The sequence below is a fragment of the Macrotis lagotis genome, chromosome 7, assembly GCF_037893015.1.
Source record: "Macrotis lagotis isolate mMagLag1 chromosome 7, bilby.v1.9.chrom.fasta, whole genome shotgun sequence".
In the NCBI taxonomy this organism is placed as follows: Eukaryota; Metazoa; Chordata; class Mammalia; order Peramelemorphia; family Peramelidae; genus Macrotis; species Macrotis lagotis.
Window position 1 is genome coordinate 3848872 of NC_133664.1, and position 487587 is coordinate 4336458.

At 43.7% G+C, this 487587-nt stretch overlaps 2 protein-coding genes, 1 long non-coding RNA gene and 1 pseudogene across 8 annotated transcripts; 1 reads left to right on the forward strand and 3 right to left on the reverse strand.

Moving 5' to 3' along the window:
• Positions 1-218417: 218417 nt before the first annotated feature.
• NDUFA4 (NDUFA4 mitochondrial complex associated) lies at positions 218418-223947 on the reverse strand. The gene is made up of 4 exons (XM_074195386.1): positions 223781-223947; positions 223433-223521; positions 222082-222142; positions 218418-218625 (listed from the first exon to the last, which is right to left on the reverse strand). Exons 1-4 carry the CDS (start codon positions 223820-223822, stop codon positions 218569-218571), a joined length of 249 nt encoding a protein of 82 aa, XP_074051487.1. The 5' UTR covers positions 223823-223947; the 3' UTR covers positions 218418-218568.
• Positions 223948-228149: 4202 nt separating this feature from the next.
• PHF14 (PHD finger protein 14) lies at positions 228150-486805 on the forward strand. 6 transcript variants are annotated; one of them, XM_074195391.1, is made up of 18 exons: positions 228150-228165; positions 228239-228349; positions 234991-235640; positions 243055-243199; positions 260601-260760; positions 270691-270802; positions 273694-273831; positions 284580-284726; positions 285852-286122; positions 286415-286521; positions 287703-287798; positions 289163-289266; positions 290718-290849; positions 301534-301702; positions 312902-312952; positions 313069-313190; positions 363250-363367; positions 486717-486805. In XM_074195391.1, coding segments are annotated over exons 1-18 (2661 nt in total). In that variant the 5' UTR covers positions 228150-228164; the 3' UTR covers positions 486744-486805. The 6 variants fall into 6 exon arrangements, with proteins under 6 accessions (XP_074051492.1, XP_074051491.1, XP_074051489.1 ...); XM_074195390.1 differs by lacking the exon at positions 486717-486805 and adding an exon at positions 437171-437416; XM_074195388.1 differs by lacking the exon at positions 486717-486805 and adding an exon at positions 405499-405673.
• LOC141494318 (uncharacterized) lies at positions 250147-289352 on the reverse strand. The gene is made up of 3 exons (XR_012470400.1): positions 287618-289352; positions 276599-276745; positions 250147-250274 (listed from the first exon to the last, which is right to left on the reverse strand). It is a non-coding gene; the product is annotated as an uncharacterized LOC141494318 (long non-coding RNA).
• On the reverse strand, positions 437653-438948 carry LOC141492795 (large ribosomal subunit protein uL3-like; annotated as a pseudogene).
• Positions 486806-487587: the final 782 nt, after the last annotated feature.

Below are 487587 nucleotides of genomic sequence, written 5' to 3' on the forward strand. Positions count from 1 at the left end.
AAGTGACCAAACTTCTTAAGGAAGTCCTTGTCTTTAGAAGCAGGCAAGGAAGCTCCCTCTCTGGTGAAGTCTCTTAGCAACTTCTCAGGCCCCAGAGGGAGTCCCTGCCAAAGGTCATGACTGATTGATTTATCACCTGCCCAGCTCCCCTAGCTGGGAGCCCCAAAGAATTGCTTTGATCAAATAACTATCTAATTTTCCTGTTACCAATGAGGCCCCCCCCTCCAGTCTCCTGTTTTCATAGAGATGAGGTAGGGGTGGACTTTGTTACCAGGGTGATGTTTTCTACAAGAAAAAATTAGCTGAAAGCACATATCGCAGACAGAATTCTTTACATCTTTCTGAGAATCTGGTCGAAGAAGAAACCTCAGGGATTCACACTCTCCTGTTTCACACTCTCCTGTTCTTAGCATTGCCCTTCGGGGGCATTCTGCAAACCTGCCCTTGGGACTCACAGGGCTTCTGGGAATTGACCTGGCTTTATCTTAGTTACAGACTGATTAAAACATCTCTAAACAGTATTCTAGTCCAGAGATCCTCCTCAAGAAATTACTACCTAAAGAACTAAAGACTACTTCAATTCTGCATTGATTTGTTTTTTAAGAAAAATGACTAGCCTTAGAATCTAGGGGAGGGAAAATAGGCTGAGCATGAAAACTCTCCTTAAGAGGAAGGGGCTGTCTTAGGAGGAAGGGTCTTCCATTCATCAGAGGTCTTTGAGAGAAGACTAGAGGATGGACAACAAGAGAGGTGCAGTGCAGTGGGGATATGGCTTTGATTAGAAGACCTCTCAGGTTCCCTAATTATGTCTCAGAACTTTCTGTAGAGCCTCACATCCTTTTTCTATGTTTGCAAAGATCTAACCCTCTTTTGCCACCATAGCTATTCTATTTGTGTGTACAGCCTCCATAGGTAACAACACCATCACATGTCTGTGGATGACCTCAGTCCATATGGGAAACACAATGAATGGTTCTCTTATTTTATGGACTCTTTCTCCAATGATAACAAAAGCTTGTATGTATCATTAAATATAGCATTCTTAATGTATACCACAAAGGTGAAAGATTAAGGACTTTGACAATAAATCTGGAGATTACGATGAAAATAATTTCTGCAAATACCATGGTTTTCTCCAACAAGACCCACTGATGACATCAATATCAAAGAGAAGACTCCAGCTGAATATCCAGAGACTTACAAGACCCCAGAATTAAAGCCGAATGGAAACAACACATGTAAAGTAATTAATAATGAAGAATTGCCAGCTTTAACATGCAGTTTTAGAACTATAAAATGTTCCAAGGAAGGTTTGGAAAGCTTCTTAAAAATTCATACAGAAGTAAGAAGACTTAGGACCCATTCAAGGAAGAGTTAGAGAAGGATGAGCATTTCTTCACCAAAAAGGAGGCTATCCTTAGAGCACCTTAAAATCCCTCAACAACCCATAAGAATTCTTTTAGTAAAAGCAGAAATCATTGCAAAGTCTCTGACCCCAGAGATAGTGACACATATCTGCATGAAATTAATGAAGCAGATAAGACCCAAGAATGGCAATAAACACACACTTTCTGGGCATCATCCACATTAGCTATGCCCGCCATATGTCAACAAAGAAGTATAAAAAAAAAGAATAGCTGTGACATATGGTTTTGTTTGAAGAAAAGGAGAGATCTGTGATGACCAGTCAAGATCCAGTCATCAGCATCAGAAATGACAAAAGGGTTATAAAACTTGTATAGAACAAACTTAATGATGAAGATAAAGTGTGTAAGAACACCATACCAACTATATGGTAATCCCTGTAGGATACAAAAAGGCTATACTGGGGCAGAGCCAAGATGGTGACAAGAAGGGATCCAGTCTTAGGAGCTCTCTGATAAAATTCATCAGCTAAGGACTCTAACTAAACTTTCAAGAGACAGAACCCACAAAGGGACCCAGTGAGGCAGTTCTCCTACTCAAGGTAAATTGGAAAAGAGCAGAAAGGCTCTGCTCCCCAGGGTCGGAGGGGCGGCCTGCCAGAGGGGTGGCCCGCCAGAGCCAAAGAACTTCAGCCTCCCAGAGGCAGCCCCAGGGCGCTGGGAGTCTCAGCTCACAGCAGCGGGGGGAGTCTCCTGAGCTGCACCCCGGGGAGCACCAGGCAAAAAGTGGGGGAACAGCAGGGGACCTCTACCAGAGCGAGCACTGGAGCCCAGTCCTCAGGGCACACAGGGAGCAGCTTGGTCTTTCTGCAGCCCAGAGCCAGAAACAGAAGCAGGCAGCCAGTAAGCAGGAGCCCCCAGTGCATGAGCCCATTGAGCTGAGGGAGGGGAGTGAAGAGAGACTGCAGAGCACTATCCTCTGCCCCTGGAACAGGACTCTGGGGCTCTGACCACATTCAGATCCTGATCGCAGTCTAGGCCCCCCATAGAACAGCAGGGCCCCCCCCACCTCATCCCCGTGGCAGAGGGGGGCGCTTATGGTCATTCACAGACCAGGAGGGAAGACAGAGCCTCACACACTGAGACCCTTGTGGGAGTGTCCCAAAAGCTCAGGAAGCACCCCAAAACCAGGCTCAGGCTGGGAAAATGAGCAAGCAGAGAAACAAAAGGAAGACTATTGAGAAATATTTTGCAAATGAGCCCAAGAAGGATCAAAATACTCAGTCTGAAGATGAGGAAGCACAAGCTCCTGCATCTAAAGCCTCCAAGAAAAACAGAAATTGGGCTCAGGTTATGATAGAGCTCAAAAAAGACTTTGAAAATCAAATGAGGGAGTTGGAAGAAAAACTGGGAAAAGAAAGGAGGGAGATGCAGGAAAAACATGAAAATGAAGTCAGCAGCTTAGTCAAGGAAATCAAAAAAAATGCTGAAGAAAATAGCATGCTAAAAACCAGCTTAGGTAAAATGGATAAAACAGGTCAAAAAGTTATGGAGGAGAAGAATGCTTTAAAAAGCAAAATTGGCCAGATGGAAAAAGAGATAAGAAAACTCACTGAGGAGAACAAATCCTTCAGACAAAGAATAGAATTCAGGGAGATTGATGAATTTACCAGAAATCAGGAATCAATACTTCAAAACCAAAAAAATGAAAAAGTAGAAGAAAATGTGAAATATCTCATTGAAAAAACAACTGATATGGAAAACAGACTTAGGAAAGATAATTTAAAAATTATTGGAATACCTGAAAGTCATGATCAGGAGAAGAGCCTTGACATCATTTTCAAAGAATTACTACAGGAAAATCGCCCTGATATTCTAGAAGCAGAGGGCAAAATAGAAATGGAGAGAATCCACCAATCCCCCAGAGAAAGAGATCCCAAAAAAACCAACCCCTAGGAATATTATAGCCAAGTTCCAGAACTCGCAAGTCAAAGAGAAAATATTACAAGCAGCCAGAAGGACACAGTTCAAATATCGTGGAGCTGCAGTCAGGATCACACAGGACTTAGCAGCAACTACATTGGAAGCTCATAGGGCTTGGAATACAATATACCGGAAGGCAAAAGAGCTTAGAATGCAGCCAAGAATGAACTACCCAGCAAGGCTGAATGTCTTCTTCCAGGAAAAAAGATGGACTTTCAATGAACCAGGGGAATTTCAAATGTTCCTTTTTGGAATGGCCAGAGCTGAACAGAAGGTTTGATCTTCAGATACAGGACTCAGGTGAAGCACAGAGATTGGAGGAAAGGGGGGAAATATGAGGGACTTAATGAGGATGAACTGCATGTATTCCTGCATAGAAAAATGACACTGATAATATTCATATGAACCTTCTCAGTTAATAGAGCAGGTAGAGGGAGCTTTTATAGTTGAAGCACAGGAGAAAGCTGAATTCGAAGATAAAATATGGTGTAAAAATGGAGTCAATAGAAAAAAAAGGGAAATGGAATGGGAGAAAGAAAAAGGAGAGGGGGAATAGTCCAAGATATTTCACATAAGATTTTTTTTTATTACAATGAGCTATTGCAATGATATGGAAGTGGGGAGGCAAGGGGGGATGAGGGAACCTTTGCTCTCATCAGAGATGGCTAGGAGAGGAAACAGCATATATACTCAATGGGGTATAGACATCTGGAGTAAGAAGGATCCGGGAGCAGGGGGAAGGGGTGGGGATGTGAATAAAGGAGGAGAGGATGGACCATGGGGGGAGAGTAGCCAGATATTAACACATTTTCTTTCTTACTTCTTGCAAGGGGCTGGGATTGGAAGGCCTGCCCAGGACCATGGGGCCAGGTGGATGCTGGGCCTAAGGGGTGGTATGGGGGCTCAGGGCTTCTTGGCCCCAGGACCAGGGATCTGTATGCTGAGCCAGTCAGCGACCCTACAGCAGAGTCAGAGTAAAAGGAGAGAGAAAATAGAGTACATGTTAGTGGAGAAATAAGAAAGGAGGGAGTTGCAATCAATCAGCAATGGCAATGGTGGAAAAATATGGAAGTAACTTTTGTGATGGACTTATCATAAAGAATGCGATCCACCCATGACAGAGTTGTTGGTGTTGGAACAAAGACTCAAGCACATTTTTTGTTATGATTATTTGGGGGAGGGTGCAGGGCAAGTGGGGCTGGGTGGCCTGCCTGGGGTCACATAGCAGGGTGATCTTTGGGTGTCTGGGGCCGGATTTGGACCCAGGTGCTCCTGGCTCAAGGGCCAATGCTCTGTCTGCCACCCAGACACTCCTACTATTATTACTATTTTATTTTATTTTGGGTCTTTTTTTTCCTTCTTTTTGGTTTTTGCAGGGCAGTGGGGATCAGGTGGCTTGTATGTCACACGGCTGGGTGATTATTGGGTTTACGAGGCTGGATATGGACTCGGGTGCTCGTGGCTCCAGGGCTGGTGCTTGGTCCATTGCGCCACCTGGCCATACCTACAATTATTACTATTATTTTTTCATTTTATTTTTTTTCTCTCCCCTTTACTTTTTCCACCCAAGCAAGTCTATCTATATTCATGGGGGAGGAGGGGTATTTTGTTTACTTGTAAACAAGAATATTTTATTAATGTAAAAAACATTTGTACAAAATGAGAAGAAAAAATAAATTAAAAAAATAAAAATAAAAAAATAAAAAAGGCTATACTTTCCAAATCCTTAACATGATACTCACTAGTGTCTGGGGCAGCTCAGTGGCAGGCTGGAAAGAACTCTGGTTCTGGAGTCAGGAGGACCTGAGTTCAAATTTGGCCTCAGACACTTGATACTAGTTATATAATCTTGAACAAGTCACTTAACCCCATTGCCTCATAACCCCTCCCCCCAAAAAACCCAACAGCAACAAAAAAAATATCTATTCCCTAATATCTATAAGTTCACTTTTCTTCGAAAATTGACAAATGGGAAAAATCCCCATCCTCAAGCCAAAAACTATAGAGAAACCAGATGATGAACCCAGAGCTCCTGCCTCCCACCTCTCAGACACTACAGGGACTCATCAAATCAGAAGCATGGTTTTAAAAGATGTTGTCATACCAATATTCACAATCATCTCTATGATGCCAGAAAAAAAATCTACCAAATGCAGGGACTGGCCCAGGAGAGAAATCAGTGTGAGAAGAGGGTAACGTGCATCCTTTGCCTCTTGTACTGTTTGCCCCTGGTAACTACACAACGGATATGTCCAGGGCTACTGAGAGATACTTTTGTTCAACTATACAAACCTATTATTTATCATGTCCGTGGAACATTAGATATAATAATTATGGCATAATAATTCATAATAACAATTGTATTCATATAGCACCTACTGTGTGGAAGTGCTGGGAGTACAAAAAGAGGCATAAGACAGGCCCTGCCCTCAAGCAGCTCATCTTCTAATGGGACAGACAATAGGGACACATATAAAGATAAACTGCATGGAGGTTCAATTGTGAATAATCATCAAGAGGATGAACACTAGAATTGAGAGCCCTGGGAAAGTGGCTGCAGCCCCTTCATTGCCCTTCTCTATAGATACCGCCCCTTGATCACTGCAAAAGGGGCCATGGATATTCACACTTGATATGATCAATATTCCCCTGCCCCTGGCCTCAGACCGTTCATTATCTGTGGCTTCTTTGCTCTGGCTAAAGTACTGAATAACACTGAACTATAATGTCCCTTTTTCCAATTATCTCTAAAACATTTAAAGCCAGAGAGAAAATGAGAATCATCTTGACATATAATAAATTATCAAGACTGAAATTTCTCAAAACACAATGGAGAAATCCTAGATTTATCCAATGTCAGATTTTAGGATAGCTGACTTGGCTACATTTTAATTTACTCTCCCTTCTCTTCCAGATCTCTTGGAGAGCAGTGTAGCAAACACACAGCAGACCTTTGGACTTAATTACAACCTGCCCTTCAAACACAGCTGTAAAGTAGGAGGTAAAAGAAAAAAGAAGAGAGAAGTTGTTGGAATCAAAATGAGATCAGCCATTGCTTGTGCAGGACAAGAAAGTAAAATTACCAAACAAGACTTTTTGCAAAAGATGGAACTTTAACTGTACTTGAAGGAGACTGGGGGAGCCAGGAGGTAGAGATTAGGAGGGGGAATATTCGAGGGGTGGGGGACAGCCGATGAAAATGTCTGGAGTTGAGAGCTGAGCATTCTGTGGGAAGAACTACCAGGTGGTCAGTGTCAGCAGAAACCAGACCTCAGGGACATGATTGACAAAAATAGAAGTGATTCTCCATCACTTGTATGACACCTCCAAAAAGAGGGACCACAGCTGCTTCAGTCAATGAAAAGGACACATTTGGGATTTATCTAGAATCAGCTGGCCACCCATCTGGGAAATTCAGTCCATAGGAAAATTCATCACCACTATATTTATTGCTACAAAAATCTGACATTTCACATTTCATTGACTATTTGCTCAATGGAACCCATCCTTGAGAGATCAAAGTTGTGGACTGGTGCTGCTGACTTCATAAGAATTAACAGAGAATCACCTTCACAAACAAACCAAAGCTGCCCCTTCTGAACTCCTTCTATTCAATGGACACAGTAGCATAAATGGAAAGAACACTAAAGTGAAATGAAATGCCATTTAACTAGGATTACCAAGTATGACTCCAGGGAAGAAGTGAGATAATGTAACTGTGTCCCTCCTTAAAAACACGGAAAACTACAGTCATGAAGTATTGTTCAACATGGTGACTCTTTCGTAGTATCTATTAGAAGAGATAGCTAACTAGTGAGGAAAGATGGGAAATAATCTAAAAATAACAATCATTAAAAGGATCAAATAGTAAATTAGTGGCAGAATTGGAACATAATTTATAAAATTATAAAAATAAAGAAAAAGGAAAGAAAGGAAGGAAACAAGGAAACAAGGGAAGGAAGGAGGGAGAAAGATAAAGAGAGAAAAAGAGAAGGAAAGAAAAGAAAGGAAAAGAAAAGAAAGGAAAAGAAAGGAAAAGAAAAGAAAAGAAAAGAAAAGAAAAGAAAAGAAAAGAAAAGAAAAGAAAAGAAAAAGGGAAATGTAAACCTTATATCCTAAAAGCATCTTGTAGAGTGCCACTTGGGTGCCAGACTTAGTGAGTATTCAACAATGAGTTCGTTGGCTAAAGTTGAAATGCTTCCTGTTTTTCTATCTGGACAAAATACAAGACTGCAAACTACAAAGATGAAATTCTCTGACAAATTTCCACAATAAATCAAAGGACATTCACATTTTTCCTATCTATCTATCTATCTATCTATCTATCCATCTCTTACTTTGACTCAATTATATTTCCTTAACATATAAATTTATATATAATTTGCCTAAGTCCTTTTGTTTCTAATCTCCAACAATCAAGCTTATATTTAAATGTGACTGTCATTGCATTGTAGAAGCGATGCTAATTACCTCATTTTATTTCAATATAATTGTCTTTATCTCCTTGTGGCTTCATAGGGTGACCTTATTATCTGACCAGGTTCTGTTAGCTGAGAATCCATACTCAGGTCTATCTAACCAAGCCAGAAAGACTTCCAGAATGGGGAGAGGGAGCAGAGAATAGCTTGTGAGTTTGTAGTTCATGGGCCAGACTGGTTCAAGTTTTAAAAACTGCCTTCCAGAAGGCTTACCAAGGCAGTTGGGGGTGAGAAGATATCCAACCTTTCATTTATCTGCTAATGCAAAGGGAGTTGAAATCTAGTCAGTGGTAAGAGACTGACTGTGCCTCCCATACTGTTACTGCTATAAAGAACTGAATCTGCAGTCCCTGAAACACTTCTCTTAATAGGTGGCCCATATTGCTGACCAAAAATCATCTAATGATGGCTGTCATTTGCATAGCACTTTAAGCTTTACAAAATAATTTTCATGTATTACCTCCTTTGGGACATACACCTCTATTGGAATACAACAGAAGGCATTTTTTTCTCTATTTGACGTAAGAAAATAATTTCCAAGAGGTCAACAGCCTCAAAGATGGTTACCCAAGATAACCCAACAAGCAAATGGAAAAAGTCGGCAACAGTCAGATCTTCCTGGCTCCCAATTTTCTTCATTATTTCCTATAACAGCCTCCTCAGAGTCTCAGGAAACATATCTAAGGCATCATGTGACTACATTGAGATGTAGTCTTTTCATCTTTGACATTCAGATCACAGAGGACATGTTTTCACTAACACCCCTCATATAGTTCACAATGTACATTTTATGGTAGCAGACAACCAGACCCAAAAGGAAGATATGGTGCTCAAAGGAACTTTGGGTCCTTTCTACAGCTATGAGAATCTGATATTTATGAGGGTGGATCATGGAGGCATCACAAGAAGCCTCAATTTTGGCACAGGGTCTATCCTTTTTTTTGGTTTTGTTTTTACAAGGCAATATGAAGGTTAAGAGACTTGCCCTAGGTCATGCAACTAGGCCATAGATTTGAACTCAGGTCCTCCTGACTCCAGGACCGGTGCTCTATCCACCGAGCCACCTAGCTACCTAGCTACCCCTTACAAGGTCTATCCCTAAGGGAAGTTTTATGACTATCAAGTTGACTTTGTAAGAATTTTTAAGAATTCTTCTTTTCCTAAGTGAATCCAGCCCATTTGGAAGAAATTAACACATTCTTCTTGGAAGAAGTTTTTCATTTATTCTCCCTAAGTGGGTGTGAGATGCGAAGGAAATTGGAGAAAGAGACATCATATGTTTTTCTTAGAACTATTGAACGCCCCCACCGCTAGCTCAGTGACAAAGAAAATATATTCCCTGCTTTGCAATACGCATGCATGTTAATATAAATGTTGTTCATTATATGAGTGTGAAAGGGTGATTCATTAAGAAGATTGCATCCAGCTCCAAGGGTGCGTCCTGCTCCTGCAGGGGGTGTTTTATTGACTCTATCTGCACCATTCTGGAGCTTTCTGAGCCCTCCAAAGAGGATTCAATCTAAGGAAAGGGACAACAAGAAGAGGCCTTCTCACATGAAATTTCATTATTCTTTGATCTTGAAAGGTTTGGCAAAATGTAGTTCAACTTTCTTTACAAAACTTTGGGAGGAAGCGAGGTTTCTTTGAAGTCTTTATTCTGTTTCCCTCAGTTTGCTGAGGTTTTTAATTTTTTGAAATATTTATACTTTAAGAATGATGGGGGGTGGCTAGGTGGCGTAGTGGATAAAGCACCGGCCCTGGAGTCAGGAGTACCTGAGTTCAAATCCAGTCTCAGACACTTAATAATTACCTAGCTGTGTGGCCTTGGGCAAGCCACTTAACTCCATTTGCCTTGCAAAAAAAAAAAAGAATGATGGAATTGTCTCATTCTGTAAATGGATGAACTTTTTCCTCTTTCTTCCCTAAATAAGGGACGTTTGTGTGGGGACAACAGGGGAAACAATGCCCCTCAGTTTATTCATTTGCAAGACAGGACTGACAGCTGCATTGGTTAGATGACAAGTATATTTGGAAGATAAGTGGGATCATTGATGGGAAATACTGGGGAAAAAATGTGAAAGCCCCATGTATACGCTCAGACCATAAAGTCACTTTATTAGCCAGAATGGCTGAATAATAATAGTGGTTTTTTTAATGCTACCATAGAAGGGTAAAGGTTTTTCTGAGACTATTAAACAACAAAGGACACAAAACAAACAGGTAGAACAAATACAGAAGATAATCATCTGGAAATAGAAAGGGTTATCATGAACTTCATTCACCACATTGTGAAGAACTGGAATGACCAAGATAATAGAGATTTCTTGTTGGCAGAGGGACAGATTTAATCAATTTTAATGACATTGCTATGATTTCTCCCTGACCTGCTATGGTTTTTAACTTCTTTCTCTCCTATTTTTCCATCTGAAAAAAAAAATGGGACTTGTTTTTATCACCCAGTTTTCTAAAAAGTTTTTTGAGAATAAATGACTTGAAAATATTGCTGCATAAGTAATAGGTCATTGTTGGTAGGTAGGTGGTGCCGTGGTACATAGGACACCACACCTGGAGTTAGGAAGAACCATCTTCTTGAGCTCAAATCTGGCCTCAGCCACTGACTAGCTGAGCAAGTCACTTCATACTGTTTGCCTCAGTTTCTTCATCTGTAAAATAAGCTGGAAAAGAAAAACTAATCCATTATCTCTTTCAGAAACAAAACTCAAAAGCTTTCAGGGAGAGTCTGACTGAAATAACAACTAACCACTGACCATTATATTTAAAACCCATTTAGTCCATACACAGAATTTTTATCTCTTAAAAAATTAACTCTTCTAGTAGTCGTAGTTAACATTTCCCCTTCACCCAATGTTCTGGAATCTGTAATTTCATTTTTGTGGGATCTTCTTCCTCTGAAGAAGAGCATGGTCCTTCTATCCCTTAAAGAAATGATGTTTTTGAGTTGCTGAGGTTAGAAAAATCACCTCACAGAGGACAACGTGGTGAAGAGACTCTGGGCTTTAGACGGGGACATAGTAGATATGGCACAATTTGAAATTCCACGGTTTTAGAAGATCTGGAAAGAACTTACTCTGTCCCAATTCTAAGTCTACTCCTTTGTATATCAGCCTCATTGTATATCAGTTTCTTTATAGGCCAACCTCCTTGTGTGAGCACCCTCTCTTATCCCTGGTCTCCTTGTTGGACACTCCACTGGTCAATTCTCTATCATTGCACTCTCATTGTCTCCCCCATACCTGGGATGCTCTCATGCCTCTTCTCCATCTCTTGAAACACATGCTTTCCTTCACAACACAAATTCTACCTTCTGTAGAGGATTTTTCCTAGTTGCCAATGTTTCACTAGGGTGACCTCCCTTCGACACTAAAATGTCTTATATGGGCTAATTTATGTATTGGTTTCCTTCTCCATTAAAATGGGACACTGGACACAGTATTTGACAAATAGATAAAAGGTAATAAGTTGAACAGTTAGTAGACCTATTAAAAGACCACAGAGTGGGGCAGCAAGATGGTGCAGTGGATAGGGCCCCAGTCCTGGAGTCAGGAGGACCTCAGTGGACCTAAGTTCAAATCTGGTCTCAGATACTTAATAATTGCCTAGCTGTTTGACCTTGGGCAAGTCACTTAAATTAAAAAAAAGGAAAAAATGAAAAAAAAAAAAAGAAAAATCATTACTTAAAAAAAAGAAAAGACAACAGAGAACCTGGGTCTAAAACCTAACTCTGAACCCATTTATTTCCTGGATGACTAGGAACAAGTTCCTTTCCTTCTCTGTGTATCTTTGTCCTCATCTGCAAAATGCAGGGGTGGGACTAGAGAGCCAAGAAGGAAGGCTGTCTCTTATCCAGTCCATGCTTGAACAAGAATCTCAACCAGAACATCCCTGGCCAGTGGATATTGAACTATGCCTTGAGGTCTGCCAATGAAGGGGAATCTCTCAAGACCACCCATCTCACTTGTGGTCAGTTCCCACCAGTAGGATGGGGTTCATCAAGGGAAACGGGTTTCTATAGAAGTCAGAGAAAATAAGTTTATTTGGGACTTCATGTGGCATCTCCATGGGAAGGGGATGGGCTAGTCCACTGGACCCCTTTGAGTAAGCAGAGGGAGTGACTATTCACTCACTGTGGATGTATAGGGTCCCATCAATCGGCAAAGCCTACACTGCCAGTGAGAGGGGTTCTTTGCTAAACATTTGGAATCTCCCCAGTACACAAGCATAGAAGCATCTGCATGGTGGTAGCTCACCACTTTTCATCCCCACTGCATTGATGTTCAATTTTTCCCCCTTGAATCTCTTTCCAGTTGCTTCAGTGTTGCTTCATTTCCTATTAAGAGTGCAGTCTCTCTGAGGGCAGAAATCCAGTCTCTTTATCTCCACTCAGCAACTCATAAGGAGATGTGCCAGATGGATACTCCAGGGTTTGGGGGAGGAACAAGCAAGTTTTGCTTGTAGACTTTTTGCTCCAGAAATGTTGTGCAGTTGTCCAAATGAAATGAGGCTGAAATTCTGCTCCTTTTTATGATTTTAATTAAAGTGGATTCAAACTGTGCCATCTTTTTTTTTTTTTTTGCATGGCAATCTTTATCAGGACAAAGAGAAAACAAAAATCATCTAGCTGCTCCTGATGGGACAGTATTCCTCTTGAGTCCAGGAACATGGGAGCAGAGGGGGGGCTTTTCAAACTAAGATATCTGGAACAGGAGCTGTGTATCAGTCCTCTGCCCCTTAGACTTCAATCTTCAGATACCATCATTTGGAATGCAGATCAAAACTGTCTACACTGCATCAGGATTACAATTCTATAATGAATCAGTTGACCCAGAATCCCAATCATTTTTGTGGGGTTTTTTCCATTTTATTTAAAATAATGCAGGTCAGTGACTTGCCCAATGTCACACAATTAAGTTTCTGAGGTCAGAGTTGAACTGAGGTCCTGTGACTCCAGGACCAGTGCTCTATCCAGAGCACCACCTAGCTGCCCCTCCCCCCCACTCATGTTTTTAGATTTGGGATGTCTCTTGCCTGTCTTCCCCTTCAGAGTGATGGTCCTTGGGCTTGCCTCAGAGACCTGGGGAATACATGGGGAGGTAGAGAAGGCATTGGACAAGACTGTGTCTTTTGGTTAAAAACAAACTGCAAAGATTTCTTTCCCAGGGGGCAGTGTTGGAGCCTGTTTGAATTTTCTATCTCCAGCCTCCAAAATGCTTTGAATCTCTGCTAAATGAAAGTGCTAGCAACTTCTAAATGAATGAGTGAATGAATGAAGCTATATTAACTTTTTATGTGTAAGTTGAACATAAACCCAGAGATACTGAGCCAGTATCTCCATGCCTGAACTCAGACAATCACATTTCTCCCCTCTGCCTCTACGAATCCTAGGTTCACAAGTCAATCGGCCATTTCTCTTCCATTATGGGCCCTGCTAAGAGACAGAGCTGGCTGTCCCATAAATCAGTTGGGCTAAAATCCTCTGTTTCCCTGCATTGAATAGACTCAAACAAAAGCCTCAAAGATTTCTTTTTTTTTTTTTTTAAGAATTAAGCTTATTTGACTCACTTTGCAGTTCTCTCAAAGGGCTCCTATTGAGCAAGACTTTTGCAATTAGCTGAACAGCCTCTGTGAGGAGGGGGATTCAAATTTTCTAAAGGTGAACTTTCTGAAATTCTGGAAAACAATGTCTACTCCATAATCCCATTCTTACTTGAAAAGCCATGCAATCAATCTCTTTTCCTTTACTTTCCTATAAGGAAAACAGTCACATTTTTAAATATTCTTCATTGAATGTGAGTATTCATAGCACTAGACAACAAAGGCCATGGAACAAATTCTAGGGACCCATTTCTCAAAGAATGTTGGAAATAGGAACAATCTAAGCCATTTTGTCAAATGCTGTGAGTCATAGATTGGTGCAGTATTTCTAGGGGACTCTTCTGGAGACGATGACACCGCTGTGGTGGTAAAACATTACCCTTGACAAAGTCCCTTAATTCCATCAGAAATCTAATCTGGTCCCAGACTTAAGGAAATAGATTGGGGTCTTCCATTAAAAACCACACCAAAAAACAAGGGATCTCTGGGGCTCCATTTTTCTTCTCTCTGGATAAGAGGTTATCAGACCAGATAACTCCAATTAGAGCTCTTTGGATGACGTCGTGTCCTCCTTTCCATGTTAAAGAAAATATTTTTTGTCTCACCATGTTAGAGAATTGCTCCCTAGGGATGGCTAAGCTCTTTTTTTCTAGATGCCTGTTTTTGGTGACGAGTTTAAAACTTTATTAGCTCTCTCTGTGTGAGATATCAATCGAGAGATAAGAGCTGGCCCTGGCCCAGCATGTAGGACAGACAGCAGAGATTAGATGCAAATTGATTAGAGAACAAAGCAAAGCTTCAAGCCAGACCTTTATTATTCCCCCTGCACAGTTCACCTTCCTGGTAAGCACTTCCAAGTACCCTTCAATAACTTGATGAACTTGGTCTGGGTAAATAAGGGGTGCCTTCACGGAGCTCAGCATCAACCAGTTGACCTCCTCCATGGCTCCCTACTAAGGGCCACTCTCTAGTGACCGGGCTCATCATTCAGAGGCGTAGGCTCCATCTGATCCTGTCCTTTGGCAATCTATGTAAAAGGTCAGGGATCCTAGTCCTCTCTCCAGCCCGACATTGGCTCAAAAGGTCAGGATCACACAACATCAGGATGTATAGCCTGGGGAGAACATGGCCACCCAAAGGTTCAAGGGAACATTGCCCCTTTGTGGCCCTTAGCTTCAGTTTGGTTATTAGAGCTTTGACTAGGTAGGTCAAATCAATCAACCTGTATTAAAAACCTACACGGAGGGAGTGCTGGGATTCAAGGGAGACTCGGAGCTGGTGGTCACAGTCAATAGGGACACATGCTCCATTGTCACTCTCACCCAAAATCAAGTTTGATAAAAGAAATGGGAATGTGCTTGTGCGGTGTCCAGTGACACTCAGGTAAGTAAAAGTCCCTTCCAAAGGGGTGAGGGAGAGTGTCAGGAAAGGCTGTGAGCAAAGGAAGGAACATGTAGGATTGATTTTAAATGATAGGCAAGGAATGGTAAAAAGGGATGGCATTCCATGCAGACAGACAGGGCAAAGGGATGGCAGTGAGAGAGACCCAAGAACAATCAGGCAAAGCTATGGAGCAGGAATTTGTCATGGTGAATAGTTTCATTTCCCTGGTGTGTAGAGAACTTTGGAGGAAAGTAGCAGAAAATCCACAGGCAGTCATTGCCTAGTACTCTATTATGGAGGACCTCCGATGGGAGACAAAGGAGGCAGAATCTTACTCTGTGATACAGTTGGGGCTGGGGTCGATAGAGGGACTTGGGAGAAAGAACAGCAGATTCAATGAAGGTAAGCTTGGCTAGGGCTGGGAAACCTGGAGAAGGGAAAGCCTGGAAACCTATTGGGAAGGTTTTACAATCACCCAATGACAGGCAATAAGGTAAGAAATACTGTAGTCATGGCAATAGGAAGAGAAAGGAGACAGATGTTGTGGCAAGAGAATGTGCAGGGCTGGTAACTCATCAATCGGTACAGGACAGGAAGAGAAAAGCCAAAGAGAAACCAGAGTGGGGATCATGGGAGACAAGGAACAGTGATTTTGCTGTGAGAGGTAGGAGAACCTGATGTGAACATCCAGGAGAGATGTTGAACTGGAAATCAAGAAAGAGGTCAAAGCTCTGGCATCTTTTGGTGGATCTGCCCTGAGTTGATATTAACAAAATAGGAGGGAACGAGATGTCAAAGGAGAAAAGGAAAAGAGGAAGGAGGTGGAAGAAGGAAAATGAGGGGAACAGGGCAGAAGGGAGAAGCAGGGAGAAGGCAACAAGGAGTCAGCTTTTGAATAGTTTCAAAGGCATTTTATTTGATGATTCTAAAAACTCTTGAAGGCAGTCTTCAAATAACACTGTAATATTCTGATTCTTTCTGTCAAATGGTTCATGTCCATTCAGAGGAAAATGCTGCCTGGAGTTTTATATATCAGCTTTCATTTTGTAAGAGTTTCCTGTCATCATCAAAGATGAAACTGTGCTCAGCATTGAGGTTCTGTGGTGTGAATCCCCAAGGTGGCCTTACTCAGACTGTCAGCATGAGGCTGTGAATCCTTCAACATCCTGATGGATGGAGGGCAGTGTCACTTAATCAATAGCTGGGGATCTCAATTAGTGTCAAAGGAATCAGTCATGAGAAAATGCCTTGCAGGACCCTTGTCCTGGCAAACACATCAGAGAAGTGCTTCTACCTGGGGAACCAGTGCCCCGGTCCCAACTCCTACCTTGGGGGCTGCCATGTTAAGGACTTGAGGACCCAACAAGAAGTCCATGGGACTTTAGTCCCTTTGTGTGGTATACATCCCCTACGAGGTGCAAGTCCAGAGTCAAGAAGACCTGGCTTCAGACATTTACAGTCTTTGTGCAACTGCCAAGTCACTTCACCTTTCTTTACCCCAGTTTCCTCCACCTTAAAATTCCATCCACTTCCCAAGGTTAATGTGAGGAACTTATGAAATAATAATAATTGTAAATCATGTATCTCGGTGGTTGACACATAGTGGGCGGGGGGAGGTTAATCCATGTTGTAAAGTAAAGATTTCTAGGCCTCTCAAAAGGCTGAGAAGAAGAAGCCAGTGCAGCCAGAGCTGTTTAATGGAAAGATCTGGTTCTGCAGGTGTGTCCAGGAGGCACATCCATAGGAACCAGCTCTAGAGGAGCACACCTCATCTACATTGGACTCAGACCAATTCACCCAGGGTCCCCAGGCATAAAAGTTAAGAGGTAGGATGGGCATTTGGGGGAGGGGCATAGCCACTAGGACTTCTCATAGTCTTGATACCTTTCAGACCAGCCACCTGACTTGTGAGTTGTAGCCCATCTCATGTCACAAGAATCAGACATGTCCATCCAAATGTGATCTATGCTCCCTTCTCTTGATGGATCAGTCTAGAGTCACCTTCACCACTATAGGTCAGCTTGACCCAAAACCAAATGATTGTTTTTAGCAGAAGTGAAGGGAAACATTTCAAAGACTCTGGGGATGACTATCAAATTATTCCTGTGTTACAACACAATTCTTTGCAAATCTGCTCATTATTTATAAAGGACACGTCTGAAGTCATCAGTACTTCCCCAGAGCCAAGAGTCCAATACTTCCCCCTTCAGGGAGGCTTAGTTGAGCTTTCCCCAAATGCCAGTGAATAAAACCCAGCATTTACTTGATGGAAGATCAATATTTAAGGCTTTCACTATTCACCTAGGGCTCAGAAAAAGAGAGTCCAAGTGAATCTGTTTCTTTCCCAAGATTTGTGGACTTCAGCTTTCTTTTAGCTTACAAGCCCTGAGAATAAGCACAAAGGAAAAGGGTGGACTGCTCCAGCTGGGCAGAGGGCTCCTAGAGGGGCCCTTCAGAGGGAGGCTGGAGGCCCCCTCTGCCCTTTGCTGAGAGAAGGAGATAAGAGTGACTCAGGAATCTGGCATCTTTACAGCCCTGTTATCAGGGCCAGGAAAATCTTGGCTGAACTGAAGCAGAAAAAGCAATTTGCTACTTCACCAGTTGAAGCAGGATGTTCCAGCTCAGCTACGGCCAACTTACTGCACGTCCGACTCCCTCCTCCAAGAGATTTTGAGACCTTTCATGGTCAGGTAATGACTCGTCCGGGGAGAGGGAGACAAGCTCAACGTCAGGCAAGCAGATGCTTGTACGATTCAGTCCGAAGGAGCCAGACCAGGAGGCCAGAGGCATGGATGAGAGCAGAGGGGAAAAGAAATGGTGACAGTCTTGGGGAAGCCGTGCTAGACTGGAAACGATACTGGGCTTGCATGAAAAAAGATTCAATTCCAAGATCCACCAGGACTTGTCAGCTTTAAGTTGCATCTTCTCTCCATCCAATTTTCACCTGATGGGGAGGGATAGCATAACTGGCCCTTGAACAGATGCTCAACAAAATTCTCCGATATGCGAAAGGATCTGTTATCACATCAATGTGGACCTCCTCTCCAATGGTGCTGATCACAATACCTCCATGTCTGCCTCTTCTGTGTGATTCTGAAACATGTCTACCCACAACTTCTTGAGTTCCTCTGACCTCACAAGGAACCCAGAGGACAGGGTTTGCTTTCCAACAACTATTCCTCCCCCTTGCTATATTAACAGTCCATCGTTTTGACAGAACCACAGAATTTAAAGCACAGAACAGGGCTCAGGCATATCTAGTTCAATCCATACATGGAAGGAAGTCCCCATTCTTGCACCTTCAAGAACTGATTTTTTTCTTCATGCATTTGATGGCATACTTCAAGCTGTTTCCCACTGTGTACCACTGTTCTTGTACTTTTCTGATTTTTCAAGTCTTGAAATGTAGACGATTTCATGAAATTTATAGTGCTTTTTTTTTTGTCAGTGAAGGACAATATACCTAATCTCAATTGGTCCAAATAATTGAAATTGCAGGAGATAAAACAGTGGAACACAAGGGAAGTAGAAACAAATCTCTCCAACTTGTATTAAGGATGTCTTCAATTGACATTCATCAATGGAAAGACATTCAAGTATGGAAATTAATCCAGTTGTCAGGACAGCCTCACCCTTGTCCTTTTGAAAAGGTTAATAGGAATTTATTATTAATGGACTTAAATCTATGGTTGGCAAATGGAAGGTGAGTGATCATTGTGATTAGGAGCCACCCAATGGGTCAGTGGTGTCCTAAGGTCAGGTCCAGAATATCTACTGATGCAATTGGCCTAGGGAAAATAAAAACATCATGTGTTCCTATTTTTATTGACAAAGTTTCTTTAGCTATTCTAGTTGGCAAGATGCAAAGATGAGTAGAAAATTATGACACAGAAGTAAGTATTCAGACAAGACTGAACAATACATCTACAGAGAGTTAGTTTTAAACCGATAGCCGTCAAAGTAACTAGTGGTCCATATTCCAACTTTTCCTTCTCTATAAAATCTTTATAAAACACTATACATACATCAAAACATGATGAAGTTTTGCTAGGGGATCAGGTAGATTTTCATCTTAGATATTCTATAGTAAACATCTTGATGACAATCTAATTGAAAGGTGCATCACATACAAGATTATCTTGCATTTGCTGCTTATTTTAGAAAGCTTTTAATTCAATAAAGCAAGACCACAAGATTTTTCTCTGAAGAGGTATCCCCATTCATATAAAAATTATCAAAGAGTCCTTAAAATACATGATAGTAGAGATGTTTGACAATGCTGTACTTAAGAATACCATGAAAGGTATAAAATAAAAAGATATATGCTTATTCCATAGGTTTACCATTTATCGTGGAGATATCTGTCATGGATTCCTCTCTGGAGAGTGAGAACTTAACAGGTAGGATGGAACACTAGTGGTGGTAGAAATGGACTTATGAGAAGATATGAATGAATTACACAGGATGTACAAACATGGATGAGATCTGCATCTTAGGAGGGAATACCCATATTGATGAGATCACAGATTCATTTGTATCTTAGGGTGTTCACCTGGAAGGGGTTTTCTAATTCAGAACCTCAGACATGAACCCTTGCCTTTGTTCACATGGCATGCCCTTCAATGGCCACGTTAATCAAATTCAAGGGTAGGTCAGAGTGACAATTTAGTACTCTAGATAATTTAATATGGTTTCTAAAAGCTAGAAAGCCCAGAATGATGGATCAAATCTAAGAGAGAATGTTAGCATCCATTTCACTTTGCATTTCCGTGAGAAGCTGGTTTGCAATTCACAAGAGGCAGTTTGGTATAGTAGAAAGAATGTTAGCCTTGGAGACTTGGGTTTGAATCTGAGCTCTGATACTTGACTGACTAATCAGACCTTGGTTTTTTTGACTATGCACAGCCTCAGTTTCATCATCCATGAAATAGGATTAACGCCATATTACTTATATAACCAAATTGTTCTGTGAAAATCACTTTGTGAACCATAAAGTATTGTTGCTATTATTGAGAATAAACACAATTAATTCCTAAACTACAGTTTTGAAAAAATCAAAAACTCCATTGCAGGATAAGGGAAGCATGACCATACAGTCACTGGTTTGAATAAGATAGGGTAGTTTTCAATGACTACAAATTCAGGGTGAGACGCCTGAATGCAAGCATGTTTTTATCTCTTCTTCCTTCCCCTGCCTTTTCTTTAGTAGAGCTGTTCATAGTCACTATAATGTCAAAAGACAGAAGGCTTTGGCTGGGGAAGCAAAGTGCTTCCTAATCCCCGAACTGGATAAGCTGCTCCTCTGCAATCCTGACCAGTCCCTTGTGAAGAATCACTGCTTACCAGCATTAAGGGAGGTACTTTCCCCCAGAGTATCCAGATGACTGAGATGAAGTCATCCTTACCAAGTGGCTTTGCTTCAGTGACATAGCAAACCCTTCTTTAGGACAGAAGCCATGAATGAGTATTCTATTTGAACTGGCTTTTCTGGGAAAGCAGCAGAGGATGAGAACATTAATGCAAAGCAAGTCTGCTGGAGGGAGCGCCATAGATTCCTTATCTTAGAAATACATAGCGGGATCTAAATATAGATCTAGGAATAAAAAATATCCATTTCTCTCTTCAGCAGCACACAATAAATGGGATCTCAGGATAAAGGTTTCATTTCACAACAGTCAGCTGCTCCAGCCACAGCTGAGCTGGGCCTGAAACAAAGCAGCTCATCCAACTAGGGAAGGACTCAGACAAGCAAATGATTTGGAGGTATGTCAAGTTGAAGGAGACAACAATGGATTGCAAGCTCACTGAAATGTTCACTTGTAAGAAGTTCTGGTGGGATCTTTGAGACACAAGCTCAAGAATCACATCAAATCTGAAGATTCCAGCATGGGGAGGGAATTCAGGCACTATATGCAATGGTCCAAACCAGAGGTGAATGGGAATGTTCAGGATCCCACTCTCAGAGAGTGGTTATCCAGGCTCGCCTTGACATATCACTGGGATGGAAAGAGCCCAAGACTTGACCTAAGGATCTGGTGTCAATCCCCACCTCTACCACTTAGCACCTGTCTGATCTGGTCAAGTCACAATCCTCTTGAGACACCCCCTCCCCCACCAGCTCAACATCTATAACCCTAAAACCTTTAGGCACAGGGGATCTGCCAATTTCTAGGATAGTCCTTTCCAATCAAAGAGATGTCATGGATAAGAAGTTCTCCTTATATCAATTTTAATTTTGACTTCATAATTTCTTCAAATCACCTCTTCCTTCTCATTCTGCCTTCTGGAGCCAAATAGAATGAATCTGATTCTTTTGTAATCCTTCAAAGGTTAGTCATAGCTTTCTTCTTTTTCATCTTTTATCTCTTCTCCAGACCAAACACCCACTTTCTTCAGATGGTCCTGGTATGGAAATGTCTCCAAGGGTTTTGTCATTCTTCTCCCTTTCTTTTGTCACCCCCAACCTCCACTCCCTCCCTCACCCTGACCCTCTCTCCCTCCCTTATGATGACCCCCTCTTCCTCCTTCACCCTGTCCCCCTTTCCCTCTCTCTCCCCTTCTCCTCCTTCACCTTATCCCTTCCCCATCTCCCTTCCCCACTCCTGCTCTCCCTGTCTCCCTATCTGTCTCTCATGCTATTGAGTTCCTTTCTCAAAGTATTTTGCTAATAAGACCACCCTTCCAACAGATCTCTCAAGAGGAACAGATCCAAACATCAAATATCAAACAGAGGATCTGTTTTCTAAGACCAACTCCCATTACTTTCCCAGTCTACGCTTACTAGTTCACCAACTGACAAAAACAATGGATGTTTCTTCTTCCTTAGATGCACAACCTTCTGGGACTCAAAGGTGCAGGTCCCTCGAGAGGGACTCCTGGGGAGGACGTCGTTAGTCAGCAGGATGCTAGAGATGAAGATCTACGGTGTAAACCCCAAAACGAACAACAACATTCAAAATAAGTATGACCAGTCAAGGAGAGTCCAACATACAGAAAGGGGGAGAGCTAACCTATGGATAAGCCATGTTCTCCATTTGGTCACCATGAAATAAGCTAGACTCACTATGCTGCTTAACCACTCAATGGAGGCTCTGTGGAAAGCCAAGGGCAAGGGTGGCCCCAGCGGAGAAGGAGTAGATGGAGTGTGATGTACAATCCTGCACTATTGATGCTGACTCCTTCAAGTATTTAGCAGATGTGAGTTTGCAAGCCTAGCCATATTCAAAAGCCATTTCCCCCCATAAATATTTTGCCATTCATCCCATTAGTCAGTGCCAAGATTAATCATTCAATCACCAACCATTTATCAAGCACCTGCTAAGTTCCAGGCACCAGTTAGGAAGGCAAGTCCAGAAGGGACTACTCTGCGCAAGGCAAGACGCTATATGTCTTCTGAGGCCAGAAGTTAAATGCCTGGATTAGGAAATCAGGCTTTAAGGTCGAGACTTACTATAATTGTGAGAAATGAAAATGAAATCCTCTCAGATTGCTTTAATACCCAATCTTGAAAAACACAATCTGTAATTTTTATGAAAATAATCATTCAAACAGATTAAGAGCTCCATATTGGAAGATGTTCATTTTGTCATAAGACAAAGATAATTGAGACCTAAACACAATTGGATATGCTTTCTCTCAATCTTTTAGTTATCAAACACATCTTCATCAAATCCAAATTTTGTCCTTCAGTTTACATATTGCTATTGGGAGCTTTTTGGTTGTTTTGCTTTTGTGACTTAAAATGAAAAGTTTATGGTTCACCTTTCAGCCTCTTAAAGATAAACGCATGCCAGGGTCTGTGTGCAACTCTAGTTCCTCAGGGGGAAAGTCACTTTGGTATCCAGAGTGGCTTCTCTTTGCTGCCAGAGCATCCTTCTTCAGGGGAGGAATCGCCGCCTGTGCTCCCAATGTCTTTGGTTCTTGATCAAAATTGTGTAATCATTGGCAGCTCTTTCCAGGTTCCTTCTGGCAGGGTCACCTGTACCCATGGGGATCATTAGCCATAGGTAGCAGGCATCCATTTCTGACAAGTCTTGGAAAGTTCTCAAACATGACTTGAACATATGCCCTAGAGAGATCTTTCACTTCTTGTCAGTGGGACCAATTCCTGACTCAATTACCCTCAGCAAGAAGTCACCACTCTTTACTCTGAGCCCTACTGAATACTTTCTCACCTGAGGATCACTATCTTCCTTCCTTAGAGTACCGGTAACCATCAGGGCCCCTTTGGAGCTTCCATCTCCCTTTTCTTCAGATTTCTCTCTCAGTTTCCAAGTTTGAAGGTCTCTCTTTCTGCTTTTCTTCCTTCACAGTACAACACCCTTGTATCTTCCTCCTACCTCCCCCGTCTCTGATCCAGATCAGTGTCTTCCACTCAATACAGTCTACTCACAGGGCTATCGTGGAAAAAATATCTTAAATATGATGCATTACTATCTAAATGGGAGTCACTATTATTAATATTACCCTTCCTCAAAGAAGGTTGGCTATTGAGATGACTTCCATTGAACTTCTAGGAGAATATGGGTGAGAACTACACAGGGCTGGGAGGTATGGATGGCTTTAGATCTGGACCACAGGAAGGAACATGCAGACCAATGAGATCACAATTTCTTTTGAGTAAAGTACCTCCATGGCCCACATAAAGGATACCCTGGCCAGTTCCGCTGGTTCCTACTTTTTTTGTCCTCCTCCCTAATCTTACTGCCTCTATTCTGAGCATAACAAGAATTAATTGTACATTATATGTCAGTGAAAACACAATGACCTGTGTGAAATATTGCAGTAGCTTTTATCCCTATTAGGAGAACATTTCTTAGCCAGTTGTCTGTCTGACTGTATTTTCTCTTTCAATCTGTTTAAAGAGATACCATCACTCCTACGTTTGTCTGCTGGGCATTGCCCAACATCTAGAGACAGTAGAACTCTTAGAAACCTCTATGATAGTCACATACTCAGTTATTCATTTCTGCTCACAGAGGTTCACCATCTTAAAAAATTATGAATTATGTCAGACACTCGGGATTCTAAGCAGCTTACCCATGGTCTTGCCCTTCTTCCTTTTTTCCTTTCTCCATCATTCCATTACTATCCTCTGAAAGTATGCAAAACATTGTAGAGCCTTGAATGGTTTTCTTTTTGTAAACAACCTGAGATATATCTCCATTCTCTCTTCCACTATCTCTCTATCTGTCTCCCTCTTTTTCTCTTACACACACACACACACACACACACACACACCACCACCATTCTCTGCTAATAATATTTTCCTGTGAACAGTTTGAAAATATGGGAATTGGTAAATCATGGGAGACAAATTGGTCCTCATAATTGCTTTTATATGTTCTCTGTTTTCAGAATAGCATAGTTTGGGGAAGTCATATAAATATTCTCAAACTCCCAGGTTCAGCCTGCACACCAAACTACATGGTTCAAGGATAGCACCCCAGAGGGCTGCCAATCTCTTCAACCAACTATGAATTATAATGTTTTCTAAAACCTAATTCTAGAACATGACAGTGTAACTCATTGCATTGGAGGCCAGCAGGTGGAAGGTACACCTTCAGAATCCTGGGCCCCTCACGCGCCCTCAGGGAGTGATCTGGGTGCTGGTACAGTTAGCTGTAACAACAGCAGGCATTCATCCCTGGATCTCTGGACCTGGTTTGAGGTCCTGGACTCTTTCTCTCATAGTCACCTTTTTTTTTAATTGGTCTTCCTCTTAGTCATTGTCTGAGGATACTGAGCTGCTGGTGCCATTGAGGCATAGGTTAGGTCCAGTTCCAAAAGGGGTTCTTTGCACACAGAGAGTGAATCCTATTTCTAGACATTCCTGGTTCTCCAAGGACCTTTCCTCACCACCAAAAGCATGGAGGTTACAAAAACATCAAGGTTGAAATGATGAAGATGTGATGATATTGCACTGGAAGGATAACAGGAAAGAAGCAAACCAAACATCAAGGAAAAGGCCAGATGAAAGCAAGTGCTGACAAGGCCACAATATTATATGTGGGACCAAAAATGAATGAAATATGAAAGAAATACACAAATGGGTTAGGGCTGAACTGGAAGCACAGCTTCAGAGCATTCAGGCAGAACCAAAGTGAGCTTCTCTAGTGATGTCCAAGGGGATTCCAAACCCAACCTGAATGAGAAGGAAGGTACGCTTTCCTCTAGGAAGGGGCAGGGAAGGCAGAAGTGCTCTGGATACTTGAATTGGATCCTGACTCTGCTCATAACTAGCTGAATAGCCTTGGACCAGTCATTTACCTCTCTCAATCTTAGTTTCTCCAACTTAAAGGGGAGTGATGATGTCTAAGACCTCACTCCAACAACTGAGTCTGGGGGAAAAGGGGACAAAAGAATGACACTTGTGTCAAGTTTCTATACATCATTCAATTTCTTTCAGCTTTCAGTCATATTTCCTACCGACATTACTCACACATTTCAAATATTATACATTACTATTTTCACACTTTTCAGATAGGATAAAGCCAATTGTGATCTCCATCGTCTTGGAACAGAATGTTAACTCAGAAAGAAGCAGTAAATATTCCATTTCACTCATTACATTCACCAGCCGTGAATCCAATCACAAAGTAATTAAGCTATGGCATGGGAAAAGGATCACTATGTCTTCATCTCCTAAGCATCCATTAGAGGTTTGCTTCTCTGAAGACACTGACTTATAGGTCCAAAATCTTGAGAAGGAACAGTTACAGCCTTCAAAGAGATATCTGATGAGAACAGTGGGGCTAACTGTACTCTCAGTCAGGGACTTCAGACACCAAGATGGTACCAACCAGGACAGCTTCTCTCTCATTGGGGTCAGCTCATTTGGCTACATAAAAATGCTGTTTTGTTTTCACGAGGTAGGACAGACATAGAATTTCTTTAAGGTTCTGGTATGTTTGGGCTCTGGCTATTTTTCCCCTTGTGCAGGAATAAGAGATGTTACAAACACAGAGGCTGACCCCTTAAATGCAAGGACTTCAGTCCTCCTTTGTCAGGGATCTCCAAGCAGGGGCTCCTTGGTGAACTACCCATGGGACTAGTAGGCCAACTTGGGACCATCCAAATGCCTTAGAACAGCCAACATTAGATGTTTGTCTCAAGAGAAAAATTTATCCTACCACCATTGTCACTGAACAGAAGAATTTGGAGTCAGGGGGCCTAGGCTCTTGTCCTGTCTCAGACACAATCTCAGGCTCTTATTGTCCAGTCATTTCAGTCATGTCCAACTCTTTTTGACACTACTTGGAATTTTTTATATTGGAATGGCTCACCATTTCCTTCCCTGGCTCATTTTACAAATGAAGAAACTGTGGCAAATAGGGTAATATGACTTGCCCAGGGTCACAACAGCTAGTAAGTGTCTGAGGTCAAATGTGAACTCAGGTCTTCCTCACTCCAGGTCTAATGCTATAACCACTGTGCCATCTAGCATCCCTTGAACACAGGTTCAGGAGCCATGGACAAATATATCTCACAAGATTGTTGCCTAAGCCCCTCATGACCCCCTATCCTTTTCTATAGTTGTATTGTCACACCCCTGCTCCCCATGTTGGACTATCTGCCATTTCTGCTTTGCCAGTCTCCATAAACTCATGCATTGTATCCCCCTCAGACCCCAACATCAGGCCCTCATCAGGCACCACCATCTCCATCAGGCCTCTTTCAATTGGAAAGGATCTCTCTTCACATACGCCACTCCATCTCCTGCCAAGTGTTCCCAAAACACCTTATCTTAATCAGGATGATTTCAGAAAAGCCTAGAGACTTACATGAACTGATGCACAGCAAGTGAACAAAACCAAGAGAACATTGTACACAGTGACAGAAAAACTGTATGATGCTGAACAGTGATCCAAGATGATCCCAAAGGACTCATGATAAAGCCTATTATCTGCTTTCAGAGAACTGATATTGACTGAATACAGGCTGAAACATGCTATTTTACATTTTCATTTTTTCTCTCATTTGAGTCTTCTTGTACAAAATGACTAAAACAAATGTTCTGCATAATTGCACAGTTATAATTGCTTACTGTCTCAGTATGGGGAGGGGGAAGGTCAGAGGGATAGGGTTTGGAGCTTAAAAAATTTTTTTAAATATTCAAAAATTTTGAGAAAAAAATACACTTTGTCTCATTCTCTTGTTTGGTCCCCTAAGAGACTCAAATTGGCACACAGATCTTACTGAGAAGCATCATGGTTCTGCTTAATGGTGACCAGCAATATATTATCTATCCTTCATTTCATCTCCAGAATAAGAGGGTTAGACATTTTTGGCCATTACTAAGATCCCTTGGGGCTCTAATTTCAATGAGCAAAGTTTGCATCATTATTTCCTTGTGTCCTTATGTGATCCATTTCAAAACCCCTACCCGCCATTCTGTCAGATGGAAAGTTGGAGAAAGCAGACACTGTGGCTTTTCATCTTTGTGACTCTCCAGAACTAAACACAAGACCCTGGATATAGAAGATATCTGACAAATGTTGAATTGTTCATGATTGGGGGGGGAAGACTTGGATGGAGTCAGGCCTGCATGTTTGATATCCTGACATTTTTATTAATTTGGAGAACTAAATATGTGTTTGGGAAAGAGAAACTTAACTGTGGTTATTTGGGACCCATCATCATAAGCTCTTGGGAGTGTGGCATTGGCAGTGGGGCCCAGCTGTCAGAGTTGTGTCTTAGATCGTCCAAAGGAGGCCAGACAAGATGGGGAAGGACTTTGAATCCATGACATATGAGGACAAATAGAAGGAAATGAACCTGTATGGTATAGAGAAGGATCAGAGAGCTATAGTCTAGTATTATTGGGGTACAGTAGAGATTAGCCTTACTCTGTTTGTTCCCAGAGGCAGAACCAGGAGCCTTGGGGGAAGAGGGACAGGGAAGTTACCAAGAAGGGTCAAATTAAGGGCTGAAGTAAAGAAAAGTTTCCTTCATAAAGAGAGATTCATAATGGAATACTTTGAGGTGAGTTCCCATTCAGTGGAAACCTTATAGCAAAGACCAGATGGCTACTTGTGTGCTATGTATCATTCCTGATTGATCCATGGATGATTCCTGATCAAGTCACTTGATGGTCACAAGGGTCCTTTCTGAGATTCTGTGATCTGGGAAGCCTTATTAGCTTGCAAGTATCCAGAAGAGATTCTGACTGATCTCCCAAGTAAGCAGCAAAGACTGGGAGGCTATGAAGCATGTTTCCTTAGCCCAGTTGTGAGAGGTGCCTTGATTGACTCTGCTCTGCTGGGGAAAACTCCCTTCTAGGTTCTAGATGATTATTCAACTCAAGGACTGATGCCAAGGGTAGAGGTCCCAGATTGAGAGGAGGGGGGTGGAAGGGTGGAGGAAAGGACTTCAGGAATCCTTGCCCCTAGAAATGGGTCCTAGGAATCCATCTGAGCCTACATGGTCACTCTGCCAAATGCTTTATAATGGGCAGGGGCATTATTCCATGACAAACTTGCTGAAAAATCAGTGCCAGAATGCCTACCATGTCAACAAAGGCTTATTAAATTGGGTTTTTGTTCCACTGTCCAAAGCTGGAAGATGACAGTTAATCTAGATCTCTGTTCTGCCTTGAACTGATGGGGAAATTGAGGCAACAAGTGTTGAGTGACAAAGATCCAAGCAAACCTGTGACCACAGGGAGTTCCCATTCTCAGGGATGGGTAAAAATGGGCAGGAGAATGTGGATTCTCATAGCTGAGCATGGAAGACTCATGAGGTCTGGGATTACTTCCATTCTGATAGTGCCTCTGGTCCATCACCCAGCAGAAGGGGCTCCCTTATGACAAGGCATGCCAGTCACCAAGAGGAGGTGAGGAGGCACTGGGACTCTGGATGAGATGATGGGACACAAAGTTTCATCGGGTCACTCATGGTGATCCAGTCCAGGTCCAGACCAAGAACATGCCTATATTAGTCCCTCAGAAGGAATGAAAGGCAGAACTCAATGGTGCTTCCCCTGCTTCTCCCACAATTCCCCCACCAATGGTCTATTGTCAGCACAGACCCAGTACCTGCAGAATAGCACTCTATTCACCATGGTCTCCCAATAATAAAGTAAGTAATGTCAGCGCTGGCAGATGGGTGGTTCCTGACAACCACAACCACTCTCCTCCTCACATGGTCTATGACTGTGTAGATACCCAGGTTTCTGAGGTGGCTGCATTTCTTTGCTCTGATGTCACTGAACTCTCTGCAAGACTTAAATTAACATTAAACTAAAGTGATCTGGCTCTTCACTCCACACGGATGGGAAGGGAGAAGGGAGAAGGGAGAAGGGAGAAGGGAGAAGGGAGAAGGGAGAAGGGAGAAGGGAGAAGGGAGAAGGGAGAAGGGAGAAGAGCGAAGGGCGAAGGGCGAAGGGCGAAGAGCGAAGAGCGAAGAGCGAAGAGCGAAGGGAGAAGAGCGAAAACTGGGAACTTTTGTATTCTTCAGTCATCTTCTAGAGACCAGAGGGAAATAAATGCAAGCTTTGCTCAAGGCTTTCCCCAAGTTATTTACAAGATGCCAACTCAACTTAGTCATAATTAAGAAGATAAGAATAAGAGAGAAACAATAACAGTTGTAGAAAACTGGCCTCAGAAATAGGAGGGCCGGGGGTTAGGGGCTGTCTTTTACCTATGCTGGCTCTCGAGGCTCTTGACAGCTGTTCTGGGCTCTCCATTGAAGAACCTGCAGAGACTCACATGGTTAGACGTGCCTTGTTCACTAAGAGTTCTCTGCATCAATGAAGTTAGGTATGGGGAGAACAAAAACTAGAGCTAGAGGGTACCCAGAGAGCCAGTTATCTTCATGAGTTCAAATCCAGCCTCAGACACTTATTAGCTATAAGAACCTGGGCAAGCCTCAGTTTCCTCATCTGTAAAATGAGCTAGAGAAGTGACAAAACACCTTAGTGATTGGTTGTTGTCCATTGTTATGCAAGGCCCTAAATGGCATCACTGTTAGAGACAAGTGACAGTATGGCTGACTCAGGCTGATCAGATCAATGTAAGCTCGTTATGCTCTACCCCAGGTCTGGCACAAATGGTCCATGTGAATACCCTGGGTGGTTACTCTCAACTTTCGCATCTCACATGTCCTTTGAGCTGTTTCCATTTTGGCTTACTCATAGAGTGCAGCACCCTCTCTGATGAGGGTAGGCCTGGGTTAGGGTCTCCCATGTCAAATAATCAATTTCAAAGTTCTTAAGAGAAATCATGAGAGTGTCCTCGTATCACTTTTTCTTTAAAAAAAAATAATTTAGTTATCTGTTTGTATTTTGTTTTGTGAGGCAATTGAGGTTAAGTGACCTGCCCAGGGACTCAGGGTTAATGGGCACATCAAGGTCCCCCTGACTCCAGTCATTGCTCTATCCACTGCACCATCTGTATTGCTTATTCTAATCACAATACAAACACTTCCCCTGTGTGAGTTCTCCATCTTTTTGGCAAGCCTGCATTTGGCATTTGAACAACACGCTCAGTCCATCGTAATAACCCTCTCTGTGGTAACACTGAAAAGTTTGGGAGTTCAACTTAGGAAAGGACCTCAGTGTCTGGGATCTTCTGCCATTTTATCTTCAGAATCTTCCTAAGACAATTTAAATGGAAGCAACTGTTTCCTAGCATGGTGCTGGTGGACTGTCCAGGTTTCACAGATCAACACACTGGTTCTAAAGACCTTTAAGGAATCAGTCTAATGCCTCTTCTCTCCCACATTTTTTTCCTGACCCTCCCAAACACTGAGTGCTCTTAGAAAGGACACTGCCATGGTAAATGAACTTATCCACAGTCTTCAAAATGTCTTTATTTGCTGTAACCAGTGGTTCTACATCTGGGTGGTGTGGTGTGCTGGCTGATGAAGGCCCTGGGTTTTCTTGGTGTTCATAGTAAGGTCAAAATGAGCTCAAGCAGCAGAGAATCGATCCCTACTTTGCTGTATCTCCACTCTAGAGACTGCATTGAGTGGACTATCATCTGCAAACAGAAAATAAAACACCAACATTCCCTCCTCTTGGGATTACTCCAGTGTCTTTGCCAAGCAAACACCGCATAGGGTCACAAAGCATCAGACAAGGCTAAAGTGACTGGACAACAACTTCCCTGACTCTAGTTCCAACAGCAAGATGTTTCGATTACACTTGAAAGAGAAAATAGCCACTTGAAGGGACTAATGGTTGAGTTAAATCCATTTAAAATATAAGATGACAGCTGTACAAATCTCTGAAATGCCATCCTTCAAGGTCCCTTCTCAAGCTTCTTTCTGTAGCAGCTCAGAAATAACAGGTCACCTCCATTTTGAAGAAAAAATCTGCCTAAAGGAGGGTCATTGATGGGGCCCAGATCCATCCAAATTCCCAGGTCTTCAGGTTAACTTGGTTTTCAGTCATCCCAATAATTAAGGAACAGAAAACAACCTAATGCAGTCTGGCAATTGACTGATTTAGGGAAAGTGGGAAGGGGAGAGGGACTGGATCAGGTAAAAACCTGGCTGTATTGGTTTGAAACAACCAAAGGAAAAACAACTTCAAAAGAATCAGCTGAATTTCACTACTTTTTTAAATGGGAAGAAGTATGTTATAATGAACATAATCCTTGTCTATGCGTCAGGAGACCTGAGTTTGAATCTTGCCACCATGGCAGAACCTGCTGAGTTCCAAAGAGTCTAAGACAGTGACCACCCAGTACAGTTGGGGGGGAAAGAAGCAATGGAGGCTGTGGAAGGGCTGTTTAACCCTAAAGCAATATGCAAAAATTAGTTATTATTGTCATCTGCATTGGATGGAGACAAACCAGGTTCTTTGTGAACAATGATGAAGTCATACTGAATTCTGTTCTTGTCCACACTTCCATATCTACACACATGTATACCTAGACATAGATTCATATACTTGTGCATACATGTGGACACACAAGCTGCATTTATAGAGCCAAGGACAGATACATCCATGAACACACATGTTTGTGTCTACAGATAAATATGGACAGTGACACATATATATGTGCATACACAGACATATACAGGACAAAAATGATAGCAAGCCTAAAAAGGCAACTTCAAACAAATACAGGAGATACTTTTTTGAGGCCCTATGCATCCTCTGTAAGCTAGGACCTCTTTGGGTCTCAGTTTCTTCACCTTTAGAACAGAGGGATTGGGCTGGGCAGCCCTAAGTTCCCTCTTCTGGCAACATCAAATGAAAATTGTTGAGCTATTTCTCATCCTTTGAAGCCTGGCACAGAAGGCGCCTCCTCCAGGAAGGCTTCTCACATTGCCACAGCTTCCCTTCTCTTTCATCTTATGTTCACTGTTTATTTCCTCATCTCTGACTTGCCTCTAGCAGAGAGAGAATTAATTTGTCAGGGACTCCATGTTTTTATTCATATTTTCCACTGATTGTTCCTGGGTGTTGGTTCTCACCATCACTTCATCTAGTTCCATTTTGACTGATTGGAAATCTCTCTTTCTTAGACACCTAGTTTTTCTTAACCAGCACTATTTTTTATTTATTACTTCTATTATCCAATTTGATGATTCTTTGCTTATTCTAGCTTTGTTTTGGGGGTTATTGAAGATATTTCATAAATTCGAGCTATTACTGTTTTATTTTTCCTTCTGCTGAGATCTCTTTGAAACATTTTACAGTTAAATTTGTTTATTGTGTTTCTTTTCCCCTTGTTTGTTTTTGGCCTCACCTTATTTGAATTAATATTTTATTTTGAAGTTCTTTGATTTTTACCTTTCCTATCTATGAAAGAGGGGGTTAATTTTAATTATTATGGGGTTTCCTGGAGAACTGGGACCCCCAGGCAGCCCAACTCTCAAGGCAGTCCTGTCTTCAAAGAGCTGACATACCTGTGGGAGAAAAGAACACTCAAAAGTGAACTGAATAGTGGAGTTTGGGGTGGGAAGGGAGTGAAGATACCTGTGTGGGCTATGGTATTGAAGTTCAGGGTGGGTGGGTAGGAAGGTTGACTGCCCTGGGTCCTTCCCCAAACTGGAAGCATTGGAGCCAGAATGGTAGAAGAATATTTCAGGGTGAGAAGGTCCCAGGCACTGGGATAAGATCTAGGCATGGTATATAAATAGACATATGCCACATTAAAAGCTATATAGTTTCTAGATCAATGTATACCATGGAAACAATGTAAAGACTAACAGACTGCCTTGTGTGGGGGTTGAGGGGAGGGAAGCAAGGTTAGGGGAAAAATTATAAAATTCAAAATAAATAAAATCTTTCTAATAAAAAAAGCTATGTAGTTCCCCACAAAAGGATCCATCCCACTTGCTTCTTGTGACTTAGTTGAGGGGCTCACTGTCCCCTGGTAGTATCTGTCCCAGATACCTGACTGACAGACAGGCTCTGTGGTTTGCTCTTCCACCAATCTGGATAATAGACATTTTTCATCCATCTGGTTTTTCTTTGTGGATGGTTAAGTTAAACTTCTCTAAAGGACTTAGGATCTCTTAGGGAAGGCTCTGCAGTATTCCAGGCAATGAAGCGACAGATATAACATTCTCTATAGACAGAAGCATTCCAAGAGTCTTACCTCCTATGAGGAAACCTTCTGCTAACTAGAATCAGAGCTGGATAGGACAGTGGCAGCCACTCTTGGTGAGGTTCCATAACCCTGTTTATGCCACAAATGACAGCCATAATCAGAACCAATGAACAAAGTTCTCTCTTTGGTTCTTTCAAGGGATCTTATATGATTTTAAAAGGATCATGTGAGAGTTACCTCTTTGGAGCAGAGTTTTGAAAGTCGGCACTTGTCTCTCCCGAGTCAATTTGCTCTGTATATCTCTATTTTCCCTGAACAGTGAGGTCTTATATTCTCAGAGTTCCACAAGGCAATAATGTTTGTAATTTCCCAACATCCTTCTCCATAAGATTTTACAGATGAGTTAATATTCTACACCGGCATTGCCTTTGACTCCCATATGGCTCTACTTGGCAAGAAGCTCAAGCGTTGTTGGCTGAGGTGGTTTTTAGGTTCTTTGGGTCTATTCATTATGGAAATTGGCTTTCGTTGGCTGAATAGCCATGAGAAATTGGTATCATCTATATTGGCCAGAATTAAGCTTAGGGGAAATAACGTGTTAGGAAAATATGGAGTAGATTCGAGGAAAGAGAGATTGAGTTACAAAGGCAGATTATAAGACTATAGCTGTCCGAGTACTGCTTGGAGTAGCAGACTAATTGTAATCATGGAAAGGTATGTAGGTAGGAGAAGATAAATACAAACAACATTCTAAAATCAAAATTTATAGGATATGGCAGCCAATCATGAGGAATGACAGTGGAAGGAATAAACAATGATTCTAAACTATGCATGGGTGACTGAGAGAAATGAGGGAAATGTGATAAAAAAAAAAAAGGTAAGGGGTCAAAGATGCTAAGTTTCCTTGGGGTCAGGTACCTAATGTGACACCAGGATGGTGAAGAGTGGAAAATATGGATCTGAGACTCTGGAGGGTGATGATGCCTACAGTGTCTATGTGGAAGTCATCTCCATAGATGTAGAAGTCATATGAGGCTAAAAGGCTAAAAGATGGGGGGAGGGGTTATGTAGAAAGAGAAGAGAGAGGTCAGGGACAGAAGCTAAAGGGAGGTGGGAGAAGGGGAAAGGGCCTGAGAAGACCAAGAAGTAGACAGTAGCAGGAGGAGGAACATAAAGTGGACAAGATCACTAAAGTCAAAGAAGAGGTGTCAATGACATCTCATGCCAAAGAAAGGTCAGAAAGCACAAGAACTGGATTTGATGATAAGGTCACTAAGCTACATTTGAGACGTGTTCTTCCCTGTGCATGTGGTCATTATTTTGATGTTAGCCCTGCTCCTCCAGGTTATACCCATCAAGAGTACACAAAGAATGGATTCTCTGGATGCCATTTGGACTTTCTGAAATGTAGTCTGAAGAGGAATGACATAAAATTCATTTGTGCTGCCTCTCCACAAAAGGGTAGCTATTAATAGACCCAAATATCAATGGTAAGTGCCAGTGTTGCCTCTTACAGACACAAACTCAAAGGCCCTTCCAGTCTTGTGGTTCAATGAAACTATTTCTTCATATGTGACTAATAGAATTTTATTCAAATAGAATTTGATCAATTTAATTAAATTTAATAAATATCCTAATAAAATAATAAAAAATTAAGAATTTCTGGGATTAAAGAGAAAATAATGATGATGATAGAAATAATAATAGTTAGCCTTTATACTGAACTAAAAGAATTGTAGTGTTCTACAAATTTAATCTTGTTTGATCCTCACAACAACCCTGAAAGATAAGAACCATTATTTTGTTCATTTTTACAAGTGAAAAAATTGAGACAAATAGAGGTACTGACTTATCCAGGTTCACACAGCTAGAAAGTGTCTATGACCAGACTGAACTCACATGTTCTTGACTCTGATCTCAGGATGCTATCCACTGAGCCATCTTGTTACCTATGTAAATATTTTGAGAGGGGACAGATTTGGCAATTGGTAGCTCCCTAAGAACCAACAAAACACTCCAACCATCACCTGGAAGCAGATACAAACTCTACCAGGGCTGTGCTGACCAAAAATAGAGGAAGCATCCCTGGGCTTCAGGGATTATGAAAACTCAGGACAGAGTCTAGACAGACTCTAGAAAGGCCAATTAGGGAGCTATGCCTAAGGAAAACTCCATGAGCATGACCCAAAAGGAGAAAAGGACTATTAGGACCATTGGTCAGGGTGACTTCCTGTGCCACATAGGCTCCCTACACATATGCCTGGCTACATTTTGCTGTACATGTTGTACATTTTGCTCTCCCAAGGAAGAGAATATGGGCAAAGGGAGTTTTCACCCTTGGCTTGGGGAAAATGTTCTAGAACAACTACTACCAACTTTTTAAAAGCAGAAAAATTATGGAAAATGAGGAGGGAGAGGGAGAGGGAGAGGGAGAGGGAGAGGGAGAGGGAGAGGGAGAGGGAGAGGGAGAGGGAGAGGGAGAGGGAGAGGGAGAGGGAGAGGGAGAGGGAGAGGGAGAGGGAGAGGGAGAGGGAGAGGGAGAGGGAGAGGGAGAGGGAGAGGGAGAGGGAGAGGGAGAGGGAGAGGGAGAGGGAGAGGGAGAGGGAGAGGGAGAGGGAGAGGGAGAGGGAGAGGGAGAGGGAGAGGGAGAGGGAGAGGGAGAGGGAGAGGGAGAGGGAGAGGGAGAGGGAGAGGGAGAGGCATAAGACAGATAGGATAGGAGAGACAGATCCTATAAAATGATCTGCTGTATGTGTGTGTGTGTGTGTATACATATATATATTTACAGGGGTAAGAAGCTAATGTTAGTTATGGACATTAAGATTTGGTGACAACAGAAAAGAAGAGGTTTGAGGGACAAGGTAATTAGGGACTGTGTTCAGGAGATCTCTGACCTTGGAGGACCAGGTTTAGCTCAGAGCCCTGGAAGGTAGTAGAGGATAGAGTTCAATGATTGAGAGAGGCCAAGAATCATGAAAACTGAAAGAAAGCTCTAGGATTAGAGACAAGAGTCCTCTGACCTGGTTTCTAGTGGAGCAACCAAATATCTGAGAAATAGATGAGATTCAGTTAGGCCTAAAGCTTTCAGCTTTATCCTTTACAAGGGCTGAGGAGAGACAAGCTCCCTAATTTGTTCCATCATTAAAAATCACCCTAACTATCCTGGTCCACCATCACCTCCTACCTCTTAATCACTTAAGTGGCAGGCTGCCCACTTTCATACTATAAGCACTTGAGATTGAGTGCCATTGGTCCGGCCCTATGAATGCCTTCCAACAAAATGGGAGTCAAGACAGCGATGATCAAAAGGTGGAAGAATCAAGACTGAGGAAGAGAAAATACACAGCGAGTTTCCCCACACTCACTCTGCCAGGTAACTCAGCTGAGGACTTCGGATTGATGTCATATAATAGATTGTTTGCCACTAATCAAGGAGACTTCCTGGAAGAGAGAGATTTTGAGCTAAATCCCAGGAGACTAGAGGGGTCCGAATGCCGACGATTGGTAAATGTCTGGGCAGCCAAGATAACACCTTTTGGAAATGGCCATTTCCTGAGCACAAAGTTTATCTCAAGGAGTAATGAAGCAGGCAACTCTAGCTCGAAGTTCTCAGTAACTGACCCACTTTAACTTGCTAACACTGAAGCATCGTCCTTATTCCACTTACCTCCAAACAACAAAATAATCACAGAGCTGGACTTTGGGAAAGCTGTCTACAATGTGGAAAAAGAGACTGAGCAAATCTCAGAGTACAAACCAGCCTCTGATTCCCAAAGCTCAGTCCCTGGCAAGCCTGAAAGCAGTCAGTCACTAAAAAGAGATACAGGATCACAAATCAAGGCTTTCCCTCTTCAGAATGAGAGGAGTGGATTTGCACAAGGATTCAGAGATGAACCAGCATAAGAGGACCAGACCTGATGCCTCTGAAAACAGGCCACACAGTGGTCCATCTTTATTCACCCTCCATCCTGAAGAACTGGCTGGATACAGAACAGAGCTGGAGGCAGAGGGATCCACTCAGACTTGAATTTTCATCACTTTGCCTTCTCCTCCACAAATATGCTAGGGTGTCAGTGTTTCATGAAAATGGCATGTGTCCTCTGACATCATTGTTTCATTGGTATGGTCATTTTCCACCTTCAAATTCTCCATAGCATTTAAACTACTGTTTTGCTTTTTACTTAATTTGATTGAATATATAATTAAATCTATCTTATATTAATATGGATGAGAGAGGGATGAGGGAAAGAGAAATGAGAGATGAGAGGCAGAAGAGACAGAAAGAGAGAGAAAGTGGTCCATAGATTAATTTGGGAGCTCACCAATATGAACATTTTTTTCAGCAAAATACACCACAAGCCATCCATGTCATCCTATTGCTTGTAACTACTCTCCATGATCTCCAATAAATTTTCCATTGAATTGGAGAGGGGGGTGGCATCATGCATGTAAGAGTCTTCAGTCATTCATTAGATATCATTTGGAGGAGCTGATCCAGGTAGTCCATTCCCTAACCCTCTTTCCATAAAACTGGCTCAGCTTTTTTTTTCTGGTTAGATATATAAATAGAAATACAGATCATAGATACATAGATATACAGATTACAGATGCTGAAAGTCAGTGAAGTTTGAAGCAAAATTCTGCTGGTTTAAACTCTAGAATTAAAGTTTCTCTTTCCACCAAGATCCAGTCTGGTGATCAGAAGAGTCAGACTAACTGTTCCATTTAGGAAAACGTCCCAAGGCCAGCCCTTTGATTTCCTAGATGCATGTTTAATTAATCAAAGTCAGACCCAACATTAGAGTATGAAAGCTGTGGCAGCATAACAAAAGGGCAGCTTGTAAAAAGGACTGAGGGAGGCTAGTGACCTATTTTGGAGAAGGCTGGCAGCAAAAGACTTTGCCAATGACTTTGGAAAAGCCCACCAATTCTCCATCATTCTTTGTCTGCATTGTTATAAGTTCAGAAACTATGAGTGGTTGATTCTAATTAAAGAGCAAAAGAAAATTAAACTGGTCTCTCTGAAACTCATCTGTTCATGATCAGCCCATCCCTGAATTAACCTGGAATACCTTGAACCCTTTTCTGTAGACCTGAAGGTCTTTGGTCTCTGGCTCAATTTGATCCAGGTTTCACCAATCCCTTTCAGCTCAGAAGATTCACCAGAGAATTTTGTCCCTATTTGATTCTAGATTTTTGATGAGTAATCACTTTTACTTTTGTCGGTGAAAACATAAGAAAATGATTTTCCACAACCCCAGCATGTCTGTGGAACACTGTGTATATAAAAAGTTGGACACAAAGCTGATATTCTTCACTGTGGAATACAGGTAGAAACTTGGAACAGAGAGCAGGGATACTGGAGCCAAGTACCATCATGAGAACTCTAGGAAACCCAATCAGTTTGGAAGAGGAGGACTGAAGTACTTGGAGCCTGCAAGTGGCTGGAGTTTGAGTCAGAGGCCTCAGCCATTTCAATACTTCAATTCTCTACCTCTCAACCTTCCCTCCTCTCCATCCCACATATTTCCAGTGCTCAGGAATGCTGCCTGGACCACTCAAATATCAAAAACTTAAATGTTGATTTACTATTAGTAAAAAAAGGAGTTTAGGGGCGGCTAGGTGGTGTAGTGGATAAAGCACCGGCCCTGGAGTCAGGAGTACCTGGGTTCAAATCCGGTCTCAGACACTTAATAATTACCTAGCTGTGTGGCCTTGGACAAGCCACTTAACCCCGTTTGCCTTTCAAAAACCTTTAAAAAAAGGAGTTTGTATGATATATATACATATATATATATATATATATATATATATATATATATATATATATATATACAAGATAGTAGTTTAATGTATGATAAGTTATTGGCACTTAAGAAACATTTATTGATTGGGTGACTAATAAAAATAGCCACTCCCTCCCAGGACTACAGAGCATCCAATACAGTAATATATTCAAATGAGATCAACAGACATGGTATGGTTTTGTAAGTCTTAAATTAGGGCTACAGAATGTTATGATGATGATGATGATGAGCTCATTATTGCTTCTCTCTCTTTCCTCTAAGTATGGTGCTTTTATTTATCTGTGAGCCTCGTGTTCCCTTCTAAGGGCCCCTGAAGGGCAGAAACTGTCTCATTTTCATTTTTGTGTCCCCCTTCCCTACTGAGGTCGTTGGTTGTCTTTAGTGCTGACTAATGATAAAAGGTGTAAAAAAAGTATGGACTCAAGCTAACTCAAGGCTGAACTGACTCCCCAGCAGACAAATAATCAAGGGATAGGAACAAATATTCGTCAAAAGAAGAATTACAAATTCCACACAACCACAGGTAATAATGCTCCGAAACATTATTAAGAAGGAAAACGCAAATAAAAACCTTTAGATTTCACCTCATACTATGCAGATTGACCAAGGGGACAAACAGTGGCAACAATCCACAATGGAAAGGTTGGGGAAAGATGGCTACATTAGTATACTATTGGTGGGGCTGTGAAATAGTTTTGTCATTTTGGCAAATAAGTCTGGCATTATTTAAGTAAAATGGCTAAACTGTCCATACTCCTTTGAATTGAAGATTTTATTGCTAGTTCACATTCCAAGGAAATCATTGATAAGAAAAAAATACTCCAAAATATTTATAGTGACTTTTTTGGGATAGCAAAGTAGATTCTCATCAAATCATGGTACATGCATGTATTAGAATTGCATTCTGGGGGCAGCTAGGTGGCGCAGTAGTTAGAACATTGGCCTTGGAGTCAAGAGGATCTGAGTTCAAATCCAGCCTCAGACACCTAATAATTACCTAGCTGTGTGACCTTGGGCAAGTCACTTAACCCCATTACCTTCAATAAATAAAAGAAAAATTTAAAGAATTGCATTCTGTGCCAGGAAAACATACATACATACATACATATATAATATATATATAATAAACATATATTATATATATATGTAATAAATATACAGAAGCCTGGAAAGATTGATATGAACTGATTCAGAGTGAAGGAAACAGAACCAAGAAAATAACATACACTGTAACTATCATGAAAATAGAAGTAACAACCACACAATGACACATTCAAGCTGTAACAAAATCATAAAAATGGAGGATTCCATGGAAGAGAAGAGAAAATACACTCAACTCCACCCTTTACAGAGGTGTGGTACCCACAAGCATCACACAGGATACATGTTTTCAAACTTTTCCAATGTTTCAATTAAGTTGTGATGATTTTTCCTCCATTATTTATTATTATTATAATTATTATTATTTTTATTATCACTATTTCATATAGATGGGATAGCTCTTGGGAAAGGGGAGGAGCAAGGATACTTGGTATAACTAGAATGATGTAAGAGAGAGGAACTTCAATTAAAAATTGATTTAAAAAAAGAAATTTACTTTTCTCCCTTCTTTTTCCTTCCCCACAAAAGGAAAACAATAGAAGAGAGAAGAGAGGGAAAGGGGAGGAGAAGAGAGAGAGCTGAAGATCAGATGGTACTTATACCTAAAGAACTCAGGAAGGAATGATGCATGATGGCAGTTGCTATTTGTAAAGACGCAGCTCTGGAAACTAGACAAAGACCCTGAGGTTTATGTGGCTCAATCCTATGCAGATCATCACCCTTCTTGCTCTCTCAGAAATCTCCACTTCTTAAAATCTCTGCTCAGAAACTGTCTTGTGTTTATTTCCAAAAGTCAAGTATGGGAGAAGTTAGTGTGTAGGTGTGTGTGTATGTGTGTACATGCACATGTCTACTCAGTATGTTATATGGTTTTCATGGATGTCCTCATGTTTCTGTTCATGGATGTGCTTGTATGTGTTCATATGGGCTTTACAAAAAAAAATAAGAGATGAGCTGGCCATTGGGGCCAGAAAGGAGAAGAACTGAGGAACGGCTGCCGCCACCAAGCAGAAAATCTGCTGCCATTGTGTGTGCCAGTTAATTAGGAGCCTTCAGAGGCGCTGCCGAAGGATAAGGCAAGCTGCATAAATTTAGCTGTAATCCAGGCAGGCAAAACTCATTTGCAGGGGCTGCCCTTATCTGGCGGCTGCAGCTTTCTCAGAAAATTAACCTTGGATATTTGGGCCCAATTCAGAAAGTGTTTGATTTTTTTTTTTTGCCTTCCCTGCTCAGCATAAGAGAATTTTCAATCCACTACAATACCTGCCTTTTAAGCGGTGCAGTGAATGCTGTAGGCAGTTCAGAGTTATTACTGCCAAGCCCAAATGTATATTTTCTATATCTACATAGAGATGATTGTCCTTCATGCCCATTATCCTGCCTTCTTACACGTGCATCGCCAGCTTTATCGGGGAATGTATAGGGGGTTTCTTTGGATTAAGAGGAAGATGCAACTCATTTTAATGTACTTAGAAAAATTCATCAAAGTTCATTGCAGAATAAGTCATGCAGAGTGACTTGTTCATTCCCATGGAAATGAAGAAATCCCCATAAAAATAGAAGTTTAATGAAGTGTTGGAGCCAAGGCCCGCCTGTCATTGCAATTACTCCTGATTGAGCATCTTTCTGGGGCTCTCACTCTTAATTGCTCTTAGTCAGCACAATTAAAAGTTTACCTTGGCTTGCACTTATTCCCACCAGCCCCCAGAAGAAAGATTTCATTCCCTGGAATTGCCACAGCAGCCCCCGGTGCCCCTAGTTCCTATCTGATGAGCACAAAGGTGCCTTCTCCTACATCGGCCCTCTTCTGATCTGGCCAGTTACTAGAGCACTCTCCCTTTGGGTTGATTTAAACCAGTGGAGGAAGTGTTTAATCAAGGTTGGCAACATACATCACTCTGCAGAAAGGTAAGAAAGGTAAAAGTACAAAAAGACCTCTATTCTCAAGGGGCTCACATTCCATAGTTAATGAATGAATATTATAATCAATCAGTATTTGCCTTTTATCCCCAATAGCATGTGAGCTACTCAAGGGCAGGCAGGGACTGCCATCTTTGCCTTGATACCACACAGTCCCATGCATAAAGTTAAATCCTCAAAAAATGTATATGGATAAAATTGTTGGACAGCCCTAGAGCCAGACCTTCCTACCTCCTAAGGACTTCACAGGTATCTCTTCCTCCTTCAGAATCCAGGCTAGAGAGATCAGGCTGACCTTTCAGCAGAAAACTGTTCCAGTTGCCTCTTGTCCACCAATCATAGCTTCTCAATTGAATCTTGACAGGAGTTACTTATTATGAACTTGGTGACTATTAGCTGTCCTAGAGCATAGTGAGATACAAATCACTGCAATGACCCAATAGCCCTTCTCAAAAGAGAAGACTCCCCCAACCTCAGAAAGGCTTAGTGATGATTCTGATTTGGACCAGCGGAATTTTCCTCTCATGTGCTCAAAAGCAGAACTAAATGCTATGGATATTTATAGTTATACCCCTGAGAACAAAATTAGATAGCACTAAGAATCATACATAATACATAAAGTCTTAAGCCATATTTTATGTGAACTGAAAAATTTAAGAAACATTGGGTGAACTATGGAAATCTTTAACTAGAGAAAGTTTCATAATATATGATAATCTCATTTTCAAACACACAGTAGGTGAGGGAAGATCTAACAGACAAGCAAACATTAAAACCATCAACTCTAAAGGATTGGACTGCAGTTCTCATTTAGAGAAAATTGAGACTAACTCATTTCCAAAAGCACTGAAGGTCATTGAAAAATCAGCTATTACGACAGATTCAAATAGAGCAAGACTTTCTAATATGAGAAGCCCAAAGGAAGGAAAGAGGGATGGATGTGGATAGACAGATAGACAGGAGGGAATATAAAACCCTTGTCTAGACATGGCCAGTTCTACAGCTCATTGTGTTTTCCCCCAGCAATTTCCTAGATTCAGCAGCTTCCAAAGTAATTACTCAGAATAAACACACAGACATCCAAGATCAGTCAAAAAACCAACAAAAGGGTCTCGTGCTTTTTCTTTAGGCCATTCCCACACACGAGAATCTCCGCTCCAGTCCTCCACTTTATCTATGATCTGGTTGTTGTGTGCAGTACCCCTGACCACATGGGGTCTCCAGCCTATCATTCCTACCCATCCTGTATCATTCCAGACCAGGACTTGTACTAAGTCTGGGGTCAAAAAGATTGAATTCAAATCTGACTTCAGACACTTAACTACATGACCCTGGGCAAGTCACTTACTCTTTGCTTCAGTTTCCCCATTTTACAAACACCACCACTCATGTAGGGTTGTTGTTAGGATCAAATGAGATAATATTTATAAAGTGGTCTCCACTTAATAACTGATGCAAAGCAAGAAATCCATGTTCTTTGGTCACCGTCAGCCTAAAAGTATGAGCCCATTTTATCATCTTCCAAATGTTATGCCAGATACATTTTCATTATTTCAGTTAATCTGTGACAGCATCTACTCTTTTGCACTCTGAAAAACATTTCCATAGTTAAATCAAAGTTTCATTCCTCTTCTCTTGAAATGAGGATCTTCCAATTTATGATCAACATTTTGATTTATTTCTAGACTGCAATGGGCTTTTTGGAACCTGTTTGAGGGAGAAGCTCAAAAAACCCCACTTCTTTCTGGCAGTTCAAAACTACATATAATTCCCCTGACATCAGTGGCGTACAGGTGATTGGAACAACAGAGAAAAAAATTTTAAGTATGCAAATAGATTTCTAAAACTACAAAGTCTGTTAAAAATATTCCTATTCCATAATACCTGCTAATATGGATGCTTAATAAAATGTCTATGAATATGCCTATTTTGCTCTCCAACTTCATAGCAACATGGCCAAAAATATTCCCCAAAAGGTAGTCAAGGGATATGAACAGCTTTCAAAGAAAGAAAAGAAGAGAAGAGGAAAAAAAGAAAAGAAAAAAGAGTAAAGATTTACAATCATAGGAAAGAATACTCCAGATCATCAACAATGAGAGGAATTTAAATCCCAACAACCTGAGTTGATCTCACATTTGGCAAAATCATACATATGATTTTAAAAAATAAGAATTTTCCAAGTTGGATGGATTGAGGGAACATTCAACCAGAGCATTGTTGGTGTGGGTATGCTGGTGAAATGCTAAGTGGCAAACATTTTGCAAAAAGAAAAAGGCAATTTCCCAAATAAAGTGACTAAAATGCACCTATCTTTTGACCCAGAGTTTCCACTACCAGGATTGTACCACAAGGAGGTTATTAAGAAGAAAAAAATCCTGATATATAGCAAAATATTACAGCAGCACTTTGTGTGGTAGTCCATTGATTGTGAAATGGTTAAAAATTTGGAGCACATGATAGTGGATTTTGGTTATTCCATATGAAACAAGACATATGAGCAACACAAATATGGAAAGATAGCCATGAATTTCATAAAGCAGAACCAGGAAAACAACATACATGGTAACTCCAAAAAGACCAAAAGAAAATTCACCAAGGATCTGACAGTGAACATTGCAGAATTTTAAAGGACAAGCAGGATCTAAAAGAAGAGATGGAAAACCCTCTCTCAACTTCTTTGCTGAGGAGTAACATCACAGCACTGGTACAAACCACAGATTTCTAATTTTCTTGATGTATCAATATTTTGTTCATTTTTTCTCTTATTTTTTCTTTAAAATATACTCTTTTAGCATATAATTTGAAAAATAAAAGAATTTCAATTGAAACTATATGGTTTGCTACATGGGATTGGATCTCTAGAAGGGGAGGGGAAAGAAAAACGAGAGAAATTTAGGAGTTTTTAACAACAAAATTTATCAACTACATTTTTAAGATTAATGGGAATAAATAAAACTTTATAACCATGTTTTTTAAATAACCTAAAACAATAAGTCACAGAAAACTCTCCCTCTGTCATTATCGTTCATTAGAAGATGCTGTCCACTGTCCTTGCTCTGCCATTCCAAAGCCTAGTGCTGGAGGTAGCTCCTAAGGTGCGTTTGCCAGATGCTTGCTTTGAGAGAGTTGGTACTTCCAGAAGGCAGAGAGAGAACAGAGGGAGAGAGAACAGAGGAGGCCACCCAGGTGGGGCCTCCTGGAGAATCTGGACCTGGGTTGGGTCCTCAGTTTCACAAAGTCAGGGAACGTATTGCACCAACTCTCCCAGAGGTGACCGAGTTAACATTAAATAAATGTATAACAGATGGACAGGGAACCAATGAATCTGTTTGTTCATTTATCCTGAAATACAACTGCCAAACACACTGGAATACTCCTGTGCTGTCTACTCAGAGAAGCCTCTTCTCAGTTGGACAGCGTCTGCTTGGCAAGTCAGATTCATATCAGAAGGTCATTTGGTGAATACAAAGTCAGGGAAGAGGGGGTGGGATGATACTTGTGGGACCATCATGAACGATGATAAAGCGATGACTTCATCTGCCTTCATTTTGGTGATGAGACCCTACACCTTCTCAATTGCTTTTGGCAACACCATGATTGGTGACTGGAACTCAGTAACCATCTAGCTGTTTGGAATGGGGAGAGGACACTAATACTTTCTCTTGTTGAGCAGCACAAGACTCCAAAGTACCCAAAGGGTCACGTTCACAAAACTGGTGTCGATGATTTATTTTCTTCATAACCCTGTTTGGGGTCATGCTTGGTTTTTTTTTTTTTTTCTGGCAAAGATAAAAAAAAACCAAACTGCAGTTGTTTGCCATTCCCTTCTCCACTCATTTTACAGATGAGGAAACTAAGGTAAACTGTTAAGTGACTTGCCCAGGGTCAGAAAGCTAGTAAGTGTCTGGGGACAGATTTGAACTCATGAACTTAAGTCTTTCTGACTCCAGGTCCAACATTCTATCTACCGTGGCACCATCTTCTTGTCCTGACAGGGTTGAGGGGGCAGTTTTCTAACAGGAGATGATCCTCTCATTTCAAACCTTCTTCCTTGGGAAAGAGAAGGAGGGCATGGACCTTCAAACCTTCCAGAGCTTGGAATGGGGAAGGGCTCCAGGATAGTCTTCAGGGATGGCCTGGGTAGAAACAGAAACCCAGGTTAGGACTTCAAAATTATAAACATGGAGCGAATCTTTGTTTGGTCTTTTTTCCTTCTAGTTGAGTTTCCTTCCCTTTTCCTTTCTTTCTTTCTTTGTCTTTTTTGTCTGTGTGTGGGTCTCTCCCCCTCTCTTCCCCCACTTTCTCCCTTTTTTCCCTTCTCCTTACTTAGAGGATCAGAGTTAGAGCCAAGAGAAGACCTCAAGTCCAACTGAGTCCCCTCCTCTTATTTTAAGCCTGAGAAGACAAAGGTTCAGAGAAAGAATTTTCCCAAGAACAAGCAGGTGGGAAACCTCAGCAGCAAGACTTAAACTCAAGTCCTGATTCCCAAGGTTTTCAAGGGGTCCATGGATTTTTTTAATATAGCACTAAATGTTAATTTCTAATACCATATCCATCAATAGATAGAGCCCAAACAAACAAAAGCCCCTTGAGGCCCTCTATAACTACTAAGTGTGTAGGAGGAATTTGAGAACCATCAGACAGAATCCATGGACCAAACTGGAGAAGAATCCAATGGCCCTTCTCTGATATACTCCTTCCAGTGAGATAAGAGAGTCAGCACTTCAAGGGGACAGGCCTGAGGTCCTCCCCTTCCAAGGCCCACATGGATATGAGCCCTGATTCCTTGCTTCAACATTTGTTCTTTCATTTTAACTGCAAAAAAAAAAAAATCAAAGCTCTTAACAAAGTGAGTTTTGATGCATCCTTAGAGCAAGTCACCTACTGGTTCAGGAGAATGGGCCATCATGGGGGTTTTGGTCCAACTTTATGGCCCCTGGAATGAGGAATAAATATTAGGCTCAACCTATAAGTGACTAAACACTCATCCAGTAGTGATGTCCCATAAGGCTTTGTACTTAGGTCCAACACTATACAAAAACTTCATTGAGTCAGTGCCCACCATCCCTACAGACCAAATGAGTAAGAGAAGAGCATGACCCAAATTGGGAGTGATAAGGGAGCACTTTTACAGGAGAAGCTAGATGGTACAGTGAGTTGAGTACTGGTCCTGAAGTCAAGAGGACATGAGTTCAAATATGGCTTCATAATTACTAACTGTGTGAACTTATACAAGTCACTTGACCCTAACTGCCTCACATCCAAGGCTATCTCCAGTCACCTTGATCCATATCTGGTCCTTGGACCTACAGGTTCCTAAGGACAAAGTGAAGTTGGTGACTTAATACAACACTCAAATCTAATTCAATTGAATATCATGGTTTCACTTTCTTGATTTCATGCTTTTCTTCAAGAACAAAGGACAAACATCATCATCATTATCATCACCACTATATACTCAAAGTCAATATGTCTTTTCTAAAATTTAGTTAATGACAATTTGTTCAATAGAACTGGGGTGTTGATTACTGGCAGCTAAAAGTGGAGGAAACTACTCTGACACTGGGGTTCCGCCCAACTCCCTGTCCTTAACAGGAGTTGTTTAATTGAATTGAATTGATTGAAAGGTTTTTTAATTTTAATTTAATCAATGTATTTGATAGTACTGTGAAAGTCCCTTTCTCCTTTCTGTCTCTCATCAAATCTACATTATCACTACTACTACTCCCTTGCACTCCATTTCCCACCTCCAAGCCTTTGCATAGATTGTTCCCTATGCCTAGAATTCTCTACCCTCCTGGTCTCCTTCAACTCTTCCCCTAAAAGTCAAACATAAATGCTGAACAGCGATGAGCTGGTAGACACAGGTGTTGAGTAGGATCCTATGTCAGGTCCTACCATTAAGCAAACAAGATGAGGAAACCCTAGAGCCACTTGCCAAAGTTATGACCCACCAGCCCCCTGAAGATCTCCATTTCTGGGGCCTTGCTATCAATACCAGCAACAGCATTTTCTAGAAACAAGTTCCTCAGCTGCGTCTTTTCAGAGGCTGCATTTACAAAGATCTCCTCTCTCCAGTATGCCACCACACTGCTGGGGCATGGAAGAAGTTAGACTAATGAGTTGTCAAAACACCAAGTGGAGACTTTCTAATTTCGCCCAAGGTAGAATTCAGCAGTGTAGAGCCACTGATCCATTGCTAAATCCAATTTCCCAACTGTTTAATTAATTTATGTATACAATTTAATGATATTTAATTTGGTATGCACATGTGAGATATAGTACGCTTAGCCTTTTCCAAAGAGTATCTGAGACAGAGTACCAAAAATACCTGAGACTTTATTTGTTCCTGCAGACACAATTGACAGAAGCTTTCTAAATGAATCTTGATTTCACCCATTAGGCAATGGGTGTTTCCTTGGAAATCCAAAATAAATAATTAAGTCTTTGATACACAAGAGTAACCAACCTTCCCTCCAAATACCTAGTTCAGTGGCATACTGTTAAAACAGCTCATAGAGTCACTGGAATGAGAGCGAATCCAGACTTACCACCCAAACAATATACCTGACAAGGGAAAGCCCAGTCCTAGACCTTGGCCTCTTGTCCCTGTCTCACCCTGTCCGCTCACTCCTTCCCCATCCTCTCTGCTTCCTCATCCCGCAGTCCTCTGCATCCTCCCTATTTCCCATCATACATCTGAAATTTTCCAAAATGACCAATCATTTCTTAATTGCCTGCTCAGATTAGCTTTTCACAGACCTAAACTCAGCTCAATCTGTTTGCCTCATTTGACAGTCATCCTGGATAATCTCTCCTGAGTTATTAAAATATTGAGCTCTCCTGAGGCTTCTCCTACCCACCTGAGCACTCTTTCTCAGTCTCCTTGACTGGCTAATCATCCATATCTGTCCCCCTAACTGTGGAGACTCTTCCATAGGCCCCTTCTCTTCAACAGGTCGTTTTGGAATCCCAGAGAGGCTATTACTGAGAGCACCATTGCAAACTGCCACCAGTCTCAAAATTCACACTCCTTAACATGCTGCCAGTATCCTCATTTGTAAGAATATGGGGTCCCAGACCTATAATTTAAAAAAAAAACCTTAGGGGTCATCTGACCAACTTCTTCACTGTATCCATGAAAAAATGGAGTTGCAAAGAAAAAGAAAGTGGCTTGATCCAATGGCACACAGAGAGCAAGATCAAATAAACCATTTCAGTTCAGTTGTCTGCAAGCCTGCAAATTGGAATTACTGTAGTTCTTACTATAAAGAAGCAGAGCCAGGAGCTGAACCCAGGTCTTCAATGTCAGCACCCACAGGCCAGAACACCAGTCCACAAACAGCTGGCTACAACTGTTGCCCCATCCCACCAATCCCATCAGGTTGTCTTTTGGGTATGACAGAGATCCCACCTGTTTTCCTTTAAGTGAGCCCTTTGGGTCAAGATCTACATTGAATGTCCACAGGGACATCTGACCAAAAGGCCCTCTCTCCACACCTTCCATTGGCCCCCATTGCCATACATACTTGGAGCATCTCATATGCCTCCCTTACCCTGGATGCTTTTGAGAGAAGAAGGAAATTACAGCTACCATTGTGAGAGGGCAAGGAGAGGTAAAGAAACTTGGAAACATAATAGGAAAGGTAGACAAAGTCTACCTTTTACCAATTCCACAAGTGATGCACACATGCAGCACCTGAAATGACCAAAAGAATTAGCATTTACATTTGCTGAGAGAGGCAGTTGGGTGATACAGTGGGTAGTGCCTTGGACCTCAAGTCTGGAAGACCAAAGTTCAAATCCTGCCTCAGACATTTACTAGCTATAGGACTCCAGGAGAGCCCTTTAAGTTCTTTGAACCTCAGTTTTCTCTTCTGTAAAATGGGAGGGCAAAGGCTTTATTTGTCAAGGTTTGCCATGCAGTGATCGTGTGCTGTGGGAAGTCATATTCTACAGGGGCTGATTGATGGCATGCCAGCAGTGGGTATGCCTATGGACTGGTTACCTCCAGTCGATCTGCTCAGGCTTATTCCACTCCTTAGTGCCTGCTTCACACAGGACATTCCATCTCCTACCACCATGCCTGTCCCTTGTCCTCCTCACCTGGGTCCACCAGGATGAATGTGGATTGATTGATTAACTGACCTCTGTCTCTTTCATCTGAAGCTTCTTTCAAATCTTTGTTTCTATAAGAAAGTTCCAGAGCCTCACCCTTCAAAACACCTTTTATCTATAAGGATCTATTGATTTGTGTGCATAGTGTCTGTCTACAGGATGGAATGTTAAATCTTGGGATCAACCAGTCCCTGGGTTTTGTTCTGGAAAATGGAACCTGGTATAGGGAGTTAAAGGTATGTAAATAAATTATATGTGTATGTATTTATATTTACATATATAAATGTATTCATATCCCACATATATGCATGAGAAAGATGGAGAGAGAAAAAGAAAGAGAGGAGGAGCAGTAAGAGGAAAGGAAGAAGGGAGAAAAGAGAAGGGAAAGTGGGGTAGACAAGGAGAGACAAAAGGGAGGGGGTGAGGGGAGAATGAGAATGAGAGGAATGAAGACCTGAGACTTCATGAAAAGTCACTTCATTGCCTTCACCAGTGCAGATCAAAAGGTGCTCAGAGGTTGGTGACTGCCCCCCTGCCCCTATGGTCCTACCCAGAAATAGGAACTGAATCCAGGTTGCCCAGACTCCAAGTTCAGCCCTTTAAACACAATTGCACAATGGTCTACAGTAGGTACTCAATAAAGGCTTATTGGTTGATTGAATTGATTGTGTTGGATAAGATGCTTCTAGAAAATACATTCATTAGGGAAATCCAGTTCTTATATGGTAGTGTACATAGTCCAGGTTCTGCCCAGCCCAAACACTGGCAGCCAGGGCCTCAGAGGCTGGTTAGTTACAAAGAAGAGAAGCCCTCTCCCATCTCCATCCCCCAAATGATGCAAGCATGTTTTTCTGCAGAGCAAGTTATAATTAACCTGGCTCTCCACTGTAGGTGGAAGCACATGATCCATGTTGATGCAAACAGCTCCCCCAAACACAGAAAGCATCTCTGCAAAGGTTGGTCTTGTCAGTCAGCCAGGAGCTGCCTACACACCATGCTGAGCATCATCAGCCACAGGGACTCAGTTGGGTTGTCTACCCTCCTATTAGGAGACTGTCTCCCTCAGCTGTGTTTTGATTCCCTTCAGAAGTCCCTGAAGATGATGAAAACACTCTCCAGCCCTGACACCATGAATTGTTATCAACTGAGATGTTTGGAAAAAACAGAGACAACTTTGAGTAAAAGCAGAAACAACTTTGAGTAAGAGGTAACACCAGCTCTGCTGCTAGTCCACATTGTCTTCTCATCCACCCCTGGAGGAAGCCGACCTTTCACCCCAAAGAGATCTTCCTCTTTATCTCAGCCCATTGGAACCCAGTGAGCATGATGGTGCAAGGCAGAGTGGGAGGTGGAGTAGGGGAAGCAGGACACTAGCTGATTACGAGCCAAACATTTGTTCTGAAAAGGTGCCATCAAAGAAGAGCATGGTGGAACTACCACCATGGGCATCAACACTTAGGGCAAGTGTTTTGAGTTTCAATATCACTTTTCCTCAAAACTTTTCATCATTTTTGTCGCCAAGGTCCCTTCCCCCGTATTGATTATTACCTGCCCATTTATACATTACTTCTTTTAGAAGACCATAAATACCCTTGATCTTTGCCTTTGTCTGCCCTATGTCTAGGGATAGCTAGGTGATGCCATTGCTCATAGAATGCTGGACCATTAGTCATAAAGACTCATCATCCTGAGTTCAAATCCAGCCTCAAACACTTATTAGCCATGTGATTCTGGACAAATCAGGTTATCCTGTTTGCCTCTGTTTCCTCCTCTGTAAAATAAGCTGGAGAAGGAAAAGGCAAGTTATGCTGGTTTCTTTGCCAACAAAAATCCAAATAGGATGGAGAATTGGAAACATCTGAAAACTACTGAACAACGACCTCCATGTCTAACCTAGCGCCTGCCATGAAGAAGCTGTTTATAGGTATTTAGTCATGTTTAACTTCTCCCACATTTCATTTCAAAGGACAGAAAGTCCAGCCTTGGTTCTCTCTTACTGTGGACAGACTCGTGCACACGCACAAGCCCCACCAGCCGATGTGTTGCTTGCCATCACAAACAGATATCACACAGAGCTTAGTAAGACTGTTCTAATCATTAGTTATCAAATTCTTTTGTTCCAGAAAGCTACTCTCCTGCTGCAAGGTCTTCTTTGTTCACTTGAAGCATCAGTCATTGATCAATACAAAGCAAGTTAAGGCATCTAGGGCCTAGGTCCATGGTCACGTGGATGGAGAATTCAGAGGATGCTTAATCTAGACCCTTCTGCTCCTTGGTTGGTATCAAACATGGAAGAACACGGTAAGAACTGGTACAGCTTTGGACCCCAGAGAAGAGTGTTCTGCCTGAGCAGCCTGGGAATGCAAATGCCATTTCCCTTGCAGAAAGTAAAACAACTCATGTCCTAAAAGGATTCATTCATTGTCTTTCTACACAACTTCAACATTTTTGAAGAAATCCCCAACACCACAATGGCGTCTACCTGGATTCTTTCCAGTGAGCTTGAATTGAAATCTTCCACTTTTGCAATATTAAAGCAACATCTACACAATTCCCAATAACTGGGAGAAAGAAGAGAACTTGGAGCCCAACCTGCAGAGCCAGGCGGAGCACAGGTAGAGCACTGGAGCTCTCAGGAAAACACCAGTTCAAATCTTGGTTCAAATGAGCCTCCACTGTGGGATTGTATCTCAGTCACTTCACCTCTGCCAGTTGCAATTTCCTCATCTGGGAAGGATGAATAAGAAGAGCACATCTCTCCCAGGGAGGTTCCTTAAATGAATTAAGGATACAAAGAATTTTTAAGGAGCCCATTTTTGTGCCTCGGCAGGGATGAAATATTTAATAATAATAAAAACAATAATAATAGTGATAGTAACAATAGCTTACCTTCATAGCTCCTGAAAAGTTGCAAAATGCTAGGCCACTATAACCCCATTTTGATGCGTGCAGAAAAGCTGGAGGAGTCACTATTATCCTCATTTCATTGATGAAGAAACTGAGGCTGAAGAAAGTTAAAGGGGCCTCATGTGCAGTCACATGGCTTTCAAGTGTCTGAGGATCTCATGTTCCGACCGGTCAGGAATCCTTGATCTGGGGGCGTGGGATCGCCTGCTGTTCAGTCATGTCCACCTCTTCATGACCCCATGGCAGTCCATAGCATGCCAATATCCTCCATTAGGTTTGCTTGACAGAAACTGGAGTGGTTTGCCATTTCCTTCTCCAGTGGATTACAGAGGGGATGGGACTTGCTAGTTTGTATCTAAGACTGAATTGAACTAGAGTCTTCCTGACTCCAGAGCTGATGCTTTGTTTGTTGAACCTTCTAGCCACCTCTATGGGACCACTCCACACGGACACCCCCCCACTCACCCATGCCTTAGTAGACTGCACAAGTTGCTGTAGCCAAAGTGTTCATCCTCTATGGCCAACCTGGGACTGAGCCCTCCCCCCAGCCTCAGAGATCCACATGTAGCGGAAATCCTAACCCTCTCCAGCCCAAGTCTTGCCAGCTCAGTATCCTGAACCTGATCCCAAGAGGGACAGAAGAAGCAGAGACCTCTTAGGTCCCAAGCCCTGGCCTAGATCCTCTGAGGGAGGATTGTGTGTTGGGGAAGGGGGGAGCCTATGCCCATCTGTCTGTACAAGCAGGACTGGTTCTGGGACAACACAAAGAAACATACTCCCTTGGTGACAAGGGAGCAGAGGCTCCGGGGCAGGTCCCCTTGGCTATCACCCACATTGCTCCTCTCTCCCCATCGCAGTCACTTTGCCAGTTCAAACCCTGCCAGCCTCCCTGCCTGTTTATTCCAGTCTTCTCACTGCTCCCTGTTCCGGTCCATTCTTGGCCTCATTACCAGGCTGACCTGGTACCTGAAAAGCTCAGGACTCCAGTGTGGATCCCACAAATGAGCCCTTCTCTGTGACTCTGGCCAACTCCCACAGCCTGTCTGGGGCTCACTGGCTCCCCTGGTCAATGAGGTTCTCTGACAAGATGGGCTTTAAGATGCCAAGAAGAACATCTTCACCTGCCAACCCTCCTTCTGCTGGGGTCTCCTCCTCCTCAATCAGCTTTCAGGTCTGCTCCCCAAAGTGATCCCAGCTGAATGTGCTTCTTGGCTCCTCCCAGAAGACCCTCTGAGGCTGCCTTTCCTTTGCCTTGGTCTGGCCAGACTCAGCAGATCTTCAAGTCTCACTGCAAATGTCACCTTCCATGGGAAGCCTTCCAGATCTCGGCTGGCAGAAGGGACCCCTCCCTTCTCCGAATCTACAGCCGCGATGGCACTGGTCACATCTCCTGTTATGAAGATGATTGAGTGGGACCTCTCTCCCAGGCCTGGAGGAAAATCTAATCTCCTCTTTAGGGGAGGCAAAGTGTTGGTAAAGAACTTTAGGGTTTGTAAATGGAGGCAGCTGTGCTTAGCAGCTGTGAGGCCCTGGCAGATGCTGCCATTCTTACCTACCTGAGCCTCCTCAACTGGAAAATTGGGACATGGACAACAGTCCCGGCCTCCTAGGGAGGCTGCCAGGAGAACATGGGCTCCGATCCTTAAAGAACTTCAGAAACTTAATAAACCAGAGAAATGCTGCTTCCTGTGGGTGCATATAGTATATGTATGTATATTTGGGTCATATTATATGTACATATATTTATATTGCATATATAGAGGCAGAGACAGACAGAGACACAGGGAGAGAAATACAGAGAGACAGAGAGACAGCGAGAGAGACATAGCTGTTCATTTTCATCAAGTCTCACTCTTTGTGACCCTATAAGGGGTTTTCTTGGCAGAGATTCCAGAGTGGTTTTTGTTACTTCTTTCTCTGGCTCATTTTACAGATGAGGAAATTGAGGCAAATAGCATTAAGTGACTTGGTCAGGGTCACCTATTGAGGAAGTATCTGAGGCCAGATTTGAATTCAAGTCTTTCTAACTCCATGTCCTATGCTTTATCCACTCCAGCCCCCTCTGCCCATACATAAATATAATAAATATATTAAATTAGATTCTATATAAATAAATATATCTTGTCAATCTCTTTTCACCTCCTTACAACTCAGCTTCTAATGCTACCATTCCACCAGAATTGCACTCTCCAAAGGGACTAATGATCTCCTGGTGACCTGAGCCTTTTCTCTGGCCTCCTTCTCTTGGTGGCTCTGCAGCCTTTGACACTGTTGGTCTCTCTCTTCTCCTTGATCATCTCTTAGAACTCAGCACAGAATCTGACACAGCTTACTCATTGTTTGTTGACTGACTGACCAACCAACCGACTGGCTGGCAGCACCACTGGAGGAAATCCTCACATCACTGAGCTCATGGATCCCGAGCATTGGATTTTCCCCGGGTGGACTGAATCCCTCAGCTCTTCAGGATGCAGTGGGACCACCGAGTGTCTCTCTCAGGGACCTGTGTCTCCTCCAGCAGCCCCAAGGCAAGAGGCCAGCTGCTTCATTTCTTCTGCCAGTTCCAAAATTCCCAGAACTTTCAACCTGCTCATCTCATGATCTTTTAATACAGCAACCACTTTACCCCCACAGGGAGAAAGCCAAAGTCTCTGCTGCTTAGTGAAAACTTTTGTTTGGAAAACCCTTGGCAAAGAGGGCATTTCTGACCTGGAGTATCTGCCCAGGAAATGGACCTTACAGGATTGTAGATGTGAAGCACTCAAAATTATCACTGTAAAAGTGAGGAAACTGAGGCTCAGAACAAGGAATTCTCACAGCTAGTAAGGGCAGAGCCACAACATCCACTTGCCACCCCCACCCAGCCTCTACGGCCAATTTCTACTCTGCCTCACTGTTTGAGGGAGGTTGGACTTTTTGTGACTTCCAAGTTATGATTTCTATAAACACTAGCTATTATTAAAAGGGGGGATGGGGCAGCTAGGTGGCACAGAACACCGGCCCTGCAGTCAGGAGTACCTGAGTTCAAATCCAGCCTCAGACACTTAATAATGACCTAGCTGTGTGGCCTTGGGCAAGCCACTTAACCCTATTATTGCCTTGCAACAACTAAAAAAAAGGGGGGGAGGGGATGACCTGAAGTCCAGACTCTTCAGCCTAGATTTCAAAGCTCCCTTCAATATGGTCCCAAGGAAAAGGAACCTTCCCCAGGAAGCTGCTGCTGCTGCTGCTGCTACTCCTACTACTACTACCTACTCCTACTGGTGTTGCTACTACTGCCGCTATTCCTATTCCTCCTTCTACTTCTTTTCTTTTCCTACTGTTCCTGCTGCCGCCACTACTCTGCTGCTTCTACTATGGCCAATAAAGTAGTGAGCAATAGTCAAATAGTCTGATGGCTCTCTTTAGGATAGATCTCTCAGGCTCAAGGTTCATTGATTGACAGAGGTCTCTTTTTTCCTTTAAAGAAAGGTCACTTTCCCCTTCTCTTCGGGTCCATCTGTTTCCCCTCCCTGTGGGATAATCAGGGATCCAAGGGTGGCCTGAAGGAGGCACCTTGGGTTTGGTTCTCAGGTCATTCTAACAACTGGGTTAAAATGGATCAGGTCCCCTGACTCCCCTCTCCTCTCCCTGCAGTCAGTGTAATAAGTAAGGGAAGGGACAAGAGCAAGAAATAAGGGGAACCTGGAAGTCCTACCCATATCATCTCAAAATTCAAATTGCATGATATGTTTACTAAAACAAATCACATTGTAGTGATATGTGTGCAATGTGGCAGATATCTAAAATTTTGACTACTGCCCAGAATTTTGATCCTTTGACATGTAAATCTCAAACAAGCTCCAGATGCCCAGAGAACACCAAAAGTGGTGGATCATTTTGAGATGATTTGTACATGTTATTTAAAAGTTTTACCAACAACTTTGAGATGATTTGGATATGTTCATGAGCTAGTATGAGCTAGATGGGGATGGGTCTGCTCCCCCCAAACCCTGTAAAAACCAAATACCAAACTCCTGCCCATCTCCATCAATCCAATCTCTAAGCCATAATCACTGAATGCTCTTTGCTGTCTCTCCCCCTCCCCAGTTCTTCCTCATGGTGCTGCCTCCCTTTACCATCCCAACACCCTCTAAACCTTATTAAAGTTGGATTGCTGCCCTGTTCCCACTGCCTGCAATAAGTACCCAAAGAATTGAGCTGCCTGCTCCCATTTCATAATTTCATAAATTAATGATCAATTCACCAACCAATCAATCCACAAGCATTTATGAAGTGATTAGTACAGGCAAGGTACTGGGTTAAGTGTTGGGAGATTTGAAGAGAACATTCCTTGGTCTCCAGGGAGAAACATATCCATGGACATGCACAAAAGAGATGCAAGTTAATTGGGGAGAAGAAGACAACAGAAACTAGGGGGATGGGACCCAAAACATCAACTAAATTTCACTCTTCTCTTTTCCCCATCATTCTGGGTGCTTATGCTCATGCTGCTTCCCCTCTCTCCCTACCCTACCCCAGTGGATCCAGAATCCTTGTTTATCAGTTCATCCCTCATTCTTTGAGATTAATCCTTGAGGAAACTGGAGGCTGGTGGAGAGAGCACCAACTCAAGAGCCAAATTTCCCAGGATGGTCTCCTACCTAGGAGCTTGTAATCTAGATGATGGGGTCAGTGACTGTACTCTAAAGGCATCACTTAGCCTTCTCTCAAAAATGAAAGCCTCTAGTTGTAGGGGCTGGCCAATTCACAGTCCAGGCTCCATCCTCTGAAGATCCACTTCTTAGGTTCTGCTCCCTGGGCAGACTGGTTGTCTATAGAGAGAGAAGACAGAGAAATGAATAGAAGAGCTGGATGGAAGGGTCACCTCAAGAATTCTTCAAGAGTTACTATTTTCTAATTTTTTCATAATAATTCCCCAAACTTTTCATTATCAGGTAGCTCTTAAGCATAGCTCCCTAAAAGGGAAACTTTCTTAGGTTAATATAAAATAATATATATGTACATATATATATATATATATATATATGTTTGTCTAAAGCAAATAGTGCTGCTCTCACACTTTATTATATGATCTTATTTTTCATTAAAACGGGCATGTCACAAAGATCAGACCTAGGCAATGAGCTCATAACAACCATGAAAACTTTAAATGTCAACCCTTCCATGATGGTAATTGCCTAATGAGGACTACTTCACTAAGCAGAGGGGGATGGGATAGTGATGGTATGAATATAATACAAGTCAAGAGCACACAAAATCCATAATCTCACAAATGACCTCAACCTTAATGAGTGTACATCACAGAAATTTTTAAAAAAGATGAAAAGAATAAAAGAAATACAACCCATGGTCCAGCATCCCCAGTTCTGGGCTGACTCATATTGAAATCCATCTTGGAAATATCCCCCCCAAATTCTTCCATTCTTTGTCTTATGTTACTCCAAGCCCAAAGTTCCCCTGGGAAATCTCAGAACATCTAGGCCTGTCTAAGTGTACGTAAAAGGATCCCCAAAGTCTAGATAAGTTCTATTTGCTAATGGTCTGGGACAGCCTTTATCTACCTCACAGAAAAGGCCCCACACCAAAGGATACCCAGTGATCCATAGACACCGGGTGAAATTCTCAATGTGGTTTTCCACCTTTCCCTAAACCTAACCCCAGAGTACTCTGGAATAGTATTCGGAGGCAAATTCCCTTGTAGGAATGATGGGATGAAGGAGGTAGAGAACAGCCAGTATTTTTGTAACCTTTCAAGCTTGGTCAAATTATACCAAGGTTAAGACACTGATCCTCACTACAGCCCTGTGAGCCCATGTTTCAGATGAAGAAACTGAAGCTGAGTAAGGTTGGTGATTTGACCAGGTTCCTCCTGGCTCCAATCCTTATGTTCTTTCCCATTTAGAGGCAGACACAGGGAATCCTGGACATTTGGGTCCTCTGTATTTACCTGCAGAAAGCCACCTAGTCATCATAACCCAGTGGCACTAACCTGAGCTTTCTTCTGGGTGGGCAACAGACCACAAGTTTCACTTTGTCAGCAGTTCAAGTGTTTGCCTTGTGTGGGGTGTTGTGTTTTCTGGCTACTCTCCTCATCCTACCTTCTCAAATTTACATCAAAAATGAAGGAGGAAGAGGAGGAGGAGGAGAAGGACAGACAGACTCTGGAGACAAACCTCTCTTGGAAAACTCAGCACAAAGTGTTGGCTTTTCCCCCAATAGGCTGGTCTAACTAGTACATGTCCATCAATTTTTAGGGAATCCAGAATGGATCACATGGTCCTTTTCAGACCCACAGCCATAGAATTACTGATTTATAAAGGACCCAGCAGTCAGATCAATCCATCCTTGAAAGAATTATTCCCCAACATAAGCCCTACAAGTGGTCACTGGCCATTAGAATGACATGTTGGATGAAAAACTCAAAAGTTTCCAAGGAGGAGGCTTCTAGCCCTTCCAAGACATCCCAATCTCCTGGTGAACAGTTCTGATTGTCAGAAATTTTTTTCTGGCATTCGTTTGAACTGCAGCATTCATCCTCCTGATGCCCTATTCTGGATACTCTTCAGCTTAGCATGGTCTTTTGGAACCTTGAGAAATAACCACAATGCTCCTTAATGAGCTGAAGAGCAGAGGCATCATCGCCCCCATCTTCTCAGAAGCTCTGGCTCTTTTAATGAAGACCAAGAGTCCATGAGCTTGGGGTATCACCTGCCGACTCATACTGACCAACTTGGCAAGTTGATTTCTTGGACCCTAATGTAAGATTTGACATTTATTCCTTCTGGATTTCATCACAGTTGCATCTAATCTGTCAATCAGCTTTGTGTTTTGCTTCTCAGGGACAGTAGTCCAAATCTTAGCCCAAGGCACCTTCCTGTCAGCTCATGAAGATAATCAGGGGAACTCCTGGATCAACCCCACATCATACATGTGTATGCATGTATGTATGTGCATATTTATATATAAATAGATTATATTACAATTTGCAAAGTGTAGGTCGGTGTCTAATGAATGCTGGTTGAATTGAGCTGAACCATAAAAATTCTAACACTCAAAGCATCCACTCTCCTTAGTAAAGATATTCTCAGCAAATAGCTCTAATGCTATTCATCTTCTCCCAACTTCATTCATCCACTAGTTGTCATTTATAGCCTGGCTTAATAAATGGCAAAAGTAACTTACCAAGTAAATAAATAAATAACCCAGTTTCCCAAGATTTTCCAATTATTTCTGCCTTAGAGTACACATCTTTCTTCCTAGGTTCTTTGTAACCCTCATTTGGTTCTCATTTGGCAAGCATCAAATGCTGGGTCTGGACTCTGACTTTATTGATTTAAGCTAACTACTTATATGAAAACAAAGTGTGCTCTCAGTTTGAGCCCAGTATCTGTAAGTGAATTGTCTTAGCAAAACTTCAGAGGGCTGTAAGTGAAAAATACCCTTCTTCACCAGGAAAGCTCTCCCCAAATAGAGAACCTAGCCCAGACTCTGGGGCAATTACCTCCTGGTCCCCCAGGACTATTTGTCTCCTTTCTCAAGTTCCCCACCAAAGTCTTCCTTTCTCTGTCAACTCCTACTTATACCAAGGGATGTCAGTTCCTCCATTTCCTCATCTCCTTTGACTTACTCCTTGCCTGCAACCTGGCCACACCTGGAAAGCACACACACACACACACACACACACACACACACACACACACACACACACACCAAGATCTATTCCATGATCAACTCTTTGGTATCACTCTCTAGCCATGACTTCCATCCATTCCCATCTGTTCTCTCTCTGGCTCTTCTGACTTTTCCTTTAGCCATCCTTCATCCTCCCCATAACTTCCAGTCCCTGCTATCCTTCAGGGGTCCTCCAGACCACTCCCCTGCTATCATCTCACTTCCCTGTATGGGGAGAGACAGGCTTTCCAGAATGGAGTTCTGACATCAGGGTTAGCACTTGGTCAAATCCTCTGGATTGCCCAGCACTGCTTATTTCAGGGTAGGGGACTGGAACATGGACCCAGCCTCAATAGGAAGCTATCCAAAGGAACTGTTCAGGCTTGGTTGGGTTTTCTTTTCTTAATCCCCACCACCACCAGGGGATCCCTATCTCGTTTTCATTCTGATCATCCTGGAGTTTTGCTTATTCCCTTTCTGGGCACCTTGTCAACCATGGCTACTCTCCACCTCACACCCAGAGCTCACCCTTATATCATCAGCCCCCTCCCATTCCCAGAGATTCGAATGTATAAAGCCCTTTATACCCATTGTTTGAATTTCCTGCATCCTAATGAAGCAGGGCACCAGATAGGATGATCCAATTCAGAAGATATAGGACTTGGGCAAAGTCACACAGCCAAAAAGGGACAGAAATCAAACTCAGTTCCATTCAATGCACATTGATTGAGCACCTGCTGGATGAGGAGACCATGAGTCACATGAGTCACATGCCACCTACTAATGCTGTGTGCCATGTTCCCCATTCACACCATACCCTCTCAGCTAGAGTCACGCTTAGAAAAAGATCACTGAAATTTGTAATCAGTATGGCTGCCAACAAAGGCTTAACCAGGCAGGGTTCTCCTCTGGCCCCACCTCATCCTCCATTCTTGGTGCTCCAGAATCGCCAGAGTTCACAACAGGGAGTACAGCCACCCTCTCTGCTGGAGAGATGGATTCTCGGCATTCCTTCAAGGTCCAAGCCAGGGTGCTCCTTTTCATGGGAGGAAACACAAGCATGAGGAAAGAACATGACCACAGTTAAGTTCCAGCATTGTGCCTCCACAACAATACTGCAATGGCCTAAGAGAGAAAGCAGGCGTTCTGCAGAATTCCCTTGAATCAGCAGTCGGACTTCCCCAAGGCAGGACAGAGTCAGAGACAGAAAGACCCACTGCCTTTATTCTTAGCTACCACCCCATGCCATGCCATGCCATGCCATGCCTGCAGGAGGCACTAGAGGAGCTCTCATGTTCAGAAAATAAAGGCAATGGCATTGTTCAAGCCAGCTATGGAGAAACACTGGTCTAGACTCTGTCTGAGGGACAAAGAAGTGGCAATCACCACCAAGAACCACCTCTGGGTCCCCCACTTCTCCGGTGGTACAGAAGACACTACTCATATCCATGCCTGCCCTCACTTGAATGAATCTAGGGAGTCTCTATGTGATAACCATCTCTGTGTGAATGTGTGGCTATTCATACAGAATCCTAAAAAAGAGAAATAATAGATGGTCTTGGGATACAGATGTAGACAGGTCCTGTAAATACATAGTAAGGTACCTAAATGATCACAATGACCAGATGGTCAAATTTGGCACATGAATTGGTTTTCCACGACAGAGCATGGGTCATGCCACTATATACCACCTCCCACAACTGGCAGGGGAAGCTGGTACCTTGAACCAAATGTAGCTAGTCCAGAACACTGGGTTTAATCTAATAAAATGAAAATTGATGAGTCTTACACCTGGATTAAAAAAAGCAAGTTCACAAGAACAGGGTTAGAGAGGTGTGGTATGACAGAAATTTGTCCACATGGAGGTAAGAGCCTCAGAAAGTTGACATCCCAGGGATCATCAGTTGGTGACTTATTTTTATACTTGGATTTCTGGGACTGTGTTTTCTGCAGGGCTTTTGGGAGGCAGAAACTTGGAGAAGTATCAAGCAGCCATTCTTTCTTATGTCCACCATGCTGAGAGGCACATCACAAGGTTGCACAGGTGCCCCATCCCCTTGATGCCAGATCATCCCTGCCCTCCCCCCACAACTCCTAGCTACCATGGCAGTCTTTGGATGCTAAGATTCCAAGAAATCCCTTGTCCTACCAGAGGACAGATGAGCTTACCTTAGTGAGGCCACAGAGAATCCTCACTTGTGCAGTCCTCACATCTCTCTTCAGCTGGTAGACAACTCCCTTTCCCATTGTTGTGGAAGGGTAAACCTGGTGGGGGGATAAAACTGATCCTGACTGTGCTGTCAACAGCATAAGCTGTTGGTTGACTTCTTTGGGTACTAATCATCCTCCTTTCTTTTCTCCTTGGCCTTTCCTTGCTAGTTCCACTTCCTTCTGTGTATGTACATGCAATACATCTGAGCACATATGTGTCCTAGCATATAGTCATACATGTATCACACACTCTCTGAATGCCACTAATCCTTGTTTCCTGACTCATTTTAGCATGAGTAGAGAGTTTTAGACAAAGTTTGAGTCTGGAGAGTGGAAAAAATATCCCCACTTTGTTTTGAAGCCTGATGAGAGGAGAAAAATGAGATAATGACTCCATTCAAAAGTTAAAAGAACAATAGAGGCTGATAGAGATGCTCCCTCTAAACCGGCCTGCATTTCCTAAACAGGAGAATCAATAAGCAAAACAAGATTAATCACATAAATGCAAATTATAAATATGGCCTAGTAGAGACAAGCCCTTGAGGTAAAGATGAGCTAAGACCTGGGCAGGGGAATCTCTCTCCATTGCTATGGGGCCCCTTGTAGGGGATGGGATGATGTCCATTAAGCCTAGCCTTTATTTACTAGATCGGGGGACTCCAGCAAACTTTACATCTAAAAACTTAGATTAAGAAAAAATCAGGATTTTAGTGAACTGCTAGGTCCCTGTAACAAGAAGCTGACTCAAAGTGAAGACAATCATGTGACTTTAAAAGAACCAGGGAGAGCAGGACTGAAGAACTGATCATCCCACTGTGAAAGGTAGGCTCAGCATAGCAGATAGAAAATTGGCCTCAATGAATATAGATGCAAAAATCTTAAATAAAATCTTAGCAAAATGACTATAACAAGTTATCACTAGGATACTACATTATGACCAAGTAGGATTCATCCGAGGAATGCAGAGTTGGTTCAATATTAGGAAAAATGTTAGTATAATTAATTATATCAACAACAAACCTATCAGAAATTATATGATCATATCAATAGACGCTGAAAAAGTTTTTGACAAAATACAGCACCCATTCCTACTAAAAACACTAGAGAATGCAGGAGTAAATGGATGGTTCCTTAGAATAATAAGCAGTATCTATCTGAAACCATCAACAAGAATTATATTCAGTGCTAGAGGCATTCCCAGTAAGATCAGGGTGAAACAAGGATGCCCATTATCACCACTACTATTCAATATCATATTAGAAATGTTAGCTTCAGCAATTAGAGAAGAAAAAGAAATGGAAGGAATTAGAACTGGGAAGGAAGAGACAAAACTCTCACTCTTTGCAGAGGACATGACGGTTTACCTAGAGAATCCCAAGAAATCATCCAAAAAACTACTGGAAACAATGAGCAATCTTAGCAAAGTTGCAGGATATAAAATAAACCCTCATAAATTCTCAACTTTTCTATATATGTCCAGCAAGATACAGCAGGAAGAGCTAGAAAGAGAAATACCATTCAAAGTAATCTCAGACAATATAAAATACCTAGGAGTCTATTTGCCAAGGCAGACTCAGAAACTTTTTGAAAACAATTATAAAACACTTCTCACACAAATGAAATCAAATTTAAATAACTGGGTAAACATCAACTGCTCATGGATAGGTAGAGCTAATATAATAAAAATGACAATTCTACCAAAACTAAACTACCTGTTTAGTGCCCTACCAATCAAAATTCCAAAAAAACTTACTTTAATGAGTTAGAAAAAGTTGTAAGTAAATTCATATGGAGAAATAAAAAGTCAAGAATTGCCAGGGATTTTATGAAAAAAAGTGCAAAAGAAGGTGGCTCAGCCCTACCTGATCTAAAATTATGCTATAAAGCATCAGTCCTCAAAACTGTCTGGTATTGGCTAAGAAACAGAGTGGTGGACCATTGGAATAGACTAGGTGCAATAGCAGGAAGCGATTATACTAAGTTGCTGTTTGATAAACCCAAAGAGTCCAGCTATTGGGATTAAAAACTGTCTCTTTGATAAAAACTGCTGGGAAAATTGGAAGTTAAAAGTTAAGAAGTTAAGAAACTTGGATTAGACCAACAACTCACATCCTATACCAAGATAAGATCAAAATGGATACAGGATTTAGACAAAAAACAATGCTATAAGAAAATTAGAAGATCAGGGACTAGTTTACCTGTCAGATCTATGGAAAGGGAAGCAGTTTATGACTAAGGAAGAGCTGGAGAACATCACTAAAAACAAACTAGATGATTTCGATTACATTAAATTAAAAAGCCTTTGCACAGATAAAACCACTGTAACCAAAATCAAAAGAAATGTAGTAAATTGAGAAACAATCTTTACAACTAATGATTCTGACAAAGGACTCATTTCTAAAATATACAGAGAACTGAGTCATATTTAAAAAAAAAAACATTCCCCAATTGACAAATGTCAAAGGATATGCAAAGGCAATTTACAGATGAGGAGATCGAAGCAATCCATAGTGATATGAAAAAATGCTCTGAATAGTTAATTATTAGAGAAATACAAATTAAAGCTTCTCTGAGGTACCACCTCACACCTCTCAGACTGGCCAATATGACCAGTGTTGTAAAGGCTGTGGGAATTCTGGGCCACTATTACATTGTTGGTGGAGCTGTGAACTCATCCAACCTTTCTGGAAAAAAAATGTGGAATTGGGGCGGCTAGGTGGCATAGTGGATAAAGCACCGGCCTTGGAGTCAGGAATACCTGGGTTCAAATCCAGTCTCAGACACTTAATAATTACCTAGCTGTGTGGCCTTGGGCAAGCCACTTAACCCCATTTGCCTTGCAAAAAAAAACTAAAAAAAAATGTGGAACTATTTGGGCAACAAAAATGTGCAACCCCTTTGATCTAGCAATACCACTACTGGGTTTATACCCTGAAGAGATGATGAAAAAGGGTAAAACCATCACTTGTACAAAAATATTCATAGCAGCTCTGATTGCGGTGGCAAAGAATTGGAAATCAAGTAAATGTCCTTCATTTGGGGAATGGCTTAGCAAACTGTGGTATATGTATATCATGGAACATTATTGTTCTATTAGAAACCAGGAGGGATGGGAATTCAGGGAAGCCTGGAGGGATTTGCATAAACCGATGCTGAGTGAGATAAGCAGAACCAGAAAAACACTGTACACTCTAACAGCGAAATGGGGGATGATCCACCTTGAAGGACTTATTCATTCCATTAGTGCAACAATCAGGGACAATTTGGGACTGTCTGCAATGGAGAATACCATCTGAATCCAGAGAAAGAACTGTGGAGTTTGAACAAAGACCAAAGGCTATTGCCTTTAATTTAGAAAAAAACTGATACCTTATTCTCTGATCTTGCTATCTATTATACTTTATGTTTCTTCCTTAAGGATACGATTTTTCTGTCATCACATTCAGTTTGGATCCATGTATACCATGGAAACAATGTAAAGACTGGCAAATTGCCTTCTGTGGGGGGTGGGGGAGGGAAGTAAGATGGGCGGGGATTGTAAACTCAAAATAAATAAAATCTTTTTAAAAAATTGGCCTCAAAGTCAGGGGAATCTGGGTCCAAGAGCCGGCTCCAATGGTCACTTGCTGGGTGACCTCATACAAGTCACCTTAACTCTTGGTGCTCCGGGAGGCTCTCTCAGATGATAAATTGCACTGACTGGCATCGGCATCAGTATTGGCATTGGTGGAGGCGTTTTTCCAATCTGGGATTCCTTCTATAGAGCAATCCCAGGTCCAGACACCAAGCCCTGCCCTTATTTCTCTTCTCACTAGACTCAGGCTTGGTCAGACCACATGTGGACTGCTGGTGTCCACCCTCAGAGGCTCCAATTTGGGAAGCAGATTGTGAAACCAGAGAACATCCACAAAGAATGGAGAGGATGAAGAGAACGGAGGGTATGGAGAGGGAAGAAGAATTGGGCTCAGTTTTCTGACTTCCTGAGGAGAAATGCAAAGGAGCAAAGGTGACTTGGTTTCAGAAAAAAAAGAAAGCAAAACAAAATAAAAACTCCCCAACTCTTCCTACTGGTCAGAGCCATCCCCTAGTGGAGCTGGATAGGAAGAGCTTCTCCTCTCTGGAGAGCTTCCAGAAGATCACTTGTCCTCACGAGGATTCTTGTTCGGGGTGGGAGACACTGGACCAGATGCCTTCTGAGGTCCCTTCCACCTCAGCTGGCTCCCCCTTCCTGTGGCCAGTCTCTTTGCTGTTGTATCAAATATTGTTCCTTAATTATTCTTAGTAATTAGCTTTTGGCAAATTAACTCAGGTTAAGTGATTGGCTCAGGGTCACACAGCTAGTAAGTGTCAAAGGGCTGAGACTAGAGTTGAACCCAGGTCTTCCTGACTCCAGGCCTGGTGCTCTATTGACCTCACCACCTAGCTGTCCCTTAATTATTCTTAAAGCACTGGTAAACTGTGTCTTAGGCTCAATCTTAGCAGATTTTTCCACAGATATTTAAAAGGTTCTATATTCACCAATGGCTACAGTGGGACTCAGCTGGGGCTTAGCATCTCAAATGGGATGGCCCCCAGCCCCAGCTCTGGTTCAGGAGGAGCAAAGGGCCTGACCCAAAGCTATCCAACTGGCCCCAGACTTTGAGTCTGTATTATATGTGTCCCCTTCCCCGTACTGCCCTGTTACTTTGATCCAGACTCTGACAAAGGTCAGTTACTGCCCAGCACTTCTTCTTTCTGCCTTGCCAACCAGTAAGCATTGGGTTCCCTTTGCAAGATTCTGGTGGCTCTCCGGCTGAAGGTGTAGACCCCAGGGGACAAGCTTTTGCTCTTGCCCTCCCCCGCAGTCAAGGAGGGTGCGCAGGTCCTCTGCTCTCCAGGGTCAGCCCAGCCAGACTGGGCAGGACAGGAGACTCTGCACCTTGGTTTTGCAGAGCTGTTAGTGAGATTCTCTTTACATGATACCATCCGGGCTTTGACCACGATGTGTCAGAAGTAATAGCCCCAGCTCCACTGGGGTGGTCCATGGGAGGATGCACCATCCTAGGGAGAGGCCGCGGGCCCTCCACCATTTGCAAAAACAATAGATGTCAGTTTCATGTGGCTGATAGCCATAATTCAGAATGTAATTGGCTTTGGTGAAAGACATGGAGAGAAAGTAAGCCATCAATTAGGGTGATTCCTCCATATCAATAAGGTGGTTAATGAATTCCTCCTTTGGAAGTTCAAGTCAGATTTATTTATTCTGCCTGGCTAACAAAGCTCGTTAGCCTTTGCCCAGTTAAAGAATCATCACTCACTCTTCTTTCCTATCGAACCTAGACTTAGAACTCTGGCTGACAGTCTTTTCAGTAGCAGAGGCCGGACAGGTCCCCCAGGACTGGTCTTCTGGCCCTTCCAAGAAGCCACCAAGAAGCCCTATGTTTCTGCAGGACAGCATATTGGAGCAGGGGGCATGAACTCCCCATTCCCTGGGTGATGCTGCTTCTCCTGCAGGCTGACCAGACGCCTGACCAGACCAGATGTTGGACATCCTTGAGGTCTGGTCCCCATCCCACATTTTATCTGCTGGCAGCTGCTGGTCACACCCACTCTGCTCCCTGCTTCTCTGGGGCCACCTGCTCCAAGTTCTCTTGATTCAGATGCACTGGCCTATGCTCATGGACCCTGCAGGGAAGAGCCACCTCTGCCCACGGATAGCAACTCCTCCATTTTCCTTACTGTCATTGGTTCCCTGCTGTCATTTTCTCTCTAGGACCTAGTGGTTTGGTCTGGGATCAGAGACCCTGTCTCCCCATCAGGACTGCTTCTTTGTACAGGGTGGCTGCTGTCCCTGTGGGCTAGGGTTCAGGATGTACAAGCCAGAACTTACCTGGGAGGTAAACAGTCTCCTGCCATCTTTGTCGATCATCACTGGGTTCTCTTCACAAGATTCTGGTGGATTTGCCAGGCCCAAAGGTAGGAAGGACTTCTGCCCCAAAGAACTTACATTGGACTGGTGGTGACCACACATTCATGTATACATGGGTCCAAAAAAATTTTATTGTTGCTTGTACTTTGATACCTTTTTATTTATTTTATTCTGAACTTAATAAATAAAACAAGAATTTCCCTTACATGACAGAATAGGAAAAAGTGATTGCATGTGAGATTGCAAAAAAGAGGGCCAATGTAGTTATAGGGTGACACCTTGACTTGTGCATGAAGGGAATGGAGTGAGGCAGAGCTGCCCAGCCAACAGCCCCACTCTCTCCTCCAGAGTCATCAAAGTCCAGTGGCAAAGAAAAGTGAGGATACGGTGACTGACTTGATGGCTTACATACCTGCCCAGGCTCTACACACTCCACAGTTCTTGCTTCAGTCACTCTCATGGCTACTGGAACAAATTGTTCTCATCTGCCCATTCCACTGGGAGAAGTCTTCATGAGCTTGAGGTAGACAACCCCTAATCCACCAATGGGTTTAAAGTCCATCAGTTACTCTCAACCTGGTTTGGCCCATTTACCCAGAGGGTGTTGTGTGGTTGCTGAGAATCCTCTAGCTTCTTGGACTCAGAGGTGAGAGCTGAGTCTCACTTAGACATCAAAACTGGGTGAGTAACTCTGAAAAGGGTTCACTCCTGTGATGCTAGTGCTTCTTGGACACTCTCCTTATACATCCCATGACAGAGGTACAGACAACATGGATGCAAGAGGTGAGGGTGGAGACAGGCACAAAGGTGCACTGAAAGTGTTCTATTTCCATGTAATGGGGAATTTCCTGTAATGTGGGATAAGGAGGGCAGTATACTAGGTTCGTCGGTCATCAGACAACTGAAGCAAATGACAGAAAGGCATATAAACTAGGTAATGAATCTACTGAATCCCTCTGTGTCTCAGTATCTCCTATCTGACAAAAAGAACTATAACCTTCTGATCCTCCTACAAAGCAATGCTGCACTGTTAGTGGAGTTGTGAACTCATCCAACCTTTCTGGAGAGCAATTTGGAATGATGATCAAAGGGCTATAAAACTGTGCACAGTCTTTTATCTAGCAATACCACTGCTAGGCCTGTATCCCTAAAAGATCATAGAAAAGGGAAACGAACCCATATGTACAAGCATATTCCTAGCAACTTTTTGTGGTAGCAAAGAATTAGAAATTTGGGGATGCCATCAATTTGGGAATAGCTAAACAAGTTGTGGTATATGAATGTGATGGAATGTTATTCCACTATAAGAAATGATGAGTGGGTAGATTTAAGGAAAATCTGAAAAAGACTCATATGAACTGATGTTAAATGAAGGGAGCAGAATCAGAACAATGCGTACATTACCAGCAACATTATGTGATCATCCAAGAAAATTCTGAAAGACTTGTGATGGAAAATGCCATCCATCTCCAGAGAAAGAACTCTGGAATCTGAGTGTAGATCAGAGAACACTGTTTGCATTTTTTTCTTTCTTGTGATTTTCCCCTTCTGTTTGATTCTGTTCTCTTACAACATGACTAAAATGGACATTTATTTGACATAACTGTACAGCTATAATGTTTATCAGATTGCTTGCTGTCTTAGGGAGGAGAGGGGGAGGAAGGAAAAATTTGGAACTAAAAGTTTTACAAAAATGCATGTTAAGGGCAGCAATATGATGCAGTGGATTGAGCACCTGCCCTGGAGTCAGGAGGACTTGAGTTCAAATCTGACCTCAGACACTTAATAATTGTCTAGCTGTGTTGACCTTGGGCAAGTCACTTAACCCCCATTGCCTTAAATAAATAAAAAAAATTTTAAAGAATGAATGTTGAAAATGATCTTTATATATAATTGTAAAAATAAAATATTGTTAAGAGAAAAAGAAAAAAAGAGATGCTGTGAAGTAAATGCGTGGATTGATCTTGGGTCAAGGCTGGCCCCAGAATAGCAGCATCCTCAAGGAAAGTTGGTGTTGGCTAGAACTCCAGCTCCAAGGCAGATTCCCAAGTCCCTGGGCCCATGGCCTTTTCTAGCTACTTCCCAGTCATTTCCATGCCTGCCATCCCCCATTGCTCCTCTCACTTTCTAGTTCTAGGTCTGAGAAAAGTTAATCAAGTCGGCACTCCCATCCTCAGCAAGGATACATTAGTCAGTTGTCCCAAATCTCCAAACACCAACTTTCTCCCACTTCCTTGTCCAAAACATTCCACTCTTCTCAATGTCTTGTCATCCCCTTTTGAGTTGTAAGCTCCTTGAGGATAGGGACCATCTGGGTGGTTTCTGTCTAAACTTGAAGCACTTAATAGGGATAATCACTACTAAGGGGGATTTTATAAATGCTTCTTCCTTTACTCCTGCCCACTCCAGAGCTGACCCTTTGGCTAAACTCCACAGCCTCTTGGCTGTGAGAACAGGCTGAAGTCACTTATTGATGGTGATTCAAACACAAATCATAGTGTAAAAGAGCTGTGTGACCAGACATGGGGGCCTAAGAAGGCCACAGGCAAGGATGTTGGACTAAGCAACTCTGTTCTGCTACCCTCTGCCTTGGAATGCCCCTCTCTGGGATGCTCCCAGGATCTGTAATCTTAGAGGCATGAATGTTCCCTCCAGTGATGCAGGTGACAACCCATTCATCAAACCTACATGACTCTTGTCTGCATCCTTCCATTGGTTTACCATGGACAGCCTGCCCAGTGCACACTGGGAGCGTTCTGCCCTTCTTCTGTATGTCCCCTCAGTAGAACCAACAGTCTGTCCAGCTGTTATCCTTTACATTCATCACCACATGACTAGCCCATCTTTCTCCATCTCTTTGTTTCTTTAATGAACAGTTTTGTTCCAGTTCTTCATCAGAGTTCTTTATTGTTAAGGGTCACATGTTACTCTACCCTTTAACAGGGAAACTAAGGCTCCAGAGGTGCTTAGGAAGTGGCCAGTAAGGAGCAGTAGCAGGAATAAACTCCAGGTGTTTCTGTCCTCCCAGTTCTCTCCATCATACCACACTGCCTCCTAATATACAATCATACCCATAATTCTCTAAGGGAAAAGGTATTTCTTCTCAGACAGACTTTGAAGTGGACACCAGTGTCCTTTTGTGCCCACATTAAGTCAAATAAGCTAACAAGTCAAAAGCAAAGTGGATGAAGTGAATGCGTGGGTAAGAAGTGGATCCAGAGTGAAAACTTCATCAGCCTGAATCCCCATGGCTCTCTATTGCCTGGTTATCTCCAAAACCTTGACAGTAATGCCCAAAGAATGGGGAGAAGCAGAAGGGAAAAAATTATGTGAGCCCCAGGATCACTGGAAGCGATCAGCAAAGCTGCAAATGTTAATTAGTGCCTATTGACAGGAAGCTTTTTAAAGTGGCACTAATAGTCCAGTAATGAACGGTTCTGATAATGGCCATGGCACCATTTGGCCACTCAATTACTCACCAGAAGGGCAGTTCACCCAGGGGAATCTTTTACTTTGTTTAAACTCTCCAACTGGAGTGAAGTATTCTTAAAACATGCTGGGAAAATCTAGTGAGTTCTGGCTAAGGAGAAGGTGGGCACCAAAGAGCACCACTCAGCAGGAAAGCCAACAGGTTTTATGCCAGTCGACTGAAGCCAGACCTTTTTCCGGGCTGGAGCCTCCTCCTAGTCTTCTGCCCCACTAGTCTCTAGAATTAATTATCTTAATCATATTTTTAGCATCTAAGGTTCGTCCTAATTCTTTAAATCATCTTAGCTAAATCAACTTCCTTCTTAAACACAATTAAGCACCAAGTGGGAGTGTGGTCTACTTCAAGTGTAATAAGGTAATAAAGGCATCAAGTAGAACAGACTGGGTTGGGAGGCCCTTGGGCCTGAGCTTGCCCATCCCAGTCTTAGGCAAGTCTGCCATGCACTCAGGGCCAACAGAACCCATCCAATACAGATGGACGTTCAGATGTCCTCCATGTTGGCACCTTCTCTGGGTGCGTTGTCGGCATCACTGGCTCTTGGGCCAACTGCTCACATAGTCCTTTCTTGCCAAGTTTCCATGTGATACATTTCCTACTCTAAGACTTGCTCTGTTGAGCAGAGAAAAAAAGGAAAAGGAAGTAACAAAGATTCCTCTTCCCAGGAACTGCTAAAGGAGCATCAAGAGAAAGGAGTCTGGGATCATTAGTTTGATAAGCCTGGATAAATCACTTCCACTCTCTGGGCCTCAGTTTCCCTTTTATAAAGTTAAGAGACAGGAATGTATGGCTGCTAAGATTCCTTCCAGTTCCAAATCCTAGGAACATATGGTCTCTGAAAATATATTCTGAAGGCATTCTGACCTATTTTCTTCTGGAGGCTGGTGATTCCAGGATATTGTCCTTCTTCATATCTAAGGCCAAAGTTTGGTTTCTAATGAAAAACATAGCCAGTGGAAAGGTAGAGAACAACAGCGAGATGTGTGATTTCCCACCTGAATCATCTACAGGATGGATGGAAGAAGAGAACAAACGAGGGGCAGCTCAGTGGCACAGTAGATGGAGCACTGGCCCTGGAGTCAGGAGGACCTGAGTTCAAATCCAACTTCAGACACTTCATAATTACCTAGCTGTGTGGTCTTGGGCAAATCACTTAATCCCATTGCCTTGCAAAAAAAAAAAATCCTGCATGGGTGTGAGTGTATTTGAGAATGTGTGTGTGTGTGTGTGTGTGTGTGTGTGTGTGTGTGTGTGTGTACCACACAGAGGCAGGAAAATAATCAGAATCTTCAGACCTGCCAATCAGTCCTTCAGAATGGGCAGCACCCCTTCACCATGGCTGACATGATAATATAACAATTCACTTTGTCACAGCAGTTTTCAAGTCTGCAAAGCACTTATACATGTTCTTTCCTTGGTTCCTCAGTCATTCTGATCCCTGCCTCATAGATAAGGAAATGTAGAGGTTAGGTGACTTACTCAGGCTAACACCACTAGTAAGTGTCGGAGCCAACACTGTTCACTGAACCATAGGGGCAAACAGGTCATCCAGTCTTTGCTTATAGTCTTTAAGGGGGTGAAGGAGGAATCTGCACTCCCTTAGAAGTCCCCTCCATCTTGGGCCAGTTCTGATTGTTAGCAAACTTTCTCTAGCATTGAGCCCAAATTGGCCCCACTCCCAGTTCTGCCTTCTGGGGCCAAACAGAACAGGTCCCTCCCCGAAGCTGAAGGCCAGCTCCCCAGTCTCCAGCCTCATACTCTCTACCAAATCCCATGATGTCCAAGTAACATTTAGATTGTTGCCTGCCTCCACTAATCTCCTGAGGTTCTCCTCCTCCTTGGCTTCTAGTCTTCTTTAACTCAAGTTTCAGACTAGCTTTCTGGCTATGCCGATACTTTTTCAGTGACTATGACTCTGTTTTCTTACCGTAAGATACCTTCCAAGTATATTCTTACCTCTCTCTGAGGACAGTGGAGGGAACCCTGGGGCTGCATCCTAAACATTGCTTTCAGTTTCCTTCCATGATTTTGTACTCCCATCAGGAAGGCAGCCAGTCCCAATGGGATGAGTTGCAGAAATAAATGGATTTGGATTCTTTATGGATATAGAGTCAGGATGAACCAGGGTTCAAATTCTATTTCTCAAACTAACTGGCTATCTGATCTTTAGCGTGTCTCCTAAATTCTCTGAGCCTCGTCATCTGTAATTTGAGGGTAAGAATATCCAGATTCATTCCTAAAGGGGTTTTGTGAGGATCAGAGAAGAAAATGGACATCTTGCAAACTTTCAAAGGCCAAGCAAATAAATGGGAGATGCTATTTTGGAGGGATCAAACTTGTGATTTCATTGCTGAAGAGGAAACTTCCTCTCCCAGTGAAGTCTGGTGCCTCTTCTTCAGCTTATAGACTTAGCAAATGGCCTAGAAATTGAGAAATGAAGTGACTTTCCCAGGGTGACAGAGATTCTCTACCTTTCCACTGGCTATGTTTTTCATTAGAGACAAACTTTGACTTTGATGTGAAGAAGGACAATATCCTGGAATTCTAAGCCTCCAGAAGAAAATTGGCCAATGGAGTCATCCAGTTATGCCCTCGAACACACTTCACATTAGAGAAGCAAAGAAGTGGAAACCATCTAGTCCACCCATTATCCTTGAGGAAATAATGAATGATGTTGGAAATAAGAATCCTAGGTGGGAAACTGAGACCAAAGTCTATGGCTAGTGTGAGTGGACATGAGACCTTCAGGACACAGCAGTTCAACCAACTCAGTGTGGCTTTTTTGCTTTTAACTTTTCACTTGCAGAGAGAAACCTCCCCCTCCCCCAAGAGCAAAAGGACTTGAGGAGTGCTTCTGGGGGGGGTGGCAATGGGGTAACATTAGAAGCATTTTCATTAAAGTGGGGGGAAGCAGTATTCACAATGAGAATAAGCCTCCTGAACATGGGTGGAGCCAGGGAATGTTCTTCATAGTTCTAACAATGGAACCAAAGAGTCTGTGGGAGATGGAAAATTTCCTGTTTGTTTAATGGAGCACAGAACCCTTTCTCACCTCAATGGTGCCCAGGAAACCCAAACAATGTCCTAGGTATGTGCTAACAAAATGGGGGGAAGCATAAAGGACACACTCATACAGACACATGCACAGACATGCACAAACACACAGTCACACCGAGACACATACACAATCACATGGACACACACAGCTGCCTAACTGTATTATACTAACTGGTAGAGACATTGTGTTCCCCAGAAATATTAACTTTGGCCCCAGGAAATTCCACCTCCAATTCTTGTGCATACATCAGAACCCACTAGGAGGGTTAATTTAACATTTGTAGCAAAAGTAATTTCAGTATTTTTAAATAAAATGCACCCTGAGACTTAATCCAGTGAATGGCTTTGAGTTCCCTGCTCTTCACAGGCACAGAGCCTTCCCTTCTGGAGAGCTGGCTTCGGTCAGAGTCAGAAGGGGTAACCACAGCTAGGCACACATAGGCCTTAATGAAAATCCCCAGCAAGGGGTCACCCAGCTCCTACTGGAAGAACTGGGGGAGGGGAGGGAGGGCTGTCTTCCTAACCTCATGCCCAAAAGCGCCAGTGGCTCCTGGCATCTGGCCCACTTGGACTCTTCTCCAGTTGCACAGTCCCAGGCTGTTCTCTCAGTCTTGGTCCCCTTAATCTCTCAGCAGCCTTGGATGCATGTGTTGATGACTCTTGTCACTAGGTTTCTCTCCTCTGTCTCCTTTGCAAGACCCTCCTTCCTCTGACTGCAGGTATACCCCACCGCTCTCTGTCTGGGTCCTCCACTCTTCTCCCTCCACCTTACTTCACTTGGGGATATTACAGCCCTCCTGGATAAGGGATCTCTCTGTGGATCCTGCTCTAACATCCCTGCCAACCTCCAGTCCCCAGCTCCAACTGATGTCAGTAGTCACCTTAAACTCAGCTTGTTCAAACTGGAACACTTCCTGATCTTTCCCCCTCCATCCTCCCTGCATCTCCTCTCTACCCCATTGTTATCTAGGGCAACAGCATCCTCTCCATCCCCTGGGCTAACGACTTGGGAGTCATCTTAACTCCTCCCTCCCTCCCCCTCCCGATCTGTAGCCAAGGCTTGGTGACTTCACCTCTGTGCCATCTCCCGAATCCGCCCTCTCCATTTCCTCTCTTCTCTGACACTGCCCCTTTCCTAGAGCAGACCCTCTTCTCCCCACGCCTGGACTCTAGGAGAAGCTCCCTGCCTGCCTCCCTCTCTCTGTAATCCATCTTCCATTCCATTTCCAGTTATTCTCCAGAAGTATGGGTCCAACCATCACAAACACACACACACACACACACACACACACACACACACACACACACTCATTCAATGAACTCTGGTGGCTTCTCCTTGCTTCCAAGATGAATTACAAAATCCTGTACTGGGGGGTTCAAAGTCCTAAAATGTTGCGACACATAGACCCCATCCCTCTCCACCTGCTCTTCCATCCAGCAGCACAGGTATCTGATATCCAAGAACAAGACCCTCCCCTCCCAGCTGGGACCATTTTCTTGGGTTGTTCTCCGGGTCTGGAATGTCTCCCTCCTCATCTCTGCCATCTGACTTCCCTGAACCTCCCAGTCCATCGCCCCCTTGCTGTCCAGGAGCCCTTGGTTCAGGAAGCCCAGGAGGGGGACAGAGTTGGCATCATGTCCCCAATTGGCCCCAGCTGCCCCAGAAGTTCTATTGGAGCTGTGCAGACAAGTTCTCTCCTTCATCTGGGCCTCATTTTAATAGAACGCTTTCAAGTCAGCTTGCCTGGAACCCCGTGGCTTCGGAAAAGGTGTTTTCTTCTCTTGCTGCCAATCTTTCTCCTCACCCCTCTATGTCCTGGCTAACTTCTCCACATCGGCTGGTGCTTCTTAAAAGTCTTCATTACCCAGAGCTGTTGATTATGTGCGATGTGACCCACTCCTTCCCGTTTAGCATTTTTAATCAATGATTCCACAGAGTCTCTTTGGGGAATGGGGGGCTGGGGGCAGAAGTTTTTTTTCATTTGGGGTCACAGTAGGACGACTTCTGTGAAATTCAATTAGAGCTGTAGAAGAGTTCTCTGCAGATTTCATTACTTCCACAACAAACGCTAAGATGTTGAAAGGCGCCCACCACGGCTGGAGAGAGTTTATTAACACTCTGTCAGAAAACCTCTTTTGTCTTGGGCCGATCAATCAAATCCGCTTCAATTGGTGAATCTCCTGGCTGGCTCTCTATGCCAAGGAAGATGGGCATGACTGGTCTACCACTACAAGCCCTTTGACCAACTTTTAAGGCCAGGAAAGGTGAGTCCCTGACAAAATGACAGAACCAACCCTCTCTGCACAGCCAGAGACTATCTCTGAAATGTCTGCAATTTTAGAGGGCAGGGGGACCCTGGTAAAGTCTGTCCTTCAACTTGATCTAGCAACCAAGAGGAGTCCAGGGAAAAAATTTCAGAACAGAAGCTAAGTGGATTTGAGAGGGAGGGACCTTGAGAGAAAGTTCTGGAACTCTGACAAAAGTCAACCAGTCTCACAAGTACAGGGGATTCCAGTGGCCATCATCCAACCAGGAAGCAGAAGAATTTCTTTGGAATCACAGATTAAGAATTAAAACAAATCCTAGAAGTCATCCAGACATTGTTTATTTTATAGATAAAGAAACTGAGGTTCAAAGAAGTGAAATCCCACAGCTTCTAAGTGGTGGACCTGGGACTCTCACGCAGGATTCCTGACTCAATGCATAGACTCCTTCCCTACAATTTTATACACACACACACACACAGCACATACCTTGAAAGGCTGCCCAATCATTGCCTGAAGACTTACAGGAATAGAGAACTTATTTCCTCCTGAGGCATCATTAGAGAGAGAACTGTAACATGTCAGAGCTGGAAGAGACCTCCAGACCACCCTAAACACAAATCTCCTCTATGATTCACCTGACAAGTGATCCCCCAGTTTTTGCTTAAAGACTTAGTGATAAGAACAAAATAAAAATCACATTTTCCAAGCCCTGAGGCCCTAAGCAAAGAGGACCATCCTCTGCAAGAGGAGAGTACCTGGAAGCATTTTGGGCAAAATCACCAACTTATCAGTTATATCATGAGATGGTGACCAGAGCCTGGGAGGCGCCCCCCAGGATTGGACTTTTCCTTCATCTTCCCCCTGCCCTATTACTGCAATATAAAGTCTTCTTCCCCTTGGGGACCTTTAAGAATAAAAGGATCTCCTCTAATGGTACCATTAGAATATGACTTCTGAAGGAAAGGGAGAGACAGGAGGCAGGATCCCTCTAGTTCAGCCCTCATCTTACTTATGCCAGGACATCCCTAACAAAGCTAGCTGGCACTGCTGGGCCAGGTATGGGCAGAGGTGGAAGGCAAGACTCCTCCAAGATGTCAGGCTGGCAGGGAAACATGGCAACAATGCACTCAGAAGGAACAAGCTTCATGCTCCAAAAGAACCAGAATCAAAAGTATTTAAATCAAAATGAATAGAAGGTACTTGAATTGCTAGATGATATTAAACCCCAAATCTGAAACTTTCTTGAAAGGAAAAGAAAACTGTTTCCAAAGCCCTATGTTTCTTTGTTCTCCCCTTGATCCTAGACATCCTCTGACCCTTCCATGCACCGAAACACCATGGATCTCTTTGCTGGGGCTCCTTCTCAACCCAGCTAGGTCCAAGATGGGGCCAAACACAGGAGGGAACAGATTACGCCTCCTCCCCTGGCCCTTCACAAACAGAAAAGAGAAAAGAACAAAAGAGAAAGCAGGGAGGAATCCAGTCTTGTCCCTCAGCTGTTAGCTCAGGCTTGGAACATTTCTGAGTGGTTCTGTTTTTCTTGGGGGTTTTTCTTGGTACCCCAGTTCATGCAACCATTGAGTTAGGGTTTGTTTGTTTGTTTTGCTTTCATTTTAAGAGATTTGCTTTCGTCAGTTCCTGCCAATAGTTTATCATTATGACCAAATTTCTCTTGAGGTACAGCATCATTACTCTGAAACCTGAAAGCTTCCCTACAGTCCAAAAATCCTAACCCCCAGTATTTTAGAGATGAGGCAAATGAGGCTGAGAGAGGGTAGGAATTTACCCAGGATCAGCCAGGAGGTAGAAGGCAGAACTAGGACTCCAACCCAGGCCCTCTGTGCCAAATTGTTGCTCCTTTTTCACAGACTAGTCTGCATTGCCTTGAGGATGCACTGAGGAGACAGGAAGATCTAAGGGCCTGCCTTCAAGGGATTACTCTGGAGTTCTAACAAGAGGATGACTACATTTCAAAGAAAACAATGCTGGCAGAGGGGCTGGAGAGTTGGTCTCAGTGTCAGTAAGGCCCAAGTCCCAGGACTGACTCAGATGTATACTGACTGGGTGGCCCTGGTTCAATCTCTTAATGCTTCTCAGTGGTCTCAGGCATTCTCCTAAACTGAAGCAACTTAGGGGAGATCTGCACCCATAGAGTTCCTTCTGCCAAAGCAATTACCAAGAGTGCAATGAATAGAGTAGAAATTAAGAATTCAGAAGGAGCCATCCCCAGTGTATGTTTGGGTCCAAGAAGGTTTGAGGGGCAGGTAGGGGCACTTTTATCTGGACCTTAAAGAATCTATAGGACTTAGACAAACATGCAGGGAGAAGAGGAAGCATTCTTAAATATGTTATTGATCTTTCCAGAGCAGAAGATGTGAATGTAAAATGAGAGGTAGGTCAGTAGATTAGGTCCTTGAATGCCAGGCTAAGGAGTCTGGCCTTCATCCTCTAAGTCATGGAAAAGAAGCCCCCCCACAGTGAAGGTCAAAGGAAAGATCTAATGTGTGCAGAATACTAGTGCAGAAAAATCTGGCAGCCAGCTATGTAGCCTGGATTGGATAGGGAGGCCAAGAGGCAGAGATGCTGAATCAGGTCAGTGGAAATGAAAGAACCAGCAAAGTAGGTGGTGTAGGTATTAATGGCCCCAATCTTTCAAGGAGGATACAAATACCGGGAAGGGTTAGGGCCTGCTTAAATTTGCCCAGCTCCCATCTTAGTTAAGACTCAAATCAGGCTTGTAATATCAGTTCCTGTAGTCACGATGCTGTATGACAGATACCACATTATCAAAACAGACTCCAGGGGAACTGGGAGATAATTGACTATTTGAGGTTGAAGGGAAAAGTTTTTTCTAATGATGGCTCCATGGTTGGGAGATGGTGACACTATGAAAAGGACGGAAAGGGGATGGTCTTGAGGAAAAACCAGAGGAGTTTGAGGGTCTGACTGGCACATACAGGCAGAGGCATCTAGGGATTACAGAAGGTTTGTTCAGCAAAAATGGTGGAAGCATGGGGCAGCTAGGTGGCGCAGTGGATAAAGCACCGGCCCTGGAGTCAGGAGGACCTGAGTTCAAAACCAACCTCTGACACTTGTGTGGCCTTGGGCAAGCCACTTAACCCCATTGCCTTGCAAAAAAAATCTAAAAAAAATGGTGGAAGCTTCAGAGGTGGATTAAGAAATCACCACCTAGAAGGGAGTGCTGGATTCACCAGAGTAGCTCCTCAAAGGAGAAGGAAAGAGAAGGAAGGTTGGGAGAAGGCAGTCACTTTTAGTCAGTCAAGAGGCATAGTGGGGAGACAAGGAGGAGCATATGACACATGGTCGGCCTCCTCAATAAAGAGGAAAATGAGGTCCTCATCCAAGTTCTAGGAGATTTGGGGAAGAATAGAAAAATGACCGCTGGGGATGTAAACTGGGAAGTTTAGGGAGGAGCCCATGGCTGACCAAGAGAATAAATGGGGAGCATCCTTGTTATTTATTAAGTTCTCTGTTTAGGTGTTAGAGAAACCATACTCCAGGACATGAAACTAGGGGGAAACGTCAGGGGGAAAGTGGGGTGCAAAGTCCCCTCTGTCACATTCTAGCTGAGTAGCCCTGGGCAAATCACTTCTAGCCTGTGCTTAAGGCAACTCCTTAAGGCTGCCAGTGTAGAACAGGTACCTCAGAACAAATGCTAGAAAATACAATGAAATTCCAGGTCTAGTATTATCAAAAAAATATATAGCAATAAATTAAACGGATTTTCTTTTCCCCCTTCCCTGCAGCTCTTTGTGTTGGAGTAAATTTACAGTTCATTTGGACCCTTGAAGATGAGTCCTCATCTGGGACTTATCTTTGGAACCAACTGTGAAAGGAGGAGTGGGGCGTCTTCTATGACAATAGGATCCTTCAGCAGCCCCATGATGAAGCCCCCCTGCTCCCAATTATAGCATACTGTGGCAGCACCATGGACAGTTACATGTCGCTCAGAGACATGTACATGACTGCTGTGAACAGGCTCCAACATCGAAACCTTTCATAGCATGGTCTTCGAGAAAACCCAGTGAGAATTAAATGAGCTGAGTGGTCCTAGTAAAAGCAGTGCTGGGCATACCTCTTGGCAGCTCAATTTATTTCCATCTCCAGATTTCAAAGGACAGCTGAACCCCTCGATGTAAGAGAAACAACTAACACCAAACCACTTTCTGGACTTTTCCCATTGAGAGAAGGAATGCTCTAAGCAGGAGAGGGGGAGGGTGGGGGAACTACAGTAGGAAGGTCAGCCTAGAATATCATGAAGGTTGATCTGGGATGCTGATGTCATCAGGGAGCACTCTCCTGAGCATGTTCTCTTCCCCCGAGGTGGCCTTATAACAGCTCTCCTCCTCCAAGGCCAAGCTCTGTCTGACACAAGCTCACATGGTGGATTCCACCAGTCCCCATAGGGACATGTTTCAAGAAGCAGTGATTTGTGGATTGATTTATCCTTATGATAACCTGGCCTCATAAGCATCTCTTAAGTTCTAACTCTGGTCCAGGCACTAAGCTAGGTGATTTCTGGAGGAAGGGCACCAGTCTGATGTGAAGGTTGGTTTGTTAATAACATAATAGGAGTCCCAGAGGACAGTTGGAGAGGTGGGGGGGGCGGTACTCAAAAGGGACAGGGCTGTCATGATTTGGTATGATAAATGAGAAATTGGTGCCCATGGCCATGTACAACTCACATCACAGCAATGGAGCAGTAGATGATCACATGCTTCATGGAAGTGGGAAAAAGCAAAAGATAATTAGCTATTAAGCACAGGTCCTGGGCCTTATGCAGCCGGAGGAGATGTCTACATAGACTAAACAAATTGCAACTCTTTTCAAGTACCAATAATTTAGGTTAATACTAGAATTCTTCTGCAAACAGCTGTAAGTGGCATCTGGCTAATGAATCTAACTCCTGGCAATGGGGAGACAGCTTGGCCTAGTGAGAGGAGTGCTGGTCAGAGAGTCCTTCTGAGGAGTGTTCTGGTTCTACCACTTTCCTAGTCCTGGTGTGATCTTGGAAAAGTCTTTCCTTGTTCTCTGATTCAATGTTCTCCTGGGTCAAATGAAATCTGGAATTTAACTGGGATGGCGAAAAGCCTCATTTATCCTGTCTGAGGACAGGTTCAAGACATTGATTAACTTAGAGAGAAAACACAAGGAAAACATCACCTGGATTCAGTTTCTCCCACTGATGTTGACTTCCCAGGTTTACTTGGGCAGGTCAATCCACTTCCCTAGCCCTGGTCTCCTCATCTGTACAAAGAGGGAGGAGGACGAGAAAACTCTGAGGGCTCCTCCAGCTCCAGATGGAGCATCTTAGAAGGTCCAGTCCCTTGAATTGGACATCATGGTAACCCTTACTCCAGGCCTAGGAAGAGATGCTTCCCTCTGTACAGTACCATGGAAATCATAGCAATAGAGAATTAAACTTCTAACCTGGGGTCTTTGTGTCTCTTGACCTGGACACCACCATATGCAATACACTTCACAGTCTCTGCTTCTCTGAACTCAGGGGATGAGAAAAGTCACAGTTCCACGTGCATGATTCCCCACAGCCCTCTCCCAAAGACAAAGGAATGTAAATAATACAACCTAGTAATGACTACTGTTTGAATCATGGTGGCCCTTCTGGCCATTCCTTGGGGGGAGACTTCAGAACTCTTGGCTTCTGCTCCAAATCATCAGGGTCTCATCATTACTGGTTCATCTTATATGGAACAGGAAAGTAAACATAATGGCAGCCCCTAGGGAAGAGACACCTGCCATTGCTATTGACCTTGGATCCTGCAGTTCAAGATTCTGGGAGCCAAGAGGCAGAACCCAGACTTCTCAGACCTCAAGCTCTCCTTGGTTTTCTAGGTGGGACCATTACAAAAAAATACGCTCATAGTAATAACATAAGGAAACATGTCCTGGTGATTCAAGCTTTCTGGGTGGGGGAGGGGAGGCAAAGAAGGAGCTCTACCCTGACTTAAGGACTAGTGACTTTCCTCCCAATAGAGTCTTGCTTTAGGCAAAGGCTAGCTGCCCACCAGTCAAGTAGGTCAGAGAAGGAAATTCTAGTTCATGCACAGGTGGAATGAGACAGCACCTGAAATCCCTCCCAATTCAGGAGATCCTATGACTGATTTGTCCAACATTTTCTCCCTTGAGCCGATGTTTGCCCTTTAAATCAAATCTGAGCATTTGCAGTATCTCTTGCTACCATCCTCTCCCCGTGCTTCTCAACTGTTTGCTAAAATGGCCTGACATTCAATCAGACATGCATCATGTTCCTGGTGTGAGCAAAAGAGAAACAAGAAGGGCCAGCACCAGGGGCTGATGCTCCTTGAGGCTTCCATTACAGACCCAGGTGGTGGTACCAGGCATCCCGAGCCCTGGCCGGGGACTTTGTCTTATGTCATTGTCCCATGTTATATTTGAACTGGCTTTGCACTGTGACCCAGCAGGTTACAGACTCAGGCCTGGAGATAAGATTGCCCTGCAATAATCGAGTAAAAGATTTATATCCCAAGAAAGAAAATGTGGGAAATTGGGATGACAAGCCATATTAGGGCTACATCTAGAGCCAAGCGAAGGTCTGGGATTAGTCTAAACAAGTGGATGCTTTTGCTTAACAAAGTCAGAGCTCTTTTATTGTCTCTGTCATCAAGCACAAGACTACCTTATTTCCTGACTTCTGGAAGAGGGAAGCAGGTGTCACGGGGCCACTTCCTATGGCAGTGGCTGGAGGCCAGAACCCCGAGATGTAGAAATCCAAATTCAATGTATAGAGGACAGGGTCTAGAGTCAGAAAGTCCTGAGTTCAAATCCAGATTCAGGATCTGGGCAAATCACTTCACCTCTGCCCATCTGTTTCACCAACTATAAAACGGGGGTCATAATTAGGTTGTGAAAATCAAACGAGATCATGCTTATAAAGTCACCGGTACAGGGCCTAGTACAACACGGGGGCTTCAAAACATTAGTTCTTGTTAGGAAATGCAGAATGGATGATTTTTGACTACATGAAACTGAAAAACTTTTGCACAAATAACACCAACACAGCCAAGATTAGAAAGGAAGTAGAAAGTTAGGAAACAATTTTTATAGCTAGTGTTTCTGATAAAGATGTCAGTTCTAAAATATAGAGAGAACTGAGTCAAATTAATAAGAATACAAGCAATTCCCCAATTAGTAAATGGTCAAAGGATATGAATAGATAATTTGTAGATGAAGAAACTAAAACTAATAATAGCCATATGAAAAAATGCTCTAAATCATTAATGAGGGGAGAAAGGCAAATGAAATCAATCTGATGTACTACCTCATACCTATCAGGTTGGCTAACATGATAGATAAAGGAAAATGATCACTGTTGGAGGGAATGTAGGAAACCTGGGAAACATGCACTGTTGGTGAAGTTGTGAACTGATCCAGTTGTTCTGGAGAGCAAGTTATAACTATGCCCAAAAGGTTCTAAAATTATGTATACCCTTTGATCCAGCAATATCACTTCCATGTCTATATATCCCAAAGAGATTACAAAAAAGGGGAAAGGACCCACCTAAACAAAAATATTTATAGCAGCTCTTTGTGTCATGGCAAAGAACTGGAAATTGAGGAGATGTCCATCCATTGGAGAATGGCTACACAAGTTGGGGTATATGAATGTGATGGAGTACTACTGTTCTGTAAGAAATGATGAGTAGGCAGATTTCAGAAAAGCCTGCAAAGACTCTCATGAACTGATGCTGAGGGAAGTAAGCAAAAGCAGAAGACATTACACACAGTAATAATGACATTGTATGATCATCAACTATAATAGACTTGACTCCTCTAGCGATACATTGATTAAAGGCAATTCCAAAAGATGTGTGATGGAAAACACCATCCATACTCAGAGGAATTATGAACTTTGAATAAAGACCAAAGAGTACTATTTTCACTTTTTCTTTCTTGTGGCTTTTCCCTTTTGCTCTGATTCTTCTTTCACAACATGACTAATATGGAAAAAACTTAACATGGTTGTGCATATAACAAAAGTTCTTGCTCTTTATTCACTACTTCCCCAAGGGCAGCAATGGCCAAGAGATATCAGGAAAACATGAACATGTGGCCTTCTGCGCCTTCTGCCCAATTCCTCTCCTCAAAACTGCCAGGCCAGAACATTCTGTAAAGGAAAGAAATGTCCAAACTTATACAAGTTTGCTAAGATAACAGTAGAGTATAGTGGATATTTCTTGTCAAGAAGAACTGGATTCAAATCCTGACTAACAGCTGGGTCACCATTGGTCAAATTTTAATTCCTCATACTCTTAGCTTTCTCCTCTATAAAAAGGATATAATAAGGCATTTATTTTGCTCACTTTGCCTGTATGACCTCAGCCAAGGCACTTTTTTCTTCTGAGCCTCCATTTCCTCAATTGTCTAATGGGCATCAGAGTCACCAATCCTTATGGTTGTTGTGAGATTCAAATGAGAGGCTTTCTGTAAAGCAATTTATAAACATTAAAGCCATGCAGCCTAAAGGTCAGAGAGCCAGCCTTAGCAACAGGAAGATATGACCCTGGGTCTCACCTTTGCTGCATAGACAGTATGTCTGTGACCCTGGCTCTGGGAGCCTTCCTGCAGGCGCTGAACACCCTTCAGAGAGGAGGTTCCTCTACCAGTCTCCCCTAAACCAATAAAATGACTGTCTTAGACAGGTAGCTGCTAGCTAGATATATTCATATACATTTATAGAGACCTGGCAGAGATCAGTCAGCTTGCCTAGAACCCAGAAGCCATACAAGATTACTTCAGGGTGATGTTTGTCCTTCATTCTCAAAGAAGACTATGTTATCAAGGAGGTGTTGCCATGACAAGCACATGAATTGGATTTGAGTGAGGCAGTGCTATCTGTGCTAAATTACCAGCCTCACCTTCCCCTCCAGAGCCATCTGGGTCCATTGGTCATATAGGAATCAAGAGGATTGGAGATGGCCCTGGTTGTGAGCAATCAGGGATAAGTGACTTGCCTGAAGCCACATAACTAGTAAGTGGCAAGTGTTTGAGGCTGGATTTGAACTCCCATCCTCCAGTGCCCTGTCCACTATAGCACCTGCACTTCAGGGTAAGCAGGGGACAGATGAGGAAGGAAGGAAGACTTGGGGCCCAAGGGGACCATGGGTGTTGAGCTCAAAGACTAGGTGACCAACAAGCTGCCAAAGAGGGGCCTACACAAGCATGAGATGAGAACCACGGTGTCCATTGGACAAACAGGGAGTCTGTGAATCTGGCTGGGGCAGCAAGGCTCAAGGAAAAGAACTTGAGGAAGATGGAAAGTGACCCCAGATTTGGAAGACCTTGAATGACATGTCATTGTCAGAGCTGACAATGACCTCTCTCTGATTGGTGGACAAGGTAGAAATGGTGGTTGATTCCATGACTGGGCTGTCTGACCTTACAGACACAGTCAAACAGAAAGCCTCCATTTCCAAAGCCCAAAAGGAGCAAGGGTGGCAGCAATGGAGCCTCTGCCCAGCGTGAGGCACCAGGGGCACCCCCTAGTTGTGCTTTGTGGCTCTTACTCCTACAATCTCAGCACAAGACTTCTCCTGCTCAAAGGAGAAACAAATCCAGGGCTGAGAAACCCCAGCGACAAAGGGAGCATCCAGCCAAGAGGCTGCTTCAGGAAAGCCGCAGGCTCCCCCTGGTGATGTGTTCCAGAGAGCCAGCCCTGCAGGGTCTAGCAATAGAAGGCACTTGGATGAGAGGTGGGAGGGGAGGGGAGATCCCTGGTCCAGCCTGGTATTGGGGGGAGAAGAGAAGGGAGGGGGTCGAGAAAGCAGGGAAGCACTCAACATGGGAGCCATTGGTTCTGCTCTGGGCTCCTCATGGAACTAACAGTATTCTGGCTCATATAGGTTCCATCTGACATGGAAAGGGAGCGACGGCCACCCACCATGAGGCCAGCCTATCAGCTTTTCTTTTTCTCTCCCAAAGTGCCTTTGCATCTTGTCTTCTTCTTGAGAAGCAAATGATAATTGGTTGGAGATACCAGCAAAAGAAAAGACCAGGGTGGCCTCTGAGTCTCTTACCATAACCCTGAGGGCCTCAGTGCTAAGCCGGTAGCTACTGGGGCTAGAACCCTGGGCGGCTGACCAGACCTCTAAGCCTAATGCATATATCTCCCTGCCCGGCCTCTCTTTGACCTTCAGTTTCTATCTGTAAGGACAGTAGTATCTGCAGATACTGCCAACACTGCTGCCATTACAAATTCATTTATTCCATTAACACCTCTACCATGGGCCAGGCCCTGTCCTTGGTTCTGGGGGGTACAGTCATTAATGAACCTGGAGCCTCATTCATTCCAACAGAATGTTCAGCAAACACACTTGGCTAGCTGAGGTAGTCAATGTCAAGAGATAATGGCAGGAGCAAAGAGACATTGCCAGAATGTAGGGAATGGCTGGGTGAGAAATACTCTCTTCCAATGGAAGATAGCACCTCCTCTGGGCCTAAGGATGGATCCCACCCACAGGCAGGCTTCTGATGTGTCCAGCCCAGGGAGACCCCTGGATGAGGCCCTGCCTTGTAGGTACCTCCAGTCTAGGAATCTTTAGCTCTCATATAACACTTCATTTTCCATTCCTATGTTTTTGCTTTGTTTCCTATGGAACAAATCCCAGTAACTGTGAAGCACAAATTCACACAGATGCCCTAGTTGGGTGCAAAATGAGCCTGAGGTTGTCTGGTAGTCCCTTATTACAAAAGGGGAGGGTCCCTCTTCCCCAATGTCAGACTCCCATCACTGCTGGGAAAAGCACCCAAGAGAAATGCATCATGGGATCCTTCATGGAGACCCTCGTGGGCATCCTTCATGGGGAAGTTCATTCTGCCTTTGGGTCTAGACTATAGTGTAACCTGACTGTAAAAACAGTTCTGAATGGAAGACAAGAGGTCCAATCGCTGCTGGTCATACCTCGCACAGTACAATATATTTATTTTTGCTGGCCTGTGATTCCACTGGTCTAGGACAATCCCACAAAGCAGAAGAGCCCACTGGGAATTTTAGCCTTAAGACATTGCGTGGAACTTGCCCAGAGTATGTGTCCCAGGAAAGACTTGAGTCCCAGGTCCTGACTCCAGAATCAGCTCTCGAACCACCAGGTCAGAGTGCCCACCTCTCCGCCTTGTGTATTCACGGCACTTCATTATGACTAGTGATTCTGCGGGGGATGAGAGAATGTGTGATACCCTGGAGAAAAAGAGGAAGACCCGATATCACCAGTGTAGCCTAGAAGGATCGACCAGGCTCCTCAGGATGCTTGGCCCCTTTCCAGTGAACAAATCTTTGGACATAATTAGACATGAATGGTAGAGATGCCGGAAAGTGACTCCATAGCACATAGTCAATAATCCTCAAATCTGACACTGAAAAAAATTAGGGAAGAAGTGTTGATTCTTACTGGATCAGACTTCCCAAAGTTTTGTGATAAGCACCTGTCCCAGCTCTGCCACTAATTAGGTGAGACACTGTGACCAAGGTACTCCCTCTCTGGACCCTAGCTTCCTCTTCAAAATGAAAACAATTCGACTAGAGGATCCCTAAGGTCCCTGCCAGCTCCAAAACTAAGTCCCTAGTTTCCAGTGTAAGGAAGAGGGGTGTGCAGTTTACACACACACACACACACACACACACACACACCCCTCAACTGAGGGCAACGCGGAACTCAAGTTGAGGAGTTATGGATGTGTTAACAAGGTATTAATCTTTACTTGGTTGTACATTGATGAGGTGAGAATCTTCTCTGATAAGGGAACAACACAGCCCCACATCCGGGCCCTTTAAGTAACTATGCCATTTCCAAATTTCAGGAGTAGGAGAGATTGTAAGCTGGGAACTGCGTGTGGAAGGGGTCCCAAAGAAGGAGAGGAGGGAATTTCTTCCCCCACTCTCTCCATCAGCCCTACAGCTTTAAAGAAGAGCTGCCTGACCAGTAGGACTCACTGCCTCTGTGGATGTAGAGAGGCCCATCCTCCAGAAAGACAACCCCAGAGAGACAACCTCTCAAGGGAGGGAGCAGCAACTGACAGTAGAGAAGAGAACTAGCTATGGAAAGGAGCAGAGCCCTGAGCCTAGATGAATACCCTGCCCAGAAGGAAAGTCAGACCTAAGACAGATGCGCTTCCAGGAGTGTTAACTAACTCTGCCACATGTGTATCCTGAAAGTGCGTCTACCATTGCAAGCTAATCAGAGCCCACCCCTCCCATGGGGTCTAGGAAAGACTTCATCCAAGGTTGCTGGGTTGGAGTGGGGAGAGAGGGATAGCTACAGTTTTACATTATCTTAAGGAAACACCTTTGCTAAGAGCCAATTGTGCCTATTAGATGAATGTTAAAGGGAAGCATACCAGTGGGGGCAAGGAAGTAATATTTTAGAAATAAACCATTTTCATATCATGGGATGACCTAGAACCCAGAGATTCAGCCAAGAGAGTAGTTCAAAGGTTTTTGCAATGGTGCTTTTCTGAGCTAGGGAGATCATATGATCATAGATTTAGAATTGAGGGGACCCACTGAATCCAATACTATCATTTATAAGATGAGGAAAAAGAGTCATAGTATAGAGAAGGGATTCTCCCAGCATCCCTCAGCTAGTCAAAGTCTGGGGCAGGATGCAAACCCAGATCTTCCTGACCCCAAGGCCAGAGCTCCATCCACTGTACCACCCAGTATCTCCTGGCTCAGTACCTATACTCAAGTGGTCCACAAAAGCATAACTGGCACCGCCACTTGGCTAATTTCTTTCCGATTTCAGCTCTTGTCTTATTTCTGTGAGCAGTGTAGTGTGGCAGATAAGCGGCTTGGACTTGTTTAAGAAGAGGGATAATGCAAGGTGGGGCTTTGCCTTCATAGAAATAATTTTTAGTTGAATGCGTAGGTGATCATTATTCTTCATTAGTATGATTATCCAGCATCCCTCGAAAGCTAACGATGCACTTGTATGACCTAAATTAACTGTCTATTGAGGTTTTACTTGGAAATTAGCATAAAACCATAAAAGTTGTTGCTACACTTGGGGAGCATGTCAAGTGATAGCTTCTCTCAGATCATTCCATGACCTCTTTCTCCATGAGCAATAATTACACTTGGAGTCTTTTTTAGGAAAAATGAAAATGGAATGAAATGATCCCAAAGTACATCGAAGCAGCTCTCGTGACCTGCATTGTTCTGGTTTTAAAGTAGTAATAATAATAGATCCCCACAGCCAGAGTACAAGACCTCAGGATGTTGACTGTTTGTTAGGTTAAGTTTTCTTTAAAACCTAGAAGGTGGGGGAAGAGGGAGAGAGGGAGGCACAGCTATATAGATTCCACCCCAGCCAAATGGTTCCTATCCATAGTGGGAAATGATATGAGATTCTTTGAGAGATGTGATAACGGAGGTAACTGTGTTCAACAACACGATGATGATTAATTGCAAAGGATAAAGAAATAATAACACTCATCATCATCATTTAGTATCTATCTGCCAGAACTCTGCAAACATGATCTCGTTTATCCTTACAGTAACATAAATAAGGTAAGTTAGTGTCTCTATTTTATAGATGAGAAAACTGAGGCAGAAAGGGAGATTTTCCCAGAGTCACACAGTTATGAAGGTTTGAGTCAGATGTGAATTTGGGTCTTCCTCATTCCAAGACTACTTCAGACCCCTTGTTGCCCTATCTATACCCACCATAGGTGTCAATCAGGGCCCTGAAGGCTATTCAGAGCAGAAGCCAAGCCCAGAAGAACTGAGTGGCTCTGGTGAGGATGTCAGGTTGATGGCCTCAGTCACATGAACACTGTTGAGCCTTCTCCAGGAGACTTGATCACTCCATATCCAGACTTCCTCTCCACACAGGAAAAAAACAAGGGCAAGAAGGATACCTGTGATCTCTACTTTGATTGGTAGCTAGATGATAGCCCATAGTTGTGTGTATGTATGTAAGCCACTTATAGGCATTAGGCAGAGACATGCCCATATGTATATTTTACAAGTCTATATACACAGATATATATTTATAAAATATGTGCATTTATATTCTAGATGTATGTATATGTCTATAAACATTTACATGTGTGTGTCATGTATGTTACCATATGCATACAAACATACATCCCAATGTGCAGATCCAGATACTCTAGATCAATGGGTAATGCAAATGGGTAATGGGTTAGGTCCTGAAATTAATAGCCAAAGGAGAAGTGTCAGGATTGCTTCAGAAAATTGTCAGATTCTCTCACAGGCACAGCTTTCTAAGAACAATAGGCTTCTAGGCAGGCTGTATTCTAGAAGCCTGAAATAAACACCACCATTTTCAAGGATTGATTTTGCCGCTAACCCAAAAGATAGTGGCGAGACCCCTAGAGGAGGCAAGGAGGCAACCACATGTGAGCAGCCCAAATTGCCCAAGAACAGGAGGATAAAGGACATTATCAGAAAGGGAAATGATACTCTGGAAAGGAACAAAATGATGGTCCCTTAGAAGAAGGATTAAGAACTGAAAAATCTACATGCCCCACTGCTATTGCTCACTCTACATACACATCCAACCTCAATCCGCCTAGCCAATCAGTTGCTAAGTCTTGTCATTTGTATCTCTACGTTTCTCTCAGCCACCCTTCTCTACAGGCGGAAAGACAGCACATTAGGGTAGATCCCAGTCACTGTCTCCTTCTAGTTTCAAGATCAGAGAGCTATAGAAAGATCCCAAGCATGTGCAGTAGGTCCCTAAGGAGGGGCAAGATGTGAATCATCCATGAGGGCTAGGCAAGTAAAGGTTGGGATATTGGTTAGCATCCATATTGATGAGATCTCAAACCCATCAGGAGAGCCTAGAACACAGAAGAGTTTTTGACCGTTCTCCCAGTATTTCCTATCCTCTTAATGGAATGGAATTCTCTTAAGAGAATCCTTTTAAGCTTCTTTGAGGATTGTAAATTGCTTAGTTCAGGGTCTGGCACTTACCTAGAAGGCATTTAATAAATGCTCGTTGGCCAACTGATTGACAAAAGTGAAATATGGAATTTACTGAGCTCTGAGTCTGCTCCTGAGAGCCAATATGGTGCTGCAGAGAAGAGTGGTGAACTGGGAGTCAGGAACACCTGGATTCAAATCCCAACACTAGCCCTCTGGTACTAACTAGCCACCTCTGATACTAACTAATCACCTCAGGTACTAACTAGCTGTTAGCATTTCACTTTTATGAACCTTGGCTTCCTCTACTATAAAATCAGCATTAAAAACAGCCCCCTCCAGGCATGAATGCCAGGATCCAATGAGATGCTGTAATGGGAGTGGGAGGGAGGAGGAGATTTGCACACCCTGATGGTAACATTATCTCTTTCTAGGAGAACCATCAGTCAAGTCCTCAAGTCAGCAAGGAAGAAAGATCACAGAGGATATAACAGCCCAAAGTTCAGTTTCTTTGGGGAAATTTTTATTCTGATTTTAAAATCCAGTTCCCTAGGAGACTCTCATGAAATATGAAATCTCTCTTATTTTTATCCATGAATCCCTCATCCCAGGAGGCCACCAGTCACCTCTTGCTCCAGTCAGCAACCACAGGGAAAGAGAGGGTGACATAACAGACAGCAAGGAACAATCATCCCCTCGATTCTATTTTCACTGCCAATAACAATGAAGCAAAAGGGATTTTTTACTCTGAAATGGGCTGCCAGCCAAGCAAAACCCAGGGTGGGAAGATCAGGGCTGTGCCCCAGGCACCAAGATGCTGGGATACTTGGAATCCTTCAGCAAGGAGAAAAAGTTGGGCTGAACCCCTGGCTAACAAGAATCATTTGTCAAAACAGAAAGTTACCAGATGTTGGGATTGCTTTACCCAACTCCTAGCAGCCCCACCCTAAGAGTGGAAAGAGGTCCTGGACTGGGGAGTCCAAGAGTCAGAGTTCAAATTTGCCTCCATCACTTACTGCCTTTGTTCCTTAAGTGAGTCATTCCCATCTGGGACCTCACCTTCTTCATCTATAAAATGGGGGGGACAGAGTTGGACGAACAAGACAGATGGGCTCTCAGGTCCCTTCCTGTGCAAAACCAAGACCTCACAATCTGATGACAAGGGACACCCCCCACCCTTCTGACTTGGCCTGGTGTCCCAGGTCTCTGTCTCTCCCTGCCTCCACTCTAGTCTCTGAAAGCCAATACCACAAGAATCCTTCTTAAATGGCATGGTGAGAGTGGCTCCAGTCTTCAGCCATTTGACTGTGGATCAGAACTGCCAGAAGAGACCATTGACACAGTGTCCAAAAAAGGTAAGGAGCCAGGGATACACCACCATGATAGGTGGAGAGAGTTCAGTTTCCTTCTGAAACCTGCAATTCTACTTCCATTCTCCTCCATTCCAGTGGAGCCCCAAAGTCATCCAAAAGCAAAATTAAAAAACTTTCCTTCCTTTGTCCTGTCATTGCACACATTGAGTTCCGAAGATGAAGGGGCATCGTCTCCTCCACTGGCCTTCACTTCCATATAAGGTCCCTAATGGCCCAAGAATTCTCCTGCAGATTATTTAATGGAGCCTTCTAAAGGTGACCTGAAAGATTTACCTGCAGAGGGGACCCTGAGCAGGCCCAGGGTCCCACAAGAGCCACTGGCAGGAGGCGATTAACACCCCAAGTAGCCCATTCCTTATGTATTCTCATAATCACTGCTAATGGGAGAGAAGTACCAGCAATAAATTAAGGCTCTTGGGGACCATGGGAGGCTTGATGCCTTCTGGGTAATTCTAGGATGTTCTATCCCTTCCTGACTGTGACCTTGACTGCCTTCTGCTACACTTTGCTCAGCCCCATCTCCCCCTTAAGGCAGACAGCACCCATGGAGGCAAGGGATGGAGAAGTAAGTGGAAGATGAGGAAACTGAGAACCTCAGAACTCGGTTGGAACTCTGAAGCTGCATACAACATACAAGGCTCTTCTAAGCCCCAAGGCTCTCCAACCTCTTCTTGAAGCCCTCAGTAAAAGAGAGTCCATGGCTCCTGGGGTACAGCATTTAGACCTCTCATTTTGTCAGAAAGTTTTTCTGTACATCTCCCCACCCCCACCTCACATTTTGGATTTAGATGACCCCTCCACATACTAGGGGACTTCTTGGGTATGGACACCATAGGCTATGAGCACCCCTGGTGCCTTTATCTAACAGTTAGCATTAGAATACAATTAGCTCAAAACAAATGGTATCCTAAGAACAATGCCTACAAAGCATGCTTTGGCAAATCTGGGGTGCCTTCTCACACGCACTCACCCTCACACTTACACATGTACACACACATACAAACACACACATTCACACTCACACACTCACACACACAGGATCCATGTGAAGAGAAGACACAAATATAAACTTTTATAAGAGTCATCCTCTTTGTGCACTGTTCTCATGCTGCTCCCCACAGTCAAAATATCTCTCTCCTGGGTAAATCACTCAGCTGAGCCGTCTAGATACTCTTCCTGCCGGGCCAGAGGAGGAGAGGCATCCTCCAAGGGGATCAGTGCTTTTTCCCCACAGCTGGATTCTTCATTGAAAACCAATCCTTCTAGAATCCCCTAAAGCTCCTGGAAGCCAGGATTGTCTCCCTAGATTTCCATCCCTGAGTCACCTCCCCCTACCTCTGATGCAAAGTAAAAATGCCTCTTCCTGGTTCTTCATGGTAGCAGCACAAACATGAGCTGCTCTTGTGTCCCCCCCCGCCGAATTTCCTCCAGGCCCCACCTCCCCAGTTCCTTTCATGACCAACCAGTCTTCTCTTTTCCACCAAATTCTTTTCAACCCTGCTCAAAAGACATGAACTAGAGGCCCAGGACCAGGTTGATGCTGCTCGACTTTCTTAGGAGAGCCTCCAAATGTGTAGTTTGCCCATGTCCTCTTCGGTATGGACCAAGGAGCTCCTACCACCATCCCCCTCAGCTTAATCATCTCCAGTGAGAATCTTAGAAAGTTCTCTTTCTGATTCCCCAAAGTGATGCCAATGACACCATTTCTGAATGGACTGGGGCTCTGAGGTGGCCTAGACTTACCCAGCACAGCATCCAGGAGGGAGGGATCATCTCTCAGACCTCCAACAATGGGGTCGTTAAAAGAACAATCACTCCCAGGTTACAAGGGAGCTTATGTGTTAAAGGTAGAGGAGACTGACTCATGTCCCAGTCTGGTCCATAGCAGGGGAAGGAAGAACTGGTGTCCTGGGCTCTATCTCATTCATGGGCCCACTCACTCCCTCATCCCAATCTCTGAATCAGTCTTGTATTTTTCAGTCCCAAAATGCTTGTTTAGTGTCCCCAAAGTGTCTTCCTTTTCCCACCCTCCAATTACTTTCATTGCACCCAGCTTGGGGAGTCTCTCTTCCTTCATGGAGCTTTCTGGGTGACCACTTCCACTCCCTTCACCCCCACTTCCTGTAATCATCAAAGCAATTTAGTACTGACTAAGAGATAGCTTAGTGGATTGGCAGAATAAACAAGACATAAAATGTAAAATATGAAATGACCATAGTGGTCTAATTTCTTATAAACACAAAGTTCCAAACATTGCATATAAAAACTCACCATCTGACAAAAATTGCTAGTAAAACTAGAAAGTAATTTGGCAGAAATTCAGGTTTAGACCAAAATTTTATACCATATACCATAAGATAACTTCATGATGTCATAAGAAAATTAGGGTAGCATGGAGACATGTAGCTGTCAGATCTATGGATAAAGGAGGAATTTGTAATCAAAAATGAAATAAAGAGAATCACAGGAAATAAAATGTCATAGGAAAAAATGCTCTAAATCACTATTGAGAGAAATGCAAATATGGCAGAATAGAAAGATGACAACTGCTGCAGGGGATATGGGAAAATCAGGAAAACAATTTGGAACTATGCCCAAACACTATAAAACTGTGCATACCCTTTGACCCAGCTATGCCACTGCTAGGTCTATATTCTAAAGAGAGCAAAGAAAGGGGGAAAGACCAAAATGCACAAAAATATATATAGAAGCTTTTTTTGTTTGTAGAAATTAAGGACAAGACCATCAGCCAGGAAATGGCTGAACAAGTTGTGACAAAATATTGTGATTGCATATTATTGTGCTATAAGAAATGGGGATTAGGTTGCTTTAAGAAAAATCTGGAAAGATCTAGAGAAATCAATGCAAAATGAAGTGAGCCAAACCAAGAGAACATTGTACATAATAACCATACTACTATACAATGGTGGCTTAGTCATTGATGGCTTAACTATTCTTATTCTCAGCCATACAACAATCCAAAGCAATTCCAAAGAGTTCATGACAAAAAATATCCACCTCCAGAGAGAGAACTGATGAACTCTGATTTCAGATTGAAGCATACATTTCTCTCTTTATTTTTCTTGTTTGGTGTGTTTTCTTTTGCAACATAACTAATAAAGAAATGTAATTTGCATGACTTCACACATATAATCAATATCAAATTACTTCCTCAAGGAGCAGAGAAGGATGAAAGGGGTGTTTGGAATTTAAAATTTTTAAAAGAGCAAGTTTAAAAAATTTAAAAGAGAAATAGGAGGAAAAGGAGAAGGAGGAGGAGGAGAGAAGGAAAAGGAGAAAAGAAAGACTAGGGGAAGGCTATCTCTGCTGGCAAGTCATTGGCTTATAGGCACCTACCATGTACTCCCTTTCAGGCAATTTATGAGTTTTCCCTCTTAGAGTGAACTGATTTTAACGCCTGGCCCAGGGTTAGCCAAGATAGGCATGAAGTCTGAGGCAACATCTCTCTTTGATTTTTTGTGGGAACCCCAATGGCGGAGGCCTCTAGAAATAAATTTCCTGTAAGTCCAGTCTGGGGCCCAGCACCAAAGACAGGGAGTGTCAATAGTAACATCTAGCCACATTTAGACAAAGTCAGTATGTACTGAGGAGAGGAGGTGGGAATGGCCAAAAGGTGTTCGTAGGCAGGCAATGAAGCATGATCAAAAGAACTTGGGATTTAAGGATCTGAATTCATATCCTAATACAGCTGGTTGCTCCTTGTGTGACCTGGGGCCATTCCTTCACTTCCCTGGGTCTCAGTTCCCTCCTCTGTTAAATGAAGATCTAGGATGAATGGCCTCTATAGCTCCTTCATTTTCTACACTTAGGATTCTAGGCTTCTCCATGTACCCATTTCAACCTGAGTTCTCCCTAGTCCTCATCATAGAATCTCATGCTATCTTAGTAGCAGGAATAAGGAAAGTCCTTCCCCTAACTTTGGAGCAGAAAAAAAGAAAATTAATAAAACTCAGACATATTTTGGCCTCACCAGGACGCCTGAACCCACTCCAGTTTCGAGTTCCTGATCAACCTACCACAAATCAGGAACCACCAGTCACCGAGAGAAGGATGAGGGATGAGACTGAACAAATATGACTTCAAACACCTACTAACTTTGTAATTTAGCCCCTTTGAGCCTCGGTTTCCTCATCTATAAAGTGGGTATCAGTAGTGATACCCTCTCAGGGTTGCTATGAAACTCAAGTGAGAGAATAGTTGTGGAGATGGAGATCAAATGTCCACAAAATTTCACTGACACAGCCAAGAGCAAGAACAGCCTGGATCATCTTCCAAGCAGAATGAAGTCTTTTTAGTTTTTACTAAGCTGGTTATGAGACTCAAAAAGGAAGCAGCCCCCAAGATGTCTGCCCAGGTGATGAAAGGCTGAGAATGGAGAGACACCCCACACCTGGAACATTAGGAACACCTGAAGCTGCTGTCATTATTTTTATTATTATTATTAATAATTATTATTATATAATTATATAATTATTTATATATAATTATATATAATTATTATATAATTATATAATAATTATTAATAATAATAATAATTTTAGGTTTTTGCAAGGTTAAGTGACTTGCCCAAGGCCACACAGCTAGGTAATTGTTAAGTGTCTGAGGCCAGATTTGAACTCAGGTCCTCTTGACTCCAGGGCCTGTGCTCTATCCATTGTGCCACCTAGCCACCCTGTCCTTGTGTTGTGAAGGAAATTCAAGAGACTAAGAGGTCTAAGCACTGGGCAAAACAGGGCAGGAAAGACACCTGGACTGGGTTTTGGTTGAAACTAACATTTTCAAGATCACAATATTGTTATTAATAATGATGATGAGATTTAATTGAATATTTAGTTGTGAGTCAGGTGGAGAAAGAAAATCTTGGTATATTTCCATTTGTGATTGTATGAAGATTGGCTGGTTCCCTAGCAATATTGTTGGAAAAGTCATCCATGTTGTGGTGGGGGAGAGGAGGAAGTCAAGGCTGTCCTAATCCCAGAACACTCTTTTTTCATGAAGACTTTGTAGCAAAAAGCTGAAGGAAGAAATTCCATTTTTAGCAATGATCTCCTCACCCCCTAAATAACAGGGCAGGAATCATCATTAGTAACAATGACCTATTATTGAGCATCCGACCTCAGAAAGCATGACAGGGACATGAGGGGATTCAGAGTCCAAAGTTTCCCAAAGCAATTTGCATTTGGACATTGTTGTGGATTTTCAAAATGCATCATAATAAACTATAGAAAGATCAAACTCCCTGCCGTTGGTATTTCCCATGGAGGTGCATTAATGCAAATGAGACAGAATGACTTCTCCCAGTTATAATTGGGCTGAAATGAGGTGGAAGGAACAGAAAGACAATTAACTTTAGCTTTTTTTTTTATCTCCAACAGCTCGGAGTTGGTTTTAGTGCCTGCCGGTTGTAGACCGTCAATGCTGCCAGGAGAAATGATTCCGAGACCTTCAAGGGGCTTTGTTTATCTCATTTTTCAATTAACCTCTCCGTTTTAACTCCCTCATAATGCTGGTGCCAATTCACACCAGAGAACAAATGAAAAATCCCTGTCTGCTGTCATTATTTCTTGGCTTCACAAAATCAAGGGTTTTTTTCCCCTTTTTTAATGCATAAAGGAAAGGCAAAAAGAATGTAAATTCCCGATTACAAGGAACTGCCACAAGTGGTAAGCCCACAGTTTAATATAAACTAAGGTTTTGTATTAACCTCTTCTTCCCTTTCTTTCTTTTGCCTTCCCTCTTCATGTGATGCTACACCAAAGCTTACCACTACAGAGAGAAGAGATAAGGGTGTGCTGGGAGGTGGGGATGGGCCTGGTCCCTTTTGGCAGGCATCTTCCCTTCAGGTGTTGAGGTCTTTCCAGGCAGTTTAGATAGCCAGAGATCACAATTCTCACCTCCTCACAGACATCTCTTGTGTTACTGATTCTGAAGTGCTACGAGATTCAAATCTACATTTGTACTAGAAATGCTCTCAAATCTGCCACTTTGGGATCCCGTTGATGTTTCCTCCAACTGAACCATGCAAAACCTTCCCACGGCAGCCAGGCAACACTTGTCTTTGGCCTCTCATCAAGTCACCATCTAGAGTCTACCCTGCATGTTGAAGGTCTCCTTGCTTTCTCCCAAAATGGAGATTCAGTAGAGTCTTCCCTTGGATGTGAATGGCCCAAATGGGAGCCCCTTAGAAAGGGTCAAGTACTCCAAAAGAGACATTCATGATGTTTCACTTCAGGGGATTAAAAATGTAATGGATTGGATAAGATGATAGCGGGAAGTCCCTTCTCCCTCCAAAATTCTGTGGTTCTGTGAAGTTCTGACTTCTGCCCATTTTTAAAAAAATGTTCATAAGTTAAGTCAACAAGTTCTTATGAAATGTATACTATGACCCAGGCATTCACCACATTCTATGAATCCAGAGAAAGGCAAAAAACAGTCCTTGCCCTCAAGAAGCTCCCAGTCTGGTGGGGAAATCCTGTGCAAAGAGTCATGTGGATAGGCTCCAGTGGAGGTGACTGCAGAGAGGAGGCACTAGCATCAAGGGTGACGGGGGAAGAATGGGAGATGGTGTTTGAGCTGAGACATGAGGGACACCAGAGACACGAGGACCTAATGGTGCAAAGAGAGAATTCCAGGCATGAGTGGGTAGCAGGGGTAATGCCTAGAGTCGGGGCAGGAGTAGATCATCTTTTGGCAGTAGATCACTGCATGGAACAGTGAGTAGGCCAGTGTCACTGGATAGCAGAGGACACCCCACTGTCTCCCGGGGGAGGGGAAAGGGTAGAAGAGCATCAGCTATAAAAATGGTAAGGACATGAAAGGTTTGAAAAGCCAAAGGATTTTAGTTTTACTCCAGGGGGTGATAGGGAGTCAACTCGTGGGATGACATGATCAGACTATGCTTAGGAAGATCATTGACAGCTGACTGAAGGATGGACTGGAGCAGGGAAAGACTTAAAGGCCCCCCTCTCAGCAGGCATGGAGTGATGAGGGCTTGAACTTAACCAAGATGCTTGGAAGGTAGAATTGACAAGACATGACCCAATTGGATGGGAAGGAACAGAAAATCATCCATCAAGAATGAAACCTCAGTTGTGAGCCTCCATGACCAGGATGATGGTGAGACCCTCCACAATAATGGGGAAGTTTAGAAGAAGAGAGGTGGGGGAGGGGAAAAGTTAATGTCAGTTGGCATATTAATTTTAAAATGTCTAGGCTATATCCATTTGAGATGTCTTAGAGGCTGTTGGAAATGTGAAAATGGTGCTCAGCAGAGAGGTCAAGGTTGGATGAATAGGTCTGAGAATACTCTGCATGGAGATAATAATTGAATCCTTGGGAGCAGACAACAACACAAAGGAAAATAAAAAAGAAAGGAGAAAAGAAGACAGAGCCTTAGGGACACTCCCAGTTGATAGGGGGAGAAAGAACAAAAGGGAGTGAACCAGGAAAGAATATGAAGGAAAAGATGATTTGCTGTATCAAAGGAGACTGAGCATTGAGAAGGAGCCATTGATTGCCCTTGGCAATGAAGAGATCCTTGGGGATCAGAGAGCTCCCTTTCAGAGGGGTAAGGAGGCCAGGAGCCAGGTCTAGAAGAAGCCTAGAAGGATTTCCATCTTCTATAGAAGATGGATTAGCCCCACCCACTGCACTTGACCTGAGGCACTCAGGGCAACACTGGAGCAGATTTGGACTTGACCATAAGGGAATGACTTATTTCAGCTGGTCTTCAAGAGAGGGTGGCTGACTCCTGCCTGGAGATGTTGGAGACGGCAAGTTTATTGGGTTGGATAATTTGATCATTGAAGTTCCTTCCAATTGTGAGACCCTTTGATTCCATCAAATTCAAGAGACAACTAAGTAGATAGGGTGCTGAAGTTGAGCCAGGAGGATCTGAGTTCAAATCCAGCCTCAAAAACTTATTAGCCTAGGGATGCTGTGCAAGTCATTGAGTCATCTCAGCTTCCTTTTCCATAAAATAGGGATAAAACTATTTTTCCCGTGAGGATCAAAATAAGTTATTACTTGTTAAGGGCTTCATAAACCTTAAAAACAATATAAAATGCTCACTATTATTATTAAACACTGGATTAAAGCATAGAGGAAACACTACTATAGAATACTGACCAGTTGGGATTGGTTCAGTTGCGCAGAGCCCTGCCCTTGGATTCAGGAATCCAGTTCAAATCCTACTCAGATACTTTGTACATTGACCCCAGGAAAGTTGCTTACTTCCTCTTAGCCTCAGTTTCTTTATCTGTAAAATGTGGAGATGAACAGCATCTATCTCTTGGGGTCCTTATGAGAATCAAATGAAAGCCCCTAGGTAGTATGTAAATTTTACACCATAACAAGGCTAGCAAATAGTATAATAATATTATTATCATCAAATGGTGATCAGAAGCCCAAGGAAGACAGAACCGAAGTCAACCAGTTGTTTTGTTTCTATGGAAACCAAAGAACACCAAATGGACATGGTGACGAGTTGGCCCCCACAGGCCACCTGGTCCAGTCCTTTCATTTTCCAGATCAGAAAGCTGAATGCACAAGTAACACAGGAAGAAAGATGGAAGAGATCTCTGAATTCATGATGATGGGGCAGCATCAGTATTGGGGAGTCCACTCCTTAGCACCTGCACATGGGGAGAAGCCAATAATCCTGAGTTTCTCCTGGGAAGAGGGTGGTGACCATGGACCAAGGGTTTCAGATGGTCCCAGCTTTTGCTGAGTGAAACATTTCCTCAAGCTAGTCTCTGAGGGACCAGCATCCTTTCCTGGAGGACCCAGGAATGCCATTATACCTAAAGAGACTGCAATGATACATCGTCAGGAAGTCTCCTCTTTATCCATTGAGTAAAGGCAACATGACCTTGACTTCCATTCAGTGGGTCCTTTTCTCAGCCACTTCTCTGTGAAAAGACTGTCAGGCAATTTTTCCGGACAAAACCATTCATTCAGTCCTTTGTGCCAACATTGGCAATGGGAGATTCCAACGTTCTCAATATTTTAAATATACACTAAGAAAGCAGGAGACTCCCCCTTCCTCCTCCCCACCCATTTCTTTTATTATAGATACTAAAACTGCCAGCAATCAGCCACAGCTTTGGATCATTACAGGCCTGGAGTGGATTTGAACAGAATTTGCAACCACCAGTAAAAGATGGTTACTCATCTCTCTGAGCCAGTCAGGCCTTTGTGTTTCTTTCTTTAAAGTCAAGAGAAAATCACTAAAAAAAAAATCACTGCAGAGAAAAATATTTAATTTAAGAAAAAGTACATAGAATTGGAAAAAAATAAGTCTGATCCGGGAATATTGTGAAACTTCAAATACTGGGTTGATTTTTTTTTTTAATCTCCAAACTTATGAACACAATTCTGCTTCAGGAAAGGGTACTACACTCGGAGATAGGCAGCATCCAGATTTGATACTTTAAAGGGATCTGGAACCACAAGAGCTGTAGCCCCAAGCAAATGAAAGTCACTCTCTTTCATCTCCCCAGTCTTTCCAAATTTTCCTGCCCTTACTCAGTTCAACCTTCCAACTGGGTCATGGTCAGGAAGCCCCTGCAGAGCCCAAGAACTTCCCAGAGTGGGCGTCCCTAGAAAAGGCTTTCAGTCACTATGCAGAGAGGAGGAAAAATACAAAGGAGCCCAATACCAGCCTGGACATTATACAGGGAACAAGTATGGAAGTGAACCTGCCAGTGTGAGCACCTGGGAACTTGAAATATCAAAGCTCTGAATGGTCCTGGTCTAGAGAAGGCTAGGCCCCATGGGGACCTGATAGGGATCCTCGAGCTCATGAAGGATGATCAGGGGAAAAAAGAACCAGATTTGTCCTATTAGGTCCAAGATGGTGGAATAGAGAAGTATTAGGTGGAAACAGGCAATAGGCACACTTAAGTTTGATGGCGAATTTTCTAACAAAGAGAGCTGCCCAACAGGAGTGGCTGCTTCAGGAGGGGAGGGCCAGCAGGTCCTTCTCATTGAAAGAAAGAGTGAGAGACCTCTTATTGAGAAGGCTTGTTGACGTATGAGTTCAGTTGATCCATCAATGAGATTCTGTGATTCTAGGACCCCATCTAAAAATAGGAATCATCTCTTAGATATTCAAGGAAATCAGAATTGAATCCCCTCCCCCACTTCTGGTCCAAAAACACAAGTCCTTCATAACGCTGGCCTCAGTGGCTCCTGCTGAGGGTGTGGTAGGATCATGTGGAAACCTTGGAGAATATTGGAGAATGAGTGTACACTGTCAGCTAACTCAGAGTGTTCAGGGCCAACTGCTGCAATCTGGGCCACTGTTGTCTTAGTTTTTCATCAATGATACCAGCAATCTCATATCACAGGGCAAGAGCCCTCTGAGTTAGAGAGGAAAGAGTGAATCCAACATGAGGCTGGTCAACTTATGATGCTGTGGGAGATGGCAGCTTTAGGAAAGGATCCACCCCATCATTCACAGACATGGAAAATGGGTGGGAGGGTCTTTGGTCTGAAAAATCAACTGAGACCAGTTTAGCCAAGGCCAAGAAGCTACCTGGTAGAGCAGAGTGTCTGTGTGTGTGTGTGTGTGTATGTGTGTGTGTGTTGGACCTGTGATATATCTAATATGGAAATCTCCCATACCTACACTTGGATCTTAGAGCTACTCTTTTGGCCGATGGCATGGCCATCCTCCCCATTTCCAGGTTCCCAGCCTTGACCTTTGCCTGAACTCCCCCTCTCTCCCTCCCCCCAAATCCTTAATGTGGCCACCCAGAACTGTGAAAAGACAACATAGTCCTTGCCCTTAAGGAGCTTACAATCTAATGAGGAAGATGATGAACAAAAGAAAGCTGAAAAGTGAGGAGGGGAACTGTCAGAGGCAAGATGCTGGTGGGGCTGAAAACAAAGGGAACTGTTGGTGGAAAGTAGAGTACCTGGGGAGGAGTTTGTTGCTTCACCCTCCAAAGAGAAAGGAAATGTAATAGAGGGAGCTGACAGTGTTGGGTACCAGGAAAGGGGGGAAAGGGCAGTTCCTTCCTGGAGTCTGAATTGAAGCCGCCTTGCCCCCAAAGTACCCTTAGCTCCTTCCCTTTCTTCCCCCCTCTCAGTTCCTCTTTGTCTATCCCCCCCATTAAACTGTAATTTTGGGAAAGGGGTGCTGTCTGGGTGGCTTGGGCTTGTATCTCGCACCCAACACAACCCCTGGAGACAGGAAGCAATCCCTTATTGCTCTAATTCTGGAATTCTGGGCTCCATCCTGATCAATCACAGGCCTTTGAACCATTGAAATCTGTCCTTGATAACCCCCAAATCCAATTTCCACAGACCCAGGATTCTACTCTGTCCCAGATCCTTGAAGCAAACTTTAATAATAAAAATCTTCTTCTCTTTAATATTCATCTAAAGTTCCCCCTGACCTTACAACAGAATTAAATGGAGCTTGACTGTCACAGAAAAATGACTCATTTCTTCATCTCCAGCCAGGAGTTTCTTCCCAAATGCCAAAGGCCACCCTGGGACCAAGGCCACTCCCAGAGCCCCTGGGTGCTAGACAGAGCCTTGCAGACCTGTGGGGAGTGATGCCCATGGCATCGGTGTCCTTGGGAGCCAGGCCCAGCTAGAAACTAGCCCTCCCACAGCCTGGGACCTCAGTCTGCTCTGGCAACTCCTCCACTCTGGAATGTCATTCAGGGACAGCTCAGGACTCTCTGAAAACCCACTCTGGGCCTTGTGACTCTGGAAGATGTCTTCCTCTAGGAACAGCTCAAAGATCATTGCTCACAATTAAAGCTCAAAGCTCACAACCCTAAGCTTTAAAATAAGGAGTGACTGCCAAGTGCCAGGCCCAGGAGGTCAGGACAGCCCCTATTTTCTGCACATTTCTCTAATGCAAACTGGCCACTGGACATCATGGTGCTGGACCTAAAGCCACAAAATAGCAGGGAAAAAATGCAAACAGTAAAAGTGGAGCATTTATCTAGCATTTGAAACACTTACAAATATTTCCATTATCCATTTCATCCACTTTACAGGTGTGGAAACTGAGGCTAACAGGGGTTCATTGATTTCCCCAGGGTCACAAAGCTGCATGAAGTGTCAGGTGTTATCTAGTCTAACCTCATTTACAGATGATCTGAGAAGTAAGCTACAGGGCCATGGTCACACCAAAGATGGGATTTGAATCCAGGTCCTCCCCCAACTCAGCCTCCTCCCAACCTCACCCCTACCTAGTATCTGCACATTATGACCTCCTCTGAACCCCTGTTCACTCCATGAGAGGCAGTAGATACTAACTCTTCCCATATACATGATGATATGGGGAGGAGAAAGGGGAGGGGAGAGAAGGGGACAACACAGAGTCAGCTACAAGGGAAGGAGGATCCTGAGTGAAAGGGGGCTAGACCACCAAGTGGCCAGATGGCATCAGTCATCTGTCCATGGTCTCCCCCAGCACCCCACACCTGACACTTCATCCAGTTTTGTGACCTTGTCAAGGAGACAGCTGAGGCACATCCTCCATATCCTATGCCTCTCTCTCTTTTTATCATTCTCTCTGACTCTGTCTCTCTGTGTCTCTATCATTCTCTGTGTCTGTCTCTGAGTCTGCCTCCCCCTCTCTCTGTCTCTCATTCAGCTGAACTTGTATCCCAGGAGATATAAGCTGCTTCTTCCCTCAAAAAAGAAGAGAGAGAACAGAATGTTTGATTGCAGACACTTTACATAAATACTAGGCAAAAAATTCCAATAATCAAGAAAAGACTAAGTAATGAAATCAAATCACTTTTTATAGACTTTTAACTTTTTCTTTTAAAAAAAGAAAAGAAAAGCCCCCAAGGGGCTAAGGATCTTTCCAGAGCCTAAAGAATAAGAATGGAAATAAGATGAGTTGAAATGCTATTCTATATATTCAATTAATTGGAGATGAGGCACAGGAAAGAGGAAGTGAGAAAAGGAGGGCACCTACAAAGGCAATCATAGAAATTAAGAGGTGGGAGGAGCCCAGACTGGATCAACAGAAGCTCTGCCTTTATCAAGAACACGGCAAGAACAGGGAAGGACGAAAGGAGGAGGTGAATAAACGAGAAAGGAAAAGAATAAGGAATACAACATAGAAGAAAACCTCTTAGAAAATGAAAACCACTGAGGGATGTTCCTGAACTAAGAAAAGGTTGCTCAAATGTGAGGGGAAATGGAGACTTTGAAGCTCTCCCTTATCTCAGAGTGGAAAGACCACAGTCAAAAGTGGAGGGAGGACAAAGGACTCATTTCTAAAATATACAGAGAAATGAGTCGAATCTTCAAAAAAAACAAGCCATTCCACAATTGACAAATGGTCAAAGGATATGCAAAGGTAATTTACAGCTAAGGAAATCAAAGCGATCTATGGTCATATGAAAAATTGCTCCAAATCATTACTTATTAGAGAAATGCAAATTAAAGCATCTCTGAGATACCACCTCACACCTCTCAGACTGGCCAATATGACCAGAAAGTACAATGATCAATGTTGAAAGGGATGTGAAAAATCTGGGACACTAATACATTGTTGGTGGAGCTGTGAACCCATCCAACCTTTCTGGAGAGAAATTTGGAATCATGCCCAAAGGGCAACAAAAATGTGCATTCCCTTTGATCCAGCAATACCACTACTGAGTCTATACCCTGAAGAGATGATGGAAAAAGGGTAAAAACATCACTCATACAAAAATATTCATTGCAACCCTATTTGTGGTGGCAAAGAATTGGAAATTAAGTAAACGTCCTTCCATTGGGGAATGGCTTAGCAAACTGTGGTATATGTATGTCATGGAACACTATTGTTCTATTAGAAACCAGGAGGGTTGGGAATACAGAGAAGCGTGAAAGAATTTGCCTGAACTGATGCTGAGTGAAATGAGCAGAACCAGAACAACATTGTACACTCAAACAGCAACATGGGGGTGATGATCAACCTTGATGGACTGGCTCATTCCATCAGTGCAACAACCAGGGACAGTTTGGGGCTTTCTGCAATAGAAAATATCATCTGTATCCAGAGAAAGAATTATGGGCTTTAAACAAAGACCAAAGACTATTACCGTCAAATTAGGGGAAAAAAGCATTATCTGATTATGTAATTTTACTATCTCATACTTTATTTTTCTTCCTTAAGGATAGGATTTCTCTGTCATCACATTCAACTGAGATCGATGTATACTATGGAACCAATGTAAACACTAACAGATTGCCTTCTGTGGGGGATGGGGAAGGGAAGCAAGAATGGGGGGAAAATTGTAAAATTCAATAAATAAACTCTTTAAAAAAGTGGAGGGAGGACAAAGGAGGAGAGAGAAGTAAAAGGAACCAAAAAATGAACCATTTAATTAAATTCAACACCTCCAGGTGTGGCAGGTGAGTGCAAGTTGTTTAGGAACAAACTTACATGAAAGTAGATTAGGAAAAATGAATTTCAAAGAAACTTCTGACTTAAACAATAAATAGATAAAACTGAATTCATAGACATAAAAGGAGCACAACCTTAAATAGAATTAGATCATGCAATCCAATAAACCGAAGAAAGGAGAGATAAGAAAACAAAAGCCAACTTGCTATATATGAAATAGATATCCAAAAATTAGCACAGACGAGAATGAAAGTAAGCAGATTTGCTATGCCTCAGATAATTCCAAGTAAGCAGAAATTGTATGCTGCAGGTTGCTTCCATGAGTAAAACCTCATGATATCAATAGAGAAAATATAGAAACTACATTATGCTTAAGGGAATCAGAGAAGAGGAATAATTAGCGATACTAAAAGAATATTCATCTATTGTCATAGCATATAAGTTCATAAAGGAAAACTTAACTGATTTATAAAAGACTTATGTAAATTAGTGGATCAGTGTGATTCTGCTTAATGCACTTCGCCTGAGATCAAGGGGCATCGAGAAGCCATGTTTCTCTGGGTTGACTCACTAGCCCAACCTGCTCTCAGACTGGCATGTTCACATCCAAAGATCAACCATCATCACATGATTATGTGCCAAATATTCCAAGGTCTATGGGGAACTCTTTCGAGGGGAAATGCACTTCCCCCTAAATTTCCATCTCGGCTCTGGCATCCAAAGCAGATCTAGTCTAGAAGCTCTTATCAACAAGAGCATTGCCTCTTCGACACCAGACCTGACTTAGACCAGTCAGAGTGTTTTCTACCTCTACAAGGAGCCATTCGCAGTTACACATCTAAACACCTATTTATATCGCCCCTGACAACACTCTGAGTACGTAAACATAGTCGTTTACCTTAATGATAAGCAAAATAAATAATCCTATAGATACTAATAGAGCAAAGGAAATGCATCAATAATAAATTGCATCAAAATACACACAAAAGCCCACATCAGACTTTCCTACCAATACATTCAATAACTGGGGTGAAGAATGGGCACCCACTCATGGAAACCTGAGACACACACACACACACACACTCAAGGGAGGAAAACAAATGGCCTTGGGATACCTCACCATTCTGAACTACAGACACCACCATTATTGCTGTTGTAGGTAACACCCACCCCACGTGAAATGCTCCTCAATTGACTGCTGAACATCTCATTCCCCAAGTAAGGGAATCTTCTCTTGAATGGAAAACAGCCTCTATTTTAGACACTCTTCTTTTTAACAAGAAGTCTGCCTCTTCAACACCAGGCCAGATTTAGGCTAATCAGCATCTCATTCCACAAAATCTCAAGGATACCCCAGAGGTCCAATTCACTTCCTTCTGTCTGAATTTCTAGTTCATTCGCATCATCTTCTTGAGATGAGCCCCTGTTTGGGTTCTAATTTGACAGTCCTCAGGAGTTAGTGAGAATTCAATAAACAGGTATCCTTTGTCAGCATCCTGCTGTAGTGACCATGCTCTTCATCGATCCTCGAAAAGACAAAATGGAGTTGGAAGATTCTCCATTAGATTGAAAGGAAACCAACAAGATGCTCCATTCTTGGTCATAGGCTTGGGTAGGTCAATCCTGGTGAGGCATCTTGGGTCACAACAGGGTCCATGAGAAACTGCCCAAAAGTCCTCTTGCTTTAGACTCTTCCCCTGAAGACTTTGTTCTCACCTGACTCAGGATCTGGCAAGAATTCAGACTCTTTTTTTCCTTATTTGGCCTCTTGGCATTGTCAGTCCCAACGTGCTTCATGGGACGGATATCTTAGTTCCTAGAAAGAATGAGTGGGCAGCTGAAGACTCTTGCAGGACTGTCACCTCTTAATGACTCCTCCCAAATTCCATCTCCAACCAAGTGAGAGGTCTTGGACTCACTGAGTCTTACCAACTGTTGTTTCTGACCAGTCTCATCATCTCTTCCCCTTCCACTCCCAGATTCCTGGGCCTGAACACCCAGCCTGGTGCAAATCTATCCATCAGTCCATGTGGCTGACTTCTGTGCCAGATGGTTCTCTTGTCTGGCTGACTGCGGAGGCCCAGCGTTTGGATGCATTTTTGTACATAAGGAAATAAATAAACCACCAGGCTCAGACTCAAGTCACCTTGGGCTTTAGAATTTCGGTTTTATCTCTATGAACAGGAGTTCGGGTAAGGTGTAACACTATTTTTATTTATGATTACTTCAAAAGAGAATTGTTGATGTTTTTTATCTGACTTGTTAACCTTGCGGAATCTGCAAAGTTGAAGTAACAAGCCAGGCCGTTTTCATGTGAATGCATCTAACATTCTCAATGTAGTTCTTTTGGCTTATCTACTGCCAGTGGACGTGAAGAAAGGAGACAGCAGGCAGATTTATTCCTCAGAGTTTTTTTAAAGCTGCAAGCCTAGGCAACCAATAGCATGGCAGAATGTAAGTAACAGGACTAGATGAAAAAGAAAAAACTAAGCATTTGAGAAGTGCTAATTCATTACTTAATACTTTTCTACCCAGCTGTGCTTATCTTAATTTTAGATCATTTCAAGTGATAAAGAAAGGATTGTTTTACAAAGGTGAGGCAGGTGGGAAGTCCAGGGCTCAGAGGTGCCCTTCTGTCTGCAAGCCCAGGCTGAAGCCTCCCCACAAGTGACCCAGGGCAAGCGGCTCCCAGCTCTTCCCTAATAGGAGGCCTTAATCAAAGCCTTCTGATCGAGGACAGACACCAAAGAAAGTTCCCCATGACAGATGCTCTTGGACAAACGACCCAAAAGGTCTCCCTGTTAGAGACAGCATGTGGTGACAAGCAGATAATGAAGGTCTGAGTGTTTGATGGTTTGTGATCAGCTTGTGGAAACCTGATGGATATTCAGAATATGTTTAGATCCTCTGTGATCTATCAACAACCTGTAGGATGTAAGCCAGGCTTGGAGGCAAGAGGACAGAGGTTCAGATGCTGCCTCCTGGAGATCCTGGCTATGGGACACTGGAGAACTCTGCCTCCTGGGGTCCCTATTTGCCACAGATGAGTCATTGACCAGCTTCTTAAGATTCCAAATAGCAACGATTCCCCAGGTCCTAAAGCTCCTAGAATGTACCATCTTGCCCAAGACAGGGTCAAGTGATTAGATAAAGCTCCAGGGGAAAGGAATATGAACCGCACTAGGACTCACCCTTGAAGGGAGCTTTCTGGATGCTCAGCCCACCCCCAATTCCCAGAGCCTTCCTGCTCTAAGGCTCATAGTGACTTTGTCTATGTCATGTATATACTTTTTTATTTTTTAGGTTTTTGCAAGGCAAATGGGGTTAAGTGGCTTGCCCAAGGCCACACAGCTAGGTCATTATTAAGTGTCTGAGACTGGATCTGAACCCAGGTACTCCTGACTCCAGGTCCAGTGCTTTATCCACTGCACCACCTAGCCACCCCTACATCATGTATATACTCAAGGATATCTTTCTCCTAGGAGAATGGAGGCTCCTTGAGGACAGGGGCTGCTTTTGCCTTTCTTTGCCTTCCCATATAGTAAAGATTTAACATATTCTGGCTCCTCAGCTTTCCTCCCCAAAGCTTAGGGAACAGACAGGATAAATATCATCAAGCTCTTATAGAGGAAGAAACTGAGACTTTGCACCACCCTGTGAGTTGCCTCTGGTCATCAAGGTAGTGGGCATCTCAGATAGGATTCAGATCCAGGTCCTGTTTCCAAATCAGTCACTCTGCATCATTTTGCACAGATTTTCTTGCCTGTAGTCAGGAGAATCTGAGTTCAAATCCATCCTCTTACAAGTTATGTAAGTCATTTTATCCATTTGTCTCAGTTTCCTCATCTGTAAAAATGGGAATAAAGAATAGCAGCTACATTTCAGGATGTTTGAGATCAAATGAAATAATATTTGTAAAGTACTCAGCTCTGTCCGTGACACATTGTGCTCTACAAAGGTTAGCTGATGAACATGATTTTGGCGATGCCAGGCTGTCTGGCCAAGGGCTTTGACATGTCAAAAAGATCAGTTGCCAAGAAAACTCAGAACCGGAGGAGTTCACACAAGATGGAAGCCCAAATTACAAAATGTAGCAGGTCATTGACTGTACATGATTCTTCCAAAATGCCGGCTTCATATGGTAATAGTTGATTTTCCCTACTCCTGGCTAGCACTGGTCTGCTAGGGGAAGACAGATTTTGGCAGGGGCCGCTGAGTTCCTTGATATTGCTGCTCCCATTGGATCATGGACGCAAGCGCTCAGCTTCATGCAGAACAACAATGCTCACGGCTTGGTACGATGGCCATCATTTGTTACGGTAGCAATGTGCGAGGCCAGGCCTCAGCACATGAGAGCTGCCACCCCCTCCTCTCCTAGAGCAAATGTCTTTTCCTGACCTAGGAAGGAAAGTGGAAAAGCAGCAGAAATTGATGGGCATCATACCTATCAGATTAGCTAATATGATAGAAAAGGAAAATGATCAATGTTGGAGAGGATGTGGGAAAACTGGGACTCTAATGCATTGTTGGTGGAATTGTGAGTTGATTCGGCCATTCTGGAGAGGAGGTTGGCTACACCCAAAAGGCAAGAAAACTGCACATAACCTTTGATTCAGGCACACCACTGTGACCAGACCTGTATCCCAGATGGGGTTGGGGAGGGGGGGCCTATTTGTACAAGGGTGTTTAATGACAGTTCTTTTGTGGTGGCGAAGAAGTAGAAGTTGAGGGGATGCCCATCAATTGAGGAATGGCTGAACAAGTTGTGGTATATGATTGTGATAGAATGCCATGATTAAAGAAATGATCAGCAGGGTGGTTTCCCAAAAGCCAGGAAGTACATGAACTGATGCAAAGTGAAGTAAGCAGAACCAAAAGAAGTTTGTACACAGTAACAGCAGCATTGTACAATGCAGAACTCTGAATGATTTCACTCTTCTCAGCAATAAAAGATCCAAGACCATGCCAAAGAATTCATAATGGAAAATGCTAGCAAAACTCCAAAGTCCTGATGGCATCTTCATGCAGATCAGAGTAGACTCTTTTCACTTTCTTTATTTTCTTCTTTGGGTTAGAGTTTTCTTCCACAAAATGATGAATATGGAAATATGGTTTGCATGATTGCACAAGCACAAAATAAATACGGCAGGAAGGGAGGAGGGGAGGAAAGGAGCCAGAGAATTTGGAGCTCCATTTTTTTAAAGAATGTTAAAAACTAGGGTGGCTAGGTGGTGCAGTGGATAGAGCACCGGCCCTGGAGTCAGGAGGACCTGAGTTCAAATCCAGCCTCAGACACTTAATAATTACCTAGCTGTGTGGCCTTGGGCAAGTCACTTAACCCCATTACCTTGCAAAAACCTTAAAAAAAAGAAAAATGTTAAAAATTCTTTCTATATGTAATAAGAGAAATGTTTACTCTTTACCTTAAAAAAGGGATGGGCAGGGTTAAATATGTATACCCTAAGGATTGTCCATGTCCCAAAGGGTAGACATAGAGTGAGAAAGTCCAGTCTTAGGAGCAAGGGGAAGAGGGATCCAAGGGTCAAGTGTTTCTTCATTTAAGAGAAAACTTTCATTCCTAATCAGTTCCCACAGAACTCTGGGCCTGACAGTGTTAATAGAAACTTCTTGAAAGGGTTTTCTGTCTTAAAAAAAAAAACCAACTTCTGATTAGAGCAGCTTAATCCTAATCCCCTTTCTCTGATCTTGGCAGAGGATTTTTTAGCTGGTAATTCTATTTAAATTACTACACAACATTAATCCTTTTGGCTGCTTCAGGCATGAAGGAAAAACTAGAGAAAAAACAAAGAAGAGAAAATAGGACTGTGGGATTCCATAGTTTCCTTTTTTCTAAGTGAAAAGAATGAGGGTAGTGTTCAGGCTTTGGGGTTCCCCCCCTTCTCTTCCCTGGGAGCCAGGCAGGACTGGATGTTTAAGGAAGGTTCCTGGTCTGGCCTTACTGGAGAGCTAAGGGATCTCTGGCACAGAGGCCTCAAAGGCGGAGAGACCTAAGTTCAAATCCTGCCTCAGACCTTTGCTGACTGTGTGACCCTTGGCCGAGTCACTTAATCTCTGTCTGAACCTTTGCTTCCTCATTTGTAAAATCAGGATGATAATTAATTATTGACTTCAGAAGTTTGTTGTGAGGTGCAAATAGATAATGTGGGAGAAAGCATCTTGAAAAATTACATGGCAACTACTCTTCTCAGATGAATTGGGAAGGAAGAGAAGAAGCAGGAAGTGTGCCAAGGGCACACTGGGTGGGTGAAAAGGCCTGGAGAACTCGGACTTCCCTGGCCAAAGTAGGACAGCCCTAGGCCGACGTGTGCCCATCCCATCATATCACCATGTCACCCTAGTGACAATAGACATCGCCAGAAAACCAATCTTTTAGACACCTGCCCTAGAGTTGTTTGGCCTGCCAAATCCCCCTGCACACTTGCAGCAGGTCTCCCCAGTTCCCTGCTCTCCCCCCATCTCAGGAACCAAAAGCTGCAGGGAAAGAAAAGCCCTGCCAACCCCCAAGACATTGGGTGATAAGTAACAAAGGCTCACTCGGGCTGTTTGTCTTCTTCCTGAGGAGAAGACAACTTAGTGAAATCACAACTGTTCTGAGCTCTGCCACTTGAGGCCATGCAGAACCTCCTTAAATATAAAGATAGCTGCTGTTGACCTAGTCCTGGTGGGGGCAACTGGAGAGCAGGGGTGTAGGGTGGGAGGGACACCCCACATTCCACTCATGAAACCACCCCAAGGAGTGAACCCTGAAAGGTCACAACACATATCTCTGATCACCCATTGCTCTGGGAATCCTTCAATTGCTTCAAGGTTCAGTCCAAGTCATCTTCCTATAGGGGATCTTCTTAATTTTCCTAACTGTTTTCAAATGACTTCCCAGCTATCCCATATTTCTATTTACTCCCCTGCCCATGTGTATGTTGTTTTCCCATGGTATAATGGCCCCTTCTAGAGGATAGGAAGGGATGTGCTTTGTCTCCCCAGCTCAGGGGCCTCAGTAAGCACTAATAAATGATGGGGGTGGTGAAATGAATGCTCTTGATCTCTGGACAAGATGCTGCATTCCCCAAACATGGAGGACTTGTTCAGAGTTTTCAAAGCAAAATTACAAAATGTATTATTAAAAAGGATATTGAATGAATATTTGGAAAGGTAAGCAGTGATCTCAGCTTCATAAAGAACAAGCTGTGGCAAACTCCACAAAGTTAGAAGACATAGGATGCTGTAGATGCCCATTCGAGAAATGTTCTCAGATTCTCCTCGTTCCCTTTCATGCCTCCCCTATCTCTAATCTCAACACTACATACTCATCCATGTGCCCCAGAAACCTTCAAGCCAGAAACCATGCCTCTTCCCCTGAAGCCTGCCCACCCTAGAAGCTTCATCTGCCCCTGGAGCCACTCCACTTTATCCCAGAGCCCCCATATTGAGAAAGTCACTCAGTCAACTATGGTCCCTCCTTCCATGCACCCCTGGTTCTGCTCCTGACTCGAGACTTTTCTGCCCCACCTTCATTTGCTCAGCATGGTCCCTAGCACATAGTGTGTATTCGGTAAGTACTGATTTGACAACACAGAGAATTATGAGCTAGAGGATCATCTGATTATGTGAATTCAGAACTGGCCAAATGGCCAAACCCAAAGAGCAGTCACGAGAGGTCTGGTGACATTTTGGAAGGGAGTCCCCAGGAGACTACCCAGGAATCGCTGATTTCACGTCTTCATCAAGTCTGATGGTATAATTAGGCTGGGAAAGATCATTAACAAGTGAGTTAATAGAATCAAGATTCAAAAAGATTTTGATCAACCACAGAACACTGAACCACGGCTAGTGAGACGAAATATCATAAAGACACACAAAATTATACCATGGGTTCAGAAAACCAGCTTTGCAAGGAGAAGATTGGGAGGCCATAACCAGATGAGTTTTTCTGAAAAAAAAGACATGGGTTTTTAGAAGTCATAGTAACAGTGACTATAGGGACATAGTCACTATGTAATGATATGATAGTCAAAAAACCTCAATATGTGCTGCATTTAAAGAAACCCTTTATTCCTAGTGTCCAGGAATGAAGAATTAATAAATCTGTGATATTCTTCCTTGGCCATGCAACAACTGGAGGGTTATGTTTAGCTGGGGTGTCTCATTCTGGGAAAGACGTTGAGAAGTTGGAGAACAATGAAGGCAACTGGACTGGAGAAACAACTTAGAAAATTGAAGCAATTAGGGATTCTCAGCCTGATGAAAGAAGACCTAGGAGGAACATCATACTTGTCTTCAGATATGTGAACGGCAGCCAGGTGGCATAGCAGATAGCACTCTGGGCCTGGAGTCAAGAAAACTTAAATTCAAATTCAGTCTCAGACATTAGTTTTGTGACCATGGGCAAGTCACTTATCTCGGTTTCACTCAGTTTTCTCATCTATAAAATGAAGAAGAAAATGGCAAACCATTCTGGTATCTTTGCTAAGAAAACCCCAAATGGGGTTGCAAAGAGGTGGATAATGCTGAAACAACTGAACTGCAGCAAAATATCAAATATGAACGACTTTTATGTGGAAAGCGTAATGAAATAGGTTTATTTGAATGTGGAGGGCCTGGCTGTGAATAATAGATGGAAGTTGCAGAAAGACAACTTTAGCTTTGATGTCAGGGGGAAAATTCCTAATCACTTGAGCCATTCCAAAGTGGAATATGCTTCCACAAGTAGTAATGGGTTCCATTCATTGGAGGAACTCATGCAAAGATCTACAAATATTTTTCTATGCAACATCTGGGGCATCACCCTCTCCCTTGGGAGCTCTACAAAAGCTGCCCCATATTCATTATGGTGCCACATCTATTCAGAATCACAGTTCCTGGGCCCCCACCGAATGTCTCTACTTTTATTAGTCAGCCAGAGAGCACAGCTCAAATCGAATGCAGGAGGTACACATTTATCTTTCATGTGACCATGGGTTCAGACAAGAAAGGAACCTTCTAGAAGCTAAGTCAGATGACTAACATTAAAAAATAAAATAGAGCAAGAAAACCAGAAAACTGAAAAAAATACTTTCAAAGCAGAAATCGATCATTTTAAAGGCCTCCAATATTCCCCACCAATGTGTTGCCATTAATCAGAGTCATTTCATTTGTCCAAAGTATCGAACCACTATACCTGGACCATCCCACAGCCATGAGTTTCTAACATTGTTTTCTACAGTAAGAACAAATAAGGATGCTAAACAGGGAAATGCTCTGGGATAAATTCAGACTTTGGTTGGATAACAAAGGACCGTGATAAACACAGTTGACAGGTTGCAATTTCTTTGTTTTAACTTTCAACATGAGCTGAAGGAAATAGAGCTCTCATCGAGTCCCCTCCTTTTCTCCCACAAGCAGCAATTGTGTGGGGACCTCTCCTTGGCTTGTCTCATTTATTTTGATTTCTGGGCAAAAAGTCACATCCCCATGGACTCATTGGCCACTTGGCTCTGTTCCTTAGAGAAAAGGAGAGTTACCATCCAAGGAAATAGTTTCCTTCTGAATTCCCCTCCCTGCCATGCAGTTGAGGCCCCATATCCTACTTCTGTCCATGAATGAGTTTCATTGGAAAACAGCATTCTTTTGTCCCTAGGATAGCTGAACAACAGATACTGATGGCAGATTTGTACCAGGAAGCTGACCTTACCATATGCTTGGCATCACAACCACCTGGCACCTCAGAAGAACTGTGTGTGTAGTTTATTCAGCCATGGAGATTTGAGCTGAAAAGTCTTGGAAATGCAGCCCTTTATGTTCAGGTGCTTTTCATGTGGCCATGGGCAGTTAACACCATTCTTTAAACTAGGGCGGCAATGAACTGATTACTTTGATCTAAACCCTGGTGACTGAGGGCATCAGCCACCTCATAAATGTTTGCCCCCAAAATACTGGGAAAGAACATGAATACATTGCTTTCAAGTTGATCATGAATTAGAAATTCAACTCAAAAGTTTTGCATTGAATTGGTAGGCCCATTCTTCAGCTCTTTGAATGATGTATCTTTCCACTGGCATTTGGAACCCTTCCGCTATACTACCTGCAGACCACATTAGACAGTATTCATGAGTTCTGGTTGCCAGAGACATCCATCACTTGGCAGTCAACTTTCAGACAAGTATTTGAATAATCAAAAGTGAGGAACACAGGACTGGGTTCATCCTCAAAGAATTTATAGCATGGAAAATCAGGAAAAATACATGGCCCACTAGCAGAACCTTTGAGAACCCTGAATACCTCTTTGCACAATGAGGCGTCAAATTAGAACATCATTCAAGCTATGGCGGATCAATAGATCTAAATATGGTAAAGGAAAATGAGCAGGTTGGAGGAAATGACAAAACTGATTTCAAAGAAACCTGAGAAGATTTCTATAAAGATACTCAGGGAAGTGAGCAAAACAAATCTAACAATTTCTGCAATAATGACATGATAAAGACAAACAAATTTGACAGACTTGAGAATTCTGATCAATGCAATGATCAATCACAAAGGCAGAGGGCAAGGATAAATCACCTTTCCCCAACCCTTCCTCTTATCCTTTAAACCCCCTCCCTGCCTCCACCATGTGGCAGTGAAGTCACGGAGTCTTTTCAACACAAAACCAATGTGGAAATTTGTTTTGTATGGTGATTAAGATGTGTTACAAGAATTTTGTTTTTCTGTTTTCCATTGGGAATGGAGAGAGGCTTGGGAGGGGGAAGATATGAGAGCAGGAAAAAGTAAGACAGATAAAGAAAAGGGTGTCATTGAGGAAACATTTTAATGAAGAGAAAAAGGAAGGGGGAAGAAAAAAGTAAATGATCATGAAAAAAAATTATTTTAAAAATAAAATAAATTAGAGGAACAAATGGGATTGCTTCTGCAGCTGTGGATGAGAAAATCTTAACTGGACAAAGTACAGATAGGAACAGAGAAAATAAAAGATAATTTCAATTATGTAAAATTGTTTTTTTAAACAGAGACAATGAACTTAAAACTAAAATTGAGGGGAAAAACAAACTCTTTGCATATCTAAAACATTTAAGATTGGGAGCCATTCCCTGATCAAGTCAAAATATGCAAAGAGCTAGTTCTCAGGACAAAAGAAACCACCTAGGAAATGAGTTAGAAAATGCCTTTACTAAAAACTTGGAGTGGGGGAAAGGGGGGGAGGAGAATTCACTTAACAATAAGACAAAGATGGGGCAGCTAGGTGGCAATAGAGCATGGGCCCTGGAGTCAGGAGGACCTGAGTTCAAATGCAGCCTCAGACACTTACTAATTACCTAGCTGTGTGACCTTGGGCAAGTCACTTAACCCACTGCCTTGCAAAAAAAAGACAAATGTAAACAACTCTGAGGTTCTCCTTCAGATCCATGGGGTGGCAAAGATGAAGAAAAGAATCAATGAAGACAGTTGGTGAAGAGAATGAGGGCAGGTGGGTAGATGTGGGCCCCACTCAGAGTGAATTTTGAGCTGAACCCACTATTTTGGAAAGTATTTCAGCACTCTACTCAAAAAATCACTGATTGGTCTTTGTCCTATGACATATCAATGTCATGATTAGGGGATTCATCCAGAGGTTGGCACATAGAAAGTGCTTAATAAATCTTAATTGTTTGATTGTTGATTGACAGGTACTCTCATCAATGTAAAGATCACTGACTAGAAGGCACATGCACCAAAAAAAGTAGAGAAATGAAAAGGAAAAATGGCAAGGTTGACCTTGAAAGTATTCTTGAGAACAACCCCCAACTTGTGTAAAACTCACAAGATGACTGTTGTTAGATACTTAAAAAGAAAGATTTTCAGTTTCATGCAAAAAAATCCTCTTTTTCTGTTTGGTTCTGCATATAGAAAGGATCATTTTATTTAGTTCTTGTTAAGTTCAGAAGAGAAATCATTTACATGTGCACACCTGCAAATCTAATATTTGTCCTTCCTTCTCAAAGAAGACCATGACATCAGGAAGGTGAAGACAAGACAAGCAAGTGAATTGGTTTTGAGTGTTGGAGGTGGGGGGGGTGAGGCTGTGCTAAGTCCCCAGCCTCACTTTCTCCTCCAGAGCCATCTGGGCCCAGGGGCCAGATAGGAATCAGGACAACTGGAGAGGGCCCTGGATGGGAAGCAATCGGGGCTAAGTGACTTGTGCAGAGTCACACAGCTAGAGTCAGTTGTCTGAAGCTGCAAACTCCTGTCCTCCTGACTCCAAGGCCAGTTCTGTCAAGGAAGTGCTGGCCCAAGAGCAGGCCTCTTGAGGTCATCCCTTGCAGGTCAATAGCTCATCCACAAGGATATTTACTGATACACACTTTAAAAATAATTGTATGGCTTTGAGGTCATTCCTCATATACTGTTGACATTAGCCAGCATCTTCCAAACCCTCTGCTGCTAAGGGGCGACTAGGTGGTGTAGTGGATGAAGCACCGGCCTTGGAGTCAGGAGTACCTGGGTTCAAATCTCGTCTCAGACACTTCGTAATGACCTAGCTGTGTGGCCTTGGGCAAGCCACTTCACCCCATTTGCCTTGCAAAAAAACCTAAAAAAAAAACCCATCAAGTGAATGGCCTGTTACCAACAAAATGTGCCAGGGGTCGCTGTCTTCTCTTCACTCTCCATCTTTTCCCCATATTCGTGGAGCATAGTAGGTACTGACCTTGAACTCTTGTCATTCTCGCATCATCTTTTGCAATGACGTGGATCACCCTCACGAAAAAGCGTTTCTTTTGAGAGGAAGGGAGAAACAATAAGTCCGCTCTTTGATATAATTTTTGACAACTTGTCCAACAATATCGGGAAACTGGAGAGAAGATGGGGGGTGCAAGAGCCAGGAAGACACGGGTTCAAATTCTGCCTTTAGTCTATGCTGTGTGTCTATAGGACAGACACAACCTTCCAGTGCCCCCAGGAAACGCTTGAGGATGCAAAGTTACAGGTAATGGTCCTTCTCGGAAGGAAAGCCCTGGCAGCTCCAGAATTCTCTCCCTCTCTCATCCCAACAAAATGAAATTCAGTAAATTAAATAGATAAATTAGATGAAACTTGAATAGTACATTAAAAACTAACAATAACAATGGATAATGTCAAAAGGATCATCGTGGAAGACTTTAATAAAGCCTGAAGGTCCAACAAAATGAGTGTCATTGAAATGTAAAAGGAATAGACTTCAGGAGCAAAGTAGACATTCCTCACCCTCGAAAATATGGGAGGCTCGGCTAGCTCAGTATCATATAAAGGGGGCAATAAGGTAATGAATTTGCTTCCATGACAAGACATCTTATCCAAGACCTCATCTCAGAATGAATGTTGAGTGAGACTCGCCAAGAGAATAAGAAAATCAAGACCCTTCAGCTCCAGTACCAGTGACTTGCATTGGTCATATTATAAGTCCCCATAACTTGGTACTTTGTGGACTTGCCCACTCTTCCCCCTGCCTGGATTTTGAGTGTATTTGTGGGAGAGTGGGCCTCTGTTGCTGGAAGAAATAGAGTGTAAATACTGTTCCTGCTAAGCCATTGGAGTAAATGCCTTTGTTGATGATGTTTAGCATGTGAATTGGATTTGAGTGAGGGGGTGCTATGCTAAGTCACCAACCCCACTTTCTCCTCCAGAGCCTTCTGGGTCCAGTGGCCAGATATGAAGCAGGATTATTGGAGATGGGTCCCTGGACTTGAGGCAATCAGGAATAAGTGACTTTCCCAAGATCACACAACTAGGAGGAGTCAAGTATCTGAGGTTGGATTCAAACTCCTGTCTTCTTGACTCCAAGGTCAGTGTTCTATCCACTGTGTCCAGTCTTCACTAAAGACTTAATTGGGGGCAGCTAGGTGGCACAGTGGATAGAGCCCCAGCCCTGGAGTCAGGAGGACCTGAGTTCAAATCTGGACTCAGACACTTCATAATTACCTAGCTGTGTGGCCTTGGGAAAATCACTTAACCCCATTGCCTTGTGAAAAGAAAAAAAAAAAAAAAAGAAAAGACTTAATTGAATATCCTTGGGGATTGTTAAAGGGAAACCCACTGGTAGGGGCTCATGACATAGCTTTCAATAAGATAACCTTTAAAATTCTGAAAGTGGTAGTAGTCACTCTTCTGGGAACCCAGAACCCTTAGACGAGGGGGCCCAAAGGAAAGTGTTACATGGATCACTCTCTAGCTCTTCAAGGAACACAAAGCACCCCAAGATATTTTTGCCTGGAATCCAACATCCTGTGAGGTCAATGAGTAAGAGTGCTGTACCACATTCTGTTCTGGGTATCACGTATTAGGAAAGATGACTACGGTGGGACTGGGAGACATGGAAGCTTTATTCCCATACTTGAAGGGGGAAGAAAGGAAAGGTTTCTCCTGATGGGGAGCAGTCGGTCAAGGTCAGGAGGACACTGATTGCGGACAATACAGAAGGCCATCCCTTCCACAAAGTATCTGAATGAACAGTCATTTAAGGACAGCAGCAAGATGACTGGGTCCCTCCTCACTTAGAAGGACCTGTTATAAGGCATGTAAACCCTACAATCAAATTGTATCCATCAACAGGCTGTTTTCAGATAAAGAAATCATAGGTATCAATAGCCATAAAAAGACTCTTAAAATGTTCTCAATTACCACTAATTAGAAAAATATAAATGAAAACAACTCTGAGGTACCACCTCCCATCTATCAGATTGGCTAATATTCCTTTTTCTGTTGAAAAGGAAAATGACAAATGCTAGATGGGATGTGAAAAAGATGGGATGCTAATGCATTATTGGTAGAGTTGAGAACTGATCCAACCATTCTGGAGAATAATTTGGAACTATACCCAAAGAACTATAAAACTGCTCATATTCTTTGATCCAACAATACCACTTACCACTACCAGGGCTGTATCCCAAAGAGAAAAAGGGAAAATGAAAAGGACCTATAGGTACAAAAATATTTATAGAAGTCCTTTTTGTAGAGACAAAAAGATGGAAATTTAGTAGATGCACATCAACTGGAGAATGGTTGAACAAGTTGCGGTATAAGATAGAGGTGGAATATTATTATGCAAGAAGAAATGATTAACAAGATGATTTCAGAAAAAAAATGGAGCTAGATATGGACTGATGCAAAATGCAGTGAGCCAAACCAGGAGAACATTAGCCATAGTAATACCCATAGTGTATGATGATCGACTGTGAATGACTTAGTTATCCAAGTCATCCAAGGTAATTCAGATGGACTGATGCAAAATGCCATCCATGCGTGATGGAGAAAGAATTGTAGAGTTTGAACAGAGACCAAAGACTCAATTCAGAAAAAAAAAACCACTGTCTTATTATGTAATTTCACCATATCTCATACTTTATTTTTCTTCCTTAAGGATAGAATTTCTCTCTCACCACCTGAGATCAATGTATTCCATGGAAACAAAGTAAATACTGGCAAATTGCCTTCGGTGGGGGGTGAGGGAGGGAAGCAAGATAAGGGGGAAAATTGTAAAACTCAAAATAAATAAAATCTTTGGAAGAAAAAAGAATAAAATAAAAAGAATCTTCAGAACTTATTACTCTTGAAAAAAAAATGCTACCCACCACCAGAGAAGGAACTGATAACATCTAAATACAGAAGGAAACAGCTATTTTTCACTTTTTTTTTACTTTCTTCCATTTTTTTATTGTTTGTAATTTCTTCCATAAAATGACTAGTATAGAAATGGTTTACATGATTGCACATATATGACCTATATCAGATAACTATCTTACTGTCTCTGGGAGAGGGAAGGGGAGGGATGGTGGTATGTAATTTGGAGAACAAAACTTTAAAATTTTCAAAAAAAGAACCTAAAAAAACTTTTAAAATGTTAAATATTGTTGTTACATCTAATTGGGGGGAAAATATAATATTCATTATAAAGAAACTTTCCTTAGAGCAAAGAATTACATCAATCGACTGAACTTTCTTAGAGTTTTTTTAAAGCTAAATACAAAAATAACTGTGCTAATGAACTTACAAATACAGGGTATTGGAGTAGAGGGGAATCTTAGAGATCATTGAGCCAACCCCTCATTTTACAGTTAAGGAAATCAAGGCCCAGAAAGACTGGGATAATTACCCAAGATCACAGATCCTACCTCTGTAGGGTAGCCTACCTCCATCACATGTGGATGGCATTTTTCATCAGAGGCGGGGTTTTAACACAGACCTCTGACTCTCCCAGAGTCATTGCTCTCTCTATCAGGGTTATAAAAACAGTAATGAGTTAATCCTTGTCCCAAGGTGCTTGGGCAAAAGGTTCCCCTCTGTGTATATGTATATAATCCTCTCTATGTACATTTGTATGTGGGTATGTGTGTTTATGTGTATGATAATGTGTGCATGTTGCATGGGTGCATTTTTACTTTTATGTGAAGAGACCCACACACCCCCCCTTCAGTATTGACCCATTATCATCTTGCAGAACTTGCTGAGTCATGAAAATGGGTGGGTCTAACCTCTTGGGCCTGGGTGGCTGCGCCACTTAGTCGATGCCTGTTCTGGCTGGGGTGGAATGCATCAGATGAGGACATGGGAGCAGTAGCCGGAGAATCCGGAGGGAAAGGGGACTCCACCATCTCCTGGGAACTCAGACTCTCAGTTCAAAGAAGACCAGGGAGAGAGAGTCCAGCAGGGTTGGCAGGAAGAGATTCTGATTCCCCTGCATCCATTTTACAGAATTGTAAGTGCTCAGTTTAAGGTGGAATCTTATGATTTGGAACAATCCACAACAGTGCAGGCTATAACCCCATTTTACAGATGGAAGAAAACAAACAACCAATTCTGTTCAAAATACTAACAAGGGGCGTCTAACTAAGGGACAGGCAAGACCTCTGGGAAGACCTGAGCTTTGAGGGAAGGAGGGAGTGACAGAGAAGTGAAGGGGGAGAGCAGCTAGGTAAGGTGCCAGACACTTGGAGACGGGGCGTCACTTAGGGGGCAATGGTGCAAGGTGCAAAGGAGCAGGGTGGTAGTGTGAGATTCCAGAGACTGAGCAGATGGCAGAAGATTGGGCCGGGCTGGCTTCAGCTGTGCTGAGAACTTCCTCTCTTGGCCATGGCCTTTGGCTCCTTGTGTTCTTATTCTTGCCCTTCCTTATGTCTGTGGCTCCTCCAGGCCAGTTCCTTCCTAGTCCCCTACCACTGAACTCACCATCTTCACACTCTCCCCCCCCCAGACTGCTGTTTCTAGAGGCCCACAAAGGACAGTCTTTGTTTATTTACACAAAGGAAAAGAAAGGCCATGTCGACCAAATAGATCCAGTCTTTTATATAGTCACAATCATTTTTCAGTGGAGTCTTTGTTGGATTCTTCTGAGGAAACATTTTGCTTTTATATTAGAATCAGAAAAAAAAAAAAGGCAGGTGCCCCCAAGCCCCTCCTAGGAGCCCCCATGGACTCCATGAGCACTTATTAATCTCCAACTGATGCATCCATAGATACATCATTCCTGACTACCTGGAAAATAGGTGGAGATCCAAAGAAGGTTTTGTGGTCACAATTTACCTCTCTCTGCGGCACACTCCTTTGCCAGTTTTGCTAAATAGGAAATATACTGGTTGGAGAGCAAACAATTCTCTCTCTCAACCATCTGCTCCTCCTAATTCAATCCCATGGGCAATTGTTTCCACTAAATTTGTCACATCGAACCATATTTTCAGGTCAATAAAGTGGCTGCAACAGAATTCCAATGTCCCTGTTCATCCTTCCCAATATGTAGATTAGCTGAGAAGTTTCCAAAAGGATCTTGGCCACTTCCAGAATTGTCCTGGACTCCTCTGGGACCACAGGTCCAGTCACCCTGGCCCAGCATCCTCTCTCCCTCCTAGTCAGGGGGATTCTCTCCAGCTGTCTGTCATAGGATTGGTGACTTCCTGTGACACTACTGACCAGCCTGAGGCATTGACTACAAAGGCCCTGCTCTCTCCTTCCTGGAGACTGAGGGGCGGCAGCCACCGAGGCCCAAGAGGTTAGATATGCACATTTTCATGACTCAGCAAGTTCTACAAGATGATAATGGGTCAATAATGAATAATGCAATTGTTGTCGCTGCCTTTGGGTAGTGGACTAGTGAAAATTCATTTGGAAACGCATCAGGTGCTGAAAGGGACTTTCAAGGTTGCTTGGTCTCTCTTTACACAGACAAGGAAACTGAGGCTCAGGGAAAGGGATGGTACCTCCAGAAGGTCTCGGGGAAGCAGCAGAGCTGGGCATCAGCCCTGGAGGCTCACCCACCCCATACCAGAGGCATCCTCTGCCTCTTGAGCTGGCCATCGGCTAACCCACCCACCTTTTGCAGTCACTCATTGCTAGATAATGTCTTTGATACCAGTTCACATTCAAAGAACACGCTTCCCATGCTCCAGGCTTTGTGAAGGGCCCAGAGGACCCATGCAAAAGTTTGGCAGCAGCTGCCCTCCAGGAGATTCCATTCTACTAATGGAATAAGAAGCAGGTAAAGAGGTCCATAAGCCTCCGTGTGTACTCCACAGCAACACTGCAAAGAGACACTAAGGGAAGAGTCCGTTGGCACCAGTCTGAGCTTGGGCTCTTTGACAACCAGGAAAAGAATCCCATGATCCTACCTTGACTTTGTTTGGAATGAGGCCATCCATTCCAACTCCCCTATCTTTCAGAAGAGGAAACTGAGACCCCATCTTGTTGGAAGACTCAACCGAGTCACCCAGGCAAGCAGCACCAGAGCTGACCTTGAAGTCCCGATCAACCTTGGCCTCTCTCAACCATTTCTGCATGGGGGTCTCTACCACAAGGTCCATGAGAACTCTCTTGGCCAGGTCAGAGGGCACAGGACTCTGGCTATCTTGGTCCTGGGATCCCAACCCCTGGGCCCCACCAGCTTGGGCCCAACCAGCTTCAGTGACCCTGAAAGAAGAAAGCAAAGGGCTTGTTGGTGAGTCAGGTGATGTCAACCACAAGGAGATCATTCTCCAACTGATTCATCCACATTTCACAAGGAAATATTAGCACTCTTGGACAAGCAATAAAACCAACAGACAGTGCCGGCCGGCCCCGCAGCAGCGGCAGGAGACGCTTCTCACCCATAATTTGTGGCGTCTGAGCCAGGGCTTTAGCCAAATAAAGACAGATGGTAACAGATTCATTTTACTGCTGTGGATTGCAGGCTGGACATGGCAGCCTGGGCAATATCCCCCCAACACACACACACACACACACACACACACACACACACACACACACCTTCCTGCTCAGAATCGAATCATTTATCAGGAACAAAAGGCTCAAAACCTGCTCTCATCTTTATAGGTCAGAAAATTAGAAGAGGAACAGGGTCCCTCCCTAGGTTCCCCAATAGTGGTCTTGGGTTAGCGCCTCTCTTCATGGTGACTTTGCCTCTGTGACCTCCAGCTCTGAGCTAGCCGTGGTTAATAACCAAGCTCTGAGGCTGTGACAGAGGGAGCAACATCACCCTGACTCTGAGCTTTGGGAGCTGCTGCTGCCCCCCAGCCCATCCCAAGGCCAGGGGTTGGGCCGGGGGTTGGGCTGGGGTCCAACAACAAAGGGGCCGGAACAAGGTCAAATTGGGCCTTAAAATGGAGACCAGGAACCTTTCACCTAGCTGGGCAGCCCCATGTGTGCACAGCCACATACCACACATACACACACACACACACACACACACACACACACACACAAACTCACCATACATACCACATACCAACTCACACTCACATACATACTTCACATGTCACACACCACATACTCACAGAACACACACACTCACACAAACACCCTGGTCTCCCTGTTCCAGGCCTTTCCTGCTCCAGTCCACCCCGCCAATGCTGCTCAAGTATTTCCCCAAAGCCCCAGAGTGGCCTTGCCCATCCTCAGCCTCCACTGTCCCATTGCCTCTTCCTGAGGATCCCTCCAGCACCCCTCCTTCCCCAGGCTGTTCTGAGGCTAAATGAGGCAGTGTGTGGCATACAGTGTGTGGCATGGCCCCTGGTCCATCGTAGATCCTTAATGTGTTTTTGTCTCCCTGGATTTCCCAGCTCTTTGCACCTGTCCTTCCAGGTCTGTAGCCTCCTAAATATCCCTAACACGGGTCTCTTCAACTACCATGTCTCGGCCTCAGTCTGAGCTCCCCCAGATTAGAAATAACCTTTTTCCTAACCTCCTCCTGTCCTTCAAAACACACCTCCAGTGCCAGTTGGGGCACAAAGCCTTGTCTGAGCCCTGCCCCCCCAACACAGGCTTGCACTTCTTTTCTGTCTATTTTATATGTGTTCATATATGGGCAGGGTATATGTCCTTGAGGCTAGAGCTCACTGCAAAGGGACGGATCCAGGTTGGCTCAGCAGCCCCTCCATTGGTATAGAGGGATGACGAAGCAAGGCGCAGGCTGGTCCCCCAGCCTCAGGTTGGCAGCCAGGATGTTGGGCTATTCCATGGAATAGGAGAGCACCCTCCTGGGCAGGCTTCATTCTCTCTAGCCATCTGTCAAGTGGCCAGGGAGTCTTTGAGCCTGGCCCTCAGACCTCATGGGGGAAGGGAAGAAGGGTCGGCTCTCCCCACCCCCATTCCTTCTGGGCAGCTCTAGCTGCACGTGACAATGACACATGTGTTGCCTCCTCTGCTCTGTATTTCCTTCCCTGAGCACAGATGACCCACCTTCAGTCTGACACGGGTGGTTTTGGCCCTCAGCAGTTACCTAGTGCATCTGAGGTGACCTAAGCTCCTGGGCCTGAGGTCTGCTATCCCAGTCACAGCTGGACCTCTGAGGAAACTTCTTAGAGGCTGGAATGGGGGGACCTTAGGGTAACCATCCATGCAGTTCCCACACACACATACAGGATTTCAGAGAACTGTAAGAACTGACCTTCCACACTCTTCTCTCCAGACTTCCCTTGGGAAGAATCTTAACCAAACCTCACTGCATAAAACTGGAGGGAGGAGAGGGGAGAGCAGATAACATTTGGTCCAACTGGCCAGGTTCCTCACCTCAATAAAGAAGCCCTCCATCTCCCACCCTCCCAGGCCACCTCGGGTCAGTAGCTTCCTCACCTTCCAGACTTGACTTCAATGTAGCTACTCTGACTAGGCCTTCATCTTCACCATTCATAGGCAGAATGAAGGAATGCCCCAAAGCTCAGGAGCCACAAGAGTCTGAGAATTTCCGGTAACCAGATAGACTCTTCAAGTTGTTCAGCTTTGTGTTGGTTTTCTTCCCCCACATGAGGCCAAATAACCAATGTGATTGAATTTCCCATTTTTCCATTGGCTGGTCTGGTTTTTGTGAAAAGGGCATTAGTATCTGGGCTCCAGCCAGAAAAGACATAATTCATCTTATTTAAATATCAAATGGTATAATGACAATATCTAAAGTAAGAGTTCAATATTTCCCCCTAAAGGGACTCCAATTTTACAACAGAAAATGTCAGTTGAGTCACTGTCAGGAATTCAAATGTCATCGTCCTTGAAGTAAAAAAAAGGCAAGATGGTAATGTCCATCATGAGACTTCCCATAGGTATCAATAACCCCATTATGACAGATGCAGCTACCATCGTCTAATAAAGAGTTTTCATTGGAAGGCTATGATAGTGGCTGTTAGATGTTTTAAAGAAACCAAAAAAAAAGATTCAAATATTTGAACTATAATCCTCAAGAGGGAAAAAAACCTCAACTTTTACCTTTCTCTCTCTGGTTTAGTTCAAGAACATTTGCTCTCTTTTGGGCAGACAATTCTGTAGTCAAAGCAAAGCTTTCAGTGACAATGGCATATTGCTCCACAATACTCTATTATAAGAGGCTCATCCACTTCAAATGTGCAGTTAGGGATTTAAGCTCAGGGAGACGACAGAAAACATGGTTGCTGCCCACGTGTCCTTACAAGGACTTCTGAAATGCGATTGGAAACGCAGCTCTCTTGCAAAGAATCACAGGAGATGAGGGAAACATCGGTGCACGCACAATTACAGGCCCCATGAATTATGCATGGAAGTGAGAGAGAGGGGAGAATCTGCCCAACTCCAGGGAACTGAGGCCCCACTGGAAGGGAACATCCATCAAGCTGGACTGGGGCCCATGGCTGTGTCTCTTTTGTGTTCATCCTGCAGTCAAGGCTGGGGACCCCAAATTCAATGGCCCCGATATCTAAGGCCACGCAAGAGTATCAGACTTGTCCTTTTTATTGTTGGCAAAATACCTAAAAGGATAATTAACAGATAAAGCTCCTCTTACAGATTTACCATTCTCCCATGGCTGTTTTACTCATGGTCAAATCAGGGTTCTCCAGAAAGAATTGTCAGTGATGTAAACTATTTATTATTTATAATCATGGCCAAGAATGTGGGCCTGGCCTTATCCACAGCACTAGTAATAACTTTGGAGAGCAGTTCAACCTCTCATTTTACAGACGAGGAAACTGAGACGCAGAGTAAGAAGTAATTTACCCAAGACCCCCCAGGTAGCCAGTGGCAAAGACAGAATTCGAACTTGGGCCCTCTGGTGTAAGGACAGGCTGCTTTCTGATCACTTTCTATAGGATCCATCTCCAGGTCTCATTATAAAGAGCTAGTCTTATAATTGTCCTCAAAACCTAAAATCCTAGAGTCGTGACAACCCACCTACCTAACCTCTGCCCTCTGTTTGGAGTTTGTCCTGTTTCTAGTGGCTGCTATCTCCTAGGCCCAAGAAAAGGTTCTCCAGACTTTGCTAAGGGACTCACTTACCTCACCGCAGAGCCAGAATGCCCTCAACCCACCCATCCCTTTGGGCATAGTGCTAATCCATCCTCATTCCCTTTCGTTGAAGCCAGGTTGCCTTTTGTCCTGTTTACCGTGCACAGTCCTGCTCTCTGGGACTCAGCAGAACCAGCCTACTGTCTCTTCCTGTGCACAGCCCCCGATAACCGAACATGGCCCCTCCCCAAATACTTTTTTCTTCAATCTACTCATCCCCAATTTTCTGTGTGTATATTTTATGAAAGAAAAAGTTTAGACAGTGAAGTAGTGACTTGCCCAAGGCTACACAGGATTCATGATTTGAACCCAGGTCCTCAGAAACCACAGTCAGTGCTCTTTCTATTGCACTCCTACAAGAGCCACAGAAGAAAAGTTTTCCAGCCTTGTTTACTGATGTTTTGAGGGAAACATAGGGCAATCAGAAAACTGGCTCCTATGATCTGGGTGCAAGGTCAGGAGAGTCTCCTCATTCTCATTCCATCCTGCCTCTAACTTCTCATCTACTTCCCAATGCCCCCTTTTCCTTCTGGCCAGGTAGGCTTTGGGGAACTCTCCTAAGAACATCACTTATATTTCTCCCTCCATTGGCCTCTCCCCAAATGGCATGTCTTCCCACTGGCAGGTCTTCTTAACATACTTAAGAAAAGGGGGTTTTCTTACCTGTTTCTCATGAGTAAAGGTTCCCATTCCTCCCCACCCTCCAATGGGACCCCTAATGCTTAGGCACTCCCAGGAGAGCGAGCTCATACCAGTGGCTATCTTCAGGGGCTCCCCATCTCATACTTTTCTTCAAGCTCTCCTGCCAACATTTTACTTGTCTCCACACCTTCCAGTTGTTGGGCAAGGTTAGGATACCCTTCAAAAGAGCTTCTCCTCCTAATCCCCATGAAACCAGAGATCAAGGTCCCATTTCCCTAGAAATCTTGAATATAAACCAGTCCCCCAGTGCATGGGGTGGGTCCCCCACTCACAGGCCAGCAATGACTGGGAATGGCTGGCCGACTTCAGGGCAAGGGCAGGGAGCCCAACCTTGGCTTTGGGACTGACTTTCAGACAGTGACATATTGAGACTCTAGACTTGAATTGCTTTCCTCTTCTTTTCCCAAACCTATTCCTATTTATAAACATACCACAAACACATTTTGAGTCTCCATCCTCCCCGATCCATTCATCTAATTACCATTTCTATCTAAATTAATTACATGTTAATCTGCCTTGTCTCTTCCATTCAATTATCAGTTGCTCAAGGGCAGGGACCATGTCTAATCTCTCATCTCTCTCCCCAGTAAGGGGTCTGCAAGCCAGGCTAGGTGGCAAAGGAGACTTGGAAAGTGATGATGGGCAGACACCGGGCAGACCGAAGGGCAGGGGGAGAAGCTGGGGGTCAGAGAAGGCTGGGGAGCACAGCAGTCCCCTTGAGCCAACACAGCAGCCAGAGGAGCCAGTGAGATCCTCCGATGAAGCACAGTATGCCATATGTCCAGGTCCCAGGAGGCAGCCACCCCACAGCCCTGTGCCCTGGTCAGAGGGGCTTGACACTATCACCTTAGGAAGGGCCTGGACAAGTAGGACTGGTCTGGGGGCAGGGGACCAGAAGGGCGGACCTCCGATTCCCGCCCTAAGATGACAGTAGAAGGAACTGGTGACGTGCGGGATTGAAGAGATGAGTCGGCAAAGATGTGAGGATTGAAAGGGAAAGATCATAAGCTCTAGTCAGGAGACTTCACTCTGTGTGACATCGGGCAGGTCACTGACCCTCCCTGGGCCTCAGTCTCCTCACCTGTAAAATGTGGGAGTTGGAGCAGAAGGTCCCAAGACCTTCCCTGCTTTAGGTCTGTAAGCCAAGGCAGACCAGACTTTTAGACTGCATGAAGCTGAATTATTCAGTTGTTTTTCAGTCATGTCTGACTCTTCGTGACCTTATTTAGGGTTTTCTTGGCAAAGATACTGGAGTGACTTGTCAATTCCTTCTCCATTTCATTTCACAGATGAGGAAACTGAGGCAAGGTCAAGTGACTTACCCAGGGTCATACAGTTAGTAAGTATCTGATACTGGATTTGAACTCAGGTCTTCCTAACTCCTGACAGCACTCTATATTGTGTGGGCCCCTTGCTGGCGGGGGGGGGGGGGGGGCTTCAAGGTCAGAGCTGGGAGAAAGGCAGCCCTAGAGTTAGGGAAGGCACTCCAAAGAAAACTAAAAAAGTGAGGCAGATGCAGTCTGATGACCCTGGCCATTTCCCCAGGCTTATCCCCATGCACCCCTGGGTTCATGCACAAGTCACTCAGCATGGGGGGATGCTGGCACCAGTGGGAGCCTCCTCCTTTTTGGGGGGAATGTAGAAAACCAATGAGGAAGCCATAGGCCAGGCCAAGTAGCCTAGAGCAATGAAAGCAATGCTAATTTTCATCCAAATTACCAGGACCCCCTTTTCCTTTGCTACTGAAAAGCTGGTGTTCAAAGTGCACTCACATCTAGAACTTGGAGGCCCAAGGCTGAGAACAGAGCCCAGTCTCAGTGAAGTGACTTCACCTCTCTGGAGTCCTTGGGAACCCCAGGGAATGGACCAGCAATAATGCCAATAATAACGGCGACAGGACTGCTCCAAAGAAGCGGTAGCCTCGTGAGGCCTGTAAGCTCCCCAGTATACAGATGAGAAAGCTGAGGCACGGGGGCTTCTGCCAGAGGTCCCAGTGTCTCATCCCCCTAGCCTGAGCCTTGAGTGCATGGTGCTGCCATCTTTTGGCTGGAGACATTAGCTGGAATTTGGCTGGAGAAAACCAAGGAACAATGCCCTGAATCCTGAGAATCCACCATTCTCCTTCCTCTGCCGGAAACCAGGTCCATCATTTGGCTAAGTTTTATCTGAGGCTCCCATGGAGCTGGGGCTATTATCCTTAAGCCCCATTCATTTAATGAAAGAGGGAGAAAAGCACAAGTGATCAAACTGGCCATTTCGCCCTCTGTTCCCAAGCCAAGCAGCCCAGATCCTAACAGATCCCTGGGCAGCAAAATGAGGGGAAACTCAGAACCTAGAGCTGAGGGGCTTTGGAGCCCATCTGGGGAAGGGAAAAAGTGGGGGGCAGGGGGAAGATGAGAGGAAGGGGGAGTGGAGGGGCTGATATTGCCAGACTCAGACACTGGAAGAGTGTTTTTATTTTCTCTGGGAGAAAACAAAGATCATACATAATGTTGTTTTGATTCTTTTCATGTGAAATTTGACCCAAATTTGCTTTGTTATTTGGATGAAGCTCCTTTGATGTTTCACTTGAAAGAAAAAAGATAATAGCCTTAAGAGCAGGATGCCCCCCAGTCCCCCAGCCCCACAAGGCAGCAGCACCTTCTGAGTGGGCTCTGGGTGGCACAGGCACTGATTACAAAGAGGGTTTATTGTCAGAGTGGAATAGCAGGAAAATTAACAGTGATTATTTCGTTTGCAAACAGCCTTGAACAAGAAAATGAGTGCTCAGAGGAAAAAGCTTTGAAGTAAAGTCTCCCAGAAAGAGCCGGCTGCCTGGGGGGAGGGGGGCTTCCCACCCAAGGAGACCCTGGACCCCTACCCCTGAGGCAGGGCCAGGACCAGGGAAGGAGGCAGCAGAAGGGAGCTGTCTGCTTAGGCCATAGAATGCTTCTCTTAAAAATCAGGTTTCTCCAGTGTAAAGACTACCAGACTGCCTTCCCTGGGGGTGCGGGGAGGGAAGCAAGATGGGGGGATTGTAAAATTCAAAGTAAATAAATAAATAACTTCTAAAACAGTAAAACAACAAAATGAGGTTTCTCTTCCCCAGCAATCCTGATGTCCTTCTTGGATCATCCAAGTGTGACAAACCCCTGGAGGGGAGGGACCAGTTCCCATCCCCTCATTCAGGAGGTACAATCTGGCACATAGTGGGCAAGGTCTGAGAGGACGCTGGCCCCCAGTTCCATAGACCACTGAGTCCAACAAGGGACCTCCTTGGCACCCTCCCTGCTTCCCCTTGAGACCCTCCAGGGATGAGGAGGGCATCCCACTTGGGCACCACTCACAAGTCTCAATTTCCCTTTTGGGGGGCACTCTGATTCACTGCCCCAGGTCTCCCCTGTGGGACAGATAGAACCAAGCTCCTTTTTCTTCCCCCAAAGCCCTGAAGATTATGAGCCCTCTCTTCTCCCAGGCCCCTCAGTTGGCCCTCCCATGGGTGGCATGCCCTCTGCTCAAAAGAAAATCTTTACTTGGGCCTCTGCCTTCAATAACAAAGCAACCTCAGGTAGAGAAAATTAAAAGGAATCTGCTACGCCTCTCAAGGTAATAAGGCAGTGAATGGGATCAGGTAACTATTTCAAACAACCCACTGTTTTCATGGACATTTGAGGGGATTTTGGCAAAGAGAATAGTGATTTGACATTTCTCCAGCTCATTTAACAGGTGAGGAAACTGGGACAAGCAGGGTCAAGTCCAGGGTCACACAGCTAGTAAGATTCTGAGGCCAGACTTGAACTCAAGGAGATGCGACTTCCTGTCTGTAGGCCCTGTAGTCCAGCCACTGTACCTCCTCTCGCAGCCCACCATGATACGCCCTCGTCCAAAAGGGGATGGGCCATTGGGTCTCAACTCTTCCCTGTTGGCACTGAAAGAGCAGCAGGGTCCTCAGAGGATAGGGGATGGGCTCCAATGACAGACCTGCCAACAGACTAGAGGAGAAGCTAGACTTGAAACCAGGGTCTCAACCGACGCAGCACTTGCCCCTCTGTGGGTCTCCCTGTCTGGCTAGAATCAACCAGCACTGTGAGCAGAGGACAGTCACTCTCCCCTGCCAGGACACTCTGAGGCTCAGTGCTGCCCACCATCGGTGTTCTGCTGGGTCACACGATCGATTCATCTTGAACTTGTGGTCCACTGGAATCCTCAGATCACGTTAACATTCGTCCTTTACCAGTCAGGAAGATGCTCAAACTCCGTGAGGGGAGGCTCTCCTCTGTGGAGTCAGCGAAGGTCTCCTTGGGTTGGGGGTGTGGGGATGGCTTCTTCCAGCTCTTCCCCAAGCCTTGTCTTCTCCATATTACCAGCACCCTGATCCTGTAGGGAATCCTCATTTGCTAGATTTGAGTCCTTTCTGTATCCTCATGACTCATTTCTATGTGCCCTTTCTAAACTACCACCTGGCAATGACCCCATGGGCCATGCACACACACATGGGCCCAAGCAGGACCCTCTCCTTCTCCTCCTGGACTACTATGATTCCTCAATGTGGACTAAGATCCCATTTATTTTTCTCATTGCCCAGTCACCTTGAACCCCTATTGAGCTTGGAGTTCACTCACAGCCCTGGCTCTCCATCAGACAAACCCGGACAGGCCCTACCTCCCTTCTGTGGGCTCCTAAAGATGGCCTTTGAAACCTGACTTGGAGACTTTGTCTTATTCAATTCCTTCATCTCAACTTGTCCCAACAATAAATCTCTTATAATCACAAGTCCTTAACTCCAGGAGGGGGCATGTCAGCAGGCGTCCCTGCCCCCAGTCCCAGCTGTGACTGCTACATATCTGGGGCAGTCAAGTCCTCAATCCCCAGGGCCTTCCTCCCCAAGCCCCCCAAGCCTCCCCACCCTCCTCTTCCTGCAGGCCCACAACCTCAGGGGCTTCCTCCACACCCACCTTGCACCTGCTTCACAGAACTCATTCTCCCTCCTTCAGCACACACCCCTCCTCTCCTCTGACACAGCCCCCAAGCCTGGATATTAGCAGCCTTCCGGAAGGGGCTCCCTGCCTACAGCCTCTGCCCACTCCGAGTCAAGCTCAGGCCTGACCTCATCCCACTCAGTGGCTCCAGGGGCTCCCATTGCCTCCAGGACCTACGACTGGGCTTTCAAAGTCCCTCAAGGGAGGCTGGCCCCAGCCTCACCTTCTGACCCTTTCCTTCCTTTCACAGACTCTGTGATCCAGGCACCCCGGTCTTCCTGCGGCTCCCAAGCCACAAAAGTCCAGCCACCTACCCTGTGGCCAGAATCACACACACGCACACACACACACACACACACACACACACACACACACACACACACATGTACAGCCTCCTCCTGACTTCCTCCCTGGTGCCCACCTCTGTAGCCCTATCTTCTATTGCTGTTTCTTTCCCCAGTCTGCACATATATGGCATATCTCCATTTGGGACATGCATCTTACCCCCTCCCCCAGGAAATGGAAGCTCCCTGAGGGTGGGGCCATGCCTTTTACCTTTTTTGTCTTCTCAGTGTCTAATACCCAAGAGTTATTTCATAAATCACTAAGTGAAATCAAAGCTGATTTCAAACCACTAAGAATCAACATCCAAAAGAGCCTTTCCCAGAGTAAGGCCCAGGATGATGCCATCATTGGGGCTTCCAAAGATCTCATGGTTCCATGCTTGGACCAGAAGGGAAGAGGTCTCTGTAAGAGACAGATGGGCTTCTCCATCACTCTATGGGCAGTGATCATGAATGGGGACCTTGGTCGTGCCCAAGCTGCTTCCATTCCGACTTTATTCCCTCTTCTGTAAAGCAAGGGAGTACCCAACTCAGCTGTCCCACTTGGAGAGATGGCGGCTTTCTCGGATGGCTGAGGTGAGGTTTTGTTCTCTGACAGGACAGATTTGTGTCGCTATTACGGTATTTGACAGACGCCCCAAGGCAGCCAGGCTTCCTGAGGAGAGAGCTACTTTCAGGTGCTCTGGGTGAGATTTCTCATTTCCCAACTCAGCTAATCGCATTATCACCTTGATACAAACAAACTTTCAGAACAAACGAAAAACTCATTAAAATAGCTATTCCTGCTGTCTCTACTTTATAACTCACCAGGAAAATCTACTGACATAATATAAAGCCTCAAATCTCCATCACCCAGAACTCCAAAAGGAAAGGCTCAGAGAGAAACCCCTGTCTGCCAGGCATGGGGTCAAGGGCATGGTCCCTGCCTTTCAGGCGGAAGATGTGACCCCCTTTGCAACTTTATAATGGAGACAGAAAGTCATTCATCTTTCTAGAATATCAGTAATAGAGTTACTGGCTTTCTAATGTGTTTGGGAATTAGATTTTCTCCTTCACGATCCTGGTCTGGGAATCCCGGTGGCAAAGAGATTATCCTATTATTTACCCAAACCAGCAGTGTTAAATCCTGCCCAAACAATAGTTAGAGGGAACTCATATTCATTTCTACAAGTCCCAGACTCAGCTGGCCTTATTCAGGTCTACAAAATAGTCAATCAATGACTGACTTTTAGAATGATGCTTTGTTTATTTGACCCTTTATATTGTTTCTTTATCTAGCAGGATATCTGTTATTTAATTCTATGGAAACAAGGGGCTTGCCAGGCATCCCATCATGCCTGCTCCTTACTTGCAGCCAGCTATGGGCAGAAGGGTTCAGTGCCCAACGTAGTTAAAAATATGGCCTCTTGGACCAAGGCAGAAGTTATTCACCATGGCAACAGTGGCAGATTTTATCTTCCCTACATCATATATACCAATGAACGAATTTCTCCTTAGGTATCCTCCCGGTTGGGCAATCAAGGCAGTGTTCTGTGGGGCAGGAAGGTAGCAGCTGCTGACAAAAGCCCTACCCAAGGCCACCAGGATCTGCCCTTCTCTCTCTCTCTCTCTCCTCTCTCCTCTCTCCTGTCTCCTCTCTCCTGTCTCCTCTCTCCTCTCTCCTGTCTCCTCTCTCCTCTCTCCTCTCTCCTCTCTCCTCTCTCCTCTCTCCTCTCTCCTCTCTCCTCTCTCCTCTCTCCTCTCTCCTCTCTCCCTCTCTCTCTCTCCTCTCTCTCCTCTCTCTCCTCTGGCTTCCATCTACAGAGGTTCCCCTACATTTGCCTTGACACTAAGAGGAATTTACATTTGTCTTGGGATGCAGAGTGGTAGAATCATAAGAGGTGGGCTTAGTGTCCAGGGGAACCTGAGTTTGAATTCTACCTCCAGTATTTATTCACAGTGTCACCATAGGCAAGTGTCTGGGTGAGCATCTCCTCATCCAAAAAGCAGCAGGAGTTCCTACCATCTGCAAGAGCTAACTCAGAGATCCTGTGAGAATCACAACTTAACAGCTGCACGTAAAAGCCGTGACTGGGACAGGGAAGCTCTCTGTGCTCTCCTTACCCTGAATCCTCACTGCCCGTCTTCCATGTCAGCTCTGCTACAATGACGTCCCACCACTGAACCATGTCCTTGGGAATGACCTTTAGCAGGAAAGCTCAGACCCATTAGGCCATATTTTCTCAGGTTCCACAACCAAAAGGACCAGGATCAGATCAAGATTCCATTGTTCTCAGGGAAGATGACCAGTTGGGGCTCCAACCATAAAGAGATGTGCAAGAAGTCCCCAAGATGGCGCCCAAGTGCTTGTGAGCCAGAGGAGCCATTCTGGTGAATAAAGAAAGTACTTACATAAGTACCAAGTTCTCTTATTATCATTGAGAGAAGTCATGCCTAACCTGTAAACCAGGCTCAGGGACCTGATCTCCTTCAAAGCAGTTTAAATACTATCCTGGCCAAAATCTAGCGGACCACCCTCCAAAAATACCCCTATGCAAACCATATGGACCTGGTTGCAGTGATTTCAATGGTTCACCAACCTTCCACTTCAGCAGAGAAGTCTGACTTATAAATCGTCTTCCTCCAAAATTGTGTTCCACACATATCTCTTCTTGCTTAGCTATGACCAAACTAATCTCCCAAGACTCCAGAATAAGTCAGAATTCATATCTGGCAGGTACTGGAAACATGGAATCTTAGATTTCCAGCTGGAAGGGCTCTTAGAGGTCATTGAGTCCAAGGCCCTCATTTTGCAGTTCATGAAACTAAGAGAATTGACCTAGATAAACATACCCTTGAGTGTAACCAGCAGGGATGGGTGCTTCGTGGCCCAAATTTGTCTCTTTGCTTCTGACAGGGATCTGTTCTTAGTGCATGAGCCAACCAAGAAGTGGTAGCTCTGACACCTGACTCTATGGAGAGTCCACAGAGATTACGGTCTCTGGCTAGTCCCATCTTCTTGGGGCATCCTCTCTTCCTAATCCCTGCCTCCCTGGCACTGACATGTATATGGCATGGGGCAATGTTTTGAAAATCCAAGCCAGGTAAAATGTCTTGAGCTACAGTCTCCAACTGACCCTGAATTACATAGGCTCTCCTCACTACCACCATTCAGAACCATTCTGGTTCTGAAGCCTCCTCCTACACAGCCATTCAACTGTTTTAATTAAGGGCACCAGTTTCCAACAAAGACCTACTCCCTGCCAAGCCATCCTGCGTGTTGTCCTTCTAATTGTCCATTATAAAGATGGTAAATGGGGTGAAGAAGGATTTTGAAAAATAAATATACTATAAGAACAAAACAAATCGATAAATGTTTTAAAATAAAAAAATTAAATATGCAATTCACCAATGCCACCTTCTCCCAGCTCCAAATGGTCTTCAGTTGACAGAATTGTTCTGTATTTGTCATTAGAGACCATCCTGCACTTTGAGTTATATGTCAGAAGCCACAGCTGTTGATAAGCTCCACAGCATGGCGGGGGGGGGCAGTTCCTCATCTACCAGAGTCCAGGACACACCCCAACTTTTCCACTGTGAAAGTTACCCCAATCGAATGTGTAGAAATTATCAACAGGTGATTCTTAAAGACTATTTCCCAATGTTCTAATAATACTGTCTGCTCTCCGGAGAATGAAGGAACAATTTGAGCAGAAGTCATTCTACCAGGAGTGATGGGGGAGTCATCTCTGTCTCTGGTAGGATCATTCCCTCTACACCAGTGTCACATATCAGGGTCCTATGGCCACTGACTGCCAGGTGGTGAGAAGTCCTGATAAAGGCACATTCAAAAAGAGCAAAAAGGCTTCCAAAGATGTTTCCAAAGGCAGAGTTATTGATGATCTAGGCCCAAAGTCATCCCTGCCAGGCCCTTAGGTGCCTTCCTCACTGCTGCCCCCCCACTTTCCTGGCTTTTTTTCTAATCCCAGGTAGACATGCACCTTCTTTAGGAAGTTCTCCCCATCCCTCTTAATTCCTGCTCCTTCCCTCTGACAATTTTCTCTAGTTTATCCTATCTAGATCCTTTCTGTTCATAGCTGTTGGCAGTTTGTCTCCATATCTGACTATAATCTCCTCGAGGGTAGGGACAGGCCCCTTAATGTTTAGCCCAGTGTCAACCCCATAGTATTATTAAATGTTTACTGATGACATTTGTTAAGATTATTAAAATGATAAAGATCTGCCTCAATTTCCAGTAAAGATCAGTAAAAAGGCCCCATATAGAGTTCTACCACAAGGGTTCGCCTCATTCTCCTGCTCCTCTTCCTTCTATATTCTCCAGTTTTGTGGTGACTAAGGGTAGGGTCTCCTCCCTCTTCTCTGTTACTCACAAACTAAGAATGGTAGAGAAGCTGGCTCCCTCCAGGGGAACACGGCCCCAACTCAGTGATAGCAGTCACAGTCAGGGAGGCGCTGGGGTGAGGAGGGTCCAAGACTCGTGGAGTATGGTCAGATGCTGTGCTGTTGAGGGTCACAGAAAGGAGACCGGCCCAATTTACTGGGTCTGCTTCAGTCACCTATCATGTGTGTGATCCGAGGCCACGCCCTCCCTTCTCTGGGGATTTCCTAGGGTTAGAGAGAGGAGAGACCTTCGATCAGTTGTTTTTTAATGTAAAATGGGGATTTATCTTCTTCGTGTCAGTGGAATGTTCTGTGACCAGTTTTTTATAAACCTCAAAATCCTTATAAAAGCAAGTGGCCTCATTGAATCGTACAGTCACATAGACCCCTGCTCTTGTTTGTGTGTCTTACATGATTAACATGATGCTGGCCCAAGTAAGCTTCATCAAGTTCTAGTGCATTGTAGGAACCACAGAAAGAGCTCCCATTAACTAAAGAAGCCAGGCTTAAAGCCTACTGTTCTCCCCATCTATGTGACCTTGGTCAAGTCCCGGTCTCAGTTTTCTTATGGATTCATGGCCAATGGGATCTTCTTAGCTCTAAAGTAATGATCTTTTGGTCCCAGGAGCAGCAGGAAAGCTTGAGAAGCTTCTGGGAATGAGTTCTGGTTCTGCCAGGTGACTCCAAATGTCAGCTCTTTTGGAACTATGGAAGTGTTTTCTTTTCCTTTCCAGGCCAAGACACCTGGTCAGGAGTTGCCTTGTCCTTCCACTGACCCTCTGGTCTGCTCCAGCACAATGGAAAGCCCAGGTCTCACCTTAGGGAAGCCTCTCCACCCCTTTGGGTATAAGAGGATTGGCATCAAGAGTCCTAAGGGACCAAAAAGGTGACTGTCCTCAAGACCATTCAAAAACGAACACGTCTCCCAAGCCCGGCCAAGTGTGCAAAAAACAATCTTGCCACCTGACTGCCCTAGCTGTTCTGCACACCAGCCTGCCCTGCCTTCATGCCTGCTCCTCCAGGAATTAGTCCCAGCCCATAATTATCTCTCTTTCCTCCTAGCTCTCCCTAAAGGGTCTGCTTTCGCTATTTAATCATCCCACGTTGTCATCTGAGTTTTTCTTGTTTTTATGCCTTCAACTTATCATCTGATGATAAATTCCTTAAATATGAAGATGGAGTCTTGACTTCTTTTTCTTCCCCAGCTCCACTGCTGGGCTGGCCATATTCAGGGAGTTGGGGCAAGGAGAAAGTTGCTGACTATCAACCTCTCCATTTCCTTGCCATCTTGTCCCTCCTTGCCATCTCTGCAGCCTTAGACACTCGCAGTCCCCCTTTTCTCCCACGTACTCATTCATCTCTAGGTTGTCCTCATTCTCCTCTTCCTTGTCCAACTGCACTTCAGCCTCTTGAGCTCCTTCTCTTTATGTATCACCCCTCCCAGTTGTGTGCTCCCCAGGTTCCATTGCCATCTCTAGGTAAATGATCCTCAGCTCTCTCCATCCAGCCTGAGCCTTCTCCTCATTCACTTCTGGTGGGCAACTCAACATGCTTCAAGCCAAACTCACTATCTCCCCCCACCACACACACTCCCCATCACATTTCTGAACTTCCCTGTTTTCTTTGTGGGTACCCCCTTCCTCCAGGGTACCCAGGCTCATCATCTCAATGACATCCTCAATTTTCCAAACACCCCACATATTGAGTCTGTTGCAAAATCTCCTGACCCCTACCTTCCCAACGTGTCTCATGGAGATCCTGTTTCTCATCTCATATCTCCACCACAAGCCTCCAATGCCTCCTCCTTGAGACCATTATAGTGGCCTCCTATTCTGGACTCCCCACTTCAATCTACCCTCCATCTAGCTGCCAAGATGATGCTCTTAAAGTGCCTCTCTCCATCACCCCTCCTACTTCATAAATTCAGTGGTTTATTATTTTACTCCAGGACCAAACCTAAGATTCTCTCTGTAGTAGGGAGCTCTTCACTACCCTGTGATCTCTCCAGTCTTCCCACACTTTACTTTCCACTGTACACTGAAGCATCACTGGCATTCTTGTGGTTTTTTGAGCATGATGCTTCATTTCCCACCTCCATACTTTTTCAGGGGCAGTCCCCCAAGCTTGGAATGCTCTCCCTCCTTCCAGATCCAACAGAAATTCCAACTCCTACCAGAGATTGGGGCTGGTCCCCCTCACCTCCCCACATTTACTTTGTACACATTTTGGTTTCTACTTCCCTATGGACCTGTTATTCCCCCACCAGTGTATCATATGTGGATTGTTTCAGGATACCCCCCTAGTCTTTCATCATTTTATTCCCAGAGCCCCATTTGGTAGAATGATTCCTTCTGTGAATGATGGACCTCACCTGGCAGAAGGAAGACTCTAAGTCAGATGGGAAACATCTGGCTCTTTGCCTTCTCCCCCGTGTGTGTGTGTGTGTGTGTGTGTGTGTGTGTGTGTGTGTGTGTGTGTGTTTATGTTCCTCTGGGTCCTAGGTGTCCCTTCTGATTTGGGGCAAGTTGCTAGAGGTCACCAAGGCTCAATGACAATGACTCCTTTGAGTGAACCTAGGTCAGAGCCCTGGAAACCTTGATTTTCAGAAGCCATGAAATACTACCACTTGCCACTCATCTTCAGTTTCTCCTTCTGGACTGGATTATCAACGCCCCCTACCTCCAAGTTGTTCATGCCATAATGCCTCATGTGTGAGTGGATACCCCATCCCTCATTTTCTTTCCTTTCGGGACCAGCAGAGAAGTCATTCAGGTCCCTGTGAATAGGATCAAAGTGCCGAGATTGCCCACCTCCAGAAACAAGCCCTGCACTTCCTAACAGGCTGCCCCTTTGGGCAGGATCCAGTCCTGATTCATAATATCCAGCTGACTTAGCAAGAGTCCCTGGCATTTCATTTTCAAAATGTATACGGATGTCATTAATTTTTAACACCAATATTCTCCTGGAGATGCTCTAGAGCTGCAAATCATAGAACATTGTGATCTCAAACAAATCAAAATTATAAGTAACCCAAGGGGAGATGAAAAAGTCAAGTGGGGTGGGCAGGTGTAGGCGGCCTCAGATAGCAAGGAGGACTTGGCCTTGAGAAGGGAGTTCAAGTTGGTAGCAGGTACAGGGGTATGTGACTCAAGAAGAAGGGGAGCCCTGAGTCAGGAACCAGCAGTGGGTCATTGTGAGGGTGACACTGGGATACCTGAAAGGGCCAAGACTCAGAGAAAGGACCCAGGGCACTGATAGAACCCTTTATCAATTCATAGACATATATGGACAAGGTTCTTGCAGACTGAAGGTGTTGCAGCTCTGGAGGGAGTGACCACCCCAACAGGATCAGAGATGGAATCCAAGTAGTCATCAATGTCACATTGTCTATTCCTAGAGAAGACATGTCTACACTGTGTAATAGCTAAAGTAAGATTCATGGAACTTAGACATGGCAGTCGTGTCAAGGAAGTCCAGTCCTCCCATCGATAAAATGGGGATAATAAGACTTGAATCATCTAGCAACATTGAGTGAGGTATGTAATGTATCCTTTGTATGCCACCATCCATGTGTTAGCTTCTTTGTTGTATGTTGGAGACTCCTCACTTCTTTTGCTACATCTCTATCCATTGTGTACACTTTGTATTCTCATATTACTTGAGACCCTGGGCTATCCTGTGCCCTGTGGTGATCAGTTATGGCATCAATGTTGTCACAAGCACTGTTTTATTCTTTCTGCATTCTGGGAATCCACACGCCAGGCTGTCAGAGATGATTTCTCACCTAAACCAGATTTTTCTTGAAGGTTTTTCAGAGTTAAGGAACTCAGTCCCTCCTGAAAAGGTCCATTCTATTTTGGGGCAGCTCTAATCATTTTCCTGGTAACTACCCTCAAGTAACTCCTTAACTAATCCTAGCTCTGTCCTTGGTGACCACACAGAACAAGCTCAATCCCTCCTGCCAATGACAGTCCTTCTAAAGACTTCTGTCGCTACCCCAAGTCTTCTTTCTTCTGAGCTCCTTCTGTAAGCCTTCGGATGACAGGATCTCCAGGACCCCAGGGAACCTCGCATGACTCCTCTGGGCTCTTCAGCTTGTCAGAGAACTGGGCTGGACCCAACCAATGTCTTTTCATGGTGAGCAAATTAGCAACATTCACTCGTTACAAGATAACTTCTTCCTCCACATGGTGTCTGTCCATAGCCATAGTTCATTTGTATAAACATCACCCTTGGGAGTGTTCTTTCAGCCAAACCAAACACACACTCACCCTTCCTCTGACAAAGCAAAAGACTTTATTGGTAGCCCATCTGTTTTTAAAAACAGCCTCCATTTTGTATGAAAGTCTGTCTCCTTTCCTTTTCCTTTTTTCTTTTTTTTTTCTCTTTTTCCTTCTTTTCCTGGGTCAATTGACTCTCCCGTCTTTGCTGTTGCTTATTTTTATTTCTCTAATCTGTCCTCAGATGCTAATTACCTCCCTTCCTCACTTTCTCTTTTCAGTTTTGTCTCTGATATCCAGTCAGTTTCTCTCTCTCTCTCTCTCTCTCTCTCTCTCTCTCTCTCAGATTTCCCACCATGTGGAGTATGTCCAAATAATGTTTCCTAGCATTGCCTTCCTCTCTTGGACAGTCTATGTGAGATTTGTTTACAGACTCTCAACTCAGCCCCCACACATCATCAATGTCTGTGATTGAGATCCAGCCACTTTGATTAGATTAGAAAAATATGAATCTTTGAAGACTCACCAAGTCACAAATAACATGATTCAGGACCATCTCTCAATCTGGCCTTACTACCTTGGCTTGGATTCCAATACTCCCTCTTCATTTTCCAAGCTGCGCATCTACCCCCATGAGCAAAAGGCAGACAAATCTCCTTCCTCCCCATTAACTCTATCACTCACCAACACTCCTAGGAAGTTTGGGGAGCCTGGTTCCCAAGAAGTCCTCCAACAGTAGCCCCCAGTGGCACTTTTGGCTTCGGACTCCTCTGGCTAGCAGGATGGAATGAAATTGTTCCTAGATCACAGATGCCTGAGAAGCCACTTTCTGATCTTCTCAGCCCTGGGAAGAGTTTATAATCACACATGCATGGATAGAGCTATATGAGCCCTGATCCCAGCTTTTATTCTCTCTTATTACCTCCTTCCCCCCTTGTTTAAACTCATACACTTTCCCAGTCTCCATGTTCCAAGAAGGCAACAGTAAAACTGCCCCAGAAGTTTCTCCCTTAGCATCAGTGGTTGGGGAAATCATTAAGAGAAACTGAGGCCATAGATCTTCAAAATGCTTATTTCCTTTTACTTATTTCCTTTATTTATTATTTCCTTTACTAATTAAAAACAAAATACAGTCCATAAAAGATACATTGGCTATACGAGGATATCTGTAAACATACATTTTAAACATGAATAAATTAGACTATGAGCTAGTAAACAGGGAATTATTTCATTTTCCATAATGTACCCAGTTTTTGCTAAACACATTAGAATTGCATACAGCAATCCTGGGCTTAATAATGATAATAATAAAATAATGTCAATGATAGATAAAGATCACATTTACATACTCATATCATTTCATTTGATTCTCACAATAATCCTGGGAGGTAAGTGCTATTATTTTACTCATTTTATAGATGTGAAAACTGAGAACAAAGGGTTAAGTGAATTGTCCAGAGTCCCCCATTAATGAGCATCTGAGGCAGGATTCAAATTCAGGTCTTTCTGACTCCAAGGATGGTACTCTACCCATCATGCCACCTGGTCCCTCAGAATGCAGAAAGTGTAAAGCAACAGTCATGTGACAATATTGATGCCATGACTGATCGTGGAGAGTCCAAGGTCTCATGGAATATGAGGAGACAAAATGCACATGATGGATGGAGATGAAGCAAAAGAATACAACCAAGAAGCTAACACATGGATGGTGACATACAAAGGAGACATTGCACACCTCACCCAATGTTGCTAAATGGTTCAGTTCTACACTTGATCTTAGCCAAAAGGCGAGAAGCGATTAAATGCTTCAATTCTAATTATCCCCATTTTATTGATGGGAGGACTGAGGCTCATGGTTATGTAGCAGGTGAACATCATAAATCAGACTTTAGATCATGGAGCTGGAGTTGGTAGACGTCTGAGAGACTCTGTCCTCTAATCTTCCAGGAAACTAATGTGATGTTACTTGTTCATGTAACATGGGTAAGTGTCCAAATGGGGATTTGAAATCAGGGCCTCTGCCTGTAGAGCCAGTGCTCTTTCCGCTGGACCAGAATGTCTTCCAGGACTCCTAGAAGCAAGTTTAGCATTCACAGTCTCAGTGCTCAGAACTGAATTTAGTAACTCATCCCCACCAGTTTGTCTTGTGTTGAAACCTTAGTTTGAACCTCACTGAATCATTGGATTCCTAAGGAAGGAGGAGCCTTCTGTTAGCAGGTGCCCAATACTATTGACTTCCTTTGGGGACTGCAGCAGGTTATGGAAGGGACCTACCCCACCACACACACACACACAACACACACACACACACACACACACACACACACACACACACACACACACTCGATCTTCCATTCCATTTTTGCAGTCTCCTCTGGGATATTCTCCATGTGGGATATTTCTGTCTCATTTCCACATCTTAACAATGACCAATTACACCTGACTTTCTTGCCTCAACAGTGCTCTTGAAGTTCTCGCACTATGTCCTTGCCTATATCAGATTCCTGGGGCACTCAGGAAGCCCATTCTCCAGTTGGTCTATTCCAAATGGAGGTGTATCAAGTAAAGACCATGAGAAGTACGCAGAGTGGAATGAAGTAGCAAAAGAAAAAATACATGCTCAAGACTAAGAGAAACCTACTTAATAATCACCCCACATCTCCCAGTCACAAGGTAGAGAAGCGATGTGCAAAAGCGTAAATCTTCACCAAGGGGGAAGCTGCAAGAATCTTTCCAACAGGCCCAGTCTGCAGTATCCAATTCCACTCATTCAAGCAAAGAAAGAAAGAGGCTCCACAGTTGTCTCCATGGTTATTCCCAGGTTTTACTCCCCTTGACTTTTTTGGCTTTTTTTCACTCAATCACTAACTGTACAATGACACTTTCCATATTGGGTCCCTCTCTCAATATTTATGCAAGTCTTTATCTTTTAGATTTGTCACTTGTTAGTGACAAGCTTGTCACTATCTTGTCCAGCTTTGGAACTTCATGGTAACCATCCTTCTAGAAGTGTCCTTGGGATCAACTTGAGGTTTGACCTAGGGTTGCTCTTTTTCTCACCTCCTTGTGTCTAGTTCCATCATCTTTCCTCAAAATGAAATCATCTTAAAAATAGAATGATCTATTCCAACAGATTTTCAGATCTCTACTTCCATTGGGATTCTTTGTCAGCTTCTATGGCAAAAACTGGCTTCCTTCACAGTACATACTCACCCTTGGTCTCTGCCATTACTCCAGCCCCCAAACAGGATGAACAAATGACAATGAAGGTGTTAGGAACTGAGGCCATTGGGAAAGTGGAGATCAGCAAAGGTGACTAAGGGAATGATGATGCATGGCTCCTGGGGTAGCCTCCCTATAGGGGCCTGAACATCATCATACTATACTGATAGGAAACAGGCATTTTGGGCTCTCTTTCTCTCTCTTGTCATCCCCACCAAAGTCATATGATTGGGAAAAGATGCCAATACAGATAAAAATCTAGACTACCAAAGAATGAGATGACCATTTTTTTCCAGCTGAGAGGTCATGGAGACTTTTGAATGTTGCTTAGATGGAACATGAAATTTGTTTCAACTAAACAGTCCATCCTGGTATTCCCAAAACATTCAAAGACCCAGGGGACCCCTCCAGGACACCAAGGACCTTTTCTCTGGAAAAAAATCTGAGCACAGACAAAAGTCCAAGAGGATAAGGAGGTGTGGTTGGATTGAAATCAGCACTGGTAGAAGGACAATGATTACATTCAGTGAATTGCTATAGTAAAACTACTTTCAGAACCTCAGCTTCCTTCAAGTCTCAACTCAGTTACCCCGCTAAAGTCGTCCCCAAATCCCCCCCTTACCCCCACCTCACCCCACCCTATTACATACTCTCCTCCTTTGTATTCTCTTATCTCTGTCCATGATCCAGCTCACCCATCTAAGTATAATCTGCTAGAAGGCAGAAAGTAGACTGGTTCTAAATTCCCAGGCTTAGTCCAGGACCCTGCTCAGAATAAATAATTAACAAATATTGAATTGATTTTCCCCAAGGGGCTGAAAGTGAGTCCATTCTATCAGATAGTGTACACAAAATGTCCTCTGGAATCCATGTTCTGATACGTATCATAGTATTGGAGACTTGAAATAGATGGGATCTCTATACTCAGGTAGCCTCATCCCTGCCTTGTACAGACAAGAACCTGAGTTCCTGAGAGCCTGCCTTTACCCACACTCTCTGCCACCCACTAAACCAACACTGCCTCTCAAGGACAACCCCTGGTGATTTGTCCTATGACCTGATGTTAAAGGAACTGGATTCAGACCCCAAATCTACTCTGGGGAGAATGAAGTCACCAGTTCTCTTCTCTGGACCTCAATTAATCCACCTATAAAATGGAGAGGCTGATTTAGAGAGATGATGTCTAAGGACCCCTCTGAATCTGAAGATCTATGGCCTATGATCCTGTCTCTCTCCACCAAACTAGATCATGGCTCCTCTATCCCTTTGGCAAATTTAATACCTTTCAAGCTGTTGCCATGACCAAAAAGTCTTCTACAGACAATCAGGTTCCAGTGTTATACTTGGTCGGGCTGGTGGTTAGATGGCAGATCCTTGGCCAAGTGGTCTTCATCTGAAGCCTCATCAGCATCACCTTGAAGAACCCAAGGTCATCCAGGGCAGCATCACTTTGGAAGGAGGACGGCAGGGGAAGACTACATTGCTCATCCTCTGAAGACCACCCAGCATGTAGAACAATATTTCCATGGGAAAATACACTCAAAATTACAACTTGAAATACTTCTCCCTCTCTTTCTTCTCCCACACTCCAGTCCTACACAGCCTCCACAGTTCAAGGGGAGATTCAGATTCTCCACCATTTGCATCACAGACAATAGAAAGGAACCTTCCTCACGTCCCCAAGTCACTGACAATGAACGTTTGAGTCTCAGGGGCAGGAGGGCCACCCTGGAGAGAGGAATTATGGGTACACAAAGACTGGGCTAGGAGATTTGAGTATAAAGGGGATGTCCATAGGGGAGGCAGTAGAGATTGAGGGGAACTGGGTGCATGAAATCAAAGCCTCAGAACTAGGAGACAGAAAACAGTTTTCCCTTGTTTCCTCCCTCCTACTCCCTTCCTTCCCCCAGAGGTCTGCCCCCTGGGAGGGTGGGCTCCTGTGTGGGCCCTGGCTAGGACAATACTAATTGTGTTGTTTACCAGAAGGATTATAAGATGCCATGACAAGAGGCTGACTAAAGTCAAGGGATCTGAGTTCAAACCCCAACTCTGCAGCCTTTCTCAAGTGAGTTACCATCCCTGAACCTCAGTTTAGCCATCTGTAAAATTGGAGGTTTGGACTAACAAATCCCTCGTGACTCTTCCAACAGCCCAGAGGGCAACCAATTCTGCCCCAGCTTGTCCTCACATATTTTCCCAGTTCCAATGGGCAAAAACTAGATGAGGGTCTTGATATCAGATGCTGGACCATCAAACCACTTTTCCACAAGGTCAGACAGAAGGCACAAGGGTGCTGGGTCTGATGCTTTCTAAGAGAGCCCCTAAGATGGGGTCCCCAAGATCCCTTCCAGGAAGGGTCCCTGGGTTTTCAGCCTTGCTCTCTACAGAAATCAGGGTTCTCTACTGAGTTATTTTTCCTGCTTTATTAAGAAGCTTCAGATGCAACATTTCAATTAGACCAGAACTAAAACCAGATCCTTGAGAATCTCCAGGTAGAATCCAGGCCTCTGACAGAAAAGTGCAGCCAGCAGCCTTGCCTTCTGGATGGGAGATGTGGGGACAGAAAGCCTGGGTTCAAATTCCCTTACTGTGTGTGTCCTCCTGAGTAGGTCACTTCAGCTCTAGTGCTCACTACCCTATTCTTACCAAGACCCGGTGGGAAAGGAACTGGATAAGTATGGAGTAGTGAGCTCTCTGAATTGTTATGAGAGCAAAGGGCAGGGCCTGGAGCCAGCCCACACCCAGACTGGAAGCCCCCATCTCTGAGCCTGCTTCTACATCATCACCCTGGGATAATCTTCCTTATGGAATCTCCCTCTCAATATGGCTGTGAGGACCCAATGATGTGGGCTTTATTGTATTCTGCTCTCTATCACCCATGGGTGTCCCCTTGGGATCCAAGCCTGAAGTACCCTCGGTGTCGCTGCTTGCTGGGACAGGCCTTGGCAGGAGCTCTAGCTCTCTGCAGACCTACAGGGGCCACCTTCTTTGCCCTTTATGAACCTTTAAGGAGCTGCCCAACTGCCATGGGAAGCCCTGTCATTGATTGGCAGCTCTGAGTTCTCTTATGGTTTCCCCATTTCCCAACTGTAAACTTTCCCCTCAGTTTCTGACCTCCATCCCTCATGGGCCTTCCCCCAGGCAGCACCATGCTGCCCCTAACTCCCCCCCATCTCTCCAAGTTCCAGTTTTGACCCTAGAGCCCCCTAAATGATCGTTTCTGGTCTACACCAAGTTCCTGTACTCCTCCCTGGAGGAGGCACACATCTCTCATGCCCATTTCTGGCCTTGCCAAAGATCCATAGTTTCTATGGCCTCCCTTAGAGGCTGGACGCTCATAAAAAGTCACTGCTCTGCCTCACAATTTCCCCTTGAGCCCTGAGAGAACTGGCAAATGGGTTGGGGATTCCTAGGGACACGGAGGGGGTCACCCCCTCCCAGATTCTCTTCAACATCTGTTCACGTGTGTGGTGATAAGGGTCGGGAACTTGACTGCATTTTTCCTCCAAAGGGACCGCCCAGTGCAGACGCTCTGTTGGTTTCCTCAATTTCACCTCTTCCTCCAGCTCCCATGGCTGAGGACATTTGGGGGGCTGACCAGCTCTTTCCTCTCCCCTTTTCCTGTGGAGTCTCCCCTACTCCTCCTGGGGAATCTTCTCCTGGTCAAAGCAGCAAGTAGCAGCATCAGCAGTCGAGTCAGACACCAGCTGACGGCGCCCCCCTTTTCATCTCGAGCCTTGTCTTTCAAGGCAGGACACGTTGCAGATTAATTAAAAGGAAACAAATAATCCTCCTGCTCATTTTCTGTTTCGATGAGGAATTCCCTAAGCCACTTGGTTCTGTAGGGGAATCATTTTCTTTTGAAACATTCCTATCAATCGCTGTGAATCTGATATATTAGAGGACTGCCAGCTTCAGTGGCAAATTCACACCACTCCTTCCTATTCCTGACACTCAGGATGCCACCCAGGTGGAAGCCCTTCCAGGAAGAGTCCCTCCAGTGCCCTGCCCAGAAGGCCCTGGGGGGGTCATTGAGGCCAGCCTCCCCATCCTTGTGCCCTCAAGGCCTACCCATTGGTACCAGCACATCCTTATTTAGGTCTTAGGGTATCCCAGGTGAGGAAACTCCTTCTACCAGAGCCCATCAACAACCAGTCTACATCTTTACAGTCTTGGAGTGTGACCAGGGCCCTGAGAGACTGGATGACTTGCCCAGGATCTTACAGCTAGTATGTGTCAAAGGCAAAACTTGAACTCGAGACTGCCTAACTGACTCTTTGGCTGGCTTTCTATCCTCAGCGTTTCACTGGTTGTTCTGGAGATGGGGTTTAAAAAATATTTAACATCCAGCTCCCCTAGGAGCAATGAGTTCACACAGATGATGAGCCATAGAGTGAAATTTCCAAGGAGAGCCCTGAGAGGGGTAGCCAACCTCCTGAGTCCCTTTGGGTCACTTTCCTTCATCCCTTGGGAGACACTTCCCAAGATGAAGTCTCTTGGTCAGACTTGGAGGGGTTTCCTTGGGGCCACTCTGTCCAATGTGCACCCAAGAGGGCCCAGAACAAAGGGTGTCTACTCTCTGACCCACTGAACAATCCAGAGGAGCTCATCTGGAGCTTTGGGGGACAAAAGGAAGACAATCCATGTGTGGACCCCACAGCCAAGACAATCATTCCTTCCCCTTCCCAGACACCCCTTGTTTGGGCATCCCAACACATTAGAACTGTGTGTGTCTTTGGATGGTTTTAAAATCTGCCAGCTGGAACATGTCCTGCTATGAGCACACACATGAAGATGTTGGAGCCCAAAGAGAGAAGGGTGAAGGCATGGCCACAAACCTCAGCTGGGAGCATCCAAGGAGGCCCCTAGTTAGGGGAAGGGGAGTTAGAGGCTGACAGCTCCCTATTAAGTCAGGATAGCCACCCCCCCATCCTCCCAAGCAGCTGACAGCGTCATGCATCTCACTCACAGTAATTCTTTCTTATTAACTGCTCAGGTACAATTTATTTTCCTCTCAGGCTATGAAGGGGAGTGCCAGTGTGGCAGGCTCTGGCTGGAGCTGATAAGCCGGCCCAAGGAGCCACCCGCCAGCCTGGATGAGATTTGTGAGGGAGACAATATTCCCCAGGCTCCCTGGAGCCAGACTGGGGAGCAGAGCTGTGCCCAACATCTCCAGGCAGGGCAGGCCAACACTTGGTGGCAGGCCCTGGGGGAGCCTCTGGAAATGGAGTTGTCTTCTCCCTTTCTGCACCCCTCCCCCCGTGACTGTCCTTTTTCTTTTTTTACATTTCTCTTTCTGGTGTGACTGTGCCAGCAATGCAGAAAGTGCCACTGCATTTGCAGGGGATGCCCACCTTGCCTTAAATGTGAATGCCTGTGAATATGGTAGTATGAGTGTGTAAGTATGAGTTTGTGTGTGTGTGTGTGTGTGTGAATATGTCTAAGTGTGGGTGAGTATGTGTGTGCATGAGACTCTGCCTAAGGCCAGACTTTAAAACACAAAAATGGTGAGGTGGTTGGGGGACCGTCCTGTCCTCCCAGTAAGAAGGCACTCATTGGCTAGAGGAAAGACAAGCCAGCTGGGGACTCCCTTTGGAAGGGTTGGGGTTGGCTGTCTGGCCTCCCAATAGGCCCCTCTTGTCAGAGACCACTCTCGTCCTCTGGATTCAGGTCTGATTTGGGAGAGCATTCATTAAGCACAAAGATGAACTCATTTGACTGTGAGGTGGCTACTCTTGTTGTCCCCATTAGTTGAGGGAACTAAGGCAGGCAGAGGTTAAGGGGTGTGCCAGACCCCCTAGCTCTGTTTGGGCTCGTATTTGAACTTGAGTCTTCCTGATTCCAGCCCAGAGCGCTGGGTCCTGGGAGGCCCTCTAGTGGCCTAGCCCTTGAGAAAAGCCCTGGATCTCACTGCTATCTGTGTGAAGAAAGGTTCTCTACAAATCATCGCCCTCTCGGCTAGCTAGAGAAAAGACCAGAGGGCTTGGCCCAGGATCTCCCAGCAGGCAGGGCCGAGAGCCCAGCTCCGTCTACTCTGGGAAGCTCCCTCTCCCTCCACACTAGAAGGTACTTCTCCCAATTCTTGAGGGAAGGGAAGGAATCGAACTCATGATCCTCAGTCAAAAGCCAGGAGCCCTTGTCTCAGAGCAAAGAGTTGTGCCCTGTGCTGGTGAGCATGGCGCCTTCTTCAGAATGGGCATCTACCAGCTGGTGCTAGGACAGTGTCTGGCCAGCGATAACAAAGCTTACAAGAAAACCAAGGTGTTCTGTGCAAGACAAAAGCAGACCCAATGGCTGCTTCGGAGCTCTCTTGGCTCTCTTGCATTCTCTGCACTGTTTAAGAGAAGGCTAGAGGCCACCAGCGAGGCCTGCGTTCTCCCTCCCCCAAATCTTCCGTCAACTCACCCTTGACTAAATTCAAGCCTAGGTCCCTCTTACCTGACAGATGAGGAATCCGCAGGAGAGGCCTAAAGGACATACGTCATCAGCGAAATGTGCAGCAGGCACATGGGGAGAGCCAGGAGTAACCCGGGAGGCCGGCACAGGCTCCAAGCTCCAACACGGAGGCTGGCTTCTTGGACGAGTGGCAGATTTGTGGAAGGCTGGAGGAGTCTGCGTCCTTGAGCCGAATACCAACACCTTCATCCTTGCGGCCTCCGCCACACCCTAGGAGGGATGTTGCTTCCTCACCATTTGAAGATGTAGCTGAGCCGGTTCAACCCCCAACTCTGAGGAGACGTCTCCCCGGCAGGCCCACGTGGGCACCTCCTTGTTCTTCCTTTTCAGCTTCTGTTTATGGGTCTGGTTATCCTCCCCCATTAGAATCTTCTGGATGCCACGGCCATCTTTCTTTTTACTTGTCTTTGTATTTCCAAGAGTATTTCTGTATTTCTACTTCCAGTTGTAGTTCCAGTATTTCTTGGGAAGTTCTCAATAAATTTTCCCTCAGCTAACTAATATGGCTAATTCAGTCTCAGATGCACTGCGATACCTAAAGGATCACTGTCTATATCCCAAACCATGAAAAGCCCAAATAACTTATCTATTGCTGAGGAAAAGCAAGCCAAGCCAATAAAGGGCTGAAGTTGAATCACTAAGATTTCTAGTTCAGATGCATCAGATAATTAGCACTTTGGATTTTCTTGTTGTTCAGCCCTCATGACCCCATCTGGGGGTTTTCTTTGCAAAGATACTGGGGTGGTTGGCCACTTCCTTCTCTAGCTCACTATACAAATGAGAAACCGAGACAGAGTTCAGGGTGACACAGCTTGCAAGGGCCTGAGGTCAAATTTGAACTCGGGCCTGACTCCAGGCCTGGCCCTCCATCCACTGCACCACCTACCCAGTCACAGTTTTGAATGAATAAGTACTAAAGTTTGGGGTTTTTTTCCTTTCTTTGTGTGTGCAACTCCGACTCACGGGCACTAGGGGCGCTGTTTGACTAGAAAACAACTTTCCCTCTTTGCTCTTTGGCTGGCTCTACAGATGACCAGCAAATTCTACGCAAAGTCAAGCTCATTATGAAATCAGAAGGACTAGAGACCACACTGTGCAATGGATGCAGCACGCGTGGCTGGAAAGCAGTAAGACCCGGGTTCAAATCCTGCCTCAGAAATGTTCTAGCTGAGTCCTGGGACAAATCACTTCACCTCTCTTGGCCTTAGAGCCTTCCTCTAGAACCCAAAGACTTCTAAAATTCCTTCCGGCTCTAAATCTGTGTTCTTTGGTCCTATATCTGCTAAGCAAGCTACAATTTTCAAACTTGGTCTATCTTTAAGATAAAATAGCACTTGAAGCATGATTTAGAGAGATAAGCTAATAAACAAAATTAGCATCCCCACATCCCTTTGCCTTTGGCTAATTGTCTGGTGTCTTCAACAGACTTCTTCAAATCCTCCCCTGGAGTGATGAGACAGGGCCCCCAGTTTTGCCGGGTAGAGAGGGTCCCTTGGGTGACGATTCACTCAACTGATTGGACTTGCTGGGAGAGGCTGGAGGAGATTGGGGGCCGACCCATGAGAGAGATCATGCTCTTATCTTACTCTGGGAAACTTGTGATGACTTTGCAACCACTTTCTCCCTGTTGCCTTAGCAAGATGAAGAAAACCTGTTTGTGGGTTTTTCTCTAAAAGATTGGAAGCCAGTTTGGTGGCATCATCCCAACGCCACGTGTGCATCTAGAACAAGTTCTGCCTGGTGCTTCAGCTGTTCTCAGTGGATCCCAGGACTTGCTTGTCTATCATCCCCTACCCCAATAGTAAAAGCTTGGATTCTCCTTTCCACTACACCTAGTTGGCCTAGCACCATTTTTGCTCAAAAAGAATAAGCTTATTTTCCCTTGGGAAATATTTTGTAACCGATTGTGACTTAGGAAAAAAAAAGTTCATTTGCTTTGAACATTCCTAATACGAGCCTCTTCAGCCCCATTTCAATTTCCCTCAGTAGATCTAATGAATAGGGTTTCTTTCTCCCAGGCATAACAAAGCCTGCTTTCAGAATCTTTATTTTTTCCAGTTTTTCAAGTTTCCAATCTTCTGCCTTCCTTCTGATTGGAAGAAGTGGAGGCTGGACCCTGGAGAGCTCCTTCCACTTTTTAGGCATGATCACCAGGAAATCCTCACTTTTCACCAGGATGCCTTTCTAGACTTCATCGTCTCCAAATGAGACTCAGTTTTAGAAGAATTTATAACTCACAGGGCAAGGTAGCTCTAATGGATAAATCTATCTGCTACTAGGTTAGGCAAATTACCTCCCCACCCCACTTCCTCCTCTTTCACCCAATTTTGATCAGCACTAGGAGGGGGAAAGTATGTTATCACCCTGAAATCTCTATATAGATCACCACCACAAGGGTATATTTCCGTCAGAGTTGCTATTCAGTCTGGTCACTTGAGGGACCTCTGATGCGACCTCAAGATCCTGAATGCATAAGATCCTCCTGGAGGTAAGGAAGGAGAAAGAAAAACTTCTCTCCTTCCACCACCAACCCCACTCTCCTGCCAGTTCCCTCTCTGAGGAGTGGCTGGAGAGCTTCTCCCATCAGCCTGGCCTTTCCCTTGACTCCAAATGGGCAGGAGGTATGGGTCCCTCCCCACATATGTCCTCTGTGGTTCCAGATATCTTTATTCAATGGTTGAAAGAACATCATTGCTGTTCTAAGATTGCCTGAGGATTGGTTTCCACCTAAGCTTACACATTCACCTGCCTGATTCTCTCAAGCCTTTCCCCAAACCTTCCCTTCCTCTGACATGTGTTTTATATCGACCTTTATTTGCTGTCTGTTTAAAAATAATCAAATTTTAGAGCCTAGATGTTATTTCCTTGTTATCTCTGTATCCCAAGGGCCTGGTACAGAATGTTGCACACAGTAAATTTTTAATAAATTCAAAGAATAAATAGACATTAATATTGGCCTACTAGAAACAAGTTGAAATCAGTTAATCCTCAAGGTCAATGATAAACAAAAGACCAGTATTCTAGTCTTGGTTCTCCCACTCCAAACAAGAGATATGACCTTGAACAGATGTTTTTTCCTGCTCTGGAATTCAGTTTCCTTACCTGAAAATGAAGGGGTTGAGTCAAATAATCTCTTAGGCCTTTTCTGGTGGAACTATGCTTCTACGAGCAGTGATTGCCTATAGTTGATGTTGAATTAAATTCCAAGCCATACAGCTTGTATTCAAGCTCCTCCCAGTTCACTGCCATCTCCTTGGGGCAGAGTCTGGTGGCCATCTTGTCTTTGCATGCCCAGTTCCTAGCACTGGTGCTCCACAAATGGCATTCTGGAGTGACCCTGAATTCCTTTTTTCCTTCCTGGAAGGGAGGGCCAGGATCCACAGACTGTTAGCTCAAGGTCTCTCCAACATATATTCTGTGCTTTGTGTCGATTCCATGGCATCCTCAGGTGGCTCCTGTAATGCCACCTGTCTTGCTGGCAGCTACAAGGACCCAGAATGCCTTGTTCTGATTTCTCCACCATCCAGGTGTGATTTCTTTGACACATTCATGAGATGCAGAATAAAAACAGGTGGCTAAAAGCAGCTGCTGCCTGTTTCGCTATGGAGGAGTGACTCCCAACAGAGAAGCCTGCCCACGGACCCCAGCTGACCTTGGGATAGTTGGACTTTCCCCTTTGTGACTGTGAAATGAAAACAGTGCCTCAGGAGCAGGCAAAGAGCCAGGGGACCAGATGGGCACAATGGAAGCAATCTAAGGTCTGTATGTGGGCTTCCAGCAGATTTTCATCAGCCGAGATACTTGGCCCAGAATGGTGAGGTGGCAGAATTGTCTTGAACGATTTTCCTTGGCTTTGGGGAGCTTAGCTTTCTTGCTCCAGTTCCCAGGCAGATTAATGTTCAACATGGAAGGACCTTGGCCTTATACCACACTCCACTGAGTGCAAATTAATGTTCTGTGATGAAAAGATCAGCTGGTCCAGCCTCATCTTCTTCTGACCCTCAGCAAAGAGGGGGAAATGGGTAGAGCTGTGGAGCAACAAGAAGGGGTGCAGCTACTCAAGGATTACTCTAGATGATGAGGCAGCCTTCATGATGAATAGTGTTCTGGGATTGTATGTCAAACTGACAGCACCACAGGGGAAATGTCTAGTTGAATTCAATTTGTCAACCAATATTTATTAAACATGAACATCATGTGTCTGACACTATACTCAGTGCTAGGAAAGCAAGGTCAGAGGTGAAACCATCTCTACCCTCAAGGGTTTCCAATCTACCAAGAAGATATGATGTCCATGCATGCAAGGATCACTAAAGCATGATAGTTAAGTCAGAGTTTCCATCATCTGCAAGTTCTTCCTACTCTGCCTCCACTTAAATGATTCAAAGTTTCATGATGTGACATTCTTCCATTTCATTATATGACATCACCATCTCCCCTTACAAGCAAACACATTTACAAGGCTTGGAACAAGAACAATTAACAAAGTTCAAATAAGAGTTCATGAAAAATAATGATATCTGCCAAAATCACTCCTCCTGTTCAATCTCAAAAACTCCAGAGTAGTGTCCTTGGTAGGGCTAGAGCAAAAGGACCTTGGGGCTGGTCCTCCATTTTGATGTTTCCCACCATAGCTCCTCTGCCTTTTCTTGAACCTCCAACTTCCTTCAAGAAATCTCACCAGAGACTGCAGAGCTCTGTCCTCTGTCCCTAGAACAGGACTCTGGGGCTCTGACCACATCCAGATCCTGATCGCAATCTAGCCCCCCCCATAGAACAGCAGGGCTCCCCCATCTCAGTCCCATGGCAGAGGGGAGTGCTTATGGTCATTCACAGACCAGGAGGGAGGACAGAGCCTCACACACTGAGATCCTTGTGGGAGTGTCCCAAAAGCTCAGGAAGCATCCCCCAAAACAGGCTTAGACTGGGAAAATGAGCAAGCAGAGGAAAAAAAGAGGAACACCATTGAGAAATATTTTGCAAATGAACCCAAGAAGAATAAAAATGCTCAGTCTGAAGATGAGGAAGCACAAGCTCCTGCATCTAAAGATTCCAAGAAAAACAGAAATTGAGCTCAGGCTATGACAGAGCTCAAAAAAGACTTTGAAAATCAAATGAGGGAGTTAGAAGAAATGAGAGAGATGCAGGAAAAACATGAAAATGAAAATGAAAATGAAGTCAGCAGCCTAGTCAAGGAAATCTAAAAAAATGCTGAAGAAAACAGCATGCTAAAAACGAGCTTGGGTCAAATGGATAAAACAGTTCAAAAAGTTATTGAGGAGAAGAATGCTTTAAAAAGCAAAATTGGCCAGATAGAGAAAGAGATAAGAAAGCTCTCTCTGAGGAGAACAAATCCTTCAGACAAAGAATAGAATTCAGGGAGATTGATGAATTTACCAAAAATCAGGAATCAATACTTCAAAACCAAAAAAATGTGAAAGAAGAAAATGTGAAATATCTCATTCAAAAAAACAACTGATATGGAAAACAGACTTAAGAAAGATAATTTAAAAATTATTGGAATACCTGAAAGTCATGATCAGGAAAACAGCCTTGACATCATTTTCAAAGAATTACTACAGGAAAATTGCCCTGATATTCTAGAAGGAGAGGGCAAAATAGAAATGGAGAGAATCCACCGATCCCCCAGAGAAAGAGATCCCAAAAAACCAACCCCTAGAAATATTATAGCCAAGTTCCAGAACTCCCAAGTCAAAGAGAAAATATTACAAGCAGCCAGAAGGACACAATTCAAATATCATGGAGCTGCAGTCAGGATTACACAGGACTTAGCAGCAGCTACATTGGAAGCTCGTAGGGCTTGGAATATAATATACCGGGAGGCAAAAGAGCTTAGAATGAAACTGAGAATCAACTACCCAGCAAAACTGAATGTCCTCTTCCAGGGAAAAAAGATGGACTTTCAATGAACAGAGGAATTTCAAATGTTCCTGTTGGAATGGCCAGAGCTGAACAGAAGGTTTGATCTTCAGATACAGGACTCAGGTGAAGCATAGAGAGTGGAGGAGAAGGGGAAAATATGAGGGACTTAATGATGAACTGCATGTATTCCTGCATAGAAAAATGACACTCATAATACTCATATTGAACCTTCTCAGTTAATAGAGCAGGTAGAGGGAGCTTTTATAGTTGAAGGACAGGAGAAAGCTGAATTTGAAGATAAAATATGGTGTAAAAATGGAGTCAATAGAAAAAAAGAGAAATGTAATGGGAGAAAGAAAAAGGAGAGGGGGGAATAGGCCAAGATATTTCATATAATAAGATTTTTCTTTATTACAATGAGCTATTGAAATGATATGGAAGGGGGGAAGGCAAGGGGGAAAGAGGGAATCTTTGCTCTCATCAGAGGTGGTTAGGAGCGGAAACAGCATATATACTCAATGGGGTATAGACATCTGGAGTAAGAAGGGGGGGGGGGACAGGGGGAAGGTGGGGTATGTGAGTGCTGGAGGAGAGGATGGACCATGGGGGGAGAGTGGTCAGATATAACACATTTTCTTTTTTCACTTCTTGCAAGGGGCTGGGATTGGATGGCCTGTCCAGGACCATAGGGCCAGGTGGATGCTGGGCCTAAGGGGTGGTAGAGGGGTTCAGGGCCTCTTGGCCCCAGGACCAGGGATCTGTCTGCTGCACCACTCAGCTACCCTACAGCAGAGTCAGAGTGAAAGGAGAGAGAAAATATAGTACATGGTAGTGGAGAAATACAAAAGGAGGGAGTTGAGATCAGCAATGGCAATGGTGGAAAAATATGGAAGTAACTTTTGCCATGGATTTATCATAAAGAATGTGATCCACCCACAACAGAGTTATTGGTGTTAGAACAAAAACTCGAGCACATTTTTTATTATTATTATTTGGGGGGGGGGGGGTACAGGGCAAATGGGGCTGGGTGGCCTGCCTGGGACCTCATAGCAGGGTGATCATTGGGTATCTGAGGCTGGATTTTGACCTGGGTGCTCCTGGCTGAAGGGCCAATGCTCTGTCCGCCACCCAGCCACCCCTACTATTATTACTATTTTATTTTATTTTGGGTCTTTTCTTTTTTTTTGGTTTTTGCAGGGCAGTGGGGTTCGGGTGGCTTGCATGTCACACAGCTCAGTAATTGTTGGGTGTTTGGGACTGGTTGTGGACTCAGGTGCTCGTGGCTCCATGGCTGGTGCTCCGTCCATTGCACTACCTGGCCATACCTACAATTATTACTATTATTTTTTTAATTTTAATTTTTTTCTCTCTCCCCTTTACTTTATTGCTCAAGCAAGTCTATATTTATGGGGGAGGGGTATTTCATTTACTCTTAAACAAGAATATTTTATTTATGTAAAAAACTTATTTGTACAAAATGAGAATCAATATTAAATTAATAAAAAAATTTAAAAAAAAGAAATCTCACCAGTTGTTGATTTCCAGTACTCTACTTCTCTGGAGCCTCTCTCTGTGCTTTTCTCCTCAGCTTCCACCAAGTAGCATCAAGCTTCCATTTGCTAGGGAAGTGCTATCTGTTGGGAAAGAAAAGTTTGTCTTTCCGCTATGCAAAATATGCAAAGGAGGGGACAAATTACTATTTAGGCATGCAAGTCAGAGGGAAGAGAGCTACAAGGAGAGAGTAGGTTCAGTGTGAATACTGAGAAAAGGTTTGGGAGAGAGTAGATACAGTCAAGTGATGGGATCAGAAGCAAGAGTTCAAGATGTTAATGATTGGATGATGAAGAAGTAAAAACAAGTGTATATAATGCTTTTAAGGAATGTGGCAGTAAAATGAAGGAGAGACATGGGGTCATTGCTTGAAGGAGCATCACAGACAAGGAAAGTTCTTTAAAAATAAGTAAGTTCCAATAATTTCTGTAGGAAGCAAGGAAAGCAGCAGTACTTCGGGTAAGACTGAAGATAAGAGAGAAAAAATGATCGATTGATGGGACTTACTAACTAAATCCTGGAAGAAATAAGGAGGGACAGAATCAAGGGTATTAATGATGAGGTCAACCTTTACAAGAAAGGACTTCAGAGATTGAATCATATTGAATAAAGACTTAGAGTTGTTTCAAGGTATGGAGTAAGTCAAGGTCTTCATTACAGATGATCTTGAGTGCAAATCATCTGCTTAGTTATTGAGGTTGGGGGACATCTTTAGGAAGTTGAGAGGCGATAATTTATAACAAGTCCTATGGGGAGTATGTTGGAGTGTCAATCAGTCAAGAATAAAAGCATTGTCATTTAGCACCGAGGGCACAGATAAAATTAAATGACAGGCTCCTAGTGTATCCTTTCATCATGGTCATATGAGTTTCTTCAGCAACTTATGAATGTTTTACTGAATGAAACTAATTAATGAAAGAAGTCAAGTGGTAAAGAATGACCCAGGATTAAGGATTAGTAGGCATAAAGGACAATATGGGGCATGAAATTCAAGAATGTAAGACAATGCTTCATTGGATTGAATATAGTTATATGTGGCAATAATATAGATATATGTATAAATAAATTATATTGCTACATTACATGTGTTTATATATAGTATGTTTTATGCCTGTATGTGTGTGTATCTTACTTATAAATATAGGATCATAGGGGCAGCTAGGGTAGGGTAGTTCAGTGGATAGATCACCAGCCCCGGAGTCAGGAGTACCTGAGTTCAAATCTGGCCTCAGACACTTAATTACCTAGCTGTGTGGCCTTGGGCAAGCCACTTAACCCCATTTGCCTTGCAAAAACCTAAAAAAAAATTATTTCTTGAGAAAGAAAGAAAAATCACTTAGTGGATAATATGGTAAAGGATTTAGGCAAGGTGTGATGGGAGTGACATCATTTAACTTCTCATTGTTCTTGGCAACTCCCTAAGATAGTGTGAGAGAAGGTGGCAGGCAGTGTTTCTTATCTGGGAGTGGCTTATAGCAATGAAATCTCAGTTCTAGTCCCTATCATTAGTCCTCTTTAACATTTAGGTGAAAGTACTGCCCCTGTCATATGTGAGCAGTTTATCTCTAAAAATGACAGAAAATGAGCAGCTGTTTAAAAAGAAAGGGCTAATTCAACTCATAAATACTCCAAAGTACTATATCTTTCATATATGAACAATTTGATGACTAAAAGGGGAAGAAAGGAAGAACTTTTGTTTGTGTACAACTTAAAATTCATGTGTGGGGAATTTTAAGCTTTTAAAGGGGAACTTAAATCTTTCCTCTCAGAAGTAGAGAAATCCAACCAAAGAGAGATAGATAGATAGTAGATAGATAGACAGATAGTAGATAGATAGATAGATAGATAGATAGATAGATAGATAGATAAGAAAGAAGTCAAGGAAGTGAATAGAATATTTTAGAAGTGAATAGAAGTGAATTTTAGAAGTCAAGGAAGTTAATAGAATTTTAGAAAAGCTAACTATGATAGATGTCTGAAGAGCAATGAAATAGAATAAAAAAGAATATACCTTTTCCTCAATAGTTCATGGTACCTTTACAAAAACAGATTATATACTAGGACATAAAAATTTTAAAGCTAAAAGCAGAAATATTAAAAATATATTTTCAGATAACAATGAAATAAAAAATACATTTAATAAAAGACCATGGAAACATAGTTTAAGAACTAATAATTGGAGATTGAACAATTTAATCTGACATAATTAGTGAGTTAAAGAACAAATCATAGAAAAAAATCAATAATTTCATTAAAGAGAATGACAGTAATGAGATAACACATCAAAACTTATGGGATACAGCTGAAGCAGTAATGAGAGTAAAATTTATCTTTCTAAATGCTTACATCAATAAACTAGATAAAAAGAAGACCTATAAATTGGGTATACAAATTTTAAAAAATAAAAAAACTAAAAATCCCCAATTAAAAACTAAATTAAAAACTTAGAAATTAAGGGTGAAATTAATATAATTGAGTGTTAAAAGAAGCCCATTGAATTGATAAATAAAATTAGGAGTGGATTCTGTGGGAAAACTAATAATTTGACTTTTTTTAAGTGAGAAGAAAACCAAATTACTAGTATTAAAAACGAAAAGGCTGAGTATACCACTAACAAAGATGAAATAAAAAAATTATATGTAGCTATTTTGTCCAATTATATGCCAATAAATTTAACAATTTAGATGAAATGGAAGAATATTTAACACAACACAAACTTCCTAGATAAGCAGAAGAGAAAATAAAATATCTAAATACACTTATTTTAGAAAAAGAAATTAAGCAGTCTACAAATAATCTTCCCAAGGAAATAGGACCAGGACTAGATAGATTTGCAAATGAATTCTATCAAACATTTAAAGATCAACTAATTCTAATATTAAATAAATTATTTTGAATAATAGACAAATAAGGGATTCTACTAAACTTCTTTTGTGAAACAAATATGATACTGATATCTAAACCAGGAAGAGTAAAAAACAGAGAAAGAAAATTTTATTCCAAATTCATTAATTAACATGGGTGCAAAAAATACTAAATAAAATACTAACTAAAAGATTACAACAATATATTACAAAGATTATACATTATAACCAAGTGACATTTATATAGGGAAGGTAGGGATGATTTAACATAAGGAAAATTATTAATATAATAGTATCTAGGTGGTACAGTGAATGGATAGAGCATCAGCCCTAGAGTAGGAGGACCTGAGTTCAAATCCAGCCTCAGACAGTTGACATTACGTATGTGTCATTTAACCCCATATCTAGCCACTGGACCCAGGTGACCCCAGAGAAGGAAGTAAGGTTGGTGACTTAGCACAGCACCCCCACACATACCATAACATCACCTCCCTGAAGAACAGACATCAACAGTAGCAACATCACACAAAATAACAGCCTGATGAGCTTTGCAGTTCTCTGACTTGAACTGCTTGTCGTTATAATAATGGGATGTGTCTTAGGATCCTTTTAAGGAGGATTGTGAGAGTGTGAGAGTTTGTCAGCTTTCATCCATTGGAGAGAAGAGGAGATTTACCCACAGGAAAGCAGCAAGGACAAGAGGACAAGCGGTTAGCAAAGAATCAATCAATCAATAAAAATGTATTCAGAACCTGAGATGTATCAGACTCTGTTAAGTTCTGAGGATACCAAAAGTGGCAAAAGATAGTCCTTACCTTCAAGGAATTTACACTCTAAACAAAAAAAGTCACTACATGTGATATGGATTGTTCCTATAAGGGATAAAGAAAGTAATATTTAGAATCAAAAATTGTAAGTTGCCTCTCTCTCCTCTCTCTCTCTCTCTCTCTCTCTCTCTCTCTCTCTCTCTCTCTCTCTCTCTCTCTCTCTCTCCTCTTCCTTATGCCTCCCTTCAAGATTTTTGTAAGTAGGTAGCCAATCCAATAGGGGAAAGAGGAAACCAAATCTCCCTGATTACTCTCCTTAGTAACAGAGGGGCCTCTTGCTTTTCTCTTGACAAACCTAACACTTAGCACATTGTGTTTAATCAATGCTTCTCCATTCCATACTAAACTACCACCTTTTCAATCCCCAAAACTCTCCCATTGATACTCTATTGCTATGAATCATGAAACTCCATCGTTTCAGAAAGATTCAAATTTTAAGTGAACAAGGTAGGACAATGGAGAAAAGCATGGCAGGTTTAAATAGGTTTATGATATATTATCAATGGCAAAATGTAATAAAAGAGCAGCATTACAAATTTCTCCAGGAAATGTATGATCAATGTAAAAAAGAGGGGAAGGACAGTCATGAAGTGAAATTTTGCAGAAGGACACTACAAAATTTAAAAAAGTCTATATAGACAAAGATCTCCCATATTTTAAGTAGATTATCTATGGAGAATTTTTATAAGGCTATGAACAAGATTCACAACAGATCTGATTACATAAATAGTTTGTAATTTGTATCCCTGAACATTGGTGCAAACCTTAATGAGGTCAGATGAAGCAGAGTATTTATTATGCTTTTGCTTATGAGAAAGCTTTTCCTCACTAAATATTTTGAAGTCTATGTGGTATTTCCACAAGGTCATTGAAACTGGCAATATCTCAGAACATCACAGAATGACTCCTTGCATACAACCACCACCGTGTTGCATTCTTCCTTCATTCCTGTTAATCCAAAGTTTATATGCACCTGGACCAAAAGCATGGCAAGTTTGTTCTATGATCTCCAGGCCAGTCATTCAGGAGTAATAACTTTAGTCCTAGTACAAAAGCAGGAAAATTAGGAAGTTTGAAAACAAAAAGTCAGGAAACAATAGTCAAATCTGAATCTCATTCACCTCCACAATCCTAGTGTCATCTGTTGCTGCTGTTTGTCCTCCATTCTTGAAGAGGACCATGACCTCATAAAGGTGATGTCATGGCAGGTAAATGAATTGGATTTGAGTGAGGGGGTTCTGTGCAAAGTCACCAGCCTCACTGTTTCCTCCAGAGCCTCTTGGGTCCAGTGAGCAACTGAGTAACTGGGGAAGGGAGCCCTGATCCAGTAGTCATAGGAATTGTGACCAGAGTCACATTTAGCCCAGCAGATTGCTATGTCTTTTCAATAAGTATTTGACTTGATTATTGCCCCCTGATCAAAGGAGAGAGAGGAGAGTAACCTCTAGGTTTATGAAAGTGGGTTGAGGGCCTGTCACCTGCACAGATATCTGCAAAGGGGCTGGGGAGGGGAAAACAAAAATACACTGGAAGGACATGAGAGTGGGTTAAACTTGGGTAAGAAGGTGTTGAATGGACTGTTAGATCAAACTTGCAGAGTGTGCTAGGCTGGGTGTAGTGGAGAGGCCTTTACGATACAGCAGACATACAGGACTGAATGAGGAGCGGACGGTCTGGGTTCTAGTCCATCCTCTATTCCAGGTTTGCCATGGGACCTCGGCCTGACGCCTTCTATGTCTCTGTTTGATCAATTTCCAAACTTTAATAGGGAGTGAAGCCTATCAATCCTCCCTGACACCCCGGGTTTAGAGGTGGAGGAGCCTTTGAGGAAGGTGAGGTCAAAAGCAACATCCTATCAGGAGTCTGGAAGAGAGATCAGTCTTTGCCAGCCCTCATCTACCTCATATGTAGACTCGGAAGTTCTAAGCCCTCATCATGGAGAAGGGGCTCTGTTTTTCAAAGAACAGAAATATATCTTTCTAAATGTCCTCCTCACATTTGATTCTCTTCAGTCCCTGAATTTCTCTAGTTGGAACTCCATCTGAAGATAAATGTGGCAAATTTCCTTCTGAAGAGATTAGACAAAAGAGGTGCTAACAGATACCAGTATCCCCTGGGAAGGAGGGAGGATGTGTCTGTAAATTCTCCTTATGAGTCATCCTATATTGTTGCCTGTCTTGGAAAACAGAACAGCTTGAAGAATCTGCTCTCCAAGAAGGAGGCCGTTGGAGGCTGTAGCAACAATGGATGCCAGCCCCAATTGACAGGAGGAGAACATGAAGCTCACTTCTGTTTGCCACCATTTCACAGCTGTGACTTTCACTCTGTTAAAGACATCAAACACTAAACTTGTCTCAAAGACATTCAAACACATTCTCTGTTTGTTTCTTGTTTTTCTCTGATTCTGTCTCTGTGTCTCTGTCTTTATCTCTCACCCTGTCCCTCTCCCTCTCTCTCTCTTTCATAAACTTTGAAAGACAGAGTGACACTGGGGGAAAAAAAGACTATACTTTAGGGGTTCTATCTCTGTGTCCTTGTCCAAATTCATTCCCAGTTCCCTCATCTATAAGTTGTACCAGATGTATCTAAGATTTCAGTGAAGAATATTTCAAAAGTTTGTTGTTGTTATTGGCTTATTTTTTATATCACCATGAATTCTAAAGTTTAATATAAATTCTGTGCTCCAGGACATGCATTTCCCTTTGGAGTCTCTGACTATGAAGTCATTTTCCCTAATATCAAGCCTTACTTTGATTCTTTAAACTTCCACTTCTACTCTGGAATCCAAGTATCCAAGCTCTTCTTTAGTCAGTAAATGTGAGGCACCTCCTCAGTGCTAGAATCCCCTAGGCACTGTGATCAGGCTCATGGTAAATAAACTGGGGATATCTGACAAAGGGAAGATGTCCTTCCATAAAACATAACCCTTTCATCGACCTGCTTATTCAACCCAGGGCTGGGTTCAGTTCATCCATGGCCTCTAGGACTGAGGGCAGGAGGTTAAGTACAGCCTGATTTCTGGTAGTCCAGAATTGCTTTATTGGGCGGGGGGGGGGCTGCCATATCACAATGTGAACTAACATTGAGCTTTCAAACCACTAACACCCATAAAGCACCAAGATTGTTCTTTTTTTCAATTACAGACCTCTATAGGTATTTGCAGCCTCACTAACTTTTTTTGTTCAACAGTCATTACTGGGGCAAGATTTTTCAATTTCCTCCCTCCCTTGAGAGAGTGCCTGCTAAGTCAGAAGACTGGGACAGGCCCTGAGATGGGCTGTGGGTGAAGGGGCACAGCCTTAACCAACTGAGTCTATGACATGTTCAAGAGAGTAGAGGCAGAAGCAGCTTGGCTGAACTAAGGGTGGTGTTAGCCCAAAGTCTTGCCCTCTGAGGAGAGGAGGGAAGACCAGTCTTGACCTATCAATCATGTTCCTTTAGTGAAGGAAATAGGTGCCTAGTAGGAAAGATGGATCAAGGATGTGGGAGGGTTTAGGAGAGTGGGGAGAATGGTTACCAAGGCCAAACTTCTTCCCAAGCTTCTCAGCATGGTCAGACCAGGAGTAGCCAATGACTCCCAATCCTTCATCCTCAGGATATGGCTTTGTGAAAGCTTTGGGGCCCAATCTATTTAAACATTCTGGGCTAGAAGGACTCCTTGTAGGGGTAAATCTGGGACCTAGGTACATCCCAAGGGACCACAGGGCCTCCTCCTTGCCTAGTTCTTTATCTTTAGTCAGAAGGTGGAAGAGCAAGACTCTGGGAAGAGTAGGACACCCAACTCTCCAGAAAGGATGTGGGCTGAGGGTCAGGCGAGGAGAGGCACTTGGGTTCTGGAGCTGGGTTCAATGGGCTGAGATCCCTTCTATAATATGTGAGGGCATACTTTGTAAAATCAATAGATGTTTCTTTTTTTTAATAATTCTTTTATTTATTTAAGGCAATGGATTAAGTGACTTGCCCCAGGCCACACAGTTAGGCAATTATGAAGTGTCTGAGGCTGGATTTGAACTTAGGTACTCCTGACTCCAGGGCCCGTTCTCTATCCACTCCAGAGTTCAATGACAAGACAGGAATCAGGACAACTAGAGAAGACCCTAAATGAGAGTTAAGTGGGTTAAGTGCTTTGCCCAAGGTCACACAACTAGTGTCAAGTATCTGAGACTAGCTTTGAACTCAGGTCCTCCTGACTCCAGGGCTGGTGCTCCAACCACTGCACCACCTAGCTGGCTATCCACATAAGAGGGAAGCATCAGATAAGGACAAAGAGGGCCTTAGTTTCCAGTTTAACAAAAGAAAATTATTACTGCAAATGTCAGGATAAAAACCGCATCAACTCCAAGGTATATTGGGGCCTGGGAAGAAAGAGATCTGGACCTCAGAAATTCAAAGGATGGAAGAGAGCACAGGGGGAAGTGAGACAATTATGTTTAAGCATTTAATTGCCTCCATTAAATGGAATCTCAGTTGAAGATATATTTATTTTGTCTGACCCATCCAGAAAATCATCTCCAATTCCTGACCAAAGGCAAACATTCATTTCTATTTTGGAGCTTGCCCAGTGCCTGAGCTCTTTGAAGGGACCCTGGTGAAATCTCCTTTCCAAGTTTCCAGTCAAACTACATCTAAGAGCAGCCCCAGGCAAGAACACAGCATGCAATGTGGCAGCTGCTTGCTAGATATGGCAGCATCACGTGGGGGGCTCAAAACCCACTTTGCCAATAGCTTTATGACATTAACCAAGCCCCTAGGAACTCAAAAACAGCAAACTTTTAGTCCTGGAAGACTCACCTGTGATAAGCCATGAAACCCAGCCCATATCACAGAAGTTGGGAGACTTCCTCTTGAAATGTGAGGGTTGAGGACTAGGAGAAATGAGGCCAATCTGTGAATAAGAACAAATGTTATCAGTGGAACAGTAGAGTCAACCTAAGGAGCTGAGAGCAGAGGGGAAGCCTCTCCCAGGCAAGGTTAGCCCAAATTCAAACACGAATCCTGACTCACAAGCCCCACCAGTGTCTTTATTTTACTAGCCAACCAGATGACCCACCTTGTTAAAAGCACATACATTTCATGAAATAGTAAAATAACTAGAAACCACTTCCCCTATAATGTGATGCATCTTCTCCCAGAAGAATTTAGATACATGTTAGGAACGTATGTGGAAAAGGGCATGTGTATCACAGGTATTGGCGACACATGTGTCTGGGCCTCATGGGATCAGTACTCCCACAGGGAACACTTGTGAAGGGAAAAAGCTGATATCATGGAGTCCCCAAGGGCTCCTGATGATGACAGCTTCTCCAGGCTCCTTCTGGCCTGCTCTGTGACTCCAGTGATAGGCCTTTGCCTCTCCCAGTAACACTTCCTCTACTATGTCACTCCCAGCTACTCTCATCGTGTAGCAGAGGGAATATTTGGCAGAGAATTCATCTGTTCACTCTGAATTGACCATATTAACACTGATCTCATTCCGTTGTTCAAAGCTATTGAAATCCACCCATACTCCCATCCCACGTCTATCTTACAGATACTGCTTGAAGAAGACACCAAGTTGATCCTGAGGACCACCCCCTACACTGCCCCAACTCCTCCCCAACTTCCCTAGGCCTGTTTGAAGAAAAATCCCTTCCTCTCTTTCCTTTCTTAGGGAACTCGGGTGATTTCCTGAAGAAATCTAGCCCAGTTGCACCACCTTGTAGCTGTCTTTCATTTTCTCTCTCTATGGTACTTTAGCTGTATTCTGCTTATCCCCTGTTGGTTGCTTCTGGTCAGTCTAGTCCTTACTTTGCTCTCTTTACTTTGCTAAATTTCAATTAGTTTAATCCTTTTACTTTGTGAACCTTAATAGAATAAACTTTTTTGTTCTTTAAATACCTTTGGCTCAAGAGTCAGCCTTTTAAGAATTCATTCACATCCTTGAGTCTTTGACTCTATTACCCAAAACATTTCTCCACCATCAGTTGGCAGCTCTGCAAGATTGGACCATGGCCCCAGGATCTCTGCTGATACATATATGAATATGGAGGGGCTCTCTACATCTAGCTTCACTTGAAGCTTGATTTCACTTGATTTCCTTAATGGAGAACTCTCTTAGTGACACAGCTCTTCATTTAAAGTGCAAGGCTTTTCCTTAAGTTTTATTCTCCATAAGAAAAGTCTTTCAAAGACTTGACTAGAAATAGCACCAAGCTCCTGAGAAGACATAGCAGTCCAGGTTGGGTGCCCCCAATCACAAATTTGCTTTTCTCAATTAATTTCCAGATCCCTGAGGATATCAGTGACTTTGATTAGCAGGAGTGTCTCACTATCTAACTTCTTAGTGATCTTTCTGAAATTTTTCTGTACTGTGGAGGACATTCTCCATGCTATGTTGACTCTTTGGGACCTCCACTTTTTGACCAAATCCTCTGCGGCAGAAGAAGATAGTCCTAATGAACCATTGTTCAGTGCAGTCTTAGCCACTCCTTGGGGACCACATCTGTGACATGCACATAGAATATCTAGACACTAAACCATTTATCAAGCACCACCCTTGTCCCACCCACTACAAAAATGCATTTAAACAAAAATGTGCGGGAGTAGAATTCTCTCTCTCCTGGTCTCCCTGCCGTCTGTTTCTCTCTTCTCTTGTCCTCTCTAAGCTAGATCCATGTGGTCTAGCCATGCAGCTGAAACAATAGGGTCCCAGTTCCATACAGTCAGGTCTGTGCTGATCTAAGTTTTTTTCTTTCTTCCTTTTCTTCCTACCCTCAATTTCTGCTAATCTGTCTGTTTTTTAAGAAACTCACAGTCTTGCTGCTTCTCCAGAGAATTTAACCTGTGACCTTATATTGTAATCTATGAACTTTCTGTAATAACCTGTCAACTTTTGCAGTAACCTGTGAATTAAAATTTAAACCTTTCTTCCATCCCTGAGTCAGAAATTGATGAGTTCTTCGCCCCCAAAGGAACCTGATCTTTAAACCCCCTTTCCTGAAGTCCATTTCCCCCTGTCTTCACTTGTGCTAGACTGTTCTGAGTCTTCATCTACTTAGATGATGGTTGTCCAGTAAATTGCTTAAGCATCTTTGGGTCTGGAATCCTTAGATTTTTGGTTCTTAGCCTCTTGTTTTTCCCTAAGCAGGTATGGGGAGTGTTTCTTGAAGGCAAACAAATCTAAGTCCTAGGGTAAACATTATATCCTCCTTTCTTCTGATCTACATTCCTAGCCTTTTTCATGGTATATTTGGGGCAGCTAGGTGTACAATGGATAAAGCATCTGGCCTGGAGTAAAAAAGCCCTGAGTTCAAATTCAGCCTTAGACTCTTACTAGCTGTGTGACCTGGGCACTTAAGCCTGCTTGCTTTATTTCTTCATCTGTAAAATGGGCTATAGAAGGAAATGGCAAATCACTCCAGAATCTTTGCCAAGAAAATTCCAAATGGGGTCACAAAGAGTCAGATATAACCAAAAAAATGACCAAACAACAAGGAAACAAGCCTTAATTGACTCATCCTCCTCCACAAATTCCCACGGTCTTGACAGTCTTTGTGGCCATGGCCAACTGGTGAAGAGCATGTCCATATGATCAGTTGGTGTTAAGAGAACAGATACCACCTTACCCAGTCTTGGTGATAACTCTGCTACAGCCATGAGACACATTCACACCGGGCCACTGAAGTATTGAAATGAAAGATGCATAGAATTAAGCCAACCAGTCACTGTCTGATGATGGGCATACCAGTTGGTGGTTGGCAGGACTTCTCTAGAAGTCAGGGTAATGAAGTAGAAAGCATACTAGGCTTGCCTGCCTGCATTACTACTTACTAAATGTTTGAAGTTGACTGCATCTGAAGCTCAGTTTCCCCATCTGTAAAATGACAGTACTGGACAAACTGGCTCCCTTCCTGGTTTGCATCCATACTCTGGTGAAATTTTTGGAAATCATCCATACACAAGATCTAAGAAGCTTGACATCTAAAGTTAGTTTATTAATGGACAAAAATTTTTTTTAAAAGTCTGAGAACAGCTCCCCTTCATCTCCTCCAGAGCCCTTCCTACCCTCAGAATGCCAAACTCCCAGATTTCAGTTCTTTTCCATCTCAAAAATTTGTGGACCCAAATTCTCTGTCTCAGGAACAGTGCCTGAGACTTCTCCCAATAAAGACAGAATAAACAGAGCTATTCAATTGCAATTCGGGCAGGGAGTTGAGCCTTCTATAACACAGATAGCCCGGGAGGACCAAAGGCTTTCCCTCCAGGAAAATCTAGTGACTGCAACTCAAAGGACCCAAAATAGCTTTATCTTATTGATCCCTTCATCTGGTCTTAAAATATTTCCCTGTAAAAGTTAAATGAAAATTATCACATATTTATGAGCCAGTCTAGAAGAGAAAGTCATCTGGCCATGATAGTAGCCAGACACCCCAATTCAAGAAGCTAGAATACAGCAGATGTCAGAGTGTGATGATGACGCGCCAGGGAGGTGATGCCATGACAAGCACATGAAGTGGATTTGAGTGAGGGGGAACTGTACTAAGTCACCAGCCTCACTTTCTCCTCCAGGGTCCAGTGACCAGATATGAACCAGGATGGCCCTAGATCACATAGCTGGGAAGTGTCTGAGGCTGGTTTCAAACTCCTAACTCTATCCAGGCTCTATCCATTGCACCACCTGGCTGCCCCTGATTGTCAGAATAAGACCATGCCCAGCAGATCTGGAAGAATGATCAAGCCTTGGGGCGGCTAAAGTGGATAAAGCACTGGCCCTGGAGTCAGGAGTACCTGGGTTCAAATCCAGTCTCAAACACTTAATAATTACCTAGCTGTGTGGCTTTGGGCAAGCCACTTAGCCCCATTTGCCTTGCAGAAAACCTAAAAAAAATAAAATAATAATAAATAAGAAGAAGAATGATCAAGCCTGAGGTGAGATGCTGTGAATCTTCAGAAAATGGTCTCAGTTTTGCTCAATCTGCCATACTCGTATTTGGGCCTTGTGAATGAAAAGCAGGCTGACAAGTTGTTGTAATAAAGAAAATTAAAATTGTTTACCACCAAATCCTCAGCCCAACTGCTAGAGCCCTAGGCACTGTCCATCATACTAAGAGGCTGCATGCATCTCCCAAATCAAGAATCTCTTCTTGTTGGGGCTGTTCCCATGAGTTTCAAAGGTTCCTTAATTTCTTCTCTTTTATTGGTTCACTTTGAATCACCAAAGACCTCTGGAGAAGTGAAATCCCTAGAGCTTGAAAATGGTGGCAATTCCCCAAGGCCTGATATTGGGCTCTGACTCAAGAACACTTGCTCCAGGAAGCTTGGGCTATTGTGGTCAATCCCAACCCCCAGGACTGGACCATCAGAGTCCTACATTTGAGCAGTAGAGTAGACATCATCCATTACTGTGACCTAAGAAACTCCAAGACTTGGCTACAGAAGGGTGCCCCAACAGAGAGCCAAGGGACCACCCATGTGTGGAATTGTTCAATTACAACAGCCTTAGGACCTCAGACCATGAACTCCAAGGTCCCCACTTTAGGCAGAATGATATGAAGAGGATGCTACCTGCTGCCTTCCCTCAGGAACTTTGTGAGAGCTCTCTTCAGAAATCGGGCAAGCAATTTCTGGGCCCAGAGCAAAAGGCACAAAATGCACTTTCACTTCAGATTAGAGTCCTTGGCTATATACTTGCTAACTTGGTGCTAATCGGGATCATCTCTTCACTGATGTCAGCATCCAGTCTGAGTGCTCATTGGTGCAAAGTTCCCATTACCCTCCTCTAGTTCTACCTCTGCCCATTGGGTCGATATGCCCCAATTCCCAGGAAGCATTCTAACTGATGCTCCCAGAACAAAAGCTCTTCGAAATCAGATGAAATCTTTCATCTTGTAGCCAGCACCTGGGCCTCTGGAATAAATGTTTAGTTCCCTGATTGTCCCTGTTTCATTTGCAAATGTCCAGGTAGACAGCACCAAGTCCATATGAGTGGTGGGAGACAATCTGGGTGCTGGCTGGATGCAGCCTGTTCCTCCACCACACCCCCTCATCTTTTTGTGATTTAATAGAAATGCGTTCCCTGCGATGGAGTCCAGTGGAGTGGAGACACCTCATGAGTCTCTTTCTAAATGTGAGAATATACGAGACCTGTTCCCTATACGTTTTATGAGTTGCCTGCTCTTTAGTATTTGGCAAGACAAATAGAATTACATACTGTGAGTGACTCGGAACAGAACTTCTCTATCAATCATCTGGTAGGCCGCACTAACTCTGGAGGGCATTCAGGACATTGGGCTGTCTATGAATATTTCAGACAAGAAGGCTCCCTGAAAGCTTCCTGATGGATTAATGTGGGAAAGAGGGACTTTGTCTTCTTTTATGGCTGTTTGCAAAGGTTTGGGGGCCAGCCCATCAAGGAGAGAAGGGCCCTGCGGAGCCTCAGCTCCGTTCATCCCCAGCTCGTAGCAAAGTAATGACAGAGAATGGATTAATATTGCATGCACTCCCCAGCAGAAAATGAAATGGGGCGTGAGTTCCTCCACCTTTAAACTAGACAATAATTGGGAGAGAAAAGAAAATGGATGGTGGCCACTTAAGGGGAAACCACGGTAATGTCATCCTTTGGTGGAAATGGTTGCTTATTTACAGTAAAATCATACTGTCAGCCTCTTCTCCATGAACCTTTCACTTATGAGGGTCTTCTCTCTGTGGTCCCCATTTATTTCTTTTTAAATGAAATGGGAATCTTTGTCCTGAATAACTAGGTATCTGAAGGGAGGGATGAGTCACAATGCATTTCATTTCACTCAGCACCTCTAAGTCATAAAGACAGCTGGTGCCAAGGGAAGAGGAAACCATGGGCCTTGTAGGGTGTGGCCCTTAAAGTGGTCAATCTGTAGGGATGGGGAGGGGAGATTCCCCATGAAGGCTCCAGAGATATCTGTAACCTGGAAGGGACACTCACTCCATCATCATTCATTTATTAAGCAACCACTATTTGAACCCCACCCCAGTGGGGGACAAAAATACATTGAATGAAGCTTCCTTACTCACCAGGTCAAAAGGGTTGTTCAGTCACCACCTCCAGTACCATCCATGCTGTTCCAATGCCAGTTTGCAACTCTTCTCTTTTGGCACCTCTGCTGACTACAGAAAGCCAGATTCCTAGGACATTTTCAGAGTAAATCTGCTGGGAAGATGGGGGCATGCTGCAAAGCAGACTGGTCTTGGCATGAGAAGACAGGGTCTGATGGTGAGGGTTTGACACTCACAAACTGTGGGCAAGTCATTTGACCCTCTGGAAGAAACACACTTAACCCCACTGGGGCTCTCTGATTTCTGTGGGTTTTGGGACTTGCCATCCCCTGTCCCCTTATGAGCAATGAATATTCCTTGCTTTCTTTGATCATTAAGAACCATCTGATAACCAGGGTGATGCATAATGAAAACTGGGGCCAAGTATGAGTGGGGGGGGGGGGGTCTGACAAATGCTGCCATTTTGAACTTTGGTCACTTGGAAAATGTTTCATTTGATCCCAACTGTCTAGCATAGCTCATCTGAGAAAACAGAAGCTTAAAAAATATCATTATTGCTTTTGTAGCTGACTCTCTTCCAGAGATCCTCATCAATTGCATTAACTTAATTCTCCTTTTAAATAAGCTAATTCTAAGTGAGTATAAGGGCAATTCCAGGGATTGGCTGAACAACGAGAATCAATAGCAATGAGGTAGGTGGCAAGTTGAAAGGTTTCCTCTCTTGCTGACTGATTCAGTCCCAGGTTGCCTTCTATTCTCACTGGATCAATAACCTCTATTAATCTGAATCCTATGAGCAAGTCGAGTTTTGATAAGTGCCTTGTGTTCTAATGGGGAGCCCTTCATGCTGCCTGCTCGTCTCTGGTGGGGAGGGGAGAGAAGGTGTTCTGCAAAGTTTGCAGTGCTGTAGGGAAGAGGAACAAGTCTCTTGCACAACTGCAATGAGGATGTTCATGACCTCTGTGGTTCTTCCCAATGGGAGCTAATGAACCACAAACTGCATATCTCCATCCCCTCCCCTCAATAGAGCTGGGCAACCCACAGACATAACACCAGTTGACTGGAGTCATTCTAAGAGAATCTTGAATCAAACTGGATGTAGGCTAATGAGCTTTGTTTTGGACCAACCCTTAATGTCATTGGCATGGAGAGTTCCTCATGTGGAAACTCCTTCCATGGAGGCAGGTGAGATGCTCATCTCTAACTTAAAGTCCTAGAGTTTCCAAAATGCCAAGAAACTGGCAAGAGTCCAGTGGTCATACAATGAAGGTGTGGGTGATACAACTCAATGCCAGTTTCCAGGGGGGGACAAGAGATTGAATTCAGGAAGGATTTAATTTAATTTGGAAAATATTCATCAGACATGTGCTCTGTGGGAGGTCCTGTGTTAGGTAGAGAGCAGGGGCTGGGTACAAAGATGAGAGAGGCAAGGGGTTTATAATCTCTTGGATCTAGAGTCAGATACTGATTACTGTGTGACCTTGGACAAGTCACTTATCCACTCTGTTTCTTCTCTGTAAAATAGAAATAAGAGCACCTGGCTCCCAGGGATATTCCGAATTTAATATGAGACAGAACATAAAAAATCCTGTAGCTTCTCAACCCCTGGTCAAATAGGCCCTCTACTCAAACTCTATGCTGAAATGATGATAATTCATTCTGGCTATATGTGATTGACAAACACATAGCAGAAATCCCAAAAGGGAGAGATGGCTAGGAGAGATGAGAGGCTGAAGCCTCCTAGCTGAGGGGGTTAGGGCATCCACCTGAAAAGGCAGTATCCAAGTCTGTCCTGAGAAAGCGTGAGGTGGCAACAGACAAAAAAGGGAAAGGAAGGACCTTCCAGGAATACCAGTAGCCTTATAGTCCAACACACTCCTAAAGAAGATTCTCCAAAATAAGGGTCCAGGTTGGCAAGCTATCTGACTGTAGAGGTCTCTGACTCACATTCTGCCTCTGGATTTGCCTTCTAATAAGGGGCCATCCTGACTCCATCTGAAGAGCCTGAAAGAGGAGGACTCATCTCTTGTCCCAAGAATCCATTCCAAGCCACCATCAGGGGCAACTTTCCCTGTTGCTCCTGTTTCTGTCCTTTGGGTTTAAACAGAGCAAATCTTAGCTTCTCCCCGGAGTGCTAATTCTTCAGATTACTGAAGGTACCTTCCACACGATCTTTCGTTCTTCAGGCTAAACAGCTTGGTTTTCCTCCTCTTCTTTTGGCATAAGCTGGGGACTTTTCACCCTCTGGACACCCTCTGGTTCATCTGTATCCTTGTTAAAATGTGATGCTCAGAACCAGATACATATTGCCCACCAGATCGGGCCACGTAGGAGACAGTGCCTGAAGCCTGAAGGATTGTCAGCTCCTTATTCCTGGAGGCTATGTCTCTATTAATGCTGACTAAAATCTCATTCACTTTTTTGACTTTCCCATTACCCTCCCTTTTTTTCAGATAAACTGCTGGCTGGTCACTCCTCTCCATCATACACTGGCAATAGAGATTTTTTGAAACAGTGTAGGACTTAACATTTGTCTGGATCAAATTTAACTTGATATTTAGCCAATATTTAGTCTGCCAAAAATTGTTGGGATGCTGACAATGATATCCAATGTGTTGGCCATTTTTATGTCATCGACAAACTGGATAATCTTTCTTGTCCATGCTTTTATTCAAGTCACTAGGTGGCACAGTGGATAGAGAGCTGCCTCTGGAGTCAGGAGGACCTGAGTTCAAATCCAGCCTCAGACACTTAATAATTACCTAATTACCTAGCAGGGGAAAGTCACTTAACTGCACTGTCTAGCAAAAAAAAAAAAAGTCACTGACACAAATGCTAAAATAGCCAGGCTCAGTTATAGATTCCAGCACAGACCCTTTTGCTACCCAGATGTCATTTCCTCCTTTTACAAAGGGGGAAACTGAGAAAGAAAGCAAATTGCACCAAGAAAGGAAGCAAATTGACCAAAGTTACACAGGTAAGATTTGAACCTGGTTCCTCTGACATTATAGCCAACTATCTTTCCATTGTCCCCCAATGACTCTCCAAAGGGAAATGAAGATGAGTCATATGGTGCCACAACACCAAACAGGAAACAGGGAGGGAGAAAGCAGTGCTGGGTAACTGAATAGCTTCTGTCCCCAGCATTTCTTGGAGCTCAAAAAGAGACTATACCAAAGGTCTGACCTCAAAGGCAACTGGAAATAGCATCTTAGCCAAAGAGCAAATAGATTGCTTCTTTCTCACTTCACAGTAAATAGAGGAAAGAAAACCAACTAGGGAAGTGGTCTCATCTGACTGCTCCAAGCTAGAAGGGGCAGCAAAGGGTTCTGTTCTCAGGAATCACTGGTCCCAGTAGCACTTCTGTTTTTTTTTAAATAGGAATTTTCCAGGATTTCCTTTTAATTTAGAGAGGTCAAAGGAAACTGAAGAGACTCCAGTCATTTAGTAGAGGTGAAGTGGCCTCACTCCATCACTGTGGATACTAGGAGAGGCAATAAGACCCATGGCAGAAGAGTGATGGGGACATAAGTCTGGACCATTGCTGAGATAGACAGCAACCCTTCCCATAAAGCCCTCAGGTTCCGGAGCTTCCAGTCAACATGGGCTTTGGTGGTTGTTTCCTATGGAACAAAGCGGCTATTTTAAAAAATTAGTTTCAGAATGACAGTTTCCCTCTCCCAATACATATCAAAACCCACATTGCAATAAATAGTAACCATTTAATTTAGCAGCTTATAAATAAATTACTTTTCCAAAGTCACATAGTCATCAGAATTTGAACTCAGGACTTGTTTATTCTGGTGAGTAGCTAGGTGGTACCAGACCCAGAGCCAGGATGACCAAGTTCAAATATGGCATCAGATACTTACTAGCTGTTTGACTTGAGCAAGTCATTTCACCATGTTTACCTCAGTTTCCTCATGTGTAAAATGAACTGGTGAAGGAAATAGCAAACCACTCTACTATCCTTACTAAAAAAAAACCAAATGGGGTCACAAAGAGTCGGATATGACTGAAAAATGGCTGAACAATTTGCTTCTGAGACAAGTTCGTGATTTACTATTCTCTAAAGAGCAATGTTATGTATATAAAAATGCCCTGCTGGGACCAGGTGAATCTAATCAAATTATGTAATCTAGCAGATCCAACAGCATCTAAATAGCCCAAGTTGAACAAAATTATTCCTGTCAGACATTAAAATAACTCCCGAAACCCAGAGACTCCATAAACACAATAATTTTCTACCATACTTTGAAAGAGTAGAACAACCCACAGAGATGTCATTCAAACCAGAGAAGCAAGGGTGTCCCACAACCTTCTGAGAGTATGTACAAGGCCTGGACAGGCCAAGGAGGGCCCTGGGAGACAAGGCAACTTTTGAAATCTCATGAGATCTTCCTTCAAATTTGAACCACCCTTTTGGGAGGCTTCACAAAGAGACTTCAGACTAGAGCTCATTAAGAACATCAACCTTCTCTGGAGATCTTGAAGACAAGCATGGCATCCACCATGTTCTCTGAGACCCCAAGCTTCCTGGGATAGTCCCACTCTAAGGAGGAAGACTGGCTTATCTTGGTTCCAAATGATCACATCAGGCTATGGACTGCCAAATATTCTCACATGAGGCTGAACAATTGCTTATTGATTATTTTATGTCCCTCAATGGACCCAGAGGCATAGCAATACCCATGTTTCCTTGCAGCAGGGATTTAGCAAGGTCTGCCTGGAAAGAGTCAAGGCCTTTCCTAATTTCATTGACTCAAATAAAGTTGGCCTAAGCCAGCTGTACCTACTGATAAGGTAAGGGGATGGCAGTCAGAAATGAACCTTCCCTTGCAGACATGCATGAGTATGTGTATTAGTATGAGAGTGTGTGCATGTGTATGTGTGTGTGTGTGTGTGTGTATGTGTAGTAGAAGAGGAGGGCAATGAAAGGTAGATTTTACATTCACACACTCATCAAGTAATAGAGGCAAAGATGGCCACTTGGGGACTGGTTCATTCAGGCTTCATGAGGATCCATGACTTCTAAGACAACAGCATCCCCTGCAATTCATTAACCAGCTTGAAGCAAGGCTAATTCCTGAAAGGAAATCATCAGCACAGCTCAAAAGACTCCAATCAAAGTTAGGAGAATTCCAGATCAGAGAAACCGTGTTCAAATTCTGGCTTCTGCCAGATTCCTACCATTGGCATGATCTTGAGGCTGTCACCTAACCTGTGAGCCTCAGTTTCTTCATCTTTTAAAGAGAAGGCTCCACTAAATGACCACAGAGGTTTCTTCCACTGCTGAATTTATGATAATAATTGGGAAATAAGAAAGCCCCACTTGCTAATACCAACATCGAGCTGCTTGAAGAATCATAATTTTTGACACATTGGTGCCACCTTTCTGGATGCAAGATGTCAGCTTCCAGGTGTAAATGGGAAATTCCAGCTTCATTTCCATAAATCCCAGCCAGCTGCTGTCCTGTAACAGATTGTTTGACAACATTATGTAAAAGAGACAAATGAGCACAGGCTCCCTCAGTCTTGTCATGCTAAAGGTGTGAAATTACTTCTCTGCCATTGGAGTTTGTGATTGTGAAGGATTTAAAAGATTCCCAAGTGTGTGCAGATGAGACCCAACTCCTCCATTCACTGATCTACAGAGGAACAGGATTCCCAAGGATAAATAAGGGAGCCAGGCATGAGTCTACTGATGCTTATTCTTTTCTTTTCTATTATTAAAATCTGCTTTTAAAATTTTCTCCTTCCTTGCTAAATTTCCTTACTCCTGTGGTTCTGGTCCTTGGGCTTACGAGATCCTGTTACTGTTCATGCTTCAGACTATATGTTGTTACCTAATCTGTTCCAGTCATTGACTTTTCTCATTTTTAGCCAGCACTAAAGAGTTGTGCCTATAACTGCATTGTAGGCGAATTTTGAACTTATTTTTAGTTGTATGCCCAATTCATTGATATGTTCTAAATGAAAGTATTTAAAGATTGAATTTCCCCCTCTTAGGACTACTTTGGTTATATCCCCCAAATTTTGGTAGCTTGTCCCCTTATAATTTTCTTTTATAAAATATTTTGTTGTTTCCTAAGATTTGTTCTTTGACCCATGGACTTTTTTAAGGATTCAATGAATTCAATTCAGAGGCAATGGGGCTAAGTGGCTTGCCCAAAGCCACACAGCTAGGTAATTGTTAAGTGTCTGAGACTGAATTTGAACTCAGGTCCTCCTGACTCCAGGGCCAGTGCTCTATCTACTACGCCACCTAGCTGCCCCACATTTCTTTTTTTTTATTTTTTTTTTTAATTTCACAATTCCCCCCCCAATCTTGCTTACCTCCCCCCCGACCCCCACAGAAGGCAGTCTGTCAGTCTTTACATGGCTTCCATGCTATACAATGATCAAAATTGAATGTGATGAGAGAGAAATCATAACCCTGAGGAAAAAATAAGATAGTAAAATTACATAATAAGATAAAATTTTTTTAAATTAAAGGTAATAGTCCTGGGTCTTTGTTCAAACTCCACAATTCTTTCCTTGGTACAGATGGTATTCTCCATCACAGACAGCCCCAAATTGTTCCTGATTATTGCATTGATGGAATGAGCAAGTTCAGGAAACATTTCTTAAGAACCTGTTATGGGTCAGTCACTATGCTAAGCCCTGAGGATACAAAAAAGAAGAACACCAGTCCCTGGACTGTAGGAGCTTACAGTGTAATAGAGATAAAGAAAACACAAAAGGAAGCTGAAAAGTGTGGGGAAGGGGCCCATCACTAGGAGGTGCTTAGGGTGGGGGTGGAGAGAAGGTCCCTAGAATCACAACCAAGTGAAGCTGCTGGTAGAGAAAGGAGACTTACCTGGGAAGTAACTGGAAGTTGACGTCCCTCTGAAAAGGAGCCTTCCAGTCAGAGGGAGAAGCATGAGAAAACTGAAAAGGTTGTAGTGGTTGTCCTTGGTGCTCAATGGGGACCAGAATTTCATTGCTATGTTGGGGTCAAGGTGTGGTATATTCAACCATGGCTGATCAGACCAATAAAAGCTTGAAATCTTCTACCACAGGTCCAGCACAAATAGTCCACATGAACATTTGGGGTAGAAATGGCTCTAAACTTGGGCATCTCATGTTTCTTTTAACCTACTTCAATTTGGCTTTGATCACAAAGTACAGCACCTTCTTTGATAAGGACACAGTATGCTGGGCAGTCCTGTGCCAGGTCTCCCATGTTGTAAAACAATTCCAGGAAGATCTTGGGAGTGTCCTTGTAACACTCCACCTGGCCTTTATGTGAGCACTTGTCTTGTGTGATTTCTCCATTCAATTATCTTTTATGCATATGCACATTTGATGTTTGAACTATGTGGTCAACCCATTGGAGCTGTGCTTTCTACAGAAGAATTCAAATGCTTGGCAGTTCAGTTCAAGATAGGACTTTGGTTCCTGGTATCTTATCTTGTCAGATGATCTTCGGAACCTTCCTGAGACAATTCAAATGGAAGCAATTCAGTTTCCTGGCATGGCACCAGTATATTATCCAAGTTTCACAGGTATACAACAATGAGGTCAGCACAACAGTTTTGTAGACCTTCCATCTGGTAGGCTTTCTAATACCACTTCTTTCCCCACCCATTCATTCAGAGTCTCCCAAACACAGACAATGAGAGCATCACCTCATTGCCTGTGTGGACATTTCTGAAAAGGATATTGCTAAAGGAAGTGAATCTATCCAGAGTATTCAAAATTTCTCCATTTCCTGTAACCAGTAGTGTGGTTTTGACTGGTGTAGAACCTGTTTTCATGGTGTTGTTAGGTCAAAATTCAAACAATTGGCAAAAAAATCATTCTCTACTTTAAATGTCATTTTTGAATGCTATTAGGTGTCCCTTGTGTTAGAATGAATCTGGTGCTGATTCTATCTCAGTAGAGACCTACAAGGCTGGAGGTCCACTGCTCACATGAAAACTGACTGAAATCTCCCAGGTTGTCTTGTGACAATCACAGCAGAGTCTCTCTCATAATCAATGCTGGCAAGATTCTTGCCATAATCCTCCTTAATCAACTTTCCTTCACCTGGAAGATGGTTATCTACTGAAGAGTCAGTGTGGTTTCAGAAAGGGCCAAGGAATGGTTGAAATAGTGTTTGTTGCCTAAAATATCCAGGACAAATACTAGAAGCAGAAAAGAGATTTGTATATAACTTTCATTGATCTGACCAAGGCTTTTGACAACCTCAGTGATAAGGTATTATGGAAGATCATGTCAATATTTGTTGCCCCAACCAAGAGAACAATGTACACATCAACCAGATCATTGTGAGATGAACAACCTTGATGAAAACAGCTCTTCTCAGCAGTCCAGAGAGCTAGGGCAATTGTATTAGACTGGCTGTGGGCTATATTATCCCCATCCAGAGGAAGAAAAACAAAATACACACAAAAAACCAATGCCTTCAAAAAGAATGAAAACAATAATGTCATCAAAAGCATCAATGTCAGTTATTGCATGGATGGCAAATTATTTAACTCAAAAAAGGCTACAAGCCTCAAAACTCAAAAATGATTTAACTCAAAAAGGCTCCAAGCCAAGACTAAAGTGGAGGGAGAGTTGATGGGTGATTTTTTGTTCATAGATGATTGTGTATATGAAAAGGTATTGAAATCAGCATGGTAATGAGATTTCAGATGATTAGCTTTTTCAGGAGAAAAGCAAAATATTCCAAGGAGTCTTCAAATAAATTTAGTCTCTAATTGTAATATTCTCTGTAAAAGACCATTATAGATATTCCATCCCAGTCCCATTCAGTAATTGGCAGACATCTATCATACTTAATTATTCTAAAATTCTGTTCAGATTCTCAACTTATCTTTTCTTCAGATTTTTCTAAATCTGAAAAAGATACAACGAGGTCCCCCAACTATTATACCTTTATTATCTATTCCTCCCTACAAATCAATTATGCTTCACTTTAAATATTTAGGTGTTATATCATTACCATATATTAAGTTCTTATATTAATTATTTATGGTCCCTGTTAGCCTAATGTGATTTCTTTGTATTTTTTAATTATGTTTATTTATTCTTTTATTGAGATCAGGATTGTTACTCTTGATTTTTTTGTTTCATTGCTTTTAGCTCACCTGAAGGATAACAAACTCTGCTTTATCCTTTTAACTTTGCAATCTTGGTATTTTAGGTGTGCCTCTTATAAACTATAGAGCTTTAGATTAGTTATCTAATAAAATCCATTATTATTTTCTATTTGATAGGATAATTAATCCTATTCATATTCCTGGTAATAATTATTAATATCTATTTCCTTATACTTTTTCCTCTCCCTTCCTCCCTTCCCTAAACTTTATCATTATCTCCCCTTACCTAGACTTCAAAACAACAAATTAAAAAAATATATGTGTGTGTATGAAAAATATATATATATTTATATATTTACACACACACACACACACACACACACACACACACACACACACACGCATTACAAAGACTGGGATCTGCCTGTGGTTGTTGGTGCCTACATGCAGCTATGTAACTGTAAGACAAAAGAACTGACTCCAACCTAATCAGGCCCGAGATTAGATCAGATCTGGTCCTGAGTTGACCTAGAGTCCTAATCCTTTACAAGTACACCTGCTCAAAGAAGTTCATACATATTAGTATTCACTTCCCTGTGCTCATTAATATAATGACCAGGGTGGGAAAAACATATTACTAGAGAATAGTGTGGGATGAGCATATTGATTAGATTGCACCCCTGACCTGACCAATGGTTGGTTCGGAGAGGACTAAGTCTTCCACCTGTATATAAGACTAGATATTGTTGCAATTCACTGCCTTGTCCTGGTAGTGAAATTGTTCCTTTTTGGCAGAAAAGTTATGTCATTAATAAAAATGTTAATCACTCTAGACTAAGTATTTATGAGCCATTTATAACTTTGAGGTTAAGCTATTCCTTATTCTATTGTTCTCCTTAAATTCCACTTTGTTTTCCTCTTCAAGTTTCCCTGTTCAGACTGACATTGTTCTACATTAAACTATTTGTGTTTGCATATGTGTCCATCCTTTTTTTGTCCAGTTCTGATGAAATGAGGTTCATGTGATACTTATATCAACCACTTCATTCTGACAGTTTTCTCTTTCATGCCATAAATCCCAATGGAAAGAGGCAGGGAACACTAGAGTGGAGATCCAACTTGAGTTGAGCTCCTCACAAGGAAACATCCCTGGGTGGAGGGATCTAGGGTATGGCTCCATTAAACCCAATCACGAATAAATATCTTAAGAGTAGACATCTAAGGACATTCCTGAAATTACTGAAAGGATTAGTTAAGAGAGTGGCAATCCATATTACATTTGATATTAACAATTTCTGTCATATTAACACTTTTCATTCACTTCATGGTTATTTTCTTTATATCTGATCAGTATTCAGCTGGTGGGCTTTGGTTTTGTTGTTTCTGAAGAACACTTAGGGGAATTGGGTTCTTTTTAAAAAAATTTATTTATTGGTTTTTTTTCCAAAGCAATGGGGTTAAGCGACTTGCCCAAGATCACACAACTAGGTAAGTATTGAGTGTCTGAGGCTAGAGTGGAACACAGGTTCTTCTGACTCCAGGGACAGTGCTCTATCCATTGTGCCACCTAGCTGACCCAGGAAACTGGATTCTTCTGATTCTATTTTAAGTGGAATCAGAAAGTCTGACACTAAAGAATACATGAACATGTCATCCAAATAATGAGCAAACCATTCTTGACTGTTTCTGACATGATTCCCTAAACACTTGTGCAGCAGTAACCCCCTTAAACAATGCCCCCATCTCTCCCAGCTCATCCTCTCTTTCTTCTGCCTTTTAAAGGTTGTTCCCTATCTTCAAAACCTTGCTAGTTCTTGGAATTCAGTCCATTTGGAGAAATGTAATGGTTGGTTCTTGTTCTTCATCATCAAAGAAGACCAAAAGGACATCTCTATGTTGGAGACATGGAATTTGAGTGTCCGACTGTGGCTGATCAGATCAATACAAGCTCAGCATGCTCTATCACAGGAAGGGCACAAATAGTCCATGGGAACACCTGGGGTGGGTACTCTGAACTTAAATATGTCTCATTTCCTTTGTGCTGTTTCAATTCCACCTTTCTCATAGAGCACAGCACCCTCACACTGATGAGGGCCATGTTGGGTGGACCTGTGCCGGTATAATAAACTACCTGTCCCCCATAATTCTGGATCACTGTCTCTGTCAATTCATCATTGCTCAAACCCATAATCATTTACTTTATCAACATTGTGGCACTGTGGAGAGAGAGATAGGAAAGTCAAGGAGAGCTGGATTCAAATCCCACCTCCAATACTTGATAACTTGTCACCCTCAAAAAATCATCAATCCTTTTCTTGCCGATTGAATTCAATTTTCTGCTGTGAAGAATCACACTCTGACCAGGGAATGCAGGTGTGGAAAGAAAATGGAGATTTATTTTTAAAAAAAGTTACAGCCCAAAAGGAAGTGATAGAAAAGTTAAATAGAGATTAAGGAAAAGGCCAGGTGGATTGCTAATTAATCTTGGCAGGTCAGCTGCCAGGCTCAGCAGAGGTCTAGAATGTGTGTGTGTGTGTGTGTGTGTGTGTGTGTGTGTGTGTGTGTGTGTGAGAGAGACAGAGAGAGACAGAGAGACAGAGAGACAGAGAGACAGACAGACATGGGTAGGCAGCCATGAGGCTTGGCTTAACCAGGCCACATGGTAAAGCCCATGGAGCTCCATGTGGATTAAGGAAGAGCCAGAGAAAGTCTCATCCTTCTGAGTGGGAGGCTGGAAGAAGCCAGAGAGCTTGAAGGGGCTGCACTTCTTGTTATATACCCCTCTATGTTAGGCTGGACAGAGGGTGGTACTTGGGAGTGGTCCTACATCTTGGAGCCAGGTATCCCCCAATGGCAAACCGGGCACCCATCCTTCCTGTCTCAAGGTACTTGATCTCCAACTTCAACACATCATTTCCTGCCCACCAGTGTCCAGGTCAGAGTTAAGTGAAAGGGGAAATAGGGACAAGATACAATCAAGTGTACAAGGGAGGCAGAATCTCAAGAGCAGGAACCTCCACTCATTTAACAGATTTTGTTTCTGCTACATTCACAATCCTTTACATCACGATCACATGACATGGGGGTCCATGGTGGACCACCAGGGCCTAGCATGGGAGCACATGGCCTAGGAAGGAAAGAGAGATGTAGACATCCTACAGGATCAGAAGATAGAATCAAGAAGAGAGCAGAAGGGGTGGTGCTTCCTGTTAAATACCCTTCTGTGCTAAGTTGGGCAAGGGGTGGCGCTTGGGCAGTCATCCTACACCTTGGGGTAGGTATCTTACAATGGCAGGACAAGATATAAAACACCAAGATCAAGGAGACACAAGGATACAATCAACAATCAGGGTCATCTCAGGAGCAAACTGTCTTCCACAGTTAAGATTTTAACAGCATTAAAGCTACCTTCATAATTCTCTGGATCAATCTCACTTTATCTGTAATACTATAGGAAAAAGGCAATACAAGTATTGGGGGTTTTTTAGGATTAGGAAAAGGGTTTATGGAAGGGAGGGGACTTGACCAAGGTCTCAGCTACCAGGTGACAGAGGCAGAGCTCACACCCATGTTCTCTGACCTGGGTTGTTTCTACCCTTTGCCAGACCTTTCCACTGAGTACTCTGGGAGTTTCTGGACTCAAGCCCCCACCTCTAGTGTCCTGCCTCACCCTCCAGCTTGACTCCAGGCTTCATTTCCAATGCATTTCTTTGCTTTCCTTTTTGGTCTTTTTGTCTTCCTGTTTTTTGGGCATTGCTGTTATCACAAATTCTCCATAATAACAAGATCATTTTGTTTACAATGGCATCATCTTGACAAACATTTGCATCGCTAATGTAATTAAGCATTCCTGCAGAGGGGAAAGTGTTCTCCCTAATCTTCTTTCTGTAAACTTCCAGTTCTGCACTAGGGACGAAATGGGATCTTTCTTATTAGTATCCAGTGAAGGGAGGGAGCTATTGGGGCCATTGCTCTTAACTCTGCTTGGCAAAAAGCAAAACCCTCTGCCTTATAGAATAGTGATATTCACCAAATGGCCCTTTCACCTGGGTTCCTCTGTCTGCCCCGGACTAAATCATAGATGCATATTTGCTCATAAGTTACAGTTGAGATGATTCATTTCAAATCAATCCAACCAGTTTTTATTAAGCACCTACTATTAAACCTTGGGTTGGATGTGGGAAAGTAGAAAAAGTGAAATAGTTCCAACCCTCAAGGAGCTGACATTCCACTGGTTTGACTGTCCCTTTGGATTCTGGAACACAAAGCATTAACCCAATTCTAATCAAAAAGTTAGCCAAATTGTAGTCAAAAGAGGTGAGTATGGGGGTGGCTGGGTGGTGCAGGGGATAGATCACCAGCCCTGGAGTCAGGAGTACCTGGGTTCAAATCCCGTCTCAGACACTTAATAATTACCTAGCTGTGTGGCCTTGGGCAAGCCACTTAACCCCATTGCCTTGCAAAAGAAATTAAAAAAAAAGAGGTGGGTATATTGAATTATATTAATATAAAAAATAAATTTGTATCCAAAAAAATCAAAATACAAAGAAAGATAGGTTGAAAAACTGTGTGACAACTATGATAAGGAAAAATTTGATATCTAAAATATGTGTATGCATCTGAATTTGTTGAAATTTATAAACAGTGAAATTAAAGACAAAAACTATCACAAAAGGAAATGCAAATTGTTAATAATTGCCAGGAAAAATGCTCAACCACTAATAATCAGAAAATGCAATTTAAAATAAATTTGAGGGACTACCTCATACCCGTCAATGCAGGTCCAGTTGTGGAAAAGGGTGGAATTGCAAACTGTCCATATTATTTTGCAGAGCATCCTGGCTGTACATAGAAAAAGTTACAAAAATAGCCATCCTCAATAATCTCATTGGTAGAAATATACTCTAAAAGTGTTAACCAAAAATAATCAAAAAAGAACTATTCAAAGATGTTCTTAGCAACTTTCAGGCAAGGATTATTTCACTCTTTATTCTTGTATCCCCAGTACCTACTATAGTATGTGGCACTAAGCAGGCAATTAATAAATGTTGTTGATTGACTGATTAATGACAACTAACTTTTAATTACAAACTGAAAGTTTGCTTTTCCTAAAGTCTTATAGTAGGGGAATAATTAAATAATTTGCATTATATCATTGTAACAGGAAGGAAATATACATTTATTAGGCACCTACTATAAGCCAAGTCTATGTAAACACTTTATAAATACTACCTCATTTGATCATTTGGCAGAGTATTAGACTACTGTTAAGATGAACAGGAATGAAGAATTAAGACAATAATAATTAACATATTAATAATTATTAATAACTATATTGTTATTAATACATTAACAATTAAGACATGAAATAATGGAAAGCCAAGAAAATAGAAACCGTAGCACAATCCACACTGAAACTATAGAAGAGTTTGGATTAATGTGAATGAACACATTAAGATTAGCAGGGAGGGTGGAACTGAAAGGAGATGATGGAGGGTTTCATTGGTCTGAGGACCTGCGGGCAAGGAAACCCTCTCCATCCATTATCACTTTGTTGCCGGCTGGGGTTACTCAGTTTGTGAAGAATTCACACATCAAGTTTACAGTTTTTACTCTGTGAGTTTCTGCAAATGTTTAAGGTAACAAGTATCAAAGTAGAGAGATTTGGACAGCAAAAGGAGCTAGATTCCCTGTAGAAATTTAGATAGTTCCTTAAAAAAAAGATAGCAAAGGAAAGAGAGGAAGATGCAACAACTGGTAAGAGCACAGCCTAGCAGAGAGAAAGGGCAGAGCTGAAAGGAGGCTGCTGTCTGTGGAGAGAAGTAAGGGTGGAACTAGGGAGGGGCCAAGGAGTGGCTTACACCTGAACTTGACTGGTGTCAGACCTATACCTTGGTAAGGGGAGCAGGGCATGTAGTCTGTGCTAGGAGAAGAATAAGGGAGGAAGAGGGGGAAAAGTTATTTCTATTACCTCAGTGGATAAGAAGGGTTGATGTGCTAGATAATAATGGGAAGGAAGGAAGTTATCCACAACATATGCCAGGTGAGCATGGATAATATTTCCCTTACTATTTCTCCATCAACTTGCTCTATAATTTAGAGGAACATGGAATTACTCACAGGGGCAGGACCTGAACCCAGGCCTTTCTGACTGCCAGAGTAGTTCTCTATCCCAACTACTCATTATTGCATGAAAGTATCTTTGTATACATTGAAAATAAATTATGTAAAATTAAATAGCAGCAAAGAAGATCAGTGTGGCTGTATTGGGAGTTGAAATTAAGTTTATAATGAATCATTTAATTAACTAAATTAACCAAAAATAATTAACTAAATGATTTGGTAATTTGGAGTTGTGGAGCTATTTAACCATGGTGCTTACTCACATAATCCTTCCTACTCTTAAACACACACACACACACACACACACACACACAATAACATACAGGCACATAGATGTTTTTGGTAAATATTTCATCTAAAAGATCTGGAGTGAAATAACATTGTGAATAATAGAATGAAATACAGTGAAGTAGCCGGGCCTGAAATTTCAGGAATTCAGGAATTCAGGAATTCCCCAGGAAATTTCAGTGGCTATTGCATTTGAACTCAGAGTTCCCCATTCCTCACCAGAAGTCTCAGAAGGCAAGACCCACAGACCTCTCTAAGGGCTCAAGAAGGACAGTTGAAGAGATGGGAAGAGGGGCCAAGGACTCTTCTGTTCAATAACCAGGGAGTAATCAATCGTGCCAATGAGGAAACCAGGTCTCCTAAGGTCGAGAATCCTTTGGCCAGCCTGAGCAGCGGCCTGTCAGAATGGCTGAATTAAGGTCAGAATTCTGAGTTTTGCCCCAGACTCAAGCCCTTGGTATCTGTGTGACCTTGGACAAGGAGCTCTGAGTTTCTTTTTTCCCCATGGGCTGAATCTAACAGCCCAGGAAGTTCCTAGAGCAGCATCAGACTTCTGGCCAGAAGTTGGGATAAGAACTGGGGAAGGGGAAGCAGGGAGAGCAGATTGCCTCTTCAAAACTGAGAGGAGGGGGAAGAGGAGCAAGCCCATAAGGAGATGAAATACTTCAATAATTATGAAAGCCACTCAGCTGTGATGTCCTCCCTGTCAGTTCCCATGACAATGTCCCGGAGGTAGATAAATGGCCCAAATGTGTCATTTTAAAACTGGTTACAGACTGGAAGGTTGGAGGGCAGAACATGCAGGGAAAATTGGCCAGGTGAGATTTTTTATTAGACTCATAGAATTTGGGGAACTGAAAAAAATCTCTAAAGACAAATGAAGCAGAATCTCTAAACTGGCATCTAGAAAGCCAATTTAATGTTTCCTAACAAAGGGTTCTCCGAAGTCCTTTATCTATCAATCAACCAACAAACACTTATTAAGCATCTTCTGTGTGCCAGATGCTTTGCTGAACACTTTTGTGAGCTAGTTTCCAAAAACAAAGGAAGCAGATCTTGGTCACTGATGCATAATAAACACCTTGGTTGGGAGCAGCAGGTGGCACAGTGGCACCTGGAGTCAGGAGAACCTGAGTTCAAATCTGGCCTCAGACACTTAATAATTACCTAGCTGGGTGACCCCGGGCAAGTCACTTAACCCCCTGGCCTTGCAAAACAAAAACAAATGAAAATTTATAAAAACTCCCTGATCTATCACACCAGTTACAGAGCCCAGGAAGATGGCTTCATTCAGGAGATCAGCTTGGGAAATGTTGACTTAGAGATGGAGCTAGTCCCTCTCATTAATGAAAATGACAGAATTTCCATGACAAAAATAGTATATTCCTCAAAGTCACTTAATCCTCCCACTATGTTTATCTGATTCTTTGTTGAGGAATAGATGTGGTTATGGCAGAGCATAATAAGACTGCCCGGTCCTATTGAGATAAGAAATCTTCCAAAGTGAACCTGGTCTATTTGTTTGTCACCCTTGCCTAGCTGAGCTTGGGGAGAGAGTTGAGCACTAGTTAGAGGGGCAGGGTGAAGGCTGGTAGATGGTCTCACACCATGAAATCAGGAGGATGAAACTGGGTCCTGTCAAAGATACATGCGTTCACCCACATATTTTTGAGAAGAGTTTCCTATGATATGTTGAATATCCATACCAACAAACATCCTCACCAATGAAGACAGACTCCATTAGGTAGTGACAATCAATTTTATGTTCCACATGGATGGCCTCTGTTTCCCTGTGATGCCTCACCAGTGATCTCTGGATGTTCTTTACAAATCATGCAAGAACCCCATCTTTTAAATGCACACACAAAAACTGATTCATTTGATAGAACTGTGCAGTTTAGTTCTAAATAATATAAATGTAAAAACATATTTACTAGCCCATTAGAGCTTAAATTGTTTGGATTAATACCTCCCACAACCATTCCTCATGGAGGCTCTGGAACATAACCCAGTTGAAAATACAGTTCTCTCCACTGCCAGGATGCTTCTGTTAGTGCCTTCCAAATGAGGGATCCTGTTTCTATATAGGGGATCATCATTTGAGATAGTTAAAAGCAGCGAGACCATTGTACCAGCACGTGCTACTAAGGGCCCTTGGATTCCCCTTCATAATGGTCAGATGTTCAGGAAAAACAAGTGACCAGGGGTAGAAGACCATCTGGAAAGCCTGGCCAAGCCCAGTCTCATTTGCAGGTGGCAGTTAACAGCAGCTCTGCACAGGACCAACAAATGACACTTGGGTAGATGTTTAAGGAGCTCATAAGTCCTAGGGAAAGACAAGGCTTGAAATGAGACTGTTCAGAAGCAAGCGGCCCTCATAAACTGAAGGCAGCACTCCACTCTTACGGGCTGACATCACATCTATCAGGAAAATGAAACAGCTGTCTCAGGGAACAAAGATAAAAAGTGAGGGCCGTGGTAATGGAAAAGAAAACTCAAGGCCACTTCGGAGTCCTCAAAATGGCAGACAAAGAGAGGGTCACGCTGGGAAGGGAGGGTTGGAGCATTCATGGCTCTAAGGGATGCTGAGGGCTCTCAGCCCAGTCCCCCCTTCTACTCAGGAAGACCACCCAGCTGCATCCCATTCTGGGGGTCTCCCTAAAGAAACATCCTGGGAGCCACAGAAGGTGACAGGGAGAGTTCAGGCCTCCCACTGTCCAAATCCTCCTCTTGCTGTCTGAGTCCTGGATTGGAGTTAAGATTTCTGAATTCCAATCCAAACTAGCCCTTCCTCCCTGTGCAAGCTTGGACGAATGGCACTGAGCCTCAGCCACCAAACTGGGAATAATATTAATAGTCCCTCCCCCAGAAGACCCCATCTGAGAAACCCTCAGTGAGGACTTCACATAGGGCCCCAGCCTTCCCTTCAGGAGAGCAAAGCATCATTTATAACCAACCCTTATGACTTTCCACATCCTCTCACAGTAGGAAGCAACAGATGGACATGGATCCTCCAAATGCCAAGGTGGTATTTCAAAAGTATCCATGCAGAAACATCCAATTAAAGGAGAATTAGTATTGGTTTCCAACACACATTCTCTCTCTTTCTCTCTCTCTCCATTCCCCCCACCCAAGTGCTAATTAAGGTGATTTTTCTTCAAAGGGAGCATCTGCATTGCCTCAGCCATATCAGGGACAGTCATCTTCACCTGGAGTTTCTGAGGAGTCAGGAAGGATGGATGGATTTGATTGGTCAAGCAATAACCAATTACTTACAGATGTCAGTGATGAAGAGAACTCCCTCTGCAATCCAACCTCCTCTTAAAGACTGTACAGCTGGGGAGCCCCGTGCTCATCAAGGCAGATCATTCAACCCCCGCTTGACTGTGATGGTTACGACATTGTTCTTTATGTTAGGCCCACATTTACTCTTTGCAACTTCTGTCCCATGCTGTTAGTTCTACGCTCTTCAGAACCAAACAGAAGCATAGCAATATAGGAGAAAGAACATGAGCTCAAAAGCCAAGGCACCTGCATTCAAATCCTCCCTTGGACACTTTCATTGTGGCCTTGAACAAGTCATTGTAGTGGATCAAAACATCATGAGGGTTTTTCAAAGACCCCCTCAAATGGACTGACCCTGGGCCCCACAGAAGCTGATGGGAGTCCTGGGGTGCCAGAATAGTCTACTGAACACAGTGGTTGCTGTGGGTGCAGTCTCCCCTCTTTTCTGAGGTTTTCATGCCATTGCCTTCTTTTTTTTTTTTTTTTTTTTTTAGGTTTTTGCAAGGGAAACGGGGTTAAGTGGCTTGCCCAAGGCCATACAGCTAGGTAATTTTAAGTGTCTGAGACTGAATTTGAACTCAGGTCCTCCTGACTCCAGGGCCGGTTCTCCATCCAGTGCTCCACCCAGCCACCCTACCATTGCCTTCTAATGGTGTCATTCTATTGTTTGGGCCTTTTGAAAATTGTAGACTCATTTGTTTGTTTTTTCAGTGTTCCTGATGGCTTTTATATGCAGCTTCATAATAGGACACTAGCAGTTCTGGCTCTTGAGAGACAACTGTTAAATGTCCATATGAACAGTTATACCTGCAAGTCAGTAAATGCTCCAAGCTGGGGCTTGCTTTATTATTCCATCCAGACTTAAGAAAGTAAGAAAAATGTTAAAAGTGTAGATTAAACTTAAAGTGGTGTCCTATGTATATGATTTTTTTCTGGAGAACTGGTTGCTAGATATTAGCCATCACACCCCTACCCCCTACCCTAGCTTTTCTGCTTTTATTGCATTAGCTGTACATCTTGGCACTTGGAGGTGATAGAGGGAGGTGATGGAGGACCATCTTATCAGAGAATTCCTGGGCTTTATTCCACACCAGTCTTTCACCCTTGAGACTTTCCTTCCAGTCCCTGGGATGATAAAGAAGCAGAAAAACCAACTGCCCCCCCCCCCCCACTTCAAGGACAAGGTGCTGTCCCTTCTCCCGCAATGGCTGCCGAGGTGTTTTTACATTCTCAGTAACTTAAATATTCTTCTCAAAATTGTTATTGGAGTTCTTCCTCCTTCCGATCTGATAAAAGTTCTATGTTTCCCATAAAGCTGTTAGCTCAAAGTCTTCAGCGTCCTGAAGGGCAATCCATTGTTCTAATGCCTGTGTCCAGTGATTCATCATGTGGAGAGAGCGCACCACTAATCACCCCCTCTCGTTTGCATCCACCATCACTCTTCTCCTTTATTCTATCGGAGCCCATCAGAGTTCATTTATATTAAGTGTGACTTGGTTGTAGAGAAGCCAACCCCAGATAACAGACCATGCCCAGTATCTCTTAGCACCCAGCCAGGGGAAGCATCCTGCATCCAGGGAAAGAAGTAAAACATGGTGGCTGAAGGCTAGTGGTGAATTTCCCGGGGATGATATACAATGGGGACCGGCACATACCAAAAATGAAAGATTAGGATATCTCTAGTGTGGGAACAACAATATTTTTAGCCAAGGAGTTGCACTTTTTACTCTCTTACTCTCCATTTCCTGACGGAGGTAAGCTGTCTCTTAGATCCAGTACAGATTTCTGGAAGTGTAATGAACTTGAGGAGAGAGAGAGCAATCCTTCCCAAGGGCAAAAATTAGTCCCTGATAGAAAAAAAAAAAACAATTAAAACACTTTCAGGGGACAATAATGTAGTACTTTAACCACTGGCTATCTCCCATAGGAACATATTTTTACCGATCTGATGCTAAATAAGATTTGGGGGTAGCATCTTTGCCTCTGGGGCAAAAATAAAATGTGTATAAGAAAAAGCAATAGATAATAATTTGATTTTGTCCGTTACCAGTCTTATTCCATAATTCCTAAGCGGAACACAGTCTTGGTATTGAAAATTTTTAATTTTTTGGATTGGGTGCAGCAAATACAATTCTCTAGGCAGTGGTCTACTTCTCTATTTTTAAACCAGGACCAAACACTTTTGATGATTGATTGAGACAAATCTGGGAGACAAAAATAAACAATCCAGCAAATTTGCAAAGATGAAAAAAAAGATCTCGGAGCAAAACTACTAATCTATTTATAATCTTTGGACACACCACCACCATTACTAGCTTTATCCCCTAAGGAGTTCAAAAAGAGAAACAGCTATGCAAAATCCCAAGACATTCAGGGCAGCACTTTTTGTAACAACAAAGAACAAAAGTGATGACCCTCCATTTGGGAATGACTGAACTTAACCCTAGAAGATGAATGGAATGGAAAGCTATTATTCTGGGACAAATGATTTCTAAGTGAGGAATTCAAAGAAGCATGGGGAGAATTTTAGGTAATGATTACAGAAACAAAACCAGAAAAACAATGTATATAATGACTTGTTCAGTCGTTTCAATCATGTACAAATCTTTGTGACCCCATTTGGAATTTTCTTGGCAAAGATACTGGAATGATTTACCATTCCCTTCACTAGTTCATTTTACAGATGAGGAAACTGAGGCAAATAGAATAGAGTGATTTTCTCAAGGACACATCCCTAATAATTATCTGAGTCATATTTGAACTCTTGTAAATGAGTCTTCCTGACTCTTAAAAACTACAACCAGGGCCAGCTAGGCGGTACAGTGAATATAGAGCACTAGCCCTGGAGTCAGGAGGACCTGAGTTCAAATTTGACCTCAGACACTTAATAATTACCTAGCCGTGTGGCCTTGGATAAGTCACTTAACCCCCATTGTCTTGCAAAAACCTAAAAAAATAACTACAACCATATTAATAGAAACTTTCAGGAGAGAAAGTTGCATTCTGCTTAATTTTAATGAGTAATCTTGATCCCGAAAATCAATAATGAAATATAGCTTTCTCCTTTGAATGAAGAGGTGAAGGACCTATGGTGGCAAGACCTATGGTGGCAAAATGTTATTTATTATATCGAGTAGTTACTACATCACCCATTTGGGGGCTTTCTCTCTTCTCTGCCATTGGCTGAAACCCCCACCAATTTTGTCTTCTTGCTTTAGGGGCCCAGTAACTAGCATTCCAGTTTCAATTAACTATTTAATATTGGGTTAATTTTTACACAGACACACACACCTCTATCTCTGAAGAGAGGAGGGAGATTAGCCTCAGAGGTTAGCTTAGAACTTCCTACATACCAAATTTAAGTCAAAGCTAGTAGTTATGGCTTCTGCTTAGCTTATATCATAAATGATGCTTTGTTAGAGGTTACAACAGTGGGGCTGGAGACTTCACTTGTGCTATGTAGAACGAAGAAGAGTGAAGGAAAATGCCTAAACCCAGGTTTGTTTCTTGTGACTCCATAGTGGGGGGGAGGGGGCTGGGTGGAAGCTGGGGATTGAAGTGATCCTAATGCCTTCTAAAAAAAGGCATTAGAGGGGTGGCTAGGTGGTGCAGTGGATAGAGCATTGGCCCTGGAGTCAGGAAGGCCTGAGTTCAAATCTGAACTCAGACACTTAATAATTACCTAGCTGTGTGGCCTTGGGCAAGCCACTTAACCCCATTGCCTTGCAAAAAAAAAACTAAAAATAAATAAATAAGGCATTAGACACACACACACACACACACACACACACACACACACACACACACACACACACACACACGGGAAAGATTCCTGAGTTATCAAGTCAGATCCTTTTAAAGATACTGTGTAAGGGGGCTACACAGTCCACAGAGAAGGCCACTCCCAACCAGGAGGTAGGCAGACAAAGAATGTCCATGCACAGGACAGGCCTCCAGTTCCCACAAAGCAGAGGAGCAGATAACTAGGACCTTCAGCAACACCCTCCCCCCGGGAGTGAGGAGAGCCCAGAGAGAGAAAGAGAAGGGGGAAGGGAGACACAACAAGACAGTGAGAGACCGAGGAAGACGGCACTCAAAAAGAGGGGAAAGAGAGTGGATAGAGGAAGAGGGAGAGGAAAAGGGCCTCAGGGAGGGAAGAGCATAAAAGGAAGCTGGAAAGTGGGATGGGAGCATGGAGAAGGTAGGATATCCCCAGGGAACAAGATGAGGAGTAAGAAGGTGGAGGAGCCAGGAGAGGCAATTGAGGCAGGAGTTTAGTGAGACTAGCTGGTACTGGTCCAATCCCATTTGGAGTGGAGGAGGAGTCCAGCCTGACCTCAGGTAGAACACACAGAGACTATTCACGGACTTGACCAAAAACCTTTCATTTGTATCTGACTGAATCACAATGCAGAAGTCAAAGGAGAAGTGACAGATCAGCCATGAAAAGCAAGAGGAAAAGGCCAGTGGAGCTCACACTGTCCTAGAAACAGTCAGCATCCCCCAGCAAGACTAGACATCTCTGTAGCCCACAGGGCTGGTCCTGGACCTAAAGGCATCAGTATTGCCTAGTTCAATGCAGCATCACTCAGACCAGGACATGCCAGACACGTGGGGTCTCTGAACTCCCCAGCATTCTGTCCTGAGATACCAGAGAGGGTCCTGGAGACCCAGAGTTCAGAACCCCAAAGATCTAGACAGAGCCTTGATCTCCTCCAGATCAGGAGATCGATGTAGAGTCAAATCCAACAAAATCCGGGAGAGGCAACCACCATCACCACCCCCAAAAGGGAAGAAAACCTACTGGGAGCCACCCTGTGCTTAGCTCTTTAGAAATATTCTCTCATTTAATATCATTTAATCCATTTAATTAAAAGCAAGAAAAGAGAAAGAAGCTTGCCTTAGAACTAAGGATGGAATTTGAGAAGTAAACCAATATCAAAGATTGCTAACAAATCTAGAAAATTCCATAAGAGGGAGAAAAGAGCTCCATAACAACTAGAAGCAGATGCTCAAAGGAGAAAAAAAGTATTTCCAGAAGGACTGTATGAATACCTGCAAGAAATTCAACAAGTATGGGGCAGCTAGGTGGCGCCGTGGATAGAGCACTGACCCTGGAGTCAGGAGGACCTGAGTTCAAATCCCACCTCAGACACTTAATAATTACCTATCTGTGTGGCTTTGGCAAGCCATTTAACCCCATTGCCTTCCAAAAAAAAACCTAAAAAAAAAATTAAAAAAAAAAGAAATCATAGATGAAAACAACCTAGATCTATTAGAACCACATAGTAAACTGAATATAGAACCCATAAAACATCTCCTTAAAGAAATCTAAAAGGGGGGCGGCTAGGTGGCGTAATGGATAAAGCACCGGCCTTGGAGTCAGGAGTACCTGAGTTCAAATCCGACCTCAGACACTTAATAAACACCTAGCTGTGAGGCCTTGGGCAAGCCACTTAACCCCATTTGCCTTGCAAAAACCTAAAAATAAAAAATCTAAAAGGAAAAAGTCCCAGAAATGTCAGAACTAAAATACAGACCTCTTATGTGAAAGAAAACAAATATTACAGGCATCCAGAAAGATGCAATTTAAATAACAAGGTGCCCTCATCATGCTTCCATTATGAGTAAAAGGTGTATAATTTAGTATAGACCCTTTTTTTCCCAGAGGCTGGGTCTCCTTACCTCTTCCAGGCTAGAAATACAGAGGTCATCCCACTGTGGATCAACACAGCAGCTTTCATCTGCTGTTTTCAGACCTGGACTATTCTTGTCTCTTAAGACAGCTGCTTAGTCTTGAACTTGACTGAGGGTCCCCACATCAACGCTTCTGCATCTCAGAACTTCTAAATTTAAACAGTTCACCAGTCTCAGTCTCCCTTGGGAGTAGGCATACACAACCACACACAACCTTTTAGGTATTTTTTTAAAGCAAACTGTGAAATGAAGACTCACCATTTCATATAAATTCAACTTTTTGAGTTCTAATGAGTACGTGGAAGTAATATTTTTTGGAATTAAGTTCAAAACAAAAAATAAAAATTAAGTTTAAAAAAATTCTGAACTGGAAGGGAGACCTTGGATAGGAGGACAATATCTAGAAATGAATATGATACAAAACAAAAGGTATTTATAATTTAATTAAATGTTTGTTGGGCTGGCAAGCCAGAGGAATGATAATAGGAAACAGAGAAAGAAGGAGAGAGAGGGAGACAGAGATAAAGACAGAGAGAGACAGAGACACAGAGAGAGAGAGAGAGAGAGAGAGACAGAGAGAGACAGAGAGAGAGTCTAACTGAAGCACAATCATTGGCAGGGTCAGATTATTTTTTCTTTTAAATTTAATATTTATTCTCATTTTGTACAAATTTTTTTTTACATTAATGAAACATTCTTGTTTAACACCCCCTCCCCCATAAACATAGACTTGCTTGAGTGATAAAGTGAAGGGGAGAGAAAAAAATTAAAATTAAAAAAAATAATTGTAATAATTACAGGTATGGCCAGGTGGCACAATGGACGGAGCACCAGCCCGGGAGCCACGAGCACCTGAGCCCACATCCGGCCCTGTACACCGAACAAACACCCAGCCATGTGACATGCAAGCCACCCGAACCCCACTGCCCTGCAAAAAAAAAGAAAGAAAGAAAAAAAGACCCAAAATAAAATAAAATAGTAATAATAGTAGGGGTAGCTAGGTGGCAGACAGAGCATTAGTTAGCCTTTGAGCCAGGAGCACCTGGGTCCAAATCCGGCCTCAGACACCCAGTGATCACCCTGCTATGCGGCCCCAGGCAGGCCACCCAGCCCCATTTGCCGGCAGGGCCAAATTTTGAGGCATCTCTGCTCCTTAAGTTTGGGTTCCAAAGCCATCATGATATATTATAAGAAAAACCAAGATGTCAGCAAAAAGTAACCCATCTTTGAACCCTGGACAGCAGGAAAGTCCTGCTCTTTGACATACCCCAATGGGAAAAGTTAAATTTCTGAAAAACATTTTGGATATTGAAAAAAAGTAGATTCAGCCCATCCTAAAAGGCTTACTACAGGACACCCTTAACCAACAGTGAGGTGGTGCAGTGGATAGAGCACTGACCTTGGAGTCAGGAAGATGGGAGTTCGAATCTGTTCTCAGATACTTGCCATTAACTAGCCATGTGACCTTAGGCAAGTCAGTTAACCCTGATTGCCTCATGTCCAGGCCCATCTTCAGTGGTCCTGATCCATATCTGGCCACTGGACCCAGATGGCTTATTATGGCATCACCTCCCTCATGTCATGGTCTTTTTCATGAATGAAGGACAAACATCACCAGGGCTTTCTATACCAGTCACATGACTCATTCCAGAAGAATAAATAGTTAAATGCACTTCTGCCTATTGGGTGTGTTAGTTAAAGGAAAAGGCACTTAGTCAAAGAGCATCCCCAAATAAGTGCCAAGGACACTGGGATCCCTGAGCCTCCCTAATCAGGATCACGGAAGTACCCAGTGTCTGGTAGAAACATACCCAGACATCTGTGGTCAGAGACCCTGGAGCAAGGCCCACACAGAGTGATTGAACATAGCTAAACCCATGGAGTAGGAGTCCATGGGAACCTTGTGTGTCCCGGGAAAATGAATGGTAAGGAGCATCCAGTGTCCTTTGGGGCTATTGGTCTGTGGTTTTCTGCTCCACATATATATAGCAGAGACACTCTCTGCAGCTTTCCCTGAGTGTTTCCATTTCCCATTGATGTCTTGGGTATCTCAGCTGTCCTGCTATGGCTCTCAGTGGCCATCCTTTGGTCTTAGATTATTCTGATGTTTTTTTCCCCCACCGATGAACTGTACAGGGCAAAGTGTCAGGGGTCATTTTGGTGGCTTTGTGAGGCAGACCTCAGGATCACTCAGGCAACGAACTTGAGATGCCATTAGGGTATTTGAACTCAGACTTTTGAATTGTTTTCCTCTGCCCCAGAACCAGGCTTTTTCTAGATTGAGGAAATCACTTTCATATCTTCTCCATTCACAAGATGCCAATTATGGCACAGGAAAAACCCAGAGCAGCGAGGTGAAGACTGAAAGGGGCTGGTGACCCTTGTCCTAATTCCCTTTTGTTGTACATTCCTGCCAGGACCCGATCACAGTTTGGATCCATTGTGGGCTCAGTGATCAGCTCTTGAAGGGATCTTGGAGGACAGGTACAAGACCTTGCCTTTTACAAAGGCCCAGAGACATAAAGGTCAGAAGGGTAATAGTCAGAGTGTGAATTGAAGCTCCTATAGCTCTGACCCTGAAGCAGATCTCTAGTCCTCTGATGTCAAACCCTTCCCATTGAGCTACAACAGAGTACAGTCAGTGGGGCCCGTGTTGGAATGGAATGAGCTCATCAGAACAGACATACCTCAGAAAATTGGATCATTGCCAAAAATGGATGAGAAATGGGGGAAAGGAGAGTACCTAGTTTTCAGCCCTTTATTCTGGTGCCTAAATCAAATATCTTGGCAAATACAATGAAGTGATTGGAATGTCTGCTTCCCTTCTGAGAAAAAATGAGAAATTGCATCACTCTTTTCTTACGACCTTGACTTTTTGGCAGGTCAACTAAAAAACAAACAAGAGGTTATTCCAGATCAAAGGGAAAGGTCCAAATGCCTTATAAGTCATCTTGGCTCACCCTTCCAATCAGCTAATGTAGCAGATGTGACTAATGGAGAACAAGGAATTGGATGTTCTTAAGGAAGAGTCACCAAAATCAGTGATTCTGCCAATGGATAATCATCAAGTCTTTGGTCCTCTCCCTCCCTCAAAGTGAGAGGCCAGAGGTTAAACTGATTGGCTCTGCTTTGACATTGCCTCTTTCCAGTTATGAGATTAGTCTTCTGAATTATTTTCAAGAATCACCTGGTGACAGAATCTAGCAGTAATTCTTCCCTTCTATTCTTTGCCCATCACCTCCTCCCCAATGCCTTGCTGCCCAAGAGGACCCTATGCCCTGGGGCCCACTGGTGACTGTTCTTCCCAACCACTATTTCAGATCACATCATGCTTCACTTCACTTCCTCCTCTCCAATCTTTTCCCCCTTGCCAACCACCAGGATACCAGGTACATGCCCTTTCCTCCACCCCACTCTTCGTCCTCCCATATCAAAAACCAGAATGGTAAAATCTGCATATCACAAAACAGAATAGTAGAGGCAGAAGGAAATTTAGGGAACATCCTCTCCTCTTAACATTCTCCTCCCCTATTGGAATGATGAACCAAATCAACTTTGTGCGATGTCAATCTGTTCCTTTAGGGCCACACTGATCATTCCTGTGGCTTTTCAGTGGTGGTGGTGGTCTCCTCCCCTAATAAAGGAAAGACATTCCCTCTGATTTGATATCTCCCAAGTTAAGTGACTTGCCCAGATTACAAAGCTAATAAATGACAGAATTTGAACCCATGTCTGGTGCTCTCTCATCAAACAAACAATAGATTCTGGGAGAGTTTGCATTTTCTACACTTTTCTGATAGTTGCATGACTAGGAAGATGTCCTATTCAAAACAAAATATCAATTGGGGAGGGAGAAGAACAAAGGATGGAGGACACTATCTTTCCATCTGTTGTCTGGCCAGGTTACCAGGAATATCTCCAATGAGCCTCACCCTTGGGAGAGTGGAGCTTCAGAGAAGAGATGGAGAGGCCCTTCTCTCTCAGTCACTTGGCATCATTCTTGTTCATCAGTATTGTCCAGGAAGATGAAGGTGAAGAAACAAACCTGTTTGAGCAAATGTCCACCCTGAAGATCAGGGTTTTTCAGGAGAAACCTCTGAATGTTTTGCACCTTCTCTATTTAATCTGCACGGCACTGCAGGATAGATTTCAAGTCATCCTCAATTATTTTCAAAGGGGAGAAAAATGAAAAAAAACAAACTGGTATCCAAGCAAACAAAGAACATGAGGAGATAATGAAAAATTACCAAGGGAAAAGTCACTTGCTAACCCAGAGACCTTTCTTCTAATTTCCATTCTGTAATCAGTTGTTAAAAGTGAGATATCATTGTCTCTAACACACCCTTAAGTCTATCTCTGCAGAAATGCTGCAAACCTCTGCTATCCCTGGAAAGCATTGGCTCTGAATACACAAAGTTAATTTTTCGGGGGAGCTCAAGTCACAGAGAGAAATGATATTATTTCAGTTTGAAATTGATTTTGTGGGATGACAGTCCATTTTTATTTGCACACAGTTTTTTCCTCACTGATTAAATAATTCCCCAAATCAGCTTGATTCTGTCACTCCTGTTTATAGCTGAGGGTAACAACAAAATGGTTTTGGGGCCAATTTACATATTAAGTAGAATGAAACACCTCATTCTGCATAAAGAAATAAACAAGGAGCCTTTGCAGGAATTCCATAGACAAGATTCTGCACAGAATCTGAATGCACACTGTCACAATCAAACACTGGTCAATGCAAAAGAAAGAATGGTAACAGCCTGGAATGCAAGGCAGGGGGGGCTGGAGAATGGGGAGGGGTGCTAAAGCCTGCATTAGTGGACAAAGTGGGAGCAAGAGATGATGACCTTGATCCAGATTTCCAAAGGGTTTCATACAGTTCCTTCTGAGGCAATTTAAAGGGAGGGGGAAACCTCCCCCCCACCAGTCCAGGTATTGGGGTGGGGTCTCTGAAAATCTATACAAGACAGCTACACTAAGGCATAAGGAGAATTCAAAGCCTTCTCTGGCTCTCAGGAGCCTGATAATCTCTGAGTCTTTGTTCCCTCATCTGTAAAATGAACGTGATAATATTGACACTACCTGCTTTGTAGGGCTATGAGGAAAATGCTTTGTAAAACCTTCAACCATGATATATGTGGAAATTACGATCCTCAGAATTGAATTAATATTATTACAGGAAGCTGTTGATAGTCAAGATAAATTCCCAACAGTTGCAGACTGATACCACAGATGATTCTATCCATGTGACCTTGGGAAAGTCAGCTAACCTCTTTTGACCTGAATTTCCACTTGTGTAAGTTGAGAGAGTTGGGCTAGAGATGGCCATTTGTGGAGTCTTCTAGTCCTAGGTCTGAACTCCTATTACAAATATCAAATATTTACTTAGTCCTGTGGTCAGAACTAGAAACCAGGAAGATGAGACATTGGTCTAATGAACTGTAACTGCATTTTTGGTTGTATTTTTATGATACTCTTCCCTCCAATACCTCAAATGAAAAACATAGAATGCATGATGATCTCTTGTCCTGCTATGACATAGCATGTTTGGGAAGTTTCAACTAGAATCCTCTGGGCACAGCTTTATACCCTATTCCCAAAAACAACCCCAAGAGAGTGACTTGGGTAGAGTCCATGACTCTGTTGCTGTGCCATGGGTCCATCCTTACTCCAAACAAGAAGTGGGTCATTCTAATCTATAGAATATTCAGTGTGGGGCAGCTAGGTGGCACAGTGGATAGAGCACTGGCCCTGGAGTCAGGAAGTGAGTTCAAATCCGGCCTCAGACACTTAATAATTACCTAGCTGTGTGACCTTGGGCAAGTCACTTAACCGCATTGCCTTGCAAAAAAACTCCAAAACATTCAGTGGTTGAAGCCTCCAAGCCCAAGCCCAACAACTAATTATCCAGACAATCGGCTAGAGGATGTTGCGCAGGGAAGTAAATGAAGGGTCTTGAGTTCCTGTCATAGGAGGAACAGATGAAGGAGACAGGAATATATAGTCTAAAGAAGAGAAGACTGGAGTGAGGAGCAGAGCTGAGATATTTGTGTTTGAGTTTTTGAAGGGGTCTCACATGGAGGGGGGTGGGGAATAATCTTGAACCAGAAACAATAAATGGAAGTTTATCGTTGTTCAGTTTTGTCTGGGTCTCCAAGACCCTATTTGGGTTTTCTTGGCAAAGACGCTTGAGTGGTTTGCCATTTGCCCTTTCTTCTCCAGCTCATTTTACAGATGAGGAAACTAAAGAAAACAGAGGGAAGTGATTTATCCACGATCATCCAACTAGGAAGTGTCTAAGGCAGTATTTGAGCTCAGGTCTTCCCAACTCCAGGCCAAGTTCTCTATTGTACCACCTAGCTGTCCTAATAAGTGGTAATTACAAAGAACCAAATTTAGACTGGAAATTAGATAGGACTTCCTAACAATTAAAAATCTAAAAGTGATCCAGTTTGCCTCTACAGTAAGGGTAGAGTACATTCTTTTCTGCCAAGGACCACTTAGATATTTATATCATTCATGGGTTATCTTTGGTCAAACATTTAATCAACCCCTATGAAACTACTAGAAATTCAATAAATTTCTAGTCCCATCTGTGGTTGCCTTGGCAGCACCAATACGACCCTCAGGACTGAGTTTCCCCACCCTTGCTTTAGAGAGAATGAGTTTCCTGACATGGTGTCATGAAGAGTTTCCAGTCTGCAAGAAAAGGTTGAATGAGCACTTGTCTACCTTATGGTAAGAGGATGTACCCGATGGGTTCTAGGTTAGACTTGATGCCATGGATGACCCTTTCTTTCAGCTCTGTAATAATATTCCTTGTGTCAATCAGTGTCCCTAGGTGCATGGGCACACTCGCAAAACCATGCCTGGGCTACATTAAACTTTTCTTTTGACTGCCAAGTATTTTTATTGCCCTAATCGAATGTAAAGTCCTCAAGTCTAGAAGCCATGTATTAGTTTAAAAATCCACCCATTAGCATAGATCAGACACCTGCTAGGTTCCAAATTCCACTGTCCAGGAACATATACTCTATAGGAACACATTTAATAACACTCAAACAAGTACAGGAAATATGGCACCATGGACAGAGAGAAGATCTGTAGTCAAGCCCCATGTTGGCCACAGCCTGCTTCCCAACTCTCATGGGCCCTGGTGACTCTCTAAGATTCTTAGACCAAGAGCAGAGAGGTCAATCTGCATTGGTTCAGAGGAATTCTCCCATATCAGTGACATCAGAGGACTAGACCAATACATAGACAAGCCTATATGCTCATATATATATATATATATATATATATATATATATATATATATATATATATGTATGTATATATGACTAAATACATACATATGTCCAGATATATGCAAACAGACTTAATCCCTCTGCCTGCTACTTGATTCAACAAATTTATTCTTATCATTTGAAGTATCTATTAATCCTAGGATATATTTGGATATCTCTTCATCAATTAATAAAATAAAATATCAAACCCTCCTTTATCAGTTAACTTGAAGCCCCTATCCCAGGTTATTAAATAATAATAATAAACTGGAGAAACCTCTTTTCTCACAAACAGTAATGTTAAATTAATCTAAATATTAAAAGTATGAATCTCTGAAGATTAACTGAATAGTACAATTAATGGTTATACAATTTATTTAAAATTTTAAAAATTGGGGCAGCTAAGTGGCGCAGTGGATAGAGCACTAGCCCTGGAGTCAGGAGGACCTAAGTTCAAAACTGGCCTCAGACACTTAATGATTACCTAGTTATGTGGCCTTGAGAAAACCACTTAATGCCATTGCCATGCAAAAAACCTAAAAAAAAAAACCTAATAAAAAATAAATAAAATTTAAAAAAATTATAACACAAAGAAACAAAGAACTATTGGCAATAATTTACCTGTTAAAATATTTCTAGAAGCTCTTTTTGTGGTAGCTAGGAACTGGAAGTCAAAGGGATGTCTATCAAATGTAGAAAGGCTAAACATGCTGTGGTATATGATTATAATGGGATATTATTATGCTTGTAAGGAATGACAAGCAGGATCAGTTCAGAAAAACCTAGAAAGACTTACATGAACTGATGCATAGTAAAGTGAACAGAACCAGGAGAATAGATGTACATAGAAACAGTAATATTGTGCAATGAAAAACTATGAATGACTTCGCTATTCTTAGTAGTAAATGATCCAAGACAATCACAAAAGACTGATGATGAAGCATGTTATCTGACTCCAGAGAAAAAACTAAAACTGTCAGAATAGACTGAAGCCTTCTTTTTTCACTTTCACTTTTTTCTTTTATTCAAATCTTCTCATCCAAAATGACTAATATGGGAATTTTTTACATAATTACACACATATAATCTATATGCCATTGCTTACCATTTCAGGGTGTGGGGAGAGTGGAGTAAAATTTGAAACAAAACTTTAAATAAAAATGTTACAAATTAAAACAAAATAATTTATTAGATCACCTTTAACCATTAATGTCACTGCAGTTCTGGAAATACAATTCCATCCTTCCACTCACTTAAGATATTGAGTAAAGTCTCTTCTCAAAAACGTTCTTCATTCTTTTCACAAGAGGATAGTTAAAACATTTTCATCAAAAAAAAAAGTTCATCTTTCTCTCTGTCTTCTCTGATTTCTCTCCAACTCTCCATTCACTCTTATTTATTACCTTCTTTGAAGCTTCCAGTTCTAACTGCCAAGTCCTAAAGATTCCCTTTGGCTCTTAAAACTCTTAAAAGTAAGGGGCAAGGGGCATCTAGGTGGTTCAGTGGATAGAGCACTGGCCCTGGAGTCAGGAGTACCTGGGTTCAAATCCGGCCTCAGACACTTAATGATTACCTAGTTGTGTGGCCTTGGGAAAGCCACTTACCCCATTTGCCTTGCAAAAACCTAAAAATAAAAAGTAAATGGCAGCTAGATGGTGCAGTGGATAGAGACTGGTCCTAGAGTGAGGAGGAACTGAGTTCAAATCCTGCCTTGGACACTTAATTATTCCCTAGCTGTGTTACCTTGGGCAAGTCACTTAACCCCATTGCCTTAAATAAATAAAATTTTTAGAAACTACAGTAAGGGTAATGATAACCTCTCTGGCAAAAGCTTTGAAACAGATGTTACCTTAAACAGGCACAAAATAGTGATCTGAAAGTGGTATGGTCCACTAACAACCAGGGGAATCAGGAAAGATCTCTAGAAGGAGGTGACTCTTGAGATGCACCATGAAAAGAGGCAGAGGTGAAGGGGGGAGCACCCCAGTCATGGGATACTCTTGAGCATAGTGCTCTATACTCAGCATGTGTTACAAGAACATTTAATGAAGTAAAGTAAAAGGCCACCTCCCCAAACAGAAATCATAGCACAATAACGGATTTGTCCTTGATGGGCCACTGGAGATATGACCTAGACCCTAGACTGCTACTGTACCCTGCCTTTGCCCTTCTTGGTTTTCCCTGAGCCAGGAAGCAGATGATGTTAAAGTTCTGAGTTGACTGATTTGATGTTCAGGGACAGACCTGAAAAAATGGCTTTGGGGGAGGGTCTAGAGTTTGAAACCAGGGTCAGGAAAAGGTTTTTCTTTGTGAGACCTATGAAACCTTACCTTGGTCTGTTGAACTGGGAGATCCTTCCAGATTTTACTTATGGTTTGGTTGAATAGGTTCAATCTTGCTTTTCCAGCTGCAATTTCCCCAAATGAGAATTAATTACATATTGAACTCAAGGGAAGTCTCATTTTTCCATAGGTAGGTAACCATCTGTACTCATCAGGAAGGTTAAAAAAGAAATAAGATCTAATTCAAGGTGTTATGCTGCCTTGTACTACAAACAGATACATTTTCTTGGGTCACCAGTCCATGGCTGGAGAAGAACACATGATTCCAGGAGAGACAATATTGGACCCCTTTAGACACCCCGACAAAGTTAAGTATCTTATAAATATGCATTTGACCAAGTGAAAAAATCAGATTAAAATAAAAGCTATACTTAACTTTGTGGTGTTTTCTAAATTTTCATCAATTTATTTTGAAGAGAATTTTGAGACAAAATTTTTTTTCCCCAATCAGTGAACTCTGGATGCTGCCAAGCAAATGTCTTAGAAAGTAGGTGGCTACTCTTTGGTCTTCACTCCCCCTCTTTCTCTTCTCCACCTTCCACTTTTGTTCTTCAATGACCTTCTCTTTTTCCTCTCTGTACTCTCAACACACTCCTTCATTTGACTTGAACGTCCATACATCCCCAGTTCCTCTCTCCAGACCTGACTTCTCCCCTGAAGTAGGAAGGCAGCTTGCCATGGGTGGATAAAATTCTAGATCCGGAGTCAGGAATACCTCATCTAGAAGTTTAAACAAACAAATTTCTTTTCATATCCCCAGCTGAAAAATGAGGCTAATCCTACACAAGCATTGTTGTGAAGATAAAATAAGATTGGCCAGTTTGCAAAAAGGGCCATGGGAGTCTGAAGTAGTAAGCTAGAGTCACCCATGTCCACTTACTTGATGGGAGCTGTCAGTTTGCAACTCAGACTGATAATGGAGCTTGTTGGTTTCCCACCCAAACCAGTCCATCTTCCTGAGTTCCAACATCCTCTGCCATCTGTGCTGGAAAATTCACAGAAGAATGAAAGGTAGGAGAATCTTACACCCCAGAATCATCTTCACAACCATCGACACAAATGCCAACGATCATTCAGTGGGAAGGAGAGGAAGGGGAAAAGAAGGATCACTGAAAAATCTCAAAAGAAAATTACCTTGAAGAAAAGGAAAAGGAACAGTTGGATGAAGGAGCAAACAGGAAATCTCAGGCTCAAGAAGTAAGTATTCTAGATTAAAAGACATTAAAAGAGAGGGAGACAAAAGGCTCCATGTCAATAAGCTGGAGGAACGGGCTAAGGGCAACCTTGACACTAGGCCCAGACTCCATGCCCAGTTCCTTGTTCTAAGGGGCCTCTAAGGTACTCTTTGGTCAGACCAGAGGGATGGATAGATTATTCCCTATAGACTTCATCTCCCATCTCTGACCCTTTGTGGGGTCTGTCTGTCCCTCAGGGTAGAATGCCATCTCTCCTCCTTACCAGCTCTTTGAATCCCCAGCCTGGTCACAATCATCTGGAGCCTTTCCTGATCTGCCTTCAAATTCTCTCAAGATCTCTTTTGTAAATAACATTCTACCTCCGTGGCTAGACTGGATGCTCCCTGAGGGCCAGAGATGCTTCCCTTGCTGTCTTTGTTTCCCCAATATCTTGGCACATGACATGAATTTAATCAATACCTGGTGAATGATTAACTTACCTTTCAGGGTTCCCTTTCCAAGGGCCTTCTAACCTGGGACCAGAGAGCATCTGCTATGCCACTGGAAGTCTCTGGTTTTGTCCCAGGCCTTCTCTCTAGTCTTCCTTCCCTCCTCCCTGCTCCCCAACCCTCCTCACAGTATTTCTTTGGGTTTTGACAGAAGCAGTCAGCTGGAACGCTCCCCCCTATCTAATTCTCACTGCATGCTGATGGGGAGGCACTGGGAGCTGGTGGTTTGGGCTTCAGGAGCTTTCCAGGATGGTGAATACTACTAAACAAGCCCACCCTGAGTTCTCCAAGTTCAAGGGCCGGCGCTCCCCAGAAGCCGAGTGCAGAAGTCCGAGCCAGGGACCTGGGCGCAGCCCAAGACTGAACCATAACGCAAAGCTTCTTCGCTTGGGTGAGGAGTAGCTCACTCGGTTTCTCCTGCAGAGTCCTTTATTCTCATTATGCTGCAGGTCTTTTGTTTCATACCCTGATGGAAGTCAAAATGAAGAGCCTTTCCAAGCTTCCCGGGATCTTGCTTCCAATATAAAAAACAAGTCTATAAAGTGAATCCAAGGGGGCGCCAGGCGGCCGGGGCTGCTGGGTCGGGGCAGAGCCTCACCCGAGAGCCAGAAGCAGCTGTCCATGGTCCTTTCCCATGGGATTCCCACGATCACCCTCCACCCAGGAACAGCACAGAAGGCGTTTCCAGTAATCAGGCCTTCCTTCCCACAGTCCAGAGAGGATCCCGGCATGAAGGAAAAAAACACTTTACTGCACTTCTTTTCATAAGCTAGCCAGACATCCCTTCAAAATTCAGAGCAGAGGGAGTGCTTGTGGGGTGCAGCCATTTCCAGGAGCTCTAGAATTGGGGGGCTACAGGTTGAATCAGTGAGGAAGAGCAACTGTTCCTGGGTTCTGTCTCTGACAGCAGCACCCCTTAACCCCCACAAGTCTCCTGGACTCACCTCAGGGCTCCCCCCCTTGGGATGGGAGGGAGTTTGCATTTGGCAGTCTCCCCGCCGGCCCCCAGGGCACTGGAGGCGGAATTCTGCTTCCATTGTGCTGCTGCGTTCCAAGCAGATATGAGCCTAGTGATCAGAGCACCTCGATCGATTGGGAGGCGATGCCGGTAGTAGTGGCAGCAAATACTCCTGAACGATGTGAGGGGTGGAGCTCAATGATCTCTAAGCATCCTTTGATCCTATAATGTGGGCTCCTTTCCAACGCTGTTCCTTCCTACCTGTGGGACTTTGTCTAAGTCTGTCTTTGGGCCAGTTTCTTTAATACTGCTGCTGCTGCTGCTGCTACTACTACTACTACTAGTGTTACTACTACTTCACCACTACTACCACTACTACCACCATAACTACTACCATAACTATCACTACTACTACCACCACCGCTACCTCAACTGCTGCTGCTGCTGTTGCTATTACTCGTACTACTGTTACTACTACTACAATTACTACTATCACCACCACCACCACAACTACTACTACTATTAACTAGCATTTTATATAATCCTTTAAGGTTTAGACATTTTATTTCATGAGGTTCTCACAGTCCTGGAGAGGTGGTGACTTGCCCAGATCCCAGCAGTTCTAAGGATCTCCAGATTTCAAGCCCAGTCTTAAAAAGTGGGAACTGGATCATGCAGATCCCATGGTTCCTCCCAGCCCCAGAGCCATCAACCTAGAAGCACCTGCCCATTTCCCTTTGTCTCTGTGCTCATGTGTGTAGACAACATAGAAGGACTGTTCCTCTCCCATTCCATTGTATCTGACTCTCCTTAGCAGGTCTGTGCAGATGCTAACCCTCTATTCTCTTCAATTCATAGGGTATTTAAAAAAAATAAGCCTGTGAATGAGTAGTGTTCAGGGTTGGGGGAGTTCTACTCTGTAGTGCCAACAGAGCATCCTTTGGATGCCACATACAGAAGGAAGGAACGTTCTTCCTTGAGGCCACCCACCATCCCCTGCCACACATTACAGGTTGGAAATGTTTCCAGGAATTGTTTTGTGCTTTGAAATCTGAGTCAATGAGAAGTGTCACAGCAGAGATGCCAATGTGTCTTGGTGACCAATGAAAGCTGCTCTGACTTCCCCAGATGTTTTTAATCACTTCCACCATGCCCTCCTTTCTCATTAAGGAAAAGGGTCATGAGCATGCTGAGCATTCTGGCCCAATCCAAACAGAGTGTCTGGCCCCCAGACCCCAGATGATTCTGGGGAACCTCTGGAAAGTGGGTCCTTTCTGCACCTAGAAATGATTTCCATCTATTTCAACTTCCCCCTGCAAAGAGACCCTCCTTGCAAGCTGCAATCCTCACCCACCAGCCCGTCACGCAGAGAAAGGATATATCACTTTGGCAGGCCAGGTAAGCCCACCTCCCTCTTTATCCTGCCACATTCTCTCAGCCAGGAGGTACAGGTAAGCACCACGGTCACCTTGTCTACTCATGGAAATCAATTGGGCTTAAGATAAAAGGTCATTTGATTAATTTTCTGATAACTTGATAAGCTTTTGTCAAGAAAAGGAAATTAAAAGAATGAAATAAATGGAGTTCACTGCACAGGTGGTTCTCAAGATAATTTTTCGTGGAGGGTGGGAATGAAGGAAGTAGACTTTAGGGGCGCCTAGGGGACAAGAGGGTGAGACCTGCAGACATGTCCAGAATGGCCAAGCCTGCTGCCTGTGATGCCTTACCCAAAAAGGAGAGTTGTGTGATGGGCATGGGCATGGAGGTGGGTGGCAGGGCTGCCTCTGGGGAGCACCCTCTGTGACGTTGCTCAGAAGAATCTGAATGAGGAGGCAAAGAAGCAAGAGCTCCTGCTGCTAGTGGGGCAGGAGACATGTCAACTCAAGCGTTCCTTAAGCCCCTGCTGAATACCATTCGGTCAATGTTTATTTATTAGGTGCCTACTATTGACCAGCCATTGGACTAGGCAAGAGGGGAACCCAGTAGATCTAAAGAGTCTACCAGTGCTAATTTTTGGGGGGGAGAGGGTATTATGTTTACTCTTAAACAAGAATATTTTAGTAATTTATAAAAAACATCATTTGTACAAAAATAAGAAAAACAAATATTAAAAAAGAGTCTACCAGCGGGTCTCTCCATTGCATGGCAACAGACCCACAAACAAACACACACACACACACACACACACACACACACACACACACACACACACACCACTGTGCCTTTTGGGGAGAGGTCAACCATCTGACCTTTATTGTTCACACAGATGGACCCAGATGCCTTGTGAGAAAACACAAGATGTTAAAGCTAGCGGAATTCCCATTCAAATAGAGGGTCAGCTCCTTGAAAGAAGCGCCCGTCTTTCATTGTCTTTCCCTCCCTGGAACCACACTTAGGGGCTTATTGAGCTGCCAGGAAGCTGCCTGCTAATATGATTTAAAACTGTTTTAGAGCAGGCTCCTCCTGGGCAAGGTTGAGCATCCAAAACACTGTGGCAGGACCCTGGGCCCTGGACCAGGCAGAGCTTGCCGGGGGATCATTCCATAATCATTCCACTGCTATGGGGTCACCTTGTCTACTAGGTTTAAATCAACAGTTTGAGGTAAAGAGATCATGTGTGGTGACTCCTGAGGTCTGATGGGAAAGCTGTCCCTGACCGGCCTGGGAGGCCCAGCCTGGACCCGTGTTCACGTTCCGTGCTGGGGATGCTCGTCCCCTGCTCCCCACCTCCTGCCCATCTCTGCTTTGGGTTCTTGACCCCTCCCACAAGAAATACAAGAGTCTAGTTCCACCATGTTCACCTGGCACATGAGGTTCTGGGAGGTAGGAAGCACAAAGTATTAAGCTCATTCTATCTGCCTAACACAGCAAAGGTACAGAAGCTCAGCCTACCATATACTAACAGGTCCCTACCTGGTGTCCCTGGGTGGTCAGCACCCCTCTACAGGAGCTGCCCCTGGAATATCTACAGTGCAGTCCCCTGGGGTATAAGGAGGCAGCACCTTCAAGCGGGTGGCTAACTGGGCCATCCTTCCAAATGGTTGTAGTATGCTGACCTGCACTACCACTAACAAGTGGGCAGAATTGAGACAGGGCCCTTGTCCAAGCCATCCCACCAAGCTGGGAGCCTTTTACAGGCCAACCTTTGGTCTTTGAACTTAAGTTTCCTACAGATGGTCTCAAGATGCTTATGTGACGTGGGGCCTAGCCCCCTCCCCCAATGGCCTAGGCCCCTGACTCACCCTGACTGCACAGCATGCCTTATCCAACCTGGAATGAGGTCAATAAGCCAGCATCTCAAAAGTGCACCCTGAAGTTCCTCCTGTGCAGTGGTTAAAGTCCAAACATGCAGAAGGAAATGATACGAGAGCTACAGGCTTCTGGAACTGTAGACCCCCAATTGGAACACGCTTTATCAAGAGGCAACATTCTCAAATTGGGGGGGGGATCCTGGAAACTGTCCCAGTCTTGGGGTTTCCTGAATACCCCATGGAAAAGTGGGCACAGCCCTTCAAGTCGGCTCTATGGCTATTCCAAGTTAGAAGAGGCATTTTTGGCAGGACAACCTATTATTTCTGATTTTCCAGTTCACAGGGAGAGGTTCCTGGATGGAGCCTAGGAACTTTTATCTAGACTTCTAAAATCATACTTGCGCAGACCAGACTGTAGGGGCTAAATAAGAGAGTAGTGATTCAAGTGGTATAGGACATTGTAAAACCATCTGTATAGGTGTGTCTTGGGGCAGAAAGGCGACATCAGGGGTCGGGGGAGACAGCGGGTTTGGGCCGCCCCCCCCACCTCCTCCAGGATGACTCCAGAGCTCCCAATGGTGAGGCCAATGCACTCCCATGGGCAACAGTCGACGTGGTAAATAAAACCCCACGAACCCCAGCCACAAGACATTTCCAAATGAAGCCTTCCTGGGACAAGCCTACTTCTGAGCTTGCTCCCCATGCACCCCAGGCATCCAGACAACATGGGGTTAACGCAGATCTCACCAGAAGCATCCAACCCAGCTCAAGTTTCACATTTTTATTCATCAGTTAAACCCAACATGATTACATGCAACATGAGGGAAAAAAATCAAACATTTCATAATTGTGTGTAGAATTGTGCGGATGGCTTTTGGAAGACCTTCATTGACAGCAGCTTAATGCCTCCTTTTCACTTAGAATTCTGGGCCTTCTTTCTTCAGTTTGCTGTAATCCACATTTACTGAGTAGAACTTGGAAAACAAGAAAGAAAACACATCTTACAAACCTGTCCAGTCTCTCCAAAGAAGGTGCAAATTCTTTATTAATGCCAAAGGCTGTTGCTTGATACCTAGTGTGGTCCAGGAGCTGTGAGGGTCCACGAGGTCAAGACAATTTTCAAAATTATACTAAGAAGTTCTCATTTCTAATCTGGCAACTACTGAGATATATAAACAAAAGTTCTTTGGGAAAATTGTTAAGAGTGTAAGGGGGGTCCTGAGACCAAAGAGAGCTTTGAGAACTGTGAGTCTTATGTAATAAATAGTGTGGGGGGGGAATAAGAATTCAAATGTTTTCAGTATCTCTTGATGTTAGATGTTAAAAAATATATGAAACAATCTATCTCTTGTACATTTGTCTAAAACGTACTCATCTGAATTGGCCAAAGTGAATGCAAAGATCTGAATGTTGTTTTGACATATAAATATATAGAGATCCGAAATACAAACAGGCCAAGGTAACAAGTTATTGACTCAAGTCTCTGGGATCTGGGCTGAGATTTGGATGTAGAACATCCATTTTCCTCTAAACGGTGCTTCTGAAACACTTGGTCTTTGTTTATTCTAAGTCATTTAAGCAGCATTTATTTGCTTAGCAGACTTCAACAATGGAATTGGAAGGGAGAGGTCTTGGGACTTCCGTTCCAACGCACAGCCAGACTGACCCTTCCCACATTCAAACCATCCTCTGGGAGTCTGAGCATTGTGCTTTGGGAGTCTGAACCCTCAAAGTTGTTACCACCCAGCAGCTGAGCAGACATCCGAGCCTGGCCACATCCAGATTCATGACCCCTTGGCTTCACACCCCTGCCTGGTTAAGCTTGTTGCCCACCCCCTACCCCCACCAGCTAGCCACAATGCTGTGCCCTGCTTTGTGACCCAGCCCAGGAGAAGACACCAAAGTGTGATTTAAAGAGCTGGCTGCAACTCCTCACAAGCCTCCAAACCCCTCATTTTCACTAAGGACTGTACTGGAACAAATCAGGACTGGTGGAAAAATTTGTGAAATGAGAGATGGGGGTGGTCTGAGGAAGCACTACTAGAGCCCTGAAGGAATCCTGACCTTCCTGCTCAGATGAGCCTCTGAGAAAACAGCAGAAGGGCCTGGAGCTCCCTCTCCAATCTCTCCTTATACTCAGAGGTGTAAGGTTTCAAAGGCAGCACAGGGTTTACAAAATCTAAGGTAACAAACCCTACCTTCCCTTTCAGATGTCTTTCTGTCTGAAGTGCACTGGCTCATCTCTGGGACTATGGCAGACCTGGTTGAGGTACTATTCATATTTCAGGGAGGTGTCTTCACCCCAGACACCATCTTTAACTGTCACTGACCACTCAATAATAGTTTTAAAACCCTCTTCCTAAATGTTATACTGTAAATCCCCGGTTACTTCTTATTTAATAAAATTTCCTTTTTAAAATATTCTTCAACTTGTTTTTAAAAGTCAACTGCCATATGATTTTCAATGGCCTTGTTTTTCCCTTTATTTATAATTCATCACATTTTCATTATTGCCATTTTCACAGCCCATGAAGTTTTAGGGACCATCTCCAAGTCTCTGCTGCAGGAGCTGTGATCACCCAAGAGCAAACAAGGTGATAACCTTGGGTTTATTACTGCTTGGAAACACTGCAGAAACTGTGGAACTATGGTTTGAAAACTATCTCATTCCTTTCTCCCAATTGGGTAGATACCTCAAACATAAAAGGAACAAATAAAAGTTCGAGATACAAAGACTTCTACTGAGCTTGTGAACCGGGGAGGGGAGGACACTCTAAAGGTCACCACACAATTCTCCTCTCCTTCCAGCCCAGTAAGAGGATCAGAAACCAGCACCATCTGTCTTGGTGGGTTTTTAAAGAGGATTTAGTGGGCACAAATGCCATTGGTGCCTGCAGTGCCCACAGCCAGTGTCTCTGGAGGCATGGTGCTTCCTCAGAGGATTCACTGTGCTCTGCATACACAATTAAGACTTCCACCTTAGTGATGACTCTCCTAGGTCACAACAATGGCAACTTAAATAACAAGCATCTTTCTGATACAAAGGAGTTGGGAGGAATAGAAAGACATTATAAAGATTTAGGCACAATTTTATAGTTGATAAGAAACTAGGCATGACTGGGGAGTTTGGAATTAGATTACCAACATTAATCATCAATTATTATTAAAAGGGATTATCTAAATAATAGCCTCTATTTTTGGAAAGAATTTAAAATTGGTCTTGCACATCACTAAAAAATACAAACAGTCTTGTCACTGAGCCAAGAATTCACTTGATTTTGGATGACCTTGGACCCAGATGGCAAGGGTGTCTCCTTGACTCATAAACTAGAGGTAGATGAAGAAATTCCTGAGGTCCTGGGATGGGGAAATGCGTGGGAGATGAGAACAGAGGACCTGGGCTTTGCCTCCCTCTCTGACCTTGGGCCATGGCTTCTCTGGTCTGAAAAACAAGGAGGGCAGGTCTAGCTTGTTTTGTTCCTTCAATTCCTGATACCTGGCTGAGGGCCATCTCTCTCAGCCCCCAACACAGGATCTCTGTGATTCTGGTCATATGGAGCCAATCACTGTTTTGGATATTTAAAATGTAAATTTGCTCTGGATTGTGTCAGTGGAGAAATCAAGGGATGCACTTCCCATTGACATTCTTTTACCTAATTCTAGAAAAAAAAAATAAATCTTCTGGAACAGATTTGACATTCACTTGGTTCTACAAGTTCTTTTTTCCTAGAAAATTAGTCAGGGAGAAAAGATCTTAAGGTCAGCTTATTTCTTCTCCCCTTTAGTTATCAGATGAGACTGAATTTGTAAAGGGTTTTGTTAACCTTATAGAAATCCTATCCATTGCTGATTTTGCAAGTAAGGGGACAAGAGTCTAGATTTAAAACTGAGTACAAATTTGCCAGGACCAAAAATGCAGTGGCCTGGCAAGACATGATTGCCCTCCAATAGATAGGAGAGCTCTGTTGGCAGTGTTTGTTTTTAACCTGGCTATTTCCAACACTATCTAGTGGCTTGGCAAGAAATAGCCAAGAACTTTTCATAGCATAAAAAGGAATAAAAATCTGGTCATCACAAATTCCTCATCTCCTCTGCCCTTTCAGCAGGTATCCTACAAGATGGCTCTACAGACTGCTTCTTCATCTCCTTGATTAACAGCACCAAAACATCCAACCCTCCTGGAGGTAAAACAACGCAAACTCTCACCATTAGAGGAAATGCTGACTTAAGACTGACTTTTCAAGACTAGGAAGCCAGGTATGTCATTTCTAGAAAAATACGTGTTACAAAATGTGAACACAATTCCTCAAAAAACTTAGATGTCTCATGGGATTTCTTAGAATAGAACTCTGCCTATTTGCGAGGGAAGGAGAAAATTCTAATATTTAATAAAATGCATTATGTCCTGTGCATCAAACTATTTGACTTACCTTGTACTGATCAGTGGGATTCAGCTTGTTCCATGGTTCTGGGTTATTCTTTCTGTCCCAACTAATAAGAGAGGTAAATCAAAACACCAAAATGTTAGGCCAACCCTACCTGGAAGAGACTAGAGTAATGTTGAGGTTCAGCTTTATTAGTGATTTCATTTTTTAAATTTAGACTTTATACTGAAGGAGTTGGCAGTGTGTGCAAACAGAAGCTCACTTTACCCCCATGCTGAAGAGAAAAGACTGAAAATAGCCTTGTGGAAAATGAAATGGGGGGGGGGGGGCAGATGGTGGTGAAGTGGATAGAGTACCAGACCTGGAGTCAGGAGTTCCAATGTAAATTCAGACACATAATAATTATCTAGCTGTGTGACCATGGGCAAGTCACTTAACTGCACTCCCATAAATAAATAAAAATTTAAAGAAGAAAATGAAGTACAGGCAAATTTCTAGAAGAAAGTCATATAATGGAGCAGGGGCTCTGCACAAGAACCCCACCCCAGCATGTCTGTGTGTGGCCTGACTGAAGTGGGGGTGGGCAGGAGAAGGTCCAAGTACTTTTGAAAGACTTCTTCCTCTGAGTTCTCCAGGACTGCCTGATGATCCCCAACCCATCAAATGATTTTTATCCCTGGCCCTGGAAATCACCTCAGAGTGGGGTGTCACTTTTGCTACCCCCCCTTCTCTCCACACAGGCCCGAGTCAGGCCTCTGAATGGAACAGCCTGGAAAGTCTCCTCTTCAATCCTGAGGAGAGCTGTAAAGACCCCACCGGACTGTGCTGCTCCCCGGCTCTAGGAGCTCCTAAGGCCTTCTCCCTCTAGGACCCAAGACAAAGTCTGGTTGGGCACAGATCGCCCCGAGGGGCTCCCGCCAACCAGCTGTGTCTGGTCAAACTGGCCTCTGCCTGCCCCGGCTGCTCCTGCCCCCTCTCTCAGGCGTAGGCCCGTGGTGCCCCCCAAGCTCCCGGCTGGGTGTGGACCCCACTTCTCTCCTGGATCGGGAGCTTCCCCTTCTTTCCTGAGCCGCTGAATCGCCCAGGATGGAAGCCAGCAAAAGGAAACCTTGGTGCAACAAAGCACTGCCCTCCTCGTCCCTGCAGTCACGTGGTCTTCGGGCACCTCCACGGCCAAGCCCGGCCGACCTCGTGCCACTGCCCTGGGCACAGGAGCGGCCGGCTCCTCTATGTGGACAGCTGGGGGGTCACTAGGCAAGGGCCGGGGAAGAGGGGTTCCCGCACCCTGAGCTCTGGCGGGAGGAGGGGGACGGGGAGGAGGGGAGGGGGAGGAGGAGGAGGAGGGGGGAGGGTAGGAGAGGAGGAGGAGGGGGGGGGAGGAAGGCCCGGCTCCCACCTGACGTCGGGGTTGAAGAGCGCCAGGCGCAGCACGTACAGGGAGGCCCCGGTGGCCCCGGTCCCCAGGAACACGAACAGGGGGATCAGCTGGAAGCACGCAGAAAGAAGGGGGGTCAGCGGCCTCGGGGCAGTGTCCCCCCGCCTCGGGGGCCCCCCCTCCCCCAACCCCGGTGACCCCCTCGGCCTAGCAGGGGCCGCTGCTGCCCGCGGCGCCCCCGGAGAGGGGCCCCCCGAGGCCGCCGCCATCCCGAGGGCAGATGAGGCCGGGGGGCGGCCGGGGGGCGGCCGGGGGCCCAAGGTCACGCCCCCCGCCCCCAAGGTGGCGGGCCGCGGCCCCGGCGCTCACGCTCGGGTGCCTCCTGGCTTGGCTGATGACGGTGCGGAGCATGGCGGCGCGGGCGCGGGCGCGGGGCCGGAGATCGGGGCTCGGGGCCGGGGCCGGGGCTCGGGCTGCGCTGGCGGCTCGGCGCCCAATGTCACCGCGGCGGCGGGCAGGAAGGGAGCGGCGCCTCTGCGGACGCACGCACGCAGGGACGCACGCACGCACGCAGGGACGCACGCAGGGACGCAGGGACGCACGCAGGGACGCACGCGCGCGCGCGAGGCCCCCTCGCAGGACCTCCGCCGGGGCTGCCCGGCCCCCGCCTGCACGCCGGCCCCCGCCGCCCCCCTCCCCGGAGCCGAGGGGCGCGAGCCGGAGACCCCAGAGCGGAGGGGGCGGGGAGCGCCGGGCCGGGGGGGGGGCATGCGCGCGGGGGCGGCGCCGGGCCGGGGGGGGGGGGCGGCGCCTCCACAGCCGCACGTGGCGGCCGCCCGGGCCCGGGAGGGCCGGTGCCGCGGGGCCGCCCGCCGCCCTGCCTCCACTCCTCCATCCTTTGCAGTCTGGTACTTCTTTGCGGACGGGCTAAAAGCGGATGTTCTCGGGCTCTGCCTCTTCCCTTCCCCAGTCTTATCTCCGAATCGTCACAGTCAAACCGTGGCCCGGAGAGACCTTGGCTTTACAAAGTCCACATCCTGAACCAGCTAACGGCATCCACACCTGGCCGTGGGACCCAAAGCGCTCTGGAGGAGAAAGGGAGGCCGCTGACGTCGCACGGCGCCCCTCACCTACATCTAATTCGCTTGGATGCCGTGGCATCACCTCCCTCATATCCTGGTCCTCTTTGAGAACCAAGGACAAACAGTAACAACGTTTACGCTTTTTTGGGTAGAAAAATGGACAAATTTCCTTTTTGAATAAAAATAAATCATATCTTTAGGCTGTTGTAATCATGTAGCAGACCGCCGCTTAATGACCCAAGACTGGAGAAAGGCAAAGGATCTTATTTCCCCGGCTGTGTCCCTGCACATCGGCCGTCTTCCACCTTCCAGTGAACCTGGGCTGCTGCCCCGGACCCTGGGCTCTAGGACTTCTGTTCCCCCGCAGACCCTGAAAGACATAGCCGAAGACAGGTGAACCCAAGAGTCTTGGGAACAGTCAGGCTTCTCATTCAGAGTCCTCAGCATCCTCTTAGGAAATTGCCCCATGGAGACTGTAAAAGTTAAGCAATTTTCTAAAATCCTATATTTTTGATCAAAAACTGGTTTCTCAGCCTCCCATTAAGGTTTATTAGCCTCTGCCCTTTTCAAGGTCTGTGTCTCTCCAGTTATAAACTTGGAAGCTGACTCTGTGAATTAGCCTGGTTCCCCCCAATTAAATCTATACATTTTTATATTTAATCCCCTTTGGAAAGGGAGAAATCCAAATGTTTTATAAGTCTATAATATATCTGATGACATAAAATATCAAGTCAGGAAAGAAACGGCAGTCCTGCTGCTAGCTGGATCTTTCTCAGTTCTGACATTGAATAGATCTTATGGATGGGAAAGAGGAGCATAAAGTAATCAATGACACCACTAGTCACTAATCTATAACTTGATTGGTTAACCACAAAAAGTTTGTGCCTCTTTTTGTGATTTCTAGAAATACCCTTCTCTCATTATGCTCTGGGCAGACATTTCTGATGATGTCTTCCACCTTTAAGTTTCCTAGGTAAATCTTAGAGAATAAACTTCATGTATAACCTTTTTATTTCATCTTTAGTCCCAAATAATTAAGATTGACAAGATGCAGTCTGGGGACTTTTATTTCTCTTTGCTTCTAGCCCTATATGTAAAAAGGTTAGTGAAGAGAATGATGTTCAGCATCAATGCTCTATGTTTGATGTAACTGGCTTCTGCTCCTCTACTTCTCTTTCCCCTAAAAACAGGTTCTTATCCTTTATTTTAAATTCTTCATGAAGAGCTTGTTTTGCTTATGATGTCCCTCTCAGAATCTATCTCCCTTCTGTCCCTACCAATTCCCCATTCCCTTCTGTTTCCCTATGACTTAAATTTATGTTTGCATTCAATTTTCCATCTGCATTCTATCTCTTTGGACCAGTTCAGATGAAAATGCTGCGTCACCCACTCCCTTTATTCCTTCTTGTTTGTGTCTTTTCATTTTTATTATTCCTTTCCTTTTTTAAGTGTATTAAGATAATAAAACCACTCTTAGGTCCTCTGTTTTCTTTAAAATCTGCGTCCCTGATGATATTAGGATTCTGAGGGGACAGTTTTTTACCTCCCCATTATGCAATACAGATATTTCATTATGTTTAGACTCCTGATTTCTTATTCCCATCTTTCTTCCTTTTTGTTTGTGTTTTTAAGTTCTTACTTGTCTCTGGTCTTTTCATCAGGGATTCTTGGAAGTCCTTTGTCTCATTCAAGATCTATTTTTAAAATAAATGTATTTTGCATTCTGCCTTTTGGAGGTTTGTGATTTGCTCCATGATGTTTCTGGAAGTTTTTCCACTTTGGGGTTTTTCTCTTAGGAGACTACTGCAGAATCTTCCTATTTTCACTTAGCCCTTTGGTCCCGAGAGATTGGCACTTTTTGTATGGATGATGTCCAGGCTTCTATTTCAGTCACTGCTTTCTGCTTCATCATTGATCTCTAAATCATTACTCCTTAATTTTTTAATTTTTCACTTCTGTGTGATGTTTTATATTTTCTATCCCATTGTCCCCAAAGTATTTTTTACTTTACAAAGTATTTTCTTGTTTTCTCATGAAATCATTTACTTGTTTAGATTATTTCCATTTTTTCAGGAAGGAAAGAAACATTTATTAGACTTCTTCTAGGTGCCCAGCATTATGCCCTGTGCTACACAAATATTAGGAAGTGGAAGTGCTTATTATCTCCATGAAACATTTGAGGACATTGAGGCAGGTAGAGGTGAAATGACTTGGCCAGGGCCACCCGGGTCGTATGCATTGTTGTAGCTCTTTCTGGCTTCCTGCAGCATGGTACCCTCCAGCTGCCTCAGAATGATGCCAGGGAAAATCTGGCATGTGGCATGTAAAAAAAACTGACCCTAACCCACAAAGAATTTGAGGGACAAAAACGTTTATTTCTAAAGTGTTGCCATGAGCTGAAGGAAAAGAGAGACTTAGGGGCAGGAAACCACTGATCCCTAAGCAAAGGAAGCTGAAGGAAAGAACGATTTCCAGCTGCAGCACCACGAGAGGCCGAGCTTCCAGTAAGGAGCAGGAGAGTTGAGGGGATCCTGTACCCCAGGGGTCTGCCCCGGGGGAGCTGAGCAGCTCAACCGAAGCAGAGTGAGGGGTTTAAGGCGGATGCAGGGAGGGGGTGGGGCGCCGAGGGCGATAATGAGGGGTACAAGGCCGGGCGCGGACCCCCGGGGCAGGCGCGGCACTGCACCGAACGTCCAGCCGGGAGGGCCAGGATAGGGCGGTGGCCCCCCAGTCCGAGGAGCTGGGTTCACACGGAGCCTGGCTGTTAGCCACGTGACGCGGCCCCCCGGCCCCCGGCCCCCGGCCCCAGGCCCGTCCCCGCCGGTCCGGAGGCCGGTCTGGCCCGGGAGAAGGCGGGCCGGGGCTTGGCGCGGCCCCTCCCTCCCCGCCCTGGGGCCGGGGCCCGGCCCAGCAGCGCGTGGGGCCGCGGGGCCTTTCTCGGGCCGCCGCCTCGGGCTCCGCCGCTCCGGGGCCTGCGCCCGCCGGGCTCCGGGCTCTCCCGAGCCAGGCCCAGGCCTCCGAGGCGCGGCCCCCCGCGCGCCTCCTGCTGTCGCCCGGCGCAGGCGCGCTCCCGCCCCCTGGGCCCCCGGCCCCGCCCCCGAGCTACCCGGCCCCGCCCCCCGGCCCCGCCCCCCGCTCCCCGGCCCCGCTCCGGGCGCAGGCGCACTGCGGCCCCGGGGCCGGCTCGGCGGCGCTGCGCCCGCCCCGCCTCCTCGGCCGCTCTTTCTGGCCCCGCGGCCTCGCTCCGCCCGCCCCCGGCGCAGGCGCCTTCACTCCGCGTCCTTGGGCCCGCCCCCGCGCAGGCGCGCTGCCGTCCCGGCCGCCGGCCCCGCCCCCGGCGCAGGCGCGCTGCGTCCGCCCGGCTCCCCTCCCTCCTCCCTCCTCCCTCCCTCGCCGCCGCCGCCGCCGCCGCCGCCGCCGCTCCTGCCCCGGCCCCGGCCCCGCGTCCGGCCGAGCGGCCCTCGGTGCGCGGCCCGTCCCCGTGGGCCTCCTCCCCGGGCGCGGACACGGGCGCGCGCTGCGGCGGGCGGGGGCGCGGCGCGGGGCGGCCCGGAGTGGGCCGCGCGTGGGGGCGGCCGGGCCGCCAGGGCCGGGCCGCCGCCGCCTCCCCCGGGGCCCGCCCCGCCGGCCCCCCGCGCGCCCCGCGGCCCCGCGCCCCGGACGCCGGCCCCAGTAAGTGCGGGCGGGCGGGGGGCGGCGGGGCGCGGCGCCGCGGCCGCCCGTGACGCGCTGTCTCTCGTTGCAGTGGACCGCAGCTCCAAGCGCAGGCCCGTGAAGCCGCTGGCCGCGTCCCTGCTCGAGGCGCTGGACTACGACAGCTCGGACGACAGCGACTTCAAAGTGGGCGACGCCTCAGGTGAGGGCCGCGGGGCCGGGCGGCGCTGCCCGCGGCCCGGGCGCCGTCACCCGCCCCTCCCGGCCGCCGTGCCCGCCGTGCCCGGCCTCACCCCGCCCCTCCCGCCCGCCGTGCCCGGCCTCACCCCGCCCCTCCCGCCCGCCGTGCCCGCCTCACCCCGCCCCTCCCGCCCGCCGTGCCCGGCCTCACCCCGCCCCTCCCGCCCGCCGTGCCCGGCCTCACCCCGCCCCTCCCGCCCGTCGTGCCCACCCGTGCCAGGCTCCACCCGCCCCTCCCGCCCGTCGTGCCCACCCGTGCCAGGCTCCACCCGGCCCCTCCCGCCCGCCGTGCCCGGCCTCACCCCGCCCCTCCCGCCCGCCGTGCCCGGCTCCACCCGCCCCTCCTGCCCGCCGTGCCCGGCCTCACCCCGCCCCTCCCGCCCGCCGTGCCCGGCTCCACCCGTCCCTCCTGCCCACCGTGCCCGGCCTCACCCCGCCTCTCCCGCCCGCCGTGCCCGGCCTCACCCCGCCCCTCCCGCCCGCCGTGCCCGGCCTCACCCCGCCCCTCCCGCCCGTCGTGCCCAGCCGTGCCCGGCTCCACCCGCCCCTCCTGCCCGCCGTGCCCGGCTCCACCCGCCCCTCCCGCCCGCCGTGCCCGGCCTCACCCCGCCCCCTCCCGCCCGCCGTGCCCGGCCTCACCCCGCCCCTCCCGCCCGCCGTGCCCAGCCGTGCCCGGCCTCACCCCGCCCCCTCCCGCCCGCCGTGCCCGGCCTCACCCCGCCCCTCCTGCCCGCCGTGCCCGGCTCCACCCGCCCCTCCCGCCCGTCGTGCCCACCCGTGCCAGGCTCCACCCGGCCCCTCCTGCCGGCCGTGCCCGGCCTCACCCCGCCCCTCCCGCCCGCCGTGCCCGGCTCCACCCCACCCCTCCTGCCCACCGTGCCCACCCATGCCAGGTTCCACCCCACCCCCTCCTGCCCACCATGCCAGGCTCCACCCCAGTCCCCTCCCGTGGCCTGCGTGCCCGGCCACCCGTGCCAGGCTCCACCCCAGCCCCGCCCCGGGGCTGCCCATCAGAGCAGGCGCACCCCGACGCCCCCTCGGGCCCCCTCTCTGCCCCTTGGCACCTCTGCCTCCTCTGCTTGCTGGGGCGGCTTTGCCCCGGCACACGCCCCCTCGGACCCCCCTCCTGCCGCCCCGACTTCTCTGTGGGCCTCCCCAGCCTCTCGGCCAGGACCCCTCTGTCCCGCATGGCCTTGCACCCGGGCTCTCCTTGCTTCTGGCCCCGAGTAAGAACTTACTGGACCCCATCTTTGTCCAGGAGATTGCGTGTGGTGGGCAGAGACCACAGCGCGAGCTGGTGAACGTCTTGGATCCCAGTTAAATCCGACCCCTTTGCATGTCTTAAGAGCAGTTGGCCCTCTTTGGAAAATGTTCACATGGAAAATCATCAGACTAGATGGCCTCCTCTTTTTTCTCCCTTCTGGTTGAATGGCTTGCCCTCCTAATGACTGAGCAAGAAAATAAGAGGTTGGGGGCGGCTAGGTGGCACAGTGGATAGCACCGGCCCTGGAGTCAGGAGGACCTGAGTTCAAGAAATCCAGCCTCAGACACTTAATCATGACCTAGCTGTGTGGCCTTGGGCAAGCCACTTAACCCTGCTGCCTTGCAAAAAAAAAAAAACCTTAAAAAAAAGAGGTAAAATCTATTCCTGCCCAGTTTTATAAGTAAGATACTGAAAGCAGCAAAAAGTTTGGATCTCTCCCAAGTTTGCAGCTCCCCTTTAGAATTTTGCTAGCCTAATGTTCCCCACAGCTGCCCTGACAAACAGTTCCAGAAATGCTGCTGCTAGCTATCAGCCTCATCGCCGTCTTCATAAGATAGGTGAAGATAGGCCTGGTGAGAAAACCTCTCTGAGCTGCTTGGCCACTTGGAGAAGGTTGGAGCCAGTCCATGGATCAAGCACGTCTCTGCATTATAAGAGCAGACCCAAGGGCATGCCCTTCCGGGAGCCTGTAAGACGATTTGAGGACTGTCAATCTGCAACACTTTGATGCCTTAGTGAACACCTAAAATGTTCTAGTCAGTCCCTCCCTGCAAGCCACTTGTTGTCTACTTGGGGAAATAAGAGCATAGACAGTGTCTGGCACAGAAGTTTAATGAATTCATCTGGCAGAACCCTAGTCTATTCATTGTATTCCCCTGATGGGAAAAGTCTGGAAGACTGGATTAGTTGAACTGTGGGTGAGCAGAGAAATGAACCAGACTCACCTGATGAGGACAGGGGTGACAATCCAAAGGAGTAGGGATAGCAGGAGACACTCGGTGGCCTCAGGCCTCTGTGGAGGCAGCTGTGGGAGGGAAGGGTAAACTTAAAGGTTCAGACTAGGCCATTGGTACTTAATCTCCTGGGGTGCAGAGCTCAAAGGTGATGAGCATGGTCTGGGTGGGCAGTGATCTCTGCTTTAGCTCATTCCATCTTCCAAGTCACAGGAGGGGGTAGTGGCAAGATGATTGTTCTCAGAAGCAGTCTTTGAACCAGGAGCCTCCACAGAGTGGCCTGGGGTGTAGGCAATTAAGTCTTGGTGCTGACATGTTCACTTTTGGGGCACTGTGACCACAGATGAGCAAGGAGTCCCCATGTCCCAAGAGGTCTAGTGATGGGGAATGTATGGGTTGTCAGGCATGACTAAGGGGCAGACCCTCATCTGGCTGAGGAGAGCCTGCCAGACACCTGCCTGCCTACTGAAGAAACTAAGCGAATGTACTTATTAATTCCTTTTAACTTGGAAGAATTCCTTTGGGGAATTTTAAAAGACATTGATGATCAACATGAGCTGAATCAGTTTATAGATCCAGAGATAGCTAGGTGACTCAGGACATTGAGCTCAGGAAGACTTGAGTCTGACCTCAGACCCTTAGGAGTGTGGCCCTGGGCAAATCACTTTACCTGTCTGCTTTAGTTTCTTCATTAAATATGGGGACAGTATTCTCTATTTACCAGTTATTGAGAGGGATAAAATGAGCTGTGTAAAGTTTCTTACAAAGCTTTAAACTTTCTAGATCAACACTAGCTACTGTTGTTTGGTTCTTGAAGAAGACCATGACATCAAGGAGGTGATAACATGACAAATATATGAATTGGATTTGAGTGAGGGGTGCTCTCCTAAGTCATCAGCCTCACTTTCCCCTCCGGAGCTATATGGGTCCAGTGGCCAGATAGGAACCAGGATGACAGGAGATTGCCCTGGAGGCGAGGCAGTCAAGGTTAAGTGACTTTCCAGGGTCACACAGCTTCTAAGTGTCAAGTGTCTGAGGTTGGATTTGAATTCAGGGCCAGTGCTCTCATCTCCTGCACCACCTAGAACTGTTCATACAAGGCTGCTGTATATAAAGATAGATGCTTATGTGTATATTTGTTTCTATTAGTCTTTTTATTGTTACCATTAAACTTCTTGAAGGAGTGCTTAGTGGTAGTTTGCTGATTCCTTAACTGTTATTTTCTTCATTATAGAAATGGTGATTTTTCAGGAGAGATTCGTATGAGTGAGAAAATCAGAATTCTTATTTAAATGAAACTAGGGATTTATATTGTGGTTTCAAAGACAGTTTCTTTTAAGTGCATTATTTTTATTTTCACTTATTCTAGACTTCTAAATTGCCTACATTATCAATTAAACTGGAGTCATTTATTGGAATGAGTAATCTTTAAGGCCATCCTATTGGTTTTTTTTCTTTTGGCCTTGTTAGGCAGAGAGAGACAAGACCCTAATTCTCTGAATTTGTGAACCGATAGCCATTATATTCATACATTTTTAGAGTTGGTAGTTATATGAAATTTTTTTCTTTGTTCTTTAAAAACATACTCATGGAAACAAATGGCCATGTGTCCCCTCATTGCCTCTGTTCCTTAGGACTTGATGGCTATACTTGGCAATATGTTTGCCATCCTGAAGAGTTTCTGTTTAAGGGGGAAAAAATCTAGCTCCCTTCCTCCCCTCCCCAGCCTAGGCATATCACACATAGTATTGTTGTATTTTCACTAGGATTTACCAGTATTAGAGTAAACTGTTGAGTGGAATTCTGATCCATGTAATTGGAGTATGACTTAAATTTGGAGAATGACAATTCAGCAGAGTTGGTTGCTATGATTTGGGTTTATGGAAAAATTTAATCTGCTCACAGGAGAATAATTACCACATAGAAACTTTTATCTGGTTAAAACCATTTGAATCCCTTTCATTGACCAGTAGACAAACCGGGTAAAAGTCTCACTACATCAATTGATCATTTAAAAATGACTGAAGATTAGTAACAATGGTTAAATCACAGCAAAGAAAAACTCAGATATTTAAAACTGCAAAATTGCCTTGCTAATCCCAAAGTTAAATTGGTTATAAAACTAAAGACCAATATACCTACCTAAAGCTTATTCTTATAATTTAGCATTTTTAGGAACTACAAAATTGACAAGGAAGCTGATTAAGTAGAAAATCTTCCTTTCTCCTCATCTCTTTGAATAAGCCTAACCTCCCAGCAAAGGTGAAGTTTTTGCCCAGAAGACAGTCTTAATTGTGAAAATCAGAATCAAGACTATTGTGGTCATTTGATCTTTTTGATAAAAGTGACTAGAATGTAATTCTTTTAAGAGAGTAATCTCAGGGAGTTGTATTTAAAAGTACTTGGTACCAGTTATTTTTACAGTGTTTCTAGAGGTGTGACCTGAAAATGCTTAAGGATTCCATTCATAAGAGAGTTTTTGCAGCCCTTTTTACCTCATGAGATGACTGTAGGTTGACTGCATGTTTCCATTTCTGATCATTTGTATTGGAGACTGCCTTGTGAGACTTAAAGTGGGAGGTAATTGGAACAGATACCAGGACCTAGCCGTTCAGTTTCTGCTTTGTCTTGTCTTGAAATTGGTTGGTCCCTCTTTGATACCAGATACTAATTGTAGATGGTTCTGTTTCATTTTGAGTTCAAGCTAGTCCTTTTCCCCCAGGTTTCCAGCTGGTGTCTGGAGATCAAGATCAGGTGAATTTTTGGGAAATTATGTGTGGCAGGAACTTGCCACATATCAGTATGCTGTGGCAGCCCCCCAGAGTCCCTAGGATCCCATTTTGAACATCTTTGTTGGATTTGTTGGTTGTGGAACATATCCTTGTGTAGAGGAGCAGAAAATGCAACAGCCCCTGCAGAATTTGATATATATGTGGTTCCAGTCACAGGTGCAGTGACTTTGGCTCTCCTTTCTCTCTTTGCTTCTTGTTCCTTGTGGATTTTGGATTCATCATTATTTAGCAGCCGAAAGGAATTTTTGCCTCTATAGGGCTCAAAGAAAATTCCTAGAGATCATCATATTTGGAGTCTTTTTAACAGATGAGGTTTCTGAAGCCCAAGTGGTTTAGTGACTTTCGCAAGGTTACCCAGTAAGGTAGAGACTGAACCAGGTCTATAACCCAGGCTTCTGACTCCTAACTTTCAAGCCAAAAAGTTTCCTGTCCATGACTGGGGCTGCTTGAAAAGGTCTGGCCAGTGAACAGAATGGATGGTTAGGAGCAGGCAGGACCACTGAGAACTGCCTCCAAACCCCAGCTCTCACCTGCTTTTCATCTCTGCAGGGGACATGCCAATTCTGTATGTTCCCTTCCAGAGCCCTCTGCCAGGGCCTTATTACACTGTGAGAGGTGATCTTGGTTCCCAGAGGGCTTTGTGGCAGAGTACAGATTCTGGTGGGTGTGATGGAGGGGTTGGGATGGGGGAGAGGGGGCCTGTTGACTTAGGAACCCTAGCTCTGAGAAGAGACCTAAGGCCAGAAGTTTGGTTTCTAAGGGGATACACTGTCTGATCAGAGATGGCTCACACATCTTGTGGGGTTGGAAATTCTATTTGTTATGGGAGTGCTCCCATTGATGAAATAATAGATCATGCAAGAACCACTTTCCAGTCCCCCAGCTGTTCTGCTTGGAGGTTTAGCTGCTTCCTAGCCCCTGAAGGAAATGGATTCATCACTGGTAAGGTAATCCTCAGCTCCTGGGACCTTCACAGCAGCTCTGAACTCCCTGCGATTTTAAGGTGTTCAGGAGGATACACATGATCAGTGCAGTGGGGGTGAGTTCGAGGTGCTTTTTGGCCTGTTGGGTCTGAGGGCCAGACCTTGGTTTCCAGCTGATTGCCACAAGAGGGAGAGAGAAACGTAAGGAAATAATACTTTTTTGGCTGTTCTTTCTCTTGTCTCTTTGGTTTATGAAGATAATGTCATTAATTTTAAAGACAGAACAGTATCTAGAAAGCAGCTACAAGAAGCTAAAAATCTGGTCTGTGTTTTCATACTAAACATTTTTGGCAAACTATTTACATTTCTTTTTTGGTGGTGATGACTTTGAAGGTGCCCTTGAACAGGAGACTGAATAGTTTGGCACAGTTTTTCTTTGTAAGGACACAGAGACCTCCTTCAGTGGATGCCACTGAGAAGGCTTTTTCTCATGTACAGTCTGACCAGGTTGGGGCTGTTGGTCATTTTTTTTTTTTTACTTCAGAATGTGTCTATATATATCATTTTGCAAGTTATTCACAAATTTTGGTGGCTTCATTTGTGTCAGCGTTGTGTGTGTGTGTGTGTATGTATATACATATGTGTGGTTTTTTTTCTCATATTTTCAACAGATTCTGAAGGGAGTGGGAATGGAAGTGAAGACCCTTCGAAGGACAGTGGAGAAGGGTCCTGTAGTGATTCGGAAGAAAATGTCCTGGAAGAAGATCTCGCTGAAGAAGCGAAGGTTGAAGCAGAGTTGCTGAAGAGCACTGTGGAGGAAGAGCCTCTCCTGGCTGACAAAGCCCTGGGAAAGACGGAGAAGAAGGAGGAGGAGAATGAGGAAAAGCCCAAAAAGAGAAAGGAGAAGGACAAAGCTTCGGGGTCCGAAGGGGCTGTGCCCCCTGTGGCCCCTGAAGAGCAGGCCAGCGAGCCCAAGAAGTGGAACCTGCGCAGGAACCGGCCCCTTCTTGACTTCGTGTCAATGGAGGAGCTGAATGACATGGACGACTACGACAGTGAGGAGGACAATGACTGGCGGCCAGCCGCGGCGCGGAGGAAGGGCAAGGCTGCCTCACAGAGAGAGGGCAGCGATGGCGACAATGAGGATGACGAAGACGACTGCAGTGGCAGCGATGAGGATGAGAATGATGAAGATCACAGTAGTCCTGCCAGTGATGGGCCGGGCAAGAAGAGGAAGAGCCAGGTTCTCAGTAGGACCAGTGCGGATGATGAGGAGCTGACCAATGATAGCCTGACCCTTTCTCAGAGCAAGAGCAATGAGGTAGAGCATCCTGATGTCTGTGGTATCTGTCTGTCGGGGGGACAGCTGTGGGAACCCCAGCTGGAGTGTGGCTCCCTCCCCCCAGTCCCCTCATTGCTGCTAGGGCTCTGCAGAGATGGCCTGTTATTAGGTACCCCTTCCTCCTAGGGGTGTCCTGAGAACCAAAGGAATCCCATTGGTCAAGTGCTTGGCGTGGCCCTTAAGAATGCTGTTTCCCCATAGAGCCCCACCAGCCTTCCACTGACCATTATTTTAAAGTAGACTTTAGATTAATGACCTGTCCCTTCTCTACCCTCCCCTGCAATTTCTTTTTGTTTTTAATGTCTTTAGCTTTATTTAAACTGTGAATTCCCCTCTCTTTTAGAGCACTCAGCTCATGGACTAAGTGATGTACCTGATCTTAAGCTCAAGTTTTTGTAAATTTAAAGACGTGTCCTTAAATTACTAGATTGTTTAAAAATGACCCTTATATATAGCTGCCTCATGTCATAATTATTCCTGCAAAGAAACGCCAACACCAAACATTTTCTTCCTGAATATGGTTACCAATTGGACAGACCTGCACTAATGACCCAGTTCTTTGATGGGAAGTCCTTCTTCTGAAAGTTGGGTTGTGCCTTGGGGCCAGAGATGCAACAGTCAAGAAAACGTTCTTCCAGTACTTTGGCGTGTATAGGAAATGTGTGTATGTCCGTGTATATGTATAGTTTTCTCAACAGAAAGATTGAGTTAAATGTCATGCTCCATGTGGATGTACTTGCAACATCCCACTTAACTACAGAGCAGTTAATGATAATACTATTATTAGTAGCAGTTAATAATAATATTATTAAGTAACTACCTAGTAGTTAAGTCTGCCATTGCTTCCGTTCATAGGTTTTTTAGTCAGTTCTTGACTAAAAACTTAAATGTTCTTTTTTTTTTCATTCCATTGAATTGGGTTAGACAAATATAAAGAAGCAGCCCCTTCTCCCCCCTTTGCTATTTCTGATGTTAATTGGAACTTTAGGACTATTGTTGGGAATCCTCCAATAGAGTGTATATATAGCCTTTTTGCTCCTTTCTCTGGTGCTGATGAGAGGAGCTCTCCTGTCTGAGGTTTTGGAGGTGTTTACAGCTAGCCTTAGGGGCTCTGCCTGGGCTTTCCTGTCTGAGTGCTGTGTGTTGTTCTGCTATCACCTGCCCAGTTAGTTTTTGGGTGCATAGTATGGAAGGCGTAGAGGTATGGTTGGTGATCTGTTTGGGTGCTTGATATCATTTAGTGGTTGTGCATTCAATTCACATGCAAGCTTGGGGAGTTGAACCTTCTCATCCTCTCTGAGTGCACCCACGGGTAGCGAGGGAAGCCGGACATAGATGGAGCTAGAGCCTGGGTTCTGGGAGGAGACAGGTCTGAGATTGAGAGGTATTGGTTACAATTTGCAGAGAGCCGGCCATTAGGGATGTCTCCACCATGAGCTGATACTTGAGAATTGAATGCACCTGCAAATCATGGCTCCTTTGCAGTGAGAAATGTTGTGGCCCTCTCTTCTTAATGAGCTGCAGAGCAAATGACAGCTTGGCTTCAAAATGTGCTCTGTTCTTGCAGCTTTTAGTTAGGAAGGTAGTTTTCTCTTAATTTATCCTTTTCTTTTTGTTATCCCCTACATGGAGACTTGGACTGGTGCTTAACACCGTTTCATATCTTAGAGGGGCTATAACAACCACTAATGATCATTTTTATTCAAAAGTCTACAGACCCACTCTTTCTTAGCCATATTTTACAAATCTTCCTGCTAACAGTTAATTTGTTTTGGATGTACTCCAGGCCATATTCAAATCCTGGGGCTCCCAAGTACAAATTGGTTGAAAAGAAAGGGTTATCTTGTTTATGCTTTCCTTTCATTTGCTAATCTGCTTTTATGAAGGCTACCCAAAGGTAACCTTGGTCACTTTGGAGCCGAAATTGTCAGCTTATATTTCTGTGCCTCCAAAGTGGCTGCAGTAATAATGATCTGGTCATTGAGTAGCTTTCTTCGGTCCTGCTTGGGTCTTTTGATGCTCCCATTGGGGTTTGACCGATCAGACCTATCAGAGTCACATGGTTGCTATTGACCAGGATCATTTGGAGAGAAATGATGCCCAGAAATTTTTTATATTTGAGATTTCTTAAGGAGATTTTCTCTTTCCTGTGAGGGTGATATGAGATGGATAGATTTATATGTGTATGTATTGACTCTGAGGTCTAAATAGCCTAATCAGATGAACTACAAAATTGACACCTGTCCTCTTTAGGTACACTCACTCTTTCTCTCCTTCTTTCTATCCTTTTTTTTTCTTTTTGGTGTTCCATAGAAATTGAGTGAGAGGGGTGGCTAGGTGGCGTAGTGGATAGAGCACCGGCCCTGGAGTCAGGAGTACCTGGGTTCAAATCCGGTCTCAGACACTTAATAATTACCTAGCTGTGTGGCCTTGGGCAAGCCACTTAACCCTGTTTGCCTTGCAAAAACCTAAAAAAAAAAAAAAAGAAATTGAGTGAGAGTTTGGGGTTAGATTTATGATTTCTATTTTGGAGCTTTGAAAGTTCATTGGAGTTTTCTTTTCTCGTCTTCTGTAGTGATTTTTTAATGATAGCTGCTTGGGATTTATAGTGACTGCTTCCCAGTCAAGAGTTTTCCTTAATTGAAGAATTCTAAAATCAGAGTTTTAGATAAGAGATAGGAGATGATTGAAATCATTTCAGTGGCGACTTAATAGATGTTAGGTAGAGAAAAAAGTCTAGGTTGTGTAGTTTGGGAGATTTTTGTGTTTATATGGTTATTTCAGATTCTTGAGAACTTAATCTTCTTAAGAACCAAGAGGAATAGCTATTGGCTTTACTATTTCTTGGCATATTTCTCCTTCCTCTTCAGGATAACAGGATTATTTTAATTGCATTTTGTATGAATTGGTCCCAGACTTTCTTCCCTTGAATACACACATATAACCTTACAGACAACTTGGCCTCTTGTCTAGGATTTGGAATCCTCAGAAGAGAAGTTAGTTTAATGAAAAAGAGGGTGTTCTGCTTGGCCTGTAGAGAGGGAGGAGAGGTGGGAATGAGATCAGTTAGTCAGTCAGCAGGCTTTTATCAAGCACCTGCTGAGTGCCAGACAGTGCTTGGAGCTGGTACAAAGATAGAAGCAAAGTGGTCCTTCCGAATGGTTTGCCCATGTCTAAGAAGATGAAAACTAGACAGAAAGTCAATACCAGGCATTTTGGAGGCAATTAGGGAGGCTTTGTGGTGAAGGTAGCCCTTGAGAGGAACTCTGACCCTAGATTTAGAGTTAGAAGGACCTCTGAGGCCATTTCAGAGTCTGACTCACTCATTTTGCAAATGGGGAAACTGAGATCCAGGGAACTTTTAATTCACCTGAGATTGCAAAAATAGTCCATATTAGAGGGAAGCTTTAAACCCAGGCCCTCTATATGGAGCAAAAGCTAATGATCAATGAATGGGGACTTTTGAGATTAAAGTAGATAGCCTTCAGGGCTATCTATGCATCTAACTTCTTGAATTGAGCCTAGTTTTAGATAGTCTTCAGCCTGCAGATCTTCTTTTTCCCCACTGAAGACCACCAATTGCTGTAAATGACCTTCCACGAAGGATTTCAGTGCAGGGATATTCCCCTTGCAGCCTGAGAGCTTAGTCTTTGGCCTTACCTGTAACTGGTGATGGCTTCTCACTGAGGCAGCCCCTTTCAGAGGACTTACTGACTTACTCTCTGCTACAAGGTCACTTGCTGTGTGGGACACTGATGAATCCCATCTAACAACATGACCTTTTTTTTTCCAGGAGAGAAAAGAAATAGAGAAACAGGAAAATGGGTTTGTGGGAATAAGGGGAATTGATCAGCCCATCTCTGCCCATCTCCTCCAGCAGGCTGCTTAGTTAGCTATTCCCCCCCCCCCCCAATCTTTAACCTCACCTCCAACTCATTCTTCCCTACTGCCCACATATCTTTCTGTCCTTAAAAAATCCTTCTTTAAAGTCACTCTCCCTTCAGCCAAATTCCTACTTGCTGCCTTGACTGCTCTCTTCTCACTCACCTCTAAGACCTTTGCAGCTTAGCTTTTGAACTGCTTTATCACTCAGCTGAAACTTTTCTCTTCAGAGGAGCCCCTGATCTTGCAGTGTCCACCCTTTTCCGTATGCTGCATTTGACCCTGGCGATCACCCTCTCTTCCTGGGTTCTTTCCTCTCTAGGTTTTCCCCACTTTTCTCTTGGTTCCCTCCTCTTCCTTATCTTCTGTCACTCAGGTATCTCTTGTCCCTTTCTCTTCTTCATTCCTGCCTCCCATGGTGAGGTAGCCTTACTTCTGGCCAAGGCCAGCCCTTCTCTCCCTGGCTAAAGTATCCCTTTTCACCTCTCCTCCAACAGATTTCCTTCTTTATTGTCTCCTCTCTAGCATTCATTTTCAAGCTGTCTTCTCTATTGACTCCTTATGGTCTGCCAACATGCCCATGTTTTCCCCATTTCAAAAAACCCTCACTTGGTCCTTCTATCCCTGCTTACTATCATCCTACTTCTTTTAGGCCTTTGTGGCTAAACTCCTCATAAAAGCTGTTTACAATCAGTGCTTCGACTTCCTCTCTTCTCACTTTCTTTTTTGTCTCTTATAATCTAGTTTCTAACCTTCTCGTTCCATCAAAACTACCCCCTCCAAAGTTCCGATGATCTCTTTGTTGCCAAATTCAATGACCTTTTCTCAGTCCTCATTCTCCTTGACCTTTCTGCAGCCTTGGATCCTCTCTTCTCACTTGGTCTTTGGGATATTGCTTTCATCTTCACCCCTTCTTTGATCTGGTATCACATTGGCTTCCTGGGCATTCTCTCTGGTCGACCCTCCAGGCCTGGCCCGCTGTACCTCTATGCTGACTCTGACTTCCCAGGCATATCCCTGTATCTACAGGAAGCCTTTCCCAACCCACCTTGATCCCAAGACTTTCCCTCTTTAAATATTTCCTAATGATCCTGTGTATAACTTGCATTGTATCTATTTGTGTGCATGCTTTCCCCCCATTTGATGGTGAGCTCCTGGAGGGCAGGACCTGGCACAGAGTAGGGCCTTAAGAAATATTGATTTGATTGACAGCTGATGGATCAAGATAGGGCATAAGCTGGTCTAGCTGCCATTTCAGTCTACTGATTTCTCTTGTGGGGAGTGGAACCATTTTTCTGAAGAGTCATTGGGTTTGATGGGATTCTGTTGGAGGACTGTTGGTGCGGCCCAGATTACGTTCAGTTATCCTCTAGGGTTTTTTGAACTTGTGAGACTCCAAACCTGGGGCAAGATCCACAGAGTCACCATTATTCGCAGAGGACAGTCATGATAAATGACTATTATTGACATTTATATTGCCCTTTGAATTTTTAAAGGATCTGACCTATCCTATCTCATTTGATCCTCACAGCAGTTGTGTGAGGTAAGTAATACCTGCAGTACCATTTTACAGATGATGAAACTGAGACCCAGAGAAGGTAAGTGATTTGCCCATGGTCACCCAGTTTTTAAGTACTAATAAGAGTATAGCAGTAATTCTGTCAGGCCCTGGAAGGGCAGGGCTATTGTTATCTTCATTTTACAGAGGAAGAAACTGAGGCAAATAGGTGAAGTGACTTGCCCAGGGTCACACAGTTAGGAAGATCTGAAACCAGATCAAGACTTTTTAAATTAAGACTCTCCTGATTCCAGGTTCAGGACTTGTTCTTGTAAACTATTGAGCTCACCTATGTCCAGTGCCTCATTTAAAAAGTAGTGATTGATATCTTCAGTTTTCCAAAGCCGTTAATTTCCCCCTTTATCTCCTCCTCTCTTGCCCTGTAAAACAAAATTTTTTTAAAGAAAAAAAAGGTGGAAGAATAGGAAATAACACATCATTTCAGCCCCGCAATCCCTCCACAGGGCCTCTTTTTTCAAGATCAGAGTCTCTGAGGCCCCAGGAAGAGAAGTGACTTGCTAGGAAAGTCCCCAGATTGCTAGGACCCGAGCTGGGATTTGAAGCCAGCTTCTAAGATTTTTCAATTCTGTTTGCTTTGGCGGGGCCCCTTTGGTTGTCACCCTTCTCCGATCCTTGGCCCAAGGCCTGCCTGGTATGACTGCAGTCAAATGTTGCCTGGATAAAGTATCACTCACCTTTGGGCCTTCTAGCATTGTTCCATTCCCTGGGTCACTTTGTTGCCCCTTTAGAGGTGCCTGGTAAGGGTCTGGGGTTGATCCTGCCTCATTTATAAAATGGGAAATTTGGTCTAGCTGAACCTGAGGAATCCTTCCCACTCCAAATGGATCAGCTGAGAGCCATGTTTTTGGGCACAGGCTTAGTGGCTTTTGCAAGACTTTTTTGAAATGGCTTTAGGGTTTTGTTGGATATAATCCATGTAGTATTTAGCATAAGATTTCCTGGATATATATAGTAAGGAAAAGTTGACTCATTTTATTTAGCCCTTATTGTTTTTAAAGGAAAAAAGTTTCTTCTTGAGAGGTAGACAACATCTTACAATTTAATCCATAAGAACTCCAAATCCATCCTGTTCCAGTGAAATGAATATTATTTTACTCTGCCCTGGAAAGGACTCCCTTTGAAAGTGACTGTCGCCTTCCCTCCTTGGGATCTTTCATCTAGTGGTGTATGACACCTTTCTCATTCATTCTGAACCTCTCCAAATCTTGGAATTTGGGAAGACCACTGGCTTTGTGGCAGGAAACCAGGTTTGACAGCACAACCCTTCTTGCTTGCCATCTCTGGGATTTGGGACTAGTTCCTTCCATCTCTCTGGACCTCAAATTGTATAATATGACCCTATCTCAAAAGTCCCTTCTGGGTCTAAATCTTGATAATTGAGGACTTGTATCACTTTCCCCTGATCAGATAACAGACATGGAATGTTAGAGGCTCCTTTTTTGTTAAGAGTGTTCTCTTCTTTGTACTTGTAATCCTAGGCCTGCCCCAAACACATATACACAGTATTGTGCTTTTAGCCTTGATCAAAGAAATCTTTACCTTTTCTTTCTAGGTCTTTTCCTGGGTGTGTATTTTGAATAACAAAGGAAAGAACTTCTGTGACCATGGGCATATCCCTTTAGCCTTCCTGGTGGTCTGTTTGAGGGTTGAACTGGAGATGAGTCATTCAGCAAACATTGAGGGTTCTGGAGGGCCGGGCACTTACAATGTGATCTCTAAGGTTCCCTCCAGTTCAGCTTGAACTCAGAGCCTCCCTGCCTTCCTGGCCTTTAGAAGAGATGGGGTGGGACTTAGCCAGTTGAGAATGGTAGGAAGGAATAGACCTTGGGGTAAAGAAAACAAACCTCAATTGAGAATAAGCATTTTATCATTCTGTTTAATCTTTGAAGATGTAACATTAAAAAAAAGATGTTTTAATTTTTCATTTTTTAGGACTCGCTGATTCTTGAGAAGAGTCAAAACTGGAGTGCTCAGAAAATGGATCATATTCTGATTTGCTGTGTTTGCCTTGGAGATAATAGTGAGGATGCTGATGAAATCATCCAGTGTGACAACTGTGGCATCACTGTGCATGAAGGTACTTAGTTCTTTCTTCGTCTATTCTATTCCCAAGTGGATGATGCCAACTTTTTTTGGTTAGACTAGCCTGTGATTGTTTTCCCTTCTTATTCTTGGAATTGGGATTTCCCTAATGTAGATAAGGTAATTTTCTAGGTAATCACCTATGTTAATTTTTTAAATGTAAATGGTAAGAAAAAAGATAACAGTTCAGATTTTTTTTTTTGATAGTGACTTCTGTCACTAAACTTCTCACTACTGAAATCAGGTAGCCCAACTCTTTATGACCACATTTGTTTTTTTGTTTTTTTTTTTAGTAGACATGCTGAATTGTTTTGCCATTTCCTTCTCTAGCTCATTTTACAGATGAGGGACCTGAGACAGATAGGGTGAAGAGATTTGCCCAGGGTCACACAGCTAGTGTCTTCCTAATCCTAGACCTAGTTTGCTATCACAATAGCATTCTAGCACATTCTTATTCTTTAACTTGTCCAATCGATGAACATCCCCTCAATTTCCAGTTCTTTTCCAAAACAAACATAACCTCATTCTAAAGTTTCTCCCTGCATTCCAAGTTCATCACTTCCCTGACAGGAGATGAATGGCATGTGTCATCGTCAGGACTTAGCTCATAGGATTCTTTTGAGGGTCAAATAAGCTAATGTGTGAAACATGTAATGCAAATTTTTTATCTTCTCATTAGTATTATATAGTTAGTACTATTATTATTTGAGACAACTGGATCAAGAAAAGAAAGAGATTAAAGACTAGACTACAGAAAGCTCTCACTTAGGATGAATACTTGGAGAAGAATTAAGTGCTGGACAGACTGAGTGTTGCTGCCTGTCTCAGTTTCTCTGTCTGTAAAATGAAGATCAATAATAGCCCCTCTCTTCCAGGGTTGTGAAGATCACATGAGATCATATTTCTAAAGTGTTTAGCACAGTGCCTAGTTTAAATAGGTATATAGAAATATTAGTTCTTTTCATCATCATCTCATCATTTTTTAAGTATTATTTTGAAAACTAGGGATTTTTAACTAAGAGCAGAGCAGATATAAACTGTCAGTAACTAAATTCAAACATTATAAAAGACTGTCAAGTTAGTAAGGGGGACTAGACTTGGTCTGGGGGCCTTTACAGGATCAACTAAGATCACTGGATACAAATTGAAAAGATTTAGACTAGATGCTGAGTTCAACATAATAGTTTTCAAAACTGATTGTATGCAAATAACCTGAATCAGATCACTTTTCATGGGGAAGGGGGAAAGCAAAATCTTACAAAAAATGAATGTTGTAAACTATCTTTACATGTTACTTGGAAAATATATTTTTTAATCTCATTAACACCCCCTTACCCCCACCCCAAAGAAAACAAACAAAAAACTTGTCAGTTGATACTCTAGAGGTGCATGGCATTTTCTATCCTGCATCCTTTGGAATTGTCTTTGAGCAATGTATTAGAATTGCCTTGATTTTAGAAGATAAATCATTCACAATTGATCATCATACAATATCGATGCTATTGTGTACAGTATTCTCCTGGTTCTGCTCACTTCACTCAACATCAGTTCATATAAATTTCCCAAACTTTTCTGAAGCCAACCCTTATATCAATTTTTTTTTTAGCACAATAGCATTCTAGCACATTCATATTCTTTTAACTTATCCACTCAATGGACATCCCCTCAATTTCCAGTTCTTTTCCATCACAAAAACTGCTATAAATATTTTTCTACATCTGGATCTTTCCCCCTTTCCTTTGCTTTTGTGTTTTCCATTAATTAGGAAGCAATTCAGAGGATGATTAAAAAAAAAAGAAAATCTTGAAGCATCAAGTATGATATTCAAAGTCCATCCTGAATAATTTTCTATGCTTCCATGTTCCATTCCCTTCATAGAGGTTCTGTCTGAACTATATTCTGTTTTTAAATCTATTTTTTATATAATTAAAAAAAGAATATTACCATGTGTATAGCAAAATATAAGAGAGGATTTATAATATAAAACAATTTTGATTTCAAGGAAACCTATATAATTAAATATTACACATTGTGTTCAAAATTGTCCATCTTTTCTTTTGCTTCTTGTAGGTTTTTTTCCTGCTCTCTGCTGTGCACTGTTTTTTTCCACTTCCACCCCCCCACCCCCATGGATCTAATGAAGCATGGATACTTGCATACATACACAGACACTTAAGACATTTATACTTATATATATACTCACATGTACCTACACCTCATGCATTTTTAACACACACACACACACACACACACACACACACACCTCCATATATACATATACATATATTCATAGATATATGTTTAGTTTATGTGTACCTCTCATTTTTATAACATTACCTGAAAGCAACAACCCCTGCTTTTTGACCTTGCTCTTTTATTCCTTAATCAGTCTCTTTCAAAGAATACCTCCCTTACACATCTTTCTATACTTCCTTCCCCGTTAATTTACACACCATGCCATTAATATACACACTCCCTTATCCTTTAATTCATTATCTCCCTACCCCCTCCTTTCTTTCTGAATGTAGGCTTATCTATCTCTATAGATTTAGAGAGAGATAGATAAATATTATGGATATATGTATGAATATACATTGTTCCCTCCTTAATCCATTCCCAGTGAGAGTAGGTTTCCAGAACCACTAGCTCTCCTTCCCCATCTAATTCCTCATATATCAATTCTTTTCATACTTCATTGGTATAAGATGGTAACTTTAAAATAAATTTTTTCCTGGACCATTTTACTTTTGATAATACTATTCTACTTATTTCTATGCCCATCTTTCCTTCTAACTAACCCATTACTAATCTTGGATATATGGCTTACATTTTCATGTATCAGTAGTTAACAATTTGTTCTTATTGAGTCCTTTATTATTAGTCTTAAGTTTCTTTTGGTTCTTGTATGTCAGATTTTCTGTTAAATTCAGGTCTTTTTGCAACAACATCCTAAAAGCCTGGCACTTCATTAGGTGTCCAGTTTTTTTCTTTCAGGATTATGCTGGGTATAATATTTTCTGTTGTAACCCCAATTCTTTTGCTCTTTGATATTTTAAAGTAATGCTTGTGTAATTCTAATTGTGATTCTTCCATATTTGAATTGTTTTTGTTTCTTGTTGCTCTTAATATTTTCTCCTGAATCTGGGGTTTTGGAATTTGGCTAAGTAAGTGTCTGAGGCCAGATTTGAACTTAGGCCCTCCTGCCTCCAGATTTGAGCTCTAATCCACTTTACCACTTATTTGATTTTTTTTTAAGATTTTTGCAAAGCAAATGGGGTTAAGTGACTTGCACAAGGCCACACAGCTAGGTCATTATTAGTGTCTGAGGCCAGATTTGAACTCAGGTAGTCCTGACTCCAGGGCCAGTGCTCTATCACATATTTGATTTTGAAAGCCTTTTTTTGTGTTCCTCTGTGAATTCCTTTCGAGTAGACTTGCTATTTGACATTACTTTTTTGAGATAGAAAAGCTTTTTTTTTTTTGCTTCATAATCTTACTCTGAAGTTGAACTCTGCTCTATTTCCATAGTAACTTTGGATTCTTTCTCCTTTGCTCATTTGAAAAACTGTTTTTAGAAGCTTCTTACATTTATCTCTAGTCCTGCAGAGTAGGGGATGGTGTCTCTGATCTCAGAAGCTTTGTCCTGAGTCCAACTTGTGTTCTCCTTTTCTTCTCCAAGTCACAGCTGGGGCCCCTCCACTCACTGTTCTGGAAATGATCTTACTCCCTGAGAACCCTCCAGTGGCTCTTCTGGCCTGGAACCAAGACCTAGAACTCAGTTCTCTTGCAGGTGTGGTCATCCAGCAGCACCAGCACCTCTGCTACTGCACTCACCAGGCATATGCTGGTTCCTTCTTGCCCAGGACCTGTTGTCCACACAGTAGGGCCTAGTCTCACTTATTAGCAGAGAAGCCCATACTGTCTGAGAGGAGAAAATTCCCGTGGTTGAGGCAGAAGCTCCCTCCCTGCAGGCTGCCCCTAGGGCTTGGCTCTTGCTGTTTTGGGGATTGAGTCTGGAGGTGTTTGCTCTCTCTGCCTGCTGCAGGATCTGGGTCCCAGGATCTTTCTTTAGATCTCCTCCAGTTGTCCTAAAAGGAAAACTTCTGCCTTGTTTTGCTACTCTGCTTTTATCTTAAGCTGTTTTTTTGACTTGTTAGTAGGAGATATCTGGAGAATCTGGAATTTTCTCACCTGTGCTGCTATCTTTCCGGAATCTTCCCCTTTTCTTTAATGTCTTCGGGATTCAAACCTAGTAGCGGTATTGCTGAGTTTATAAAGGGTTTGTATAGTTTTTATAGACCTTTAGACAAAGTTCCATATTATTCTCTGGAGTAATTGAATCATTTCATAACTCCACCAAGAGTATTGGTATACCTATTTTTCCACCTTCCTGCCAACATTTATCAATTTTCTTTTTCAGTCATATTTACCAATCAGAAGTGTGAAATGATACTTCATTAGTTTTTTAAAAATGCATTTCTGGGGGCAGTTAGGTGGTACAGTGGATGGAGCACTGGCCTTGGGATCAGGAGAACCTGAGTTAAAATCTGCTCTCAGGCACTTAATAATTACCTAACTATGTGACCTTGGGCAAGTCACTTAAACATTGCCTTGCAAAAACAGAAAATAAAAAAATTAAAATTAAAATTGCATTTCTGTAATCATTGATTTAGAGCTTTTTTTTAAATGTGACTATTGATAACTGAGATTTCTTCTGAAAACTTCCTATTCATCCTTTAATCATATATCAACTAGAGAAAGGCTCTTAGTTTTATAAATTTGGCTTAGTTTGGAGAAGCTAGGTGGCACAGTGGATAAAGCACTGGCCCTGGAGTCAGGAGTACCTGGGTTCAAATCCAGTCTCAAACACTTAATAATTACCTAGCTGTGTGGCCTTGGGCAAGCCACTTAATACCATTTGCCTTGCAAAAACCTAAAAAAAAAAAAATTGGCTTAGTTCCCCTATATATTTGAGAAATGAGGCTTTTTGTCAGAGAAACCTTACTCTAGATTTTTTTACTTAGTTTCCTGGTTTCCTTCTAATTTTATTTATTTAGTGGGGTTCCCCCGCCAAAATAGTTCTTTATGCAATAGTCCAGTGGGCTTTGAATGAATAAGCAAAAAGAGGACTTTTTGGGTCCCATGTGTAAAATTGTTTATTAATAAGAAAATAATCATTTTCTCAGTGATATTCATTTCCTCTATCACAAATTTTGAAATGGTCACTTTACCCCAATGATCTAATCATTTCCACCCCACCTTCTTGTCATAAGAGAGATACTGAGAATACTAACTCCACCTTTTTTTTCATTTCTCAATCTTTTGATGTATGAAATGACCATTAAGGCAAGTCAGGAAGTTATAAACTGATCTGTTTTTGGCAGAGAGAGAGATCACTAAAAAGTTTACAGATAATTCAATTCTCCCAGTCTTGTGATCTGTTCCCCTAATTGATCATTTATTTGCTTTTTCTGTCCAGGTGGTCTATACTGTGCTCTAATGACAATATTTCTGTCTTCATTATTCCTACCTTCATTCAAACCCCATCTCTTGCCATCAAATTTCCTCTCCCTTGTTCCTGTATTTCCTCATATGAGTGTATGTTAATATCAGAATGTCCCAAAAGTCTTCATATAGTTTTTAACAATTTTTTTAATTTTAATTTTTTTAATTAACATTTTATTTGTTTTTCTGATTATATACAATAGTAGTATCTACCTATCATTTTTTGTAAGGTTTTGAATTTTACAGTCCCCCCCCAGAAGGCTGTCTGATAGTCTTTACATTGTTTCCATGCTCTACATTGATGTAAATTGAATGTGTTATAAGAGTAAACATAACCCCCCCCCCAAGAAGATGAGAAAGCTCATGAATAGAGAGAGAGAGAGAGAGAGAGAGAGAGAGAGAGAGAGAGAGAGAGAGAGAAATGTGCTTCAGTCTGTGTTCAGATTCCAATGGCTCTTTCTCTGGGGTGAGTTACCTTCTTTATCATAAGTCCACCAGAGAAGTTGCTTCAATATTTTTACACAGTTGCTATTACTAGCTGTATTTTCCTCCACTCTATTCCTCCCTACTTTCATTTATTCTATTCTCTCTCTCTCTCCTTTCAATCCTGGCCCTGTCCAAAAGTGTGTTGAATCTGAGTACCCTCTCCCTCCATCTTCCCTTTCTTCTATCACCTATTTCACCTATTCCCCCTTCCCTCCCCCCTTTCCCCCTTATCCTGTCCCTTTCTTCTCATTTTTCTCTAGTGTAAGATAGATTTCCTCACCCTATTAAGTATATATGTTATTTCCTCTGTAGGTCTTTTTTTTTTTTTTTTTTTTAGTTTTTGCAAGGCACTGGGGTTAAGTGGCTTGCCCAAGACCACATAGCTAGGTAATTATTAAGTGTCTGAGACTGGATTTGAACCCAGGTACTCCTGACTCCAGGGCCAGTGCTTTGTCCACTGCGCCACCTCGCGGCCTCCCTTAATTGCTTTTCAAAGTCTCTTTTGAGCTTATCCATAGTCTGAGCCCATTTTCTATTTCTCTTGGAGGTTTTGGATATGGAAGCTTCAATTTTGTTATCATCTGAGTATATGTTTTGATCTTCCATGGGACTAAAGTAATTCTCAATGGTCAGATTCTTCTTTTTCTGTTGTTTATTCATTTCCTTAGTCCAAGACTAATTTAGAGCACTTCCAAGGCTTTGGAGTTTTTTGGGGGGAGGACACCCCACTGGGACCTTTATTCATTCCTCCAAGGTCTTATGTTCTCTTGCCTGTGCTTTGATATGTAGATGATGCCTGCCCCTCCCCCCACTTCCATCTGCCCTAGAGCTATAAGGAGGGATCCAGCCCAAACTGCAACCTGGATCTGAGTGTAGGCTAGCAGTAGAGAGCAGAGAAATCTCTGCAGACTTCCCTTACCTTCTCTGGGGGTGCAGGCTGTATTCTCCAGATTCTTGCTGCAGGTTCTGCGCCCATGCTCCTCCCTCACTCCACACTCATTCTAGTGTAGCAGAATTCTCTCCCCTCCCCTTCAAGCTGTTGCCGGTGATCTTTGGGCTTGGTTTCCTTCTAATTTTAGCTGCATTGGTTTAAATTGTGCAAAGAAACCTTTTAATTTCATGAAAACCAAATTATCAGTTTTATTTCCAGTTATTGTCTGTCTTTCTTGTTTGTTCATAGACTCTTCTCAGATCCACAGATCGTTATACAAAATACATTTTCCCCTATCTTGCTAATTTGCTTATTGTATCACCTTTCATATATATATCTCTATTTTGATCTTACCTTGCTTTGAGATTTTGGTCTATGCCTGGGGTCTTCCAAACTTCCAAAGAACTAATGAGTTTTCTCCACTGGAAGTTTGGTTTATCAACTACTAGATTACCATAGTAATTTCCTACTATAAACTATGTACTTAAACTATTCCACAGATCCACTCCTCTGTTTCTTAGTTAGTACCAGATTGTTTTCATCAATACTGCTTTGTAACATAATTTAAAATATGGTGCTACCAGACCGCTTGCACATTTTTTTAAAATTCCCTTTATGTTCTTGACCTTTTCTTTTTCCAGATGAATTTTATTATATTTTCTAGCTCTGTAATTCCTTGATAGTTTGATTGATTTGGCACTGAATAAATACATTAAGTAGAGTTCTCATTTTTATTAAATTGGTTCTGCCTAAGGGGCCGCTAGGTGGCCTAGCAGAGTGGATAAAGCACTGGCCTTGGAGTCAGGAGTACCTGGGTTCAAATCTGGTCTCAGACACTTAATTTACCTAGCTGTGTGGCCTTGGGCAAGCCACTTAACCCCATTTGCCTTGCAAAAAAAAAATTGGTTCTGCCTAACCATGATCATTGAATATTCCAATTGTTTTCATTTGTATTTGTATGAAAATTACTTTGTAATTGTGTTCCTACAGTTCCTGGGATATGTCTTTGCATGGAAATTCTCAAATATTATAGGCTGTATGTAGTTTTTTTAATTGCATTTCTCTTTCTGTTTATTCCAGTTGGATTTTTTAAGTAACATAAAGAAATGATGATATTTGTGTGGATTTATTTTATATTCTGCAACTTTGCTGAAGTTGTGAATTGTTTTAACCAAATTTTTAGTTGATTCTCTATTGTTTTCTAATTATATTAACTTTTTATCTGCAAAGAGTGATAGTTTTTTCTCATTGTCAATTTTTATTTCTTCAATTTAATGTTCTTATTGCTTTAGATAGTATTTTTAGAACAATAATAGTGGTGATAATGGTCATTCTTACTTCATTTCTGATCTTATTAGTATTATTAGTTTTTCTCAAATACAGATAATGTTTGATCTTGGCTTTAGATAGACATTGCTTATTATTTTAAAATACACTTTTATTTTAAAATACACTTTCTAGTGTATTTTAAAAAGGAATGGCTATTATCTTTTGTCAGAAGCTTTTTCTGCAACAGTTGTAACAATTACATGATTTTTTGTTTTGTGTTAATGATATGATCTATTTCTTATAGATTTTGTAATGTTGAACCAGCCCTGCTTTCCTGGTAGAAATCTTTTCTGGTCTTAGTATATGATCTTTTGATTATATTGCTTTAATTATATTGCTAAATTTTTAGAATTTTTGCATCAATGTTCGTTAGGGAAATTGGTCTATAGTTTGCTTTTTTTTCCTGTAGTAGAGGGATGGGGAGAGAAAAAAGATAAGAGAAAGAACAGTTAAAAATTTAATTTAACTAAACACTTAACTGTTCTTTCTCTTCTTTCTTTCCATCTTGCTTGGTTCTCAACTTCAAACATTCTCAGTTCTTTTTGCTCTTAGAAAAAATTTTTTTGCTCCAGCTATCATAGTTTTTCTTCCTCTCATAACTAAACTCATAGAAGAAAAAAAAAACTTTATACATTTTTCTTCCTTTTCCTTTCCTACTCCCCCTTCTCAGCTTTTCATTGGAGCTTCTCCCTCTGCCATATGACTGAAACAACTCTTGAAGTTTGCCAGTGGTCTTTTTATTGCTAAGCCTAATAATTTTTACTTTGTCTGAATTCTTTTTGCCTTCTCTAGGACTTGACACAATTGATTATTTGCATCTTTTAGGTGATCTCTCTTGCTAGATTTTTCATGGAGCTGTTTTTTTCTGGTTAGCCTCCTACCTTTATGACCATGGTTGTACCCTAGGACTTTTTCCTCTTTCCTCTCTCTTTTTTTCCTCTTTTTCCCAAACTTTTTCCTCTCTCTGTATTTTTTTTTCTCTGAACTCATAAGCTTCCTTGATAAATCATTATTTCTATGTAGATACCTTCCATATATCTAGACTGAGCTGAATTTTATTCTGGGTCATGGATTGCCTTTTGGATATTTTCTGCTGAATGTCCATAGTCAACACAGCTAAAATGGAACTTGTAATCTTTTTCCCCAAATCTACCCTTATTTCCCCAGCATATATTTCTGTATTTCTTTTGAGAAAGCCATCATCTTTTTAGGTACCCATAGTTAGGGGCCCCCTAATCATCTTCAATCCTTTCTTTAGCCTCATCTATCATATCTGATTAGTTGACTTGTCTCAGCATTTCCCACATCCATCCCCTTCTCTCAGTTGCCCTCTTCATCTAGGCCTTTACCATCTCTTGCAGCCTTCTCAATGGAGAAGGGGTAGTGGCTGCCAAAATTAACTTCCTAGAGCCCATGTCAGAGGATATTATTTCCCTGATCCCTTTTGCCTTTAATTTAGAACCTAAAATCTTAAACTGGCATTTAAAATACTTCATGATATGGCTCCCACCTAATTTTTCAGACTCAGTATTATTCCACTTATCCATCCATTCCAGCTATTTATTGGTTTTAACACAGGTTTTTTTTTTGACCTTCCTTTTAGACTGAATTCATATGTGAAACCATGTCTTATCCAACTCTGTTCCTGCCTTTCCCAATTGGTGCTACTTCCCCTTCTGCTCTCTTGTAGAATAGAGGCACCTTCATATTCTGTCATCTGGCAGAATGCCTTATGTGTTGTTTGTTTGGACCTTCATTTATTAAATGTAGAGTTTGGTCTGCATCACTAAGATCTCTTCTGTATTGGTGAACTTGGATACTAACTGGTGCTCTCCATTGTCTTATGTGTCTTGGGAGTAAACAGGACCTTTTTGGACTCTGTGAACTTGACATTGAATTCTGTTTTGATGATTGATTTCCTCTGTAATCCTACATATTTTTTAATATTTAAAAATATTATTTTGAAAAGAGGTCTATAGATTTTTCTAGGTTTCCAAAGGGGTCCTTTAATCCACAGAAGGCTTTCAGAACCCATGACTTTGAAGAAATGTGCTTTTGGAAACAAGCTGGTAGGTGGGAATTATGGAAGGGTAGCAGAAGGCCAATTGGTACTTGCTGTAGACCATTAGAAGGCATCATGTGGGCAGCCAGACTGCATCTTCTACAGTGTTTTGTTTTATCATTCTCAGTAGATACATCTTCTCTTCCTTCCCTTATATATATACTATAATCTATCGTGTTGCCTTCCCCCCTTGCTTCTTCTGCATCTTTCCATGCTTTGGAATTCCTCATTCCTCATTTCTAGTCCTACAGCAAGCCTCTTCCATTACGTTTAGTCCCATAGCCAATGGGCATCTGCTTTGTTTCCAGTTCTCTCATCTTCCTTCACCTCTGTCCCCCGGAAAGCTCTGCTGGGCCCATGTTGGTTTACATGAGACCCCTTCTCAGGGTGAGAGAGACTTAGGTTCTTCATTGTGGTGAATGAATAACAAAATCACAGGCTTTCTTGAACTGTGCTGGGTTGCATCCAGGCCATAAGCCCTCTGTAGGTTTTAGTGGAGGTGGCTTAGAGACAGCAAATCCAGGGGGCTTTTTTTTTTTTGTGGGAGCTGGTCTGTTCTTCAGATGGTTTGTTGTAGTTAAGAGACTCTTTATTGATCATTTTTGTCCTTGACTGAATTATATTGTCTTCATAGTCTTTTTAAAGAAAAAAATGCCAAAATCTCAACTAGAATTTAGATGACTTGTTCATTATGAACATGCACTAAGCTTCGAACACAGTTTTATCTAAATAATTGTTTTATTTGCCTTTAGGGTGACTGGGTAAGTCAGCTTCTGATCTGCAGTTGTTTGTCCTTCATCCTTTGACTTTACTCACTGTTTTTGTTACATTTTTGTATGTGCCAGTTTCCCTTAGAGAGTTCTTGCTGCTTTTTTGTATGCTTCTCATTGAAATGCTTGAATTGAGTTGCCTTTTTTTTGCCACACTCTTACTTTGTGACCTCATCAGCTCTGAGCTTTAATTAATCACCCCTGTGAAGATGATCTATTAAGTTTACAATTTTTCCCCCAATCTTGCTTCCCTCACCCCCCCCCCCCCACAGAAGGCAGTCTGTTAGTGTTTACATTGGTTTTATGTTATACATTGATCTCAGTTGAATGATGACAGAGAAATCATATCCTTAAGGAAGAAAAATAAAGTATGAGATAGTAAGATTACATAATAATATAACACCTTGTTTTCTAACTTGATGGTAATAGTCTTTGGTCTTTGTTCAAAGTCCGTAATGCTTTCTCTCGATACAGATGGCATTCTCCATTGCAGATAGCTCAGAGTTGTCCCTGGTTGTTGCAATGAAGGGATGAGCAAATCTATCAATGTTCTTCTGGTTCTGCTCATCTTGCTCAGCATCAGTTTGTACAAATCCCTCCAATTCCCTGAATTCCCATCCCTCCTGGTTTCTAATAGAACAGTAGTGTTCAATGACATACATACACCACAGTTTGTTAAGCCATTTCCCAGTTGAAGGACATTCACTTAATTCCAATTCTTTGCCACCACAAACAGGGCTGCTGTGAATATTTTTGTACAAGTGATGTTTTTACCCTTTTTCATCATCTCTGCAGGATATAAACCCAGTAGTGGTATTGCTGGGTCAAAGGGTATGCACATTTTTGTTGCCCTTTGGGCATAATTCCAAATTGCTCTCCAGAAAGGCTGAATGAGTTCACAGCTCCACTAACAATGTATTAGTGTCCCAGATTTCCTGCATCACTTCCAACATTGATCATGGTCCTTTCTGGTCATATTGGCCAGTCTGAGAGATGTGAGGTAGCATCTCAGAGATGCCTTAATTTGCATTTCTCTAATAAGTAATGATTTGGAGCAATTTTTCATATGACTATGGATTGCTTTGATTTCCTCAGATGTAAATTGCCTTTGCATATCCTTTGACCATTTGTCAATTGGATCCCTAGATTTATAAAGCCAGTTCTAATCTCTTTGCTGGGCTAAAATCCCTGTGTCACCAGTTGAACATTTCAGCAAGTACTCCTAGAAACGCAGTGATTCATTTATTTTTCTCTATAAATCCCCCGCTTTCTACATCCTCATTTCTGTGGAGATTACCACCATTCTTCCAGGCATCTAAGATAGCAGCCTTATTGTTGTCCTCAGTTCCTGTCTCATATCTAATCAGTCACCATATCTCAATATTTCTACTTCCATATTCATTATTGTGGAACAAGAATTCTCTCCACTCTTTCCACCACCATCGTTGTTCAGGTCTTTATACTGTTTTCACTTTGATTAATGTGGTAGCTTTCTACAGTATACAATCTATCCTACATACTGTCTCCAAAGTGATCTCCATTTTAAAGAAATATTTTTTTTTCAGTTAACAGAAATTTATTGTCTCTTCCACTTATCCTAATTTAAAGAAAAAGAAAGAAAAGAAAAACAGATCTAAACCCCTATAACAAATATATACAAGTGACAAATGAAATAAACTTCATAATATAACTGCTTAATAGCAACTATATGAGTCCATTACTTTCTCTGTTATTTATCCATCTTCAGAACTTGATCACAGTTCTTCAGACTTTCAGTGTTGTTTTTCTTTACAGAGACACTTAAGTAATCACTGATCCCCTTATTTGGATAGATTTTTCTCCTAACCCTTGCTTCACTTTGCATCAATGCAGGCAGATCTTCCAGATTTTTCTGAAATTGTCCCCCTTAACATTTCTTACACAGAAGTGTTCCATGAAATTCCGTTGTGCAGTCATCCCTCTGAATCCCCCAGTTTATTGAATTTGAAAGTTCTTTGCTACTCTAAAAAGATTTGTGAAATATAGTTTTTGTATTTATAGATCATTTCCTTTTTGTTCCCATCTCTGTAGGGCATAGCCTCATTGTGGCATTTCTTGGTCACAGGGTAATAATTTTGGGGCAGAGTTCCAGATTGTTTTCCAGAATAACTGGAACATTTCACAGCTCCACCACCAAGTTATTCATGTACCTTTGTAACACTTTTCATTTTTCTTGCTAACCTGATGGATCATTCTGGTGATCTTGAATCCCCAGATTTGACTCCCTATGAGACATACATATAGGTATAATGAGAGAGAGAGAGAGAGAGAGAGAGAGAGAGAGAGAGAGAGATACACAAACACATATACACACTTTTATCTCATGGTGTCTTACTACCTCTAGGATCAAATATAAGCTCTCCTGCTTAGCATATAAAGCTCCTTACATTCTAGCCGCTTACTGCCTTTCCATCTTTGTCACCCATTCTTCTTTTTCATATACTTTTGGATGCTGTTCTCCTCCTCTTTACACGTGTCTCTGATTGGCAAGTATTCCACACTCATTTCTAACTCTTGGAGTAGTCCAGAGGCTGCCTTCTGTCTAAGACCTGTTATGATCCCCCAAGGTATTGGTGTCTTTCCCTATGAACTTAGCATTGTATCTATTTTATTTTTATTATGTTTGTGTGTCTGTGTATGTGAACATACCTGTATATTATCTCTCCCATTAGACTCCCATTAGAGTAGAGATTATTTTATATTTGCCTTTGTAGTTTTCTTTTTTCTTTGGAGACATTAAGGGTTAAATGACATGCCCAGGTCATACAGCTAGTAAGAGTCTGAGGCTAGATTTGAATTCATTTCGTCTTAATTCCTGGGATGATTGTCTATCCCATTTTACCTAACTGCTCCTAATCTTACTTATTTTTTAATAAGAAATCATTATTCAGTAGAAGAGATATTTATTCAATGTTTTCCTTAGGTACAGAGTCCAGTTTTAGACCTTCAGTGGGCAATACTACATTTCTTTAGGTTATAGACCCTGCCCTTATGAAGCTTATACTCTAATAGAATGTGGTGCCATATATAGATATACAGAAAGCTGAATTCTCCACTAGGACAATGCAGAGTGAGAAGGAGGTGGGGTACCTGTTTGTGCCAGAATTCTTGGCTCAGGAGCACGTCCTTGATGACTTGTTGGTTGAGTTTAGTGATTATATGTGTTAGTGGAAAATAGAGTTTTGAAAATGAATGAAAATTCCTTCCTGAGCATTCTGCTGAAATCTCTACTAGTTTAAAGTTGTTTAATGATGTTTTTAAGCTATGGGGAAGTAATGTATGTTAAAATTCTTACCTAAAAAATTAAACCCCTAACTCTATATTACTATACTTATTTTTTAGTAGACTTCCTATAAGGGTATTAATAACTATTTGTAGAATTTTTGTATTTTGTGCATTGTCTGACGTCAGTATCTATGTGTAAGTATTGGGAGGGTGTGTATGTATATGTGCATATATTGTTTTTATATAAAAGGAAGATAGTTGGTTCAACTGGTTTTAGTTTCTTCTTTTTTCTTCTTTTTTTTAGATTTTTGCAAGGCAAACAGTGTTAAGTGGCTTGCCCAAGGCCACACAGCTAGGTCATTATTAAGTGTCTGAGACTGGATTTGAACCCAGGTCCCCTTAGTTTCTTCTTAAATGCAATTTACCAACTTTGAATTGCTAGAGAATTGTATTATGATGAGGAATCTGTTTTCATGTCTGCCTGAATGTAACTGTTGTGCCAATGAGACTTAGTTGCCTATGAGAATATAGATTATTGTGAATTAAAAGTATAACATCTGTAGCATTTTGATCATTTTTTTTTACATTCCTTCATTTATTTGAGCATTGAGACAATGTACTGAATTTGCTAAGCTAGATTTGAATAGCATTAACACTTTTGGTCCAGTGAGACTTTGGGCTAAATTCTTATTTCTGTTGAAAGTTCCTTCCTATTCTGACAAGTCTTTTTCCTTCTTTGAGATGTGCTTCATCTTTTTAGACATTCTTTTCACTCTAATGCAGTTGCTCTTAACTTGGGCTCTATGAATATGTTTTTAAGAACTTTTTGATGGTGATAATGCAGTCCCATTGGTATCCTTTGTAATCCTGTATATTTTATTTTGTTCATCTTGAAAAATACTATTCTTATAAAGAGGCACAAAACTTTTGTAGAAAGCCAAAAGAATTCATAATACAGAAAATGTGCTTATGTACTGAAGCTGCTACTCTCTTCAAAATTACCAATGATTTCTTAATTTCAAAATCCAAAGACCTTTTCCCAGTCTACTTTCTTTCTTGACCCATCAGTGACCCTCATCTCTTGGATATTGGTTTTCTTTTAGGGTTTCATTGCATCCCTTCTTACCCCTTTTCTCTCTGTCCTCACCCCTCTTCTGAACTGGCATTGTGGTTTCTGCTCAGCATCGGTGTCCCATGGGTTTAGTCCTGACCTGTCTTCTTTTCTTCCCCTGGACTGTTTTCCTTGGTGATCTCTTTGGCTCTCATTGTTTCAGGCATCATCTCTGTGCTGCTGCTGATTCTCAGATTTTACTGATCCAGCCCTAACTTTTCTTCTTACTTGTAAGCTCACATCTCCAACTCCTATTGGACATCTGGTTGGACTACCATCCCATAAGTCATCTTAAATTCAAATATGTCCTTACCTTTCCCTTAAGCCTCTTTATTAAGACAAAGGGCACTACTGCCCTCCCATTCACCCTGGCTGGTAGGCCAGAGGTCATCTTCCATTTCTCTGTCTCACCCCTTTCCTCTATATTCATTTTTACCAATTCTTGTTGTACCCCACTCATACAGCTGCTCCCCAGAGACGACCCAATAGGCACTACTTGGACTGTTGCTGCCCATTCCAGTCTGTTCTTCTCCATTCCATCCCCCCTCATCTCTTGTCTCCTCAGCTCCCTTTAGCATTCAGACCAAGCCTCTTCTATATCTCCTTCTGGACTCGGATCTTCCCTCTGAGATTTCCTTCAGTTTTCTTTTATTTGGTAGAATTCACTGGCCTTGAGGGCAGGGATGACTTTACTTCACTCTGTACCTTTTATGCCTGGATCGACTAGATGAGGGGGTTCCTACTCAAGCAGGTTGGTGACATTTCTCAGTGCAACTGGACTGTTTGGTTTGCCACAGGGCCTGCAGTGGCCATTGTTGTCCTTCTACTTCCTCTTCCTCGAGTGGGTCCTTATTTTTGTTTTTGGAGTCTTGCGTGGGGCTAGGTCTTTTCCAGCTTAATCTGATGAGGTCAGAGTCAGAGGAAGTGCTGTCTCTTCCTAGACCTGACATCCTAGTTACCATCATTATTATCCAAATCAGAGGGAGGCAAGTACTTGGCGACTTTTAGAGTCTTTGTTTTTGGTTCAGGGTAATGTGGCTGTTCCAGGCCATTCACAGCCAGGACAGAGCCATGTATTTCCAAACAATAGATACTTATGTCTGAGTGAGTTTGCCTTTATAGAATGAGCAGCAGTTGGAAAGCCTGCAATCAGGACATTGTGCTTCAAGTATTTCCCCCTTCCAAGAGAGGTGATGATTGCCAGGATTTAGATTTCACATTAAGATTTGCAGAATGCTTTACCCAGAGGTGTTATTATTAATTGTTCCCATTTTGCAGAGGAAGAAACTATGGCAGATGAGTAGCTCCATGCTTTAGTGTCAGATTCAGCTTGGGTCTTCCTGACTCTAGTCAGGCTTCCAGGGGTCCTGTGATACTGAGTTGATTGTGTAGACTGGCAATGGGGATTTCCCCACTAATTAAATCTCTGTTTTCCCCACCCTTTCTCTCAGCTGTGAGCTGCTCTTTGTCATGTCTGTTGTCTGCTATCTGACCGCTGGCACACACATGCTCTCTTCAGGTTCTGGACTCTTTAGTCAGTGTTTGTGCCACCCCTTCTTTAGGAGGGAATCCCAGAGAATTTATCGACAATTGAAGCTCTCCTGGCTTAGGCTTTGTGAACTGATTGACTGGTTTGTCCCTCCCCTGCTTTGTGTGGTCTTGCTTTTTTGGGAGCTGAGGTTTTGTGGAATGGTTTTCCAGAGATCCAACTTGGCAAGTAAACAAAAAATGATTTAATATGCCTCTGTGAAAATAGAAGCTCTTTCTGGTGACTTTGTGAATTTCTGGATTCCAGGTCCACCTGAGCCCTGGCCCTGTTTGTTTTCCCCTTGGATCTTTCCTTTCTCTTCCAAGTCAGGGGCTAGTCAATTCTTTGCAAAGAGGAGTCCTTTGGTTCATTTTGTGAGTCACCTTGTTTCTCCTTTTCCTTGGTTCTAGGTTGCTATGGTGTGGATGGAGAGAGTGACTCCATCATGAGCTCCGCTTCTGAAAACTCCACAGAGCCGTGGTTCTGTGACGCCTGTAAATGTGGGGTGTCACCCAGCTGTGAGCTCTGTCCGAACCAGGACGGGATCTTCAAGGAGACAGATGCTGGCAGGTCAGTGTGAGGGCCCCTGGACCCCCTTGCCCTGCCTTGGTTCCCAGGTGGGGGAGGTTTGATGCTCTAGCAGGGCCAAGAGTGGTTTACATGCTCATAGGCCTGGCCTCCACATGGGCCTCTTTTAATGGTTGATCTGAGAGTGTTGACACTGAGCAGGGGCACAAATGTCTGTTTCCTTTACAGTTTCAATGAGACCCCCCCTTGTTTGGGGTGCCAGACATTCCCAGAGTTAGGGGCCCTTCCTCAAAGGAGTAGTTTTAGCTCAGAAGCCAATCTCTTGGCCATTTCATCTCCTTTTGAGATCCTGTCACGAGATTTTTGGTCTAGACAGGCCAGGACGGATTGGACCTTAGGCCAGAGCTGTGTCCTTTCTCTTCCGGTGTCTTCCAAGGCCTGACTGCATCTCTGCTGGCTTTGTGTCCTAAATAAACAACCTAATTCCTGAAAAAACAGAGCAAACCAAGCAACCTGGGAGAATCCTCCTTGTCAGTTGCCTGGCTGCAAGGATTGAGGCATTTCTCTTGAAATCCTCTCGTTTCTACTGATGTCTGAAGCCAAAGCCCAGAGCCGATGACCTGTGTGTGAACCAGAAGTGAAGTCCCTTCTGTAGTTTCAGATGAATTGCTGCCCTCCATTTGCTCATTCTAACAGTCTTTTTATTAGGTGTTTACTCTATCCTGGGCTAGATTCCCTTGAGATCTTTGCCTCCTCTTCTGAGGGTGAGGGGTGGGGAGACAGCAGGCAAGCAAGCCCTATGCAGGATGGTCCGAATGGAGCCAATCAGCAGAGGATGGGCTCTGGCCTTTACTGGGCTTGGGAAGGTGGGATTTAAACTGGCACATGAAGGAAGGCTGAGGAACCAGGATGCAGAGATGAGGAGGGAGCAAGAGGACCATCCAGAACCAAGACCTGTAATTGGGACATGCAGGGTTTGGCGTGAAAAGCAACCAGGAGACTGGGGGTACTGAATGAAGATGATATCAGGGAGGGAACTGGGAGAGGCCTGGAAGGAGAGGAAGGGAGGAAATGAAGGCCTTTGAATGCCAACAGAGCATTTTAAATTTGCTCCTGAAGACCATAGGGGGCCACAAGAGATTGATGAGGAGGGGGACTAAAATTGTCAGGACCCCCCCCAACTTTAGGAAAATCACTTTAGGGACTGAATAGAGGCTGAACTGGAGCAGGGGGAGACTTGAGGCAGGTTGACCCCCCCCCCCCAATTATTGCCATTATCCAGGTGTGAAGTGATAAGTGTCTGTTACACCAGAATGGGGGCAGGATCAAAGGGAGGAAGAGAGGCCTATCCAAAGGATATTTTGAAGGTTGATTCAAAGTCAATGGCAAGATTGTAGCAGAAATCATTGGTCATGATGTCTTTCAAAATTTTCTGACCTCTTCAAATGCTCAAGTCCAAGGACATTATTTTGCATTGGATTAGCCAGGTAGACATAGTGTCTGACATCCAGAAGTTTCCTGACCAGCCTACTGAGAGTCTTGATGCTTCTCCTCTGTTGCTGGAACCTTGCTTTCCCAGTGGGGGAGGCATTCCCCTTTAGGGTGGCCCTTCACTCTTCAACTCTCTTGAAGCTCCAGTGATGCCACCTCCTCTGTATGCAGTATCCTGGATAGGCCATGTCCTGAGTTTGTCCTAGTCCTGACCTCCCCAGCCTGGTCAAACCTGGCTGATCCTAATAGAACACACACCTCTCGAAGCTTGGGATGAGACTGTCATCTTCAAAGTGCTCATCCCAGCATCTCCCTTAGAACAGGTACTTTCTCAATGCTGCTTCATTCAGTCAATCATGTCACAACAAGTTTTATTTGTCTAAACTGCCTAGATTTCCTTCCCTGTTTTCACATTCTTGATGGCCACATCAATAGTTCACAGAAAGTCATTGAATTGAATGGAAGAAAAGAACCCTTCTGTGTGTTTGGTGGAGCAGTTCAGTTCCATTGTTCCCTCCTGTCCTCCACTTTGTGCAGGGGTGGGGGGCACTTCTCTTGGCTCCCCCCCTTGGATCTGCAGATTCTTGTGCCCAAGCAGCAGGTTGGGGCTCTTGTTAGGTAGATGCTGGAGGACAGTGGACAGTGTCTCCCTCTTTGCCTTTAGCACCATCCTGCTATACAGGAGAGCCCACAGTGTTCTCGAGACTTCATCTGGACACAGTGTCTGAGCAGGAACTTAAACGCTTGCTGGTGAACTGATCGGCTCAGATTAAGCTCTTATAGTTCCTATTGAAATGAAATGCCAATTTCTTCCTTGAAATCTTGTTTCAAGATTCCAGTTGTCTTCAAAGGATATGAATTTTAAACTCTAACCCTTTGCTGTATGGGCCCCTTCCTAGAATGTAAATTCTATCCTTTTTTTCTTTTGTTTCATCTGGTATTTTCTGTTCTTTTCCTTAATCAACATCTGTCATCATAGCTTGAAGCAAAATGGATGGTGGAGTAACAAGGAAGATTATTCTTCTTTGATTACCCAATTTGTCTTAATTACAAGGCTCTAGAACCCTTATGGTTTAACAGCTGAACAGGCAGACTTGGAGGCCAGTTAGTAATGAGAGCTGACACCCCCTCTCTTGGGTCCTTTCCTGCCTTGGGTGGCTTCTGTCATCAAGATCCCCACACTCGTGCGCCCATCTCTTTGCAGCAGCACCTTCAGGCTGTCATCCATGTGTGACACAGACTCGACATTTTCTGAAGGGCAGGAGGAAGCCAACCGCCAGGGGTTAGGTTGAAACTAGATCGAGTCAGTGACGCAGCAGCCACTGTCACCGGCATAGCCTTTAAGACTGCAGGACAAAACCAGCCAATTAAACGGAGAAGCAGTTGTTGTTGGAGACATAGATCTCTAAATTGGACTCAGCAGGACATGTTCAGGACATTGTATTAGCGTGGGCTATCCAGAAATCTTAAAAATAGAACTTTGGATTTTTCTAAGAAAGAATTGTAAAGATGGGTCACTCACTGTTTTCCTAACTTGCCCCCTTAAAAGGGTTTTTGGTCTGATTCCTTTCTTTCTTTTTTTTTATTTATTTTTATTTTTATTTTTCTTTTTTTAATTTTAATTTATTTTTTATTTTCATTTTGTACAAATGTGTTTTTTTACATTAATAAAATATACTTGTTTACAAGTAAACAAAATACCCCTCCCCCCATGAATATAGATAGACTTGCTTGGGCGAAAAAGTAAAGGGGGGAGAAAAAAATTAAAATTAAAAAAATAATAGTAATAATTGCAGGTATGGCCAGGTGGCGCAATGGACGAAGCACCAGCCCTGGAGCCATGAGCACCCAAGTCCATATCCAGCCTTGTAAACCCAATAATCACCCAGCCATGTGACATGCAAGCCCCCAGATCCCCACTGTCCTGAAAAAACCAAAAAGAAGAAAAAAAAAGACCAAAATAAAATAAAATAGTAATAATAGTAGGAGTGGCTGGGTGACAGAGCATTGGCCCTTGAGCCAGGAGCACCCGGGTCCAAATCCGGCCCCAGACACCCAAAGATCATGCTGCTATGTGGCCCCAGGCAGGCCACCCAGCCCCACTTGCCCTGCACCCTTCCCAAGATAATAATAACAAAAAATGTGCTTGAGTCTTTGTTCCAACACCAACAACTCTGTCATGGGTGGATCTCATTCTTTATGATAAGTCCATCACAAAAGTTACTTCCATATTTTTCCAACGTTGCCATTGCTGATCACAACTCCCTCCTTTCTTATTTCTCCACTACCATGTACTATATTTTCTCTCTCCTTTCACTCTGACTCTGCTGTAGGGTTGCAGAGTGGAGCAGCATACAGATCCCTGGTCCTGGGGCCAAGAAGCCCTGAGCCCCCATACCACCCCTTAGGCCCAGAATCCACCTGGCCCTATGGTCCTGGGCAGGCCTTCCAATCCCAGCCCCTTGCAAGCAGTAAAAAAGAAAACGTGTTACATCTGACCACTGTCCCCCCATCCTCTCCTCCTTTATTCACATCCCCACCCCTTCCCCCTGCTCCCCCCTCCTTCTTACTCCAGATGTCTATACCCCATTGAGTATATATGCTGTTTCCTCTCCTAGCCATCTCTGATGAGAGCAAAGTTTCCCTCATTCCCCCTTGCCTCCCACCTTCCATATCATTGCAATAGCTCATTGTAATAAAAAAAAATCTTACTATGTGAAATATCTTGGACTATTCCCCCTCTCCTTTTTCTTTCTCCCATTCCATTTCCCTTTTTTTCCTATTGACTCCATTTTTACACCATATTTTATCTTCAAATTCAGCTTTCTCCTGTGCTTCAACTATAAAAGCTCCCTCTACCTGCTCTATTAACTGAGATGGTTCATATGAATATTATCAGTATCATTTTTCTGTACATGCAGTTCATCCTCATTAAGTCCCTCATATTTTCCCCTTCTCCTCCAATCTCCATGCTTCACCTGAGTCCTGTATCTGAAGATCAAACCTTCTGTTCAGCTCTGGCCATTCCAAAAGGAACCTTTGAAATTCCCCTGGTTCATTGAAAGTCCATCTTTTTCCCTGGAAGAGGACATTCAGCCTTGCTGGGTAGTTCATTCTTGGCTGCATTCTAAGCTCTTTTGCCTTCCGGTATATTGTATTCCAAGCCCTACGAGCTTCCAATGTAGTTGCTGCTTAGTCTTGCGTGATCCTGACTGCAGCTCCACGATATTTGAACTGTGTCCTTCTGGCTGCTTGTAATATTTTCTCTTTGACTTGGGAGTTCTGGAACTTGGATATAATATTCCTGGGGGTTGGTTTTTTGGGATCTCTTTCTCTGGGGTATTGGTGAATTCTCTCCATTTCTATTTTGCCCTCTGCTTCTAGAATATCAGGGCAATTTTCCTGTAGTAATTCTTTGAAAATGATGTCAAGGCTGTTTTCCTGATCATGACTTTCAGGTATTCCAATAATTTTTAAATTATCTTTCCTAAGTCTGTTTTCCATATCAGTTGTTTTTTTGAATGAGATATTTCACATTTTCTTCTTTCACATTTTTTTGGTTTTGAAGTATTGATTCCTGATTTCTGGTAAATTCATCAATCTCCCTGAATTCTATTCTTTGTCTGAAGGATTTGTTCTCCTCAGAGTTTTCGTATCTCTTTTTCCATCTGGCTAATTTTGCTTTTTAAAGCATTCTTCTCCTCAATAACTGTTTGAACTGTTTTGTCCATTTGATCTAAGCTGGTTTTTAGCATGCTATTTTCTTCAGCATTTTTTTGGATTTCCTTGACTAAACTGCTGACTTCATTTTCATGTTTTTCCTGCATCTCTCTCCTTTCTTTTCCCAGTTTTTCTTCCAACTCCCTCATTTGATTTTCAAAGTCTTTTTTGAGCTCTGTCATAGCCTGAGCCCAATTTCCGTTTTTCTTGGAGTCTTTAGATGCAGGAGCTTGTGCTTCCTCATCTTCAGACTGAGTATTTTGATCCTTCTTGGGCTCATTTGCAAAATATTTCTCAATGGTGTTCCTCTTGTTTCTTTGCTTGCTCATTTTCCCAGCCTGGGCCTGGTTTTGGGGTGCTTCCTGAGCTTTTGGAACACTCCCACAAGCATCTCAGTGTGTGAGGCTCTGTCCTCCCTCCTGGTCTGTGAATGACCATAAGCACCCCCCTCTACCACGGGGCCGAGGGGGCGCCCTGTTGTTCTATGGGGGGGGCCTAGACTTCAATCAGGATCTGAATGTGGTCAGAGCCCCAGAGTCCTGTTCCAGGGGCAGAGGACAGAGCTCTGCAGTCTCTCTTCACTCCCCTCCCTCAGCACAATGGGCTCATGCCCTGGGGGCTCCTGCTTACTGGCTGCCTGCTTCTATTTCCAGGTCTGGGCTTCAGAAAGACCAAGCTGCTCCCTGTGTGCCCTGAGGGCTGGGCTCCACTGCTTGCTCTGGCAGAGGTCCCCCCGCTGTTCCCCCACTTTGTGCCCGGTGCTCCTCGGGGTGCAGCTCAGGAGACTTCCTTGCTGCTGTGAGCCGAAGCTCCCAGCGCCCTGGGGCTGCCTCCGGAAGGCTGAAGTTCTTTTGCTCTGGGGGCCACCCCTCTGGCAGGCCACCCGTCCGACCTGGGGAGCAGAGCCTTTCTGCTCTTTTCCAGGTTACCTTGAGTAGGAGAACTGCCTCATTGGGTCCCTTTGTGGCTTCTGTCTCTCCAAAGTTTAGTTAGAGTCCTTAGTTTATGAGTTTCATCAGAGAGCTCCTAAGACTGGATCCCTTCGTGTCGCCATCTTGGCTCCGCCCCAGTCTGATTCCTTTCAAGTCCAGCATATGGGCCAGAAGGTAACCCTCTCGAACTCCTAACCTCCCTGCCAGGGTTACGGTAGCTTGTGATTAATGCCATCCCAAGACCCAGACCATGGGCATGTGAGCACTATGTTTAACTTTCTTAACAGCTCCTTTGAGGATCTTCTGGATTGAATGTGACTGAAGGATGCGATCATCCCAAAGTTAAATTAGTAATCATTTCCACACATTTCTTTTCAAGGTTTCAAGTCATATACTTGAGGGTACTATTGCTATCTCAATTTCAGGTCTCTTCTGAACCAGCTAGTACCTGTTTACTGGATCCTCCCATGGCAGAACTTGTGTTGGAAGTAGGTGTGCCAAACCTCTCTTGGAGTGCTTTCCCAAAACCCTTCCTACAGGACTTGGCTATGCCTGCTTTGAAAGAGTCCCTCTGTTCTTTCCTATCTAGGGCTGGCCTCTCCACTTCTTAACTTCCCCTTCTCATCCCTGAGTCTTCTCTGCATGGCATCTTTAGCCTCAGGATCCCTCATTGGATCTCCCCTGGGTCTTCCCATTGCCCTTTTGGGTTAGGGGTCATTTTGAGAGGGCCAGTGCAGAGAGTTGCTAAGTCTGCAGCTTACAGGCCTCTCTGGCTGGCTTTTGTGCTGTCAGATGGGCAGGAGGATATGATTCTGCATTCCAGTTTCTCTAAATGCAGTCATACATGGTCTCTTTGCCTTGTAGCATCCTGGGCCTCCTCACTGTTCATCTTGCTCACTTTTCCATCCCAGGAGTGATGAGATTGATGAGATTAGTGGAGGTACTGAAAACTGCCAGAGTTAGAGTCATAAAGATCTGGATTCAAATCGTCCTTTGGGCCTCTAGTAACTGAACCTTCAGCAAATCCTGTAGGTTCTCCTTATTTACTAAGCTCTAGATTGTCTTCGTTTAATCTGCCTTGGAGCATAATGTTCCCTTGGAGAACAACCTCAGGGTGTCTTCCCATTTGGTCTTCATAACAACTGAGAGAAATATTACTATATAGATAAGGACTTTGGGCTAAAAGAGGAGCTTCCTGTGGGTCCTAACCCTGAGACTTTAGAGATGGCATTGGAATGCCAAGGCCCCCCTCAGGCCAGAGTTCACCTCCTGCCTCCAGTCATGCTTCTTCTTTTGACCCACTTGAGGCAGACCATCATTCTGCTGGTACTGCTCCACAAGTATCGGTTGCAGTCTCGGCACTGGCTTCTTGTGTAGCAGTGAATGCTGCTGCTTTCTTCTGTACTGCCCTGGCTTTCCCTGAATGAGGCAGCTCTGTTGTGTTCTGGACCCCTGCAGTCATCAGTGGAAGAGGGGCATTTGGTGAATCTTGTACCATTGGTGTGGGTCTCTGAGGTTTTGGAAGCTCCTAATCCCAGTTTGTAGTAGGCTCCTTTGCTTTTACCCCTTGTGACAGCAGGTGAGTATTTGTTCAACATCTTGGAAACCGTGAGGTTCCCTGTTTGTGTTTTTGTTTGGAATGCATGTTTCTTGATTGACAGCTTTGGTCAACATCTGTCAGCTAGCTTGGGGTCTATCTTGACTTGTATTCTTTTTTTTTAATTTTATTTATTTAAGTCAATGGGGTTAAGTCACATAGCTGGGTAATCATTAAGTATCTGAGGTCAGATTTGAACTCAGGTCCTCCTGACTCCAATCCACTGTGATACCTAGCTGCCCCTTGACTTTTATTCTTCCAGAGTATTGTGAAATGACTACTCTATTTGGGTGAATATTTATCTTCCTTAAATTTCATTTTTTAATCATCATCTAGTTTTCTGCATGTTTAGTAGTTTTATCCATTCTTCTTATTCTAAGCCTCCTGAATAGTCTCCCTGCTTTTAGAGTCTTCCCTTCTCTTCTAGGAGCCATATCATATAGTAGTGACCATCTCATCACCTGAATACAGTCTTTGAAGGGTCTGTTATGAGAGACAATCACAATCCAAGAGGAGATAAAAGTCAGGACCGTTGGTGTTTTCCCCTTTTACATCACCTCCACCTCCTCTGTATGTGTCTTAGGTATACCTAAGTATTTCCACATTGCCTTCCCCCTTGGGGGTCATTTTCATCCCCAGCCATTTGCACAGTGCCTGCATGCCTAATCAATGATTGTTGCCTAGTTGGCAGATGATTGTCTTGGGTGGCCAGTACCATTTCCTCCATCAGGATCCAGCTTCTATAGACAGATGCATGCCCATGTTATATGGAGCTGGGTAAGGCTATGCCTATAATATCGAATGTATATGAAGAGATTTTTAAAAATTATGCTCCCAACCTCTTACAATCTGATTCATCACTCTTAAGAGGGACATCGGTGATAAGTCAGCAAGCGTTTAGAAAGTATCTGCTGTATTCAGACGTAGTGCTAGGCCTGGACTTAGCATAAGAAACTGCAAGACTGGAATTAAGTGCAGTGCCATCCCAGGGAAGGTTAGCTCACTGCCAGCTGCCGAGGCTGCCCTGAAGAGGAGACTGCTTGAAAGATGGGCTCTCTCAGGTCAAGAGAAAAAGGTCCCAGGGCCCTCCCCCTGGGCATTCACAGTTTTTAACAGCTCTTGCTTAGGTCTTCTTTGTGAGCATGATGAGAGAATGACCAGATAGTCCATGGGATTATGGTTCTAGTGGGGCCTGTAGTTAAGCTGTCCAAGGACAACTGGGCATACCACTTTCTCTCAGACCTTGATACATACCAGTCTGAGGAGAACAGCAGGTCTGATTCATTTCTCTGGTACTAGGCTATAGATGAGATGTTGTGATGGCTGATGGGTGCTCTTTGTCCATGGCTTTCCAATGCTCTGAATTCCTCCTCCCTGGCCTTCCCTTGACCTCCTGTGTAAACACCACATCCCAAAGGGATCCTGAAGTGGGATCTGTTCATCAGTTCTGTATTACAGTATTGCAGCTATCTCAATACACTCTGTATCAGTTCTTTTATAATCCTCTATATTTCTTTTTATGCATTTAAAACCCAGAGAAGCATGCAACCCCCCCCCCCCCCCCCGCCCAAGTCCTTCAATGGGTCTCTTTTCCTGGAGTTCCTCCAACTTTTGGCATTCCCCCTTTTGTTAGCTTGTTGGCTTTGCCACTCTGATGGATGTGAGGCAGGACCTCAGACTTGTCCTTCAACCAAAGGGTTTCTTAGTCTTTTATCACGATCTGGTCAAAGTGATGGATCATCTTCTTAAAATGAAGGTTTTTAAATGCATAAAATGAAATACAGAGGATTACATAGGAACTGAAGTGTATTGAAATGACTGTGAGACTCTTGCAGAACTGTTTCTCACTTTTTTCTCCCACAACGCTCTCAGTTCCCTCTTTTCCTCCATTTGTCTTCACCTCCAGATGCTACAATTTCCTCTCTGGAGAACCTCATCACCACATCCCCTAGTCCTTGTGTGCCTGAGTCCTCAGGAGGAGCATAGACTTGACCTTGCATGTTGAGTGTGGATGCTTGCCGATCACACGGAGCCCCGCTAGGGGAGTAGAAGCCACTTTGATATTAGGAGCTGCTACCAGCTTTGTTATCATTAATATCACGTGGGTGAAACCCACATTTGGATAGAGTCCATGCTCCTGGAGGGAAAGGACTTAGGGCCCTTTTGGATCCTGATGCTCCAGGCCCATAGTAGGCTAGTCGATGATCTTTGTCTTTGTGTCCTCCCTTGTAGGTGGGTCCACATTGTCTGTGCCCTCTACGTCCCCGGCGTGGCTTTTGGGGATATTGACAAGCTGCGACCAGTGACCCTCACCGAAATGAATTACTCCAAGTATGGGGCCAAGGTAAGATAAAACTCTTCTATTCCAACAATCTAGTCCTTTTTGAGAGTAATTTAAATCTTAGAAGTTTGTCAGTCATTCTGTGACATTCTGTAAAGCACAGTGAAAGAGTTTCAGATATAATGAACATAAGTCATGGATGGGTTTATCCTCCAGAAGGCTTGGGGGGGAATTTAGTTCCCCAGACTTTTATTACATGTTTATTATGTGTTAGGTTTTCTTTAGCTCCTGAGAACACAGTGATCAGCATATTCTCTGCCCTCAAGAATTTTCCTATTAAACAGCAATTGTCCATGGGAAGCATGGTCATAAGCCACAAGCTGCTGCCTGACTGCTGAGCCTTGTCTCTGGTGTGCATGCAGTCAAGAGCCCCCAGGCCCAGGGAGACAGAGAAACCTCACTGGCCACAGCATTGGGGGCAGATGGACAGGCAGGTGCTCATTTACATGGAACAGTCTAAAGGTCTCTTCTACAGGGATCAAAACCCTCCCATTGCTAGCCAGCATGGTTTTCTTCCTTTCACCAAGTCTATGGTTGAGGTGGGGAAAGGAAGGAAGAATGAGAAGGTTGCTGGGGTGTAGGGTGGCCATGGGGCTGGGCCATCTGGCAGTTCTGCTTTTGCCTAGAATGCTTCCTCTACCTGCCAAGTCTCTGCTTTGCAAAAACACTTGCCCAACTCTTGGCTTCCTTTCTTTGGAGTCTGAACATACCTAGGTTTAGATCTTCCTGTCTCTGTAGCCTTTGGCACATTACAGAGGTTTTTGGGCTTCAGCTTCTTCTGAATCCTTTCCAGCTCTAAAGCTACATTCCTGCCATCCTGTTTCCATTGAGAGGGATTCTTTCTTGGTAAGACTGTTTTGTTACTCTTGTCTCCTCAGGAGCACCTTTCCCCAGATGTCTTGGATTTTAGTATTTTAGGGAATACTCTTCATGACTTTGGGAGCTAGCCAGAAGCTGCTTTCCTTTGGGGAGCAGACTATTCCCAAGGGCATTTGAAGCCTAATGTTTAGAGCATCTGGGAACTTTTCCACAGCATTAATGGGAAGTTTGCAAATTGTATTCTTTTTTTAAAGGGTTTTTTTTGCAAGGCAATGGGGTTAAGTGTCTTGCCCAAGCTAGGTAATTATTAAGTGTTTGAGGCCGGATTTGAATTCAGGTCCTCCTGACTCCAGGACCAATGCTCTATCCACTATGCCACGCAAATTGTATTCTAAGAGAAATTTCCAGACCTGCTGAGCTCCTCATCATTATCTAAGTGTCAGCCAGTGTTCATTAAGTCTTTCCCCAGAGGATCTTAGGAGGGAGGATGGGAGGAGGGAAAGCCTCCTTTATGCTCATGAAAGTGACAGTAGGTATTGACCTAACTTAGGGGCAGAGACCCCTCCTGGGAGCAGACTGTGGAGGATAATGGAGAAGGGAGAAATGGAGAGCCGTTGTTGTTCCCACATCTGCCTATGGGGAGGTAGGACTCTTGTTCTCTCCCTGGGACTGTTGTGGTGGACCATCAGGCTTTGAGACTTACATAACCTCTCATAACCCCAGCTCCAGGAGACCCTTCCTGGCCCAAGGCCTCCCTTCCGCCTTCCCAGTGACTGGAATTTGGGTAAGGAATGCAGCCCCCAACTTCTGGGGACCTGGGACCCTCTCCTACCTGCTGCTTTCAGGGAGGCAAGGGCACCAAACCCTTCCCATAGAACTGCCCTTCCCTCTTTCAGCAGTGTAGCCCCAGCAAGGAGAGACCCAGAGCAGGGATCAGGTCCCACCCCAGATTAAAGCATCCTTGGGAAATGGTGGCCTGAAGAGATCAAAAGATAGGAGATCAGTCCCTCTCCCATTGATACCTGCCCACAAGAGTCCTTTGGACTGGCGGCACTGTTCTGGTCAGCGCCAGTGCTGTGTGATCCATTATTATATCCAATATTATAATTTATTAATTATTAATTATTATAATTTATTAATTATTAATTATTTATTAATTATTATAATTTATTAATTATAAATTATAAGCCTTTCTTCCCCTAGGGTTTCCCAATGCCATTGAAAACACTGGCTGCAGCTCATGCTGTCCCTCCAACTCAGGCCATCTTTTTATGAAGTCCACTTTTTCCTGTCTGGATTTGACTATGTCTTCCCCTACTCAGTAAACTGCAGAGGGTCCCTAACTCATCCAGAGTCATTCTTCCCCTCCTCTCCTCCCCCCCCCAATCTTTTTATACCTAAACCCTTCCCCATTTTCTCACATTTCCCCAAAATATTTTGTTGTCCAGTGGCATGACCTCCTGGCTGATCCATCCCAATGGCATGGCTTTCCTCTGACTGTCCTGCACATCTGGAACACTTCCCATTCCCCTGGGCACTACTTATCTTCCTGTCCCTTTCTTAACACTGGTACCTTCCCACTCTTGAGTCATTCCACTTTATCCCATTCAGACCTTGAAGTCTGTGAGCTTTTGGAGACCAGGGCTGTGTTTGCCTTTCTTTATACACATACTTACTGACCAACTGAAGAGCTGTCCAGCTCTACTGCACTGCTGACTCTGTCCAGTTCTTATTCCTCTTATGAATGTTGGTGCCTGTCAGTCTGTCTTCTCTCACTCAAGGCCTGGGCAGCAAGTGTCTACCTCGCTTTCCCCTCAGGGAGGGCTCTCTTCTTCTCTATCGTTCTAACAACATTTCTGTTACTTTTAATTGACTAAATTCCTCTGTCCTAGGCCTTTTTTGGTTTGCCCATAGAGAAGCCCTATTTCCTAGGACACTCAGGAGTTTCCTGGGGTGGGATAATCCTTTTTGGTAACCTGTGTCCATATATCTCCATTTCACTTCAGCTGGACTGGGGTGGGAGTGACAGACTGTCATGTTTTAGAATGAACATTTTTCCTTTGGGTCCGCCATAGGAATGCAGCTTCTGTGAAGATCCCCGTTTTGCTAGAACTGGAGTGTGCATCAGTTGTGATGCAGGAATGTGCCGGGCCTATTTCCATGTCACCTGTGCCCAGAAGGAGGGTCTACTTTCTGAGGCTGCAGCTGAGGAGGTAAGCTTAGCCTAGTCCCTGAGTGTGTGGCAGGAGCAGTTGGAGGCATTCTCATTGGTATCTGACCCCAGGACTCCATTTCCTTTCCTCAAAGTGACCAGGTTGACCTCACTGACCCTGGAGCAGTATTTAATGCATTTAAAAGTTAATTCATTCAATTCTTCTCTTTTTGTTTTATTTTTTTAAAACATGTATAAAATGCTTTCATTGGATATGAGAAGCAGTGTGATATAGTGGCTAGGGAGCCAACCCCCAAAATAACACAACTTTAACTGATAGAGAGGCATTTAACAAGGACCCAGAAAAGAAACGTTAAAATGAACAAATGGAGCTGGCAAACCTACTGACAGCTGTTAAGGAAGCCTCTTGCACATTTAATGGAGTATTGGATTTTCTTTCAGAAAGATCTGTTTTTCAATCCTATCTCTGAGACTTAGCATTTTTATAGCTGTGGAAAAGTCATTAAAACTTTCTGAGCCTCTATTTTTTTCATTTGTAAAATGTGGATAAAAATACTGCTGCATGTAACACATGTTTGTTGGGATGCTCACATGATAGAATGTTTATCACTCACTGCACAAACATCAACAGCACTCCTTTCAAGTCATTTAAAGATAGAACTCTAAACTGGCTTCATTAATAGTTGAAATAGAAATGAATTAGTTAAGGTTGATTTCTCATCTCTAGGCATCATCAAGAACAATAAGAAAATTATTAATTAAAATGATAAATTTTAATGGTCTGAATTCTCCTATATTAAAAGAGAAAGGGTTAAAGATTGGATTAAGAATAAACACCAATTAATATGGAAGCTTAAAATAACAACCATTGAATAAAAAAGTAAAGCAGTTAAAATTATAAATTGTCTTATCATGATCAGCCACCTCCAAGTAGAAAAAATGGCAGCAATGTTATCTGATAATCCTCCTTATTTCAACCTAGGAAACATTGAAAGAGACTGACAAGGGCATTAACTTCCTAGTGTTAAGGAAAAAATGAATAGTAAATATATGCCAGTCCTCAAAAATTGAATGCAACAAACATTGTAATGATAACATTCATGAAAGAATTGTTAGTGGAATTAGAGGAAGAAACAAATACTTTGGTATTTCATTATGAAAATATAAACTAGATGACTAACAAAAGAACTCCCAGAGTGATTGCTCATTGTACAATGGAAGATTGAAATGGAAGAAATAGAGAATATGTACTGTTTTCAAGTACTTGCAAAATGTTCACTATTGAACACATGCTAAGTTATAGGGACTCAATCCCTTTATATCTGTCAGAGGGCAGGTAGTCTGTATGCTGCCTTTTCAGATCCCAATGTAGTAACTTCAGAATGAATTTGCAGTAACCTCAGCAAAACTGATAAAAGTGTAAATGGAAAAAAATAATTAGTAACAATAAATATAAAAGAAATTAAAAAATGATAGTAATATTTGTGACAGAGACAACAATATCATATGTATAAATTTATGCATTGCAGCCCTAACAGTCTGTAAAGGCAAATTTATATTAAGTGCTTCCATTAATGAGAGACAGCTGAAAAAAAGAATTAGCCTTGTATCTAAAGACACTAGAAAAGGAATAAACTAGTAGTATGAAAAAAACATAAAAAAGTAATTATAAAGTTCATAGCAGAAATAAATAAAATGTAAAATGAAAGAACGTTTGAGTTGGAATTGATAAACCCAGAAGCTCATTTGGAAAAATGAATCAACAGTATTTTTTTATTTTTATTTTTTTTTATTTTTATTTTTTTAGGTTTTTGCAAGGCAAATGGGCTTAAGTGGCTTGCCCAAGGCCACACAGCTAGGTAATTATTAAGTGTCTGAGACCGGATTTGAACCCAGGTACTCCTGACTCCAAGGCCGGTGCTTTATCCACTACGCCACCTAGCCACCCCTAATCAAGAGTATTAAAGAGGAATGCTACCCACAGCTATATTCTGAAAAATTAGATACATTAGAACAACTAGATACTTATCTGCAAAAGCATAATTCACCCAAATTGATAAAAATGGGAAGTAACTTCTTCTTGGAGGTAGAAAAGTGGGTCACCAGAGAATTATCCTACACAAATTCTCACACGCAAAGATACCTACCCCAGATGGATTAACAGGTTAATGCTTTTGACCCTTGCACAAATAATCTCTGTGCTATATAGAGTGTTCATAAAAATGGAGAAAGATGAAATGGTACCCAGTATCTTTTATTAAGCAAATTCCTTATGGGTTTTAAAACATCACAAGGATTACACCACAAAGACAGTTCTAGCCCCTTTCCCCTAATTAGTGTAAAATATAAAACAAAGAAACAACAGCACACATTGAAGCATTAAACACATTATTTGCCATGAACAAGCAGGGCCTGGATTTGTTTGACAAGGCTGGCTCTATGTAGTGTATTGTACAATCACAAAGCTCAATTCCCACATGATTAAATCATGAAGTGCAGAAAATGTTTTATGATGGAATTTAGCATTCATTCTTATTAAAATACTAAAAGAAACACGACCAAGGGCAGCAGTTTTTCCACTTTTTTTTAAATGTGTCTTGGATTCCTTTGGTGTTCAGTTTGGTGAATCTTCTGGACTACTGCTCAGAAAAATGTCTTCATGGGCAAAGGATAAGGTTCATGAGATTACACTATAAATCAATTCTACTAAATTACTGATTACTGGAGCATTAAAAGTTCCAAGTTCAAGGACACTAAGTTCAGAATCTTTGGAATTCATGGAATTCACCATGATAACAAGTGCCTACCTGAAATCAGGAGCCATCACACTGGCAGTGAAGAAACCTTAGTGGTCATTCTTGGTGGAGATGAGTAGAATTAGATTGCCCCAGGCATTACTTTTATTTCACAATGGCAGAAATTCTTGCCATTGCAGGAAAAATAGGAAGAGATATCTGAAACAGAATAGAGACAGCATTAACACAGAAAACATTGGTCAAAATATATTTGTTGCTGATGTGATAATATTGCATCTAGAAAAATACAATTATCTTTATCAGAAAATTAATTGTGACATTAAGATCAAAGCTCCAGGATATGAACTTCATTCATAAAATAAAATCATTTGTATTCTTATTGCCTAGTACAAGGTTCAGATAATATCAATTAAAAACTCTCAGAATATAGCCCATTCTGACTTCATGGTCTAGCACAGGGGTGAGAAACCTTTTTTCTGCCAAGGGCCAGAACTTAAAATTTAGCCTGCTATATTTGATCAAAATTTAATTAATTCAGGGGCACTGGCCCTGGAGTCAGGTGGACCTGAATTCAAATTTGGCCTCAGGCATTTAATAATAACATAGCTGTGTGACCTTGGGCAAGTCATTTAACCCCGTTGCCTTGTAAAAGAACTTTAAAAAACTATAGAAAATTTAATTAATTCACCCCTAAGAAGCTCATGGATTTATTGAATTTCAAGTCCCTCCTGTGGTTGACTTGGAAGTGCCAGACCAGATGATTCAAAGGCTTAAATGGCAGGATGTTCCAGTATTTCCAAGGGAAAAGAATACTGCTTTGCCATTGCCTTTCTTCTCCCCTTCAGAGATAGATTAGTCCTTTTTTCCTCCCCTTTGGCTTCCCCTTTTCCTTGTAACTCAGGGAGTTCCCCCATGGGCCTTTCTCTTGTAATAAATTGAGTTGCATGGACTTGTGATATTGTTTTTGGTTTTAACAGTGCAGTGACCAGTACAGGTCATTGTCAGAGATGACTTCTGTGAAGGTGGCCTCCAGATATGATCTGTCAAGTCCAAACATTTTCCAGGAGTGAGGCTGCTTATGGAGCCCCTTTACTCTCCTCTCTGGCCCCAAGGTGGACTGACTTTCACAGCTTTAGCTGTGGCAGGTTTTGGGCAGTTTTAAGACAAGATTAACACTTGATGAGAAGGCATGGGTTGGGTGGCAGTCAGCATCATTGAAGGATCTCAGATCCCACAGTTTTTCCTTAGATGGTGAATGAGTTGAAATGCCAGGCAGGGATTTTTCATGGCAAGGTGATAAAAATAATTCATTCTTTTTCCACTTATATTTTTTTCTTTTTAATTCTGCATACCAAATCTCAAGAAACGACCAGTTCTGTAATGATAAGTTTTTATAATCAGTATTTCTGGTAGTACTTGGGCCATTGACTTAGACATGGAAATCTCCTTTTCCTAAAATCTGCATCACTCTCTCTGACATTTTAGTCCTACCTAGCCCTCTGAGAATATCCCTATCCTTTTAAAAACTCCACCTTCTCCACAATGCCCACGTGGAGGCATCCTCTTCCTTCCCTCCCCACACATCAGTGGCACTTTACTTTGTACATCTGTTACCTTCATCCCAACAGGATGAGTCCTTCAGTTTCTGAGATTTGTGTCATATCCCTTTAGTACAGTGGAAGCCCCTAGAGGACTGGGGCCATCCTTTATTTTGCCTTTTTCTCTCCATCCTCCTGTCCCCCTGCCTCATGTTTGTTAGCTACATTAGTCTGGGGCTGTGCCCACTTCTGTGACTGTGCCTTTCTCACATAGTGTATTTCCAGTCCTACATACACTGTTCTTTGTCTGTGTTTGCAAGAGTCTTTGTGGGTTTCTGATGTCCAGAGATGGGCAGAACATGGAACTAACTAGGGTGCATCCACTGAGGAAGCAGCTCTGACCATATGGAACTGACCATTCCCTGGAACCTTAACAGGAAGATGTCTTTTCTTGGAATAAATGCTTCTGCCCTCATGAGGGCCGCAGGAGCAGGAGAGGCTTCTTAGAGTCACGCGGGACCTCCCTGTTACCCATCTGCCCCCTCCCCCTTTCTCTAACAGGGCCTTCTCTTTGGACACCTGGGGCAAGGACCTGATTTAGGTGTTTAAGAAACCCTGATTTGTCCTTGCTGCTGCTGCTGCTGCTCCTCCTGCTCCTTGGTCTTCCTTTACTACAGAGACTCTTTTCTTTTTGGGGGGAGAGTTATAAAAATCAAAAGTTTCTTTGTACATGATAATAAGCATTTGGTGAATGCTGAAATGTCAGAGAATTTAAACATTGAAAAAGAAGGCTTTTTGATGAATCATTCATACCAATGAAGGTTACCTTTTGTATTAACAACAGGCAATCATGTCATGAGACTAGGTGAAAACCAAATTTATTTTATAAGAGAAATGAACCTTATGTGGAACCCAAAGGGTTCCCAGTCTTTACCTGAAGTTTACAGTTTTTATCATGGCAGGATAAAGGGAGGAGGATACACCAGGAAGGGATATGACATGGAAAGGGGAACGACCCCCCCCCCCCAAGATGTGGAAAGACAAGGCCACTCACTCGCCTTGGGGAGGAGCGAGGGGATGACAAAAGCCACCTTCTTTTTCCTTGGGAACCACTAGACTATGAAGAGGGGGGTCTGCAGTTGCACAAGCCCCATGCCAGCCTGTCACAGCCTGACTGATACCTGCCTCTCCTCCTAAGGACACAGAGACCGTACAGCTGGGTGTGCAACAACAGTTATGTCAGCCTGGGGGCACGTCTTTGACACATTCACAGCTTCCTACATACTCTGGGTCCTGTGTTTCTGGAAAATGTGGCAATTCACAAAGACAGGTTCTGGGGATCATCCATTAACAGTAGTAATAATATTAAAATTAGAAGCTGTTTCATTTGAACCTGGTCATGCTTTCAGCTAAGAGTCTTTTTACCTAATTAGCATATTTAATTAAAGCAGTTCTTTCATTAAGGCCAAATCTATTGTTTGTTATATCCCTAGCTTACTTTCAGATGTGGTGTGGCACCTTAAAAAGACTGTTCCTTATGGACTGATTTATTAAATTGAATTTCTTAAGTTATCATAGCTGCTTTTTGGAGACAATAAAAAAAAGATGAGATTACAAAAATAATCTACACCTCAAGTCATTTGAGTGACAGTTTCCCAATTATTTTAGAGCTTCGTGTCATAAATGGGTATGTGGGGCTGGGTGTATTATATCAATGCAATGGTTTTTGTCTCCATTTGAATCTCCTGAAGTGTGTTGTAGAAGACAGATCTGCCATAGCCAACAGAATTGTAAAGCTAACCCCGCCCCACACAATATGACTGAGGCCGATCTCCAAAGTCTTGAGCAGGTCAGAGTAACAGCCAGCATCTGAGTAAAGTGCAAGTGTCTGAAGTTGGATTAAACAAAATCAACTTTGCCAATCTGGGGTCTGGGGATGAACATGTAGCTAGGTCAGCAGATCCTAGCCAAATAAGACCTCGAGTCTCTGTGAGGTACATAGTTATTGCTTTTAAATCAACTTTGTGATGGGTGATGTAACAGTAACAGAAGAAGGACTTCAGTCAAATTCAGTTCAATGGAAAGAGTAATTAGTTCCTCTAGGAGATCACCAGTGGGCATTAATAGCAATGAGCACTATTTGGTAGCTTCCAGTTTATTTTACTTTTTCCTTTATATAAGTTTTTCTTTTTAATGTTGCTGTTTATTTTCTTTCACATGACTGGTGTGGAGATGTGTTTTGCATGACTGCACATGTATAACCTATATCTAATTGCTTGACTTCTCAATCAGGAGGGAATGAAGGGGCTGTCGATTTGGAATTCAAAATTAAAAAAAAATGAATGTTAAATTTTTTTATGGAATTGGAAAAAATGATTTTTCTTTAAAAGTAAGTTGAAAGCGGGGGAGCCAGGTGTCACAGTGGATAGAGCACTGGCCCTGGAGTCAGGAGGAGCTGAGTTCAAATCTGGCCTCAAATACTTAATAATTACCTAGCTGTTGGACCTTGTCACTTAACCCCATTGCCTTGTCAAAAAAAAAAACCAGTTAAAGGTATCTCCTTGCCAGTTCTCTCTCTCACTGAGATCAGAGGGCCAGATTTTGTTTTTAAAATGAAGTTAATTTCTTACATAACAACAAGCATTATGTATTGGCCCTCTGGACAGAAGGCTAATGCCAGATGCCAGTATTACATATTCTTCTAGACAACTGGCCATTCAGGTCAGAAATTAATCATGGCTGAAATAAAGGATCTACATGACATTGATTGCTGGCATTTGCAAACAGGAGCCATACTAGAGAGTGTTACTGTGATGCCGCATTGGGAAATAAAGTGTCCTAAGAAGAATCAGTAGAACTTTAAAAAAAAGATGTTTTACATAACTGAGTTTTTTTCACTACTATAACCTCCATCCCTCACAGCCTGGTGCTAGGGAAGACCATCGTTTGATGTAGATGTGTAAGTAAAGTCACACCATGAATACTTAATTTATCAATTATTTCTCTGATGGTAGAGAGCATCTTCCTTCAGAGGTCCTTTGTAGTTCATTTGAATATTTATAATACTCAGAATGGCTTTGTTGTTCATGATTATTTCTCTAAAAATATTACTATTACTCTTCACAATATTCTCTTGATTCTGCTCATTTAACTTTTCATTATTTCCTGCTAGTCTTTCCATGCCTTTCTAAAATCAACCAATTCATCATTTCTTAGGGCACAGTGGTATTCCATCATAAACATATAGCATAACTTGATGAGCTATTTCCTACTTGTTGGGCATCCTCTCCATTTCCTGTTCTTTGCCAACACTAAAAGAGCTGCTATAAATATTTTAGAACATGTAGGGTTTTTTTTCCCTTTCTGCCCAAACTTCTTTGTTTACTGAGTTAAAGTACATAGTTTTTTATTCTTTGGGCATAATTCCAGGTTGCTTTCCAAAATAAGTTACCTTCTCCTATCTCTTTGGAACTTTGCCTGGTTATCATAATACAGTATTCCGTTTTGATTTTGCTATTCTTTCCATTCATCCTATTGTTGACATGTTGTTGATTGTTTTCCTGGTCTGGCTTATTTCAATCTGTACCATCTCTTCCCATCCTCGGAATTCTTCACATTTCACAGTGCAGTAAGTAGTAAGGTTTCCTTACATTCATGTGCCATGGTCTCATTTAGCCCTTTGTTTGCAGTTCTTTGCTATGCTGTTCATCTGAGATGGAATTTAGATACAGAATTACAGGGAATTTGCATTGGAGTGGAAAATGTTGACATGAATTCACTTACTATCATTTGTGAAAACTGCTAATATAGGGGTAGCCAGTTTGTGATGACATGGACTATACCAGTCAGTAAATTGAATGCTGGGTATGGGCTATGGACAGTGGACTCACTCTGTCGAGTACCATCAAAGTCAGTTTACTGTGACCTGCTTATTTCTGTTTAGGTGATAAAATCATAGGAATGCATTTGAATTATGATAGAGCAGTTAATTTTTACATAGGACCTAGTCTAGAAATTGTTTTGCCTGGAATAAATTTTTTTAAATTTTAAAAAGAATTTTTATTGATGTTTGTTTTTTAATAGTAATATTGTTTTCCTCAATATTTCCCTTTTCCCTCCCAGAGGCCCATCCCATATAAGAACTAGCATTTTTTAAGTTAGGAAAGACTCAGCAAAACCGATGTATGTAGTGAGAAAGTCTGAACGTGTGGTGTTTGTGTGTGTGTGTGTGTGTGTATGTAATGAATAGCACTTGTGGAATTCCCTCCTTTGCAAGAGTCTGGGGTGGAAATTTTCTTCTCATATTTTCTTTCTGGCCTAATATAGTATATTTTAAATCCTGTGCTGTTTTGTTTGTTTTTTAAACACGAAGAACAATACACCAACAAATATTGGCTGAGAGCCTGATGCCTCAGAGTGCCTTACTGAATATAAATGCCACGCTAGGACCAACTTCCTGACTTGAATGTGGAGATAAGAGAAATAAAAGCATGGCTGTGGGGGGTATCCCCGGGGGTATCCCAGGTGGTACAGGCCCAGAGCCAGATGGGGGGGGTGGGATAAAGGGCCAACAGACAGTGGTCCATCTTGTTCTGAGCAGGGCTTCATGGAATTGGACCTTCCCCTCTAGCATGACCTGAGGATGGCAATCTAATGCATTTAATTTTGGTGCCAGGCAGAATGTAATTAGAAAGGTAAATCTGCTACTACAGTGCCTCCCAAGTCATACACAGCCTTCTGAAAGAAGGAGAGGTCTGTCTGTATGCCTGTGTACCTGGGTGTATGTGCCCACATCTACAGCAGTAAAATAAAGAGAAGCATTGGAATGATCCCAGGAAAAGAGAAAGGACAATTTTCCTTTTCCCTTTGCATCTGGCCAGTTTCTCAGAGAAGATTCCTGAGGATAGGCTCAGGAGGCAGCTGTCTAGCCAGATCCCATGTAGAAGATGCAATCAAGAACTCTTTAGTACCCCTCTGTGTGAACCTTCCTCTCTGTAGTAGGTAGGATTTCTTGGCAGTCGGGTCTGTGGGGGGCACCCTAGTGAAATGTAGCCATGGGACTCTGCATTGATGGAGTTATCGGTCATCAACATTCCCAAAAGGATCCTCTTTGAGGGAGTTTGTAGCGTGATAGCTTGTGGCACTTGGTGTGAAATTTGGAGATATTGAGGGTCTTTGGGAGGAAGCTTAAGTTCCTCAGTAAAATTCTGAGCTTTCATGTACAGAGGAGATGAGAAAATGAGGCCCTCAAAGCAGCAACTCTTGTTTGAACCATTTGCTTTCCATTTGCAATCCATCTGCAGCTTTCAAGGCCATCCTTGTGGGCGCTTTTTTTGCTTTTTCTGATAAAGCATGTATTCAAATCCTCTCATTGATACTGGCCAGTTCCATGACTTTGGGCAGGTCAGTGACCCATTCTGAATTTCAGTTTTATTCTCTGTGTAATGGAGGTGATTCCTGTTGCATTAATCCCCTCAAGAGTTGGTTTGGAGACCCCTATGAGATTGGGTGTAATGCATCAATCAGCCTTGATAAGGTATGTAAATGATGGTGGCTGTTTACTATGATTAAGAGATAGGCCAATAGAGGCTTGGCTGCCCTTCCTTTCACATGCCAAAGAAGCTATAACTTAAGAATTTGTTTACTAAATGGTCAGTTTACATATATTGGTATTTTATTGCCTTTTACAGAATTATTACTTTTATAAATGTACAATTTTTTTGTTAAAACTTTTTGATGGAATTGTTATGGAAATTGAAAATATTTAATTATGCATTTTAAAAGTGATTGATTCTTAAAAGATTATAAATAGTTGGAAAGTAGCTTTCATTTTTATGATTCTTTATGGTTTTCTTTATAACTTTAAACTAAATTCATCTGTGTGTAGGAGGGTTTTGGTTCCTCTCCTGATTTTTGAGGTGGTGGGTAGAGGACCCTGCAGACTTGTACCACATTCCCCTTATACCTTGGGTCTGAGTCCCCTGGATTCTTGTACTCTTTTCTTCCCACTGGGCCACTTTGCCTTTCTGTCCTTTTAAATCAGTTTTTGAGGGGAAAAAAATGAAAGCAGCTCAATTTTCTCTGCTTACCATCCTGCCAAAATGTTTCTTCAATTTCATCTGTTTATAGTTTTAAGATTTCACATGTGATTTTTCAATCAGTTAAAATCATTTTCATTCTAAATATTAATGATTGTATTCTGACATAGTAAAAGAAACTTTTCATATTGAAACAGATATTTAATCATGTAAATTATAGTTGCAGTTGTTATTTACATAATGTTGAAGTAGGACTGCCTTTAAGTCATTCTTTAAATAATTCGTCTCTGGTAACATTCAGCAGAAACCGAGTTTTGTGTTAATGCATCTAAAAGTAGTAGCTAGCCACTTCAGATGATACTTTTCTGTTTTGCCAACATGTTGTGTCGCTTGATATTTGTATTACTGGTTTTTGAGATGAATGCCTTGAATTCCTTTCCTTCCTTGTGTTATTAGGATATAGCGGACCCATTTTTTGCTTATTGCAAGCAACATGCAGACAGACTTGACAGAAAATGGAAGAGGAAAAACTACTTGGCTCTGCAGTCTTACTGCAAAATGTCTTTGCAAGAGAGGGAGAAACAGCTTTCCCCTGAGGCCCAGGTACCCTCTTCCTATTCTTTCTGGGTTGGACCTTGTACTTCTGAGAATGGTGGAGTCTCAAGGGCCTCCACAAGCATTTGGGTTGCCTCCTAGAACCTTAGGCCTATTTCAGAACCTCTTAACAATTTATGGGGAAAGAATGCTTTTGGAAAGTCTTTGGTGACATTTGTTGTCTTCCACTTGGTTTTTGAGGTTTTCAGTTTAAACTTTTTTTTTAATTTTTTTTTTTTAGGTTTTTGCAAGGCAATGGGGTTAAGTGGCTTGCCCAAGGCCACACAGCTAGGTAATTATTAAGTGTCTGAGGCCAGATTTGAACTCAGGTACTCCTGATTTCCGGGCTGGTGCTCTATCCACTGCACCACCTTAGCTGCCCCCAGGTTAAACTTTCAATAGGTTTTTATTCTCTCAGGAGTGAACCAGCACAAAGTTGCCACTAGGGAATGCTGGGTGCCTTGTTCAGTGGGGCCCTTTTTATCCGGAGAATTGATGAACAGTTGTGGTTAGACTTGCCCTTTTATCTTGCCAGGATAGCACCCATGTGGGGCAGCTGATCCAGCCTCCTAGGAGGGGGAGGACTGGTGCTGAGGCTGGGGGCTCAGCCTTGGGTGTGAGGGCATCTCTTGGCTCACCGCCAAGGACCAGAAGCAGTTTTTGGTTCAGAGAAATCCCCTCCTTCTTCTTACTCCTTCTGCAGTGGGCACCATGGAGAGTTTGAGCCAAGAGCTGAGGGACATCCTTGTGGCCCGAAAGTTTTTTACCCACATATAATAGACACATGTTGGAATGTTGCATGCACTGCACCGTATGTGTCCCCCTCCATGCATTGGGCCACTTCCATGGGGGCCCCCAGCTGTCCTCGGCCTCTGTACCTCCTGATGGCCCAGCCAGTGCTTGGGGATCCCCTCAGTTGACCATCACATCCTCCCCAATTTGCAGATGCTCCTCCCCACTGACCACCATTGAAGACAGAAAAAGCTCCAGTTTTCTCATTGGGAGCCCCACTACCCTGTAGGTCACTCATTGGTCTTGGCTGAGTTGAATTGGTCTCTGCATTCCCTCTAAGGCCTTTTCCCTCCATTCTGCCTTGACATGCTGCAGACTAACATGCAGGCCTTTCTTTCCCAGGCCAGAATCAATGCTCGGCTGCAGCAGTATCGGGCCAAGGCAGAGCTGGCTCGTTCCACTAGACCTCAGGCCTGGGTGCCCCGAGAAAAGCTGCCCCGGCCTCTGACCAGCAGTGCCTCGGCCATCCGTAAACTGATGCGTAAAGCCGAGCTCATGGGCATCAGCACCGACATCTTCCCTGTGGACACGTCGGACACGAGCTCCAGCGTGGATGGGCGGCGCAAGCACAAGCAGCCGGCTCTGACAGCGGACTTTGTGAATTACTACTTTGGTCAGTATGGAGGAGTTGCGCCACACTGAGGTCTGATCAGGCACAGACAGGTCTCCCAGCTGCCACCACATCCCATAACCCAACCCCCAGAGGCTTCCTCTTCCAGGGGCCTTTTCCTCCTTCATCCTTCTTCATTTCCTCCTTGGTCTGTTGCTGCACAAGACTTGCAGTAGGCCTCCTGGAAATGTCTGGCTGCCCTCTCAGGTCAGGGGAGAGTGGCCAATTTGGCTTTTTCTACTAATGTTTGACTTTTATTTTATGAATTAACAAAATGTCTTTTTCATTTAACTAGAGAGAAACATGCGCATGATTCAGATCCAGGAAAATATGGCTGAGCAGAAGAACATCAAGGATAAGCTAGAAAACGAACAGGAGAAGCTGCATGTGGAGTATAATAAGGTGAGGGAATACCATGACCAGGCACATGGGCAGTGAGGGGCACTGCAGGGCATCACAGGCCTGGAGCAGTGGACTTAGAGTCCGCAGGACACTAGCTAAAAACTGGCTAGGGACCTTACTTAGGCCCCTACTTCCTCATTAGGAAACTGAAGCTAAGAGTAGCACCAGGCTTCCCCCAGGGTGCTTGGGAGGTCAGTGAGGTGGTCTGCAGGAAGGGACTCACTAACCCGAGTACACTCTAGAACCGTTAGCCACTGCCTTCCTGTCACGATCTGGATTACATGTGTACATTTATTTGTACAGCTACAGCATATGTGAAGACTTTTATTTGATTTCCATTTTCTTCTGGATTTGAATGGAGCTCTCACACTTGAAATTTTCTTTAGGAAAATACAGAAGCAGAATCCACAATGAGCAAACTTGAATCCTATTTTAACAGCATTTTAAAATAAGATGAAAGAATGTTGTCCTTGATTTTCAACTTCTTTTAAGCCAGAAGGCAGGCTATCATAGAGGTAGGAGAGTAAGCCAGCAAGTGAGGAGGACCTGATGGAAGGCCTGCTGCCACCAAAGTTCCCAGCACTTTCTATTGAGAACCCGGCTTTTCTGACAGTGGCTCAGGCCCATCCCTCCAACAGCCTACTTGGCTCCTCTGTCTGTGTCTCTCTATCCCTCTCCCCCTCTCCCTCTCTCTACCCCTGTATGTTTCCTTCATCCATTCAGCCTCTGGCACCTGTCTCTTCCTCTCCACTTGCATGGTATGCCCCCTAGGATCGGGCATTCTGGAGTTGCAGTAGTTTTATGCTTTTCTGATGAGAGCTCTGACCTATAGGTCATTGGAGAGCCGCATTGGTGTGTTCTTATGCATCTTCCATCTGAGTAACTGAAATGCTGTTTTTTTTTTTTTTTTTGATACAGTCATCCCTGAACATTTAATAATGCCTGGCCTGAGTTCAAGTGCTGGAAGGCCTAATTCACTTGTTTAATTTCTCAAGGCCCGCAGGTTGGGCTTTCAGACTGTGGCCTACTTGGGTAGAGTTTCCCTCCCACATCCTGGGAGAGCTCCCAGATCCAGACCAGAAAGTAAATCAGTTACCTGGGATAGTGTCTGGGCAGCCCTGCATTGCCTGGGGAGCTCTTTGTGTCTCTTTGATTACTTTTTCTTCCCTTCTTTTCATTAGCTGTGTGAATCTTTAGAAGAACTCCAGAATCTGAATGGAAAGCTGCGAAATGAAGGACAAGGAATCTGGGCCTTACTGGGCAGAATCACTGGACAGGTAGGTGATACTCTGCCATCCCCCTCTGACATTCCCCCAGTCTTCTTATGGCATCAGAGATGATTCTCTAGGAATTGTCTTCTGGTCCATCTGTCAGCTTTGATTTGGTTGGGTCCAAGTGAAGGGAGTAATGGTTTCAGATGGCAGTGTCTGAAGAGCTCGATGATTCCCCGAACCTGCAGCTGAATTTTCTTGTTGTGATAGTAGAACTCTTCCATTTGCACTCACTGATTGCCCTGTCACTTGTGATGAAGCCAGAGCTGAGGCCCAAGCTGATCCTGGCATATACTCTCCTGCTCCTTCAGTAGGGCCATGTGCTCTTTGGGCCCCTTTGACAGGTTGGCTTTTCTCTCCTGTGTTAGGGATGGAGGGCAGAAGGAAGAACACCCAGTCAGGAGCACATGGTCTCATCTGTCTGCTCGTCTGACTTGACATTAGGAACCTTACTGGCCTTTTTGGACTACCCATGGCAGGGAAGCTCCTTTTCTTAACTAGGATTGGAATACTGCTCAGGGAGGGCTGTGGTGCTCACCATCCCTGACCATTGGCTCAAGGAGGACAGAGTCCTCTTTGTGCAATCGAGTTGAATGGAGATCAGCTGTTTTAGGAACAGATGTATTTGCAATAATTTTCATTGAGGAAGAGCATAGCCCTGAGTCTCCAAGCCAGGTGCAGGAGATGCTTCTCTTGTCCCAGATGGGCTTTGAAGGTAGAATTCATGGAAATGGGTGTCTTCCTATTGTTCTTTGCCCCTGCCAAGCTGACTCTTTCCTGGATCTGTGGAGATGAAGATGCCTGTCCTGGCATCTGGACCTCTCTTTGGTTCTCTCTGTGTGAGCACAGGAACCACTGCCCTGGGTGCTTCTATCTGTGGGCAGAGATGGGACCTGGAGAGGTGGCTGTGGTCTGGGGAAAAGTCCAGAGAGGGACTGGCCATCTTTGGGCAAAATGTGGGCCAAGAAGATTGTTTTTCAAATTCATTTGAGGAATGTCTGCACAACTCAGACAAATGGCTTCTCTACTCTTTTGTCAGACAGAGGCAGGTCTTTCCCTTCTTTCTTTTCCACCCTCCTCTGGGAAATAACCTTGTCTGCCAGGGGTCTCTTTAATATCCTTACGGAATGGGACTCAGAGGCCTCCCTGACTGCCCCCCCCCCCACCAGGACAACCCTTTCAGCAGGTGGATGAAGGAGGCCAATGCTGAGCTTGGGAGGGACTTCCATGGTGGCTGGTAGACCAGCTGGCTAACAGTTGCCCTGGTCAATGGGGTGTAGCTAGAGGACCATCACTGGTCCACTGAGGAGAAGAGAATTGCTTGGGATCTTCTTTCAAACCCTATAAATTGCATTTGTTCACATCCATAGAAGTTGAACATCCCGGCCATTTTGCGAGCACCCAAGGAGAGAAAACCCAGTAAAAAGGAAGGCGGTGCCCAAAAGACCTCCACCCTGCCGGCTGTCCTTTATAGGCAAGTGTTTAGTTCTGATGGGATGGGGTGGGTCTTGATGTCCTGGTGTTGTCCTGGTCCTGGCCAGGAGTAGACTGTGGCACTTGGCCCTGAGGTGGGCAGGAGATGCCACTCCCATCACCTTTCACACTCACCATTCCATTTTATTCTGTGCCATAATGTCCAGCATACTTGTGTTTTCTGTTGACTTGTGCAGTGGGTCATTTAGTGCACAGGAAGCTGCTCCCTAGCTCAGAGGCTCCTATAGCCCAGGGAAGGGAGACCAGGCTGTGTTAAAGTGCATCTTTTGGGGATCACTTTGGGGTAAGCTGAACTTCTACCTTGTTGGGAGATGACTGGCAGGGAAGGCCTTCCTGGGAAGCCCAGCAGGATCAGAACTGATGGAGATCTGCAGGAAGCCATTCAGCCACTTCTTTGGGAACTCAGGGTTTGGTAGAGAACCATCAGCTACTGAGAGAAAATGCCATCACGTGATTTGTTTTCTGGTTTGGTTGACCCTTTAGCTCCATGGCTGTCCCCTAATACCAATCTAAGTGGGAACTTTTCTCTAACTTTTATTTTTTGACCTTGAGAGCACTGGAAAACTGGATCACTTGATCAAAGTAAGGACTTGGACACAGCTTTTGCTCACATTGTTTTAACAATAAAAAAGAAATTTCAGTTTCTTTCACACACACACACACACACACACACACACACACACACACACCAATTTCTGTAAATTTTACCTTTGCTCTGATAAACTTCAGCTAGAATTCCTTTAGATTTCTATTTATAATCACTTCCCCTTAAGGAAATATTTTCCATTTGTTTTGCAGGAGGGGCAGTTTGACGTCTTAGAGTCTTCTAAAACTTCACTTGATAATTTGTAATGACTGGTTTATATGTCAGTCTTTTTTTTTTTAATTTGTGTCTATTTTGAGTATTGTCTTCAGATATCTGTGAATTATTTTTTATCATAAATTCCAAATTGTAAAATATTTGTGGAAGATGGCCCTTGGATATGGAAGGATTTCCTGTATGTTGTCCATAAGAGAATTGAGTAGATTTTTCTATACCTTTTGGATTTTCTTTTCCTTTTCTTATTCATCACTAAGAAATCAATCTAAGGCAAGTATACATTTCAACTCCCTAAGCTAAGTGGAACAGATACTTTTGCCTTTCTTAGAAGGATTTGTATATAACAATTCATTAGTTAAGCTTTTGAACTGGTCATTGAAAAACCCATTGGACTGAGAATTTGATGGAAATGACTAGTTCTTGACACACAAATGTGAAGAAAATGGTTGTTGTCTAAAAGAAAGCCATAAAAATGGATAATTAAGGCAATGACCCATAAAAAGGAGAAAGGATTCTTTGGAAGACTTTACATTTTAGAATGTATTTAGAAATGATTGAATATCTTTGAGTAGGTTATTATTTTAAGACTCTTTTCCTGCCTTTCTTCACAGTTGTGGGATTTGTAAGAAGAACCACGATCAGCATCTCCTTTTATTGTGTGACACGTGTAAGCTGCATTATCACCTGGGCTGCCTGGATCCGCCTCTGACACGGATGCCCAGAAAGACCAAGAACAGCTACTGGTGAGGACAGACGGGGATTGATAAAAGTGCCAGGGGCATGAGAGGCAGCAGGAGATGGCCAATTGAGGCAAAAGAAGAGGTTAGGGGTTATCTCTACCTTCATGGATGTTTATTCTGTGTGCATTTACTCTGCTATATTGAGATGTGCCACAGGTAAATGTAGGCAGTTTTTGGTGATTCAGTTGTTTTTCAGTTGTGCCTGACTCTTGTGTGACCTCATTTGGGGTTTTCCTGGCAAAGAGACTGGAGTGGTTCGCCATTTTCTTCAGCTCATTTTACAGATGAGGAGTATGAGGCAAACTAGGTTAAGTGACTTGCACAGGGTTTCACAGTGGCTGAGACCAGATGAGTTTTGTAGACTCACACCTGACACTTTTATCCATCTCTTCATGACCTCATGGACCAACTAGCCTTAGGGTTTTATAACTGGAGTGGTTTGTCATTTTTCTCCAGTTTTATGCAGTTGGGTTAAGTGATTTGCCCAGGGTCACACAACCAGGGATTGACTGAGGACAGATTTGAACTCAAGTCTATCTGATTCCAGGCCCAGTTCTGGCAGGTGCCCGCTGCCCACAGGCACATGGGTGGCACAGTGGAGAGAGCCACAGGGTTTGGGGGCAGGAAGATGTGTTCAAATTCGGCCTCAGACTCTTCGATTGTATGGCCTTGGGCAAGTCATTTCACCTCTTTCTCTATCAGTTTCCTCTTCTGTAAACTGGGCATTGTCACTTCACCCCCCTCCCCAGGGTTGTTTTGAGGACCAAATGAATTAACCATGTGAAAAGAACTTTGCAAACCTTTGGGTATGCTGTGAATGGTGATGGTGATGAGTGATTGTTTTCTGGCCTCTCTGCCTTTAGCATATCCATGAGGCAGCAGCACTGCCCACCTAGCCCTGCTGCTGGTGGGGGGGGGCAGGCTGCATGCTTCGGATGGATCCAGAATTTGCTCCATGGGAGAATTAGGATGGAGTCACCTGGGTCAGGGGTTCTGGAGCCTTGGGAGACTGTGAAAAATGCTGCTTTTCTTTGTTGGCTTTACTTAGCCTTGATCTTGCAGGTGATGGGGTGAGTAAGGTGGGAGCTCTTTCAGAACCAGTGTTTGTGGGTACATGTATGTTTACAAATATGTGCTTGTTTTTGTGCTAATTACCATCCATAGACACGTACACACATTTTCTGTTTTCAACTCTACCGTTACTCACTCTTTTTGAAAATGGGCTCGCCATTTCTTGTCATTGTTTCCCTAAGTTCCCCAGTCCCTTTCTCAGCATGTGTTCTTGAACTTTTCCATGAAACTTTTCTTTTAGCCTAAATAATTTTGCTCTATTATCTTAAGTTGACTTTATGATTTTTTTAACCTTGTCACCTTAGAGAACAGAGATTTCCATTTCTTTCATATTTTAAACTTTCCTTTATCTATTTCTCTATAAAGAAAATAATCATCTGAATTCATCATTCTTTTTTCCTTCAAGATTTCATGTAGTAATACATTTATTAGATAACATTTTCAATCCTAATGAGACAGTTTGCTTTTTATTAAAAAGGGTAGAAAGCTACAGTTCCTTGTAATGCAAAAGAATTTATAATAATCCCCTTGAGGTTTCTGAAGTGGTTCATAATTATGGCAAGTAATCAGTTTTAGCAGACATTTGGGATTGTGTGACAAGGCTCCAGGATAGGGCGCTGAGCCCGGATAGATGATAGCCTGGATCGATGATAGCCCACCCAGATGCCTCTGGGAGAAGAGAAGGAAGTGAAGGTGTGTGGTCGGCTTGAAGCTTTCTGCCGCCAGTTTCCAAAGATTCCTTTGGGTATCAGACAAGGGCTTTGTGGAGGAGGTGGCATTCAAACTAGGCCTGGAGAGAGCTGTAGTCTCATGAGTGTCTGGCGAGGGTATGTGGAGCATGTAAAGGCCCCAACCTCTTTCCAGAGCTTTTGGAAGCTGCCTTGACCCTAAGCCATAAGGATTCACTTGGTAGATACCTGCCAGGATAGAAAGGGGAACTGAAGAGATCGCTAGACCCCAGAGAATTCCTCCCGTGCCTGTTGGCACCTTCATGAGGGCAGAACTCTGGAGCCCTTGGGTCATCCCCGACTCACGACAGGTTTGCTTACTTCAAGTTTGTTGACTGTTGCTCCTATTTCATTCTACTGTGTTTTTCTATCCCTTCCTCTGCCTCGGTGTCTTCTGGACTAGTGATGGAAGAGATGTGATGCTATTACAGAAATCCAGGCAAGAGCAAGAGAGGTTGAGGATGATGAAGAGGAGAATGAAAAAGAAATGAGCTGGAGAAAGAGTGAGGACTTGAAAACTGGGGGTTAATGAGGACCACAATGTAGGACTGAGGCCTGGGGGCTCTGACTGAAGTTGAGGAGCTACTACCAAGTTCAGGTGTCATTTGGGGAGGGAGAGGAGAAGGTCTGACTCCTGGGAACACCTCCCCAGGGAGTTCATTTAGGTCACTGCTGCAGGCATTAGGCTCCTGCTGAGTGTTGTGTGGAGTTGGAATTCATGCAAGAGATTGAGAAATCAGAGTCCTTTGCTGCTGAGGGGCTTGTGGGAGACTACTGGACAAGCCCTGAACCCTCTGTGGTCATGGCTTTGGGGAGAAGGGCCACCTCCTCCCTACAGTCAATTGCCAGAAGACCCTTTTCCCCTCCTACTGAGTCAGAGAGTTTTTATGAAGGACAAACTATGTGTCAGCTACCTAACTGTAGAGGCAGTCAGAAGAAGACCCCTTCTCAGTCACCATCTCAGGGGGAACCTTCTGAAAACCACTAGTGACAAAGTGAGAGATAGGGATGAGAAACTGGGGAGAATCAGCAAGAGACCCTAGCATGAATGGGTGACCTGAGCAAGAGGAAAGAGCCTGGGAAAATGTGCAGAACCTAGGGATCACTCAGGTGGAGTTGGGGACCGTGTCCAAGGCAGCAGAGAGGACAGTAAGGGTGACTTGAGAAAACGCTACAAAGAGAGGGGTGTAGGCTGATCAGTGGGGCTGCAGAGAAGGGAGGAAGTGCGGGTACCTGGTACAGACGTCTTTCCCCAGGAGAGGACAGTGCTGAGCGCGAATGGAAGGGCCATGACTTGTATGTGGGTAGTGTAGGACAGAGGGAGATACTGAAGGAATGTGAGTGGTAGTGGGGCAGGAGACCACCATGACTGTGTCTGTAGGAATGCCCATTTTTTTATTTAGGACTGAACTCTGCAGCGGAAGGCCTCAGGTGGGCAGACCAATGGGTAGTGTATGTCAGGAACCCTGGACCAAAGCTGAGGTCCCCTGTGGTGTTGGCCTGACTACAGTTAGACTTTGGCATGGAGTTAAGGTTTCTGGAGACTGAAGAAAGGGCATCATCCACTTGAACTCGAATCCACCACATGGGAGCATTAGTGTGGGAGGAATTTTGACTGTGGTCATTCTCTAATTCAGTGTTTGCTTTAGTGTACTGAGGATGTTTTGTTTTTACCTGACAGACATTTCTAGATTCCTTTCACCCTGTGTGTGCTCTCTGTCATGATGAAGTAAAACAAAGGCTGATGTCCTTTTCCAAAATTGCAGACAGCCCCCAGACTTGTGGCCCCCCTTCCCTTTTCTCTAGGGTTAGCACCTCAAACCTCCTCCATAGTCATCTCCCTAACTTGTCTCTCAATTGTTGGATGCTGCTCTGAAGGAAATGTGGGTCGCCCTTTTCTTTGGGTATCAGAAAGTTAGTCCAGACCAGCTGACCTAGGGAGAAGCCTGGTGGGGCATGCCTGGAGGGAGGCACAGGGCTGCCTCGTTTTCTGTCCTGTGATGATGGGTGCTAAACCAGAGTCCATTGCTAGTTGTCATTCTTGCAGATGTCCTAATCTCACGCTTCAGCTGCCTTTGGGATTGGAAGCTTAGCTTTCCCTTCTAATTAGTTCAAGACTGCTCTGGAAGATTCTCTGTTTCCAGAGAAATTGAACTGTATTGATCATGTTCTTGACATCTCTGGGTTTGCCTCTGGGAATTTTTCAAGTTCAACAGAAACTATCAAATAGACAGGGCTTCCTCAAAGAGTCAGGATCCGTAGAAGGCCCCTCCTCCCTGCTGCTCATTAAAGTGATTGTCTATTCCCTTCATTAACTTTTGCATGGAATCCTTCAGCTCGACTCTGTTGGTCCCCAAGAACTCCATATGTGCGCTTCTATCTGATCCTGAGAGGCCTCTATGTCCTGTCTCTGAAACAGAGCCAGTCCTGGATTGCATTGCTTCCGATGACAAGGACTCTCAGATTGCATGTCCTTGTCCACCCCACCACCGCTTGTTCATGTCCTGCTCTTTCCTCCCTTTGCCTCTTGGACTGTCGCTTCCCACCTGTCCTCCTCCCCTCTTTAGCTCCTTCCCTAGTTGGCACATGTACTTCTTGGGTGGAGTTCTCTCTTGATAGCCTGGGACTTGTCTCTTCCATTGAGTTTGGGGGTGAGCACCTCCTCTGGGGGAGTGCTCCCTGCTTCCAGGCTTCCCTCTCATGGCCACCTCTTCATCCCACTCCCCCTTCTGAAGCTGGTGAGGTGCTAGACTTTGGGTGGTCCACTCCACCGGCTGGTGACAGCTCTCGTGACCCCTGACCTGCCCAACGCCTCTGGGGCCCTAGACTTCCGTTGACTCTCCATGGATGTGCATTCAGTACACCTGCTTTTTCCTGGCTCTGCTTCTTGGGCTGCTATGGCCCCTTCTAGTATGGGACTCCTGGCTGTGGTTCAGCATGTCCTATTGGGAAGTGGGCCCTGTGAGCCTCCAGGCAGGCAGTGCCTCTGTCATCCTGGCAACCTCAGCCCAGAATCCCATGCACTTTCCCTCTTCTGTCTGTCCCTTTCTGTCTTAGTCCTTGGAGTGTCCTGCTTCTTCTACTTCAGTATCCACCTGTCCCCCATGAAGTTGTGGCCTGTGGAGTTGCCACACCCCAGGTAACATTCTTAGCAGATGGGGCTATGCCAGGTTAAGGGGACCCCACAAGCCTCAGACCTATTGGTATCCTGAGTACATGAAGAGCAGCAAAGTGGGTAGATGAGAGCAGTTTGTTCCGTGGCCAGTAAGGTGGCTGAAGCTGGCTTTGGGGAGTGCATGGTCAGACATCAGAGACTGCTCTACCTCCCGGGCCATCACTAGTGCCCATGGCTTTGGTCCTGCCACTAGACTGGCAGCTCTGGGAGAGAGGCTGAGGGCTGCAGTTCCACCTCCCTTTAACTCATACACGCACAAGTCATGACATCACCCCGTGAACAGTGGCCTAGTCTAGGCTGTCCCTGATCCATTTGTTCTCTCCCCTCTGGTGTCATTGACTGTGGAGGAGTTTCATTATTTCTAATGTCTTTCCTCAATGTCAGCAAATGTGAACAGAACAGGAAGATGCTTTTCTAGTAAAGGGTGAACCTTGATAAGACTTGGGATTTAGCATAGAGTTGCATGTCTCTCAAATTTCTCTATTCTCTTTGGTGTATTTAAAAAATGTTTCATTTATGATCTGTTTATTGTCTTTTCCCCTTTTTTTGCATCACTATTATTAGTCCCATACTCCCCGACCCACCAACAGTAAAAGCTCTCCAACTTGGAACTGCCTTGTCATCTGCCACCCCATTTCTGGCTGGAGTGGAGAGTCTTCGATCTTCTAAGGACTCTGAAGTTTGTGTTGGGGAGAGTGGAAGGGACTTGTGCTGTCTGTGATCATCATTAGAACCATTCCCTGGGTCTGCCCCTTTGTCAAACTCCACTCTCCTGAGTCCCCTAGTTCCTCATCTGACGCCTGCATCCTTTTGAATGTTTTCAAAGACAATCTGTTAAACCCAGAATGAAGGAGAGAAATAAGGAACCTGAGAAGACCTGCTTGAATGGAGCATACCCAGGTTGGGGCTAGGCCCTCCCCTGAAGATGCACCTTACTCATGGCAGTCCTGGCCCCTTCCATAGACCTGACTGCCATTCTCTTGGTGCCCCAAAGTACTGGCCCATGGGGAGGAGGCAGGGAGAAGAAGATGAAAAGAAGGAAGATGAGGAAGAGGAGAAGGAGAAGGAGGAGGAGGAGGAGGAGGAAAATTTAGGGAACAAAACAAATGTTTCCATAACACACAGTACAGTAAAAAAGATGATTGCACATAAAACTGCAAATCTCTCATGTAAAACTTGCTGTATCTTCCAAATATACAACAAAGCTATCATGTAAATTATTTTCTTCCCCTCCTCCAAAAGTTACCATTAGATACAAACTGTGTGTGTGTGTGTGTGTGTGTGTGTGTGTGTGTGTGTGTGTGTCCGTCCGCGTCTGTCCAGCCATCTGGGAGATGAAGCTAATTCTTAAGACTTGAACAATTCAGATGAATTCAGAGAGACACTGTTACAGATGCACAAGGATTTTATCCTTCAGTTTATATTTTTTAAAAGACCTGGACAGAAGGAAGAACGAATTCAAAAGTGTGCCCTGGCTGCGCAGTAGTGGCATACAAAAGGTCAAGACTAACTGAAGCCATGAAAACTTGCTGAGTCAGCAAAATGAGGACAAGGCTCAGATCATTTGAATTTTAGTCATTATGAGGAAAAGAGATGTTACAGCAGCTCTCAGAAATTTAGGTGGGAGTGGTCCTAGTTGTAGGGAAAAGACACAACCCCTTGGCTCTCTTTTTGCTTCTGTCCTCTCTGCTGTAGATTGTGGTCTTTAGGCTAAAAGGGGCCAACTGAGATGGAGTGGAATCCCAAGCAAAGTAGGGAGACAGTTTGTGTCAATGGTCAAGTGGCTGTCTGAATTGAGTTCAGTTGGAGTGGGTTCGGTTTATCTAAGGCAAATAGGTGAGGTGGTAGTTGGAACACCAGACCTGGAGTAAGGAAAACCAGAGTTCAAATCTGGCCTTAGACATTTCCTTGCTGAGTGACCCTGGTCGTCACCTCACTTCATTTGCCTCAGTTTGCTCATAGGTGAAATGAGCTAGAGAAGAATAGGGCCACAGAGAGTCTATTGTTAACTGTCAGTTATACTATCTGAGCTGCAGGCAGGTCATCTCTGAAAGATCATAAAAGTATTGGGCAGCTAGAACTGAAGGAAGTGTTGGACATGGAGTGAAAAGGACCTGAGTTTGAATTCTGCTTTACACACTTACTGACTGGGTGTTTGGGGGTAAGTCACTTGTCTACTTCATGCCTCAGTTTCCTTATTTGCAAAATAAAAGGGGTTGGATTTGATGACCTTTAAAAAAGGTCCCTGCCACCTCTAGAGCTAGGATCTTGTGAGTCTATCACGGCAGTATCATCAATGTCCAGTTTCCCAGAATTGGAAGAAAATGGATCCTGGTGACTATCAGCTGATATTTGAATAAATGACTGCTGAACAACTAGCATGGGAAATGGTGGTCAGAGAGCCTTCCGTGTCTATGATTTATGAGTTCCAGGGCCAAAGAAGTGGTTCATTTAGGTGGGTATGGAACAAGTTAAATGAAAAGCCTTTGGAGGATTCCTCCCTGGTTCTGTGCTGGGTCCACTGTCAGGGAGCCTAACTCAGTGACTTAGATAAGTGGCATGCCTATCGGGATTCTAGACACCGTAAAGTTAGGGTGGATGGCGAACATGCAGCCAGCCTAGAAGATTGAGCCAGTTCTAGTACGAGTTCATTTAATTGGGACAAATCTTATACTAATATTAAAAAAATCAAATAATCAAGCACAAGATGGGGAGATGTAACTAGTCAGTAGTTTTATTGGAAAACTGTCCTAGTGATTGGAACGACCTACAGAAAATCAGCAGGATGCTGTTGTGGTAGTTTCTGATCTGATGTCAATACTTGCTTCAATTTTGGTTGCCATGTTGTTTTTTTTTAAGGCTTTTTTTTGCAAGGCAAACAGGGTTAAGTGGCTTGCCCAAGGCCACACAGCTAGGTAATTATTAAATGTCTGAGACCAGATTTGAACCCAGGTACTCCTGACTCCAAGGCCGGTGCTTTATCCACTACGCCGCCTAACCGCCCATTGGTCGCCATGTTTTAAGAAGGATATTGGTGACCTGAAAGAATTCACAGCAGAACCCTCTGCCAGTTGAATGATCTTGAGATGGTGTTGCCAAATGACTTCTTGGTTGTTGTGCCTGAGAAAAAAGTGACAGGGAGATGGGCTCCATGGAGTCATCTTCATATACTTCTTAGAAGAGAGGATTGAATTGTTGGACTTGGTCAAAAACGGGATCTAAATATGGATCAGGAGAAGAGTGGGACCCGTCTCCAAATGTGATGTGATTCCATTGGGGAACTTGCCTTCCTTAGCAGTAGGATGGCTCTTGATGGGAAATATTGGAGAAAGCATGGTTATTCAGCTGGGTCTTGGGACCCTTCCAGGTCTGTAAAAATGATCTGGGTTAAATCTAGGCAGCTCTGTTAAAACTGTTGAACCATGCTATCAACAGGATCTATTTAAATAGATAATTATTTGGCTAATTGGATTTTCTGATTAGTAGGAAATTCCTTTGAATTTCAATCCATGTTAAATTATTTCTAAAATATTTGAATATTTCAGTGAAAATAATTAATTTTTCTTTTATGAAGAAGACTTTTTTAAAAGCCTTCAATTATAAGACCAGTTCTATAAGTAACAGTAATACCCAAATTTCCCAGATGTTCCAGTTGATCCTTTTGCTATTGAACTCAGCTCTTCATTTCATGCCCAAGTAAAACCTTCCTGTGAAGAATTTGTTATTGTCCTTTTCTTCTTTTGCTTAAAAACTCTACCAAAAAAACTAATTTTGATGAATGAACCTGATGGACTGTTGATAAACAAGCCAATTGTTTGGCTTCTGGTTAGGCAGAGTTTAACCATTGCTGTCTACTTAACATAAGAAGTTCAAAGGCACTCCTTCCGTTGAGGTGTGAGTCAGGCTCGACTCATGAACCCGGTTTGTTAGAGTGTGTCCCGAGAAAGTGCTCACTTAGCTCTGTTCAACTTGTCCTGTGACGTGGGGCAAAGGGAATGAATAGATAGTGACCTAGTAAGGAATTCCAGTTGAACAAGAAGCTCAGGTCCATTAAAAATTCAAAGGGAGAAAGGAAACAGTCTAGAAAGAACAGTAGTTGTAGTGCTATTAAAAAAGAGAATTACTTGTTAGTTCTGGTGATTACTTAGGTCATGGACTCTGCCTTCTCCACCTCGCACCACACAGACCACCAAATCCTCATACCTATCATCAGGCTCCTATCAAGTTGAATGAAAGTGGAGAAAATCACATGCAAATGTATGGCACACAACCTCTATTAGACCCTCACTACTCTGTAGCACTCCTATCGCATTTCCATTATCCATCCACTCATGTCCCACTTTCTACAGCAGCTCTTCCAAACCTTCTTCTCTTTTCTCTCCTCTTTATTCTCTCTTACCACTCCCCTTATAAGATGGAGTGGCCTTATTCCTGACTAAGGCTAACCCGTGGCCTGCTCAAGTTATCCTCTTCCATTCCATCTCCTCCAATGGATTGGCCCCTCTGTGATCCTCACTCTCTCTTATTTTCAATCACTTCCTGCCCTCTGGTTCATTTTTCTGCTGCCTACAACCATGTCCATGTCTTCCCCCATCCTGGAAAAAACCCTTACTTGATCGTTCCATCCCCATGAACTATCATCCTATTCTTTTCTGCTCTTTGTAGCTAAATTGTTCCTCTGCTTTCTCTCATCTCATTCTCTTCTTGATCCCTTATAATCCAGATTCTGACCTTATTATTGCACCAAAATTGCCCTCTCCAAAGTTACTAATAATTTCTTAGACACCACATCCAGTGGCCTTTCCTCAGTCCTCATCTCTCTGCAGCCTTTGATACTATTGGTCATCCTCTCCTTGAAAAGGTATTTCTTCTCTCTGGTTTTGTCTTCCGAGTCTTGGTTTTCCTCCTACCTCTGACCATTCCTTCTCTGTTTCTTTTGCTGAATCCTCCTCCAGATCACTGCCTCTTACCATAGGTGCCCCTCAGATTCTGTCCTGGGTTATCCATCTTCTCTTCTCCTATACTATTCTCCTATATTATACTATCACTTGGTGATTTCATTAGCTCCTTCACCTTTACTTACAACATCTCCATCACTGATATTTTAGTTGCTGATAATAAAAAGCTTACTAATAGCGATTATATTGGCTACTCTTTTGATTACATTTTAATGTTAAATTAATTTTTTAACTACTGCTTTAATGAGTTCATTGGTCTTGGAGCAATGCTATTTTCATTTTCTAGTAGGAATGTTCACCATGTTAGAAAATGAGCCACTGATTTCTTTTTCCCCTGAAGTTAGCCTTCTCGAGCACTTTTTGTACAGTTAGACACTGGTAAAGTTGGAAAAGAGAGTGACTGCAATAGTGAATAGATCCAGGATCAGTGGATGCCTTTTAGAATTAAGACACTACAGCTTAGAGGTTCTCCTTTCCAAAGAAGTGCATTCTTGTCTTCTCACATAAGGGAAATTTTCTTTAAATATGTTTATGTTGTTCTTGTAGATATAGATTGAGCTACTCTTTGTGATAGTGAAAAGGTTTCCCAGTGGTTCAAAGGTGTGAGTCACTATGTATTGGAACCATAGAGACCCATTTCTCTGGAGGGTTAGACATTTTCCACCCTGGGATGGGGCCATACACACATACAGGTTGGTGGTTCAGAGGTGAAGGTGAGAATTGAAGCACTTTGCTTGGTTTTGTTTGCACCCCAGGCAGTGCTCAGAGTGTGACCAGGCTGGAAGCAGTGACATGGAAGCGGATATTGCCATGGAAACCCTACCGGATGGGACCAAAAGATCTCGGAGGCAAATTAAAGAACCAGTGAAATTTGTTCCACAAGATGTGCCACCAGAACCCAAGAAGATGCCAATCAGAAACACGGTAACTATTCTGGTGGCTTACTTAATGCTCTTTACAGTAAAGCTGAATGATGTGTAAGAAACAAATTAGCCTCTGTCTCTGCTGACAGTCAGTTGATTCCCCAATTCCGGGAGCTTTTCACCCTAGGACTGGCTTCCTACTGTCTGGGCTATGTTGTCACTGGAGTAGGTCAGGTGAAAGATGCAAACCGACTTCCTTCTTTTATTTCTTGAAACAATTTGGGTGCGTGTCTTTCTCCTTCCCCAGAACTTTCTTCTCTTATGGGATAGAAGTTATGAATTCTATTTGTCCTCTGTGTTTTAAATAGAGAAAGTGAAATTATACCAACTAATATGCTTAAGTCTATAGATAGTTACCCTAAGAATGACATGTTTAGAAAGACCTGGATGTTACCCTGATCCCTAAGAAAATAGAGAGAAGATCTGGCAGGCAAAGTTCAAAAGTTGGATATTGCTGCTTGTGAATATTTTTACTTTTTATACTAACTTCAACACACAAAAGAACATTTATTTCCATGTACCTAGCAGAATCTAAAAAGAGGTTCTGATGTGAAATGGTGAACCTCCATTTCATACAACTTCTCCTATTAAAGAGATAATAATTTCCTTGTTAGTTTCAAAAGTATACTCTTTGGGGGTTTTTTTTTGTGTGTGCATTTTAGAAATATTTCAATACTCTTAATTTTTTTGCTGTCAGTATTATGTAATGCCCCTCAGTCTGTGTAACCCGGTTTAAATTTTAATGTAACCATTAAAAACTGAGAGAAAAGGGCCCTTGATGCATAAGATCCCTACAGTGACCATGTCCAGAAATCTATCCCAGGAAATGCCATGACTGTTGTGTTTTTCTATAATGTCACCTCCCTGGTATCAATTGTTGTACTTTGGGAGGAGGACCCCATCTAGATTCTGAATCTTTGAAATCCCTACAGAGGACTCATAAACAAGGGTAAAGAGGTGTCCAGTGCTGTCCTCCCTCACCAGCTAATAACTGAATTACTTGGGATGGGTGTTATTGAGCGATTCAGTACAGGAAATAATAAAACCTCTCTTGAAAAGCTAGGAATAGCTTAGGAATCTCCAGGGATAGGACTTGCCAGTCCCTTTCTTAGGCCTGAGAAGCTGGTCAACTTCCTCCCTCCTGTGGGTCCCTGGCAAGGTTAATCCAAAGGTCTGCCTGTCTATGGAGGGCAGACCTGGAGATTGCCAGGTGAACTCCTTCTTCCATAGTAGAACACTGGTACCTGTAAGGGACTTTTCTTTTCCCCATCAGTTGGGACAGAAGGAGAGGACACTGAAAACAAGGAGGGGTGAGAGGGAGCCAGGAATAGCTGCTTTTATTCTGAGGATAGTGATCTAGTCAGAATGGAAGGGCCTTGTCAATAGATGTCTTTTCAGTCTTTTCAGTACCTGAGTGTGTGAGGAGGTACTTAAAAAGTTGTCCATGGATTGAACCCCTTGTGAATTTGACATGCTAAGCGTGTTTAGGAATGCACGAAGGATAGGAAAACATTACTTAGACCCTTCCTTATGGCAAGCATGGAACTGGGGCCACTGTCACCTAAGGGGCTTACAGTTTTTAGTTTATAGGGAAGTGGGTGGGGGAAAGTCATCCACAAGTTCTTTCCCAAAGCCTGGCACTGAAAGTTTGATTCTCTTGATTTCTGTTCCTGGAACAAGAGAGCAAAGGCCAGGGTGGTCCTGAGCACTTGGTGATCAGCGCATGAGAGAAGGGATGGATGGATGGATGCAAAGCACCATCCAAGTGCCAGCACATTGCTTCAGCCTCCAGTCCTGGCACTCCTGCAGAAGTATAGCATTTCGTCTCTGAGAGTTTTTGAAGTCAAAAAGAATGGATCTGTTTACTATTTTGCCATGGGGATGCCAAATTGTTTCACCATGACATTGTCCCTGGCCAGGAGCAGGAATGGGGCAGGAATGTTGGCATGTTGGCCAAGTTTGCAAAATAGGGGGTCAGGGAACCTGAACCTTAAACATTCAGTTATAATGATGTATTAACGTATTCGTGAAGCTTTTGAAATGATTGTAGCAGATATAAGAAAGATCATTTCCAATGGTTAATGATTTCAGTTTTCAGGTAAGTTGATTTTAGAATTTTTTCTTAAAGCTCATTTTCCCGAATTAGCCTTGTAATTGTCTTGCCAGGGAAGTTCTGTTCATCAGTGGAATAGCCTATCAATCCTGGTTGCAGTGACTGGGGGATAAAAAGAATATAGCCAGGAATGTATTTCCCTAAATTCCTCTAGTTAGATTGCTATGAGTTTTTGTGTGATTCTTAATTAGATGGGAAGGAATGATAACACAGTTGCAAACTTATTGATGTATATTTATTGGTGCTTCTTTTTCAGGCAGTCTGTTTTGTATCTAGCATTTTTTTTTTAATTTTTGCAAGGCAGTGGGGTTAAGTGACTTGCCCAAGGTCACACAGCTAGGTAATAATTAATTGTCCCTAATTTCTAAACCTCATGACTCCAGGGCCAGTACTCTATCCATTGTGCCACCTAGCTGCCCCAATCTACTTTTGTACTTTCTTTTTTTTAACTAAATATTGCAAATATAATCTCTTTGCAGTTACAAAAGAATATCACAAAACTGATAAAAACATCTTATTCATCAATAAGTTACTTTACAATAGGGCCCACAAGTGCAATTTGTTCAGAGCCCCCCATCAGCTGCCTGTAGTTAGCAAGAGAGAAGTCCACATTCTTGACTTCTTTAAAATTAAACATAAATTGTTAACATACATTAAACATTAAGATTCTTATTTAAACATCTCACTTCCCTTAGAACAAGAGCAAAATGAATATCCCGTGTTCTTTACACTTTTGTCTCTTTACCCAAATTCTCAGAATCCAACCCCATACATGATACATTTAAACCAATGCAATTGCAACTAAATTTCCCAACAGTTTAGTGTGATAAAACTTTAGAGTACCTTACACAGAGAATCCAGCACTCAAAGCTCTATCCAAAATAAAAATACAATTGTTAGCATTATTAAACTTAACATTAAAACCATTTAGAGCTTTTCCCCAAAAGACATCAGTAAACATCCCTGATAACTTAGGTATTTCTCTTCTTAGTAACCCAAGACCACTTTTCTTTAACCCAAAGGTGTTACAATAGAGTTTAAAATCCCAAACCACATCACTCCTTGCAAAAGTTACAATAGTGTTAAAATATTTTAATCCCAAACTAATTTAACAATCTAGGTTATTTAATTCCTCTCATTCTGTACAAACTTTGTCAGAATGTTACAACACTAGTATCCCTCTTTTAAAACCCTCAGTGTGCTTTCCAAAACTCTAGTTCAGAAACTTTAAAAACAATGCCAGTTATCACTCAGGCCACATGGCCAGCAGATATCCATTAAACCTGTTATCCTTTCAATAAAGGAGTCTCTTGGGGTGGCCAGGTGGCCCAGTGGATAAAGCACTGGCCTTGGAATCAGGAGCACCTGGGTTCAAATCCTGTCTCAGACACCCAACAATTACCTAGCTGTGTGGCCTTGGGCAAGCCACCCAACTCCATTTGCCTTGCAAAAACCTTTCTGGGTCGTTTCCACAATTTTCCATCACTCTCCCTATCAATGGCAGAGTTTCAGGTCCATTCAGAGATTCACCCGAGGGAACCCTGGAAAAGAAATGAGGATCTGTCTTGAAATCAAGCTATGAGGCCTCCTTCCCTGGGTCTCTTCTGGGGCTTCCTTGAGGTGTTCTGAAGATCCGGGACAAGCCCCCAAATTGTTATAAATGAATGAAAAGAAAAGCTTGCTGTGGGACCGGCCTGGACGCTCCTCAGGGCCTATGCTTTGCGTCCCTTTTCTGGCTACACGTTGCTAACAGTGAGCCAGGAAGCAGCTGCGGCTTTCAGATTTCCACAGGTCTCTTCTTGCTCCAAGGACACAGTAAGTTGGTTGAGGGTGTAAAGCAACAAGCAAAAGCCGCAACCCAGACACAGCACTAACAGCCGTAGGTAATGCTGCATGTCTTCCTTCAGCCACAGCCAATCCTCAGGGGCCGCTATCTATTTTTGTACTTTCAAGGATTATGTGATATTTGGAAAAAGGTTCAGCAGTCATAGAACCATTTCAACAATCCTTGCCCCCCTTGCTAGAACATATAAATGCCATTTGTTATTTAGAGGAATGCTCTTAACCTAAGAAACAAAGGTATTTCCCAACATTTTATAAGATTATTTTCTAAATTTGCTGAAAGTAAAATTTTTCCTTCTATTTTTGCCATATTCCTATGTAAAATTACATACTCAGAAACTTCCTTTCATCCACAGTATTTTTATGACTCTAGCCTGGATTGTTGTCAAGTGGTTCATTTTCACATTCACGTTTTCCAAGCTGTGGAAAATACGGAACTTGGAAAAAGTGAGGTAGCGATTGTGCAGTAAATGTGTTTTCCCATTCGAATTTTTGTCTTCAAAGTCATCTTTATGGTAATTTGAAAAGAAATCAATTAAAAACTACTTGAGATAATCTTAAAAAAAAGTTTTCCATACCTTTTCTCTTTTTAAATAATTTTTAAAAATGTCTTTATTTTTTACAAGCACTTAAAATCTGTACCTCCCATTGTTACCTCTCCACAGAGAAAATAAGAAAACAAAAAGAAAGCCAAATTAAACCCTTACATTACTTGTTTCCTGACATCTTGATTCCTTTCCTCATTTTTGATCTTTGGGGTTCTTGGGTGTTTGTTTTTTTTTTCATAATTAGTAAGTGCTAGGGTGATGAGAATTAATTCAGAATATATCTCTTTCCAGCATTTTAACTGAGAAACTTAAAAAAAAATTAAATGACTTTGATTTCACTGCCTATGTCTTATGGTTTAACACAGATTTCTTCATTAGGTGGGGTTCCTGCAGGCCTAGAGGTTGACTTTGCTGTCCTATTCAGAAAGCCGCCTGTATTTCTTTGGGGGAAGTAAACCTTTGATAGGCATTTTTATTTCTTTTTTTTTCCTAATTAAGTATTCATTATGGTCTTTATTCCAGGTATATTTATGCATTTATTTTTAGTTAACTTTTTGTGTTTTTATGGAGTACATAATTTGAAAATATCATAGATAATCTTTGATGGGGAAAAACTATAAACTATTATTTGGAATGTGACACATTCCACACAAAGTATAAAAGCGTAATAAAATATAAAAATTCATGAATACATTTTAAAAGTTACTTCCATAAGAACATACCATTTTTGTGGTCATTTCTTTTGAGAAAGTTTCCCTTTACTGAATATTAATTCAGATAGGAAGATATTTTGGTGGAACATAGATGACTAAGCCTTGTAGTTAGGAAGACCATGCCTTAGCCCATACTAGGAAGCAACTTTGGACAAACCACCCAAGGCATCTTGGCATCTCAGACCACTCTGAACACTTTGAAGTTACCCAGACCTGCTAGCTATCCTCTGTCCCAGTTTCCCCATTTGTAAAGTAGAGCCCATCTTCCAGGGATCTGGTGAGGACAAAAGCACCGAACAGATCTCAGCACAGCATCTGAACCAGGGGTCCCATTAGATAAGGAAGAGTTGCTGATGCCAGCTCCCGAGAGTGTCTCCTTTCTGTGGCCTGGGAGTTCCTGGAGGCGATGTAGCCATACCCCCCCCCCCCCCCCCCAGGAGGAAGTTCCTTCTGCTTGTGATGTGTTGGAGTCACCCTGCCAATTGGGGGCATATGGTTTGGGGCATACACAGCACTGGAGTCTGCCAGGTCTTCCTGGCCTGGGGCCAGAGCCAGGCTTCTTGAGCCCTCTGGGGCCATCTGTGGTGCTGTATTCTGTCCACTCTATCCTTCATTATCCCCACTCCTCCTGAGTGCTCCTCAGGCCTTTCCTCCACTGTCCTGTTCTTCCCTGGGATCAGTCTCTGCTTCCCACTCTGCCTTCACCTTTCCTGGTCCTGCATGCCTCTGCTAGGCCCTCTCTGTTTGGAGTGTAAGAGCAGGGTGTGCTTTGCTTTGGCTCTGTTCCAGGCCTCACATAGCCTTAGAAATGCTGTGGATCCATTCCTCCCTTTTTTTTCCATGTGACGTGGCTGGCCTCACATGCTTTCTCTCGATCACTTCTAAGTCCATTTTCCTCTCTTTAAAGCTGAGGTGGCGATACCTGCATCCTTCCTAGAGTCCAGCTGTGGGGATCTGTGCAGTTTAGAGACTGAATGGGGGAGTTTGGGGCTTTGCATGGCAGTGGCAGATGAAGGGGGGGATGACAGCACAGGGCAGGAAGACTCCTCATCAGAGGAAGAAGGTTCGGTTCGAGTCAGCCTGGACCATTCTTGGCAGTGTCTGGGTGAGAGGAGAGAAGGGTGTTAGGACAGAATCCTTGTCAGGCACGAAACAAGACACTGCAACACTGTCCTAAAGTTGGAGGATGAGGAAGATGGAGAACAGATTTGGGTGCATCCTTCGGCACTTCTTGGAGAGCTTGGGATCAGTTCCTTGCATGTCGTTGGGGAAGCAGCCTTTAGTTTTCCGTGGAAATTTGTCCGGGGGAGGTTTGGTTCAAGTGTCTCCTTCCCCATCCTTTGGAGAAGCCCCTATTTACAGCAGGGAGGCTAGAATTTCTGGAAGCTGGACCAAGTCTGATGTTTGGAGCTTGTTGATTTTATTGGGAGGCTTTAAGGTGTCAAGGGAGTATCAGAGGGCAAACTTTGGGATGTGTGCTGTTTCTCTAAAAGTGCCAATGATTGCTAATGGCCTCACCATTTTGGTTTGTACATTTGGCTGCAGTCGCCTCTTGTTGACATCGAAGGAAGAGGGATCCAAGGGTGTCCCCTTGTCTCCTGCTCTGTTCCTTAAGAGGCTGGACTTTCTGAAGCTGAGAGGGGATGGGGACTTGGGGCAACATGGGCCATAGGATTCTGTGGCCCAGTGATTTTGGGTGTGTCTGGGGACCAGGTTGTCCGCAGTCTTTGTTTGGAGTTTAAATTTTCTGTTGATTGTTTATCCCTGGGAAAGTGACCAATCTAGGCTGATATATTGTTCTGTTGTCTGGACCTAAGAGTTTGCTGGAAACAATGTGAATGATGCAGATTCCAGTTAAAAGTATTTACTAGGTACATTCCTTGCCTTCCTCCCTCCCCAGAAAGCTGATAGTTAAACATTTGCCAGCATGATCCTGTTTGGGCCCCATAGAACTTTCTGGAGCCTTTTTCTTCTTTTTCTTTTTTTTATTTTGTAATCTTCTGAGACCTGGGTCTTTCTGTCTCTTCTGAGGCTTGGATTGAAGCCCCAGCAACCCTTGCTGCTCTTGCTGGTTATTACAGATCATGACACAGAAGAACATTTTTAGTTTTCTTTCCTGAAAATGAGAGGAAGGGGAAAAAATGGAGAGACACTTTGGTTAGGGGATGCCAGCTGCCAGGTGGTTCCTTGGAAATTCTGTGATAAAGGGTGCAGATTAAAATGATTTGGAGTGTCTCCTCAGTCCAGAAATGTCCCTATTGGCTTGAGATTGTTGGGGATCTTTTTTCTCAGTCATGGTCAGCTTCTGTTCAGGGCAGTGGCCCAAACCATCCTCCAACGGGCTCTTAGTTGTAAGTGTTCTTGTCCTGATTGCTTCCAGGAGCAGCACAACCTTTGAATGTGGCTGTATTGAAATTAGTTCCTGTTTCATTGTAAGGACCTGGTCTGAGCTCTCCCCTCCAGTGGGGCTCTCGAGTGTCCTTCCAGGGCTCTGAAATGTGCCGCCACCCTTTCTTTCTCATCCTTCTTTTCAGACTTAGGGTAGAATTAATTATTCCTGTAGGTCTTTCTCCACTGTCCCTGGCATAACTGTCATTGTTTCACATAATCTCTAGCCCTTGGGATATGTGGCATTCAAAGGGCTTTAGGGTTGGGTCATATTGCCTTCTTCATTTGTGTGCTGAATTCACCAGGCCCAGTTTGTTCATATTAAAGATTAGTGTTAATGGCAATTACATGTGTCCATCTGCCAACTGAACACAAGGATGATCCTTGGTCAAACTGCACAGCCTAGGACATCAAAGGGAATGCCGACTTGGCCATTGGTGGGGTTTGAACAGCTGTTCACTTTCCCAAGTGTTTAATTAATAACATGATGCAGTGTATTTTCAATCATTATAGTCTGCCCTTCCTTCCTGTTCCGGGCCTGGGTCTTCCCTTTCTTCCTTGGTTTTTGCCATCCGTGACTGGTCTGGACATAATGATGGTGGGTTGACTTCTGGGGGGCACGAACTGATTTCCTATGGAGCCTGAGTACTGAGGGCCTGTGGGAAACTGTAAGCCTTTAATAAATGCTTCCTGACTAACTACCCACTGACTTCAAAGAAAAGAACAGGCTATTTGTCCTTATGCAGTCCTGTTTTGGGCTTTATTGTTTGGTTTTTGCCTTAAAGTGAATGTTTCCATGTTAATAATGAGGCAACTTAGGGAACATTTTTATTAGGTCCAGTGATAGTAATTTGATGACTAATTATCATTGACTAAAGTTGAAATGATTTGGCTGACAGCCTGTCTTGACCCAGCTGATTAGTTTGGGGGCTCAGTGGAGTGGAAGAATCCTGCCCTGCTGCCTTTAGGGGGTCTTTTTCAGCCCTCCCTGTTGTTCTAGGATATGAACAGGTCAATCTCAACACCCCTTTTGTGGGCATTCGCAGTATTCACACACACCTGTCTTCTCACCCTCCTTCTGTAAAAGTTTCTGGAAGAAGTGCTTAATTTTCATTTCCATGCTAGTTAGGGGAGACCAACAAAACCCAGTGATAATTAACTTGATGCATAACAGGGGAGTGGGAAATGGAAGCAGGGGCAGAGAGTTACTTGGGGAAGCATGGTGCTTCCTGGCCAGTGGGGAGGAAGGGGATTAAGAAACTGAGCTTTGGTCTCTGGGCATGTGTCCACTCTCTGGTCACTGAAAAGAAAGGATCTTCTTTGCTTCCCAAAAGGTAGTTTGAACTCTCGGTAAGCCTCTTGTTTCTGGCAGTTTCCCCAGGAACTACTCTTTGTGTAAACTCTTAAGTTAGCAGTTCCATATTAGTGTTTGGACACAGGGAGATGGGGAGGGGATGTCTACAGGTGTTTGGTGCTGTCCTCTGATTTGGATCCTCAGTAGGCAGCTTTTGGTGATGGAAATTGGTTTTGTTTCCTTTTATTTCAGTATTTTCCTTGACACTGTTAGCATAAATTCATCCAGATAACACAAACCCTGTAGCCAGTTGGCAGGCCTGGAATGGTTTTTACTTTGGGTGCTAACCATTCCATCTGCTGTCTTTGAGTGGCCACCAGAAGGAAACAGATGGCATTTTATTCACACTCTATTTAAATGTGTTCCATTTTTCTTCTGAAATGTTTTGAGAGCCTCAGTTTGGGATTTGTCTTCAGTACTTCTGTCATGAACAAAAACAGGTCCCTGGTATTTTCTGTGGGGACCGGTCTGTGGTGCAAGTAGTATTGGGCAACTGTGTCAGAGATCAGCTGACTTGGCTCTAAAGCCCAGCACTCACCCCTAGGACACTCTGTTCTGCTCCTGTGAAGACTTGATAGTTGGAGAGAATCTGGAAGGGTTTCTGAAGATGGGCTAACCTAGACATGTTTGGAGACAGGAGACAGGAATTGAGCTCAATGGAGGGGCAAGGTGTGGCACTGAATGACATCGCTATGGTGGGTAAAGAGGGGCTGGCCACCTCCTCCCGTGGGTTGAGGAAGGGAGAGAGCTCTCAGGGAATGGCCTCAGTTCTCCCTAAGGGAGTAGGGACCAAGGCCAAGGAGGTAGGAGGAGTGAGAAGGTACCCAAATGGGGGCCCAGATGACATGGACACTGTGGGTCCCCATCTTTGTAGTGTTTACTAGTGGCTGAAAGAGACCTTTTACTTGTTTTCATGAACTTGTGGAACACAACTGGGCAACTCAAATTCCAAGAGCTAGCCAGCCAGTCTAGGTTTTCCATTGATCCTGTCACTTGTTTCATTTGATTTCACCAGTTAGGGAACCTTTGCCATCATTGTGAAACTTCTTGGTTGGAATTTTTTGCAGTTTGTATTCTGCAAAGTAAACTCATTAGTATTATCTGAACCAAACTGGGCCTTCATTTTAATGTGAAATGCCAGGGTTTGAGTAATTCAAATGGACTTAAGAAATTTTAAACATTTTAATGGAGCTCGGGCTGCTTATAGTTCTAATCACAAAAGAATATCTTTTTTTTGAATTATAAAGATTGTATTTATTTTGAGTTTTATAATTTTTCCCCTTATTTTACTTCCCCCCCACCCCCTGCAGAAGGCAATTTGCCAGTCTTTACATTGTTTCCATGGTATACATTGATCCAAATTGAGTGTGATGAGAGAGAAATCATATCCTTAAGGAAGAAACATCAAGTATAAGAGATAGCAAGATCAGACTATAAGATATTGGAGGTAATAGTCCTTGGTCTTTGTTAGACTCCCCTGTTCTTTATCTGGATACAGATGGCATTCTCCATCGTAGAGAGCCCCAAATTGTTCCTGGTTCTTGAACTGATGGAATGAGTGAGTCCATCAAAGTTGATCATCACTCCCATGTTGCTGTTAGGGTGGATAATGTTATAAAAGAATATCTTGAAAACAAATTAGCTTTGGCAATCCACTTTACTTTTGTTTGCGATTTTTGGAGACCATTCTCTAGGGCCAAGGTGCTCTCCTAACTGCCCCATAACCCACCATACTTGATATGATAGTCCAATAGAAATCCAGACCTAGAAGATGACCCCTCAGATTCTCTCTTCCATGTCCCTCATTTCAGAGAAGAGAAAACCGACCCAGAGAGAAAGAGAGACAGACAGACAGACAGACAGACAGACAGACAGACAGAGACAGCATCTTGAGTAAAGTTCCAGCTAGTGGAGCAGGCTTCAGTTGTGTCTGAGGTTCCTGGCCCACTCTGACCAGGTCCTCCGGCTCCTGGAGTCAGGCTCAGAGAAGGCTTCTCCAGCTGCTTGGGCTGAGAGGGGGTCCCTGAAATCAGGAGTCTCCCTCATGCATCCTCAACTTTTTCCCATTTTAAAGTTGTTTCTGAGGACCGGAGATTTGAGGGAGGGTTGGGAAGAGAGGATTATGGATGCTAGCTCTTTCTTTTCCCTGTCCCATGTAAGCGATGCATCCACTTGGGTGCTTCATGATGTTTAGGAGGTAGCTGCAAAATCCTGATGTGTCTATTTATTTCTTTACTTTTAGAGAACCAGAGGCCGCAAGAGAAGCTTTGTTCCTGAAGAAGAGAAACCTGAGGTTAGGGAACAGCAATGTTACTCTTTCCCACAAAATTAGACATTTGTTGGAAACTGTTTTCTGACTTGCAGTTAAACCTCTCCTCCCCCTTTCTCCTTCTTTCCTTGTTGTGGTAGGAAAGAGTTCCTCGGGAAAGGAGGCAGAGGCAGTCTGTGCTCCAGAAGAAGCCCAAGTCTGAGGATCTCCGTACTGAGTGTGTGACCTGCAAGGGGACCGGAGACAACGAGAACCTCGTGAGGTAGGCCTGGCCTTCTTCACTGCTCTGAAGGGTTGGCCTTTCAGCAGTCTCTTTGTCTCCTTGAGTCTGTGATGAGAAAGCAAAGGTAGGAGGAGGCTTTGAGAGCAACCCTCTGAGGGAGAGAGTGGCTCCAGGGCCACGGTGGTGCTGCTCACCCCAGCTTAGGGGCACAGGCGGATCCCCATAGAGGTCACACGCTGCTCCCTCTTGAACATGGGCTGCCACTGTGGCGGACCCACAGATTCCTGCGCTGCCACACTCTTGTCCTTGAGTCCCTGAGGATTCAGTGAGGGGATCTTGGGGGAGTGAGGTGGGCCGGCGGCTCCTCAAACACTGGCCAAGCCCAGTCTTCTCACCACACATCACGAGACATGTGTTAATGCTTCTTTCTTCTGAAACAAAGAAAGCTGAAAAGGTGGCCTGGAAGGACTTTTGTTTTTGTTCTCAGTTCCTTTTCCCCTTCCCTTTTCTGCCAGGGATCTGTCAACTGAGGTGAGGGGAGTTGATGCTGTCCAGGGGCTGTGGTCAGTAGTGCCCATATCTGAGTTGATTCTGCCATTTGGCATCATGGGGAGATCAGGAAGCCAGGAGTTCTCATCTGTCCACTTGTCAGGGTGACCTCTTAATCTCAGTTTCCTCAGCTGTGCAATAGGAATAATGAGAGACCCAAATGGACTAGTTTCTGGAAATTGCTCATTCTAAAGCAGGAAACTGGTGTTTGCTCTCCGCCATTTTGAGAAACAAGTAGGCCCCCATTCCCCTTTTCCCCCCTCCCCTTTATCCCCTGCCCCCTTCTCCTGCACAGAGCTGACCCTTGCACTTTCTGCCTGGTCACCTTGCAGGAAAGGGATTGATCTGAGGAACCAGAATTCAGGCCTTTCTGCTCCCAGTTGGGTGGCCCAGTCCTGGCCCTCCTGGTGCTTACAGTCTGCCAAGCCAGGCTACCTCTGGGTGTGGAGCTTGTTTCCAAGCATGACTTTATATGTAAGGTATTCTAGGCACCAAAAGAGGCCAATCATGGTTTTAGTGACTAAATTTATTTAAAATAGTGACCAATGAAAGTTCAGAGAGGCATCATTTTGTACACCTTATGTATCAATGGGACCTAGTCCCCTACAAGAAAGAAAGTGAGGCTGGTTATGTCGGACTAGAGTGGGACACTTAGTTCCTGAGCCGAAGCTCTCTGGAGAAGTAGGGAGAAAGCAGACTTGCAGTTGATACCATCGACTCCATAGGCTGGTCCTCTGGATCATGACCTGAACGGAGGGAGCCCAGCACTGACTGTAGGACCCTGAGCATGTCACTGCACTTGTGGGGCCCCGGCTCTTCTCTGCACATGGGTAGAGTAGAGAGCTCGTCTCCCTGTGAGGCGGCAGGTCTGATGAAGGAGTCCCAGGTTCAGTTGAAAACAAGATGTCTGGGTGCAGGAAAGGCCTTTGTCACGAAGCCAGGCCATTGTGATTTTGAGCAGGATTCAGAAAGTCTTGAGACTTTTGGGGGCAAGGCTGCTTATTCTGTCACCGTTTTATGGACAGACTCCCATGGCAGTGCCAAGGAAAAGGGTCCCCCTTGCTCACTTTGGGGTGGCTTCTGTCCAATATGGGTCGCCTCTTTGAGTCTTGGTGTCACAGAAGTGATCTGGGCCCCTCATCTGCAGTCCCTCACTATCGAGTAGTCAGTGCAAGTCCTGTGCTCACAACACTTTGAGGACTTGGAGGATTTTGCTGGCTTTCTTTTTGTTTCTGAGGAATTGAAGGTGAAGGTGAAGCTGATTGTGTCCCTGTGGGAATGCCCGAATCCCCTCCGCCTTGTGTTTCCTCAGAAATATGAAGGTGGTAGATCCAGAGACTTGGAAATGGGTTTGAGGAAAATTTTGATTTGAGTGGGATTTTAAGGAGTTTCTAGAGCAAATGCTGAAGAGAATGGCTTTATCCTTCCAAGGAGGTAGGAGAGAAGAGGAAGGTATGAGGATAGGGAAGAAGGGAGAGAAAAAAGGAAGAAGAGGAAAGGAGAGAGACAGGGTGGAGGGAGCGAGCTCATTTTTCTCTAATGCCTTACATTTTCCTATTAAAAAGTAAACTCATCCCTCCTTTGGCTGTAGCTTAAATGTGGGCTATCTCCTGATACATTTTAACCTTTTAAAAAATGATGACATTTAAAATGAAGTTTGCTTTGCTCCAAAAGTATATTTCATTTCTTGGGAAGTAGCCCCCAAAGATGGATTGGAGTGTGTGAAAGTACCCATTGTGGCCCTCTCACGGCCTTTGGGAAATAATTTACAGGATGACTATGTTGTTGGACCTGCTGATTTTTATCCTGGTTGCTCTGGCAGGTGTGAATAGTGGGTCTCTCCTGGGTGAGCTTCAGTATGTGCTGTCTCCCTGAGAGAGCGTAAGCCCACCTAAGGGCCGGAGCCTTCTTGGTGACAATCTCAGCCCCTGGGGCCTTGTGCCAGCTGAAGAGTGGATACTTCATCGGCACTGTTGGATTGAGGTTTTCCTTCAGGAATCCATGTCCACATTGATGTTGCTTTCTGTGACTGAAAGTTTGTCTGGAGAAGAGGAGAAATCCTGGCCCTCTTGTGACCTCAGAGGTCTGAGGAAGGAGAGCAAGAGATCTCTAGGAAGGGATACCCACCCTAGTCGGTTAGGACGAGCTTGGAGCTGGGTATGACCCCCAAGGTGCACAGGAGAACCTCCTCAGCTCCCAGAAGCAGAGAGACCTGGGAGACTGGCATGGAGCCACCATTGACTCCTCCCGTCCTCCAATGTCCCTTTCCTCATCCCATCCAGCCTGGGCCTTTCCCCATGTCTCTGGCATGCTTCCCTCTGCCCCTGCCTCCTTCCTCCTCTCTAGGCTGTCCTCCCTGGGATACTGGCATTGCTCCATTTGCTCCTGATTCCTCCAGACCTTGTCCTTGCTCAGCCTTCCACACTTGCTCTGTCTCTTCCACAACCCAGTGCCACTGACCTAGACATAACTGACCAAGCCCATTCTTGTTGCCTTCTACCTTGGCATCTTTCCCACCTAGTCCACTTTAATGCTGCCTTTGGGTCAAGACTTCGAACAGAGTGAACTCCTAGTTAGCTCCCAGCAAACGTTTGTTCGTTGGTTGTGGCCTAGCAACCCTGGGGTAAGCTTTCCATCTCTCCTTCACTGAGAAACCCAGTGTCTAGTGCCCCAAAAGGAATAGGCCTTGGGCTCTTGAGAGAGACTGAGAAGGACAGGCCTTTGTGGAAGTTTGCAGATCACTTTCTCTGTGATGTCTTCTTGTGTCCTCACCCCCTGGTTGACTTGGGATGTTCCAGCTGCTTCTTGCATACAATAGAATTAGGTGTAAAATAGAATCAAAAAGAGTAAAACCATTTGGCAGAGTCAACCAAGCATTCCCAAAGCTCACACCATGTGCCAGGCACCTTGTTGTGCACAACCAGTGACTACCAGAGGAAGAGCCTGAGAGTCAGTCAGTCCATTAAAGTTTCCTGGAGTGGGTGCCCCTTTCCATAGCAGGAGCGTCTCTAGCCTCAGATGGCTCTGCAGGGCTAGGCCGCCTCTCAGAGAGTCCTTGGAGGACGCAGAGAGATGCAGATGCTGCAGCCAAGATGAGCAGAGGAAGTGGGCAAGGATTTTGCCTGACTTGCTTCTCAGTGACCTTTCATCTAAGCCATCCACGAGAAAATCCTCTGTCCCATCCCCAAGCATGGGTTTCCAGCCCTAAGTAGAAGACTCCCCAGGGGCACCCTACTTCCAGGTCTCTGCTAGGATCTCCCTTTTTCTCCCCTGAGATCTCCTTCCATTTATCCCATCTCCAGTGACTGGGACCATCTTGTTTCTTCCCATTAGATTATGAACTTCTTGAGGGAAGGTAAAGAGGGCAGGCCTTTTTGACTTTTATAGATCTCTGGCACTTGGTAGGTGCCTCATCACCTTGTGACTTGAATTTCTTTGTTATTCCCATGCCTACCAGCCCTTCACCTGTTTACACATGTCTGGCTTATCCCATCTGTGTCTCCCCTTCCTCAGTCTCTCTTGTGAGGGGCTCCCTGCCCCATCTTATCCTGCTTATAGTGGGCAGAAAAGATCAGGGGGCATCAGGGCCTCTTCCAGAGTCTGAGAGAATCTTGCTTTTTTCAGAATTCAGATCTTGACCTTTCCCTGTTACTCTTTGATGATGTTTCTGAAAAATTGATATTGTCCTCACTTTGTTTAACTTTCTGTCACCGCCTCTCAAAGGAATTCCCTTCATTTTTCCTCTACCAATCGGTTCCTCTCTTAGAGAGAATCAGATTAAGACTAAAATTTCATTTCTTGTCCTAGCCACCTTTTAAAGAAGGGCCGGCAGTTTTGCTTTAAAAAGTCGGCAGCTTCCCCCAACACCTGTGAGGACCTCAGACCTGCCCCACCCCCACCTGTGAGATCCTGACTTGTCCCAAGCTTTGGTGCCTTTGTTACCTGGGCCCCTGTCTCTTCTTTCTGCTCAGGGCGTCTCTAGGACATGCCGACCCAGTCACTCCTTTTCCTCTCTACCCCCCCCCCCCCCCCCCCAGTTTCCTCCAGTCTTGCTCCTCGATGCCTCCATGCCTTCTACCAAGTAACCACTAGGAGGCCTTTAAAGGGGTTTACATCTTATCAGGGAAAGTGTAACTCACTCGTGTGATTAGTTGTGAAATGGGTGTGGAAGCGGTGCTGGGAACTCTGAGGAAGGAGGACCCCAGGAAAGCAAGTGGGATGGAGAAGGGTGTGATGGGGAAGGGGGGGGAGGGGGCAAGTGGTGAACTGCAGTGGGGCGGGGGTGGAAGAGGAAACTACCTTTACCTCTTGTCCAGAGGACCTGGCTCTGCTCATGGGCACTGGAGTGTGCATTTTCCCATTGGCAGCTTCCTCAGATTTGGGCATTTCTGAAATCATGGGCATCGTACCCACTGTTGTTCCTTTGTTGTCCTGGTTCCCTGGGATATTCGGCACATTGTTTCTTCTTCCACCTTTTCAGTCAAAAGATTAGTGAGACAGCGGCATTCTAAGTTCTGTCTGATTCCTGGAAGCCTGGCATTCTTGTAGTAAGCCATGTGCTTGCAAATGGAGGAGCACCCATTTCCCTCTCATCTTTTCAGCTGCCCTTTGTGTTCCTCTCTGTTTTTCTCCTTTGCCTTCAGTGAGCAGCAGGTATGAAAACACCCCAGGCCCTGTTTGGGCTTCAGTCTTTTCAGTAGACTTCCTCATAGTTAACAGTGTTTGATGGGTTCCTTTGGGCAATGGCATCTGTGCCCACCTGAGCTGGAGGAGGTTGGAAGCAGTCACTGGAACAAGTCTTGAGTAGTTTATGATGACCCTTCAACCCAGCTCCCCCTCCTGAAGCCTTTCTTCTGATTCTCTACCTCCCATTCTCAGTTTTCATCACTGATGTCCTGGAAGGTGGTGGGGTGGTCCAAGAGCCTTTTCACCTCTTTGGGGGCAATGGGAAAGAGGAGGTAGCGTTTGGGATTCTTTTCAAGTATTGGCTAGACTAGATCTACTGAGATCTCCTCTGGACACCTGAGTGCCAATGTTGGGTCCCACAGAACCCTCACTGAGTACCAGAAGCAGATCACATGGTGTTTCAGAACCTGTTAAGGAAGGACAGATAGAACTAGTAGGGGAAAGTAAGCAAGAACTATCTGTCCTTTGGTTTTGTGTTTTTAGTTTTGAAAGGCAGTGGGGTTAAGTGACTTGTCCAAGGTCTCACACAGCTTAGTAAGTGTTTGAGGGTGGATTTGAACTGTCCTCTTGACTCCAGGGCCTGTGATCTATCCACTGTGCCACCTATCTGCCTCTCCTAGTAGTTTTGAAGAAAACCTTTTGAAGATGGGACAGGTGTGGGCTGTGCCCATAACTTCTCTGATTAAGATGGTCTAAGCCATGGCTCCTGACTTGTAGACCTCTCCCTTCCTGATGACTCATTGTGCACCTCACCAACTGGAGCTGGAGCTTCAGAAGCCAAGGGAAGAGAGTCACCCCAAATAAGACAGGTTCCCACACTTCAGGGTTTGAGAAGGGAATGTCCATGAAGTGCCAGTGAAGTTTTAAAAGACATCTTCATCCTAAGATTTCAAGTAAATCACTGCTTACAGATAATTGATTAACTCAGATATTTTTTGTGTTGGTGTTTGCAATTGAATTATTTTTTTCACTTAAAAAATTATTAGTTTATAATCTTAGTATTTGTTGCCATGATTCCTGAGGAGGATCTGCCGGAGAAATTGAGAATATTTAGGGAGGAAAGATATGTTAAGTCTTTGAAGGGCTCTGAGGTAGAGAAATGATTAATCTTGTAACCAGAAATACTGGGCAAAAGATCCAAGGAGGAAGACCTTTCTTATCCCAAGAGCTGACCCAGAGTGCACTGGGCCTTGAGAGGGAATGAGATCCCTTTCCTTCAGGGTCCTTGAGTACAGGTAGAATGACCATTGGTCAGGGAGGTAGAGAAGGGATGGTGTGAGATCCCAGCCAGTATGACACCATATAATGATTTGACCACAGCAAATAAGAAATTTATTCATATTGAATATTCTGTTACTGTGGTCCAAAGAAGGCTAGATTCAAGTCAGAAGATCCATTTTCAAGTTCTGCTTCTTGGATGAGACTCTGTGTCTGAGGATTATACCAGTTGAAATTGGAACTGTACGACATTTCCTATTCACAAAACTGAAAGGCTCCTATTTGATTCTAAAATCTTGAGAAATTCCAGAGGCTACTGAAAGTCTGGAAATCTGGATGTATGGCTGGTCTGCAGATTTTCTGTAAGAAAATGAACCCTTGGGTGTGTTTAGTTGTTGAACAATTTGAACTCCTAAGGCAAAGACAGTGATACTGGACAGAAATTGTGGTTTTGATGATAGGGTTTGTTTTTAGGGGTAGTGTTGATAATTGGGATCTACATAGAAGGTTGTGTTCAGAATTTATCCTGAGTTCGTTATTCAATCTCTCCTCATTTCTCAGGATAATGGGTCTTGGGGTGATGCAGTAAGGTAAAACTAAGGAAAGGTCCCTGTTTTCTTATCCATGTTAACTTTGTCACTACCAAGCACTACTTCCCCAGGGGGAAGGCAGTGATAATGTATTCATGTGGCCCTGAATCAGGGGCCAGTTGAGATGGAGGTGGGTTAGGTTGTCCGGACTGGGGTGAAAGTGAGAACATCGGCAGAATAGAAAGCTGTCTCTGGCTGCTCAAGTCTTTCCAATGGCTAACTGGGCTTAGAGGCTTGTCGCTCTTGTGCTTTCCCAGTCATACTTTGCACTTCACAAAGTGAATGTTTTTACTTCTCTTGCTTTGTGTTTTCCATTTCCAGGTTTCATATTTGTTCTTCAGTAACATATTTATGGGATGTTGTAAGCAGACTGTCTTCACTTGTGGTGGTTGGAAAAGGAGTGGATCTAGGAAGATATGTATTTTAGTCCTAACTTGGCTTCTTAGACAGCTCTAGGCAAGCCAGCTTCCTTCTCTGGGCCTCAGTTTCTCCATCTGTAAAATGATTGGGTTAAACTAGAAGGTTTTTGAGGCCCTTTTCAACTCAGAAATCCAGATTGGGTTGGAAGGTGTAGTGGAGCTGAAGGAGGCTAGGACAGAACATGTCCACCTGAAGATGACCCACCCCTGGCGTGATAGCCATGACCAAATGTTGGTTGTTGTCAACACACTGACAGAGGGTCCACCGTGAGCCCTGCCCCCATACAGGGTGAGATCCTAGAGACACAGGCCCGAAAGCTCTATGGCAGTGTTACCATGCTGGTGACACGATGAAGTGAATTAATTACCTTCATAATAGTAATGGTAATAAGAACAAAAATGAGCTGGCATATATAGAGATTTCAGGTGGGCAAAGCACTTTACATGAATTCTCTCATTTGATCCTCAGTTATCAGTTGGGGAAACTGAGGCAAACAAGTTTCATGACTTACTCAGTGTCACACCGCTAGGAAATGAACTGAGATGGATTTGAACTCAGATCTTCCTGATTCCCAGCCCAGTGGTTTATGTCCTGTGGTCTCATCCGTGCCCCTTAGATAGATGCTACAGAGAGAAAAATAAGTACCAGATAAGTTAATAGAGGGACAGAGCCCTTAGCATGGGGAGGCATGGGGAGTGTGAAGAAGCTTCCTGCTAGAAGGAGAGACTTACCCTTCCTGACTTGGATGTTTTCATCACAAGCGAGGGTTCTAGCACTGGGCAACTCTGTACATCGCATTTGTCTCGGGTTGTGGGTGGTGGAACAGACCTGGCCCTGACCTGTCTCCCTCTCTCCAGTGGCCATCCACACCCTCAGTTGGCTCTCTGTATTGACCTCATGATCTGAACGTGGCCTACACTCTGTCGCCCTGACCATAGCTGTTCTGTACTCCAGCGGCCTTTGTCATTGGAGCAGCTCTGGACTGAGCCGTCCTTGGGCCTCATCTTGCTGCCTCCTCCAAGGTTTACCCTTGGTGCTCCAGAGAGGAGATTCCCTTGGCTTTCCTCAGCACAACTCCCTGACCACATCACCCTTCTCAGAAACACCAGTGACCCCTGTTACTTTCAAGGACTTTGACTCTGAAACCCCTCCAGACCTGCACCCCCTCACTCCATTCTCCGGCACACCTGCAGTCTGGGGTCACTGGTGCTCCCTCCCCAGGGCCACTTTTGTCCTGACTTCACTGATAGGGAAGCAGGCTTTGTTACCTTGGCGCCCATGAGGCCATGCAAGTGTTCTCATGTTCCTCTAAATATCTGATTGGTATTATTCCCCTCCAAGCAGTTCTAGCCCCATCTAATGGCCTAGTGTGCCGTGGTGATCCTTCCCCTTGGGACTGAATTACTAGCAGGTTGCTTGGTGATCTAGCCTTGGTTGTCTTCTCTGCCTTGAAGGTTGTGTTGCTGCCTCTAGGTGGGCACCACATTGTAGACCACAGAATAAAGTCATGGGCACTGCTAACTGGCATGATGAGGAAGGGGCTCAGTTTGAGGTGGGGTGGGGGCAGCAAGCATGCAGATTTGCACCAAACTTGGGCTTTTCCATTAACCTACCAGTTAAGCCACTCTGCAAAATCTGTACACTTCCTCTATCAGTTTAAAGAAAAATAAAGAAGCCTTAAAATCTTTGTAAAATGGGTCTGCTGATGATCAAAGCACCAGCTGGGCTCAGAAGTTCATTCTCCAATAATATATATCTACCAGAATACATTTTCTGTCTTTTGACTGGTTTGGACCTATTATTTTAGAATTGAATTAGAATAATCAAAATGAAAATATTGTACACCCTTGAAACTCAGAGCGCCTTTTCATCATTTATTATATTGATAGTAAAGTATATTTTCCTTAATCCAGTCTGAACTTTTCCCTGTATTAAGTAGCTGCTTAAATAATTTAAACCCAAATAATTTCTTTCCTTTGTAGTCATAGGTGAAGTATTCTGTAATTGTAATTCATTTAAGTATTAATTATAATAGAGCATTAATCATAATATTTACCTGCCCCCTTTTAGGGAGCTGACAATTTGGGGGCTAATTTTTAAAGAATTAATTTTAGTTCTTTGCCCAGATCCCCATCTACACATTTGTCAGTGACTTGATCACTCAATAATTTTAACTCTGACCCTCAGTCCGTTCCCTGAACACCATCTATTCTTACCCATACTTGTGTACTTTTCTCTCTTCTCTCCCCAAGTGACCTTTCTGAAGCCCTGATTGTCATGTCTCTGCCTCTTAAAATTTCAAAGAGTCAACGGTAGGAAAGTGGCCTGGTTTTATGGCTTAGTCTTTTGAATCGACAGATAGTGGACTTTCCAAAATTAAGGGAATTGTCACCAGACACTTTTTGAGAAAACCTGGAAAATAGATAGACCACCTTGACAGCTAGCCTGTTGGTTTTCAGCAAACCCAACTTCTCTGGCATTTAAATGAAAGGAAGAATGCATGATTCAAGGCAAATGGTGTTTCAATCATTGGAAATTCAGTGAGCTTTGCAAATAAGGCCGTTCTGTACTGGAGGATCTTCATAAAGCAAATGTCAATTTCTTCATCAATTCCAAAGTTTTGCACCATTAAGTTGATCTTCTCTTTTTAGTGTCTGTGAAAATGAGAGCGATGTCCCAGAAACAGATAACCTCTCAATTACAGAATCTCCAAGTGTTTTGGTCCGGTATTAAAATAGTGTCATAGATCTTCCCCAGAAGGTGACATTCAGGAGCTATCAGGGATACTCCCAGGAGTCACTGGCCACTTACAGTTTCTGAACTATTATATTTCTGGGGACTTGGTGATGAAGGATGAGGGTGAGGTTAGGGACCAGTCAAGCACCTTCGAATTTCCTTTGATCCCAGTTTGTTTCCTGGAGGGTGTTGATGAGCATTCAGGGGGACCACTTCTCCCCTCTTTGAGGCACAGGATTTCTGGGTCATGGACTGTTGTTGAAGATGGCACTCAGAATGAAGTGCTGTGGGTAGGAGGGATACCTCCCTGACCACTGGGTCTGCTTGTCAAGAAGGGCTCAGGTTCTCTGGGCGAGCGAAGTGCTGAGTGGAAACAGCCCAAAGGGGATGCTCTTGCAAGGAGATGCAGCAGCCTCACTCCCTTTGGTGAAGTCATGCTACTTCCAGACAGTAAGTACCTTCTGCTGTTCCTCATTAACACTGCATTTTATTTCATGGTTCCTAATTTAAATTTGAGAGCTAGCGTTGGTCTTGTAATCAGGAAGATCTGGGTCCCAGGCCTGCCTCCAATGTGTCCTAGCTGTGCCACCTGGGCATGTCACAGTCCTTTCTGATGTGCTCTGAGTGCTCTAGACTGCTCTCTGACACTTGTGAATTGAGCATCTTGAAGAGAAAATTTTCTGGCTGGAAGTTTCTAATAATGGGGACCTCATAGGTCTTGCCACTTCTCCCCCCCACCCCCACCCCCACCCTCCAAAAAAAAGGAAGGAGGGGAGAATGGTTTTATATGTTTTTACAAAATTATTTCATTTTTAAGTGTTTACCCAGCTTAAATGGAACAAGTTAAGCATAACTGATTGAACTTTTAAATGGTATTAAGTTGAAAAAGAAAGTTAAAAATATAAATCCTGCACATAGGGTCATTTATTTGTCAAATGCAATGAATGGATCACCTACTCTGTACAAGACATTGAAAGATATAAACATGATTAAGATTTGTTAGATAGTGAGCAGATAATGAGAGAGAATAGAAAGCAAGTCTTCAATGGCCCTGGGAATCCCTCAGCATTGACATTCTCTCCATTGGTGCAGGTGATAGCTCAATCCAGAGTGACTCTTGTCTGCATCCTGTCCTGCACCAGTTGGCTGCCCAAATTATCATGGGCTTCAGTTGGTGCTTCTCTCCATTTTCTGTGTGATTAGACTTCATCCTTTCATAGTTGTTTATCTCTTTAGTGAGATTTTTTCATACCTCTTCTTCACACTTGTCAAACAACCTAAAGTCTTGAGAACTATCCAGCATTCCACCATTGCTCTTGGGCTGAGCTGTCATTTGAATTGGGATGGGCCATGTTTGGCAACCATATGGCATTCCTGGAAGATGGAAGAAGGTAGGGCCAATTGATATTTTCCAAATGCAGTGCCCTCTGCTCTCCTTCGTTCGGAGTAATCAACCATGCTAGCTGTTAAGTCAGAAGATTTAGTTCTGGTGATGTGTGTGCTCATCTTTTCAGTGCTCATTGACCTTGTATCATCACTTTGCTGTACCTTCCAACTCCATTCTTCTTGCTTTTTGCATCATGGTATCCTGTATGATCTCCTAGTTCCTCTCCTTCTAATTGGTCTCATGGCTTGCAGGCTTCCTCTTCTCTCTCATTTGCCCTCACCAGAATCTAATTTTGTGAATCTTCTCTATTGCCCTCAGGATAGAATGGAGTCTTTGAGTCAAAGGGGACTTTGGGCTGGGCCTTGGTAGGACAGATGCTTCTTATTTTTCCATTAGAGGAAACCAAAGTCATGTTAGGAATATAGGGAAAGAATGATCAAGCATCTGAGTGACACAGTGGCCATGTCTGGGTTTTTTAAGAATCAGTTCATCAAATGGTCTGGGATTTTTTTCCTCATTAGAGGAAATTTCCTCATTTTCCTCTCAAAAGCATACAATGTTCCAGTAGGGTTATTGATTGCCCTTTAAAATTAACCTCTGCTTTAATGACAAGTATTGTAAATCAGAAGAGTTTTATTCCTAATTAATAACCACAGAAACCTCACCCATTGGGTGTACCCCCCTAAAGGGTTCCACTTCTTGTTTCTTCAGATGCCTGTTACTAGAAATGATGAGGAAGAGGAGCAGGCTCTGAACCCTGAAACAGTAGCATAGAATAGAGCTGAACTGATCTGCATCTCTGGTGCCTAGAAGTGAACTTTGGCAAAACTGAATGCCAACTGAAAGGCCTGAAGTTGGGCCCCAAAGAATTGAGAAAATGGATCTCTTTCCCTTCTTTGTGGATTTGGGAAATGAGAGAAGCAGGATTTGGTTTTTTCCCCCAAATACTTTTTTATTGTAATGAATGGTTCAAGGGAGTGAGGGAGGGCAAGAATATGTTTGAAAAATAAGATTTTTTTTAGAAGAATGTTTAGAGAGAAAGTACTGAAAATATGGTTTGTTCATACCTTCATGTTATTAGATTTCCCCTTTTCAGTACTAATACAGACCCTTGAATGTTAGAAGTAGATTTTATGGAAATCTCTTTTTTTAAAATGCGGTCCAGTTTAAAGAAAGAAAATGCATGGACATCTTTGTATCTGTTTATTGTGTTGAACTGTCATGCATTCTTTAGTTGAGAAAAATACTGGTATTTCCAGAGGGTTATAGGGAATTACAGAACCTGTAGAAAGATTTCAGGAACATGTACAAATATTCTAGTATTTAATTCAGAAAACAAGCTAAAGGAGTGGATTTTACCTTAAAACAGGCTGAGAGAATGGATTAGAATCCAACAGTATATTGTTTATATGGAACAACTTTGAAACAGTAAGTCACAGTTAAAATGAGGGGCTGGAGTAGAATCTGTCATGCTTCAAGTGAACTTAAAAAGGCAAGGCTAGTAGTCATGATTTCAGACAAAAGCACAAGCAAAAATACACCTCATTATGATAAATATAACAAGGAAATTGCATTTGACTAAAAGGCAACATGGACAGTGAAATAATGTCATTACAAGATATATATGTATATGGCATAGTGTCCACAATTGTAAAGGAAAAGTTAAACTGAATTACAGGGAGAAAAAAGCTAACAAAACTATACCAGTAGGGGACTGGAGCTTTTCCCTCTCAGACCTAGATAAATCTTAACTATAAAGTAAATGTCAAAGAAGTTAAGAAGATAAGTAGAATTTTAGAAAAGTTAGATATGATAACCCTCTGGAGAAAATGGAAGAAGAAAGATGTATACCTTTTTCTCAACTGTAAATGTACAAAATATGACTATGTGTACTAAGGCATAAAAACTTTACAACCAAATAATGCAACAAAAATTACATTCAGTAAGGAACTATGGGAGCATAGATTAAAATTTGTTGGAAATTTAAGTAATCTAATCTTAAAGAATAATAAATTGTAGATAAATTCATTAAAATAGACAACAGTGTGACAGTATATCAAAATTTGTGGAATCCAGCCAAAGCGATATTTAGGGGAATATATAGATCCATAAAAAGGGAGGAAAAACCAGATTAATGAACTGGGTATGCAGCTAAAACATTAGAAAAAGAATAAATTACAAATTATTATTCAAACACTAAAGTAGGGGCAGCTAAGTGGCACAGTGGATAGAGCACGAACCCTGGAGTCAGAAGGCCTGAGTTCAAATTGAACTTCATGCACTTAATAATTACCTAGCTGTGTGACCTTGGGCAAGTCACTTAACCCCATTGATTTGCCAGGAAAAAACAACACTAAAATAGGAATCCTGGATATCAAAGGGGAGATTAATAGTATTGAGAGTAAAAGATCGATTTAACTTATAAATAAAAATAGGAGCTGGTTTAATGAAAAAAGACAATAAAATAGATAAACCATAGTTTAATTTGATTTAAAAAAAAAGAAAGAAAAGCCAATTACCAATGTCAAAAATGATAGGAGTGTCTCCACCAATAGTAAAGATGAAATTAAAACAATTAGCAACTGTTTTGCCCAATTTTATGCCAATAAAACCAACAAAGTAAAATGAATGACTATTTACTAAAATATAAATTGCCTAAATTAACAAGGAGGAAAGTGAATACTTAAGTAACCCCATCTTAGAAAGAAAGAAATTGATTAAGCCTTAGAGAACCTCCCTAATAAAATCCCCAGGACCAGATGGATTTTCAAGTCAGTTCTACTAACTATTTAAAGAACAATTAATTGTAATACTGTATAAACTATCTGAAAAAAAATATTTAAAGGGATCCTACCAAATTCTTTCTTTGATGTAAAAATAGTTTTCATACCTAACCTACAGAGTGAAAACAGGGAAAAAAACTATGGATTAATTTCCCTAATGAATATCGATGCAAAAATTTTAGATAAAATACTAGCAAGGAGATTACAACACTGTATCACAAAGATCATATACTATGACTTGGTGGGATTTGTACCATGAATACTGCATTGGTTGACCAAGCATATCAATAAAAAACCAAAATCATATAATAGTAGCAACAGTTACAGAAACAGCTTTTGACAGAGAACACCTATAGATGTTAAAACACTGGAAACAGAAGACTAAGTTGATCCTTTCTTAAACTATTCAATAATAAATATTTCTAAAGCTCAGCATAAGCATTATCTGATAAGAATTAACTACAAGTTTTCCTAATGATAAGATCAAGTATGAAGCAAGGTTATTCCATTATCACACTGCTTTTCAGTATTGTATCAGAAATGCCAGCTATAGCAGTAAAACAAGAAAAAGAAATGGAATAAACATAGGAAACAAGGAAACAAAATGATCCCTCATTGCAGATGATATGATGATATACTTAAGAACCCTTAAGAATAAACTAAGTAGTTGAAAAAAATTAGTAACTTAAGCAAAGTTGCAGAATATAAAATAAATGCATAAACTATCAGCATTTCCATAAATTGTCAGCAGTATGAAATAGAGAAATTCCATTTAAAGTAACTATAGATAGTATAAAATACTTGGTAGTCATAACAAATCCAGGGACTGTAGGAGCACAATTACAAAATACTTTTAACATAAATAAAAACTCACCCAAACAATTGGATAATCATTGCTCATGTGCAGACTGAGCCAATAGAATAAAAACAGAACTTCTACCTAAATTATTTTATTTATTTAGTACTATACCAATCAAATTACCAAAGAATTGTTTTTACAGAACTCAAAAAAATAACAATTTACATGAAAGAACAAAAGAACAAAAAGTCAAGAATATCAAAGAAATGAATTTTAAAAGTATGAAGGAAATCAACCTTAGAAGTACCAGATTTCAAACTAAATTACAAAGGAGTAATCATGAAAACAGTTTGATACTTTCTAAGAAATAGAGGAAAGGATCTATGGAATAGATTAAGTACATTGTATGCAATAGGAAATGACTTGGTATTCTAGCATTGGATAAAACTTCCTATCCAGACTTTGGAGACATGGCTCATTATCTAGGAACGCTGGAAATCTGTGATGGAGAGTAGCCATAGACCAACACCACATTCCATTATAAGGCCAAAATGGATACATTATTTAGACATAAAGGATGATATCATAAATACATTTAAGGAACTAAGGAAAAATGTATCTCTTGAATCTGGATAAAGAGAAGAATTTATTACCAAGTAAGAGAAAGAGGAAACAAAATGGATCATTTTTATTACATGAAATTTAAGTTTTTGCACAAACAAAACAAGTGTCGCCAAAATTAGAAGTTAAGCAGGAAGCTAGAGGAAAAATATTACAGCAAGTTTCTGTGATGAAGGTCTCATTTCTCAGATATGTAAAGCAATCAGGTGGTGTAGTGGATAGAGTATTGACCTTGGAATCAGGAGGATGGAGTTCAAATCTGGCCTCAGACACTTGCCATTTATTAGCTGTGTGATTTTGGGCAAGTCACTTTACCCTGTTTGTCTTTAATCCAGGACCATCTCCTGTTCACATCTGGCACTGTACCAGATGGCTCTGGAGGAGAAAGTGAGGCTGGTGACTTAGCAGACAGCTCTGCCCCACCCTGTACCCCATATTCAGTTCAAGTGCTTTTCATGGCATCACTTCCCAGATGGCATGGTCTTCTTTGAAAATGAAGTACAAAGCATTAAGGAACTGAGACAGAAAAACAAAACAAAGCGTTCCCCAATTGATAAATGATTAAACAATACAAATAAATGGCAGTTTTCAGATGAAATCAAAGCTGTCCATAAGCACATGAAAAAATACTTTTTAATTACTATGATTAGAGAAGTAGAAATTATAACAACTTTTAGGTACTACTTCACACCTATCAAAGGAAAATGATAAATGCTGAAGATGTGGAAAAATAGATACACTAAGGCACTATTGGTGGAGCTGTGAACTAGTCTTGCCTTTCTGAAGGACAATTTGGAACTGTCCCCAAAAGGTTGTAAAACTGACTATACCCTTTGACTGAAGAATACCTATATCTGTCTATGTACTTTTTGTGGTGCTAAAAAGTAGAAATTGAGGGATTGTTAATCAGTTGGGAAATGGTTGAATAAATTGTGATATATGATTTTAATGATTTTAATACTTTATAAGAGATAATGAGCAAGAGATTCATAACAGGAGAACATTGTATACCATGAAAGACAGTAGTTAGAATGAGCAGCCATGAAAAATAGATTAGCTATGCTGATCAATACAATGATCCAAGATTTCACATGAATATTTGATATATTGCTTACTTTCCCAATGGTGGGGGAGCACAGGAATTTTAGATTAAAAAAACCCCACCATAAATAATTAAAACAAGCATAAATAAAAAGTAAACCAAATCAGAAACTTCACATGCTTTTTCTGACTCAACAGTAACTAGATCAGAAGTCAAATATTTCAATGTAAAAGAACCATTTTTAATAATCCTTATACTCTAGTTTTTTCCAAAATATGCAACTGAATATACAACCCAGAGATGTGTATTTATATATCTGTGTTTGTACACACAATTAGACTTAGACAGAAGGTTAGATTTAAATTATTAGATTATAGGTTAATTCTGGAGAGATTTGTCAACATTATTGCTAATGATTTATCACTTAGATTGCTTGAGAACAGGGACTGTGGTCTTCATATTCCTAATCACAGGGTTTGGGACTCAGTGAGTACTATTGTATCTATTGAATTTAATAAATTTCTTCAAATTAATATAGTGCAATAAAATAATTTGTTCATTTTCTCCCAAAAGACCTTATCACAAAATATTGATTATACCTGTAGTGTATTCCATTGACAATTTCATATAATAAAGTTTGTTAGAGAAAGGAATGGAAGAAATATGACAGAAAGATCTCATGGTGAGCTGACACAACAGGCCATACAATTTAGATGCCTTAATAGATTCTTTGGACAGTAAGAAAGTTAGTGGGAAGTCTTTTGTTTGGTTAAATGAGCCTACCAGCCCTGAAGAAAGCACATGCCATTGCTGTGCTTGCTCTTGGCCATCCCCTGTACATTATTGACTCTTGAGAGCTCATCTCTTCTGTCTAGCCAGAAATTGTCTGTGTCCGTGACCTATGTCTTACAATCATATCAGGAGTCTGAGTCTCTGTTCAAATCTGCTCTTTCTAACTGTGTGACCTTGGGTAAGTCACTTCACTTTGGATGCTTCCCATCTAGGGTCATCTCCAGGAGTCCTGTATCTGGTCACTGGACCTACATTCTTCTGGAGGAGAAAGTGAGGCTGGTGTCTTAGCACAATTCTCCCCCCACCGCCAAATCCAATGTCATGATTTTCAAGAACAAAGGAGAAACAATATCAGAAGTCCAGTGTTGTGCCTTTATGTTCCAGATTAAATTTATATAGTCTTTTTTAAAAAATATATACACACACACACATATATTTATCTATTTAATTATTCATTTATTTGTTTGTTTAGGTTTTTGCAAGACAAATGGGGTTAAGTGGTTTGCCCAAGGCCACACAGCTAGGTAATTATGAAGTGTCTGAAGTCATATTTGAACTCAGGTACTACTGACTCCAAGGGCTGCTGCTCTATCTACTGCGCCACCTAGTGGCCCTCATGTTTATAGTCTTAAATAAAAATAGGGAATGAATCTTGTTGACCATCTTAACTGTGTCCAACTCCTATCTTCTTTGCCTTCCTTTCACCTGTAATTTTGAAATGGATTGAGCCTGTTACCCTCCCTAGGCTATTTGTTTGCTGAGTACCTAATCCCCAGATTGAACTTTTTGTTTTTTAATACATTAAATTGTTTTGATGATTTCTGCTTTGGTAGTACCTTGAGACCCTCTTCTTTTTTCTTTATCTCCTGTGAAATTCTTGATCATTTGTTCCTCCTGAACAAATTTTCTAATTCTCTAATTTAATTCTTTAGAGATTTGATTGGTCTGGCACTAAGTGAATTAATTTGGGTGAGATTGTGATTTTAATTTTATTGACTTTTTATACATGAGCAATTAGTCTTTCTCCATTAATATTTAAATCTGTCTTATTTTTGTGAAGAGTATTTTGTATTTGTAATCATATAATTCTGATGTTTGTCTCAGTTGGTAGGCTTCTCAAGTATTTTCTCAACCTTTAGTTATTTTGCTGATGATTTGTGTGTACTTATCTCCTCTGCAATTGGTTGGCTTTTAGTTGACTCCCAAGGGTTCTCTAAATAAACAGTTATTATTTGCAAAAAGCCCTAATTTTGTTTATTCATTGCCCATGTGAATTCTGTTACTTTTTCATGTCTTATTATGGCATCTCACATTTAATGTAAATTAGTAAATAGTACTGATGGCAGTGGGCATTCTCATTTTACTTTTTATCTTAGTGAAAAGACCTTAATTTAAACAGGAAGCAACTGTTTGACTAGGATCTCAGGAGGAGAGCAGGGGCTTGTTCTACCTTCCAGCTTTGTCTGAATTCTCTAGCAGAAATCTCATACCAAGTGGGGAGCCTTCATTTCTATCCCTCAGAAGCAGATCTTAACAGCTATCTATGAATGACCTAATCCAAATGGAGCAAACCACAGATAATGTATGGCTTAGATCCAAACCCAGGTCAGGAGCTTCCAAGACTTCCTGGATCTTCCATACCACTTGAAAACTTGCAGATTCCCACTCTGAACTTTAAATGGAGATCTTGGATTAACTCAGTATCCTAATAAAGCAAAAGTAGCTCCAGATATTCCCTCCAGAGAAACCCAGCCTTAAAGTCTAAGATTAGCACATGTGTTGGAAAAAATAACCAAACCAAAAAAGTCCACTGTAAAAAAAAAAAAACCAACCCTGTATATAGTGTCAGGAGACCTATGACACAAACACAGAAGAGGATGCCTCAAAAACAAACAGGTGATGGGCATAAAGTTCAGTGTAAATACTAGGAAAAGAAGTAAAAGTGTTTTTGAAAAATTAAAAAAAATTCAAAAAATCATCTAAGAGCACATGAAGAAAAAAAATTGGACCAATAGAAGAATTAGAAAGTGAATCAAGATCTTGGCACAGTAGTAACAAGCTTTCTGAATTTAGAATGAACGAGTATAATTTAATGAATTTGAGCCAGCAAGAAATATTAAAGGCGAAAAGTTGGAAAGAAAAATAGAGGAAAAATGTAATGAATGTAAAACAAGAACAACTAACTTGGGAAATAGATTAAGGAGAGCTGATTTAAGGATATTAGAGTAACTGAAAGTCATGCCCTCCTCCCAAACGCCCTCCACCCAATAGACAACAATGTTTAATTTCAAGAAATTCTAGAACTATCAAAATCTCGTAGAGTATAAAGTAGAAATGAAATCATACTAGTTACCTCCTGAAACTCAAAATTGAATTCCCTCAAGAATATTATAGCCGAAGTTCAGAGTTTTCAAGTCTTAGGGAAAAAAATAGTACAAACAGCAGAAAAAGAAAAAAATCTGTGAATCAATAAATCACAATCAAGATCATATGAGATTTAGCAATCAGTACACCAAAGGAGAAGAGAGCTTGGAATGTGATATTCCAGAAATCAAAGGACTTATTTTGAATATAATCCTACTGGGAGGACAGGAGGGGATGGGCCTTTTATGAATTAGAATACTTTTGCCTGTTTACAAGCACAGGAGATGAGAAAAAAAAGTAAAAGCCCTCTACTCCCCCCCAGGATCACATTCCAAATGCTCTTTTTGGCATCCAGAACCCTCTCCTTGTCTCGGCTCCTTATATCCCAACACACTCTTCCCTCCTGTGACAGGGCCTCTTGGTCATCCCATGAACAAGATCCAGCATCTCTTGGTTCCTCCCCTCTGATTCTAACATTCCCCTTTCTACAAAGGGTCAACACCATTGGATAATACAGTGGATAGGAAGCCTTGGGTCTAGAGTCACTCTGAGTTCAAATCCCATACCAGACCCTTCGTGGCTGTGGGACCTTGAATAAGCACCTTGCCCCTCCAAATTGTTGGGAAACTTGAAGCACGTCTGTCACAAAGTAAGCACTAGAAAAATCTTCCCTTCCTTCCTTTTTCTCCACTGTTCTGAATTCTGTGTCTTCTCCCTTTGGCTTGTTTGTACAGTTACTGGCTTCTTGTCTCCCCCACCAATGATAATGGTGATGATGATGATGATGATGATGATGACGATGATGATGACTTTGTTCCTTTAGGATGAGGTTGTCTTTTGCCTCTCTTTGTATCCCCAACATTTCACACAATGAGGCATAAAGAAGCTAAATAGAAATGAATAATCATAAGGGCCTAAACATGAGCAAACTCTTGACGTTATAACATGTGAAGATGACAGATGTGTCCCTCTCCTCAGTGGTCAGAGTCTCATTAGAGTGGTTCTGTTATACTTTGATGATTTTTAAAAGAATGATTAAATGAAAAGAATAAAACTGCTCTTGGAGGGCAGGAGTTGGAGAAAGGAAGGATGGGGAAAATTGCCCCAGAATGAAAAAATTTGAGAACTCTGATCAGTCATTGATCTGATCAACCTTGCTTTCCAGAGGACTAGTGATAAGCTAAATTACCCAGGACTCAAGAGGACAGAAGGAGGCACTTTAAAACCAGTATTATTAAAGCCATTTATTAACTCATTATTTTTGTGAGACACTGTCTTGTGTTGAGGTTACAAAGAAAATAAAAGAAAGGCCCTGCCTTGGAGGAGCCCACAGTCTAATCAGCAAATGGTGATAGACTGGTGAGCTTGATGTAGGAATCAGGAAAAGGAAGGCACTAGAAGTAGGCCAGGAGACAGAGGGGTGTGAAGTGCAAAGAGACTGGATGGGAGCAGGGCAGGTTATGAAAGACTGGCAAGGCCAGAGAAGTTTAAATTTGACCTTGGAGCTGGTAGCAGGAAGCTCCCACTTGAAAACACTCTACTTGGGCCCAATAAAATGGGGGAGTTTCTGACAAGGATCTGGGGTACAGAGCCCTTTGTGTCCCAAAGAAACTTCTGAGCAACCAAGTTTCCAGGTATCAATAATCAATTTATTGACTAGGCTAGCTAATACTAAATTGCTGATGAATCATTTCCTCTCGTGAATTAAAGACAAGGACTCTGGCTCCTGCATCCTCTGGAGCCCCTGCTGTTTTCCTCTCAGCACATTGTTGGGTCCCTCCCTGAGCAGGAGAGGACCACTGTCCTAGGTATTCTCACCTCTTCCTGCTAAGAGTGACCTTTATCTGCAACTCAGGAAGCAGCTGCAGTCTGCAGTCAGGCTCCTTTTGTTAGCCAGGTTACTGCAAACTCTAAGGAAGGGACTGGGGGCCACACAAGGGTCTCTTGAAACTCATTCTAGCTTCTGTCTTTGAGATAAATAAAAGTGGGCTCGAATTGGGTGGGGCCCAGTCCTCCCTGAGGAAGGAGTAGGGGAGGGTTCACAAAAAAAGGAAGAGGGAAAAGGATGGATAAGTAATTCATTATTGATAGAATCACTTGTTATTAATTTCTCTTGGTGAGAGGGAAGCTTTGCCTATAGTTTATTAAATAAGGAAAGGAGGAATAACATGGAAAGACACTGTGACAGCTGAGGGGAAGTGGGACTGCAATGGGAATTTTGGAGTCAGGGAAACCCCTCAGCAGACTTTGGTTACCTTTGCCAGTCTGACTTGAAGGTGGTCTGGGCCAGGATGGTGGCAATGCCAAAAGAGAGTAGTGAGTGTGGGCATAACCAGTTGGGGAATTAATTTCTTTAAGTATATCTTGCTAACAATTTTTGATTTTGTTTCTTTTCAATTGAAAAGTGGAGAAGAAGTTGTGAGAGGAGAGAAAGTAGATTTTACTGACTGGGAAAAGAAAAGGAGACCTCAAGTTTATGCCCATTACATGTAATATTGACTCTTAGTTTGAGATAAACATTTTCCAGTCTCCCATATCTCCCTTCCCCCCAAAACTGTGTCCAATTCTTCATGATACCATTTGGGGATTTCTCACCTAAGTTGCTAGGAAAGTTTGCTAGTCAGGTTCATTTTAGAGGAGGCTCAGGGTCAAACACCTAGTAAGGAGTTTTGAGTCTTCCTGACTCCTGGCTTGTGCTCTGGGCACTCTGCCTAGTGAAATGTTACTTGCCATATTAAGGAACTATCTAATCATTTTTATATATTCTTGGGTGTATCTATTATATTTCCTTATATTGAGCCAATCATTTCTGGTTTAAATTCATAGTGGCTGAAAAATATAGTCTTTTTTTTAGTTTTTTTAGTTTAGTTTTTTTTTTTTTTGCAAGGCAAACAGGGTTAAGTGGCTTGCCCAAGGCCACACAGCTAGGTAATTATTAAGTGTCTGAGACTGGATTTGAACCCAGGTACTCCTGACTCCAGGGCTGGTGCTCTATCCACTATGCCACCTAGCTGCCCACTATATAGTCTTTTTAAAAAAAATTTCTATAGAACCCTTTATTAATACTTTAATTTTTAATTAGTATTCATTAGGATTAATGTCTATAGATTGCTTTGTTAGATTTGCTGATTTAGATGTTAAAAATTTATTCAAATCATAGTTAAAATTTGATTAGGAGCCCATTTTTTTCCTATTTTGCAATCAGTTTTGTAATATTGTTATTGTCCTTTGGATGTTTTACAGAATTCTCTGGTCATTTCTTCTGGTTCTACATTTGGTTTTTTAACCTTTAGCAATTCATTTATGACTTACTCCATTTCTTTTTCTGAGATTGAATTACTTAAAATTTCCATTTCTTGTACCTTAAATCTGGGCATTTCCCATTTTTTAAAAAAAATCATCCAATTTCATTTCTATCCTTGATTCAGGATAGTTTTGTAAGGCCTTATGTTAGATGTAGGGATACAAATCACAAATGGAAAATTCCTCACCCTCAAGATTATGTTTTACTGGAGAAAAATGATTTACACAAATGCCATATTTCCTCAAGTATGAGATGCACCCTTTTTCAAAAAATTTGAGGTCTGAAAACTGGGAGCGTCTTCTACAGTGATTGGCGATTTTTTTCCTTTGCCTTTCCTGTTTTGTTTTTTTTTTGTGCTTGTTGTCTTTGTGCTCATTGTTTTGTAATTGTTATCATTATATTGGGTAGTATCTTGCCATGGCTCAGAAAAGATTTTTGTCCAGTGCTGAATTTGTACAGTCAATGTGAAAAGGTTTTCCTGACCCAACATTCACATGATGAGCCCCTGGGAGCTGAGGGGTAAAGCAACCCTAGCTGGACAAGAGCGAGGGATGATTGCTGGGGTCCATTGGGCATCTGCTGTGCTTCCAACCTGACCAAGGGGAAGGGTCCATTCAAAGACTGGACAAGAGAATCACAATTGGAAGCCATCTCTGAAGTCTAGAAGGACAGGCCACATCTCTTCAAACAAAATGTACTTTAATTCTTTCATTGCTCAACACATGGATCCCCTCCAGTTCTTGCCTGTCCAGTGCTGTGGCCTCCCACAAGTTTGTCCCAGCTTTCCCACTTTCTGGGAGGCTCTTTTCCCAAATGGTCTGCCTCCAGCTCCCAGGGTGTTTTCTTTGCTTGTCCCTCTGATTTGACTGAGCTGACTGGGTCCTTATCTCCCCTTCTGGGACTTCCTCTCCCATCTACAAGAAGCTTGGTCTGAGCCACCTTGATGTTGGTCCCTTTCCTCTGTTTGTTATTTCTAATTTGCTCTGAGAGCTTGTCTGAACACAGTTGTTTTCTTTTTGTCTCTCCCATTGAACTAGGAACTCCTGGCCAGCAAGGCCAGACAAAGGATCTGGACCTCCTTTTCTGGAGAGATCTGGATGCCTGGGATCAGGAAGACCCGAGTTCTAGAGTTAGCTTCAGATCCTGACCCACTGTGTGACCCTTGGCAAGGCACTTAACCCCTGCTAGCCTTGGTTTTCTCCTCTGTAACATGGACATTAGGACAGCACTTGGCTCTCCAGGTTGTTGTAAAGATAAAATTAGACAATAACAATAAAGGACAGCCTGGCATATTGTAGGCCTCCTATAAATAGATTGCTGCTGGACTCATTGGAGAGTGTGTTCTCTTGACCCTCTAGTGTCAGTGTCTCCCTGATGGGACAGGAGAGGAAACCTCTCAGAATCAGTGTGGGAGGGAGGGAAGTCTTGAGTGAGCCTTATGAGGCTGACTGGGCCATCCTTTAGCTCACAGATCTCAAGGTGCAAATAAAAATAAAATATTGGATGCAGCATGTCCAGAAGGAAGCTCACCTCCCTTCTTAAGCCATCCTTCCTCCTCACTTCCCAGCCTCAAAGTCATGGTCTCCTCTTCACTCTCCTCCCCCTGGTTGGACCCTCTTCATCTCTCCCCTGGCTTTTCTCCTCCTGCTCTGATGTCTTCCTGAGGCCGGCCAGCCCATAACGCACCCCCCCTTACTCAAAAGTGCTTTGTGGCCTTTAGAGTCTTTTGCAGCCTGGAGCCAGCCTCCCTTGAGCATCTTCTCTTCTGCCATCTGCCCTCAGCCCACTAAGATTCCAGGCTTCTAGGTTCAGCTCAGGCCTGGGGGCTTGTCTCTCCTTCCCACCCCCAAAGGAACACTCAGAACTGTGGCTCCTACTGAGGAGGTACTTGTTGTGTGACAACCTTTGATCTAAGCAGCCTGCTATTTGGGAGGCCTTGGATAAGGCTCCTGCTCCCCTTGACTCAGCCCTCTGTTTAGGACCAAGCCCAGAGACTATGGTGTTGTCTTGATTTGGGTCTGCAAGGCCTGGTACTCATTAAGTCCTCAGTTGAGTGAGAGTCCCACAGAGAGAATGTGGGGACTGCTGGAGCAGGTGTGTCTAGGCCTTCCTGACCCAGTATTCTGAAATGACTCTTAATAGTTATATCTCTTTTAATGTTTACTTAATGTTTACAGAGATATAAGGGCATGTATATATGTGTGTGTGTGTGTGTGTGTGTGTGTGTGTGTGTGTCTGAGTCTGTATGTCAGTCTAAGGAGTTCTCTCCAGTTACAGATAGTCTCTTAATGGCCTCATTGACTGTGTTGTCACCACCCTCTGGGCCCAGATCTCACCACCAATCTCACAGTTCACTCGGCCCTCGCACTCAGCCCTTGCCAGCTCTCCCATGGAGCCTTCTTGGCTTCCCTGTCTCAGGTGTATCCACTCTTCACACCAATCCCAAGGAGTTTGGGATTAGCTCTCCAGGAGCTCTGGAAGCTCTCTCTTGGGAAGCCTTTGGAGAAGCTAGAAACTCTTCTCCTTTACAGCCCCCTTGGGCCCATGGGGATCCAACCCAATTGTTGAGGATGAGAATTCCGGTCTCCAATAGAGACCCAGGACTATTTGAAAAGTGAATGAATTCATGGACTCCCTGGGATTTTTAACTGGTCAGGATTTATTGTAAATTGCTGCAAAGTCAAGAGGTTAATACTTTTTCCCTCCATTTGGAAGAAGCAGCAAACACTTTGAGGACAGAAAAGAATAACCAAAGGCTAGGTAAGGTTGCTTGGGAAACAGAGACAGCCAGAGAGATAGAGAGAGAGAGAAAGAAACAGGGAGAGCTACTTGGGCCAGGAGCTCAGTGGCCCAAGGACAGCCTAGGCCAGGTGTTCATAGTCTTGTTATCTGGGCACTGAGGGCAAACAGGAAATTCCTCCTACTTATGAGACCAAAACCAGGTAGAAGGTTGGATGCTGGGGATTGGGAATAAGGAGACAGGATACATAATGGACATTTAACAGTGGAACAATAGGAGTCAATTTACATCTCAGGAACAGCCAGCATTCTCCACTTGAACCAAATTTAACAGCAACAAAGATGACCAAACCACAGATCTCCAACCATCATAATCATCTGCATCACAACTGGCTTGCTCTTTTTGGCTCCCCTTGGGACAAATCTCTCCTGGCTTGAACCTGGTTAGTCCTTCTCCCTTGCCTCTGGGCATTCTCACCATCTTCTTTGAGGCTGCTGGCCCAGCCCCGTGTCCTCCAGGAAGCATTGTTTGATCCATTTCCCTTCTCTCCCCAAAGCCCTGATGGCCAGTCTCTTCATTCTCATGTGGGCGCAGCTTGTCCCAAGAATCAGGCCCACCTTTGCATCTCCTTGCTTCCCATGCTCATCACTGCACTGATGGTTGTTAGGCACTTAATAACTACCTGTCGATGAAGGGACTGAATAGGAGCTCCTTCTATAGAGAAAGAGTTTCATTCTCTGTTCTGGCAGCTTCTCTGACCAGGGGCCCAGTTAGTGGGACCTCATCAAGCCCCTCCCCCCATGGAATTTGAGGGTCAATGAAGCTAGCACTTTTAGAGGTGAATTAATTAAATGTTTGATCAAATCTAGCCTGAGAATTCTGTGAAAACATCTGTCTGAGTTTGTCTAAGCAGTTCTTTCCAGGTACTGACAGTCTCTTAATGGCCTTATTGACTGTGTTGTCTCCACCCTCTGGGTCCAGATCTCACCACCAATCTCACAGGTCACCTGGCCCTTGGCAGAAGAAAGGTTCTCCGTCCCTGGCCTCATCCTTGGCCTGATATCTACTAGGTGCTTGATACATGATGTTTGGTTGATTGATTTGTGGATCTTTGCCACCATCCTGTGCTCTTGGATTTTATGTAGAATTGTTTGTAGAACTCTTTAGGTAGATTGGAACCAGCTGATTTCATTGGTGTAGGGCAGAGGTGGCAAAATGCAGTACAATATGGATATTTCCCATCTGTGGTTTTCTGAAAGCAGTCTGCAATCACAGTTGCTGTTTGAATTGATTTGGAGGATGCTCCTTCTGCCCCATCCTAGAGGTGTCTCACTGGGACTGGGGGGGTAGAGTGGCAGGCTTCATCACAGGCTTTTCCTCCCCCCTCAAGACGGCCCATCTTTCTACTGATGAAGAAGTGAAACCTCTAGCAAGCAGCGATTTGACCAACATCTCATTGCAGCTTGGGCTCTTGGGAGGGAATGCAAGGCCAGCTCCTCTTACAGTCTCAAAGGTTTCCAGTGATGAGCCTAGTGGGGTTTGAAGATATCCATCACCAGAAGGTGGAGAGTAAGCTGCCTTAGCCAACCCCCTACAGAATAGAAGCTAGAAATAGAACAGAGTCTCTTCAGCCTGCCTTGTTAGGCAGTTACCCACATCATGAAGGGATGGAGAAAGAAAATCACGTTTAGTGTTTTTCAGATTTCTTTCCAAATGTCTTGTAAGCTTAGGCAGCTACAAAGCAACTCGGGAGCATTTTTGGACAAGAAAAGACTCTTATTTTAAAGCACTTTTTAAGAATTCTAGGATGTTTTTAAGGGAGTTTAGAGATGACTTGAATGTTTTGCTGTTTTGAACTAGGGTCATGGCGGTACAACCCGCATGAGAATTAACAATTGTTTCAAGTCCTAACTCTTGCCCGATGTGTACAAATAGCATCTTACTAAAAGGAATGCCAGGGGATTCCTAAGCCACTCTCTGACCTGTTAAAATTTATATCTGAAGTTGTAGCGTTCGAACACCCTTGATCCTTAATGCCTAGGAAGGGATGCCAAATTATGAAATCTTTGTAGATCTCATCTTATGGATGTTTTTATCTTATTGACTTAATCACATTGTAAATCTTGTCTTCATTAGACTTGTGTTCGAGTGATAAATCTTTGTGGTTCTTTCAGTGAATAAAACAGAAATCACTAATGATTTATAAAGACACGATTATATTGTCCCAGCTCCAAGCATTGTTTAAAAGCTTGTTATGATAAAGTTTACTATATCTTGGATCTGTGTCATTTCAGAATGGCTCTAAAGGGGTTTTTCTATTATTAAGAAGTACTTTTGTAAAATAGCAGCAAAAATCATCATTTAGTATATTAGCTAAGTTGTCTTTAAATCGTCATTGAATAAAGGTTGAACTGTTTTTGAAGCATCAGTGTATTTCCAGGGACATCCTATGATACTGTATCAGGTGGTCTGTGACCAGTTTTGTGATTGGAGGACCAGAGGAAGGTATCCAGACAGGAAAACTGCCCACAATTAGGGTGGACTGCCTCCCTGGGCCCAGTGGATTGGCACCTGTATCCAAAGAGAAACTGATTTATGTGTGCCAAGTATTGTTCTCCTTGGCCCTGGGGATCCAGATAGACAAAGGATGCCTCTGCTTTAATCCACCAAGAGGAGACAAAACCCACAAGAGGGGCTAGGAGCAAGGGAGGCCCCAGGAGCTCTGTGAGGACACCAAGACCCCACAGGAGTCCTCAGCCTCTGAAGGTTGAGGAGTGGGTAGGGCTGGAAGAGTGGTAGATTTGACAAGAGATGTCTCAGTTTGGGAGAGAGCATTTGACTTCCAGGAAGACCATCTCACAAAGACTCAGGTCAAGACTTTCCACTAACACCTTGGTGCTCCTCCAAAGTGAGTCTGCCTCTTAGCCATGTCATCCATGTGTCCAGGTGGTCCTCTGCTGGACTAGCATCTGAACCCCAAAATCTCCAAAGAGCAACAAGACTGCTGCTCTGGAGTCCCGAAAAGTCATCAGCTCACTGGGGGACTTTACACATTTAGTCACTGGATGAGTCTGGATAAGTCATTTTTCCCCTTCATGCCTTAGTTTGTCCTCCCTCCCACGGTGGTTGTGATGATCCAGTGAGTCTATGTTTATCTAGAGGGCTCTTCATAGTGCCTGGTCCATAGGAAATTCTCTAGAGATGCTCACTGCTATTAGTAGCATGGGAGTCAGGCTGGAGGCCCTGAGGACTTCCTGTCAGCTCTGAAATGAGGTAATTTGGTATTGGAAGATTGTTTGGGGATTTTTTTTTTCATCTCTGCAGTGTCCCCAGACTCAAGACTTCTGAGACACCTCCTAAATGACAAGACACACGTGTGTGTGTGTGTGTGTGTGTGTATGTATATGCATGCACATATTTGGGTGTGTCTGTTTTCTGTATTATTTATGGATATATGACATACAAACAAATAATTTAGATAACAGAGTCAGCTTGCTAATGGTGAACATCTATGGACAACTGATAAGTTGTCTCAATCCCCACAGCAATTGTTGACCATTTTGGCTTATGATTTTGAAAGGTTCCCTGAAATCTCTGATAACAGAGATGACCCCTAAAGAATGAAATGGAAAGGTCTAGTGTTCTGCAGAGCTAATTTGCCTTTCATGGAGAATGTGCAGTCCGGAATAAAAATGGAAGAGGCTTTCCCTGAGGTAGGTGCTGCAGGTTGTCTCCCTGCTCCTGTTTATGGATGACTTGACACTGATTGCCTTTAGCCTTTGGAATGATACCCCACAGAGGCAGCTGTAACTATCCAAGTAGAGGACTCATAATTATTTTCTAGACCAAGAATTGTGTTCCACAATGCTGAGCTATTAAAATTTAAATCTTGGATGATCCCCTGAATTCTGAATTGAACAAGAGGAAGAAAAAGGGCTCAATGACTTTTGAAAATTATTTAGTCCTTGGGATGACCTTTCTCCCCATCTCTACTCCTCCCCCCCATTTCTGCCTAAACAGAGTTCTTTTCACTTCTTCCCTTGATGCTCGATGGCCCATACCTCATGAGGTGATACCACCATTTCCAAAAGGGATCAAGTTGCAGTTTCCCTAAGGGGCCATTGAGGAGACTGGTAGGCACAAACAGGCTGTTACCACCTGTTGTCTCCAAAGGTTAGAGTAGGAAATTAAAAGGAGGCAATGACCAGAAGAAGTTCTGTGGATGTCCAGAAGTTGTTGGGAAGCCTAGAGGAAGGTCCCCACCATGGCGGCTGAGGATTTCTGGGAGGGCTAGATGAGTATGCTAAGAGAAGTGATTTCCCAGGATGGATGGAAAGAAGTGTAAATGCTTTTAAAACAAATCTGCATTCAATATACTTTTATCTGTTTATTATTTTGTAGTTCATTTACTGCAAGCAGATGTCCTATTTAATTTCATTTTGTTTTATTGATTATTTTTGTGTGTTTAGATTATTTTCTCCTAGTCCTTCAAACATACTGACTTTCTACTCCACCTTTCCCACATCTTTCCTTGATCATTCATTTACTTTTAGAATGGACTGTTTTGATCAGTTTTTTTAAAGTTTATCTAATATTTTGTTTTTCTCCTGATACATGTAAAGGCAATGTTTAACTTTCATTTTTAAAACTTTGAGTTAAAGCAAGCAGTTTGAGATAGGTTATGGTTTTGTGTGTGTGTGTGTGTGTGTGTGTGTGTATTTATATATAGCTTTGCAAAACATTTCCATATTAGTCATCTTGTGAAAGAAAACATGGACCAATAAGAATACCCTCAAGAAAAATAAAGTTAAAAAGTATCCTTCAATTTGTATTCAGCCACATTATTTCTTTCTCTTGAGTTGAAGAGGACCGAAGTCCTTCAGAGCTGTCTTGTTTGGTTGGTCTTTCTGCTTTATTGATGAGTACTAAGATTTAGCTCCCTTCACTTCTTCTCATTTCGAAGAATGTTGTCCCCATCATCCAGGGAAGACTCTGCTTTGCTTTCTCTTTGTGAGCCTCTTGGGATTCGAAGTAAAACATCAGCTCCTTAAGGATGAGGTCACTGTCTTTCTTGTCCCTGAGTTGCCTTGCATACAGTAGGTGCACGTTAGGTGTTTCTTGCATTCAATTTGGCCTACACTAGTATGTGAGACTCTACATCTGCTGTGTTTGTCTGTCTAGGAGTTGGGCCTTGACCGACTTGACTGAAGCTGTCTTTATATGATCATCTCAGCCTCTCTCCTGTTCTTCAGGCAGAGGACTTTGATCTTCCAGACAGAGGCAGGAGGCCAAGAGAATCCAGGAAAGTTCTTCAGTAAAGTTCCCTAGATTCTGGGAAGTGGAAGGAGCTCAGTGGTTGTCTGGTCTACTTCACTGTGAGCCTCCCCGGTCTTGGAAGAGGGCTGTGATTTAATGGGACCATCTGGTAATCTGTTCATCTGCTGCTCCTCAGTCACTCTATTGGCTGCACTGAGAGTCGGGAGAAATCATCCTTCTTGGTCACCTGGAGAGGAAAGGAGATGAGCCCCCCCCCCACACACACACACACTTTTGCCTTTGTTAGGTTTTTATCTCTCACAGTCTGATCAGTCGTGATTTGTACTTGAGATAGCCTTCCTAATTTTCATTTTAATGCCATCACATTGCTTTCGATGGTTCACACCAAAGTGGGAGATAATTCAGTGGGGAGAAGTTGGGGACAGTCACAGAGCTCAACTGAGCCAGGCAGCGCTGACATCCCTGTTGGACTTTAGACTGGGAGATCACAGTGGGGAAATTGCTCACGTAGGCTCCTTCTTTCCTCTTCTATTAGTCTTGTACTAAACACAGCCAAGGTCATGTAAGGCCCATGTCTCAAGGGCCATGTTTCTGTTTGCCAGGAGTGCCTGCTATGTAGGATTAGCAATGGAGAAGGACTTGGCTTTGGGACCCATGGTGAGGCTCACCCTTGCCCTTGCCCACCCACACACCATGATGTAGCTCGGCTCACACCACTGCACCAGGAGGGATAGGCTGGAAGAGAATCTGATCATTTGGATTCAGTTACATCCAAATGGAATTATATTTGTCAATAACTTTTTATTCAAGTCATTGAAATCTTCCAGGACCAATTTTCTCTTGTCAAGTTACTCAAGTATGCTGATGATTTAAACATTTCAAAATTATCTTGATAGCATCAAGACCTTGTGTGACAAGGTCTATAAATGTCACTCTTTAAAGAAACAAGGAAGCTTCATTTCAAGCAGAAGACTAAGTTTATTGACTATGAATTTCTTCTTGAGACTTCTGGAACTCAAATTTGCAAAGAAATTGTAAAATAAAGAAATCTACCCTTTTTTTAGTGAGCAGTTTTTTGCTAAAAGAATTCACCATTTGTTGTTTAATTTTCATATTTTATTTTATCTCTTGTTTCTCTTCATATAATTTGCTTTCTCAAGATAATACATCTTATTCAGTGTCCAAATGTAAAATAAAAATATGGTCTACTCAAACTTGATGGAATTTATAATGGTTCACTGCTATGTCTTAATATTTAAGTATATGAGAAAGTACTAGTAAACTTCATTAATTTCCCTTTTTCACAAGTAAAGAATGCTCAGTTTTTTCTTCAGAAAAAAGACTTGCTAATAAATCAAATAAATGGATGGATGCTTACTATCTGGCAGACCCTTTGCTCATCAGTGAGTGAGATGATTCCTGTCTTACTCTCTTTTGAAAGGGAAGGAAATGCCTGACCATGAAGAGTGCCCTTCAAGTTAGTTGGTCCACAGCACGGTCAGTAGATTTGCCTTTCCAGGGACTTGTGGCAAGGCAGTGTGGTTAAGTGACTTGCCCAAGGTGACACAGCTATGTAATAGGTGTCTGAGGTCGAATTTGGACTCAGATCCTTCTATCCTCTTTGCACCCCCCCCCCCCAGCTGTTGCTAGAGTAGCAGTCTTGCCTGGGGGACTGGGTGTGGATTTGAGGCCTGGAGTTGGGGTGCTTCAGGGTTGGCTGCATTTGGTGAGCAGCAGGGCAGATTTGTTCTCCTTCACCCCCCCTCCCGCTCCCCCACTGGGGAGGAGTTCCCAAACAAGGATAAGGAATGGGAGGCATTTTCCTGGCAGTAGTAGCAGGGTGGCAAGAACCTTAATAGGTAGACAAAGGAGTCTTCCTGTTAGTGAGCTTGCAGAATGTCCAGTTCCAGGTCTTCTGGGACTTCAGCCCTCAGGTGGACACATTAAAGGGTCTGTCTCTAAGTGTTCTTAGCTTAATCAGGAACTGGCGCTTCTGTCTTGACCTGGGTCTGGTGCTGAGCACCCCTTTTTCTCTGACAAGGGCTCTGGCTGGCTTCCAGAGTCCTAGCAGGCAGGCCTGTGTGGGAGGATTCCTGGGCAGGCTGTCACACAGTCTTTTCTGTTGCATTGTGTTCAGCATCAAAGATTGCTCTGCATTCATGACCCGAATGCAGGCTTCTCCACACTGCCAAGTGAAGGTGAGTTTATGAGTATAAACAAGAAAAACCTTGTCCAAATTGGAACAGGGAAAAATCCTGGGTTTTTCCTCCCCACAGTTTTGAGGTACTATTGTTTGTCCTTGTGTTACACACAAAGAACTTGAGGCTTAGACAGACTAAGGGATCTATCTGCCCAGGGTCATAGAGGAAGTTCTTAGGAAAAACTGAATCTGGGGACATTCTTAGTCCCAGTCCAGCAGCAGTGTATCCCCTAGGCAAGAAGTACAAATTTAGAGAATCCTCCTCAAGTATTCACATGGCTTTTTCGGCCTGACCTGGTCTGAACAGCCACAGTTGTACATGGTAACTTGATTCTAAACAGGATGCTGTCATAGGTGTTCCTCTTCCAGGACCCAGGATAGCACCCAGCTGTCCACTAAACTATACTGCCAAAGAGCTGAGTTCAGCCCAGCCCTGCCTTCTTGACTTCATCCTTCCTCCCTTCCTTCTCTATATAGGATTTCCCCCACAAACCAGATTCTTGGCTTGATTTCCTAGCAAACAGGTCCATAGTAGGACTATTGTGGCTGTTTTTCTTTCACTTTGGCTCTCCCATACTTCCCATTATCTCTCCTATGCTGATCGTTGACTTCAAAGGTTCCTTCACCTCAGCAGGCATACTTTTGGGGACACCTTCAATTTTCATTTTTCTTAGAGTGACATACGTGACTTACAGGTGTAGGTATCACTAAAATAGTGTTAATTTTGTTGTCTGGGATCCTCTTGATCCTAGTCTGGACTGCTGAGACCCCTCCCCCCCACTTCCCCCTTGCTCCACTGTTGGTTCAGATGGTTATTCAGCTATAGGACAAAGATCACAGTCTTTGGATGGGCCTCCTTTCTCCCCCAGGGCAGTCTTTCCTTCACTGTCTTTTTCTTGGGTGAATTATTAAACATATCTTTGGAAGGGCAGGATTGCTTTGCAGGATTCTAGGGTTTGACCTAACTGACACAATATCATTTGCAAATTAAAGAACCTGGAAGATCCCTTGCCTCCTGGGCAAGCAGAGTCTTGGTTTTTTAATCTGCTAATGGGTCATCTCGATCTTGAGCCCCTATCTCTCTGGCTGCATCTGTTGAGGAAAGCTTTGTGATGTCAGCCTGGACCAGAGGAGAGGGCCCAGCACTGCATTTTGTAATCAGCTAACTCACATAGCAAAACCACACAATCTCTGTCCCTCTTAGTCAGTTGGGTCATTGTGAAGCTGTAGCCTGCTTTAGGAAATTATTTGTTGAATCTTGCCACTTCCTCATATTTTCTTAAAAGCAATTTTGCTTTCAATGTTCACATAGATTTTTTTTCCATAGAGGTTTTATAGAGACTTATTAAATATGGTCTGTAGTTGTTGATTTTTTTTCCCCATTCAGGACTGCCCATAATTTTTTCAAACATATGGTATCTTTACTTCTGAGATATCTTGAAAATTGATCTGTCAGTGCTATCAAAATGAGAGCTTTCATTCTGGACATCCTCTGTGTAGTTGCTGTAGCCTAGCTGCCTCTTCTCACTACATCTTTAGTTAGGCCTGTGTACATATCTCCATTTCTCAGATGCTGAGATATTCCATTTCAAATAGGGTGGTTCTGAGTAGAAAAAGTGACAAATAGGACTTGTTTTATCTATGTAGTCAGACTTCAGATTCATCTCTAAGTACTCTTGCATCAGTTTAATTCAGACTTGCATTTGACTTGGTGTGTATTTATTTTCCCCCCTCTGTTGTTTTTTCACCCTTGGCTGAAATGACATTATGGAATTCAGATATTTTTTTAGGGCCTTATGGACCTCTTTCTTGTGGTGATGGCTTCATAGTGATTGAGGCAGTCAAGAGAATCACTCTCCCAACATGTTTTAATCTTGCTTTGAGTATTTGAGGTTACCGTTGTGGTCATTTAAGCAGTGTGGTCATTACCTCTCTGTCCTCTTTTTCTGATTTGATAGTGATTTTTACTTTGTTCTGTCTCAACCGAACCGGACTGGATTGGCTTCTCAGTGTAGATAGGCAGACAGGCCATTAGTAAGTGGATCTGTCACTATGAGTGCCACTTTCTGCACGAGGGCTTTGATTTCAGATTCCTGAATGCTTGACCATCAGACAACTGACCATGGCCGTCTCATCGAACAGCTCAACCTTTGCCTGATGGGGGATGACTAGCTAAATGAATCCCACATCTCTGTTTTCTCAGCTAAAAAAATGAAAATAATAATCATTTTGGGTACTGTCTCTTGGGATAGAGGTAAGGAAAATGTCATGTAAATAAAGGTCAAGCAAGACAGAGATATGAATTCTTCTTCCCCTTTTGAGTTAAAGAAAACCCAGATGTCTGAGTCATATTGCAGACTTAAACATGGTCTTTCTTGAGGGTCATTGTAGTAAGGTGGTCTCAGCATGCAAAGAATGGGAAATAGAGTTTTCATTTTTTGAATTTTTTTCCACAATAATGTTTGTATATTCATTTTGCCTCCTATTTTATTCTGCACAGTTTTCATACTTGGTCTTGAGTCAGGAAGACCCAAATTCAAAAATAACCTCAGACAGTTGATAGCCTAGTGAACCTGGGTAGGTTACTTCACCTGTTTGCCTCAGTTTCTTTAGCTGTAAAATAAGATTAAAAATAGCCCCTGCCTCCCTGAACTTTAAGCACAGTATCAGGAAAATGGGGTGCTATGTAATTGTTACCTATCTTCATCACCATCAGCATCATCATCACTTGTTATTACTATCTGTAACTGCAGTCATAGCATCCATTAGAAAAAAGAAATGACCTGAGAGTTGGATTTCCTGAATTCTGGTCCCCAAGCTGCTCCCACCCTCAGCTTCTCCTTCCAGTTCTTTTCCAGAGTCACACAAGCCAAATGGTTTTCCCTTTGGGTAATTTCCTCAAGAGTAAATGAATGCCTTTAGTTTTGCTTAAATAACACAGGACATTAATTTCAAATAAATGTGGTACAGATTTTGTGACAAGATCTTATATCTGAGAAAAGAAATAAGTCAGGTGCTCATTTTCTCCTTGATTACAAGATGCATTCTTATTTGTTGGATTTGAATTAATTTGGTTAACCTATCATTTCTGATGACAGTTTGTAAACATTCTTTTCTAACAGTGCTTATGAACAAACCCGCCACTTTGTTTTACAGATGACAATCATGTTTTAAAGGGTTCTTTTTAATCAATAATTTCTGTTGTTTGTGACTTTAGCTCTTTTTCAAAACCAAAAACTTGAAAATATAAATTTCTATTGATATATGAGATTTCCAGGGCTCCAGATTTATTGACCTTTTCATTTGAAAGCCAGTTCATATTTGTTAATGTAATATATCATAAGTAAACCTGAGTATTCAAAAGTGAATGTAAACATGAAAATGTCTCACTTCTTAGTTTTAGGGAGCCCTTTCCCAAAACTCAAGTGCTAATTAAGGAATTAATTTCTTATCCAGAAATAGCCAATATGATATTTCTTGATGTCAGTTTTTGAAATATGTTCAAGAGTGGGTTGGACTGGCAAGATTCCCTCCAACTAAGAGACTCTCTGAAGCATATGAGCTAGGTGTTGGTGTTCTTGAGAAATCAAAACACTAAAGCTGCCATGAAAATGTAGAACAATTTTAATTCCCTTGCCTTAGACAGATCTGATGTTATTTATAGAAAAACAAAACAAAACATGCAATTGACCCTTCTTCATAAGATCATTGTAACTTGGTAATAGTGAAATTAGTAAAAACAACTATTTGGTTGAATCAAAACTTCCAGAAAAGGGTCAGAAGTATCTGTAGAAATCATTTCAATGAATCCTGAAATCAGAAATTATTGGGTATCTTCCACATGCCTAGCCCATGCCCATGAGATAAAAGTGTCTTTTCTAACTTTTGTGTCTGAGATGCAGATAACTACAAAATAGGAAAACTTAATACTGAAAATGTCTCCATTTTCTGAATTCAGCCTTGAAAATATCATTTAAAAATAGAATGAAACACATTGTTTTGAGGTATAACTCTGATTTAATAAACCCTTTTGAGAGAATTCTTTTCATGAAACTTTTCTTTAGAAAATCTAGATTTCCACTTTATCCCCACAGTGGACTTTATTGCTATGCTTCCTAAAGGCTAGGAAGTCAGCGCTAGCCTTTTTGTGTTCAGTTAATCCTTGTGGTTTGATTTTATGGCAGAGAGGGCAGGGAAGTATCTTCATCTGCTCTTGGACTGTGGGTGAGGCCCAGAGAGGCTGTCTTACTGTGGATGAGGTCAGTGGCTCCTGATTAGACCTCAGGAACTCAGGTTGACAAAAGGACTTTTTTACTTGGAAGTGAAAAATTGCCTGAATGTTTCTTGTTAATAGTTTGGTCTTTTCCCCTGTTGTGTGTCCTTTCTTTCTCAACCTGCACATGCATCCCGTTGTGGGCATCGATTTCAGCTCTCAGAATGTAAAAAGTGGTGCACGCTTGTTGCCACTCAGGATGCATTGAGTTGGGAGAAAGGGAAGAAGTGTAGCAAAGACATTTACTGTCACTTTGTTTCTCAAATTCACATTAGCAAGTAGCATTTGTTCCTCTGAAAATCAGAGTTAATGTGGCATCCATTTCCTGTCCCCTTTCTTCCTCCCACCCCTGGTAAGTTTCTATCCCCCCCCCCCCTTTTCATGGTAGTTATTCTTGGGTTCTGGCAAAGTCTCTCTTCTCTGGAATACTCTATCTGTGATGGTGCCACTTTTCACTTTCTTTATCTCAATGGAAATTAGAAGCATTCAACACATTTCAAATCTTTGAAAATAAAGATGTTTTGAAGTGATGTTAGGTATTTTGCAATACCACAGCAGTGTGACATTCTTATTGCTTATCTGACATTGGGGCGATATTGCAGTTTTTTTGGTAACCTTGCTGCCAACTAAAAAATGATCCAAACCTTTTGAGTCTCCAACATTTCATTCCTGAAAATAAAAATCAGAAACAGTAAGTGAATCCTTTTTTTTTTTTAATGAACCCAAGTAATAAGAAACTTTGGAGAAGCCGAGAGAATTTACTTGAGTTACCTATTTTGAATAGCTGACTAAAAGCAGAGACATGCTTTAGGTAATAAAGATATTTACACTTAGGAGAAGGATTTTTAAGTGGTCTTTTCATGCATGCTGCATGTCCGTCCCATGGTGTACTTCTCACGGTATCCAGAATTACTTAATTAAGGAAATTCACTATTTGGAATATACTTTTTATTATAAATGTTTGTCTTTTTAAATGAAGCAGTAGAGGATACTTGCCAGTGGGGCCAAAATCAAAGAGAAATGTTTCTTAAAGCTTATTTGATGAAGACTTTTGAATCTTCCTCAAAAGGTTGACCCCAGCCAGCCTTAATGCGTACGGCCCAGAGTTGGGATTCTTGGATCCAGCTCAGCTGCATTCTTTATCATTTTATCAAATACCATGTGCAAGCCTATATTGATTTACCTTTCTTTTATTCATGTGATGAGAAGAACACCAATGTCTTATGAAGCTTTCCCCCATTTTGCTTAAGCAGGGTTGATTTAGGACTTGGAAGTGCCCCCAAAGATGATCCCCCCCAACCCAGGTTGCTCCTCACAAGAGGACAGCATCGGGTGAAGTATGTCTCTTGGCACCTGACGGTGTGGGCTGTTGTTAGAATGTTTCATAAGACGACGTTGTGCAGAGCGGTTATGATCTCTGAATGTTAATGTTCTTTTCTTATCACTTTACTGTGTAGATACCCTTCATGAGACACATCTCTGCCACAGCTCGTCCTCGGAGGCAGTCCTGGAGCCCTCTTTTATAAGTGTGATTTAAAAATGTGGATAAAGCGCTCAATAGAATACCTAAAGTAAAGGAGAACAGCTATCTTGACTTATCTGTCTATAAGCTTATCACAATCAAAAGTTGAGTTTGTCGTCAGGTTTGCCTAGAATGGAATTGATTGGTTTGTTACTCACACTGACAAGATGGTTCATTTGCCTGCTTCTTCTTCTTCTTTTTTTTTTTTTTTTTGCACTAATCAGAAATTTGATATGTGCATTATTGGAAAATACTGGATAAATGTCTTGTCAGAATTGTCCTATTAAGTCATGTCTTTTTCCCCTGTGCTTCCGTGGCAAATGATGCTAAACAGTGCTGGGACTCGGTGAAGAGGGCCAGAATCTATGGGACTTAATCCTGGGCTGCTCCTCAGCGGCATCACTGAACAAAGACAGCCATGCTCGTCCTCTAGTCCGCCGCCTAAGCCGTGTGTTCCAATTTCAGACAACGTATTGTGAAGTTCCTATAGAAGCCCCTTCTGGGAAAGGATTGTTTCTCTTAATGCTGCTGGTGCAGGGCCAGGAAGGGCTCTGCCTCTGGCAGCATTGGGCTGTCTCATTCTGCAGTTGCTCTCTTGTTATGGAAGCCAGATCCCGTGCCTATTAGCATGAATTACTCAGTGTTTACACTTCTGATTTAATCATGTGAACAAAAGTATCTTCGTGTTACTTTCTGGATCCTTTGTCGAGCAATACTTGAAATTTGCCGTCTTTGATGTCTTCTCTGAGTTCACTATGTTCAGGCTGAATTTGTTTCCCCCAAACATACATAGTGAAAGTATGAGATCACCAGAAGGGTGCTTACTGAGTGGTCTGACTGTACCATGTGCCCACTCAGAAATCATCATCTGCATTTGTATCTTTCCAGGGAAATACCCGAATTACATTTCTATCTGCAAATTTTTTGATCCAAATTTAAAATCAACAACAGAAATGGTTTGAATCTTCTATTACTCCAGCCTGAACTGACTTGGAAGAGACTTTTTTTGCTGAAATCCTTGTAAATGACAATATAATTCCTTATGGAAGCTCCTGATTTCTAGTGGTGGTTTGGACTGAAGATAAATTAAACTTAGGAAAAAAACAATGGAAATGTTATAGGTTGTTGAGAAGAAGACACAAATAAAAAGATACTATATTCTCTATTAATAGCTATATCATCGTAGAAGACCATATGTTTGGCTAAGATGTTCAATAAAAATAACATGGTATATGTAAAATGGTGTATAAATTGAGATAATTAAATTATTGGAAGATATTTTACAACATATCTGGGAAAGATTAATATCCTGTAGCAGAGCTATAAATAGTTTTGCTTATGTTGCATTAGAAATCAGACTCCAGGTTGTTGTCATAATGTAGGAATAAGAAAAATTATAGTTTCTAGAATCTAAGCAAAAAATGAAGGCCATTTTACTAATGGAAAAATGCTAATGTTCTAGCATTGGCCTTTTGTAAGGTCTGATTAGAAATTACTGATGGTCACTTTTTTCTTTTGAAATCATTATGCCAAGTGACTTTTTGTGCCTCTGTTAATCAAAACTTGCTTCCATGAGAACACCTTGGAATCCTGAAGACTGAGAGATGATCATCTTTTTTGTGGGCAGATTGAAGTCTCTTTTGTCTCACAGCATAAAATATCAGCTCCATAATTCATGAGCTAGATTTTTGCAAAGGTGAGCTTGGAAGAGGGAGTACCAGGGAGGGAGTGAGATAAAACACTTCCTGTTCTATCTAATGGCCTCTCCTAAAAACTCTCCAATTTTCCACACTATAAAATTGACCTTGTCCATAATTGGCCCAACTGCTATTCTGAGGTGATATTAATTTGTGTTTAAACAATCTGTACTGCAGACATTCCAGAGCTCCCAGGTCTCAATGAGTATAGTGATGTGCATGTATTCATCACACCCAAGAGGGAAAAGGGAAAACTGAAGATTGACTTGGTCATTTTAAGACAGAGGAGAGAAAGAGAAAATCTACAGCATAAAAATAGCTCTCTTTGTCCTGCCCCCCATGAGGACAGCTGATAATTCCTCACTCGGTCATTATTCCTTCTCTCCCTACCAGTCACCACTTTTCTGTGACTTGGGAGACAATAGTCAGGTACTGCAGAGCCCCCCAAATCTATTACTTTCTGCGGTTTCTGGGAATGAGCCTCCTGATGTATTTGTAGATATGCTGCTCTATGAATAGCTTTGGAGGCCTGGCCTTCAAGGACCCAAGGTTTCTCCATGCCCTAAGGGAAGGAAATGACCAACCAGTACCCAGGATCCATGGATGGGTAGTTTAGTTGGAAGAGTAGTGGTGGGTGGATAGGCTGATGTGGATGAGTTAATCTTTTTTAGAAGGAAGCGCTTAGAATAAAAATTCTAGTGTATTTCTAGAAAAAAGAATCTTATCTTTTTCATGAACATGAAATTCGCTCCTCTTACATAAACCTGGAACTCCCCCTTCAGAGCAGACCCTTAACAGCTCCTATTACTGAAGCATCTCCAGTGACTATTCATTGTTAAGCATTTGTAGTCTAGAACCAAGCTGGCTACTTCATTTACTGATTATTTTTCTGTCCTCTGTTTGAATGCATTTCTTATTTGAGTCATAACATGTGCCAAGTGCCCATTCACCTTGGTCAGTCAGACTTTTGAACCTACTTTCCCAGCATGATGTGCCGAAAATTATTGTTCTTATTGAATAAAAGAAGTTACTGGTTTAACATTATCGATCTAGTTTTTTATTTGGATCATAATTGGAGAATATTGTCACAGATTCATTCAAATATATTCATAATTGCAGCTTTCCAATTGTTGACAAAACTAGTATAACCTATTTTTAAATGAGCATAGAGAGATTTTTTCAGTTTATGATTCTGCGTTTGTAAGCTGCTATTTAAAGATTAGTTTATTAATGTTGTGTTTCAGTGACAGCTTTTGATGGCTATTCCTATGAATATAGAATTATTGAGGGGGAGGGAGTTTATTTTTTAATTTTATATTAGCTCTTTGTTTTTTGTTTATTAAAAAAATACTCTTCCTGAGTCAGCTCTTTGAGAATGAATATATGTGGTATTAACTATGGGGACTTCCAATGTTTCTGAAATGGGCATGTTTTGCTTCTCTTGTTCCTTTATGAAAATGCAGGCCTTTCCCCCTGTGCTCACTCCTAAGACTTTCTGGAGGCCAGCTGATAAGGCTGCCTACTGTGCTAGTAGAGGAGATATCATGAAATTGGACTCTTGTGCTGGGCTTTGTAAATAAAATGAGATTGACCTCCCCCAGCCATTATCTCATTTATCTGATTTACATTGTAAAATCAGGAGCTACACTATTGATTAGAACATAATTAGTTAATTATGAAGAGAGAAATACAAAGTTATGTGGGGTGTGAGCACAGCAGGATGTTCTGGTGACAAATTTCCAAGGGCATGAGCAGATGGAGATGAGTTTGTTAAAGAACAAAGCTGCTGAGCTTCAGGTATGGAGATATCTAATCAGCCTCTCTCAGACTGCTGCTCCAAGGTACTTGACCTTAGTCATGAGTTTTTACATGACTATTTACATTTGTATGGTTTTTCTTTTATCATATCACCCCAGTCCTGTGTATATCACATCATCATTTCCTTTTATTCAGGAACTCCAAAGAAAATTTGTAGAGGAGATAATTTATTTCCAATTACCACGTTTTTTTAATGCAAAATTATTTTTATTCTCTGCCAAAAAGTGATTATTTTAATTCAAAATTGTTTTGATCAAAGTATGCACTGGATCTAATGGAAACATGACTTTAATTGATGAAGATATTTTCTTTATCTTGACTTGTATAGAAAGGAAAAAAAAAGTTGTTTTAATCTTAACATTAAATGCTATTTAAATTTTGGCAGGATGAAGAATTGTGTTCATCTACTATGATTTGGAAATATTTTAACACATGGAACATATCTTAAGATGTTTGATTGGAATGATTAGCAATTTTGGACGGATGGAATCCATCACCCTGCATATTGAGAGGGTCATTTTTTTTGTTGTTGTTTCCTTCTGTCTGGATACCTTTTTAAACATTAAGATTAAACTTTTTTACTTTATAAAAAATATGATAGAATAGTCAAATCTGAACCATCATTTCTACAATTAAAAAGAAAAGAAAAAAAAGAAGCAAATGTAATGTTTTAAGATCAAAAACCATGCTGACATTTTTGCTGGAAGCCATTGTAGACTTGGCTAGTGAGTCCAGTGGGACATTAACTTCCTGTAAAGGGGACCAGACTGGCCTCAACCATGTACCCCTTTGGAATTGAGGTCACTTACTCATGACAGGCTCCATTTTTCTCTAATGACATTGTTCCTTAAATGTCATAGGTACTAAAACACTTTAGGCCAAATGGATAGCGAAATCCCCACTGAATAGAAACTGAAGGAGTTAATCCTGTACTTGGGGTCTCACCTTGTGAATCAGTAAAGTTTCAAAGAGTGCCACCAAGGATTTATTATGTGCAAAGGTGGTGTGGAACATTCAGGAATCTTTTTTTTCCACTTTTTAAAAAAAAAGAATTCAATGGAAATTGACTGCACAGCTTGATCATATGCTATCCAAAAGAAACCATTCTCTTTTAAATTTTAATTCTGTTCTTTGTCTTCTTTGTCATCTACTAGTGTAGATTGGTAGTCTTATTTGTACATTTTAATAGATGGACTTTTAATAAATGAATGCCTACAAAGTCAGACACAAGGCTACTTCATGATATTTTCTGATGCTCAAAACACTAACTTTCCCTTTATCTTCCTTAAGGAATCATATCTTGATAAGTACATTCAGGAGGAATTTAATTAAATAATTAGGTTAAATAATATAATTAAAATTAAATAATCGGATATCATTTTGCAAGTTAAAAGCAATATACTGTCAATCTGTTCAATCACAGTTTAGTCACAGCTATAAGAATACTTCCTTCAAAGTATAATAAACCTTTCTTTCCCCAAATATTGATTTATTCTTTCTTTTTTTTTCCAAGGCAATGGGGTTAAGTGGCTTGCCCAAGGCCACACAGCTAGGTAATTATTAAGTGTCTGAGGTTGAATTTGAACTCAGGTACTCCTGACTCCAGGGCCGGTGCTCTATCCACTGTGCCACCTAGCTGCCCCATATTCTGTCTTTTTTTTTTTTTAAAGAATCTTCTTAATTTTGATATGTTTAGCCTCATATCATCAAATAGATGCTTGGATTATGTGATAGCCATGTGTGTTAGTGGCAAGTGATGTTAATGGATATATTTATCTTTAATTTTTTCAGTCAGCATACTATAAATCATTTTTAGACATTTCTAAAATGTACATTCAAGCATTTAATTAATAAAAATTTAATTAATAGAAAGGAAATGAAGATTTTTCTTTTTTATGGAATCAGGTTATTTATTTCAACAATGTATGACGTAAATGCCCCATTTGAAAAAAAAAACCAAATTGCAATAGATCACTGCTCCTTCCTTCATTCTTCTTTCACTTGGTGGCTTTGTGCTAGATGGTTCACTTACAAAGAAGTCCTCATTTTATGCCTCCTGGAAGACTATATTTATTCATGCTACAGCTAACAGGATTTGATAACCAAACAAAACTTTTCTTTGTGGGTAGCCATGAGGGCGTTAATACAGACTGTTGGGCTTCCCTGTTGGTAAGTAGAGTAATGGGTACGCAGGCTGCTAATGGTGTCTCTGTTTTGTGTCTTTGGTGTTCCTCTTTTCACAATTGGGCAGAGTCGTGACCGTCCACATTGGGTCTTTCCGTTCCCGGCATACAAAATGGTGGCTTTTCAGTATTTGTTACCCAGTTTCCCAGAATAGGCTGCCCTAACCCTTCCCCATATAAATAGAATTTAGAACACGGTCTAAGAAGCCCATAATTCCAACATTAGAAGGTACTTTAGAGACGTCCTCGAGCAGCTGATACCTGACCAAGAATCACCTGGACAGTGTTCCCAACCAGCAGGTTCAACCTTTGCTGAAAGACTTCGAGTGAGGGAAGACCCGCCATTCTTTGAGGTAAACCATTCCACTATCTTGACAGCTCTAATGGGGAGAACATTTTCCCCTACTGGACTCCTCCAGTCTTCCTCTATGGAATTTCTTCCCACTGTTCCTAGTTATGTCTCCTGGGACCAAGCACATCTAGTTCATGTTAGCCCTTCACTTCCTTGCAGCCCACTGTCATAGATCCCGAGTCTTCTCCTCCAGCTCAATAGCCCTGTACCTCCAGGTGGTCCTCATAAGAACTTTGACTATCCTTGGGGTCCTCCTGGATCTTCTCCCACTTATCAATAGTCTTACTAAATTGTGGCATGTAAGGTTGGATACAGTGCTTCAGATGTGGTCTGCCTGGAGCCTGATACAGGCCTTCTAGAGACCACCCTTGGAAGAAAGTTTAAAGATTACCTCTACTTTAGGAACGTGTCATACTACATTTTACTCTTGAACTTATTGGCCATTGAAATCTATTGATTACTCCAAATCTTTCATTTAGTCCACAGACTAATAAATGTCTATGGATAGTAAATTTTTCTATAGATCTGTATGTGTCTAGCTATATCTGTATGTCTGCCTATCATTTGTCTGTCATTCATCTGTCTTTCATACATCTTTCAATACCGTTGTCATCACTCATTTATCTATAATCATTTGCCTATATGCATCCATTAATCTGCCTCCTTCCATCCATTCATCTCTTCACAATCCATCCATCAATTTCTCCATCCATCATTTATCTGTCCATCTATCCATCCATCTGTCCTATCTATCTGTCTCTATTTAAGACAGAGGCAGTAGAGCTCATGGGGGAAAGCCCTAAATTTAGCAGAGACATGAACTTGGGAGCTGCCTCTGATATTTCATGCCAGTTGGTACCAGTCACAATCTCCCTGCACCTCAATTTCCTGATCTGTAAAATGGAAAGTATCCCATCTGGTGTACCTGCCTCCGAGAGTTTCTCTGAGCATCTTCTTAACTGATGTCATAAATGCAATTTGCCAGCCTCAAAGTTCCTATAAACACCAAACTCCATTGTCATCCATATTGTGTGTATGTGTGTGCGTATTAAAAGTTGGATTCACTTGGATTTTAAAGGGCCAAGAATGAAAACACAATCCCTCACTTGGGAAAAACTTTAGTCTTTGTAGGTTTTGGTGGATCCTTTCTTTAATACCTATTTCTCTTTGCCATTTAATCCCCAAATTCCAACTTTAATTGCTTGTTTATTAGCTAAAATTGTAAAGGAAATAAGAGATAAGAAATGAGTTTTAATTCTCTCCTCTTCCCACTCCCTTTCTGTCTCTGACATAACACATGTATTTTCTCCTTGAACCTAAATTTATCACCTGAGAGGATCATTTGGAGGAGCTGAGGCTGTTTAGCCTGGAGAAGAAAAGTCTTGAGAGGAGATCTCAAAGCTCTCTATAAAATATTTGAAAGCTACCATGTGAAAGAGCGATTGGTCAAACAGTTGGAGGTGAGGTGGGGAGTGGCATAGAGGCAGAATTAGGTTTGATATTAGAGCAAACTTCTAATCCTAAATGGATGATCACTTTTTGGCTGCTTCTTAGAGGGCATTGTTCTTAAGGCCTTTGGACCCTTCTGCTCTGAGATTGTAGGATTCAGTAGTCTGCATCAATATAATGCCCTACCAACTGAGCGTCCCCATCTTAAATAGTCTCTGCCCCTAAAAGTTTCTCAGGGTTCCAAACCTCAAATGCTTACAGCTCTGGTGTTGGAAGGGACCTCAGTCACTTTGCATGCCTTTGACATTCTGGCAAGGAAAGCACCCAAAGGAACAGGATATTGTCCATTGCTGTCACCCTTCCTCGGTCTCCAGGTCAGATGCACCAGAGTCCAGAGGCTGGATCTTGGGTCCCATTCAGTGAAATGTGCTGCATCTTCAAATGAATGGCCTTGTCACTGATGGTCACAGGCACATCCATATGGAGGGAGTTCTCAAAGGATCCAAAATACTCCAGCTGCATTACCTATGAGTCAAGTCCTGTGGGCTTCCTTTTTACAGATCCCCATTTTACAGATCAGGAAACAAAAGCTCAGAGGTACCCAGTAAGTGTCAGAGATTCAGTGTCTCGGGGTACTGTCCTTTATTCTCTTACCCAGTGACCACATGGCATTGCAGGGCATGCCTCTGACTGTGCCAGAGTGCCAAGAAGCGACTGCCCCTGAGTCTTGGAAGGCTCAATTTGGATGGGCAGTTCTTTTTGGCCCTAGGGACAGAAGCAAGAACAGTGGGTAGAAATTGCAGAGAGGCACAAGTAGGTCCAGGACAGCTATAGGGTCTTCAGTGAATACCCTGAGTCATTGAAAAAGGAGCAGGCTATGGTCAGCATACTCCAAGAAGGCAGGAGATTATTCCTGAAACATTTACATCTGAAATAATATTTTTAAAAATTTGTTGCTGAAATGCCTGCTGAGTTCCCAAAAGAGCTTTCTGGAAAGTTGAGCCGCCTAGAAACATTCATTCCTGAAGCATCTGGGTGAGAGATTGAAATCAAGGAAAATGTTAGCCCTGGACTGATGAGCTGCTGATGGAGCATTGCTTCTGGGACACTAGCCTAAGCATTTTCTAGGGGAGGAATTGAGACCCAGGGAATGGACTTGACCCAAGGTCACGCAGCAGGTAAGGGGCCAGGCTGGGAATCACACCATCTCCTGGAACTCCACAGCCAGAGGTCTCCTTGTGTTGATTTGGGTGGTCTTCCATAGAATAATGTCCAGAACGTTACAGTTCTGTCAGGGCCCAACCCACCCAGAGAAGCAGCATCTAGTTTATTATTCTTCCAGATCATTCTGATTTCTGGGAGATCCTGGGGCTGGGGAAGTTACTTGATGATTTATTTTTGTCTTATAAATTAAAAAAAATTTAAAGATCCTGTTTATCTTAATCTTGAGCTGGCAGTGACCATTATTCCAGAGTGTCTGGTTCTTGTATTATGGTAGGGAGCTATAGAAAACGAGCATTTGACAGGTACTGGGTCACTCCAAATAGATCTGTGACAGAGTTTCATTCTTCAGACTTCCAATTGGAAACAGGAAAACAAAAGTGAACCCTCATTGATAAAGAAAACATCCAATCTGAAGCAGATGCTGTTTGAGCAGAAGTGAATAAGGCCCTTGCAAAGACAATTAGAAAGTATAGTTATTGGAGATATCATGTACTTGCTTCCCTTTAGAGGTAGAAAAGGGCAAAAGATAATTGATGAAAAAAATGAGTAAAGGAATGGTTGACCCTCTCCCCTTTCAAACCAAGAGGAAAGAAGAGAAGATGAATTTTTGCAAAGTGATGGGTTTGCATATTTTCTAAATGTTGGAGAAAAGCCCATTCTGCGCTCAGTTTAGGGTTAGTCACCTTCACCCAGGTGCCCAGGCTTGGAGCGTGGGACCTTTCCTACACCTTGGACTAGCACAAGTCTGCAAGTACACTTGGTGGTGACAGGGCTCTTCAGCAGGGTACCATTTACATGTGGAAGTTGGAAATCATCCCTTTATTTCCAAATGTCTCCAGAGTCCAGAGTTTTTTCCTAATCATTCGATCTTCTCTTTTAAGAAAGGTAGCTCAATTCATGGTCAAATGGTAATTGTGCTTTCTTCCCCAGTCCTTGATCTTCTAAGAGGGTTGGTCGTCTTGGGGTTTTTGTTCCTGGTTTTTTAGTTCACAGAGCTTAAATTTAAATAGTCAAGAGACCCCAATAAATAGACTCTGACAGAATGTTTTGAGAAATGGTTCCCTTAGTAAAAAAGAACCCCAAGTATATTCAAGTAAAGTACGGAGTATAGCCCTTCCCCATAAGATAGATGTATTTTCACTACTTACTGCAATACTTCTTCCCTGTTACTCCATCTGATATAAAATCATTTTCACAAAAGCACAACAAGGTAGTTATTTTCTAGTAGACTAAGGCTGTCAGCAGCAGAGTTGAAATAGTTTAAATTTTGTGAACTGGAGGTGGTAAACACTATCAAAAGAAATGTTAATTGCCTATGATAGTTTTGTAGAGAGGGATAAGAATTTTAAAACTCTAATAGAACCAGCAAGATTTTTATGTCAATAATAGCAAGACCAAATTTTCACCTTTTTTTATTAAAGTTTTCTAGGATTTGTTTTTTTTTGTAAAATAAGACACTGACAAATAGTATTATGTAGTCTTAGTATGTTGTCCATGTTAGAACAAAAGTGAAATTAAGAGCACTGCAAAAGAAAGCCTGTAAAGTTTGCCTTAGGACAAAAGAGAAAAAATGTGAGTTGTTAATCCCTGGTTTTGGGTCCATGTAGGAGAGATTGAGTCCAGAGTTCTGCCAATCCTGCGAAGACCATGTTTGGTTTGCTTGAATGTCCTGAGCCATAGAGATGGATTCTCCCTGACTCCTGGAGGTTTTCCCCTGCCTAGATTCCCTTCTGGGGAGACACATGCATAACTTTGCCCTTTGTAACTGAAAGTGTTGTGTCTGGCCCTGGCCGCCATGCATGTGGCCTCCACCTGGCGCCAACCTTTCTGTTATTTTAGTTTTCAAAGCTATTTGAGTTTGTTAGTATTTATTGTGGCTGTCGCACTTTGTTTTGCTTGACATGTCTGCTTGAGGTTGAGGGTCTCTGCATTGTCTGTGTTGTTTTGGCCACCTTGCCATGAGCCAAGGAAGGTGAGCTTCAGGGGGGGTGAGGCGGCCTGCGCGTCTGCGGCCGCCTCAGACACACTGCTCCACTCGATGCAGAAACACACTCTCCCTGTTTCCCCCGCAGGTGTGATGGATGCAGACTCTGCTACCATTTGGGCTGTTTGGACCCCCCCCTGAAAAAGTCTCCTAAGCAAACAGGCTATGGATGGATATGCCAAGAGTGTGACTCCACGTCTTCCAAAGTAAGTGAGAAAGGCTGTAGCCAGTCCTCCTGGTGTGACTGTGTGGCCAGCTTGCTCTCGCCCTTAACTCTGGACACATACCTTTGGACCAGACAGGTCCTGGACCAGTGTGCTGCCAGATAGGAGGGAGGAAAAGTGTTCATTCACTGGACTGGTTCTCTCTGTATTTGTTTTGGAAGGAATGGTTTGTTGTGCACGCGCGTGTGCGCGTGTGTGTGTGTGTGTGTGTGTGTGGTAGGTGTATTATGTGCTGTGTGTATGGCATGTGTGTGTGCATGCATATGTGCATGTGTACTGGAGAGGGCCTGAAGGAAGTGGCTTGGTTGCCCTCCCAGGCATGTCCTTGTTGCTCAGGGTCCTTCGTCTCCATCCTGGAGAACAGGATGCTCTTGCCCCTCTTCTCTTGGCCATCCTTGGAACACTCCACACATGTCCACCCTTTCTATTCATGACCCTGCTTAGCAAACCTTGAGTGTGTTCTTTCGCAGTTTTGCTGGAACAAATTCTAGAACCCATCAGCCTGTGCTGAGTTTAGGGGTTCCTGGTTTTAAACCTCCACTTTTGGACTGGAGTATTCCAAAACCCTCTTCATATTCAGCCAGCTTACTAAAGTCCTCCTAAGCTTCGCTGTGTATCACTATAAAGAAAGGTGTGACCTGTGTAGAAGGCTCGTTCCTGCCTGTCCAGAGCCTGGGCACTTCTGCCAATCTACTCTTGGGCCATTAAATTCTACTCTCAAGGGACAGGACAGTCAGGGTTCACCCGCCTGGGGCCATCAGCCTCTGCTGTAACTTTTTGGGGACCTTGAATGGCATTTAATGGGCTTCTCAGCATCTTGTCAGTGGGAAGCTTCGATCTTGTAAAGAGGAATCATGGATGGGTGAGCGCAGATGTCTGGGCTTTAGAGCCCAAGGAGGAAGGGAATCTTGTTCTATCTAGGATGCTGGAGATGGCTTGTCTGGCTTTCAAGGACCCTTTGGGATGGCCCCCCACAGGAGAAGCTGTGTGTGGTCTTGGGGTGCCTCCTGGCAGGCAGCAGCTGCTCCTTCACTTTGGTCCCTGGCTGTCCAGGAAGCCGGAGAGGGCCCAGGGGCCTCTGCTGTCCTTCTGCTGGCCCCATCTGGCCCTCGGGGCTCTGACTGAGGCTGGAAGCAACACAACATTGGTTTCCTAAGATTGACAAGCCGCCGTTGAGGCCATTTTTCAAATTTGTGCTCTGCAGAGGGGTAAAAAGTGGGATCAGCCATGTACTTTTGTGGCTAAGCACTGATTGTATTTATTCAAGGGAAGTTTACCCAAAGCTCCTTGCCTTGTGAGCCTTCTGGAACTTGGAATGATGGGCACTAGGAGGGAACCTTGGGGGCATGGGGAGGCTTTTTAACTAACACTCCTCTTGGGTTGAAGTTGAACCAAGTAATGACTGGCATTTTCTGTCTTTCTTCCCAACCACAAATCAGTTTGGATAAGTGCTGTCACATTTTTTCTTCAAGAACAAAGAGACTTGGAATCACATCTTCTGTTTCTATAAATAAGACTAATGCATCTTTTTTCCCATGGAAAAATTGATAAGCTGTAAAAATATAAACCTTGTTTTATTGCTAAAGTGATCATTTTCATGGTGGTGGTGCTGACCATAGAATTGATTTTTATCAGTGGTGAACTCTGAGGTGTTTGGTAAGGAAAGAGTTTACGTGGCATCGGGGGTGAAATCCATCTTATCTTTCCTGCTGATCTTATAAAGAGAGGAGAAGTTGTCCTTGTTGAAAGAGTTGGCAGGAACGTTGTTGGGAAGGGAAACAGTAGCGTGAATGAGTCAACAGAAGGAAGAGAACAGACAATGGGGGGACCACGAGAATAGGTTGGGGGTCATTCTGATTTTGTGTGTCTCCTTGACAGTCCTGGAGGTAGATGTTTCAGGGGGAGCCAGGCAGGACACTTCCTAGCCAGTCCCTGAAGTGTTGGCTGCCCCGGTGTCCTCCCCCATCAGTGGTTTTCAGAATGGCCCTGGCCTCCCAGGATCCAGTGAGAAGACATCTGTCAAGCCTTCTGAGAATGCTGCTATTGTCAGGATCCTCCTCTTACAAACCCCTGGGGAAATCTGTATCTTGGAGACCTGTCATGAATTTCTGAGCCCTGGTGGCCCCCTCCTCCCTGGAGCCTGCCCTTTTGGCCACCCTTCGTTTCCCTCCCTGTTTTCCCTCTAGATGACCCTCTACCTACCTCTTCTGAGCTGGTGATGCCTCCAGGCTAGCCACTTGCCCTGAGGACATCCATCCCTAGGCCTTCTATCTACACTTTACAGATGGCCTGGACATCCCAGGACACCCAGACAGCAGCTGTGCAGTTTGATCCTGTTTGATCTTGTTTGTCAGAGAATAGACTGCCCTGGACATGATGTAGGGCATGAAGGCAGCATCTTCTGCTGCTTCTGGGTAATGTGAGTTGTTCATCACCAAGGTCTGACGAGAATTCTCCTCTCTCAGAACATTGGCCCTTGTGATGCTGAAATGCACTTCTGAGTGCTCCATTGTACTCCCATGACCTGCCTGTCCCAAAACGGAGTGGGGCCCCTGTGTGAGCCCACATCCTGACATGACTCCTGATGAGCAGCTTAGTCAGCTTGAGAGAAAGAAAGCACTTGGTTTTCATCAGGCCACAGTCGAATCCAAGTGTTGGCCCAGAGTCCTCCAGAACGTGTCTGCATGGAGCCCGGGGGGTGGGGTGGGGCATTAATCCATAATGGGGAACTTGGATGAAGTAGGGCAGCCTTTGACGTCCAGAAGCGTGTGAATGAAGAGAACATTCACCAGCCATGTGGGGAGGGGGAGCTTGGTCAATGGGCAGGTGGAATGTGCTCCTCATCTTTAGGGCACATGGAGGAGCAGGAGATGGGGCAAAGACTGGCCCACAGCCTGGGGAGTGGCTTCAACCTGCAACAATGAAGGAACTTCCCTTTCAGGGTGGACCCCTCTGTCTGAATGGCACCTTACCAGGGCCTTGTAGTCTGCAAGCTTCCTGCTCCTTGCTTCTGACTTGCCCTTTTCTGGACCTTTCCTGGAACAGACCTGCTCTTGTCTTCTTCCTCTCCTCACCCAGCTTTAGCCCTTTCATCTTGTCTACAGACCTGGTTTCCAGCCTCAGGGAATCTGTTGGTCTCCCTGCCTTCCAGCTACTTTCTCTGCCCTTGGAGCAGGTCTCTTGCCTCTCTGTCCTCTGTAGAGTTTAGGGCATTAGCATTTGCTTAAGCTTTAGCAATAACCCAAAGGAATCCACCCCCTCTTTGGATAGGGTACCAGGCTGATATTTAAAATTCAGATTCTCTGTTTATTCAGAAGATAGGAAGGGAAAGCTGGGGGAGGGGGGGTTTCATTGCTCTCCTGTCCTGTTTCTTTCTTTCTTAGGTAATTATGTGTTCTGGTGGGTGTGGGCCAGGCCACTCCAACAGAGGCTCCCTATCCTGAAAATGGAGACAAAGGACTTGGTCGGAAACGTTTCAATGAACACATATGGATATTTGCTTAAAAACGGCTTCCTTCCAATTTCCAGTTTTGTTTTGCTTTTCAGACAGGCGAGGCCCAGGCTTAAGCATCCGTCATGTTAGCTCTGCTCTGCTTGGGCCGGGGCTTTTGGGTTTTTCCCAGTCTCTCATCTCAGTTTAAGATGTGTTTTGTGAAGAGCTGTGGAGTGTACATGACAGGCCATATCCTCCTGCACGGAGACAGGCTGCCTCAGCCCAGACTTGAGTCTCTCACTCTTGGCTGATCTTTCTGCTGGCCTGCACGGCTTTAGTGGTGATGAATTGTGAATGTGTCTGACTGGAGTGCTCCTCCAAGTCCCTGACAGAGCATGTGTCGTCCCCCCCACCCGCCCATGCCACATACACACCACACACCATGCAAACAACTACACGGGGTGGGGTTCATCATCATTTGTATTGCGATGCACATTCTTACTGTCTCTGAGAAGAGGTCAGAACCATTTCTCTAAGGTGTAACTTGCTGCCATATATTAAACAAGCAAGTTTAATTGAGCTAGGTAATGTTGGAAATGGAATGTCTGGGTTTTATTCATTATTAAGATTTATTTAAAATATGAAATAAAAATGAATTCTCTTTCAAATGTCTTTTAAAACTTGAAACATTTCACTTACTCATAAACCAGATTTTTATGTACAATTTAAATTCTCATTTGGTCTTGGGTGTTTTATTTGATGTTAGGTTGGAATTTGTTTCTCCATTTGATCATGTATGTAAAGAAAACTCTCTCTAAGCGTAGCAGTGTTGATTGCTCTTGTTCGCACAGACCTGGGATCACAGATGGAAACTCTAGTGTAGGGGGCAGAGTCCCCTTCTCCTGGTGCAGTCACCAGGGTGTGCCTCCCACTGATTCTTTATTATCTGCACTGCCTGCATTCACTACCAGGGGCTTCCTTTGGGGGGAAAAGGCACCCAGGCTGTCTCTTTCCTTTGAGCAACCATTCCTTTGCCAAGAGGGTTAGACTGAAACCCCATTCTGAGGGTGAAGCAGTGGAAGCAGAGAGGACCCAAGTATAGGGATTAGGACCCACTAGGAGAAGAGCAACAGGGAAATAGTTGAATTAGAAGGAGGTTTTTTTGGGGGGGGGTGGTTTGTTTTTTAGTATAAAACAAGGCCTGCATGTGTTCGTAGAAGAAAGGGCAGGTCCAAAACAGAGAAAGGGAAGCAGAAGCAGAGAGCAGCTATCAGGACAGGGTTATGGTAGTGCATATCACGTGGAGATGAATCAGCAGCATGGCCCAGAGAAGGATGGGACTGTCTTTAGCTCAGGCCAGCTGAAGGTCGAGGAGGGGACAAGCGTTCTAGTGGGCTTCAGAGGCTCAGTAGAGAACGTGCTGGGGAACTGAGGCAGCCTGCACAGGTAGTCACTCTCCAATAAGTCACTGCTTTCTTAGAGAGGAAATCTGAAATTTGGTACTGACTTGAAGGCTATCTTTTTACAAACAGCATCAGTAGCATTCTCATAGATTAGCAATTAATAAGCATCTGAAGTGTGTGCTCTTTTCCTGGCACTGTGGTAGGCTGAAGAATGCCAAGGCAAAACTCAAATAGTCCATACCCTCATAGAGCTTCTATTCAGTAGGCAGTGACCACAGATACATAGGTAAGTGTAGGTACAGACCAATGTAGGTGCTTGGCAGTGAGGGTCATAAGGATAGACCTTGGATAGAAGATGTCATTTTTACATAGTTAGAACTACTTCTCTCTTTCTTAGCACTCAGAGTTTGTAACTTAACACACTTTGGAAGGGAGACCTTCACTTCCATGTTGGTGCATCCATCTTCAGTCCCACCTTTGTGCTTGTCCTTCTTGGGTGTCTGGACCTTTGGTGTTTCTGGCTTCAGTATGCTGCTCTTGATTTTTCTTGTACCATATTAACATACTGTAATCTAAAGTCTGGTCACCCAAGTTGCAGGAATTCTTAATGTTTTCTCTGAAGGTTTCTTAAAGGTTTATGTTGCACTCTTGTGTTCTAATGGGAATTAAGCTAGGTTTTTTGCTAAATGTACCTTTTGATAATGGTTACAAATGATTATTTGCTTCAGTGGTTTGAAACTCTTTAGTGTATGCTTATAGAGGTTACCTTTTTAATAGTCACTTTGAAAAGTTCAGGCAATATCAATGCATTTTATGCAGTGAATCCTTAAAGTGTGAAACAATTGAGATCTTTGGGGATGTCCTCCCATCTCCTGAAGTAACTTGAATTCAGTAATTTTATTTCTAGTAAAAATGAAGACTCTCAAGTAGTATTTGAAAATTACCTTCTTTTCTGCATAGGATTGTTGTATAGATAGCATTTGAAGACCATGATCCTGAACTTAGTTAATGTTATTAATCTGCCTACACCAAAGTCCTTTGGATTCTTCATCGCCTGATAGTGGGGAAGGAACCTGGTCAAGAGCAGAGACCGAGTGTTAGACCATCCTGACTAGTCTAAGGGGGCAGTTCCCCAAAAAAAGCCTTCAGAGAGAGAGAGGAATCCTTGTTCTGTTGCTGAAATCCCAGGTGTTGGGTGTAACCTGGCATTTTGTTGGCCTTGGTGACAGGCTAATTCGAGTAAGCCCCCCTCTGTTAGCACATTCAGCCTTTGGTTTAGATCTCTTGACATAAGATCCTCAATTTGAACCATCCTGGAATGAGAATGAAGTCATGTGCATGAGTTAGTTGCCAAATGGTCTCTAGGACCCATGGAGTGTTCCCTTGTTTTCTCTCTCCCATTTGATGTGAGATTTATTAATTTTAACCACGGAACTTTCTGGCAGAGCCAACACCTCCGCCCCCACCTCTCATCCCATGTATTTATGCATTTTGAACATGAAATGAAGTATTTGCAAGACTTGGTGCCAAGATAGAGTTCATAAATCGGCACCCCCAATGCTCCTCTTACCCCAAAAGTGCTATCAGGAACCAGGCAGCTCTTGGCCACAGTCATCAGTGTCGAATGTGCTGATGTCCCTATTGAGAAACTGTGGCCCTTGAGTCTTGGGCCTAGTCAATGTCTGCAACAAGACCTCTACCCCAAACCACCCAAAATGGTTTCGGGCAGCGGGGGGGAGCAGGGTTCTAGGCCTCACTAAGCCTGTGTTCAGGTGTCTTTGTAACAAAAAACATAGCTAGGAACAGGAGCAAATTAGACTACTTCCAGTTGGCCTTGTTGAAAATAGGAGTTTCAAATTTTCTGTTTATAAGACATGTGGAAGTAAACTATAGACCAACCTAAGCAGAAAGTAGTAAACATTTATTAAATATCTACCTTATTATAATGGCTGCAAGGGATGTGAAGAAGGACAAAGGAGAGTCTCTGCCTTTGAGACGCACACAATCTATGGAGGACAGGGCTGCAGATCTGGCAGGAGCTCTGTAATCAGAGGGAAGGAAAGGAGGCACTTCAGGAACAGGTGGGTTACTGAGGAGGTGTGAAGTTCAGTCTCTGTCCTCCAGAAGCTCCCAGGGGAATCAACATGCTAACAACTGTGTCAAAACAAGATATTTTGGAGAAAATCAACACAAGGAAAACCTTGGAATTATGATGGGTTGGGAAGTCGTCCTATAGCAGGGGTGGGGAACCTCCAATCCATAGGACATAGTGGCCTGGCATTGCCAAGGCACTTTGCTTGCTGGACTCAAAATTCAATAAATCTGGTCGTTTTTTAGGGGTGAATTAATTAAACATTTGAAAAATTATTATATAAATTTCCAAATGCCCCTTTACTGGAAAAAAAGGTTTCTCATCCCTTGTCTTAGAGGGTGGAATTTTAGTGAGGATTTGAAGGAAGTCACAGAAGTCAGAAGGGAGAGTATTCCAGGCATTGGGGATATCCAGAGAGAATGCCCAAAGCCAGGAGAAGAAGGATAAGGATCCAAGAGCAGGGGATAGGGAAATGGACGATTGAATGAGATTGGAAAGGAACAGAGGGCAATCTGAAGGGCTCTGAACACCAAGAAGTGATCCAGACAGTGCCCAAATGGACATATTACTATGATGCTCATTGCACTGGCTACCAGTACAAAGTGGTTTAAACCAGTGGTATTAAATTCAAATAGAAATGGATCCCTATGCTGCATATAAATTCAGAAAACCACTAATGTTATCTGCTTTACTGCATTTTTTACTTATTTTGTTAAAACATTTCCCAGTTATATTGTGGTCTTATTTGGGGTAACACCTCTGGCTAATGCCATAATTTTTAAACATGTATTTATGGACTGTCTAACGAAGTAGAACTACTTTGAAATATATTCATATAGCCTGGTCAAGAACAGAAGAGAGAGAATGATTTCTTTAGGAGAGTATATCAGAGCTGGAGAGACTCTTCTCAGTAACTGCATTGAAATTGCAAAGGAGGAGATAAATGGGGAGATGTACCAGGAAAAAGCTATAGGATTTAGTGACTAATTGGATGTGTAGAGAGATCAAAGAGTCAACTTCCCTGGACTCTTCAAATTTGAGTAACTGGTGCCAATGAAAGAATAAATGAATAATGAATGAATAAATGAATGGCATAGGAAGAGTATGAATATGCCCATGCTAAAAATGAAACGAAGATGAAAAAAATTTATTAAATGCTTACAGAACTTGAGATTCAAGACAGAAAATGAAGCTAGGCTCTATTATCAGGAGCTTCCCAAGGTAGCCTTTCTACTGGACCTAATTATTAGGATGATTTTCCTCACCACAGATGCAGAGTTAACTCATTTTTTCAGCCCATTGCTCCAAGTTCTTTCCTCTGGATTCATCAAACTAGTCACTCCCTCTTCCACATGACTACCCTTCAGATACTCCCAAAGATGTTTCTTTTCTCCCAGTTCTCTCATCCAGTCCTCAGATCCTGGAAGATTATTAGTATTTGCATTCTTGACAGACACACACATGGTCTTTGTAATCTTTCTGTGTTCCTTCTTGGAGTGTCTCTTTTTATCCACATAGTAAGGGGGGTAGTGTGGTCATCAGGCTTTGCACATTGTGAGGTTCTCTGGCCAGTCAGTACAAGAGTCCTACCACCGTCAGCACTGTCTCCATTGCTTACTTCTGCCATGGCCACCACCATTCCCATAGGGGCTAGAAATGAAGGCACTTTCTCCACAAGAGTCTATAGAGGGAGGCAGGTCATTAGCACCATTTTGCAGACATTGAGCTATGTCTTGAATCACACAGTCACTAAGCGTCTAAAGGCAGCCTTCAATGCCAACTGACCTTTGGCATTTGTACTCGAGTTGTTCATAGGCCAGTGTGGGAACTTTGGAAAATTCAGGCAATGAATTCCAAGATTAGAATCTTCAGGATTATTCATTGGGAGTGACTGAAGCATTTCCCTCTAGTAGTTTCCCTCTCCCCACCTTGCTTTGATCTTCTACCATACTGCAAGTTTAGCCAAAGACATCGAAGTTGTTTCAGCCTAGCTGTCCCTCTTTGCCAAATAGCTCCATTTGGAATGAAACAGTGAGTGGACCTGGGGGGCTCTCAGCTCCAGAATCTTCCCTCTTTTTTAGCTTCCTAGAAACAAGCTTATTTGAACCCCTCATTTCCAGGCCTTTCAATATCTAATAGTGAGTTATGAAGGGAAAATACAATTGCTCAGCACATGAGACTTCTAGGCAGAGATTTTGGGTTTTATTTTTTTAAGTGCTTTTTAATGATTTCTAAAAACCCTTTATGAGAGAAATGACAATAATTAAAGGGTGAAAAATGGGACCTATTAGGAAGGTTTATTTAGTTCAAAGAATAGAAGCAATGAGGAATGATAGAAATGTGGCTTATTATCGAGAGGATGTGTCTAAGTGCGTTGCCTTCTTGAAGACCAAAACTCAGGACTAATTGTAGGTTGAAGTTAGGCTTTAAGAAGGAGTCTGTAACCTGGGGTTGATGAATTTGATTTGGATAGTTTTGTATTTTGAAAATGGTATTTCAAGATCATGTTTTTTATTTTATTCATTAAAAAATTATTCTGGGAAAAAAAACAAGGTGCTGAAAAGCACCAGGGATACACCGACTAAAGGTTAAGATCCTAGTTTAGATATAAAAACATTAAAAATTCTAGATTGGGCCCCTGAAGCCAGGGTCTCTTAGCAAGCTTCCAAACTGAATCCTCTACTGAACACCAGCATCCTTGAAGGCATGCACCCCTTCCCCTTAAACTTTACTGATTGCCTTGCCTTGCATTTCTAATTCAGAAATCTGAGATGTTCTCATCTTACATTCTAAACGAGGGAATCCAGACAGCTTCATTTTCCAAGATACCTTCAAGCATTAATTATAATCCATAAAACTGAAGGGAAAAAGAGGATTCTGCACAATACTATGTCTCTCTAGCTTCTGCTAAAATGTGCCTCTGGCCTGAAAATCAGGGTCCAAAGCACAAAATCTTGGAATCGTCCATCCCTAGCCTCTTTTCATCTGGCCAGTCACCAAACTGTAGATTCTTCATGGTGTGTCTGCTACCCTGTCACCTTATCTGGATCTCAATCTCCCGAGCTCTTTCTACTTGTTCTGTCCCTGGTGTTTCCAGATGAACCTTCCCAAATGGAGGGGTTCAGTGCCTCACAAAGAAATGTTTGGAGGCTGCCAGTAGTAGTTCATTTTAGAGAGCTCCTTCACCCTCTACTCTCACTGCCCCAGCCCCCAAACTCCAATCCCAAGGGAGTGCCCTCTTCATTGTCCTTCCTGATCCCGATTTTTAATCTTTTGGGAATTGTGGAGCACCTGGAGGGGTTGGCTATTAGATGCACAAAATAGAATACTTTGATTTATATTGACGTCCAGTTATTTAGATTCAAAACAAAAAGCAAATTCATAGGTTCCAAGCTAAGAACCCTTGCAATCAACATTCCTAGATTCCCATCCTTGTTCTTCTCCCCTTTGCCCCTCCTCAGTGGCCTGTGCCATATAACTGCCATTTTATTTGCACTGCTCTCAGGTAATTGCAATCTATCTCTCTTTGTCTTCCAGCCATGTGGATGATATTAGTCCTTTAGGCATCCCCACTGACTGGCAGGCAGGTATTGGGAGTTGTGTTAGCAGTTGAAGATTGAATTGTCAGACTTCAATCATATGTGTATAGACATATGTGTATGAGATATGTGTAGATAGACCTGGAGACACACAGATAGGCATTCTCTAGTCCCTGCCCACTTGATAGTTTAAACTTCTGTTTTGCTGAGTGGCAATTAAGTAATGCAAGGCTTTTTATTGGGGGGGGGTGTTTGTTGGTTTGGTTTGCCTCAAGGGTGCCCATGGCTGTTAGTTGATGCAGCACAATGCATCTGAAATATTTTTCTCCCTCATAGGACCAAATGTACAAAATGAATAAATAAAAATCTCTGAAAGATAGGACAAAAGAAAATATTCATTCAGCAAGTTTTAAATCACTTCTTCACTCGGAATAGGGCATTTTCAATCCCAAGTTGATTCAGCATTTCTGTTGTCACCATTGCACAGTAACTGGGAGGCGACCAGATGGCTGGCAGAGGAGGTTTTCTCAACTTCAGCAAGCCTTCTCTTGGAGAGTGTGAAGGTCCTGGCGGAAGGCAACCAGAGCTAAGCAGCCCATGTCCGGCTGCCTGGCTGCCTGGCTCTGGCTAGGGGCAGGCTGCTTCCAGAAGCACTTGCTGCTGACACTGACCAAGCCTGGGGGAGGAAGGAGGGAAAGATGCCACACTTTCTGGTCCTGCAGCCTTGCCTTAGCTTAGTAACTGGAGTCCAGAGTCACCCTTTGCAAAGTAGGGGCATGTGGGGTGTAGCTTGGAGGAAAGTGCTTTGGGAGCCATAAACTCGAAGTGCGGTCCTATTTAGAGCCCAGCCTCCAGGGACATGTTGGAACTTTGACTTGTGTCTACTCACAGACCTGGAGTGAAATGGTCAGAGTGCTTGGCTGTGGGGGGGCATGAAGGGGGAAGAGGAGGCAATGAAGAGCCTCCCACAAAGGCCCCGCAAGAGGCAATATCCTAGCCACAGTTTCATCTTTTTTTTTTTTTGCAAGGCAATGGAGTTAAATGGCTTGCCCAAGGCCACACAGCTAGGTAATTATTAAGTGTCTGAGGTCGGATTTGAACCCAGGTACTCCTGACTCCAGGGCCGGTGCTCTATTCACCTAGCTGTCCCCACACAGCTTCATCTTCTAAATGTCACCAAAGGCCCAAATGCCCAGGGCTGGGAGGACCCTTGGGACAGTTGATGAGATGGGAAAGAAGTTCTTGGCAGCCAGCCCATCATCCAAACCATGCTGTCTGTGAAGTGATTCTAGAAGGGAAATGCATTCTGAGGCCCAGGTCAGCAGCAGTCATTGTGTGTTTCAGGTGAAGACCCCCAGTCATTTGTCAAAGAGGATTCCTCTTGTGTCTGAGTAGGGCTGGATGCCAATGGGGGGTATCTTTGAGAAGCCCCTTCCCTTCACTCTTCAGGGGAGGATATGGAGAACCAAAGCGGGGCCTGCAGGGAGTGAGGAGGTGAAGAGGAGGGGCTTAGCTGGAGCTCCTCCAGGCTCTGCTGCTTGGGAGGGGAGAAAGAAGGCTGAAACCACTAAGATATTCAGTCTTGGAAGCCTGGCAGATTGTCTTTTAAAGCCTGGGGAAGGGCAGATTTGAGGGAAAATTGACTTGGACTAATAATGCCTTCTCCCCAAGTCATTAGTGTTTAACTGGATCTACCTAGAGGCAGAATTAAACTGTATCCATTTGGTGTGATAGCTTTTTTTTGGTGGTGGTGGGGGGACTGGGCACGATGCTGGTAAAGGAGAAGTGAGATACTGCTTGGTGTGACTACCAACCTTGCTCTGTCTCTCTGTTAGCTTCTGTAGCAGCCCTGCTCCAGACCAGATCATCTCACTAAGGAAACCTAGGGCCCAGATTAAGAAGAGACGCCCTCTCCGCCATTTTTTGATTCGTAAAGAATAGAGTGGCCAGGTCCCTAGAGACAGCAAGTTCCTTTACTTGCCAACTCGGCTCTTGATAACTGAATAAAGCTGCTTAAAAATTAGCTTGGAGATGGAAGATCAAATTCATGATGATAGCCAAGTCAACATTACTTATTAAGAAGATGATATTTCTGACTTTTTGTGTCCATAGTTTTTTTAAGAATCATGGTGGTTTTTAAAAATAGTTGTATTTATGCTGTAGAAAAAGACAACTACAGTAACTTTATGGAATTCATCTGCTTCACCATTGACCTCCTATCCTTGGTGTTGATACTGTACCTCTGCTTGCTGAGAAGGAATCTTCACCCTAGCAACAAAGATCTTGTTTTCAGTGATTTTTGTTTAGATGATAGGGCTAAGCAGCTTCATCGTTAGACTGGCCTTAATTGGACAGCAAAGATAGTGCTGAGCTCTCCTGGAGCTTCATTTGCTGGGAATATTTTGGTTTGCTTCATTGCGTTTGTGCCAGAAGAAAGTGACTGCTCCTCCTAGCATAAGTTGTTTTTGCCATCTAATAATGGAAGAACACAGTTATCATGTCCTCCAGGCACTCTGCTATTGACTTAGAAGTGGAGGCTGCTTCCTTGGTGCTTGGCCCTAAGACAGAGGCAGGCTTGCCTCACTTTACTGTCTTCTCCGTGATACAGGAACAGAAATGTCCCTAGAAAGGAGCACAACCTTCTCGGCTGCACTCCCTTTCAGACTCAGAACAGCTTGACCCGGGATGCATTAGGCCAGACCAGATTGGGTCAGACAAGCTTCCCTGGCCTACTACTGCAGGAGATAAACTGAGGACAAAGCCAGGGAGGACAGTTTTTCCTCTGCAATCTTAGGCCACACCAAATTGATTGGGGTGATGGGTCAATGGCCCTTTAACTCAGAAGCCAGTTTTAGCCTGAATCAAAGCTTTTGTTTAAAAATGAATGCTTAGCTTGTATAACATCTAGCCGCACCAGGGCAAAGGGGTAGCCTCATCCATTGGGGCTCAATGTGAAAAGGAAAGGGAAGAGAAATAAATAACAGAAAAGGAAGGAAGGAGTTGTGGCTTGCATAAACAGCTTTTGCGGACTCCATGATTTGAATTTCCTTTTGCCCTGCTACCTGGGTAATTTTCTGGACTCTGTCAGTGAAGAGAGTTGATGTATTCAATTTAAATCATTTTCCTCATCCAAGTTCAGGTGTGTCTTAGGCTGCTTTTTGGGTGGAACCCAGGTTCCAATTTCTGGTTCCCACAGGCACCCAGTGTGAGGAGTCTGGGGCCCAAATATCTTTGTTTAGGCAAGAGCCAAAAGAAATCAGACCTTCTCATTTCTCTTGGAACAGAAAAATCAGTATTGTTTTTTGCTTGGGGGACCATTTTTTCATCTACATTTGAACCCTGAATCCCTCAAGTAATGTCCTTCTGTTCAGCTTGCCAATATGCTGTGAACTCTTTGGGAAGGAAGCCCCTTGCCAACACTCATTCTCACAAGGAGGCCTTTCTGATGACTTCTGACATTGTCTGCCACCTTCTTTCAGGGAACAACTAAGTACCTGTACATGTTACTATGGGACTTTGAGAGCTGTCCTGAGCACCTTCCTCCTGGTGTCTTTTATACCAACCAAACTTTGGCCATTGTACCGGCTCTTCTGAGTTTCCAGGTGAGGAATAGCCCCTAGGGATGAGCAGAGCCCTCCCAGGTGTTCTTGTGAGCCATACACTGGATCACTAATGCATATGGAGAATAAGTCCAGTTATACTTGGCAGAGAGAAGTAGCCCTTATATGCCAGCCTTCACACCTACTTATGTACATACAGATATTTTCAGCTGCCATGAAATAAAAGAATCCCCAGTGAAGGTACAGAAGAAAGTTTTGTCAAAATTCCTGGACAGGAATTGTCACTCTAAAGACTGACTCCCCTTTCAGGTATTTTTCTCAGAGCCCGGGCTTTAAAAAGAAAGCTGGTCTTCAATTTATAGCAAATGAGAAGTTTAAAATATTGACTTCTTCTTATTTTAGTTTTAAACTCTGGGGCCACTGAGTTAGACAAGTCCTATGAGTAATTTGGACTCATCCTTTTCTTAAGAAGTTTGTATAGTTCGGGTCAACTGGGAGTAGTGAGAATCAGCCGATTAGAAATGGGAGCAAACAGACTGACTCCGTCCTTATATCCTTCCCTGTCCTTGGAAGGCATTTCCTGGAACTAATTGCTGAAGGACTTTAGGACAGATTATCTCTTCAGCATAAACCATGTGGGAAAGTTGAGGGCTCCCACCAGGTTATCAGTGGTTCATCATTACAAAAATTAGTCCAGAGTGATTAAAATGGTTGTTATTAAGACATTTTAATAAAAGAACCTCCTTTATAAGGAAGGGGTCCCAAATCAAGGCAAGGCTGGGTCTTATATGCAGTTTGGAAGACTTATTTCTCCTCCATGTCAGTCATTGGCCAGGGTCACAATCTAATTGATACATTCAATTCCATACATTTTTCCCTGCCCTGGTCATTATGCTAATGAGCCCAGGAGAGTGAACAGTAACCTCCCTGAGCAGTGGTAAAGGAGAAGGACACAGACCCTAGGTTAACTCAGAACTAGATGGGGTAAACCAGATCTAATTTCAGGTTTTGATCAGGTTGAGGCTAAGTCTTTTGTCTTAAACTCACATACCTGCCCATAGGCACCAATGCAGGCAGACCCCAGTCTTTGTATTGTAAATCAATAAATTCCCTTTACATTCTTTTTGTTTTTGTTCTTGCAAGGAAGTGGGGTTAAGTGACTTGCCCAAGGCCACACAGCTAGGTAATTATTAAGTGTCTGAGGTCGGATTTGAACTCAGGTCTTCCTGACTCCAGGGCTGGTATTCTGTCCACTGCACCATCTCGCTGCCCCACTCCCTTTACATTCTTGTGGAAACCAAACACCCCAATATTCCTCACATGCCACTAACAAGTTGGCATGTTGCAGGTCCATGCTTGGGAAATGATCTGGAAACCACTGGGACACAGCTTCTGTCCTCTGTCATCAGCCAGCCCTTAGAGGAAAGTCTTGGGTGTGGGGGGAGGGGGCTAGTTATTTCTGTCTTTTTTTTTATATTCTTACAATGCTTTGTTGAACTTTGGCTACCTTTTTTTAAATTCCTTGTCAGCCATATGCTGAATCCCTGATTCTGACTATAGCTCTAACCGGCTTATTTACTTCTATTATTGACCAATTATCTTTTGGTGTTAACATCTTTATAGAAGATCATCCCACTTAAGTTTGCTTTCTGTTAAATATTTGTGTCTCCATGGTAATGCCTATCACGTCTGTTCAGCTCCCAGCAAACCCTAGAGGCAGGTAGTATTATGGTAGTTATTGTTATGCCCCTTTTTGATGAGGGTTCTCCAACCCCAGGGCAGTATGCTTCGCCTCCCTCCTGGATTCCATGGTGCTTGGAGTATTGCCCTTTTAATTTCCTCTACCTTCTGTGCTTCCTGCTGTGGTGGTGAGATTTCTGGAAGCCCTGCTGACCTGCACCCTTCTGTTATTGGGCCCACCTGCCTGGCCTTATGAAGGAAGGTCACCTAGGGAGCCTGGCTTCTCTTCCAGTTTATCTGGGTAGGTGGGGGGTGGGGGTTGGTGAGTTTAGGCCTCTGCTAGGCCTGCCTTCAGTTCCCTCATGTTCCTACCTTGTGGCTTTTAGAGGTTCCTTAGTAGAAAACATCCTTGTTCTCATATAGTTTACAAAATCTCAGTTTCTAGATTATTTTTTGTGTCTTATGGGAGTCCACAAGCATGTGTTTGTTGATGGAATGCCCAGTGAGTGTGGATATGACTCTTGACCCTGGAGGTGCCATGACGAGGCCCAGCAGACCTTCCCCTTGAAGAGGGGGAAAGTTCCCAAAAGATACAAAAAGGAAAATTCTACCACTCCTGAATTTGGTGGAACCCAATCCAGAAAGTGAATGTAGTTAAATGAGCTCTGTCTTCTGGAATTTTTCCATTTCTTCCATCTGTTTGAGAAGTTTGATATACTGGAAACATAGTGTCCTATTCAAAGGTAGAAGTGTCTTAAAGTTGGAGTTTCATCTAGCCAGGGGGTGCACCTGAGTTCTAAGCTGGCCTCAAACCTCACTATCTATGTGACCCTGGGCTAGTCACTTCACTGTTTGCTTCAAATAGTGAAGCACTCCAGTAGCCTTGCCAAAAGAACCTCAAATGAGGTCTATTATAAATGATTCAATAATAAAACTTAGCCTGGAGCAATCGAACGACTTTTTATTAACATCACTGCAGGAATGGGCAATTTCTCCTGGTGGGAAAAAGTCCCAAATTGTGAGTGTCCAACCTTACATAGGAAGGATTTTTTCCCCTCCCCTCTGAGTCCTGATAGGTCCTCGTTATTGAAGGTACAATCTAGAAAATACACCCACCTCATGACAACCCTTTAATGTATTTTCCCTGCCCTGGTCATAGGGCCCTTGTTATACTGATGAACCTCGATTGTCATAGTAGATGGTAGCAAATGCTCTTGCAAAGGTCAGAGACCCTAGGTCAACCCAGGAGGAGCGGGAGCTGGTTTTTGGTCTCCCCACAGCTAAAGCATCTCTCTGTCTGCTTAGGGGACTTCTTCCAGTTCAGTGATTGGTTGGGGTCATTTCTTTTATCACCTTTCCCTTTATTTCACCTTACCATTCCTGCCCATAGGAATTGGGTCTTTTTAGCCTAATCAGTAGTCCAGAACTCTAACCTTTGTTCTGGTGGATACCTGTGAGATTTTTTTTTAACTAACAATTTCCTGTTACATTTGGTGGAAACCAAACACCTAAAATTTCTCACAGGTCACAATGAGTTGGACGCAGCTGAACAACTAGATCATCTCCAAACAGTGCAAAGCAGAACTAAGAAAAAGAGGAAAGCAAGTGTAGACCTTGATTTGCCCCAGCTTTTGGCCAATGAGCAGGCCTGAAGAGAGGCTAAGTGGGAGACAGGGAGGCAATCTCCTGTTGTTAGGCTGCCTCCTTGGACAGTTTGGGTCAGAAGCTGTTCAGGTCTCATTGAGTAGAGACATTGGCACTGGAATGCCTTTGAACACACCTGCTACCTCCCAAACATCTCCTCGGGGTGATGAAGACTCCCCTGTGAGGATCTCTCCTGACTTGTCTGACCTGCTCACCAGGCAACATGAAAACAGGCCAGCTTGCTGCTCTGCCCTTAAAATTCTTTTTTTTTTTTTTAATAAACAGATCTTCCACAAAGGCTGAGCATGTCCATCCAGAGAGACCTCTTTCCAGAGTGTGCTTATTCCTGTTTTCTTAGTTATTAGATATTCTTGAGCTCCTGATTTCGAGTGAAGTCTGTTCCTTGCTTTCTAAGGGTTTGACCTTACAGTGAATTGTCCTACATCTGTCCTACATTCTAAGACTTTCTATTCACGTAGGAGGATGGCTTCAGTTGGGGTGGTGATGAATGTAGGTGAGCTCTTTCAGGTTGAGATAGTGTCAAACCCTAGAAGATTTCTTGCCTCTCTCTAGCCTAAGGACCCAAAACGTTTCATGGAGTTGAAATTTGGGGATAAATCATAGAAGAGGTCAGAAATAAAACCGTTCACTTCATTGAACTGGGCTTGCAAAGCTCTTGAAAGAACAAAGGACAACTCTTTTGTCATTGGATTCTTTCTTTTGTAAATGCTGTTTAAAAATGACTTTTTTTCCAGAGTACCTGTCTTTTTTTTTTTAATTTGTTCTCAGTAGCTATAAATTAAACTCCTTTAATTGAACCATTCGAATATTTTATTTTTTCATGATTAAATTCTTGTTCATTCTTTAGTGAATTTAATTTAGAATCAAATTAAAATATTAACCTAACCACGTGTGAACATCTAATGGTTACAGCCCCCCCCCCATTACTGACTTTTTTTAGAATTGATATTGCTATTGGAAAACTTAGGGTTGGTTTTTTTTTTTATTTTGTAGTTTGTCAGGCAGAAGTCTGATGTACTTCATTTTTTCAGGCAGAATTGAGAACTTCTGAAACTAAAGTTCTATTGCTGACACTGTTCTAGAGATTTCCTTTGGGTTAAGAGATGGAGGAATGTGATGAATGCAAACCCTGGGAGCCTGGGAGACAGAGTTTTGGGGTAATTAACAATCAGTTTAATTAGGCTAAGTAGCAATTAGCAAATTGATGGTCTGTGGTTTCAGTAACCAAAGGCCAGGAGACCCTGAGACACCTTAAATACCTTTTATTTGTTTTGGGTTTTTTTTTCTTTAGGTTTTTGCAAGGCAGTGGGATTAAGTGACTTGCCTAAGACCACACAGCTAGGTCAATATTAAGCTCTGAGGATGGATTTGAACTTAGGTCTTCCTGACTCCAGGGCCGGTGCTCTATCTACTGTGCCACCTAGCTGCCCCCTTAAATACCTTTTAAAAGGGAATGCCCTGGGGGCGGCTAGGTGGTATAGTGGATAAAGCACAGGTCTTGGAGTCAGGAGTACCTGGGTTCAAATCCAGTCTCAGACACTTAATAATTACTTAGCTGTGTGGCCTTGGGCAAGCCACTTAACCCCATTTGCCTTGCAAAAATCTAAGAAAAGGGGGGGGGGATGCCCTTGACCAGTAAAAATCAACTTGTTTGGTGGATGTTTGATGGGGAGCAAGACCAAAAGTCTTTCATTGGTTCTTCCTACTGAGAACATGCCTTGATCATGAATGAGATGGCTACCTCTGGTACACTGGACAGGGGAAAATCTCCATCTAGACTAACTGGTTGATTTTCTCCTTCATGAGCTGGGTCACCCTAAATTGTCACGGAGATGATCAAGTATGGGGCTTCCTTCTCTCTGGGGAAGGGCTCCCCTAGATTGGTTCATTTGGAGTCCCTCCCACACAAGATTGATGAGCACCAGATCTGCCTGGAGACTAGGGTCAAACCCCTCAGTCAGCCATGCCCTTCAGAGAGAGACTGACCTTCTCAGGAGTCACCCTGGATAGAAAATAAAAACAGTGGATCACAGCAAATAATTCATTATTCCTAGAAAAGTATTAATTCCTCTCAGGAATGTTTTACTGTGGCAGTGACTGGAACAAAAGCATAAGCCCAATGTTTCTTCCTGATGCCAAGAGCTGCCTCTCTCTGAATGCACCTTCTATTGTGCTACTAGGAATAAAACCTCCTGTGGGTGTCCTTCTGGGTTATTCCAGACCTGTGAGTCTCTGCTCATAGAAGAGCTTGACCTCTTTCTCCCTTCCCCCCAAGGATTCCCAAGACCCCACACCTGTGTTCCCTCTCCCACACCAGCTAAGTGGCTGCTGCTGGTGGGGAGGGCTTCCACAGCCAGCGCTCCACATTCGTCTTCACTCTGCCTGGTGCCCTAGATGCTGTGGAAATGCTAGGGAGTGGGAAGTGTTACTCCAACAAATAGTTAACAACTTGGACTTTTCCATTCTGACTTTCTGCCTACAAAAAGCTATATTGTTTTTCTTATATCCCTGAAAAAAACCTGTTATTTTGTGCCCTTCTGTGCTCTCCATGTCTAGATAATAACTATCTCACAAATTTAGTATTTGGTCAGAAACTTGCAATATATTACATACTCTGTCCCCAGCCATTCTGTCAAAACTGCCCTGGCCCAGACATGAACCAGAACCAACTGGCCCCTGCAGGGGATAAGGAGGTAGACACAAAGGACATTGGGAGAACAGAATTCTTCACAAGAGTGTGCTCAGCATCTTTGTGCAGAATCCTGTCTCTCTTAGCGTGTAACCCATCCTGTTTCCCCTTTATAAGCCTCACTATGTCTCATCCTCCTTGCTTGTCTCTTAAAGGGCCAGGCCAGCCCAGTCCACCAGCTATACCTTTATATTCCTCATGTCTCTGGGGTCACTGTCTGGTGAATTCATCACTCTGCTCACCCTCCCCTTTATAAAGAAGGTTTCTGGGATCCCCTCAACTATCCTTGTCACTGTTGAATCCTACATGTTTTAGGAACTGTGCCAAGTTATCTTTACTTTATGGATTATTCATTTGGGTTGTGAGTTCTGTGATTTATTAAAGAAAGTAATTCCTTTGTCACATTAAAAACACGGGGTTCTCAAGCTGACCTGGAAGGGCAGGGAGAAGACTGAAAGGGAGAGACCTGCTTTAAACCCAGGCCATGTAAGTCCATTGGAGTCTCTGGCTGTGCTCTGAGAATTCTCCTGAGAGGAGGGGGAGTCCCTGAGAACAGAGAGGAACCAAAAGCGCAGAAAGATTTTCACCTAAATGATCTTGAAGGTCCATGGACAGGAAATCAACCTTTGAAAGGTTCGGGGCTGAAATTCTGCACCCTTTCCAGGTCCTTGCCTGGCCTTTCCCTTTCCCCACTCCCTGCCCTTCAGAACAAGTGGCCTCTTGAGCTGTGGGCTGGAAGGTATTTAATACATGGCTTGGCATCATCTGTATTATGCAAGAAGATTAACTTGACAAGCTCTGCTATTAATCTGAGTGGCTGTACATATTGACCTATGAAAGAGCATAATTAAGTTAGCCTAATTAAGTTAATTAATTGTCACACTCTGATGAATTTAGTATTGAGAGGAAATTAAATGCAAATAGAAATGTGGAGCCATTGGTTTGAAATCATATTTAAAGGACTTTCCAAAGCTACGTTATATTTAGATGAAGACTGTATCTTTCTATTGTAAAGTAACTAAAGTGGAGTCCATCAGATGCATTCAGGATGAAAGGGACCTGGCAGAGTTAGCCCTGTTGCTAGGAATCTGGATTTGGTTCTGAATAGGAAGACAAATAGGTGACCACACTGGAAAGCATTCAGAGACAAATTGTATTTTTCTACATATTACATATAGAATGTTAATTTTTGAGTCTCCTATAGCATAAGAGTTTGTCTCATTGCCAGATAATACTGAGAACTGCCTCAAGGAATAAGCTGACAAATAAATAACAAGATGATGAAGAAAAGGAAAGCTGATTGGTTGACTCTTCTTTGGCTATTGTGCCTTCTGCCAGGGGGTTTTGCCAGAGAAGTGGGGAGTTGAGAAGAGAGTCCCCCTCCTATCCCAGCCCAGGTGAGCAGTGTCCTTAAGTATTGTGAGCAGTGAGCCATCATCCATGATCACTGAAAAATTTTGGAGAATTAGAGAATGGGGAGTGGTAAATAGGGAGTCTGAAAGCTGTAGCCTCACTTCAATTCCTGCCAAACTCAAGAATGTTATTTCCAAGAGGTTTAGAAGACACTTCAAAAAGGAGGCTGTGATGGTTGCGTCTTGTTAGAATCCTGATGTTATTTCTTTGATAAAATTGCTGAATAGGTGCATCATCTGGCAGAAAGGACTTTTCCCTAGCCTCTAATCTGGGAAGACTTTAGATTAGTATCCTAAGGAAAAGTCACTTAGATTCTCCTGTTCGAGACAGTTGTCTTAACATCCCAACATTTCAGAGATTGATCTTCCTGAACTGACAGAAGTTAGCTCACCTTGGGAGTCCCTCTCACCAGTCCTTGCCCTCTGGAGACACTAAACTGGTAGGGAGAGATTACATGGATGAAACAAAACATTTGATGGGTGCTGATGGTACTTCTATGGAAGAGAGAACAGTGCGCTTCATGCTGGGGTCAATGTGGTGAACTCTTAAGAGATTTGGAAAAATCTGAGGGATTCCAGCCCGAAACTTAAGTTGTCTCATCTTGCCCAAAACATCTCTGCAGCCAGGAGGTCCTCCTCTTCCCAGAGCACCCTGCTTTCTGTAACGTGTAATGTGTGTCTTCTGAGTCCCTCAGTTCTGCAAGGCCACTGGTATCCTCTTCTTGACAGACCAGACCCTCTCCTCCTTCTGTTCCATTCTCATCTTCACTGCCAGCCTGGACTCCATCACATCACTTCTACTCACTCAACGCTAGCAGCTCTGTCAAACCTCTTGGAGTAAATCTCAACCCTTTGACCTTTAAAACTTTTTACAACCTGGCTTCAGTCTTCCTTTTCTTTATTACCTATTCTTCTAGTCCATGCTTTGTTCAGTCCAGCTGGCCTCCTTACCACTATACTTTGGCTCCTCTCTCAAGGCCTTTGCTTAGACTGTCTCCTCACTTCTTGGAATTTCTGATTTCCTTTAAGATACCTCAAGAGACCCTCTAGAAGAAGTCTTACTGCCTATGCTTGTACACGGTTACCTGATAGCTCTTTTTTGTTAGGTCTATTTTCACCATCTCTTCCATTACAATGTAAGCACATAGCAGGAGTTTAATAAATGTGTATTGATTGAATTGTTGAGAATCTTCCAGAGGAACGCCCCATGAGTCTCCAGTGGTCTTGTGCTGTTTGACATTTTTATCACTGATCTGGATAAATTCAGTACTCCAGAGCTAGGAAATGATAGGAATAGAGGAGTCAGGATCCCAAACTTTTGTAACATTCCAGAATATGCCCTGAATCTAATTAAGCAATCTTAAATAGGGGTCAGTGCAAAGTCTTCATTTGGGTTTAAAGTCTCAAATACTGCTACAAACTTTGTTTGAGCCAGTTGTAGAATCTGGAGTTCAAGAAAACTATTTTTGGCTTGGAATGAAATAAAAATGATAAAGTAGAAGTCCTGTTCTCCCTGCCCTGGTCAAACCATCTGCAATATTGGGCTCAGTTCTGGCTGGTCACCACCATTTCTTAAGGTTGTTGTCCACCTGGAGAATGTCCAGAGGAGGGTACTCGGCATGGTGAAGGACCTGGAGTTCATGCTATCAGAGGAGGCTGAAAAGAACTGGGGATATGTAGGCTTTCTAAGACATATCACTCTTCAAGCTCTCGAAGGAACCTCAGAGAAAATAGTGACTGGTCTCATAATGAATGTAGCCTGCTAGAGAACAAATGAAGCTATCAAAAGGGAAAGGGGCTGCTGTGAGAGAGAATGGGGTAGACTTCACTGGCAGTGATTCAGTGCAAGATTTCACTGATCAATCAGTCTGCATCTATTGAGTACCCACTGGATCCTTACTTTTTTTTTTTTCAGGTTTTTGCAAGGCAATGGGGTTAAGTGGTTTGCCCAAGGCCACACAACTAGGTAATTATTAAATGTCTGAGGCCAGATTTGACCTCAGGTTCTCCTGACTCCAGGGCTGGTGCTCTATCCACTGCGCCACCTAGCTGCCCCCAGAAAGCTATATTTAAAAAATTAACAAACAACTTGTACTTACTCCTGATACATTTCAGAAGTGGGACTTGCTCATCCCCATCCCCTAATTTTATGAAAGAAAGGGAGCACAATCCAATCTATTGAGAGAAACAGGAGGTACAGAATAAAGACTTAACCATGGCGAGGTGGAAGGCATTCCTTGATTGGGATCCTTCTGAGGAATGCAGGCATTCATTGTTATGTTTTTACCATACCTCAACCTTACCATTATTTCTGCCCCAACATCTGATGAAGTGGGAACAATAATCCATCCTCTGGGATTTCCGTGGTACCGATCAGTTTTGTCTAGATCTGGTTTTAAATGTTAAAGCACTGAAAGTGAGGCCTGTCTTCATGAGAAGCTCTCTTGTAACACCAGCCTAGTTCTCTGCTTGTTCAACATTTCTTGTAAATGTGGAGAAGTAGGAAGTGCAAAGTTTCTGCCCCTTTGCTTTGGGCATCTGCAGCAGATGCAAAGTTAAGAGATGGGAAAACTACCTTGGCCAATCCTCAGTGTCCTTCCCGAACTAGCCAGTAGCGTGACATGGGCTCTGGCCTTTGTCTCCCTCAGCTCCTGCCTCAGCTCCTGCCTCCTCCACCCTCTGGCTGCACCCATCCTTTCCATGAATTTCTGTCAATCCTCTGGTGGAGAAGCAAACCTGGAGCCCTTGCTCTAGGTTTTTCCATTTCTTGTGCTCTAAGCAGGCTCTGAAACCACTTTTCTGTCTGTCTGTTGAGTCTGAGCCCCTGCTTCCTAGAGGCTTAGCCTGCTTCTGCCTACTGGGCCCCTTTCCATTGGGTCACCAGTGGCCATTCTGAGCTTCCATGATTCACTACTACACAGCATCCCTGGGAGACTGTTCAACAGATGGGGCTTTCTGTTGGGCTGCAGCTGATGAGAGCCCAGATGTTCTCAGTACTGACCTATTCTGGACCAAGGTCCATGTCCATCTGGTGCCTGGACAGTTGCCCAGCATAGAAGTGTGGATAGGTATTTTGCATCTATTGGCTTCATTTATTTACTTATTTCTTTATTTTTACCGTGTGAATGGCCAGCCTTCATTGTACCTGCTTCTTCTTCCACATGACTGTTGATGTCACTCATGGGAACCCTTTTTCTTTTCCAAAAAGGCACCTCTAGTCTTAGGAGGAAAGTCGATGGGTACGTAAGGTTCATGTACTTGATTGCGGGGCCTTGATATTTCCATCCCATTTAGTGAGAGTGACCATCTCTTGTTAAATGATGAGATTCTAATTGCCTTAGTCACAATAATGAAGTTAATAAATGGGGTTTAGATTTTGATTTTTCTTCCCCTGGACTTCCCAAGTACATTCTGAGTGGTAAAGGACTCAGTTCCCCAGTCACTCAACATGTGCTGTGGGCTTAACTTTGTGTTAAGCCCGAGAGGACTGAACAAAGTCCAAGAAAGATCTGCTCTTCCAGAAAGGGCGTCTTCCTTTCTTGTTTTTGTTTGTGTTTTTGTTTGTGTTTTTTGTTGTTGTTGTCCCTTCTTTGCTCTTTTCTGACCTAGAGCTTGCCGGCATGGGCAGAGAGTTGTTGTTCGATTTTTTATTTTATGATTCTATATTAAGATTGGAATCATTAGGAAAAGTGAGTGAAATCATGTCCTTGGACAAAAAGCAATGGTTAATAAGAAAGAAACCTGCTTACCTCAACTCTGCTGTACCAACATTTGTTCAAATAAGAGTTATTACGTCTTTTTTTCTTTTGAATTGTGTAGCAGGCAGCAATCTTGAATTGGCTGTCAACAACTACCATTGAGTCAAAAATGCCCCTCATTTCAAAGATGTGACATTACTGAATTCGTATTTACTCAGGCACCTCCGGTATCTTCAGATACGAAATGGATAGAAACCCTGGGTGCCCTTTACTGTTAGAACTATAAGAACCAGCATGCTTAACTATTATCTTCCCATAGTGGGTCGTTTTTAATCTGTATCCTGTGTTCTCTGTTTTTAGAATAAATATGTTTTCTCATTTTTCTGAACTTGGAGATATAGGAGAATAGGTTTGCAGTGTCAGTGGTAATTCATTGCTTGGAAAGAAAGACCTTATGCTGTTATTGTGTCGGAGAAAAAGCGACCTAAATCATTTCAGCAGTAAGCTTATCATCTAGATACCATCACCATTTTACTTCTTGAAAATATATCTGTTGTGAATTACACGAGGGCATGGGTATTTTATTTAACTATTTGTGGCAAGTTTAACTGTCTCCTCACCAAAAGCCTGGTGGGGGAAAATTCATATTTCAGAAGCACCAGGTAAAATGGTATGGTGAACACTTGATTGAACAGGAACAAATAAAATAAGACAAATTAGACTTGTTATGCCAGGTGTTTTTCTCACCCATATGTTGTGAACTGTGAGTGTGAATCATGGGTCCTTCCTGAGAATCCTGGGGAAGTAGGCTAATATTTGTTGGAATTATGACCAGGTTTGAAAACTGACAGTTTTGCTTCAAAGCCATTGTTATGTAGGGGTCAAATTAGGTGACTTAAGATCACCCAGGATGGGGGGGGCACCACAATGGATGGAGCACTAGACTTGGGTCAGGCTTGAGTTCCAGTGCATCCTCAGACACTCGTTAGCTGTAGGACCCCTGGAAAATCACTTCACTCTTTTTGCCTCAGTTACTTAATCTGTCAAATGAACTGGAGAAGAAAGTAAATTACTCCAGTTTCTTTGCCAGGAAAACCCCCTCTGGGGTCATGAAAAGTCAGACATGACTGAAATGACTGAACAACAAAAACATTGCCACTAGATTGACTACCAAGCCAACCTGTCAGTTACTGTCCTTCTAAAAGGTCCCCTTGCTACATCCAGGAAGGCACCTATCACAAGTTCTTAAGCAATCTGAGGTTTGACCAGGAAGACTTCCCATTTTAATTGTTAAAATGGTGACTGCTGCCTCTTAGCCTTAATAATGCAAGGGGAAATGCCTGGTCATTAGAAAAAAGGGTTACATCTTACTAAGTGTTGTTTGACTTCCCATAGCCACTCTTTGAGGCAGTGTTCCTCCTACTGATAGTTACCTTCTGAAAATCAAGGTGCATCTTTGAGGATATTATGACTGGAGAGTAGCTTTTTCCCTGGGTACAACACTGACTCTGGTCCCTAGAAATGGTGGCATGGTGGCTGTGCATTTTACTCAGAAACATTTCAGCATATTGTCAAATCTTAGTGATCATCTCACATTTTACAACTGAAGAAACTGAGTCCCAGAGAGGTTAGGAATTTTACTCCAGCTCAAATCACTAGTTAGCAGCAGAACTAATCATAATAAAGTAATGAGCCTTTCTATAATTTTAGAGCATTTCTCTTCCAAAACGATATTCTGCATGGATATACATTTTGCCAAACTTCTTATTATAAGAACCACTTTCTAATCAAATAAATATAGTTAAATGTACCATTTTAGGAAGTATTTGATAATGAAATATGCTAATGCAAAGGCAGTTACATTTACCATAGATATTGCTAATGCTAAATGACTCTTATTGCATTTGCTGTCATCAGATTAATGACTTCATTAATAGAGCTATAATGCATGCTTTAAAGATTTTTCTAATAATTCTTTTCCCCTTGCATAATAAATAGTATCATTTTATTAACTTAGGAAAGTGAATTGAGATCTTTAGGATATTTTTCATATTCAAATGACTATGATATAAATGACAACTAAATCCTGAGTCTTAGGATACAGCCACCACTTAGGGTCATTCCTTTGAGGGAAATTGGATTTGCTTTTTGATAACCTACTTTATGATACAATGGATAGGCACGTCTTGTGGAGGGAAGGGAACAAACATTAATGTTAAATTCTTTACTAATAACTCATTTGATCTTCACAACCATTTTGAGAGCTAGGCACTCTTTTTAATCCTCATGTTACAGCTGAGGAAACTGAGATAAAGTCTCAATTAAGTGACTTGCATAGGACTACATCTGCCATACCATCTATTTGTCTCTAAGTATTATCAGCATGTTTTATGACAGCAAAATTGGCACTTTTCAAGTTGTTACAAAGAAAACAAGGTACAGGAAGCAGTCCTATTCCTTTAAGAGGAAAATCTATTCTTAATATGTAGATATATTTTAATTAAATTCTTCTCTTTGAAAATGATCATTGTAACACCCTGGGGATCAGCCTTTAGTTACTTTTAAGGTAACTAATGAATTTTTCCTTTGTTGGCATTCTAAATAGATTGAAAAAGGAATTATGATCATTTTCTGTTTTTGCTTATGAAAACACTTTTTTGTCCTATGTTTTTTTATGTGTAATTAACCAATTTTTGGACCCTGTGGCAATTTTCTGAATACTTTGGGCACCCAGAATCTTCTCCACTGCTTTGTCCTGGCCTAGAAGTGACCAGTGGCTCATCCTCACCAAAAATCCTACCAAGCCGGAAGACCCCTAGCCTGTGCCAGTGTATGATTTTTGTGTCCTGTACCCAAGGGCAGCAGGTTCCTGATGTGGCAGCGTGAGGCATCCCCATGCAAGTGAAGAATAGATTCTCGAGTTTCCAACTTATGTGGAAGAATATAGTCATTACAGTGCCTGGGGCCTTGCTCCTTCCCAAGAGGGAATCTTTCTCTTTCTTGTGCTTAACTTTTAAATCCATCTACTTAGCATTTAGTTCTTGGCATTCCATGAAAATGGGAAGGAGGCCCTCCACAGGAGGCACAAAACATCCATGGAAGCAGTTATCAAATGTGGCCTTCTTTGTGGCCTTGCCAGGGAAGAATTTTAATCCGAGTGAAATTGGTTCCTGAGCCGAGCCTGGGTTACTGTACTCTGTCTCGATGGTGAGACGACTGGTCAGTGTGCTGGTTAGGGGCCAGCCCAGGATTTTTAAAGTGTCATGCATGCTCTTAATAATTGAGGGATACTTAAAAGGGAATGTCTTTTTTTCAAACTTGATTGCCTTGGGTTTTCCCATATTGCTTTTGCAATTCTTCTAAGTTCCTTCCAAATTAACCAAATAGCAGTATGTATTTGTGCAGATAAATGATCATCTAGCAAAGGGAATCTTGCTCTTAAGCTAGCTGTAAAATCAGTGCTGATTTCAAATGAAATTGAGCCAGGCATTTTATCATAGTTGGCTGTTCCACGGTGTCCCCTGTCCTCTGCCCCAACCCCGGGCATAGCCCTCTGCTCCTGGTGAGATGTCGAATGTGGGGTTTCTGTGGATGCCTGATAGACTTGTCTACAATCTATGGGCTTTCTGGTGGGCACAGAAGACCTCATATGTGTATGGAGGATCAAAGGTAGACCGGTCGCACCCCAACAACCAGCAAGATGGGCCTTCCAACTTGGCTTGAGGTACCTAGTCACCCTTAAGTTGTGGGCAAGGACTTAAACTGATGCATATCATGTGGGAAGCATTGAGATGGAGGTTTGAGAGGCAGCCTGGAGATTCTCCTGTCTGACCTCCACATTGACCAGTGAGGGAGTGGAGGCTAGGGATGAGGCAGGATCTCCCTTCTGCTCTTATTCTCTGGGCTTCCTCAAGAGAAGTAGTCAGCAAGATTTCAAAAATGAAACTGCTCTATTTTCGGAAGTACTGGATAAGTTACAAAATAATTACGTGACGGGCAGCCAATTTCCTGAGCGTCACAAATCTTCTAATTGGTCATGTGGTGGTTCCAGCCTTCAAATTGCATTAGCATATTACTGATGATAAGGATGCCATTAATGTGATATAAGAAATTAATTACTCTGAGATAAGGCAGTGACACTTACTTAATAAAGCACATTAGCTACTTCACTCTGAATTCACAACTTAAAAGAGAGTTCAAACTCAGGCTAGGACTTGGCTTTGAATCCCAGATTTAGGAAAGAGGGTTCAACTGACTCCATTTACTAGAGGAACAATATCTTTTTTTAAAAAATTATTTATTTATTTTTAATTTTACAATTTCCCCCCTAATCTCGCTTCCCTCCCCCCACCCCCCACAGAAGTCAGTCTGTTAGTCTTTACATTGTTTCCATGGTATGCAACGATCTAAGTTGAATGTGATGAGAGAGAAATCATATCCTTAAGGAAGAAACACATTACAAGAGATAGTAAAATTATATAATAAGATTATATTTTTTTAAAAATTAAATGTAACAGTCTTTGGTCAAACTCCACAGTTCTTTCTCTGGATACAGATGATATTTGCCATCGTAGATAGCCCAGAATTGTCCCTGATTGTTGCACTGATGGAATGACCCCCTGTTGCTGTTGGGGGGGGTACAATGTTCTTCTGGTTCTGCTCATCTCACTCAGCATCAGTTCATGCAAATCTAGAGGTACTATCCCTTGAACAAATCTGGCAGCTTTGGGGCTCTCTAGGAGAGGGTCTGTGAGGGCTCCTCAGCACAGAGCTGGCCTCAGGGGAGATGATGTCCAGCCTCTCTCTGCCCCTGCTTGTGTCACACCAGACATATCAGTTAGACCCTTCTGACCTTGGGCAGGTCCTTGAGACATTGAGGGCAGAGCAGGTGCCAGTCTGGAGTGGTGGAGGAGCATCCTCAGCAAGAACTAACAGTTCAGGAGGAATAATGGGTCGGGATCATAACCAAATAGGACGGAATGAATATTCATCTTCCTAGTTGCAGTCCATTGTGCTCATTCTGACATTTAGCCCCCTGAGGAAGAGCCTGGAGGGCTGGGCTCTAAAAACCAGTATCCTTTACAAAGGAGATTTTTCACTGATACTTTTACTTTTACTTATCTGAATTGCTCCCTCTGTCCATCTCCCAACTCCCAGAGAGACAATCCTAATGACACAATAAAAAAGATGTAAAGGAGGAAGGAGAAAAAAGAGCATTCCTCACATACAAGTACAGATGAAAAGGTCCTCCTTTTCAAGAAGGAAATCCTTTCTCAGAGATGCTAAGCCATGCCCTTCAGAGCCATCATTGGCTTTGTGTGGTGGATTTCAGACTCTTCTGGTTTGGCCCTTAATATTATTTGTTTATATTATGAAACTTAATCCAAAAAGAAATCAAAGAAGGGTTTGGGGAGGCTCTCAGACCTGTATTGAGTGAAAAGGAAACGAATTTGGGGCAGACCAAATAGATCACTGCTAGAGTCTAGGAAAGAGGAGGGGAGGTGGGGCCTGAGTTCAGATGGTGATTTTGTGAGTGAAGAGTTGGGGAGGCATCAGGGAGGGTGTGGGAAGGTAGAAACAAGAAATAGAAAGATGATGCTTATGTTGTGAACTTGGGAGATGAGTTCCGTCCTAGTAGGAGATTTTGGAAATGGAGAAGATGATGACATGAGATCATGGACATAGATGACAACTCCTCCTGCGTTGTCCTGCCCCAAATAAAGTGTGGTAGAATAGAATGCAGAGCTTTCCTCTGGGCCAGGGACTATGCTGAGGCTAGGAATGCCATCTATCAAGAACTAGGGAAATGCAAAAGCTATGCAGCTACATGGAAAGTAATCATAGAGGGGAAAAGGAGAAGGTGGGAAAATGGATAAGGACTTGCTTAAGCATTATGCCAGAAGAGAAACCCACAGTGTGTAGAAGAGGCCCTTTCCAGCCCTCCAGGGATAGAAGAGTGAAGATGAACATATGCTTTGGAGAAGGAAGTTGATAAGGAGGTGCCCAGGCTCCTCTCAGAAATGATTGACATGTCATAGTCAGTCTGATTTCCCCATCTGAGGGGACTTGGAATTCAGAGAGCCTCACACACTTTGCATTTCACCTCTACCTGCCTTGACTGCTTTAGCTGTAAAGTGGGGCTCACAGTAGCACCTCCCTCCCCAAGTGGTTGTGAACCTCAAGTCCAGTAGGATTTGCCAATCTCTCAACCCAGGACCATAGAGCCTCTTTTTCCTATGTCCCACCTCACCTACTTGTGAACCTCTGATTTTCTATATTTAAATCCAATATACTCCTGTGCTCCCAGAGGATTGGTGATTGTCCTGATTTCAGAGTTCCTTTCAGCAAAGCAGATTGCAGTCCTCCTTAGTGGTGCTTGTCTATGTCTTCCCTTCCCCAAGAGGCATGTAGGGATGACTTTCACAGAGTCCTAGACCTGCACCATATGATTTAAGACTGGGAGTGGCCATGGTGGCCTCATCACCTCTGCACAAAAGGACATCCCATGGTAGCATTTCCTACAGGCCACAATCTCATATCTGCTGACTCTGATTCTTTTCAAGGAAGGTGACTCTAGCTATGTCTCAAGGCCACCCCGGCCTTTTAAAGATAAATCTCATGGGTGGGAAGTCTTGTGGGATATCAAGGCTCCATTTTCCTTTCTGCTTCTTCTCCCTGTTACTCCTAATTCAGGTCCCATCAGGACCCCTCTCATCCCTCTCCTCAGGCCTTCACATTTCTGCAGAGTGTAGGTTCTCGGTTCTGACATGGGAGCATGCCCCTGGAGCTTTCCTGCAGCTGGAGCTTTCTGGCTGAGCTCTCACTGGGAGAGGATCCCTCCTCTCTTGGAGTAGGCTTTGCTCTGATGTTCTTGCTCAGAGGACCTCCTCCTCTTGCTCTCCAACAAGATATTCACCCCCCAGTTCTATTAGCATCTTTCTGTTAAAGGGTTGGGTCCTTATTTCCAGGGGAAACTGGAGGTTATCAGAGCTTCTGGGCTTCCTGAAGGCACTCCAGCACATTTTCCTCCCCTTGGTAATCTCTGGATTCTATTCATGTTCTTAAAGTGAAACAAGACAAAATTTAAGAAATCCTCTGCCTGTTTAAATGAGGTGTTGAATAAATACTTGCAAATCTTGTGTTTGTCTTTTCCATCAATACTTGCAGCCTTTTAGGCATTTAAATTTAGAATGCTTTCCTGGATTTTAGCAGCTTGGAAGGCAGCATACCTTTGATTTCCTTTAGAAGTCTTGGGTTTGAACTCTGAGAAAATCCTTGAGGGCTTCTCAAGCCATTCTTGACTCTGGCTCAGAGTCTGCTTTTGCCAGATAGTGACTTCTCATGTCTCTTGGAATGTAAGGTTTTGTATTTGGAGCTGTCAAAGAAATGAAAAATCTCTGGACCTTGATCATAAATCCTCTTTACACAAGCTTTTTTTGGGAGGGATAAAAGAACCATCATCCCAGAGTCATGACTGAACTTTATTTCTAAAGAGCTACTAACATCTCCCCATCCTTTTCCTGCCTCTACTTTCTTCCCTGGAACCTCTGAAATGGAGGTAATGGTGGCTTTTCAGATCCTGAGGAGTGACCTAGGGTGCTGAGAGGGTTGTAAACAATTCAGGCCTAGAAGCATACACCTTTCCCAAACAACTGTATTGAAAGGATGAAAGAATGAAAAGGATCAATTATGTAATAATGTGTCAGAAATCATTTTGTGATCATTGATATTACCAAGATAACCAAAGTGCTGCAGAATCTATCCCATACTCAACAAACTTTTTTTTCCCTTCCACTAAGAAATAGGGCAAATTCCTTCTTCAGTGGTGAATGAATGATCTTATGACTCTTTTATTTTCTTTAAATATTTCATTGCATTTTTTCCCTACAAGTTTTTCAGTTGTGTAGTAATATAAGAATGAAATTAGATGGTCTCCTTAGGTAATCATTTTGTATAAAATATATGGAATCTTTGAAACCTAAGCTTATAAAAACTTTCTGAAGACATTGGACCTTGTCTGATCTACTGAATGTTCATGGTTCATTATGGATTTGTAACTTAATAATAAGTTACACTCTAGATATTGGTGGCATCATGTTCTGTTTCTGTGGCTTTGGATTCTTGAAAAGGAGAGTTGCTAATTCTAATCAGTTTGAGGAATGTTCTAGTGCCCATGATGGGAGCTATTTATTATAGTGACCCCAGCATGAAGTAGAATTCTATAGCTTTGTGTGAATGGAAGATGATTGGAGCAAGGAGACGGAATAAAAGATTAACTCTTGTGTGGCCAGATCAGTTATGAGAGTCAAAGAATGGGAAGAGGCCTAGAGCACTAGTTTGATAATCTCCGTCTGAGTGAGGTCACTTGGTGCCCCACAGGTTCAACCTATATGCCTTTTGGAGGAGCAGGTCCTTGGGAATAGGAAAGCATCTTGATGGACAAGCCCTGGGAGTTGGGGATGATCTACTTAGTGTTGTATAGTCATCCAGGGACTGAGGCTGAACTTGGGATTTCATTGATACAGGGAGTTCTGGCTGCCAATGCAGGTGGGCATCTTTCTTCTACAGTGTGTCATCCTAGAAAGTAACCAGGATCACTGAGAGATTCAGGAATGTGTGAGGGCCAGGTGATCCTCAACTCTCCCACCCTGACACCCCCAGTCTCTCTTTGTCTCTCTGTTTCTCTCTCTCCCCCCCCTTCCCCCCCCTCCCTCTCCCTCTCCCCTCTGGAAAACCTTCCCTGATGTCCTCAGTTGTTAAAGTTCTCTCAGAACTCAATTTCATTTGTGTTTGCTTACCAGTGTGTTACAGGTTGTTCTCACCACTGTAATATAAAGAAGCTATTTGAGGCTAAGGACAGTCTCATTTTTGTCCTTAAAAAATGTTTTAAAAAAATCTTCCTCCCAGCACAAAATGTTTTCTGGATTGAATTTAATTAATTCCTGAGAAAGTGGAGAACAGCGGGCGGCTAGGTGGCGTAGTGGCTAAAGCACCGGCCTTGGAGTCAGGAGTACCTGGTTTCAAATCCGGTCTCAGACACTTAATAATTACCTAGCTGTGTGGTCTTGGGCAAGCCACTTAACCCCATTGCCTTGCAAAAACTGAAAAAAAAAAGTGGAGAAAGAAACCTGTGCAGTCAGCTGACTACCACATGTCCCCTCCCCCAAACTGCCTTCAGAGATGTCTCAGAATTCTCAACTTGTCTTAGAAATCTTTCTGCATCTTACATTAAATATGTGTTGCCTTCAATAAAAAGATTGATTCTAGAGCCACAGAAATGCTCCACTTCCAGGTGGAGGCCATCTGGTGTGGGGTAGACAGGAGACCTGGGTTCAGATCTCAGCTCTGACCTTCATTATGTGACCATCACCAGCAAGCCATTGGTAAAATGGGGTTGTTCCCAGGACCCATTGAGAAGGTATTTCTAAAGAGCTTGGTCGGTGGTCAGTATCATTGATTAGTTTTGTTATCTCCTGCTTAGGTGGAGCCTAGGTCCTTGACATGGTGCCATCTTGTCACCAGCAAGCTGCTTGTTCACAAAAGTTAGGATGTGGAGATAAGGCTGAGTTTGCCATATTTGTGGTGTTTTGTTGATGTTGCAGGTTATCTTATGAAATTTCCTAAAATTTTTAATAGCTTAAATTTTCTCAAAGCAGGATGAACTTTCCTTGGTTTGAACCATAAAAAACTAATGTGCTATAGGAGTTGCGTCACTTGAGTGTCTAATGAGCTATTAATTTCCAAAGGAAGTATGAAGATTAATGGTTCACTCTAGGGAAAAGAGCATCCAGCTCGAAATGGAGACATTTGCAGATTCTCGTTCTCTAAGGAATAGTTTTTGTTTTTTTTTTAAGATCGGCTTTTAAGAGTTCTAGCCCTTAAAGTATATTTCATACTAAGTCCAGATGATTGCCAAACATATCTTGGCACAGTATCTTCAGCTGTTGAAATCCTTCTCTTCCTTCAAGGTCAGGTCCTCCGTTCATCTTTCCAGATGAGAGTGTGGGTAGGCCTTCCAGTGGTACAGATCACCACCCATTCTGTGCAAGTCTTGTTTCCCCATAAATTGTGAAGACGGGTTCCATCCAAAGTCCCACAGACCTTTCCCAGTCCATATTTCTTTTTTTTTTTTAGGTTTTTGTAAGGCAAATAGGGTTAAGTGACTTGCCCAAGGCCGCACAGCTAGGTAATTATTAAGTTTCTGAGACCAGATTTGAACCCAGGTACTCCTGACTCCAAGGCTGGTGCTTTATCCACTACGCCACCTAGCCGCCCCTCCCAGCCCATATTTCATACCCACAGATTGTTCCTGAGGCCCTCATGGTCATGAGCCAGAATACTCTGACACTGTTTGTGGGGCAACCCTATTTCCCATGAATAGTACAACAGCCCAGACATCTGAAGGGAATGGACCAGGTCCCCATGCAGCCTTATTTGGTCACATGGGTATCTCAATAAGAGTGGGAAGTACTGTTCACTCCATGGCCATCCTAATGAGATGACCTACTGGGGTCCAGTGCTCACTTCTGTGCACCACATCTTAAGGAGGACACTAATGAGCTCAGTCTCCCAGAGGCATCCATGCCATTGGAGGATTCATTGGAGCACAAGGAGTCTCTTCAGCAAGTGCAGTGTTCTCTGATAAGGGTCTCCTCATCCATCTGGGCTTCTTGCTGGATCTTCCTCTGCCCACTGATCAGCAGTGTCATGAGCAGATGGGCATCTTGTCCAATGTTGATAATCAGGTCATTTATGGGTTTTATCTTTCAATGATGAATGATTCTTAACTGTATGGATTGGGGGCACCTTGGTGAGAGAGCACCCTTAAGTAGTAGATTGCTCTATTCATTGGGTTTTTTTTCCCCCCTCAGAATAAAAGAAAAATTAATCGCCCTAGTGTCTTGTATTCTCTGTATCCTTCAGTTAGTTGCAGAATAATAAAGACATGGTCTGTGGTTAAATATTGCTCACAGGAGCTGCTTGTTCACCAACCCCCTCCTCAAGGATGCCCTTGATGTAGAAATGGATGATTCTCTCTAAGTGGGAAATTTACCATTTAAGTCACTGGTTGTTGCTCCAGTCCCAGTGGCCTTATTTGGATACTAATAAGGTCTGAGATTCTTTTCTATGCCCTTGATAAATCTTCAGATATTTTGTAAATTCAGCCATCATCTCCTCCCAACTGTCTCTCCTCTATTTCCTTTACATACTTGTCCATTCTGGCCGCTTTTTCAGTCTTTACACTATTTAGTGCCATTTCTTTGGGGGGCGGGGGAGATGAATAAAATATAAATTTTGTTTTTATTTTCAGTTACAAATTCTCTCCTCCCCCTGTTCCCACTATTGAAATGGTAAGAAATATAATGCCTATTATACATAAAATCATGCAAAGCATATTTCTTCATTAACCATGTACCTCCACCACTACCAAAAAAAAAGATCAAGAAAAATAAAGGGGAAAAAATATATATCTATACTTCAGCCTGCATTCAGAGTCCTCCAGTTTTCTAGTGGAGGTGGAGATTCTGTGAATCTCCAGAGAAGCTGTGTTGAACAGCTACTACGTCATTCATAGTTGATCATCACACAGTGTTACTGTATGTGAGGCTCTCCTGATTCTGCTCACTTCACTTAGTATCAGTTCACGTAAGTCAATTCTTTGCCACCACAGAAAGAGCTGCTAAAATGTTTTTGTACAGATGAATCTTTTTCCCATTTCTTTGATTTTTTTCCAGATACAGACCTAGAAGTGATGTTTCTGGGTCAAAGGCTATGTGGTTTTATAGCCCTTTGGGTGTAGTTCCAAACTGTTCTCCAGAATGGAGAATATTACTCCATCAGTTCACTACTCCACCAGCATTTCTGATATGTCAAAGTTCATTTAATGATGGGAGACAGTGATTTTAGAGCACAAAATGGTTTATGAAGCAATCTTCAGATCTTTTCCATTTTCCTTCTTATCTTCCCATTTTCATCCTTTATAAATGAAATGCCCTTAAGATGATTTTGCTTGGTTGATTCTCTTGCCAAACTTTCTTTAACCTGCTTTTCCTTCTCCCCTTTATGTCTCTAGACCATTCACAATTATTCATCCTCCCTCATAAGATTTTATGAATGAGTTTATATTCCAAACTGTTGTAGCATTTGGCTGGCCAGCTCCCATATTTTCTGGACTTGATCTCCTTGTCCCCTGAACACATGGACTTTCGTACCTATACCAGTGCCACAAGAGCCAAAGAGAGGATAGGGAAAGAAGAAAATAGAGAATGTAGGCTTGACCACATGAATAAAAACTGAAAGACATCTGTAAAATTAACTGACTTCAAAAACCAAAATTGTCACCCCTACAATAATAATTGGAAGTTGATTACATCTGTGCATAAAATGCTCATTTCTTTATCATCTTCCCGCCTGTTATATGTGCAACCTGGCAAGGGGATCTGGGCAATTAACTCTAGCAGTAAATAAAAACTAGTCATTTTAATGAACTTTTTTCTTTTAAGTCACCAGGAAGAGAAAAATAATTTTTAAATGATTTCAAATGGTTATTATATTTAATGCCACACATATTTTAGCTGAAGTTATTAAGAATTTCCAAGTCTGACTTCATATTGTAGCCTTATATTTTCCAGTTAAATATGCAACTTCTGCTGTCATAAGAAAAGACTTCACTAGAGCTTTTTACAGTAAATTTAATTAAGCGTTTCCTGTAAGTTCATTTCAGTATCTCATGGCCCACTAGAGTTGGAATCCAGTTATAAAATAGTAGATTAATTGCTCTTTGTATTAAATGAAATAAGAATGCTAAATCTGAGACCTCAGCAAATTTAACTGGTCCTCAATTGCTTATTCAGGGCCTTGGAAAGCTGCATCCCAAGGTAGAGAAAAGTGGCTGGCAGCCTCTGTGGAGCACGTTACACATGTGCACTTGACTTAATGAACCAAGTGTTTATTACTATGAAATAAATGCTCCATTTAAAGAATTACAGTGAACTTGCAGAATATTACAAACTCAAATTAATTTCGGTCAGAAGCATACAGTGGGCTTCTTTGGCCTAAAACATGTTCATTAGGGTCAATATTTTTTTCATTTATTGAGATAAATTTTCTCCCATTGGGCAACACCAGCAGATTCCTAGAGATCCTGGTAGGGAAGAGGCTTTCTCTTTCTGGGTCTTGACTTCCCCAGCCTGGCAAATTGCCTCTTGATTGCCTCTTGCTTAAGAGACAGTAATACCCCCAAGTTCTGTAGCTTGAACACAACCTCACACATCACATCTGCTGGGTTGTTGGTGGTGGTTTGCTAGTTGTGGGATTTAACGTTCTTAGCCCAGCATAGACTGGCCATCTCGACTGGATTGCAGTGGCTCGTCTGTCTTTGTCCACTCAAGAGACTCTAAAGCAAAAAACCGATTCTAAAAACAGCATAAACACTTGAAGATTGAGCTTCTACTGCTCTCTGCAGCCTCTGTCCAACAGGAATTTGTGCTAGTGGGCCAGGCTGTGCAGGGACTGACCATCTGGCAGGTGCTCTTCTGGCTTCTCTCTGAGTTAGCATAAGCAAACAGGAGAAGTGTTTTAATTTCCTAGCTGATGAAAATCAGTCAGCTTGCAGAAGAAGTAGACCTGAGAGAGAATAGAGATCTCACCTCGTAGTTGGATAATTTCCTGAACCTCCTTCCTGCATTATTTTCAAATAGGAAGTTGTCCGATGAGTTATTCCTCTTGTGTTGATAAATGGAAACTCTAACAAAAGGTTTCCTTAAATTTTGCTCATCAGGATATGAGACATCTGGCAGCCAGCCACCTATACCTTTAGACCATGATCTGAGAGCATATCCATGGTGTTTCCTGGGGAAGGGGCAGCTGTTTCAGATTGTGATCTCCTAAGAACTGTTGTATCGTGGTGGTGTGTTGATCACTGGAGGAATTTTTACAATTTGAAAGCAGCCAGTGTCATCTTCGGCCCACTGAGATAAGAGAGAGAAAGCTAACCCCCCCCCCACACACACACACACACACTGGAAAGGTTGTTTTTTTCCGGTTGCCACATAAGAGTGAGACCCCATAACTGTGCTTCTCAGGGTCCTCCCTTCAGAGTTTCTTTGGCTCAGACATGGGGAGAGGAGCAGAAACCACTGAACTATATTACCAGTTCTTCTGTGACCATATTCAGCCTCTTTGGACCACAGAAAGGGAGCTGTGAGAACACAAGGAGTGAAAATATTTCCACAGCAAAAATAAACGAGGTCTGCCATTCAGAGGGAAGACTGTTGACTCCAATGGTCCCTGGGGAATCCTGCTTTTGATGCTGCTTGTGAGCATCCATGAAACAAATATCAACTTGTCAGGGCAGTCACTGAGAAGATGATCCATGTAGCCATGCTCTGCCCTTTAATGAACAAATGCCCCGGCCTTTCCTGGTTAGAGCAATGGTGTCCTGCCATCTGAAACAGAACATTTGTGTCTTAACTCCAGTATGCAGCAAGAAGTAGCTGCTGGGGCCCTTGGATCCTTGCCTGTTCATATTTCAGGGCTCTATTTCTTAGGACCCTAGTGATCTCATCTAAGCCAACCTCCTTTGTACACAGGAGGTGGAAATTGACTGCTCAGAGTCACAGAAGAACTGAGCCTGGTCTGGTGTAGATCTGTTGCTCTATCATTTTGCATCATGGCCCTCCTGATGCCATCCTCAATCTTTCTTCTTGTGTTTCTCCCTGGGCTTCACAGAGCTGATCATTTATTCTTTTACTGTGGTTGCTAGCCTAGAGACTCCATGAGGACAGACACTGTTTTATCTGAACATTAGATTTCCCTGGCACAGTACTCTGCTCAAGGCACTCTACTCATTGTATCACTACAACCAGAACTGGCCCTCTTGGCTCAATGGAATGAACTGTGGACTCAGAGGCAGGAAGACCTCACTCTGCTTCAGTTTCTCCTCTGTGAAATGGGACTGATGATGGTCTCTTCCTCCCTGTTGGGTGGCATAGGAAGAACTCCAGGCTTGTAGTCAACATGCTTGCGGCTATGGGATTCTGGGCAAACCACTTCCCTCTCCTGGCCTCGATTTCCTCATCTGTAAAACAGCAATAATAAAAATATCTGCATCCTGAGGGTTGTGAGGATCCAATGAAATCCTATTTGTTAAACTACTTTAGTTTCTTAAAGTTCTCAATAATTGTTAGCTATTGTTATTAAGCAAAATAACATAATTAGCTTGAAGGTACTTTCCAACATCATCGTTATTAGTTATCATAGTGAAGAAAAATTTTCTTTGGGGGCTGTCTTTTGTTCACTTTTAATGATGCCCAGTACTCACTCGAGGTCCTTCTGCAGATGAACAAGCTAAGTGACACCCTGGTGGTGCCAATCACACACTATGGTCCTTCGCTGTTCCTCAAGGCAATGAAGAAAACTGGCAGTGGTTAGTCAGCCTTGCCAACATACTGGTTACACATAGTGGCCTTTGACAGAGGCTTTGAGAAGCCTTGAGACTGACCCCTCTCCTCAGTACAGTGATCTTTGGCAGTACCATTTGTGACAGAGTTGAGTTGAGAGTGGCTTCCCTGTGGCACCAATGGAAGAACCCACTGACTGGCAGCTGAAATGCACTGAATGGGGCCTCTATAAAAGCATTGCTTTGCTTTTAGGGTTCTGTGGCTTTGAACCTGGGCTGGATGCCCATTATGTGTATATGAGTACTTGAATTGTTCTGTATTTATGGAGAATGGGGAGGCAGTCAAGGAGTTATCCTGATAACTGTTACCCTTCTGGAGGAAGATGACACCAAAAGAAGTAGAAAAGTTGGGGAGTACCTGATGTAGGGGGAAGGCAACTGTCCAGAGGTGAGAATTTGATCGAATGGAGATCTGGAGATGATACAATCCAGGAAGGCAGCTGGGTAGGGAAGAAAGAGGAGATCCACAGGGGGCCCTCCTGAAGTGGAGAAGGATCAGGGAAGAGCTCCCAGAGGTCCACCCTTTCCAGCCAGAGAGACCATGAAGCCAGGGCTGCAGCCTGTTTGTGAAAAACCTCTACTTGGGTCCTTGGGACTGAGCAAGGACAGAGGCCTCCCAAGGAGCTTGGTAGTTGATAGAGTTGCTTTGTGGTTCTAGCTCAGGGTAACACAGAAATGCTGGGAAAATAGAATTGCTTTCTAGCTTGGGGCCTGAGGAAAGATCCCCATAGATTCGGGTGGGCAGCTGACCAGCACCTCAACTACTCAGGCAGCTTCTCCTCATTGAGTCCATTTTGGATGTTTAGCTATCCTAGGGAAAATGGGTGCTATGATGTCACTCTCTTTCCTCCAAGAGAGGGCAGGAGGAGGGAAGAAGTGGGGAGGGAGGGAGGGAAGGAGCCCACGGTGAATTATGCCTCCTCCTCTTGGAGCTGGAGGTGTAGAAGATTGTAAACCCACGCCGGCTTGACATGCTCATGTTTCCTATTTTAGACCTGACTGATCTTCAGATAACAGATGGTGGTACAAGTAATTGGGAAATGGGCAGACCTGTCAAGAAAATATGCTAGATGGGACCAGACGGCCGTGCCGCAGCACATAAAGTGTCTCTGAAGTTAGATTTATTATCTTTCATCAAATAGCAAAGGAAAAGTGTCTGTTCTCAAAAAAAAAGAGTGAGAACACTTTTCACAGCGCATCTTTTCAGAAGGCCTCTCGAGGACAGTGATGAAATATGTTCACTTTAAAGGCAGAACATGGTCAAAGAGTAGTATAGAAATGACACCCACCAGCACGCTGGGAAGACCGTCCAATTTCACCCTCCCGATTTTTGGAGTTCCTTGGAACTGAGTAAATAGGTATCAGCAGCTGTGATCATAGTGAGAGTGAGGGATTTCTGTAATCTAAGTAGAATTGGGAAGTTCTTGCTAAAATGTTCGCAAATACATAGAGCCATTTATTTTTTTAAATTCCATTCCACAGGAGGATGAAAATGAAGCGGAAAGAAAAGAGGCCCCCCAGGATCCTAGCCTAGAACAGAGACCCTCGAAGAAGTGACGGATTCCTGCGTAGCCGGGAGCGCTAGCAGCGTGGTAGTGGGTAGAATCTTTGTTGTTAAAGTTTCAGAGCGCTCTCAATAAAGCTGTCGAGAAGGGAATCTCATGCCGTGTCTGGATTTCTTTTCGTAATTCGTGCAGGTATTTCATCATTTTACTATCACATTTCTCCTACAGAGTTGGCCATCCCCACCTTTTCTTACATTTTTATTCTAATTCCTAGGATTAGGGCCTCCCCACCCCCCAAACCACCCTTCTGGACAGGAGGCCTATGGCGTCTTCCTCCACTCCTCTGGGAGCCCTTGAAGATCCCACCTTGAAGACTCAACAGCTGAGCCTGGAAAGGAGGAAGGCACTATCTGGCTTTGACTTCAGGCTTCCATGGGGGGCCATTTTGGGGTCACAGGGGAAGCTGCAAGAGCACCAGCGAGTCCCAGTTTAGGCATCTCCTTCAACTCCCCCCAAGCCCTGCAAATTCTCTAGAATGGGTGTCAGCCCCCACCCCCTTCCAACTGGCCAACACCACTGCCCCATGAGTTACACATTCAGATCTTGTCTCTGGCTTGCCTCTTGGATCCTGAGACCCCCAGGAGGCACATAACCCCCTGAGGTTACATACCTGTGATTGGACCCAAGTCTTCCCAGTCTTCATCTAGAGCTCTTTACCTTCTTCACCCAGAGGAAGCCAATTGCTTATCAGCACTTTGACTTTTGTCAGTGACTTGACTGGTTCAATTGGTCTAAGGTTGGGGTGGGGTCCTAAGAACCCACAAGTTGGATTTCTTCCTCTTGAGAGCATGTGTTGTGGGGTCATCCTATGTTCCCCAGCCCAGCTCTGAGGCCTGTGGAAAGGTGGCCTTAGACTTGGCATCAGGAAGAGGCTTTGACTCCAGCCTCAGATGCTCGGCCTCCCTCTCCTCATCCATGAAGGGGGATGCTCATGGGACTTAGCTCCTGGGGTGTTTGTGGAGATCAGATGAAACAGTCTGCTTTGCCGACTTAAAACTGCATCATAGCTGTTCTGTTCTTAGAAGATGGAAGGAGAGGAACTCACCCAATGCCTGCTTCCAAGAGGGCACGAGGTGTCAGGGAAGGGTGAGGGACATGGCAAACCTGCTACAGAAGCCACTGTGAGAACGGTGGGGTAGGTGGACAGCCAGGTCTGGCCGTGATTCTCGTCAGCCACCATCACCTCCCCCTCCTTGGGCCATCCCTGCCTACTTCTCTGACCCCCTGACCAGCTCCACGGAGCAGCCTCCACTCTTCTCCACCCAGGTTGGAAAGCCCTCCTGCTGTGAAAGGGCCTGTGGCCCGGGGGCCACAGGCTTCCCAAGCTGGGATGGAAGCCATCACCTTTACATTGGTTCAGCTGTTGTTGAAACTTAGCATTTTCCTTAATTATATAAATTATAATATATATAATTATATAAACCTTATTCCAGGGAGACTTGGGCTGAGAAAGAGCTGAAACTCCCAGTCAGAATTGAGGTGGCCACGGCCACCCATACAAACCTGGGGCCGTCTGTGAATGAAGGGAGATGCGAGGAGGTGCATCGGCCCTGCCAATATCCACCCTGTGGCCACTCTTGGTGGGGGGCAAGCCATTTCTCACTCATCACTCAAGCTCCTTTGCTTATCCTTTGTGGAGATTCCAGTGATGGTAGAATATGTCATTTTACATTAGTTTTCTGTCATTTCAAAGTTTATAGACTTCATTTTGGAAAAGTAGAGGCTCTGCTGTGATGGAGGAACTTCTGAACTTTCAGGAGCTGTCCTATTCTGAGTTTTTTCCAATAACTAAAATTTTCCAATATTTTGATGATTCCTGAACACTGATTCAGATCATGAAGGGGGATGACTGTGCACTGGCTTAGGGCAAGGGCTGGGAAGCTGGGGCAGCCAGGACCTGGACAGCCGAGCTTATCAGTAAAACCAAAGGGTTGGGCTCAGTGAGCCCTGTGGCCTGACCCCCTGACTCTGGAGTTTCATGGCCTTCCATCTGAAGCCACCACAAATCACGGCATCTTCCTAAAACAACCTCTTGTCCCTCTGGAGCCCACTCCAGAGTGAACCACGGCAAAATCTACCCTCCTCTATCCTGCTTTTAAACACGGGGGCTTGTTCTTGAGCAGGTTGCGAGGTAGCATCTGGGGAGAGGCCCATGGGGGTAGCTGGGCTTTCAAGTCCTGTCTTGTATGAACCCAGCGTCCTGTTGTCCACTGCTTACAGGGTTTGTCCTCGGCTCTCCTGATGTCCTTTCCTGCTGGGGATCATAGAGTTGGCCTGGGAGCCCAGAGGACAGAGGCCACCCTCCCTCCCTCTGACCCAGCCTGGCTGGGTGATCCTGCACACAACCGTCAGGGAGCTACCTCTCCCTCAGGCCCATGAGAGGCACTGCTACTCCACACACAATAGGCGGGGTCCATAGTTGGTGTGGTCTTTGGACTGAACTGCCCTTCTGCCTGAACCTTCTGAAAGCCAATTGTCAGAACGACTGTGTCTCCTCTCACTTTGGGGTGGGAGCACCTTGATGTTGCGTCATCCCTTCTCTGCCAGCCTAGAGTCCATGGGCCGCCTTCCTGTCAGGGGGGATCCCTCTAGCTGGCCCAGCATCAGGGCTTCCCTACTTTCTACACCCGGTCAGCTCCACTCCTTTTCTTTAAGGACCTCCCCTCAGGGACAACTTGTGCTCCATTTTTCTGGTAGAGGTTGTGTTGGGTGCCAGCTACAGCCCAATGGCACCGGCTGCACATCCTCATCCCCTTTGCTTTTGCTGTTGCCCTGATTCTAATGGCTTTTCATAAAAACCCCCTTGTAGGGAGACCAGAAGACCAGGAACAGTTGGGGATTGCTTAAAGCCCCGCATGGCCTTTTGAATGGGATCCAGCCTGCCCTCCTCCTGAGAATAACCAGGATATGGTCTTCTGGGGTAGGGGCTCCATCTTCACGTGTAGAAACTGGACAGACGAGAGTGTTCTCTCTGGCTCCACTGGGCAGTGTACCTGGAGGACTGACACATCAGCTCCTTTTTAGGTCTTTGGCAGGCAGGGAGTGAGAGGTGGGAGAGATTCTTTTCCTTAATAACTTATTCATCAGACCAAATAGTGACTGGTTTGCCAATGTGGGTGCTTAAGACTGTTTGCCCAGGAGGCTCTTTTTGGTGAAAGACTTTCTGGGGGTTGTGCTTAAAACTGTTAATGCTTCTGATGTGGGTATGCCCCTCCACTGAGGTAGGTCCCTACCCCTAGGAGTCAATCCTCTTCAGTGTCCTGACTTTGGATAGAGAACCCCTGCAAACAACTGGGCTGGTCCTCAGTCACTGTGTGGCATAGCCCTAGAGACCTAGGGACCCTATAGGGGGAAGGGGGTGTATTGTCATGGCCTGCTGGTGCTGCTCCCACAAGGATTCAGTCTGGGGCAGTGGTAAACAGACTCCAAAGCCAGGGAGGGGGGCTTCTACTGAGAGGGGTCCAGGAGGGGAGGGTGAGGCAAAGAAGATGACCAGCAGGCTCCAGATTCTCAGTTAAAGCCTGGAAGGGCTCAAGACCTAGCTAGATGTGGAGACTGATAACTGTGGAAGTGACATCCTTTCTCCAAGGTCTCATAGATTGGAACCCCATCCTCTGACTTAAAAACTGAAGTCGAGACCCTTGTCAGACTCAGCTGGCTGGTCAGCAAGCATTAATGAAGCTTGTGTCAAGATGCCTAAATGATTCCCGAGAGTTGGTGATTTTCATTTAAATGAATAAGTGAATCCAGGTGATCTGGGGGAAACCAGAGTGCTGAGAACCAGGGAGGAAGGAAAGGTTGGTTTGAGGGGACACCACCGAGTCCAGTCTGGAATGAAGATGATTCAGAGCTAGTGCCTGGATGGGGGAAGAAGGACTCTGGGGAGGTTCACTGAGGCCCAGAGGGGCCGATGGATGGCATCAGCTGACCCTACTATGGGGCCCATGCTCTCAGGTCAGAGGTATCGCTACTGGCAGAGGGGCTCATGGCATCAGCTGCCTAACTTCTATGAAGAGTGAAGGTTAATTAGAAACTAGCTCTTTTACGGGACCGAGAGAAAGCCATTCTTACCTAGTGATAAAGCAGCCCCGTCTCTCACCTCTGCTGACACTGTGGGGCCATAAGGGCAGGGAATGAACATCTCTCCATGGGGAGTCGATGTGTCCTCATTGCCGGCGTCAGCCTCATTATCTGCAGAGGAAGCTTGGGGACAAGTATGCGGCCCGCCATGCGTCTGATTTGTTTTAGGAGAACAATTAATTTCCTTGTTACGGGGCCTAAAAAGAGCAGCCCTGTAAAACCACTGAACCATGAAAGCCATTTCTGCAAGGGTTTTAAATTTGGGAACAGACTCATGAAATTTATAGCTCTGATGAGAGTCGCTTTGCCTGCAGTCAGAACAGAGCCAGATCATTGGTTTCCCAGCGGGCCACCATCATCTTCAGTAGGCACCGGGTGCCATTAACTCTTCAGAAGACCTCCATCGTCCCATTAGCATCAGGGAACCTCACTGTGAAGATGCTGTGGAAACCTTTGTCTACACCTGCAGCATGCTAAGGAGCCCAAGGGAGACCCCACCCCTCCCAAGATGCAGCCCAAAGCAGGGCTATTGACATTGCCACCATTTCTGAGTTCTGCACGGTACCCTGGGACCCCAGAGGCAACTCAGGATCATTGGATTGACACTCCCTTAAAACACAGGATTTCAAACATTGTTCCCATTGGACAGATGAGAAAAATGAGGCAAACCCTAACCATTTCCTTTTTTAATATTTAATATTTATTCTCATTTTGTACAAATAATGTTTTTATACATTAATAAAATATTCTTGTTTAAGAGTAAACAAAATACCGCCCAAATATAGACTCACTTGAACGATAAAGGGGAGAGAAAAAAAATTAAAATGAAAAAAAAATAGTAATAATTGTTGGTATGGCCGGGTGGCACAATGGACAGAGCACCAGCCCTGGAGCCAGGAGCACCTGAGCCCATATGTGGCCCTGTACAACCCAACAATCATCCAGCCATATGACATGCAAGCCACCCCAACCCCACTGCCCTGCAAAAACAAAAACCAAAATAAAACCCAAAATAAAATAAAATGGTAGTAATAGTAGGGGCGGCTGGGTGGCAGACAGAGCATTGGCCCTTGAGCCAGGAGCACCTGGGTCCAAATCCAGCCTCAGACACCCAATGATCACCCTGCTATGTAGCCCCAGGCAGGCCACCCAGCCCCATTTGCCCTGCACCCCCCCCCCAAAATAATAATGAAAAATGTGCTTCAGTCTTTGTTCCAACACCAACAACTCTGTTGCGGGTGGATCACATTCTTTATGATAAGTCCATCACAAAAGTTACTTCCATATTTTTCCACCATTGCCATTGCTGATCGCAACTCCCTCCTTTTGTATTTCTCCACTACCATGTACTATATTTTCTCTCTCCTTTCACTCTGACTCTGCTGTAGGGTAGCTGAGTGGTACAGCAGACAGATCCCTGGTCCTGGGGCCAAGAGGCCCCAAGCCCCCCAACCACCCCTTAGGCCCAGCATCCACCTGGCCCTGTGGTTCCCAATAGCTCATCCAATCCCAGCCCCTTGCAAGAAGTAAAAAAGAAAATGTGTTATATCTAACCACTCTCCCCCCCCATGGTCCATTCTCTCCTCCATCACTCACATACCCCCCCTTCCCCCTGTCCCCCCCTCCTTCTTACTCCAGATGCCTATACCCCATTGAGTATATATGCTGTTTCCTCTCCTAGCCACCTCTGATGAGAGCAAAGACTCCCTCATTAGCCCTTGTCTTCCCCCCTTCCATATCATTGGAATAGCTCATTGTAATAAAGAAAAATCTTATTATATTAAATATCTTAGCCTATTCCCCCTCTCCTTTTTCTTTCTCCCATTACATTTCCCTTTTATCTATTGACTCCATTTTTACACCATATTTTATCTTCAAATTCAGCTTTCTCCTGTGCTTCATCTATAAAAGCTCCTTAAGCTTCATGAGTATTATCAGTGTCATTTTTCTATGCAAGAATACATGCAGTTCATCATCATTAAGTCCCTCATATTTTGCCCTTCTCCAATCTCTATGCTTCACCTGAGTCCTGTATTTGAAGATCAAACCTTCTGTTCAGCTCTGGCCATTCCAACAGGAACATTTGAAATTCCCCTGGTTCATTGAAAGTCCATCTTTTTCCCTGGAAGAGGACATTCAGTTTTGCTGGGTAGTTGATTCTCGGTTGCATTCCAAGCTCTTTTGCCTTCTGGCATATTATATTCCAAGCCCTACAAGCTTTTAATGTAGCTGCTGCTAAGTCCTGTGAGATCCTGACTGCAGCTCCATGATATTTGAATTGTGTCCTTCTGGCTGCTTGTAATGTTTTTCTCTTTGACTTGGGAGTTCTGGAACTTGGCTATAACATTCCTAGGGGTTGGTTTTTTTGGGGTCTCTTTCTCTGGGGGATCGGTGGATTCTCTCCATTTCTATTTTGCCCTCTGCTTCTAGTATATCAAGGCAATTTTCCTGTAGTAATTCTTTGAAAATGATGTCAAGGCTCTTTTCTTGATCATGACTTTCAGGTATTCCAATAATTTTTAAATAATCTTTCCTAAATCTGTCTTCCATATCAGTTGTTTTTTTCAATGAGATGTTTCACATTTTCTTCTAATTTTTCATTTTTTTTTTTTTGGTTTTGAAGTAATGAGTCCTGATTTCTCATAAATTTGTCAATCTCTCTGAGTTCTATTCTTTGTCTGAAGGATTTGTTTTTCCTCAGGGTTTTCTTATCTCTTTTTTCCATCTGGCCAATTTTGCTTTTTAAAGCATTCTTCTCCTCCATAACTTTTTTGAACTGTTTTATCCATTTGACCTAAGCTGCTTTTTAGCATGCTATTTTCTTCAGCATGTTTTTGGATTTCCTTGACTAGGCTGCTGACTTCATTTTCATGTTTTTCCTGCATCTCTCTCCTTTCTTTTCCCAGTTTTTCTTCTAACTCCCTCATTTGATTTTCAAAGTCTTTTTTTGAGCTCTATCATAGCCTGAGCCCAATTTCTGTTTTTCTTGGAGTCTTTAGATGCAGGAGCTTGTGTTTCCTCATCTTCAGACTGAGTATATTGATCCTTCTTGGGATCATAGATAATGTATTTCTCAGTGGTGTTCTTTTTTCTCTGCTTGCTCATTTTCCCAGCCTAAGCCTGTTTTGGGGGTGCTTCCTGAGTTTTTGGGACACTCCCACAAGGGTCTCAGTGTGTGAGGCTCTGTCCTCCCTCCTGGTCTGTGAAAGACTATATGTGCCCCCCTCTGTTACGGAGCTGAGGTGGAGGGGGCCCTTACTGTTCTATGGGGTGGGGCCTAGACTGTGATCAGGATCTGAATGTGTTCAGATCCCCAAAGTCCTGTTCCAGGAGCAGAGGACAGCAGTCTCTCTTCACTCCCCTCCCTCAGCTCAATTGGCTCATGCCCTGGGGGTTCCTGCTTACTGGCTTATGTTTCCTGCATCTGGAATGCAGTGGCCATGCTGCTAGCTGTGTGCCCTGAGGGTTGGACTTCACATGCTAGGTCTGACAGAGGTCCCCCTGCTGTTCACCCAATTTGTGCCCGGCGCTCCCTGGGGTGTAGCTCAGGAAACTCCCCCACTGCTGTGTGCTGCAGCTCCCAGCACCCTGGGGCTGCTTCTGGGAGGCTGAAGTTCTTTTGTTCTGGTGGGTTGCCCCTCCAACCCCAGGGAGCAGAGCCTTTCTGCTCTTTTCCAGGTTACCTTGAGTAGGAGAACTACATCACTGGATCCCTCTGTGGGTTCTGTCTCTCGAAAATTTAAAGTCCTTAGTTTCGAAGATTTATGAGACAGCGCCTAAAACAGGATCTGCTCTTGTCGCCATCTTGGCTCCGCCCCCCAAACCCTAACCATTTCTAACACTAATTCCAAATTTATGTACTCTCAACTGCACCCTTTGGGCCACTAAACAATCTTTTTATTCTTTCCCAATTGACTTTCAAACCTCCCCCCCACAAACCTCCTGTGTCCCCCTTAGCTGACAACCTTGTCTCAAATGTGAGCCCCTCCTTTTCTCTTCCTCCTCCTAGATCAGCAAGAAGTCTTCTGCCCCATCTCCCCCGTGCTTCATCTCACACTATAAGATGACCCTTCTCCTTGCCAAAGCAAATGCCTCTACATGCTCAAGAGATGCTGTGGAGAGTATTCTAGACTTGGAAGACCTGAGTTTGAATCTTTTTAAAATTTTTTAAATATTTTATTTGATTTCCAATTGCATGCAATAGCAGTTTCTACCTATCATTTTCTGTAAGGTTTTGAATTTTACAGTCTTTTATCCACTCTCCCTTCTCTCCTCCATCTCCCCACAGAAGGCAGTCTGTTAGTCTTTACATTCTTTCCATTGCTATACATGGATTGAAATTGAATGTGTTGGTAGAGAAATCATATCCTTGAGGAGAAAATAAAATATCAGAGACTGCAAAATTATGTAGTACATAAGACACTTTTTATATAAAAAAATAGACTTTGATGCTTGTTCAAACTCCACAGTTCTCTCTCTGGATACAGATGGTATTCTCCATCACAGGTGTTCTAAAATTGTCCCCGATTATTGCATTGATGGAATGAGCAAGTCCAATAAGATTGATCATTACCCCTATGGTGTTGTTAGGGTATACAGTGTTCTTCTGGTTCTGCTAATCTCACTCAGCATCAGTTCATGCAAATCCCTCCAGGCTTCCAACTTCAAATCTAACCTCATATACTTAGCAACATGTGACCCTGAGTAAGTCATCCAGCCTCTGCCTGCCTCAGTTTTCTTCTTGAAAAATAGAGATAACAAGAAAAAATAATTGTGATGCTCTTAGGAAACCTTTCAGGACCTTACAAGTGAAATCATGATTTTCCTTACTTAGCTTCACCTCAGCCCCTTCACTAATCATGGAAATACAAGGTTTTAGGTTTGGAATTTTCTTGTGACCATCTGATCAAGAAGGAAAATTATCCAAAGGAGTCTCCCTAGTGACACACATACCGAGCCACTGTCCCACCTGTGTTGCATGAATCACCTAGGAGAGACATTGTCATGAGGACCTTTTGGACCTTAGCATTCCTGATTCCCTCAGATGGTTCCCACATCCAAGACCCCCAGGCCCTGCATCCACTGCCTTCGCCCGCCCCAACACTCATTAGCTTCTCAGTGTGTTTCATTCGAAGGTCTGAGACCTGATAAGGAGGGAGGAGGGGGCCAGTACCTCCCGGTCCCAGAAGCTTTAAGCCTCTAATGCAGCCCTAGATTGCATGGAAGTATAGGGTCGGCTTGGTACCCTGCTGACTCCATGGAGCCAGAGGTCCACTAAGGTTCTCAGGTCTTTTTCAGAACAACTACCATCAGGTCAGGGCTTTTCCATCTCCTGTTTGTTTGATTGCTTTTCAGATCTAAATTCACAACTTTACACGGATCCCTTTTCCTGCTGCTGCTTCCGCTGCTTCTGTTCTTTGTTGCTACATTTTTGTCAAGCTTGCCATTACTGTTACTATTGTTGTTATTTTTGTCATTACTGTTAGTTACAGTTGCCATTTTTGCTATTCTTGCCGCCACTGTTACTGTTACCACTTGTTGCTACTGTTGCCCTTTCCCTTGTTCTTGCTGTTACAGTTCCTATTGCTGTCGTTCTTCTTGTTACAGTTGCTACTTGTTGGCGCGGCGGCTGGTTTGTTGTTACTATTCGTTGCCACTGTTGCTGTTTTTAGTCTGTCGCTGTTACTGTTATGACTTGGATGTTGCTGTGGCTACTCCTGTCCTGTGGCTGTTGCTGCCCATTTTTTCTGTCACTCTTGGTTGTCGTCATTACTCCTACACTCTCTGCCTTCACATTCTAAAGCGATGTTGGATTGAAATGACTCCCCACCACTGCCACTGCACAAACCCGTCATCCATCGAAGGGTCGACCATCGTCCCATAACCTGTGCTAGGGCTGAATTATTTCTTCTTTTCTCTGACTTTGTTAAAAGTCATGTTAGATACTCAAAAATGATGTAAAAAAGAATCAGAGGCTGAAAAGACCTCTAGAGGTAATGATAGGAGAGAGGAGTTATCAGGCTCATTCTCCAGTGTCCAGGCATCTTGTCTGCCGTGTGTGTGTGTGTGTGTGTGTGTGTGTGTGTGTTTGGGGTTGTCCCTCTTTAAAATCTAGACTCTATCTATCTCCTTTAGGCTGCTCTCTTGGATGCCTCACCCCACCCCACCCCCGCCCAAGGATCCAGGCCTGGAGGGGAAGTTTTGGGAGGCACAAGGGCTGTGGCCATCACACATCCCACTCCACCCATTCTAGCTGCCTATAAAAATAATCAACTGTAAAAAGAAGAACCCTGGAATCCAGGTCTCCTGTTGGGTTTCTTATATGAGGAGGCACTCACACATCCTTGGGGAGTTCAGCCCAGTGCCCACAATCCTTCTAGACAATGATGCTGGTGATACATCTACCCAGTTTTCAGCCATTGAAGTAGTGAGAGAGAGGCCTTGAGGAATGCCCAGAATCACCATCATGCTAACCTGAAGGCTGCTCTGCCAAGAGCCATGAGGGGTGGGACAGCATTGATTCTGTTGTCTCAGTCACCTGACTTCCGGACATTATACTTGGCTGAACTTTGGAACTGCAGGTAGGCATGGCCATATTTCCCCTCTTCCTGCCACCTTCCAATCCTTGTGCCTAAATAATTCACCTCTCCTTGACACAGAGGCCTTGAAATACGAGGTCTTCCCTGCACTTTGGTCGATTCATGTATGTGTGCAAAAATCAGCCAATCCATGATGGGGGGGGGGGTGAAGCAGAGGCTTCTATTCTGTCTCCTTGGAACAAGGAGTGATTCAGGTTAGAGATGCTGTCAGCCTTTTGCTGCTTAGAGAGCTGCAGGCCCCTCCCACCACTACATAGCCTTCTCTTGGAGAACACAATAACTCCAAAGAGGCATTCTCAAGTCATGGAGAAGGGGAAGAGTCATGGCATTTAAGGCAAAGCAGACCTTTAATGGTGGACAGCAGCAGTTGGAAATGATGATGTTAACCAGGAAATGTTCTCAGCATTGCAAGAGATGAATTCACCATTATGGGCACCCTTTGAGTTTTCAAATTCTGTGTCTTTACAGGTTCCAGGCCATTTTGACCCATGTGCTCCCATAGGTCCTCTAAGAGGGATTCCCCACAATGTGCTAGAAGCCTCCTTCAAAGGGGATCCTTCCAACACACTAGAGACCTCTTCAGAAGAGAACTGACCCTGACCCCCCCAATACACACATGCTCAAGGCCTGTTTGTTTGGCTGGGTAGTTATACCTTGTTCTAGCCTGGTAATTGGTCTGTCTTCTCTTCTGGTCTTTCATCTCTTGCCCACTTCTTGCATAGAAATTGTCATGGCAACCCTGAGGTTCTCCATGCTCTCTCTTTTTTTTAGGTTTTTGCAAAGCAAATGGGGTTAAGTGGTTTGCCCAAGGCCACACAGCTAGGTAATTATTAAGTGTCTGAGACTGGATTTGAACCCAGTTACTCCTGACTTCAGGGACCATGCTTTATCCACTGCGCCACCTAGCCACCCCTCCTTGCTCTTTTGAGTGCCTGGTACCTGGGCTTCTCTGGCTCAGGCCACACTGATGCTGAGTGAGATGAGCAGAACTAGAAGAACACTGTATATCCTAACGGCACCGTAGGGGTGATGATCAATCTTATTGGACTTGCACTGAGTAGGGAGTGAGGTTGTTTTTGCTACCATAGATATTGTTACTGCTTTCTTGAATTCCCTTCTCATGCAATCCAGCAGTCACCAACTATTGAGTGCCTACTGTTTGCTGAGCACCCCAAGCTGAGTCCTTGGGGACAAAGGCCTGGCCTCTGAATCAAGGAGAGATAAGGGTCTGCTGTAGGGACAACCAAAAGTAATCAGATGGGGAGCTTAGAAGGATGCAAAACAGTCACCCAATGTTACATTGGTGAGGGAAATCAGGGAAGCCTTCCTGGAGGTGTCATCTAAAGTGACTTTAAGGGATGAGGATGCATTCCTTTAGGAGGCAAGAATTTAGGGGTAGGAGGGAGGCATTTCTAAGCATAAGTTTTAAAGTGATCCAAGTCAACTGAGGCAGGAAAACACAGAGTGAATCTGAAGGATAGGAACAACTCACATCAACTGAGAGGGAGGACGTGGAGATGGCTGAAAAGAGAGGATGTTGTGAGTTTGTGGAAGATCGGGAAAAGCAACTTGCACTGGCCTTGGTGACCATCACTAGGCAGCCAAAGAGCAGAGTGAAACAGCCAGATCTGTAAACCTGGAAAACTAAATTGTAGGTGTAGTGGGAAAGGAAGGAGGTTTTGCTTCTGTGTTTCAAATTCCAGCTCTTTGGTGTGGCTCAAGATTCTGGTATCAGGGTAGTGCCCTGCCCAGACATTCCATGGGCAACTCACTCATCTGATGATTGAGCCATCTTTCAGCCGTCAGATCCCAGCATGAAGCTATGTTTATCACTGGATAACTAGCTTTTCTGGAATTCACCAGCTCATGCTCAGAGTCAGGCTATGGCCCCTGAACCCCATAGCGCTGTTATTAATGAAATAAGCTCTTTGTTGTCAATGAACCCCAGGGCTCATCATCCTTCTCTTGTCCCTATTATTCATGGGTTGACCCTGGGGAGGTTTTCTCCAGGTTACTCTTGGACAGATACATAATAAAATGCACAGTGACTTGCTACCTACCCACAATTGCCATGAAATCCATGACAACCAAATGAGAATGTTCTTCCCCATCTCACAAGTCCCCTCTTTTCCCATTGGGTGACTTGGCTGCTCTCTGCAATTCACCCAGGTGCATTCAGTATCCCAGCCTGGATAGCTCATATTTCATAATTTGTGGGTGGGGGATATTCCTGCTTCCAATTCATGCTGACACTGAGACCTTCTCCCCCTGTGTCCCCCAAAGGAAACAAATATTTGTCAGTCCAGGAGGGCTGCATCCTCATCCTTTCCAGCTGCCGGTCACCCAAGCTGTTGAGCACACAGACTGCAATTCATGGATGGATGACATTAGAGGCAGAGCTGGACTTGCATTCAGATGAGATCACATTTGAGGGACTAAGAGGCAAAGGGCTCCAGTAGGCTACTGTTTAAAAGAAACCAGCAAAGGGCAACTGCATTTGCCTGCCTCGAGATTGAAGAGATGCTTTGAAAAGCAATTGAGAAGTAATTCATAAGGGAGCAAACAGTGAGTTACTCACATTAAATTCATTTTTCTTCCCAGTCTCCTTGTACTCATGATGGGAAAGGAGATTTACCTAAAAATGTACCCCATGTTCCAGGGGAAGCAAGTGGCTCGAAGGGGTGGGAGGGGGCAGCCAGGAGCCTGAGGCTGCCAGACTTTCTTGGCTTGATGGGTTACCCTGGTCACACTTCCTAAGTCTGTGAATTAACTACCTTGTTTTTAGGGAGAGTGAACAATCAATCCGTCAACATTTATTAAGGCACTGGGATAAGTTCTAGGGTCCAAAAGGAGACAAAAAACAGTTCCTGAGGGGTGACTAGGTGGCACAGTAGATAGAGCACCAGCCCTGGAGTCAGGAGTACCTGAGTTCAAATTCGGCCTCAGACACTTAATAATTACCTAGCTATGTGGCCTTGGGCAAGCCACTTAACCCCATTGCCTAAAAAAAAAAAAAAAAAAACCAAAACAACAAAAAACAGTCCCTGCCCTCAAGGAACTTACAGTTTAATGAAGGAGAAAATATATACCCACATATAATAAAGAGAAAATTATTAACTGAGAGAAGGTACTACAAAGAAGATGGGATTAAGTTTTAATTTGGGAGTTAAAGAAAGCCAGAAATGTTAGTAGATGGAGCAGGGGAGGGAGAATGTTCTAGACCTGAGGGACAGCCAGAAAAAATGCCCAGAGTCAAGAGATGGAGGGTCTTGTTCATGGAACAGTCACTAGGTCCAAGAGGGCATGTTGGAGAAGGCTGGGAAGTTAAGAGGAAGTGGTTCACAGGCAAATCTGAACATTTTCTATCTGGTTCTGGAGAGGAGAGGGAAACCTTGGCATTTATTGAGTAGGGAGTGAAATGTTTGGATCTTCATTTTAAGAAAAATCACTTTGGCAGCCTAATGGAGAATGGAATGAAATAGGGAGAGATGTGAAGCAGATAGAGCACTAGCAGCTGCTGCAATAATCCTGGCATGAAGTGGTGACAATCTGACCTTCAGTGTTGGTAGTGTCAGAAGAGAGAAGGGGGCATATGTGAGAGATGGACAGCTCTTGGCAACAGTTTGTATATCTGGAGTGGCCTAATGAAGACTCAAAGCTGACTCCTAGTGAAGTCTGGAGTTTGGAAGTGAGCAGAGAAACTGGGATGGGAAGGATATATTTGGGAATCATCAGCACAAGAGATGGTCATTGAATCTATGAAATTACCAAATGAGCATGGTCGACCCTGGCAACTGTAATTGCTCAGGGGGGTGCTTTCACTCAAATTGCTGCCCCCAGGAACCCTGACCAGCTAATGGCAAAGTGTGGTGGCAAGAGATGGTTAAGAGAGAGTAAACTTTCATGGATCACATTAAGATTTGCAGAACACTTTTCCCAAGTGCTCTCCTTTGATTCTCAGAACCCCAAAGGTCACACAGCTCTTGAGTGTCTCAGGCAAGATTGGAATGGAACTATAGAGAATTGAATATTACATTGATATATCTAATAGCCATCTTTATTATATACTATATAAAATGTAGAAATGTACACAAAATCTGTAGAAATGCACACACACACACACACACACACATTCACATTCTAGATAAAGAAACGTGTGCAACATGGGAGACACTGACATGGGACCGAGTGCCCAGTAGGCTGTGCTCTAATTGCATAGCAGAATTGTAGTAACTGAAAAGTACAACTGGGCTGTGCAGATTTAGAGAATCCACCCAAATGTTCACCTGGTCTATTGGCACCCAACCTGTGGAAGTACCTTCTGAGCTCACATTTGATTGGACACTGGACCTTGACTCTACCATAATGGTGTCCTTTTGGTCCTCTGAGAACAGACAGCAGCCACAGGCTGTTGAAATCTACAGAGCATACATCTCTCCATACAAACACATATATGCAATGCACATATATGTACACATCCACCCATGTTTATATAACCCTACTTTTGGAAGCTTTAAGCTCTCTGACACCAATGATCTTCCCACAGTGGGGTGGGGGGGCAAAAATTGAACCTGAATTGAAAACTATTCTCTGGTCATTCTCTGAATTGTTAACCAGGACACCTTCTTAGGGTAGCAAAAGTCTTTCATTTGCACTCTGTTAAGTTGGCATTGGACAAACTGCCACAGCCAGTATTTGTCTGGACTAGAGAAGTGGGACTGCAGCCTTGGGAGGATGGGTTCTTGGCTTCTAGGCCTGTGACTGTGGGACCTTAGATAAGTCACTTGATTTTCCTGGAATTTTCTGTCTTCCTTAGTGGAGGGGATTTGACCAGTAAAGTCAGCCAGTAAGAAGTTCAGTGGGCATGGCACCACTCCCCCCCTTCAAGCTCCTGCTGCAACCTCCTATCTACCCTGCTTGTGTCTTGTGTGTATGTATTCATTAGACAGTAAGTTCCTGGTGGACAAGACTGGCTTTGTCTTTTGTGTTCTGATCAACTAACCCAGTGTCTGGCACCAGAATAGGCACTTAATCATGTTAATTGATTGATTGAGAGAGAGTTCAGGGTTCTCATGGGGAAGAGTCTAGATTTGTAATCAGGGGTCTAGATCCCAGGCCCATCTCTGCCAGTTATTAACTTGGATTGGTCATTTGTCCTTTGAGGTGCTTTTAGGTCTCTGTCCTATGAGCAGTCAAATGTCTCTTGTAGGAAGGAGATAGGGGCTGCTCTGTGACTTGATGCCTAGTCTGGCAGACCCTGTCTGGGTAACCTTGTTTGTAGCCACAGCTTTTCTTTCTAATGTTAACCAACCATCTCCTTCAGGATTCATTCTAGAACTTTCCAAGGAATTATGCCTGCCTGATAGGAAGTTGAGCTGCCAACTCTCTTCTCTCCCATCAGTCCTTCCTCTTCCTTCCATTGTTTTTCAGATGTCCTTGACTAGGACTCTGCAATCACATTTGTGGTTCCTCAGGAGGCGAGATTGTGTTCATCCAGCCTTGACTTCATGGAGGGAGGAGTTCTCTAACTATTGCTCTCCTTAACTATTTTGGACAACAATTCTCATTAGTCATTTTTGTTGTCAGGTGATAGAATGAATAGAACCCTGCACCCAGTCACAAGACCTGAGTCTAGATCCAGTCTCTGGCCAACTCTTGTCACCTTCTCTGCCTCAGTTTCCTCAACTATAAAAATTTAGAAAATAATATCATTTCCCTCTTAGGGTTGTTGTGAGGAAGGATCAAATTAGATATCTGTCAAGTGGTCAGCCTAGCACCTAGCATATAGGTACTTGATAAACACTTCGACCCTTCCCTCTCCTCCTTTCCTATCATTCTGGTTTTTTTCTTATTGCTATTTTATTTTTCCAGTGACTTCTTATGAAAGTTTTTCAGCATTCATCCACATGCATATTCATAAGTTACATAATTTTCTTCCACTTTCCCTTCCCCTCTCCCCTCAGTGGTGAACAGTCTGTTAACATTGTGCATATACATTTGTGTTCAACATGTTCACATAGTAGTTATTTTCTGTATGAGGAATTAGGACTAAGGGAAAAGAAAGAAAACCATAAAAGACATTTTTAAAAAGTGATTAATTCAGATTTTGTAGTTTGGTTTTTGTTTTATTTGGTTTTGGTTTTTTTCTTCATCTGGACACGAATAACATAGTCCACAGTAGATCTCCCAGGATTACCTAGCTCTCTGAACTGCTGAGAGGAGCTGCATCCATCAAAGTAGATCAACCCAAAATGTGTATAATGCTCTCTTGGTTCTGCTCTCTTTACTCAGCATCAGTTCATATAATTCTTTCCATGCTTCTCTAGTGTCCAACCATTTGTGGTTTCTTACAGAACAATAGTATACCATAATATTCACATACAATGTCTTCCTTCTTCAGAGAACTTTCACCCCATTGCCATTTACCATCCCTCCTGCTCCCCAAGTGACCATTTAATACTCTGTATCCCCCCCCCATGTAATTCTGGTTGTCCTTGGCCTTCCACACCAGCACCATCTCTCCCTCTGAGTACTCACACTTACAACCTGAAGCCCCAGGTTTTGTCCGGTCCATTCCCTGCCCTTCCTTCCCTTATCTGAAGAAGGTCTAAATCTGTAGGTGAATGCTCTGAGATCCACATGGGTCTCCTCTGATGTGCCTGGTTTTCTTTCATGTCTAGAATTTCATTCTGGAGAACTTCCCCTTTCTTCAATACAGGCCAACTTCCCCTGTGGAATGACAGTTTAACCTTTTGATGAACCCTACTTTTAGCTTCTATTCCTCCTGTATTATAAACCCTGGAAGGGACTGGCCAGTGTCTTCTAAAGTTCCCACCCATTGTTTTCACACATACAAATGTGCACACATACACACACAACATTTTCACACTTCCATATACACACACATATATACTCATATATGTACACTCACATACACTCCAGTTCCTGAGAATTAGGTCCTGAATATGGTTTCTGTGACTATTTATAGTTCAATTATGTGTCCTTCTGGAATATCCATCTTCTAAATCCATTTCCTACATCCTAACATTGACTCCTTTTCCTTTTAAAGGATGAAATTATGATCCAGGTGAGTCAAGAAGCTACCAGATGCTCTCGTTGCTCTTGGTGGTATGAGTGAGGGCATCAACAGAGGTCTGAATAACTGGTCAGTGTTGGGTCAGGTCTGTCACCCAGCTCCCCAGCTCCTCCTCAGCTTTTCCCCCTTCTGCTTCCCAGGGACCTTCTCCCAGGAGGTTTCCACCATGCTTTCCCACTCTCCTTCTTGGATTTCCCCCCAAGAGTTGTTTCCTTTTTGTCCAATGTAAGTTAATCCCTTTGTTTTCAAGGTTTCCCTGCTCTCTAGCTCTTCTGTCTTTTTTTTTCTTTTGGAATAAGCTAGGCCCCTTCAGGTCATAAGCCAGTTGTGAGTTTTAGCCTATCAAGTTTCAGTGATACCCAGGCAATAAACTTTCCCTTCCTTTGGTCAGGTCTCTAGCCAAACCTTTGGGCATTTCTGTCTAGACTCTTCTTTCTTGGCTTTTGGGCCTGTGAACTTTGCATATCTTGGGCTCATTGGATGTTTCTCCTTCATTGTAGCTGCTCTCACCAGCATCCATTTCAGGGGATCCCCCAAGCGGGTTTCTTCCTTCATCATCCTTTTTATTTTTAGTCTTTTGTACCAGTGAGCCTCACTCCTCACACCTTTCTGTACCAATGACCCTCACACACAGGAAGCAAATCCGTGTATTGTAAACAAGAGGACACAAAGTGTGTGGAAGACCAGCCAAGTGAGCCGGTGTGGATCCCAGGAGACTGCCCTGCCCCTTGTCAGAGTCTCCGTCTCGGCAGCACCCACTTCTCTCAGTTCACAAAATAAGAAAAATCAATGTCTCCTTGAGTACTTTTCCAGGTTATAAAGGGAAAATTGTTCCTTTGGGTTATTTTACCTTAATAAAGATTCCCCAACATTACAGCATGAAAAAAAAATTCTGATTCCAGCAAGGGGCCCTGGATGGCTCGCTAGTCAGAAATGAGGCCGTCTGGGCAAGGACCTGCTAGACTCAAGCTCACAAGTGAAGACCAGTTGGTCTGCACACAGCAATCAGAGAGAAAAACAAATCAACCCCACTTGTTTAAGTGAGTGTGTGTGTGTGTGTGTGTGTGTGTGTGTGTGTGTGGTATGGTATAGTGTGTGTTTGCATTGTGTGTGTGTGGTGTATGTGGTGTGTGTTGGTGTGGGGTGTATGTGGTACAGTATGGTGTGTGTTTGCAGTGTGTGTGGGTGTGTGTCTGTGGTGTATGGCATGTGGGTGTATGTATGGTGGGTATGTGGTGTGGCATGGTGTATGTTCAGTATGTGTACAATGGTATGTGTGTAGATTATATGCAACATGAACACATGTGTGCACACATGTGAACCCCATTTTTGTCCATTGTGGTATCTGAACAGCTTTTGCTGAATTTCCCAGTTGTCACTGGTGACATCATATGCGATGGGCAGAAGCCAGACACTAAGCTCCAAATTTCAACTACCTGAAAGACAAGGCTGAGGCTGCCTCTGGTGCTGGCATGACTGGCCTGGCTGCTAGTCTTCCCACTCCCCCATGCCCCCAGGTCCATCCTGTGCCACTGGCAGAACAAGTCCAGTCCATCTTCCAAGTGACATCAAGAAGGTGCTTGAAGCCAAGACTTCCCTCCCCCCTTCCCCCAACCTCTGGGTCAAACATCCTCATTCCCTCCTTACATGGATGTCCTCCTTTGAATACCATCCAGCTTCCTCAAATGGGGTCCTCACAACTGAATACAGAGCTCTCCATGGGTGCTACTGAGACCAAATACAAGGACCACTCACTGAGAGCAGGGCAGGAGAATGGATAGAGTGCTGGGCCTCAGATTAGGACCACCAACCTTCAAGTCCTGCCTCTGACACTGACTATGTGACCCTAGTCAAGTCATTGCAGTGTCCTAAGCCCAGGCTGCTCTCCAAGGCTACAGAGAAGGTACAGGTGGACATTAATATGAGCCCTCCTGAAAGCTTCCCAGGTCCACTTTCCATCCCTCTCCCTAAAGACCCCCAGACTCCTGCTGAGTCATGGCTGTCTGGTCCTCACCATCTTGTTCTTTAGCTTCACGTGGTCTGGAAACCAGTTCCTGGGGTTTGTGATGAAGCATAAATCACGTGTGGATTGTATGTCTAGAAGTGTACGCCTCCATAAGAAGCTGATGTGGGATCTGGGTCTGCCTGTGGCATGGTCTTGGCAGGGTCCATGGGAGTGGCTCCTGGAATGTTGGCTTTGCCTCTAGGGAGAGCCTCGGTTTTGGGGATGTGTGAGGAGGACAGAGATTTAGGGAAACTGCAGATTGGGCATGTAGGCTCATTAGTAGGCTTGACAACCCTGGCCTACTGTCCTCCCTAATGATGGATTGTGGGAGCTGGGGACAGAGAAGACAGAATCAGATGCTCTTATCTGAAAAGCAGCAGTTGAGCCCCAATAACCTCCACATGGGCAAAGTTGGTACCCGGGGGCCTGGAAGGAAGCTGGCTGACCACAGCTAGAGCAGTAGCTTGTGGCCTGGGGAGAGAGCTCTGGTGAACTCTAGGAGAGAGCTCCCACCAAGTAGATATTTCCTGTTAATTTCATTAATTCTTCTTTGGGCCTGGTCATTCAACCCAATCAGAATCTGTTTTTCATCCCTTCAATAGCTCAGAAAGGGGTTGGCAGCAGTGCTGCAGAAGAGGGTGATTCTAGAGCCAGCCCTGGCGGGGGGGGTCACACCATGTCCATCAGATGGGGCTGGTGGCCATCTGGCCTTGAGGTTTGCCCCACCCAAGGACAAAGTGCTCCTTACACTTTAGAATCTTGGGTGAATGGTTTATTCAGCCTGTGATGGTTATGCTTTAAAGGAGCAGCTAGGTGGTGTCATAGTGTACAGAGTGCCAGGCCTGCAGCTGGGAAGTTTCTTTCTGAGTTCAACTCCACTCTTAGATAACCTCCTAGCTGTGTGACCCTGGACAAATCATTTCACTCTGGCTCAGTTTCCTTATCTGTAAAGTAAGCTGAAGGAAAAAAATGGCAAACCACTCGAGTCTCTGCTAAGAAAGCCCCAAATGGGGTCATGGGGTCATGGAGAGGAAGACAGAAATGAAATGACCCAACAACACCCAAGTTTTGCTCTGTGGTTCTATGTGTATCACACCATCAAATCTGAAGCAGAGAGGCGGGCAGATAGCCATGTCTCTGTTAAGTTAATCAAGTTTCTTTGACTCAGTCCTAAGACTGACAGTAGCAATCCTGAGGATTTTCCCTGTCTGTAAAGGCAGCAGACTGCAGCCCTCCTGTGTGACTAAGGGTCAAAGGTCCATCATTGAGGGAGGGAGATGCCAAGCCAGCTGCTGACTAGCCTCGACCTGTGAAAGCCGTCATCCAAGAGAAGTCTTGTTTGTTCCCAGGGCTGCCCCCTGAACGGATGCAGATGACAGGAGGAAGCCAAGTCTAACGGCCTGGGCCCCTTTCACATCCATCTCCCTTTTGTCTCCTATCAGAAGCACCTTCCAAACTGTCTCTGATGGAGAAGATCGGGCATTGTTGGAGTGTGAAGGAGACAGAAAAGAACATATTTTACAATCTCTCTTCCCCGGTTCTCCTGAACCTGGCTCTTTCTGGGAGACATCCCCAATAATGGGGGGCCACATCCCTGAGGTTTTGCAGCTGACTAGAGGCATGGTAGCAAGACCCACCACCCTCATACCATTGTGGAGACTATGGACCTTCCATCCACTTAGACATCTTCTGGCCTGGGCCGACTGGTTGCCAGTGATTCTGTCCAAAGTCTCCTCCTTCAAGGTGCTGGTCAGACGGCTCTTTAGAGACCATGTCTGTAGGAGCTGATCTGACTACAGGGTATTTGCAGTAATTAAATCTTAGAATTCAGTCCCTTTGGGAAACTGTTGGCAGCTTTTGCCCCATTTTAAAAAGATATTCTAGAAAACAGATGCACAGATAAATGAAGCCACTGGCGTGCAATCCAAATGGGGCAGTAAAGACTGAAGGAAGGAAATCAGTGTTAGCAAGCACTTGACAAGTGTTGTCTCCCTTGATCCTCAAAACACAACAGCCTAAAAGGTAGGCACTATTGTTCTTCCTGTTTTACATTTGAAGGAACTGAGGCAGAGGTTAAGTAGTTTGCCAAGGTCTCACTGTGACCTCAATATAAGTAAGTTCCAAGATCAGATTTGAATTCAGATCTCTCTGACTCCAGTCCCAGCTCTCTATGTACCAATGGATGTAGATTCAAGGTCCGGGCCCTTCTTTCACAAACTCCTCCTTAGCGGCTAGTAGTGGTTGTTTGTCTTCCCTTCTCAAAGAGGAAACCTGGAGTGAAGTCTCACCTAGGGAAGGCAGAGCTGCCCAAAGTCACCAGCTTCTGGTCTCAGCTAGTCCAGTGTCAGGACAAAGGCCGACAATGGCCAGCAGGCAGTGAGTATCTGGACCTTTTAAACTTGACCTTTTCCAGAGTTCTGTTTGAGGCAAGACCCATTGAGTCATGAAAGACTGGGTAAGAACTCAGGTCAGATATTGCACTAATGAATATGCCTGTTGCACCATAGGGTTTGCATGATTCTACCAAGGTCATTTCCTTTCTACCTCCACAGTCTGAGGGGGGAGGGGCTGTGATCCTATTTTATGGATGAGCAAACTGAGATTGGTCACATAGTTGGCATAGATCTGAGGCAGGATGTGAATTCAGGTCAGTACGCCAAACCTCGCTTTACCAATCTATGAGGAGACAACCTCACTAAGTAGGAATGCCTGCTGTCCTGGGCCTTAGAGCCAGGCTAGCCCTCTCTGGTTGCTGACCTGTGACTGAAGCCAGGTACTCAGTGCTAGAAGCATCAAAACCAAAATGACCCTTAGGGAGCTTCTTCAGGACAGCAGGCAGGAAACAAGTGGCCGGGTGGCTATTAGAATGTGAGAAAGATTCAACCAAAATGCTCTGAGCAAGGAGGGGCTGAGGGAGGTGGCCCCTGAACTCTACCTTCGAGGGTCTTCCATGGATATTAAAGTGAAGTCTCCCAGATCCAGGGGTTGGCCAGCCTGAATGGAAGCAGGAAAGGAGAGACACAAAGACAGATGGATAGATAGCAACAGAAAGAAAGAAGAGTGAATAGAGAGGGATGGGAACAGGTGAGCAAAGAAAGCAGCAGGGAAGAGAGATGAGAATGAAAGCAGGAAGGGGGACAGAGAGGCAGTAAGAGAAAGAAGAGTAAAGAAAGGAGAGGGAGTGCCAAAGGAAAGGGAAGAGAGATGGAGAAAAGGAGGAGCAGGAGAGGAGGGAGAAACCAAGGTAGAAGAAGGAAGTAGAATGGAGAGACACTGATGAAGGTCCAGGAGCTGAGCTAACCCCAAGGTTACAAGGGATGATTTGTGGGTCCTCCTGCATGTCCGGCCACCCTGCTAAGCACTGACAAGTATGATCTCCTTTATGATAAACATTTCCTGCTCTCCAGAAGCTTCCAATCTAATGGGGCAGACAGTGCACAGACCACTGTGCACAGACATTCAGTGGTGAGCAGTGGCATGAAGACTGATATGGGAAATAAAGAGGACTGGGAAGAGGGGATTTGAGATTGGCTAGCTAGGAGAGATTGGGTTATAAAGGACTTTGAATACAGAGGCTGCTGTTGATCCTGGTGGCCCTGGTGTGCTGATGTAATCACAACTGGGATTTAGGATGATGACTTTGAGAGATGAGTGGAGGATGGCCTGGGGGGGGCAGAGACTAGAGGCAGGGAGACCCTCATCCCTATGCCCACACCCAGGAACCATTGAAGGAGTCCCATTGTTGGGAGTGAGAGCCTGTATCTTGGTGGTTGGAGTGTTGGAGCAGAGAAGGGGCCAGAGAAGAGGTGCTAAAATGGCCAACTGGATAAGCCTTGGCAGTGGATAGGATCGAGGCTATGGGTGAGAGGAGGGGAGGATGTGCAGGTTAGTGACTAGGAGAATGGAAGTATCTTAACAGTAATAGAGAAATCTAGAAGGTTTGGGGAGAATGACAAGTTCCATTTTGAAGAAGGAAGATGAGGTGGCTCAGTTAAAGAAGTAGCAAAGAAAACCAAAGACTTGTGGATGTTGGGCCCAGGTGGCCTCCCCTAGGAAACTGGAGGGCAAGAATCTGATGAGGTTCGATGTGACTGAGACTCCTAATTGGGTGAACCGCCATTTACTTCCAGGGAAAATTCCCATCTCAGTATAAGTCTCCAAGTGCATCAAACCAGATTCTTCTATAATGACATTAGAATCCTCAACAGTAATCCTGAGCCATGTCATGACAGAGGGGACATAGAGCCAGACGGTTCAAGTCTGCCTCTGACACATCTGCTGTGTGACCTTAGCAAGTCACTCAACTTCTCACTGCTTCAGGAAACTCTCAGCCTCCCTCAGAGGAGGTGCCAACCTGCCTTGGCAGAGAGAGTTTCCTTAGCTGAGAGTTACCTACCTGAATACATCATCAGTATAGTCGCTAGTCTAATGTACTCTTAAACTATGAAATGTCTTCCCCTCCAAAGGTCAGAATTTGATGAATCCTCTTGGGCCCAGTTGGCCTTGACTTGGCCCAGCTACTCTGGCTCAGAAGCAAGACTTCAGCAGGGGTTCTCCTGTCTCCAAAGCCAGAGTGTCATCTATTCTGCCACCCTCCCTCCCTCCAGGAAATAGTGGCAGTAAAAAGATGATTGGGGAGGCAGAAGGAGGCACTTGGGGAGCAGCTTATTTATTGCTGAAGATCTTTGAGATAGAATTTTCTCCTTTGCTCAAATATCTTATGTAGTCACCAGGTAGTGCCAGCAGATACAGTGCCAAGCTCCATATTCATCATCTTTTTTCTTTGGTTTTTACAAGACAATGGGGTTAAGTGACTTGCCCAAGGTCACACAGGCAATTATTAAGTGTCTGAGGCTGGATTTGAACTCAGGTACTCCTGACTCCAGGGCCAGTGCTCTATCCACTGCACCACCTAGCTGCCCCATGTTCATCATCTTTTGACCAACACCATACATAACCAGACCAATTTCTTGGTGTTCCCATAAAAAATGACTTTCCCAACTCGAAGTCATCTTACCTGGCACCTGCAGTGGTCTCCTTCTGGTACCTACCAGTCATTATCCTGAGCCTTCATACATCAAACAGGTAGCTCTCTTGCCATAAGCCATAAAGGCAGCTCTGTAAGAAGCCTTTGCAGTTGGCAGGATACCAAGGGTCCCATTCCTAGGCACACCTACACTTCTAGACTAACCTACTAACTCATTCATTTAATTGAACATTACAAACTTTATTTCTCTATTGATTTTTTCCCAGTGTCATGAAGGGTTTTCACAATAGAACTTTCATCAATTTAATTTGATAACTCACCTTCCAGTCCCAAGCCTTGGAAGATAATAAATAAACTTACATATGGTGTCTGGGCTTTGTTTCAAAGGACAGTGGGGGGGACAAAGATGGAGGGATGACTTTGTTCAGTGCAACTGAGATCATTTCAACAACTTGAAAACTACTGATAAACCCAAAGGAAAAGAAATGTTGAAGTCCTCACTTCAGTGACACTTGCTTGTCCAGATAGCTTTGGATGGCTGCCAGTCGGAGAATCAATTGGATTTGCACTGTGGGAGACAATCTGTTATAACAACACTGGACCTGAAAAAAGAACCAATTGATCAAGAGAGACCTCAGACTACAGGCCTTAGCAGCAGGCCTGGGATGGCCATCCTGTCCAGACCCTTTGACTCAGAAACCCTAAAATGAGGCCCATTGTACAACAAAGTCAATCACCAAGATACAAAGAGATGAACTTTGGGGAGAAGTGAGGAAGCAGAAACAAGGAACATGCCCACACACTGAGAAATGAGTAAAGAAATTGTGGGCCATGAGTGTCATGGAGTCTTCCTGAGGAGTACAAAATGACACTGGGGTCAGCTGGGAAGCTGAAAGTACAGATGCAGAGTACAGTGAGCCGAATCAGGAAAAAAATAGGAACAGTAAGGGAGAGAATGGTGGCCAGAGACTCAACTGGCATTTAGGTAATTACAGTGACCAAGTTGTGTCCCAAAGAAGAGATTTCTGTGGAACATTGCATATATGTTGGACTCAATGGATATTTGGGTTAGCTTTGATGAACTGATTCTTTTCTCTTTAATCTGTTATTCTAGGGGAAGGTTCTCTTGATGGGTGAAGGTTAGAAATGGAATTAGAATTAGGAAATGAAAGTGATGCAAAATCCAAAAGATATCAACAACATTCTTAAAAAGAAGAAATGAGAACATTTCCCCCATTCTCAGCATTAATGATTTATTTAATTTGTTAAATCCTTACCTTTGGGCAGTTAGACCTCCGAGTTCCAAAAATGGCAGTCCCTCCTCCCTACCCCTGGCCACTGGCCCTGCTTCAAGCATCCAGGGAGAGGTGCCTAAGAAGGGCCACCAAAGTCCCTCATTGCCAGGTCCTGAGGTCAAGAGCCCCAGGTATGTCAGTGCTCCTAGACTGACCCAGGCCACCATCTGCTGTGAACTTTAATGGCCCTTATTCAGAGGAGTAGCTAGCCTTCATGCACATGTGATCTGGCCCAGCTCCTGAAGGCCTGGGAGGAACCAGGATGTGTTCTGGTTCCCAGGGTCCTCGGTTCTGCCTAATGGCTCAATAGCAGATGTGAATATCAATTCAACCACTGAACAAACCTTTCCATTGCCATCTGCTTTGTCATTGCACCCTGGGGACCACTGAACTTTAACATCTGCCCTAAAGTTAAAACCTCCCATTGGAATGTGAACTCCTTGAAGGCAGGGACTGTCTCCCTTTCTTTCCCCTACACCCCTGTTCTTAACACAGCACTTGAGACAGAGCAAGTTTCATTCATTGATTCATTCATTCATTCCTAGAGGGGAGACACCATGATAGGCACTGGAGATACAAAGAAACAAATAGTCTGCACCCTCAAGATGCCTCTATTCTACTCAGGATTTCTTGGAGAATTGTCAAGATAACTCATCTATCTAATTCAGGATGACCCAGACTGGCAAATATACTCTAAGGAGGTAGACAATAGGGATCCCTTGGTCTGTCTGCCCAGTTACCTGCAGGTTCTTTAGTCCAGAATATTTATTCCAAAATATGAGAAGAAAAAGTCATTTGGTATGGCTGGGATAACTTTGGAGCCCAGGGCTGTACTAGCCAGTTATCTATGCCCCATTGAAGATACAGCTGACCCATGGACTTCTGGCATAGGAGTGGGTCTCGTGGCCTAGCAAAATAGTAAAGAGAACAGCATACAAATTCTACCTCCAAATTGGATAGAACTTGGGATGACATTTTTCCTCCCAAAGAAGGATCCATTTCAAGTTCTGAACATGATAAAAATAATGACCTTTCATTGTTCTGTTTTTGTCTGGAAAATTTTCCTCAGAGCTCTGAGGTCTGATTGGGGAGCACATCTGCCTGGCAGGATGTCCAGGGAAGCAAAGGGAATATTTATTGGTTTAAGGGGCAATTAGTAGCAAGAGCAGAGATCCCCAGAGTCATCTATAAGTGTTTGGTCCTTCTATCCACCCACCATCCATAACTGTCTTTCTGCAATGGTACTCCTTCAAACTTGGGATATAATTTGAGCAGTGGGAAAGTTTACTCCTGGCCATGGAGAAGATGAGGACAGTCCTGTAGCCTGATTTGACCCCATCAAGCAGCTCAGCTTTGGCTGGGGCAAGTTGGATACATCTCTCTACTGGAATATCCAGGTATAATGAACATGATTATTTCTGGAGAAACCCAGATTAAGATGAGTGATAAGAAACTACCTTGGACTCTTGGAATGAAAGGAATCATAGCATCCTTCTCATTCCACATATATAGCTAGTGTTGTGAGTAATCCACACACACACACACACACACACACACACACACACACACACACACACTCACACACCCCTTAGGAGATTTGGAATTCCCTCCTGAGATAGTTGAGCTGACAGCATTCTGACAGATGGACAAATAGCTAGTCAGTCCCCTTTCTTGGTGAGTAAGGTCATTTATTTACATTTTTCCCAAAAAATCATTTTTCCTGATACAAAGAGCTTGTGCTGTGTTAATCTACTTTTTTAATTAGTTGCAATGAGATATACTTTATGGCATTATTGGAAACATAATATCCTTATTGGATTATTGGGTGCCATGTTGGGAAATTTATAATGGTCTAGAGCTGCTGGCGGTGTTTAATGAGATTTCCCATTTGACTTTCATTCATTCAGCCTTCACTCTTGTCAATAGGCTTAGCGCTTGTTTAAAGGAGCTGGCATGAAATAGTTGTTAGGAGGCGAAGGCCCCAAGCTGTCGCCGTCAATTGTCCTCTGGATTTTAGACTGTCGTTTGCTTCGGTCCTGGTCCCTTCCTCTTTATCACTGTGTGCGGCCTGTCATAAATGATAACATTGAGGCTTTGTTGTCTGCTGTCAACACAGAGACCAAACTTCTGGAGCAGATCAGGAGAAAGAGGCTTCAGGGGATCCACAACAGCCTCTACTGCTTTCTGTTAATTCCCGGTAGAGCCTTGTCCTGGGTCCAGCTGCCTCCTTGGTGGCTGGAATTTGTCTCAGTGTATTTTGGACCAAGGAATAAAGAGCTTTAAGAACTCCTAAGGCTTTCCAATTAGGGAAGGGTGGCTCCAAAACACAGATGTATTTCCTAGAATGTCCTCTTCACATGGCCAAAAATCTTAGATGATGAGTGATGGGCTTGGAAGAGGGCAGCTTCCTTTCCTCTTTTTTTTTTGTTTTGTTTTGTACAGTCAGATTTCTTTATCTAGGCCAGACACAATCCCAGGGAGTTAAAATGTTACTTGACTATTCAGGCAGTTTGAAAATGGAGACTTAAAAACAACCACAACCCTGGTAATCCAGATGTTTTATTTGCATTAATATATCCAATAGGTTGTTAGGCAGCCTTGCTCCCTGAAGATTACTGGGGCTGTTTGTATGCAGGGACGTGTAGGCATTCTCAGGGTATGGGCTACATTAAGCAGAAGGTTAAGAAAATGGCATATTTGTTTTTTGTGCTTTCAAGATTTTAACATTACGGGGGAATATAGGCTAGACCATGTGAATGAAAGGCACCACCATGAGTTGTGGGTTTAATTGTTTTAGATAAACTTCCAGGAGCCCCACAGTCTTTCGCCACAATTAGCATTTTAAAGTAAATTAAGAAAACTTTTCTTCCCCACAATTTAGGTCACAAATCCTAATGTAACCACCCAGCATTTTCTTTTTTTGAAATGATGAAATATGCCCATTAACAGTAGCAGTATGTGGGACTCTAACCATCTCTGCCCTTTCTCAATGGCTTGGGAACTTCGGCTGATTTTCATGCTGTTGCTGAGGATAAAAGGAGAAAGGAAGCCTCTTTGGCACACTTTGCTTTTCTGTCACAGTCTTTTCTATGGAGCTTCAGGTCAGTTGCTGGCTCTCTCTTCAGTTCACAAGGTAAAACGATGTCTTAGCCAACAGTTCAAGGAGAGCCCTTTGCTATTGGAGCTGTCCAAAAGTGGAATGGAATACCTTGGGGAGGGAGTGACCTCCCCCTTGATTGGCAGAAAACTCTGGATGGACCACTTGCGAGGGTGGTTGTTGTGGGGACTTGGGTACCTTCTCAATCTGAAATGCCATGTTATTGCAGTTCCAACTAGGAAATGTGAAGGCCTAGGGAACTCTAGTTCCTTTTGGCATTATAATTTTTGTTTGAATCGCAGCTGAGGTCAGAATGTTGGGCACACTGGCCTTTAACCCTTCTCTATTTCCTTTACATTGTAGTATATAGAGTTAGACAGTATGTTTTGCTTCTCTCATGTTTTAAGGAATCCAGTGTAAGGAGGGGCTCAAAGCCCATTGGCATAAGACTCTTCAATGATGGAAATTGATTACTCGATGCTCTGCAATTGCATGGTGGGAAGGAGATGACTGGTGTGGATGGGAGCTTCAGAAAAGAGAGATCTTGGTCTTCTCAATTCTGGCTTCAAGAATGAATATCCACCAATTCAGTCTCTCTTTAGGGAGAGATCTCTAAAAGGAAAGAAAGAAGATGACCCAGTGGAGCTGCATCTTGTTCAAGTCTCTAAACTGAGCTTATTACACTAGGAACACAGTATGCATTCATATTCTATGAGTTTTTTCCCCCTTGATGTGGATGGAATTGTCCATGACAAATCTCTCAGGTTTATCTCTAAACTGCTGTGAGGACTTGCATCGTAACTGAGCACCTACAATGTTGTTTTGTCTTGTTTTGTTTTGGTTTTTACAAGGCTATGGGGTTAAATGACTTGCTCCATCCACTGCACCACCTAGAGTCATTGTGCTTACCTCATTGCCCTATGCCTGTGAAACCTGGACAATCTACCAACACCATGGCAGGAAACCCAATCACTTCCATTTAAATTTTCTTAGGAAGATTCTTAAGATTACCTGGCAGAAGATTCCAGACATTGAGATCCTTTCTCAGCTATACTGCCTGGCATTCCAACATTTCTACAGAGAGGGCAACTATGACTGGCTGGATACATTGTTAAAATGCCAGATATAGGCTTGCCAAAAGAATCATTTTATGGAGAACTTACAAAGGGGGCAGAAGAAGCGCTACCGAGACACCCTGAAATTCTCATTGAAAGACTTTAGAAATGATCATACAGCATGGGAAACACAGGCACAGGACCACCCAACATGGTGTGCCCTCACTTGTACCATTTGTGCCCATCCTGTGGTAGAGCATTCCAAGTTCATTTAACCCCATAGCCTTTTTAGTCTGATCAGCCACAACTGGACACATTGTAATTTGTCTCAAACATAGCGATGTCATTTTGGTCTTCTTCAATAATGAAGGACCAGTGGTACAACTCATTCACTTTGTGTATTGTCTGGGTTACTCTTATATGTATAACTTCTTTGACTTCTGGTTGGTATTGGTTTGCATAAATGGGTCTATTTGTTCTATGCTATGTGTGGCTTTTGGTGGGAAGAGAGTCAGACCTTGGGAGTGTAACTTGGGATAGGACTTCTCTATTAAGGGACAGCAATTGGGAGCCTAGCTTGAACCTTAACATAATTTCCCCTATGCTAGTAATATTCAAGAGGAGATAAAATAGAGAATTTTAGTTTGATATTTCCTCTTTGAGTAGAACAAATACAACCTCTTGGTTTTGATCTCTTAATTCCCCTGATGACAAGGATCAGTTTCCTTTAGAGAAAGGTAGATAGGGAAGACTGTAGACATCTCTATTCTTGCCTTTCTGTGAATCACATCTAGTTAGACCCATATAGACACACATAAACTACATGGGCAATACTCCTACACTTACTTACAATAGCATTTAGTGATGGGAAAGATTATAGAATCCAAATCCCTCATTTCAGAGATGAAGAAAGCACTGATCATGTTCCCTTCCTGCTTAAGAAGCATCAGTGCCTCTCTCTCTTCCCTCAAATATTAAATACCAACTCCTCTGATTGGTATTTATAACCCTTTACCATATGATGGCCCCAGCTGACCTTGTCATTTGCTACATATTCATGGCTCCCAAACACAATCAACCCTCTCATCTTGTTCCCTGGGCATGAATTTTCCTTTCTCTCTTTGATAATAAGTTCAATTTACTAGGCCCAAAGGGCAACAAAAATGTGCATCCCCTTTAATCCAGCAATACCACTACTGGGTCTATACCCTGAAGAGATGATGAAAAAGGGTAAAAACATCACTTGTACAAAAATATTCCTAGCAGCCCTGTTTGTGGTGGCAAAGAATTGGAAATCAAGTAAATGTCCTTCAATTGGGGAATGGCTGAACAAACTGTGGTATATGTGTGTCATGGAACACTATTGTTCTATTAGAAACCAGGAGGGATGGAAATTCATAGAAGCCTGGAAGGATTTGCATGAACTGATACTGAGTGAGATGAGCAGAACCAGAGAAACACTGTACACCCTAACAGCAACATGAGGGTGAAGATCAACCTGGATGGCCTGGCTCATTCCATCAGTGCAACCATCAGGGACAATTTGGGACTGTCTGCAATGGAGAATACCATCTGTATCCAGACAAAGAACAGGGGAGTTTGAACAAAGACCAAGGACTATTACCTTTAATTTAGAAAAAAAACTGTTATCTTAATTATGTAATCTTGCTCTCTCTTATATTTTTATGTTTCTTCCTTAAGGATATGATTTCTCTCTCCACACTCAATTTGGATCAATGTATACCATGGAAACAATGTAAAGACTGGCAAATTGCCTTCTGTGGGGGGAGGGATGTAAGATTGGGGGAAAATTGTAAAACTCAAAATAAATAAAATCTTTAAAAAAATAAGGTAAATTTATTGAGAATCCACCAGCTCAAGTTGCTTTAGAAACATCAGGCCTTTTTCATGACAGTCCTTTTTGAGTGATCTCATGGAAGCTTTCTTTTTCTGCACTGACTGGAACTGACCAAATTTGGAGATGATGTCGACACACTTCCAGTTGATCTTCTCCAGGGCACAATGTTTGGTCTGTCCCAGCAGAGACTTTTGCAGGATGAGGGCACACTTCTTGGTCCCAATGACACAGTTTTTCAGGATGTTAAAGTCACTGGTCACTTCACCATAATGGACAAAAGTCTCCCAGAGGGATAATTCTCTTGTTGGTCAGATTGTAATTTTGGGGCACATTGGTTTTTTTAATCAGCGTGCCATCCTTGATTTGTTAGTCCTGGTCAATCTTGTAAAGATTTTTTTCTTGGTAGCCCTTCTTACCAGTCTGAGCCACAGAGAAGATTATATGGGCACAATGCAAAGCTCCAATATACACTACCCTAACCAGGCCTCAGTAGGTCTTTTGGGAAATTTCTTTGTGTATCAGTGATTGGAAACACCTTTGTAACCCTTGTCCTTGATCACTTCAACGAAGTCAGTTAACTCATCTTAGCCAAACACAATGGATACAGGTACCTACTGCTACAGTTTCTCATGTTCCCAGTCCAGTTCCTCAAATATGCTGCCTCCACTCATCATCAGATGAGATTTTTCTCCCTTAAAGGAAGTAGGTGCATGTAGGCATGGGTAATGACTCAGACCACCTGGCAGTACTCCTTCTTGCTGTTGAAGTATTTCTTCAGCTGCTTCTTGCCATCATCATCTTGTCACTTCTTGCAGCACTTGGTGAAGGGATTCATCTTGGATTTACATCAGTTCTTGTAGAATCGCCTCTTATACTCATTACTGATGTGCTCAGAAAAGATGGTTTTGAAGCTCTGGAGACCTCATGAGGCTTGCACTATGTCCACCATGCCCATGGGGGCATCTCTCAAATGATGATGGCCTTGACTATTCCTTCCTGTTGACCTTTGAGCCAGGCCTGTCCACCTCTTAAATGATGAGTGTCATCCCTGTCTTACGGTTCAGAAAGGTGGTTAGGTGGATGGACTTGGGGGGGGGCATCTTTGGGGAAGCTCTTTACCATTCACTGGTGTCTGCTGCTGCTCTTTGAAGGCAGAAAGCCAGAGACCCATGCCTGAGAGCAGAGAGCTTCCTGTGGGACACATTGCTGCTACTGTGGCTATAGCTGCCTCCAAGGTAAGCTGAAAGAGATGATTTCCCTCTTGAGGTTGTACCTTTGCCTGGGCTGTGCTCCATTCCTGGCAGCAGCCTTTCTCACCTTTCTGTCCCTTCCAGGTTCAGCTTCATTTTGGATTTCTGTCCTGATTCCCTTCCCCCCCGCTGCCCCATGCCCCACTGTTAGTGCTCTTCCGTGTCCTACAGATTGGATGGTATTGACTTTGTATATATTTGTATTTACTTTTCTGCATATATGTTTGGGGGAGGGGGGAGACTTTTCCTTATCTCTGCCTCAATGGACAGTATAAAAGAAAGGTTGTGAGGGTGAGTCTTTTATCTCATGTTGTACTCATCTACAACCCAGTCTCCATTGAACACCTTTGGAAAGAGGAGCAATCCCTCCATTCAGTGATGACCACTCCCAGGCTTGGCCATGTCCTCCACATGCCGGTGGTTCCCAAATCCTGCAGGTCGAGATCCCAATCCCATTCCTCACCCACCTCCTGAATCCCTCTTCTCTTCCCTCTCTCTTTACAAATTTTTCTTTCATAACTTTCATTTCTTTTCCAATTTTTTCTTCTAGCAATCTTATTTGATTTTTAAAATAATTTATTTCATTTTTCTAGGAATTGTGATTGGACATGTGCTCCAACAGTCCTTGTTTCTGGTCTATTGCGAGTCTTTTATATATTTTCTGCAAATATATATGAACTTCTGTGAATCCTTTACATTTTCCATATATTTGTGAAGTGGAATAAAGGCTGTCCCAAATTAGATGTATGTATACATCATTCCCTCGAGAGCTTCTAGAGGACTTGGGCCCCCTGTTGCCCAATATGTGGGAACCTAGGCATATGATACATATTCTGAAGTTTTCCCAGTCTGATCTCTGAATGGGAAAGGGAAAGGCACAGGTTTTTATTAAGCATCTACTATGTGTGAATCCTGTCAGTACTTTAAGCATTTCATTTGGGTGGAGGCACAAGATACCAAAGAAAATGACCTGAAGGAGGAAAACTCCCTGCCTCGTCAGAGGGATCCATGTAAGTCCATAACCTGGAGTGCTGTGTTGTGGGTTACATGTGTTATCAGGGAAAACTTGGAAGTGGATAGAGCTCTTTGTTCCTGGAGCTAAAATCTCCTGAGCTTCCTGGACTGCCATTGCACTCATGTTGACTTACATTATATTCACAGTCTGTGAAAATCCAAGGTTTCATATGAATTGGGTCCTAGAAGTAAATCTGGGAGAATCTCACTGGTCATGTAATCCAACCCTCTTATCTTAAAAGTAGGACTCTAGGTCTCAGAGAGGTCGAGTTGTACAGCTGGGGGTCAGTTGGAGGTCCTGTGATCTCTAATACAGGACTGTACCACAACACCCCATTACTTTGCACTGGGATTTTGGGGAATCCAAATCTTATGACCAAAATATTTCTTTAAGAAAGTCTTTCAAGAAATGGAGGCTGGGGCGGCTAGGTGGTGTAGTGGATAAAGCACTAGCCTTGGAGTCAGGAGTACCTGGGTTCAAATCCGGTCTCAGACACTTAATAATTACCTAGCTGTCTGGCCTTGGGTAAGCCACTTAACCCCATTTGCCTTGCAAAAGCCTAAAAAAAAAAAAGAAATGGAGGGACTGTCATCTACATTGCTGGGTGGAGCATGGAAACTGATGACCAATCGGGCAATCAATTTATCACCAAGTGTATATTTAACACCTAATAAGTGCCAGCACCATGCTAAGCCCTGGAGCTACAAAGACAAAATAATCCAAGAATGTCTTCATTCAAGGAACTTACATCCAAATAAAGTAGACAACATGCACCTATGCAGGCACAGACAAGATCCATATGAAGTAGGTGCAAGGTAGCCTTAGAAAGGAAGTCACTAGTAGCTGGGCAGTCAGGGAAGACCTGGAAATTGGAAATCACTGTCTCTACAGTGACAGAGAATGAGTGAGGACCAGCTGGGGGTAGTGCCACCAACTAATTATTCTCTTCTAATCTAGCTTCCTCCAACAAGTCAACTGGGTCTAGTCCATTGGCTGGTGGAGATAGAATTGTTGGATTAAAATGAAAAATGCTTTGAACCAAGATGATGAAACTGCCCGGATCTTTAACTTTCACCTCACTTGAAAAGTTATCCCACCACACAGTGAACCATTTAGTTATCAAAAAAGACCCAACAAGGAGTCTTTGGAAGATATTTTCACTTTTTTTTTGATGAAAAATGTTGAATATTTTATTCATTCATCAAATAATTCCATTATTTTTCAGATATCTTCCTAAATTTTACTTCTCAGTTGTGTGTAAACAAAGTTTTTAACATTCTTTTTTTAAATAAATATATTTATTTTCTAACTACATGCATAAATGTTTTCAGCATTCATTTTAAAAATCATTTTATTCATTTATTTGATGACTCCAAACATTTCCCCCCAATTCCATGTAAAGATAGGTTTCAGCATTCATTGATTTGGAAAATTTTGAGTTCCACATTGTTCTACCACTCTCCCTTCCCACTCCTTCCCACTCCCCACTCCTTGGCAACAAACAATCTAATGTCGATTGTATATGTACAATCATTCAACACTCATTTTTTTGTAAGGTTTTTAATTTCTTTTTCTGAAATAGGATTGTTCAAGTATTTTATTTCCTCATCTATTAATCTGGGCAATTTATATTTTTGTAAATATTCATCCATTTCACTTTTATTGTCGGATTTATTGGCATACAGTTGGACAGAATAGCTCCAAATTATTACTTTAATTTCCTCTTCATTGATGGTGGATTCACCCTTTTCTTTTTTGCTACTAGTAATTTGGTTTTCTTCTTTTTCTATTCAAATTAAACAAAACTTTATTTATATTATTGGTTTTTTCATAAAACCAACTCTTAGTTTTCCTTTTTAGTTCAATAGTTTTCTTACCTTTAGTTTTATTCATCTTTCCTTTTATTTTCAGAATTTCTTATTTGGTATCTATTTGGGGTTTTTTTGATGTGTTCTTTTTCTATTTTTTTTAGTTGTATTCCTAATTCATTGATCTCCTCTTTCTCTATTTTATTGATGTAAGTATTTAGAGATTTAAAATTTCCTCTAATAACTACTTTGATTATATCTCCCAAATCTTGGTATGCTGTCTCATTATTGTATTATCTTGTATGAAATTATTGGTTATTTATATGATTTGTTGTCTGATTCACTTACTCTTTAAAATTAGGTTATTTAGTTTCCATTTTTTAAAATTGAGTTCCAGGGGCAGCTAGGTGGTACAGTGAATAGAGCACCAGCCCTGGACTCAGGAAGACCTGAGTTCAGTCCTAGATACAACTAGCTGTGTGACCCTGGCAAGTCATTTAACCCCATTGCCTTGCAAAAACCTAAAAAAAATGAGTTCTAAACTCTCTCCCTCCCTCTCTTTTCCCTCCTTGAGAAGGCAAACAACTTGATTTCAGTCATGAAAAACATTTCTATGTTAGCCAGACTGTAAAAGAAAAAATGCAGACAAAATGAAGGAAAAATAAGAAGGAAAATTTAAAAATATGTTTTGCTCTGCATTCAGAATCCATTAGTTCTCTCTGGAAGATGATAGCATTTTTCATCATAAGTCCTCTAGAATCGTCTTAGATAATTGTATTGCTGAAAATAACTAAGTCATTCACAACTGATCATTGCACAGAGTTGCTGTTACTATGCATAAGTTTTTCTGGTTCTATTCATTTCACTTTGCATCAGTTTCATGTATATCTTCCGAGGTTTTTCTCTGTGCACCTTGCTCATCATTTCTTATTGCCCAGTTGATTTCAGTCATATTTTACATCACAGCTTGTTTAACCATTTCCCAATAGCTGGTCTTCCCCTCAATTTACAGTCTTTGCCACCATAGAAAGTTGTTACAAATATTTTTGTACATGTGGGTCTTTTTTCCTTTTCTTTGATTTCTTTGGAATACAAGCCCAGTAGTGGTTATGCTGGGTATGTGACACCTTCACTTTGTAACACTTTATGCTTGGCTTCAAACTCAGTTCCCTTTGCAAGAACAGTGAGATGGGGAATGGAGAGAATTGTGTGACACAAGGAGAAGATGCTAAATTACAACAGGGGAATCATTTTCCCTCTGAATATGTTTTAGTTAAAGCCACAATTATGCAGCATTATTGATTGCCTATAGTTGGCAGAAAACAATAAGTTATCAGTTCCCTTAGAGCTTTGTGTCAGGAAAGAGAATGAATCACTTAAAAAAATTATGACTTGGGGAACAGTGAAAGCTTTCAAAAAGAAAATCAACTGGCTAATGAAGAATGAATGAGAGACTGGGCTTTCCAATCACTTTGTTTTGACAGACCACTTGCAATGGTAGGGAGAGGAAGAAGGTTAACAGGATTCTGAGAACTCCCTGAAGAGGAGACAGACATTAAAAAACTTAATTAGGGACTTTGAGATCTATAGGAGTCAAGATATGAAGAGCCTTCTGTTAGATGGAGTCCTTATATATCCCAGTGTAAATAAACATGTATCATATAGAGTCAGGAGAAAAGGACGTCCATACTACATGAACTAAGAATTGAGTCTCTATGCAAATCCTCCTTGCAACCACTGAACAGACTTGGGGACAAAGACTGCCTGTGAGGACAGTGGCCCTTTTCATGATGGCGGGGTTGGTTGGTGATAAGAAAAAAGGTTGAAGGGGGCAACTTGGTGGTATAATGGTTAGAGCACCTGGAGTCAGGAGGACCTGAGTGCAAATCCAACCTCAGACACTTAATACTTACTTAGCTGTGTGACCTTGGGCAAGTCATTTAACCCCATTACCTTACAAAAGCTAAAAAAGAAAAAAAAAGAAAAAAGGTAGAAGATGAATTCTGAGAGTGTGGCACTTAATGATATAGCTCTCATGACTAGTTATAAAGAACCCGAAGGGCAGGTTGTCATAGTGGAGAAAACTTTGTTCTTGGAGTCTGGAAGCCTGGGTTCAGATCTCACCTTGGACACATAATGACACTGTGACCATGGGCAAAACAGCCAAGTCTGCACAGTGGTTTTAGTGATGCTCAGTTCTTAACTCAGGGGATGATTTGAGCCTCTGGCTTGTGTCCTGCTTTGCAGGTTGCATTTCATGAGCTGGTAGAGGTACAGGAGGAACATGGGAGGGTCAGTAAAATAGTAGCTGGTGTCTTAAAGTTTATATATGTTATCTTCTTCAATATGGATTTAAATTTGAGGGAGCAAAAGAGATTGGGAAGCTCCAGATTGGAAGGAAAAGTTTGTCCAGTTATCCAGGATCTGAGTTCAAACAGTCTTTGATGGGATTAGTCACAGGATTCTGAGCTCAACAAACAAGAGTTTTGAAGACAGAGAATTTGGGCTAAAAATCTCCCCCCTGACACTGATGGCCCAGTTTGCACAGGGAAAAGGCCCTTCTCTTTTGGAAACCATTTCCTCTCCTGTGAAATTTAAGAAACTAACTGGCCTCTGAGGTCCCTCCCAGCTCTGACATACTCTGATCCCCTGATTTTTGAACTAGGAAGAAATGGACGGGTAGCCTCCAGATTCAAGAGAAAGAGGGGGCAGTGAGAAGCCCAGAGGTTTAGAATGGGGGACAAGCTGAGGAGGCTGAGGTGATTTCATCTTGCAAATGATGCATTTCTGAAGGTGATGACTTCATGAAAGCAGCTGGGGGAGGGGGGGAGGGATGATGAGCAAGGAGAGCCAAGATATTGAACTTCAAGGGTGGCTAGGTGGCGCAGTGGATAGAGCACTGGCCCTGGAGTCAGGAGTACCTGAGTTCAAATCCGGCCTCAGACACTTAATAATTACCTAGCTGTGTGGCCTTGGGCAAGCTACTTAACCCCATTTGCCTTGCAAAAACCTAAAAAAATATACTGAACTTCAGCAAGATTCACCTGGGATAATTGGTCATGGTGCCTGGTGACATTGTAGCATGGATGGATTAATCAGATTAACGTTAACAGAAGTCTTCAACTTTTGAGTGACTATTTCTTGTTGAGGATTCTTAATTAGGTTCAGATTGGACTAAAAATATATGAGTTTCTTCTAATTTTGAGGTGCCAAAATTCTGAACGACCATGGGGGAGGAGGTCATGATGCAGGTTAGTCTTTCTTTGAAGTGCAGCTAGGGTAGGGCAACTGGCACTTGGCTCTAGGGCACTGAAATTTAGAAGATGCAAAAGTGTAGCCCAAGCCTGGTCTCTGAGACTCTGGAAGGTCTCAGATAGATCTCAGCCATTGGCTCAGTCATTTAGGTACTCCTCTGGTAACTAATTCTGCTTACAGTTCAACTGAATTTTTCTCCATCTTCTTTTGTATCATTTTTATATCACAAGTGACAAAATTGATTTGAGAACACATTTTGTGATTTTTGCCTCAGACCCCCAAATGGTGAGTTATGATTCAGAGAAAACCTGAAAGGTTTTCTGAGGGGGAAAAAAAGACAGACTAGAGGGCTGGGTATTGAGTCAGGACAGGGCTGGCAGTTAGGGAACAGCTTAAAGATAGTTATTAGACTGGGGGTGGGGAATCGATTTTATCCAGATTGACCTTGAAAGAAGCCTGGGAGGTGGCAAAGCAGGAATGAAAAACAAAGAACAATTCTTTTTCTTGACTTTCACTACCTTCTAAGTTATAATGTATTTTTTTCCTTGTGACTTGATGAAATCAGAAAATTTTCCAAAAGATTTTTTTAACTTTTTGACAATTTTTCCCACTTATACAAAGTTAATGGATCTAAAACAATCTTGAAATCACTGCTTGATTGCACTGGTCAGGGAGGAGGATACTCATGTCTAATTTTTGCATAGGAATGTAGCCAGTGAAATGCCTCCTGCTGGCTGATAATGGGCTTATTTCCCAAAGTCCCCCTGGCCAGACTTGGACTATTATGAAAATGAAGCAGGGGGTCGAGTCTGGGCTGGAGCAGGTTTCCAGTTAAATGTTCAGATGGGGTGATGAGACTCAGCAGGGGGACTACCAAATCGTTTTTTGGAAATTTAAAAAAAATTCAGGGGATGGAATGTAAGGAGGCAAGAAAATTTGCAGCATCCTCTGTAATGGCTCTTTCCCTGCTTGAATTTAAAGATTTCTGGCCACTGATGTTCCGATTCTTACTTAACCTGAAGCAAATCAAATGTCTTTCCCAGGTCTGGATACTTTCCAGAAAGCAGAGAGCTTCCTTCCTCCCTACTGGTATCATTCAAAGAACATGGAAAGGAGGTTGCAGATCATGAACCAAAGCATCCTTCTGGGCCCCATTCACTGCCTGCTGAACAGAGAAACTGACCCATCATAGAGACACCATAACATGATGCTGTCTGATATAGATGGGCCTTGGAGCCAGGAAAAATTAGTTTCAAATCCCCCCCCCCATCATCTGCTGGGTGTGTCTTTCTGGGCAAGTAATGTAAACTCCCTGGGACTCAATTTCCTCACCTATTAAAGAAGGAGGGTGGACTGTGTCACCTCTGAGTCTCTTCCTATTCTGAAATAATGATCCCATTATAAATATTGTTTGAAGGTCTTTCAATATCTTCTCAGTTTATCAACAAGTATTTATGAGTGCCAGACTCGGTTCCAGGTATCCCAGGGCAAATGTGAAATAGGCCCTGCCCTTCTAGAGCTTACATTCTACTGGAGAAAACCAACCTAGGAAGAGGTTGAAGACATGCATCCCACAAAATAGCCTTAGGCCTTAAAGTGAGGCTCCAAAGCCCTCTCAGAGTCCCCTGAGTTCTCAAGGGAATGATTCTCTAATGCCCCACTGGGGTGTTCTTTCCAATATTATCAGTTGAGTATCAATAGACATCTCTTTCTCCGGTTAATGGGATTCTCAAGAAGTTCTCATAGATTTGGTGCATTTGTTTTTTTGTTGGTTTTGTTCTGAGCTCCTTGGGAAGCTATGAGTCTATGTCTAGTCTGTTCTTGACTCACAAAGTAGACATTGTTGCCAGTGGACCTCTGTGGGAAGATGGAAAGTCTAGTATCCTCAGACCCTTTCTCCCTCAAGCCTATAGAGTCTCCTCTAACCAGAGGAGAAATGGGGGTAGAAAATCTAGATCAAGGTCAAATCCAAGGTCTCTGCTTCCTTCCTCTACCCCTTCAAGGATTGCTATTGGAACCCTCACTTGTCTCAACCTCTCTCATGAATCTGGTTCAGAATGAATGTGATGATTTATTGAGCCTCCCCTGCCCAAGGGTAAGTGACCATATTTCCTTACTCTGTCTGAAGAGGAGTCTTCTGAGGTTCAATAAGGTACCAAGGTATTGATCTATGATTGTTTGATTGATTAAAGCCTGGGATTAAGATCTGTGATTTTCACCCAGATAAAGGCCAGGGCATCTTCTCCCACTGAGTAGAGAGACTTGACTCAGTCAGTCAGCCCCAGGGTGACACTGAGAAGAGCAAATAAATAATCTATCCAGAGAATAGAGTGTATAACCTAATAAAGGAGGATACAAGGGAGAGCACCTGAGGGACTAGGGATGGTCCAAGGGGCATTTACATATGAACACTCAGGATATATTCAAAGTTCTGGATGCTTCACCCCCAAAATGGAGAATTCTGGCTGAAATCAGGATGGATCCAGATTAGTCCTCCCATTTCCAAGAGTGCACAGTCAAGAGGCATATGGAGGAGTAACTCATAAACCCAGAAACAGATTTGAAAAGAATTGAGGGCCTCATTCCTACAACTCCAGCAGGCACTGAGAGGTGGGGAGAGGTCTAGACCTGCCTGCCCTCTCCATACCATCAAACAGGAGGGGTTTAGTCTGAAGCACCCACTGCCTCTGCCCTATGGATCTTCCAAATAGAAGAATTAGGTGAAGACATGGGGTAATATTCTCAAATTGTGTTCCCATTTCTTCTTGATGGTCTTGACAAGAATAGAGACAGACAGGAATGAGCCCTGGATCTTTGGAAATGAGGAGAGGAGCAGAAGGAACACTAGCAGCAGGGGCAGCAGGAAACAGAGGGAGCAACTAAACCAGGTCAAGACTCAGAGTTATCTTCAGCCAGTGCCAAGTGGATAGCAGTGGCATCTTTGTAGCGGAGCTTTGAGGATGCCCAGGAGTCTCGTGAATGAGTTCAACCCAGGGCACCTGTGCTTGATAGACACTTGGCTGGGCTGCCTCTAGTTCAGTCTCTGTGGGGTCTCAAGAACAGGGATCTTGGGGAAACCTGGAGAAGATGCCAACTCGATCATTTAGTGACTATCCTTTCTTTTCTAAGAAGTTTTACCTCTGGGCTAGGGGCAGATCACTGAGAGTCCCCCCCCCTAAAGAGTTCTTGGAGGAACTAAGGAAGTACTTTTTTCTTTCTTGGTCTCAGCTCTTTGGGGTCTTCTCATTCTTTTTCCTCCATAGTTGTTTCATCATTTAGGGAAAACCTAATTGAGTCATGGAAAGCCAGGCTCCAACCTATCAAAAGATAAACCAAAGAGCCAACAGTATGATTTTAACCTCTTTAATCAATCTCTTGAATTCATGTGAATGAAGAAAGCTTTGGTAAGTGCCTACTATGTGCCAGCTGCTGTGTGAGGTGCTAGGAATATAAAGTATAAGTTCACCAATCCCAGATTTCATTTTATTGAGGGACACAATATAAATATACACATAAAAATATATACATAGTAATACAGAATTAGAACCAAGTCATTTAAGGAGAGAAGAGAGAGGGTACTGGCAGCTGAGGGAGACAAGGGATCCAGGTAAAAAACAATCCTTGAGCTTTGTCTTGAAGAGAGGGAGGGGTTCTATGAGATGGAGGTGGGGGGATGTACTCCAGTCAAGGAACAAAGACTCAGAGGGAATAAATGAAGTCCCATGTGTGGAACAGCTCAAAGGCCAGTCTGACTGAAGCAGAGAATAGATGGAGAATGAGAATGAAAAGGCAACATGGGGTCAGGGTGTGAATGCCATGAAATTCTACTCAGACATGTCTATATTATCCTGCAGTCATTAGGGACCCATGGAAGTTTGTTGAGTAGGGGAAGGATATGGCCAGACCTATACTTTAAGAAAGCCATTTTGCCAGCTGATTAGAGAGAGAGGAGAGACTTGAGGTAGGGAGACTAATGGGGAGATCTGGGAAATTGTCTGGTAAGAGGTAAGAAAGGCCTGAACTAATTTGGTCCCTGTGTGAGTGGAGAAAAGGGGACATTTGGTAAAGATGATGGGAGTTTAAATCGTGATCTTGAAACATGGCTTTGGTTGGGTGAGGAAGAATGAGGAGCTAGAAACAATGGCAATCATCTTCTGTGTAAATAATGGGAGTTGATGAAGTATCCTGTCCTGATAAGAGAGTGGAGAGAAGAGAAGAAGCCCCAGGTGGGAGTTAGGGAGGACCCAGCAAAGGAGATGGAGGAGGAGCAGCCAAAGCAAAAAGAGGCCTGCCAGACTAGTGAGGTCACAGAAACTCAAGAAAACGAGTGGAGAGATGCGGGTGAGGGGGCGGGTACCAATGCTGCATACAAGTCAAGAAGAACGGGTGTCTAGAGGGGACCAGTGATTTGACAGATAAGATATAATAGGGCGACTGCGATGGGCTGGTGGGAGTCCAGTCCTCATAGGCATGGACAGATGCCCTCCCTGATGCTCCTCCTCACCCAACTGAGCCTCTTTCTGGGCAGCAGTTTCTCTTATACTGTTTTCTTTTGGGGAGTGAAGTGGCAGTGGCCATCCTGAACATTAGTTGCTTTCTGAGGCTAATGATGGAGGTGCCCTTTTGCTGATTGGCTAATGTCCCAGGTATGATGATGGCTCTTCCCTGCTCAAGTTTGATCCACCAATCTGGCCTCCATATAGTAGAGAAGAATACTCTCAGGTAGGCTTTCTGCCTACATCTGGACCCTGGAAGTGGGAGCTCACCCCAATCCTGTTCACTCCCCACATTCCTATTCACTCACCACCTTATGTGATGTATCCAGTCTTACTTTCATGATCCAGTTTCTTTCCTTTCATAACCCAGTGCCCCATGGCCTGTCTGATGTGGGCATCAGTCAGTTACAGTTCTCATTTCTCCCCTGCTGTCGCTTATAGGCTGCTCCAGTGCTGGAATTTGAGGAAAATGAAGCATCTGCTTCTCCTGAACTGTCCCACCAATGCAAATGAAGATTTATTGTAGCCATTTGCACTTTCCACCTGGGGGAATTTTCTACTGTGCAAATCCAAGAAGCTCCATTTGTCCTGCCTAGTTGAGCTGCTCTCTCTCTCTCCTCTGCCACATAAATGAAAGGGTTTTGAGAAAAGTAGTGTAAATTCTCCCCATCCTTCTGGAGCTGCAATGGCGCTACTGCCACTGGCCTCTGGGGAGGGGCTTCCTCTGACAAATGTATCTCCCAATCTTGGCAGTGCTGAACCTTGGTCTGGGCCCAACAACCTTCCATTCACCATGAGATTATTTTTAAACAAATAGTCTGGACTCAGAATCCAGCTCTTAGCTATGTTCACACAGAAATCCAAATGATGTGAAGTTGAAACTGAGAGAATGGGGAGATTTAACCCCCTTTTCAATAATTTCCTTCCTGATTAGTTTAATCCAAAGAGAAAACCAAGTGATCCAGAATTTTTCCTAATGTATTGTCTTTACATCTAGTTCTTGACTTCTTTGGGGGTATTTGCTGGCATGGGGGAGCATTTGGGAGGGGAGGAACAAAAAGATGAATCCTTCTAGAGATGTTAGCAATGTCCCATGTAGACATGTTGCTGTCTACAGGAGCTTCAAGGTTAAGAGATTCCAAGGATATGGGCATTGAGAATGTAGCTTATGGAGACCTGCCAGGGAGGAGTACCTGCAAGGTGTGAGGTCCCTTCTGGAGGAGTATGTCCTGCAGTCAGATCTGAGGCTCTAACTGGAAGAGCCCTTTGCAAAAGCCTTTGGCCAGGTACTATGACCAAGAAGTGCAGGTCTTTGTCTTTACATCAGAAACAAATGGGGAGGAAGCTTTACTAAGTATCAAACAGTCATCAGGTATTTATGGTCAGGCCTCATACCAGCCCTGGGGAGACAGAGCCCAGCTTTAGGGAGCACATAGTTGGTTGGAGTGACACTGTAAATATGCTTAGATACAAAAATCTATCCAGATACAATTCTGGGTAGCTTTGGAGGGGAGGCCCCTGCAGCTATAGCTGGGGGGAAGGTGTTGTCAATCTCCTCAGCCCTCATCCCCTGCCAGCATTCATTGGTGAGGACCAGGCCCTCTCCCTCAGTATACCCCTCCCTTGGATGGAAGTCTGTGAACAAAGGTTGTGTGACCTCTTCTCTGAGATGTATATCATGAATGGAATTTATGATCAGATGGGGAGGAGGCTGGCCATGTCCTCCCATCTGTCAGGTGTTGGGGAGATGTAGACCATCGAAAGAGGATGACTCTGGTGACTCACATTATGGCTTTGTACTGTGGGATGCACATGGTAAATACAAATGTGTACATTGTAGAATCTTGAAGAGCCCTCCTGCAGAAAGCCCAGAGGAAGAAGGGGCAGGTCTGGGGATGTTCCTATTTGGCCAGGGACTTGGCAGGGGCCTACGGTTCAGGTATGAACGGTTTCTGGAAATGAGTGTCTACAAGACAAGGAGGGCTAGGGTCTGATTGGCCCCAGCTCAGTACATATGGAATTGTGTGGGATACACTTAAAAACTGAGGGGGGAGTAGCAAGTGTAGGGGCCCCAAATGGGAGACTGAGGACAGTCTAAAGAATTGATTCTGTAGGTAACAGGGAGCTATTGTAGAATGGTTTTGAGTGGAGCAGTCACAAGCTGAATGTGACCAAACTAGAAAGATGGGAACAAATGGATAAAAGAGGTCAATTATGAGACTGCTGGGAGAATCCAAAGACTTGGTAATGACAACCATCAAGAGACATTGCTATCTGGATTTGAAAGACAGAGTTTGTCTACCTTGGCTCCCACCAAGCTTGGCAAATACATTACTCCTGCACATGACTAGCATTTGACCTCATGGTGTGGAGCTTCAGGTGAGTCATTAGGCTATAGATGAAAAAACTCAAACAGCCAGTCAGTCACCATGAGCCTCCAACTGGGCTAAATGCTGGTTGACAGGGAGATTCAAGCTAAAAATGGACAGTGAGACCTTGTCTGATCTAGTAGGAGACACACCTCTTCATGCCAGGAAGAAAAGATCAACGCCTCTCTCATTTGGAACTTTTCTTCTTTCCAATGACAAATGACTTTGGAAACTTTCTTGCTGCTGCAAATGCTCACTGCCCAATTGCCCTCTAATAATTTTGATTAATTGTGATTAATCAATTCATGCCTAAGACTCATTTAGCCATGCAGTAATCAGCTCATGATTCAAAAGAAGAGGGGAAAACTTTTTATTAGAGTTGAAAATTTCTAGTGACTTGGGCTGGCTTCAAAGAAAGCAAGACTTTGGGAACAGTCTCTTCAGTAAGACAGAATCACCATAATGGATGAGCAATTCATAGTCTCTTTAGAGATCCTTTGTGACTTGATGATTGACCCAGTGACCTAAGCAGCACTAGAAGCACAGTCTTTCTCTGGTTCCATTTCTGGATAAGACAATGTGATGAAATCTTCCATTTCTGTTAAAATAGAAAGCTTCTCCCATTATCTAGCCTTGAAATCTCTCTTTAAAACAACTTCTCCCTACAAATGATGATGATGTCTGTCCTTTGTTGTTGAAGAAGACCATGACATCAGGAAGTGATGCCATGACAAGAACAAGAATTGGATTTGAGTGGGGGGGGTGTGCTAAGTCTCTCCATGTAATTTACCAAGAGAGAGGACATCGATCTTGAGCTGAAAGGAGCTTTGGAGTAACTAGTTCAGCATTTTCTTGTTACACAGGAGGAAACTGAGGCTTGCCTTGTCCAAGGACATACATGTAATAAACAACTCATTCTTCAGACTGTCTCTGGGCTTCATCCCTTCCTTTCTCATTTCATTGCTGTGGTTCTAGTCCATCATCTTTCACCAACATCTTTCTGAACTAGGGTAGATGCACTAATAGATGGTCTCTGTCTCCAAGCTTTTCCTCTTCAACTCATTCTCACTGGGAGAGGTATCTCTAGATTTCTTGCTCTGCATAGCCTTGACCCCTCATGATGTCAAAGATGGGGGTCAGAAATTTGTTGGTCCTTATTTATGCCCCAGTCTGGGATGTCTGAAGGGAAGAGAAAGGTTTTCGGATAGGCTTCCCAGATCTCTCAGAGGACATGGCCACTGTGGAGTAATGAGTTGTCTTGAGGTAGAAGTGGAGAAATTCAGTGGTTAAAAACTTAGGGTGATACAGGTACCCTGTGACTGGGTCGTCTCTGAAGCCCTGACCTCCTGGTACCTGAGGGACAGTGTCAGGGAAATCTGTCCTGAGGTGCTCCTCTTTGCTCCCTGTGCCCAGGTCCTGGGTACCTTGTGTTGGTCCTGAAAACCTTCCCTGTTGTGAGGGTAGCTCTCTGAATTGACAGCATTGTTTTAAGCACAATTGGTCTGTCTGACTCTATTGCAAACTTTGCTAAGTCAAAGGTTGTATGTGGGGGATATGTGGGTGCTTAGCCAGCCAGCCCCTCTTCCACAAACATCACACCATTGAATCCCTCTTGGGAAAAGGGGAAGAGGCTGCTTTGGAATTGGTCTCTGCTTCTTCCTCCCTGCTTCCTACACATGGGACCTTAGCTTTTTCTTCATGAAAATGAAGGGCTTCGATGAAGCAATGAAAGAAAACCATTAAGCATCCATGCTGATTAAAACTGAACCTTATACTAAGTGCTGGGGAGGTTTTTTTTTTAAGGAAACAGGTTCTTCTCTCAAGGAGCTTATATTCTGTTACACAAATTTGTAACTTAATTTTTCAATGAACTGTTTTCTTTCCCTTTTACCTCTTCCTCTGTGGATAGAACAAACCCTTTGTTACCAATAAGCAGTCAAGAACAAATTTACACCTTGACCTCGAAGGTGCTGATTAATAAAAGAAACAAACCATCTAGGATACAGATAACCACATGAGGGAATTTGGTGCTGGGCCTATAGAAAGTGTGTGGGGTGTGTTTGGGGTGGGGGCACAGCAGAGGCCAGGTAACATGTGCTGAGGCAGGAAGGGAAGGAGATGGCTTGGGTGGCTGACTGATTGGGGTGTGGGGAGACACCTCAGCTCAGGATTCTTTTCTGTGGACCTTTTGCCTGTTGATCTCTGAGCTCCAGAGGGTATGTATAAGGAGATTCCTTTTCCCACAGTTGGGAAACCCTTTCCCCGTTTCCATGAGCACATAACCTCCTAGACAAACTTATGCCCAAGATGGGGCTGCTTCCTTTTGTGTCTTCTTTCCTTTGGTACCCAAACCTTGCAAGCTCCAGTGACTAGAGCAGTTGCTATAGCAACAGTGGCAGCCAAAGACTGGCCCAGAGAGAGTCACCCGGAGAGAGAGAAACCACCATGAACAAAGGAGCTCCCTTGGTGTTGATTGGATTGTACTGAGTGAAGGGGAATTGTAAAATTGGGAACACGAAACCTTCTTCCAAAAGGTCTAAGAAGGCATGAATACTGACCTTTCCAATTCTTGTGACCATTCTGAGATTCCTTACTGCTATGCATTCTCTTTCCTGGGTGGGAATAAAACTGTCCCTGCCATGACTGAACAGTCTAGGGGATACAAAGGAAGCTGACCATTGGCCTTCTTTTACCTGAGGACTGGAGAAGAATTTGCTAGCTCAGTAATAGCTTAATACAAGTATCATTCAGCTAAGGGGTATGAGCACTAATTAGCTGATGAGCACCTCCGGCTATTTGTTCATTGCTTCAGGGTATGGCAGGGACACTCAACAGGGACAAAACTGTAGACAATGGTGGCTTCTCAAATTTACAGATTTATGAGTTCCACATTTTTCTATCCCCCCCATGACAGTGACCAGTCTGGTTAACATTATTCATGTATATTTATATTTAATACAATTTAGTCATATTGTGAAAAGAAATTTGAACTAAGGGGCAAGAAAAAGATCATGAAAGAAAGGAAAAACATAAAAGAACATTTTAAAACATGAACATCGCACGCTCTGCTCTGCATTCAGACTCTGTTTTTATCTCGGGATGCTGATGGCTTTGTCCCTAGTAGGTCCCTCCGAATTGTCCTTGATCTCCAGACTGCTGAGAGCAGTCATATCCATCATGGTTGATCGTCTCACAGTGCTGTGAATGTGTATGACATTTTCTTGGGTCTGCTCACTTCTTGGTGCTTCTTTGTTGAATCTCTTCTTGTTTTGGCCAAGAATACTTTTTACCACATTCCCAGCAAGTGGTCCCCTTCCATGTTGTCGTTGTTGAACTATTTGGACAATATGATGCCCTGCCCTCCCTCCCCCCAGTCTCCTCCTCCCTAGATCAAACCCAACCAGTTCACCTGCCATCTTTGCCTTGGCTAGCCCACATGATAGGAACACTTTCCGTCCTAATATAAACTGCCTCAGAGCATCCTTAACTTCCTTCCAAGATCAGCTCAAGTGTTCGGCCCTACAGATCTCCTATCCTGTGTGACTCATGTCCTCAGAAAGCGCTGAGTGTTTTGTAGATGCTTCCTATGGACTTAGCAGTGTTCTACATCATTTCCATCTAATAGGATGCCAGCTCCTCGAAGGGTTTATACTGTCTCTGTACCTCCAGGCCTTACCAAAAGGCCTGGCTCTGAGTAGGCATTTAAGAAATATTGGGTAAATGAACGAATGGATAAAGCAATCTTCATATAGGATGAACTGAAGACCCTTCCCCATCCTGGCTGCTCTCCTCCGGATCCTTCCTAGCTTACACTGAACAAAATTAGTCCAGGTTAGAGAACCTTGGAACCATCTCCTTAGGCCTGGGGCTCTGCCTTGATAGCAGACAGGCAACAAACTTTTCTTAAGCAATTCCTATAGGCCAGACCTTATACTAAGCACACACTTAATATACTTAAAAAGAGAGATGGCCTCTGCCCTTAATGAGATTACCCTTTAATGAGGAAAGATGGCATAATAAAGGGAACTGAAAAGTAGAATGTGGGGAAGGTGCCATGCTGGGGCATTATGGCAAAGTCCCAAGAGTCAAGAAATTCAGCTTGGTTGGAAGGGGAATGAAGTATGGTCAGTCTTCTGCCCATCCCCAAAATAGAGGCTCCAGAAGGAAATCACTAATGGCAGGAAGAGGGTCTGATGGGACCAGCTTCTTCAATGAACCCCATAGCCTCAAATCAAGGGGTGCCCACAGTGCCCCTGGTCTAGCCAGAGGGTTCCAAAGTCCATATGACTCCCCTGTGATAGCTGTTCTCACTGTGGCAGATTTCTCATTCATGTTCTGTCTGCTGCTAATGAACATTATGAAAGGTCTTAGTGTCTTGGGGTCATCTCTGTATTTTTTCAATGTCCTCAGAAACTGCATGTCTCTCCTTCTGACTGCTCTGTGTCCCTGACAGCCTTGGAGACAGTCTCCATTCTCCCCACGACCCATCAATGATAAAGAATTTGTTTACTAGGAATTGCTCACCACCCCCTTCCTGCCTACCATCTGCTGCCCTGATGGTATAGTGCTGCCGCCTCCTCATCTAAGCTCCCCAAGCTCAGGAATATTGGCTCCAAGATCTGGGGCCACCCAGGGACTCCGCCTTTCTCAGTTGGCACCTATCTATTGGATGGGCTTGTCCTCTTGCCTCCTAAGCACATTTGACAATGTTGTCTTGGCACAAGCAACAGATAGGGAGAAGAGCAGCCTGGATCAAGACCTCTGTGCATCCACTGGCTCTCTTATACCACGGAGTGGCAGAGGTGAACAGCCAACAGAGGCTGAAACCTCGACCCAAGGGTTTTGAATCTCCAAGTCCTAGACCCAGAGGTCTCTTTGGGCAGCAGGTGAGGTCTGGTTTTCTGGGCTAAAGGGGAACCCAGAGATCAGTGGATTCTAGTGGGGGGATGGAAGTAGAAGACCTCTTCTGTGACTTTCTTCTCCCTGCTTCTAATGCAGTCCCCTACCCCTTACCTCCTGGGTATTTAGGCTTTGCTACCCTGATCTCTCTTTTTGAGGGAAGTGCACACACTCTGGGACAATGTGTTGGATTGGCAAATACACCTAGACTTCCCATGAGGACACCGCATCTTGCCTCACCAGAAATGCCTTACAAATCTTATAAAAAGATTGGCATCCATCGTCTCAAAACCTACTCATAGTCTTATCCCTTTTCCTTGACAGAAGCTGCATGGGCTACTCCCTTGCCCTGGGCTCTGTGAGACAGTTGCCTGCTTGGCCTCTGGCACAGTCTCAGGGCCACAACCATGTCACAGAGGTAGACACAGCCTGAAGAACAATGCTATTTTCTTTCTTCAAGTTTGAGGAGCTAGCTTCCCAACTCTATTTTTCTGTAATAGCTTTCAGGTGAATCCAGCTTGCTTCCAGATGCATGCTAGATAGAGATGGTCTACGGGCAGAACTAGATTTCCAGACTACTCTCTTCCCTGGCACAGCTCATAGATGAGCATTTTCCAGCCTTGTCTAAGGAATTGCCAAAATTTCAAATCTGAGCCTAGAGGTTAAGCTAGAAGAGGTCAAAGGGCACAATCAGAGGCAGCATGGCATGGAGGTGGAGCTGGCCTTGATGCCAGGGATTGGTGGGGCATAGGTCCAAAAGAGAGCATGATGACTCCTGTAGAAGGCATGGCCAGCTTGGTAGAGTCAGAAGTGTGACATGCCATCCATTCATGGGCTCCAGTCACCTGTGTCCCCCTTCATGTGTGAATGCCCACTTAGTCCCCATGTGTAGATTCCCTACATGTGAGCTTTGCAAAATCCATTCTATCCATTGCTCATGTATGCATTTGTGGGACGGCAATCTCAAGGTTTAGGAGAATGGGAGAGGAACATCCTATGGTTAACTCACATTACTATTTAATGAAAAATCATTTGTTAGGAAATGTGTGTCTTCTGACTGGTAAAAATAAAAGCATTCTGGTAGAGGCTCATGAATTATGGTTCGAGGAGGATTATGACTTCAAAAGAAACTACCTAGGACCTGAGGGTAGCTAATTGGGGACCTGGCATGATATTGCAGAAAAACATTTCTATGCTCTCCCAAACTCGAGAAAACAGAGGTACTGCTGAGCAGTGTATTCAAGAATAATTATCCAAATCTCAAATTTCCATAGTTTCCACACAGGATATCAAATATTTATTGAGCATCCTCTTCCCCTCCTCTTTTGCTTTTCTTCTGGCCACTGTTTATTCTTTGAGTGAATGGTGTTCAAAACATCACTGGTTCTTGGTGACTTTTCTTTGCTACTCTTCTGTTTGATGTGTCTGTAGTGGGAGCCCAAAGAGGCTAAATCTTGATTCTGTTTCAGAGATGTCAGAAGCAGAGTGTTGGCACATAGAGGACTCTGAGGTCAAAGGGCAGTCTATCATCAGACATGTTCTTTAGACTGTGATGGACACTCTCACTTCTCCCCTCCCAATAGAACCTTCAGAAAAGAGAGATCTATCAAGTAAGTGCACCAACCAGATTTTCTCCAATATATCTTCCATATCTGAGAATATGGAAGCCCTAAGGTTGTCTACCCTATTTTCCTAACTTCACTTTCTCACGTTTCCACATTTTAAATCAAACTCACAAGCATAATGAAAACAGATTCCTAACACACACTGAAAACTCATCTACAGCATACTCGACAAGTGGTTGCTGCAGAAAGGTTCTAGTTGGGGAACCCCTAACCCTCAAGGCAGCCAATTGTACTCTATATTAGCACTGATTGTCGGATAGCTTTTCCTGATGTTGCGTCTAAACTTGCCATTTTGCAACTTCCCTTAAGACTGTTCCTAGTTTGCTTCTCATTCATCTGCCTCCAGCCTCTCCTCCTTGTTTTCTTATATACCATTGTCAGGTTAATGTTCCAAATATATCACTTTGGTCATCCATGAACTTACATTTTTTTTTCAAAATTCATTCTCACAAATAAAAGGCTGGCATGGTGTGGTTAGACAACAATTTGTCTGAAAAAGATCCGGGGTTCTAGTGGACTGAAAACTAACTAAAATTCCTTGGTATGGAAGCTCCAACCCCAAAGTTAGCCTTAGTTAAATTCAGAAAAGCAATGGAGTGTCCAGGACTGATCAGATCACACCTTGAAGAACAGTATTTTAATTTACTTATTAGGGTTAGTGGTAAGGTGGCTAGCAGTACCACCTCCTAGTTCAAATTGCCTTTTCTAAGTAAGCTCTGGGAAAAGCAGGTATGTGTGTTCTCCTGTGACTATGTTTATCCCAGGGTCTTCATGTCAATTCAACAATTTCCTCAATTAAACCCTCTCCTGGAGATCTCTCATCTGGAAGGAAGATGAGAGAAGAATAAATCCTCAAAACCATAACACTGCAGTTTTCAAACTTATACTAGCTTGTCAAGAATCTATTTTCCAAGGATAACCATCAGATGACAACACTTACATATAGGGTATATGGCATGTTCAGAAAGGGTTAGCACCTTTTATCTGAGATCCAGGTTCAGGACCACTAACTCATCTGCCTTTTCGTCTTTCATCTTTGACTCCAAGTCGCTGAAGCAAATGTAGCAGCAACACCCCATTGGGTAAAACCATCTCAGCAGACAGATTAAATCAGGTTGAGGTTAAATAACAGGTCTTAAACTTCTTGGTGAGCTAGATGGTTGCCTATCCCAAGTCTGTGAAAGCTTCCTCCAGTGTAATGGGTGGATGAGAACAATATGTTCCAATGGCCATGAAGCTGACTGGACCAAGTGCTACAATCCATTGCATTCCTGACCATTGCCAGTTTTTGTGACTTTTCTCTTGTCACTAGGCTTCTAAGACTGTGGAAGAAAGAATGAGGCTGATGACTTTGTGCAGCTTTGCCTCTTTGCACCTTCAATTCACAAAGAAGTCAAGACATCACCCATGATGTCATTCATTGGTCCTCTTAGGAAAAAAGGATGAACAACAACCTGCCAGAGATGTTCATTCTTTCCCAGAATTACAGAACTTTAGAGGAGGAAAAGATTATCCAGTTCCAACTCCTTATTTCACTGATGAGGAAATGGGGATACAGCATAGAGAAGGAATAGTCTAAGGTTTTCATTGCATGCTCAGGTCATTGGGTGGATGAATGAGTGGGCTACAGGAAATATTTGGTAGGAGGGAGGGAAAGAGGACATCTGAGAGATGCTCATAATATTTAGGATTATAGTATGCTTGAGAGAAACATACTAGATGTGGGATCACACAAACACAAACACAGAATGTATTAGAGTCACCCTGTGTAAATATGGGGGAGTTGGTTTATCAGACTCCTTGCTCAGTTTGCCAAGGGAACAGTTAAAGGTAGAAAGTGAAGGCAGTGATGGTACAAAATATCTGGACAACTCATCCATCCATCCATCCATCCATCCATCCACCCATCCATCCATCCATCCATCCATCCATCCATCCATGTGCCTGGCTACTTGGAGACACCCTCTGTCTTCACCATCTCCAAGTCTTATTCCTTGAGCGGGTGTCACATTTTTTTTTCAGAAAGAAATTCTTCCATAGTTTTCTTCAGCTCAAAGATATAGTCTTGTGCAATACAAAAGTATTCTGTCCTGTGAAACCAGAGTAACAGGATGGATGGATGGATGGGTAGTTGGGGAAATGGATGGATGGGTGGGTGGCTGGGTGGGTAGGTGGAGGAAAATGCATCTACCTCCTGTAGGAATAGCAGGGGAAGGGGAGATTTAGGGGATGTGAAAGACATTTCTCAGTAACTTGATGCTTTTCACTGAAATGTCTCCCACAGCTCAGTAAGCAAGAGCAGCCTAATCCAAGACTGGGTTCTGGCCCATGCTGGGTCAATCAAAGCCCAGCCCCCTTCCCCAGCTATCTCCAGGCCTTACTTGTTCAATTAATAGAATAAGACAGTACCTCCAGGGCTTATTTGCAGATTAATTAATGTAACATTGAATCCAGATTCATGGCTCCATCAGGATGTAAGCTGGCTCTCCCCTCCAAGGGAAGACTCTGCAGGAGACAGCTGGAGGGCAAAGGGGACAGATGTGGCCTCAGAAACTTCATTTGGGAGTTACTAAATGACTTCAGATCTTGTGGAAGAGGCTGGGAATCCATGTCAAGCTACAATCAACATAATGCCAGGGTGCAGAGAAAATGTTCCTCAGGACCATTGTGAAACTGGCTTATGTTGCTCTTCCATGCTCTGCCAACCTTCCTCCCTACTTTTGTCAACCTCCTTGTCCTCTTTCTGAACTATGGGGCTCAGTTTCCTCATCTGTAAAATGAGGGATTGGGATTTTATGATCTCTTGAGATTCCTTTTGGTTTTTCTAACCATATTTCCAAGGTGAAGGTATGCACTAGAAAGGGGAGTGGTCTTTCTTGCCCTGACTATCTGTGAATCTGGGGTGCTGAGGTGGAGGTGGTCTCCATGAGACCCTCTCAGGACCCAGGTTCTTCATATTGCCTACGAATGGAGGAGGGAAGATAGGGAAGCAAACAGATTCCAGTTTTGGCTTCACCTCCCCAACTTAGCCACCTGACTCTGAGTCCTAAATGGTATGAGGTGGCTCTCCTCTGGCCCTTTCCAGCTCTACAGAAGTATCTTCTAGCCATGTTGACAAAGGGACACGGGGACCAGCAATCAGAGTCAACCCCTCACTAGGTGGCAAGGGCTTCTTATCAGATGACCTGGCACAAAGCTGTTTGGAAAGCAACCAGATATTCAAAAAAAACCATCTGCTTTTGCTGCTTGTAAATCACAGGAATGCTTATCCTGGTTCTGGAACTATGTTCTGTTATGAAGGATGCTGACCCAGAAGAAGTCTCAAAGCCTATGGGAGTGGGGTCACTTGCATATCCTGAGCAGAGCAGCCTTCTCTATCCTAAATAGATGCAAAAGTCCTTGGGGACTGAAGACAGATGCCGAGCTCATACTCTCAAGAATTTTGGGGGTGTCACTCATGTTCAGGACATGAAGCAATATGTTTTTGCCACGCTCTAGTCAAGTCTTTGGATTGGTTGAGGATCTTGCTGCTCTAAGGAGTGATTATTACATGATGCTAAGAAGCCAGACTACACTCACCCTTGGGCTTAGCACAGGGGAAGGGGGGCCTCTCTGGCAGAGACCAGGATAGGCCAAACATCCCACAGAAAGAGCCAGGATGGAAGAGATGAAAGAATGTAGACAACAGGATTCCAGATCTGAAGCTAGACATCATCCCCCTCATTTTACAGATCCCACACAAGAAAAGATGTGACTTCTCCAAGTTCAATCCATTGAAAATGTCAGAGGCAGGATTTGAACCTTAATCTATTCTCCATCCACTACCTCAAATGCTGTTTCATCACGATCTTTGCTTGCTACTGACCTTTTATTTGTAGAGCCCAGGACAAAAGAGCCTGCAACTTAGAGGGGGAAGTTTTAGGAAATTCTTGCAGCATTCCTTGGCCCAACAGGTCCTTTTCTCCTGGAGTCAGATCACAGCATCTACCAGAGCTGGCTGCTCTGCATCCTTTCCTGGGATGCTTCTGCACTCTGGTCCCCTTGCCATCTGTTGAGGCTTCCTGTGGAGGAATGGAGTGGCTCAACAGGCTCCTTTAACTGGTCTTAAACACTGATAGGCCCTGACAAGCATTTAGCCAGGCAGAGGCCCTTGGCTATGAATGGGCCCAGAAGGAGCAGTGAGCTCTCATTACCTCATGCTGTCCAGTCCCTGCCCACTGAATTCCAGGGAGCTTGCCAGCCAAGCTGTCCTTTTCTCCTTTCTAGCAAGGTGAACTTCCTTGAATTTAGTTAATTTTTTTTTAAAAAAATCAATAATCGTTTCTTATGAGTCTGCTATGAGGTGACACAAAGTTAGTCTGATCCAGACCTGGTCCTGCCTTTGGGCTCCTATGATCCAATCAGGGGGACATGGACACAAATAACTATGATAGAAATGAGGGTGAGAGATGTGAGTGAAGGGAGAACCTGAAGGAGGAAGAGGCCAACCTTCCCTTTTATGTTATTCTGTGGTGTGTGTGTGTGTGTGTGTGTGTGTGACTAAGTATATGAGTGTGAGTGTGTGAGAGCATGTAAATGAGGGAGTATGTAAGAGTGTGAATGTATATGTAGGGTGGCGATGATGAGGACAAAGGGATCGGGGAAGACTTCCCCAGTAATGAGTGAGGGAACCAGGGTGACTGATGATAGGTAGGTGTGAGGGAGGCTTGGGTCACAGTCCCATGGTGGGGAGAGCAGGGGCACTGACTGATTCTTGCTCCAACTCCCATTTTCCTTAGTATTTTCTTGTTTTGAATGAAAGACAAAGCCTCAATAAGTGAGGGTTCCTGGGGGTTCGGCCTGAGGAGCACGCTCCCATTCTAAGTGAGGTGGGACACACCAGAGGGACCATTTGCATGGTCAGCAGCAATCTCCAGGCAACCAAACCAGATGAAAATCTAACTGGGACATTTCATAAGAGAAACCAGCCCTGATGCAGTAGGGGTCGTGGTGATTGTCAGTTTTCTAAACTGGGGGACTGTAAGAGATTTGACAAGTGGGCGGGGGGAAGGACAGAGGGAGACCTGAGGGAGGCTGCAGGGACTCTGATCTGGAGCACGTTGTCTCAGGATGAGATGTAAGGTCTGGTAGACCTCCATACTGGAAGGACTGGCCCCCCAAACTCCAAGAGCAGCCAGACTGGCTACTCTGCAGCTCCCTGTGGCTGGAGGTAACCAGTCCACTAGTGGGGAAGAGGCCAGTGGGCCTGAGAGTCCAGGAAGAAAGCAGGAGTGAAGATGGGTGAGGGACTGTCATCTAGTAGCAGGATGGGGAAGAGGCCATTGGCAAGAAGATGTGAGGGAAGTCATACCCCCAACCCTGTATCTTTGCAGTGCTGGGACCTTAGGTGTCCTGTTGGGGGGCAGGGAAGGGAGAAAGGTGATCTGCTGGCATCTGGTCTCCATCTCAGACAGTTGGTGAGACATGGTACGTGCCCACTTGTCATTTTTGATGGATTCTTCTGCCTTCCTTCAATAAGCTATTTAAGTCTCCCAGGGAAGAGGGTCAAAGGGAGCTGAGGCACATTGCACCAGAATGAAAGAAAAGCCAGGCCTTGTCCATGAAAGTGACCCCCAACACTGGAGACCATGAGCCCAGGCAGGGGGAAGGCTTAGCCCCTGCCATGGAACCCAGCTTGGAAGAGGCAGGAGCTGCCTTCCTCACCAGAGGCTATTGGGACCCCTGGCTGGCTCCCCCCAGTGCTTCTAGCTACAATATTGCTGCCTTCAAGGACAGCAGCAATTTCTGCCATCTTAAGATGCTGCCTCAATGTCTCTAGCCTCCCCCTCCCTTCTCTGGAGGCTATCCTCTGTCAGAGCCTCCTCCAGGCTTCACTGCTGGCTCCCCTCAGCAGGTCCCCATCAGTATGGCTGCTGAAGACCTGCCCCAGGGCTCCCCCTCACTCAGCCTGGGTGGCATCCCTATGCCAGACTTTTAACTCAGTCTGCAGAGATGCTCAGGAAGCAGCTCAGATAGAACTGCCTGCAGCTGCCCCTGATCTCTTGTAACTGGGCTGACCCCAATTCCCACGAGCCTCTTACACAGAGTGAGTGGAGGCCAAGTCTCTGACCACAGCTAGCATGTTTGGCTTCTTCTCAGGAACCCTTGATGGATGCCACTCCAACCAGAGGCAGTGTGGGCCAGTGGAGAGAGCCTGGATGTACCTGGATGGAGGCCAGGAGCCGGCTCTGACTCACCTGGAAAAACCTTCCCCACTTGTCCAGGGATCAGCACCACTTCTGTGCTGGAGGCGTCCGCGTCCTTCTCCCTAGCCTTGGAGGCTCTGCCATTCGCTGCCTCCCTGGGCCTCCATTTCCTCCGTGGGAGTTCCCTTCTAGGCCTGGCTGGCCTTGCAGGCCTGGTTAATCCATGGAAATTCTGGCCAGGACCTCACACGTGGTTTTACATCTCCCAGGCTTGGGCTGCAGAAATGGGCCCATCGGGGCCTCTGGAAGCAGTTTTGACTCCCCCAGTGGGGAATGCCTCAGGTCCCTTCCTAGCTCTTTGCTGCTGTCAGCATCACGAGGAGTGATATCAGGGGCTTGTGGATCCGATGATAGGCAGAGGGCCTGGTGTGATGATGACAGGCCATTGAGAGCTCTGTTGTCTCATTCGGACAGGGGCTGAGCCCGGTGTTTGGTCACAGTCATGGGTGACAGTGTCCTGGAGGGACTTGGGGGTCACCTACTTGAGAAGTGATTGGCATTTTGGCGGCTGCTGTCCCGGCCCATCCCCCATGCACTGGCCGGGCTCCCCTCCCCCCAGCCCAGCCTCCAATCACTTCTTGTCCACTGGACAAGACTCTTTGCTCCTGGGCTTTTTACAAAATGAGAACACTTGGCTCCTGATTTCCGATTCATGACCCAAATTACAGGACAATGGATGGTGAGAAGGGAGTGATGAAACCTTGGGGGGTTAATCCTCTGAGCCCTGGGAGCCATTTTCTGCTCCATTGAGAGGCAGGCCGAGGGCAAAAAAGATTTTAGGTTTTGTTTTCTGAAAAGCTCTTTTTTTCAGCATCCGATCTATTTTGGGAGAGAAAGAGACTTTCCAGATCATCTTGTCTCTACTTTTTCTTTTTCAGAGCTCACAATGGTTACGTAACTTGCCCAAGGTCACTGAACAATTGGGGGCACAGTGTAGGATTCGAACCGGCCAAGGGCTGGGGTTTCCTCTGGCAGCTCCGGGGGCTTTCCAGGATATTAGCACTCTTCGGTCTACACAAGGCAGTGAGTGCAGTGCAGCGCCCCTGGCCTGGGAGACCACATCCACATCTACCAGCTGTCCTTCCTTAGACAAGTCAATCCACTTTAAAAGCTTCAGTTTCTTCATCTGTACATTGAAGGAGTCGGACTAAATGGCTGTAGAGAAGCCGTCCTGAGGCTCTCACACTCCCCCATTTTTACCCAGAGTAACTTTACTGAACCCTAGGATTGGTCAGAGTTTAAAGGGATCCTGGTGGCACCAGCTTCAGTCCATCCCAGACCTAGAATGTCCACACAGCTTCCCCTGGGGTGACAGCTCCAACCCCTGAATCCCTCTCCTCCTTTCCACTCTTCTCACATCTTCCATCACCCTCCCCACCCCGCATTGTTTCCCATCTGGTGCCACTGGTTTCCTGGGCTCTTTCTCAGATGGAGTGCCCATCTTCTGACTTTGAGTGTCTTCCCTGACTGTCCCCCATGACTCGGATGCTCTTGGCTCTTTCCCCCAATGCAGGGCACGTCCACAAGCAGCTCTGCCACCATCTCACAGGAATACGCTACTCTTGTATTTGTCCTTAGGGAGCAAGTCTTGTCTCCATTTTTCTGAGCACACCTTTTAACTACCTGAAGCTTGTCCTTTCTGTACAGTTTCCAGTCCTTTCCATTTGGGAAGGCCCCTAGTCTGAGACCAAGCCCTCATCTGAGGATGCTCCTCTTTCTCCTCGGCACTCTCTTGTGGGTGACAATGGCTGTCACTGGGGTGGAGGGGGAGACATTCAGCCCTATAGGCACTGTTCTTGAACAAAGCTTTTTGCTGCCTCAGTCCCATTCCGGGGGTGGGGGGGGGGGGGAAAGGAGGCTGTTAAGATGGGCCTTGGGGATGTGAGGCCTCTGGGTAGCTATCTCCATCCAATATTCTCAGCCAGACAATTGGTTAAGTGCCTGGGGATGTCTGGCTGGAGAAAGGAGGCAATATTTGTATCCAGAAACCAGTAAGGACAGATGCTTTTTTGTCATCGAAAGAGCCCATGATGTTCCCAGAAGCCCTGCTTATGGCCTCTCTGGGGAGCTTTGAGCAAAAGGCAATTCGGAGGAGGGACAGAAGATTTCATTTCACTGGGAAAAGCTGTTAAAGTTGAGAAATAGGAGTTTCAGAAAGTTTTGGCCCAATTCAAACTCTTTAAATCATGAGAATGCCCTTCCAGCCTCTTGGGAAATCTTTGAGGCTAGACTTCAGCAACAGCAACAAGGACACAAAACTAAGACTATTTCATGGGCCCTTGAAGTTTTCAAAGCACTTTCTTCAGGTGATCAACCAGGCTGTGGTCTGGTGCCAGGCATTCCCAGCTCCATTTTGTGGGGGTTGGGGGCCTGGAGTCAGAGCAGGTAGGTGGTAATTCATAGAAGGTGACCTCAGACCTTCCCATCTTTATCTCAGCTACTACATTAAGATGTGCCCATCCCCTCACCTTGGCATTTGCCTGTCCTTGGGAGGGTTTGGGAGAAAAGTCTTAATTTAGCAATTTAGTGGGGATTGGTTGACAGTCAGTGGAAATAAGGTCAGAGGACTTCTAGCTGATGGACTTGGGCATCCAGGAAGAGATACTCGATTAGAGCTGGAAGTGGCTGTAGATGTTCTTCAGTTCAACCCCTTCACTTTGCACCTGAGAGGTGAGCAAGATCCAGGCCTTCTCCCTCCAAACTGGACTCTTCTCATCTCCCGATGCTTCTTCAGTGTTTGAAGGGGAGACAGAGGGATGAGAACGAGAGACAGATGTGCTTGCTTCTCATTGGATCCCACACTGGTTCTGCCAGGATCCTTCTATCTGTGGCTTCCTCCCCTTCTGACCCAGTCACAACCTCTGACCCAGTGCTGGGTTGTTTGTTCCAAATTTGTTTTCAACTTTCTGTTAATGAGCCTCATGAACCTTGGATGATGGAGACACGCCTTATTGTTGGGCTTGTACCCAAGCCTTTCCAGAATGACCAGGACTGGAGGGGTGTGACAACCAGGGTCTAGAGCCTAGAAACCAGGCTCATGACATATTAATGCATATTGATTGAACTTTCATCTTCAACACAGCCACCACTTTAGGGCATTATCTCTTCCTGGATAATTGCAGCAGTTTTCCAATTGTCATCATGTCTTATGTCATCTTCCCTTTTTAGTCCATTCTCTACTCACTGCCAGTGTGATTTCCCTCAAGCACATTTCTGATCATCTCACCTTCTCTCCCTCCCCCTCCTAACTCCCCCCAAATAAACTGCACTGGCTACCTCTAGGGCAACAGAAACTCCTCTACCTTTTGAAGTCCTCCATTATCTAATTCCAACCTATGTTTTCAAGATAATCATCATTTCCTACCTGGATTGCTCACCTGGACTCCACCATTGTTTCTAGAATCATATTCCTGCAAGATCAAATCAACTCTTCAGGTCATACCTCTCCGGTGCCTTCTGCCCCTTGGGACCCTCTCTCCCTCGAATTGGAGAAGGGAGAGGATGGACACTGGAAAGCTCTTCACAGACCCTTCACTATGTAAGCACTTCACCATCAGAACACCCAAGCAATTCTCATCATTTCCTACCAGGCTGCAGGTCTTCATCATATCCCCCCCCCATTCCCCAAAAGGTCTCTGGGCCATTTCTTATCTTCCTATGTATCATCTTGAATCCCTGTTAGAGTTGAAGATGCTTGAGAGTTGGGATTGTTTCATCTCTACTTGTTGCCCCCACTAGCCCCGCACTGCACCCACACAAAGGAGATACTCACAATGCTTGTGGAATGATGAAACTTCAGAGGAGGCAGTGCTGGACCCTATTAGGACTGATTAAAATTTACCTTTCTACTGGAACAGGTTTATTCAATGTATCAATGAGTAAGTTTATTCAGAGGCAGCTAGGTGGTGCTGGGCCTGGATCTGGAAAACTCCTGCTTGTGAATTAAAATGTAGCCTCAGACCCTTAGTGAGTTATTTGACCCTGGGCAAGTCACTTCACCCTGTTTGCCTCATTTTCCACATGTGTAGAGATTCCAGTATCTTTACCAAGAAAATCTTAAAGGATTTCATAGGACTGAAATGAGTGAATAACAAGGAAGTTCTAAGTCCTTTGGGAGTACAGCCTTTTTGTCTATGGTTCACCAGAGCCGAGTGCCAGGTGCCCTCTCAGACCCCTTGCACCCTGGATCACCCTTTTGGTACCAGATTGGTGGGGCACTAGATTTCCTTGGCCCTCAGCAAATCCAAACTCTGGGACTCAAGACATTCTGTTAAGCCTCAACTTCCCTGGCAGCAGGAATTACAGACATTCTCTACCAGCCTGGCCTGAAGCCAACAAGCTTTCCAGGAGCACCTACTGGGTGCATCCCCTGGTCTTATTCTGGGAGGGGGTGTATGTGTGTAAAAAGGTGGATCCGGTGGCTGCTCTGGTCTACAGGGAGATGGGACATAAGACAGCTTCCTGCAAGATGCAGGAGGTCCTCATTCATGCACTAGAGAGGCCCATGAGTGAAGATGATGGATTTTTTTCCAAATTTATCCCTTTCTGTGTTTCCACAAAGGATTCCTAAACAAATGCAGCTCCATTCATTCTCTCTGCTTATTTGGGAGGGTTGACAAGGCTAAGCAGGAGCTCAGGGGGCGCGATGGCGTAAGAGACAGAGATCTGCCCTTGAAGGTAAGACCTAGGCTGGAGGCCTGCCTCTGACACGTGCTGGCTGTAGGCCCTAAGGAGGGCCTCTTGACCTCTCAGGTCCCTCTCAAGAAAGTGGAGAAAATTTTGCCCCACACTGGTGGAGAAACTCTCCTCACACAAGAATTCCTAGGGACATTCCATATCCCAGTGTCCCCAGGGCCAGAGGCCAGAGGAACAGGGACATGGACACTCCTCCTGAGTGAGGAGCCTTGGGAGTGTGGACTCCACCAAAAATATGACCAGTTTCATCCTGCTCCCTCTGTAGCAAGGACAGCCATTTGTTTCCTACCAGGGATTCTGGGCTCCTCTGAGCAAAGCTATATCCCAGGTGTGTTCTGCCCTGACACAGTCTCTCTTTCTCTCTCTCTCTCTTTATTTAAGATTTGTGCAAGGCAATGGGGTTAAGTGGCTTGCCCAAGGCCACACAACTAGGTAATTATTGAGTGTCTGAGGCCGGATTTGAACTCAGGTCCTGCTGACTCCAGGGCCGGTGCTCTATCCACTGTGCCACCTAGCCGCCCCTGACACGGTATCACTTAATAAGGAGGACTAAGTCCTCCATGGAGCTTGGAGAGTGAACTAGTGGAGACCCTCCATCTGGCAGTTGTCAGGGGAGCCCTGCTGGAGACCAAGGCCAGTGGCAGCCAGAGTCCTGTGCCTCCTCTGAGCAAAGCATAGCACAAGGATGACAGCTGCTGCACTGGGCCTGGCCGGGTGCTCAGTGCCATGTCCAAGGGTTTGACTCAGGGGGTGCAGCCTTTGATTAATGGTCAGGCTGGCCTTCTCACCTTGCCTCCATCTCCCCAGAAATGCCTGACCAAAACCTGGCAAGGAGGGAGCAGATGGCTGCCGGAAGCCAAAGATGGCAGGACCTGCCAGCCTCAGCACTAGGGAAAAGATGAAAGGTGGGGGGAAGATCATTCCAAGGCCTTAGAAGGGGTCCTCTCAGCCCTCCTGTTCACCTTTCCTCTATTGCAGATGGGAGATTCATTTCCTGTCTGGGGATGCCTGGTCAGTGTTTGAGGGGCTGGGACAAGGCAGTGGGGGGTTTGGGGGGGATGGCTCTTTCCCTGAATCTCTGTATTTGGTTGTTTCCATTTTTGCCTATGTTCATACACACACACACCACGAACACACAGATTCTATAGATATCTATTATATATAATACATACACATTTCCACAGGCACCTAGCCATCATATGTATATGCCTGCTCATGTGTGTTTTATGCAAATGCATGGCGATAGGTTCTTCTCACATGTATGTATCTATATTACATATGTGTGTATGGACATAAGATGCAAATGTGCATAGACAATTCATGCTGGGAAAACACCTAAAGCTGAAGTTTGAGGAAATTATTTATAAAAAGAGGTTTCACTTCCTTTCCTGCTACTGAGTAGGGAATGGGCAGAAGCATTCCCTTTTGCAGCTGCCTTGTGGCTCCAACTGAGCAAGGCAAGCCCACTCCAAACTTCCACCTGGTGGCACTGCTGAGGCACTGAGTGGTGGATGTGACTGCAGACTTAGCACCTCTGGGATGGGGCCAAGTCGTTTCACCTTTCTGCTTCAGATTTCTCAGCTACCAAATGGGCACTAATTATGGGTTTGTGTGAGGATGGAACGTGATATTTGGAAAGTGCTTGGCCTTAAAGCCTGGTCTAAATCCAAATGATTCTTATTGCTATTCTCTTATTAGTAGTAGTATTCATTTCTAGGCAAGCATAGGGAGAGCCTATGACTTCTCTGGGTAGTCTTAGGAATCTGCGGGCCTGGGGTGGGGCTGGAGAGCCAGACCCAGTTTGGACTCCCAAAGCAGACATGCCACCCATTTTGAAGGAAGCATCTATGTGTTCCAGTCGCGATGTAGAGCTCTGAAGCCGACAGCTGGGTCCTGCTGGGAATACTGGCTGCTCCTGGCAGGCCCCAAGAAGCATCTGCAGGGGCTCCTGGGGCCTGAGGCCTTTTCTTGCAGGCCCTCCTGCTTTTGCAGAGCAACTTAGCAAAGGTGCTAAGAAAGACTTGTAGGGGAATCAAACTCCCCATTGGGGGCTCCTTCTTCCACAAAATGGTAATTTTTCAGAAGCAAAAGAGATAGAAAAATCCAGATTACTATTCCATGGAGGGGGGAGACTTGAAGGGGTATGAGTTGGGGGGGTTGAGGAAACGGTCTTCTCTGAGCCAAGCCAGACGGTCCCCAAATCTGCCAAAGCAAGTGGGGCAGTGTCCGCCGCGCCCTTGGTCTTTCCTTCACTATCCTTTGCGGGCAGAGGAGACGCAGGGCAGCCTGGGCCTCTGAGACCGATGGCCTCCTGGGACGGGGCTGCGTGGTGCTGGACAGCTCCTGCGATGCCCGCAGCTTGGCCGGCCAAAGCTAATGCTGGGCTGCCCTCTTGTGGCCAGAAGCAGCCACGACAAGGAGCACTTGGGCACAGTCTGGCCTCGGTCACGGACTCTGCTCCTCCACCACCCATACAGGTTCCCTGCCTTTTCCTCCTCGCCCTCCCGCCCCCACTGGCCGGCTCCTTTCTGCTCCCAGGATGCCAGGAGGGTGGGCGAGGCGCTGTTTGGGGCTGACTCCCTTTAATTGCTAATTAATAGCTTTAAGAAAAACAGTCCAAGCTTGCTACAAGTTAATTAGTCTGACACCCTCCAATAAATTCTATCTAAGTGAATGTGTCTTAGTGGGCGACCATCTCAGGGCTCTGCCGCAGGGCACCTGCATTAAGAGTCCAAAGGGCTCGGAATGGAGATGGAGCAGAGCCCTGGCAAGTCTTCAACAGCTCGGAAACAGCAGACCTTAGCACCTACTTGGCAAGAATAATTAAAGTGAAAATGACTGGATAGAAGGCTGGCTACAGCTCTTCCTGTTCCCTCCTCCCCACTCCTGCCTGGTGGTTCCCTAGCAGTGTCCTTGCTCTGAGGAACCTGTGGGCCCCCTTGAGGTTGATGGTCCTGCCCCCGGCCTTCACCTCCTCAGGAAAGGTTCCTGAGAATCAACATGACCCCAGAAGTGAGGAAGCAGAAGTTAGCTTGGGCCTGACCTCCGGCTTTGGCCTTAAACCTATTGAACCAATATGGTGCTCAAACTTCATCCCAAGAGATCTCAAGGCTTCTTGCTGCTTGCAGTTTCACTTGCTATAATCTCACTTATTCCATTTATGGTGTCCAAGATCTCTACAAAAATCTGGATAATAGAGAGCTCTGATGAGGACTGAGGGAGGGGTTTCCTCAGGCTCAGATGAAGTAATGTCTAAAAAGCACCACAGAAATGACAGTTATTACCTTGGAGAAGCAAACTGGCGTAGTGGAGAGTCACAGCCAGCAGCTAGGCAGCCCTTTATCTCAGCTGATTCTCAGAACAATCTTGGGAGCTAGATGCTAAGATCCCCATTTCACAGTTGAGGAAACTGGCCGGCAACGTTTACTTGCCCAGGGTTCTATAGTGGCTAAGTTTCTGAGGCTGGATTGGAACTCAGGACTTCTGGACTGCACTGTGGAGTGCATTCTGGACCGGTAACTCTGTGCTCCTAGCTAGGTCAGCTTTCCGAGCCAGGCTGCCACAAGTGGCAACAGCTAGGCTGACTCTGTTCGCCAACTAGAAGACCTTCAGGCTCGGGCAGACTGCTAAGAGGTCGCAGGGTGCTGAATTTCGAGCGAAAAGGGACCTCGAGTTGCAAGCTATTGTTTTATAAATGAGGAAATGGAGATGTGGGACTAAATCACACAACTAGCAGGTGTCAGAGGCAGGATCTGAACTCAGGCCCTCGATCCAGAGCCAGGACTCTGTCCCTGGTCCCTCAGGTGCCACTTTCGTGGGTAGGAGCCAGCCTCGCCTAAGATGAGACGAGCAGTCCTTTTGGTCTGGTTCTGGGGAGGACTGCAGTGGTTCATGTGATGGTAAGAGGGAGCACTCTGGGTGGATCTCCTCTGGAGGAGCTTTGGAGGACTTGGGGAAGAGGTGGACCGAGTGGTAATCTAGTCCAGCTCGCCCCTCCGCTAGAATCCTTTCTACAATATCCCTGACGGGGGCATCACCTCCCTGATCTCGTGGTCTTCTTGGAGAATGAAGGACAAGCATCATCACCCTGGTGGAGAGAGGCAGCCATCAATGTAGCCAGGCCTATTTAAGTATCCACCTATTCAGCACTCCTCATCACCTTCCTCACACCATTCATTGGCATTTTCCTCTCTGCTCTTTGAACTGAGCTCTTGGAGGGCAGGGACTGTACCTTGTGTATCTGTGGAGCACCAACTCTTTAACCAGGGCCCTTAGCCACGGGGGATGTTCAAGAAACATTTGTTAAATGAATGTATATTGAGGTCAGCACTCAGCATGGATCTCAAAAGAGGCAATGGCAACTTTGCGGTCCTCACAACGTATGTTCCTTATAACCACACTGGGAGGAGGCAAAAGCAAGGGTCAAGATGCTTATTATACAGAAGAGAAACTGAGGCTCCAAAAAGGTCAGCTATTTGCTAAACATGTGCAAACAGTGTTAAAGGTGGGATCTGAACTCACATCCGTTGACCCCAGGTCCAGTGTTCCTTCCTCCATATCACACTGTCTCTGAAGCATCATGCTAAGCTCTCTCCTGGAGACTAGGGACCTTGACATGCCAGTGGTTGTCTGATGTCAGATGATGAGAGTAAAAGACTTATACAAACACCAAACATTGTTGTTGGCTTTGGTAGTGACCTGAGCAAAGCTCTGAGTCTTCTGCCCTCTCAGGTTGCTCTTGCAATGAAGCAATTGTTCTGCCTTAGTTTCCCTCAGTATGGGGCCTTCACATGGGATATATCCAGTGAATATCTGTTGAATGAATGAATGAATGAATGAATGAATGAGTGAAAGGACATCATTCCTCTGGTGAGCATCAGAGCAGCACCAGACCAGATCAACTGGGAATGATCTGCTCTCCTCCCCAGGGAAGCTGGTCTGTGGAGAGAGGTTTAATGATTGCCCAGCTGCCAAGGACATGGACCCTGCCCTGCTTCATAACCCCTTTGGAAATCCCAGCCAGGAGGAATAGGCTCTGTGTGTGTGTGTGTGTGTGTGTGTGTGTGTGTGTGTGTGTGTGAGAGAGAGAGAGAGAGAGAGAGAGAGAGAGAGAGAGAGAGAGCACATCCAAACTGAAATCCCTGGACCAAATCCCTGAGCTCTGTCCTGACTTAATGGCACCATTTTGTGGTTCTAACTCCTTTGGGGTCTTTTCATTTTGGATCAGAGAAGGAGTCTAGATTTAGGACTCCATCATCCCCTCTGGGGACCTTGGAGACCTGTGGTTCAGCCCCTTCCCTTGATAGTAGAGCAGCCTGAGGCTCCTGGTCTTGGTCCAGCATTGGCAAAAGTACCATGGGCTGACATAAAGCGTCTACCATCTTGCACCATATCTCTCTGCAGAATTATCTTGAAGGCTTCTCTATTCCAGTTTCATTTTTGCAAATAAGGAAACCAAGTCCCAGAGAGGTCAGGATTCAAATCCAGCTTCTCTTGTCTTTCTGCAATAGCTACTGTGAGTGACCCAAGGGGAGAAGGCCATAGTGCTTCCTTCCCCCAACCCCTTTCCAAATTCCTGATAGTAAGATGCCAGCCTCTGGGATTTCAAAAGGGGATTTCCTGTGGAGGGTAACCTGGGAGCATGTGAAGAGAGTAGGTTCCATCACAGATGAGAGTGATTCACACAACAGCCCCAGGCCATTTGGAGCCACGCCCTAGCCCCCCTCCTCTACCTGGGACCTGGTGCTAACTTCCTTCAAATTTCATGGGAGGTTGGTCAGAACTGTTCTTTGTAGACTCTTAAAGCCTTCTTCCCAGGCCTTCATGTGGGAGCCTAGGATCCTCGCATACAGGCTCCTTCCCTCCCCACCTCCCCAGTTCAAACAACCAATCAATCCAACATTTATAAAGTACCACTATATATTAAGTACATTGGGGTAGCTCGGTGGTGCACTGGATAATCGAGCACCAGGGTTAAAGCCAGGGAGGCAGGAAGATCTGAGTTCAAATTTGACCTCAGACACTTACTAGTTATATGGCCCTGGGTAAGTCATTTAAGCCTTATTTGCCTCATTTCCTCATCTCTAAAATGGGGACCCACTAGAGAAAAAAGTGGCTAATCAGAATGATTTCCAAGAAAGTCCCTTAATCTTTTGTCTCTGAGGTCACATAAGGGTCTACCATGATTGAACAATGCCAAACCCCATGGTAAAGGCTGGGGATCCAAAACAAAACAATAGACAGTTTTTATTCTCATGAAGTTTAAAATTGAATGGGGGAGACAACATTCAAACAAATAACCATTTTTTGGCTTCCCCGTGAGGTTCCATCCCTGAGAGGTCACCACCTTTGGGCAGAAATCTGAATTAGTGATTGATATGAGGGCTGTTTCAGCCCCTCCAGGTTCTCCTCAAAGGCCCAGCATCTGGTTCAGAGCAGACCTTTGTCCTTTCCTCTTAGGCACATGTCACCAAAGCAGGTGAAATCACTAGGCAAACTCCTCTTAGGGGCACCAGGACATTCCTTTTGCAGCCCATTTCGCCTTTGGCCTTGGCCATCCTATTGGTTTTGCTTGGCAGTTCCATTTGATTCTCACTTGATAGACTTGGGGAGTTCCCCTCTCCACTGGCACCCAAGAGTGTGGCCTAAACCAGAGGGGAGATGGGACCTTTTTTGGTCACGGCAAGTGAGTGAAATTGGAAACTGACCAAATAGAAGAAAAGAAAGAGTGGACGTTCCCCAGAAAGCACCAGGAACTTAAGGCTGAGGTTTCCCAAATGACAGACAATGGGGATATTTTAAGCATCCCAGGGTCACTTTCCTGAACAGTCTCAGCTGAGCTCTCTCCTTGTTGCCACTCTCCCACCCCCTTCTGAATTGGCATTGACAGAGCATTCAACTCCCCCTCCCCTCTCTCCCTCTTTTCAGAGGGAGCAGCAATTCTTCATTGTATTCTGTATTTTCCATCAGTTTCTGAGTCCATGCTCTGAACCTGCCAGTCCAGAGCTTCCTTGTGGCTATTCAATGGGGTTACAGGCCTTTATTTAAGGGACAGCTGTCAGAATTTGCCTCATCTCTCTGAGTGTCTGTGGAAAAAAGATAAATACAACTGCCTGGCTTTTTGGAAGAAGAAGGAAGTTGCCTCCAATGGCTCTGCATTTTCTTTCAGAAAAAGAGATAGAGTCTCTGTTGGAACCAAGGAGAAGCATCCAGCAATGAGGGTTTTGAAAGGCCCCCATGAGACATCCAGGGACTCGCTGACAATGTCCCAACCGACATTTCCCAGAGTATGCTAGCTGGGCTGCACCTGAGACAGACAAGATGGGACTTTGACCACTTTCTTTCCAAATGGGACCATGCAGTTCACAGGTGGGAGTCATTCTAGAGACACAGAGTACACCTACATGGGGAATGTATGTGTGTGTGTGGGGGGGGGAGCAGGAGATCTGGGTTACTTCAGAAAATCTGAAATAACTCAATTTAGATAGACTGAAATGTTCTGAAACTGGGACTGAGTCTCAGTCAGAAGCCTCTAGCATCCTGGAGCTTGTCCAGGTCCATTCCACTCAATTAAAGGCTCATTGACTTTTTTCCATTGCATATTCTAGCTAATGTGTCTAAAGAAAGCTTCCAGAGGTCTTAGAAGTCCACCTTACAGCCAGAAGGACCCTGAGAGATTGTCTTGTCCCAATGTTTCAGTCTATTCATCAGCAAACTGAGGGCCTAAGGTCACCAAGTCACCAATGACTAAACTCAGTGGGATTCAGATTCCCTTATTTTCTTTTTGCCCTCACAGCATCCAGTGAGGCCCCCACCCTCCCCAGGCCTCCCCTCTAGGTTCTAAGAATAGTTGTCTTTATCTCTTCATGCACATGGTCTACCTCCTGTAACCTTTCTTGGTGTCCATCCTATGGGGCAGGTCCTGGACACATAACTCTCAGAGATGAAATGGTCAGAAGCAGAGGAGCCTCCAAATTAGGGCTGGTGCTTCCATGAACAGGCATTGTCTCAACTCCTGGGTGGGGAGGGGAGGGCAGAATATGGCAAAGTCCTGCTTTCCCATAGCCTCTCCTCTTGGGTAACTTCCTCCAGGATGGTTTTCCTGATCATCTTAGTTGTTAGGATTTGCTCCCTGCCCTCAGAGTTCTTATATTATATGGGGTGATGTTGATGGAGTGACACTATGTCCTCTCATAGTTACATAGAGAACAGTGAGCAAGTACAAAGTGGGTCATTGTAACTGGAGGGACCGAGAGAGTGCCCGCCTATTACATCGAGGGGAAGAGGGAGCATTCCAGGGGGAGTGCCTCCTGACTGGGGTTGGGACCTCCTTACTTCTTTGTTGACAGGGGCAGGATAGGAAACTTCTAGATTGCCCTGCCTCCACTCCCTGCACTGTTGGAGGTGGGATTTTCTTTTCTAGGTCTCTCCCTTCCTTCCTAAAGCCCCCACCCCCACCCCCGTCTGTTTGCCTGGACAGGTTGGGGGAAAAGGGTGATGAACCATCTACTGCCGGGAAGTCAGGGAACCACACCAGATAACTATAAGTGGAAATGATGGTTCATGGTCTCTGGGGTCATGAGGGAAGAGAGTTGCAGGTGGCATTCTGAGCCTGCCCTTGGCATGTCAGCAATGAAACACAGTAAATAAAGCATTCCTAAGTCATGGCACTCTGAGCTCTCTTGGTCATCCAACCGGGAAGGAGATTTGTGACTTGGGCACGTTCTGAAATAGACGCCTTCCTCAGAGTGTCCCCGTCCCCCTCACCTTCCCCACACTCCTCCTGGCAGCCTTGGGGATCATTTATAGCCACACTCAGAAAAACGATGGGAAGCAAATGCTTTGAGTAAATGAATCAAGATTAACCAGACATTCTGCTGCAGATTCTGGTGGAACTGGTCCTGGTGCTGGTGCTGCCACCTGGTGGCTTGCTGAGGACGTTTCATGTGACTGTTCCCGTTCGGTCACAATGCTTTTCTAGTGGAGCTTGGGTAGTGTCCCCTCCCTCGCTCTGCTCCACCTGTCTGTCACTGGCCCCAGACACCTTACAGCCGCTGGATATTAGCCCCTCTTGACCTAAACCCAATCAAATGACCCATTCCCATGAGGACTATTGGATTCCCCTTTAGAAGCCTGTGGGAACCAATACAGGTAGGGAGGACAGCCTGGGCAAAGGTGCGGAGGTGGGAGATGGAAGATGGGGAGACTGGTGGGGGAGAGGGAGGGGCAAGAGCAGTAATGGGCTCAATCTGCAGCATTTCTGGGTTGGATCTGCTAGTGCTATTTATGAGGGAGGTGACTTTGCAGGTCCAGACCTCAGTGAAGGTGTGGACACATAGGCTTAGATGTGTGTAGTAGAAAGGGCGTCGCTTGGGCATTGCATTTGATCTTGACATTGAATTCCTTTTGTGCAATTATTAGCTGAAAGGTGTTAAAACTTTTGTGGGACTCAGTGAGGTCCTGAGGGAAATGAGTAACTGAGCATTTCAAACATTGATGTTACCCCATTCCAGAGGAACCCCAACATTCCAGCCTGGGGATGCAGAACTCTTTTTTTTTAGGTTTTTCTTTGCAAGGCAAACGGGGTTAAGTGGCTTGCCCAAGGCCACACAGCTAGGTAATTATTATGTGTCTGAGACAGGATTTGAACGCAGGTACTCCTGACTCCAAGGCCTGTGCTTTATCCACTATGCCACCTAGCTGCCCCCCCCCTTTTAGGTTTTTTAATTTTTTTGTTTTTGTTTTTTGATGCAGAACTCTTAATGAACCTCAGACTCTTTTCAAGGCTTCTGGTCATAGGCAGTCATTCGTGGGGAGATTAGGACCAGCATTCTTTACCCTTTATTTTTCTTCTCATTTATGTGTCTTTTCTCAATGGAATAAAGACTTCTTCAGAACAGGGGCTATTTCACATGATCTTAGTAACCCCAGAGGCCCACATAATTCTGGTCACTGCAGGTGGAGGGACCTGATTTAATTGAATGGAGCTGAACTCTTTTTTTTTGAAAGATTTTATTTATTTTGAATTTTCCCCCAATTTTTCTTCCTCCCCCCCCAGAAGGCTTCTGTTAGTCTTAACGTTGCTTCCATGGTATACAGCAATCTCAGTTGAATGTGATGAGATGGAAATCATATCTTTAAGGAAGAAAAAATAAAGTCTGAGACAGAGCAGAATTACAGAATAAGAACATTTTTTTAAAAAAAATTAAGGGTAACAGTTCTTGGTCTTTGTTCAAACTCCACAATTCTTTCTCTGCATACAGATGGTATTCTCCATTGCAGACAGTCCCCAAATTGTCCCTGATAGTTGCAATGATGGATTGAGTGAGTCCAGCAAGGTTGATCATCACCCCCCCCCACCATGTTGCTGTTGGGGTGTACAATGATTTTCTGGTTCTGCTCATCTCACTCAGCATCAGTTCATGCAAATCCCTCCAGGCTTCCCTGAATTCCCATCCCTCCTGGTTTCTAATAGAACAATAGTGTTCCAAGACATACATAGACCACAGTTTATTAAGCCATTCCCTAATTGAAGGACATTTACTTGATTTCCAATTCTTTGTCACTGCAAACAGGGCTGCTATGAATATTCTTGTACAAGTGATGTTTTTACCCTTTTTTGTCATCTCTTCAGGGTATGGATCCAGTAGTGGTATTGCTGGATCAAAGGATTTGCACATTTTTGTTGCCCTTTGGACACAATTCCAAATTTCTCTCCAGAAAGGTTGGATGAGTTCACAGCTCCACCAACAATGTATTAGTGTCCCAGATTTCCCACATCCCTTCCAACATTGACCATTGTCCTTTCTGGTCATATTGGCCAGTCTGAGAGGTGTGAGGTGGTACCTCAGAGATGTTTTAATTTGCATGATGCTATTGATGCCTTTCCATTGGACTTACTGTCCTTCCTTTCCTCTAGTCTTCAACTTCAAGGACATCTCCCTTTTCTGCTTCTCTACACACATCTTTCTGGCTAGTGATCACTTCCTTTCATTTGAAGACCCTCTCTTTCTGTGGTTTCTGGGATGATAAGGGAGTTGTGCTTCTTATACACCTAAGGCCCTCTGTGGGTGCTCCCCCTATGAGGTAAACGACACCTACTGTAACTGAGCAGCTACTTTGGTGGCCTTACTGAATCTTTCTCATTTACCCCTATGGCAGTCCATCTTATTCACACTTGTCTGATCTCTCTCTCTCTCTCTCTCTCTCTCTCTCTCTCTCTCTCTCTCTCTCTCTCTCTCATTTTTTGACTTTTTTTTGCAAGGCAATGAGGTTAAGTGACTTGCCCAAGGTCATACAGCTATGTATTTATTAAGTGTCTGAAAGTGATTTTGAACTCAGGTCCTCCTGACTCTAAGACCAGTGCTTTTATCTACTGTGCCACCTAGCTGCCCCCTGTATGATCTCTTTTTGACCTATTCCTTGATTTCTCCTAGTTAGGATTGAGGCTGCTGATTATTTTGTAGAAGTCAAGCTGCCTGCCCAGTATCATGCCCCAGCTCCCCAGATAAGCAATGCAGGGCCTCTGTGACTTCAAATATACCCCAAGGTTAACCATGAACAACACCCAGACTATGCCTTTGGTGCTATCTATCTGCTTTCTTTGCCTTTGTTTCTCTTAGCCCAACTGTTTCAGGGTATTATTTCAGGGTATTATGGAAGCCATTCAGAATGAATCATGGAAAAGAGATGTTGCCATGGGTGGGTTTGGCACACACCTGTTCTAGCTCTGCTCTTGCCCAAATCTCAGGGTGCCATTGTGTGTATAGCTCCATGTGGGTTTGGCCCAGGTCTAGTTTGTCGTTCCTGTGAGGCAAAACACTCACTAGTTGGTATGGGAGAGGGGGCCCTTCACAGCCCCAGGTGGCTCCCTGTGAGTTCAATAAACTCACTTTCAGGAAAGGATGAAAAAAGCAGAAAGGATTCTGGGTTTGTTCCTCTTTGTCATCTTCACTGTCTGAGTCGTGTCACTGTGTTTGTCCCTGGAAATGAGGAAGAAGCCATGGGATATTCTTGGGCAGCCAGTGTTGAAGGGATCTAGTAGGGAAAGGGCTGGGTTCTTCAGCCCCCACATCCTTCACCTCACTCTGGTTCTACTAGGGCACTATTTGGAGGAACCACCTTTTCTATTTCCTGTATCACCAGAAAGGAATGGGGAGACATTTCCCATAAAGACCTGGGTGAAGGATAAAAAAGAAGAGAACTCCCATCCCTTTCTTCTTTGGGAAGTGGCTATTTGGGCAAATCAAGGATGAAGAGAACTCTGGGAGGTTTTTCAGGGCAAGCTCTTTGTCTCAGGTAGATAAGTTGACATTAGAGTCTGGTGGTCTTCAGGCATGAAGAGTGTTGTGCCTCTCACACGATGCCACCCACTCTGGTTGCTTCTTGGTCAGTGAAGGCCTAAGTTTGGGTGGTGGTGAGCCAGTTAAGCCACCCTGCAGGGTTCCATGATATAGAAGCATGCATGTACATTGGCACCCTTACAGGCGTCCTTTGTCCCAGTGATTCTAACCTCCTAACTATTCCCTGAACAAGACCCTTCATCTTTTAGCTCCTGGCTATCCCTCATCTCAGGACAACTGTTTCTCCAGTTTCCTTCAAGTTCCAATCAAAATCATCTGGGAGAAACCTTTTCCAATCTCTCGTAATTGCAAGACCTTCTCTCTGTTCCATTCATGCTGGACACAGGCTGTTTCTACAGAACTGTTTGCAGGTTGTCTCCTCCTTTAGACTATGAGCTCATAAGAGGAGAAACTGTCTTTTGCCCTTCTTTGTGTCCCCCCCATTGACAGTTTGCACAATTCCTGGCACATGTAAATACTTACTACATGATTATCTGATTAGGAATGTGGTGCAGAAAAGGAGCCCAGACCCCAGGAGATCTGGGTTTGGTATGTATAGAAACTGCCTTCTTCTCAGGGGCTTGACTTCTTTGGGGTCTAAACTCAACGATGGAATCTCTGGTTCCAAGGGTAGGGATATTTGAATCACTTTATTTGTATAATTCTCAATTGATTTCCAAAATTGTTACACAACTCATAGCTCCACCAATAATGCATTAGTATGTCTCTCCATGATCTCTCCAACACTGACTATTGCCATTTGTTTCCTTTTTTCCAATTTTCAGGGTTTGTTGAACTCGTTATCTTGTCGCAGAACTTTTCCCTCTTGCCAGCTGCCCCATTACTGCCCAGGGCAATACCCAATCACATATCTCCCTATTTGCAATATGTTGCGAGTCCTACAGATTCAGCATCTCTCATGCATAATAGAATGTGAATATTAGCTAATACTATAAATAATTAGACAATGCACAATACAAGCTATACAGCATATCATTCAGCTAGTCCCCAGCACACGCCCTCATTGCCCCATCTGGGAGCTTCTTGTTAGCCTCCAAACCATAAGAACTGATTTCAAACAGCACGCATAGAGATGACAGAGGTAGAAACACCCTAGCTGCGGCACTCATCCTCTTTCTTGTCCAGAGGACTGTAGTTGGTCCTCCTGCCTCATTTGGCCCTTCTTCAATCCTTCCTTGCCATTGTCCTCTTCATTGAGCTTCAATGGCTCCCATTTTGCACTCTCCTGGTGGTCTGCCCAGTCCCACTGGCCCCATTGCAGGTTCTCACCCCCCAGTTCATCTCCCATCTCCATGTCTTTTTTTTTTTGGTTTTTGCAAGGCAAACGGGGTTAAATGGCTTGCCCAAGGCCACACAGCTAGGTAATAATTAAGTGTCTGAGGTCGGATTTGAACCCAGGTACTCCTGACTCCAAGGCCGGTGCTCTATCCACTGCGTCACCTAGCTGCCCCTCCATGTCTTTAAGTCAAAGCTGTTTCCCACCAGCAAGTGATGGGTTCACATGCACATTCACATCTCTTAGACTTCCTAGCTTCCTTTACAGCCCGCCTCAGCTGCCACCTCCTACAGGAGGCTCTTCCTCTTCTCCCAATTGTTTGTACTTCCTCTCCCTTGACAAGACGTCTTTATTTCTGTTTTTGTGGAAGCAGCAGGGATACTGAATGGGTGGGAGAGTCGGGGAGCTGGAGGAAGTCTCATTTCTGCTGCTTTTGGCAGTGAGGCAGAGAAGGTAGCAATCTACTTGGGGGAAAGAGCTCCTGCAGTGGAAGTTTCCTACACCAGAGTAACTGGCAAAGTCCAGCTATCTCCTTCTTCTTTTGACTCTCTTTTTGCAAGGCAGTAGGGTTCAGTGACTTGTCCAAGGCCCCACAGCTAGGTCATGATGAAGCATCTGAGGCTGGATTTGAACTCAGGTCCTCCTGCTATCTTCTTCTAGACTTCCTCATGGTGCCCCGGCTCCAGGGCACTTTCCCTCCCTCTCTCCTTCCCTTCTGTGCAATATCTTCACTCCTCATGCTGTAAATGCCTCCAGGCCCGGAATTTTCTTTCTTTTTCCTGTGTCCCCTAGGTACCAAGTAATTACCGATGGCTAAAATCCGAGACACTGTTCTGCACAAGCTTCATCTTTCCTGCTGAGCAGTCGCACTTCGCCCCCCAGGTTCACGCCCGTCCCGTGGGGTCACAGCCGTGGCGCCAGCCCACTTTGTACCTCCAGTGTCCCGGGCAGGACCCAAGACCCAGCAAGCAGTCGTAAATGTTTTCAAAACGAAGACTCTACTCAGTTCAGAACATGCACTTCTTGGACTTGGACACAAGGGGGAGCAGAGCACTGCTCACAGCCAGCTTGGAGGGCCTTCACTGAAAGAATGGTGAATAATCAAGGAAAGGGCAGCTGAATGGTGCTGGAGTGGAGAGTGTGCTGCTTGGGGCCAGGCAGACTCCTCTCCCTGGTTCAAATCCGGCCTCGGCCACTTAGTCACTGGCCCTGCTTCAGTTTTTCCTCCACTCAGCCACCAAAGGAGCCTCCCGAAAGCAGGGTCTGATCATGTCATCTTTCCTCTTCAGTAGCCATCAGTGGTTCCCTATTCCTCTTAGATAAAACATAATAATTCTCTTTCTCCTCCAGAACCACCTGGGTCCAGTGGCCAGATATGAACCAGGACGACTGGAGATGGCCCTGGAAGAGAAGTAATCAGGTTTAAGGGACTTGCCCAAGGTCACACAACTAACACGGAGTCAAGTGTCTGAGACAAGATTCATATTCCTGTCCTGACTCCAGGGCCACTGCTCTATCTACTGCACCACCTAGCTGCCCAAGTGAGGCTGGTGACTTAGCACCGCACCCCCTCACTCATGTGCTTGTCATGGCATCACCTCCTGATGCTGTGGTCTTCTTTGAAAATGGACACACATTAAGCATAATGTGCAGACTGGCTTTCCAAGCACTTTGTAACCTCCCTTCCACCCACCTTTCCATTATTCTCCTCTCTTCCTCCCATCTACATGCTCTAGGGCCAGTGATCCCTACCTTCTTGCCCTCTCTCTCACTGAACACTGTTTCCTGAACCCATGACTGAGCTTGGCTGTTACCCATGCCAGGAACTCTCTCCTACTTCACCTTCATCTCTGGGATTCCTTTCTACAAGAAGAAGCCTTGCCCTCTCCTCCTAAATGCTAATGGGAGCCCTCTGAAACTATTTCAGATGTAACCCAATGATGGCCATTGCTTGTCCACAGCAGTTTGCACATCGACTCTTCAAAAAAAGAAGGTAGATAGAGCAGTGAGGGGCCATGAGGCCAGGGCCTATGAAGATTGGCTGAAGGAGCTTGTTCTGTTTAGCTCAGAGAAGACTCAGGGAATGCTAGCTATGTTCATGTAATTCATGTAAGAGTGAGCTTATTCTGCTTGGCCCAGAAGGCAGAAATCCAAGTGAGGGTCTAGGAGGGAAGGGCAGGGCACATCTAAGGAAGCCTTCCTGAATGAAGGATGGCCTTTCTGGGGAGCTTGTGGCATCCCCTCAGAAGAGTAAGCTTTGCTCTTTCAGGCAGAATCTAGCTGTGTATTAACTGGGCACTTGGTGAGTTTGTTGCAGGCTCCATTTCCAAGGCACAGACTGTCTTCCTGCTGGTCATCCTGGGGCCAGGAATGCCTTTCCTCCTTCCCTTAGCCTCTGAGCACCTCTCTCCCTGAGAATCCAGCTCAGGTTCCATCTTCTGGGTGAGGCTCTTCCTGATTTCCCAACCTTCCCTCCCTAACTGCCTGGGATTAGCCCTCCTTTGGGTGTATCTGCATTTAATTCTATGTATAGTTTACATATCCTTATCATCTTCCTCAACAGGATGCAAGTTGCTGGTGCACAGGGACTATTTATTTTTCTTTTTTTGTGCTGCAATCCCCAGTACCTAGGACAGCTCCTATCTCTTAATTGGCAGTTAATGAAGCTTTGTTGATTGATTACTCGAGTTGGCCATGTCAATGGCAGCTCTTATGATGTATTTATCTGGGGACCCTCTGAGGGCCCTTCTGGCTCTGGTATCCAGTGATTCTGGGGAGCCTCCCTCCTCGGGCTCACAATCTGATACTTTCTCCTTCCCATGCCAGGGTCCTCTCTTGGAAGATATCAGGACACCTACTTTTGGCTGCTAGGTGGGCTGACTTTTCCAGACCGAGTACTAAAGGAAGGGGCACTGGGGATGAGAGCAGGTCTATGCCATTCCCCTTCGAGGAAGGGTAAGGAGGATAAGGCTTCTTCCCCACCATCCCTTTACACAATAATAAAGGGAAATCTCCCTTCCCTCTAACATAAAGATAAAGGGAGGCATTCACCATCCCTCTGTAGTGAGGATAAGGGGGGATCTTCATCATCTCCCTTCAGAGGACAAATCTGAAGTCATTCAGATGACTTCCTGGTGAAGCTGCTTTTCTGTTTCAGTTGGGAACAAGGGGTTTCTAACTGTCCCACGGCAGAAGCTGCTCTAAGGCACCAGTCCCAACAAAAGAATTTGGGCTGGGGCTTTGAGTCTGCTCATGAGTCTCAGATGCTGGGGATCTGCCCCGAGAACCACTCTAGTGTCTGCTTTAACTGGGATTGAGCCTGTGGCAGCTCCTTTCAAAAAAAGACTTAGGAGTCTAAGCTGGATCACCTGATGGCAATGGCTCCAGCATAGGTTTGGAGAGGGGGCAGCCTGTGCATGGAGAAAGCTGGACATGATGGGTGTGTAAAGGACCTCAGGTTAATCCTATTACAGATACTTCCTGGTTGTCTGACTGTGGGCAAGGCCTTGAAAATATTCCTCAGGATCATTTTTCTCATCTGTAAAATGGGCAGAGAGGAGTTATTGCATAGTAGAAGGGAGTGTAGAGGACCTCAGTTCAAATCCTGCTTCTGGGCAAACTATCAAACCTCTCCCGAATTTCCATTTCCTCACCTGTAACATTGGAGCTGTGTCATTCACCTCCAGGATTGTTGTGAAGCTTAAGTAGGTTTAAGTAAAGTCTTTTACAAATGCTGCCTGTCATTATTGTTGTCATCCTGCCCTGTAGGCACACCATGAAGAGGAGGCCATGTAGATGCAATGGGCAAAGAGAAGACGGCGATCATCTGAGGGCAGGAATGATGGGGCAGAGCTCCCTCCTTCACATGAAACAACCACTGTTGAGTATGGTACAAGGGAATCAGAGACATGTATAGAGTCTCCCCTAATCATCCTGTTGAATATGCCATTTGGGCAACTTGGTCCCTGGAAGGGAGGCTTCTTTATTGAAGGCTCATGGAGACAGAAGAAAGAGGACTTGTCAATCACTCTGTTCATGCTGCTCCTTTACTGAGTCTGAGGGATGGGAAATTGGCTGTTAGGGATGGAGGATGCCTGTCCCCCAGATTTTTTTTCACTTTTGACTCGAGGGCTGGTGCTCTATCCACTGAGCAACCTAGCTGCACCAATTTAAAAAAAATATTTATCTATTTAAGGCAATGGGGTTAAGTGAGTTGCCTGAGGTCACACAGCTAAGTAACTGTTAAGTGTCTGAGGCTGGGTTTTTAACTCCTGACTCCAGGGCCGGTGCTCTATCCACTGCCTTTTTCACTTTTGAACATGGAGTCTGGAGGACGAAGGCATGGAACATTGTGGTGTCAGGGGCTGTGGTCTTGACCATGGCTTTCCTTATGGATTCCTACTCCGACTTCCAGGAATGAAACGCAGACACAGACATAATTTTAATGAAAATGGTTTCTGTGTTTCTATTTGTCAACAAATACAGTTATTTACAAATTATCCATATGAAAATGTAAAAATGCCTCTTACATCTTCACATGCCTTCTGAATACCTGAATAAAGCTTAGGGACAAGACACGCTGAGCGATCTGCGGCCACACAACAGAAATGGTTTGTGCATTAAAAAAAGAATAGACACG

What these genes read in the sequence shown, in the direction of transcription:
- PHF14 (XM_074195387.1), top strand. An exon ending in TGGCATCACTGTGCATGAAG is followed by an intron (nt 243,200 to 260,600) that starts GTACTTAGTTCT and finishes CCTTGGTTCTAG; the next exon opens with GTTGCTATGGTGTGGATGGA. An exon ending in AAGACCAAGAACAGCTACTG is followed by an intron (nt 290,850 to 301,533) that starts GTGAGGACAGAC and finishes TTTGCACCCCAG; the next exon opens with GCAGTGCTCAGAGTGTGACC.
- NDUFA4 (XM_074195386.1), bottom strand. Translation starts at nt 223,822, where the DNA reads ATGCTCCGCACCGTCATCAGCCAAGCCAGGAGGCACCCGAGC. An exon ending in CTCTTCAACCCCGACGTCAG is followed by an intron (nt 222,143 to 223,432) that starts GTGGGAGCCGGG and finishes CTCTCTTATTAG; the next exon opens with TTGGGACAGAAAGAATAACC. An exon ending in ATCCCACTGATCAGTACAAG is followed by an intron (nt 218,626 to 222,081) that starts GTAAGTCAAATA and finishes TTGTTTTCCAAG; the next exon opens with TTCTACTCAGTAAATGTGGA.